General features: G+C 38.8%; 1 protein-coding gene and 2 long non-coding RNA genes across 8 annotated transcripts; 1 reads left to right on the top strand and 2 right to left on the bottom strand.

Moving 5' to 3' along the window:
* The first annotated feature begins 35,821 nt into the window (after positions 1-35,821).
* On the top strand, positions 35,822-91,133 carry LOC140510482 (uncharacterized). The gene is made up of 2 exons (XR_011969252.1): positions 35,822-36,346; positions 87,932-91,133. It is a non-coding gene; the product is annotated as an uncharacterized lncRNA (long non-coding RNA).
* Positions 50,322-56,275, bottom strand: LOC140510477 (uncharacterized). The gene is made up of 4 exons (XR_011969247.1): positions 56,109-56,275; positions 55,423-55,593; positions 53,222-53,351; positions 50,322-51,151 (listed from the first exon to the last, which is right to left on the bottom strand). It is a non-coding gene; the product is annotated as an uncharacterized lncRNA (long non-coding RNA).
* A 42,249-nt stretch (positions 91,134-133,382) lies between the features above and the next one.
* On the bottom strand, positions 133,383-505,092 carry ARNT2 (aryl hydrocarbon receptor nuclear translocator 2). 6 transcript variants are annotated; one of them, XM_072619163.1, is made up of 22 exons: positions 504,893-505,092; positions 497,029-497,137; positions 412,329-412,418; positions 407,828-407,901; positions 325,751-325,862; positions 317,539-317,586; positions 294,119-294,332; positions 288,558-288,771; positions 238,479-238,581; positions 233,024-233,089; positions 232,787-232,872; positions 197,637-197,713; positions 190,697-190,831; positions 189,086-189,160; positions 179,100-179,251; positions 157,212-157,284; positions 156,247-156,370; positions 150,882-150,981; positions 145,000-145,138; positions 143,650-143,815; positions 135,476-135,612; positions 133,383-133,522 (listed from the first exon to the last, which is right to left on the bottom strand). In XM_072619163.1, exons 5-22 carry the CDS (start codon positions 325,858-325,860, stop codon positions 133,424-133,426), a joined length of 2,118 nt encoding a protein of 705 aa, XP_072475264.1. In that variant the 5' UTR covers positions 325,861-325,862; positions 407,828-407,901; positions 412,329-412,418; positions 497,029-497,137; positions 504,893-505,092; the 3' UTR covers positions 133,383-133,423. The 6 variants fall into 6 exon arrangements, with proteins under 6 accessions (XP_072475264.1, XP_072475250.1, XP_072475241.1 ...); XM_072619149.1 differs by lacking the exons at positions 497,029-497,137; positions 504,893-505,092 and adding an exon at positions 309,813-309,857 and having other exon boundaries at positions 412,329-412,417; XM_072619140.1 differs by lacking the exons at positions 407,828-407,901; positions 412,329-412,418; positions 497,029-497,137; positions 504,893-505,092 and adding exons at positions 309,813-309,857; positions 387,984-388,131.
* Between the last annotated feature and the right edge of the window lie 71,624 nt (positions 505,093-576,716).

Below are 576,716 nucleotides of genomic sequence, written 5' to 3'. Positions count from 1 at the left end.
CTGGGAATTCAAGTATTCTCACTGCATAATGTTTCATTAAAATGTGTTTCTTTGCTTTGGTGCATGACAGTTTATACTTATGCTACCAACTGGATGTGGAAAGGAAGGACATGGCACAGAGTTTTAATTATTGTTAAAAACTATTGATTAATATAAGAATGTTTATATATGTAATGCAATTCTTAAAAAGGCTAAAAGGTAATACTAGAAATGATTAGTCACCTCTACTCAACTCTACTCAACTAAAGATCTTCTGTTTATACTTAACATTAAGTCATTTTTCCTTAAGAGAAGCGAGATCTACCTGAAGACATAAGACGATAATCTTGCTAAGCAAGGGGCTCTCCAATACATAAATGAAAACCAGAAGTTATCTGGTTCTCGTATAATTCAGGATATTGAGTTAAATGAATCATAGGTTCCTTCTGGTTCAAATGGCATTTCAGGTTTGAAAGCAGACACTCCAGCAAATTGCATTCTTATGGTCATGAATCTGGAAGTTTAAATTGTATATAAGTATATATGTCTGTATGAATTCTCAGAAAAGTTTCATGATGAGCCCATTGGGGGAAATAGGAACATAGATATTATGGGTATACTATTCAACACTTTTCCAAACCTGTATTCTCCACCTCATAATAGTATCAGAAAAAAAAAAACTAAATTCAATAAAACTGGTGTACAGGATGAGAATAAGATCATATGTCTTCAAGGGAGTTAAAAGCAACTTCTCCTTTAACCGTCCCTAATAATCACTATAGGAAAGCTTCACTTACAAATCTTAATCCCAAATAGCTCTCCATGTTGAAAAAAGGGTCATGAATCTTTTCTCTAACTATATATTTTGTCCTCCCTAGGCAACAATCGATAAAGCTAGAAGTCACATCATCAGCCTGGCACAGCAAGAGATTCTCAGATTCCTACAGTGTTTAGATATATAACAATGAACTTCATGCTCAACTATCCGGTAATTTAAGATTCATTATACCCTTTAAAACTATTTATCTACATTTAAGAATTAGTCTGCCGATATTTATTTAAAGGAAGAGAAAACCATTAGGTGCATGGGCTATGAGAGGAAATTCCTAGCTCAGTACAAATTGTTTGTTGTTGTTCAGTTGCGTCTGACTCCTTGTGAACCCATTTGGGGTTTTGTCAACAAAAATACTGGAGTAGTTTGCTATTTCCTTTTCCAGCTCATTTTACAGATAAGGAAAATGAGACAAGCAGGGTGAAGTGACTTTCCCAGGGTCACATAGCTAGTAAGTATCTGAGGCCAGATTTGAACTCAGGAAGGTGAGTCTTCCGTACCCTGGGTCTGGCACTCTATCCACTGTGTCACCTAGCTGCCCTAGTACAAATTATATGAATGTATAAAAATAAAAAGAGAGAGAAAGAGGAAGGAAGGAAGGAAGGAAGGAAGGAAGGAAGGAAGGAAGGAAGGAAGGAAGGAAGGAAGGAAGGAAGGAAGGAAGGGAGGGAGGGAGGGAGGGAGGGAGGAAAGCATAATGCTATTGGGGGAAAATGGATTTTTAAATAAAATAGAGAACTTCCAAGCATTCCTGATGAAAAGAACAGAGCCATATAGAAAGTTTGAAGTTCAAACATATGCGTTCAGAGAAACATTAAAAGGTAAATATGAGCAAACAATGGTAATTGACTAATCAAGGATAAACTGCTTACATTCTAATATAAGGAGATGATATATGTGTCCCCATAAGACCTAACATTTTCAGAATCATAGAGGAAGTCTAATTAGATGAGATCTGGGAGAGGTCTTGATGATCTTAAGAGAAGAATGGAAAAAGAGAAGAGGAATACACTGGGGGTGGGTGGATATAGAAAAAGAAAGGGAAAATTATCTCACATAATTACAGTATGCAAGTTGATATTCATATACAAACATGGAGGAAGGGATAAGGGGAACTGCTAACACTGTATCACTGTCATCTAGAAGGAAGAATATATACATACAGTTGAATACAGAAATAATTCATTCAACAAGGAAATAGGAAGTAAAAGGAAGAAGGGAAAAGGGAAAATTAGAAGGAGGGTAGATAAAGGGAGGGATTAGCCCTAAGCAAAATAAATTCTAAAAGTGAACAAAAATGTTTATTGTTGTTTTGCATTGGCAAAGAATAGGAATCCAAGGGGGTGTCCATAAATTGAGAAATGGATGAATAAGCTATGATATATAAATGTTTTGGAATACTATTATTTTATGAGATATGATGAATGGGATAGTTTCAGAGAAACCTGGAAAAACTTGCATGATCTAATGCTGAGTGAAGTAAATAGTCCCAGGAGAACAATTTATACAGTGACAGCAATATAGTAAAGACAAACAACTTTGAAATAATTAGGAACTCTTATATGTATAATGATTCCAGTGGACTAATGATGAAACATGCTACATGGAGAGATGAGCGACTCAGTGCAGAATGAGACAAAATTTTTTTGGACATGGCCTATGTGGAAATTGATTTTGGTTGACTATACTGTTTATGGAGTATATTTTTCTTTAGTTCTCAACTGGGAGAAGGTGTTGAGATAGGATGATGAAGCAGATTTTCATTGATTGAAAAATATATAATTTTTTTAAGAGAAACAAATAAGCACACTAGCCTAGTGTTTGATAAGCCTAAAGGTTCCATTTATTGGGGTAAGAACTTACTATTTGATTTAAAAAAAAAACTATCCAGAAAACTGGAAACCATTCTTACAGACACTAAGTACACTTATCCCATAAACCAAGATAAGCTCCTGATGTATACATGACTTGCATATAAAGGGTGACATTATAAGCAAATTAGAGGAACAAAGAACAAATTACCTGTGAGACCCATGAATAGAAGTTTGCATGATTGAACATGAGATAGAGTGTCACAGAAGGTAAAAATGGACAAATTTTGATTATATAGAATTAAAAAAGATGTTCCATAAACAAAACTAATACTGTTAAAATTAGAAAAGAAATAGCCAAGTAGAAAAAAAATCTTTATAGGAAGTTTCTCTGGTAATGATCTTATCTCTAAAATATGTGGAGAATTGATTTGAGTATAGGAATAAGAGACATTCTCTTCTTTACATATATATATATATATATATATATATATATATATATAAGCTTTTATTTTCTGGCCATTTTTCTTCAATAACACATTCTTACAATTATTTGACTCTCAAAGCAAAAGTAAACTTAAAAAACTTTTTAGTTATTTTAGTTATAAATATGAAAGAAAGATAGTTAAGCAATAATTAAACCAGACTTTCAGTCAGGTGAAAAGGAGAAACTAAAATGCTATGTTATCATGTTGAAATTATCTTTCCAATTATATTTGAATTTTAGGTGTAAAGTTTTTTCTTGTTGCACTAAAGGTTGCCCTCAATTACTGGTACAAATGGCATTTTGACGATGCTCTTTTTAAATGGGCAAGGAACATTAATTACCTAAAGCATTGTTTTGATAGTTAGCCTATCAAGTTAACCTTGTATCATTAAGTATTTTTGTGCCTCCATTGCTGACTCTTTTTTATATTCATTTTATTTATTTTTAATATACTACAATCACTACCATAAAACTTAGATTTTTTTCCCCTACCTGCCCCCCACCACCCCCCTCCCTCCCCAAGACGATATACAATTCTATATAGGATCTATGCATACATGCCTATTGAATACATTTTCACTATAATCATGCTGTGCAGAAGAACTAAAATAAATGGGAGAAATCATATAACAAACCAAAACATAATACACACACACACACACATGATCTGCTACATTCTGTGAATGAATTCTATAGTTCTTTCTCTGAATGTGGAAGGCATTTTGCCTTAGAAGACCACTGGGAATTTTTTTTAAAATGTCCTTGCATTGCTATGAAGATCCAAGTCTACCAGAAAAAACTCACACAGTGTGGTCATTGCTGTGCACAGAGTTCTCCTGGTTCTGCTCCTTTCACTCAGCATCAGATCATATAAGTCCTTCCAGGCCTCTCTGAAGTCTTCTTGTTCATCATTTCTTATGGCGCAATAGTATTCTATTACATTCATATACCGTAATTTATTCAGCCATTCCCCAATTGATGGGCATGCCCTTGATTTCCAGTTTTTGGCAACTACAAAGAGTGCTGCTATAAATATTTTTGTACATGTGGGACCCTTTCCCATTTTTATGATCTCTTGGGGATATAGTACTAGAAGCAATATTGCTGGTTCAAAGGGTATGCACATTTTTGTAGCCCTTTGGGCATAGTTCCAAACTGCTCTCCAGAATGGTTGGATGAGCTCACAGCTCCACCAACAATGAATTAGTGTTCCAACTCTCCCACATCCTCTCCAACATTTATCATTTTCCTGATTTATCATGTTTGCCAATCTAATTTGATTTGCATCTCTCTAATCAAAAGCGATTTAGAGCATTTTTTCATATGATTATAGATATCTTTAATTTCTTCCTCTGAAAATTGCCTGTTCATATCCTTTGACCATTTATCAATTGGGGAATGACTTGTATTGTTGTATATTTGACTCAGTTCTCTATATATTCTAGAAATGAGGCCTTTATCCCTGAGATTAGCTGTAAAAATTCCTTCCCAATATGTTATATCCCTCCAAATTTTGGTTGCATTGGGTTTGGTTGTGCAAAAACTTTTCAATTTAAGGTAATCAAAATTATCCATCTTGCACTTCATAATGCTTTCTATCTCTTCTTTAGTCAAAAATTCTTCCCTTCTCCCCAAACCTGATAAATACACTATTCCTTGCTCCTCCAGTTTGTCCACGGTATCAAGAGACATTCTCCAATTGACAAGTGGTCAAAATTTTGAAGGAAAGAAAAATGCTCTAAATTATTAATAATCAGATAAATGAAAATTAAAGCAGCTCTAAGATTCCACTTCATATATATCAGATTGATGAAGTAGAAAAAAAAGAAAAGTGACAAATGATCAAAGGACATTGATGTACTGTTGGTGGAGCTGTGAATTGGTCTATCCTTTCTACAATTCAAAACTGTACTCAAATGGTTATTAACTTTTGACCCAGAGGTTCTGCAACTAGGTCTATATCCTCGAAGTGATCAAAGAAAGAGGAAAAGGACCCATATATATCAAAAATATGTATAGCCTTCTTTTTGTATTAGCAAAGAATGGGAAACTGAGGGAACACACATCAATTAGTAGGATTGTTATGAAACACTCTTGAGTTATAAGAAGTGATGAAAGGAATGATTTCAGAGAAACCTGGGAGGACTTGTATGAATTGATACAGAGTGAATTGTACAGAAACAGGAGACTAATTTATACAATAACAACAATATAGTAAAGATAATTTTGAAAGACTTAGGAACTCTGAACAATAAAATGACCAATCATGATTTCAGAAGACCAGTGACAAAACAGGCTACCCATCTTTTGACAGAGAGCTGAAGAACTCAAGAGTACAGATTGAAACATATTGGAGCGGGGCAGGGGGGAGGGAAGGAACAGACATGACAAATTTGGGAATTTGTTTTTCTTGATTATATAAGCTTGTTATAGTGAATTTGTTTTATTTTTGCTTTCTCAATGGGGAGGCAGATTGAGAGGGAGAGAAAGCAGTTTTTTCAAAACACAATTTTTAATTAAAAAAAAAGAATAATTGAACTAACAAATAATACCTGTTCTAGACCCATTGGGGCTTGCCATGAGATCAACTGAATGTTAAAGATTGTTCCTTTGCCTTCCAGGGAGAAAAAAGAAAGAGCAAAGTCAATCCTGTAACTAAGAGAGAAAAAGAAAAGCAGAGAACAGAACTCTTAACACTTCATCTTTCCTCGTTGCCATACAGAAAAGAGAAAAGGAGCTTTGTAAAGAGGATGGGCACTGTTCTTGTAACCATCTTGGAAAGGAGATAGATGAAACAGGGAGAGAGAGAATGGAGGAGGAGGGGAAGAATGAGAAGGGAGGATTCAGAGGGAGGGAGAAAAGTAGGGAGAGAGAGACAGAGAGACAGAGACAGAGAGACAGAGACAGAGAGGTGGGAGAAGAAGAAAGATTAAGTATCCGATATAAGGGTAGAAGGAGCCTTCTCACCTGGAGAGAAAAGAGACAGGGACAAAGATCAGAATCCACAAGACCCAACATCTGAAGACACCTGCTGTAGTACACCTGTAGTCGTCAGTTCAAATGTTGCAATCCACGTCTTTCCCCAAGTACCCTTCCCAAAGATGAAGCAATTCTCTGTGTTTAAATTTTGCTACATTCCAAGATATGAGTGCACATTGTCGCCTCCTCTTCTCCTCCTCTTTTCTAAAGAAAGAATCGGATTTGGATTAAGGAGGTAGAGTTCTGTCCTATTTGTTATAAAAATCTGCCTCCTCAATCTATTATTTATCAGAGAACATTCTTTCCTACTGTGTGGGCTAGTACTCTGTCCCTCTCTGTCACAATTCTAAAAGGTACAAGGCCACTTGGCATTAGTGGTTAATGACCTTATTCCTGAGAATGGCTGACGAGGTTTTGCAGTTGCACAAAGAATATTTACAGAATATTATCTGACAACTCTAGGACCCAAATATTCTACTTATTCCCAGATAATCCATTTACTGCTGCAGTGATCAGTTATTCAATTTGTTTTAGTCAGTCCCTTTGTTTACTATTTTTCCTATTTGTTTTATTCCTAGTGCTCAGCCTTGTGCCTTGCATATAAATATTTGCTGAATTTAATTGAATGGACTTTGGTCTGCCAAGAGGAAATTAAAGGGTAAAGAAAAGAAAGCTAGCATTAAAGCAAGGAAGATGGTATCTGTCACCCATAATTCCATTTCCATAGGCATAAATATTTTCCTAATAGCCGTCAGTGGAAATAGAGATACATTTGTTTGTAACTAGCAAACAACAAAAATGTTCTTTTTAAAACTTGCCTTGTGCTCATATATTCCAAGTACAAAAATATTATAAATTACACAGTGATCTTTTCAGCCATTTTAGTGGTTCCACTTGTAGGAAGAACAACACATGAAAATAAAAGATAACACGGAAGCATCCACTTCTGGGCCAAGACCACATGTCTTTAATTACCCTCCAGGTCAGAAGCTAATCATTTGCAAACCACTACCAGAAGTTTGTAGTCACACTTGGGGCAGAAGCATTTTTCTCTCTTTGTGTTTTGACAAAAGGAAACAAGAAACAAAGGTCATTTTAAGATTGCACTCAAAACCTTTTCTGGCTTTTCTGGCTTTTCTGGCTATATTTGTATATGAAAGGCCAAGAATGTGGCTGGACGGGTTGAGGAGCCCATGACTTTGCCCTCTTGTCTAAGCTTAATCACTGTGTCTTTTCTCCACCTGCTTAACAACATGGGGAATTTGGAGTTCAAAACTGAGGAACCTTGAACCTTAGAACTGTTTGGTGGTTATTGGATGACTGGCCTTTACATCTATAATGACGAGGGTAGCCTAGATTTCAGATATTAAAATCAAGAGGTAGAAAGAATGTTCAACACAAACTTGGACCAGAAAGTTTTGTCCAAAAAGATCATTTCTGTTTTTTGTTCTAAAGAATTTAGGGCCTGGGGTTGAGAATATCCTGTTGGGGAGAATAGCCAGGATTTTGAAGGGAACAAGACAGGTGACTCCATACAGGGAAAAAAAAAAACATATTTTTCTTGGGGTTATTGCTGATTTGGGGCCACTAGTTTTCTAAAGAACTAAAGGGAAATATTAGGGTGATGGCACCTGGACCCCTAAAAGGAAAAGACCATATTTTTGAAAGCAAGTCCTTGAATTTTCCCACACATTTCAGCAGCCGGGATCATTAGTACCTCTGCCCTAGGCAACTGTCCCACCCCAGTCCACCTAGATCACTTAATCAGTTTACTTGACATCCTTTCACTGTGCTCTGGGCCTACTCCAGACTACTTGTATATAATGAGCACTCTACATTATGTCCTTTTGCTATTTCATCTGGCCCACCACAAACTACTTACCACTCCTTAAACCCATCCAGATTCTTTCACTGTTCTTTTTGTAAATAAGCATCAGTCTCACCCCCACTTCCCCACCCCCCTTAAAGTTATAGATTCACTAGGAATCTCCCCTTCTACTCTTGGCCTTACCTCTACATGCTTTGAACACATGAATTCATTCCAGGGAGACTCACCCTGATATTTCAGGGTTGGCTTTGGGGAGGCAATATGGTACAATGGAAAGAGTGTTGAATTTGCAGCACTGACCCTGGAGTCAAAGAATTTCCATTTGAATACCATTTTTTTTATTACTTGTAAGCCTCAGTTTACTCATCTGTGAAATAAGAAAGTTGGACTAGATTCCATTTCTAAATATATGATCCTAGAATTTTCAAGAGTGTTGCAGAGATAGCACCATAACCAAAGCTCACAGGTGAACCTAGAAGCAGAGACAAGCTCCATGAACATGTTCAATATAGGCTAAATGTCTGGTATGGAGACCACCTATCTATAAGCAATGTCCAAGATAGATCAAGTAACCCATGGAGGAATCTCAGGCAGAGTAGCAGACTGCAGAGACCAGTTGGCAATCAGCATGATGGCATCAGTAGGAAACACCGGTAGGCCTTCCATGTCTGAGGCATGAATTGCCCTTCTGCACATGCATCTTGATCATGCATGTGTGGTTCCTCTATGCATGTCTATTCCCCCCCCATGATATGAGTGAACGTGTTTATCCTTCGTTGCCAAAGAAACCCATGCCATCAGAGAAATAATGATATGACTTGCACTTGACTTTGTTTTGAGTGAGTTTTGAGTGAGGGAGGGCTGTGCAGGTCACCAGCCTCACTTCTCCTCTAGAGCCATCTGAATCCAGTGACCAGATATTCATCAGGATGACTGGAGATGACCTAGGATGAGGCAATTGGGGTTAGGGGTCTTGCCCAAGGTCACAGCTAGTGAGTGTCAAGTGTCTGAGGTGAGATTTGAACTCAGGTCCTCCTGACTCCTGCATGAGTGCTCTATCTACTGCACCACCTAGCTGCCCCATGAGTGAATGAATGAACGAACGAATGAATGAAATTAAGTACAGAGTAAGTGTTAAACACTAAGTGCTGGGGATATACAAAGAAAATCAAAGCAGTCCCTGCTCTCAGTAAGTCCACACTTTAATTATGAGAGACAGCACATAATAAAAAGAGTTCATCTTGGGTGGGTGGGGGGCATAAAAAAGAAAGGAAAAGTCTGGAAATCCTAATTCTTCAGGAACATGGTGAATAGTAAGACCCAGGGATCCCTGAAATGACACTTCTGGGAGGTCTGGAAGATGTGGAAGTAGGACAAATGGTAAGGACTGGTGATCCTCCATCTAAATGGAAGGATATGAATTGATGCCTTCAAAATCCTATAGGCAGTCATTTCACTTTTCCTACCTGGCCACGTGGCTCCTTGGCCCATTGGGATATGGATCAGGAGAAGATAAGAAAGTCAAGGAAGGAGGATAGCCCTGTTCTCATACCCTGGCTGCTCATAAGATCTGGATATCCCAGGAACCATAAGAGGGAGGGCAAAGGGAAACAGTGCTCCCTGTGGCAGGTTTTCCCACCATCAGGACCCAAACTGGGGTCCCAAAGGGAAAACAAAGGGTATGTGTATTTGTGAGAGAATGTAGGCTGTTTATGGAGGAAATGCTTTCTTACTACATTTCTTACTATGTCGTTTTATTAAGTACCTTTTCTCCAAATTAATTGCAACCTGACTGATCATTAAAGATGAACACATCAGTGGGAGTTTGTGAATTCTGGTTTTAGCAAATGCAGACCCACAGAGTACAGCAGTCCTGTGGTAGCCTGTTCTGGAGTCATACCCTATAAATTTAGAGACAAGCTAGGTACCGCATCACTTACACTGGAAAACCCTGCTGTACTTCCTTCTGGGCATATCAAATACTAAACAATATTCCCAAAAAAGTAGCTATATAACAGACTGAAAATGACTAATGATATATTTCCAAATCAGTATCTGTATGTAGTCAGATCATCAATTAGTTAGAAAAGGTTAAAATAAATATCAAACTAAGAGAGAAATAATAAAGATGGCATTGTGAGTAATTATAATACTATAGTTCTAACACAATCTATACAAACAAGCTACTGATGTTGAAAAATGGGACATAGATAAACAAAAAAATATTGACTCAGATTATCACCTTTACTACAAGAAGTTTTGACCAATGTCAAGCAGAGTCAAAAAGAACCCAGAAACTACTACTTGCTTAAGGTCAAGTGGAGAACCAAGAAAAAAAAAAAGGTTTAGAACAGCGGTTATCAAACTTTTCCATAGTGGTAGAGCCCTTCAATTTAAATAAAATTTTGACAGAACTCTTGTAGTAAAATCTTCTAAAATTATTATTTTCATGTCTATTAACAAACAACTAGAGTTTATTTTAAAAAACCCAAATTTGTAGCATAGTTTCAGAAACACAGATTTAGAATACAACAGAGGAAGAGGAGAAAAGATAACAAGCAATATTGTGTATTAAACAGCAAAGATTAGTTGAGACAAAAATAATTTGAGTTTGGCATGTGATGTACCTAAACCAGTTTACTTATAAGACCATTTTTAGATTAAAATAAAGGAACAACAAATGGACACAAGACAGCACAAATCTGCCAGCATTTCCATAGTGACTCATTTTTAGCATCTATCACAGAAGAGCCACATTTGGACTTTTACACTTAATTCCCTGATGTGCCATATTGAAGAAGCAGAAATGGCATTAAAAAAAAAATTAAGTTGGGAAGAATAACTGGAGTAGATCAAGTAAACAGAAAAAGCTTATTTTGGAAGCAAGATACTTTCGATAGCATTGAGATAGTGATTTCCTTTTAAAGAGGAAGAAATATTGACTGATTGGGAAGATAACATACATTACATTATTTCTGAAAAAAGGAAGTCAAAAGTATACCATAAACTACTAACCTATTTGCCTACTGTCTCATCCCTATGAAATACAAGAATTATTTACACCTCTTGTCGATAGAAAATGCAAAAGAGAGAGGTATGTTCCTTAAAAGGAAGGCTCTCCTCTTTGGCACAAAAAAATATTCAGCATAGAACCCAAATGGAAGCGGAGCTTATGACTGGTGATACCCCTATTCGCAGGTGAAAGTATGCTGATTGAATAAAGGCCATAAATAAATACAAGGCATCGTGATGAAATCTACAATGACACAAAAAAAGATCTGCTTAAAAATCTACCCAGGACAAAAAAAAGACATAAAAATACATATTACCAGAACTATCATATGAATCTGGAGGGATAACTCAGCAACTTAGTCCCTCTATATTTTGGCTGGACTCGGCAGATGGACAATGAAGTGGGTCTAGAACTGAATAAGAAGAGAGCAGGTTGAATCACATTAACGAAATAATGCAGTGTTTTCAATGATTCCTAATCTACTCTCTAAACACACACACACACACACACACACACACACACACATACACCCCTCCTATTTTTTAACACCAATGTTCTTCCAATGATACAAATCATGGAACACTCAATCTCCAAAGAATCCAAAAGTAAGCTGTAGCATTGTGCAACTAGTGATTTGTAGATGGGAAATGGTAAGAAATGCATTATAAGAAAAATTAAATGTATCAGCCATATAGTAAGAGTAAAAGATTGTAGATGGACAGCCCACAAACTCTGTATTGGTACCCATGTAACGTTGAAATGCTAAGGGGGAAACCTCCAACACAATGTAGGGATCCTCTCTCTAGCAGATACATAGGAGGACATAGGCAAGAATCACATAGGATGAGAAGGCATGGATAAGTTGTTTTCTCCATTCTTGGAGGGAGGACCCAGATTATTAAAATCACAGATCTATTTCAGTTTTCAATCATTTTTTTCTATTTCCCAGATATGAATATATTCCAAATAGTACTTGCATTTCATGGTGAGTAAAGGATAGATTTATCTTGCAGTTAATGAAGAGCAAGAATACTTCTTGGAAATTTGATGCTTATGTTCAGTGATCAGTTACACAATGATCTTTTCATCTGTATTAACAGAGCAAGAGGTGGCCACAGTAACACTGCTAACAGAAACAGGTCAAAAATACAGGCTAATAATGAACCTACTCCTTTTGGGCCAAATCTACATGTCTTTAGTAACCCACTTCGTCAGGAACTAACCATTTGCAGAAGTTATTGAGTCATTTCTGAAAGAAGCTTGTATTCACACTTAGGAGTAAAAGCATTTTTCTTTCATTTCTTTTTTTTTTTCAGGAGCAAAAAATAAACAAATGTCACTTTTCATATTGAAAATAGTAGGAGAAAGACTTCTTTCCTTGCTTAACATGCTGAAAACATCTGTTCATGGATATGACGTAACTTGGAGAAAATGTGCTTATTGGGAAAGACTGAAAAAAGATTTAAGCTGTTTCTTTCGAATTTATCAACATCTATTGATTTCTTCAGTGGCTCCTGGGACCTGGAACCCTGTCCTGATTCCACTGCTTCCACTCTGTACCACTCCCCTATGCAGTTTCCCTCTCTTCTCTCATTTCCCCAGCTCCTTTTCCCAACTCCTATGGTTTCACATATAAAGATCATAATCAAAAAATTAATTAAGAGTATTTATTAAGTGTGTACTATGTACTAGATCAGAGGAATGGAAAGACCAAGATGAAAAAATCTGCTCTCAAAGAATTTAAATATTGATAACTGAGGTAGATATGAATGTCATTCCTTTTCTCAAGAATCTAACCCACTCTCATATTGGGGGTCCACCAGTTGATGACTATTCCAGGTTCAAGGTTCTTTGTTGGTCTGGACTTCTACAAATGTAGCTCACCAACCTCCACTAATGTAATTACTTTTTCTCTACTCAGCTAGAACAGAGGGGTCAGGCACATGATCCACAGGCCATATATGGCCCACAATACTCTGGAATGTAGCCTGAACTATATTAAAATATAATAGGAAAACACTTAATGAAATAAATAAAAATAGAATAAGACTTAGATGATATTATATACTAAAACTAAGTAAATATGTGCTGGTAGGGATTCTTATGAATAGATTAGTTTTACCCTTGAAGTTTGACTTCAATTAACTAGAGGACAATTAGCTCAAAGCAAAGGCATTTATTGAAGTGGCGTGCTAAGAAAAGTTGCAATAAGTCACCCTTAAACTCCCCTACAAAGACACACAACACCAGAGGGGAAAGAGGAGACCCTTAGTGGTCCCAAGTAGAGAGTCATACATGCAGGGAATGCATGTGTCCAAGGCAGTTTATGCCTTTAGGTGTAAACTTGGCCTCTTCACCCATGTTTTCCCAAGGCACTATAAGCTCTTTGGTGGGGAACAGGGATTGGTACATAGTAAGCACTTAATAAATGCTTGTTGATTGATTGCTACCCCTATCCTTATGCTTGCCTCTTCCTTTATACCCTGATCTCACCAGGTTTTTTTTTTTGTCTTTCCTTTTGAGAGTTAAATTGTACCATAATAAAGATCTAATGCTTTAGACATTTACTGATTGTTCTGATTCACTCGTGAAACCCCCTTTAATTCTTCAAACTTCTTTGACTGATAAAGACAGAGATAGATTTCTAAAAGGAGTGGATTTAGATTGAGATGACTTGGTTTTAAATCCTAACTGTGTAACTTTTGGAAATTATAAAAGTCACTTTGCTAGGCACACTGGGAATACAATGATAAAAAAATGATACATACACAGATAAAGATTATTCAAGATAGGTGTTATTGAGGGCAAAGGGAATATCCAGACAAATTGCTCTAGGAAAATTTGAGGAGGGAAAAAAACCCTTTCAGCTGGGAAGTGATGGGAATCAGAGAAGGCTTCATGGAGGAGGTAAAACCTAAATTGAACCTTGATGAAAGTAAAGGGCCTTGAAAGGCAGAGATGTGAAAGGAATATATTCCAGGGATAGGAACAATTTTCATCAGTGTTCAGAGGCTGGATATCAAATTGAAAGAATAACTAGCAATCCAGTTTAGCTGGAAAATAGACTTTGTAAAGGAGATTGATATGAAATAAGTTTGTCAGTGGAGGTTAGAGTCAGATCATGTTGAGACTAACATGGCAGGCTAAAGAGCATACTCTATCCTAAAGGTAATAGGGAGTCATTGAAGTTGTAGGTTTGGATCTTTTAAATAAAAATTGTTGTTGTTTCAAGCATCATTAGACTTGTACATTAAGAAAATTATTAGGAGAGCTGTATGAAGGATAGTTTAGAAAAAGGGAAGCCCAGGAGAATGGGTACTAGTTAGGAGGTAATCATTACAATATTCTATGCAAGAGGTAACAAGAGTCTGAACTAAGATGGTAGCATGCAATTGGACAGAAAGTGATGGAGGTAAGAGATGTAAATATGGAATCAGCAGAGTTTGGCAACTGATTAGATATTTGGGGATGAGGGAGATGAAAATGTGAAAGATGATTGATTTTTAGTCTAGGTGACTGGGAGGATGGGATGGTGGTACAACACCAAAATGATCAAGAGAATCAAGGAAGTTGGGAGGAAAATGAAAAAGAATAACTAAATAGGAAAAGAAACATATTAATCTCTCAATTAATTATTTCATTGGCTGTTTGGACTATAAAAGCCAAAGAGACACTGCTTAGGTGGTTGGAGTGGATGATATTAGTTGGCAAATGACTTAGAAGAAAATACTCAGACTGGTACTGAGCTTGCAATTCAAAATACAAAGTGATGTGACAACCGCATCATAGTGTCAGTTCAAGCTGCTGCCCAACTTTCTCATAATGTTTCAAAGTAACACGGGGGAACATGACTGGTTTGAAATATTATCCTCAAAGCCATTAACCCTAGAAGAGTATTAGAGAGCATGCCACAGGTAACAAAGTTAAGAAGCATTTTACTCAGGTACTTTATCCTGACAAACAGATCTTGTAATGGAAATTGTATGTGTAAAGCAAAAATGGCACCTCTGAGAGAAGAAATCCATGTGTTATGTTTACTAAAAGCTGAGAAACTCTAGGAAGTATTTCTGTGGCTTCGTGTTTCACTGCCAACATTTCCAGTAAATCTACCTCTTCTGCACCCCACCCCACCCCCCAGGTAAATTAATATAAATAAATAAAAACAATCAAACAAATCAAGCAACTCTAGCCCCCCAGAATCTGGGAAGGTACTTTTAATTTGGTATTCAATACCTATGCAATCTCAGAGAACCACTTTTCTTCAAGCTGGACTCAGAAAAGGCTAAGCACTAATTTGCATTTTCATAGTCAGAGATAGATTTCTAAATAGAATTGTAAACCATAAAGATGAAATTTATATACACAAAGACTGTGGAAGGGATCTAGGAGTGGCCAAGTAGTCTGGAGTGACATAAGGAGGGGACTAGGGGGGATCTTGATGGGAGTGGCCAGTAGGCTGGGGTGACTAGAAGTCTACTGTCTGGACAAAGAGAATGGGATTTAGATAAGGACATGGGTGGGAAGTAGCCCAGGCGATCCAAGATAATAGACATTGAAGGGCTAGAATGGCATAAGGGTAATAGAGAATTAGATAGATAATGAAAGGCCAGTTGAGAGGATGATAGTGTCAAGCAAAAAGATAGATCAAGTGGGGAAATTCAAGGAGAGTTCAAGGGAGAGGTTTCCAGGGCCTATGGACAAATGGGACCTAAATTCTTTTTGGGGTAAGGGACAAAGATCTTGGCTTGGGCCATACCATGTCAATACCAATGGTTTGCCATATAGGAAACTCCAAGTGAGGAAACTCCCTTCACCAAAGCAAACCAGCAACTGACCTGCAATTTATAGTCTTTAAGCTATCTATAGTCATATGAAAAAATGCTCTAAATTGCTATTGATTAGAGAGATGCAAATCAAAACAGCTCTGAGATACCACATCACACCTATCTGATTGGCTAACATGACGAAACAGGAAGACGATAAATGTTGGAGAAGATGTGGGAGAGTTGGAACACTAATTCATTATTGGTGGAGCTATGAGCTGATTCAACCATATTGGGAGCAATTTGGAACTATGCCCAAAGGGCTACAAAAATGTGCATACCCTTTGATCCAGCAATATCACTTCTAGGACTGTATCCCCAAGAGATCATAAAAATGGGAAAGGGTCCCACTTGTACAAAAATATTTATAGCAGCACTCTTTGTAGTTGCCAAAAACTGGAAATCAAGGGCATGCCCATCAATTGGGGAATGGCTAAATAAATTGTGGTATATGAATGTAATGGAATACTATTGTGGTATAAGAAATGATGAACAGGAAGACTTCAGAGAGACCTGGAAAGACTTATGTGAACTGATGCTGAATGAAAGGGGCAGAACCAGGAGAACTTTATACACAGTAACAGCCACAGTGTGCGAGGACTGTTTCTGATAGACTTAGTACTTCATTCCAATTCAAGGACTTAAAAAATTCCCAGTAGTCTCTTAAGTCAAATGCCTTCCACATCCAGAGAAAGAACTATGGAGTTCAATTGCAAAATGAAGCAGAACATTTTCTTTTGTATTATGTTTTGGTTTGTTTTATGATTTCTACCATTCATTTTAATTCTTCTATGCAACATGACTAAGGTGAAAATGTATTTAATAGGAATGTATGTGTAGAACCTATATAAAACTGTATGCTGTCTCAGGGAGGGAGTGGGGAGGTAGGGGGAAGGGGGAAGGGAGGGGGAAAAACCTAAGGTATATGGAAGTGAGTGTAGAACACTGAAAACAAATACAATTTTAAAAAGTAATAAAATAAAATGAAATAAAAAATTTCTAGTCTTTTAAGAGTTGCTTGGGACACAAGGGGGCTAAATGGCTTGATCATATAGCCTTCATGTACCAGTTGTTGTTTCCCTCCCAGTCTGATATCTCTCTTTTTCTTGGCCTCATTAAAGGGACCAGGCCCTGACTAGTTCTTAAATGGATCTATTCAATGAATGGGCGTTACCTCACCCGAAGTGAGGCCCTAAAGGACACACAGTCTCCCAGTGCATACTGGGTCATCTCCAGTCATCCTGATGAATATCTGCTCACTGGATTCAGATGGTTTTGGAGGAGAAGTGAGGCTGGTGACCTGCACAGCCCTCCCTCACCCAAAACAAAGTCATGTTCAAGTCATGTCATCATTTCTCTGATTGCATGGTCTTCTTCGGCAACCAAGGATGAACACAATGTAGCAGTATTAAGATCTGAACCCAGAACTTCCGGACTCCAAGACTGGTGCTCACTACACATGGTCTCATTCCCTCTTTCTGCCTTAAATCTTTGACTCCAGTCCTTAACACTCTGTAACCTTCCAGGGAATTATCTCAAAACTTTGGCCTGAGAAAGAAAGGCCTTTCTCATACCTCAGAAAGAGCCACATATTCTTTCCCTTGCCTGGCTACTTGATTGTATAATGATGGTGGCAACCTGCCTGATCCTATTCTTATCTTGCTCTGAATTCTTGACCTTCCTGTGTATTGTCACAGACAACCATGAGACTAGGCGATACTTAGCTGGCATCAGTGGCTGACTTGCCTGGGTAGAAGAAGCCATTTATTCTGGTTGCTTCTTTAGCTGAAAAATAGAGAATAACAATAACCTATACCTTAAATGTGGGGTGAGGAATAGGAATATGAACCACACCAAAGATTTCAGGGTGCTTTGCAAATGTCAGATATTATAAATTTGCAAAAATAAATGAGAAGCTCAGTTAATTGGATTCAATATTGAGGGCTCTCACAAAACTATCCGATGAGAGTAGCTGACAGGGAGAATTATCATATAATTTCTGGGGTCACCTGTGCACTGAGAAGGCTGCTGAGGTGGATTCTCTTTGTCGTGATGTCTAACTGTATGAAGGTCATCATTAAACCAATTTGTTTTGACGGGATTTTTGTCCTCGACCTTTATGTGTCCACTGCTTATGAGGGAATCATGGCCTTCAGACGGACTATTTCCTGGCAGTTAGATGAAAGTGTGAGTCACTCAGTTTCACCCCAGGCCCACAATAACTCATTAAATGACTGGAAACACCTTGCTTTGAGCAGTCGTTCGGCTAGGCAAGAATATCAATAATGAAGGACACAGGTGATTCCATCACATATCTTTTAAGAAGGCCAACAATCTCCTAAATTAATATATTTCTTGAGTATCTTTTTAAAATTGTTCATTGGTACACACCTTCCTTCCAGTTGTATCTTGCTATTTGACATATTAAATAGTGACCCCAAAAAATTATTAAAATTTTTGAATGACACACAACACTAAAACACTTTAAGAAGGTTATTGCTTTCAGGGAAGGGGAGAGAGGAAGGTGCTGAACAGAATTATTATTAAAACATGCTTTTGGATTCAAGTTTCATGAAACAGGGCAGAACAACAAGGTTGCAGGAGTAAAAAGAATATAAGTTCTATGACTATTTTTTCTTTGTTTTCACTGTGTTTTCCTCCTCCTTTCTATTTTCTCAGTGGAAATAGGCAACCTAAGACACGTAAGCATTGCATGGCAATTAAGGTGATCATGTTACTACAGTGCATAGGGAGCTAGACCTGGGATCAGAAAGACCTGAGTTTTTTTAAAATCCAGCCTCTGTCACTAGCTGTGTGATACTGCTAAGTAGTTAACAGTTAAGTCACTTAACTACTGTTTGCCTTAATTTCCTCATATGTAAAATGGCGATAACTACCTCCTAAGATTGATGTGAGGATCACATGAGATAATATTTGTGAAGTGCTTTGCAAACTTGAAAGAGATATATAAATACTATTATTATTATACACTTATCTTTTTTCTGTCTCTATGGGTCCTGTCCCTTTCTCCTCTTTAACTTTCCCAATCTTTTTTTCCCCTCTTCTTTTCCTCCTATAATGTTGACATGTCTATCTGTCTGTGGGTGTTACTTGGCCCAGAACCAGTTACTGGTTCTCAGACCTAAAGAAGTTGAATCTCCTTCTACAAGACCTGCCTGGAGGATTTATTTACCTAAACATTGCGGGGGAGGGGGGAGGGAATAGAGAAAATTCATGTAGCATTGCAAGAAGCATAAGATCTTTTATTGTTATAGTTCATCTTCCATAGTATTCATCTCAGCATATCTTTCCCACACTATCTACCTTTTGTCAGAGAGGTATCCCTTTTCTTCTCTCTAAAGATGACCCTTCTAATTATCCTCTTGATTTCATCTTTTTCCAAATAATAGTGAAAACTTTACATTACTTTCTGTAGAAATGATTGGAAATACCAGGGTGTGGACCCAGAATCTTTTACTCAGCTTCCATTCCAATCAATCAATCAGATAAACTAGGTATTAAGGAACTTTCCTGTAACTTCATCAAAATGTGTGGTCGTATCCTTCATTCGAGAAGATCATAGGATTTTGAGTCACTGGAGGCAAGGCAGATTAGGCCCTATAGGAAAGTCCCTGAAAGGGAATTGCCCTTTGTTGATGATAGTGGTGGTGGTGTTGGTGGAGAGTCTCTCTCTCTTTTTCTCTCTCTGTCTTTCTTTCTCTATCTCTCTCTGTCTCTCTCCCTGTCTCTATGTCTCTCTCTCTCTCTGTCTCTGTCTCCTGACAGCAAATCAGTTCTATAGCTATATCTTAAGGATTAATTTTGCTGCACCATCCCCGAGGTGAAGGTTCTCTCTATTTTTATTTATTACCTATAGACAGCCTCAGAGCAGAACAGGGGTTGATGCTCCTTTAGCTAGTGGAAGTTGATACTTACCTCCTGCTCTGTAGATCAAAAGAGCTGGACCTGGAATCAGAAAGACCTGAGTTTAAGGCCTGAGTTTTCTTTATTTGTTATATCAAGGGGCAAAGATAATTGACATAAAGGTATAAAAAGATCAGTCAACTTAATTAGTACTATTCCATTAGACTAAAGAGATGGTTGGGAGCACATAACTAAGAAGGTGGCACCAGTGGTGTGGCTGGTAGAAATGGCCATTTTCTTGTTGTTTTCTCCTTCACTGTGCTAAAATGATGTTGTGGCAGGGCACCTAATTACAGGGAGTGGACATTAGTGAGCTATACCCTACCAATGATGAAATTACCTAAGAGAGCTCTTATAAGAGTAAATGGGTGGTTTTTTATTCACCAAATAAAAAATCATGACTCCTGGACGCTCAAAAACAAGGATATAAGGGAATTATTCAATGTCAGAAATTGCTTTTCATAACAAAGACTTTCTGTTTCCATTTCTCCTCCCTCCCCGCCCCTGATCACCCCTTCCTGCCCCAATACTGAAGGAAACTTTGCCTTCAACTCTCATTAAGGAATAGGATGTGAGTTCTATACCTGGACTGACTGTTTTGACTAGGGGTGGGAATGGAGTAGTGGAATGTTTTCCAGAAACACAACAAACTCATCAGGTCAATTAGTGTTTGAGGCTTCACCCAGAAGATCCTTCTTATCCTTGTTATATAGTGTATGTTGTTCTCTTATCAGAGCCATAGTTATTGTATGCATTATAACAGAAGATGAAGAAGAGGCCTACATTCTTTGTGAGAAGTAAGAAATGGTGGAATTGTGGATGGAAGTCAATAAACTGTGTTACAGTGAGAAGACATGGCTCTAGAGAACCTAAGTTCAAATCTTAGCTTTGCTACTTACTACCTGTGTGACCTTGGGAAGTTAGCTAACCCATCTGGGCCTCAGTTTCTTCATTTGTAAAATAAAGGAACCAGACTAGATGACCTATAAGGTCCTTTGTATGGTTAGATCTATGGTTCTGTATAGAAGACTTAATTTTTTTATGGTTGTTATGGTTTCCTCACTGGTGTAGCAGCCTTGATTCACACTGATAAAGTCACTTTTCCTCCTTTGTTTTTATTTTTAAATTTTATGTCCTTAGAATTTTATGCATCTGCCAATTTGAACAGCAGCCAGGTCCTATTGATTTGCTGTTAGTTTAATCTATTTAAAAGTACAGGCATATAGAAAGAGTGTGAAAGGGCTGCTCCACATTCCACATGTCTTTTTCTTATGGCTTGTTGTGTTGAAGCAGCTGGCACTGGTGACTTTTTCTACCTTGTCATGACTGAAAAATTTTATGATTAGTTTATGTCAGTATGGCAAAATTATTGATGTATGCATATGTATATATACATCTATATATACATATTTGTATATGTGTATATAACACACAGATGTATATACACATATGTATATAAATACAGACATTTTATACACATATCTATTTTATGTATATATATCTACATGGGGGCCTTCTCTAGTCATCCTGATCTATATCTTGCCACTGGACTCAGATGGCTCTGGAGCAGAGAGTGAGGATGTTAACTTTGAACAGCCCTCCCTCACTTAAATCCAATTCACTTACGAGTCATGGCATCACCTTCCTGATGTCATGGTCCTTATAGAGAACTAAAGACAAACACCATGCACCTACACATATGTGCACATATATATGTACCCACATATACACATACATGTATGTGTGTTTACATACACACATTCTATATAGGAAGGTCTCTGGTTCATTAAGGAAGAGGAGATTTAAGCTCAGCTTTGAAGGAAGCATGTGGAAGTTAGTAAGATGGAGAGGAGGACAGAGGAGAAAGGGACAGGGGAAATACAGAGTTTAGTTTTGGACAAGTAGACTGGGGCTTTGTTCCAGCATTCTGATATGAAGGGAGTAGGGTGAGCTTCCTCCCCAAAAGAGTACATTTTCTCCCTTCAGCAGCTGCTGTCTTCACACCTTACTTCATAGTTCTACATTGGTAACGCAACCCTTATTCTGCAATATACAGATTGCAGAGTCCTGTCTTTGTATTCCTCCCTCATTCAGGATCTACCTTCCCTTCTATCCCCATGGAAATAGGGCTGGGCTCGCTAGGACAGTAGTTCTTAATCTTATTTGGATCATGAACTCCTTTGGCAGTCTAGTAAAGTCTATGGATGCCTCACAATAATAATGTTTTTAAATGCTTAACATAAAATCATAAAAATATAAAGATTATCGCAGGTTAATGAAAATAAAGATGCATTTTTTCCCATCCAAGTTCACAGAACCCCTGAATTCCATCCAGCAACTTGATCCCTTGGGGTTGTATATGTGAACCCCAGAAGAAGAACCCAAATTTTAGGAGATACATCGATCCATTTTTTTGATTATACTTGCAGCAGAAGGGTCCTCTTTGCTTCAATCCTCTCCCCTCCCATCCCCCAATGCTATTTTTTTTCTGAACTGAAAGAATTCTTAGTTTCATCTCTGAAAGAAAGGATAAGATTAGGACAGATTTTAAGAAGAATACAAAAGGTATTTTAGTCACTTTATAGTACGAACAAAGACATAAAAGTGGGATGCTTGTGGATGAGACAACAAAGAAAGAAATTTGATGAGAGTGGAGAATTTGGGTTGAAGAAATCTCATATTTAACACTTGAAATGAAGTCATTGGAAAGTGATTTGGGTCAAACTGCTCTCCAGCCTTGACCAGCAGGCTAAAAGCAAACACACTGTCTGATACATTACAGTTCCCTGCTGGAAGCATCTGTTGAATAAGGATGTTTTAAATCACTGTTCGCAGGAAGAAACTGTTTAATGATGTTTATTCACAATTCAATAACTCTGAAAATCAACTGCTCCGCTGCTTCTGAGGTCCCTCTACACATTATTTTTGACTCTTCACATCTGATGCCAAGGGAATATGCACTTTTTCAAAACTAAAGTGCATTAAAAATCAATTGTAACTTTCTGCAGGAGTGGATGGATGGAACTCCTTGTCAGCTTAGCTGATTAAGCCAGCTTGATCACAGGGAGTCAAGAAGCACCTTAAATGAAGAACAAGGAAGCAGCTGGACAGAATTTTGATTTTTATGTAATGAAAATTCAGAAGCTTTTATAACATGAAGGTGTTCCTTTCTTCTTATAAATAATAATCTCAACTAACACCAGTGAATAAAGTTTAAGAAAGTAATCAAATAGATAAACAATTCTATTTTTAAAAGAAAGGAAATCAAATAGTTCACAAAACAAATGAAGGAAAAGTGGAGGAAACTGATGAAGAATTCAGTACCAGTATTGATACTCATCTATCTTTGCTCTGAGTTCTAGTAAGGATCATAGCAGAACCATCAGAATTGAGAGAACTCTTGGAGCTGATGGGATGGGATGAAGGCAGCACTCCTAGGAAGGTTGTATTTGCTAGAAGCATGCAATTGTCAATCAGAGTCAAAATGTGCACCTACAAGACTTAACCAATCAACCACACTACAAAGATAAGGACTGAGAGAGGTAACTAAGGGAATGAAAGAAGTTCATCAGATATATGCCAAGAAATCTCCCAAGGAAGTCAACAAAGAAGAGTTCACAATCATGTCACCAACCATATGGAGAACTAAGTTTTTTTCAGTCTCCACTCGCCTTCTCCCCTGTCAGAAAAGGAAGAAATCATGCATCTGAAACAAAGATATGATAACTGAACCCATGGGATAAGAGAACAAGAAGCCTGCAAAGGGAAATTGATGGTCTTTATAACAAGGTGTTTGGGAAGACAAGCATGGTATCCCATGTTTGAGGTAGAAGAAGTTACTGAAGGACCACAGCTTGCTGGCTAATCAGAGACTGCTTGAAAGCTTGGTTGTACAAAAATCTACTGACCTCACTGACTTTATGGCAATCAACTATCAACTCTCCTTCAAGTGTATGAGGCCATAAGCAGAAAACTGAAGGTTTTAAAAATCAGCAAGGAGATAAGCTGCTCCTTGCTGATGACAAGGGGTCCTTAGGATTCAGATGCCAGAGCCCCTAACCCTAAGACCTACCCCTCAAGGTACTTTCTCCCCCTCAGAAGCCATGAACCACTGCTGTAACGTATCACTGTTCAACCATGTTGCTGTGGACTGAACCTGACCCCTACCACTCACTTCCCTTTGGTTCAACATTCCTGGTAGCCATGGTGATCCCAGGAATCACAGATACCCTTATTGACATGGACAGAAATCAGTAGTTCCCAGTGGTCTATTCATCAAAAATGTATGAAAATGACTTGTCCTCGCAGATCCTCTTAACTCTCTTGTCCACAACAATATAGTAATGGAGCAATTTTGTAAAATAATTTGAAGGCATTAACCCCCCTGAGGGATTGTAAATGGATTTTGTTTAGCAGTAGCTATACTAAGGTGCTGGGACTGTACTGTATGATCTCTGTATCCCATAGGATTATCACTTACAATCCTGAGGCTATGAGGATCATGGGCATCCAGGAAAAAAATAAACCTTCATATGGCCATTTACCCAGAGTGTTTCTAAGTTAAAGTAAATCATAAAGGAGGGGTACATCATTCTCTTTGTAATCAAAAAAGTGTTTGACAAAAGAACTTTTGCAGGAAGCAAATTTGTCAAATACTACAGTGACTTGGAACTGTCCAGCTTATCCAAGGATCTTCGTAGAAGCTCCATGGATCGTCATTCTGGATCTAACCATGACATAAGAACCAGGTTGTAGTTCTTGCCAGACTCTTTTCTCCTCACTTTAGCTATGTTGACGCTATGGACCTGAGTCTTGGTCCTTCCTATTTTAAAGTAGAAGTTTATCAAGATCCCCCAGAAGAGGGCTCCAGGTTTGATCATAGGCACCCTTCTCTGTGCGAAATGTCCCTTTTGATGTCCCTTTTTTTGTCAAAGGTACCACCATCCTTTTACCCAAGAAAGTTCATCATCCACTCTTCATTTGTACACATCTCTCATATCCAATACATTATCAAGTCTTATTAATTCTATCCCCACAACAGCTGAGCCCTCCTCTCTCTATTTTCTTGTTGTGTTGTCTTTATCTTTCTTTTCCTAATGTAAGATGAAATGGATGCTAACCAAATTATTTCTCCTTATCAGGATGTTCCCAGAAATGAGATGTTAATGTGTTAATAAAATGTTAATGCTTCTTTTTTCTCTTTAAAAAAACAAATGAAGGAAAAAAAAAGGAAAATGTCAGGAACAAGTTCCTCCTCCACACAATTATATGCTAACAAAACTGCTGCCTTAAATAAACAAACACTTACAAAAAGTAAAATATTTAGATTACAAAAAAAACCAGGCATTTAAGTAATCTGATATCATAAAAAAAAATTTGAACAAATCATAAAAGGAACTTCCAAAGAAAGTACTCTATAATCAGATGGATTTACAAGTGAATTCTATCAAATATTCAAAGAATAATTAATTGATTCTATATAAACTAGTTGAAATGATTAGAAAATAAGGCATCTTTCCAATATTTCTACTAAACAAAAAGTGTCTTGATACTTAAACCAGGGAGAGACAAAACAAAGAAAGAAAATTAGAGACCAATATCCCTAATGAACATTGATGCAAAAATTTTAAATAAAATATTAGCAAGTAGGCTACAGCAACAGATTAGAAAGATTATACACTATGATCAGGTTGGGTTTCTACAATGAGTGGGGGATTGATTCAAAGTAAGAAAGATCATAAATATAATAAACTAAGTTAATAATATAAATAATGAAACCAAATGATATTAATAGAAGTTGAAGAGACTTTTAATAAAATTCAGTACTTATTTCTAATAAAAACTCTGTAAGTCATGAGAATAAGTGAACTTTTCCATAATATAGTAAATAATACCCAACAATAAACATTATTTATAATGGAAAAAAGTTAGAGATCTTCCCAATATGATCCAGGTAAAACAAGGATGTCCATTATCACCACTATTATTTAATCTAGTACTAAATATGCTACTTATAAAAATAAGATAAAAAAGAAATCAAGGGAATATGAACAGGCAAAGAAAAAACACAATTATCACTATTTGCAGATAATATGATGGTGTTCTTAGAGCATCCTAGAGAATCAAGTAAAATTTAATGAAATAATAATTTCTGGTAAATTGTAAGATATAAAACAAGTCCACAGAAATCAGTGGATTTCTAAGTATGACCAATAAAAACCCAGCAAGATGATCTAGAAGGAGAAAATCATTCAAAATTCCTATAGAGGTAACCAAGATCCACCCAGGGGCTAAACAAATCTAATTATAATTGGTCAGTTAGTTGACAATAATTTATTAAATGCCTATTATGTGCCGGGAACTATAGTAAATGTTAAGGAAATAAAGTAAGGTAAAATAGAGTCCCTGTTCTCAAGGGACTTATAGTCTAATATGGGAGACAAGAGGGGAAAGCAACCATATACAAGCAAACTTTATAAATAATTAGGATAAATTAGTAATAATCAACAGAATGAAAGTGATAATATTAAGGGGGATTGGGAAATTCTTCCTATAGAAGGAAGGATTTTAATTGGGATTTGAAGGAAGCCAGGGAAATCCAGAGGTAGAGATGAGGAAGTGTAACAGCAAGCACCCTAGCACAGCCAGCATAGCCTGCTAGCACAGATTCTTTGATCTGCTTTATAAAGGAAAGACAGCTTCAAAGAGGTTAACAAGCTTTCTTTAATTAAACATATACAAATCATTCACTAGTTCAGGGGAAAGGTAAACACCCTGAACATGGAGAAAATACAAACAGAAAATACAAGCAGAGAAATTAGCACAGAGATCAACAAACAAGGCTCCAACTGTCTGACAAAGTAATATAACCACCTACATACCCCATTGGATGGGGGAGTACCAACAATTTCTAAATAGTGGGGGAGGGGGTTCTTAGTAAAGACTACTCAGAGTCCCATTCAAAAGATCTTTCTTATTAGCAAAACACCAGCCTCTCAGTGCATATAACAAAGACTCAGCTCCTGACTGGCTCAAAGCCAGCAGGTAAAACCTAAGTGACTCATCACAGCTGTGAACCATCAGGGTTTGAAGGAGATTGAGCCTTCAGTTGTTTTCAATAAGCCTGGGAAACTGAACTCCAAAAAGAAAACAACAAAAAATTCCACTTTGATTACTCTTACAGGAGGGAGAGCATTTCTGATATGGGGGACAGCCAGTGAAAGTCTTCAAAGTTGGGAGGTGGTCTGCATTGTTTGAGGAATAACAAGGAGGCCAGTGTAATTAGATCACAGAATACATAGGGATTGTAAGGTGTATGTGTTCATCCTTCATTGCCAAAGAAGACCATGCCATCAGAGAAGTAATGACATGACTTGCACTTGACTTTGTTTTGAGGGAGGGAGGGCTGTGAAGGTCACCAGCCTCACTTCTCCTCCAGAGCCATCTGAATCCAGTGACTAGATATTCATCAGGGTGACTGGAGATGACCCAGGATGAGACAATTGGGGTTAAGTGACTTGCCCAAGGTCACACAGTTAGTGAGTGTCAAATGTCTGAGGTGAAATTTGAACTCAGGTCCTCCTGACTCCTGCACTGGTACTCTATCCACTGTACCACCTAGCTGCCCCAAGGGATTGTAAGGTGGAAGAAGACTGGAAAGGTGGGAGGCAGCAGGTTAGGAAGGGTTTTGAATGCCAAATGAAGGATTTTATATTTACTCCTGTAAGTGATTGGGAGCCACTGCAGTTTATTAAATAAAGGGGGTGACATGGTTTCTCTTTGTAGAAATAAAGATAATAATTAAATAACTGGAAAAACACTAATTGTTTATAGAAGGGGGGTGAAGCCAATATAATATTAATAATATCTAATTTATTTATTTATTCAGTGCTCCAAATGTCCTAAGTCATCATTAATTAGAGAAATGCAAATTAGAGCAAATTTGAGATAGCACCACACACCTAGCAAACTGACAAAGATAACTCAGTCCACAAGTTTTGCTGATTTTCTATAGCTTCAATCAGTAGCATACATGTAAGCATGAAGGTAGCAGATGGTGAGGGTGATCCAAAGCTGATACTTGCCAAGGCAAGACATGCAATAGGATAAGGATGCAGAAGACTCAAGAGAAGAGGACAGTATAAAAGCTGAGTAGGTTCACCAAGTTGTCAAAATGGGGAAACGAGGAGAGTGTAGCTAGTGTAGGGATGATGGCCTGGGAAGAGGACTGAGGGGGTCAAGGGATTGAAGGTCACAGTGTGGACAAAAAACAGGGTTTAGTGTTCCAAGGAAGGAAAGGTAGAATAAGGGAATTTTAGAGTTCACAAACATGGAAGAGGAGCATTTAAGCCAATAGTGTGCTGTGATAGTAAAAAAGACAATTCAATCTTAGTTTGTCATCATAAAAACAACCACAAGAAATACAGTGTTGAGAAGACAAAGTGATCATCCCACTCTAATCTGCCCTGGACAGACCATATCTGAAGTATTGGGTTCATTTCTGTGCACCACATCATTGAAAAATTGGAATCAAGTGAGATAATATATAACACACTTTGAAAACCTTAAAGCTTCATATAAATGTCAGCTATTGAGAAGTGCTTTGAGAAGAGCTATCCAAATATGTCTTGCCTTGAAGAATTGCTGCTGAGTCACCAAAGGGGTTGGGTGCCTACTCCCTGTTCTGTACCCAAGCACACAATTTGATTGGGTTCAGACCTGTGCCTCTAATGAGATGGGGTTCTTTTTTTTTTTTTAACACTCTTTTGAATGTAAAATTCTCCACTATGTTACCCGCAGGGATGATTTTATTTATGGCTCATGGTCTAGGACCTCCCTCAAAAGTGTGGAGTAAACAGGTACTCCATGTACAATACAAATCAAGTATGGAACAGATTATTTATTCCTGCACACAAGAAAAGTTAAACATTAAAAAAATCAAAACCCTCTTGAGCATTCATTAACAGAACAGGATTCCATAATTTACCTCATAAGTATCGTTACAATCTTCAGGGAGGCTAATAGTCAAACCTTTTCAGAACACAAAAGCAATCCATACTACTACTAATTAGGCATTTTATGTTTAACCTTGGCATTATGTGTCCAGATGAGTCCTGGTAAATTTCTGCTTGGCCACATCTTCTTGTCAGTGGTCAACCTCTCCAATGCATCCTCTACCATCAGTCAACTCCAGCCTTATGGGACCCAAGCCTTCATACCTTTTGAACTCACAAGGTCATGCCCAAGACTAGATATATCCATCTCAAGATACTTATTCTTCTAAGGAAAGACCAGCTCAAAACAAACACAAAAGGAGGCAGCCCAAACCCAGACTCAGGTATTTTAGTTGCCATGTGCTCATAGTTGCTTAGAGGACAGGGTGGGGAGAACAAGTGATCTGTACTAATCTCCACCTGACTCTTAGGCTGTGGGTCCAAAGAGTTCTAAAGGAATTAGCCAGATAGGCAGATACAAGCTCAAACTTCTATCTTTTGTATATCCACTGAGTCATCAACTCTTCTGGCTCCACAGCCATTAAAGGAACTCTTTGTCATCTGGAAGTATAAGCCTTTCAGGGATGAGTCATATATAGCCAGTAGCAGGTCCCCTAGGTTCCACAAGATTTCCTGAAACAGGTACTGGCAACTCTAAGTATGAAAGGCGTGGAAAGGGGAGGGTAGTCCCTGCTACATAATGACGCATAAGGAAAGATAGGAGACAGTATGAAGAAGCAGGAGGTGGGTGGCCAAGAGTATCAAATGCTACAAAGTTAAAAGAGAATGAAGACAGAAAAAATCCCTGAGAATTTCATTATGCTTTCCAAATTCATTTTACTTCTAGACTTCATCCTCAAACTCAGTATCTAGATGGCTTTCATTGTCAGAATGAACTAGTGGCTTCCACTGACTTTACTTTAGGTATATTGTAGGAAGCAGAATAAAACTATTCTGACCATTAGTCTTCAGCTCTTAGCAGTACATAGCAGTAAATATAAGAATAATGAAAAACCAAGAAAGATTATCATCCCCATTGGAGTAGTGGTTGATTGATTGATGATGAGTATTAATGGATGCCAAATGAATTGGAACAGGAAGCTGATGTAATTCCATTTAGTAAGAATTCCATTTAGAATGTTGATTTCAGATTTATTAGGAGGATAGAAATTGACATTTGACAAAGCCATCAGAAATGGTAGTCGTCATTCACTGAGTTTTTCTGACAGTTCGTGAGGTACCTTAGACACTAGTTACCTACGTGCAAAGAAGAAAGGACTGCTCACGTACTTGCTGCTTCTCTCCCTTCCCCATTTTTCCACATCCTCTTCCTGTCCCTACTTTCACCCCTGCCATTATAGAAAGAAATGCTTGGGGGAAGAAAGGCACTGGATCTCCACACTGGTCCACGCTGTTCCCTAGTCAAGTTTCCTAATGTCACTCAGAAACTGAGATTGCTTCTATTTTTTAAACAGCTACCCTGAGACAATTTTACAGCACTCCTTTCCTGGACCTCCTCTCCTCTATAATGCTTTGGCACAGTATATATTCAATCACATACTTTATTTGAGGAATTAGGGTGGGATACCAGTTATGGTATATACAGACAATTATCTTTCTGAAGTTCAGTTCAGTCACAGAATCTGTTTGGCACAAAGCTCAGAAACCTAAGCTTTTTAGTTCCCTACCCTTTAACCCCTGGTTTTTTGGTGAGGCCATGTCCTTTCTGAAAGGTTTCCAGATGCAACTCCCAGCTGCAAGTTGAAATTGCCAGTTCTGAAACCACATAACAGACCACCAATTGTGTGTTCACCTCCATTCCATGACCATAGCTTCTTCAACTAGTCCTTTTTCCTAGGCCCACCCTGTTCAGATCAGTTTCTGTAGGCAGATGAGTTCTATCAGCATGTCATTGATCTTTTAAGACACCTTCCTGTTCAATTAACTGAATCAATATCCTCTCTCATCCCCTTGTTTTGTCAAATCTTTCCCCAGAGATGCCTCTCCTCCATTACCTCCTCCAGAAACCTTATTCCTATCAGATGAGCCCTACTCTTCCCCAGCTCAACTCTAACCTGGCTTGCTCATTCCTTAATTCATTGCTTTATTCCCTTTGGAACTCTTGCTCTGTCATAAATAAACTTCCTCATATACCTGAACTTGTCAACCAACACTCTTCCATTTCCTTGATTTAACTGAATCCCATATCATCATCCCATGGAACCATTGGAGACTCTTTCTCCCCCCGATCCTCTTGACTCATAGGACCAGAGAGAATTGGCATACTCTTTGCTTCCAACTGCTGCTTCTAGACCATTCCCTCAATCCTAGGTAAACATTTCTAAGAGAGACAGCCTCGAGAAGTGTATACAATACAGGACTTGGGAGTTAGAAAGACCTGTGTTCAAATCCTGTTTCACATACTTACTAGCTATGTGACCTGGAGTTAGTCACTTAACATCAGTGCCTCAGTTTCCTATTCTGCAAAATGAGAGAGTTGTTACAAAACGATGCAGAAAAATCAGTCCCTGCTCTCAAGGACTTCACAGTCTAATGGGGGAGATAACATGTGAAAACTATATAGAAACAGAAAATATGCAGAATAAAATGGAGATAATCCATAGAGGGAAGGCCCTAGAATTAATGGGTGTTGGGAAAGGCTTCTTGTAGAAGGTGAAACTGTAGCTGAGATTTGAAGGAAACCGGGGAAACTAGAAGACAGAGAAAAGGAAAAAAGATAATTCCAGCCATAAGAGAGAGACAACAAAATATCTTGGAGTCAAGAGAGGGAGTGCTGGGGAAGGAAGAGTAATGCCACTGTTACTGGATCACAGAGTATATGAGTTGTAGAAGTCTGAAAGGTGGAGACGGGCCAGGCTATGAAAAGCTTTGAATGTCAAGTAGGATTTTATATTTGATTCTAGAATAAGAAGCCACTAGAGTTTTTTGAGGAGGGTGTATGTGTGTAACATATTTAGATACGTGCTTTAGGAAGATAAATTTGACAGCTGGAGGGAGAGATTTAAGGAAGGAAGATCAACCAGTAGGCTATTGCAATATTCCAGGCATGAAGTGATAAGTGCCTGCACTAAGGTGGCTACAGAATGTGTTAGAGGAGAGTAGGGGAGTCAATGAGAGTGGTTAACAAAGGTAAAATCAGCAGGACCATTGATTGGCATGCGGGAGGGGTAAGAGAGAGTGAGGAGATAAGGTTGGTACCTGGGTGACTGGGAGCATAAAAGTAACTGACAATAATAGGGAAGCTAGGAAGAGGGAAGGGTTGGAAGAAAGGGGCAAGAAAATGACTTAAATTTTGTATATGTTGAAATTAAGATGTTGAAAGGACATTCATTCTGAGATATTCAATAGGCAGCTGGAGAAGTGAAACTTGAGGTTAGCTTTGTCTGTTTCCTCTCCATCTCTCATACCCAACAGATGGTAAATCCTGTCCATTCTACTGGCATAAATAAGATCTCTTGGATCCATCTCCCTTCTCTCTGTAATCACTGCTATGATGTTATAGTCATGTTCTATTTTTGTGACCCCAGAACAAAGGACAACAACCAATTCTTCATGACCCCAAACCTGACTGCCCCTATAATCAATGCTCCCACCCTCATTACCTCTTACTTAGACTATCACCATGACTTAATAGGTTTTCCTGATCCTCCTCTCAAGGAGCTCACATTCTAATTGCTGTTGAGTTGAATCATTTTAGTCATGTCCAACTCTTCAGACACTTTGGAGTTTTCTTTGCAAAGATACTGGAGTGGTTTGCCATTTTCTTCTCCAACTCATTTTACAGATGAAGAAACTGAGGCAAAGACTGTGAATTTTTCACTTGTCCAGGGTCACACAGCCAGTAAGTGTCTGAGCCCAGAGTTGAACTCAGGAAGGTGAGTCTTCCTGACTCTAGGCTCAACACTCTATCTACCTAGCTGTGCCTCATCCACTTATATTTCTTCACTGATGTGACTGCTACTGTGTAGGAGCAGCACTACTCACTGGCAGAGTTCCCGCTCCCCTAGCCCACAGACTTTTTCAAGCTTTCTAAATGTGGTCAACTCTCTACCTAGGTATGCTGGGTACTTACATGGCTAAGCTGGAAGTTCTCTTTCTGGTCTGGCCAGTAACTATATTTACTCTGTCAGCAGGTGCAGTGCTTGCAGTGAGAGGTACCAGAACACAGGCGTTCCCTCTCCCAGAGATGCCCCACATGTTAACAGCACAATCGTTCCTGGATATACAGAGATTCATCATGGTGGAAGCTCATTGTTTTTTCTCATGGAAAGTGACCAGCATCAAGCAATGCTTAGAAGACCATAGCATTTTAGAACTGGAATGAACCTTGAAGGTTATTTAACTCAAGTTCTTATTTTGAGGAGCTAGGTGGCACATGGAATGCTTTGAGTACTGCCCTTAGAGTCAAGAAAACCTTAGTTAGAATCATGCCTCTGACACTTAGGTGACTGCATGACATTGGAAAATCCAGTTAACCACTTCCATCATCAGTTCATTCATCAGCACCTACCTGCCAGGGTTGTTTTGGGATCAAATGAGATCACGTATGTAAAGTGCTTTGCAGACCTTAAAATGCTATCTAAATGCTAGCTAATTTTTTTTCAAGATGACAGTAATTTGCTTTAGGGAAATATTGATTTGAAAATACTATATAATGCTGGCCATTATGAGAAAAACAAGGTGCAGAGACATAAAGAGTCTGAATTTAACCTTAGTTTTCTAACTCCAAATCTAGCGTTCTTCCCAATATGTTATATTGCATCTCTGCAAAAAACATTGAAGGAGAAGTTGAAAGACCTGGGCTAGAGTTTCACATACTATTTGTGACTTTGGGGAAATCATTGAACTTCCTTAAGGTTCAGTCTGTTTATGTAGTAATAATAATATCTGCCCAACCTACTAAACTGTTCACCAGGTTGTTTTGTGGATCTAAGTGAAATAATGCATATGAATGGCCTTTGGAAAGGATAAAAGCACTATTAGAATATGAAATATTAATCATGATTAGTGTTTATTTAATCAATAGTATTACGGTTGGGAACCCTTGGGCAAGGAAACCGACTGTGGCCAGTGTTTCTGCCCTTATCCACAATCAATCATTAACTACCTACCAGGCTGTAAAATTGCTCCAAGGAATTTTCTGATGCTTACAATACTTGTTTGTTGTAGCAGTATGAAAGGAGTCCCTGTTGTGTTTGTGATTGAGTGATGATTGAGAAAGAGAAAGGAGGAGGAGAGAAGGGAGAAGGGAGAGAGAATGAAGCATGTATGGGATTGGGAGGCAGATACTTGGAAAACAAGATGTACCATGGGCATTGGATCTGGAAGATGATCACCTATAGGAAAGGACTTAGAGGGGGCAAGCGCAACCAAGGACAGATTTTCCCTTCAGAATGTGTGAGTCTTGAGTGGTAGGTCCTTAGGCTAGGCAGAAGAACACATGCTCTAACTGGATAATGGCAATCTACTGAGGCAGGAAGTGCCACCACCTTGATCACCATCTCAATCAACAAACATGTATTAAGAACCAGCTATGTGCCAGGCACTCTGCTAAGTGCTAGGGATATAAAAAAAGGCAAGAGACAGTCCCTGTCCACAAGGGGTTTACAATCTAATGGCAAAGATAAGGTGTAAACAAATACATGGAAAGTAAACTCTCTCTGTGTGTGTGTGTGTCTCTCTCTCTCTACACACACACACACACACACACGCACACACACACACACGATAAATAGGAGATAATTAAAAGAGGGAAAGCACTAAAATTAAGAGGGTTTGGGGAAGGCTTCATATAGAAGGGGATTATATTCATTAAAGGAATTCAGGGAGGTCAGCAGTTAAGAGAGGAGAAGGGAGAACATTCCCAGCATGGGGAATTGCCAGAGAAAATTCCTGGAGCTGACAGATGAGTGTTATGTTATTGTAATAGCCAGAAGGCCAGTGGTACTGAATTAAAGAGTATGTGTTAGGGAGTAAAGTACAAGAAGACTGGAAATGTAGGAAGGGGTAAGTTATGAAAGACTTTGAATGATTTTGTATTTGGTTCTGGAGGCAATAGGAAACCATTGCAATTTGGATAGCGCCTTTGTGAAGCCCCTGGTTTATTTTCTAACCTGAAGGTACCCTAGAGTCTGCCCTTACCACATAACTTTCCTTTATCCTGTACCATAAAATTCCTTATTCCCACTCCTCAAGCTGGGGAATGGGATTTCATTATCACCTTTTTCTTGTGTCATTCGTAGGCCTCACCCTGTCTTTATCTTGCCAGACTTATTTAACTTGCAAGACTTAACCTAGATCTCCACCATAAGGAAACCCTAAAATCATACTTTATAAATCTGGTCCTTTTCCTATATCATTGCCTTTGCTTAGCTTCTTGCTAAATCTCAGGCTCACTGCTTTTGTGTCAATAAAGCTCCCAATGGATACAGAGAAGGTCTAAGTGAATTCATTCACATTTTGAACCAGCTGTCTCATCTCTCTCTTCAATAACTGAGGTTTACTGAAGTGTTGGGGGTGGTGGGTGACATGATTGGATTTCTGCATTAGGAAAATCATTTTAGGAGCTGAATGGAGTATGGATTGGAGAAACTTGAGGCAGGCAGACCTACCAGCAGGCTGTTGCAATAATCAAGGCATGAGGTGATGAGGGCCTGCACTAGAGTGGTGGTGATGGTGTCAAAGGAGAGAAGGAGATGTTGCTATGGAAAATCCGTAGGCATTAGCAACAGCTTGGATATGGGCTGAGAGATAGTAAAAGAATCCAATATGACTTCTAGGTTGTGAACTTGAGAGACTATGAGGATAGTCTTATAGTAATGGGTGAGTGAGATGAGAAGATTGTGAAGACTTTTCATAATAAAATTATGGAGAATATTGGATTTTCTAAATAAAACTTCTCTTCCATAAGACCACTCTCCCTGGATACCTGAGTTTCAGGTATCCAGGGCTTGTGGACGGTCAGTTGGTTCCCCCCCATCCCTTACCAGCTACCAGCTTTCTTTGTGAAAGTGCTGTGGGCTGTAGACGAAACCTGGAAGTCACTCAAATCTCCCCTTTGTTTGTTGTACAGTTGCCACATCAACACTACCAGCTCCTGCTTCTCCCCCTCTCCTCTTTTCTAAAGCCACATCAGCAGTTAAGTTAGATATTAGATGAGGTAATTGTGTTGGGATAGGTGAAGATTTCCCTGGCTTTGTCTAGTTCTTCATGCTTAGATTGTGAGCCCGCTTCCCAGCCAATGGAGAGGTGGGATAGTGGAGATTCTCTACGTTAGGGTATAAAATTGTGCTTCAGTTTCAGTAAGTGGCCTCCTTCCATCAGGTTCCCCCACCTGCTGGAAGGATGTCCCTTTCTCGAGAATTGTAATTAATCTTTTTCTTTCTGTTCTTATTGAGAAACCTCTTCATTTATTTAAGATTTTGAGTAAGGGTCTTTTTATCCCACACATGGGGAAAATGGGAGATAGAGGAGGGTTTGAGAGAAATATGATAAGCTCATTTTGGATAAGTTGAATTTCGGATGTCTAGTGGAGATTCAGTTCAAGATGTCTGAAAGGCAACTGGAGATCGAAATGATCAAAGACCTTGGACCTATAAACCTTGTGAGCTGGGAAGGAATCCCTGTGGAAAAGCAGGCTGGCAATTGATCCTGCAGGTACTGTCCTGAACCCTTTATATATCCCCTCACCTCCCAAAGAAAGCTCTTCTCACCAGTCTTTGCTAAATGATTCAACATCAGAAAATGAGATGATTTTATCAGAGGAAATGTCAATACAGAAGAGGTATCGTCATGTGTTTTACAATGTAAGGATCATGGGACCTTCCATCTGATCCATGCAGCTAAAATGCATCATGTCTTCCAAATGTCTTGTTTTATTGTAATGTTAATGTACGGTTAATGGTGGGTGGGGGGAAGAGTTAAAGATTTTTCCTGCCCATTAATAGATCTCAAAACCTTTTGTTAATTTCTATTGAGGCACTGAGTCAGAGGGTAGTGCCCTCAGGCTCTGAAAAGTATATAAACAGGCTGAGGTGAGGTTTTACTTTGGGGCTTACTCATTGGAAGTGTTTATTTGGTAACTGCTAAGGAGCCCCTCCCACCCCTTTGAAAACCCAGATGTTGGTGCTTCTCTCTGGTAACTACATGTATTTGTAATAGTCTGACAGCTGGATCTGTCTCTTGATCTATGATGTATATTTTGCTTATGGTCAGACAGTTGGAAGCATGTCTATTGGTCCTTATTTCTCTACTTGTATTTTCTCTCTTGGTGAATGTAATTAAAGTAATGTTGATCCCTCAAAAGTTGCTTTCCTTTTAGAAAAGCAGATCTAAGAACCTGTACAGCAGGCCCTCCTGTGTATGCTGGGGTCCTTGCTGCTACACTTATCTTCCCCTTTAGAATGTGAGCTAGAGGCTGAGCTAGGTGGCTCAGTGGATAGAGTATTGAAACTAGAGTTAGTATTAGTAAGACCTGAGTTCAAATCCTGTCTCAAGTCACTTGCTACCTGTGTGACCTTTGTCAAGTCACTTAACCCTGTTTGCCTCAGTTTCCTCATTTGTGAAATGAACTAGAGAAGGAAATAGTAAACTACTCCAGTATCTTTGCCAAGAAAACCCTACATGGGGTCATGACTGTTGTTGTTCATCCTTTCTTGTCAAAGAGGACCATGACATCATGGAGGTGATGCCATGACATGCAAATCAATTGGATTTAAGTGAGGCAGGACCATGCAAAGTCACCAGCCTCACTTTCTCCTCTGGAGTCATTGGTCCAGTGGCCAGATACACATCAGAAAGACTGGAGATGGCCCCAGATGCAGTGGAAGATCTTGACCTTTTAAAGCTAAGATATTTAGCAGTCTCAGTTTGACTGAGGCAACACCCAAATAGGGTCATGAGGATTCAAACTCACTGAAACAACAAATTATAGTTGTGACAGTCAGACAATAGTAACAACAATTATGAGAGTGGAAACTTGTCTTACTCTTCTTTTGTATCCCCAATGGTTTGCACATAGTAAGCAGTTAATAAATACTTTTTTCATTCATTCATTCAGTCAGTCAGTAAGCCAGTCTTGGATCTTCACGTTCATTTCTATAGAGTAATTCAGGGACCTTTGAGGGAATGATGATGACAAGACCACAAAAAAATATTGAAAAATATGTTCACTCAGTTCTGACTCCCAGCAGTCTCTCTACTGATTTAGAGCTAATTCACTAGAACTTGAGTGTCAGCATATTTAGGGGCAAATGGGGAAATGATGCTAAACATGAGCTATACTATAAACCACCAGTTCTCAACACCCTCCTTCACAAATCTCCAGGGGTCAGCTTTCAATTCCACCCATATCACTAATTACCAGCCTAGGGGAGTGGGTCTGACCTAATCACAGAAAAAGGGTGGAATTACAAGGTACTTGTTAAACATATATTTTAAAATTTATTTTGTTACGTATTTTCTAATTACATTTTTAAAAATTTAACATTCATTTTTTAAAATTTTGAGTTCCAAATTCTCTCCCTCTCTCTTGTCCAGCCCCCAGTTCTTGAGAGGGCAAATAGGATATTGATTATATATCTGAAGTCATACAAAATATATTTCCATATTAGCCATATTGCAAAAGAAAACACACATACACACAAACAAAGAACACAAAGTAAAAATAGTATGCTTCAATCTGCATTTGGAATTCATCACTTCTATCTCTGGAGGTGGTTAGCATTCTTTATCATGGGTTCCTTTGGGCTTGTCTTGGGTCATTGAATTGATCAGAACAGCTAAGTCCTTCATACTTGATCATCCTTACAATGTTTTCCTGGTTCTTCTCACTTCATTCTGTATCAGTTCACATAAGCCTTCCCAGGTTTTTCTGAAATCATTCTCCTCATCTTTTCTTATGGCATAGGGTGAGGAGGTATTTCAGAGTTGTTTTAATTTGCATTTCTCTAATAGTGATTTAAAGCACTTTTTCATTTGATAGTTTTGATTTCTTCTTCAGAAAATGGCTTGTTCATATCCTTTGACCACTTATATACTGGGAATTGCCTCTTATTTTTCTAAATTTGGCTCAGTTTCCTATATATTTGAGAAATGGAGCCTTTATCAGATAAAGGTAGTACAAAATTTCACACCCCCAGGTTCCTGTTTTCCTTCTAATTTTGACTGCATTAGTTTGTTTGTTTTTAATTTGATGTAATCAAAATTATCTATTTTACTTCTCTTGATCCTTTGTATCTCTTCTTTGGTCATAAACTCTTTCCTTATCCATAAATCTGCTATACTGGCAACAGGATAAGGGTAGCCATAGGGACTTGACCTGTGCTATCCCTGGTTCAGGGAATCCCCTAGATAAAGAAACTCTTTGTAATAATTCAGATCAGTACCCTCTCTGTTGCCCCACACTCTTAAAAATTGCCTGGAATACTGACAGTTTAATTGACTTGCCACATGGGTCATTGAAACCAGGTCTTCTTAATTTCAAATCTAGTTCTCTATCCAGTAGGTAACCTCCACCATCAGGACTACATCTTAATATTCCCTTATACCTCAAGGCAGGGAGTAGCAATTTACAAGTACAGACAACTGTACACTCTCTTTTTCAACTGCTACATTTTTAGAATTTCTAAAATTCTAGATATCAAATTTTTAAAATATTATTTTATTTTTAATTTATAGAATAAAATAAGAATTTCCATAATAAAGTATAATAAAAGATGCACATGAAACTGCAAATCTATTATGAACCACTTGCTATTTCTTTTAAACATATAATAAAATTGTCATGTAAATTTTTTCTTCCCTTCCTCACCCACTCTAAAGATGGCTACCATTAACACAAATGTGTGTGTGTGTGTGTGTGTGTGTGTGTGTGTGTGTGTGTGTGTGTGTGTGTGTAAAATCATTCCATACATGCTTCTATTTGGTTCTTTCTCTGGATGCAGATAGTCTTTTCTCATATGTCCTTTGTAATTAATTTGGGTATTTATAATAGTCAAAATGACTTATTTGCTTAAAGTTGTTCTTAAAACAATATTGCCTTAAATGTATACAGCATTCTTTTGGTTCATAAGGACATATGCAGTATCTTTGGAAGCTTGATTTCTTCCCTGAGGCACTGGAAAATTATTATCTTTGACATTGTATTCAAATAGGAAAATTGTTAGCCTTGACTTTGTATTCAGATATAGATGCCTGTCCTCCAGCTGGGGGCATGCTTTCAGCTTCCCTAGAATGGTGCTAGAAACTCCATTTCTACTACATCCCAGTTATCTAGGGCCTGGAAGTATATTTTCACATTATCATGTAATTCATTCAAATGTTATTAACTGCAGAAGGTAGAATTTTGAGAAGACAGACCTACCACCTCTCTAGCTCTATGACCCTGGCCAAGCACTTGTTTCTAGGTCTCACTTTTCCTCTCCATAAAATGAGGGGGTTAGATTAGATGGTATCATAAACTCTACATATCTTTGTTACTTCTCTAGCATCTAGAAGGTTTCATCTACATGAAGACATGCTGAAAACAAGGGCTGGATATTCTGGCATGTTGAGCAGTGCTCCTAGATACTTGTTCTTAATGATCCAGTGGCAGAACTAAGGGCTGGGGCATTGCTGGACAGAGTCCAGCTCAGCTCCATTTCCCACTCAGAATTCACCCTGCTAGTTCGGGAGCAAAGTCATCCACTTGGCTTCTGTTCTAATCCTATCAGTTAATGTTGCTAAGTATTGCCAATGTTCTGCCACCTTTCTCTCATAGTTGGCTCCATTTTAGAAGTGAATGAGAAGGGCTCTGAACACACATGTACACACTTATTGAAATATAGGAATGAAAGAAAACCAGTTGCTGAATTAGGCCACATTGTCCCGTGTCAGACTACATTAGCATTTGGAGGATTTCTAGGAAGTAGAAACCAAATTTTCTGTTGTAGAAGCTAAGAACATATCCATCTTGAGGTATGATGGTGAACATGATGCATCACCTGATTTGAGTAGAAATGTTCATGAGAAGCCCTTTCTTTATCAAAAAATAATAGAAATCATCAAATCTATTTCTTAATTTGTAGCTAATTTCATAGAACCAACCCCTGAGATCAGAGCTGGAAGGAATCACAGAGGCTATTTTCTCTCTCTTTCACTCAAAGCATTAACTTCCACAGCAATATCCTCAACAAGTTATCATCCAGACTTTTTTGAATTCCTCTAGAAATGATAAACTCACAACCTATCGAGACAACCCATTCCATTTCAGACAGCACTAATTTTAGGAAGCTTTTATTTATGTTAAGCTTAAATCTGCTTTTCTATAAGCAGATTTTAACTTATTTATCCTGGTTCCATCACATCCTTCCCCTTCTGTGGTCCAGCCATATTAGCTTCCTTGTTATTTCTTACATCTGGTGTTTCATCTCACATTTCTGTGTCTTCGCACTAATTATCCTTTATGCCTGAAATGAACTCTTCTTCAGCTCCACCTCTTGGAATCCCTGGTTTCCTTCAAGACTGGGTTCAAGCATTACCTTCTCTATGAAGCTTTCATGATCCCCCTCCAAATATCCTATGATCCACTGCCTAAAACAATGGTGCCCTATAACTCTAGGGGACCACAGAATTGTTGGAAGAGGTCCTCAAATTCACCAATCAAATCTTAAATACAAGTGAACTCTGACAAAACCGCCGAATGCAGTTGTGTGATCAATCTCCCTCTGCATCAAGATATGCCTGGGTTAAAAGGCCTTTTGGTAAGAATGAGCAATGCCCTATACCCAGATTTGTTATTTAAAAAAAAAGAACTAGGAGGATCAATTATTTTCATGTGATAATATTTTAAAATGTGTCTTCGGACAAGTGAACTCAATTTCTAGCTACATGTTCTTTCTGAGTATTCAGTATTCCTCATAAAGTTGAAAGGAAATCTGGTGCTTTTCCCCCACAAGTGCTTATGAAAGGAAATTTTTTGCCCTTTCTTAAAATTTAAATGAAATAAGGTGGATATGAAACCAGATTCAAGATGGAAACCTTAATCCTTTCAGCCATCTTTTTCATCTATGAAAGCTGCCCAATACTACCACTAAATGATGCAACATAATAATAAAGAAGCAGATAAAGATAGCATCTAGCATGTTATGCATTATGTCTTTCAAATGTTTATAGATGCTATTGTAATAAACAAAAGATATTTTCATTTTAAAAGTGTTACTCAACCATGGTGCTTTTTATCAATAAATTAATGTTTAGCTATTATTCTGTGAGTGAGAGATCTATGAATTTTCTTATTTAAGATGATATGATGCCAGAAAGATCCTTACTTTGACACAGATTTTGACTCAGAAAGAGTCAGTCATCTAATATAATCATCCCATTTTATGAGAAAGTTAACAGACTGTTCATATAATAGCCCAGAATCACAGAGATAGGTTTATTGGAGAGAAGAGAGAAAAAGAGATCAGTTGAATCCCCCAAATCCCTGCTCAGGAGAAGATAGTCTTTAAAGATTTGATGTAGAAATAAAGGCAGATGCTCCCTCACTTAGCTGATCTGGCAGAGAATCAAGGTATAGTTTTAGAGAAAAGTATTTCCTTTAACACTCTAGTACTTTGTCTTTTTCTCTAGTAAAGAATCTCTTCCTGCCTCTTAATTAATGAAAAAGACAGCAAAATCTCCCTTTTCTAGCTGCACTGCTCAGCAAATTCTCCTTTCCCCCTTGTATACTCTCTTACCATTCTATAAAGTGGACAGAAGGAGATAAAAAGGTCTGCCAACAGCATTAAAGGCTCTATAAAAATCCCATGACTGTCTTTCCAATCAGAAGGGAATAATTTTACCTTCCCTTAAGCTGACTCATTTATTCCAAGCTTCTTTCTCTCATCAGATAACTGGGTGTTTAGTGATTAATTTGAACCTACTGTCTATTCACTTGATTCCTTTATTAATCCTTCAGGGTCCCTGTAGATTTTACAATCTGGTTATGGACATAAGGCTCTTGTTTTTGCTTTAGGCTTGTTTGCTTTTGTCCAAACTTATGATTTTATCATTATGAGGAACTTCCATCATGGAAACTTTCTCCATCAGAACTGTCAATTCACTTGTAATTTATGGTTTTGGAGAGAAGAACCTAGAGGAACATAGAGAAACTGAGAGGTTAAATGACTTGACTGTCTCACAGTTAGTATGTGTCAGAAGCAAGCTTGGAACCCAGGCATTTTTGGTTCCCATGCTGGTCCTTTACACACCAGGTCACTCTGCCACATTACATTCTTTTAAATGGAAAACTTCCCTTTTTGTAATATAACTTGAGTACTAAAGTCCATTGATATGGGACTCTCTCCTTCTTGGTTTGCTCAGTGTCTTGAATCTGCATGAGAAATGGGGTGGCACTGTTGAGAATGGGAGCAAAGAGAGATCAAGTCTCTTTAGTCTCTTTGGGGTTGTGTTTGATTTCCAGCTTTGAAAGTGAAGACATGATGCCAACCTCTTCGCCTCAAATTGAATTCTGGAGTGGGAAAACTAACAAAAAGTCAGGGTAAAACAATTTTCCAGTCCAATACAGCTTTAGGAGGTCAGCAGGAAAGGTCTGTCTCAGAGAGTAGTGGTTGTTTGGGAGTGCAGTGTAGGTAGTACAGGTGGTACCTTGGGAGCAGCTGCATCAGTAAGGCAGTGACTGGGAATTCTCATAACACAGATGGTAGGAGGATAAGACAAGTGATCAGAATGAAATTACAGGGGACACTTTGCTGGCACTGGGTGTAGGACCCTATTGCATTGTCATGCACAGTTTGGGTTGTGATTCCAGGGTGAAGAGGAACACTACTACACTGGCACTTGTGATTGCGAGGGAAGCAGGAGCCCTGGTCACAATTCCAGGGTGGAGAGGAATGCTTGTGGTCACTCAAGTGGGGGCCCTGGTCAAGGGCAGAAAGGAGCACTATAGCTTGGACTGAGGGGGTGGGGAAGAGCAAGTTGCCAGAGAGAATGAGAGTGCTCATGGCCACAAGGATGCAGGGGCCCTAATTTAGGGCCACAGCACAGACCAGGAGAAGTGAACACATCTTTCCTTAGAGCATACCACTAAAAGAACTGAAAACTTTCAAACTCCTAGAACCAGCACTGAAAACAACAGCACAAGAAAACCTGAAACTTGGAACAGGGCCCCTTTCACACCAGAGGCAGAGACCAATTTTAACATAAAATTAAAAGTCAAAACAGACTGGAAAAATGAGCAAACAGCAAAAAAAGAATCTAACTATAGAAAGTTACTATGGAGACAGGAAAGATCAAGACACAAACCCAAAAGAAGACAATGAAATCAAAGTAACCATATGCAAAGCTTCAAAAAAAATGTGATTTGGACACAAACTCAAAAATAATTTCTGGAAGAACTCAAAAAGAATTTAAAAAAATCAAATAAGAAAAGTAGAGGTGGAAATGAAAGTAATACAGGAAAATTATAAAAAAGAACCAACAACTTGATCAAAGAAGCAGAAAAAAATAATGAAGAAAATAACTCCCTAAGAAACAGAATTGGTCAAATAGTAAAAAAAAAAAAAAAAAAAAAAAAGACACAAAAATCTATTGAAGAGAGGAACTCTTTAAAAAGTAAAATTGGTCAAATGGAAAAAAAGATGCGAAATTCACTGAAGAAAAGAGTTTCTTAAAAAGTGGAAGAAAAGTCCTTAAAAATTAAAATTAGGCAAGTACAAGCTAATGACTCCAGAAATAATTCAAGAAATAACAAAACAAAGTCAAAACCATGAAAAAAAATAGAAGAAAATGTGAAATATCTTATTGGAAAAACATCTAATCTGGAAAATAGATTGAGGAGAGATAATTTAAAAATTGAACAACCTGAAAGCAATTATTGAAAAAAGAGCCTAGATATCACAGTTACAAGATGATACTTTTAACTACTAAGAACCTCATCATTATTACAGCAGATAGAAAGATTACACATAGACAGAGGGTACAGGAGTGAGTTAACTATGATGGGATGGTTTTAAACAAATAAAATTAAAGAGTGTTAAAGAGGAATGCAATGGGAGAAAGAGAAAGGAATGAAAGAATGGAGCAAATTTTCTCACATAAAAGAGGCACCATAAGAAGAGCTTTTACAATGGAGGGAAAGATGGGGATGGGGAGTAATAGGCAATAGGTGAAACCAGTTCTCATTGAAATTGGCTCAAAGAGGAACTAACATACACACTCAGTTGGGTATATGAATGAATCTATCTTATCCAATAGGGAAGTAGGAGGGGAAGAGGATGAAAGAAGAGAGGAACCAATAGAGGGAAGGGTGAAATGAAAGAGACAGTGGTCAGAAGCAAAACAGACTTTTGAGGAGGGACAGAATAAAGGGGGAGAGGGAGGGAAGCAAGAAGAGGGGGGAGAGAGAGAGAGAAAGAGAGAGAGGGAGGATAAACAATGGAAAATATTAAGATGGAAAGAAATACATATTTAGTAACTGTGAATATGAATGGGATGAACTCACCTGTAAAACAGAAGTGAATACCAGAACAGATTAAAAACCACAATTCAACAACATGTTGTTTATGAGAAACACACTGGAAGCAGAGAGATACACAGAGTAAAGGTAAGGGGCTGGAGCAGAATTTATTATTCTTCAGCTAAAGTTAAAAAAAAAAACAAACACAAGGGTAGCAATCATGATCTCCAACGAAGCAAAAGCTAAAATAGATTTAATTAAAAGAGATAAGCAGCGAAACTATGTCTTACTAAAAGGTACTGAAGACAATGAATTAATAGTAGTATTAAACACATACGCACCAAATGGTATAGCATCCAGATTCTTAAAGGAAAAATTAAATGAATTACAGAAGAAAATAGAGAGTAAAACTACATTAATAAGGGACTTCAACTTTCTCCTTTCAGAACTGTAGGTCACAAGTGGACTTAGAAAACCACAAATTAACATAATCAAGGTGATGTGGAAAAATTGGGACACTTACTTTTGGTGCAGTTGTGAACTAATCCAATTGCATTTTGGAGAACAATTTGTACCTATGCCCAAAGGACTAAAAAACTATGCTTACTTAACCCTTTGACCCAACAATCCCGCTACTAGGCTTGTATCCCAAAGAGGTTAAAAAAAAAAGAAAAGTTTCAAAATGTACAAAAATATTTATAGCAACTCTTTTTTGGGGTACCAAAGAATTGGAAATTGAAGGAATACCCATCAATTGAGGAATGGCTGAACAAATTGTGGTATACTATTGTAGCAGAATATTATTGTGCTATATGAAATGACAAGCAGGATGGTTTCAGAAAAATCTGAGAAGACTTATATGTACTGCTGCAAAGTGAAATGAGCAGAAACAGAACAATGTACGTAATAACAGTAACATTGTACAATGATCAACCGTGAATGAATTAGCTATTCTCAGCAATTCAATGATCCAAGGCAATTATGAAGGACTTATGATGAAAAATGCTAAATACTTCCAGAGAAAGAACTAATGGAATCTGAATGCAGATTGAAGTATCCCTTTAAAAATTTCATTTTTCTTGTTTTCTTTGGGGAGAGACAATGTCTGTGTTCTCTTTTGCAATTTGGCTAATATGGACATATATTTTGCATGACTGTACTTGTATAATCTATATTGTCAAAGCTTGCCTTCTCAAGGAGAGGGAAGGGGAGGAAGGAAATTTGGAATTTATAAAAAACAAATGCTAACAATTTTTTACATGTAATTGAGAAAAAATAAAATAAAAGTATTACTTTAAAAAGTTTAGTTGAATCTTAAAATTATATCTAGACTAATAATATATAAGGGAGAAAACAGATATAATTCTAACCTAGTACCCACCTCTTTTAAAGAAGAGCAGAGTGGAGACCTCTGGTCCCAACCTCCTGCTTTCCCTCTTGGTAGGATCAAAGATGGCTTGGAGAAGGGTGGGAGGAGAATATGGTAGAGATGTCTGTTCTTATCTCCCTATGAGCTACATACAAAACTCCTCTACCAATAAGATATACATTTAAAAAACACATGAAGAACATAAAGCTTTAAACATATAAAATGCTTTTACATAATGTTTTCAAAAGAATTTTCTCAATTTTAAATGTATAATAAGTATGCCTTGAAAGCAGTAGTGTAAAACTTAAGCAGAAGTGGGTCCCTGCAGGCTGAATATTGACTTAGAAAATCACAAATGGACACTATCTATGTTGTGTTATGTTGTTGTTGCATTAAACAATTCCCAATTACATTTTAATCTGGTTCAGCTGCAGTCAGTATAGTGGAAGAGGGGGGAGACCTCATCCCAAGGAGTCTAGATCATACCCTCAAAGAGACCAATTCAGGAGGAGGAAAGGAAACAGGCAGGAGTTATATCACCAAGGAGAAATCAGTGTGATGGATCATCCCTGAGATTCAAGGAGCTATGACAAGTTAGTTACTGGGCCCTGGGAGATGAGGGCAACAACTACTGAACTATGTGCTAGGGAGTGGTGGCCTGGGGCAGGTCAAGGAAGTAAAGGTGGTTGTGTCAAAGATGAAGTGTGTGAGGCATGGTGCAGAACCAGTGGACAGCTGTGAAGTCTATGAGGACTTCTTCCAAAGAATTATTTTTACACGTTCTGTACTCTAGGACAAAGCCTGAATCATCTTTCCATAGTTTCAGCTCTGATCAGGCACCTCCTACAAACACACTCAGGTATCTTAACTTTCCTTTGTCCCTCCCAGCCCTGTTCCTGACCATATGATTTTCAGAATTACACCTCTACAGCTATCTCACTCTGGAGCTTCCCTAGGCACACTGAGCCTTCTCATTCTGGAACATCCTACCATCTTGGTGTGATGCTCACCATATTCCTGCATACCCCACATCCCCCTCTCCTCCCAGTGGTGAGTTCTTGGATCCTCTATTTTGTGAAAGAACCCCAACTAGCTTGCCTTCATTCCCCTCAGCCCTGTTTTTGACTTTCTGAACTTTAAAATCATGCCCCCATGTTAAGTACATTCATCTCTCCCAACCTACTCTCCCCTTTAGCTCCCTTTTATGTGTTGTCTTCCCCTATTAGAAGGTAAGATGTTTGAGAACAGGAATTGTCTCTTGTTTTGTTTGTATTCATATCCCTAGCATCCTGCATTGGTACATAATAAGTGCTTGATTTATCTTTCCTTCCTCCCTTCTTCCCTTCCTTCCTCCTTTCCTCTCTCCTTCCTTCCTTTCTTTCCTCCCTCCCTTCTTCCCTTCTTTCTTTTCTTCCTTCTGCCCCCCCTTTCTGCCTTCCTTCTTTCCTTCCCTCCTTCTTTCCTTTCTTCCTTCTCTTGTCCATTCCCTAAGTGACACTATAAAGTCACAAAACTTCATTTTCTTTTCCTCTTGTCTTTTCCCTTTCCCATTTAAATCAGTGACAGGGCTTTCATTCCTGAAGGCCTAATGGTTGCAAAAACAAGGTTTCTCAGACAAGAAAAGGATATGACCCAGGTACATGATTCATTAGATCACTGGCCAAATATTTTGACCAAATATTCCTTCCTGTTCCTGGAACTCAAGAAGACCAGAGTTCAAATATTAGTTATGTGACCCTGGGCAAGTAGCTTAACCCTCTTTGCCTCAGTTTCTTCATCTATAAAATGAGATGGAGAAGGAAATGGCAAACTGTATCTTTGCCAAAAAAGCCGGAAATAGGATCACAAAGAGTTGGACATGACTGAAATGACCAAACAACAACAACAACAAAATAATTTTTACTTTGTCCCAATTAATCTATATACCACTGTGGGTATATAAAAGCAAGCAAAATGGGATTTTTGTTGTTTTCTTTTTGGAGTTCAGTTTCCCAGGCTCACTGAAAACTTCTGAAGGCTTAATCTTCATTGAACCTTGATAGTTCACAGCTATGCTGAGTTATGTGGGTTGTGATGCCTTCTGGCTCCGAGTCTACTAGTTAAACTATATATACTGGAGGTAGGTATTTTACTTTGGGAGTTCACTCATGAGAAGGATCTTTTGATTTCCTGGTCAAGACTCTGAATAGCTTTATGTTCAGAACCCCCTGACTACCAGATATCTGTGCTCCCTCGATCCAGTGGTGTATGTAAAGTGCATAGCAATATTGCTTTACTCAGACAGTTGGAGCCCTGTCTGTTGGTCTTTGTGCTAATTTCTCTGCTTGTATTTTCTCCAAGTTCAAGGCCTTTCCCATGAACTAGTGAATGTAATTAAAAGTAGGATTGTTAACCCCTTTTTTGAGCAGTCTTTCCTTTAAAAGCAGATCAAAGAACTTTTGCTATCAGGTCATCTTGGGTGTGCAAGGGTGCTTGCTACTAAACGTAATGAGTAAGAAAAGTCTAAACATACTTCCTCTAGTCTAGCCAGTTGGCACAATTTTCCCATAGCATTCATAATTTAAACAATGTGGTACCAAACCAGGCATTTCCTTTTACCATGGCTCACCCTATTTACCTATAACCCAACGGCCTTTGCAAATAAACACTCATATAGTTCATGCGTCTTTGTATCATTTTTGGATTTTGTTCTCTTTTGGAGAGACCAATAGTATTCCTATTCACCCACAAAGTAGCCTTTGTGGTTCCACAGAATGATTTGTTATTTCTCCTTTGAGACTTTCTCTTCAGCATTTGTTGCTCTCTCGCAACTGATTAAAGTCACAGGCTTTGACTCTATTAGTAGTTAGAGTGACTTTTGTCTCACCCTGACCTGATTATCTTACTAAATTTTCTTGGAAGGTGTGGTGGTTTTCCTAAAAGGACTACACCCTAATTCTTCAAGGATGCCAAATCACCTTAGAAGGTTCTCAGTCATTCCCATGAAGCAACAGGGCACTTATGTATAAAAGACCCCCACACACAGGAAACAAAAGAGCAACCAACAACCCCCATGAGTTGCTCAGTTTTTTCTGGTATGATGCTAAAGTAAATATCAATTAAAATTTTACCAAGACATTTGTGGTGTGGTTCCAGACAATAATGAAAATGGTACTTATGTATTATTTAAGATTTACAAAGCACCTTCTTCATAACCACCACGTGAGATAAATAATGCACATATTATTGTCTTCTTTTTACAAATGAGGGGACTGAGTCTCAGCAAAATTAAATAACTTGCCCAAAGTCTCAGAGCTATTATATGCTGGATCTGGCATTTAAATTCATGTTTCTTCACTCCAAGCCCAGCATTTTTTCTACTGTATCAGTGATATAGAGGGCAGGGGAAAGTTAATGCCATAGAATCCTATTTTTAGAACTTGAAGGGACCTGAGAGGCTGTCTAATCCAACCCTCTCATTTTACAAATGAGAAAAATGAGGCCTAAGGAGGTTAAATGATTTAAGGAGATTAAGTGATTTAAGGTCACACAGGCAGTAAATGTCAGTACCACGATTTGAACCCATATCCTCTGATGTCAATATCAGCATTCTTTCCACCACACTTATTCTCTAAATAAAGGGTTCCAAAGGTCAAAGTTTGTGAGGTTAGTGAAGTTCAGTGTTATCTCTCTTCTGCTATGGCAAGTTGATTCAAAAACTCAACCAGCTGGTAGGAAAGAATGTCTAAAACAGAGGTGAGCAGAACTCCCGAATGGGCCTAAAACAGATTAAAATACAATTGGCAAATGTTTAACAAAATAAAGAAAAATATAACATAAATAATGTTAATTTCTTAAAGAATGTTTTTATTTTTTTCTCAATTACATGTAAAAACAATTTTTAACATTTTAAAAATAATTTTTGAGTTAGAAATTCTGTGCTTCCCTCTCTCCCCACTCCCAGAAAAGGCAAGCAATTGGATATAGATCATGCATTTGCTGTCATGTAAAACATATTTCCACGTTAGCCATGTTGAAAAAAAGAACATACATCAAAATAAAAACAAACAGAAAAGAAAAAAATAAATTTCCAAAGTATGCTTTGATAGGCATTCAGACTCCATCAGTTCTTTCTCTGGAGATAGAGCTTTTCATCATAAGTCCTTCATAATTGTCTTGGTTCACTGTATTGCTGAGAATAGCTAAGTCGTTCACAGTTGATCATCTTGCAATATTGCCGTTATGGCATACAATGATCTCCTAGCTTTGTTCACTTTACTCTGCATCAGTTTATGTAAGTCTTCTCAGGTTTTTCTGAAACCATCCTGCAAGTCATTTGTTTTGCACAATAGTATTCCATCACAGCCATAAATCACAACCTGATTAGCCATTTCCCAATTAATGGACAGATATCCCCTTGATTTCTAATTCCTTGCCACCACAAAAAAAGAACTGCTATAAATATTTTTGTACATATAAGACCTTTTCCTTTGATCCCTTTGGGATACCAATCTAATAGTGATATTTCTGGGTCAAAGGATACGTACAGTTTTATAGCCCTTTGGCCAAAGCTCCAAAGTGATCTTCAGAATAGTTGGACGTATCACGAAGGCAATATTCACAGCACCTATTAATATGCAGGTGTAGTTCTGATTCACAAAGTATAACAGACTCTCTATATAGAAGGCAGAAGAAAAACATTTATTCAGATACCAGAAAGCCAAATCTCAACACCAGAAAACCAAATCCATCATAGCAACAAAGAAATCCATCATAATAACCAAGAAGTCCATACACGCTATCAGGCCTTCCCATAAATGAACACCCTCATGCAAAATGCCCTTCTCTCACCCATAGCTATCTGCCTGTTTTCTCTCTCTCTCTCCCCCAAATCTGACTGGTCTCTCACTTCCTCTCAGCTCTGCTCTACCCTTCCTGTTCTACCCATTCAGCAAGCTCCTCCCACCATAGACTCATGTGACTCAGGCTTCCATGTGACTCAAGCAGATCACATGGACCTATTAATGGATGGTAAAGATCTTCCCAATATGCAAAAATACATTAACAATACATTGCATCAGTTCACAACTCCACCAAGAGTGCATTAGCATCAAAATTTTTCCATATCCCTTAGGTAATGTTAATTTGTGGTTTCCTAAGTCCAGCTGTGGCCTGCAGGGATCTTTTTCTATTTGAGTTTGATTCCACGGGTCTAGAGTACTGTTTGTCTGAAAAACAAAAAGATCGGTACTAAAAATTTAACAGGAGTTGAGTTCATCTAACTCCTATTGAAATGGCAGCCAAAAAAATAAATAAATAGTGACACAATAGTCTGTCCTAGTCAGATCACATCTGCTGTAATGTTCAGTTTTAAGTACCACATTTTAAAATTATTGAAAAACTGGGAAATGGGCAGAGGAGGACTATAGAATGGTGAAAGATCCTGAGATGCCATGTGAAGATGGTTTGAAGTGACTCAAGATCCCTATCCTGGAGAAGAGTAGTTTTGGGTGTAGGGATAAGAGAATAGAATAGTTGCCTTAAAATATTTGAGTGCAGGAGAGGGATTGACCTTGTTTTATTTGATATTTGTATTCCCTGTTAGAGTTGCTATGTGGTACAGTAGATAGAGTGCCTTGCTTGAGGTCAGGAAGACTCATCCTCATGAGTTCAAATCTGGCCTCGGATACTTCCTAGCTATGGATAAGTCACTTAACCTCAATTTGTCTTAATCCACAGGAGAAGAAATGACAAGCCACTCCAGTATCTTTCCCAAGAAAATCTCAAAGCACTGCTGTGCTATAAGGGTCATGAAGTCACAGCTGAATAACAACAACATACCTCTCACCCCTCCCAACACATTTCTCTTCTCTAGAAGTCAGAGCTCTACAATGTCCCTTCTAACATACAATGTTATGTGCCTTTAGTAATACTATTGCCTTTACCAGGAATGCCCTCTTATTTCATCTGTCCTTGGTAGATCTTAATGGATCTTCCAAGGCCTAGCTGAACTCCCTCCCCAACTCTGGCCCACATTATTCACTTTTTTGAATCCCTAAAGAACATGTTGTCTGTTCTACACAACTTAGAAGTCAACAATCCACCTCCAGATTGTTCTCTGATTGCTTTGGCATTCAAGTCTTATCTTTCAACTCAGGTACAAGTTTCTCCAGGCAAGGCTGTACCTTCTGTTTATTTTACATCTACCCATAGCACCTAGTACAATATGAACATCCAGTTAGCACTTGGTACTATACATGTTTTTCAGTTGACTGAATACAATGGAGACATATAAAAGTGTCTATTTACAGGAATGCCACAAGGTTTTCAAGAATATGAATCAATGCTAACTGACTGGCAAACCTCCTCCATGGAATTCCCCAGATGGAAATGATCAGCTTTTTATCTATAAGTTAAAAGCAGATAAAGACTAAGGGATGACAGAAATATAGACCTTTTATCAAAAGGAAAAGCTCCATTTCCCTCTTTTAGGGAATCTGAGTTCAATTAAATCAGAGGGTTTCTTCAACCTTGGCAGCAAATTTAGAGAAACAGCCAATTTAAAGAAAAGGGCTAAAGAATAATTTTGTTTGCTTCTCCAGCCCACAAGTTAGCAGTTTGGCTAGTGAGAATTATGCTTGATCATGGGAAGAGAGAGAACAGAACAGGAGAGAGGTAGAGGAAGAACCAGAAAAGCTAACTTTTAATCAAAGATGCTACTATCCATTAGCACTGAGATTGTTACCAGGGTCTAGAAGAGTAGTCTTCTTAGTTACTTCACATATCTCCCTTTCCATTCTTTCCCCCTTGTTCCATCTCAAGGTTGACTTTAAAACTTTAGATCACACAGTGTTTTCAGTCAACTTAATCTCCACCTATAGGAAGGCAAGGCAATAAGCATTTATTAAGAGTTTATGATAAGCCACATACTGTGCTAAGCACTGAGAATACATATACAAGCAAAAACAGTTTCTCATCTCAATGAACCTACATTAGCTGAGGAAGGGAGAAAGACAACACATAAAAGGGAGATGAAAAGGTAGGAGGAGGTGGGAAGAGTTCCTATGTGGGAGCTTGGCGCTGAAGTCTAAAGTGTCAGAAGTACAAACAGAAACATGGCCAATCTGGCCCCATTCCTCAAATGGAGACCCTTGGAAGGAACACACCAGTTGGAGAAGAGGGCTGGCATGATGGAGTGATGTTTCCAGGTGAGAAGGCCCCAGGTGCTGATAGGAGTTCCAGAGTGAGAGGGCAGGTAAGACATGGTGGAAAAGTCAGAAGCATAGCAGAGAAGAAAAAGTGGTAAGAGAACTGTTATTTCTTGCCCAGCTGCTCAGAGACCTCTGTGTAATTGGCATGTAGCTGAAGTCCTCAAAATTGTTTCCTGAAACTTGAACACACTTATGTTGGACGAAGAGTTTCACTATACCTCAGATATAGAATGTTAGAGGTGGGAGGGACCATTGAAATCATTTCATGCCACCCCTTATTTTATGACTTTGGAAGGAAGTCTAGGAGGGTGAGGCAGATTCTATACATTTTTGAATGCATTTGGAATACTCTATTTATGAATGCAAATTGTTAAGCCCTCTAAAATAAAAATCTGCTCATGACAAAGAATAAACCCTTTATGAAGGAAAGGAGCTGCATTCAGTCTTTTATTCTCCCAAATGAATGTCCAAAAATATTTATCATGAAACATGATCACAAAACACTTTCTTCAATGTATACAATGATTACAACAATGCAAATGAAAAGAAAGAGAGAAAGGAAGGCAGGCAGGCAGGCAGGCAGGCAGGCAGGAAGGAAGGAAGGAAGGAAGGAAGGAAGGAAAGAAGGAAGGGAGGAAGGAAAGAAGGAAGGAAGGAAGGAAAGAAGGAAGGGAGGAAGGAAAGAAGGAAGGAAGGAAGGCAGGAAGGAAAGAAGGAAGGGAGGAAGGAAGGAAGGAAAGAAGGAAGGAAGGAAGGAAAGAAGGAAGGAAAGAAGGAAGGAAGGAAGGAAGGCAGGAAGGAAGGAAGGAAGGAAGGAAGGAAGGAAGGAAGGAAGGAAGGAAGGAAGGAAGGAAGGAAGGAAGGAAGGAAGGAAAGGAAGGAAGGAAGGAAGGAAGGAAGGAAGGAAGGAAGGAAGGAAGGAAGGGAGGAAGGAAGGGAAGAAGGAAGGAAGGGAGGAAGGAAGGAAGGAAGGAAGGAAGGAAGGAAAGAAGTTGAATGTTGTATTCTAAACAATCAATCTTGTCCTTGAGGAGGTGATAAAATCCACTGCATTCCCCTCTTTGCAGAGATGGGGGACAAATGTGGAACATGGTGCATACTGTCAGACTTGATTAATGTGTTCATTTTGATGAACTATTTCCTCCCTTTTTTTCCCCTTATTTTTTGTTACAAGGGATAGATCACTAGCTAGGTATGTGAGGAGGGATATATTCAGAAAGGAAGGTGATATAAAAAGCAAAAGATCGATGAAAATTTAAATTATCACCATAAGGATTTACTGCTAAATGTTTAACAATCAGCTTGGGTGGGTGGGTGATGTAAGTGCAGCATAATTAAAAATTTAATCTGCATTATTAACATTGTCTCCATCACTGTCTCTATCACTGTCTAGACAGTCACCAAACTATAAATAAAGCCCTAACTGTAGCTTACCCAAGAAAAAACAAATTACCTTGCATCTGTTATGTTTATATTTACAAACACACATCCATTTTGTATTTGTGGATAGAATGGAAACTTCTTAAAGTTAGTGCCTGTTTCAGTTTTGTCTTTGCATCTCCAGTGCCTAGCAAGGCGTCTGGAACAGAGAAGGTGTTTAATAAACAGATTGTTGGAACCACCATTAGAAGGGCACTAATTAGTATTGAAAAAAAAAATCCCACAACCCCTTTAAGCTTGGGTTTATTCCTTCTCATCTCCTTAGTTCATCTGTTCCACTGAAGCTTCTACTTACTTTAACACTGATAAATTCCCCTTCATCCAAGATCTCTTTTCTCACTAGTCTTCTTACATTCAGGTAAACTTTGCTTTATGTTGAGAACAGCTCATCCTTGGTCATTTTCTCCAGAGCTTTGTAACATTTTCTTACAAAGTGCTTACTACATGCCAGGCATTGTGCTAAATGCTGGGGATACAAAGAAAGCAAAAGACAGTTCTTCCTCACAGTCTCCCTCCTTCACCTATACCCTACTGTTTATTTGGATTCTTCATTATTCACGTTAATGTCCCTTCAAACACCCAGGCCTCCAAGTTTATCAGCCAATTCAGTTACCGTCACCTACATCTCTACTGTACTTCAGCTACCTACAGGGATGGTCATGCATTAAATCTCAACATCGTTCTGAATTGTCCCACTTTCATGATCTTGAATTCTGAAATATCTCTTTCTGATCATTAACTTCTTTAGTTTCATCATTGTCTTTATTTTTCCCTTAATTTTACTCTTTGAGGTCTATGATCTCAAGTTCATCCCTCTGTTCTCCCAATCAATTAATAAACATTTATTAAGTACCTACTGGGTATCAGGCAGTGTGCTATTTGACTCATTGTCTCCTATGCCGCCACCAACATGTACAGTTGATGCTGAGTACTATACTCCATTTTTATCCTTCATCCTATTGCAATTCAACCCTTACCAACCTTCAATTCCAGACCAGTTCCTCTCCTCTCCTTCTTTGTTTCTACAACCCAGTTCCTTAAAAATGTTGATCAGACCATGCTGGCCAGATCGACCAAAACTTCTCGTCATCTAATCTTAACTGGGTCCTGACTGATATGTTCTATTGTTTCTTGACTCCCATGCTCCCACACAGCAGCTGTTCCAAACCTCCTTTCTCAGCTCTCCTCCCCAACACTACCCCACTTATTGCTTGTAAATATTTAACCGCTAAGTCTCTAGGGGGGAATGTATTCATGACACTCTTTATCTGCATCTCCATTATTTTCTTAAGTCTGGAGCCAATCAACAAAGCAATAAATCTAACTCTCATTTATAGTTTACTGATTTCTGAGAAATAAACGTTTACATTTGCAATCTTTACACTGAAAATTTATCAATGACTGGTCCCTCGCACACTCCCCAAACTTACTCATTCTCGGAATAGAACTTTAATCTTATGTTTACTGGGAAAATCAAAATAATTCATTGCCGTACTTCCTCATCTCCTCTATTTCTCATCTCAAGACCTGTCCACAATCTTCGTTTATCTCTTCTTGTTACCTCTAGGCTCTGAGGAAGAAGCCATTTTCTTTGCGCTGGTTAATTTATCTCTCTGTAACCCATTTTTTCCCATTTCCTCTAGACTGATAGATCATTTCAACCTTCTTTCTCATCATTATTTTCTTCCTACAAACTGGCATCTTTCTGTTGTCTTGGTTCATCTCCGTCTTTAAATACCTTAACTAGACCCTGATATGCCCCTGAGATATTGTCCTATATCCCTCCTCTCTTTTACTGCCAAACTCTTAGAAAGTGCCACCTTTCCCCTACCCCCTCCTGCCTGTACTTCCTCACCATCTGCTCACTTTTAAAATCCTTTAAATTAGCTTTCAAAACCACCACCCAAGAAAATGGTCTTTCTAGAAGTAACCAGTGATCTAACTATTCATCTAATGGCCTTTTCTCAGTCCTAATCTTCTTGAGTTCTCTGAAACTTTGGACAATATTGGCTCCAGTGGTGGGGAACCTGAGGCCTCTAGGATACATGTGGTTTTCTAGGTCCTTGGGTATGGCCTTTTGACTGTGTCCAAGCTTTACAGAACAAATCCTTTTATTAAGGGGATTTGCTCTATGAAGTTTGGAATCAGTCAAAGGGCCACACTTGAGGACCTTGAGGGTCATATGTGGCCTTAAGGCCACAGGTTTCTCAGCCCTGGTTACCCTCTCTTTCCTCTTAGATCTTTCCTGTCCCTGGCTTTCACCTTTTCTGTTTTCCCTTTCCTAGTTCTTTTGTTTAATCATCATTTGTTCCTTACTTCCTGAACATGAATCTATCCCAAGACTCTCCTGAATTCTCATACCTCCCTTTCTCCCCTTGATGATCTCATCTACTGCCAAAATCATCATCTGTATGAACAGGATTTTAAATCTATTGTGATTTCTCTCCTGAACTGCATTCTAGCATCACTGGTAGTTTTTTGTACAACTTTACTTAGATATCCCAAACATAAATGTCATTATCATCACTCATTGGACTTTGCAGCATTATACAGAAATAAAACAAATCTATTTCCTTTCCAATTAGTGTGCCTACTCTTAGGATTAGTGACAGAAACCCACATGACTAAAATAATAAAAGCTACAGATACTTGTAGTTGGGAGACATATGACACTGGAAAAAGGAGAGATGAGAATATCTTGTCCACCATTTTGAATCTAAATGTGAATTTAAAAATTTTCCATCACCCAAAGGATAATTGTCGCAACATTTAAAGCTACTGAAATATAAACTAATTAGTTCTGGATTCTAGATTTCTGGGATAACCTGTATATATTACATAATGGCTACTTAGAAGTAGAATAGAAATTCAAGATACACAGGAGTGCAGAACTGGTTAATAGTCCAGAAAAGTTAAAATCTTAAAAGTGCATTAAGACACCTGAAATACCATAAAGACACACACGTGTGCATGCACACACACACACACACACATACACACACACTTCTGCTTTTGCTCAATTATTGTTCAGCTATTTTTAGATATGTCCAGCTCTTCATGATCCTGTTTGGGGTTCTCTTGGCAAAGGTACTAGAGTGATTTTCCATTTCTTTCTCCAGTTCTTCTTACAGAAGAAAAACTGAGGCCAACAGGGTTAAGTGACTTACCTAGGGTCACACTAATAAGTATCTGAGAACAAATTTGAACTCAAGTCTTCCTGACTCCAGGTCCAGCACTCTCTTTACTATTCCACCTAGTTGTCTCATATGTATATATGAATATATCCATGTGTGTGTATATATATATATATATATACATATATATATATGTGTGTGTGTGTGTGTGTGTGTGTATATGTATATATATATCTATATATACACAGACACATGTGTGTGTGTATATATATATATGATTTTTAATACATGCATATGTATATAAATGTGTGCAGCCCCTTGTCTCTACATGAAATATATTCTGGTTATCAGGACAGGATATAGTGAAGGACATGGTGACTGGGTCTTCAGAGGGACCCTGACGATGACCCTTCAAAAAAAGTGCAAATGGGTCAGTTTGTCTGGAACATAGAGTGGGGGAGGCAGAAGAATGTGGAATCTGGAAAGATAGGTTGGAGAAGTCAAGGGCCTTGAGAAGACTTCAAGGCCCTTGAGCAGGACACAACATGATCAGATCTGTGCTTTAGTAGTATCAATTTGGCAGTTCTATGAAGAATGGATTAGAAAAGAGAAGGAATGCAAAACAGGAAACAATTTTGGAGGCTACCCAACAAGTAGTCATTTGCTACCTTGCTCTTTATCCTCAGTTTGAGACTTTTAGATAATTGGGACCAAAAAAAAAAAAAAAGAAAAGAAAGAAAAGAATTTTCATAATTGGATATTCAAGAGAATCATAAGTATTGAAAGGAACCTTAGGACACCTCATCTCATCCCCTTCATTTTAGAGACAGAGACAATACTGCCCAGATAGGTTAAATAACTAGCCACCAGTCTAAGCTACTGCTCTCATTTAAATTAATTCTGAAAATTACTACCAAAAATCAATATCTTTCTAAACTTAACTCCTATAGTTTTTGAAGTCTTGGTCTTATAGTAATTACTGACAGACAGACAGAAAGATGTGCAGAAAGAAGGAAGATCAAAACTATGAAAGAACCTTAACTAGTTCGGTATTCTTTTTTCTCAAAGCGCTGAAACAGGGGAGAACTGGTAACTTATAGGGTATAATAATAGTTAGAGTTGAAATCTGTGAAGTCCTCTAAAGAGAGAAAATGCTCCTCCTGGATGACTAATAATGCAGAAAGTGCATTCAAAGTGCATTCCATTCAAAGTGGAAGTAGAATAAATACCTATTCCTGTAATAGAATGTGCATTCTAAGGCCATAATTAGTTTTCTTTGATAAAATTGCAACAATCTATAAAAGGTCATCATCAGAGAATCATGAGAGAAATTGCTTTGCTGGTACAGCACAAAGACCTGTGTTCACATCCCAGCTCTACCATGTACTATCTGTGAGATCTTGAACAAGTGAGTTCACATTTCCAAGCATGAGATCTTTTATTTGTAAAATGAAGCAGTTGGATTGGATGGTCACTAAAGTTCCTTCAAGTTGTGAGCCTATGATCTTAAGAATAGATGAAGGGGATTATGAAGAAATTTCTTTGCAAGTTGTAAAGTACTATACCAGTGTAAATCATTAATATCACCACCACTATCATCATTATCTCAGAATTATAGACAATTAGATTAGTGCTATAGTGGAAGGACAGGTAGGTGATACAGTGGATAGAGTGCCAGCTTGAAGTCAGGAGCACCTGAGTTCAAACATAGCCTAAGACACTGACTAGCTGTGTGATCCTGGGCAAGTCACTTAACCTTGTTTGCCTCAGTTCCTCGTCTTTATAATGAGGTTTTTAAATGAGAAGTATAAGATGTAAAATGAAGAGAAGGCAATGGCCAACCACTCCACTGTCTTTGCCAAGAAAACCTCAAATGGGGTCACAGAGAGTATGAAATGATTCAACAACAACATAGTGGAAGTCCACTGGATATGGAGTCAAAGAATAGGTTTGACACAAGTTCTACAATCTTACTGCTTATATTTTCTTGGGCAAGTTAGATTATTTAACTTCTCTAGGCTTCAGATGTTTCATCAGTGAAGTAAGGAAGGTAAACTAGGTCAAGAGTTCACCTTATTTTGTGTCATTGGTAGTCTAGTAAAGCCTATGGACCCCTTGGCAGAATACTTTTCTTCAATGCATAAAATAAGAACCCAAGATTACAAAGGAGAACAATTATCTTGAACTATAGTTATTGATTTTGTAAAGTTCATGAAGCCTAAGTTAAGAATCCTTGATTCCTAGGTGATTTCTAAGGTTGCTTCTAACCCTAAATCTTGTGATCCTATTTTACTGGCATGGACCCTGAAAGTACTTGTTGGCAGTTGAACCACTGGCTTGACTAAATTGCGAGACTCTTTTGGTAATATCACCTTAAAACTCTTTCTAAAAGCCAGGCAATAACCAGTGAGCCCTTGATCTCTGCATAGCTTTTCAAGATGCCAATTAGATGTCTTGTCCAGAGGTATCATGGGAAGCTCTTAAGGTTGAATCCCTCGTTACAGAAGCATGTACAAGGCAGGTGACCTGCTGCATTGCTTCTCAGGGAACACAGCCTGAGAGTGGGCAGATTACAAAAGAAACCAGAGACCAGACCTATGATTATTAGTGTAGTCTACAGTGAAGGCACATCACAAATAACAGGAAGTCATTTGTGCAAACTGAACATTCTAGTTAGACTAGCTTATAAGTAGCCATAAACATAACATGACCTACATAAATGTGAATTGTTAATATTGTTCTATACCTCTGGATTGCTGAGCCATTCTCTCTACTCTTTAACACTTGCCTCATTTTTTGCAAAGACAAAGAAAGGACATTAACAGCAACCATGGGACATCTATTCAGTTTTGGCTTTTTTCCCCAGTTTAATCTCCCGATAAATTTGTTCACTATGTTACACTGGGGATTCTTTTGCGTATAGGTTGGACTAAGTGGTCACTGAGGTCTCTTCCAACTCTCAGACTTTGTGATTCTCTGAAGGTAAGCTCTTTGAAGGCAAGGTTAACTTTTTGTTTTATCTTTGTGATTCTAGCGCCTCACATGGTGATAGTAGGTACTTGAAAAATACTAATTGGGTAGATTCCTCTCCCTTTTCTCTTCCTTTTTCCTAGTTGATCTATATACATTGAATTAATACTGAACATAATGCAAGTCTTGGAATCAGGGAGATCTGGACTCAAATCTGATACTTACTGCTCATGTGATCATAGACAAATTTTATAACATCTCTTGCCCTCAGGCTCTGTATCTATAAAAATGGAGATAATAATTCATGTGCTTGATGTGAACCTCTAGTGAGATCATGTATTAAAAACACTTTGCAAGCATTAAAGAACTATAGAGATATAAGCCATTTTTATTAACGTATCAAGTGCAATCAATAATACACAAGGATTCAAAACCTGCAGAATTAGTCATAAGAAAAAATCGGAGGCTTGCTGGTGAAGTGGAAAGGATATTGGATTGTAGACAGAGAATCAAGATTTATTACTAGCAGACTAGTTAACTGACATTAATATGTTGCTTTAAGGTCTGCAAAGCACTTTACAAATATTATCTCATTTTATCTTGTTGAGAACTTTGGAGGTGGGTGTTATTATTATACCCATTTCACAGATGAGGAAACTGATTAAGACAGAGGTCAAGTGACTTGCCTGGGGTCACACAACTAGTGTAGTGTTTAAAGCCAGATCGGAGCTCAGGTTTTCTTGACTCCTAGCAGTGTGACTCTGGGCAAGTCTGTTATCATGTATGAGATTCAATTTCACCTCATCTGCATGAGGGGCTTGTACTAGATGATGCCTGAGATCCCTCCCATCTCTAAATTGTAGACCCTAAATACATCCCAGTGAGGACTGTCAGGTTTTTGTGACAATTAACTTCATTGAAACACAAAGACCTGTTAAGAAAAAACAAGCTGCTAAAAGTGGTTTGCTTTTTTTTTTTTCAGCCAGTCCCTGGACACATTTTTCTTCCCAGAAGAAATAGTAGTTTCTAGCTGTGCGTCAACAACTGGCGTTAATGGGGGGGAAAGTGCAGGAAATTCTTGTGATCTTTTACATAGGTTGGACAATTAGTTCTTCCATTTTCTCTTTGAGCCGTATTTACTCCCTGCCAGGAAAACCACAATCCACAAAGGAAGCAAATAAATGACACATAAATCCCATCCCCATCCTCTACCCCAATGGCTACAATATACAGCATCTAGAGAAGAGCCAGCTGATGTCACACTGAAGTCAGAGCAAATTATTCATCCCTCGCTGATTAACAAAAAATGGGAGGAGGTCCTTAAAGTTCACATGAATTGTGTCAATCATGAATTATCCTGAGCCAGAATGACTTGCAGTTGGAAAATAGTGCAAGGCACCTTTTGCTTATTTCCTTGTTGAGCAAGGGAACTATTACTTCAGAAGGTGAATCATTTACAGAATAGAAGAATGCTGAATTGAAAACAAAACAATCTCTTCCTACATTTGCCATGCCCTTCACAGCCACCACCACCTAAAGCTCTGTGATATTTTGTGGCTACAAGCCTTGTCATGTCAGTTTCTTTGTCCCTTAATTTCACAGCAAGAATTCTCAAAATCCATAACCTGGATCTGACATTAGTTTTCGGACCATGGGCAGATTACCCAACCTCTCTTCTCCTCAGTTCACTTGTCTGTAAAATCAGGATAACAATACTGACATTCCAACCTCCGGCAGCTGGGAATAAAGTACCTTGTAAACTGTAAGGGAGTATAGAAATGGGAGGTATTGTTCTTATTATTTTCTGCAGATGATGGAGATATACATGAGGCTAAAAAGAGAAATGCATCAATCATATTTGGGCTTTAAAATTATGTTAAACAAGTAAGCTGGGATTTCATTAGGGTCAGATTACAACTTTTCTGCCAGTAGGGAGAAAAGTCTTAGGGGCTTGTCTGAGGCCAAGAGAAATTCATTGAATTGGCCAGCACCGTAAAGCTACTAACTGTGGACAAAATTTGGAACCAGTTCTTTCTGGCTTCAAGTCTAGCACTCTACACTACATGAATCTTCCTCTATATTGTGTCTTTAACTGGAGTGCCGCAGATGACAAATGGAATTGTGATAGATTTTAGAGGGCCCATTAATTTGGATGGAGGAAAATGCATCATTAACTCAGACTGGAATGAAGCATTTCCTTCAAATATAAATGTAGGCAACAAACCATTATTTTGAAAAGGGATGCACAATTTCACCAGACTACCGAAGGGGTTCAGGTTATTGCTGAATCATTTCAGTTGTGTCTGACTCTTCATGACCCCATTTGGGGTTGTCTTGGCAAAGATATTTGAATGGTTTGCCATTTCCTTCTCCAGCTCATTTTACAGATGAGAAAACTGAGGCAAACAGGTAAGTGACTTGCCCAGGATCACATAGCTAGTAAGTGTCTGGAGTCAGGTTTAAACTCAGAAACATAAGTCTTCCTTGACTTTGGGCCCAGCACTCTAGTCCCTATACTATCTAGCTGCCCAATGGAGTACATGATATACATTTTTAAAAAGATTAATAACTTCTGCTCTACTCATTAAACAAAATAAAACAAAGCACACAAAAAATTAAAAATCTGGCTAATGCTGAGATTTCAGGGATTTCAAGCCACATTTAAAAATTAAAACTTTTTTTAAAGAGAGCAATAGTGCTTTCTAATCTTGTTTTAGTGATGACTGCTAGGAAACCATTTGTAGAATTTCTAGCAGCTAAATAGCTTGTAGGAGAGGGAGTGACTAAGGGGTTGACCTATAGGGAAGCTACTAATCTGGCCATATCAGGCTCGAAAAACTAACAAGCACAGCTCAAATCAGATTAAATGTAACTGGGAAATGTTTAACAAAATAAATAAAAGTACAGTACAACATAATGTTGATTTGTGGTTTTCTCAGTCAATATGCTGCTGGCAGAGATCTATTTCTATTTTGAGTTTGACAGCACTGATCTAGAGGTTTCTATTCAGCTTAGATTAACCATTTGCTGTAATTTTCTCTTTTCTGTTCACCCACAAAGAGAAGACAGATCAGAAGGACAAGCTGGGCCTTTCTCTAGAGAAGTTGTAAGCAAATAGATAAAACCTTAGGGCAGATAGGTGGCACACTGGACAGCATTCCTGGACTGGAGTCAGGGAGATTCATCTTCCCGAGTTCAAATCTGGCCTCAGACACTTACTAGTTCTGTGACTGAGTAAATCACTTCACCCTGTTTGCCTCTGTTTCCTCATCTGTAAAATGAGCTGGAGAAGGAAATGACAACCACTGCTGTATCTTTGACAAGAAAACCCCAAATGGGATCACAAAGAATTAGACACAACTGAAAAATGACTGAACAAAAAGGGTTAGCCTTTTACAGAAAGATCAAGGCTAAGGAAAAGCTTCCCCAAAGAGCTTTTGATGCCAAGGCATGCTGAAGACCCAAAGCTTGGGTATACATTTGAATATATGGACGTCCTGCACACTTTTATCCTGAAGGATGCCTTCAGTTTTAGTTTTAGAAGGTTGTTTTCTATTTAAACCTATAGAGAGAATTAGGGCATTCCTGAGGAGTAATTAATGACAGAAATTCTTTGCACTTATTTAAATTTTACTTTTAAAAAAATCTATCTTATATTAGTAATATATAGTAATATGCATATATTACCATACATAATATACATTACTAGTGGGGCAGCTAGGTGGTGCAGTGGATAGAGCACCGGTGCAGGAGTCAGAAGGACCTGAGTTCAAATCTCACCTCAGACACTTGACACTCACTAGCCGTGTGACCTTGGGCAAGTCACTTAACCCCAATTGCCTCATCCTGGGTCATCTCCAGTCATTCTGAAGCATATCTGGTCACTGGATTCAGATGGCTCTGGAGAAGAAGTGAGGCTGGTACCCTGCACAGCCCTCCCTCGCTCAGAACAAAGTCAAGTACAAGTCATGCCATTATTTCTCTGATGGCATGGTCTTCTTTGGCAATGTAGGACAAACACACACATTAATTATATATATATATTAGTAAATGTTAGCAGATGATATACTTTGGTGTATTTAATAAAGCATCTTAGTTTTGATAGATCTATCAAATAGCACACTAATCTATGTTTCTTTGGTAGCTAAACCAGTGGAAAGCCTAGCTATTGAAATTATATGTATCACCATCCATCTACCTGGTGGCAGCTTAGACATAATGCCTTATTTAAACAATGCCTAAGAAGACTCACTAATATTTCAAATTAAAATCTATAAAGGGATGGTCTATCACATAGAAAGTCAGTTCTTTTTTTACCACTTTAGAAGCAAATCTTATTTGGGAACCCAGTCTTGATGGCTTTGCCCAGTCACTTAGATCCAGCCTATAAGTTTGTGTTTTTCTACTGCCTCCCAGAGAAATTTTTATTCTTTTAGTTTCAATTTGCTTCCACTATCTAATCTAGCTTGGATTCTTTGTATATGGCTACCAAAGAAATATATCTATAGCTTAACTTTTCACTTTCTAATGAACTAAAAACCTTTTCTCATTTGCTAATTGTCCTCTGTCTCCAACCTAGACAACTGGACTACTTTGTGTTTTATTGTTTGCTTAGACAACCCAATCATTTTTAAAATTCTCTACCTTTGATCAATTAATTTATCCTTTATCAATTCATCGTCATCTCTGGAATGTACTTCCTTCCTTGTCTCCATTTCTTGAAATCCTTAACTTCCTTCAAAGCTCAATTCTGGTGCCACTTCCTGATTCCTCCAGCTAATAATCTTTGTGTAAATTTGTTGGGCATCCTCAACACCCCGCCCCACCCCTCATATAATCAGTCACCTTGGGACAGGTATTACTTTCTTTTGCTTTTTGCTTTGTATCTGTAGTCCCAGGGGCAGTTAGATGGCACAGAGTGCTGAACTTGGAGTCAGAAACACTCATCTTCTTGAGTTCATGTACTGCCTCAGATTTTTACTAACTGTGTGACTCTGGGCAAGTGACTTCATTTTGTTTGCCTCAGTTTTCTCAATCTGTAAAATGAACTCTGGAAGGAAATGGCAAATCACTCAAGAATCTTTGCCAAGAAAACCTCAGATGGGGCCATGAAGAGTTGGACATGACTGAAAAACAGTAGCCCCAGGACTCAGCACAATGCTCTGTTCTTTGTAAGCACTTAAATCCTTTTGTAATAAATGAATGGAGTAGGGAAGAGCAAGCTCTCTGGCCCATCCAGTAGAGGACTTATTGATCCTACTATGTGTACTAAGCATAAAGCATTATGCTAGGTTGGGAGGTAGAGGTAAAGGGATTGGCAAACTGGAGGCAGCTTGGCTTAGAGCCTATTGTTAAATTTTTGTGGTGAACATTTACACTTCAGAAATCAGCAAATGTAAGGGCTTATTTGTGTGTGTGTTATTAATTGTATATACCTAAGAAAGTGATGGAGAAAATGTAAACTTCAAAGTGTGCCACACTACATTTTCCCACCCAGAGATATCCAGTTGTTAAACATTTACCAGCAGTCCCCTCCCTGGGACTATGGATAGAAACATGAATTACACAAGCTTGCTGCCTGTATAGAGTTTTTAGTTTAGTAAATGGAGGGGTATGGATGGATGTGACCCCCCAGAAATATAACACAAAACAATTGTCTTAAAAGGTTTCTTTTTCATCCATGTCACAGTATGTGATTAAGTTCATCAGTGAGGGATGAACACAGTGTTACCGGGGCTCAGAGGAGGCTGCGATCAGGTCTAGTAGAATTGCCCTGAGAAGAATCCCTTAGTTTGCTCAAATTCTCTTGGCATATTTTATTTAAAATTGTTTGGAATAAGTGAACTGGGGCCCAGCATTGGAAATCTTTCTCATGCAGTGATTTCCTGATGATAGGATTTGAACTGTTCATGTTCCTTTTTAAAAAGTTGGGGGGAGTGGGGAATACAACACAAACATTTTTTAAAAATTCATAAATTAAAAGTTTTTTGTACAAACAAAATCAATACAACTAAGATTAGAAGGAAAGCAGAAAGCTGTAAAACAATTTTTACAGTAATTGTCTTTGATAAATACCTCATTTCTCAAATGTATAGAGAACTGTGTCAAATTTCTACCAATCAAATCATTCCCCAACTGATAAGTAGTCACAGTATATGATGAAGAAATCAAAGCTATCTCTATAGTCATATAAAAATGCTCTATATCACTTCTGATTAGAGAAATGCACATTAAAACAGCTCTGAGGTACCACCTCACACCTATCAGATTGGTTAATATGTCAGAAAGGGAAAATAATAAATGTTGGAGGAGATGTGGGGAAATTGCAACACTGAGGCATTGTTGGCAGAGTAGTGAACTGATCCAACCATTCTGGAGAGGAATTTGCCCAAAAGACAATCAAATTGTGCATATCCTTTGATCCAGCAATACCCCTACTAGGTCTGCATTCCAAGGAGATCAAAAAACAATAAAAAGGAGGAAGAGGAGAAGGATCTAATTTTACAAAAATATTTATAGCATCTCTTTTTGTGGAGGCAAAGAACTGGAAACTGAGGGGAATGGTTGAACAAGTTGTGGTATAGAAATGTGATAGAATACTATTTTGCTATGAGAAATGATGAGTAGGTGGATTTCAGAAAAAACCTGGGCTTATGTGATCTGATCCAAAGTGAAGTGAGTGTTACCAGGACAACATTGTGTGCAGTAGTGGCAACACTGCCCAATGATCAACTATGAATAATTTAGCTATTCTCATTAATACAGTGATTCCAAAGGATTCATGAGAAAAAATGCTGTTCACATCCAGAGAAAGAAGTGATGGACTCTGAATGCAGATGGAAGCTGACTATTTTCATTTTCTTTAGTTTTTTGTAGTTTTGGTTTTTTTGGTCTGTTTCTTCTTTCACAACATGACTAACATGGAAATAGGTTTTACATGCACATATATAATCTGTTTCAAATTGATTACTCTCTTAGAAAGGTGAGGGAGGAAAATTCGGAACTCAAAATTTTTAAATGAATGTTAAAATTTGTCTTTACATGTAATTGAAAAAAATAAAATACTCTTTAAAAATAAGTAAAAAAAAATTCATAATACTCTGGTTTTGAAAAAAGAATTTTCTCCTGGCTCAACTCTATCAACTCTTTGACTGTGAGTAGGTCTGAGATAACAACCCAATTTGTTTCCATAGAGAGGCTTTTGAGCTACTGGATTCCTGTGGCTTGTGGTTTTTACCTCCCTTGATAAAAGGCCTGAAACCTATCCAGTTCAGACCATTTTTCTCTTTAAAATTATGCAAACCATGAATACTACTTTTATCCTCTTTTAAAATATCTACAATTCATACTGTATATTTATAATATGCTAGAGTACTGTAATAATTCTATACTTATACACACCAATGCATTGATAATAACTTACATTTATATGGTACTTTGAGCCTTTAAAGGTCATTCTAGGTCCTTCAAAGAATTGATGCAGTAAAGATGGACATCTGTTATGAAAAGGAAAAATCTATCCTATCGAGTGATGGCTTACTTTAGATTTAGTGATTTTAAGGCATCAATGAGATGTCCAGGTAGAGGTGTCCAACAGGCATTTGGAAATTTAGGACTAGAATTCGGGAGAGAAGTCCTTGTTGAAAAGAGAATTATGGGACTTGTTCCCAAAGAGGTGACAGGTAAAGTAGGAGCAGAGCAGATCAACAAAGGAAGGGACAGAATAGAGCAAGAAGAGAATAGGACTTTAGCGATCATAATCATTAATGCATACTATAGACAGCAGCATGATTACAGATCAAAGTGATGCGCCATGATGTAGGAATTACAGGGTGAGTGAGGAACGAGCCATTCTTATAACTGGTTTTCCCACATGATTTAAATCACACCCTACACCATGAGGAATAATTTTCAGTGGAGTAGATAACAAGAAGAGAGGGATATGATAAAAATTTAAAAATTAGAGAATGATGAGTACACCTTGAAAACAAATCAATGGACAACTAAGTTTGTGCTGCATTAAAGAAGAAAGAGGGTTCAGAATTAGGGGAAGAGAAAGGTTTTTACATAGCAGCAATACAACCAACTTTCATTTTGTTCATTCATCACGTATTTATTGAGCACCTACTACATGCCAAGCATGGCAGAAGATTAATAGAATATAGTCATTGACTCCAAAGGACTTATAGGAAGGTAAATAGGCAAACAAGTTAGCATAATATTCATTTTCCCAAATTAGATAGCCAAAAATTGAATCTGGACCATGTCTCTATTAAATAACAGTAGCGTAAATACTCCTTTTTAGAAGAATATTTTATGGAGTCAGAATGGCAGAGTGGATAGAGTTTCAACTCATACCATTGCTTGAGCAAAGTTGGGTGAGGTGGGAAGTGATGGGAATACAGTTCATTTTTAAGAGACAGAAAATAGTTCATTTTAGCTGGACAACAGAGTGGAGTAATATGAGGTCAGCTTAATGTAATGCTGGAAAGGGAGGGCAATACCAGATTTTTGAGAACTTTGGTCACATCAGCAAGCAGAATCATACTCTGTTGGTCAATGGGAGGGAGTATGATTTGGGGAAATGAGTGCAACATAGGGGATTGAACACTAAATAAGATGGAAGAAAATCTAGGTTCTACTTTTGGGTCTACTAGTTTGGCAAATCTCTTCACTGCTATAGGTCTCAGTGTCCTTAACTATAAAATGGTAATGTCATCTGCCTACCTATCACACAAGATCATTACACAGATGAGATAATGTGAAATTGCTTGTGAATATTATAAAGCACCACATGGACCAGTATAAGGTAGTGTTAATGTTAGTGGGAGAGGAATGCATTAACTGTGGTACATGAGGTTTGGTTTCTCAGACGTTATCTTATTCCACTTATTCCCTTTCCCAACCCAAATGAAATATCATTTCCTTCTTTATATCCCCCTTTCACTTTTGGTTTCCCACTTCACCATCCTTTGCCCTTCCTCACATCCTGAAGCTGAGCAGTTCCTTTCCCATGATTGTGTGAGGTCAAGTAATTAGTGTGGGAAAATGCTTAATTCAGCTCTGATACACTGTATTTTCTGGGAATCATGGAGGTTCCATTGGCAAATGACGCACTATAGTAGTCACAGCCATGGTGAAGAATAGGTTAGAGGTTAACTTGCCGGTAGCTGGACAAAATGCATCATAGATAAAGGTTAGGCACAGATGTTCAAGAGAGATATTGACGCAGCTCATGTCTCACTTTTGGATTGGTAATAATGAGAGGTATAGGACACAAAACAACAGTAGGAATTAAGACATTGAGGTCCCAGTTCTGTCACTATCTGTATTTCTCAACTTTGAAATAAAGGAGGTGGACTAGATTACTGTGAAGGTGCCTTTCATCTTTAGGACTCTATGATATTTGACTGAGATTTCCTGACCACCCAACATGGCCACCTGCTTAAGTCAAGGAAGAGAAAATATAGAGGAAGTCTGAGGTTTATGAAGCCTTCCAAATCTGAGGAAAGTTGTTTTGAAAATATATTCAAAGTTTAAGAAAGTTTTTGAAAAACAATTGTGGCATTTTTTTTAATTCCAAAGGAAATGACTCAATATAATCAAAACATTTTTTAAAAATCTAAATAGATTACGTTAATTTTATTATGGGAGTAAAATAAATCCAACAGCTCTGGATTTCCAGCTGGAGGGGCTGGCTTAGATTCTGCCCAAAAAGTTCCTGCTGGCATAATGTTTTTCTTCAGGCCTATTACCAGAACTCCATCTTGGTCAACAGAGCAATAACCCATTGACTCATAGAATCTCAGAACTGAAGAGGACTTAGGGCTCCTTATGTTTAACTTCCTCTCTGATGAATTTTTTCTATAACATCCCAACAAATAGAATCATAAAGTCAGAAGGGCCTCAGACATCATTTAGTATAACCCCTACCTTGATATCATAGAAAACCATAACAGGATTTAGGGAACCACTAAAATATGTAGGAAACTTTCCTAGGAGATTTTTATCCTATCTGGGCTGTGGGAAACTGGATGAACTGTGGACTAAATCATTAACATTTTTGCTTAAAGTCTTCATGTAGCCAGAGGTTCAGAGGATAATAGATTTAAAATTGGAAAGGACCTTGAAAGGCATGGCATGAAACCCCTTTATTTTACAGATGAGAAAACTGAGGCCCAGAAAGTTTAAGTAACTTGACAATGATCAAAAAAGTTAAAGTAAGAGGTGGGATCCAAATCCAGCTTTTCCTTAGCCCCAGTTCATCACTCTTGCCATCCCTAAGTCAGATAAAATACAGTAGGTGTAACAGTGATCACAATGGTCTAGATATGTGACAGTGGGCAGAACACGTATTGAGAGTATAAGTGGAGAAGACAGGTGAAAACATCATCCCCATAGCATTGGGGTCCTTAGTTTTCTTCTCTTGTACCTGCACTGTGACATATCAAAGGTGTTCCTGTGGATACAGAGCTGTATGGGGAATACCCATGTCCTCCCACAAAGGACTTTGGTGGCACAGATAGAGAAGCATGTCTAAAGTCAAGTGAGTGATGAGAAAAACCAGGCCAAGGGATTTGAAAAGTTGGGAGAGAGTTTGCACAAATGGGGAGGAATAGGAGCTAACATTTATACTGAGCTTCAGGGTGTGCAAAATGTTTTAATATAACAACTCTGTGAGGTGGGTGCTATTATTATATCCATGTTACAGATAAGGAAACTGAGGCAGTAAGAGATCAAATGACTGGAGGTCACACAACTAGTAAGTGTCTGAGGTAGGATTTTAAGCCAGGTCCTCCTTACTTTGAGTTTAATTCCCTGTGCACTATACTATGCCCTGTAAATGAATCCATAAATAAGTGAAAACCATAAGTGAAACCATCTTACTTACAGAACCCATATTGTTTTCAGGACAGCCCAGCAAAGTGCTTTGAGTTCCTCTCCCATACTAATCTGATCTATTAATGAACTCTTGTGACAAATGCAAAGCCCTGCACTAACCCTCTCACCCACTCTCCACTGGGAAACACGGGGTAAAGTAATATTTCTAAATTTTGGCCTCATTGTTTTTGAGAAGCTAATGCAAGACTGAAGAAGAATCATGGACTAGGGAATGTGAATGCTAGATATAATGTTGTTAACCTGCTTTAATTCATTTCTACCACTGATCAAAACCAGAATGTCTGAGAGCTTGGTAGATATGCAGCATGTTGAGACTGAGCTATATGTGAGTCAGGTGGGGCTAAGGGCTTGACTGAAATGAATCAATCAAGTACCTACTTTGCTTCAGGGATTATACCAAGCACAGAGGATACAAAAAGCAAGGGAAGACAGTCCTTACCTTCAAAGAGCTTACATATTAGCTGGAGAGAGGACCCTTATCTGTGTAGGTGTAGGTGGGATACAAAGTAGATACAAGACATCAAGCTCAGGCTCAGGACCTAATTGTTGAATGAGCCTAGGGATATGCCACAGCATACTCTAACAGTGTTATACGAGCATTTACTGCTTCAGAACCTGGGAAAAATCCTCCACCAGAATATGGTACAGTTAAATGATGATAAAAATGGGCTCTGGATAGAGCCTAGAGCTATCAGCAGATAAGCGTCTTCTTTTTTCCTCATTCCAAGGGAAGAACGAGGCAATAGGAACAATTCCCCAATGTCCTTGACAAGTCATCATCTACTCATTCATTCAGTCAATAAACAGTCTTAGTTTGAGTCTATCAGTTCCCTTTTTGGAAGAGAGAATGCTGTAAGACCTTAGCCTAAAAGGGCCAGGGTCTCCCACTGCATCCTGAGCCATCTCCAGTCGTCCTGATGAATATCAGGCCACTGCACCCAGATGGCTCAGGAGAATAAAGTGAGGTTGGTGACCTTGCACAGCCCTCCCTCACTCAAATCAAAGTCAACTACAAGTCATGTTATCACCTTGATGTCATGGTCCTCTTTGAGAATGAAGGACAAACACAAACATTTATTAAGAGCCTATTATATGCCAGGAAGTATGCTAAGCACTGGGTATAGGAAAAGAATCAAAATGCAGTCCTTGCTCTGAAGAAGCTTATGATCTAATGAATTATCTTTGACGACCTCCAGAGAAAGACATTTATGAGGTAAAATAAGCATCCAAACTGTTAAAGAGGTCCAAAATAATAATCATAATCATAATCATAATAGAAAGGAGTCAGAATCTATGACTGTGGGGCATACAAGGCGGGTTTCATGAGTCCAGGGTTCTGTGTGTAATACCTATGTCTTGTCCACACAAAGCTTGAGGGGGCAGACACAGTTCTAAGTGCTTTGAAAGGCCTAGGAGCTCCTGTCTCAGGATCTAGTAACCAATGATATATTTGATGGAGTCAGAAGAAGGCATGGTGACTCCTCTCCCTGACCACAAGAACATAACTGTGTAGGTCAGGGGTTAGAAGCACAAATCACATGTAATAAAGAGATGCAAGGTTTACAGAGAGTTGTTGAGTCAGGCAAAGACAGAATCACTTCTCTAGTATTTCCTGCATTTTGGCTTCCTAATATCATCATCATCGTCGTCATCATCATCATAATAGTGGTATTTCTATAGTACCTACTATCTACCAGGTGCCATGCTAACTGCTTCACAAATATCACCTTGGATCCTCCTAACAACCCTGTGAGATAGGTGCTATTACTATCCCCACTTTGCTATTGAGTGTTTTCAGTCATGTCTAACTGTCCGTGACTCCATTTGGGGTTTCTTTGGCAGATACACTAGTGATTTGCCATTTCCTTCTCCAGTTCATTTTACAGATGAAGAAATGGAGTCAAACAGGGTTAAGTGATTTGTCCAGGGTCATACAGTTAGTAAGTGTCTAAGGCTGGATTTGAGTTCAGGAAGATGAGTCTTCCTGACTCTAGGAGTGGCATCTTATCCACTGTGTCACCCAGCTGTCCCTATTTTACAGTTGTGGAAACATAGGCACAGGTAAAGTGACTTGCCCAAGGTCATATAGCTATCAGAGTATCTAAGACTGCATCTGAATCCAGATCTTCCAGACTCTAGGCTCAGTGTTATCTAGCTATCTCCTAGAGAATCTAGGTATTTGAATCAGTCTACACAAAGGCATGAAGTCAGGGGAAAACAGGATTAGATTAGAGAACAAAAACCAAATGATCCCATTTGTCTGAATGTACACTTTTGGGAGGGAAGTACAATGCTGTAAACTGGAGTCAGATTGAAGACAGTCTGAAGTACCATCAGCATGATGTGATTGGATTGGTGCATCTGAAAGATTAATTTGGCAGCGGAGTAAAAGACGGATAGTAGAGGGATGCAGAGGGCTACTGCAATAGTTTAGACCAGGGTTTTTTCATCTTTTTTGAATCATAGGCCCCTTTAGCAGGCTGGTGTAGCTTATGGACCCTTTCTCAAAATATGGATTTTAAATGTATAAAATAAAATATAAATATTACTCCGCAAACTTCACAAAATGTATCAAAATACAGTTTTCAAAATATTAAAAAAAATTAATGGAGTCCCTAAAATCTATCTTTATATCTCTTGGGAGTCAGTGGACCTCAGATTAAGATCCTTTTATCTAAGCAAAATTATAGAAAGCCTAAACCAAGATGATAGTAGAGTTAAAAAGAAGGGGTTGAATTGGAGAGATTTCTATCAGAAGAATCTATGGGACTTGGAAACTGACTGAATATACAGATAAGGGAGAAGAAAAATCAGGAATAATTCCGAGAATTTAAACCTAATTTGAATTAACGTCTCTGGACATGGCAGGGGGATACAAACCTGTTTTGTCATTCAACTGTACAGCACGAATATACCATAACAAAAGACAAAGTCAGGGCAAGACTCAAGTAATGCTGACTCAACACATTTGGATTGAATCAATAACTTTCAGGAAGATTCTAACACAAGAGACATGTCCCTGCACTTGGATTTTGAAAATGAAGTCAGAGATCTGGAGCCACAGTGGTGACCAAGGTCAAAATCAGGTGTGCTTATCCCCATGCTGTTGGCTTTAGGTTTGACAGGGGTGGGGAACCTGCAGCCTTGAGGCCACATGTGGCCCTCTAGGTCCTCAAGTGTAGTCCCACGGATTCAAAGGACTGCACTTGAGGACCCAGAGGGCTATATGTGGCCTTGAGGCTGCAGGTTCCCCAATCCTGCTCTAGGCATTGGGAGCATTTGAGCAATGCCTCTTTTCAGTGCTGAAGTTCAGACACAGAGAGGAGAACGGTTTTGAAGCTGGGCCCCAGAAGGAAGGATCCTGACTTCCTGTTTGCTCATTGTTCTGAGCTGGGCCTATCTCCAGCCAGTTCCCTGGTAGATCTGGGACACTCAGATCATTCAAAAGCTAACAAAAGGAGATTAACTTAGCTATGGTAGGAAAAGAATATTCAACAGGAGGAGGCAAAGAGGATACTTCCAGTTGATAAAACTGAGCCAATCTTCCTTGTTAGAGCTGCAGATTTTGATCCACCAGCAAAATATCAGAGACCTCCCTGGGGGGCTGCTCTGTGCTCTCGTGACAAGGAAGTGATGTTAACATCCTGGGCCTACAGTGTCCTGATCCAATCAAGACTCAAAGATAATCTCAATACCTTTAAAGTAAAAATTCACTTGCAGCAGGGGGAAGGAGGGAGTTGTTTAGGATATTTGTTCTATCACACATACGTAGCCTGGAAGATGAGAATCACCCAAGTTTATACAGTTCTCTTCTGGTGTAAGCTTACTACCTGTGCCCTGCTTCCATTTTACTGGGAAATTGGAGGGCTACTATGAGACCCTGAATTTAGGATTGCAAAATGATGGATTTATAGGAACATGCTTAGAGTCAACTAAAACCAGCTCACGAGCTGGTTCATCATGAACAATGACACCTCAGCAACTGGCAGATTACAAATCAGGGCTTGATCTATTGTTTGGTTGTCTAGATTCTTAAAAGTGATAGGAGAAAAGTTAATAATTTAATACAAAAAGTTAATACATTATTATGTAATAATATGCATTGCATGCAACAACCCATAAATTAAAATTTAAAGTATATCCAACCTTTTCAGAGAGTCAGTTGTTAAATGTTTGCCAATATCCCCCAGGATTTAGAGCTGGAAGGGACTTTGAAAATCATTGAATCCATCATCTCATGTTACAAGTGAGGAAACTGAGGTTTAGAGAAATTAAGTGACATGTATAAGATCTCACAACTAATCAAGTCAAACATTCAACCCATTGTCTTTCATTTAGTTGATACAACTAAGGAGAGAGGAAATAAAATAAAACCTGAGAGTAGATTTTACAGTGGAGATAGCATTGGAATATTGCAATGAATGCCACAATTTTTGATAAAAATTGTTTAGTGATTTGAGTTTTACTATGCTTTTTTTAACCTAATTAAACAATTTACTTAGCCATGACTATCAAGATTTAAAACTTTAACCACTGAGATTTGAAACTTCTATTTGAGGAAGCATCATTGCTATTTTAAATCCAGACTAGCCCATGACTCCCCAGACTACTTCTCTACCCCCCCACCAAACCCCCTCATGAGTTCCTTCCCCCAAATTGTTAGCTTCTTTTCATGTGTTGTCTTTGCCTGCAAGGTTGTAAATTGCTTGAGGGCAGAGGCTTTTTTCTTATATTAATATTCCTAAAGTTTAGCACAGAGCCTGGCACATTAATCCTTTTCAACTTAATAAATGCTTTACCTAACTATTAAATGATCAGCACAATGAACTTGTATTGGAAAGAATTCGAGGGAAATACTGGTCAGTTAGGGCAGAGCCAAGAATAACATTAACATGGTTAATAAATAATCTTTGATACCAAGATATGGGTTGGAGGTGGGGTAGGATTTGAGTGCAGGGTGATTGACAGGCATATGCCTTGGGACTCCTGTTATCTTTGCTCCTCTTAGAAAGGGAAGGGACAGAGAAGGGACACAGAGGGACACAGAGAGAAGGGAGGGATTGGGAGAGAAAACACACTTAGAAAGAGATGAGCAGAAGAGGGAGACGGAGGGAGGCAGCAGGTTTTGATTCGTTGGCTGGAAGCCACGACTTCTTACTTCCTTTTAGAAGATGTCTCAGAGTAGTGCTGTCAAACCCAAATAGACAAGGGGCTGCCAAACCGGCCTGTTGACTTAGAGAGCCACATGTGATCATTGTCTATGTTTGAGTGTATTTTTATTTATTTGTTAAACAAATATGTTTAATAGAATGGCGCATACATAGCTTATATCAGATGACATGCCTTCTAGGGGAGGGGGCAAATTTTTGGAACTCAAAATCTTATAAAAGTGAATGTTGAAAGCCAAAAGTAAATAAATCAATATTTCACAATTACGTTTTAATTTGTTTCAGGCCCCACTTGGAAGTATTGTGGCTGTGCCTTTTGCATTGTGCTTCTGAGTATTCTTTAAACAGTAATAATTTCCCACAGCTTTTCAACTGCCCTAATACTTCTTATACTTTAGAGGTACATTCTTAGTGACAGCTCCCTTTTGAGTTTTACAAAGCCCTGTTCACAGGAACCTCGGGGAAGTAAACTAAACTCTCTGGGTCTCATTTGCCTTGTCTGTAAAATGAGGGAGTGGGGAATTAGACTAGATGGCCTATGAAGTCTCTTAGTTCTAGATTTTTGATCATAAGGGCAGCTAGCTGGCACAGTGGACAGAGTGCCAGGCCTGGAATCAAATCTGGCCTTAGATACTTACTAGCTGTGTGACCCTGGGCAAGTTACTTAAGCCTGTTTACCTAAGTTTCCTCATGTATAAAATGAGCTAGAGAAGAAAATGGCAAACCACTCCAGCATCTTTGACCAGAAAACCCTAAATAGGGTCATGAAAAGTTAGATGTGACTGAAAAGACCGAACTATGATCATATGACTCTTGTGAGGCAGGTAGTGCAATGACTATCTCCATTTTACAGCTGTGGAAACTAAGGCTTAACTTGATAAAAATGACTTGTCTCATGAAAAAGGGATTCAAATCCAGATTTCTGGACCAAAATTTTCATACTCTTTCTAAAGCAGTAATATTCTTTAACCACACCAATCCTCTGTTGGTAGAAATTATCCTCTTGGGTCACAGAAACAGTGACCAGATACAGGGGTGAGGAACCTGAGGCCTACAGGCCACATGTGGCCCTCTAAGTCCTCAAGTGTGATCCTTTGACTGAATCCAAACTCCATCCAACAAATCCCCTTAATAAAGGGATTTGTTCTATAAAACTTAGACTCAACCAAAAGGCCGAACCTGAGGACCTTGAAGGCCACAGATTCCCCACCTAGAACAGAACATTTACCCATTTAAGGACCAGTTGTGACTGAGTAGACTAGAGGATTACTAGCTCTGGGGAGTTGAACCCAGACTTATCTAATTACTTAGGCACTGAGAAGAAATGAACTCCCTGTTGCCCAGTCATGTCTGATTCTTTGTGACTTCATTTGGGATTTTCTTGGCTAAGATACTGGAATATTTGGCCATTTCCTTCTCCATCTCATTTTACAGATGAGGCAACTGAGGCAAGCAGGGTTAAATGACTTGCCCAGGGTCACACAACTAGTAAGTATCTGAGGCCAGATTTGAATTCAGGAAAATTCGTCTTCCTGACCCTAGCCCAGCACTCTATCCACTGTGCCACCTCCCTAACCCTAATCAACTCTGCCATAATACAGGGAGCTCACTGCTCCTGAGCACCTAAGCAGTAAGCCTAGTCAGAGCTTAATTAAAAGCCAACTTCCCCACAACCCTCAGCTTCTAGATAGAGCTAAGGATCTTCTTTCCTCCTTTACCCTGAACTGAGCCAAAATAAGATTTCTCCATTCTGAAAAACACTGATGTCAGCAGAATCCAGAAGAGTTGGTGGTGTTTCCCTTTCCTCCAGGCCCAGGGCGACTGCGTGGTAATCAGATCATATCTCAACCTCAGTGTATATATATCTTTTGGTGGGCTGGCTTCCTTTCCTTCCTGCAGAATTTCCCTTGCCTGTTGACACAGACATTTTCTTTCCCCCCAGTTATTCAGTCAGCACCTGCTTCTTTGGGCTGGGCCACAGACAGCACTGGTTTCCTGACGGGCCAGATGGCTGATAACCATTTCAACAGCAGACAGAAACCCCATGAAATGTTAGGGTTATTGTCTTCTCCTGTGAGGCTGTAACGTTCCCTGTCCTCCAAGCCCACGTTCACCCCCTCAGTCAGAGAGGATTGGAACCTCAGAAAACAATGCCCAGTTGGTGACCGCCCCACCCTCTTCCTTGTACTTTCCTCCCTTATATGAACAGTTCATTCCCTAGTGCTTATTGGAACAACTCAAGGGTGGGACTAGCCTAAAGGGCCCACGGCAACTGAGTTTCTCAAAACTTATCACTGAATTCTAACTTCCTTGGAGGAAGCGATGTGTCTAATCAGTCTCCTGGTCACTACATCACATCTTAGAGACTCACATTGAACCACTGAGTCAAGTACCGGTTTTCAGTGGTCCCTGTGGGCATGTCTGCCAAAGTCAAGGAATATAACTTGGGATCAAAGCCCCTAGGTCTTTAGAGACTGTCAGGGCCTCCCTGGATCAACTTGGAGGTGAAACTAAAATCCTGTGGTAATCTGTCGGTAAGTCAGATACTATCAGTGCCTAAGCATCTCAGGAAGGGGAGAACAGTCAGTATTTCTGCTTGCTGCCTTATCTATTTCATGCTCTGTGAAGCAAAGGAAGGAGCTCAGCACTCAGAGACAACACACCTAGGCTGGCATTTATCAGTGTGGGACTCAGGCAAATTGCTTTACTTCTTGGATATTATTGAATGTCAAGTCCCCTTATTTCCCCTCAAAAAACCCAGTGGTTCCTTGTTACCTCCAGGATCAAATATGAAATCCTGTTTTTGTCATCTAAAATTCTTTACTACTTGCCTCTTTCCTGCCTTTCCCTGTCATTCACTCTAGGATTCAGCTACCCTGGCATTGTTGTACCCCATACATAATATTCCCGGGGCAGCTAAGTGGAGCAGGGCATAGAGCACTGAATTAGGAGTCAGGAAGACCTGAGTTCAAATTCTACCTCAGATGCTTCCCAGCTATGTGGCCCTCATTTCACCTCATCTCTGGGGACATTGTGAGGATCAAGTGCACTTGTAACGTACTTAGCACAGGGCCTGGCACAAGGTAGATGATTAATTAATGCTTGTTTTCTCCTCCCTCCCACTTCCGGTGCTTGGAATGCTTTCCTTCCACACTTCCACATCTCAGAATTAATTTCCTTCTGTAATACTCTGCACAACTGCTACTTTTTCCAGAAGGTTTTCCCTAGTCCCCTCAAATGCTAGTGCTTTCCTTTCTAAGGTCACCTTCCATTTATTATACAGGCCTTTTGTACGGATATGTCTCCTCCATTAGAATGGATGGTCCTTGAGGACAAGGGCTATTTTTGCTTTTCCGTGTTATACTGATCTCTTAGCATAGCGCCTGGCACACTAGGCACTTACTAAGTGCTTCTTGATTGGCTAAAATGGGTATGTTTGCAAGGAGAAGTAGCACTGCCCAGTGACTAGGGAGTTGACCTGAGGTTCGGGAAGGATTTGGTTATAGTTCTGCTTTCTGACACCCACTAATTGTGCGACTGGACAAATTAGACTATCTCAGAGCTCCAACCCTCTAAGGCTATATTACGGAGGAGGTGCTGGTTAGCACTGGGGATTTCCTCTCTGAGTTACCTACACAAATAAAATTATAGGATGAGACCCCTCAGCAAAGAAAAGAACTACTCCATGCTTATGGGGCTATTTTTTTTTAATCTTAAAAAATTTAATTTTATTAAAACATTTTTCAATTAATAAGCATTTATTTTCTTTCTTCATATCTTCTTTCCTTCTACCATGACTCCCTTCTTCCACATTAGGGAAAAGAAAAATTAGTGAATTGATAGAATTAAAGTGTAGAATGAAATGTAATTTTCATACACAGCCAATGTGGGGAAAAGGGAAAGTGTTTCATTAACTTTAAAAAACTGTGTGAAAGTGAAAGACTATTATTTCTTTCCTGAAAATGCAACTTCCCTAAACACCTGGTCTAGACCAAAAAAATATGAGAAGAGCAAAGGCAAACATACATTTTTTAATAAAATAGGATCACTGTTTTCAGTGTTTTAAAAACATTTTTCTCAAGTGAGATAATATTTGTAAAGGACCTTGATAAGTACTTGTTGGCACATAGTAAGTGCTTGATAAATATTTGCTCTCTTCCCTTTCCCTTCCTTATTTTATACATCTCCATTTCAATATCATCCCCATTAGCAAATTAATAAATGATACACAGTTTTTCTCTTCATTTTCATTTCAAATTTAATCAGACATTTATCAATCACCTCCTATTTGCAAGCTTATAAATTGCAAAGACCAATGCCAAGTTGCCAAGAAAATGCTGAGCTGCATTGGTAAAGGACAGGTAGCTCCCTACACAAATTAAATAACAAAAAGTATACGTCACTGTGCTAGGTGCTGGATACTCGGTATGTTTGCCTTTCTCTAAGTTAACATTCCTAGTTCCTTCTGTATAATCTCAGCACCCATCACTATCCTGGTTGCCATCCTTGACAAAATTTGACAGCTTATGAAATATGAGTGTAAAGAATAGAGAAGAACCGATAGACACATTAAATACTTTCAAGGGTAACTCATTGATCAGCTTTGTCACTGAGATTGAAATTATCATAATTTGGAGAAGCTCATTACAGAGACTTGTTACCTCTTTGATTGAAGGATGATAAATACATGAAAATCACATACTGAGGTACAGATGAGTTACAATCTTCATTGATGGACAAAGTCTCTCAATTGACTAACATATTAAATCCATCATATATCAGCTAAAGGAGGAAAAACATACAAAGAATGAAACCATCTCAACTTTAGAGGATTTTACATTCTAATAATGAAGGCATAAAATACATTTTATAAGTACATGAAAAAGAAATATAAAGAAAATAACTATAAGGTAATTAAGGAGGTAGGGCACTGACGGTGAGTGATAATCCAGAAAAGTTTCCTTAGAAGATGGTTACTGATATGCACACATAGATGCAGAGATAAGGAAGAGAATACCTTCTAAGTATGGAGGCTGGTCAGGACAAAGACCTGGAGATGGAAAATGGAGAGTCACATGTGAAAAACAGAAAGAAGTCCAGTTTGTTGGGATCTTCAAAGAGGGAAAGTAACATACAATGAGGAGTCTCCATAAGACTGAAGAATTAAAGTGTAACAAATGATAAGGATTATTTTTAAATACTTCTTCAGACTGCTTTTATTTGCCTATTAAATTAAAATTGGGCCAGCCCAAGCACAACTGTAAAATCAGCAAACTTTGATATCCCTCGTCTCCTTTTTATGTGCCCTCAGTGGCACCACTCCCCCATGAAGTTAGAGTAAGCCGCTATAGCCAAGAAGTGCATTCAGCACCATGCCCTTGTCAAATCATTTGGGAGGAGTAGGGAAAGCAGATGAGATTCCTGGATGGGGAGGTAGGACAAAGCTGGAAAGCTGCCTCAGATCATGCCGAGGGGTAAACATGAAAGTTATACTGTGAGAAGTCTAAGAGAAAAAAGCAAAAATATGCTTCTTGTTTGTTTTTTTCTGGCCTATCTCATTTAAGAAACATCCTGCTGGAGATCATGGTGGCTGGTGAGGGTCTCTGCCAGATATAGGGATTTGGAAGCACTCCAAGTCCTGGCAATTTCATGCCTCAAATGGGAAAAAGAGTACCATCTAAAGGTACCATCTTTAGAAAAAGTGATCTCAGAAGAAGAGGTGTCCCCCATCACCAGATTGCTCCTGAATTCATTACTATATTTAAACACCCATTTGTGTCCAAGACTTTTATATGAAAGCAAAAAAGGATCTATAATTTGCATCTAACCTTGTCACACTTTCACACAGCCTATGCTGTTGCCAATAACTCTAAAAAGGTTTTCTTAAAGGTTACCCAAAGACATTTCTCTAGTCTCTCCAGAGTCTCTTTGCTTTCTATTTTGGGAGCCATGAAGTAGGAACATTATTTAACCCCTTCTCTATGCCAGAGTACTCTGCCTGTTGTTAATGATTAATGTGCCTACCCCTTGGATTATTGACAACTTTGCTAAGTGCTTTTTCAGTGAGATTGTTGGGAGCAGTTCAGCTCAATAAGACTGTCACATTGAGGGCATTACATCAGCTCTAGTTAATTTCCTACTTAAGAATGGACAAGGTTGAAACTAAGATCAAAGTCAGACCTTCCTCCTGGCATACACACATGCACTTGAACATACACTAAGCTTTCTGAACTTGTTTCAATGCCCTTCCTGTGGTAGGAACCTTTAACTACTCCCCATCACCATTTAACGACAACCCCTATCCACCTCCTGATCTCCAGGACATTCCTCATATGAAATGGACCTGAACAAAAGAAAGTATGTTTCTCTTTGGAAAAGAAGTTACTTGGGGGACACGTGTTCACTGCCTTTTCCATATTTGAATGGATATGAGGGGAAGAGATTTTTTTTAGTCAAAAGGTAAGAATAGGGACCAATGAGTTTTGACTCTGGACAGCACATGAAAAAGTAGAGACCTCACCTTACCAACAAAGGTCCAGAAAGTGAAACCTATGATTGCTCCAGTAGCAATGCATGGCTATGAGAGTTGGAGTATAAGGAAAGTTGAATGCCACAGAACTGACTTTTCCATATTGTGGTGCTGAAGGAGACTTTTGAGAGTCCCTAGGACAGCAAGGAGATCAAATCAGTCAATACTTAAAGAAATTAATTCAAGTTATTCACTGGAGGGTCAAATACGGAAGCTGGAGCTTAAATACTTTAGCTACATAATAAGAAGATGGAGACTCACTGGAAAAGACTCTGATATTAGGAAAGATTGAAGGCAAAAGGAAAAGGGGAAGGCAGAGGATGAGATGGATAGATAGTGTCATGGAAACAACAAATGTGAACTTGGATAGACTTTGAGAGATAGTGGAGCATAGAAGGGCCTGCCATTCTATGATCCATGGTGTGCATGTGTGTGATGAAGGGTCACACGTGATGGAACAATTGGACACAACAAGGATCATTGGGTTTTGACTCAGAAACACTTCACCATCTCCTCTTTTCCCTAGGCTCCTTAGAGGGATTACTGGACACAAGTAGGTGCTGTGGCAAAAGCACTAGGCTTTGAGTTAGAAAACCTGGCTGTGAGTCTTATGTCATTCATTAACCTCACGATCATGGACAAGTCACTGGACCTCTTTAAGACTGAATTTCCCCGTGTGTAAAATAGGAGTGAGATGTAGCAGAGTACATAGTGCAGAGGTTCTCAGCCTGCAATACGTGTTTCTCCAGGGGGTATGAGGAATATTTGGTAAAGAGCTATTATCCAGTTGAAATTAATTAATCTCTATTTTATTTCTAGCATGCATGGACACAGTCAACTCTGTAACTGATTTCTTTTCATAATGAAAAAGGGAGTGTTGTGAGTGTTTAATAAAAGCTAAGACACATAGGGACCAAAAAAAATGTAGGAGCCCTCTAGCTATAACAAAGAGAAATATGGTCAAGAATATGGGTTGAAGTCTTGTGTCTGCGTGACCGTGGGCAAGTTACTAGCCTCAATGTGACCCAGACAACTCTCTAAGACTCCAAGTCCATTAAAATAGGATATTTCTTTACTAGAAATTCCCTAAGACAATGAAATCACACGTCTGGACCAAAATGATTGGGATAGTATTTGTATTATCTGCCACGCAGAGCTACCATAAGGAAAATATTTCATCACCTATAAAATGCTTTATAATGTGAATTATTATCAAATTAAGAGGATTTCTTTCCTGGAAAAAAAATAGAAGGCTTGGGAAATTGTTTTTATCACCCAGCGCTGAATATTCATGTAAGAGATGGCAACAGAATATATGTTGTGCTGTTCTGACATTCTTGTGGAAATCTTATTTTAATCTGATCCAGTCTATTTATTCAGCATCTGTTTAGATGGTAGGTGCTGTGGATACAAAGACAAAACAAAACAAAACAGAAAGAGAGCCTCATCTGGAGGAGGATACATTCTTTTGGAATGCGACAGGATGATGAGCAGGGTAGGCTCTGTCAATTCCACTTATTCTGATGGCTCCAATTCATTTCACTCTTGAAGTTTGGGGTTCCTCTCATCAAATATTGCTGTACAGACTGACAGGCCATCTGGAATAAAGGGACAGGTTGGTAGCTTTTGATATTCTCGCAATTTTTGTTGTTTAGTCATTTTCAGTCACATTTGCCTCTTTGTGACCCCAATTGGGGCTTTCTTGGCAGAGATCCTAGAGTAGTTTGCCATTCCTTTCTCCAGTTTATTTTACAGATGAGGAAACTGAGGCAAACAATGTTAAGTGACTTGTCCAGGGTCACACAGTAAGTATCTAAGGCCAGATTTGAACTCAAGAGGATGGGTATTCTGACTCCAGGTCCAGCAAAAATTCCACAGCTAAGTGGAATACTTGATAGAGAGATGCCTTAAAATCAAGAAGATCTGGAATTTGAGTCCTATCTCTGTGACCTTAGACAAGGAAATTGACCTCTCAGCACTTTAGGCAACCCTCTAACACTTTAAGTTGCACAAAAGGTGCCAATGTGAATTGATACATGCAGTTTCCTCACCTGGAGTTCCTTATACTAATGAAATCACAGGTCCAGTCCCTATTCCTTATCCCTAACATCATCCAGGATTCTTTTCCCCTATAGGATATCCCTGAGATAGCTTATAAAATGACTCCTCAGTACTTTCAAGATTGTGTCACCTTTGGCCTAGATTTTTTCAGGCTGCACTTGGTCTGATCCAGCCACGTTTCCCAAATTGATCTTCTTAAGTGTGATTTCAGCTTCCAGTATAGCACACTAGGGACTGAGGTATTAGAGTCCAAAAAGGGTGGTTTCTGTCAGTTATGATGAAAATGAATTACAGAAACACTGACAGATTTGTTGCATTTTCCATCTATTCATTCATCTATGAATGTTCTTCCTATGAGGCAGATCATCTAGATCTCACACCAAGATTTCTGTAGATTTGTTTTCATTTCCATTTCTTTTAACTCTTGGGTAGGCCCTAGGGATATCTCAACCCCTATTTGCACGTATAGGCTGGTTCCCCAGAGGGTGACTAACTACTTGTCCTCTCAAGATTCTAGGAGTAACCCTAAAGTTTTGGGAGCGGTTTCCTTTCCTTTCTTCTTTATTGCCCATGAGTTACTACGGGTACCTTCCTCTTTGAGTATCCAGCTGATGTAAAAAAAGTGTCAGACAGTTATTCCTCCAAACCAGGGGGATACTCTCCCAGAATGTCCAGGGCAAAGTGGGCTCAACTTAGAGTACATGGCAAAGAACAGAGCTCTTGGTTTCCAGTACTTTTTTATCCTTAGTGAAGTTCTCATGAACAGAGGTGTCAGATCCATGGCCTACAATACCCTGGAGTATTAAAATATAATTGGTAAATAGGTAACAAAGTAAACAAATAACAATAGTTATTTAACATATTTAAATATAATAAACATTTAAATAATTAAATATTCAACATATTTAAATGCAACATATTATAATTATATAATAAAACAATATTATAACAAATTATTATATTTAAATATAATAATTTAAATATGGTAACAATAGTTAACAAATTAAATAAAAATGCAATAAAACATAGATAATATTACATCTTAAAACTAAGTCACTAGGTGGTCCACAGGGATCTTTATGTGTGGTTTCGTGGCTCTTGCTTCCATATGAATTTGACCACACTGCTCATGAAGCTCCCCTTAGACATGATATAGCTTTCTGCTAGGCTCCTCATAGAGTCCTAAAGCTCCCTTTCTCATTGTATTTACCTTGTCCTTGGCTTTCAGTGAAGATATTGCTGTTTCAAGAACACTGCTAGGGAGGGTCAGAGACCAAATGGTGGAGTAGAAAGATGGACCTGTAGAAGCTCCCCCACACAACCCATAAAATACCTGGAAAAAATGACTATAAACAAATTGTAGAGAAGTAGAAGCCACAAAACGACAGAGTGAAAGAGATTTCCAGCCCAAGACAGCCTGGAAGGTCAACAGGAAAGGTCTATTGCACCAGGTGTGGAGTAGAGCATAGGCCATGCACCCAGGCAGAGACAGGACCTGTAACTGGCTTCAAGGAGCCACTGGCAGCAGCTACAATTCCCAGATACCTCAACCCACAAACACCAAAGACAGCTTCAAAGGTCAGGGAGAAAGCTCCTTCACCCAGGAGAAGGGAATATGATCTGGACCACCAATATCAGCCACTGCAGAGGCAGTGTCCATTTTTGGAGCTCTCAGCTTAAAGACCCTGGGAGAACTGAGCCACTGATCTGAATCTCAACCCTGAGTGTGGCCCTGGGGTGAGGAGGAGTGCTGGCATGGTGGAGCTGAAGCTGGCTGTGGAGAGGGAATTCTACTCCCAGATTCTGAGCAGAAAAGTTTTTGGTTGCTTCCAGGCCAGTGCACAGGCCAGGAGAGGAGTAAACTCCTCTCCCTTGATAGTACCACCTTGGGGGAACTGAGACTTTCAGGTCACCAGAGTAGAGTATACCCTCCTCTTGAAAAAAGACTCAAAAGTCAAGTAGCTGGCTTGGAAAATGTCCAAAAAGGGGGGAAAAATGAGACTATAGAAGGTTACTTTGTATTTTCTTCCATTCTTTCAGATGAAGAAGAATAATGCATACCAGCATAGGCTTCTGCATCCAAAACCTCCAAAATAAATATGCAATGGTATCAGGCCATGGAAGAGCTCAAAAAGGATTTGGAAAATCAAGTGGAGGAAAATCAAGTGGAGGAAAACTTGAGAAGAGAAATGAGAGCAATACAAGAAAATCACGAAAAATTAGTCAATAGCTTACTAAAGGAGACCCAAAAGTGCTGAAGAAAATGTTACCTTTAAAAATAGGCTAACTCAATTGGCGAGAAAGGTCCAAAAAGTCAATGAGGAGAAGAATGCTTTAAAAAGCAGAATTAGCCAAGTGGAAAAGGAGGTTTAAAAGCTCACTGAAGAAAATAGTTCTTTACAAATTAGAATGGAGCAGATGGAACCTAATGACTTTATGAGAAACCAAGAAATTACCAAACAAAACCAAAAGAATGAAAATATAAAAGATAATGTGAAATATCTCATTGGAAAAGCAACTGACCTGGAAAATAGATCTAGGAGAGACAATATAAAAAATTATGGGACTACCTGAAAGCCATGACAAAAAAAAAGAGCCTAGATATCATCTTTCATGAAATTATCAAGGAAAACTGCCCTGATATTCTGAACTAGAGGGCAAAATAAATATTGAAAGAATCCATCAATCATCTCCTGAAAGAGACTCAAAAAGAGAAACTCCTAGGAATATTGTAGCCAAATTCTAGAGTTCCCAGATCAAGGAAAAAATATTGCAAGCAGATAGAAAGAAATAATTCAAGTATTGTGGAAATACAATCAGGATAACACAAGATCTAGCAGCTTCTACATTAAGGGATTGAAGGGCGTGGAATAAGATATTCCAGAAGTCAAAGGAACTAGGACTAAAACCAAGAATCATCTACCCAGCAAAACTGAGTATAATACTTCAGGGGAAGAAATGGTCTTTCAATGAAATAGAGGACTTCCAAGCATTCTTGATGAAAAGACCAGAACTGAATAGAAAATTTGACTTTCAAATACAAGAATCAAGAGAAGCATGAAAAGGTAGATAGGAAAGAGAAATCATAAGGGACTTTCTAAAGTTGAACTGTTTACATTCCTACATGGAAAGACAATATTTGCAACTCCTGAGACTTTTCTCAATATTTGGGTATTTGGAAGGATTATACACACACACACACACACACACACACACACACACACACACACACACACACATAGACAGGGAGCACAAGGTGAGTTGAATAAGAAGGGATATATCTAAAAAAAAAAAATTAAGTGGTAAGAGAGGACTATATTGGGAGGAGAACAGAAGAAATGGAATGGGGCAAATTATCTCCATAAAAGAAGTAAGAAAAAGCTTTTTCAATGGAGGAGGAAAGGGAGGAGGTGAGAGGGAAGAAGTAAAGCTTACTCTCTTCACATTTGGCTTAAGGAGGGAATAACATGTTCACTCAATTCGGTATGAAAATCTATTTTGCACTATAGGAAACTAGGGGAGAAAGGGACAAGTGCGGTGGGAGAAATGATAAAAGGGAGGCAAATGGGACTAAACTAAAAAAACTAAAAATAAATAAATAAACATTTGAAAAAAGCAATTTCACTTATTTCCCACAAAAAAAAAAGAATGCTGCTAGGATGCCCACATCTTTCTTCTTATTGTTCAGTTGTTTCAGTTGTTTTCGACTCTTTGTGCCCCCATTTGGGGTTTTCTTGACAAAGATATAGAGTTGTTTTCTATTTCCTTCTCCAATTCATTTTGCAGATGAGGAAACTAAGGCAAACAGGGTTAAGTGATTTGCCCCAGGTCACACAGCTATTAAGTGACTGGAGCCAGATTTGAACTCAGGTCTGTCTGACTCCAAGACTGGTGTTCTATCCATTGTACCACCTAGCTGTCAGGATGCTCATCAGGGAGTCCAAATATTATGATTTTATAGACTCCTCACCCCCAAATGATCCCCTCCTAAGGGCTTAGATAGAACTGCTATCATTGTGAAGGTCTGCTATTGGAAAATGTGATATTCTCAATTAGCTTGCTATTTTTATGTGTGATTCAAAGAATTCTAAAGCACTTCCAGTGTAGCATTATTTTATTTCATCAATGGTTTTCACTCTTCCCAAATTGATTAAGGACTTTTGTTCATTCAGATAGTACCTTTCTTGATTGATTCAGTAGAGGTGTTTCCACTTTATAAAAACACCAGGGCTAGAGCATCTTGATACTGTAATTGGAATAGGGTGATGGTTCGATCAAATCAATCCTCATTCTTACGTTATTATTTTTTGAGGAAATACTACATATTCTCTGCTGTTCTCCTCTGTTCTTTGTATTGTTTTGGCTTGAACCTTTGATTTCATTGTTGTGGGGAACTACCCTTTGAGAAAATTTTGCCATTGCAGATTAACAACAATTTAATAATTATAGTCCTAAAAAGATTTCTGGCTTCCTGAATAGTTTTGTGACTTGTCCAGGGCAATGCAGATAGGCAGGCAATAAGTAAATATTTATTAAGCATGTACTATTTCCAGGCACTGTGCTAAGTTAAAGAAAGGTCAAAAAAATAGGCCCTGCCCTCAAACAGGAGAATGGTTCATAGGTTCTTGGTAGAGACACAAATAAAAGAATTGGTGGAATTGATTTCATGGTACACTCAAGGGCAATAAGAATAATTTTATGGGACCCTTGGGCTTCTTGGCTTGCGGTACTTACAGTAGGTACAGTTTCCTATCACCTCATCCCTAAGCTATTGCAATAACCTGCTGGTTGGTCTTATTAAACTTTATATCCACCTCTTTTATTTAACTGCCAAGATGATTTTCCTAAAGCATAAATCTCCTATTTAACTATAACTTCCCTTTGTCTTGTTTTATCTGTCATGAGAATATCACCTTTGAAGTGATTAAGTTCTTCCAGTAGTAAGTCAATTCACTTATGGGCAAGCACTAATGGTAAGAGTACCTAAAGTCAAGTTCATAGATGGTCTAGATTTGGCTTTCTGATTCTTAATACTCTCTGTTCCCTTTTCCATCATCTTACCAATGGCACCATGGAAGACCATTAGCAGAAGGTAGCTATGCAGGAATGAGGACCACTTTTTTTGTCTCTTTCATGGATTTTCATGGCCAAAGAATTCATCATATAATGACCAACCTACTGGTGAATGGGTTTTTATATACTTAGCTAGATTGATACTTGGAATAAAGACTCATTCTCTTAACAGACTGTTCTCTAAACCATCCAGAGTTTAATCTCCACTGGTATAACCTTCAAGAACCCGTGGTCACCAATGCAAGAGCCTAAAACATTTCCAAAGGACTTGATGCAAAATGCTATCCACATCTAGAGAAAGAACTATGAAATTGGAATGCAGAATGAAACAGACTATTTTCTCATGTGTTGTGTTTTGGTTTGGTTTGGTTTTTTTCACGGTTTCTCGTATTTGTTTTAATTCTTCTATGCAACATGACTAATGTGAAAATGGGTTTAACAGGAATGTATATGTAGAACCCATGTAGGATTGCAAGCCATCTCTGGGGAGGGGGTGGGGGAGGGGGAGGGAGAGAAAATTTAAAACTTGTGGAAGTGATTATTGAAAATTGAAAACAAATAAATTGATTTTAAAAAAAGAACTCATGGTCACCTCCACACAACAATGAAGCATCAGAACAGAACACATTTTGTAAAAGAATTTCACTTTGAGTCACTTGAAATAGATTCTTTCAGGACTGAGGTATTCTACACTTTGTAACCATAGAATGTCACTGGTAGAATTGTATTTTTTTTTAAATGAGCTTTTATGTTGGGAAATATTTTGGAGTCATTGAAACATATAATTGTTTGTCCTTTGTTCTGGAAGAATACCAATTTGACTTGGAAGTGAATTGGATTTAAGTGAGGTAGAGCTTTGAAAAGTCATCAGCCTCACTCTCCCAGAGTCATCTAAGTCCTGTATAGTCATTGAGATAATTGAATGGGGCAAATGCTATCAGAGATATAGAGTAAAATATAATCAGGAGTCATATATTTATTATCTCCAGTATATAAATTGCTTTTATCAGTTATAGTTAGGCTTTGTTGCAAATATTAGGGTATATCAGTACCATATGTTTCTTGAATATCTGAATAATCTATTTTGTATCACTCTCATTTTTTTATATGCGTCCCCTTGAAGAAAAGTTTATACTAATGCTATATTCTATGCTTTTAGACTCATGTCTATCTGAAACAATTTTATTTCATTTCACATTATCTTTATCTAAGCATTTCTAGGCTGGAAGGAGAGATTTCAAATTAGCATAGTCCTCCATGCCCTCTGACATGACTCTCTGACCCAAGAAAATTTCATGGAACATTATTAGCCTTCTTGAAAAACCAAAAGCTGTCTTGAAATATAAGAAAGTCACTATCCAATTACTTCTGAGTCCTTTTCCTTACTCCTGGAGTTAAACAAAGGCTCAGCCTCCTTTCTGTCAATATCCTTGTTCTTTCTCAAGGGAAGAGGGTAGATCCTAAAGCCAATAATTTTAGTTGAACAGGGAAACTTTTGATGTGAACCAAATAAGAGTTAAATTTGATTACTAATCATAACCCATTGCCCTATGAAAAACCTTTTGTTTAAGGAGTTTTCCCAAGACTTTTAGAAAGGATTTTAGAAGAAAAGATCGTTTCCTAATACTTTCAGTTTTATGAAAAGGGAGGCTTTAAATATACTTAGACAATCTCATCTCTTTAAATTTTAAGTCCCTCAAAGACAGGTATTTAAAAGACATCAACTTAACTATGTAGGAAAAACAAATAATATGAATGAAAAATGCTTGTTGTCCAAACTATAACCTATATACAATTAGATGGGTAGCCCATTGGGTTAGTCTACCGCTACAAATATCTAAGATAGATACTTCGCATTGATGAATTCCTTTATTCATTGGACAATCGTTTGTCAAACACCTAGTATGTGCCTAGCACTTTACTAGGCACTGGATATCCAAAGATAAAACCAACAAATCAACCTCTGCTCTCAAGAAATTTACATTCTACTGGGGAAAACAATGTATAGACAGATAAACAAATGTAAAATAACTAATATTAGAGAGAAGACCCTAACAACTGGGGAAATGAGATACAGATGGATAAGGAACAAAGAATATTCTCTTCTTGGTCTTATTACTAATTTTCTAAAGTTCAAAACTACTCTCCTTATTCTTTGAAATTTGGCCTCCAAAGGGCAAAGAACTGAAAACACAAAAACAATAAGTATAACCAATAGACTTGATGAAGATTGAGACATTTTGTGGTAGGATGCAAAAGAACTCTGGATTTGGAATTCAAGGACCTGCCTATCAACACTAGAGGGACCTGGTACAAGTCATTTAAAACTCTCTTGCCTTCAGTTTCTTCATCTATAAATTGAGGGGGTTTGGATGAAGTTCTCTGCTCTACATCTATGATCTTATCATCAAGCCCTCACATCAGAGGTGCTAGTCCTTCCTGCTCAGCCACCCTTAGGTGTACATCTGTCCTCCAACTCTTATTTGTGGCCCCAAGAAGCTGTAGCATGTGTAGCAGACACACCCTGGTAAAAAACCATCTTGGCAGATAGGCTAAACCAGGTTGCAAGTAACTGACAGGCCTCAAAGCCATTAATGAGTTAAAAGCATGTCTACCCCAAACACAAGAAGATCTTCCCAAGCAGAATGGGCAGATGTAAACAATTTGTTGCAGTGGTCATGAAGGCAGCTGAAACAGGTGCTGTGAGACACTGAGAGCTCAGGCAGACACTGAAGATGTGAAGGCTATCCACCTCATCCTGAGCTATCACCAGTCGTCTTGACTTTCATCTTGCCACTGGATTTTGACGACTGGAAGAGAGAGTGGTTGATGACTTTGTGCCACTCTGCCTCATCTAGATCCAATTCACAAAAAAGTCAAAGCATCACTCTGGGATGTCACTAGTCCTCCTTGAGGACTTGAAGGACCGCCATTACCACCACCAGGAGCAACAACATGATCTTACACAAATTTAGGTTATTAGTGAAGACTTGGATTGGTGGCTCTTGACTTCAAGCAAGAATCCACAACTTCCAAATACAATCTCAATGGCTGGAGCTCTCGGTCTTAAATGTTTTAGTTTTTTTCAGCTAGATTTAACTGATACAAAAGATAAGGTACAACAAGGAAGAAAAGAAGAAATTCAATTTCTTCTTGATTAGATTCAAATTTTTTTAGTTGTTAAAAGGTACAATATTATCTAAGCCACTGTAAAATACAACAGACCTACTGAGCATGTTCTATAGGGATTTGGGGGGGGGGGGGATTGATATATCCAATTTAGCAACATCATATATGTGTTATTCCAAGGTGTCTAAAGCATTTCATGAAAACATACTATATGTATGTATGTGTACATACATATACATCCCATTTAATCTTCACTCTACCACAGTGAGGTAGGTGTTACAGATAATATTATCTGTGTTATTCCCCTACTCAAACTTTTTCCTGTCCAGAGGGTGAGACAAACTCCATTGTTTGGCTTTTAAAAACCCTTCATAACGTGGATCAAGCCTCTTCTCTCAGGCTCCTTCCACGTGATTCCCATTCCCATTCTCTCTGATTTAGCTAAAATCCACGTTCCTCCCATATAATGTTCCATTTCCTTTCTTCAGGTATTTCTTTCTATTGCTTCATCTGCTCCCATAGCTAGAACATGTGACCCCTTCAACTCTGCCTTGTGGAATTCCTTACTTGCTTTAAGTAAGTAAGGAAGCTCAAGCACCACTGTCTACACACAGCCTTTTCCTGATCTCCCAACCACTAACACCTTCCTTCTGTAACTCCCTTTATTTATTTACTCATTACTCATGCGTTTATTTATTTGTTCTGTGTATATATACATATCTCCCCTATAGAGGGAAAGAGGCTTGAGAAAAAGGACTGTTTCATTTTGAGTTTTGTGTTCTCAGCACCTAGCCCACTGTTTGACACCCAGTAATGTAAATAATTAATAAATGCTTGTTTATTACTTCCATTTTACAGATGAGGAACTTGAGTTTTGAAGAGGCCTCTTGCCTGTGATTTCATGGCTAGAGGCAGAAATTGAACCCAGAGTTCTCCTGACTCCAACACCAGCTCTTTATCCACAATCCTGTTCTGTTGTCCTAAGTGCTTTATAAATTTTTTAAAAAGCTTATATTTATGGTTTTCCTATTCAGTTTATTTTAAAAGTAGGTTTTTATTGGGTCAAGTTCCAAATGACCTTCAATTTCTACTGTGGTCTATTGAACTATATTTACTTCATAGGATTAGAAGGAACTTTACAGGTCATGGAGTCTGAACATCCTTATTTTTTAGATGAGGAAATTGATATACAAAGATGAGGAAACTGATATGCAAATATACAGAAAGGTTAAGTGGCTTGTTTATGGTCACAGAACTAGTATGTAGGCTATTTTGTTCAGACATGTTTGATTCTTCATGACACTGTATCCCTCTCTCTGTGGAATGTTCTTGGCAAAGATACTGGAGTGGTTTACTATTTTCTTCTCCAGTGGCAAATAGAGTTTAAGTGTCTTGTTGAGGGTCACTCAGCTAGGAAGTATCTGCGTCTAGATTTGAACTTAGGACTTCAGGCCCAGTGCTCTACCTACTGCACCACCTAGCAGCCCCCGAGGCAACACATATTGTTGTGATTTGTCCTTTGTCCTTGAAGAGGACCAGGGCATCTGGGAGATGAGGACACGACTTGCATTGAATTGGATTTGAGTGAGGGAAGGTGGTTCAAAGTTACCAGTCTCCCTTTCTCCTCCAGAACCATCTGGTGCAGTGGCCCAGATATAGATCAGGATGACTAGAGATGGCTCAGGACGCAGTGGCAGACCTTGGCCATTTTAAGCTAAAGTCTTTTCCAGTTCTCACTTTGAGCGAGGCAATGACCTCTCCCCACCTCCTCTTTCCCCCTTCCACTCCTCTCCCTTCCCCTCTCCTCTCCTCTCTTATCTGGAAATAGGGTATCATACCCTTCCCTGAGGGTGTTCTGTCCAAAGGAAGGTAAATTTTGATGGTTGAAACCTACCTAGTTATCTTGGGTTTACTGGCTAGATGACTTTCTCAAAGACCAGGCACTTTACAAATGCTGATTGATTGATTGATTGAATTTAATAAGCATCTGCTAAGATCCTGTTGTGTATAAGGAACTGGCAAGTCACTGGAGATAAGACAAAAATGAAACAGTCCCTCTTCTTACACTCTACTGGGAAAAAAACTATAAATTAAAGAAGCTATAAGCTCACTGTTCACTTAGGATGAACTCCGAACTACTTGGATATTGCAAGAATGTGAAAGTAACCTTGGGTATTTCAGTGAGTAGTAAGAGCTTACATTTGTACTCAGTTTTTAAAGTATACTCATATATATATACATAATAACAGATGACATCTGTATAGTGCTTTTGAATTGGTAAAGCACTATGTAGACATTTTTTCATTGTGTCTCACATGAACCTTTTGAAGTGTGTTCTTCAGGTATTATTGAAAAATGGGAAGGATCTCTTATTTCCCCAGCATGGCTAATTCCCGGTTTGGGAACTCCCTCCTATGACCCAGAGAACAAACCATCTGTGATTTACAATCTTCATTCTAGAGTTTTCCCTAAAGCTCATACAAGAGAGGTGACTTTCTTGGTGTCAAAGGTAAAATTGAAATTTTCCCTGACTCCAAGTCTAGTACTCAGTTGACTACATTATATTGTTTCCCACTCTAAGTATCATTCCCTTCACTTTACAGATGAGGAAAGTGAGGCTTAGAGAGGTTTAGTCATGTGTCCCTGGTCTTTCAGTGAATTACCTAGGACTATAACAGGTCAATTGACTCTTAGTTGTTGTTCAGTCATTTCAGTTGTATTCAGATCTTTGGGGTTGGGGTTTTTTTCAAAGATACTAGAAAGGTTAACCATTTCCTTCTTCAGCTCATTTTACAGATGAGGAAAGTGAGGCAAACAGGATTAAGTGATTTGCCCAGGGTCACACAGCTAGTGTTTGAGGACAGATTTGAACTCAGGAAGATGAGTCTTCCTGACTCCACTGCATCACCTCACTGTCCTGATTTTTAGGCTCATAATCTTTTCATTACAACATGGTGCTTTCCATTTCCTTGCGTGTCCTTTAAATGAGCTATGAATGGACTTTAACTAAACAACTATTCTGATTAGAAGAAGAAACATAAGGGTTTCTGAAAACAATAAACTTAGAGAAATCAAAAACATTTAGCATGCTGAAGGCCCTGACTCATGAAGGAAATAACCCCCTCCAAATCATAAAATATTCTGTGTTAAAAGCGTCTCTAACATACATTTTCAGACATGGCCAATGTGGGAATTTGTTTTGCCAGACTATGCATGTATGTATTGAGGGCTTATTTTTAATTTGTCCAATTGGAAGAGGGAGTGATGGGACAGAGTAATAAAAGAAAAAAAGAAAATGAACAGAAAGGGGAAAAAGAAGTAGAGAATGAGACATAAACAGAGTAACTGTATTATATTCTTGTTTAACTTTATGTATGTATATATATGCATGAAAATATGTAAGTTCATCTGTGCATATTTGTATATGTAATTTCTTTTTAAAAATCTGTATTAATACAAGTTCGGTTTCTTATATGACTCTTCCTTACCTTTTTACCTTGAAATGTTCATGTTTAGTGATGACTGCTAAATTCATAATAAAAAGAAAATGAAGAATTAAAAGTAGTTTCAATTCCTCTTAAAGCCATCATTCCTCTTCTCAACCTACAAGTACACATTTTAAGTACATTTGAGAAATGCTCTCCATCACTGATGAGTTTGATGAAAGAGAAAAAGCCACCAGTCAATGTTGGTCCAACTCACTGGAACAAGTCGCGGTACAATGGAGAGAGTGTTGAACTTGGGACAAGAAGAGCTAGATTCCTATTCTGGTTTTATCTGTCAGCTAGGTGACTTTGGGCTGTGCCTCAGTTTCCTCATCTGACAATCATGATATGTATCCTCTTAGTCACTTAAGGGCATAAATAGAGAAGTAGAAGGGAGAAGTCACCTAGTCTAGCCCTTGTATTTTCCAGATGAGGAAGCTGAGGATCAGAAAGGTTATATGACTCGCCCAAGGTAACACATCATAAGAGATTCAAATCCAGGTCCCCTGACTCCAAAGCCAGTGTTCTTTATCCTCTCATTCATATGGAGTAATGTATGACTGTTAAACTATATTTCTGTGCAGACACACTACTAAATCTCAGGGGATGACTGCATCTCAGTTCCCTAGAACATAAACTAGAGGCTATTGTATATCATTATTTGTAGCTCTTCAACTTTCCTCCAGATTGAGGCTTCTTCCCTCCCTTCAATCCCATTTCTTTGGAAATGCTCAGGCATTTATTTGTAATCAAAGATCTCTATTGGATGCTTACATGCTCCTGTCATCAAAGCTGAGACATCCAGGGACTACCATGGAAAGGAGATGATAAAGGACATTTTGACACACTGAACTCAAAGGCAGTGGCCAGTTGGGACCGGAACACCCATGGGCAAGGCAAGAGAACCGCTATGGAAAGAACACTGCTGAGCCAAGACATTATCTCTGGAAGAGTCCTCTGTGATGGCACCATCCCAGCATCCTCAAGTGGACAGCGTCATTCTCATCCAAAACTTCCAGTACAACTTGTGACACAGCACTGATGATCAGTCACTTTTCTCAGGGCTTAAGCAGATTCTCCAATGAGTCAATAAAGTAACTTTGAACACTTTCAGACGATAGGATTGGGACAATGATATTCATTATTGGCTCCCTCACAGTCCCTGAAGCACTGCCTTCCACAGTAGATGCTTAATAAATGCTTGTCTGAATGAGTGAGTAGATAGAAATATGACTAGTTGTCTGTGCCGTAGTCTTGTGTCAGGGTCTTAGAGCCCCTGGGCTGCTAGGGAGTTCTAATACATAGGCACACCCAATAGTGTTCCAAGAGAATGGCTCAGATGATAACGTCAAGAATGTGAATGATTCAGACCATATGGAAGTGTCATTATTGACAAACATCTTTGATGTTTTCTGTGTCCAAGACTTCAGGCAGTATAAAGCTCCTACCAGGGCACATACAACCCAGAGAAACCAACACTGATATAAAAAACATGCCACCCAAAGAACAAGGCTGCCCAGAGTCACATTTATGTGTTCTCTTAATTTCCTCCTCCCTTCCCTACCCCCTGAACCCCAGCTCTGTACTACAGAATGCTGGGCCAGCCTAAACAGCAGCCCAAAATCTGCTTCTGTCCTACCGCCAGACTCAGAATGGGAGAGAGGTTCCTGCCCTCATCAGGGCTATTAGTAACAGCTGCTGCTGTTCTGGCCAAAGCAACCACCCTGTTTAACCCCTTGTGGAAACACTATGGCTCTTTAAAAGCCAGAAAGGGTAGTGCCATCCATTTTACAGCTACAGGACAGAAAGACCTGGCACATACAGAAGCCCTGCTTAAAAAGAAATTGTCTCAGATGTGACTGTCTACTTGGCTTTTTGAGTTTCAGTTCAGGCCAGTCTTTCTTTCATTCTACAAAGAGAATTCATAAAAAACATCCTCCCAGTCCCCCAGGCTAGCACCCTAGGTGTTATCATTAATTTCTCATTCTCTCTCACCCCCCTCCCTTCCCTGTATCCAATCAGTTGCCAAGTTCTGTCATTTCTACATCTGTGACATAAGCCTCCTCCTCTCTTCTAACACTTCCACCATCCTGGTGCGGGCCTCATCCCCTCATGCCTGGATTATTGTAATAACCTGCTGGTCGGTCTGTGTGCCACAAGCCTCTCACCACTTCAGTCTATCCTCCATTTGGCTGGCAAATTAATCTTTCTAAAATGCAGGTCTGACCACATCACTTCCCTATTCCTTTAAATTCCATTGACTTCCTATTGCCTCTAATATAAAATCGTGTCTGACTTTTAAAAGTCTTCCATAACCTGGTCTCTTCCTACATGTCCAGTTTTCTTATACCTTACCTCTTTCCTTCCCACTCCCCACCATGTACTCTGCAATCTTTGTTGTTTCTTACACAAGACATTCTTTCTCCCAGCTCCCGCCATTTTGACCAACTTCCCCAATGCCTGGATCTCTTTCCCTCCCCATCCCTGCCTCCTAACTTCCATGGCTTCCCTCAAGTCTCAGCTAAAGTCTTGCTTTCTGCAAGAAGCCTTTCTCAGGCCTCCTTAATCTTAGTGCCTTTTCTCTGAGATTACCCCCCAAGTTATTCAGTGTTGAAGTTTCAGAGAAGGAACCAACTAGTAGGACGGAGTTTTTTGGGAATGCCTTCTATTAAGGAAATAATAAGTCCAATCCTTATCTTTAATTATAACTTCCCTAAAAAGTGACTATTTGGATATTGTCTCCCTCATCAGACTCCCTGAGAAGAGCAGGGACTGTTTTGTGGTTGTTTTATTTTCCCCCCTTTCTTTGGGTCCCCAGAATTTAGCACAGTGCTTGGCACATAATAGTCACTTAGTCATAATGAATGCTTGTTGACTGACTGATTCAGTCAGTAGCCTATAAACAATTGACCCAATTCTCCTGCTTCAGTGAGTACCAACTTGCTCATTCTTGGCACTTGTGATTTAGACTTCCCATGAAGGAGAAATGGATTTGGAATTGTTTGAGAGGTGGACCCCTTAAATTCCATTGACGTTTATAAGCCTCTAGCATTAGAGTATCACTCTTTTTAAAAATAAGTATGTGTATATGTATACATATATATGTAAAATATTTTATTTTCCCCCAATTAAATGTTAAGCAGTTTTTTAACTTTTTAAAAAAGTTTGAATTCCAAATTCTGTCCTTCCCGCCCTCCCCCCTCAGATAATAAGCAATCCAATACACTTCACACATGTGCAATCATGTAGAATATTTCCATATTAGTGACAATTTGTGGGATCTAGTATCTCTCTTGTGATGTACTTGTACTCCCCCTGGAAGGAAAGTCAACTTGGGATTGCTAGATATGCAACCCCTATCCCATCAGAACTACACCACCCAAATAACTTATGAAAATGGTGGAAGGCAAAGTTTCACTCTTTGGTACTCCATATCATATCTCAATCTCTTGCTTTAGTTGCAGGGGCTATGTGCTCAATTCTTGGTCCAGAAACTCTTGAGAAGCCTCCAGAAGTCTGAGGTTCAAAAACTTCCATTTTGCCATGTGGCTCTATTGACTATGGCTGTCTTTTCTTGGACTAAGAGATTATGATAGCACTACTCCATGACCGAGTCCAGGAACTTCCCCCACTCTTTAGGAAAGAACATTTACAACGTGCCTTTGCCCCAAGATAACCATTAGTGGTTCCCAGGGGTGGGGGGATCATGTGCACGCACAAGTCAGTCCACAGCAGCCTGACCAGTTAATTCTCAACCAGTGACACTTAAGATGTTGTCATCCTCTATGAGTTGTAAATGTGCACATCCAGGCAATGTCCCCCCGTTCTCTCAGTGGTTGGCCATAGATATACCCATCATAAGATGATTCAAAGTCCCAAACAAATGTTCATAGCCCTGAAAGCCCATCAAGTTGAATACGCAGCTAGTTCCCCAAGCAATCACCCAGAAAAATAATGTAAATTCTTCATATACTTAATTTTTCCTTTTGAATGGATCTATCAGGTAATCCTTTAGCATTCTAGGGCTACTTGTAATCAACATGCTGTCATCTTCAAACACATCTGAAGATGTTCTTCATTTATAGGACCTTTCTCTTCCCATTAGGAATTTGTGCAAGACATTCACCCTGACACTGGCAAATATTTTTATTCAATATGTCATCTTTGCTTAATGCTAATAATTTTTAAAAATATGTTCAAGTTACCTTTGCTGTTGAATCTATCAAGGAATCTTGAATGGTTTGAAAATGTAAATGGGAAATGAAAGAAAGAAAGAAAGAAAGAAAGAAAGAAAGAAAGAAAGAAAGAAAGAAAGAAAGAAAGAAAGAAGGAAGGAAGGAAGGAAGGAAGGAAGGAAGGAAGGAAGGAAGGAAGGAAGGAAGGAAGGAAGGAAGGAAGGAAGGAAGGAAGGAAGGAAGGAAGAAAGAAAACAAAGGAAAGAAAGAAAGAAAGAAAGAAAAAGAAAGAAAGAAAGAAAGAACGAAATGTAAATGGGGAAGACTTGTTGGAGAAACTTTATGTCTGAACTTTGTTCTCTATTGAGTCAAATCCTTTTTTTTTCATAATCAATGAACAGTAAACAAAGAGAGATACTATATTTTCTACATTCCTTGGTAAATTTACAATTGGAGACATAGCCTGGGAAGGCAAGTCATGTTAGAAAAAACTGTCTGACTCCTTTTTATGTTTTTATCAAGTCAACCCTTAACAGGGGTAAACTATTCTTTAAAAGATTTTATAGGCATAAAACAAGCATACTCATCAGTAATGCCTGATTTTGATCCAGTCATTTTTAGATAAGTGATAATTAGGGATAGGGATTGGGATCTGCTATTTTATTGATATTAAACACTCCCAAATGAGGAAACTTCCCCTTAATACCTGGCACCTTCTCTGAAACTTCAAATTTTAGGGAGTTTCCTAGAGCACTAAAAGGTCAAGTGATTTTCCTGGGGTCATATAATAAGCATATATCGGAGATCACACTTGAACCTAGGTATGGTGGGCTCTCATTCATTACTCCATGTAATACTATCCTTTCTTTTTTTCATTTTGGGAGAATCTTTACTTCTTTAGAACATCTTGAAAAATCATTCCTCTGTCTTAAATTTTGTCACCATTAGTACAGATTTCCTCTGTGTACAGTTGGTTAGATACTGTTGCTCTTCCGGATGTCATTTTCTGAAGCAGTTTCCATTTCCTCATATAATACATCAAGTAAGACGGTATTAGAGTCTAAATGTGGTAGTTCTATTGTTGGTGGGAAGAAATTGCTAAAGAAACACCAGGAAATCTGTTGATTTCACATCTGTTCTTGCAGCTTCTTTGTAAACACTTTTGGAAAGCTTTGGTTTAGTTGGGTCTCATGCCAGGCTTTCTGCATGCTCGTTTTTCTTTACACTGCCTTTCATTGTTCTATGAAGCAACATTACGCACAACCTTTTGTCATCATCCTAACACATTTTTCGTCATTCTTTTGGCCCTTTGACAACTGTTTTGCTTGGTTTGACTTTTTTAAGTTGAGACATGGTCATAATTAGGGTAAATGTCTTTTCTCTTTCCCCATTTCCTATGTTTCAAAGTTAAAGGCCATTCTGAATAGGTCAGGTTGGAGATATAATTACAGTCTTCTTTCTATCATTTTCCTTGTTTTTTCTAATACGGTATTAACTGTTGACCTTTTCTCTAACTAGTTAATTACTCAAGGACAACTGATTCTAATATGATTACCAGTTGTTTCCTGTCCAGTCAGTTCCATTCTTTGTGACATTTTCTGGTAATTGTCAACATCCAGTGGCTTCTGATTTTCTTATCCCAGGTGGGGACCTGACCCTCTCAAATGTCTTCATTGACTCTCTTTCATAGGTAGGATAAAATACAAAATCTTTAGCCTGGCATTCAGTCTTCTATAATCTGGCTCCTATCTACCTTTTCAATAAACTTTCTTATTACTCCCCTTAGCTATTTTCCTTTCCAGGTAACCTAGGCTGCTACCTAGGCCCCATATATTATGACATTCTGTTGTCCGGTTCATGCCTTTGTGTAAGAGGTTCTCCTTATCTGGAAAAGCACTTCTTTACTCACCACTACCTTAAATTCTTTAGCTTTCTGTGCAAATGCCTCCTTCTGGGAAGCTTTTCCTTATCTTCCCCCTCCCCCACCTCCCTAGTCATTGGTCATCACCTGACTTGACTTGCCCTGCCCCACTGTACCCCTCTTAAGTTACTTCTGTTAGACTGTATTTACTTGCATACATGTTAGAGTCTCTGATATAGAACGTAAACAACTTCGACTGTGGACATTTTTGTTTTTGTCCGATAGCTAGGTAGGTGCTTTGCTAAAAGGGTACTTAGTAAATTTGTTGGGGCAGTTAGGTGGCACAGTGGATAGAGTACTGACCCTGGAGTCAGGAGGACCTGAGTTCAAATCCAGCCTCAAGACATTTCTAGCTGTGTGACTCTGAGTAAGTCTCTTAACCTTAATTTCCTCAATGGCAACAACAATAACAAAAAAAATGTGTTGAATTGATTTGATTTCCTCTTTGAAGAATATAATGCTGTTATACAGCTGTGAAACTTCTGAGTCACCTATAAACTTTGACCTGTTCTGTGTCTCAAAACTAGGCCATATTTTACAACATTTTTTTTTTTTGATCCTCCTTTGCACTGAATTGGTCACATATCAAGGAATTGGTTGACTTTCATCTGATGGAGATGAAAGTCTTCCTGAATCTTTCCTACTTATATCATCCTTTCCAGAAGATGTTGTTAATGAGCTACATTTGTCATCATGAGGGTTTTTTATATTCATCATGGGTAGTACAAAGTGAGATAGCCAAATATTCCATGAGATGAGGTTACTTTTGGCCTTTTGACACACAATGAAACTCCATCAATTATTTCATTCATCTATCTAAAGACTACCTGTAAGTTCTCTTCCATTTGTCTACAATTTTTTTTCATCTGTTCATCACTGTTACTCATTTCTGACAGTGTGTCAATAGGTCATTGGACAAAGATATCAAATTTTACCACAGTGCATGTTCTGCTGGTTTAGGTTTCACTTCCACACCATGATGTGGCATTTTATTTTAATCAATTTATTTTCACCATTAATTTAACTATTGGTATGCTAAATGCAAGACTTTGCCCAGTGACCAAGGTGATACCCTACTGGAGGAGCTGAATGTCACTGAAGTTAGTCATCTGTGAACTTTTCATTTATTTATTTATTTAACTTTTAACATTCATTTTCACAAAATTTTGGGTTCCAAATTTTCTCCCCATTTGTCCCCTCCCACACCCCAAAACACCGAGCATTCTAATTGCCCCTATCACCAATCTGCCCTCTCTCCTAACATCTTTCCCTTCCCTTGTCCCCATCTTCTCTTTTGTCCTGTAGGGCCAGATAACTTTCTATACCCCTTTACCTATATTTCTTATTTCCTAGTTGCAAGAACAATACTCAACTGTTGTTCCTAAAACTTTGACTTCCAAATTCTCTTTATCCCTCCCTCCCCAACCATTCCCTTTGGGAAGGCAAGCAATTCAATATAGGCCATATCTGTGTAGTTTTGCAAATGACTTTCATAATAGTCATGTTGTGTAAGACTAACTATATTTCCCTCCATCCTATCCTGCCCCCCATTGCTTCTATTCTCTCTTTTGCTCCTGTCCCTCCCCAAGAGTTGACTTCAAATTGTTCCCTTTTCCCGTTGCCCTCCCTTCCATCATCCCCCCCACCCTGCTTATCCCCTTCTCCCCCACTTTCCTGTTTTGTAAGATAGGTTTTCATACCAAAATGAGTGTGCATTTTATTCCTTTCTTTAGCCAAATGTGATGAGAGTAAGCTTCATGTTTTTCTCTCTCCTCCCCTCTTTTTCCCTCCACTGAAAAGTCTTTTGCTTGCCTCTTTTATGAGATATAATTTGCCCCATTCCATTTCTCCCTTTCTCCTCCCAATATATTTTTCTCTCACCGCTTAATTTCATTTTTTAAAGATATGATCCCATCCTATTCAATTCACTCTGTGCTCTGTCTCTGTGTGTGTGTGTGTGTGTGTGTGTGTGTGCGTGTGAGTGTGTAATCCTACCAACTACCCAAATACTGAAAAGTTTCAAGAGTTACAAATATTGTCTTTCCATGTAGGAATGTAAGCAGTTCAACTTTAGTAAGTCCCTTATGACTTTTCTTTGCTGTTTACCTTTTCATGCTTCTCTTCATTCTTGTGTTTGAAAGTCAAATTTTCTTTTCAGCTCTGGTCTTTTCATCAAGAATGCTTGAAAGTCCTCTATTTCATTGAAAGACCATTTTTTCCCCTGAAGTATTATACTCAGTTTTGCTGGGTAGGTGACTCTTGGTTTTAGTCCTAGTTCCTTTGACTTCTGGAATATCATATTTCAAGCCCTTCTTAATGTAGAAGCTGCTAGATCTTGTGTTATCCTGATTGTATCCCCACAGTACTTGAATTGTTTTTTTTCTAGCTGCTTGCAATATTTTCTCCTTGACCAGGGACCTCTGGAATTTGGCCACAATGTTCCTAGGAGTTTCTCTTTTTGGATCTCTTTCAGGCGGTGATTGGTGGATTCCTTGATTACTTCTTTTGTCCTCTGGTTCTAGAATCTCAGGGCAGTTTTCCTTGATAATTTCATGAAAGATGATGTCTAGGCTCTTTTTTTGATCATGGCTTTCAGGTAGTCCCATAATTTTTAAATTGTCTCTCCTGGATCTATTTTCCAGGTCAGTTATTTTTCTAATGAGATATTTCACATTATCTTCCATGTTTTCATTCTTTTGGTTTTGTTTTGTGATTTCTTGGTTTCTCATAAAGTCATTAGCCTCCATCTGTTCCATTCTAATTTTGAAAGAACTATTTTCTTCAGTGAGCTTTTGAACCTCCTTTTCCATTTGACTAATTCTGCTTTTTAAGGCATTCTTCTCCTCATTGGCTTTTTGAACCTCTTTTGCCAATTGAGTTAGCCTATTTTTCAAGGTGTTATTTTATTCAGCATGTTTTTTGAGTCTTCTTTAGCAAGGTGTTGACTTGCTTTTCATACTTTTCTTGCATCTCTCTATTTCTCTTTCCAGTTTTTCCTCCACCTCTCGTACTTGATTCTCAAAATCCTTTTTGAGCTCTTCCATGGCCTGAGCCCACTGAATATTTATTTTGGATGTTTGGGATAAGAAGCCTTGAATTCTATGTCTTTCCCTGATGGTAAGCATTGTTCTTCCTCATCTGAAAGGATGGGAGGAGATACCTGTCCACCAAGAAAGTAACCTTCTATGGTCTTATTTTTTTTTTCCCTTTTTTGGGTATTTTCCCAACCAGTTACTTGACTTTTGGGTCTTTTGTCAAGAGTAGGGCATACTCTGGGAATCTGTGAGATCTCAGTTCCTCCAAGGTAACACAATCAAGTGTGTACTGGTCTGGACGCAGAGAGGGATTTTTATGTCCAGAATCTTAGCAATTACCTCTCCATAGCCACTTGGCCTCCAGTTCCCAAGTCAGCACTGGGGGTTGATTTTCAGATAAGCTGGATGGGCAGAGCCACCATTCAGTGTGAGACAAAGACCAGCTTGGCCAGGGCCTCCACCCAGGGCTGAGGTAAGACTCAGCTCTTCAGTGCCCCCAGGGGTTTTTACGGCCAACAATAAGTGGTCTATATGGGCAGCTGTGTAGTGTCTGTGGCTGCTGCCTGCTGCCAGAGCTGTGGGAAGGCCCTTCTCCCTTCCTGGCCAGCTGATAAAACCCCATCACTGACCTTTGGTGCCTGTGGGTTGAGGGATCTGAAGCCCTGTTGCTGTGACTGGACTCAGAGGTGTCCTCCTCCCAGAGTCTCCTATGCCGTGTGGCCAAGGCTGGGTTGGGCTCCACTCTCAGCTCCTCCTCTGACGCAACCGACGTTCCCGTGGGCCTTTCAGGTCACCATGGGTTGGAAATCTCCTCCACTCTGTTGTTCTCCACTTCTGCTGCTCCAGAATTTGTTGAGAGTCCCTCTCTACAGGTATTTTGTGGGCTGTGTCCATCTGTGAACTTTTAAGAAAGTATTTTGATCACCATATTTTAATGTAATTGCTTGCTTTTGTAATTCTATATATTAAGTTTTATGCTTTTAAAAACATAATCTGAGAAGAAGTTTGTAGGCTTCATCAGACTGTCCAAGGAGTCCATGATACAAAAAACAGTTAATGACTCCTTGGTAGAACTAGAAACGATAAAGAAATTTGCAGATAAATGAAAGGCCAGGCTCTCTTTGGTAAATAAAGGAGTGCTGGAAAATTACTGTGTCCTCAAAGGCTAAGATTTTTTAAAATTTGACTTATTTTTTCAGTAACCAATAATCTATTTGATTTCCCTTTCACCTCTCATTGATGAAAATACAATAAAAGCATAAGCCTTGTAACATATATATGTATATGTATGTGTATATGTATGTTATATATACCTACGGTTGGTTGTTGTTGTCCTCCGTTCTCAAAGAGGACCAAAGTGGCATCACCATGATGAAGTGAGATTTCAGTGTGTCCGACTGTGGCTGATCAGACCAACACAAGCTCGGAATGCTCTACCACAGATATGCACATATACATATATACGTATGTATATGTGTGTGCGTGTATGTGCATACAGATACATATATATGCAAAACAAATTCCCACATTGGTCATGCTCTCAAATATGTCTCAATATCAAAGGCTAAAATTTAAATGGCACTTTTAATTGTTCCTTTAATGATCTAAGAAGGTAAAATAGTAGGACTTAAATTAGATGGGAAAAGAATTGTGGTAACATCATTATTGCAACATATATCCTACTTCTCTCCCCCAACAAAACAGTAGCCAAGATGAAGGGGCAGCTATTTTCTTCCTAGGAAATATGATGCTCCTTTGTTAACTGATCATAAACACAAGGCAGGCAATGATCAGTACCATTCACTTCCTTGGCAAATGCATTCTTAGTGATACTATGCTCAGCACTCCTTAAATGTGTAGTTGGGGATTTAACCTGTAAGAAGACTGTGCATTAAAATGGAATTGCAGCATTTAGTTGCAGGCATGTTTCTCCTCACAGGTAAAACTGCAATAACTTCCACTAGTCTCTTAGGCTCTGTCTGAGGCAGGACTGGCACAGAAACAGAGAGGGGGGAAGATCATACTTTATCTGTGGTAGAGGGAGGTGAACCTTGTGACCCAGGAAGGGTTGAATAATAGTTGCCAAAGAGACTGTGGGATACAGAAATGCAACAATTGAGATGAGCATCAGAGCTAGCACTGATTGGTCAAGAGTATGAAGTTGAGGAAATATGATGCTTTGCCCAAGTTCAAGTTGCTTCCTGGAAGCCTAAACTTTTGTCCTACAGATTTGTGAACTCTGTCTCAGCAGGAGCTGATGCTTTGAATGGTCCTTCCCGGTATGGACTGAGATACCTGTCCTGAAAAGGGGACCTCTACAGTTTCTTCCTGGTTAAGAGTTTAGTAGATGTGATCCTCTTGGAAGGATAACTTATCCTAGGATAATGATTTTTCTTTCTGCCATTTTGCTGCCAGCTGAGATCAGTCAAAGGAACTATGGTAGATGAAGATGAGAATTTAATAATTACCTAATCTTCATCTCCCACATTTTACAGATGAGTAAACTGAGGCCTAGAGAGATGATGTAACTTGTCAAGGTCCACTCAGCCACTTAGGGACTGGGGTGGTGGGGTGAGTAGGGAGGCATAGCATTTATTTTCTCCCACTGAAGCAAGTTTTATAAAATACAACTGGACCAGGGCAAGCAGTCTGAAAAGTGTACCTCAAATCAACTTTTCAAGACAAATTCAGTTGAAATATTAGGGAGAGATATAGACATATGGACACAGCAAGGTCACTTGCCAGTGGAATTGAGGGTGGGGCTTACCTGAGTGCAAATCTGGAGAATCAAGCAAGGGCCATCTGGAACTTTCCATCTTAACCAATTAATCTTGCTAATTTGATGCTAAATTTTGCTATTTCTTCAGTCCTGAGGGAATGTAGGTGTCATTTTCTAAATTTAAGCCCTGTGGGTCATGGGCCCAGCTGCTTTGCCCTAGTTATAGTTCTGGGTACTGATATGCAGTATCAGGAATTATAATAGTTCTTGTTAGCCCAATGCATGTGAAAGAAGGATCAAGGTTTTTCTGTCCTTGTTCAGAAAAAGGACAAATGTAAGGAGGGCAGATTCCAGTTCAACATAAGGAAGAACTTCCAAATAATGGAATGAACTTTCTAATAATGGAACAGTGTGATGATTAAAAAGGTGGGAGAGATATAATTTCTGGATAATCTTGGTTGGCTGTTGTCCTTCGTTCTTAAAGAGGACCAAGATGACATCACCATGATAAAGTGAAGTTTCAGTGTGTCCAACTGTGGCTGATCAGACCAATATGAACTCAGAATGCTCTACCATAGATTGGGCACAGATATTCCACATGAATATTTGGAGTGGATACCCCATATTTGCACATCTTGCATTTACTTTGTGCTGGGTCAATTCTGCTTTGCTCAAAGAGCACAACACCTTTTCTTAAGTGGGTACGCTATGCTGAGCGATCCTGTGCCAGTGTCTCCCATGTCACACAATCAAATCCAAAGTATCTTGAGAGAGATGTTGAGAGTGCCCTTGTATTGCTTCTTCTGACCATCATGTGATCACCTGCCCCATGTGAGTTCTCCATAAAATAGTCTTTTTGGCAAGCATACATTTTGCATTCGAAAAATGTGGCCAGCCCATTGGAGTTGCACTCTCTGAAGCATAGTTTGAATACTTGGTAGTTCAGCTCCATCAAGGACATCAGTGTCTGGTACCTTATCCTGTCAGGTGATCCTCAGAATCTTCCTAAGACAGTTCAAATGGAAGCGATTCAGTTTCCTGGCATGGCACTGGTAGACTGTTCATGTTTCACAAGAATACAACAATGAGATCAACACAGCGGCTCTGTTGGCGTTCAGTTTGGTAGTCAGTTTAATGCCTCTTATCTCCCAAACTTTTCTTTAGAGCCTCCCAAACACTGAGTCAGCTCTGGCAATGCATGCATCAACCTTACTATCAATGTGTACATCCATAGAAAGTATACTACCAAGGTAAGTGAACTTAGCCACAGCATTCAGAACTACTCCATTTATTATAACTGATGGTTCCACATATGAATGGTATGGTGGTGGCTGATGGAGCACCTGTGTTTTCTCAGTGTTAATTATTAGGCCAAAATTAGCACAGGCAACAGAGAATTGATCCATACTTTGTTGCATCTCAGCTTCAGAGGCTGCATTGAGTGCATAATCATCTGCAAACAGAAAATCATGCACCAACACTCCCTTCACTTTGGTCTTGGCTTGCAGCCTTTTCACATTGAAGAATTTACCATCAGTATGGTAGTTGACCTTGATGCCACATTCATCCTAATTGAAAGCGTTTGACAACATGGCTGAAAACATTATGCTAAAAAGCATGGGCGCAAGCACACAGCCCTGTTTCACTCCATTGGTGACTGGGAAGGCACGAGAGCATTGTCCACTATCCAGAACCTGGGCAAACATGCCATCATGAAATTGATGTACAATGCTGATGAACTCTCTGGGCGACCAAATTTTGACATAATTTTCCATATACTCTAATGACTAACAGTATCAAAGGCCTTGGTCAGATCTACAAACATGTGTACAGACCTCTATTCTGCTCCTGGCATTTCTCCTGGAGTTGTTGGGCAGCAAACACCATATTAACTGTTCCTCGACCCTTTCTGAAACCACAGTGCCTCTCAGGTATACGACCAACTTCCAGGTGAAGGATCAGCCTATTAGGGAGGACTTTAGCAAGAATTTTGCCAGCAATGACTAAGAGAGAGACCCCCCTCCCCCCACCCCCCATGATTGTTGCAAGACAATCTATTCCCTTTTTCTTTATACAGATGGACAATGAAGGCATACCTGAACTCCTAGGGAATAACCTCCTTTTGCCATATAACCTGGAAAATTTCTGTCAGCTTTTGTATGAGCAATGGTCCCCCTACCTTGTAGATCTCAGCTGGAATAGAATCAGCACCAGGTGCTTTGCCACATGAAAGGAGCCTAATGGCCCTCAAAACCTCTTCTTCAGTTGAAGGTTCAGCTAAGAAGGGATTGACTTCAACCTGAGGTAAATGGTCAATGGCCTCAGCATTGATTGATGATGGTCTGTGGAGAACACTATGGAAGCATTCAGTCCATCTCTCTAGGATCATGTCCTTATCACTAATCAATGTGGCTCATTGAGCACTGAGTAGCTGTGATGTACCATAGGTTTTTGGTCCATAAATAGCTTTCAGGGAATCATAAAAGTGCTTTGGATTGTTACTATCAGCATAAAACTGAATTTCATCTGCCTTCTTACTGAGTCAGGAATCCTGCATCTCTCTAAACTTTGCTTGTACTTTGCTTTTGACGGAATTAAATGCTGTCTTCTTAGAGGTGGATGAACTATCCTGCTGGAAAATCCTGTGGAGTTCCTGTTTTTCATTTAGCAGCTTCTGAATTTCCCCATCATTTTCATCAAACCAGTCTTGGTGTTCTGACCTAGTTGAGCAAATGCAGTACTGTACACCAAGTCTCTGAAAACTGTCTAGTCCTTTTCTGCTCCATTGTTGCCAACTATGTATTGGCTCAACTTTCCCTCCAAGTTAGCAACAAACTCTTCATGGTCAGAGAAGAGCTCTAATTTGTTAACATTAATTCTTCTTGTAGTCATTTTGCCTTGGGGGTGGCACTTTTGATGAATGCGAATAATCTAATCATTTTATTAATAAGGCCAGAACATTATTAAGAAAAGGATGGTTATTTGGTTGTCTTTCTTAGACCAAAAACAATCATGGTGATGGGCTCAGGACTTATATGTTCTTTTAGAAGAAGAGTGGAAAAAAACTCCAATTGATTAAGAAGGAATATTACAATGAGGAGCTGAGAATGACATCATGTGCCCTTGGATAGAGAAACTATCTCTATATCCAGACCATCCCTAGCCTGGGGCAATCTATTCAAAGAATTTATGCCCTACCCAAGTGTGAGCAGAACACAATGGCTACTCCACCAGGGTAGGGTCTTGAAGAAGAAAATTAGTCTACTCTCATCCTCATCAGTGTCCTTCAAGAGACTGAACTTACAAAAATCAGGACTTTAGAGGAAGGGGAGAACTATGGATTGCCCCAAATCATTGGTTATTAATAATCATTTCCCTCAAGAGCAAGTCTCAATGAGGTGAATACAGTCTGTAGTACTGAATTGCCCATCATTGGAAGTCTTCAAGCAGGGCCTGGATGACCACTTGTCAAGATAATTTGGAAAGGATTTCTGATTCAGGTAAGTGTTGAACCATGTGACCTCTAAGGTTGCCCTCAATGATGAAATTCATCATTCTGTGAAAATAAGGATTCTTAAAAATTGAATTTGTTTTCAAACCTTCTAAGGGATAGTAATAATTCTTATTTACATAACGGTATACTGAAACTTTGAGAGATCAAATGATTTCACCCAGTTCACAAAGCTGACAGGAGCCCACAGTAGGATTTCAATTTGGATCTGATGCCAAGTCCAGTGTATTACTCATAGGTCACATTGCCTCTCCAGGAAGGAGAAGTGAGGAAAGGAAATAGGAGGAAAATGAAGCAACACCATCTAACTGGTTGTTGTTTGTGTTTTGTTTTTTTTTGTCAGGAGATGATATTTATTTTGAATGATTCCTTCAAATGACTGGATTACTCTCTGTGAAATGCTGGGATTAAAAGACTGACGTGATTTGAAATATTTCTACAAACTGGAAAGTTGACTGTGTCTCCACAAATAGTGATGTCGGGAAAAAGAAAGGAAATTGCTCCAATCACTTATATACAATCCCATGATGCCAATATGTCACAGCCTGTGTCTGGCAGGGAAGGGAATGTCAGTGGATTTAAAACCATAGAAAATCAAGCTAATTTGTGTTTGTATATCCTCAGTTTTTTTTAAAGTGGCATTTAGGAAATTTTCCGGTTGAAAAACAAAAATTGGCTGTGAGATATGGAAAAGAAGTTTCCTAATGTTTTCTCTTTGCTCTCATCTCAGGGGCCTACTGAGCTATTTACTGGATGGTTTAGTCACTCATAAAACAGATTTAACATGTCTTGGATTTTATTCATCTTTCAAGGAGAATCCTTGTTGCTTGATTTTGAAACAACTAAGCCATGTAGTGATCACAGCATGAGATCTGGAGTCAGGAAAGCCCAAGTTCAAATCTGACACTTACTAGCTGTATGATTCTAGGCAAATCACTTAGCTTCTATAAACTCAGTTTTCTTATCTGTAAAATGGGGATACTAATAGCACTTACCTTCAAGGGTCATTGTGAGGAAAAAATGAGATATTTGCAGTGTTTAGCAAGACTTATTGCATTATCTAAATGCTAGCCATCATTATTAAAAATTTAATTTAAAAACAGTCCCTCTGGCCAAATTGTCATTTTTCAAAGTGGTCATTATTATGCTTTTAAAAATCTTTCTATCTATAGCTTTTAACACAGTACCCTATACATAGTACGCACTCCATACATGCTTGCTAGCTAGCAGCTATCATAGTGCCTAGAAGTGGGAAGGGACTCTCTATTTCTCAAACTACTGGGGTTATTCACTTTATGACCCATCTAATATGGCTATTTTGAGGCTCATATTCATATTGGTGTTTCAATTGCGTCCTACTTTTCCTGGCCCCATTTGGGATTTTCTTGGCAAATATTGAAGTGGTTTACCATTTCCTTCTCCAGCTCATTTTACAGCTGAGGAAACTTGAGGCAAACAGGGTTAGGCGACTTGCCCAAGGTCACACAGCTAGGAAGCGTCTGAGGCAAGATTTGAATTCAGGAAGATGAGTCTTCCAGAATGGAAGTCCAGTGTGCCACCTAGCTAATCCCATTAGTATATGTGAGATTATTTTTAATTATTATTTTTTAATTACAAAGCTATATCTACATTAAAATGTTTATACTTTTATATACTCAGAAATTCTGTTGCAGGCATATACCTTTAAAAGTCAATGACAAAAAGAAAAGCTTCATATATACACCCTACAACGTACAGTAACACTTTCTGTACTAGCAAAGAATCAATCAACCAGCATTAAGAACCTATGTGCCCAGAAGAAGATGCCCAGTTAACTTGCATTTTACTGGCTAGACGTGCCCACTACAGTGCTAAGTGCTGGGGATGCAAAAAGAGATGAAAAGAATTCCTGTCCTCAAGGAGCTTACCGGATACAATACAGATGCCAATTGTTTGGGAAATGATTGAAGAAATTGTGGTATATGAATGTAATAAAATATTTTCGTGCTATAAGACTATGATGAATAAAGAGGAACAGGAAGATTTATACAAACTAACGCAACTTGAACTCCAAAGAACCAGGAAAATAATATAGAAAATGACTACAAGAGTGTAGATGGAAATTACAAAACAATCGATACTAAATGCAGTGAAATTATAATGACAAACTTTATTCCAAAAAAGAGAAAGGGGAAGGTAACTTTTCCAGATTTCTTGAATACAATGCTAGGTTTTTTAAATATATTGGTTAGTTTTGTTGAACGGCTTCTCCCTCTCCACCTTTTTCATTCTTTCTTGTAAGGTCTGGTTCTCTGGGAGGGGAAATTGGGAGAGAGAGATACACTGGGAAATGTAAGTAATATAAAACAAAAGATACCAATAAAATATACCTTTCTAAAATGGTATTAATGTATGTAGACATTTAGCTGCCCAGGTCCTGCTTCCATCTCCAATTTTCCTGAGCCCTGGATGCCTATTCATTTGTCATTCATTGTTCACAGCTCTCTCAATTTCTTCCAGATTGAGATCTCTTCTCTTTCCAAGCAAGAAAAACCTCAGGCATTTGTCCTTGAGTAACTGGTGAATCAAAGCTCATTGCTACTCCAATATTCCTATTGGTCAAAGCCAGGACTTCCAGATAATGAGTCCATGGAGCTGGGATCCAAAAGGTTATGATGACACATAGGATCCAGAAAAAAATATATACAACAGTTACTGGAACCACTGAGGGCAAGGAAAGGAAATAAACATTTATTAAATGCCTGCTATGTGGCAGATATTGTGCTAAGTGCTTTACAAAAGATACTCATAACCTCGTGAAGTTGGTGGTATTAATATTTTACAGTTGAGGGAATTGAGGCAGATAGAGGTTAAATGACTTGTAAAGGAACTTCAATAATATTTCAAAGAAAGAGGTATTGTAGCTGAACTAATTACTAATAGTTATAGCAATTAGGCTGCTGGGGGGGTGGAGGGGTAATAGTGCACAGAGTGCCATGCTTGGAGTTACACACATTGATCTTCATGAGTTCAAATTTGGCCTCAGACCCTGGCAAGTCACTTAACACAAAAAACTGACAGATGTCTCCCTAACCTGGTTATTTTGAGGACCAAAATTCACATATTATTTACATATATAGCCCAAGAAGCCCTATCTCCAAATAAAGGTGAAACTATATTTTTTAGGATTGCTACTGATGGGGTGATGGGACCTGGACCCCTAAAAGGAAAAGACCATGACTTTGGAAGCAACCAAGTCTCTGAATTTTCCCATATATTTTAGCAGTCCAGATCAATGGCCTCCTCCCAAGATACCTGGCCCATCCCAACCCACCTAGATGATCTAATTAGCTTTCTTGATATTCCTTTCATTGTATTGTCTCATTTGGCCTACCCAGACTACTTGCATATACACAGACCTCTCCTTAATCCCACCTAGATCACCTTTTCAGCCTACTTGATATTCCCTTCACTGTTGCATCCCCACCCCAGACTGCTTACCACTTCCTAATCCCACTCAGATCCTTTCATTGTCCCTTTTGTATATAACCACCATCCTTATCTATTTGTAGCTTCACTTGGGTTTGAGTGCATGAATTCATTCCAGGCAGCTCCACTCAGTACCCTGACATTTAGAGGTTCCCAGTAATTCCAAACTGCATTACTACTTCAGTCAGGTTTAATTATTATGATTCAAAAAAACATTTATTGATCACCTCCTCTGTGCAATGCATGACTAGGCAGTTGAACAAGGTACCAAAACAAATCAGAAAAGCAAAGTCCCTGCTCTCAAGGAGCTTTTAATCTAGTAGAGAAGATGAAACATCTATACAAATAAATACAAATGCAAATATAGATAGGAGAAATATGTGAAAGCAACGCATCCTAATGAATAAGAAAGCCAACCTAGAACTCTGGAAAATCTGGGTTCAAGTTCTACCTTCCCCATACTGGTTGTGTGAACATGAGCAAGACATTTGTCATCTCAATGCCTCTTGCAATTCTCTAAGACTCTAAGTGACAAATGAGTTGCTGGTCTACACTGGTGGAGAGAGTTTCTACACTATGAGTTCACCACATTGATGAAATCATATTTCAGAGCCAAAACAAGAGAAGCACAACTAAGGCACCATGAATTCAAAGAAGGAAGCAGTCAGTGCAGGCTGAGCTCAAAAAAAACATGTTCATGTCCAAGATTCAGGGTTCATGGAAGATGTGACACATTTTAAATATCTGGAGAAAGGAACTGGCAGATAATAAGCACTGGGCCAGAAACAAATGTGAAATTTCCTCATTGTTCAGTTTTTTTTCAGTTGTTTCCAACTCTTCAGGACCCCATTTGGAGTTTTCTTGGCAGAGATATTGGAATGGTTTGCCATTTCCTTCTCTAGCTCATTTTATAGACGAGGAAACTGAAGCAAATAGGCCTAAGTGATTTGCCCAGGATCTCTGACCTGAGATGCTCTCACCAGCTGTGTGACCCTGGGCAGGTCACTTAACCCCAATTGCCTCCAAAAAAAAATACGCCAGAACTTCTCCATACAAATGAATGCTTTCCTTCAAAGAAGATTGAACTACCCCAGTATTAACAATCTGCCTAAACCAAAAGGGGGCCACCCAGAAAAGAGAGAGTCAAAGAATAATGTAATACAGGGAGGGATAGCCATGGATCCCGAAATCTTGGGTACATACTGGGTACATCTTCCCAGATGTCATGGAATCTCCAAGTCCCTCTGTCTACATCAATTCACCCAAGTTCCTTTCCCTCGCCAAGTCATCAGGCAGGTCAACCTGAGAGTTTCCTGTGGTAAATGGCCACCACATCTGCCACATGTTCCAGAAACCATCAAGGGAGATGCCATACCTCCACAGCCAAGAGGCTGGGACTATGAGAGAGGGGCAGTTGTCATTATTTGAGTTGCAGGAGGCACAGGCCATACTCCCCTGGCCATAACTGTCCATAACCATAAATAGCCCACAGGAAAGACATTCATGGTGCGGCAAAGTTAAATGGAATACTGCTTAGGTCAGTTCTCCAGACTTTCCTTTGCCTTGTATAACTTCCTCCTCATCTCTGCAACCTTTTCACTGCTGGTCTCACGGTCTCTTTCTAGGCTCAATGCATTCCCCTCCCCTTCAGTCCTCATCTAGACCCAGAATTCCTCGTTGTGCTCTCCTACTACTACTAACGTAATGATAACAGCAACGATAATAAGATCCAATCTCTATCTGAAATAATTTATTACACTAGAATGGTTTAAGTGAAGGCAGGGGGATCGATTAGATGTCCTTTTAGCCTCATGATCCTATTAAAATAATGAGTATTTTAGGAATTTATGTTGAAATGGATTTGTATGATTATTACAATTGATGACTATTTCTTTTGTGCCTTTCATTGTGGTTTGTTGATGAATTCTGTGTTTTCCCAGGTTGCTGCTTGTCCTTCATTCTTGAAGAGGACCAATGACTTCACATCTTGCATGGGTATTGAATTTGAGTGAGGCAGAGCTGTCCAAAGTTGTCAGCCTCACTCTCTCCTCCTGAGTCATCTAAGTGAGTTGGCAAGACAAAGGTCAAGATAACTGATGTGGTCCGGGATGCAGTGGGTGACCTTGGCCTTTCTAAATTAAGGTCTGTCCCAGGTCTTGGGTTGTTTGAGGCCACATGACTAAGGGCTAGGTAAAAATTGAGACAAAAAATAGTCCAATTTACCATCCCAAAGATATCAGTTTAGAAGGAGAAGACCTTCAGGGTCTGGCTTGAACAGAAAACAATTGCTATTTACACTCATTCTAAGTCATCAAAATCTAAATGATGGGACAGAGGCTTGGGATGGGCCTGTTATTGGACATTCAATGAAACTTAGAATGATTTAGGTTTAAAGATGTGGGCAAGTAGCTCCATTTTATTTTTGGAGGGGGAAAGGCAAGGCAATTGGGGTTAAGTGACTTGCCCAAGGTCACAATGGGCTTTTTTAAAGCCTGTTTCTCACAGCTATGGAAGAAGGAGCAGGAGGAGAAGGAAGGAAAGAAGGAAGGAAGGAAGGAAGGAAGGAAGGAAGGAAGGAAGGAAGGAAGGAAGGAAGGAAGGAAGGAAGGAAAACATAATAATAAAAGCAACATTTTCCAATCTCTGAACAGGCAGAATGTGTCCCCAAAGGGCAGTTACTACTACTCTCAGAAAAGATGATAAAGACAGTTAATACAAAACCTTCTCCTAAGAACTTGGCTCACTTCTTTCCACAAATATTACACAGCACTGATAGGATTAGTAAGCTTAGACTTAGACCATAATAGTAGTGAGAAACAAGTGTGACAAAGTTTCAGTCACATTACCTGCTCTGGAAGTCCTCTCTGTGTAGAGATCTCACAGGAATCCTTTGTTTTTATTCTGGTTGGTCCTTCATTCTCCATGAGAACCAGTGACATCCCAAAGGTTAAGACAACCAGAGACGGCCCAAGATGCAGTGGATGAACTTCCTTTCCCCATGTGGAAATCCTCAGAATATTAACCCATAAAACAGAGAGAGAACTGACCAGGGTGATTGGGTCTCCATACCAAGTCAAGTCAGTTTCCCTTAAACTTATTATGTTATTCAGACAAAGCTGTGGGTAAATTAAAGTGCCAAATACCCTCACCATTCCTAAAGGAAATCCCTGTGCACCGATCAGGGTTCCTCCTAGGAAAAATTCGGGAAAAATTCATTCATCCATTTATTTAACAAATTGCTACTGAGGCTATCTATGCGCATATCTAGGCAGCTGCACCATGTAGTGGATAGAGTGCTGGACCTTGAGTCAGCAAGACACATCTTTCTGAGTTCAAATTCGGGTTCAGGCACTTATTAACTGACTTACACGCTGGATTTGAACTCAGGTCTTCCTGACACCAGGCTTGCTGCCAAGCTACAGTCACCTAACTGAACTATCTACGGATAGTACAAAGTAAAATGAGCAAGTGTGGAGGGACAGTACGATGACAATTTGGAGCATATTACTTTTATCTGAGGGGATGGAGATATAAGGGAAGACTGACAGAGGAGGGAACTTTTCCTTGTTATTTAGATCCTCAGAGCTTTTATCTCCCCACCCCCACATGCACATACATTTTCCCTATCAAAATTGGCTCTTAGTTCCTTTATTGATACATGGTAGTATCATATCATGGATAGAGAATTGGTTTTGGAGCCAGGAAGACCTGGGTTCAGATTCTGCCTCTGACACATATTAGTCACGTGACACTTGCCAAGTCCCTTAACCTTTCAATGCTCTAGACTACTCTCTGAGACTACAAATTGTAGAGAAGGTGTGCAGACTGTGAACTGATAGTGGAAGTTTCTTCCCCTGGGAGTCTCCTGTTAATGTTTATCTTTCACTCACACAAAAGAAGCCCCCCATGTCTGGCCTGAACACCCTCCTCACCTCTGCATCATGGAATTCCCAGCTTCCTTCACACTAAGTTCAAAAGTCCCTTCCTTGATTCCCTCCCACCCCCACCCACTTCCTTCCCAAGCTATTAGCCCTGTTTTGCTTTGAAGATATGTGATGTTTAATTATTTCTTAATTATCTGTGTACATGTTCATCTCTCCTTCCTGCCTTTCAATAGGATGCAAACTGGTTGAGCTCAGCTACTGTTTGTGTGCCCCAGCACCTAGCCTAGCATGCCACCAGGCACACAGGAGCCACTAAATACATTCTTTTTTCTCAAATTGAAAAATGCAAAAGAGTTGTGTCCTTAGAACTCCAAAGAGGCCTCAGAGCTAGGAAAAACTGAGTTCAAGTCTCACATAGGAAAAGCTCTGGGAATAAAGAGGAGAGAGATTACTCCTAAGGGGAGAAAGGGGAAGGTGGAAGGAGGGGAAGGAGGGAAGGCTTTGATAGTTTAATATACGTGCCTTCCCACAAGTGTATGGATTTTAATATGGGCCAAAACCTTAAGCTGAGACTTCTAAAAAAATGTTCATTGCATCAGTGGGTCTTGGGAGTGAAGTTTTTCGCTTGGGGGGAAGAGGACACCCTCTGAAATGGTACCACACAAGAGATATCCTATTCAAACTACACATTTGGCTATTCCTTATCCCTGAAATGCCCTCCCCCTATTTGCTTGTCCTATTTATCCTTCCGTACTCAACTCAGGTGCCACCTTCTCTGAACCACTGTCCTTCCCCTATGTAACTAACCCCTCAGACTTCATGCAACTCTGTTTTTCTTTTGTATCTAACACAAACTGTACCTTACAGCTGTCCTTTTTGGTATCTTACCCTTCTACCAGACCATAATCTCCTTGAGGGCACAGATGGTGCCTTATCTAAACTTTGTTTCCTCCAACTCTCCCCTTACTTAGCACAGTATTTGTACAAAGTAAATACTTAATAAATTCTGGCCTCACTGCGTCTTAGGACAGCTTAGTGGATAGAGTGCTGGACCTTGAATCAGGAAGACTCATTTTCATGAGTTCAAATCCAGCTTCAGACACATTACCTGTGTGACCCTGAGCAATTCACTTAACCTTGTCTGCCTCAGTTTCCTCATTTGTAAAATGATCTGGAGAAAGAAATGCAAACAACTCTATGTCTTTGCCAAGACAACCCCAAAAGGGGTCATGACAAGTTCAACATAACTGAACAGCAGAGGTCCTGAAGAAGAATCAGGCTGACAAGGAACCAAAACGACATGGCCCCATGTTTTCCTACCACATTGCTCAACAGGAGCTGGTAAAGTCCTTTGGGACTTGATTTGTTAGTGCTAGAGTGAAGCACACATTTCTAAGCCTTGAAGGTACCTCCACAAACCATCAAGTTCTTCTCCTTGCCCTTAGGCAGTGCAACCAGATCTATGTAATAGTAATGAAAATAACAATCATCACTTACCTGTCTTTAATGCTTAGCAAGGCATTATGCACCATCCTTCCAGAAGTCCAATTCTCAGCCTTGGTGGCTCTTCACTCATTCATCTCTCATAGCCATTCAATAGTCAAATCTTGTCCTCTCTACCTCCTCTTGTCCACCTCTACCTTGCACACATCATCTCTCATCGTACAACTGCCAAAGTGATTTTTCCTAAAGCTCAGAAGATCTGTCTGCTACTGTCCTATTCAATAAACTCCAGTGGCTCCAAGTACTTCTAGGACTAAACATGGTCTCCTCTGTTTGGTGTTCAGATTTCCTTAAAACCTGAAAGCACTTTACCTTTCCAGCTTTATTACATATTATTATATTTCAGTAGTAACAATGGCCTCTTGATGGTTCCTCATACACAAGACTTCATCTCCCATCTCTATACCTTTGCATTGGCACACCTCTGGTGCTTCATCTCAGACTCTTTTGTTATGGTGGTGGTTCAGTTGTTTCAGTCATGTCCTACTCTATTATGACCCATTTTGGAGTTTTCTTGGCAAAAATATTGGAATGGTTTGCCATTTCTTTCTTTGGTTCATTTTCTAGATGAGGAAACTGAGGCAAACAAGGTTAAGTGACTTGCTCCAGGGTCACACAGCTAGTCAGTGTCTGAGGCTGGGTTTGAACTCATGAAGATGCCTTCTTGCTCTCAAGTCCAGTGCTCTATTCACCACACTATCTAAGACTCGCTCTCTTGAAATCACCTCAATCTCTTAGAATCCTTAAATTCTTTCAATACTTAGCCCAAGTGGCATTGTCTACATGAAGTCTTTCCTAATTCTCCCCTCTTCTAAATTACCTTCTATCTATTTTTATATATTCTCTATTTGTGCATGTTGTCTTATGATAGAATATAATCTTATTGAGGGCAGGGACTGTTCTATTATTGTCCTTCTATCTCTAACCTGAGAGATAGAATAATAAATTCTTGTTAATTGACTAATTTATAAAATACTTTCACATTTATTTGTTTTCCTCAATAACTTTATGACAGGGTAGAAATGATCCCATTTACCAGATAAAGAAAGTGATGTTGAGAGAGGTTAAATAACCTCCTCAAGGGCAATCCTAGTATATGAGAAGCTGGAACGAGAATGTCAAATCAAATTCCTAATACTTTTTCTACCACACAGAAGATTGCTATGTTCAATAGCCTTTACCAGGAGAAAACTTCTATCATTGGTCATTTGATTCAACTTCTTTTCATCTTAATGAAGTTGGAGAGCAGCCAGCAACATCTATCGTTATCTACTTAGGCACTGTTAATTGTTTCCTCCTGAGTTTTTTCTGGGTTTAATGATCCAAATTACTGTAAAGGTGAATATGCCTTCATTTTCAGCTTGAAATGTTATATTCAACTTTGTGGCTTTCATGGGAGATTAGCAGTAATGAAATGCCTTTTCATCATGTATCTTGCATGATAGCCATCGGAATGCCACCATCTTGGTGTACTCCTGTGTAAATATGAAACAGGAAAATGCAACTCAGTAAACAAAGTCTTGTTTTCCATTTAAGGTAAGAAGAAAGGCAGGCCATTTTTCCTTGCTTGAAGCTACTACTTAACAAGTACAGTTCCGGAGCTTGAGAGATGATCATCATCCATCTTCTTTCACTGTAATCTCAAGCATGATGTGTTTTGTGACTCACTGATGTCACATGAACCCTAGATCCCCCACTGTCAGCCTCCAGCAATAAATACAGTTGTCTTACCAGTAGTAGCAGCTGTGGACTGGTCATCTGGCACCAAACATTTTTCTGAAAAACATTTTGTTGTTCAGTCATGTCTCACTCTTTATGACCCTATTTAGGTTTGTTTGGCAGAGATACTGGAGTGGTTTGCCATTCCCTTCTCCAGCTCTTTTTATGGATGAGGAAACTGAGGCAAACAGGGTTAAGTGGCTTGTCCAGGATCACCCAGATAGTCAGTGTCTGAGCCTGGATTTGAACTCAGGAAGAGGAGTCTGCCTCCAGGTTTGGCACTCTACTCAATGTGCCACCTAGCAGGCCTTTGGGAAGCATACTTATTGCATAATATATTTCAAAAACACTCTTGTTGTACCTCTTAAAAAGCTTAAGCATTTGCATTTGTTTGTCCTTGGGAATAATAACAGCTTGTACTTATATAATGCTTTGTAAATACAGATGCACCAAATCATATACTTAGCATAGCAAGGAACTTAAGGTCGTGGCAATCAGATTAGGATCTTTTACTGTTATTGCTTTTGTTTATACCAATAAGTATAATGCCTCTATTTGCATGTGATTAAGGAGGATCTTCCCCACCCATTGATGGGCCTGCCTATTGAGGGAAGCTTGATTGGGGGAGTTGTTTCGCAGGAAGGTCCCCAGTACCTTTTGTTTTTTCTATTGAGGCACTGAGTTATGTTGTCTGGCTCTGTGTATAAATACTCTGAGGGTGAGGTTTTACTTTGGGGCTTACTGACTGGAAGTGTTTGGCCAAACAAGGAGCTAAAGGAGCCCCCTGGCTTTGAAAACCCAGATGTCAGTGCTTCCCTCTCTGGTAAATATGGTCAGACAGTTGGACCTGTCTGTTGAATTCAGGCACAGGAAGCCATGTCTGTTGATTTTTTATTTCTCTGTATTTTCTTTGAAGTTGGGGTGCTGACTCCCCTGAAACAGGTGAATGATACATGTGCTTGGTTAAAGGAATGATACATGTGCTTGATTAAAGTGGTTGTTAATCCCTCAAACGTTGCCTTTCCTTTTATGAATGTAGATCTAAGAACCTGTGGTAGCAGGCCCCCTGTGTATGTTGGGGTGTTTACTGTTATACCTGAGCAATGATTCATTTGAAGTCTTCTCAGTCTTCAACAGTGACAATCTGCAGTTCATTCTTGTGTTTCTTAACACTCTTCTTTCAACCAGCATTGGTGGGTAGCTGGCCTAATGGATAAAATTTTAGATCTGGAGTCAGGAAGACCTGGATTCAAATCTGACCTCAGACACTTAGTAGCTGTGTGACCCTGGGCAAGTCACTTAACCTTGTTTGTCTCAGTTTCCTCATCTGTAAAATGAGCTGGAGAAGAAAATGACCTTGGGCAAATACTTAATCTCTGTTTGCTTCAATTTCCTTATCTTAAAATGAGGATCATAACCATGTCTACCTCCCAGAGTTGTGAGGATCAAATGAGATAATATTTGCAAAGTTCTTAGCACAGTGCCTGCCATATGATGAATGATTCATCATATCCTAGTTCAACCAACTCTTGTTGAATCTGACTTCCTAATATCTCTATGATGGGGTATAGATTCTGGGAACCCCCTTGAACTCTCCTTCCCACTTGACCTGGCATTTGCCTGAGACCATAAGCCTTTCATGACCCTTAACCTTGTCCTCCATTCTCTGTTACGTCTTGATTGCCTCCAGCAGCTTCCCACCCTTGATCCCTTCAAAAACCCACTGTCTTGGTTCTGACCTCTAGTCACCTCAGTTCCATCAAGACCCTGCCTCCTCTAACACTACTAGACCACCCCTAGATCCCTCCCACAGTCTTTCTGTATATAAACTCCATCTTGCCTCCATGAAGGGGCTCAGATTCAATCTAGCTCAGATTCTATTTGGTCTACTTGTAAATACAAGGAGCATAAATGGCGAGGCTTCTTAAAAGTCAACCCAATATGGCGGATCTTAAATAAACCTTGTTTTCCTTTGGCTGAAAGAAAGCTTCGGTCAAATTCATTCGAGTAGGATCCAGTGTGTCGGTACTTTGGGGTTCCAAGCACTCCTAAACCCCTAACCTCAACATCTGGAATCTGCTCTTTCCCTTTTGTCTTACCATCCTATTTCGGGCCCTCATTTCTTTTTTTTGTTTTTGATTATCGCAATGGTTTTTCACTTGATCTTTGAACCTTCAATATCTTCCTTTGCTACTTAAGTAGAGTGAAAGTAGCTTCCTAGATGGGAGCAGCAGCCATGGTGGATAGAGAGAATTACGAAAACTGGTTCAGTGACCCTGGGTAAATCACTTGACCCCTCGGTGACCCAGACAACTCTCTGAGGCCAGAAATTAGAGACAAGGGATCAAAATGCATTGGTGGAGAAGATTTACACACAAATAGATTCCCTATGCTGATGAAAAACAGGTCTAAAATTTAAAAAAATCTTCCTGAAAGATTGTTTTTGCCATGTGACTCTCCTCAGAAATCCTCAGTCCAGTCTCCTTAGCCTGGAGAAAGATTATCCAAGTTTTTGAGTTCCTAGAACTTGGCACCAAGTAAGAAATTAACAAATGGTTTTTTACTAAGGAATTAATTGATTCAGTGAAACCTTGGACTTGAAGAATGTTAGCACTTCAGACATTGTAGGGTGAGATAATAGATTTGGAGTCAAATGACCAGTATTTTAGTCCAAGCTTTGCTACTTATTGCTAGGATGAGTCATTTCATTTCTTTAGATGTTTCTTTGTCTCTAAAGTGAGGGACTTGGGACACATGGCCCCTGAAGTCCCTGTCAGCTCGAAAATTCACTCACCCAGGTGGTGGTGTAGGAGTCATACAACCCTTCTAAGCTTCTAAGAATGAGGGCAACAGGTTCCCCACCCATGATAAAGTACCCTCTACCTTTAAATCCTATATATTCTCATATTTTATAAATTAGGGAACCTCAGAAAGGTGACTTGTGTAAGGCGTACTAAGCCAGTTAGTGGTAGAACTCCTATGTAAAACTTTTGCTGCAGCCCAAATGATTTATTCAGTGTTCCTTGAATCACTGAATATACTTTTCTTTAGCACTGTTTTGGGTCATCATTCTCTCTGCTTCGCATGCCATGCTCTTCTCTCTCTCTGTAAAGTATTATAAAAGTCTTAGTGCCTTTCTAAACTTGAGTAGACTTTGGAACACCATATATATGTTCTGTCCATCTGTTAAGACCCTGATCATATCCCAATAAGTTCAGAAAGACCTTCCTGTTTAGAATGACCTTTTCTGCTGAATCATTTCAAGATGTACTCTCTCCACCATTCATTTGGCATTTAATCATGTGCAATCTAGTGGCATCTTCTACTGGGGCAATGAGTTATTAATTAAACCTTATATTATCATTTAACTTTTCCCATATGTCTTGTTTCCCCAACTAGACTGACTCTTTGAGGACAAGGACTTGATTTTATCAATCTTTGCAATATCCCATGATGTCTAGCACAGCACATGTAGGAAATGCTTAATAAAATTTGATTGATTGACTCATTGGATCTTTAAAGATGTACAATGCATAGCCAAATTAAATAGAAACAAACAGGAAAGTGATCATTTATTAAATAACTACTATGTGCCAAGTGCTGTGCTAAGTGCTTCAGAAATATTATTTCATTTGCTCCTTGTGGCAACTGAGAGGTAGGTGCTATTTTCAGTCCTATTTTACAGTTGAGGAAACTAAGGCAAACAGAGATTAAGTGATTTGCCAAGGTCACACAATGAGTATCTGAGTCTGTATTTGAACTTAAGTCTTCCTAAGTATGTTTTGGCACATTAAAATGCTAACTTGGGTTTTCTTTAAAAATACAACGGTTTTGATAAATTGGCCTGGAGAACCAAAATATGTAGAAGCTATAAAGAGGCAGATTTTAGCTCAGTATCAGGAACTTTCTAAGAAGGAGATGTCTAATAATGGAATGGGTTGCCTTGTAAGGTAATAACTTTCCTTTCCAGGCAGAATTTTAAGCACAGGTTAGATAGATGGCCATCTCTCAGGAATATTATAGAAGGGACTCCTCCATGCTTTGGGATGGTTTGGACTAGATGACCTTATGTCACTTCCTTCTCCAGTATTTTATGGTTCTGGGAAAACATTAGTATTGTGCCAAGGACTTGTGAATGTGATGCTCCCTCCTGGATATTAGCTACCTGAAAGGATTAACTATAATATAGAATAATCCCTGGAAGATACGTCCTTAACCATAATGAAGATGCAATAAGTATTGGCTAATTCCAAAATAAGGGTCAGTCAAATAATCACAGTTGATGACTTTTTTTTATTGTAATGAACTTCAAAAGGTCAGTTATTAGTTACACATTTACACAAATGACTTTATAACTGTTAGTCATAAATATAGAACATTCAAGAAGTACAAAGTACATTTCACCCACGTCACAATTCACATCCATATGAAGAATTTAACCAGAGAACTAATTAAGTGCTTAACTTGTCCCCTGAAGCCACTCTGGGGCTTCTCGATTTTTGTTTTTCAAAAAAGGAATATAGAGATGTCCCATGTCCATGCAGTTCATGAAACCTTAAACTGATGACTTAGAAAATGGAATTCACCCAAATCCTTGGAAATCAACCCGAGCTCAACCATTGTAAAGGCAGCATAACACTGATAAGGCATTTATAATTCAGGGGCTGTCTTTACTTTCCAAAAAGCGTACACTCATGTATAAAAATAGAGAGAGTTAGAGCAATTGAGTAAATCCCATACCATGTGGCACTGTGCCACCAATTGCTGACAAAAGGCAGTACTGTAAAATGTATGTATGGTTTCAGGATGGACTTTCTGGGAAAGGAAGGTGGGAGTGATAATGATAGGCAAAACAACTGTGCAAGCTTCATTCTGGGGTGTGGGAAGTCATGACTTGGGCGAGTCATGCCATTCCCATTGCTCATCAGGCCACATCAGGAAACAGGATCCTGTCTCTAATAAAATCATTACCTGGGATAATTAAAAGTGGTCTCTTCCCCGCTAGACACCTCTCTGACATGGGACTTGGCAAAGCCAATGGATTAAGTTACTGGTCCACACTCATTTCATGGAAAACACTAATGGTTGCAAAGTGACTTTGCCACAAGTGAAAAATATTCATTGACTCTGCACATTTTTCACCAGTCTTTCCTCCTGACAAGAGATATTGAATTAAAAATACACAAAGTCACTCTCCTCTACTGCCAGATAGGCAGACTTCAACGTGTCCCCCTTCGGTGATTGGGAACAGGGCAATATGCAAAGTTGGTTCCCTATTTTTCTCTTACAACTTGATAACAACCAACTCATCAGGAAAAACAGAAGCTTCCAAATGTAAATTTTATGGGCTTTTAACACTGTCAGCACACCGTCGATAGCAATTTCTGGAGAAAGCAACCTGGGCAACTGAAATGTCGCAGATAACTTCACAAGAGTGCAGATTCCACCAGAACCCTGAGTTTGTACTCTGACTCCACCACTTACTAATGTTGGGCAAATCACTTAATTTCTTTGAGTCTCAATTTCCTTATCTATAAAATATAATGTTTGGACCAGGTAACTTCTAAGATTCCTTCCAGTTCTAGATACTATAAATGCATAAGCAAAGTGGAGACTGAGGCTACATTTTCAGTCTTTGGCAACCTATAGAACACAGAACCAAACTTAAAAGCCAGTGCTTACATGAAACAGCTTTTATTGATGAAGTAATTAAAGACCCTGGGCAGCTAGGTGGTACAGCAGAAAGAATGCCAAGCCTAGAGTCAGAAAGAATGCCACGCCTAGAGTCAGAAAGAATGCCACGCCTAGAGTCAGAAAGACTCATCTTCCTGAGTTCCAGTCCAGCCTCAGAGTAGCTGTGAGACCCTGGGAAAGTTATGTAATTGTTTGCCTCAGTTTCTTCATCTGTAAAAAAAGCTACAGAAGGAAAGGGCAAATCACTACAGTCTCTTTGTCAAGAAAACCCCAAATGGGGTCATGAAAAGTCAGATATGACTGAGATGACTCAACAACAAAATCCCAGTTCCCAAGCTCTTTCCGCTGTCACCAGGAGGTGAACATGGTCTCTGTAGAGGTCCCTATCAAAAGTTCTTACTGGTCCTCCGGAAGCAGGCTGACAACCATAGGGTTCTCTTTCCTAAAGAAAAAAGAAAGCTACCCCTTTCTGAGCCTGCCTATCTCAAGGAAAGCCATTCAAGATTTAGCAGTCAAGACAAAATAGGAGGGTAGGAGAAGAGAAGGAGACTATGCAATCTGTCAAGATTACAGAATAGGGAAAGGGGGAAAATTTTTGCTTTGTCCTCTCCTGGAAAACTAGAAGAGATCACCCACTTTATCAAACCCAACATCAATTCCACTGCCCAGGCACAGAGGAAGGATGGGTTGGCAGACATTGGAATAGCCCAAATGGAACCTGCTTCAAATACATAACATTACATGGAAAAGATAAATAATTGACTTTTTTCCTATTCAAAACTAAATGATCAGACACCATGATGCAGGAAGATTTTTCCTTTGGATGCTGGGCCATTGTTTTGTATTTCTATTCTCCTCTACTGCCACAGAAAAGAGAGTGGGATTACAGAAAATAATTTCCCCTTATTTAGCTCTTGATTACGTAAATGCTGAGCTAATTATCTAGCTTTGGAGTTCTCGAGGTTCTGCTCTTTAAAAAATTTGCTTTTAGCCATTTCCTTACTCTGCAGGTAGGCAGGAAAAAAAAAGGAAAATAATATATCTCAGAGTAGTCTATTTGACTCGTTATAATAGAATCAAAGATCTGGGATGTTATAGGACTTGTTATCCTCATAAAATGTTTTAATGGAAGAGTGAGTGTTAGACCTATGGGATTCTTTGATTACTTCTAGCTATGGGATCCTGGTCCTTTGCTCTAAGAATAGCTGAATTGGCTAAATCCTGAATGAAAACCTTTGTAAGACTGGGAGAAATAGAAGCTCCCTGAGGGCAGGACCCTGTCTGATACTTATTCTATATTCTCCTACAATTCTTCCTATAATGCTAGGCACACAGCAGACAGCACCTTTGCTGGTTTACTGATTACATTTTAACATAAACCTGTTTTGCCTTTCATGTTAAAACCCTACAATGCAATTTGGTTTCTTTTCTTATTTTACTTAGCATTTTGATCTAAAAGTTTCTAGGCCTTATTTGAAAGGTGTTACAACAATAACTAACCATATATTTGAAACTGCCAGGGGTGGAAAGGGGCAGGTGCAGGCCAGCGGAAGCTGTTTCAGGATATTCTGGCTCTGTCTGAATGTAAGACATTCAGGAAGTTCAGGGGAAGTAATTAGAATTGCTTTTGTCCCAGAAGCATAATGATTCCTGATGTCAGATTATGTGTGAAAGAAGTAATTAGAGGAATTAAGCTATAAAACTCACTATATGTGACATGCATCTTTCTCCTTTCTCTTTGTTTATATATGTATGTATATACATATATAAACACACAATCAGTATTAATTTTCAGAATGTGAACTGAGAACTCAAGGCTGCTAATGGCATGAAAGTATTTTCCAAACATTTTCCGCAGATCTTCATTTGCATGAGATCTTAGGGGCTGAAGGCTTCCAACATTTCTGAATATAGAAGTCCCAACCCCAAGGTTAATCATAGGAACAAGTGATTTAGGATTGCAAGTGCCAAAGTCTCCAGTGTTCTAGGGCACAATGCAATGGGAGGATCCGGAACACGCTTCACCTTGTTTCTGACCTGTGAGCTCAGCCCATTCTGCATGCAGACAGCCCGAGAATGCATGAATTTTTCATGCTCACCGGAATGGACGGGGAAGGAAAGCACAGGCTTTTTCTTGACTGACTCGTTAAACAATCACTGCTTCATTCAGTCTTCAGAGACTTCAAAGGGTACACATATTTCTGCCTAAGGCTTAACTAAGTGTTGTTTTTTTTCTATTAGATGGTAACCTTTCCGTCTTAACCATTTGACGAATTAATATACTTCTTTCCTTCTTCCACACCAGGGATGCGAATGGGAATGGGGATTAGATATGCCTCAATAACTAGAATGCGAAATGCTGAAATCATTTGATTCCTTTCTTAAGGAATTAAGGGCAAAAACCAAAATCTCAATTAATAAAAACAATTCTGAAGGAAGAAAAAAAAAGCTTAAAAGTAGGGGAGACGATCCCTTATAAGTGATTTTCCACTGCTCCAGGTATTAATTACATATATCGCATAATTTGATGTTGAAAAATGGAACAATTTTACAGGAATACCGCGGCTTGGAGAATGAAGAAAATCCCTGCCAGGGGTGAGGCAGCAGAGGTTAAATCGTTCTGAGTAACAGAAATTCATTTCAGCTTGATGAGCTGAGTCTCAAGGCCATACTCAAGGCAAAAACTGATGACACTTTCCCTTTAGGATTGCTAATTCTGATTCAAGTTAAAGCCTGCATATTTGGAGTGGATTTGTGTGGAAAATGGTAACATGAGACCAGGGACTCATGGGCAAGTTCACAGCTTATAGTATCATTCACTTCTCTTGAAATGTTCATTGAAAGTGTCCCTCATGACCCTGACAACCCAAGTTCCAACGACTGTATTTTCAGGAAGGCCTTTTGGTTGACACAGTAGTATCAGGGACATCACTCAGTGCTTTCTAGTTTACAGAAAGAAGCTGTGCTCAGCACAGAGCTATTCCTGTGGGGATCCTATTGACAGACAGAGGCAAGAGATTCTCTTACTATAAACTGTAAGCATGAGAAATAGAAAAATTCTTACTGTGGACAAATTTGGATCTGACAGAGTTATGAGAATCCCAAGTGGTTTACAATTGTCACTTACGTTAGCAAATGGGATAACTGATATGAAAAAGAAAATTCCTCATCCTCTGATATGATCAGACTCGAGAAGTTCTTTATTGAGGAAACTGTAGTGGAGAGAATGATTAACATTCGTCTTTAACTTCTAGTTGGTTACTCCTGGTTATACAGTCAGTGAAAAACTGGGAACATAAACATATGCAAATATGTAGTTTCTATTCCACTGAATGGGAATTATCAATTTGCAAGAACATTTCTGAGCTCAGGGAATTGCAGAACCCATCACCACTGCTGTGTTTCCCAGGGGACTATCTTCTTTCTCATTCCCCTTCCCCTAACCCCCCCCCTCCCCCCCCCCCCCCACTTTGGTCTCACATGACAGACACAAGGTAAAAATGAATCTACCAGAACAGGAAATTCACTTCACAAAGCACAAAATATACAAATGGCACTAAGATGTACACACATTCAGATTTAGTTGTTTTGAGCAAGGCAAAGGAAAAGGGCTTCATTTGGCCCATGTTAACGGCTTTTGCTTCTCATCTTTAAAATAAGCTAAAACAGCATGGCAGACAGCAAAAAGAAACTGAATCCCTGCTCTTTCCCACCCCCACTCCCCCTTGCCAAACAGAAGTTTGAAAAGTTTAAAAACCACGTTAACATGGTTTTTACTGTCAGGGTACTACATCTTAGCACTGGGTGTTACCTGACCTCTCCCTTGGGTGTTGACTAAGTTTATCACAGATTGTTTTTAAAAAAACACCCCAAGTGTCTATTCAGAGGTGGCTCACATTCCAATGGGATGGACCCTTCAAAACTCACTTCTGAGGCAAAAATAAAATAAGATGAAATTAAAAAAATATTTCTACCACACCCCACAGTACCATATCCGATAGCCATAGAGAAGCCCAGGCACTGTTAATGCAGATTACATGTGAGCACTAAGATGAGGGAATTTCTACTAGAATACAAGAAATTAGATCCCTTTCTTGGTGGGTCATATGGTAATAAAACACTGACAAAGCCAGACCCCAAGCACAATGGGGAGGGTTTTACAGAATGGCGCTGGGTAGAGGGAGATGTCTTCTTTTTATTTTTTTCCTCTCAGATGTTACTCAGAAAATGGTGGGAACATGCCAAGATCAGCAAAGTCTTCAATATTATAATTGCCTGCTCCCTGGGTTGGGTCTCCTGGCATCGGTAGCATGTCCTGCAGAAGAAGGGAAAAAAGCCAAAGAGAAAGCTGGGTTACTTGGTAAAGAACTGGGCAGATCCCAGGAGGCCAGCCTGCCAGATATGCTCAGGTTCATTTTTCTAAGTGGCACAACCTGGAATTGCTCCACAAACCTCTGAAAAATTCAGATCAGACTACGGTTTTCTATGGATTGCTATGGATTCTCCTTCCACTGGAAACACTTTTCATTTAAAAGCATTACTATGGATAGGAATGTACAACTAGTCTACATGAACAAGTTCAATTTAAAGTTGAGAGGAAGGCACAAAATGCAGGGAGTCTACATCTACTGTATATCATGGACACTCACAAAACAAAAGACATAAAGAGAAAAGGGCTAGCAGAAGATTATAGGATACAATCTATTTTATGTGAAAAATAATGATTACAGTGGGCAAATTCTGCTTCCAGCTTTATTGTATTTAGTTTCAAACAAATCAGTTAACTTCTCCGTGCCTCAGTTTACCCATGGAGAAAACAGGGAAAGAAATATGTACATTCTTCACAGGGCTGTGGTAAAGTTTAATGTTGGTCAAGTGCTTCAAGATCCACTGGAGCAGGGTAAGGGATTACCTTGGAAGCACAAAGGATTACTCCCTTTGATAGCTAAAGAAATGCTCACAAAAGACCTGGTATGATACCTGGGTACTCCCTACGTGTAAGATGAAAACATTAACTTTTAATGACAGCAAAAGTGACTGTAGCTATAAACGTTCATCCGTAGGGACACTGAGTGGCATAGCTACCAATGGAAAAGGAAACCTGAGTAGTTAACAGAGGAAGGGATATAGTGCTGGAAACCCATGGCCTCGTCAGTATGCAAAGCATTTTACTACAGTCTGTAAAAAATTAAAACAGGAGAGAGAGTAAGAAATCTGAATAGGTAGGATGATCCGACTCAAAGTATTTTCATTTTCACTGCTGTTGAAGGTTCCAGTGTGGACAGGTTATATTATCCAGCTAAGGTCGGACCATGCCAAAAAGGAGACTAAGAGATGAAATGGATAATGAACAGGCTTGGTCCTAATATTAGGGATGGAACAGTAGGAATGAGTGCTATTTGTACTGCTTAGGAAAAGATACAAAGTCCATCTTACCTGCTTGAACCTTCTGGATGGTTTTGGTTTTGGTTTTGTAAGTAGATTCATTGAAATCAGAAAGGAGAGATCACCATCTATCCAGGAAGCTAGGTCAAGTCCACCCTGGGCACACGTGATAGAGTAGCCAACATCATAGCAGAGAGTGAAACATCCCATGGAAAAGATGCCTCAGTGACTAATCAGATTGTATGATTAACCGGATTAGGAAAAAGGCAAAAGGATGGGTGGGACCAGAACCCGTCATCTCCGGTGAAGAGAAAAGAAATGGGATTTCCTCCCAGGGTGGACTGGTCTTAGCTGCTGGAGGCAATTAAAGCCCAAAGAAGCCTGCAGAAGCCGCACAGGAGCCTAGATTACTGTACATGGGCCATAATGAACATTTATTTTCATATGGAAGAATTTGATTTTGTCATATTGGTGAATTCTGAGATTCTAAGCATATTCTGTCATAAACATTCATTAAGGATCTACCGTATTCAGGGTGCTAGGGACACAGGAAGTTTAGATAAGACACTAGCATTACCCTCATAAAACTTGTCATAATTAGAAGTGTTTCCTCTTTTGACGTGGAATAGGTTTCAAGGTTTATTCCGTTATAGCAATGTTTAATGTTTAATGAATTAGTGTTAGGTATAAAATAACTGCAGAGTTTTTTCCTATAGCTTTGGGATCCTGAAACTCTCCCCTCCCCCTCCAATTCCCTTTTAATCAAAGGGCAGAGTTATGCTCGTGTACCAGGACAAGCAAAAACCTGAATGCTGCAGCAGGGAAAAAGAGAACAGGTAGCAGATAAAAGTATTCAGTACCTGCGGGAAGGTACTCGATTTACCTGGAATACTTCAGTCTGACTGGGTTGCTGGTGTGAATGTTGGTCACTGCTTTGCTGATTAGGATGCTGGCTTTGCCACTGCGACCAGACCTCTGAAGGCCTCCCTTGAAACTGCCCGCTACTTTGTCCACTTTCAGCTGAAAGATTCCGATGCAGGACAGTTTCTTTAAAATGGGTACTAAAGATCTGAGATCTCTAAGAACTACTTCAGCTCTAGTGTCTCTGACAAATCTGAAAAAAAATAGTTCACCTAGAATTCAGCTTATATACTTGCCACACAAAGGACAGTCTTTCTCTTTCTCTCTGGTTTAAAAAAAAAAAGATGATAAAATCGAGCACTCAGGTGGCATATGGGCTGGGGAGAAAGAGAGACCCTCTATGCATTTGTGTTCATGTGATGAGATAAGGCAATGCTTCTTCCTAGGGCCCTGTTATATTCCTGCTCTGAAGACCACCTGTCAGTCTAATAGCATGGCTTAAATCCTGGTTGCCCATCAATCATCTGCTGTGACACCTAACAGGCACATTCATTAGCACTGTCTGTGGCAGTGTATTTAAAAAAAGAGTCATTTTTAAACTGGATCCCCAGATATCTCCAGGGTTGTAAGCATCCTCAACCAGAGCTGGTCTGTTGTGGGCTATGATGGAGGAACAAACTGAACCACAGATCTGAATCAGCTGTTATTTCATAGTTAAGTCTGTCCTGCTAAGGTAATAATCTCCCCATACCTTGTAATATGAGCTAAATTATGATAATATGCTAATATGATATATTAATATATAATATATATAACATATCATAATAATAATCAGCTAATATGAGCAAAATTAATTCCAGTAGCATTTCTTTGTCTCTCATAGTTGATGGACTGGTCTACTATGTTACCCAGTGTCCCCTCTACAAAGACCCACCCAGTAAATTTATCCTTGAACTTAGTCTCAGGAGAATTTGTTTCTGTAAATGGCTTTGTAATGAGTTTCTCTTGTCCATCAGTGAGAATGATGTAATCCTGCTTTTCCCTTTCTGTCTTAGCTTCCAGGAAGTTTAGAGACAAATTTGGTATCCAAATATAGGAACTACCCTTTTCTCTAATGCCTTATAATATCTTGTTTCTCTCAAATAATTCTTTTTTAAAAAAATTCTTAATACCTCTAGTCAATTCAATATGGTTTTTTTTTTCTGAACAGTCTCAGATCTTTTTGGTAGCCAATGAAGAATAAATAAATATAGTATTTATCTGACCTGGCACTGGTTTGTTCTGACATAGGAGAGCCATTTTGCCATTACACAGACCAGAAGATCGCACTTACATATTGTAAGGAGCAAGTGAACTTTTAAGGTCACCTGAAAGCAAATCTACTGCTTCAAGGTAAAATCAGCTCTTGTATTATTTTTAAAAGAAAATATGCAAAGAAAATATGGAGAAAAATATGCGAAGTAGAACAATAAAAATTTTAGGTAAACATTTTTTTTAATTCCACCAGGAATTACTGGTTTATTTTCAACCTTTTAACCACATCAAAAAGAATAATGACGTTTTCTTTCCAGTTCAAAACACCGTAATCATGTTTTCAAGGCATTAGGCTGTCTCTCTGTAGGCACACATCAGCGAAATGTAACCAGAGCACTGCTCCGGTGGATCTCAATATGCAATGCATACAATATCTGAAGAATGGACATTGTCCATTTTGCATAAGAATGGGTAACATTTAGGAGAAAGAAATACACAGCCATATCTTGATAAACCATCATTTGCTCTAGGAACTTTTTTGATTTCTTACTTATCTTTCATAGGTGTTAACAGACTACTAAATAGTAACCATAGTACTAAGATACTAAGAGCATTCTAAAAATTAGGAGACGCTACGCTTTATCTAGACTCATTTATGGCCATTCACTTACCCTAATATAACAGAACTTTACCATCATTTATGCAAAATGATTTTCACTAAAGAGAGTATGGCAAGCTCTACTGTCTCATGTCTGTAAACCTCAGTCACTCTTTCAGACAATTAAATTATTTCAAAAGGCCTAGTTCTGATTCCCCCCAAATCTAGGCCTGCTTGCATTGGGGGAGGAAGAGATAAAGCACGCCATTTACTGTGAATAATATCCTAAAGTAGAATTATTATTGGAATTCCCACTGCATTTATCTACTGGGCTGGAATCAATGACCATATTTAACAGTTTTAATTTGAAATAGTGAGAATCTGAATACATGAGAAGACTTTATTATTTCCACTAATCAGGACCTAAATGTGGCAAAATCAGCTCTCCTGTTGCTGTTTACTACAGGGATGGAATTATGCCATGGCAAACAGCCCTTCACTATTATAGAGTTTGAAGACGTTCCCAGAATTCTGGATGCCTTAACCTGTATCTTTGTTGCTTTTCAGTCATGTCAGTCATGTCCCACTCTTAGTGATCCCAGTTGGAATTTTCTCAGCAAAGATACTGGAGTGGTCTGCCATTTTCTTCTCCAGCTCATTTTACAGTCGAGGAACTGAGACCAGTGACTTGCCCAGGGTCACACAGCTAGTAAGTGTCTGACGGCAGACTTGAACTTAGGAAGATGAGTCTTCCTGATTCCAAACCCAGTGTGCTCTCCATTGCACTACCTAGCTGCCCTAAACTACCTTTATTGATCTGTTTTTCAGTGGGAGGAACCAAATTGGGTCTTAGAATTACACAGAATTCACACTCAAGGCAAATGGATACCAAGCAATGGGAATTCGGCCTAAGGATATCTATGCAGTGGTTAACTTCCTTTCTATGTGGGTAGACTTGGTGTCATTTAGGTATTCTGGGACAGACATTCCAAGACCAAGGATATGTCCGATACAGATAGTACATCTTACAAAAAGACAATATTAATAATCTCTATGAAGTGCCCAGGGGAATTGTGAATGCACTAACATTTGGTGACCATTAGCTGTTAACATATCGCTAGACCAGACCTGTGGACCATAACTGGCCTGTGATTTTGGGCAGCTTGTGAAAAATGTGGAAAAATGGGCTCCCCAAAATCCCTTGCTATGCTACAAGCAGCCCATCATGGGTGGCAGGCTGTATAGGCCTGCATTAGACTGTGGCTACGGATGATGACATTCTTTGGCAATAGGAACTTGAGAAAGCTGTCTACTGAGACTTTGGAGGGGCTGTACTCCATGTCAGGAGAGGAAGGAGGAACATCAACAAAATCATCTATCATCAGAAATACTTAAGAATTTTATCTTAAACCAGAACATTCAAGGTGGTTCTGGAAAGCACCATTTTCTTGTCCCAAATGCCTTTCCTTTAACTCTTTGCAGAAATGTGTACGGTTGTATGTATGTACATATGCACACTTGTATGCGTATATAAATAATTAACTGAGATTCTGTTATATATATATTATTATTAGCCAGAATATCTTGTTGCCCTATCCTGACTACCTTGTCATGGCCATACTTAATTGAGATTTTGTTACAAATGTGTGCATGTATAGTAACACACATATATGTTAACATAGGTTAAAATATATTATATATGTGTGCATGCATATATACATACATGAACATGCACATGTTTTTATATATATATACATATATAAAAAAATCTCAATCCAGCCATTTAATAATAACATTTATGTACCACTTAAAGGTCAACAGAGGACTTCCAACTTCCTAGTAAAACAGGAAACTCCTTTTGGTTTTAATCCATGGTGAAAAATCATTAAGTACAGAACAGCAAAAATAATCTTTGATTCTGCGGTATCATAAGGTATCCAGGGCCATTATTCGGAAACTCAATTATAACTTGACAATTCTGTAGATAAAATATAAAAGGCTCAGGTGAATGTGCTCTGGAAGTTTATTTTTTTGGGGGGGGGGGGAAATGCCTGATAAGAGTTCTTTTTTCTTAGAATTTGCCTCTTCCCAAAAACCAACTGGAGAAAAAAAATCTGAAGTTCTAACTAATTGAGTTTTCATTTCTTAAGGTGTCCTATCTGTATCTCACCCCTTCTCTGCAGTCTCCTTTCCTTCTTGTTATGTAGCTGTACAGCATTCCTTGATTGGCTGGTTTAGGTTGCTACCAGAATATCAGAATCAGAATAAGCTAAAAACATAGACTTGCCATCTTGGCTCCAAGAACCATAAGTCATCATCTCCATCAGCAAAAATGGAAGTGGGGCAGCTGGAAGTTGTAATGGAGTTTCAAGCACCATTTCCTAACATCAGACCAGATCTTGGGTGTCTCCACCAGACAGTGGTAAGAATAAACCCCCAGTGAGAGAAATGTATCCTGATGGAGGCTTGTGGTATCCCAGAGAGCTGAGGCAGTGGGATGGCATGTCTTTTTTCATCTGGGATCAATCACTGCAACTTTATCCTTGCTGACAGTTTCCCTTTCAAGAGATTCAGCTGATTCAGGAATCCTGCTGACAACCACTAATGGCAAAGAGATTTTTTAAAAATGCTTTTTAAAAAGGCTCACGTCTCTTGAGGTTCACCCTTGGAGATCACATCTGGTGGCACCCACGTGGATGAGGTCACCGTGTGGACTAGCGGTGGTAGTGCATAACAAAACAGAGAGATAGGGGCTACCACTCATTTTTTTTTTTTTTGGAGTGGGCCTGTCCTTTTATTAGTATAGGGAATCTACAACAATGAGGGTCTGCCCTTGCTTTATAACTTAAGAGTTCTAGAGAGTGGTCTGGGAATAGTGAGAAACTGGGACTTGTCTAGGGGGCACAAAGCCAATACATGTCAGAGTTAGGATGTGAACTCAGGCCTTCCACATTCCCAGGTCAGATCTTTAAGCACTTACTTTTAACTACAAACACCATCTTGGCATAAAACTCATAGCAGGCATATGGTAAGAAATGGTGCTTACAATAAAGACCAGAAACTTTCCAAGAGTTTATATCCAAAAATGAAAGATTTTCTTCAAAAATTTAGCGTGCATAGACATGTCTTATTAACATCCCCTCCCACTTCTACATGCATATCCTAGACCCCAAAGGCTCGTTAAGTATAACTAGTTTATTATTTTACTCTTGGTTAAATAATTCACCTAGGTATTTGTACTCATGTATTTAGGCTATTTAGAACTCACTGGATTTCTACACATAGTTCTTCACATTATTTAGACTCATATTTGGCTTTGGTATTCTTTCTAGTCTTAGCTTCAATGGCAAACTCTTCCATGGCTCTCTTCTGACAGCTAGCTGGGCTGGGGGCTGGATGGGCCATTTGGCATAGTACTAGGTTTCTGCAGAAATCTCATAGTCAAACAAAATGGTCCTGGCTGGAAGGCCTCACTATGAAGGGTTATACAGCCTAAGTCAACACTGCCTGACTTAGAACTAAGAGGGGACATCTGACTGTAAAGAGTCCCAGAGCTAACTCTTAAAAGGCTGAGAAATAAATTAGGGTTATAAAAACTCAGTTTCCATTTCACTAATCCAAGATGCTATAAGTCAAGTCCTCACCCCTTTAAATGTAAGACTTTTACCAACCCCACAAAAACTCTCCAGAAGGGTCTAGTGAACACTCATTTTGTTTACCTTTTAACTTACCGCATTAACTGCCAACTAGCTGGCCTTTGGCCAACTGTCATGTGAAAAACATCCTTGGTTTACTAGGCCAGAGGAAAATTCTGTATGGCTATTAGTCAGAGAGAAGTGAATCATCTTCATTTCCCTTTAGCTTTTGTTTCTGGTACCTTTCGAAGTCTTTGACATTTGCTACTGAATGTAGGTTATGGAAGGGTATAAGCTGGTAGGCCATGGCATTCTTCATCACCTGAACCAGGGATGGGGAACCTGTGCTCTCAAGGCCATATGCAGCCCTTTGACTGAATCTAAACGTCACAGAACAAATCCCCTTAATAAAAAGATTTGTTCTGTACAACTTCAACTCAGTCAAAAGTCTGTACTCAAGGACCTAGAAAAGGCTACATGTGGCCTCAAGGTTGCAGGTTCCCCACCCCTGAACCATATACAACCAGTATCATAGCTGACCTACACAGTGCTTCAGAATTATCACTGGTTAACCCAGTCAGCATGGAAACACATTGTGTATGTTATCATACATGGTTAGGGGGGGTCATTGTAAGTACTGTTTATTTATCAGTAGAAGCACCGGAGATTGTTCTGCTTCTCATTTTTACTATGAAATATAAGACATTTTGAAAAAGAGACTGATGGTTTTTCAGAACATCTGATACCTATAAGAGAGTTGCATTAAGAATCTGCCTGTTGAATTCTGCCCTAGTGTGTGTGTGTGTATGTGCGTGTGTGTGTATGTGTGTGTATTCTTGTGTACAGAGGTAGGGATAGGGACTGGACTGCAGATTTCAGTACGAGTTCCCAGGGAAGGACTTCCTTTATCGGGGTAGGTTTGTTCCTTTTTTTGTTATTTACAATTCTAAAAAGTTGTATGGAGTGTTGAGAGATCAAGGGTTCAGAGACAGGATTGACACCACATCTTTCCGGCTCTGTATCCACTCTACTAGATCACTTCCCTCGCTGTCTCTCCCACATGTGCCTCTTTATGGCTGATATCCATTTTTTTCTTCATTTCCACTTAGCTATTTGCCATTTATTCAACGACAGGAAAACAGGAGAATATTAAAAAAAAAACCTCCCAAGACAGTGGGGTATGTGATTGCCCTGCCCTCCTTACCTTTCATTTTGGGCTGCATGTGCACATGGGCAGCAAACTGTAGCTAGACCTGAGATAAAATGCAAGAAGAGCTGCCTCACCCACTTTTACCTCTGAACTTTAAAGGGAAACCTACTGAACCCTCATCAATGTCCATTTGAGTGGCAGCAAAATGGCCCCTGAAATTTTTCATTTATCCAATGGACCTTATTCCCCCCACAAGGGGTGAACCAAGATGGGTCCAAGTTTGTGTTAAAACAAGAATTTGTAAAGTTGCTGTAGGATACAAGCAAATTAAGTTAACAACTCCCATCCCTAAGCACAGGATGGCTTTTGGAATTCAAGCTATTTGGTGACGTGAATTCAAGCTTAAAAAATGCCCACAGACTGACACTTGAAATTCTTAGGGAGGCGCTATCCCCATGGCCTCATCAGAGGGGCAAGGCTATTTACCCAAACTTTGTTGAGTTTCATATTAAGATGAGGGTTGTTTTGTTTTGTTATATATACTCCAACAGATTGAAATCATATGTGAATCTCATATTACAAGTAATAAGATTAATAGCTGGATAAGCATCTGAATTCATGAGGGTAAAAACCAACCAAACAAAAAATCCATCCAGTCTTAGATTAGCGTCAAGAGATGCTGCACTCGATGACACTGAATTGTGCTATTAAAAGCAATAACTACCGGTAAGTAAACATTTTCTCTTGAAGGAATTAGACTGTTTTTAATCAGATGACAATGAAAACAAGTCCAAATGCCAACTACCAAAATACCTGACATGGGCTCGGAGTTTTTGCAGTTTTATGTCAGACATGTTTTTACAGTTTTATGCCATAGCTTCCTGTCAATTCATTAGTGTAGAGAACTCCTGGTGTGGCAACTACCTCCACAGATGCAGAACAGCACCTCATCTGCCATCTGGAGTGTTAGAGAGTTCCCCACGGCACTGAGATGTTAAGTGACTTGCTCATATGAGGTCACATAGCTTGTATATGTCTTGAACCCAGGCTTGACTTTCTCCTATATGCCACACTGCCTTTAGATAATAGGTTAGTTAGATAAATGCTTTGTCATGAAGGTGTTTATAGCATTCAGGAAGCTTGGGCATCACCTTGGACTTCTCATCAACAGATTAACTGATTCCTTCCTCACTGCCAGCCTTTGCTGGGAAAGGCAATGAGGAAATTTATTTTAAAATGAAACGTGATCTATGTGGCAAGGGCCTCTGGGAAATGCACCAGAATGGGCAGTTAGTTGCTTATAAGACCCTGCTAAATAAAACTATCACACAGGGAGACATATGCAACCTCCTGAAAGGAGAGGACCAGGACAGGAGTCCCAGGACCACATTGCTAAATAACATCACAGGCTGAAAAGTAGCCTTGTTAGAAGCTTCTTACAGTCTCAAAGGGAATATTTCACAACCCATGGATATTAAAGGGGCAAAGGCACAGGCAAGAAGATATTCAGGACAGATTCTGTTTTTTTGGCCCCTCACAGCAAATCATTTCCAACCTACCAAACCCCGAGGTCCTGTTTGCGAGGCTGGAGTAGGCGTTCCCACTGGGCGAGGAAGTGGCTGGACTGGAGAGAGGGCTGTAGGAGGATGGGTCGGCAGGGTAGGTGTGGCTGGTCCCGATCCCAAAGGGAGAAGATTGAGTCTTGCTGGACTGCGATGGGATTTGCTAAGTGCCCCCCACAAAGAAAACAAACCAAAAACATCACAAAGTTCTCCTTATTTTACACCTCCTGGTAGACCAACATCACTAGGGACTAGCAGGGGTAATGCAAGCACTGGCAGTGATGCTCCATGGATTCTGCCAACCCCAAACACTTCTGACATCCAGAGATCTGCATTTACTGCCACAGGCATTTAAGGAAAGAGATAGTTAATACCAAAACATACACCACTGCCTAAACAGCAGAGGAGAATGAATGCTCTTTGTAGGCACCAGTTCAGATGGACAGCATTGACTTAATTTCTACAAGGCACTACAAAGGCTTCACCCAGCTCGTTGTGAAAGAAGACCCCTTGCTTGGCTCAGTGTCTCATTGGCCAATATGACTGTGCCTTCCTATTGTCGCTACTTTAAAAGAATTATGGTAACACTTAACAAAGACGATTCTTCATGGCCAAAGGAGGAGAAAGAAGCCATCTTAAAAAATGGCTTGGGTAAATGCTTCAACATTATATTTACCTTGGTTGTGGTGACACTGTGCTTTTTTTTTCCTCCTAAAAGCTCGAAATACTTAATAATATAATTACTTACAGATCCTCACAGCTATCTAAGGGGGAAGGTAAAGACTTCAGTAAGAAAGGTCAACTGGGCTAATTGGCCCTCACCTCACACTCAACAGAGACAGCTATTTTTACATCCAGAAGGTTCAAAGGACTAAATGGAGAGGCAGAGATTTGTTCATAGCATGCTAATGCCTCTGCAGCACTGACTTGTTTCTTTAAATTTCCCAAGGTAACATAACTTCAGAATAGCTGCTGAAGGTTAAAGTAGTAGCTGTACTTATGTACTGTAAAAAAAAAAATGATGGTGTTGAGAATCCACATACTGAATTGGAACTAATCTCCAGACAAAGTCTGACAGGTAACTGGATGATGAAATGTACTTAAACAAGGCAGTAAATTGTTGCCTTTACTTTGACTAAAAGCATTTTATGTTCTGATTGGTTAACTCTGGATTTCATTAAGAGGAAAAATACAGATATTATAATCACTAATAATGATAATCTAGCTAGCCAAATTTCAAAGGGAGAAGGAATGAATCAGACCATGTTCAACCCTCAGGAACAATATCCATTACAAAGATCACAGATGTTTGGCTGACCGTACCAATTTCCTTATGAATCACCATACCTGTCCAGGAAATGGTGGACGACTCCCAGTCCAGGCAACTTGACTCTGATTTATCTGACGAGAAATTTGGGTCATGTTTTGGCCTGTTGAAGAAGAGGACTGGATATCATTGACGCCAGGTACGTGAACTACTGAAGAGCTAGAAAGGAAAAAATAAAACTCATGTGAGGGAAATGTCATGACTAAGAATAACGAGAGGAACATGATGTCAGAGCTATCAACTGACCAGCCCAGTATGCCAACCCCCAATGTATGATCACATCCAGAAAGCACTTTGTCTTTTCTTGGGTCACACAGGTCCTGGAGGGAGATGGCATCACTTCTCTCCTTACCCAACCCTTAGGTCACCTTGCTCCAAGCTTGTCTTCTTGAGTGTGAGGTTCTTGGGAGAATGAACTTCTCCTCCTCCTTTCTTTGTATTAAGTGCCTGGCATATGGCAGGTACTTAATACATGCTTGTTGACTTGATACGTTGACTGGGTTTCTTGCTCAGACCAGGATCATCTAACTCACTCCTAGTCCAGCTCATTGTGACCTCCCTGCTTTGACACACTCATGTATAAATGTACCACTGTTCCTGTCCAAATCCTCCCAGTCCTTGAACGTCCAGCTCCAGCTCTACCTGACTCCTCCAGCCTACAATAAATCTCCAGAATTTAATCTCCCACAGGTCTTAGCATCTGCATTACTCGCTGGCTCTTCTAATCGAATACTGCTTGTCTTATTGTCGTTTTGTGAGCGTCCTCCCTGATTAGACAGTGAATCTGCTGAGAGCAAATCTTATATTCACACTTATACTCTCACTCACCTAACTCCTCCTTTTGCCCTCTACTCCAGGTGGCCTCTAGTATAGTCCTGAAAATGTATTTAATGCTGACCATGTCACTCATCTGACCACATCACCACATTTCAGTGGTTCCTATTGTCTCTAGGATTAAGGATGAACTTCTCTGTTTAGTATTAAAAGTCCTTTCTAGCCTAGCTCCAACCTACCATTCCACTTTATTATATATAAGCCCTTCCCTGTCCTCTAAGGTACAGCTAAATTAGGTGGCTATCCATTGGGAAGGTAGTGCCGTGGAAAGAGCACTGGGCCTGGAGGCGGGAAGACCTGAGTTCAGATATAACCTTAGAACACAGCTGGGTGTCCATGGGCAAGTCACTTAACCTCTGTTTGCCTCAGTCTCCTCATTTGTGAAATGGGAATAATAATACCACCTACCTCTCAGTGTTCTTGTGAGGATCACATGAGATAATAACTGTAGAGCTGTTAGCAGAGTATCTGGCACACAGTAATGCTATATAACTGTTAGCTCTCATTGTTAGCTACTATCAGCACCTGCCTTTCAGAGTTATAGCAAATTATCAAGTGAAATAATTATTGCAAAGCATTTGGCACGATGCCTGACATGGTAAGTACTATATAAACGTCAGCTTTATAATATTTTGTATTATACACTCTAATAATTACTACGTACTATATTATAATAAGGATATAACACCAATTAATTAACATTAACAACCATGATAATATCATATATTATAACACCCATGTCTCAGTGCTGGCTGTTCCCTATGAATGGAAGGCACTCTTCCCTCACTTTCTTCTCTGAGAATCTCTCATTTACTTCAAGACTTAGCCCAGCCACCACCTTCTACATGAAGCATTTCTTCATTTTTCCAAACACTTAGTTCTTTTTGTTCCCCAGGTCACTCCCTAACCACTTATTAAGCACTTACTGTGTACAAGGCACGGTGCCAAGCACTGGATTTACTTTGTACATGTTCTAAATATATTGATTTGTATGCATGTTGTCTCTCCCTTTAAATTTAAGTTCTGTGAGAGCAGGGACTATTTAATTTTGCCTTTGTATTCCAAACACAGTGCCTGGCACATCGTAGCCACTTACAAATGCTTGTGGATTTGATGGATTCGTAAAAAATGAGCTAATGAGCCAACAAGATAATGTATATGAAATGCTTTGTAAAACCAAGTGCTGCGTAACAGTCAAATGTTACTACTACTATACTAACCTACTTCACTGAATATTATAATTTTATTAATCGTGCTAAGAAATACCTTCCAAACTATTTCTTAGGATCATGGTTTATCTCTCTAAAGAGGGTGATGGTGCTGGAGTTAGAGATTCTTTCTAACTCCCTTGCTAAAAAAAAAAAAGGCTCAACTTAAACATTTTTGCACTGATTTAAATTTTGCACTTAAAAATGCTTCCTTCTGATAATAGTGTGAAGTATAATTCTAATATTCCAATTAGCCAATTCTACATCAAATTTACTAAACCCCTCCCTATTCTCTTTCCTTCCACATTAAAAAAAAAAAAAAACCCAATGTAAATCTGACAGGATTGTCCCATTAGGTGACTGCTGCATTAAATGCAAGGAAGCCCAAGGAAAGAAGATTCTCCACACCATGACTCTGGGTGGCTGGGGCCTTTCAGTTTCACTCTCATTCATTTCTTTCTCCACCGCCACTGGGAGGAGAGCCAGAGCTGCTTTTCTTTTATGCAGGACAGAAAGATTAGCCATTTGCTAAAGGAAATGTGGAATGTCAAGAGCCGAGAGGAAGCTTCTCTTTGACCCAGTTCTGGTTTCTGGTTGCTCTAGCTCAGAAGAGACTCAGGCAAGAACAGATGTGCTCTGTATTATATTAAAAGCATGTTTTCTAGGATATAATGGTACCATGAGTCTCTATAATGCTTTCATCTTTCTGAAGAATGCTTTCATATCTATTTGCTGGGATAATAGGCTTTAGTTTTTAAGAGGCAGTTGCAATGAAAGATAAAGGTTTAAAACCTGTCTTTCCCTTCAAACCAGGCTTTCTTCTATGTAGCCTTTCCTATTTCTGTCAAGGATACTACTATTTTTCTGGCATTCAGACTGAAGCATCTTCCCTGTCCTCCTCATTCTGTCAATCATTAAGTCTCTTAGATTATTTCACAATGATTTTTACACTCATCTCTCTTTCCCACTGCCACTACCAACATGACCCACTCTAGGCTCTTGTCACCTCATTGCTAGCTGTCTGGAGCTGGGTTCGAATCTCACTCCTAATGTCACCTTTGTGACCTTGGATCAATACCCAATCTCCCTCAACCTATGTTTTTTCATCTTTTAAAATGAAAGGGTTGGTTTGGATGGCCTTGGAGGTTTCTTCCAGCTCTCGATTTATGCGAGATTTTGTTGTTATTAAGGCTGTGACAGCCTCCTAATTAACCTTACTTTCGATTTACACCCTCTTCAGCCCATCCTGCATGGATTGATCTTCCTAAGCCACTTTATACAGGTCACTTTTCTGCTTAGAAATTTCAATTCTTTCCTCCTACCTACAAGGTCAATTTCAAATTCTTTAGCTGGCCATTTGAAATTCTTTACAGTTGGATTCCTTCTAGTTTCTAACCTCATCTCCCCTTATTCCCTTTATTCTCTAAGTATATTGGTCTGTTCACTGTTCCCTGAAGACTTTCTGTATGTTCCTACATGCACACCTTGCTTCACCCTGTTCCTCTCACCCCCAAAGCCCCCTCAACCCTGCTCTACTTGTCTAAGTCTTGCCCTTCCTACTGGTCTTGGCTGAAGTCTCATATATTCCATCAATCCTTTCCTAATGACCCCAGTCCTTGGTGATAATCCTCCCCTGGATTCTCAGTGCCCTTATCACCATTTCTGTGCTTGGCTTATAGTTCTCAATTCAATAAGCATCTTTAACTGCATACTATGTATAAGACATTGTCTGGAGATCCAAAGATATAAATTAAACAGGACCTGGCCTCAGGTTGCTTAGCGTTCTAATGCAAGGGAAAAACATGTATGTACGCAGATAAATGAGCACCAGATATATACAAAGTGATTTTCTTTTTTGGGGAGAAAAGGAGAGTATGAGAGCAGGTTAAAGGAGACTGTACTTGGGCTGAACTTCAAAGGGGAATTCCAAAAAGGGGAATATGAAAGGCATTCCAAGCATGGGGGTCAGCCTGTGTAGAGGCTGGAACACAGAGTAGATGAAGGGGAGTAATGTGGAATCAGTCTAGAATGACAGACTGGAGTCAAACAGTGAAGGACTTTCAATGCCCCTCTCCCCGCTCTAAAAGAGGAGTTTGAACTTCATTCTATCAGCAGAAGGGAGTCACTGAAGTTTCTCGAAAAGGGGAGTGATGTGCTTTAGAATGGTGACTGGAGACCATTCAAGTAGTGCAGGTGAGAGGTAAGGAGAGCCTGAGCACAACTGGTGACTGTGAGCGGAAAGAAGGGAACAGATATAAGGTACGGAGTGGAGATGGAATTGACAAGACTTGGCCAACCGGACAGAAGGATTTGGGACAAGAGAGGGGAGACAGTGAAAGCCAAGAATGATTCCAATGTAGCAAAGCTCAGTTCCTGTAAGGATGTGCTGCCCTTGACAGAAGCAGGGAAGTTAGGAATAACAGATTTGGGGGGGGGGGGGGGCGGGGAAGACACATGAGTTATGTTTTGGATATGCTGAATGGCCAATAGAGAAATCCAGTTGTAAGAGGATCTGGAGCTCAGGAGAGAGATCAAGGCTGGATATGGAGATGTGGGAGACATTTGCATAGAATGAAATAAAATTTGGGAGCTGGTGAGATTTCTGAGAGGATAGAGAGAGGACACGAAAAAAGTCCAGGACAGAGTCCCTGAGATATTTTCATGGATAGGGAGTGGGACAGGGGTGATGATCAGGAAAAAAGACACTAAGGATAACTAAGGAAACCAAGAAAAATGTCACAAAAACCCAGGGAGGAAGAGTGCCTGGGAATGGTGTTGGTCAAAGTGTGAAACTCTTTAGAAAGATTTAGAAAGATGGTGACCAAGAAAAGGGCATTGGGTTTAGCAAGTAAGGGATCACTGGTAACCTTGGAGAAAGCCATCTTAGTTCAGTGGTAGGTTTGGAAGCCAGATGGTCAATGAGATGTTACACTCCAATTTTTATTCATCTCTTTTTGTGTATGTTTTACCTCCTCAATTAGTTTGTAAGTTTCCAGAGATCAGGGATCATGCTTTAAACCTCTTTGTATTCCACTGAGCAGTGAACTGTGGGTGCTTAGTAAATATTTACTGATGCTAAAGAAGAGGCAATATTAAGTGACCTGGAGACCTTCAGAAGGAGTTGGAGAGGCATGTTAACACCTGCAATTTTGTAAGGTTTACCTACAGGATTTCCGGTTTTGTCCCTATCCAAGGTCATGGATTCTGCCAAAAGATGGCACCAATTATAGTCTGGAATGGTATCAAGCTATGGAATACACAGAAATATATAATTAGCTGCAAAAACAAGGCCTAATAATGACCTCCTTGCATCATGCATCTGGAGTAGGTAATGGTACAGACTATTTGCAAACTCCTTTCAAACAGAAAGAAAAAGAATCAGTAACACACCAAACACCTAAGTGGCTCAGTGGATAGTGTGCCAGGCCTGAAGTCTAGAAGACTCATCTTCCTGAGTTCAAATCTGGCTTCAGATATTTACTAGCTATAGAACCCTGGGCAAGTCACTTAATCCTGTTTGCCTCAGTCTCCTCATCTGTAAAATGAGCTGGAGAAGGAAATGGCAAATCACTCCAGTATCTCTGCCAAGAAAACTCCAAATGGGGTTGTGGAGAGTCAGATGAGTCTGAACAACAAAAAGTTATACATCTACAAATAAATCGCTAAAAACCATATCCTTGTTTGCATTGAAAGGCCAGAAATACATGCATTAAAAAAAAAAACCCAAAAAAGCAAACATAAAACCCACCTCAAGAAGAAGCTATTTGTTGACACTGTGGGCCAGTTAGCAATACTGGCCACATTTATAAGAAAAAATGAACTTCTGACCCATAACCTTGCTCTTCACGCTAGTACCATACCTGAATGCCTTTCCTGAGTGTCCTGGCTGGAACGGGCTCCCTTGTGAGTAAAGCTGCTGGTTCCCAGCTGCTGAGGCAGAGGACATCATTTTTTTCTCCGCTAGGAAAACCAAGGAAGACTGTTATAGGAGAACAATGAAATGAGCCATTGCCTGGTAGGGAAGAAAACTCCGCATAGCTGAGAATGGAGATAAAAGGTGTCGCTATCAAGAATATACAGAATGTACTTAGCCTGAGAGGGGACCATCTTCATATGATACTATCTCTGCTTTTTAAGGTGTGGCGATGCAAGATCCTTCTTCTCTTCTTCCATATTCCCTCAGGCTCCTGTATCTCAGGAGTCTCATCTCTCTCTACACTCCTACCCACAGTCATGTTATTGTTCTACCCCCTAAGACAGACCAGAGAATCCCTGATAAGAGGGACAGTACCCTCTGTTTTCATTCACAGCATTCAGTCCAGGGCTTTGCACTCTGCAGGCCCCTGACCAGTGTTAGAGACAGAAAGAGCTGATCTGAAGGCACCGTAACTGGGAACCGTCTCACTCTGTTGCATTTTTGTCCTCATGTCCTACTTCTCTTCATTACATATGATCCCAGGTACATAGACTTAGAGCTAGAAACAGCCTTGGAGGTCACATAGTTCAATCTCTTCATTTAACATATCAGAAAACTGACGTGTGGAGAGGTGACTTGACTTTGCCCAAGGTGAAACAGTGTCTGAATTTGAATCTCGTTTCCACGACTAAAACTTTGGCAAGAACTATTCAGTCTCCACCAAAGCCCTAACCCAGTGTTTCACCATGGCGTGAAAGTGACCGTGGGTTTTATTATTATTAAGTCTATGGCAGTAAGTCTAAGTATGAGGTCTCACTGGACAGGAAAGGTTTTGTTTTGGGTTAGCACTGATCAACAGAACTCCATCTGAGAACCAGCATAGCTAAGTCTGGAAAGGCTCATCACCTGACACCACAATAGCATGATTTTATTTTTTCCCACTAAACAAAATGTCGTAGGTCACAGGTCAGTATTAGCTGTACAGTTTTTTCAGCTGTGTCTGACTCTTCATGACCCCATTTGGGGTTTTCTTGGCAAAAATACTGGAGTGGTTTTGGATTTCCTTCTCCAGTTCAATTTTACAGATGAAGAAACTGGGACAAGCAGGTTAAGTGACTTGCCCAGGGTCACACAGTAAGTAAGTGTCTAAGGTCAGATTTGATCTCAGGATGAGGAGTCTTTCTACTGCAGGCCCACATCCACTGCACTACCGGGCTGCTCCTCAGTGTCAGTAGAGAGTACCTACATTGATGAAATAAGAATCCTACACACATGTACGTGAATCAGATCTGCCCAGAGAAAGGAAAAGAAATACAGGGATAAGGACCTTTAATAGTTTTCTTAATATGCATGAACAACCTTAGACAGAAAATGGGGGGTTCTTGATAGTCTCAACTGAAACAAGAACCAAGGAAAATTTGCCTATTGTAGCAGCAGGGATTTAAATTGGTTGTAAGGAAAAAAATATTGAGAAAAAGCAAAATGGTCATGATGGGAAAACCAGGGCAAACACTGTGTTATTTTATTCTGCCACCCCCACTCCTGACTAACGAGAAGTTTGGTGTGCCTGTGGATGACTATGAGTCAACATGAAGTCCATGTCAGACCCTAAGGTACTTCCAGAAACAGTCTCCTTGCACTGCCTTGCACTGGGTTTGGACCAGATAGAGATTTAGAAGCAGACCTGAGAGGTCCAGAGAAGTTCTCTCAACTGCTCTGAAGGGAGAGCCAGAATCCCTGTGCAGTCATTTCAGTTTTAACCGATTCTTTGTGAACCCATTTGGGGTTTTCTTGGCTCATGAAGCATAGCTGCTCCAGACGCCTCAGCTCACTCTTCTTCTTGCATTGTCAAGAATAAGTTTGCCTTGGGATCCCCCTGATGTCTGAATTCGATCACGCTACTTACCACCTGGGTGCTATTGGCCACATCACTTAACTTCTGTGGTCCTAGGTTTCTCCATAAAGAAAATGAGAGGGCTTAACTAAATGGTCTCTTAGGCCCCTCCTGGCTCTAAATTTTATGGTACTAAATTCAGGTGGGGTAGGGATGGCACAGTGTTGGGCCTGAGTTCAAATTTGGACTTAGATTCTTACTAGCTCTGTGACCCTGTGCAAGTCACTTCACCCTGTTTGCCTTAGTTTCCTCATCTGTAAAATGAGCTGGAGAAGGAAATCACAAAACCACTCCAGGATCTTTGCCAAGAAAACCCCAAATGGGTTCACAAAGAGTCGGTTAAAACTGAAATGACTGCACAGGGATTCTGGCTCTCCCTTCAGAGAAGTTGAGAGAACTTCTCTGGACCTCTTAAGTCTACTTCTAAATCTCTGTCTGGTCCAAACCCAGAAAAAACTTTCTCCCCCTCTAATCTCGGGCAGCTATGGCTGGTGCCATAAGGTGCCAGATCTATGTGTCATGAATAAGCAATAGTGAGAGTCCACATTGGGCTATCAGCAGAGGCTAAAGAGTAACTTTCCTAGAAGTTTTTAAAAGCCAGACGGACATCTGACAAAGTCAGCTGGGTTAGATATAATCTTTTAGGTTGCGGCCTCCGTGAGGAATGGATCATCTCCTTTAATTCTTCTTGGTGTCTACAGTAGCTACCGGACAACAGGAGCTTAACACATGTTTATTGAATTGCTGCTGACATGGAGGACTGGATAAACTGACCTATGTGGCTCAGTGAACAGTTTTCTGGACCTTAAGTCAGGAAGACCTGAGTTCAAAACCAGCTTTAGACACTTTCTTGCTGGGTGACCTTGGGAAAGTCATTTCACTTATGCCTGCTTCAGTTTCCTCATCTGTAAAATGAAGATCATAAAGGCATCTGCCTCCCAGAGTTGTTGTGGGCATCAAATGAGATAGTTATAAAGTGCTTTATAACCCCTAAAGTTCTATAGATAATTTTTTCTAGAATTATAATTTGATAATATGACCCAGATTTTGGATCTGAAATGTAATCCTTAACAAATATTACTTGGTCTTATCCTTTGAGAATCTAATTTGTGAGAATAAAAAGTCTGAACTTCTGGGTGCAATAATAATAAATCCATATTTATAAAGTACTTCAAGAGTTTTCCTAAGAACAACTCCTCGAGGTGGGCACTGCATGTATCACTGTCCTCCTTTTACAGGCTATGAAAAGTGAGGCCCAGAAAGGTGAAATTACCTTTGGCTAGTTCAAATTAGGGACAGAACTGGCCCTCGAACCTGGTTCTTCTGATTCCAAAGTCAGTGTAAAAGGGGAAAAAAAATGTCTGAAGACTGAATGGATATATTTTCATACATTAATAAAAATGCCAGGTCTCATTTCTCCCCATTTCCCATCCAAAAAACTTCGCACATTGGGGCTCTCTGGTCTTAACCTTTCCAATTTACCTGGAATCACTCGAGAAAGTCATTTAACTCTCTCTCAGTGCCTTAATTTCTTCATGTTTGCTTAGTTTCTTCATCTGTAAAATGAGGGGTTGGACTGAGGTCCTTTCCACTTCTAAATCTCTGATCCTCTTGTCTAGAGCTAAAAAGGACTTCAGAGATTGTGAAACCCAACACCTCACTTTTACAAATGAGCTACAACCTTGGAGCTTCAATTTTCTCATCTGTAAAATGGGGAGAATAGTAGCACTTATCTCATAGACTTGTAAAGGTGAGATAACATGTACAGCACTTTGAAAACCTTAAAAGTACTAGATGTAAACGCTATAAGGTAAATGTTCTACCAGTACCACCACCACCACCACTACCACTACCACCTCCTAACATTTATATAGCACCTACTATGTGCCAGGAACTTTAGAAATGTTATCTCATTATTACTACTATTTTGACAATGACCTAAATTTTTTCCATTTTTTTCCAATAAAAAAATAAAACTGTAAGGAAAAATAAAGTTTTAAGGTCAGAAGTACCAAAGCTATCTACCCTCAAAGCTTCCCTCTTACTTTTATTTGACATTTTATCAGACGTCTTCTGGGAAAACTCCTCTTATTCTTAAATAAATAATGAAGCACACCTGATTAGGTTTCATCGTGCTGTTCCCCAGCATCAGAATTAGAAACTGCAGTTTGTACTGGGGTAGAGGGGAAGGACACTGGCATTCATCAGGACCTAGGGTTTTCCTCCCGCTGAACTGAGGGCCTGCTGGGCTCAGAGGCCCCACCCATTCTCTTCCAGCGTCAGAATTTCTGGAAGCCCCTCTAAAGTAAGGCTGTCCTGGGTTTGAGCTCCGGGGCCTGGGGAGAGCATTGAGCCCCCCTGCCTGGGCTCCTGTCGTTTCAGGCTCCGGAGCCTGGGGTGGGAATTGAGTTGCCCTGCTTGGGTTCCTGTCTCACAACAGGAGAAGTCCCAGAACATTCAATCCTTCAAGTAAATAAACAGAACAGAAGTGATGGGAATCAGGCAGTTAAAGAAAGGTCAAGTTGTGTGGATATCACATAGGCCAGAACACTGCCCCCTGCTGGGAGACCCTATGGGGAATCTTTTCCTTCATTCCAAGCTACTTAGCAGAGTTTATTTAAAAAAAAAAAAAGACAAGAGATGGGGAAAAAAGAGAGACTTTGGTGTCAAAAGGGAACAAGAGAAATACCCCCCACCAAAAAAGGCTCCCAAATCCCCCAAATAACAACATATAAACCATCTTTCACATTTTTTCTTTTCCAAAAAAAATAAAAAAGGAAATGTGCCACGGTCTTTGGAAAACTAAATTGGGAAAAAGGCAGCACTACTTTTATTCTTGTCAAACAAGAACTCCAGTGCTGAAGCAGAAGGATGTCCTTCTCTCTGCCCCTGAGCAGGACTTGCTGATATCCATAAAAACTGAAGAATTTTTGCCTGAAAGTTTCCTTAAAATCATCCCTGGAGCTGTCAAGCTATAGAGAGTCCTTGTTTCACAGCTGGTCCTATCAGGACAACTGCTCACACCTGAAGTGACTTGAGAAAATCTAGGGAAGAGTCTAGACGATCTAATTATCCCCCTGCAGTTTGCGGGGTACCCAACAAAGCTGTGAGTCTGGCCAGCTGCAATGAGGAATATGCTATCCCTTGTAACTTTCTCCTGAAAACCTTGGTAATTTGCTTATCTGCCCAGGAAGCCAAAACAAAAAGTACCGGTTGTGAGAGATTCAAATTCTCTATCCGTTTTTTTCCCATTCCTGATGAAAAGTTATGGTCATCTGGTCACCTTACTGCTTAAGTTGAGAATGAATTTTACAGTCACATCTTGCTCTTTCCAGGAGCAGAATTCTAAGTCACCAGTGATAGCTCTGTTCTAGCTAGAATAAATAGATAAAAAAGAATCCTAAGGGCCACTTACATGCAGTTATTCCTGCAAACATCTCTGCAAACCGAGGATCTCTTTCTTGGGAAAAGATTGCGTCTGCCTTTTCTACCGGCTTTCCAGTCTCATGAACATTAGCTGGTATATTTGGGACGGGCACCTATTAAAATATAAGAAAGAAAATGACAACGTTCTAACAACCCGATACAGACAATGTCTCCTCAGTGGCTACTAATGTTTGTCAATTCTTTGTCCTTAGGCTTCTCCTTTTATCTGTACATCAGTATCATTTTATTCTTTAAACAATTGTCAGAAATATTTTGTTTTCCTGAGTGCTACTGATCCAAGGAAAATCTCACAGTCAAATAAGGGCAACGATAGATTAAAAAAAAACTTTGTGTATGTTTTTCCTCTTTAGGGAGAGAAAAACCAAATGCTCAGTTTATTTACTTTTAAAATTATGAAGTGGGAACACAAAGTTACAAATACAATAAATACTCAAAAGACACACTTCAGTTCCATGTTGTGTACGGCCAATTAAGAAGAGTAGATGGGGGTAGAGGAGAGAGAAGGGAGAGAGACAGAGGGAGAAGAGGAAAAAGAAATATACAATTAGGGAGAGACATGGGGAAAAAGGGAAGACAGGAGAGACAAGGTGGTGCAAATGAGGAGCTAAGTAGGTTCTAATGTGTGAAGATGCCTTTTAACACTTTGCTTGGACTTTATGCAATTAGTTGGTAGTACCCTTATTATTGGAAACACGAGCGAGGTGATTCACCACTGCTCCCAGTTCTTCATCTGTCCCAATCCTTAAATCTTTGGTGGCTCCACACTGAAAGGTACCCGCCAGAGTAGCCCACCAGAAGAAAATCATTGTCTGCCCCCATAAGGGTGGCCAAAGCAACACCACCCCTTAGGAAGGATACAAGTCAGGAACAGGAAGGATCCTGACATGTAGGAGCTGTTCCATTGCTGCTTCAGAGATCAATATCAAAATTCACCTGAGATAAGTCGTATGATGACAATCCATCTCTCTGGTGCACTTCAAGTTCGGCCTGCTGTTGCTGAAGTTGTCTGTAAATATGGGGAGAAAGAAGAGTTGTGAAAAGCGTAAAATGAATAACACGTGCAGGGCTTTGTCAGCCTTAAAAGTGATGTATAAATGCTATCTGCCATTATTATTATTAGAAAAAGTGCATTTAGAAATTGATTATAACTTTCTCTGTACTTCAACATGGTAAGACTTCATTTTTCTTCCAGGAAGTCAAAGGATAGGTATCTAGCAAACTTTCAACTTTTTCTTTCTTCCCAACAAAAATAAATAAAGACAAGAATCACTCTCCTACAATGAAACATTTCTTAGAGGCATGTATTCTGAATTACTCCTTTATTTGCCATAAAACTACATTGAGAATCCTTTTTTTTAAAGGACTAAAATCCTAGGATCATAGATTTAGGTCCTAAAGGGATGCCAGAGGTCACTTCATCCCAGCTCCCACATTTCACAGAGGGAGAAACTGAGATTCAGTAAGGCTGTGTAACTTGTACCAAGACATCCATCTAATAATGGAGGGGCTGGGATTTAAATGAAGGTTCTCAGACTTCAGATCCAGGGTGCTTTCCACATAGGCATGCTTCTTTCTAGAATAGTAGGGAAGGAGAACAGGACGATGTTCTTCAAATCACTCATACTGAGACTTAGAATATCCCATTTTTATAAGTCTTTTCCTAATCTTTTTTCCCCACAGATCAAGTCACTACAGAGTTTAGCAGGGCAATGGTAAGTCCGGTGAAAGCTAATCCTTTTCAATTGATTCAACCCTTTCTAATGAATTAATATGAAATAACTGCTCTCACCAGAAGGTTAGACCCCAAATGATGAATTTTTTGGACTATATGAACTGATGAATATACACTAAAGTGTGGAAGGTGTACAATCTATATTGTTAGGGGAGAGAAGAGCCACACTAATGAATCACTCATCTTTTGAATGATTGATGTATAATATGCTGTTTTTTATGTTATCACTAAGCTAAAGAGTCATATAGCAAAAAGAACCTCACATTTCATCCTAGCACTCACTAGATTTCCTATTTTCTCCAAATCCTATCTGCCCATCCTTTTAGCCAATAGAAATCCTACTCCTTTTTCATGGGACAGCTCCATATCACTGTCAGATCTTCCCAGGTCTACACTGACCACTCCTTCCTCAAGAATTCTATGTCATTTATTGTCTATATCATTCATTTGCCAGTAATGTTCTGCTATGTGTTTTTAAAAATTTTATTATCACCTCTAGTGACTATCCTGGGCAGGTAGGTGGCATAGGAGGTAGAGCTCCAGGCCTGAAGTCAGAAAGATTCATCTTTCAGGGTTCAAATCTAGCCTCAGACATTTACCAGCTAGGCGACCCTGGGCAAATCACTTAACCCTGTTTGCCTCAGTTTCCTTATCTATAAAATGAGCTGGAGAAAGAAATGGCAAAACATTCCAGTAAGAGATAAGAAAACCCCAAATGGAGTCACCAGGAGTCAGACACAACTGAAATGACTTACAAAATTGGAGGTTTTAATGCTTAAAGCAAGAGCTGAATGATAAGAGCCTATGGCTTTTAGAGTCCACAAGGTTCTGAAATCCAACCTGTCCTAACATTCTGCTTTTTGAAGAATCTTACCATCTACCATCTTCAAGACAACTGCCATAAGCTTCAAGTTGTAAGGTCATCACATTAGCCCTTGGCACATAGACCTTTTAGCTTAAACACCTGCTCTGGTTTGGCCCTCAGTGACCTTTTTATTGCAGCATAGGGATGGTCTAAGAAGGCTGTGTAGCATGTTACTAAATATAACTAGTACACAAGAAGTCACAATGGAAGATATTGTTCACAACGCATATTCCTAGAAAAGACGACGTGGTTAAATGCAGCAAAGTAGTAATATAATATTCATATTATATTATGTATAGTATGTTATACATAATATAATAGTAAAATAGTAAAACATAAGAGAGGGACAGTCTTAGGGTTGCACCGAAATCCACAAAATACTAAAAGAGCCAGAGGAAGGTCTCCAGTGCTAAGCTCCAGAAGCTAAGGAAGGGCAGGTACAACAACTGTACAAAAATGGGAAGGCATAGATGGGTCGCAATCTTAACCAGTGGAGGGAGTAACTGATGCCAATAAGATAGTAAATCTATCAAAGCATCCATCTATCTATCTATCTATCTATCTATCTATCTATCTATCTATCTATCTATCTTTTAATTTATGGGGAACAGGAAGCAACAGTGGTGAAGGGGATAAGCCAGCAGGTTGACTATGACCCAGCCACAAGATAATAGATGCCACCTTTCCCCTTCTTTGCTACCCCAAATACTTTCAGGGGTGTGCTGGGATCAGCTCCAGAGTTAAATTTTCAGTGTTAACATATACATCTCAGGAAACAACAAACACTCCAAATCAAGACCTGATTTATCATTTTGTTGATGATCAAGCCTTAAGAAAAATAGTAATAATGTAGATTAAACTTAAAAATGTGTCTTGCATAGAGTTTTTCAAGAGCTAGTTGTGAAAAATTTAACAATATACTCCTCAGATTCTCTTAATAGGCCTCTCACTTCACAATAATTTTCTTGACTTAACAGACTGCTTTCTAGGGGAGGTTGAAAACTCCAATCTTAAAGGTAGTTCTTGCAAATGCAACTAGATTTCAAGCTAAAATTAACTCTTGAGAATAAGCCCAGATCACCCAAATGGCAGCTGCATCATATATATTACTACCTAGTCCAGTCCTATCAAACTCAAACAGAAAATGATCCCTGAGGTCTATATGTTGACTTAGAAAAAACAAATTAATATTAATCTATGGCGCATTTTTATTTGTTTTGTTAAATATCTCTCAAATGCATTTTAATCTAATTCCTGCAGGGTGTGAGTATGACACCTCTAATCTAGTCCTTATATGAAAGAAGGCACCTGAAAATAAAAATAATGATGTTTAATTTACCTAATCTTTCAACATCAAAGTCCCTTAATCAGTAAAAGCTAAGAGTTAAAAAGGTAGCTAAAAGGAAGATGTAGCCTTGGAAGACTCTGAAATTCAATCTCTTTCTTAAATATAAATTAAATTCAAGATGAGGTGGTCAGCAATTTCTCTGTAAATCAGGAGTTCTTAACCTGTGACTCTGTTTTTTAAAATATTTTGATAACTGTATTTTTCTATAATTGGTTTCCTTTATAATCCTATGCATTTTATCTTATACCTTTAAAGATACTTTTCTGAGAAGAGATTGCTAAGCTTCCTCAGATTGTTAAAGGAGTGTGTAACACAAAAAAATTTAAGAATGTCTGGCGTAAGGTTACTAGAGACAAGGCTAGAGATAGGAGATCATTACTTAGGTTACTGGAATATGATTTACAACTGGCCAGTCTCTAGAAGAGAGATTTACTCCATCTCCCATCAAGGCAGGACTCCAAAAGGATTCTCTAAATATTTAGTGCTGCCTACTCTCCTTTTCTGATCCTAAAAGCAAAAAGAGAAACTGACAAATATCAACATTCTTCACAAGAAAGTTTTCTAGATGGAGGTTACTATTCTCTTGTTGAACTGTTCTGCCCTCCAACCCACATAGTCAAAAATAGTGAGCCCAAATAGGTCCCGCTGCTTCCTAAACTGCTAATGGGGCAGCTAGCTGGTGCAGTGGATAGACTACCAGGTCTGGAGTCAGGAAGACTTATCTTCCTGAGTTCAGATCAGGCCTCGGACATCTGTGACCCTGGGCAAGTCACTTAACCCTGTTTGCCTCAGTTTCCTCATCTACAAAACGAGCTGGTGAAGGAAACAGCAAATCACTCCAATATCTTTGCCAAGAAAACGCTAAATGGGGTCATAAAGAGACATGACTGAAATGACCAATAATAACTTGCTCATAATAACAGCTAGTATTAATGCTATGTTATCTTCCCCATCTGCAGTGGAGAAAATGGGGGCTCAGAGAGATCCCATGGCTTCTCTACTTGGTTAATAGGAGTTGGGATTGGGCCTTGAAGTCGGGTCTCATTTGCATTCCCAGGCTCTTTCTATATTCTACCACACCATTTTGCTACAGTGTGAATGTCTTCTTACAAAAACAAAGGAGACTTCACTGAAATCAGCTTCCAAGTAAGTCACTCAACTCTGCCTCTGATCAGGAAACCTGAAAGGAACATAGAATTGTTACTTTGCTAACTTCTGCACTTTATTTTCTGACCTCTGATAAAGACCTTGTCAGCAGCCATTTTTGAAGGAGCTGTCCCTTTTAAAATTCTACTCATTTTAGAAAAAAAAATGCTGTTTTTTATTTTATTTATTTTTCTTTTTTATATTTAAATTTATATATTTATTAATTTTTAGTTTTCAACATTCACTTTTACAAGATTTTGAGTTCTAAATTCCTCCCTCCCCTCCCTTCCCTCCTCAAGATGGCACGTAATCGGATACAGGCTATAAATGTACAATCATATTAAACATATTTCCATGTTAGTCATATTGTCAGAGAAGAATCAGAACAAAAGGGAAAAACCACAAGAAAGAAAAAACAATAAAAAAAGGGAAATAGTATGCTTCAATCTGCATTTGGACTCCATAGTTCTTTCTCTGGATGTGGATAGCATTTTCCATGAGAACATGCTGTTTTTAAATAAAAATGTGATAGTATATCTATTTGGCCCAAATCATCTTCTTGACAATTGTCCTGTTACTTCTCAAGGACCCAGAAGAGTGCCATTTGCCCGGGAAAGGGCATGTCATGGAACTCCCCTATGAATCCATTTATTATCCCTGTACCTTTCCAAACTCAACCGCTTCTTGGCTATCACTCTCCTATATGTGATATCCTTTCTATTAGAATGCGAGCTATCTGAGGGCAAATTTTGCCCCCTTTTGCATTTATATACTCAGCTTTTAGGGCTTGTTTGACTGTCAACTAGCTAATGGCAGTTCTTTGTATAACACAGTCTGCCCTTTCCTCTTACTCCTTCTCCTTACCCCATTTAAAAAATGAGAAAGTCCATAAGAAATCAAATCCCTTTCAATGTACCACTTGGTAAAACTTCAAGGACATATTTAGAACATATCAAATATCTAGAGCAAGAAAACAGCAGCAGAGATGTGTTGAAATAGCATAAATAAGGTTTTTGTTGTTGAATTTTCCACTAAAGGATACATCATATGCCAAGTTTTTGGATGTATTGCAAACCAAACCTTTTGTGGTCTTCCTGTTCCTTTTACAATCTGAATGAAATGTAGTTAAATCCTAGTAAAATGAAAAGACAGCACTTTCTATCCATTCCATGTAATACAGAGCTTTGCTGAATAATACAGAATCCTTTTCCCCTCATATTTTAGTATCTTAATCTATTCCTCCCTCAAAAAAGACTTTTACAAATTCAGCTTTTCAGGAATATAATCTAGCTAGAATACACACTAAATATATATATTTTTAGCTCAAATATATATTTTTTTGTTTTAGTCCCAAACATACCACCTGTAAACTATATGACTCTGGCCAAGTCACTTCCCTCCCTTGGCCTTTACTCTGTAAACTTAAAAGATTGTATTAAAAAATCTTGAAGGTTCCTCCATCTCCAACATTCTCTAATTCTGTGAACCATGGAGAGTTGCTTTATGAAGCTTTATGATACCCAGCCTTCAGATCAGAGAAATCAGGAGGTTTCCTTAAAAGTTTCCTATTTATAACTTTAAGACCTCACTCTGAAGGACTTAACTCTTAAGACTAGAAATTCTTGCATTTGGGCTCCAGCAATGCAAAGCAAGTGACATTAGTGAGTGCCTCCTGGGTTCACTATTACTGGGCTGACTCCTCTCGCCATGGTTCATTTCACTCCTCAGACATCTTCTGGCCAGAGGCCTTACTCTCTCCCATGGTCCCCCCCATAATCAAATCAGTACTGCCATCTTTACTGGAAAGTATGTGTCAGTCTGCTTCCATACAGTTCCATGTGAGTCTGTGACAAACTCTTTTCACTTTTTGTGTTTGTATTCTGAGTACTTAGCACGGTGCTTGGCACAAAATAAGCTCTTACTTATGCTTTTTCATTGATCCATTCATTCATTTATTCATGGATATTCGCTATTTAAAGTACCAGTGAAAAGCCTGCTTATGGAATCTGCCTGTGATTCACATTATTTTAAACTTCTCTCCACCAATTTTCCTTAATTTTAACCAGTTATATCAGGAGAAAACAACTCAAAAGTGTTTTGCTACTTCAAAGTAAGCCTACATTATACAACGAGGGCTTCTTGTATGCTTCTAGGACAACTAAAGGAATTAAAAACAATTTAAATCTCACAGAGCTCAGAAATTGTCTTCCATCCAACAACGTGAACTTGAAAGATTTTTGTTCTTGGCCCTGGTTCTATGTGGGGTTGACACTGAGGGAAACAAGGTCCTCCACCTCTCCAGCTGAACTGCAAGAAACTGACTCTCACCACAGACACCAAGTTTCCTGGGCCTAGCATTCATTTGTTTGCACTTCTTTTGTCGAGCGGTCATGGGACATAGGGCTCTGTTCTGGGAGGTTTCCTCATGCTGAGAAGAGCACTGTAGGAGGCTCCTTAAACTTTTTTATTGCAATGTTATAAAAAAATAAACCATGGAATGCCTGTACATTCCTAAGCAAGAGAAACCATGCATAGCTAATATGGAAGGGTTTACTGACAGCAGATGCAAAAGAACTGTAGAGTAAGGAGAATGGACCAGGCTGCTCTGGTATTTCACATTAACTAGTCACCCCTGGTCACAAGGGTCAAACATTTATCCCTAACCCTCCAACCCCAAATGCACACGTGTGTGCATGCACATGCACATGTGCACTTTCTTCTTGCCAACCTATCAATCCGTCCTCTCTATCCCAGGACTTTTAAGAGAAATCAATATTCTTTAACATTCACCTGACACATTTATTCGACAGGAATCAGGGATCAAGAAGTATTCACATTTAATGAATAAATTTAAGCATCGTCTTGAAGTTAGGAACAGCAAAAGCACTAACTCCAAAGGATGAAGAAAAAAAACCAACCCAAAGAGAGTTTGTTAGACAGAAAAGAATTAGATTCTAGATGCTACAAGAAATTGCAAATGTTCTATCAGTGGCACTCACTGATGGTACTCTTAGAACCCTAGAAAGCTGGAGTTGGATAACAGAGGAGGTAACGAAAAATAGAAATGTATGTGGGGGGGACAAGTGTTCCTACAGCATCTCCTCAGTGTCAGGCATTGTGCTGAATGCTTTTACAAAGATTATCTCATTTGATTCTCACAACAACCCTGCTAGGTAGGCGATATTGTTATTACTACTATTGTTAGCATTTACCGATGAACACAGGGTTTAAGTGACTTGCCCAGGGTCATACAACTACTAAGTGTCTAAGGCTGGATTTAAACTCAGGTCTTCCTGACTCTAGGCACAATGCTTGATTCACTGGGCCATCAGTAGCCTCTGGGAATGGGAAAATATTATTCTGATTCCCCAATAGGAGAAAAGGGCAGAACCTGGGAACTGCTAAATTTATGGTAAATCCCAAAATTTCTAGAACATACCACTAAATATATGGGCTGAGAATATTTAGAAAAGAATGAACTGATTACTAGGAACCAACATGGGTTAGGAATTAGTCATTTAAATGAACCTCCTTTCCTCTTTTGGATAAGGCCTTTAGGTTAAATAGATAGATATACAAGTACTCCGATTTCAATAAAATGCTCAACCAAGTCTTATTGTGGACTTGATGCTAGTGCATGCATACAGATCATGGAACTGAAAGCTGATAGAAAAATAGCTCTCATCTGGAGAAAAGATTGGATTGATTGGAAGTTATGCTTCCAAATATAGATGATATATGGCCAGGACTGATTTCTTGTTCTGCCTGTAGAATAAAAATGATAACGATGCTACAGAGAGCTAGTGCCATCTAAGGTCATTCCCAGAATGGCTCACCTACAAAAGAAACTAATGGATTTTTAAAAACACCTACTGAAACCAGGAATGAACTGTGGATAAGGCTAAGGACTGAATCAAGAAGTCCAAAGGAAACAAAGTGAACAGCAAAGTCATCCCTTTAATGAGAAGAAATACAAAGAATTTTGATGCCAAGATGACTAGTGGTCTCAGAACCATGGACAGATCTCAATAAACTGGAAATGCCAGAAAAGTTCAGTTGAATTGAAAGTGTTTTACTCAAGCCTTAACAGAGAATCAAGATTAGTCTAGGTAGTATTTAAAAAAAATTTAATTAGTCATTTATTTAGAATTTAAAACTTACTGACTTCCAATAAGATTCCAGCATCACTTAAATCAAACATATACAACATGGGGCATCTATAAATGGTTTAAAAAGAGATACCTTTTAAAACTGTAAGGGACTTGGGGATCAAGTAACACAACTCCTCATGTTAAAGATGAGGAAACTGAGGCCCAGCGAGATGAATTTCCAAGGTCACAGTGAAAAAATAGCAGATTTGGGCTTCAAACTTAGTCCTCTGACTCCAAACAGAGTGTTTGTTTCTTTAAAGTTAGGCAGAAGGGAGATAAGGAGAGGAGGAGAATATCTGTAGTTGACACAAAAGCCCAGGATTACATGTGAAGATCTTTGAAAACTGTGGAGGCACCATAGTGATATCCAGTGAAACTGTTAACTTTCAAACTCTGGCCATCTTTTTTGCCATCTATGCTGTTACTGAATCCTCTGGACCAGGTGATGGGGAGAGGTTTTAACTTTTTCACCTCTGAAACTCCCATACTGTCTTGACTGGCAAGTATCTTACATGGCCCAGTATTCTGGCAGGACCTAGTCATGCTTCAGTTTACACCCTAGCCTTCTTCTTGACATTTTGTCTGCCACATCCTTGGGCCCTACCCATGTACAGTTGGGGCATGCCAATCACTTCCCCAATGGCTCCACTTACCAGCTCTCCATGACCTTGCAAACCAAAACACTTCTCCCTCCCTATCACTCTCTTACATGTTGTGTCTCCTTCCTATTAGGATGCAAGGCTTTTGAGGACAAGGACTCTCACTTTTAAAATTATATCTCCAATTCTTATCATAGCACTTGGATAGTTAACAATAAACAGTAAACAATAATGCATTTTTCCTTATTTCTTTCCCTCCTTTTTTCCTTCTTTTTTTTCCTCCTTCCTTCCTTCCTTCTTTCCTTCCTTCCTTCCTTCCCTCCCTTGTTATCATAAACCCAATCCCACTCTATAGTTAGTTCTCTTGGTTTCTTGTTGGCTGCATAAGTTTATTTGCTTTGATTTACTTCCTGGGAATTGACCCTACACTTGCCTAGACCCTTATGGTACCTGTCTACTCTTCCATGTTTTCTTTGACTGACCAAGAAATGATCCCATCATTTGATTATCCCTTCTATTTAGGTTGACTCTCAGTCTTGTACCCTCCTGAGTCACATCTCACTGCCACTGAGCCCTTGTTATGACAATATTGTAATGCTTCCTCTCTTGGCCCCAGCTGAGGTTACCATGAATCTGTCTAGCCAGTATGTGCTTTGGCATAAATATGCCACACTGAAGAATAAGGGGTATGTTCAACGGGCACGCTTATCAACTGGCATCTTTTTCTCCAACCTAGGTCTTAGACCCTTTTCAAATCTCTACTACTACCTAAGCAGTTTGATGGGACCTCAGAGTAGCTGAATTGCTTCATCAATCAATGCTACCTATCCATAAACCCACCAATCCCACCAGTCTAGTGGGTCTCATGTTTTAGAATCATGGAATCTGAGCGGTGGAAGGTCCCTCAGAGTTCTTCCAATGGTACTTCCTTCCCAATGTATCTGATGTTCCATGTCTTCCTGGAAGAACAGCTCTTGTTGCAAGAGAACTCAGTAGGTATTACATCCAAATAACAGCCCTGAGTGAAACGAGGCTGGCAAATGAAGGTTAGCTTACCAAAGATGGAAATGGATATGTAGTTTTCTGAAGTGGCCACAATAAAGAGTAGTACTGTGAAGCTGGACTAGATTTTGCAATCAAAACTAATCTAGACAAAAAGCTTGTATGCCTACCAAAAGGAGTAAATGACAAGCTCATGACAATGTGATTGCCACTTGTAAGAAAGTGCCATTGCCATCAGCAGTGCATATATTCCCACCATGACAAACCCTGATGAGGTCAAAGAAAAATTTTATGAAGACCTGGAGACATTCATCAATGTGCTGAAAGAGGACAAGCTTATAATTCTAGGTGACTTTGATGCAAAAATAAGCACATACTACCAAACATGGCAGAGAGTCCTGTCTTCCATTTATCGAAATGCAGTAAAACTCTGTGGATGAACCCATGCAGCAAACAGTAACACTTAATAGACTGTGTGATTGCAAGGAGAAGGGATAGACACATGTGAAAGTGATACAGGCAATTGTGGCACAGAGTGCTGGACTGATCATAGACTTATCCTCTTCAAGCTAAATATTTACATTTTACAAAAGTGGTGGCTCCAAAGCAAGAAGACTCCCAGAAGATTAATGTCACCAGATTAGGGTGCTTCTCCAGTGGGAACGTTCATTGCTAATGTGGAAGGGATGCTGAGCCAACATATGGTTGGCAACAGTAGTGCAGAAAAGGAGGTGGTAACTTTCAGAGATTTGGTGTACAGCACTACGTTTACTCATCTGGGTCAGAACACATGTAAACATCAAGACTGATTTGAAAAAATGATGAGGAAATTCAGAAGCTGCTAAATGAAAAACAAGACCTCCACAGGGTTTGCCAGCAGGATAGTTCATCCTTCTCTGAGAAGCCAATATCGAGTTCCATCAAAAGTAAAGTGTAAGCAAAGTTTAGAGACATACAGGATTCTTGACTCAGTGAGAAGGTAGATGAAATTTAGTTTTACACTGATAATAACAATCCAAAGTGGTTTTATGATGCCCTAATGGAATTTATGGGCCACAAATCTATGGTACAAACTAGTCAGTGCTGATAAGAGTTACACTCATTAATGATAAGGACATGATCCTGGAGAGATGGTCTGAACACTTCCATAGTGTTCAAAGGACTAATCAATCAACAGTGAAGCCGCTGACTATATCTCAGGTTGAAATCAATCCCTGACTAGCTTAACTTCCAAATGAAGAAGAGGTTTTGAATGTCCTTAGGCTCCTCTTCTGTAGCAAAGCGCTTGGTGCTAATTTTGCTCCAGCTGAGATTTACAAAGCAGGGGATCTACCACTCATACAAAATTTTCCAGGTTATGAAGCAAGAGGAGGTTATCCCTCAGACCTTCAAGGATGCCTCCATTGTCCATCTCTGCAAAGGTAAAGGAAATATAGACTGTTGTGTGATAATCACAGGGGTGAGGAGGCTGTCTCTCTTAGCCACTGCTGGCAAGATTCTTGCCAGAGTCCTCCTTAATAGGCTGGTCCTTCACCTGGAACATGGTCATCTACTTGAGAATTAGTGTGGCTTGAGAAAGGGCTGAGGAACATTAATATGGTATTTGCTGCCTGACAAATCCAGAAGAAATGCCAGGAGCAGAACAGAGGTTTCTACGTAAGGTTTGTTGATCTGACCAAGGCCTCTGATACTGTCAGTCATGAGGGATTATGGAAAATTATGTCAAAATTTGGTTGCCCAGAGAAGTTCATCACTATTATATATTAGTTTCATGATGGCATGCTTGCAAGGTTCTGGATAACAGACAATGCTCTTGCACTTTTTCCCAGTCATCAATGGAGTGAAACAATGCTGTATGCTTGCTCTCATGCTTTTTAGCATGATGTTTTCAGCAATGTTGTCAGATGCCTTCAATAAGGATGAAAATGGCATTAAGATCGGCTACCACAATGACAGTAAATTTTTCAGCTTGGAAAGGCTACAAGCTAAGACTAAGGAGGGAGAGAATTGTTGGTACATGATTTTTTGTTCATAGATGATTGTGCATCTCAATAAAGCCTCTGAAGCTGAGATGAAACAAGGTATTGATCAATTCTCTGCTGCTTGTAATAACTTTTGTAATAACAATCAAATCCAAGAAAATAAAGATTCTCCATCAGCCAGCACCATTCATATGTGGAACCAACAGTTACAGCAAATGGAGAAGTTCTGAACACTGTGGAGAAGTTCACTTACCTTGGCCAGTATATTTTCCAGGGATATACCCATAGATGATGAGGTGGACATATGCACTGCCAGAGCGAGCTCATTGTTTGGGAGGCTCCCAAGGAAAGGAAAGAAAAGTATTAAACTGCCTACCATACTGAAGGTCTATAGAACTGTTGTGCTGACCTCAGTGTTGTATGCCTGTGAAACCTGGACAGTATACCAGGAACATGCCAGAAAACGGAACTGCTTCCATTTGGATTATCTAAGGAAGATTCTGAAGATCATCTGACAACATAAGGTCCCAGGCACTCAGGTTCTTTTTAAAGCTAAACTGCCAAGCATTCAAACTCTATTGCAGACAGTGCAACTCCAATGGGCTGGCCATGATGTTTGAATATTAAATGTACATTTGCCTAAAAGACCATTTTATGGAAAATTTACACAAAGCAAGAGCTCACATGGAGATCAGAAGTGATATAAGGACACTCTCAAGATCTCTCTGAAGAACTTTGGAATCAATTGCATGACATGGTAGACAATGGCAAAAGCCCACCTGGCATGGCATGCCCGCATCAAAGAAGGCACTGAATTCTATGAACAAAGCAGAATTACAATAGCCCAAAAGAAATTTGAGATGTGCAAATCTGGAGACATCTCCACTCCAAATGTTCATATAGATTACTTGTGTCTGACCTGTGGTCGAAACTTCCAAGCTCAGATTGCTCTGATCAGCCCAGTCGGACATACTGTACCTTGACTCTAACATAGTGATGTCATTTTGGCCCTCTCTGAAAATGAAGGATGACAACCAAACCAATCCAAACCAAAATGGTGCTTCCTTCCCAACATATATGGTATTCCATGTCTCCCTCTTCAAACTACATGAAATAGCCATTTCCATGGATTGGGTTACACTATTCTTCTCCTTTGGCAACTATGTGGGAAACAGTATTCTTGATTCAAAGTAGATCTAGGGGCACCTCCATTATTTAGTCATAAAAAATCTGGGACTTGCCCTGTAACAATTCTGACATAATGAATAAATAAATATAGAAAGCATTTATTAAACATTTACTATAGACAAAGTACTGGGCTGAATGCTGGGGATACAAATGGAAACAGAACAAAGATAATCCTTGCTCTCAATAAGTTTATATTCAAATGGAATATATGAAACGTTTCCGCTGCAATTCAGATGGAAAGGTCTCATATGTTAGCATACAGCAATCAAGCAGACCCTAAAGCCTTTTCTTTAATGCTATTTCCAATGATTAAAGTATCAGTTTCTGATACTAAACCATTTGACAGTGCCAAGAAGTTCAGAAGCAAGTGCCTTCTTTTCTAAATCTTCATAAAAATGGACTCTCAAATATGGGTTACTGTATTTCCTTATGAGAGAAATGCTAAGAGATGATTCCAGTCTTTCTATCCTTGCCCCAGTTGGGGACAAATTTATCTTTAGGTCTCTGACCTCTTAGCTACATTCAACAACTTTAGATCCTAGGCCTTCTACACTTAAAATAGGGCAGACTACGAGGATTGATCTTCTTACCAGGGTTGTTCTTACTGATCTCCTGACCCCATGGATTCAGGACTCTCTCTGACTGTCTAGACCCATAGTATCTCCTAGTTCCCTCCTACTTGGCTGGCCTTTCTAAGTTCTGGTCCACTCTGAGCTTCCATGAATCATCACCAAGCACATGCCAACATCATTGGTGCTTAAGAACCTCCATAATCTAGATCCACATTATCTAATCCCACCTTATTTTCCTATTACTCTCCAACTTGAAGTCAGGTCTTATCATTTTTCCACATGGATCATGCTTCTTCCTACCTTTAAGTGGTCAGTTAGGTTGCGTAATAGAGTGCTGGGCCTGGAGTCAGAAAACCTGAGTTCAAATCAGGCCTAAGACACTTACCAGCTGTGTGACCTTGGGCAATTCACTTAACCTCTGCCTCAGTTTCCTTAACTGTAAAATGGTGATTAATAATAGCACCTACCTCCCAGGCTTGTTGTGAAGATCAACTGAGATAGCATTTGTAAAGTGCTTAGCACAGTGCCTGGCATATAATAGGAGTTATAGAAATGGTAGTAGTAGTGGTGGTAGTAGTAGTAGAAGTAGTAGTATTCCTACCTTCACTCATGCTATCCCCCTTACCAGGAGGCTTCTTCCTGTCCCTTTCCATTTATTTATATCTAAACTGTTACCTCTGCTTTAAAACCCTTTACATAATCTCTCCTTTCACTCATCTTTGGTAATACTAACAATGTCAAGTAAGATATAACATTAATAGTAACAACCCACATCTAGATGGTGCTTTAAGATTTGAAAAGTACTTTGCCCACAAGTTGTACAGGTACTATTATCCCCACTATAGAAATATGGAAACTGACACTGAGAAGTGAAATGACTTGTTGATGGTCAAAAAGCCCAGTCAATATCAGAAGCAAGATTTGAATTCAAGCCCAGTATCTCAGAGGAACAGGATCAGAAAATGTTGATCATCTCAATTTCTTTTATCTCTAAAATGGGGGATGGTAATATTTTACCACTTCACAGGTTGTGGAAAGGATAAAACAGAATAAAATGTGAAATTGCTTTGCTAACTATAAAGCTCTAAAGGAATGAGTTTTAAAAGTACCATATAATTTAGCACTAAACTATCTTCATATTTTACATATAAAACCCCAATTGTCTTCTGATTTTCCACAGGGGAACCAATCTGTTGCCAATAGCTTTCATCTTTCCCATCTTCTATACTCATAAGCTTCCATTTTGCATCAGTTACCCAGCCTGGTTTCATCTCCAGGGAACAAGATTCTGCTCCCAGGATAAACTTTTAGACTCCCCATCACTCTGCTAACTCAAGTCTTAATTGATATCACCTCCCACCCTCTCCTCTCTGAGAACTGGAGGCACATGACCAAACTCCTCCCAATGCCTTCCTTTATATAGGGCAGAAACTGGACTCAGTTCATTCCATGTTGCATCTGCTCCCCTGCCAGGTTTCAACTCCACGGAACAAGACGCCACTGTTCTGGGTACCCCCTTGTGTCCCATTCCCCTCCCCCTCTTCCTGCCTTCTTTCGCGTGTCGTCTCTCCTCTTCTTTTTTTAATTAAATGTATCCCCAGCCCTTCACACAATGCCTGGCACATAGTTGGTAGCACTTAATAAATGTTTATTGGATTGGATTAGATCATGAAGCCTCCACCCTATTTCTGGCCCTCTCTTTATTGGACCATTAGGATAGCTTTCTAATAGGTCTCACATCTCTCTCCTTTCAAATTCATCTTATACACAGGAACCAAAGTGATTTTCTAAAGTGTAGGTCTGAGCACGCCACTTCCCTACTCAATAAACTTCTCTGGCTTCCTATTGTCTCTTGGAAATAGGATGCTTAATCTAGAGCCAGTGAACTCCCTTTTTGTGTTTCAGCTGATTTCTTTTGTAATCCTACGTAATAAATGGGTTTAAAAATATGATTCTGAGAGGGGTCCAGAGGCTTCACCAGTCTACCAAAGAGGTCCGTGGTCTAAAAAAGGTGAAGAACCCTTTGTCCAGGTCAAGGAGACTCTCCTGTTTGCTTATAACCTAGTTTCAACCTACCTCCCCAACTTTACTCCACATGACTGACTTCCTTTTCTGCACCCCACGATCTAGTTTAATCAGCCTTGATACTACTCCTTACACAGGACACTATCATTTCTACGGTTTTGCCAAGGCTGTCCTCATGCCTAGAATGCATTCTTCCTCACCTCCACCTGTCGGAATGACTTGTTTCCTTTAACACGCTGCTCAAACACCACTGTTTACATGAAGAAATGGCTAGGACCCTTCATCCAAAAAATGTACCCTGTATTTATTTTGTATATGCTTATTCGTCTAAATATATTTTCTCCCTAAAAAATAAAATTCCTTGAGGGCACAAATCATTTCAGTTTTGTCTTTAAGTCTCTACTGCCTAGCACAGTGCCTAGAACAGCACTGTAGGTGCTTGATTGATTCATCGGTAAAATGCCAGTTATTTCTCTCCAGTCATATTGTAACCTGCTGGAAGACAGGGAAAATGTCACATTCTTTTGATGTTTTTTTCCCAGGGAACTTATCATAGTGCTGGGCTTACAGGAAGCACTTACCTCTAAGCATTTGCTGACTGTTTGAGACAACAAAACTGAGTATGTAGGGGAAGAATTTAAGGGAAAAAATAATAGTTTTGAGACCCTGATATTATAAGAGCCAATATATTTCTTTGTAACAGTATCTGTATAAGAAGAATGAGGTCTGAGGCTAGGGCAGCAGCAGGCGAGAGAGACTGAGTTGAGATCAGGTCGCTGACCCAAAGTAGCTCTAGAAATGAGGGCCACACACCAGTTAACGGATTATGAACTAGTTAGATTGTGGAAGTGGAAAAATACTGAAACGTCTAATACTGAGAAAATAACCCCATGACTTGTCTTCATAAAAATCTGAGTTGACCACAGGACACCGGATAGATGGGCTTGTTTAAAAAGCGTCTCAGCTAACAGGTTAAGTAAGTATTGCCTTTTCCCCTTTTTTCTCCATGCTCTGGAAGTTGATCAGAATTGACAAGAAAAAAATAGTAGGAAGATGAAGCGCTCTCTTCCTCAGCAGCTCAACACAAACAGTAAACACATTAAATCCCCTATTTTTCCAGGAAGTTTCTTTTGGATGACTATGACTGAAAGTAACTAAGCTACCTTTCCTTCCCTTTCTCCCCACTCCAACACCACTCACCCCCATCCCACCCCAAGGAACTTGGTGAACATTTGGGCACAGAGTTTAATGATCTTTCCATACCAAACCTACCATTAGTAAAGTCCAGTCCATAGGCTCAAAGGTGCCCTTGTTCACATTTGGGAACTGCCTACTACAGACAAAAGCAAACTTTCCAATTACCTTTACTGGACAATGCAAAGGGAAAAACTCTATTTAAGAGACTGATTTTTGTAAACAGATTTGATCTAAGCCAACCTCAAAAGGACACCTCTTCATCTACTGTAACTTCAATGAATCGGAAGCAGTGGAAATGACTCAGAGGAATCAATCCACAGCATTCATAAATCACCTACAGTGTACCAGGCTCTGTGCTAGGTGCTGGGGATTAAAAAGATAAGAATGCAACAGTTCTTGCCCTCAAGGAACGAGACAATATGTACATATAGATTCACACAGAAGAGATACCTCACTTAAAACAAAAATGTTAATTCTAGAAAACTTGACTCAATTTTATTTTGGCAAATCAAATCATATTTTGAATGACTGGAAACTTACCATGTGCTAAGTTAAGTAAGATAATTAGGTACTTGCTTTAAAATGGTAGATGTAACTTTTACATGTGACCTACATGAAACTTTTCTACCCCGACACTTCTATTTTTGAATATTCCATTACCTTGGACTCCCTGGGGCACATGGCCGTCATGTGATTCTTTTGGAAAGCGGTGAATATAAACATTACTCCCAAGTCACAGAACTGTGAGTACCACAGACTTCCTCCAGTCTACTATTTACAGAAACCTGACAGAGAACCTTTTTGTTACATTAAAAGAAATCTCTAACTTTTCTGATTAAATTTTGTCTAATGGTTATTTCTGAAAGAGGGTTTTCTCCTATAATTCAGTGTAAATGTCTTTAGCTATAACTGTGATAAATAATGATCATGAAGGCAATATTAATAACCAATAAAAGAAGTAACAGTAACAGTAACAGCTGAAACTACCACTACAATTTAAACAGAATATCATCTAGGGCAAGGGTTTGCAAAAAAAGTTACATCTTTATTTTCACCAGCCTGTAACTGAATTTCAGCATTTTCCTCAACCATTTAAAATAATCTGAAGAAGGGTCCACGGGCTATACCAGATTGCCACAGGAGTCTATCACACACACACACACAGATGAAGAACCCCAGAATCTAGAGAGGCAGCAAAAAAAAAAAAAAAAAAAAAGAAAGAAAGAAAGAAAGAAAGAAAAAATAGAGTTAATCTATTCTCTGAACATCAAGATAGTCCCATTTCAGGCTTTGCAACAACGGTTCCAGTTTCCATTTCTGCAAATGCAAAAATAGTGACCATCACTATTTTCATGTCCATTACCTACATATACAAACACTGTTGTTACTGGCACAAATGTATTCTTAGCCCATAGATTAATTCAGAATTTACCAGTGGCATCACACTGACAAATGAAGTCTCTAGACATGGGTCATATGCTGGGGTACAATTTAATGGAAGATTTTTGAAAATCTGACTCCTAAACTCTTTACAGACCCACAGCTGCATTCTATTATTCCTCACCAAAATAAGCGGTATACTTAGCCTTCTACTACACACTGGGGAAAAGAGAGTGACCCAATCTACTGAATTCTTGGAGCCAAGTCTAGAGGACTCTTAGATTCCAAACACTTGCACTATTGTGTTTCCTGAAGAATGTAATGCCCAGGCTTATTCTCCAAAGAGCTTCACAAAGAAAAAAATGTGACTTGGCATGCAGCAACATTTCAGAATATACCAGTTCAAGACAGATCATAAAAACTCCTCTCAAATCAAATGGTCAATTTAGAAATATTTACTGAATAGCTATTATATATAAGCACATCAAAATGAACATTTAAAAAAAGGGGAGATAAGCCATGCATGGAAAGGAGGTATAGCAAGGGGAATGAAGGTATTTTTCCTCTAAGAGAATGTCCCTTTTCCTAAATTCAAAGGACTCAAAGGCATAAAAACTGTTCATTCTCTCAGGTGAATCAACCATGATGTTGTAAGCCTTTCTTTTTGCAGAGGCTTCTGGCCTACTTCCTATCTTCCCTAGGAGAGGGAAGAGGGTGGAGGAAAGTGGTCACGCATGCAGAGATGTTTAGAAAATTTGTAATAATGAATTCCACATTATAACTTCTGAATTAGGTAGTTAACGAAAATTATTTTTTAAAAAATCAAAAAAAATTTTAAAAATCTGATATTTCCTAGAGCATTGTATGGACAATCCTACAGTCTTATCTTATTCAAACAATTGGGACACTACCTCTTTTTTGTTTAATTCTTATTAAACAGTGCTAAAAATAGTCTTGGAGCACTTTGTGAAAATGACCCAATCCAACTAGGATTAGAGAGAATATTAATGAGTTTTAGACATAAACCAAGCATACATATTCCTGGCACATGGCATGACTTTGATCACCATGGCCTTCCCTTCTTTGGGTAGTAATTAGTCTCTTGGTTATGGGTCTGGCTTAGGAGAACCTTTCAGAACTGTGGCATATCCCATTCTTATCCTCCGCAGAAAAAGGATTTCTATTCCTCATTCATTCAGTCCTTATGTAAATATTACAGATATTCTAATACTTTTAAAAACCTTTCCAGATATTGGGGGACACAGAGAGGTATCCTTATGTAGACTCTGTCTTTTGGAATCTTATAAAGTAGACATCAGGAAATGGGAGGAGGGACTCTTAGTTATTGGCATTTAGTCCTTCTAGTTGTGCAGTAAGCCAGAAATTAGTAAGCCCTACTCAGTGATAAGGGCAGCTAGGTGGCACAGAGGATACAGTACCAGACCTGGAGTTAAGAAGACTCACCTTCTTGAGTTTAAATCTGACCTCAGACACTTACTAGCTGAGTGATTCTGGGCAAGTCACTTAATTCCATTTGCCTCAGTTTCCTCATCTGAAAAATGAACTGGAAAAAGAAATGGCAAACCACTCCAATATCTTTGCCAAAAAAACCTTAAATGGGGTCACGAAGTACTAGACATAATTGAAATGACTGAACAACAACAACTCTGTGGCAACATTCCTCTCCATCTCATGCCTTCCCCCTGAATCCTCTAGAATAGGCCCTGATCAAAGCAGTATCCTTGGATCATCTGTACCATGGCCAGGTACGGGAGCAATCCCCTCCTCATGAGCTGTTGGGAGTCAGAGGGCTGTGGTAAGATCAATTTTTGAGTGTCAACCTTGACTTAAGGCCAAAAGGGAACCTACTTACCAGGAGAGCATAGTCTCTCATTCTTTACCAGATCAGATAGATGCTGCTACTTCTATGCAAATGTGTTCCATATTGTGGTCCATGGAGTTAAGTGGAGTCTCAGATAACGTTTGATCACCAAAGTGGCAAACTAGCTGTATTTCCTCAAATGCCTCACATCTGATGAAGGGTCATGAGGATTTCTCTGTCCCTCGCTCTGGAGCACAAAAACTGCTTGGCTTTATTCCTTCCCTAGCTTGGGCTTCCCACCCCCTTTCTGGACACCATGTATACTGAAGCCCTGAGTAAACACTATTTCAGGATAATACAAGGAAGAGCCATTCCACCTAGCTCCAGCACACCTTCCCCATGTCCATACAAACATACAGGATACATAGGCACTGCACACAAAGTCACAGTAGCTGACACTGACATCACACATTGCTAGGCACAAATAAGTAATAAATGACGTTTCATTGATTTCCGTGTGTGTGTGTGAGAAAGACAGAGACAGGAGAGGGAGAGAGAGAAAGAGAGAAAGTGCTTTACTTATACTGTTTCATTTGATTTTTCGCAAAAGCCTTATATGGTAATTAGGAAATAGACAGCCCCAGGTCGTATGGGTAGTAGCCAAGTCTGCCCTGTGCCAGCAGGTACCCCTCATGTATATAACACATATGAGGGAAGTGACCTGACTATCCCTTCCCAATGCAAAGTAACTGTGGGTCACTTTCTTCACAACAGCTAATGAGGTATTTAGCACAATCATTATTACTTCCATTCTGCAGATAAGAAAACTGAGGTTCTAAGGGTTTATAGTCACAAGTGACTGAGGCAGAATTCAAATACAGGCCTTAGCCTGGCAGAATGCTCAGCACAGACTAAGTCTTAATATATATTATTCTTTAACTCACTCATTTAATTCCTTCATTCCCCTGGCTCTAGATCTAGCTCTCTTTCCATTATGATACACAATCTCTCAAGAAATGGTAGGGTACAGAAGGAAAAGGAAAGCAAGCTGCAGAAAGAACAGACCTGGGGAGGAGGAAAGAAGCACAAATAGAGACAGAGTGCTAAGAAACAGACAGAAAAGAAGACAATGGGAAAGCAGAAGAGGGAAACGGGAAAGTGAAGACAGGGAAACATCCATTTGGACAAAGAGAAAAAAAAGAGACTTGAGATCCCGTACAAAGCCAGAATTGTGGAGGACCTAAAAAGCCCAGGGCTAGAGGAGGGAATTCCAGCAGCCTATGCTTGGATGGGATAGGGGACCACAGGCTTCATGCTGAGCTCCCTTGTATTTCAACCCCGTTCTCCAAAGGGGTCTCTGAGTAGCATAACATCCCCACCCCGCAACACCCCAGCAGGATGAGAAATCTGGACAACTGCAGCCAGAACAGCAGAAAGAAGGATTCCATTCCAATGAATGAGCAGTTTAGAGGGGGAGAGGAGCCTATAGAGAGTGGAAGGTAGGGGAATCATGACTACCGGGGTTTTTTGTTCCTTCATTTCAGAGAGTGTAGGGGGTAGCAAAGATAGGGACCCCAGAGTGGAGCTGCAAACCTGGCTTGGCATCCTGCTCCTCCTTCACCCCCTCTTTACAAATACACTAGTTTCTGTGAAGGAGCATGTTCCACAGATGAATCCTGCTGAGGGGCAATTTTTTTTACAAAGCAAGAGCAGTGGAATGATACTCAATGTTCCACCTTAAAACAAGGAGCATTCTTTTATGAAAAATCATTTCCATTTGGAATAAAACACAGGGGAAGGGAGAGCACATACTTGACATTGGTGTTGGTGCAGATGATGTATTCAATCTCATCAGAATAAGGATTCTGAAAAGTGAAGCTGCTGGTCCTGATTAACATCCACTCCCGGTTTTTGGTCCGAAATCGATACATGACTGATAGCACTTGGCCTTTCAGCTTAACAACCTAAGGAAAGAGTTTATAGGGAGAAGCAGACAGAAGGGTGGCATTAGGTTGGAAGAGGAAAAGGAAGGGGGACAAACATTTATATCTGTAGTATTTATACATTATGTGCCAGGCTCTAGGACAAGTGATTTACAAATAATTATTTCATTTGTTCTTCACAAGAACCTTGGGAGGCAGGTGATATTATTATCCCCATTTTACATATGAGGAAACTGAGGCAAGCAGATGTTGAGTGACTTGCCCAGGGTCACCCAGCTAGTAAATGTCTCAGGCCAGAACTGAACTCGTGTCTTTCAGACTCCTGGTCCAGAGCTCTATCTACTACAACACTTAGTTTCTTGGGACCACAGATGGCCACAAGGAGGTGATTTCTTCCCCAAATCAAGCATGATACTAGAATATAAAAATAAGAAAAATAAGAGGATTTAGATCTGGAAAGAACTTTAGAGATCATAGTCCAACATCTTCATGTTACAGATGAGGAAACTGAGGTCTAGAAAGGTTAAATGACTTGCCCATATTCATACAGGTAGCAAGGAGAACAGAGTCACAGAGCTGGAGATACCTTAAAGACCATCATGCAAAAACTTCTCATTTCCAGAACAGGAAACTGAGGAAATTTTACACACTACTACTAGTACCAGTACCAGTACTACTACTTCTGCCACCACCACCACTACTACAACTACCACTACTATTACCACTGCTGCTGCTGCTACTAGCTAGCACTTAAAGATTTGTAAAGCACTTTATATATATTATCTTTGATCCGAATGACAATTCTGTAAGGTGGCTATTACTATTATCTCTATTTTGCAGTTGAGGAAACTGAGGCTGAGAGAAATCAACTTTCTCAGAGTCATACGGGTCGTAAGTGTCTGAGGTACAAATGGAACTCAGCAGTCTACCCCTACACTACCCAGCTGTCTCTCAGAAGCTAAGAGTCTTGTGTTTGAAGGCACCAAAGTATTTGGGGGCAAAAGCCACACTAGAACCCAGGCCAGTGCATTTTCCATCTCTCTGCTCAGCCTGCAATGTACATATTACAAAATAACCCTCTGTCTTCAAGATTATAACTGTCTTCATTCAATGACATATCACTTTTACTTTGGGATATTCACAACTGAAACTTGATGTGATCAGCTTGGAGGGTGTCCAACAATTGAAGAGGCAGACTAGGTTACCTAACGGAGAGAGAAGCTTAGGGGCCAGCATATGTGATGTTAAAAAACAGCAGTTATCTTTTCTCACTAAGAATAGGACAAAAGATGATAGATAAATACAGGCAAAGCTCATTCCAAATCAGCAGTACTAAGTATGAAAGCTTTTGTAATTTTTGGCTGATGGTCTTTTAGGGCGCTAATAACTCTTGGATGATTCTGTGAAATAATTAAGACTGTTTGGGAAGACGCTAGTCATGCTCAGAGTAACACAGTCCTAAATGTCAGCCAGCCAGCCAACTGGCATTTATTAAGCACCTACTGTATGACAGGCATTGTGCTAAGTGACGAAGATACAAAGAGAGGCAAAAGACAGCACCGGCTCATAAGAAGCTCCCAGTCTAAGGGGGAAAACGACATGCAAACAATTACATACAAACAAACCATATAGAGAGGAAAGATGAGCACTAAGTGGGATTGGGAAAGGCTTCTAGCAGAATGTGGGACTTTAGCTGAGTCTTGAGGGAAGCCAAGGAAGACCAGAAGCAAAGATGAGAGGGAAAAAAATACTAGGCTTGGAGGGACAGCCAGAGAAAACACTCAAAGTTGAGAAGAAGCGGCCAGATTAAGGAGGGCTTTATAAACCGAACAGAGGGTTTTTTAATTTAATCCTGGAGGCAGGTGGGAGCCACTGGAGTTGACTGAACAGGTGTGTTACATGGTCAGATGTGCCTTATTCGGGAAGGTGTAAACCAGTCTTCTCAATTGCACGTCCAAAGTTATTTGTCTAGTTCTTCTAAGTGAAGAAATGTTTTAGGTTTTTTTCCTCCATGCTTTTGGTTTCTTTTCTCTGGGTTCTCCAGAGGTAATATACTACATTACCTGATTAAATAGGGATAATTTCTCTAGCTGCAAACATTTGACAACTATATTGCGCCCCTCCTCTCTGATCCTTATTTCTCAAAGTGAGCCTTCTGCTAAGTTTTCTTATGATATATTCCTTTATGTCTTTCAAAGTCTATATATCCTCCCCCACCAAACCCTTTCAATATTTGATCAATCTCTCCATTTTACCTATTAGAAAAAAAAAATGGGAGGCCGATTGAGGTAAATAGACTTTCCCAAGGTCTCCTAGCTAATCACAGACAGAGAGAACCCAGGTTTCCTGATTAACAGGACAGTATTTTTTTTTACTCTTATAAAATACCTAGATAGAATTTCACAGAATGAGAGTTAGAAGATACCTCACAGAGGATCTGGTCCAACAGTACCAGAATATGAATTCTGTCTACAACATGCTTAACAAGTGATCACTCAACTTTTATCTGAAGCCATCCTGTGAGGGAAAACTCACAACCTCCTGAGGCAGCCCACTGCAATTTGGAATAGCTCTGGGAGCAAGGAAATCAAGTCAGTCAATACTTAAAGAAATTAATTCAGGCTATTTTACTAAAAGGTTTAATAGTGAAGTTTGAAGCTTAAGTAGTTTGGCCACATAATGAGAAGACAGGACTCATTGGAAAAGACCCTGATATTGGGAAAGATTGAAGGCAAAAAAGGAAAAGGGGAGGGCAGAGGATGAGATGGATAGATAGCATCACGGAAACAACAAACATGAACTTGGACAGATTTCAAGAGACAGTGTAGGATAGAAGGGCCTGGCGTGCTATAGTCCATGGGGTCATGAAGAGATGGACATGACTGAATGACTAAACAACAACGACAGAAAACTGGATATTATGAAGGTTTTCCTTATGTCAACTCCCAGTCTGCTCCTTTGTAACTTTTATTCACAGCTCTGGAACCCAACAGGATAAACCTACTCCCTCTTTTACAAGCCAATTCTTTAAATGCAGACAGATAGCTATCATGTCCTCCTTACGTCTTCTCTAGTCCAAGATAAACACCTTCATTTTCTTCAGTGCTTAGCAAGATCTCAAGGGTCTTCAATTTCTCTGGATACTTTCCAGCTTATAAATGTCCTTAAATGTGGGTAACGTGATCACCTTCTTAGTCATGGACACTCTTCCTCTTTAGATGCAGCCTAATATTACATTAGCTTTCTTGGTTGTATTAGCACCCTGTTGGCTTATATTGAGTATGCTGAAAGGCCCAGATCTTTTCCTGATATACTTCTATTTAGTCACACCACCCTTCATCTAGCATTTATGAAGTTGATTTTTTAAATTTAAATTCAAGACTCTGCATTTTTTCCTACTAAATTTCATCTTATTTGATTGAAGATGTTCTAGTCCTTCAAGGAATATATATATATATATGTATATCTATATATATATTTACTTTGTAAGTTTTACTTTCAGTTTTTTGTCATATACAAATTTTGTTAAGTATTGTGCTAAGCAAAGATTTCATAAATACGTTCACCATTTCATATAAAGCATTAAGCACAGGATATTCAAATACTTTTGTTAAAATTAAAGAGTTCACTTTTATTTGAAATAAACTCCTCTGCAGTTTCAAATGAATAAGGCATTTCCTTTCATCAACAATTTCTAACCACCACACCCAATGGCAGAATCCCAAAGAATACAAAGGCTGTGTCAATGTCCAGCCCAAGGATTTCCTAGTGGATATTAGATAGCTGGGCAGTGGACCCTTTGATTCTGGGCTACATTTATTATTGTTGGCCAACGGGCATTACTGTCCTGGTTTAATTTTCCCACCATATGAATAAATTTGCCTTCTCAAGGAACTGATGCTACATGAGCTGGGTACTGGCAAGAAATCAGATGCTAAATCCCTCTTTTTTTTCTTTTTAGAACCAACCAATTTCTAAAAACCTCAGCAGTTTGCAATCTCTGTGGTTCTATAAAATGGTGATATCCCTCGAAATCATGCTTACCATTTTAATTTAAATGTTTTTTTAAGCTGATGCACCAATAATAAAATAAGCCTTCCTGTTTGGTTGGTTTTCATTGACTGAGTGGAAGCCAAGACTAATTTTATAATAATATACTTCAAAGTATGGAAGGATTTTTTTGGGGAAAATCTTGAAATATATTAAAAAGGAAAACACAAAAACTCAACTGTATAATCCTTAACCTTTAAAACAGTTCATATTCTTCTCAAAGTCCTCAAAAACTGATCACTAGCACAAAAGTAAACTAATATATATCACAGGGCTACTTATATAAGTACATCAATAAGAAATATTAATTGGAAGGAAGAGGCATAGAGAATACAGATTGCAAAGGAAAGAACTTTGGGAATAACTTGCCATGTTCATAGAGACAGAGACTAGCAAAGCCATAATTACAACACAAAACTAACCTCAAATCCATCGTTCTTTCTATGATACCATAAAGAAGAAACTGCAATGGATGACTTAAAAGGTCCTTTCCATCTCTACTGTGCTATCTTTCTAGGATCTAAGAGGCTACTTACTAGCTAGCTATTTAGATAGCAATATGATTCTGGATAACAATAATACTTGTGTACAAAAGTTATGCTGACTCAAGATTAGCAATTCCTAGGTTCTGATTTATTTTTGTAGCAGTGGTGATTGATTTTCACTTATTTTCTTACGCTTTCTCATTCATTCTTCTTGTGGTCAGTGACATGCATTATTGATAGCATTAGAGGTTGATCATGTGGCCATAGAACAAAGCAGGTTAACTGGGGCATGAAAGGACTACATTTTAGGCATAATTAATACTATATTCTAAAATAACTGGCCATGTTAGGGTTTAGATGAACTGTATATAAACTCAAATTATGTCGAAGGTAAGGAGACTCACCCCTTTACAAAAAAGTGAATTATTTTTGTAAACATTAAATTGCTATACAAATCATTATTACATCATGCAGATCAAATCTAGAAAGGATGCTAGCCATCTCTGTGCATAACCCCACTCCAGTTTTACAGACAAGACAACTGAGGGCCAGAGAAGTCAAATGACTTGCTCAAAGTCACACATACAGCAAAATGGCAGAACTTTGATGGGAACCCAGGTCCTTTGACTCCAAATCCAGTACTGTGTCTACTATGTCATAACGTTTTGCAGCACAAGAAAAAGACAAGGAAATAAAGGTTAAAAAGAAGAGAGTGGAAAATAAGGTGAAGGCAAGGAATGTGAAAAGGAATTGGAGAACAGAGAAGAAAAATATAAAAAGGAGGGGGAGAAAGAAAAAGGAAGGAAGACAAGAAATTGAGAGAAAAAAGGAGAGTAAATAAATGTGGTAAAGGGAAGGAAGGAGAAAAGAGCTAGGGAAATATTAGGGAAAGAAGGAGGGGAGAGAGAGACAGAGATAGAGAGAGATAGACACTGTGAGAAAGTGGAGGATGAGGCGAGAAAGGAAGAGTCACCAGAGGGAAACAGAGGTTACTGAAGAGTAGGTGGTGAAAAGAGGAACAGGGATGAGGACAAAGAGGTAAGAAAATGAAAAAGAAAAGTGGAGAGAGAAAATAGAGCCCACATGGTGCTGAAAAGGTATGGCTTCCACGAGAGAGGGGAGTGGAAAGAAAGTTCCCATTCCACAATCAGGAGGTAAAGGAAGCATCCTGAAGCCAGTTAGACCTCACTCCAACATGTCTAACAACTCTCCCTGCCCCCAGGCCTATCCTGGTAACTCATACCACCAGTCCACAAAACTTCCGGTAGGCCTGAGCTAAAGGGCAGGATAGAGGACAGGTTGTGGTCACGACAGCTGCAATAGCCCCAGGAGCCCACCCAAGCTTCTCTCACTGGGACTTAGAGGAAGTGACTTGAGAAAGCATTACACAGCTGCTTTATTCACTGAAATAAATTCATTTAAATGTTTTTTTTAAAAAAAAAGAAAAAGAAAGTTCCCTCAAAAAATAAGGAAGGGACTCAGGTCCTAAGCGGCCCCATTTTCAACTCCCTCAATGTACCTCGTACTTCTCTGCCTTACAAAGGACTTTGTTAGCAGATGGAGCATGGTAGCTCCTTTCAGGGTCAAGAAGAATGAACCATAACCTGGGAAGAATAAGAATTTCCCAAAATCTTAGTCTGTGGTTGTGCGGCCCTATATTTAAGCATGATGAAACACACCAGACATTTCCATTCAGCCCTACTCCTGCCAACAACTTTCCAAATTGGCAGTTTGGGGATGTTAACAGGGCCCATCACTTCCAAGGCATGTTAATTGAAGGCATCTCCAGGTTCCAAAAGCAATTCCCTGAAGCCCAAACTCACGGCTTTTCACATGCAGCTGAAGTCTCCCAAAGCCGTTGGAAAGTTAATTTTTTAAAATATTTTTTTTCCTTGAAGCCTTTAAAGATAAGAACAGCTCTGTCATGGTCACAGGACAAAACATCATGATGGAAGCATAAGCACACTTCTGGAGGAACTCATGAAAATGTAAAAAACTCATGAAAATGAAGTTCATTAACAGAAAAAGTGATAATCTGTGAAGCATTTGAGTTAAAAACTAACTTAAGCAGTCCTCCATTTACTACTGGGATGTTTCAAATGGCCAACTCAGCTGTTTGGAACTCAAAATTCATTTCTCCCGTAGAAGCCATGCCATAAATGACGATTAGAACAGTTTTCAAATCCCATTTACTCCATGCACCATAACCAGAGAATTTAGAGCTGGAAGACATTGGAAATGATCCTACTCAACGGACTAATCTTACAGAAGGACAAATCAAGGTCTAGAGAAATAAAGTGACAGTCCCAATGAGTTGGTGGCAGAACTGTGGCTACAATCAGGTCCCCTGATTTCCATTCTATTGCTCTTGCCAGGATGGAGAGTACAGGCAATGACCCTTTCTATAAGTCTGTCTATGAAAAAATGTGGTCCATATTCTAACTCAGCTAGGAAGGAAGGAAGGAAACCAGAACTGATAAAGTACCTACTTTGTGTCAGGAACTGTGCTAAAGACTTACAAATATTATATAATTTGATCCTCATAACAATCTTTTGATGTAGGTACTACTGTCCCCATTTTATAGCTAAGGAAATGGAGGCAGTCAGGGGTTAAGTGACTTGCCCAGGGTCATGTAGCTAGTAATGTCTGAAGCTAACCTATTACCTAGGTCTTCCTGTCTCCAGACCCAACACTGTCCATTGTTGGCACAACCTCGTCTGAACTTTCAGGCCCCCAGCTCAGTGATGGTACCTCTTCTGCTTATGGCTATAGGAAACAGAGGCTCTATTAGTGAACAAGGATCACAGAATTACACACCTAACTATCAGGTTAGGAGGGACCTTAGAGTCCAGTTCCTTTATTTTACAGTAACCAGTGCTGGTCAAGGGAGAAACCAGTACTCATGAGCATGTGCTACATGATCTACTTGATGCAATCCCTTGCATAAAGAAGCATTCTGTGACTGCTTCCTATCTGTTTACTATGTTCTGAAAAAAGGCCTTTGGGTTGGCTGCTGAACTGGAACCAAGAGCACATAAAAAAGAAACTAACTTGTTTCTTTTCCTGGTTGCATTCAGGTGAGGAAGCAATTACTGCTGTATGTCTCCAGGTGGAGAGAGTACCAACAGCTTACTCTCCCCCCAAGATCAACTAACATGAAGATAAGAGCTCATGACCCCACTGTATCTGTCTATTCTTTTCCACCTTAGAAGAAGGAGCATTGGAGCTGGAACAGAGAGGACTGCCCCTATAAGCTTTGAAAAGCTGGGAAAGCACCAGGAAATAGAGTCCAAGCTAAACAGCGACTCCTAGGAAGGAATGATCTATGAGATCCACTTTAGCATTGGACTAAAAGCAGCCAAGAGAAGGGGCTTGTTCCTCAACTAAGTCACATTCAGAAATGAAGTTGTTGGGGGTGGATGCTTTAAGTCAGAGCCCAATCTCCTCAGGAACTGAGGTGATTTAGAGGATACTATGCTCCCATTTAGGGGTGGGTATAAGTTCTGTTCTCACTATAAATGCTTGTGAAAACTAATGCTTCATTAAATTTAAAAGTTAATTGGTTAAATATCACTGGAATGAGAATCAAAGATATTGGTGACACTAAGATATGATGATATTGCGATAGCCACTGGTTAGAGGATGCTACAGTGACCTGGAAATAAATATTGGTAAGATCATACTGGAAGGGGGGCTCCAACCGAAAGCATTAAAAATGTATCTTCAACCCCTAAGGCAAACCTGTAGAACTCTGAGGAAGAGGTACAGTCTGCCATTAGCTCTCTAGAAACTTGACTTGTTAGTGTGAGGGAAGGTTGGGATAAGGATTCCCAAAGCTTATACAGGCTACATTATGGACGACGAAGCTGAGCTCAAGTTCATATGTGGCCACAGAGGTGGGGCAAGAGCCCTGGTCTTTTGACTCAGGGTAGATACTCCTGGGTTCCCTTTACCTTGTGAACTCCTGAAAGTTTTAGATGGCACCTGTCAATACTTGGACATTTTCAAAAGACATTTATTTTTGCTTAGTAGAAAGAGCAGAGAATTTGGCCTCAGAAGAGATGAAAAATTGCACTTCCTTCCCATCTTTGCAGAGAAGGGGGATGTGAACCACTGAATATACTGTCAGACTTATGTGATGCATTGATTAGTTTTCCTGAACTTTACTTATCCTTTCATTGTTTGACACAAGGGATGATTTACTGGGTAAGAAACATTAGGGGGTACATTAGGGAAGGAAGTTCATTTCACTTCTTTGGGCATCAATTTCCTCATCTGAAAAATAGGATGGGTATGGGGGGAAGGTAAACAAGAGGGTTTCTAAATTCTACAATTCTATCAATGAACTACTTATGACAAGTGATTTCTCTATGACAACTTTCCCCAGGTGCTTTAACCTGGAGAACAAAAGGCAGAGGTCCCTGTGAGGACAGAGGAACTCCAGATTTGGCCTTCCTGTAAAGACACTCATATGTATGGATCATTGCTGTGTTTTAAGTATGGGAAACAGCTCTCTGTGTAGGCAGAAATTTTTATGAAAACATAAAGTGGTGGAGTTCTTTATACTGGGAGGCTATGAGTTGCATAGCTTTAAATGCACAGATCTGTAACAAACACTTGAGACATTCAGAATATATACTCCAAACCAGGCTTTCCTTCTGATTAGAAGTCCAATCCATCTGATCCAATCCAAGCCAATTCAGTTCAGCAGAGATTTACTAAGCACCCACTTCATAAAAGGCACTGTGTAAAGTCCCCCAAAAGGAAAACAGAGCCCGCCCCTGAGGACCTTACATTCTACTTGAGGACAACATGTGCACAGATAAGAAAAGTAAGAAGATTTGACCAGATAGTTTCTGAGGAAACTTTCAATTCTTTGTTTCTAAACATATCATATAATTCAAAGGTGTGCTAGAACCAGCTGGAACTGGTCATGAGAGCTGATTTTTAAATTTTCAGTGAGAGTATCTGCACCCTGAAAATCAGTAAACACTACAAATCAGGGCTTCAATTAATTTTTGGTGATTTCTAGACTTAAGAAAGTAATGAAGAAAATGTTACTAATGCAGATGAAACTTATAAGTTTCCCTGAAAGCCAGTTGTTACGCATTTACCAACACATCCCTGTTATATCTACTTTCAGATACTTTAAATGGAATCAAATTTTCTCCATTGCTAGTACAAGTTTAATTAGGGGACAGTTATTTATGTACTAGACATGGACACATACATTACCATACACCCAGACTCATCTTGTTGGCCATATGGAAAAGTATTCAGATTTATGCACTAGTTACGGAATCGTTTTTAGGATAGTACCTGCTGAAAACTCTCCCTTAGATGGCTCTGATCTTCAGGATGGCAGAATTCCAAAATGTCCTTTCCCAGAAGATCCTAAACATAAAAGAAAAACTTTAGTACATAATTTCAACTTGCACTGTTCACATTTCATGTCTCTGTTGTAAGGAAATGTTGTTTGAACAGTCTTTTTCATTCCTACTACTGTCTCAGATGCCCTTTAAAGTTACAGCTGCAAATTCTTCTCTTGGTGTCTGTATGAAACTTCCCATTAGCAATACTACGTTAATCAGACATATTTGACGGCAAGATCGGTGTCTATATAACGCAATACATGAACAGTCCAAAGAACTCCTGGTTTTTTTCTAGGAAGACAGATTTTTACATTCTGTTTGCTTTGGAGGAACAGAATATAATAAACATGCTTCCAATAAACATTACAAGAAAGTAAAATGACCAAGTGAAGATAGGATGTGTTGCTTATGAGAACTGTAATTGCTTAAATGTGGAAACTGCAGCTCTCTTAAGGATGAAAAGATGTTATTCTACATGAAACAATTTTGTAGTTAAGAGAATATTTACTACCTAGTTCTATTATTTGATGTTTCATTCAAAAGAGCAAGTATGATCTTGAAAGAAAACATCTACCATAATGAATGAATACTTGTGCACAGAAATCAACCAATGAAAAGTCAAGCCATTGAATTCAAATGGAGACATTATTATTTGGTGAAACCAAAATAGTCAAGCTGTTATATTTACTTCCTGGTCAAATCTACCAGATTCAGCTAAGCTTGAGCCTACACTGACAAAATTGGGAAAACATTAGCTCAATATAAACCTCCTCCACCCGAAAATATGCATCTTTTGTGGCCAGTGTGGTTGCACAAATGGATTATTATCATGGCTTTTAAGGCAGCACTCTGCTAATATAATGTTATTTGTTGTTGAGTTTTTTCAGTCCTGTCCAACTCTTTATGACCTCATCTGGAGTTTTCTTGGCAAAGATACTGGAGTGATCTGTCATTTCCTTCTCTATCTCACTTTAGAGATGAGAAACAGAGACAAACAGGGTTAAGTGACTTGCCCAGGGTCACGTAGCTAGTGTCTGAGGGTGGATTTGAACTCAAATCCTCCCGACTTCAGGATCAGTGCTCTCTCCACTGCACCACCTAGCTGCCCTCTAATAAAGTGTAATAGTATATGGGAAATAAAACTACTTATTTACCAACTTATCCAAAAGACAAGATAAATTCACTTTGGATACTCAGAAGTTTTGAGCCAAGATTTTGGCTAAAAAGGATAGAGTAATAAAAGACCCATATGAGCAAAGAACTCACAGTTGCTAAAAAAATCTAGGTGTTTTAGGTATGACAGATAAGAAGAAGCTACTATATATAATGCCATTTCATGGGCTGAGAGAGGTTTCAATCTGGAGTTGCTTAAGACCTCAAAGTGCACCTAACAAAATACTTTGCCCAGACTGGGCATATTGCTTAAAGAGCCTTGCTTCCCAACACTGGCTTGATTTTGTCACTAGCAAAGAATAAATACTTTTTATTGTCCATTAGGGAAGATGCGTTTTCTAAACAGTGCTAGCCAAGGATCATGAGTACCAAATCACCTACTGACCTGTGGTTGGTAGCCAATAACACTGATGCATCTTGGATCAACAAATGTGATGATTCCTTCAGAGTTATGTCGGGATAAGAACTCAGCAGGGACAGACATTCCATTCATGTCCATGCACACAGGAGAGCTAGTTACCTGCGAAAGGTAGAATTAGCATAGAACATTTGAATTTCAGAGGGAAAAATGAAAAATCATCAATATGCTTCTGTTAACAAGCAAATGTTAAAACATAGTTTATCTTGATTCTTGGATGTCACGAATGGGTCTGGATCTGTAAGAAAAGAAACTTTGTGAGTTAAAGAAGTTTCGGGGAAAGGTGGTCAGCTTAAACATTGAGCCTAACAATATAGGGAGAATGCACAAATGAAAGCATTTTTATACCCATTCAATAGATGAGGAAACTAAAGCTCATTGAGTTTAGATGACTTGCCTTTACATAGCCACAAAGCCAGCAGTAAAATCCAGGCACTTTACATATGTCACAGAGTTCCAAAGAAAGTAACAGGCGCATTTCAAGAAGAGAAGGATCACTTTTTAGGTGAGGAGGCAGAGGAAGGGAGTGAAAGAAGGACTCATGATGGAGATGGTCTTCTGGTTTCATGCCTTGAAGAGAACTGCTTCAACAGGCAGAAGTAAAATGAGTGACAGGGGAAGGGTAAAATGCATTCAAGCCATGTTTGTTCATGTTTTTGTTTGTTTTTTCAGTCATGTCTGACTCTTCATGACCCCTTTTGGGGTTTTCTTGGCAAAGAGGCTGGCATGATTTGCCATTTCCTTCTCCAACTCATTTCACAGATGAGAACATTGAGGCAAACAAGGTTAAGTGCCTTGTCCAGGGTCACACAGCTAGCAAGCGTCTAAGGCTAGATTTGAACTCAGGAAGATGAGCCTTCCTGACTTCAGGTCCAGTACTCTATCCACTGCTACAGCTAATTGTGCATTCCAGCCCTCTGGGATGGCAGAAATAAAGGAATGGAAGAAGGCAGGGAACTTAAAGCAGGACAAGATTAAGGAATGGTGAGTAGTCTGCTCCGCCTGGAATCATGACAGGGAGTCATCTGAGATAAGGTTGAAAAGGTGGCACAAGGCCAGGTTATGAAAGGCTTATTTTAGGAAGATTACTTTAGAAGTGGTATGAAAGATGGACTGAAGAAAAGTGAGACACTTAGAGATTATTACAATAATCCAGATTAAAGAACTAATGAGGGCTAGAAATTGGTCCATGACAGTAGGAGGAGATGGAGGGATGAGAAGGAAGTTGACAGATACATGACAGAAATGAGTTCAAATCTGGCCTCAGATACTAGCTGTGTGTCTGTCCTTGGACAAGTCACTAACCCTGTCTGCCTCAGTTTCCTCATCTGTAAAATGGAGTTGTTATGAGGGTAAAATATTGAAAAAGCACTTTGCAAATCTTAAAGCACTATATAATTTCTAGTTATTATTCCTGCTAGCCCTCTGGTAATAAATACATGACTATAAAGGAATTATAAGTTTATTTCCCAAGAACGTTTAGCTTTTTTCTTCAACTGTGCCTAAGAGCAGAGCTGGATCTCCTGTCTCATATGGACAATCTAGAATTCAGTTGTCTCCATGGGAAAATTATGATGGTGCATGGAGTCAATAACCCCATTGCTTAGAGTTTAAGGACAGGGAGCCCCATTTCTTGTTCACTACCCAAATTCAGCCCTAATCTTGCCTGCTACAGGGGTGATACACACATACACATAGGTGGAGGGATCTGAACAATGTCCACAAATATATAACAGCAATAAAGATTCAGAGATAGTAATATAAAGATGTGGTATGGATAGCAAATGAGAGGTAACAGCCATATTGGTGGTCTGTAATAATATCCAAACAGCTCTTGAATGCAAGAATCAGGTGGTTGACCAGAAGGCTGGGGAGAGGGAAGAGATGATGAGGCTTCCTTGAGAAACAGCAGAAGGCAAATGGTTCATCTAGGGAGAATAAGGCAAGAGGTGAATGGAGAAAATACACAATTTCATCATTCAATCAATTGAACAATGATTCATTAAATTTCTACAGTGCAATGCCCTGTTCTAGGACACAAAGACAGAAACAACATCCACCAGTCTCCAGGTTTTATGTGTTTGAATCACGGACACTCTACTGAGTTCCAGATGGGTGCGGTCCTAAGTCAAAGACACAGGGAATTATTGGAGTGTGCATCTACTGTTCCCAGCCTTGCCGTTGGGAGCACTGCCCTCCTCGCAGGGTGCCAGCAGGTGCAACCCATCTGTAGCTAATGAAGTACAAGAATGCCCCTGGCTTCCCCAGAAATAAAGGAGCCAGTGCCATATCCAAAGCCTCCCATGATGAACTGCGTTTGAGCCTCTTTCTGCTGTCAGGCTGGGACAGGATAGCTTTCTCCACCCTTCCCACAATCTCTGCAGGCAGTTTGTGCTGATGTCTCTCTCCATACAGAGAGCAGGGGGGAGATCAAAAGAAACATGGGGTAAAAGTCACAGCTGGAGAAGCAACCAAGCCTTTTCACACAGCTCCTTTCATACAGGGGATGCTGAGCTTGGACGGGATGTGAAAGGTACAGTGGGGAAAGTAAGATCCCTCAGAACTTCAGTCTTTGACCTTCCCACTAGGACTGTGGTCTGTGAAAAGGGAGTAAGTAGGAGGTTCCAAATACCAGGATAGGAAGTTGGGCTCTGAAGACCTGCTAGGCTGGGAGTCTATGGACTAATCTAAGAGCCCAAGAAAGAGAATTCCATTTCGAGTCCCTTCTCTGTGGCTGACCTAACAATGGGTGGTTCTTCCTTTGTATCATGGGCAAAGATGGAGAGGACACCATCTTTAAGTAAGAGCTGTGGTAGGAGGCAAAATCACAATAACAGTGTGTAGGTTATTAATAGACTGTAGAAAATGAAAGAAGAGGGAACTGACTGACAGAAAATGTTTTCAAAGAGGTGACTTTTCATGACACTACATACTACGTAAATTTATTTCATTTTATTAGTCATCCCCTGAGAAGCTACATAGTATAGTGGATACAGTTGACCTTGGATTCAGGTTCACCTGGGTTCAAGTTTTGCCTTTAACTATACTAACTATGTGACCCTGAGCAAATAATTCACTTAATAATTCACTTAATCTTTCAGTGGCCCAACCAGCTTTCTAAAACTTTAAGAGGCAGAACAGTTGCTGATTTTAAGGAGGGAGCTCCTTACACCAGTTGTTTTTCAATCATGTCCAACACTTCGTGACTCCATTTGGGGGTTTCTTGACAACGATGCTGGAATGGCTTGCCAGTTCCTTCTCCAGCTCATTTTACAGATGAGGAAACTGAGGAAAGCAGGCTTAAGTGACTTGCGAGGGTCACATAGCTAGTAAGTGTATGAGGCCAGAACTGAGCTCAGGAAGATGAGTCTTCCTCACTCTAGATCTGGCACTCTATCCACTGTGCCATCTAGTTGTTCTGCTTCTACCTTCCTTTCTCTGTCTGTCTGTCTATCTATCTATCTATCCATCCATCGATCCATCCATCCATCTACTTCCACTTTCCTCTATCTATCTATCCATCCATCTACTTCCACCTTCCTCTACCTATCTATCATCTATCCATCCATCCATCCTTCCATCCATTCATCCATCCATCCATCTACTCCCACCTTCCTCTATATATTTATCTATCTCTATCTATACATCTATCTCTCTCCCCATCCCCACCATGTCTCTCATTAATCTCATATGTTTAAAAACTCTCTTGCTCACTTCAGTATCTTTGTTTTTTAAATAAAAAAAAAAATAAAAGACTGACCACAGTCAGGATTTGAACTCACACAGCCCCAAGGACACGCTCTCTCCTCTGACACTACAAAAGTAAATGGATATTGTAGCATAGTTCTAATAATGCATGCACCCTCACGATCCCAGTTCTCCCAATACAATACCTACTTCTGGATGGTAAATTTTACCTCACTTTCAGTAAGGGACTAGTTTGAGTATTCTAAGAATCTGGCAAGATGACTTGCCATGCAGTTAATATGTATGCATGCCAAATATGTTCTTTTGTTTTATTTGAGTTAAAAATTCAACTATTGTTGGGATGAAGGAAGAAAGAGCCACATGGCTGACCTAGGTTTACAATGTATGTATAGTTTTAGAAGAAGTACTTGATATTCAGTTGGTACCCCCTCTTTCTGCAGAGTTTAATAAATTATTTTGAGAAACTAGAGGATCCAAACCACCAGGAATAGGAAAAGTAGAGCAGTTCACCTAGGGCAAACTTCTTTTTGGCAAGGAAAGTATGGTTGTAACCTGAGCGCCAGAACTCCTCTGACCTTCAATTTGTCTGGCCTCTGATGCTACCCTTTGCCACAATCAATATGCCCTCCTACAGAGTTGATGCATCAGCTTTCCTAAGAAATGCAGTTTCCTAAGAGTGAACAGTTAAATGTGCACTTCTGTGGCTCCCCTAAGAATGCACAGTTAAATGGAACAACCTATTTGTGCTACAGATTTTCTGGCTACTTTGACTCAGACAGCTTGGGAATTCTATCGTGGAGCAAAGGAGATGGAAAAAGGAAGAGTCATTCAGTCTCATAGCAGTTTGAAAAGAAGATAAACGTTATTTAAAAATCTGAAGGAGGATGTGCATTCAGGCTATGAGAAGGTGCTCAGGGCCGCTAAAATGTCTGCTTCACTCTCAGTTTGAGAAAAGAAATCTGCCCAACTTCTCTAACACATAATATCACTAAATGAGAAATGGTCATATTACAAAAAATCATAGATTTGGAGTTGGAGGAACCTTAGAGGTCATCCAGTCTAGTTTCCTCATTTTAGAGACTAGGTAATAGGCCAAGAGAAGTTAACTGACTCATCCAAGGTCACAAACATCCCTTCCCTCAAAGAATTAGAAGGCAGATGAGTAAATCAACCTTTATACACTTACTACTTGTCTGTTCTAAGATTTAGCACCATGCAGAGAGATGAGATAATGCATTATTAAGTGTTAATTATAGGGATCTCTCGGTTCTTTGAATTCCTACAGCAATTAACATCTGGATAATCCTCTTGACCATTAATCATTTACTGTCTTCAACTGCCATTAACTATCACTTAAATCCTTTGTTATTATTTAACCTTTCAAATAGCTGTCATATCCCTAACTAGGCTCAATGTGATTCAATGGTTCGACAGATATTTACTGAATATACACTGGGCCCAAGATCAAGGTTTAAAATTCTCCTCTAATACTTATGACCTATGTGAACCTGGCCAAATCACGGAGATAGAAAAGATCATAGACCCTGCCTTCAAAGAACTTACAGTCTAATCATTGACTACAAAGCAGACCACACTAAGCCCTCTAGAAGAAGAGTAAACACAGCACTCTGGGGAGCACGGAGGATGAAGAGAATGACTTTCAGATGGCTTTATGGAGGGCTGGGTGTTCAGTGATGAGCTGGAGTTCACAGTTAGCAATGAGTAGAACGAAAGGAATTTCATGCAAAGGACAACTGTGCGTGTAAAGTGGCATAAGGAAGACCAGACTATGGTAAGTAGTTGGGGAGTGGTGAGTGGTTGGTTCAAGACCTTATGGAGGCCCCTATATGATAGCTCAAGGAATTTGGAATTTATTGTATAGACAAGGCAGAACCAACAGAAGTTTCTATAGCAGAAGGGGTATTGAAATGATAAGAAGTTTACTTTAGGGACAGATAGGTGGCACAGCAAATACAGCACTGTCTCTAGAATCAAGAGGACCTAAGTTTAGATCCGGCCTCAGATACTGTGTGACCCTGGGCAAGTCACTTAGCCTTGATTACCTCAAAAAATAATAGAAGTTTACTTTACTTTTAGGATTATTCATCTGGCAACAGCCCACTTGATAGGTCCCAAGGGTTAATCAATGAGTAGTTGTGGAGTAGTGTGTATGTGCTAGGCTGCTAGGTGCTAGGCACGGGAAAACAATGGGGAAACAGTACCTCCTGCAAGGAGACTGCATTCTAAGGATCCCTTCTATTTTCGATCAGGTGATCAGTAAGGAGGGTATCAGTCAGGGTAATGGGAGTGAAAAGTCATTACCCAGTACACCTAGCATGATATCTTACATCTAATACACGTACAATAGTTATTGGCTCGATTTAGATATGGATCACATACTTTAGCAGTCTGGAGGAGAGTGAGGGCTGAAGAAAGATTTAACCTGAGCCGTGGTGGACAGGCAGAATTTTGGTAGGTAAAGCTGTGAGGGGAGGACGTTCCATTTGAAGGCAATGACAGAGAGCAAGGCACTGTCAATAGGGTATTGAACTTGGAATCAGGACAAAGGACGTTCAAATCCTCTCTGATACTTGAGAGCTCTGTGTTCCTGGGCAAATTCCTTAAACTCTCTGAGCTTCTGTGTCCTCATCTGTAAAATTAGGACCTTATAACTTTAAAGCACTATATTCATGTCAGCTACTATGCCAACATGAGGATAAAGGCAGGTATGAACAAAGAATACCGAATGTTTCACAGGTGGGTTGAGGCTGAATAAAGCAGAAGGTACGTGATCAAACAAAATCCATTAAATCACAATATACATTCTGTGTATGTGCTTTACTATTTCTGATCTAAATGTAAACGATGGCTAAGCCCATATAAAGTAAAATGTTTCTGTCTCACACGTGGGGATACAAGATATAGGGCACTTATCTGAATAGGTCAAGATTCCAAGGGAGCTTATGGACTGGTAAAAGAAGGCTTTGATTTCTGAGTACCAATCTAGAGGATTAGATGGCACCAAACATGTTGATTCTTGGATGAGAGTGGCTTAGAGAAATTGATTTTACGTTGATAGTCATGTAAATAAAATTTTTTCTACCCAGAAGCCCTTTATACAAATTTATTAGAAATCCCAAACATTGATGTATCATGGTGGATGATGGGATAAAAATATACAGATAGGAAGTAGTCTTACCTGAAGTCTCCCAATTGCCACAAGGCAATATTTACTGCCTTGTCCCACATCAGCATCTTCTTCGGGTATAGTCATTCCTGAAATGAGGAATACCACCACCATCACTATTGCGCATCAGATCAATAATAGGAAAAGTGGCCTTATTGACTCAATTACAAATATAATCTCAATTATCCAAGGGTTAATTATCTGATCCGTGAACTAGCCCCTCTTAGTCATTACACTGCCTTGCCAGAACCTTTATCTGTGGTCTAGGCAAAGGAAATTACAAAAAACAAAACTCATCATCATCATCTTCAGTCATTATTGCTGCTTATTAACAGCTTGAGCAACGTGCACGGTGAAGGGGAAAGATATCATTCACCACACACTTTTTGGATTATGTATGGAGCCTCCTCCAGATCATTTATAAAAGCGTTAAGTAAGTCTGGCTGCCACATGAACGGGGGAGCCTACTGTTTACACTTCTCCATATGAAGAAATACCCAGTCATCTCTTACCCTTTGTTTCCTGTTTCAAACCACCAGTTTCCTGTCCAGGAAAAACATTCTATCTAATTCTGGGATGATTCCATTAAATAAAAATGTTTGGTGTGGAATCTTGACAGAGGCTTTCCAAAGCTTAAATAAATAAACTCCCCATTTTCCACATCCATATGTTACCTGCTCCAAGAACTTTATGTCCGGGCTGGATCCCGAGAAGCAGCTGCAGGAGCCTGGGGGGAAGGCTAGCAGCTGAAACTAGGTAGGGAGAAGCAAGGCCAAGGAAAGAGAATAGAGGGGGTTGGAGAGGCAGTCATGGGAGTGTGGAAAGAACACTAACTTCATGGTGTTCTAGATTTGTTCTGATGGTTTCTAGCAATGTAATCTTATGCAAGTCAGTTTCATCTCCTGTCAAAATGGGGTTCATAAGATTAAGAGCTAGAAGGAACTTTAGAGATAATCTAGTCTAACTCTTTCAGATTACAGATGGGGAAATTAGAGCCCAATGACAAGAAATGACTTGCCCAACTTTACAAAATGGCGGAGCCAGAATTCAAAACCTAGGTCCTCCAACCTCCAGTACACTTTCTACTACTACACCATGCTGCGAATAATGATGTTACCCTAACACAAGAGTGTTGTGAAGAAAGTGCTTTGTAAACCTTCAGATGTTTATGGAACTGTCCATATTGATCATGTAAAGAACTTAATCATTCCATCCAATAACTATTTATTAAATCCCTATTATGTACAAAACACAGTGCTAGGCACAGGGAAAGGTCAAAATTAAAAGAAGGATGAAAGTACTGACAAGGAGTGGGAAATATCTCAGTGACACTACACAGAACAGGCTCCTATTGAGTCAGCTACTCAGCTACACGTGACAATGGATAAGTTATTTCACAATCTGTGTCTCTGTGTTCTCACCTGTAAAATGAGTTCTATGTTCCTCTCCAAAGGGATGAAGCTTTTACTTTCTCTCTGAGTCTGCTCTTTTCGGTCTTTGGCAAATAGTTATCATGGGCTTCCAAAAAGGTGTTTTTAAAACAATCTACAAGCTTTTTGTAGATTTCCTTCAAACTACTCCCTTTCTATTTTTCTTAATGCCTGTTTTTTTTAAAGTAAGTTTTATTTGTGCCTCCTGTATTTTGTTATATTTTTGTTTCTTAAATTACTCACTGATAGATTCCTCTACCACCAGAATGTTTAATAAAATAAATACTGTGATATGGTGGAAAGAGCACAAGGGAGAGACTTGGAAGACTTGGATTCACATCTCATCTTCAGTACTTATCAGCTATGTGGCCTTCTCTCATTTTACAGATGAGAATGCTGAAGGGCAGACAGGTGAAATGACTTGTCCAGTGTAATGCACGTCAAGTAGCTGGGATCTGAATGGAGGTCCCTTGACTCCACATTCAGTGTTTGTTGTGTTTTTTCCCTCGTAACCCCACTCTGGTTGTTGTGTTAACAATGAACTCTCGTTGACTTAAAGAAAGTACATTGTAAGCTATAAATCACTATAAAATGTTAGCTATTACTAGCATTCTAACACAGATTTAGAATTCTACTCAAAGGAGTAACAAAGTCCAATCTCCCACTCCATGCAGAATTTTTCCTATCAGATCTCTCTTCAGCTTGAACACCTTCAGTGATGAGGCAACCCAGCACTCAAAAGCCAGCCCTTTCCTTCCACTACTGGACACTCTTATGGTTTAAACATTTTCATCCTATTGAACTGAAATCTATTGCCTTCTCACTTCTTCCCACTCGTCTGAGTTATGTTTCTTGGACCAGCAGAGGACAAAACTACTCTACCTTCCACACAACAGTCCTTTGAATATCAGAAGACAGTTATGGCATCCTTACATGTTGAAGCTGCACATGTTGTGATACTGATTCACCAACAAATATTTGCTGTACATACTTTTGCTCAGGTTTAAGTCAAGCATATTTTTCTTTTGATTTTAGAGTTACTTGTTCTAGGGAGCAAGAGCTTGTCTTATCCACAATCCTCAACACACATAAAATCCCAAAGAGCTGTTTCTCCAATATACTTATATCTCTGTATAGATGATGAAGACCTATTTCAATGGAAAGAAGGCGTGGGACAAGAGACCTGGTTTTCAATCCTACCTTTAACCTTTAGCTATGTGACTATGGATATGACACTTGATACTCGTGTCTTCAGTTTTATGATCTCTAAAATGGGCACAATAATATTTGCATTACCTATTGCACATGAGGAAAAGCCTTTATGAACTTGAAAGTGCTATGTAAATTTAAGACATCTCCATAATTTGTTATTGATTGCCCTCCTTTCCAAAGCCATGTTGTATTTACTTGTGTCTACATACTTTTGTCATTAGATCCCTGGCACCTAGAACAATGTGTTGCACATGGTAGGTCTTTAATTGATTACTTGGTCTAATTTCCCTGCTTCCTCAATGATTTTTTTTTTAAACATTTCTGGCCTAGAATCAATATTCTGGGTGGGTCTATAGAACAGTCTTATGATAACATTTTTTATTACTGATGTATAAGACTCTAACAATTCTTTCACTATTTGGTAAGATTTTGGGACATACTATTTTAGTTTATTCCTCATATTCAATGCTACACTTGTTCCCATCTACTCATTCCCATCCTTCCTATACCATTTGTAGCCCAACAGCATCATATTCACTTATCCTTCCTATAGGAAACCTTTCCCAATCCCCCTTAAATTCTAGTGCCTTCCCTTCCAATTTATTCTGAATGTTCCTTGCGTATACATAGTTATTTGCATGTTGTATCTGACAGCACACTATTTGCTCTTTGAGAGCTAGAACTATCTTTTGCCTTTCCTAGCATATGTTGGACAATTAATATTTACTAAAAGACAAAGGTCTTGGAATGCCCATGACATCCTGGTCACCTGTTGAAGCTGATACATCCATTTTACCTTGGGCTTCAAGCATTGACAGAGAAACATTCTGTTGTGGTACTCTGGCTACTTCTCTCACCAGTGTGTTGTGATAAAAAAAAGAATGAGAGGGGGAAAACTGTGTTCCCATCTCACCCTTGCTTGGTCTGGGATTACAGGCACATCACTCACTCTCTTGGCTACAGCCTCCTCAGCAGTAAAATGAGGGGGTTGGAATGTGGTATCTCTCATTTTCCTTTCCATTCCAATTTTCTGATTCTGTTTCACAAAAGGCCTTCAGAGGATTAACTGCTTCAAGGTAGGCTGCCTCTTCAAGAGTTCTTTCACAGCAGAGGCAAATTCATTTTTGTCTTTCTTTCCCCATGATCTAGCACAGTGCTTGGCACGTGGAATGAGTAGGTCCTTGTTTTTTCATTGGTTGATACCAGGTTTTCCCTCAGCTATGCCATTAATCTCCTTCCTGACCTCTAAAGTGAGGGCAGTAGCAAGTGAAGCCATGTGTTCTGCACTTGTAGGCATCCTTCCAAATTTCAGTTACAACCAGCAATTCTACCTTTTCCATCATTATTGCCAATATCCCAACCATCTAAAAAAAAGAGCCAGGAATAGTACTTTCAAGATGAAGTAATTCAGAAATACTCAGAATCATAGAAATGAGACTTAAAAAACTTCACATCTCCCAATGTCCTTAATTTAGAATCAAGGCATTTGCTGTTTGCTCAGATCACCTGAAATGAAATGATTTTAATTATTTCATTTTTAAATAATAGCTCATGTTTTATGGAGCAATTTATGGATTGCAAAGAACTTTCTTTACAAAAATTCTCTAAAGCAGGTAATATTAGTATTATCTTCCCCTTTTACAGATAGACACTGAGGATCCTAGAGAATGAACACAACTAGTTAAATGAAGTCCTGAGGCCTTGAATTTATGTCTTTTTAACTCGAACTGTAATATTTTTCTGGCATTCCATGCTACAGAAATGGTTGAGGGAAAATGGGAGGGAGTTGGTAATATCTATATTATAGATATGTACCTACTTCAGTCTTTTTTTTTTTTCTTTCCAATTTTAAATAAACATATATCTGACTCAAACCTCACAGCTTAGGAAAATATGAGAAGAATTTTCATATTAGAAGGTACAGTATGTAGGGGTAGGTGAAAGATCAGGAGTTCTTAACTTGGAGTCCTTAAACACCCCCAGGCATCCACAGACAGATTTAAGGGAAAAGTACATGAACGCTGATGGGAAAAATGACATCTTTAGTTCAATATAATTGGCTTCCTTTGTACTCTTAAGTATTTTATTTTATGCATTTAAAATTATTGCTCTGGCAAAATGTCTATAGACTCTACCCAATGGCTAAAGTAGTCCAGGACACAAAAAACTAAAGAACTCCCCTCTAGATTTAAATCAAAATACTAAGTCTTCCAGGAATCAACTGAATGATCTGGGATGAGTAACTTCCCATCTCTTATCTTCAGTTTTCTTGTTTGCATAAACGAGGAGGTTGGACTAGCAGAAGATCCTTTTCAGCTCTGATATTCTGTGTATGATTAGGGGCATCTAGGTGGGCATAGTAGATAGAGTGCCTGGCCTAGAGTGAGTGAATTCAAATCCAGCTTCAAAAATCTACTAGTTGGCTTGAACCTGGGCAGATCATGTCACCTCTGCTTGCCTCAGTTTTTTTATCTGTAAAATGAAGTTATAACAGCAACTACCTTATAGCTTGTTGTGAGGAACAACTAAGATAATTGTAAAGTGCTTAGCACAAGTGCTATTTATGTAAATGTTAGCTGTTACCATTATTATCGTGAGTATGATTATGTGAGAAGTTAAGCTTCACAATTCTTCTAAAAGATGATACCTAAGGAGAAAAAAGTAAACTCTAATATATATGAAGGTACACATTATTGGGGCACCAAATAATGACTGTACATTTGGGGACAAGGCCACAGCACAGCCAGACATCAGGCATCCTTTAAGTAGCAAGAAATGAATGCCATGACTAAGGACCACCATTTCTTACCAGTTTGTTTCAGACCATTTGCTTGAACAGACGGCCAAACTCTGACTTTCCTCTTGAACTTTTCCTTCTCTAATTTTTCTCTTCTTTGATGAAATATGGACCCCCCCATCCTACTCCTCATATCTTGATTCTCCCAGTTGTATCAGGAAGCACCCCAACATACACAGGGGACCTGCTACCACAGGTTCTTTTGATCTTCTCTAAAAGGAAAGGCAACTTTTGAGGGGTTAACAATCACTTTAATCAAACACAGGCATCAGGGAAAATCAAAATCAAAATTTCAGGGAAATCAAAAATCAATAGACAGCACTTCCAAACTGACTGACCATCAACATACATACATCTTTATGAGAGGGGGAAAGCACCGAAATCTGGATTTTCAAAGCCAAGGGGCTCCTTAGAACTAAGACCCAAAGTCAAACCTCACCCTCAGAGTATTTAGACACTTTTCAGAGCCAGGGGCATGACCCTCTGACCCAGTGCCTCGAAAGAAAAAACAAATGGTACTTGGGACCCTCCTACAAAACAGCTCCCCTAATCAAGCTTCCCTCAATGAGCAGGCCCATCAATGGGTGGGAAAGCTCTTCTAAATCACATTCAAATAGAGGTATTATACTTCTGGATTGTATTAAAACAAAAACAAAAACAGCAAAAGATCCTACTTTGCTTGGCCTCATACCAGTTCTTGAGCTAACAGCTTAATTCAATAACCCTGCTTCAGCTCTGCCTTTGCACCTGGCAAACATGCAGTAAGACTTTTTGTATAGCTCTCAGACTGGGTTGTACTTGCTGCTATAGCCTTCTGGTGATATCATTTCAGAACCTTAGAGTTAGAAAGAACCTCAGAGGCATTCAGTTGGTACATAATCAGTAATCCCTTTTCCAATACCTCCAGCAACTAGCAATTCAACCTTTTCTTTAAGATCTCCAATGGCAGCCCATTCTAATGGGCTAGCTAATCAATATCAACTAAAAATCACCATGGGGATGTACACTAGTAGAGGAAGATGAAGTATAAAAGTAGGGAAAAAACTCTAACCTTGGAATCAGAGGATGAAACTCAAATCCTGATTAGTATTACCTAAATTTCCATAGGAACTGAAGATGGTCTGTCAATTTCTGTTCCTTTATCCATTTCCCATTTTTCATTTTCAATAGTTTGTTTAAGTAGGTCATGGTGGGGATTTTTTTTTTAATTCCATGCCATTATAAGTATAATCTGATAACTGTTTTTTTCCCCTCTGGTCTCTTTTTATTTTGTAAATAAGCCTTCTGGTTGGATGGTGGGGGAATTTCCTATCTTATCTATAATAGATTAAAAGAGATGGGGGGGGGGGGGGGCAGGGAGAGGAGGTATTGTCCCTGTAGGACCACAGCAGATGAGCACTGTAAAGACTGTATATTTTTTAAAAGTCTCCAATGCACTTTCACTCTCACTCTCAAGTACAGCATGAGAAGTGACATGACTCTAGGAAGTCTTGGAAAGTTGACATCCTCTTCTTCACAACGCGTTACTCAAATGTGAGCCATTTCTAAATTAGGGTACAGAAGAACCTTACTATCTGAATGTCATTTATCTAGTAACTTCATCTGTCAGGCACAAATGTAGGTAAGCAGAAAATCTCTTTAAGCTATTAAATAGATGCCACAAAATCCATAAATTAAAGTTCATGTCTTTTACTTATAAAAGAATTCTTTAGACCCTTACTTTGAGTCAAGGCACTTAAAAAAATTCTAATAATCCCATTGTTCTGATTTCCAAAACTACAACAGATTAGGAATATCAAATTAGAAAGCAAGGCATTGGGGAAAGGCGCTAGTGGGACATGCTATGTATTCACACTAAAAGATGCAAAAAGGGATAGCTGACAACCTGAAAATGAGGGCAAGAGTGGTGGCAGAAAAAAAGGACTGAACTAAGAAGTAGACAAACATACAATGCAGTTATCTGAGGCCATTTGGTATAGGTACAAACCACCTTGATAACCCTCTCCTCACTACGAACGTACTCTTCAACCATCATACTTCCTCTCCCCTCACTCCTCTCCAACTCGCCCCCCCTCAACTTAGATTTCAACTTTAGGTCCCCTGGCTTGTCTTGTTGGGGGTCTAGTCCTCCATACCACTTCCTGCTGTCTCTTTCCTCCCTTATCCTTGGTACTCTTTCTATGTTGTCTTTCCCCATTAGAACATAAGTACCTTGAAGACAGGGATTGTTCTTCTTCTTCTTTGTATTTGTATGCTAGCACTTAGCACAGTGTCTGGCACTTAATAAATGATCTATCTATCATCTATCTATCTATCTATCTATCTATCTATCTATCTATCTATCTATCTATCTATCTATCCATCCATCCATCCATCCATCCATCTGATAGCTATATTATAGCCCAGTACAACAATGGATGTTTCCAACAAGAAAAAGGTTAAATTAAGTTCATATTCTATTTAAGAAGCCATGGATATGTATCATGTTTTTGGAAGATTTCCATTTAAAGTGATTTAAGTTTTTTTTAAAAATTCTTGACAAAGTTATTTGAAAAATTTGCTTATGTGGAACAGCTCATTCCCAAATGGTGCCAGAACAATGGAATGTGCTTAAAACTAGTTTTCAGAACTATTCCCTTTGAATACATTACTTTGATTGATCCTTGGTTTAAGCATACTTCTCCCCATCCCATCCAGAGTAGATCACACGCCTTCCTATAATGTATGATTATCCTCCATATATTTTTCTTTAAATCTACAACAGAGAACTCAACCAACATTCTAAAGTCCGTTCAACTGTTTTTTTTCCTCCATATTTTGAGTATCAATCAGTGCACCTCTTGGGCAATCCATCTGACTAACTGATCTTTTCCAGGTATATGTCCTTCCTAATGTTCCTTACTATAATATTCATGTGTGAACAATTACTGATTATGTGCTATAGCCTTCCTTGCACCCACGTGTCTTTCCTTTTGTTACCTGTACTTTTGATTCCCTTGGATTGCATTGTCCAGTGAATCATATAGCATGTGTTTTGATTACTATTGCAAAATGATGGTGAAGTGTTGCTAACAATAGAATCTCAAATTGAAAACATTTGGTATAAACCACCTAGACATATCTCTCCAAAAGTACATACACAAAATAACCAATTCTATTTGCTTTTGCTTCTTCACAGAGGAAAAGTTATAAAATATTTTTTGATGTGTATCTGGACATGCTGGCAATATTTTTCCTTAGCTAAATATGGTCTGTTTAAAAAAATAAAGATAATAAACAAGGGGCTGTGATCACTGAGAAGCAGAACAGTAAAAGAACAGAGGACTGGGAATTAGAAGCTCAGTCACCAACAAACTCTGCAACTTCACGCAATTCTCAACCTACTGTAAAAGAAAAGTGTGGACTAGATGACTTCTAAGAACACACCAGCTCTAGGATTCTTTAATATCACTGAAAGAGAACTCAGAAGGCCCAGCAGTGGGAAAGCAGTGGATTGGACAACATCAAAAGACAAACAGAAAGTGAACCATCACAGTCTATTTTCAGGTCTGTAAAAAATGAATAGGGGGCTATGGTTTATGAGGAAAGAAGCCAACTTTTCTCTTTTTTATAAAACACTTATTTCCAAGAATCTCAATAATTACTATTTCATTTTGTCACTTGGGCAAGGAGTTGATCTCATCTTATAATACAAGAAGACCTTCACTTCAGTTAGGCCTACACCCTGGCCTGCCCTTAGAAGAGATCTGACCATCCTGATCTCTTTACCACCAAAGCAGGATTTTAAATGGTCAGTCAATAAGCGTTTATTAAACACCTACTATATACCAAACACCATGCGAAGTGCTGCAGATAACAGAAGGTTCTTTTACTGTTCAACTTTTCCCAAGTCCCTGTCCTTGTTCCATGAAAACAAATGCAGTTAGTTGATGCTGCGATAACTTCCAGAAGGATCTTTATAACTGAGCATGTTGTACCCATGATGAGTTAACCTTACTACTTTTCAAGTGATAGTTTAAAGCCTATTGGAACCAGTGAAGAAAGGCAGTGAGTGCAGTGGTAAGACCACTGGTCTTAGAGACAGAAGGCCTGACCTGTGTTTGAGTATTGGGTTTCCACGTTCGCAACCATGTGACTTTGGGCAAGTCATTAACCCCTTTAAACCTCTGCATTGCCCCTCTTAAAATGGGTCTAATAATACTTATACTACTATTTATTGGGTAATTGCAAAGAAAGTATGTAGTCACGTTGAACGTGCTCCATGCATATGAATTACTGTTATTATAGTTAATTAGAATGCCTAAGCCTTTTTGTGAGCTCCTTGATAGGACACTTGCAATACACCTTACTCTGCCAGGTTCCAAAACTTTCAGTGAAAGGATTTCCTGATTATCAAGCACCGGCTGGAAAAAAACCTCCTGAACTTTGTTTGCATATCTCTCTGGGAATAAGGTAGGAGGTCATCATGAGTAGGTGTGAGATATTCAAAACAGTGCCCGACATGCTGCGCCTAGCACTTGACAGTAATCCTGTTCAGATGAAACCTCAGCAGTATTCTTATCTCTCGAAATTCCCAATCAATCTGTCCCTTTGTCAGGTTTTCCCTTGTGTGCACCCAAGTGGGAATCCTACCTTGCTCAGATCATCTAGTAAAACTTATCATCCCGTTCTTCCATGCAATTTTCTTGCTTGTTTTCAGCTGACAGCTCTGTTACTTCGGATGACCCGCATCTCATTTCACTGTCTTCAGCCGCAGATTAAAATCAATCTGGAGTTTTGGCTAGCCGCATTTTAAGCCTTTTAACTCCTACTCAGATGGAATGGATTGAGCAACTCATAAATTATCCTCCACTACAAGAAACTGGATGCTCAAGTTTCATTTTAGCCCAAATGTGATACACCTGACCAATCCCAGTTCACTGTATAATAAAATTCTCTCCAAAGTCAAACGGATCTATAGGCTTTCCTACTCTGTGACCTCCACCTCCCCTAGCCTTCAGGGAATTCTCAATCACCTTTTGCAATGATTAAATATCTTATGCTGAATGTGGCAAAATAAATAACTTGCAAAGTTCCAAGCATCTAGTCTAGCTTTAACATCATCTGTCTATATAAGCAATGAATTTTAGAAACAAATTCCTTTGTGCAAGGTTACAGAGCCCCCTTTCATCTCAATACTCACCAGTGCAACTGCAGTAAAAGCAAGTGTGAGTCAATCGCTAGGATATGAATTAACAAATGAAAATTCTTTGTCAAATTACTTGTTGACTATCCAAGCGTTCTATGCTTTGTAAGTGAAGATGAGTATTTACTATTTGTACAGCATACATTGAGTTGTTTTTCTAGTACTGGTTATGAAAAATCATCTGCATTCTTTCACTCAGCCCTTTCTGTATCCAAAGGCTCCACAAGTGCAAGACATGTGGCCGATGAAAATGATGAATTTATAGGAAAAGTCTCAAAGCAGCATCCTCTAATAAACTCGGCAACTGGCAAAATATAATAAGTCAAATCATTAAACAAGAGGCTGTCTCTTAGTTCATCCTGACAAGTCAGAACAAGCTATTCATGTTGCATACTCACTGCACTTCATCGATAATATCACTGCTGAGTGGAGTAGTGGGTAGAATGCTGGGCTTGGAGTGAGGATGACCTGAGTTCCAATCCTACTTCAGACACTGATTAGCTCTGAGCCTGGGCAAAATGTTTAGACCCTCAGGCACTCCTTACTCATGGCAAAATGGAGATAATAACACCACCTCCTTCTTGGGGCTATTGTGAGAGATAATGTATGTAAACAAGTTTGTGAAACTTAGCACAAGGCAAAATTCTGTTATTATCATTAATATTATTATCATTATGTACACCGCATTGTAATCCATCAATAAACAGAAAAAGTTTGGACACTTTCTGGCATGAAGAAGCCTTCAACTTCACTGAAGTGGCTTTGAGTATTAAGAAGATGATTGGGGATATTTCAATTGATTTCAGTGATTCCATAATCTATTTCCCAAGATATTTCTGCTAAAGTCTCTGCAGTACATTCTATTTTTCTCTTAGGAAACACAAGTCACACCGGGTCTAAGTAAATTTAAAGCAATCTAAACATCCAAATTGAATGTAACTTAAAACTGCTGTTTCTGATGGAACATAATATAGGCAAGACTTCCGCCCCTTCTCCTTATATGGATCCTATTAACACTGTGAAGCCCTCTTGGAAAGCTGCTCACTGTGTTGTTTTCCTGCATAACAGAATGTTCCATAAAATGCTTTTCTAGATGTTGACCAACAAATTAGATTATCCTCATCTACAAAAGGAGAGGTCTGGAATAGTTGGTCTCTGAGGCCCCTTGCAGTTTGAATCTATGATCTGTGGATCTTCTGTCCATTATTACTGTCCCTACCCTAGTTAACAGTCTTATATCGAGTTTCCCATTCTCTCCAACTGCTGCCAGATTCACCTTCCTAAAGTTTCCTCAGATCTCTCCCTTCCTCTAAAAACTTCAGTGGTTCTTTACTACTACCCGTAGCAGTTGTATGAAAGGATTTCCTGGTTATCTCTTCTTCTCCTCCTCCTTCTCTTTCTACTAATTTACTACTACTACTACTACTACTACTATTACTATTCTACTACATCTACCACAATTATTACCACTCTTCTACTACAATTATCACTACTTCTATACCAATTACTACTATTCTACTACAACTCCTACTCCTATAATAGTTACCCCTACTCTACTACTATTACTACTACAAATACTACCCTACTACTACAACTATTACAATGACTACCACTCCTATTCTACTACACAATTACTACTACAACTACTACTACCGGTTGTTGTATGTTCTTTGTTCTTGAAGAGGACCAAAAGGACATCACCATGTTACAGTCAAGTAAGAGTGTGTCTGACTGTGGTTGATCAGACCAATATGAGCTCAGAATGCTCGACCACAGGTCAGCCATAAATAGTCCATGTGAACATCTGAGGTCGATTCTCTAAATTTGTCTCTTGCATTTCTTTTGAGCTACTTCAGTTCCATTTTGCTTATAGAGCACAGCGCCTTCTCTGATGAGGGCAAATCATGCTGGGTGGTCCTGTGCCAGTGTCTCTCATGTCATACAATCAATTCCAAAGTTCTCAAGAAAGACCTTGAGAGTGTCCTTGTATTGCTTTTTCTGACCGCCATGTGAGTGTTTGCCTTGTCTGAGTTCTCCATAAAATAGTCTTTCTGGCAAGTCTATGTTTGGCATTTGAACAATGTGGCCAGCCCATCAGAAGTGCACGCTCTGCAGCAGAGTTTGAATGCTTGGCAGTTTAGTTCAAGAAAAGACCTGAGTCTGGTATCTTATCATGCAAGGTGATCTTCAGAATCTTCCTAAGACAATTCAAATGCAAGTGATTCAGTTTCTTGGCATGGCACTAGTATATTGTCCAGGTTTCACAACAGTGAGGTCAGCACAACAGTTCTACAGATGTTCAGTTTGGTAGTCAGTCTTCTCTAGTAAGTCTTCTCTCCTACACTTTCCTTTGGAACCTCCCAGACACTGAGCTAGCTCTGACAATCCATATGTCACCCTCATTATCAATGTGTACACTTCTGGAAAGTGTATACTGCCAAGGTAAGTGAACTTATTCACAATATTCAAAATCTCTCCATTTGCTATAACTGATGGTTCCACATATGGATGGTGCAATGTTGGCTGATAGAGGACCTGTACTTTCTTGGTGTTAATTGTTAGGCCAAGATTAGCACAAGCAGAAGAATTGATCCATACTTTGTTTCATCTCAGATTCAGAAGCTACATTGAGTGCACAATCATCTGCAACAAGAAATCAAGCACCAACATTCCCTCCATCTTAGTCTTGTTGTGCAGCCTTTTCAAACTGAAGAATTTGCTATCCCAATACGGTAGCTGACCTTGAGTCTGTGTTCATCATCACTGAAGGCTTCTGACAACACCGCTGAAAACATCATGCTAAAAAGCATGGGAGGAAGTACACAGCCTTGTTTCATTCCATTGGTGACAGGGAAAGCACAAAAACATCATCTAGAACCCGGGCGGGCATACTGTTGTGAAACTGACATTTAATACTGATGAACTTCTCTGGGCAACCAAATTTTGATATAATTTTCCATAAGCCCTCATGTCTGACAGTATCTGGTATTGGTCAGATCTACAAACATTGTATACAGACCTCTATTCTGCTCCTGATATTTCTCCTGGAGTTGCCTGGTAGCAAACACCATATCAACCATTCCTTGCTCCTTTTGGAAGTTACACTGGCTCTTAGGTATATGATCATCTTCCAGGTGAAGGTTCAGCTTATTAAAGTGGACACTGGCAAGAATCTTGCCAACAATGACTCAGAGAGAGACCCCCACAACCCACGAAAGTCACAGGACAATCTATTTCCTTTATCTTTGTAGAGATGGACAATTGAGGTATCCTTGAACTCCTGGGGAATAACCTCCACTTGCCATAGAACCTAGAAAATTTCAGTCAGCTTTTGTATGAGCAATGGACTCTCCTTCCCCTATGTGAATCCTAGCTGAAATAGCTAAGGTGCTTTGCCACATGAAAGGAGCCCAACAGCATTCAAAACCTCTTCTTCAGTTGGAATTTCAGCTAAGGAAGAATTGACTTCAACCTGAGGTAGTCAATGGCCTCAGCACTGATTGAAGATGATCTGTTGAGAACACTATGGAAGTATTCAGCCCATCTCTCTAGGATCGTGTCCTTATCACTAATTAACGTGGTTCCATCATCACTGAGTAGTTGCAGTGCACCACAGGTCTTTGGTCCATAAATAGCCTTAGGGCATCATAAAAGTTCTTTGGATTGTTACTATCAGCATAAAACTGAATTTCATCTGCCTTCTTACTGAGCCAAGAATCTTGCATCTCTCTAAGCTTCGCCTGTACTTTACTTTTGATGGAATTAAATACTGGCTTCTTAGAAATGGATGAACTATCCTGCTGGTAAACCTGGTGGAGTTCTTGGTTTTTCATTTAGCAGCTTCTGAATTTCTCCATCATTTTCATAAAACCACTCTTGATTTTTGTGAATGTTCTGACTCAGATAAGCAAATGCAGTGCTGTACACCAAATCTCTGAAAGCTGCCCTCTCCTTTTCAGCTCCACTATTGCCAACTGTATGTTGGCTCATCTTTCCCTCCAAGTTAGCAAAAAATAGTTCGCACTCAGAGAAGCACTCTAATCTATTAACATTAACTCTTCTGGTAGTCATTTTGCTTTGGAACTGTTGTTTTTGTTGAATGTGAATATTTATCTTGGAGAGGATAAGTCAATGATCGGTCCAGCACTCTGTGCCACACACTGACTTTGTCACTCTCATATCCTGTCAGTCTCTTCTCCTTACAATCACATACTCTATTAAGGGTCAATATTTGCTGTAAGGGTGCATCCACAAAGCTGTATTGCATTTAGGCTTATGGAAGATAGTATTGATGATGAGAAGGTCAAGAGATGCACAAGTCTTCAGTAGCAAGTAACCATTGCTGTGGCTGTTTTCAACTCTATTCCTCCCAAGGACTCCCTGCCAAATCTGGTACTCTGAGACTACTCTAGCATTAAAGTTACTTAGAATTATAAGATCGTCCTCTTTTGGCACATTCATATACTGGTGTCCAAATCTTTATAAAATTTTTCTTTGACCTCATTAGCATTCATCATGGTGGGAACATTAGCACTGGTGATGGTGGCATGACATTTTTCTGCAAGTGGAAATTGCATTGTCATAAGCCTGTCGCTCATTCCATTTGGTAGGCATACAAGCTGGTTGCCTAGACTGTTTCTGATCGCAAATTGTACCTCAGCTTCATGGCACTCCCCATTCACTATGGCCACTCCAGAAAAATACCTAACTCCAGCTCCCAAATTCAATTAACTGGGCTTCATTTGCCAGCCTTGTTTCAGTCAGGGCTACTATCTGGATGAGATACCTGCTGAGTTCCCTTGCAATAAGAGCTGTTTGTCTTTCAAGTCTACTGGATTTTATGTTGCCTATAAGTGTGCACACAATCCATGTACCGATGGTGAGTGGAATCATCTTTGCAGAAGTTTTTGTACATTTTTTTTAGTGTTTTGATTGCAGGCAGGGATCCCTGCCTGCTGCAGTAATCAGGCCAGGCTTAGGTAAGCAAACAAGTTTTAGGGCACCTTTTCTAGCCCCTTCCTCACACCAGGAGGTGAGTACTGTGATACTTAAAAGGCTGCTCAGACACCTTGGCAGCTGCTGAATCCCACTGCTGTTTCCAGTGAGAAGACAACCCTATTGTCTGGACTGTCTGTGCGCATGGCTGTGACTACAGCTCCCATTGTATCTGTACCTGCTGCTTTGTCATTTGTCTGTCTCCGTAAGACTTTGAGATAGGTAGAAATGGTAAAATGATATGGGTGATGTCCTTTGATTCATGTGTGAATTGAATTTAAGTGAGGTAGAGTTGTATGAAGTTGTCAACCTCACTCTCTCTTCCAAAGTCATTACAGTCCAGTGGTATGACAGAGTCAAGATAACTTGTGATGATTCAAGATACAGAGGATGACCTTGGCATCTTCAATGTCTCACCAAGCTCTAAGTACTCCACAGTGCCTGCTTCAGCTGCCTTCATAGTCTTTGGAACAAACTGCTCTCATCATCCATTCCACCAGGGGAATTCTTTATATGATTGGGATAGACACCCCCTAACTCACCAATGAGTTTGAGACCCCTTCGTTACCTTCAACCTGGTTTATCTCATCTGCCAAAATGGTTTACTGGGCTGTGGCCACTGTACATGCTACAGCTTCTTGGAGCCACTGGTGAGAGTTAGGTAGATCAGGTAGAGATCAAAGGTAGGAAGCAGCCCTGAAAAGAGTTCAGCAACCCTCACACCAAATGTAATAGTCTTTCCTAAACACACCCTAAACCCCACTACTACTACTACTTTTACAGCAACAACTACTACTACTATTCTACTCCAACTACGACACTACCTACTCTGCTACAATGACTACTTCTACTAAAACCACCCACTATCACCAACTATTCCTATTACTACTACTCTAATGCTACAATTCCTACTACGATCACTACTACAACTGCTATTACTACTTTTACAATTACTACTACTCTATCCCTATTCCTCTACTACAATCACTACTGCTTTGTTACTCTACTACTTTGACAATGACAAAGACTACTCTACTATATTACTCCTACTGCTTCATTACCACAAGAATTACTCCTGCTCTACTACTATTACTACAATGACTCCTACTAAATAACCACTCGAATACTGAAATTCCTACTACTACCACCACTACTATTACTCTATTACAACTACTGCTATTACAATGACTATTGTGCCTACAATTACTACTCGTACTCCACTACGACTATAATTACTCCTCCCACTACTCTTATAATAGTACTACTACAATGACTACCACTCTTATAACAACTACTCATTCTACTCTTTCTCCTCACATGTCTGTACATGTGTTGAGTAGCTTTATTAGAATGGCCTCTATTCTCCCTTCTGCTTCTCCCAAATCTATTCATTCTTAAAGGAGCAGCTCAGGCCCCTCTCATTCATTTTGAGTCTAGCCCTCATTTTTCTTCCTCACTCCTCAACTTCTGCAGCATTTATGGTCTGTATAACATATCTTAGTACTTAGATACTGTTTTCTGTGGTCAAATATTGTTTTTCATGTGTTAGACTAGACTCCCCATATACGCTGTAAAGTACGTGAGAGGTACATTATGGCTCTTGCTTTTTCTGTATTCTCTATAATGCCTAACAGTTCTCATCACACAGGACTTACTTTGAAACAAAACAAAATAAAATACCGTGCCGACTGATCCTATATGTTCTCTCATAACTCTTAAACATTTGATCTTATTTTTAAATGTCTTTTGTTTTTATAATATATCCATTTGCAAATATGTCTCTCCATTTTTCCTACCTAAAAAGCAATCCCTAGTAACAGATAACCAAGAAAAAAATTTCAGTAAAACTAATAAACACATCTGACAATACACTCACAGTCCTAAAACTCTGCAATGAAGTCTTTCCATAACTCTTTAAAACAGATAGGAGCAGGAGCTGTTGACTACATTTCGAGGATGTGAGGAACAGAAAGGTGAACATTCACACAGTACCAGAAATGGGGGGAAACAATGTCTCTCTCATATCTGCCAGCCCAAGAGGATTTTTTGGCCTTTACTTTATTCTTTTATCAACCTAGGAAGATCATGTTTGCTTTAAAACTAAATCTCTTAAAATGATCTTTCACAAAGGCATAATAACAATAGACAGTTGTTCAAATTGTGAACTGGCCCAACTATTCCAGAAACCAACTTGGAATTATCTTAACAAAACATCTATAAGGTCAATATCTTTGACCTAGAGATTGCATTGTTAGGTACCCATATATACCCTGAGGAGGGCAATGATAATAAGAAAAGTACCAAAATATTTAACAATAACTTGTTTATAATAGCCAAGAACTAGAAAAAGTAGATGTTCACTGACAGGGGAACAGCTAAACCAATTATGGTATGCTGGATGCAATGGAATATTGCCATGTTGTAAGAAACAATGAACATAATGAAGTATAGGAAGATATATAAACTGATGTAAAGGTAAATAAGCAGAACTAAGAAAACAGTATACATAATGATGACAATCCAAATAGAACAACAATAAATGAAACAACGTTGTGAAGCTGTAATGACCAAGCTTGGCTCCAAAGAAGAGAGAAGAAAAAGCACTTCTCTCCCATCTTTGCAGAGGTGGAGGACTATAAGTTTGGGACGCTGAATATAATATTGATTTTGTATGACAACATGATTACTTTTGCTGAATTATTTTCCTCTTTTTGTTAGTATAAAGGGTGGCTCTCTGGGAAGAAGAGTAGGGAGGGAAATATTGAGGAATGGTGATGTTAAAACCAAAGCCATCAATAAAAATTTAAATTAAAAAATAAAATTATCTTTCATATAAAATCCTCCAGCTTTACAAAGGGGTAGGAGATCTCAAGAATAACCTTATTGAGTCCAGGAAAAATTTCTACTTCATAAACATGCAACCAATTATGGTTGACATCATCTAAGCTACAAATTACTGAGTATCAGCATAAGGAGCATTGAGGATGAGAATCTTCAGACTAATAAGTGACGGTAAATCACAGAGCTAGGAGTCAAGTGGGACACCACTAATAGAAGAACACACATCCTAATCATACAGCATACTCTTGGTGATTTCATTCTCTAAGATGAACATAGATCAGCTGATGGTGAGGTTGGAAAGAGGCAAGGAATATAACCCACATTTTTCAAGATGGAGAAACCAAGGTATAAGATATTTAAGAATATTGACTCATGCTTCAGATTAAACCAGTAGTCAAGTCCAAGAAGAGCTTTCATTTCTTGACTGCACCAAAATTAAACACTGTCTAGCAGTTCACATCATCCATATAATTTTCTATGAACCTTGCTTATACTTGCCAGTAATACAGAGGAAGGTATGACTGTACTCTCCTGTCAAGTAGCCTAGTATTGTGTCAGAACCAGGGTCACATTTAAAATTATCCAGATTTAAAATTCTACACGCACATACATAGCCTTTTAAAAAATCCCAACATAATCATCTGTTCAATTAAAATGACCTACTGGATATGAATCAGCACTATCCTAGGCACTGGGGAAGATACAAAATTTAGAGGAGGCAAACTCACAGTCTTCACGGAGTTCATATTTTCATAGGGGGTTAGGTCACGTATGCAAAGAGGCATGATAATAAATGATCAGTTCATGTAAAAAGATTCAAAATGTGAAATGATTCATAGAACCTTGATAATATTAATGAGTGACTCTAAGGTGACATCATTACTCTGCGCTTTATTCAGTTTAGTCCATGAATCTTCTTACCAGTCTATGCTTAATCATTCCAGACCTAGAGTCTATGAAGCCCAGTTAAATGGTTGTGCTGGGCGTCAGCAGGAAACACAAGTACAAGTCAGAAAGTAAAAACTAGCTTATGACTCTGATAATCAAGGGTAGCAGTCTCTCCAGAAACAAGTGGTGGAGATGAAGGGCTAACAGTGAGAGATCTTGGGAGCCTGGCAGAGTAAGAATCCAGAAAGGTTGAAAGATCTCTAAAAAAACCAAACCCTAACCTCAAACTCTAACTCTGACACTAATCCTAGCCCTAATCCCAGCAAAAGCCTAGGAGCATCTGCTGATTTTAGGTCAGAACAGTTTGAACCTTTCTGTTGAGCCCTACCAAGGTCATCCGGATTTAAGAAGCTTTCACTACTTTTCAGCTAACGTTTCTTCCTTTCCTTTACTCTTGGTAGCCTGTCATGTCACGGCCCAGACATTGGCTCTGGGCACAGGCTACTGGGTTTGGAGCCAGAAGGCCTGGTTTCAGATCAAACTCTGCAGCCTTATTACCTGGATGACCTTGGGCAAATTCCATGACCTCTTCTAGTCTCAGCTACCTCATTTATAAAATAAGGGGCTGGAGAATCTCAGAAGTAAATTTCTTTTCCAGCTCCAGGATTCTATGATATTATGCTTCTATGGTTCATTTTACATCTGTGATTCTATGACCCAAGGTTCTAGTTGACATAATGAAAAGTCCTTTTAATAACAGGAGCATTAAATAAATGGCTGTAGACTTCACACAAGAAGAATCCAACCGCTACCTTGTAGTCTTGTGAGTTCACATAAGTAGGCTGAACATAGAAAACCATTTAATGAGATTTTTAAAAGGAAAGAAAAAAACAACTATGAAGTTCTTAAGAATGACAGTGTTTTAATGATAGGCTAACAGCAGGATTATGTTTTGCCTAGTAAAGTGGAACTGTGTCAGAGTAATAACTCAAGAGTCAAGCCAAACCCCAAAATAACATAACTACTTTGGCATGTTGTGGTTAAGTAGTTACTGCAAGTCTAATGTGAATGGTTCAAGACTGAAAACAAAACTATTGCAATCTGTAAAATTAGAGATAAAGATGGAGCTCCAAATGGCTTGAAAACCCTGAGTGACCTGGATTGTCTCACTGTGCACTAGGACAATGCAGCCAGCACTAGGGGAGTATTTTTTCCCTCAATAGCCTGACTTTGGCCTTATTCTTGCAACACCACTAAAATACTGATGCACTTTAGTTAACCAAATGTTTTCCACAGATTTTTATGTGATGAATAAAAAGAATCACATGAATCTTTTCCTGGAAAAAGTAACCTTTTATTCCCCAAAAGTGTTTGTTTCAATAATGAATCTCTGTGAAATCCTAGGTAGAAAGTTAGGTTGGTAAAATGAAAAGAACGAGTGCCATATTGGGGGGAGTATGTGGAGGTGGATGAGGGCATTAGCATCTACTCATTTTCTAAGTTTCTTTATGATTTAAAACATATCCTAGGAAATGAGAAACACAGGTTCTCATGGCTGGTTTACTGCAGACTAAACAAATGAAAGACTGGACAATGGTTTACCAAGGAGAAGTAAACCAAGTTTTTCTTTTTTTTCTCTCAAATTATTTTTTATAAAACACATCTTATATGTAATATGGTGAGACATATGAAAATAGAAATAATATAGAGTTATTACACAATAAAAACACCACCTGGTGAGTGTTAGAACTATCTTAAATTCTTTTTTTTCTAATATGGAGTCAGCAGGCACCAGAAAGATTAGTGATCTTACTAACTTCTTTAGTAATGAGAGCAAACAAGTTTTTAACTTTCCAATATGACCAAGTAGTGGTATGGTAGAGCAAAGAGAGTGCTAAATTTGGAGTCAGAGAGCTTGGGTTCAAAGTTCAGTTGTCTGATGAGAGGTCATACTACCCTTGAGAGTAACTGTGGGGAAAAGGATAAAGTACTGGTATTGGAGATGGAAAGATCTGAGTTCAAATTTGCCTCTGACATACTGGCTGAGTATCTCTAGACAAGTCATTTTTAACTCTTTCTCAATGCTTTACGAAACTCTAAGACTATATATAAAGGATAGTGTGCTGAATTTTACAGTCAGGAAGTTCTGGGTTTGAACCCTGCCTCAGGCATCTACCAGCTATATGAATCTGAACAAGTCATATAATCTCTCTGCATCTCAGTTTCCTAAGATGAGGGAGCTGACTCAATGACCTCTAAGGCTCTTTTTCACATGACATCTACAACATAGTGATGTTTGTGACCTTGGACAAAAAATTTAACATCTCAGAACCTCAGTTCATTAATCTGTAAAATGAAGGGGCTAGACAAGAGAAGCCCTAAGGTCTAAACCAACTCTAAATCTATGACTTTATGAGTACTGTTGCTGATAATTTTCCAAAACAGTTGGGCCTGATACTATCAAATATGTTCAACAAATATGGCTTGATTCCACCAAAATTTATAATATTATCATTTTTTTCTATATTGGTGAGAAGCTATAATACCAAGGAGCTTGATTCAATGAAAAGGAAGAAAAGCCTAGTTTTTACTAGGAAGTTCATTTTCTCTTTTCTCCTGGTCTGGAGAAGAGAAATTGACAGAAAAATGGTATCCATTGAAAGGGAATATAACTAGGGTAGACCAAAGGGAGGCAGAAAGGTATATATAAGGGCAAAGAAAGGAATGGAGAAGCCCACTTTATAAGGTTGAAGCAGAGGACCTCTGAGCGAGCACCGAGTTAGATAAACAGAGGAAATCTCCCATCACAAAATGAGTCTGTTAGAAATATAAGGAGTAAGGACAAATTACTAACTAACTCCTGTGGTATACCAGAGTTGATTTACTTTCAGGATGCCCATCATCCAAAGCAATGCTAGTTTGGGGGACAAGTAATGGTCCCATTTAGGTTTCTGCACCATGAGTAGTAGATTTTGAAAGAAGATGGGACTTCCTTTTTCCTTTGAAATAGCAGTGGATGAGAACAATACTTTCATCTTCTGAAGAACATTTCCCGAGCATACAATTTTGATCACTCACATTTAAAGTTTACAACAGATATCTGAGTAAAAGTTCTGCTCAAGGGTGCGAAATCAAAGAAACTTAGAAAACCAGGGCATGACACTGGCCCTCCCTCTGACTAAAACACCCAGGCCAGGGCAACATTTCTCCTGTTTTTCAAGAATTCCAGGGAAGCAGATTCCACAAACTCTATCGCTAATTTTGTCAAGCTGATGGGCTGAATGACCTCTAGATGTGTAACTTGGGAAAGAGAAGAATATAGGGAAGGGATATGATAGCCAACTCCAAGCATTCGAAGGGCTGTTATAAGAAATAAAGGGTCAGCTGGGTGGTGCAGCAGATACGGTATCAGGTCTAGAATCGGGAAGATTTCTCTTCCTGAGTTCAAATCTGGCCTCAGATACTTACTAGCAATGGGATCTTGGGCAAATCACTTCACCCTGTTTGGCTCAGTTTCCTCATCTAAAAAATGAGCTGGAGAAGGAACTGGCCAACCACTCCAGGACAAGAAAACCCCAAATGAGGTCACAGAGTCAGATACAACCGAACAACAATAACATATGGAATAAACTTTTCCAAACATTTAAAACTGTCCAAAATGGAATAGGCTTCCTGGCAAGACAGCACACTAGAAGTATTGAAGCACAGTCCATCTGTTGGACATTCTTAGGGAGAAGTCGGAGCAGATGGTCTCTGAGGTCTCTTTAATTCTGAGAATCTATGACTGTCACGGTACAGTTCTCATAAGTAGAATATAAACTCCTCGATGGCAGAGACGGCACTGTTTTGTTTTCAACTTTATGTGCCTAGCAGGGGTTGGCAAACTATGGCATGAGGGCCAAATCTGGCCTGTTTGATTTTATACTCTTTTAAGAGTAGGTTTTTCACATTTTTAAATAAAGTTTTACTAAATTTAAAAATATTAACACTATTCATAGTTTTGGGTCTCAGGCCTACTGCCAGCCCTCTCTCTGCCCCAAAGCATAGCACAATGGGATTTGCACATAGTAGGTATTTAATATTTACTGAACTGAATCTTACTGAATTCTACTTCACCTAGAGGCAACGTGGCTAGTAGATAAAGAGTGGCCCTCCAAGCCAGGAAGATCTATATTCAAGTCCTACCAATGATATATTTCTTAGTTGTGTGACCCTGCACAAATCATTTAGCCTCTCAGTGCTCTAGAGACTAAGATGTTATCTTAAGTATCTAAGATGATACATTGCAAGGTGCCAACCTGCATTGGTAGACAGTTTGCTAGCCTGGGCATTCCCTACACCAATGAAATCATGGGTCTAGTCCCTATCCCTAAACTAATCTACTGAGTTTACTCTTTAAACTTAACTCAATCTCTTCTTCAATTTGCATAAGGTGGAAAAACCTTCAGTTACTTGGTCTCTCCCCCACATTGCTGCCATCACGGAAATATGGCAAGCAGAAAAATGCTTTGCATGGCTGTCTGTTTCATTGCTGGAGAGCTCTAATTGTTAGAAATGTCATGAAGAAATTGAGAGGTCAACAGATTAAATTTCTTCAATATTTAAGCCATGTGTGGTTACCATATCAAAGGATACTACCACTGGAAAATTAAAAACAAACTGGAAATACTGAACATCGGCTTGCAGTGATACCAATTAGAGGGGCCAAATGACTGTGGAATTTAGTTGGGAAATGCATATTACAGTTGATTAGTGTTGTTACAGGAAAAAACACTCTACAGAATTACGTGGTTAATATCCATAATTCAAAGAGTCATATTCTTTTCCCATACATTGAGGGATCAGACTGTTACAAGCATGTAATGGATATCCTTAATGTTTACGGGAATACTATTTTTCTACAATGCCAAACATACAGGCACTGTGGTTCTATGACCTAATGTTGCAACCCTGCATATCTGTTCAAACCCAGAAGGGAAAATGGCAATTGAAAAAAGGAATATTCACTAATATACTTCTGAAGGCTTTCACCTTCATCTGCTGCACAAGTCAATATCTCAAACCATCACAAACTCCAAGACCTGGAGTTCCTCTAATTTCTTTTTTTTTCTCATGAGATGGCCTTTTATATTTAGGTTTCATCTATCCATTTGGAATTGGGGAGTATGTTAGTTCTCTAAATCTAACTTCTGCCAGACTGCTTTACAGTTTTCCCAGCAGTTTTCGTCAGGTCAGGCATCCATATCCAGGAGTTAGAGACCTTGAGCTTATCAAACATTAAGTTACTGGGTGATATCTTCTGCATCTTCCTTATAGAATTCATTCCATGTATTAGCTTTTCTGATATTTAACCCATACCAAATAGTTTTTGGTAATGGCCATTATACAAGTACTGTCATAGCAGTTTGAGAACTGATACTCTTACGCCCTCTTCATTTCTACCTTCCCTCCATTACTTCCTTTAAGATTCTTGACTTTTGTTCTTTCAAATATATTTTATTATTTTGTCCAATTCTATAAAACAGAGCACTGGGCTTGGAGTCAAGAAGACTCATCTTCATGAGTTTCAATCTGGCTTCTGACACTTAATAGTTGTGTGACCCTGGGCAACTCATTTAACCCTGTTTGCCTGTTTCCTCATTTGTAAAATGACCTGGAGAGGGAAATGGCAAACCACTCCAGCGTCTGCCAAGAAAACCCCAGATAGAGTCATGAAGAGTCAGACATCCCTGAAAAGCTACTGAACAACAACAAATAAAACAGATCCTTGATCTTCAACTGGCATGTCACTAAGTCAGTAAATTAATTTAAGTATAATCATTTTTCATTATATTGGCATGGTACAAACATGAGCAATTAATAATTTTCCAATTATTTGCCTTCATTTATTTCTTTAAAAAAATGTTTTGTAGCTGTTCAGAGTATGGCTTGGCTAGTAGATTACCAGATATTCAGGAGTTATTTTGAATGGGATTACCTTTCCTATGTTTCCTGCTGGTTTTTTGGTTATTGTTTTATTTTGTGGCTACTGTTCTTAGTGTAATCACCAGAACATATTTGGGGTCATGATTTAATGGAGCAAAGGTCCCAAGTAAAGGCCCCTGGAATTGGAGTCATAAAACATGAATGGCTCATGATGATGCCTCTAGTGAGAGGGTGAAATCTTTTTAACTAATAGGCTTGGGGTTTGAGATCCCAGCCCTGTCCCTGTCAGTAAAGGTCACCCTCTCCTATATGTGACTTCTACCACTGTCCCATGCCTTCCTGCAGCTAACATCCAGAGTCCTGATCTCACAGATCAGTGGTAACTTCCTCTTCTCTTTAGAAATACAACTCCCACAGTATTCTTTCAAGGCAGTCAGAGAGTTCAGGCCTTGACCAAAGGACTGCTACATTTGAGTTTTCTTGCCAGAGATATGGAAATGGTTCATCATTTCTTTTCCAGTTCATTTTATAGATGAGGAAGCAGACAAACAGGGTTAAGTGACTTGCCCAGAGTCACACAGTTAGTAAAACTGTAAAAAGTAAAGTAAAAAGTAAAAAGCCTGAGGCAAGATTTGAACTCAAGTCTTCCTGATTCCAGGCTCAGTGCTCTATCCATTAAGCCACTTAGCTGCTCCAGTTAATTCTCTAGGGTTCTCTAAGTAAACCATCATATTGTCTGCAAATAGTGATCATTTTGTTTCTTTTTTGTTCTTAGACTAGATTAATTAATAGAGGTACAAGATGCATCCTCGCTTTACCCCTGATCATCTTGAGAAGACCTTTTTTCTAGTGTTTCTCCATTACACATAATTACGGTTCTTGTTTTTGACAAACATTGTTAATCATTTTAAGAAAAGATCTATTTATTCCTGTGCTTTTAAGAGTTCTAAAAACAAATGAGTGCTGTATCATGTCAGAAGCATTTTCTACACCTATTAATATAATTATATAGTTTTTGTTTTTATTGTTTTGTAGTTGCTTTCGTTGCTTATAGCCTATTGGACTAACTCCACATTCTTGAAATAAAAATAGCCGGAGGACAGTGAATAATTTTTGAATATATTGCTCTTTGCTAACATATTTTAAAAATATTTTACACCAATATTTACTAGATACATTGGTCTATTCTCTTTTTCTGCTTTGTCTCATACATTTAGATAATCAGGACCAAATTTGTTTCATAAAAGAAACCTGGAGGATGTCTTCTTTCTCTATTATTACAATAATTTTGTCAGGTTGTGGTTAGTTGTTTGAATATTCGATAGAAAACACCAGCAAATTCATCTGGTCTTAGTTTTTTTAAGGGGGAGCACTGGGAGTGCCTTAATTTCCTCAACTGTAAAATAGGGATAATAATAGAACCTACCTCCCAGGGTTGTTGTAAGGATCAAATGAGGTAAGAATTGGAGAGCGCTTAACACAGTACCTGGGACATAGTAAGTACTATATAAATGCTAGCCGGTAGTAGTAGTCATGGCAGTAGTAGTAGTAATATTATCTACCTGGACCTCTGGGGCTTCAGACCATAGCCCCAGTAGAGATAGCACTGGCTTCAGACTCGTCTCCTAGGGCATCTACAGACACCTAGTTGAACTGGTCTTAGTCTGGTTTCCTAGTAGGAGGCTTCAATCCCTGCAGTAGCCACACTTCAGTTCAGAAATAATGATCAGAAAGCATTTTATAAACCTTATATCATAACAGAAATGCTAGCTATGGTGATGATCAGTATTTTATCCCTTTGTGCCACTTACTATGACACAGAGGAGTTCAGTGCTATTTGCCTTTGGTTCTGTTGTATCACATGGTACTTTTTTATCAGTGTTCGTAGATGTTCCTCAGGGGACCTGGGTTTGACTAGAACCTTTTCAGGTTCCACCTCAGCTGGGAACACCAACAATTTTTTCCTATATAGTCCTTAACAAATTGTCAATCAGTCTATCCTTGAATATTTCCAGTGATGGAGAATTCACTAGCTTACAAGGTAGCTCATGTTATTGTCCAATAGCCTTAATTCATTCAGAAAGTTTTTTCTCTTATTGAGCCAGAATGTTATTCTCTCTTATTCCAAATATGGCTCCTAGTTTTTTCCTTTTGGAACAAATCTATTTCATCGCCCATCATATAGATATCCTCTTCTCCCCAAAGTGTAACCTTTCTCAGGCTAAACATGCCATGCTCTTTCAAACATTTATTACATGATATGATTATAAAGCTTTTCATCATTTTGGCCACACTTTCAAATAAGATACAATTTGAAGATGTTCTTCTTAAGACGTGGCACTCAGAATACGACACTGTTCTTCCAAAATGGGCTGATGAGTGCTGACTCTAGTGGGACTCCGTCCCTTTGGGATCTATCCTTCTAGCAATGTCACTTAATGTGGTTTCAGTTATTTCAGCAGCTTCATCACATTCTTGGCTCATGGTAAGTGTGTTGTGATGAACTAACTCCTCCTGTCTTTTTTCACATAAAGCCAGATCTCCTCCATCCTGTAATCAAGTAACTGATCAAAAAAGAAAAACCTACCTTACTTTTTAATTTTTCTAAACTTAAATGTCAACAAACATTAATTTAAAAATACTAAGATGCTGTGAATGTGTATTACATACTTTGTTTTTAAAAGGGATACTTTAAATTTAACACAGGAGCTAACCAAACTATGGTGCCTGCCATTGCCTCCTGCACTTTTCTGTTTTTTAAAATGCATTCTTTTCTGTTCATCTTTCTGGTTGTTAAGATTATTTTGAACCTAGATTATTAATTATCCCTCCCAGCTTGCTTATATTCATAGATTTGGTGGACATATTTGCTATGTTCTTATCCAAGTCACTGGTAAAAATGTTGAAGAGTTCAGGGCTATAGACTTGTGGCAGTTCACTACAATTCCCCCTCTGGATTGGTTCTAAGTGGCTAATTGATACTTTCGGGATATGGTGTTGGGAATGTACCCAATAAAACACCTTGCTGATTTTATCTACGAAGACATCATGAACGACTTTGCTAAAAGAGAGACACACTATGTTTATAGTACTCTGCTGGTCTAGTAACCCTATCAAAAAAGGAAATCAGTTTACGTGGGCACAACTTATTCTTAAGGAGCCCATGCTTAGTTTTAGTGATTGTTATTTCTTTTCTACATGTTCAAAAATCATCAGTTTTAAAAATTATTTCTGGAATTTTGCTGAGGATTGATATCAATCTCCCCAGTCTGTAGTTTTCCAGACTCTCCTTTTTTTTCATTAAAAATGAAAAATAGAATATTTGTCTGTCCTTAGGTATCTGGCACCTCTCCCACTCTATCTGATTTCTCAGAGGTTCCCAACAATAGTTCTGTAATGACATCTGAAGGTTCTTTCTGTAACGTGGAATGTAATTTTTCTTGGCCTGGAGACAAACTTAAAGTAGTTCAGTATTTGCTGACTTGGAGTAGAAATGGCGCTGCATTTGGAGTCAGAAGATACAGGTTTGAGTTCTGGCTCTACCACTTTGCAAAGAATCCCAGAATATTTTAAATGGAAGGAATTTCAGTGAGCTTCTAGTCCAATATGTACCTGAAAAAGAGTTCCCTCTACAATGTAGGTTCTTAAGGTAGTTCTTGTGTATAGACTCCTCTGGCAATCTGCTAACAAGTCTGTGTACCCTTCTCAGAAGAATGTTTTCAAATGTGTAAAATAAAATACATGGGATTATAAAGAAAACTAAATATATCAAAATAAAAATGTAGTTTTCCCATTCAAGTTCATTTTTTTGCGCAGTTATATCTGATTCTTTGTGATCCTGTTTGAGGCTTCTTGGCAAAGATACTGAAATGAAGTCTCCAGCTCATTTTACAGATGAGGAAACTGAGGCAAACAGGGTTAAGTGATATGCCCAGGGTCATACAGCTAATAAGGGTCTGAGGTCAGATTTGAACTCAGGAAGATGAGTCTGACTCCAGGCCCAGCACTCTATCCACTGTGCCATCGAGCTACCTATTCAAGTTCATGGAACTCCTGAAATAAACCCACATATCCCATGTTAAGAACAGGTGATCCACAAGGGACCTGAAAAATGTCATTCAGCCTTTTCTTGAAGACTCCCAATGAAGAAGAAACCCACTGCCTTCCCAAAGCAGTCTGTTCCGCTTTTGCTTAGCTGCAACCGTTGAGAAGTTTTTTCTTTACATAAAGCTTAAATTCACCTCTTTTCAATTTCTACTCATTACTCCAAGTTCTGGGGTTTTGCTCTGGCATCAAGCAGAGCAAATCTAATCTCCTTTCAGATGAAAGTCCTTCCAGTGTTTGAAGATGGCTATCATACCCTCCCTGATACAGGCTCTCTTTTATCATACCCTCTTTTTTATAGGCTAAACATCCACTCTTCCTTCAGTCAATCCATGAACTCAATCAAGGTCCTTCACCATCCTGGTTGCCTTTCTTTGGACACCTTCAAGCTTACCAATGTCCTTCTTAAAATGTGACACTCTGAAATAAACACAGGATGCTAGCTGGAATCAGGGCAAGAGGATGAGTGATTTCACCTCTCTGGACTTTCTTCAAGCAAGCAAATAAACTCATTAAGCAAAAGAATATACAGGGAAAAGATCAGCAGATTAAAGATGGCCCCTTGGTGGAGTACTCTTGGTTAATGACTTGAAAGAGAAAGAACGTTCAGAACCAGGAGAAGCAGGAAAGGGTAGTGTAACAAAGCAACGCACAGCTCACATTTACATATTATTGTATTGTTTTTATGTATCTTTTATGTAAACCATACATCTGATCCTCACAACAATCTTATAAGGTAAGTAGTACGTTGGGGGCAGCTAGGTGGCATAGTGGATAGAATGTCAGTCCTATAGTCAGGAGCTCCTGAGTTCAGATTCCACCTCTGCCACTTACTAGCTGTGTGACCCCTGAAGTCACTTAAACCTGCTGGCCTCAGTTGCCTCACCTGTAAAAATGAGCTGGAGAAGGAAATGGCAAACCACTCCAGTATCTTTGCCCAGGAAACCCCAAATGGGGTCACAGAGAGTCAGACGTGACTGAAACAGCAACAACTGAAACAGGACGTTTTACAAACAAGCAAACTGATGCTTAGAGGAGAAATAATCTGACCCAGACTCACAAATGGCTGAGCCAGGATTCACACCTAGGTCCTCTGATTGCAAATCCTATGATTATTTTGGCCACACAGTTAGTTACAAAAAGTAAGATCTGGTCAACAGCGTCAGTTTTTCTCAGACTGTAAATGAAGAAAGGGGTTGGATTTGACTAGAAAGTAGCTAAAAATCAACCCAATGATCGTCTGATATATTCCAGCTAATTTCTGTATTGTGTTCTTACCTCCACCAGAGTACACCTATATATCAGGAAGCACGGGTATATGATAGAAAGCTCCCAATTATAATCATGAAAATACCTCTAAGATAAATAGAGATTTAGAGTTTCCAAGTCTAAACATATATATATGGATACATGCATACATTCTATACATGTAAATCTAATTTAATTCCTTTTAATAGTCTATACTTTTTTTAATTAGCAAAATCCCACTTTTTCTCCCCCTTATCAAAACAAAATCCCTGTTACAAACATTTATTGTCAATCTCAATTGTTTCTCATATTGGGTATGTATTTTTATCCCCCATTTTACAAATAAGAAAATGGGATTTCACAGAGGAATTAAATGACTGGGATGATGGATAACTGGGATAATAGAGAAAGGGCTCAAACTGTAATTTACAGACCAAGCTTTTCAGAGTCATATTGTCTTCCAAAGGTTAATCCGGAATATACTAAGGTTCAGCGTGGACTTGATAGATCTCTCACTGAAGAAGTTTTAAATATCTTTTAAAAATAATTTTAAACAAAATGAACTTCATTAACATGCTGAGATCATTACATTTTATCTTTAAAGGGAAAAAAAAAACCCAAGGCTCTATCTCTTCCCACATAGAGATACTCCTAACAGCAGAACTGTGCAAATATTAAGGTGAGAATAGATTCCAACTTTAAAAAGCAACCCTGCTGGATCCTGTGAACTTCAGTGCTTATTCAAGACTCATGGGTGTCAGCCACAGGAAGCATGGGTGAAGGAGTTTTTTGTTTGTCTGGTTTTGCTTTCTTTCTTACTTATCTGTACCATTTACACACTGTATGATCTAGGCAATCTCTCAGTCTTTATGTATGAAATGAACATAATAATACTGCCTTTCCGATCTAGGATTATGGAGTTGGAAGGGACTTTGGTCTCATTTAATTCAACATCTTATTTGAAATATGGACCTTCTCTAAAATATCCCTGACCAGGAATCATCCATCCAATGTTTAAACACCTTCAATGACAGGGAACTCCTAATCGCCTAAACAACCCATTCTATTTTTGGATTGTTTCAAATGTTCAGGAATTTCTTATACTATGACAAAATCTACCTCTCTAGAACTTTTATCCACTAATATTCGTTCTGTCCTCTGGAACCAAGCAGTATAAGTCAAACATCTCTCTATTAAAATCAACCAAATATTCAGATAAGGAACACATTTCCCCCAAAATCTTGTCTGTTAAATACCTCAACTAATCTATCCCAGGTGGTTTGGTATTGAGTCTTCACTACTTATCTTCAAGCTTTTCAATATTCTTACTAAAATGCGACACACCCTTGAACACAGTGATCTACTTCTGGTCTAACCAGGACTGAGTAGAATGGGACTATCACCTCTCTAATGCTTTAATTACAATAGGATCATAAGCTTTGGGGCTATAAGGTACTTTAGAGATTACATAGTCAACCCTTGTCATTCTATAGAAACTAATGACAAATATGTTAAATATATAAATATAAAATATGTCATTTGAGGAAATTAGGACCAGAAAGTAGCCCGGCAGGGAGTCATACCTAGGTCCTAAGACTACCCACACAGGGTTCTTTCCTGTGTAAGGCAGCCTAAGAGTGCAATCATATCAAGTCATGTCAAGTAAACAAACATTTATTGTCTCCTATGGGCCAGGCATTATGCTAAGTACTGGAGACACAAAGAAAGACAAAAACAGTCCCTGCTCTCAAAGAATTGACAACACACAAATTATGTTTAAATAAGATACATATTAGATAAATTGGAGATAATCTGGGGGGGGGGAGGCACTAGCATTAAGGGGGACCAAACGATGATACTGACTCATATTACAATGCATCAAAATTTTCATGCCTAATTTATATGGAGAGTTGTGTAGCACTATCATCTTTAGTTTGAACACACACGTTTCATTTTTTGTTTACGTACATGTAGTTTATCAGGGTTTTGGGGACATCTAGGTGACTCAAGTGTATAGAGCAATGGGCTTGGAGTCAGGAAGATTTGAATTTAAATCTGGCCTCAGACAGCTCTGCGACCTGGGGCAAGTCACTTAACCTGTTTGTCTCAGTTACTTTATCTGTAAATTGAGGATAATAACAGCGCTCACCTCCCCAGGCCATTTAATGATATAATAATCAAGTGTTTTTTAGCACACTGCCTCGCACATAGTAAATATTATATAAATATTACCTATTGTTATTATTATTTGTGGGACCCTTCCACTGAAGTCTGATTCTGATGCTTTTTCATGACACAAAGTTAATGAACCCAAGATTCTCAAAGGTTCTGCCAATTCAGCCCAAGCTATGGGGGTTTTCTTGTCAAAGATACTGGAGGGATTTACCATTTCCTTCTCAAGCTCATTTTACGGATAAGGAACTAAAGCAAACAGAGTTAAGTAACTTGTGCAGGGTCACGCACCAATGTCTGAGGTCAGCTTTGAACTCACAAAGATGAGTCTTTGTGACTCTAGGACCAGCACTGTATTCACTGCACCGCTTAGCCGACCAAGCTATGGTAAAGCTGGGATGAGTTGGACAACAGCCCAATGAGGAACTCTTGTTTCTGTTTATCTAAGGTCTAGCCTACTAAATCTGGAAAGCATCACAATAGCAGGTTAATTAACAAGTAACAGACACTTTTTGGCTGTAGCAATTCGTTAAGACTATCTGACGTGGTATGGAGGAAACTGTGATTGATGTCAAGAGAAGGATTACCCATTCCAACAAACTCAGTCTTTAACCATAGAACCTGGAATATGCCCCAACTCCTCTGATTCCAGAAACTAAGCAGAGTCAGACCTAATCAGTATTTAGAAGGAATACCAGATACCATAAGATTTTCTGGGGAGGCCATATAGCTCGTGGAAAGAACACTGTTTTTCTGGTCAGAACCAGGATTCAAATCCCACCTCTGACAGCTTTACACTTAACCTTCATAGGCTTCAGTTTCTTAAACTGTTAAATGAGGGGATTAGACTAGATATTCCTAGAGTCTCTTTACACCACCTCTAAATGTATGATATATGTGTGTATATGCATGTGTATATACATACATATATACATACACACTTTCCCTACACATACATGTAGTGTGTGTGTATGGATGTGTGCACATGTGTGTGTGTGTGTGTGTGTGTGTGTGTGTGTGTGTGTGTGTGTGTGTGTAGGGAGAGAGAGAGTGAGAGAGAAAGAGAGAGAATGTCTTCTTTTCCTTTATCTTCTGGTTGTGTTCCAGTTTGTCAATATCCTTACTAAAATGTGAAACTCACCACTGAACAACATTATCTACTTGTGGTCTAGCTAGATTGGAGTACAGTGGGATTATCACCTCTCTAATGCTTTAACCAAAACAGCAATTTTTTTTTTGAGTACTAAAGTTACACAGAGACTACTTTGGAAAACAGAGTGCTTTACAAATGTCGGCTATTACTACAATGTTTCTTGCTATTGCTTCCGTAATCAAATATGAAATGCTCTATATTACCTTTGAATCCCTTTGCAACCTGGCCCCTCCTTTCTACCTTTCCCATCTTCTCATACTCTATTTCACTCTAGTCATGCTGCAGTCTACCTACGTGGTCTTACTTGCTCATCCTCACACGGGATGCTCCCTCTCAACTCCATGCTTTGTCACTGGCTCTTCCCTAGGCCTGAAATGTCCTCATTTTTCACCTCTACCTCCCGGCTTTCCTGGATTCCTTCAAGACTCAGCTCAAATTCTTCCTTCTGCAGGCCTTTCTTGGTCTCTCAGGGTCCCACCCCCCCACTTTCTTTCTGAGAGTTATACTCTATATCCCTATATCTTGTAAATGTCCATAGTTATTTGTACACAGTCTCCCCATTAGAATATAAGCTCTTTAAGAGCAAGGTCTTGTTTTCCCCTTTCTTTGTATCCCTAGTATGGTGCCTGATACATAATAAGTACTTTACAAATGCATACAGATTTACATGCTTCCTAGAAGTTCCAGATTACTTTAAACCAGGGGATTTTAACCTGGTGTCCACGACCTTGGTTTTTTGTTTTAATATTCCAGTAACTACATTTCAGTGTATTTGGTTTTCTTTGTAATCCTATGTATTTTATTTTATACATTTATAAACATTATTCTGAGAAGGGGTCCTACCAGACTGCACAAGGATCCATGATACAAAGAAGGATAAGAACCCCAGCTTTAAATGGTTAATCATCAATAGCAATTTCAGGATTCTACGAACTAAAGTCAAAGGCAGGGTAGAATGCCATCTATAAAGCAATGAGCTGGGGAAACTCCCTTAAAGCAAGACCAACCATTCAGATTTTTCAGGGTGGGATGGCCAGTCACTGTGGCTTCTTCTCTTGGCCTCCAAGCAGTTACAAATAGGGCCCATGACTTCGCAGGCTTCCTGTGAAATGACTGGCTGATTTCTGAGCCAGTTCATCAAAGGTATGGTTCATTCTAAGTGCCCCTCTCTTATTATTATCTGTTTACAATGGGAACGCAGACTTTCCTTACCTGCTGGAGGCCAGGCCTTGATGTATCCTGTGCAGTGGACTACAGCATATTGTGCCTCTCCTTCTTTAACGGGGCCTAAGCCATTCCTAAACAAAAGGCATTTGTGAAACAATTTGCATCAGGACCACTCTGCCCCCACTACGACTCTCATGCACACCCATAGAGTAAGGACTGAGAGGCCACCCCAGACCAAAAGAACTCATGATAACACATATTACAAATGAGAAACAAACTGACCTATATCTTTTCCGCATTGTGGTTATTCTGTTAAGAGGAAGGTGATCCAAAGGGGCATTTCCACACCTAAGAGTAAATCAATTCACCGGTAGTTAATAAACACACAAATGCCACAAATGTACAAACTTGGTACAAGTTATCAATTGTCTAGGGCTCACTGGTACCTACAGATAAAACAAAAATTCCAGTTTAGCTAATTACTTCAACACAGTATCACCAAACTTTTACACGCTATCATTCAGTTAATTCATTTTCACTTCTTCTCCTTGGTAGCTAAGCAGCAGGCTGGCAAAACCATGTGAACTTTGATTTCCATCCACTGGGCTCTGTAGGCATTTATGTTTGCTCTGTGATACTATTTTCTGATGCTTATGTAAAAGGAAGCAAGGCTAGCTGCTTTGAAAAGCTGACCAGGAGTGATAAGAAGGCTCTGGAAGCCTTCTGATGACTCAGAGATGCAATGAATCTGATCTAGCGGGTTTAACAAGGCTGAAGGAATTCATCACATGTTGCCAGTTAACCAACCATTTGGTCAGATCTAGGGAATCGACAAGGGCGAGTCTAGGCAGGTGAGAGCCACAGAATAGAGGTCCATGTCAGAGATAGCAGTCCTAGGAAGAAGACTTCAAGGTGCCCAGGGATGTCAGAGGAAAAGACTGTTTTCTATCTTCTTTTACATTATGTATGGACAGGTCATGGCTGGCAGGTTCACGAATTAGGAGTAGGTGTGGCTTGATTCTGGTTAAAGCAGGAGCACATTAGATTTAGAGAACTAACATTCTCATCAATTCCAAATGGATAGACGAAATCACTTCTTAGCAGTTGAGAGGCAGTTTGGCATGGGGGTTAGAGGTCTAGTTGTGGATTCAAGAAGATCCAAGTTTGAACCTCCAATACTTGTTTAGCTGTGTGACCCTGGGCAAGTCACTTAACCTCTCTCAGCCTCTGTTTCCCCAACTGTCAAATGGTGAAAATGACAGTACCTATCTCACAAAGCTGTGTGGGAATCAAATGAGATAATATATGTAAATGGCAGTTATAATAATAGCTTTAGAAATGAAGTTTTAAGTAGATGAAATCTATGACAAATTATTTCAGCAGCAGGAGCTAATAGCAGGAAGTCACAAAAATGATTCCAAAACTTTGTCCTTAGTAGTTATAAAAATTACAAGGGTTTTGGATGCCAAACTATGCTAAAGCACTAGAGGTGAATGGGAAAGGGAACAAGCATTTATGTAGCACCTACTGTGTGCAAGGCACTGTATTAAACACTTGGATAAACATTATTTAATCTCATCCTCATAACAGCCTTGGGAAGTTAGTGATCGTATTATCCCTATTTTTACAGTTGAGGAAACAGAGGCAATCAAAGGTCAAGTGACTTCCCCAGGGTCAAACAGCTAGCAAGTATCTGAGGCCAGATTTGAACTTGGTCTTCCTGACCCCAGGTCCAGTGCTCTATCCACTGGGCCACCATCTGCCTCTAAATCTGAAATTCAGTTGAAATCCTGAAGCTAAAATTCAAGACTTGTGTATTAATCTTGAAAGAGTACTCAAAGACAGGATTCAGGGTAAATGAAAAAGAAATCTCCTATTTAAAATTTAGGGATAAATCCAGGATTAGACTGGACTAGTATTTATAATAGTTAAAGATTAGTGAAAAAAGGTACCAAATTTGTGACTATTTAAAAACATTTCTCTAGAAGAGTTAAATGCTTGCATATAGCAGGTTTTTAATAAATATTAACTTAAACTGAATCAAATTCAGTTATTTAAATAAAGAGATATTTGGAAGAAAAGGATCCTCTGGAAAACCCATAGCTCTAATCTCAATCACATCAATGAGAAAATGGATCCATATAATTACTGGAGTAATTTCTATTTTGGATAAAAATAACAACTAACCAAACCATTTGCCTTATAGCTCAGATTATTTGAATGAGGTTCCCACCACCTCCTGACAGTACTGAACCCTCACTGAGAGGGAGAAAAATATTAATAGAGAAAAAAAAACCTCATTTGCTAGATAGGGTAACAGATGAAATAAAACTTTTTCCTCCAGAAAAGGGAAGACCAGAGCATATTTCGAGGCAATGTTGAAGATTCTAGAGATACACAAGATAATAGGGAGCAGGGAACAGTAAGGGAAGGGTGGTTCAGAGTACAAAACTTAGCTTCATAAGAAAGCAGGGCCTAAAGGAAGAATGCCACTTGGTTTAGGACAAGTAATAAGTTAAGGCAAAGAAGAGGTTTTAGGAGGAAACTCCTACTGGTGATGTTGGCTTTCTCTGTAAAGCAGGAAGCAAGGTCACTTGTAAATAAAGATTAGTGTAGACTAAATATGAGTTTACAGAGAGGTGGTCTGAAATAACCACTTCAGGGAGTCTGGTAGGGTGCCTAAGAAGGAGAAATTGATGGACAGTTGAGCAGAGGGGAGGACTGAGTTGGCTGGCCAGTGGAAAGGGGAAATAGACTAGGTCTGCTGGGTTCTGAACTTCTTCCATCAGAATTCTGTGGGTGCAAGAGGAGAGAAAGCAAGAGAATTGAGGATTCACATGACGGCTTTGCTACAAAGTTAGAAAGGCAAGAGAATGCTACATGCTGCCAAGGGCAGCAGCAATTGTGCTAGTCAACCAGATGTCTACAGCGGGAAGGATGATAGGATTGTTAATTATCCCATATCCTACTAATGTTTTCACTTTAGTAAGTCCTTTAAGATCAGTGGATACTTCATGAAAACAAACAGAAAACACAGATAGCACTGAGAGAGAGGGAGTGAAAAGCAGAGATGAAAGTGTTAGAAGTTCTTCAGAAATCTGTACTCAGTCTGCTGCATGTGTTGTATTAACTACCTGACAGGAAAAAATACACATATATCCTCTTCCCACAACTCTGCCATGGGGAATTCCCCCTCCCCCTCCTATCTTCTCCTTGTAGCTTTTCCTGGTTCTTATAGTAAAAAGTGGCTCTCCCCACCCCCCACACCCCCAGGGGAATCTCTTAGACCATGACCATTCAACCTATGCCCCTTGACACTCAGGCTTGCATGGCTACTTGTGTGCCTTGTTCGGTCCTGAAAGATGGTAAGCTCCTTGAGGATGGGGACCACGTATTTGACATCATGGGCTAATTATAATTGGGTCTTGGACAGCTTTCTACCATTTCTTTTGGCACTGCTCCTTGCAAGTGACAGAAACTCAAGAGATAGTGAAGTGACCAAAATAAATGAATTAGTGATTTGGGCTCAAAGCCAAGAATGTCAAAGATACGCTCTAAAAAGTTCTGTTCTGTACTCTATGAGAATGAGTTGATATTCTTGTTCAAAATTCACTAGCTGTAAAATAATCAAAATCATGACAATTCACATTATCTTAAACAGCCCTTATCATTTAGCTTGTAGAATATGGTTTGGATTGCTTATTTATAGTTTAGAGCAGAAAACTGAGGCAGAAATGGATGATCTCACGTGTCTGCTGCCAAGTATGGCATTTTAGGTACCAGTGGGTGTATGGGTGGGCTTAGATTGGCCTACATTGTTGGGCAATAATTGGTCCAGTGTGCTTACTACTTGTGTTATTTGGGGGTAGGGAAATTATGATAATGGAAACAGGCACAGAAAAAAAATGGATTCATATAGAAATCAAAGGGCCTCCTACAGAATCATATAATATTAGAGCTAGGAGCCATCTTGTCCAACCCCTTAATTTTATAAAGCAATAAAACCAAGGCCAAGAGGGGCAAGATAATTTGCCTAAAATCACACAGCTAATAAATAGGAGAGGTAGGACTTCTATCCAGGTCTCTTAATGATTTTTATAGCTGCTTTCTAAAAGAGATGGTGTTTTCCCCTTTCTAGCTATATTTTCACATGAACCATTTACCCCACCTATTCTTAAGTTCATTCATTAGGTCATTCATTCAGTACATATTTATTGAATACCTTCTAGGTGCTAAGCAATGTGCTAGGCATTGAGAGGAATGCAAGGATGAATAAGGCAGCTAGGTGTCACAGCAGACAGAGCAGAGGACTTGGAGTTGGGAAGACTAGAGTTCAAATTCAGCCTTGGACTAGCTGTATGACCTTGGGTAAGTCATTTAAGCTCTGTTTGCTTCAGTTCCCTCAAATGTAAAGTAGGGAACATAATAATAGCACCTACCTGTCAGGGTTGTTATGAGGTTCAAATGAAGTATTTGTAAAGCCCTTAGTACAGTATGTGGCACATAGTAGGTGCTAGATAAATGCTTATATTCCTCCCCTCCCCCTTTGTTTTCAAAGAACTTATAATTTAGTAGCAAAGACAAGAAATAAACAAGAATAGTCAAAGAATGATATTTGTGACAAGAGATCAAGTCATTCGATAATTAATTGCCAAATGAGTACTGGGGTTAGCTTGATGATTTCAGAGAGAAGAGTTTCACTCTGCACTGAAGTAGTCCAGAAAGTCTTATGGTGCTAGACCTCTAAGGGTGAATATGTCTTGGGTAGACAAAAAAGAAGGGAAACAGAATTCTAGGTAAAGACAGAACATAAGCAAGACGGTAGGTAGACAAGTAGGTAGACAGGTGTTGGAAGACAATAAATAAACCATTCTGGCTCAAGTGCACGGTTCATGGAGACATTAGCAAAATAAAAGGTTGGAAAGGGAAGTTGAGGCCAGATTATGAAAGTCTCTGAATCCTAAGGGAATGCTACAGATACAGTTTCTCTAGATTTCAGTAAAACATGTGGCTCTTATTCTTTTGGGCAAGATGAAAAGATGTGGACTAGTCACTGGTACAGTTAAGTGGAACTGGAAACTGGTTGAATGAACAATTTCAGTCCTTAGTGGCTCCATGTCAACTTGGAGGGAGGTTCAGCTTGGCCCTAAAGAACAAAACTAGGAGTAACTGGTGGAAGTTGTAAGGAGGCACGTTTAGGTTTAACGTGAGGACAAAATCCTAACAATTAGAACTGTTCAAAAGTGAAATGTCCAGGAGCTAAAGGATGTTCCATCACTGGGAATCTTGAAGTCGATGGTTAGTTGTTAGGAAGTTGTGGAGATTATTCTCAATCAATTGTGGTTTGAACTTATCTCTCCGGTCTTTTCCAACACTGAGATTCCATGTTGATACATTAGCATTTATTTAATGACCTCAGCAAGCACTTACTAGGGACAAAGCACCTTGCACATTTGGGAGAAACGAAAGCATCACAGGGTGTGGAAGGATTTAGAATAAGAAAACGAGATTTAGTCTGAAATCTATCATTTGCTCTGTGTGGTTTTAAGCAAATCTTCTCTGGGCCTCAGTTGCCTTAGAAATAAAATGGGGATAGTAAGGAAAATATTATATAAATGTGAACTATTAGTGTCATGAAAGTAAAGGGGAGCCACTGAGTATTCAACCCTTCCCATATGTGACAACCATGGCCAACAGTAGCTTGAGACAAACGAATTAGAGGGCTCATATCACAGACCTCATCCTGCAAATGAAAGAGCGTCTGGATCCCATGCACATTCTCATAGATGACTGCTGACCTTCCTTCTTAACTGTCCCTGTCTTCAGATCCAAAATTCGACCTTAAAAAGAAAGAAAATAAAATTGGCATAAAACTTTTGACAAGACCTGAAACAACTTTCTTCTCTTGTCCTGATTACCAAGAAAAAGGGAACTGTATAACTGCTCATTTCTTAGTACAGTCAATTCTCCAGCACTTTGGCAAGGGGAACATGGATCAATGAGATCTACTCATAATACAAATAACTCACTGCAATAAATAGTTCTTATTCTTTTTTTTCCTTCCTGGGAAAGAAAAAAAAAGACTTTTCCTAGAGTTGTTAACACAGAATAAAAGAGAGTAAGCTGGCTGACTTTCATGTCATATACAATTCCTTGAAAATTTTTAGTAACAGGCACCTAACATTAGAAAATTTTTTAGCTCTTTATACAAAGATGTAACAAAATGACAAACACTTTTATCTTCATTTTCTCCTGTAATGATGATGATCGAGGATGATAGCATTTATATAACATTTGAAAATTTGCAAAGTATAAACCTTTCTCATTTGATTTCCTCCTTGCCCAAAAATCAAATCATTACTACAACTGCTGCTAGAAAATGTGTGTTAATCAACAGCCTAATGCAACAACTCACCGTCCTACCCTCCAAGACCAAAATTCCCCTCCCTGGCCACCATTTCCCAGTATGTGTTGACCCCCCTCTATTAGAATATATGCTCCATTAGAGCAAGGACTATTACACTTTTGTATTTGTATCTTTGACACACAATAAAATCTTAATAAGTGATTTTTCATTCACTTGCTCATTCATTTATTCATTCACTTTAAGATTTCAAAAGTATTATAGTTTCCGCATAGCATTTCTATGAGGGAAATAGTTTAAGTATTATTATCCCTGTTTTTGCATACAAGGAAATTGAGGCTCAGAGGAGTAAAATGATTTATACAAGGTCACAAAGTCATTCAAATCCAGTGTTCTTTCAACTATACAAATATGCATACACCATATCAATGAGCACAAAGTAGATAGTCAATAAATATTTGTTGGCTGATAAATATGTTGACAAAGTCTCACTATTCTGAGAAATTTTCCTTTATTTTTTCTCCTTGAAATATAGGAATTCAAAATATGATATATAGAACGTATGGGAGATAAGTTGTTTACAAGAGCATGTTTGTTTCTAAAAATTAAATTCACGAGTACAGACTGTTATCATGAATACATGAGTAGAAAATAAATAAAAAATAGATTTTAGCCAGGAAAACATAAAAATATATAATGTAAAAAAAGTAATTGATCGCTGCTAAAATGATCTTTGCTCTCTCTGTTTCTCTCTGTCTGTCTCTGTCTCTCTCTCTCTCTCTCACACACACACACACACACACACACACACACACACACACACACACACATATTCCTCTGGTAGGATCAAGTTAATGCATGCCTTGTTACAGGCCTTGCCTTTAAGTAAATCTCATAGCAAAGACTCTAAGATTGGGGGATAGGGAGGAGGAAAATAAATATTTATACAGAACCTACTATGTACCAAGCACTATGCTAAATGCTTTTTCTACATATCGCCTCATTTGATCCTCACAACAACCCTGCAAGATAGGTACTATTATTACCCCCATTCTAATTTTAATGTCTCATCCATCCTGGCCAGAGCCCCCTTTAAGGCTGGCACAAGTCACCACGTCCCCAGAAAGACTTAAATCATGCATTAAAAGACAAATCAGAGGGAACCCACTCTAAGCCCAACACTTAGGTCACTACGGAGAGCTCAGGGTGGGGTAATGGAAACTGACTAGATTTGGATTCAGAAGGTTCACCTCTTGCTTAGGACCTTTGCTAGTCCTGAGACCATGGACGGGCCATTTCTGTTACTTTGAATTTCAGTTCCCTCCAAGATAATGTTACCTGCACTAGCTACTTCACACAGTTGTTGTAAGGATGAAATAAAGTTGTATCTGTAAAATGCTTTCCTAAACCTTAAAATATGGGTTGCAAACCTCTTTTTGTGCTAGAGACCTCCTCTGGAAGTCTGGTGAAACCTACAGATCCCTTTCAGAATCATATTTTTGAATACATTAAAAAATACATGTTTACAAAGGAAACCAATTATATTACAGTGCAGTTACCAAAACACATTTTAAAAAAATTTACAGGCTCAAAGGTTGAGAACCCCTGTCAAAAGGGATATAAATATCAATTATTGTCATTTCAGTCTTACCCACTGACCCATGTTCTGTCCTAAGCCCTGGTCTCTGGCCAAAACACAGGTCTGATTTTAATCTGCAAGCAAGCATCTGCCCAGCTCTGCCGTGGTTAACTGGGCTCTGCAACACACTCTCTGGCTCTATGCTCATTCCACATTCCAGTGACAGATCTGTCTTGATCTCCAGAATTCATCTGATAAACCTCCATCAAACCCAACCCTATCTCAGACAGGCAGATGGCGTCTTGACAAAGACAGCTATTTAGAATTCTTTTATTTTTTTTTTTAATTCCTGCATGTCTCACTCTACCATCTTGCGAAGAACACTGTAATCAGCAGACATGTCCTAACACCTGCAGTACCTGTGAACAGCTTGTTTTAGCTGTCACCAGTGTGTATGATGGGGCATCCCAAAGGCAAGTGTAATGGCAGGGTAAGACATGACTGTCTCTTTTACCTTTTATTGAAGCTATAATGTTTAAATCACAGACCTAAGACCTCAATTAGGAAAGAAAGAGGTCATTCTATACTTCATTCTGGCAAGTAGCATGGTAAAGTAGTAGTTTAATACTTGAGGCAGCTGTGATTTCATCTATGTGGGTATTCCCTTTACTAAGACAAACCAAAACCCCTCTATGCCTTTGGGGCCCTTATTAATGAGATGCTCTAGCCAAAAAAAGAAAAATCTTCATTTACTGGGCAACTGTTCTGATGATGAACCTCTCCAAACTTTGTTATGCTGGGCCCAGGATGACAGACATAGTCTATCACCTGAAACATTCCCAAATGCTTTCACTTTGGTAGAACTTGCCAGGGCTTGTGCACCATGGCTACAGGACGATAGATTTTGAGTCTGAAGCAAATTATTTTTCCTAAATTAATTTTTTTAATGAACAAAAATATACACTTTCTTCCCCTCCTATCTCCCTGCCCCCACTGGAAAAAGAAAAAAGTACTCTTGTAAAAAATATGCATGGTCAAGCAAAACCATTTCTCACATTAGCCATGTTCAAAAAAGTTCATGTCCCAATCCACATTGTAAGTCCATCATATATTTAACGTTTCATTATGAATCCTCTGCAATCATAGTTAGTCACTGTATTCATAAAGCACTGGACCCGGACCTGCATTCAAATTCCTCCTCAGACACTTACTAGCTATATGACCAAGGGGAGATACCTGACCTTGGTCTGACTCAGTTTCAAGGTTGCTGTGAAGGTCAAATGAAACAATATTTGTAAAAGTATGTAGCCAAGGCCTGGCACACAGTAGGTGCTTAATAAGTGCTTGCTTACATATTTCCTTCCCTCCTTTTTTCTTTCCTTTCCTTCCTTCCCTCCTACTTTCTTTCCTTCCCTTCTTCTTTCCTTCCTTCCTTCCTTCCTTCCTTCCTTCCTTCCTTCCTTCCTTCCTTCTTCCATTCCCTCCCTCCCTCCCTCCTTCCTTCCCTCCTTCCTTCCTTCCTTCCTTCCTTCCTTCCTCCCTCCCTCCTTCCTTCCTTCCTCTAATTGTTCTCTTGGTTCTGCCTACATCACTTTGTCTTACTTGATATAAGTCTCCCAAGGTTCATTTGAAACTGTCTCCTTCATAATTCTTTTTTTTTTTTTTGCTTTTTTTAATTACTGAACTTAAATATGTAATAAGAAAAGAAAAAAAGCATGTCGTGCACAGCAGAACCTAACAAGGATTCAAAACACATCGCTACAGCATGTTTCATTATGAATCCTCTAAAATCATAGTTAATCAGAGCCCTGGACCTGGAATTGAGAAGACTTGCATGCAAATGCAGCCTCAGACTCTTACTAGCTGTGTAACTACCTGTGTGTAATTTCTTACAGCACAATAATATTCCATTACATTCACATACTATTATTTTAGATGGGAATTCAGAGGTCATCCAGACTACCCCCCTCATTTTACAAAGAAGGACCAAAGACCAGGGAGATCAGAAGATCTGCCCAGTTCAGGCCAAGGTCTTAACTTCAGCTTTGACATTTCTTCCACTGGACCATGATGCTCCTTCATGAGCTCAGATTTACCTCTAAGCTAAAGTGAGGTATCAGAGCATGACTTCTGAAAGGTGCTACAATTTTTTTTTTTAATTTCAATTTAGAAGTAACTGGGTTGGATAAGTACATTTGAATATAATTCGGTTAGAAGAGGCTTAGTAATAAGTTTCGATAATTACCTAGTTTTTGTGCTACTAAATATATTCCATTTTAATTTCCAATAAATGAATAGCTGTCATTTGTATAATTCATATTACAAACACAGTTTGGTGCTTGTCTGTTCTCACTCAAGATTTCTGTATTGTTTTTTTTCTGTGTGTTTTTTTAACGGCATTTTAAGTGTAAATTGTCACTTGCTTTATCATCACCCAAACGGCAAATGGTTTCAGCTGTGAGGAAGGCAAACCTTGCAGTCTGTCAAATTCCAATCCAGCACTCTGAAAATAAATCACAGCTGTGTGCCACATGGGCCTTGGAACACAAGGAGATCAGAAAACATATTTTCATGATATTTCAGCCATGACTCTGTAAGACAACTGTTTCAATGTTTATTTCTCCATGTTATACTCTAGTTTCAGTAGGGACAATGAAGTCCTTTGCATACCCCCTTCAAAACGCCTATTTCACTCAACTCTATACAATAGATGGGGTACCTAAAAACTTGAGTGCAAATGAAAAAAATTTAAAATAATATATTTTTTTATATATTGGGATATACGCTATGGAAACATAAAGTACTTTAGGAGAGGAACAGCATATTAACAGCTGAAGAGATCAGGAAAAGTGCTATGTAGGAGATACTACTTGACTTGAACCTTGAAAGGAAGAGATGGGATTCCAAGATGTAGTGGAGATTCCAGCTGTGGAATGTGCAATGACTGGAGGTGAGAGGTGGAATGTTGTGTATGGTGAACAGCCAGCAGGTCAGTCTGCCTGGAATGCAGTGTATGAAGAGGAAAAATATGAAAGCAGCAGAAACTCTATTGGAAACTGATCATAAAAAGTTTTAAATGCCACAAAGAGGAGGTTTTCATTTAGAAGTGATAGGGAGCCAATGACGTTTCTTTTGCAAAAAAAGTGACAATTAAACAGCTCTGCTTTTTAGGAATATCAGTTGAAAGGATGGTTTTTGAGAGAAGACAGACTAGAGGCAGGGAGACCAGTTAGGGGGCTATTATGATAGTCCAGGCTGAAGGTGGCCTTGAATAACTTACCCAAGTGGATAAGGGCCTGAATGCAGTAGGAGGTTGATTAGAGAGATCGATTGCAGAGATATTGTGAAGGCAGAATCGGTAAGACTTAGAAACTGATTAGATATAGGAAGTGAGGGAAGATGAAGTCCAGGACAATTCTGGGTAACTGAAATGACGTCAGCGTCTTCTATCATAATAGGGAAGTTAGAAGGATGGGTGCCTTCAATGCCTGGTACAAAGCGGGCACTTTAATGCTTTTTGATTGATTGACTGGCAAAGCAGGAATGGATGGTGGATGAGAATAGATTTAAGAGAAACTGAGTACAGGAAAGAGTAAGGGACATGAAAAAAACAAACATAAAAGTAAAATGTGATGCTTGATGTTCAAATACGGTCTTTTAAAATGCAAATAATACATGTGTGAATCTTCAGAGCCCCACTCTCAAAGTAATTTCTACTTCTTTCAGTATTATATAACATTCTCTTATTCAGGTTGTTGACTATTTGGCTATGGGGCCCATGAGATCCCTGTGAGGTCCATATGAATTTCATTTGACTATTAAGAAAACCCAGAGACATATGTAGGCAAATCAGATTATAATGAACTCTAATCCCTCACAGAATTTTAGAAGTAGAGCAGATTTTAAAGGACACCTAGCCCAATTCTCCAACTGCAGATGGGACAACAATCTTCACAGATATTCATTCAGATTCTACATGAATAACTTATACAATGCAATACTCACTACCTAATAATAATAAAAAATCAGTTCAACAAACATTTGAGCAGAGAACTGTGGCAGACAATGAGGAAAAAAGATGAAAACAATACAGTCATCCTCAAGGAGCTTACATGCTAGTCAATCAAAATAAGAAGTAATATTTATATAACTCTATAACTTACTAAGCATAATGCTGATGATTACACAGCTAATAAGTGTCTGAGATCAGATTTGAACTCAGGTCTTCCTAATTCTAGGACCACTACTCTATCCATTGTTCCATCCAGCCAAATACTAACAATTGTAGTTAGGATTGTAAACTGTCTATGACATGCAGGTGGATGGGTAGACAATTAAGTTAGTACATAAGTAGATAGATAAAAAGAAAGGATGCAAGGCAGGAAGAAAGGAAGAAAGAAAAGGAAGGAAAGAAAGAAGGAAGAAGGAAAGGAAGAAGTAAAGAAAGACAGATATTGATACATATCTATCTTAGGCAAAAAATTGAATAGGAGGGTGACATGGATTAAATCTGATAAATCTATCACAGCACTTTCAATGATCTCAAATCGCTTCCTGCCACCAAAGTCCTTTTCATTTTTTTTTTAACACCAGTATTCTCCCAGTATTGCTACATGGCTGTGAATCATGGAAAACTATACTCTATGAAGAATCAAAATTTGAGATGACCAAAGCAGCCATTGAAAGATGGTGGCTGTAAGTAGGCAGAAGCATGTTGCCAATAATGACTTAAACTTATGAGGCAAAAGACTTGATGGTCATGGCCTTATAGATCTAAAGCTAGAAGACAGCTTAGATGCCATCTTATCCAAACTCCTCATTTTGCAGATGAGGAAAAAGAGGTATAGGGGAGTTAAGTGACTTGTCCAAGAAGTGAACCTGAGGCCAGGTGCTCTGTCTTCAGAATCGGTGTCTCTCTCTGTTATACCAGGCTACCTCAAAGACATGTATAATCAGAAAAATAGGCAAACCCATCCTATAGTTAAGATATAGGGATCAGCAATGGAGAGTGCGAATGGTGCATTGGTATTATCATTAAACTAGCCATAGCAAGGCTTCAAGGGCACTAGGCAGATCTCTCCAATGGATGATTAATGGAAGAGCATGGACAAGATGAGATTTATAGGTGAGACTGGCACTGGTAGAGGGAGAGCCCATACCAATTAGATCAGTCCATCAAAATTTTGAAGAATTTTGTTCCTATATTTAAATCCCAAACTGTAGCATTTACACCCAAGTTCAAGGGTGCAGCTCCTTATGTGAACTAGCATCTTTCCCTGCTTCTGAGAATCTAATTGTGATTACTGTGACTTGTGACAGGAAAATGCAAATGGCTACACTGATTCATAGCCTTTATCAAGGGAAGGGCTGTGCTCTGTTTCACTTTCATTCATTTTAAAATACTATGATTAAGACTGATGCAAGGCTTGTTGCCTAAAGATGAACTATTTCTACATGACCTTGGTACTTTGTCACCGTAGCAACTCCAAAGCTCAAATTACATGACAGCTAAGTTTTGTTTAAAAAGCCACACAAATCACTGATCATAGGGGAAGCAAAAACATTGTATTGAGCTGGGGATGTAATACAGAACGTTTTAGCAATTTTCTATATTATAGTGTAACTCTAAAGTATATCAGTAGTCAATTTGACAATATAATGCCTCTTCCTCAGTAGATCAATTAAACAGAAGTTGAGTTTGGTTAGTAATACATACAGATAAGACCAAAAAATAAATGGGCCCATCATGTAAGATTAGAAATGGATAGTCCAAGTGTTTCATCACTATTTTCATTGAAATAGCCAGAGGAAGGACTCCACAGGGATCAGGAATGGATCATCAAATGTTGCATACTACTATAATTAAAACAGCCAGAGGGAGGGCTCTGCAGGGACAAACTCATACCAGTTAGAATTTCTTTTTTAAGAAAAGCAAAATGACATTGTGAAAAATTTATCCATTTACACATTCAATAATATGAATGAGGAATGTACAAAGGAAGTATGACTTGGATCCTGTCCTTAGAGACTACTACAATCTAATTGAGAACTTAAGACACACAGGTGCAACTAGAGAAAAGATGGTGTGGCAGTCAGTGAAGGCCGAAGGATTTCAGGGAAGTCAGAGATTAAGATGGGCTGTGTAGCACCAAAAAGTTTTATGGAAACTGAACCTTAAGCATGGAGATGATTAGAAAGGTGGAGGGGAATAAGAGACAGCTTCTCAGAAAGGGGGAATAACAAGAGCAAAGGCACGGAGATGAGAGAGAGAAGGCATTTATTGGCAGTCTCACGGCTTTAGATTTGGAATATCAAAAGGGTATAGCTTGGGATAAGGATAGTGTGCTGGAGCACAGGGCTGAATAATTACACATATGCCTGAAATAATGCCTACCCCATATAAAGACTGTTTTCAGGATATGTTACAGGGGAGCCAGAAGAAGGGAATGACTGAAGGGTTTTTTGTTTTTGTTTTTTAAAGTTCCCTCTCATTCTGTAGCAGCAGAACACACATTGGAATTGTTTAAGCAAATGAGAGAAAGGAGAGTGGATTCCACCCATATGTTGTAGAAGCACACACTTCATCTTGGGAAGTCTGGGTTTTCCCATTCTCATATAAATGTTTTCCACAACTTACCAGATGGATTCAATTGGACACCCAGGGGCATGTCTAGGTCTGTGTTCCCTACAGAGGATGGCAGTCCTGGACTGCCATTAGCTGTAGGTAATACAAGGTTGCAGATACGGTTGACATAGAGACTTGGGAAATGTTATTCACCAAGGACAATCTCCTTTATAAACAACAAAACATTTAGTATTTATATAGCACACTGAGGTTTGCAAAGGGCTTTGCAAGTATATTATCTCAGTTTATCTTCACAATAACCCTGGAACTGAGGAAATATCATTATTCTCACTTTACAGATGAGGAAACTAAGACAAGCAGAGGTTAACTGACTTGCCCAGGATCATATCGTTAGTACCTGAAGCCATATTTGATCTGAGGTCTTCCTAAATCCAAGAGTTGAGTTCTCTCCACTCTCACCTAGCTATCTCTAGTCTATTCCACAGAGTTCAGTTTAATAGCACAAATGGATGTATTTCATTTCCTCCAGGGCAGCATTTATAGCAGAGGTCCCAAGGTTCCCATCAGTATAATGGGTTTGGGGTAAAAGCAGTCCTGGTTTGATTGCAGTGGAGAGCTGATATTGAGAAATCATGGGAAATAAAGTTGGATAAATGGAGTAGGGCCAGTTTGCAAAGGCCTTTAAATACCAGGGTAGGAGTGGAATTAATTTGATTGATAATAAAAAGGTGCTTACAGATGCTTAGAAATGGAATGGCATGATGGGAAATATAAGAGATGACAATGAAAATCTCTAGTTCTGGGCTTTCTGATGGAGAGATCACATAATTTAATATTACTTCAATGTGTCTCAATGATCTCAACCCATTCCATGCATTCTCATTTTGTATACTTCTTATCTATATCCTCCTATAATTCTTTTCATGAAGAAGTTTACTCAATGCACCAGAGGTTTTCCTTGAGTCTTTGAATATTTAATGGGTACTTGGGCAATATTTAAACTATCCATCTATCATCCTCTCACCTCTTTTTTCCAGTCAAACATGTATTTGTCAATGCACTTTTACACCACTTCTTGCGTGGCAATCATCATTGGTAATATGTATATCTTTGAGTTGACCAACACGACACCTTCCATTTTGATGTTCAGAGAACATAGGACAGGGATTGGACTTGTGATTTCATTTCTATTTGGAATGCCCTGGTAAGAAAACTCCCTCTAATAACAGAGATCAGCATCTTCTCTGCAATTTATAGTATCAAAGAGTTGCCTACAGCACTGAGAGATAAGTGACCTGCCCAGGGTCACACAAATGATATCTGAGGTGGTACTTGGACTCAGGTCTTCCTAGCTCTTTATCCACTATGCCGTACTGCCTCTCCCAGAAGACATGGTATTCCTAATTTGCAGCCATGAAGCATCATTAGGAAATGCCAAAATGTTGGGCTTTGGTGGCTGGATGTAGCTTGGGATTGCCGAAAGAACCAGGGAATAAACAGTACGCATATACAATAACAACCTTTGGAATTCAACCCTCTGAGTACATCGAACAAAAGTGAGACTGAGTTAGATATAACTCTGCTCCCTTAATTTTCAAACTGCTAAGCCAGACAATTTTGTGACAAAAATTTCCTGCTTGTTTTTATAGCTCTGATCAGTTACAATTCTCAAGAGACCTCTCAACAACGATGCCACTGCGCTCTCTGGTGAAAATCTAATTTCTCAAAGACATGGATGCAGACCTGCCTCCAGAGAGTATCAATACACTGATAACATTCTGACTGTACATACATACTATTAGGGAAACTGGACCTCAGGCCTCTATAGGGCCCCAGAAGACAGGAATTCTCTCAGTTTTTGCTGAGAATCAAGTAATGGTATTAACTATCTGAGCACCGGCATAGGGAACTGAGAACAAAGAGTTATTCTAGATTACAACTATGGCAGATAAGATAATTCACAGTCTGAATCAATGCAATTGTAGGTATGCTATTAGAGAAAGATAACTTGGCTGAAATAGCTGGGAGAGAAGAAAGGTGAAACCAGGACAGGATGAGAGACTGGATCAGAATTACAAGGAAGCCAGAGAGGAACCTTGAAAGCAGACCACTACTGACAATACCAGTTGTCCGACTCTAGAGTAGATTAGTTTGCAAGATCCTCTTTATGGTGGCCTACCCACTTCAATATCTTAAGAATCCCATGGCCTTAGGATAAGGACAGTCTACTTTCCAAAGGAAGAGGATCCTTCCTTAATTGCTGTCAGCCAGATGGGCTTCAAACAGTTTTTTGGCCGATACTGACTTAAAAAAAAAAAGACAAATTAGAAGTTTGCCTTGGATAAGATCACAAAAGAAGACTTTGTACACATAAAAAAAAAAAAAAAACCACTCCACAGGCTAGAAGAGGAAGATAAATACAAAATAGAAATACTTCACCAAAAGAATTCTTAAGAAAACTGAAAACATATTATCTTAGTTATAAAGAGGAAAACCAAGATAGCAAGTGGGAGGGAGAAGGAGAGAACAAGAGGAAATGATTAAAAGTAAAAGCAAAGCAATGGTCAAGTTACAGATAATATCTGAAGTGGTTCCAAATATGTACAGCCCCCTGAAATGAGGGGAGAGAGGAATAAAAAAATTCCATTCATTGCCGTGACAAAATGTTCTTATTCTCAAAAGGTAGAACAGTCATTTTAACAGATGTGTACATGAAGTTGACCTTGAAAAAACTTCACGATATTAGCAAAAGCATCCATCAAAATTTGGGGAGGCTTACTGCTGCAAGGACAAAGAATTCATAAAATATGCAGCATGTGTTCCACAATAAAATTATGTACCCCTGAAACAGCACCTTAAATAGGTAGCCTTGCAGGGAGAAAGAGGAGACACAGCCAGAAGCCGCTTTTAGTGGCAACTAGGGTTAATTGGTTGACCTAAAAGGACAAAAATTAGAAAGCTTGGTTCTCAGGGAGAAATTGTTTTGCAAAATAACCGATTCAATACTTAACAATCTCTAACATTGCCTTCACTGACACTGAGATGCATGCTCATTTAAAAATAAAAGGTAAGTATTTTTTGTTAGGATCATGCTGACCTTTGCAGTGCCAAAGAAGGGCATAAAAGAGCATCCATTAAAATATCTCCTCCTTCAAAATACATTTTGGACATCTGTACCTAAATGTTCTAGAGGCGTCTTGAAGTCGGCATGCCCTGAATTACATTCATCACCTGCTTTGTCCCATCTTCTGGCCTCCTTACTCATTATGGCAATGGCACGGTCAGGCTCCCAATCACACAGTCTTAAAAATCTTGGAATCATCTTTTATTCTTCCCTCTCCTTATTCTCCTCCCATCCAAAATTGGCAAGTCTTGTTAACTCTGCCTCTGCTTCTCATACATTCTTCTCTCCACTCAGTCATAAACTTAGCCCTGATCTTCATCGTCTCTTGTCTGGACAGTTGAAATAGCCTTGTAACTGATTTCTCTGATTCCTGCCTATCACCTCCCCTACTTTATCCTTCATATTGTGGTTAAAATTCTCCTCTGATCAAAAATTTTCAGTGGCTCCTTATTTCCTCTAGCTTAAAATACAAACTCTTTACTCTGGCATTTAAGGCCTTTAACAATCTGCCTCCAACCTACCCCTTCCTGAATTCTACATTCTGGCAAAATTGGACTGTCCACTCACTGTTCCTAAAACTAACATATTATATTTTGCCTCCAATGGTTTCCTCCAGGCCATCTCCCATTCTGGGAATGAGCTTCCTCCTCATTTCCACCTTTCAGAATCTTTATTTCCCTGTTTTGGTATGAAATTTCCTCACTCTGGAGCTTTCTATACCCATAAAATCATAGTACCAGAACCTATCCCTATCACTAGTTTCTTTCAAAATCCAGTTCAAGTATCACTTTCTCCAATGAAGCCTTCCTTGGTCACCTCAAACGAAAGCAGTCTCTCTTTCCTAAAACTTTCCTTGAGCATTCTGTCTTGATCTTTCATCTGACTCCATCATATTCCATGTTTATATACACTGCATAGCCTTCGCCTCACCACCAATAACTCCTTGAAGTCAGGGACTATGTCATTCTTTGTCTTTCTATATCTTCAGTGCTTAGTACAGTCCTTTACATGAAATAATCATTTGATCAAAGTTTGTTAAATGCAAAACACCAGAGCACAAAGCAAAACAAAAAATGTTTAAACACCAATATCTGTCATTTTGCATAGAATCCCAAAAGGATCAAGGTCGTTCATGTCTAGCCAGTTCAAACCCATAAATACTTATTATACATCTCCTATGTACAGAGCACTGTGCTAGGTGCTAGGAGACATACAAAATTAAGCAAAAGCATGACCCTTGACCTCAATGTCCTGGTCAGTGTACTGGTTCCCCAAGTAAATCTCTGAATCAAAAACTGAAGTCATCGGGTCATAGTCATGGTATCTTCTAGTCTAACCCTCTTACTTCACAGAGGAGGAGAATAAGGCTGGCACTTCCTAATGATCTACCAAAAGTCACTAGCTGGTAACAGAACTAGAATTTGAGTCCAAGTCTTCTGATTAAAAATGCTGCATTCTTTCCACTATAAACCTTCTTTCCCCAAAGTCATTGGGTATTTTGACTGGAAAATCCATAGTCAGATATGGATATTAATCAATCACTTAATATTTATTAAGCACCTAGTACATGCTAGGCACTGTGCTAAGTAAGATTATTTTGCAGGCAGTATGAATGACAAATCAGGAAGGGGCCGAAACTCATGGAAGTTAATTGGCTATTAGAACAGTCTCAGCAAGAGGTGATGAAGAAATCCAAGCTGATTTCCAAAATGCCAAGAGCAATTCAACCTCCCTTCATAGGAGAATTGGAGGACTATGGGGATGGAACACTGCACATCATCAATCTATGTTGATATGTTGGTTTGTTTTTCTGAAATGCTTTCTCTTCCTTTTTTTATTACTTGAAATGGCTTGGTAGGTAGGGGAGGAAAGGGGATATATTTTTAAAAGGAGATATAAAAACAAAAGATATCAATAATTTTTTTTAAAAGAAGTGACAGAGTATGGTAGTGTATGAATAGAAGAGGCATGTATGAGAGATGTTCTGGAGGCACAACCAGCAGGCTTTGGAAACTGGATACAGGGGTTAAATGAGGGGGAAAATCAAAGAGAGAGGTGACCTGGGAGGATGATGGTGCCATTGACAGAAATGGGGAATCTGGGGAAAGGGACATATTTTGAGGGATAAGGTCGTGAGCTCAGTTCCGGCCATTTTAAGTTTGAGCTGTCAGTGGGACATTCATGTTGAGGCCCTGAGCAGCGAACTAGCTATATGATTTGGATAAGCCACTCATCTTTTCCGATCCTCAATTTCCCCATCTGTAGAATGAAGGGGGTTAGACTAGATGATTTCTAAAGTCCTCTCCTTTTTTCTAATATTTTAAGATTGCAGGAAATGTTGCTGAACTGCCAGAAAGAGGGAAACATCATTGATTTAGAGCTAGAAGAGACCTTAGAGGCTTCTGAACTTAACACTGTTTTTTACTTTCCAATCATTCTCACCCTGGAGCCTCTCTCAGTGCCTGGGGCCTTCTTACCCTAGAATATCCATCTACCCCCGCCACGTTCTCACCCTGGATTTCTCTCCAATATGCTGGCTCCTTTTTCCAACTGGAGAGTTCCATCAGGGGCCTCTATTTTGGGGAGGGGCCCAGGTTGGCCAAACTTCATTCCCCTCCTGGACATCCTTGATTTTCTGGATCGACTATGTTCTCATGTGGGTATTTATTCCCCTCCCCCCCTTTTAGTTCCTTTTTGAAGGTAGTTTCTTCCATTGGAATATTTTTGTTCGTTTTTGTAGCCCCTTGTATCACTTCTTCTGACCACTACGTGACTGCCTGCCCCATGAGAGTTCTTCATAAAACAGTCTTTTGGATTTGATTGGGGGACATGAGAGACACTGGCACAGGACTGCTCAGCATGGTGTGCCCACATCAGAAAAGGTGTTGTGCTCTATGAGTAAAGCGGAATTGAAACAGCACAAAAGAAACATAGGATGCACAGATTTGGAGTAACCATCCCAAATGTTCACCCAGACTATCAGTGCCCAATCTGTGGTACAGAATTCCGAGCTCATGTTGGTCTGATCAGCCGCAGTCGGACACAGAGTCGGACTTTACTTTATCATGGTGATGCCATTTTGGTCCTCTTTGAGGACAAAGGACAACAACCAACCAATTTGTATCCCCAGCACTTAGCACAGTGTTTGGCACATGATAAGTGCTTAATAAATAGTTGTTGCCTTACCTACAGATAAGGAAATTGAGGCCCAGAGAGAAAGATCAAACAACTTTCTCAAGGTCATACAGCTAAGGAAGTGTCTGAATCAGGATTTGAACTGAAGTCTTCCTGACTCCAAGATTAGTACCATTTTTCCATGCTCTCTTTCTCTTAAATAACTATGAAAGAGTAAAGACAGATTCTTCTAATTCACTAGAGAAGGCAACTGGCAGCAGACTTTCCCTAGACAGAACACTACACAGAGTGGACAAGCGAAATCTACCGGCTTCAAGGATGTGTGAGGAAGAAGATGCTGTGAATTGGTGTTCCCCAATCTAGACCAGACTGCAAACTAAGAAAACACCCAAATTCTTTCCTGGAGGCTTAGCAAGCTCTGGACAAGGAGGGAGAAGGAGAGAGAAAGGAACAGGGAAAAGGAAGTAGATGGGGATAGGAGGAACAGGAGGTAGGGGGGGAATCAGTTTTTTAAGTTTATAGTTTTTAAAGAAGATCTTTCTTTGGTAGTAAATGCTTTGCTGACTGGCATTTGGGAAACACTAACCTTGAATGTTTCAGTAAGATGCAGTGGAAAGAATTTGAATTTGAAATAAAAAACAAGACCTAGGTTTGAAGTCAGAAAGACTGGGCTCTGCCACTTACTAGCTATTGGCAAGTGCCAAATCCTCTAAGTCTTAGTTTCTGAATCTGTAAAATGTGAAGAACATTTTCACTAAATCAAGGGACTGTTATAAGGATGACATTAGAGAACCTGATGGTCAGTAGGCTCTTTCACCATGACTTACTCATTTTTGTGTCCCCTGACAAGCACAAGGGAAGTATTCAAAGAATACATGTTGAATAGAATTATATTGGAAAAGTGTTTTTTAACCTTAAAGGAATTGGAGATAGAGATTGGAAAGCTTGATTTCCTTGGTATAGGTAACTTCCAGATGAGGGAACCTCCTTTATCAAAGCAGGTTTACGATTTCTACCATTTAAAGACTTACCAAGTGACCAAGACTCCAGGGCCAGGGGAACCTGTGGCCTCAAGGCCACATGTGGCTTCTAGATCCTTGGGTACGGCCTTTTAACTGAGTCCAAGTTTTACAGAACAAATTCTTTTATTAAGCGAATTTGTTCTGAGAAGTTTGGATTCAGTGAAAGGGCTGTACTTGAGGATCTGGAGTGTCACATGTGACCTTGAGGCCACAGGTTCCCCAGCTCTGCTTCAGGCCTTAGAGCACTGAAAAGTGAAGTGACTTTCCCAAGGTTACACAGCCACACATACACATGTGTGTACACACACACACACACACACACACACACACACACACACACTTCTCCTCTCCATTTGTGTAGCCATCACCCTCCTCCAGTTCTTATCCCCTCACACCTGGACTATTGCAATAGCTAGCTGGAGGACCGGCTGAAATGGGAAGACGATCACTAGCACTTATTAGCTTTTGCTGACTGGTTGGTCTTCCTGCATCAAGTTTCTTCCCATTTCAATCCATTAGTTACCAAAGTGATTTTCCTCAATTTTAGGTCTGACCATATCAGCAATCTGTCCCTTCTCCTCCCACTCAATAAACATCAATGCCTTCCTATTACTTCTGGGATCAAATATAAAACCATCCTGTTTGGCATCCAAAGCCAATTCACAACCTAGCTCCTTTGTACCTTCCTGCTCTTAAACTTTATTCCTATTCCATACTCTAGAGACTCAATAATCCAACCTCCCCCTCCCCTGGCCTAGTTGTCGTTCAGCCACACCCAGATACTCCATCCCCCAGATTCATGACTTTTCAAGGCCTACAGTGCTCTCCCACTTCACCTCTGCTTCCTGGCTTCCCCAGTTTCCTTCAGGAATTAGCTCAAATCCCAATTTCTCAGGAGGGTCCCCACTGCCCTGCTAGTGCCCTCCCTTAGAGATTAAGTACCTGTATATATCTTGTATTTACATCATTATGAGAATATGAACTCCTTGAAGACAAAGACTGTTTTTTACCTTTGTGATTCCCAGGACTCAGCACTGTACTTTGCATGTAGTAAGCACTTAACAAAAGCTTGTCAACTGACTGACTAGTTATGAGAAGCAAATATACTTATTTTACATGTAAAATCCCAAATGTTTAGATACGGAAGAAATCATGATATGCTATACTATTTGATTAGAATATCAAATTGGTGAAAGACTTCCCACCTGGGGTACCCTACTGATGGATTAATGGTGTGAGAGCCCTTTTCATCCATTGTACATTCTGGCAAGTCTTATAACAAAGGTAGCCTTTATGCCTGATGGTGATCCTGCTGCCCCACCAAGAGTGGGGCACAATTGTCATGTTGTTTTTCTAGGAGCTGGGTGTGTATATACCCTGATCTATCTAGTCTCTCCAGTCCAGTTACACTTACAACCAACAGTACACATGTTCCAGATGGCTAGCTGGGGTTCAAGTTACAGTCTATGGCCACAGGATACAGTGAAGCTAACTGTCCCATATGGGGAAGGTCTTGATTATGTGTGGCAGTGGGGAACAGGATATCATGGACAACTGATACCCACAGATAATCTAAACAACTGATTTAGCCAAGTAGCAAGGCAGACTGGTTTGAATTCCACCTCATTTATTTCTCCTCCCTACTGTCTGGTAAAGGTGCTAATTAGACATCAGATGGCCAACAGACAGGCAGTAAGAAGAAGAAAGACGTAAAATACAAGATCTAAGCAACTGGAAACTAGATAATCATTCTTTGAATAATCAAGTATTGGTTGTAATACAGAACCCAACGTAATAATAACCAATATATGGAAATACCCATGATCCACAAAGCCACCTCATCAAATGGGGCTCTCTCTGCATTTTGAAAAACATGTCATTTTGGATCTTTTTTTTTTTTTTACAGCCTTCATGCTCAAAACATGACCCAGTATCATGGGACCAAAGCTCATTGCATCCTGCTGCTCTGTTCTCCATTAGAAAATCACCACTACTCTGTCTCTTCGCAGCCAGCACCTCTTTGGGGATTTAATCTGTACATAAAAGTACAAATTCTTCATCCTGTTTAAAATACACTGGGGGACTATGGAAAAACACATCCCTCTCCAGCTATCATGCTAGAAAAATGCCAGAAATGTAATGGCTTGGTCTTTGATTTTTAACAGTCAATGGTTAACTCTTTGCTGCACTATTCTACCACAAACACAATAGAAAGGTCTTTCCTTAACCATTCATTCAAGAAATACTTATTAAGTATTTACTGCATACAAAACATCATGCCAAGAACTGGGCTATAGATACAAAGACCAATAAGACATAGTCCCTACCCTCAAGAAGAGAAATTGTGCTTTTTCCAACTGAATGTCTCACAGACATCTCAAACCAGACATGTTCAAAACAGAACTCTTTCCCAAAAATTTTGCCTCCCCTCACTCTTCCTAATTTTCCCTATTTCTGTGAGGGTACCACTATCTTTCCATTCAATTAGGTCTACAACCTCAGAATCATCCCTAAATTAAAAATAATTAATTTTTTTCAATAATAAAAAAATCATCTCTATCCTACTTCCTGTCCCAAACAAATATGCATAATCAAGCAAAAAAAATATTCCTGCATTAGCTTGCCCCAAAATTATACATTCCAATTTGTACTCTGAGTCTATCAGCTCTCTGTGGGGGGCATTATGTTTCACCATGGTTAGTCATTGCACTGCGCAGAATTCTCATGGATTTCAAAGTTGTCTTTACATCTGTACAATGCTGTTGTTATTGTAAAAATCATCCTCCTGGTTCTGCTCACTTCACTCGGAATCTATTCATGCAAATCTCCCCAGATTTCTCTAAAACCACTCCCTTCATCATTTCTTAGAACACAACATATCATAATTTTTCAGCATTCTACAATTTATGAGCATCCCCTTAGTTTCTAGTTCTTTGCCAATACAAAAAGAACTTTCTATAAATATTTTTGTATATGAAGGCCCTTTTTCTCTTTCTTTTACCTCTTTAAAAGTATAGACTTAGTAGCAGAATTGCCAAGTCAAAGACCATACACAGTTTAGTAACTTTTAGGGCATATATCCAACTTGCTTTCCAGAATGGTCAGATCCACTCACAACTGCACATCAATATGTCTGTTTTCTTGCAGTCCCTTCAACAAATATAACTTTCTTGTCATTTTGACAATTTGAGAGTTGTGATGTGGAATTTAAGAATTGCTTTAATTTGTATTTCTCTAATTATTAGGGATTTGGAGCATTTTTTTTCATATGGCTGATGATAGCTTGGATTTCTTGCTCTGAGAATTTCCTCTTCATCAACCACACCTGAATCTTCACTTTCCCTCACCCTCTTACCAACATGCAATCAATTGTCAAGACTTGCTGACACCATCTTCCCATCCCTCTCGTTTCTCAACACTCGTATGGCCACCAATTCCATTCAGATCCTCAGCACTTTTCACTTGGACTACGTTAATATACTGGTTTCCCCACCTTTCCCTTTCCCGTCTCCAATCTATCGTTCACACAGCTGCCATATTGATATTTGCAAAGACAAGCCTGACAACGTCACTCACCTAGCCAAGAAGTTTCAGAGATTTTCAATCACCTCTAAGACAGTACAAAACTGCGCTGTTCGGAATCTAGCACCGTCTCTATCTAGTCCCAACCTACTTTTCCAGAGTGATTTTACAGTACTCTAATTCCCATATTTCATGTTCCAAAGCAGACCGCTCGCCATTCTCTGTACACAAAATTACATCTTCCATGTCTCTGCAAGGCCGTTCATCAAGCCTGAAATGCTTTTCCTGCTCACCTTTGAGCCCCTAACTCCCCTGAAAGCCACCTGTATGAGCTGCCTTTTCGGACTCCTCCACGTCCATTTGGCAGTCGCTCCCTCCTCTCAATTACTTTGATTTTCCTTTGTTTATGTCCTGTGTTTTCCTGTGTATCCACTGTTTCCTTTAAAACAAAGTAAATTTCTCGAAGGCAGGGATTGGTTTTTATGTTTATGTCTTTGTATCCCTGGTCCCCAGTATAGTGTTTGCACAAAGGAGGTTCTTTTTTTTTGGAGGGGGAAAGTGAGGCAATTAGAGTGAAGTGACTTGCCTAAGGTCACACAGCTAGTAAGTGTCAAGTGTGAGGCCAGAGTTGAACTCAGGTCCTCCTGCCTCCAGGGCCATGCTCTACTCACTGCACCACTTAGCTGCCCCAGTTCTTAATAAATATCGGCTGAATTGGACTCTGGTATAGAGATGGACCTGCAGTTAAAAGATCTGAGCCCAAAAGTATTAGCTGAGTGTCTTTGAGCCACTCACTTAGTTCTCTAAGCTTTCAGTTTAGCTCCTCATCTGTAAGATAGTGATGATGACGGTGACGATGATGGCAATGACGGTAATGATGACAGCTGGCATTTATATAATGCTAAGAGCTTTACAAATATTATCTCATTTTATCCTCAGAACAACCCTGAGATGTGTAGGTTTGTCATTATTTCTACTTTACAGATGTCAGGACACTCAGCTACTAAGGCTTAGAGTCAGGCCTTGAGCTCAGATCTTCTAATTAAAGCTCTAGCTCTCTATCCACTGCACCACCTAGCAGCTTAGTGTGGTAAAATTAACAACACATTTAGAAGTGTTATTGTGAGGAAAGTGATTTGCAAATCTTAAAGTGTTAAATAAATATAAAAAATGCTTTTCAAATCTTTAAGTGCAATATAAATGTTATTGATAGGACACTACTCTTAGTAACAGCACAGTCTAATAAGGGAGATAAAAGCACAAATAACTATAATGCACAGCAACATATGCTAAATATGAATCCTATAAAATACTACAGGAGTTCAGAGAAGAAAGCGCTTGCTTAGTGAGGTGGGCTCACTAGAGAATGTGTCACGAAGGAGGTGCCATGAAAGCTAGGCCATGAATGCCTGGTAGGATTTTGGCAGGTGGTCATGGGATAGGAACAGCTTTCCCGGAGCAGAAACTGGCACAAAGACAAAAGCAGGACATTGTTCTACGTATATATAGAACATGGATAGGCAGCTCGGGGACATAGGGAGGTATGCTTGCTGAGGTTTTTGGGAAACTGAAGACCATAGCGTTGGTCTCAGCTCTGCCCCTTTCCTTCTTTCTACCATCAATTGCTAAGGCTGATCACTACCCTGGGCTCCAGAAGAGAGACCTGGTATTGTGGCTCACATCTGAGCCCTCAACTAAGAGGAACCAAAGCCCTGAAAGAGTCACTTGTCTAGAAAGGTAGCATGCTGCACAGTGAGAAATTCTGGATTTGGCATCTGAAAATCTGGCTTTGCGCTGGGCAAACACAGGAGCATAGATTTAGAGCTAGAAAGGTCCTTTGAAGTCATTGTGCCCAACCTCTTTATTTTACAAATGAAGAAATAAAGGCCCAGAGAAGTTCAATGATCTGCTGAAAGTCACAAGTTAGTAAATTTCAGAGCTAGAATTTGGAATGGAATGGAAAAAAACATCTATTAAGTGCTTTGTTGTGGCTCACTTATTTCAGTCATGTCTGACTCTCCATGACCTCGTTTGGGGTTTTCTTGGCAAAGACAATGAAGTGGTTTACCATTTTCTTTCCCATCTCATTTTACAGATTTAGAAACTGAGGCAAACAGGGTGAAGTTACTAGCCCTGGATCACATAGCTAGTAAATGTCTGAGGTCAGATTTGAATTCAGGAAGATGAGTCTTCCTGCTCCAGGCATGGCGCTCCATCTACTACGCCACCTCCCTAACCCTGACCAAACTCGGCAATAGTACAGGAAACACTTCTCCTGGATTCAAGAAGACTTATCTTCCTCAGTTCAAATCCAGTCTCAGACACTTTCTAACTGATCTCTCTCCCTTCTTTCTCCTCATTAATCTATTTTTTCTTTGTTGTTGTTATCCAGTGGTTTCAGTGATGTCCAACTCTCTATGACTCCATATGGGGTTTTCTTGGGAACTAGAGTTGTTTGCCATTTCCTTCTTTAGCTCATTTTACAGATAAAGAAACTGAGACAAATGGGATTAAGTGACTTGCGAGGGGTCAGATAGCTAGTAAGTGTCTGAGGATAGATTTGAATTTAGGAAGCTGAATTCTTACCATATGCCAAGCCCCATGCTAAGTGCTCCTTAGGAGCCCACATTCTAATTGGGTAGGCAACACATACAGGACAGTTCATCTTCTGGGCATACTGAAAGGCCCACCGAGGGTACAGTGGCAAGGACCACTGGCAAGACTGGGGGACATCTTGGAAATGAAAGATCTTGGTGGGAATTGGGTGGGCTTGGGAATATGGGATGTGATAACTAAAAAACCAGTACCCTTTCTACTGCCCTGCCCTGCACTGCAATACCTAAGTCCTAAAGCTTTGATCATTTCTGAGCCTTGTACTTCATAGTTAACAAAATTATGAAGAGAACACTGTAATGCAATTATCCGCTTGTCTATAATGCTCCAGGTTTTACAGAGGATTTTGTTCACAGCCCTGTGGCTAATTCTCTGCACCTAGTAGGTTTTCTTCCACTGTACTACATTGTCTCAAAGAAACCTTTAAAGCTTATAGTACTATGAGTTCTGTCTATACAAACAAGGAAGCTGAGACTCAAAGAGCTCAGTCAATCAACCAGAATTTATTAATTGATTTCCCTATGGTTACAACGTCAGGAAGTATTGGTGCCAGAAATTCTGATAGCAACTCCAATGTTTTTTTACGGTACACTACACAGTTCTTGGCAGTCACCTTGCATGTCCAATCTCTTTAACTCAAAATGCAGTGTTTAAAAATACAATGATACTTGGCACATGTGCTCAGTTTAAGGCGAAAAGATGACATTTTTATAGTAGAGCAGAGTATATGATTCCTTACAACAGTCAAATGAAGATAACTGAAATCTGTTCATCTTGTAGCTTTCTATATAAAAACTCTTGGCAAGAGAATGCTCTGATTTCAAATACAGGAATACAGGCAAAACTTTATCCGGATGTTCTTCTCAATTTACTTCTACTTAAAAACAATAAAATAAAAAATCCTTGCTTGTAGCTGCTGTTTTGTTTTTTTTATAAATTTAACTCATCAGTTTGAGTCATACAACATTTGTCATTTGGGAAGTAATGTCTTTTTTTCAGCACAGCTAAAGGAAACTATTTTAATTTTTCTAAACCTTGCAATAGTTATTTTTAACATGGGCATTACAAAATATGACCAACATCACATGTGATTTCCTGAAATCTAAATCACACCAACAGGAAAGAATGTTCCAATTAATCTCTTTAAGTTTCCAAAAAAAATACACGTGGATTAAAAAAAAAAAAAACCAGTAAGATAACCTCTAAGCAATGTTGGCAAGAGATGGCTTTTTTTTCACATATAAAAATTCCTTCTCTAACTTGTTTTTTTGCTATTAATATGAGCCTTCTGGTTATCTACAATTACTGTCATGAATCAACTTGACCCAATATGGGGTCAAGAATCCCCAAAAGAGAATTCCTTAAATTCATTCATTCAGTAAATTGTTAAGTGCTTTCTATTTACAGAGATTTGCTCTAGAACAAAGAGAAGATACAAAGAGTATTGCCCTCATGGAGCTTACCAATTGGTATGTAGCCCAACTATGTTGGGTTACTTAACCACATCTTAAGGCAGGCTTGCAAATAAACATTTGCTCAGGTAAAAATACTTGTTGACTTGATTTAAAATAAATATTATATATATAATTATATATATTAAGTATTTTATAAAATAAATATGGTAATTACAGTGTTTCTGAATTCAATTATGTAGCACCCAATGTGTCATCCAGGAAGAGTGGGCTGATGGTAGTTTTCCAAAGAGTGAACTGGTTTTTTTTTCTAAATTTATTTACAGGGTATATTAAAGCTCCTTAGATAAATACATGTATTCTTTACTTTAAAAAAAAAAGTAAACAATTTGAACTACACAGTTGGTTATTTCACAAAATAATTCACTATTTCCCTTGAATTTTGCAGTCATCCATTAATTATCTAATTTTAATAAGTCAATTTATTTATGTTCATCTTGTCAAGAACGTATCTATTGTATAAAAGAAATCATCCATACTAAGACACATTAGATCTGATTCACTCATCCTTTCAGAGAACAAAAAGAAGGTTCTGAATGGATATTATACGTTGGAACAGAGAAAATGTTTCCCTCACTGAATCTGAGTTTACCTCATGTAGCAATGATGTATTCTGTTGTTAAATTTTGAGAAACAAAAATATACATAACTGTCTGCCAAAAGCAATTCATACAAAGTATTGGTACTGGCATTACTTTTATACAGGTAAATCAAATTTTTAGTTTTTCATGGCTCACTTTGTTAGTTCTCCTATATTCAAAAATCAGCATCTATGTTACCAAGTTTCTGTGATACTAATGACTTTTTAAAAAAATTCATCAATCTTGTATTTTGAAAGGCAAATCAGCTGTACCACTGGAGGAGAGAGCTCTACCCAAAATCCCAGTGATTCAGAGTCCCAGGTTACCAAAGCAGAAGCTCTTTTCTCCCTGTCCTTTCTGAGTTCCTAGACCAGTTTGCCATATCTTCCATAGCACCCATTCTATTGTTACAAACTGACTTTGTTTTTAAACTTTTCTTTTTTTTAAATTTATACTTATTTATTTTAGTTTTCAACACTCATTTCCACAAAATTTTGAGTTTCAACTTTTCTCCCCATCTCTCCCCTCCCCACCCCAAAACACCATGCATTCTGGTTACCCCTTCCCCCAATCTGCCCTCTCTTCTATCACACCCCACCCTTCCCTTATCCTCATCTTCTCTCTTTTCTTGTAGGGCAAGACAGGTTTCTATACCCCATTACCTGTATTTCTTATTTCTCAGTTATACTCAAAAACAACTCTCAACATTTGCTCCTAAAACTTTGAATTCCAACTTCTCTGCCTTCCTCCCTTCCTACCCATCCCCACTGAGAAGGCAGGCAATTCAATACAGGCTACATAAGTGGAATTCTGCAAAAGACTTCCATGATATTCATGTTGTGTAAGACTATAGTTCCCTCCATCCTATCCTGCACCCTCATTTATTTTATTCTCTCTTTTGACTTTGTCCCTCCCCAAAAGTGTTTACTTCTAATTGCTCCCTCCTCCCATTTGCCCTCCCTTCTATCATCTCCCCCACACCTCACTTATCCCCTTCTCCCCTACTTTCCTGTAGTGTAAGATAGATTTTCATACCAAATTGAGTGTGCATGTTATTCCCTCCTTAAGTCAAATGTCATGAGGATAAGCTTCACTTTTTCCCTCTCACCTCCCTGCCTTTCCCCTCCATTGAAAAAGCTTTTTCTTTCCTCTTTTATGAGATAATTTGCCCCATTCCATGTCTCCCTTTCTCCTCCCAATATATTCCTCTCTCACTCCTTAATTTTAATTTTTTTAGTTATCATCTCTTCCTATTCAACTCACCCTGGGCCCTGTGTGTGTGTGTGTGTGTGTGTGTGTGTGTGTGTGTGTGTGTGTGTGTGTGTGTATATATATATATGTATATGTATACATATGTATATGTATATGTATATACACACACATATATATGTATATGTATATATATACATACATACATACATACCCCCCAATACTGAGAAAAGTTTCAAGAGTTACAAATATTATCTTTCCATGTAGGAATGTAAATAGCTCAACTCTAGTAAGTCCCTTATGATTTACCTTTCCTGTTTACCTTTTCATGCTTCTCTTGATTCTTGTGTTTGAAAGTCAAACTTTCTATTCAGCTCTGGTCTTTTCATCAAAAATGCTTGAAAGTGCTCTATTTCATTGAATGACCATTTCTTTCCCTGAAGTATTATACTCAGTTTTGCTGGGTAGGTGATTCCTGGTTTTAATCCTAGTTCCCTTGACTTCTGGAATATCATATTCCAAGACCCTTAATGTAGAAGTTGCTAGACCTTATGTTATCCTGATTGTACTTCCACAATATTTGAATTGTTTCTTTCTGACTGCTTGCAATATTTTCTCCTTGACTTGGGAACTCTGGAATTTGGCTACAATATTCCTAGGAGTTTTTCTTTTTGGATTTCTTTCAGGAGGTGATCAATGGATTCTTCCAAAATTTATTTTACCCTCTGGTTCTAGAATATCAGGACAGTTTTCCTTGATAATTTCATGAAAGATGATATCTAGGTTCTTTTTTTGATCATGGCTTTCAAGTAGTCCCATAATTTTTGAATTATCTCCCCTGGATCTATTTTCCAGGTCAGTTGCTTTTCCAATGAGATATTTCACATTGTTTTCTATATTTTCATTCTTTTGGTTTTGTTTTGTAATTTCTTGGTTTCTCATAAAGTTATTAGTTTCCATGTGTTCCATTCTAATTTTTAAAGAACAATTTTCTTCCGTGAGCTTTTGAACTTACTTTTCCATTTGGCTAATTCTGCTTTTTAAAGCATTCTTCTCCTCATTGACTTTTTGGACCTTTCTTGCCAATTGAGTTAGCCTATTTTTAAAGGGGTCATTTTCTTCAGCATTTTTTGGGGTCTCCTTTAGCAAGTTGTTGGCTCGCTTCTCATGATTTTCTTGCATCATTCTCATTTCTCTTCCCAATTTTTCCTCCACCTCTCTTACTTGATTTGCAAAATCCTTTTTGGGCTCTTCCATGGCCTGAGACCATTGCATATTTTTTTTGGAGGTTCTGGATGCAGAAGCCTTGACTTTTAGATCTTCCTCTGGTAGTATGCATTGTTCTTTCTCTTCTGAAAGGATGGAAGAAAATACCTGTTCACCAAGAAAGTAGCCTTCTATAGTCTTATTTTTTCCCCTTTTTTGGGCATTTTCCCAGCCTGTTGTTTGACTTCTGAGTTCTCTGTCAAGAGGAGGGTATACTCTGGGGACCTATAAGTTCTCAGTTCCTCTAAGATGACCCAATCATGGGAGAAGAGTTTACTCCTCTCCTGGCCTGTACTCTGATCTGGGAGCAACCACAAGCTTTTCTGCACAGGATCTGCGAGCAGAATTCCCTCTCCAGAGCCTCCACCAGCTCCACCATCCAGTGTTCCTCCTCACCCCAGGACAGCCACTCAGGGTTGAAATCCAGATCAGCAGCTCAGTTCCCCCAGGGTCTTTAGGCTGAGTGCTCCAAAAATGGATGTTGCTGCAGTGTGGTGACTGCTGCAGGCGGGTCCAGAACATGTTCCCTTCTCACCCAGGTGAAAGAGCTTTCTCACTGACTTTTGAAGCTGCCTTTGGCATTTGTGGATTGAGCAATCTGAGAACTCTAGGCTACTGCCTGGGATTCCGCTCTGAAGCCTGTTCCAATCCTGTCTGTGCTGCACTTCGTGGCCAAGGCTAGGCTGCACTCTGCTCTAAGGCTGGTGTGACAGACTGTTTCTGTTGGCCTTCTAGGCTGTCTTGGCCTGACAATCTCTTTCACTCTGTCTTTTTGTGGCTTCTGCTGCTCTGTAATTTGTTTGGAATCATTTTTTACAGTTATTTTATGGGCTATGGGGGAGAGCTTCTACAGGTCCATCCTTCTACTCTGTCATCTTGGCTCCACCCCACTTTTTCAACCTCTCTTAATGCTCTGCTCATTCACTTGAAAGCAGAAACCTGGGGCACTCCTACTACCTCCTGATGTTGATTCCCTGGCTATAACCTTCTCTAATACGCAACAGAAATTCATTCATTCCATTCTTTATTCAATCTACCCAAACACATATACAAGAAGAATATATACTAGGTCTAGAAGAAAGAAATGTTTCTTGCTCCTCACTGCCACTTCTAGATTCTTTTACTAACAACTTCATTCACTAATTTCTCCTATTTTGAGATTCACTCCAACGAGACTCATTACCAGAGTCTGGTGGCTATTCTATTGGCTCCTAAGTCATTCTCTCTCCTATCTCTGAGGACTTAATACCTGATTCAGTCTTCCTCTACACTTTCAATTTACATGCTAATGTCCCTTCAAGCATCTTTACTTCCCAATTCCTCAACCACCAGATCTCCCATGATCTGCATTGTTACACTATCCAAGCACACAAAAGGATGGCCATAACATTGACTTCTTCATCACTTTGAATTTTATTTCCCCTAAACCCACTCTTCATCCTCACAGAATCCTCTACTCATTCCAATTCAAGAGGTTATCTCCCCTGCCCTGATCTCACTTCCTGCCCTTCAACCTTATGGTTAAGCAGCTCAATTTTGCACTATCATCTACCCCTTACTCCCTTGTCAGCTTGCTATCACTTTCCAAATTTGAACCTTGAATTACTTCTACCACCTACCTATTTCACTCCTACATCTACTACTGAATGCAGATGGAGGAAGTCATACAATCATGTTAACTCGATCCACCTTCAATTTATGTTATCTAATCTCACCTGGCTCCCCACTTTTGTTCTTCCCCAGTATACTCCCTTTCTGAATTGTTCCAAACCTTCTCTACCCTATCAAATTACCTTTCTTCTTAGCAGAGGACCTTGCCTCATCCTTTACCAAGGAAACTGAAGCCATCCCCCAATCCTTTGACTCTAATCCTCTATTGATCATGCCCTAGCCTCTCCTGCTTTGCTCCAATGTCTGAGAATGAAGTGGTCATTGTTCTTTACAAGGCTTTCTTGATCCCATCTTCTCCTGCCTCTTCCAGAAGCTTTCTTCTTTATACAGTCCCTCCTTCTCAACTTGAATCCCTCTTTAACCACTGGCTCCTTCCCTAAATATGTCCATCTCTCTCCAATCCTTTAAAAATCTTCAGTCAGTCAACAAGCATTTAAGTGTTTACTATGTTAAGCATTGTGCTAAGCACTACAGAGTAAAAGAAAGGCAAAACTAGTTCCTGTCCTCATAGAGTTTATATTCTAAGAAGAAATAACATGTAAACATGTAGGTATATTCAGGCTATATACAGAGTAAATGGAATCCATTCTGAGAAGAGACTGTATTAGCAGCTAGAGGGCCTGGGAAAGGCCTCTTACAGTGGATAAAATCAGGGAAACTAGGAGATAGAGGTAAGGGGGATTCACTTGATTCTACCATCCACTCAAATTAACATTCTATATCCCTTCTTCCTTTCACAGTCAAATTCCTAGGGAGGACCTTTCTATACTCCTTTCTTAGGACTCCTTTCCTCTACTTTCTCAACTCTGACTCAATTATCAACTCCTTGCAATCTAGCTTCTGATCTCATTACTTTCTTTTCTTCTTTTTACATATTCTTTGTGCTCTCTCATCTACTCTTATGAGTTCAATGATCATTTCTATGCAGATGACTTCCAAGTCAACAGCATATTACCAGCTTCCTATTGGACCAAGTGGATGTTCCATTAGGCATCTCAAGTTTAACAAGTCCAAAACAAATCATTATTCCTCTACCCCACCTTACTCTCCCACCCCTGCAATTTCTACTCCTCCTCATCACTTGTATCTATCTCCACTCATGCAGACATGGTCTTGGTTCAAGGCCTCCTTTCTTCTTCCCTGAATTCTTGCTATTAGCATCCTAATTGGTCTGCCAGCCTTTGATCTCATCCTTCTCCAATTTATTATCGCCACAATTTCCAAATTAATATTCCAAAGGCCTCTAGGATAAAATATGACCTTCTCTGTTTGGATTTTAAAGCCCTTTTTAATCTAGCTCCAGCCACCTTTTTAAGTTTGTCTTACGTTACTCTCCTTTACAAACTCTAAGTTCTAGCTAAACCAGAAATGTGCTCTCAATGCATAGCATTCCATTCTTACACCCATGATTTTACCCAACTTGTCTTCCATGCTTGTAACATGCTACCTCCTCACCTTAATCTCAAAGAATCCTTAGTTTTCTTCAAAGCTCAGCTCAATTACTACTTTCTGCTAGAATCTTGTCCTATTTACCCCAGGAGAGAAGATGATTCACTTGTCAAAACGTTTCACAATCACTGGACGAAAACTACATTGTGTGCCTGCCATGACCTGAGGAGGAAATTAACTGGACAGAAAACACCTACTAAGGAGAGCAACCTCTCAAGATGCCAAGGTATTTAAAAATCAATTCATTCCTTCCAATGCCTAAGTAAAGAACATAATTATCTTTCTCAATCCTGCAGTTTGCAAAGAAGAGTCAGAAATCTTTTTTGAAAAGAATGCTGCCCCAATTTTACATTTATCTCATATGGATGTGACTATATTCAAGACATATTATGAAAGATAAACCAAGAAGCTAGAATTAATGAAACCTGTTGCTGAATGGCCTCCTTCTTTACATTTCTTTGTATATCTACTTTGTATTTAATTTTCTGTGCACACATACCTGTCATCCTTCCCTCCCTCTGACAGAATATAAGCTTCTTGGCTAGGAACTTCATTTTGTCTATGTACACACATATGTCCAGCATAACAGGTACTTAATAAGTACTTACTGAATGAACAACTGTTCAGATAGTTGAGTACAATAAGGAGTCAACACTTTGCAAAGGAAAATCACTGGGTTTAACAGAAATAAGACTTGGATTCTAGTCCTGGTTGAGCCAAACAAAATAGCATAAATTCTACTCCCTAAAGTTTGTCAGCTTTATAGTAAAGATTCTTACTAAATGCTTTTGAAAAGAAAAAAATGATACCTCATATTTTTTACACAAATTCTGATAAGCATGCTTTCTGCTTTCTAGCCCATAACAGATTAGATGTTCTAGTCTAGAAGGGAAGAAAGGGAAGGAGAAATGGCAGTTAAGAGCAAGGTAGAAGACAGAAGCAGACTTGAGAATTACACAGCTGTCTGAAGTCATTTAGTTGGCTGTGCATTTTGTATTATCATACAGGGCAATATTTAATGGTCATAAAAATGACTCTTGAGTAAATAAGAAAAGGTGAAATCAAGTTCAATATCCTATATTTAGGAATGGAAGGAAGAATGTAATATATTTTGGAAAGATTTTCATCCAAGATGTTCAAAATTAACAAAAAGGTTTATGTCTTAAAGGAGAGATTAATCAGGAAATCTCAGTATTGGGACTAACTCTGGTATCCCAAACAATCAGTTATCTCTGCAAAGGTTCTAATCAAGGAGATGTTACTATATTCATGAGCTAGGTCATTCACTTGCAGGTGACTTGTACAGACATTTGCTCTATGGGACTTAGTAGTCACTATTCTCCATCAGTTTCAAGTCTAGATTCTACGCCAGCTAAAGCATCATTCTTATTACTTGGAATCCCAGTAGTGATGAGACCACTAAAGTCTGTATCCATCAGCCACTAACTCACCGAAACTGATTGATGTTCTTCTCTGAACTGGTACTTGACAAGGCTACCCAGAGTTGGTGGGGGACATATAATCAAGCGATAGGAAAGGATAATAAAGGGTCCACAGCCCTATATCTGGAATATTCGACTTCTAGATTACAATAGTGGTGATGATGACATCTTAAATAATAATAATAATAAATAAGTCATTTTTAAACCAATACACTATGATTGGTACACATGTATTGATTTATACATAAGGAATAGGGTTGAGCTAACTCAGGGGTTCTTAACCTTTTGGGTCATGAACTCCGTTATCAGTCTATCAAAGCCTAATAACAACCGCTTCTCAGAATAATGTTCTCAAATGCATAAAATGAAACACATAAGATCACATACGAAACTAATTATATTGCAATATAGTTATCAAAATATTTGTAAAAACAAGTTCATGGGCCCCAGGTTAAGGATCCCTGGGGTAGATCATCTCTACAGACTATGTGTTTCTGTGCCTAGTAGACTGATGCATGCTTTTACCAACCAACAATGATAAAAATTTAAGCAGCTCTTTAGAGTTATAATTTTATATTAATTAACTCACATGGGATACAATAAATCTTTGATATGAGGACTGTATGAATAATTATCTCATAGACGAAAAAAATGGCTCAGAAAAATTAAGTGATTCCAGAGAAGCTGGAATTCATACATTGTTTTCCTGACTCCAACCCGAAGGCTCTTTCCCCTAACTCAGGCAACCCTTCTTTTCAATTAAAGCATGTTGGTTATTTAAAAACCCAGACAGTACAAACTGAATCCATGGAACAACATGGCAATAAAATGACTGATGAATATATACCTTCATGGTACCCAGATATCACTAGAAGACAGAATGTGACTAAAGAGAGAAAAAGCCACATGAAGGAATATGGCAAGCTCGATGCAACAGGTCGGGCTAGGACGGTGAAAGGATGACACAGAACTAGCTGACAGGGTCTACAACCCGTTGAAACTATTCTACCCAGTGAGGCTGCACACAATTCAGCTAGAATGCCTGGTTGCAACACATGCCACCAAAGACCCTGAGAGCTAACAGAATAAGGACCTGAGTTATGATTCTTATTTAAATACTTAAAAAGTGACAGTGACCTCACTCAAAAGTAACAGTGCTCTCATTTTTTCCCCTCCATTTACAAAAAACAGTTGAGAGAACTAGTACAGCAGTGACTCATATTAAAGTGACGAAGCACATATTGTAATAGAAAGAACAATGTCTTTTGGGTCAGAAAATCTAACTTCAAATCCCAGTCCAGCTACTGGCTAGCTGCGTGAGCTGTGACCTCTCTGGGCTTCATTTTTTCCATCTCTAAAACAAGGGACTTGGAAGAGATGAGCCCTAACATCTTGTCCAAGTCTAATCCTAGGCTACTCCTATCTTATACATTATCTCTTTGGATCCTCATAACAAGCCTGTGAGTTGTATGTTTATGAGGACACAAAGATGGTCAAAGGTAGAGCATGAATTTCACCTCTGGTTTCTTGGGATCCACCCTTGTGTTCTTTCCAGGGGCTACAGCATCAGTGAGAATATCCTTTGTGTGCTCTGCAAAATGAAGTCTTATAGGAGCCTTAGAGCCAAGCTAGCCCAACCTGTACCATTTCTACAGCACGTACTACAAGCTAGGCAGTATGCTAAGTACTTTACAATTATCAACTCATTTAATAATAATAGCCAACACTGATATAGCATTTACTACGTGCCAGGCACTGTGCTAAGCACTTTATCAACATTATCTCATTTAATATAATAACAGCTAACATTGATGTGCCAGGCACTTTACAATTATGAAATCATTTAATAATTATTATAGCTAACATGTATATAGTGCTTCCTACGGGTCAGGCACTGTGCTAAGCACTTTTATCATCATTATCTGATTTAAGAATAATGACAGTGACAGCTAACATTCATATTGTACTATGTGTCAGACAGTATGCTAAGCACTTCACAGTTTTTATCTCATTTAATAATAGCTAGCATTTCTAGAACACTTACTGTGTGCCAGGCACTATGTTAAGCACATTATAATATTATTTCATTTAACAATAATAGCTAAATTTATGTATATACATATATATATGTATATATATACATATAGTGCTGAGGTGGGTGCTATTACTATCCCCATTTTACTGATGAGGAAACTGGGGCAGATAGAAGTTATCTGCCCAGGGTCACACAACCAATAAACACCTGAGGCTGGATTTGAACTCAGGTGTGCTTGGCTTCAGGTCCAGGGCTCTATGTACTATGGCTCCAGCAGCTCAGAAAGGTACAGTTCTCTAGAAAGTAACTAGGAGAACCAGGATTTGCGCTGACCACTCTTCCCTCTCTTCAGGGAAGAGGCCATTTATCCATTTCCTTTTCAAGAGCCCCAGCTCCTCTTCTCCCTCACCATGTCCTGGTGATGAGAAAAATTGTTGAATTTAAAAGTTGAAAAACCAATGGAAAAAAAACAACCTTTCTTGATTAACAGGAATGGAGAAAAAGCAGCCCTCTGCTTAACACATCAGTCCTCCAGTTTGTGCCGGTTCTCCAGACGAGCAAGAAGAGACAACTCTCCTTGAACCTGACAATGTTTGTCCAAGCACTGTTCTGCCTCCTTTATCTGCTACGACACAAGAATGATAATGGAAATTGCAGCCTTGGCTGGAAATCTGCATCTAGAATTCATGAAATATTTTTAGATCTAAAATATGAGAGAAAAACATAAACGGTCCGACAATGTTAGCATGCTTTGTATGCAGTAAAGCAAAACAAAGCAAGTTGTGTAAATACTTAAGAATGGAAAGGAACTGGCTCCAGCAAACATCTGGGATAACAGACCCAAGGAGGCTACAACTTCTAGTGAGAAAAATCAGCAGGAAGGTTACCAAGATGATAGCAATTTAAATTCCATTTGATACGCACATTCCAAGCACCTTCTGGAAACCAATTTTAAAACGCAATTATCTGTCGCTTAAGTGTTACTGTATAATTGGACAGCTTCCCAAAATGCCTAAGTCAAATAGATGTGGTTTTCTTTCATTAAAATACACCATTACGGTTTCAAGAAATAAACAACATTTTGTAAAACGACTTGGCAAAATAAGCAAAACAGCATTGGAAAACTGGCCCTTAAAAATAACCCCCCATTAGAGGGTAAGCTCTCTCAACAGCAGGGACTATCTTTTACTTTCTTTTGTATCCCCAATGCTTAGCACAGTGCCTGAGACCAGAGTAGGCAGTGAATGTTTATTGATTAACTGTGAAAAATAATTTACCATATTTATCTAGGTTATATAATATTGTTAGAAAATGGTTTGTTAGAATGCTCAAGATTTTATTTTCTGGCATCGGTATTTTAAATTGTTATTTCCTTTTTAAATTTTTTTTTTTGGAGAAGGGAGGTAAGGCAATGGGGGTTAAGTGACTTGCTCAAAGACATAAGGGTTTGAGGTCACAGTTGAACTCAGGTCCTCTGGACTCCAGGGCCACTGTTCTATTCACTGCACCACCTAGCGGCCCCTGAACTGTTATTTCCAAAGAGTAGCATGATGTCATCCTCCCAGTCCTTTATTAGAATAAGCCCACCTGTTATTAATTGTTAACCAGTCAGAGTTGATTGCAACGCTCTGGAATGCTCACTTTTCCAAAGGTATATAAGCAGTGAACCAGCCACCATGACTGTCTTTGGTCTAAGAGAGAGATGGCCAAATGACCATTCCTTTTGTTAATAAAATGCCAGCATTATTAATAAAATGATTAATTACCCAGAAATTATTTCCGCACAAATTAAGAAAAAATAAGTTATACAGTTGGAGAAGGGAAGTAGCTTCGATAGTTATAACAGTAACAATAATAACTTCTACTACGAGCTAGCTAGCATTTATATAGCTCCTTAAGATTTACAAAGTGCTTTGCAAATATCATCTCACATTTTATCCCTACAATAATCCTGGAAGGTAAGTTCTATAATTATCTCCATTTTGTTTGTTGTTACATCTGTTAGCCATGTCTGACTCTTCATGACCCCATCTGGAGTTTTCTGGGCAAAGATAGTGGAGTGGTTTGCCATTTCCTTTCCCAGCCCATTTTACAGATGAGGAAACTGAGGCAAACATGGTGACTTACCCAGAGTCATACAGCTAATAAGTGTCTGAGGCCAGATTTGAAATTGGGTCCTCCTAACTCCAAGCCCAGAGATCTAACCACTGGGCCAACCTAGTTGCCCTTATCCCCATCTTACAAATGATATAATAATCCCCTTTTTACAAATAAGGAAATAGACTGAGATGAAGTGACTTGCTCAGAGTTACAACGCTGGGCAGGATTTGAACTCAGGTTTTCCTGACCCCAGGTCCGATACTCTATGTACTACTACACCAGCTAATTGCCTGATTAATACCAACATTTTGGAAACAAACTAATCTTCTCTAGAATTAATGGAACACGGCCTGAACTTTATGCTTCACTGGACATCAAGGTGACTAACTACCTCTACCAAATCTTCTTCCAAGACAGTAACTCATAAGCATTCCCAGACAACAATGGGGTTTTTGCTCAATCTTCTTTTGCCAAGTGTCACAGGAAGTCAAAGTTTTGACTGTTATCACCTTTTGTACCTCTATTATGTTTTTATTGGCCAGTACATACAGTTCCAAATCATGGGTATTATTAATTCACTTGAGTTCAAGATTGTTTCATTCTTTGTATTCACGCTTGGTATATAGTAAGTATTTAATAACTGCTTACTGATTGATTCTGGGAAACTCTCTAACTTCTCTGCCTTTCAGTAACAGGATTCAGTCAAGTCAAAGGATCATAGCATTTAGCTTTTCCATCCATCTCCATATCTTTGTAGTGGATGCTTCCTCCATGCTGGGAAGGTTCTCTCCTCACTGACTGGAAAACTTGGCTTTCTTTAAGACTAAAGTGCCACCTTCAGCAAGAGACCTTTCTCAGTCTTCCCAGGATCTAGAACCTTCTCTCTAAAATTACCTTCCACCTACTCTATGTATTTTACATGCTTCTATTGATTACGTTTTTTCTCTTATTAGAATGCAAGTTCTATTAGGAAAGGGACTATTTTTCCTCTTTTTGAATCCTTTGTGTCCATCACAGTTTGTGGCATAAAGTAAGTGCTTATAAATGTCTGATGATTAACTGACTGACCTGGAAAAATCATGACTTTTAGATATTTTTAAGAACAAACTGGCTGGCATATGAGACTTTAATGTTGCTGGGATCCTATAATTATTACAGTGATTCAGCTGTGGTAGTCTGGAATTTTTTTGTGTTGATCTCCACATTTGTTTGGTGAGGCCCAGTGCAAAGAACACTGGTGTTCAAATTTTGCCTTTGACAATTACTACATATGTGACCAAGAGAAAGTCATTTTCTCACTGAGTCTTAGTTTCAATGTAAAATAAGTTAGGTTAGGCAGACTTTGAGGTATCTTTTAGCTCTAAGTCTATGATCCTATAAATCTATGAACCCTTTGGGGAAATCAGTCATTAGTCAACATGGCAGACAATGAGGTGGGAATCTGTGGTTGGGTTCTCTGCTACTCTGGAGTAGGAGACAGAAGATGTATTAAAATGAGGATTTTAGCACTGATGAAATGTCCTACGGATTTAGCCTAAGAATGAAGAATCTGAACCTGCATGACTAAGTTCAATTCCCTACTGCTTAGAAAGGCTGCTTAACAATTGGCATCCTATATGACATGATCCTCCCTGGATAGGAATGCAAAGCCACATCTCAATTTTTCACCCTTACCCTTGGTAAACTTCGGATAATTAATCTGATTTGTCCAAAGGCAAACTGCACCTTGCCTCCCCCTCCAACTTTAGGACCTTTGAGCCCCTAAAAAACATACAGGTATCTTTTCCCTTCTGTTCCCCCTCAATACCCTAGAAACTCTAGGGAAAAATAAGTAAACTATACAGTATCAAAAAACCAACACAGCTATGACTTTAACTAGTACTTTGCCAAAAATACCTAATAAAATGCTACGAATGTAGTGATCACTCAATAATTTTTTTTTATTTTTAGTTTTATAAGATTCTGAATTCCAAATGTGCCACTTGATAAATTTAACGGATAATGGAGAAGGACGATGATGATCATGACGATTACTGGACATCGTAGAAAGGGAATTTAGCTCTTACTATTTTAATTTCAAATGAAGGGTCCAATATATGCCCAAGTATTCACCTGTCTATAAGCCAGGACCTTGGAGCAGCTCTGGAGGCTCAGGGTATCATAAGCACTTCCTACTCAGGTTGATTACTAAGTCTGTAAGACCCCAGTATAACTCTGGGCCTGGTGTAGGGCTTCCACACAGCTCTATGATGTTCCTATGGAAGCCAAGTTCTATCTAGACGTACTACAAGTGGCTCAGTATCCCTGGGTGGCCTCAAATTGCAATCATTTCCATGGAAAGTTCCCAGAACTCCAGAGCTCATTGTAGGCTTGAAGAAGAAATGTGAGGAGGCAATTCAAAAGTAAATTCCCTGTATCTCGGTTTTGTATCTCTTCATCTATACAAAGGCACTGAGTTTCCTAGAACTATGAAAGTATCTAAAAAGTCTGCCCTAGCCAAGGCATACGCCCAATGCAGCTGCTTTGGCCACAAGGATTTTGTACAACTTTTACTCACAAAGCAATTAGTATTATCTCTATGTTATAAATGTATAATCTCTGCTATCAATGAGGAAAATAAAACTTAGTCATTAGACAATCATTTGTTGTTGTTATGCAGTCATTTCAGTCATGTCTGACTTTGTGACTCCATTTGGAGTTTTCTTGGCAGAGATACTGGAATGGTTTACCATGTCCTCCTCCAGTTCATTTTACAGATGAGGAAACTGAGGCAAACAGGTAAGTGACTTGCCCAGGGTCATACAGCTAGCATGTGTCTCAGGTCAAATTTGAACTCCAAAAATGCATGTTCTTGACCCCAAGCCCAACTCTCTGTTCACTGTGCCACTTAGCTGCCTGATCATTTATTAAGTACCTACCAAGTGGGCTAATCATGTAGCAAGAGAGAGGAATGATCAATGGACAATCTACAAACTCTTTCACTATTCACCCAAGGCTAAGCAATCTAAAGGAAGACCTCTTTCATGGTCCCTTAGACTTCATTCTCAAATAATAATTAATCAATTAATTAAATTATATGTCTGATAGACTTTGGAAAGCTGTACCACAGAACAAGAAAAGGTGGGTTCCAGGTCATTTGGTGAAACTCAAGAGTATTCTATACAACTGGGTTCAAAAAAAAAAGATTTAGGTTTTTATATAGGAATCTTGATTCCCAGGTTGTCAGAAAGGTAGAAAACGATGAACACAAAAGGGAGTCTTGGAACAAACAGCCATGAGGAGACACCAGAAGGAGAAAAATAAAACAATATAATATCAACAACATCAAAAACTAAAGAGCTCAGCTCTGTTGCCACTAGAAACAAAATGATTCATTGGTACCAGCCTCCATGACATGGGTGGATGACCACTTCTGAGGAAGCACAAATGCTTCATCCAGATTTGTGACTCCTGGGGAATTTACTGGCTTTCTTCACGTCAAGTAACACATATGATGTGTCTCATTGAACAGAACTCCATTGTTTGCTAGGTGCCCTCTTCTCTTGAGATTCTCAAATCCAACTCATCTACAATGTACGTGATGCAGTGTCGTAAACGAAGAAAAACATCTAGAATACTCTAATCTATGGCTAGAGCAAACCAAATCCAAATGGAGGCATCAAACTCTTGATTAGAGCTGGGGCATTTAGGAATGCAGAAGGATTTTGTTGGCATCCATGATCTAAAGAAGGTGGTTCATCGGGCAGCTAAGTGGTGCAGTAGATGGAATGCCAGGCTTAGCGTCAGAAAGACTCATCTTTCTGGGTCAAATCTGGCCTCAGACACTAGCTTACAGACTTACTAGCTGTGTGACCCTGGGCAAGTCATTATACCCTGCTTGTCTCAGTTTCCTTATTTGTAAAATGAGCTGGAGATGGAAACTCTAGTATGTTTGCCAAGAAAACTCCAACAAGGTCACAAAGAGTTAAACACAACTGAAGCAAATGAAAAACAACAAAAGGGGGTTGATGCAAGTGTTAATCTTCATGTTTGGTTGTTTGGGTTTTTTTTCTGTTTAATTTCAAGATCAATCACTCAAGTCATAAATATCTGACTGGATTCCCTACTGCAGAGACAATGGTTACATAAGAACTAGGGCAGCCGATCCAACCGTTTCATGGAACAAGAGTGCTATTCAATCTTCCTTGCTTTGCTTACCAAGCAAAATAAAAGACAGACATTTAGTATTAAGATTAAAAACTCAACAGAAGTAGGATTTTTTTTTTATTCCCTGTAGTCAACATATTAAAAAAGATGAATCGGTTAAGGAGAAAACCGTTATGTAACTTAATCTAGCAAGAATTATTTATGAAGAAAACAAGTACTGTGTGTTCAGCAATGTGTTAGATGCTGTCTGGCGCAGGGAAATAAAAAAATGTTCCCTGCCCTCAAGTGGCTTTATATCCAGTTGAAAGAAACAAGAATAAACTTTTATCCTTCCTCCTGTTCCTATATCGCGTGTAATGCTCTTTTTCTGCACATAACAATCAAAAACCAATCTGGGATGATATGGTAAGAACATGTTAACATAATCAAGATAGCTAATTTTGCAAGATAGTTGTAATTAAATGTCAGTTGAGAGGTGCAGATGGTGAGTGCCATGGTAATTTGCAGATGGAAGAGAATATGTTAGACTTCAATGATCCCAGAAGGCTTCACAGAACAGAGCTTGGGCTGGGCCTTAAATTATGAATAGGATTTAGACAGACAAAGAAAATGATGGAAGGCATAATAATACCATTTATGAACAGGAAAGTGAAAAATTCATGAAAGTGAAATTTTTTTGGTAGGGGAGAAGAGAGGAGAATGGAAACTAGAATGATAGGTGATGAGTCATTTTGGATAAGCACATAGAAATGTCTAAGAGTGAGAAATACTTAGGTGGATCTCAGATAAGAGGCAAAATATGAAGATATGGATTTCAGTTATCAACATTAAGAGAGCCGTTGACGCTACGAAAATAGATGAGTTCTAAAAGAAAAGAGAGACGCAAAAAAGACGGTATGAAAAGTATTGCTGAATACTACTTTCCAGAACTTGTTAAAATAATACAACCGGGGCAACTAAATAGCACAGTAGACGGAACACCGACCCTGGAGTTAGGAGGACCTGAGTTCAAATCCAGACTCAGACATTTACTAGCTGTGTGATCCTGGGTAAGTCACTTAACTCCAATTGCCTCCAAAAATTAAAATAATCCAACCAGCACAAAGGGAAGTAGGACCCATTGTGAGATCTAGACCTAGTAGGTCAGGTAGGTCACTGAGAGATACTTGACCCAGAAGTAAGAAGATTTGGATTCTAATTCTGCCTCTTTCATCTACCAGCTGTTTGACCTTGAGGAAGTCCGTCAATCTCTCCAATCCTCTGTTTCCTCATCTGATTTTTTAAAGTATTTAGGAGAAGGATTTGTATGAAATGATGAGCCTGTAGTAACTCACAAGATTATAAGCACTGAATGAGATAAATGCACATGAAAGTGCTTTAACTGTATGGTTTGTACAAATGGAAGGGCTTTATTGTAACTATTACTGAAAAATTTAGTAGCAACAACTACCCAGAGTCCCATTTTGTTTTTTTCTTACACATGTGTAGCAGGAAAATCAAATCAGTGTATTACACCATCTTTGGCCTGTTAGAGAAATATAGAAGCTGTTGAAATTGAAATGAGCAGAACTGCAAGTCAGCTTAAAATTTCTCACCAGTTTCCTACTCCTAAGTGTTATCAGACTGGAATTCGTCTCAGTCAAAGACTGATTCAATGCTAAAAGTATCTCTGTACTTTGGCCCCTGACTCACAGGGAGTTCAAGACAGCCAATCATAACAGGATCATGCATAGGAATTGTGTAAATGAGAATTCTGAAACCCGTTGAAATTGAGAATTTTGACTGTTTGACCCTTTTTAAACCATTATTTATCACTCTGAATACAAGATTGTAAACTCCAAGAGGTCAAGGACCATGTGTTATCTAAACTTTTCAATCTTTTCTCTCCTCTTCCCCACTCAAGCACCTAACATATTACTCTTTTTCTGAACATAATAGGTACTTTAAAATTAATGAATAATGAAAACACAGCCCAATACAGCCTTGATTTGGCTGACTTGGCTGGCTAGTCAGATATGGTGGAGAAATTGAGCTTTTGTCAAGCTGAATGATGCCTGACTCAAGGATATAAAGGATATTGTTTTATTGGAGAGATGACAGTACTAGGGGCATCTTGTTCTCAAGTAGTTTTTACTGGCACCCACAGTGCTTTCCCATTTTGATCTCGCCAATATTTGTCCTGTGGTGTTTTCACTGGTAATATTTAATTTGATTCTGCTCAAACATCTGGAGGACAGGTGTAGGATCCCCACTTTGGCAGAATTTGGAACATTCTGACACAGGTCTGAATATCATTGTATGTGCTGAAGGCATAGGACATAGGACAGCTTCAGTTCTTCTGATTCTGTGAAGCAGGCTTTTCTTTGCTATATGGTAGTTTCACATTTCAATAAAAGGAAAAGGAAAAACGATGAGGAAAGAGGGAGCAAAATCTGATAAGGAGCTTCCCTAAGTATCCTTTACAAATTGTTGATATTATGAAGGCACCGTATGCCGTTACTGCTGTAAGTAGCCCTTTATTTATGAAAACCCTTACTATTTCCCCCTGAAATTTAAAATGAGTAAAATTTAACCTTGACTATTTTGTAACCAAGAAAGCATTCAGAATGCCTAGAAACCATAATGCCTGTATAGGTCACTTAGGTGCCTAATCTTATACTGCCTAGCATGCAACATTCTATGTTTTCTCAGCAGATCTCACAATAGGGGTTTCACCAAGGAGTTGTTTTCCAGGATTCCATAGATACTACTGCTGGAAAGAAAAAGATCTTTTGGAGACCATGGAGCTTAATGATAAATGGATCCCACTAAACCAAAGGGGGAGGGGAAATAGGTTACAATAAAAAAAATCAAGTAGGCTTTAGATATGAATGTCATTCTCCACTAAAATGCATATTTTTTTGTATATTTCCAAATTTGGAGATCTTGTCTTTGGAGAAATGTCTTATCAGTTTTCAGGAATGGAATGCTGCCCATTAGCAAGTAATGTACTGATATATTGACAGAACTGCAGAAATTTAGTGGGAAGGGACGTCAGCAGTCATCTAACTCAAACCATACCTGAAAGAAATCTCCGCTCTTGTTTACCCAACAAGGAGTCATCCAGACTCTTCTTGAAGCCCTCCAGTGAGGGGTATCCACCATTTTCTAAGGCAGTCCATTCAACATTTGGACAGCTCCAATGGTTAGGGAGTTTTTGGCGACATAAAGTTTATATTTGCCTCTTTGTAACTTCTTCTGGTCATTCCTGGTTCTTTCCTCTTGGACAAACAGAACAAAACTTCCCCATCTTCCCCATGACAGCCCTTCGATTTCTAAAGAGAGATATCAAGTCACCCTTAAGTCTTATCATTCCTAAGCTAAACACTGCCAGTTTCTTCCTCCGATCCTCATATATTTGTTATTTAACATGTATGTTGGTATTCAACCCTATGTCAGAATGTGCTGGATTCTGCCAAGTGGGGATCTCACACCCACTCACCTAATGTTCAGGCAGAATCAAATTACATATTAAGTCCATATGCCAAGGACAGAAGGTCTTCCAATATCCTGGATATTCTTCTGAATGCTCTACAGCAGTAGTGTCAAACTCAAATAAAAACAGTACCCTGTGGGTTACATATTGACTCAGAAAATCTATTTATGTTGTATTGTATTTGCACATAATTTGCTAAACATTTCCCAATTATGTTTTTCTAGGGAGTTTTTCAGCCTGGGCTGTGAATCTGACACCTCTGCTCTACAGTTTATCAATGTCCTCCTTAAAAGGAGAAGCCCAGGACCAAGAACAACTTTGTAGATGTGGGACTATAACCACTTTCCTCCAAAGTGGTATCTTGCTTTCTATCATGAGATTCTTTTAATTATAACACTATTGTATAATGCTAATATATAGATAGCATGGTATAGTTTTTAAAAAGCAAATAAAATTAGAATAAGCAACAGGAAATCTAATCATAAGATACCTCAATATAGTGTTCTAAGATCTTCATTTGGCTAACCCAACTCAACTAACTGGCTAGTGTGACATAAAAGTGTGAAAGTCCTAATCCTGATTTTGCCCCTAAATAGCTACATGACCTTAGACAAGTCACCCCAACAATATGGATATTGATTTCTTCAGCTGTATAATGAGAGAGTTGGGTTACATGACCTCTATAATCTCTTTTCAGTGCAGTAGATAGGGTGCAGGGCCTGAAATCAGGCAGATTTATTTTCTTGAGTTCAAATCTGGCCTCAGACATTTATTAGCTGGGTGATGCTGGACATGTCATCCAACCCTGTTTGCCTCAGCTGCCTCATCTGTAAATTAAGCTGCAGAAGGAATTTACAAGCTACTCCAGGATCTTCACCAAGAAAATTCCAAATGGAGTCAGACATGACTGAAACAACTGAACAGCAACACATACCTTTCAGCTGTAAAATTACTGCCATTATGAGGCATCATCTCACAATTGGGACCCTTCCTGTATTAAAGTAACTGCTGTGGATTATATTCAATGAATATTGATTGACAATGACCAGGGAAAGCGGAATGAATGGTGAATATCCCACAAACGACGGTGTCCATGAAAGTGCATGACTGCGGTACCAGAGAAAAATAGCAAATAAAAATTAATTCTTTATTATAATCTTAATCTTCACCAGGTACCCCTCAAGTGTCACATTAATGACAAGAAATGACCCCCAGTATTTATTCCATTCCTCCCCACCAAAAAGTTATCCAAAGATAATAAATAATATCTTTAAAGAAAAAAAGAATGAGGGAAAAATCAGCAAAACTGATTGATCAATACAGCAAAAAATTCTGAACCTCCCATCTCTGCCCCGGGACGGGGATGTCTTCTCATACCTCTGCTTTGGAGAACAAGTTTGTTCTTCGTCATTTTGCAATATTTACTTTTGATTGTTCTGCAGTGGTTCTTTCCCTTTACACTCGTACATGTATATTGTTTTACTGGCCATTTTTATTTCACTCTGCATCAGATCCTATAAATCTTTCAATATTTCTCTTTATATGTCAGTAATATTCCATTATATTTGTGTCCTACAGTTTGCTCATCTATTCCCCATCCATGAGCAGAGAGTCTGTTTCAAATTATTTGTTATAAAAATACTGCTATAAATGTTTTCGTATATATGGGAACTTTTTTCTTATCAATGACATTCTTGAGGTATAAACCAGGGAGCAGAATCATTGGGTGGGATGATTTTAGTCACTTTATTTGCATAATTTCAAATTGTATTCATCATACTGATTCACAGATCTACCAACAATGTGCTACTGTGCCTATCGTTCCACAACTCTTCCAATATTATATGGCCATCATTTTTATTTCTTTGCCAATTTTCTGGGATGAGTTAGACCTTCTGGGTTGTTTTGATTTTCATCTCTTATTATTAGTGATTTGGAGCGTTCTTTCACATTGTTGTTAATGGTCTGCAACTCTTTTGAGACCCATTTCTTCATATCATTTTACCACTCATCTACTGAGGAATTGTTATACATGCATAGATGCATACACACATGTTTACCTATAACATAATGCTATCTATCTACTAGCACATAGCCCTTAGCATATATATATAGCCTGCATATAGAGTGTGTATATATATATATATATATATATATATATATATAGCCTATATATCTAGTAACATAGCCCTTGCCATAATGCCATATATCTAGTAGTAAATAATGAATGCTTATCTATGATGATGATGATTCACAACACAGGTGTCACTTAAGGGACAAATAATCAGGGGAAGACATCTAGGAAAATATTCTACTATGATGATTCTGATCCATTTTACTGTCTAGAAACTTTTAGAAGTGCCATATGACACTTCTATTAAGACTGAATGAGACTTTTTCAGGCAAGGATATGCACATATGGGTCAAGACTCAATTAGACATTTATATATATACAATCTATAAGTATATATACCTATATGTGTATACGGTTAATAGTATCTGTATTCTAGTGGAAGACTATTTTAGGGGATAGCAAATTAAGGTGAAGAAAAATCTTCTATTGGTATAGTGGAGTGTGAGGGCAGGACCGGAAATAAATGATACCAGCTAGCACAGGCCATATTTAGTAAAGAAGCCTGGTCCATAGGTTTTGTGGGAGCTATTGTGATGGCCTCAGTTTAGTGAAAAGAGGAGAAAGATAAGTAGGAGAGGTTGCCTAGGAACTGGTAGCATCACCAGCTGATCACTGGTGCCCTGTGCTTGAGACGGATCCACTGACACGCACACAGACACACAGACACACACAGACACACAGACACAGACACACAGACACACAGACACACACACACAGACACACAGACACACAGACACACACAGACACACAGACACACACAGACACACACAGACACACACACACACACACACACACACACACACACACACACCCCTCTTCCTGCATGGCACTCCCTGAATTGTACTAGCACTTGAAACAATGACATATGTTTTCAAACATTTTTTAAATGTGTTATCAACATAAAGTGCTATTGTAGAGAAATAGGTGTTTATGTAGACTGAAGTAATAACACTTCATTATAACTATTCTTATTGTGTTGAAACACTTACAAATTCCCAACAGATTTCCTGGGCTGTGTTCAAGGAGTAATAAGCAGCCAGTATCTCTGCAGTTTATAGTAATCCATGCAGTTTATCTGATAGCTGGTGAAGTTAAAGAGTTCAATGTAAATGCTACTCCATCATCATCTTCCTAGGGATCTTCTCTGGAGGATAACATTTCATCAGTGTCCCTGCTCTCAATAATAAATGCCCTATACTTGTATATTGCTTTTTAAACTTTTCTAAGATTTACATAGTTTAAGAAAATAGAAAATATGGGAGTTTAAAAAGACTAGAAATCACCTGGACCAGCTGTATCAAACAGGTGTTCACAACTCTTGAGAGTAACCCAAACTAGAGTAAGATGTAGTTCCTATCTGATTTTAATGTGTTGATGTATTAATATACCAATTAATATGAATAATTATAATAATATTACATGAATCAGTAACAGTATAATAATATTATAATAACATAATAGTTAACAATAATAATACTGGTATATAAACATACATAGCTTTCTAAGTCAATATGTAGCTCACAGGGATCCTTATATACAGTTTAGTGACACTTATTCCTATTTGAGTTTGACCCCACTGATCTAGACCAACTTCCCAGTTCCCTTTTACAGCACCCTGGAGAGGGACGCATGAAATCTCTCCTTGAACATTCCTTGGGGCAGAGAATTTAGTAACTCAGGAGGCCTCTCACTGTGTTGTTGGACAACTTGAATTATGAGCTGAGCTCAAATCTGCCTCCAAGTAACTTCATCCCATTTATCTAAGTCTTCTACTCTGGAACAAGAGAATGTCTACCTCCTCGGACAGCTTATCGTCTCCTAAGAATATGAAGATAGTTCTTGTATCTTCTCCAATTATATCTTCCTGAGTAGATATACCTAGTTTTATTCAATCATATTGCTCTCATCTGATAGATTCCAAAAATCCTATAAATGTCAATGACTACAATCTGGTCACTCTCTGGTGTGTCAGTGTCCCTAAGCATGAAGAGTAGGGTGGGGGAAAAGTATATTCTTTAGCTTTAGAAGCTGAAGACAGGAACTGATACCTTCTTACTGTTGACTATCTTCAATGTACCCCATTGTGTCCCCCATTAGACAGTGAGTTTCTTGAGAGTATGGACTGTCATCTCCCTTTCTTTGTTATCACTAGTGTTTAGCCTAGTGCCTGGCACTTAGGAGATACTAATTAAATGTTTACTCACTGACTGAGAGGCACCATGTCACCAGTTGAATATAAGCAACTGTTTTAAAAAGTACTGTAAGACAGGGTTCAAATAATGAGATTCAAATGATACTAAGGGTCTTTGAGGTGAGGTGATATAAGCTATATCTCCTTAATAAAAAAGTTATGTTGTTATTCAGTCATTGATTAACCTTCATGATCCCATTTGGGGTTTTCTTGGCAGAGATATTGGAGTGGTTTGCAATTTCCTTCTCCAGCTCATTTTACAGATGAGGAAACTGAGGCAAACAGGGTTAAGTGACTTGCCCAGGGTCACACAGCTACTAAGTGTCTGAGGCCAGATTTGAACTCAGATCTTCCTGACTCCAGGCCTGGAGCTCTATCCACTGTGACACATTGATGCCCCTAATAAAAAGTTACAGTAGAGTCCTATAAAGTCCTGAAGATATACAGATTTTTGACTTCTTTCTTATGAGGAATCAAAGTTACATAAATATGAAGTAACCAAGCATAGCTAACTATCTCCTAAAGGAGAAACATAACAATTCACCCTACCAGAAGAGGTATCACAGTGAAGGAATCTGGTTTTGCCCTGTCTTGAAATGATAATAATCTCTGATTATTATCTGATAATCTGATCTATCTTTATAAATGCCACAAAAATAAAGTCCACCGTATTACACTCCGAAAGTCAAAGCTTTGACAGCATCTAATTCAACAGCTATAAGTGCTTTGCAAACTATAAAGTAAGGCACAAATGCTACCTATGATTAGTATCATTGGACTTATAATTAAGTATAACACAGAATGTTTATTATCTATAACTATTAATTACTGCATTATTTTTAAAGGCAGTGTAGCATGGTAGATAGTGCTGAACTTGAAGTCAGGAAGATCTGAGTTCTAATTCCACCTCAAACACTTACTAGCTACGTGGCATTCTCTACGCTTCAATTTCCTTATCTATAAAATGGGGATAACCTATAAACTTAAAACAATTATCTCACAAGATTATTGTGAAGGATTAAATGAGACGGCATATGTAAAGCTGTTTGCAAAACCATAAAGCTATATTTAATGTCAGTTGCTATTACTGTTATTAAGGAAAAGGAGAAAAATACCTGTAAAATGTTTGTAATGTAACAGACAAAGAAAAATGACCAGCTGATTACTAATGGAAGCATTTAATTGAGAAATGCCTCAAATGTCCTTTTTTCTTTTAGTAGCTTAGCTTTTTTATGGAAATAACCCAGAATATTGCCTCAACTCTCCAATTCTGTTTGCCTGTGGAGCGATAGGTCCAAAGTGGGATCACACTACAAGATAACAGCCTGGAATGGGGAAATGTGAATCACAATGAAAGCTAAGGTAGACAATGCAGAAATGAGGGTAACACAGATATTGGTATCAAAATAAAAAATTAGACATTAGTGCACATTGTGAACACAGAATGGAACAAAATAAATATTTTAATGGCAGTCACCACCTAGAAGAAAGGATAAATACTATATGGTGCTACCTTTATTTTCTCTTCATTATATACCATGTCAACTTGTTCTTAAACCACTTTCATAAGAATACATGAAAAAATATGTTCGTATCTTTCTCTATCTCCATTTGAAATATTAACTCTTCAAGAAATTATTTTGAAGTGACTCCATAAAGTTTTTTTCTAAGCCAGGGGCTAGGGACAGTCCTCGGATGAAGAACAGAAAGTCGCTATTCATAAATAAAGCATTGATAAGAAGACAGAGTGAAAATATAAGCAGCTTCTCAGAAAAAGGGAGTCAGAAGAAAGCTGGAAGAGAAATTTTCTAATTAGCAAAAAACATTGCCAAGAGACAGAAACACTGTCTCGCTTTTCTTTTGACTATTTCATACAAAAAGAGGAAAGAGATGATTTTACAAAAATCTATTGAAAATTGCTTCAGAAACAATATTTGAAAGAGGGTAATAAGCTATGAAAATAATTCTTTAAGTCCTAGGGTAAGACCAGAGTGAGATAGTTATAACAACAGCTGTTAAAGATTAGTGAAAAATGTATCAATTATTCACGTGTTTGTCTCCTTAAGAGTGACATACAGGCTATTTTGCTATTTAATATTGACTACGATGCTCTATTTTTATATATTCCTGTAACTAAGCCCTGAATATGCCATTACTGTGATCTACATCACAGATAAAACTATGAACCTCCTGCATAAAAAAAAAAAAAAAAAAAAAAAAAAAGGGCAGTTAGTTAGCATAGTGGATAGACTAGATGTGGAATTAGGAAGACCCGTTTGAATTCGACCTATTTACTAGATGCATGACTTTGGACAAGTCACTTAACTTCTCTGGACCTCAGTTTACTCATCTGCAAAATGAAAGGTTTCAACATCATGACCTTTAAGGTCTCTTCTTACTCCGAATCTATGACACTATGATCTTTTACTTCACACTAGGTGGCTATTATTACAATTCTACCACCAACTGATATCAGTATTCAGAAGAAAATTCCTGGGAAGTGGAGGGTAGGAAAGCAATCTACCAAGTATAGAATTCATAAACCCAAGTGATGGCAAAGTCACCCATTCTAAGTCAGTCCTTAAGCTACAAGCAGCTTTGCATTACTCTGGTCTTCCTTGTAACTAGTTCTGAATGATAAAATAAGCCTTGGATAAAGGGAATTGTATTAAAAAACAAAGCACTATAGAGATCACTGACCTGTCATTGAGTTTTCAGACGTGCAGAGCTGCTCTCTCAGTTTTTCCACATCATCCGGATGAACCTGTTCGTAGAGGGTGCTACCGAACCACTCGGACTGGGGTTGGTTCAGAACTGGCGTGACTGAATCAGACACATAGATAACTCTCCCAGTTTCAGCAGCAACTACAAACAGAAATCCATCAGCAGCCTCGAGAATGAGATGTTTTAGTTCCTTGGAAGAAGAGATCACAATTAGGAAACTCAAAAAAGCAAAGACAAATACAAGCTCACAGTCACTTTATTTGTGACACCATTCCAATAAATGGATCACTTAGAACACATATACCACTCAATTTGTTTAGCAAAGGAGACTGGTGATTTGTTTTCCCCTCCCCCACTTTCTTTTTGGGCAAAGTTAACCTCAGGAACTTGGATACAATTAGCACAGCACCTGGCACGTAGTAGGTTCTTTATAAATGTTTACTGACTCAACGGTATGGAATGGGCTCATTCACCTAGTACAGAACCATTACTAGCACCGATTCTGTTCATAGCAGCAACACTGTCTTTCGTGAATATTCCAATAGTATCAGTATTACCAGAATAGCATGTGCCCAGAGCAGCTGAAGAAGGAAGGACCATACGTACATCTGCCTGCCCACTGTCGGCCACACTGCTTCTCACTACACTTTGCACCGTCATTTTGCATCCTCTTCCTGTTCTTCCCTGGCTGAATCTTTGTCCTTATAACAACTATCGTAATTTAAAAACAATCCCCTGATTCTGAGATGTTTTTTCCATTTTACAAGGCCCCAATTCCCATGTGTTATCTCTCTACTGCAGCAAAAGGGGGGCCATGCTGAAAATCCATTGAGAGATAGTGTAGCAGAGTGGGTAGAGAGGATGGGAGCTGGAGTCAGGAGGACTTGGGCTTCTGTTTCCTTATCTGGGAAATGACACGATTGGACATGATGACTTCTCAGATCCTTTCTAGCTCTCAATTTCTGATCCTAAGATCTCAGTTGTGGTTTTGCCACTAACTCATTGTAGAGACTGGGATGAGTCACCTGCCCTCCCTGAAATCTGTTTCTCCTAGTTATAAAATGAGGGGACTGGGGCAACTAGGTGGCACAGCAGATAGAGCGCTGACCCTGGAGTCAAGAGGACCTGAGTTCAAATCCAGCCTCAGACACTTGATACTTACTAGATGTGTGACCCTGGGCAAGGCACTTAAACTTGAATGCCTCTCAAAAAAACAAAAATAATTAAAATAAGGGGACTGACTAGACCCAATGGCCTCTAAGTTCTCTTCCAGTGATATCATCCCAAGATTCATTTGATTTTCACAATAGTCCTATAAGGCAAGTAAAGTAGATCCTATGGCCCCCAATTTATGTGTGAGAAGCTGGAGGACTGAGGTCACTCCCAGATCACTCAGTAGACAGGTAAGAAGAGCCAGGACTATCGCCTTTTCTGATTTTTGAGTCCAGAACTCCTATCATCCCTATACCACAATGCCTCATATAGATAAAACCTGGAGAAATGGAATACACACCCTAAAACGTCTCTGAGGTCTTAGTAACAGAGCTATTTTTAGTTGAAAGCAGGAAGCTGTGTGGAATCAATTACAGTAACTGAATGCCACACATCGTCTAAGGGAGGGGTGGAATGGCACTAAATCAATTTCACTGAAATCAATTTCTACTGTCTAAACAGCAGAGGAATGAGGTGCAGCTTCCTTCCTAATGCAAAGCAAGAAGCTATTGCTACTTGGTCTAGGAGGTTCGGACAACATGAACCTGTCTTGTTTTTCTATATATAGATAGATACTATATCAGAAATGTGATTAAGAGCTTCAAAGTGACCAGGTTGTCCATTTAATTTAAAATGTATTTATCTGATCCCCTACTATATACAATGTATTGCTTACAGACTTTCTGCCAGGCGCAGAATCACTGTGAAGTGGCGGCAAGTATTCAAATTTGCACTAATTGAAGTTATAATTATGTAAAATATGGTAACTGTTTGAGATCAGTAGGAATATGCAGTATGAATTCAAACAATGCTATGACTAAGGAGAGTCATTATTTTAACAAACAGGCATCTGGCTATACTTTACCTTCTGCATCAAAGACAGAAGAAAAGATAGGCCAATTGATATATAAGAAAAAGCAGCATAGATGTTGGAGGTTCTTCTGAGGAGCTGTCTGGTTAAATAAATCAGCTCTTCAAGGAATAGAGGTCAGAGACTTGTATGTCTAGTGTAGCTGCAAACCTCAAAGGGGGATGTATTTAAACCTGAACCACTTTAGTAACTGGGCTTAACCATGATCTCCTCTATAAAAGGAAGGTTTTATAAGCTTCTTGAGGAAAGGGCCCCATTTCATTACTACTTTTTATACCCCTTACTTGACACAACAATTCAAAAAGTATTTCAGACTATTTCAGAGTCTATATTCATTTCAGACTATATTCAGAGTTTCAGCTTTCAGATAGTCTTCTCTCATAGATACAAGCTCTAGGTTCATAAATCAGAATCTTACGAGAGATTTCAGAGGCCACCTAGCTCAATTTATAGCTGACAAAGAGTATGATAGGCCTGACAAGTGATCATTTAACCACTGCCTGAAGGCCTTTAATAAGTAGGGACCCATTACTTCCTTTGGCAGCTCATTCTGCTTCGAGATGGATCCAATTGTGAGGAAATGTTTCCTTATATAAAACCTAAATCAGCCACTAGAAAACTTCCACCTATTGCACCTAGTTCTGTTCTCTGGAATCAAGTAGAATAAATCTAATCCCTCTTTCATGACCCAGGCCTTCAAATACTTCAATATAATCACGTTCTTTCTGTCTTCTTTGCTCCCCTTAAAAAAAAAAAAAAGAAGAAATTCCTTCAAGAAATCCTCCTATTGGCAGTGCAGAGTGTTAGGTGCAGAATCAGGAAGGTCAGAATTCAAATCCAGCCTCAGAAATGTATTTAGCTGTGTGACTCTGGGCAAGTCACTTAACTTCTTTATGCCTCAGTCTCTTCAGGTGTAAAATGAAAATAATATCCTCTATCTCACAGGGTTGTTGTGAGGATGAAAATGAGATAATATTTGTAAGGTACTTTGCAAACCTTAAAGTGATGTAAAAATGCTAGCATAAATATATAATATAAAATAAGGTAATATAACATATCACAGCATAACAAAATATAGATTAATATGATGCACTATACCCTATATGTCGGTATACATATGTTTAATATGTACATATGTGTATATCTCTAGGTGTATGTGTATATGTGCATCTACATGTGTGTATGTGTGTGCATGCACACAAATACAGACACACACTCTCCAGTGTATCAATCCTTTCTAAAATGCCCAGAACTGAACACAATATTCCAGATGTGGTTTGATAAGAAGGATTATCACTTCCCTAATCCTGAGCGTAATTCTTCTCTTAATGCAGACTAAAATGGATTAGCTTTCTTAGCTCACACTGTTGACTCACATTGAGCACGCAGTCCACTACAACATTAAGATCTTTTTTAATACGAATTGCTACCTGGCCTTATCTCCCTCATCTTGCATTTGTGAAGATGATTCTCTGAGCCTGAGAGTAAGATGTTACATTTTTCTTTATTAAATTTCATTTTAATAGATTTGGTTTCACATTCTCACATCAAGATTCTTTTGGATCTTCGCTGTGTTATATGTGGTTCCCAAAGCCCATCCCCAAAACATGGTTACATAGATCAAAGAGCTAAAGTCAGAAGCCCTGGGTCCAGACCAGCTCCACCACAGGCCAGCTCAATGGCTTTAGGTAAGTCTGTGTCTTATGAATTTGGTCAATTAACCTCCCTGGGTTTTAGTTTGGGAATGTCAACATGGGAAAAGATCATTAATAATACACATTTAAATAAACAGTTCAAAAGGACAACAGAATTGTGGATTTTTAAAAGCTAAAATGGACATTGGAAGCAATCTATTCTGAACATACCTAATATTACAGATAAGGAAACAGAAGGGAAGGATGTTTAAGTGACTCACATAAAAAGGGACTCAAAACCAGGTCTCCTGTCTCCTAGTCCACTGTCCTTTCCACTTTAGCATTTCTACTCATGTGAATCAGCTTCACTTTAAATTCAACATACAAATGATACAGAGCACAGTTTTCCCTACCAATATGAAGTTAAACTCTTCATTAAGTAACTGCAGTTTGATTACGTCTATGGCCCATTAAATCACTAGTTTGAGGAGTCTGGTAGTTTTAATACGATTCTAAGATAGACGTTAGAGAGGTTTAAAAAAAAGAAACAGAAACACAGGATTGAGAATTGGAAGAGAGTATACCCTCTTATTTACAGAGGGAAAACTGAGGCACCAAAAGTTTGAAAAATGGCTCACTAGATGTCACCTGTTTTTAAGTATCAGAATGAGAACAGATGACCAAGTCCTTTGCTTTCTTTTCCAAAGTTCCTTCTGTTACATTAGATGGAAAACATAGAAGAGGGAAGATCACTTTGAAGCATTTGGAAGCGAAACTGTCAGAAGTAGGTGAGCAATTAAAGGCATGGTAGAGTCACATGAAGGCAGCTAGGTGGCATAATGGATAGAGCACCAGAGTTAGAAAGATCTGAGTTCAAATCCAGCCTCAGACACTTATCATCTGTGTGACCCTGGGCAAGTCACTTGACCCTGTCTACCACAGTGAGCTAGAGAAGGAAATGGCAAACCTCTCCAGTATCTTTGCCAAGAAAATTCCATAAAGGGGTCACGAAGAATTGAATATGACTGAAATTACTAAGCAACAAAGTCACATAAAACTCTGTAGGGTATTTTTTTTTCAAGACAGTGGAGACTTGAGTATGTTTGAATACAAAAGTTAATCAGCAGGGAGAGACTAAAAATGCTAGCCAAGAAAAGAATCAAATGGCTCCTTAAATATTTATTAAAATGTTCATTATTTAATATGCTTTAATATGCTAGACTATATAGAGAACACAAAGGTTCTGTCTACTGGCAGTTCATTGAGACCGTCTTTACCTTGTACTGATCAAGTCAAAGAATAAAGATGTTTATTTATAACATCTAATATTAAATGCTTAGTACTAAAATACTGTGCCTACATGAAGGATAATAATTCATATACGTTATAAACCCACAACATTCACAAGCTCCTCTAATCTGGCATGAATCCTTGTAACTGGTCCCCAGAAAGTTACTAGTTACCTTCTAAGTCAAACTGCATGATCTTTCCTCAGTTCTAATTTTTAATGACTTTTCAGTAGCCTTTGAAACTGCTAAGTAGCCAATCTTCTTAAATTCTCTCATCCCTTGAGTTTTTATATAATTACTCCTTCCTATTTCTCCTTCTGTCGCTTTTGCCTCTTCTTTTATGCTTTTCTATGGATTGTCTTCTTCCTAAACCCTGTGTCACCTCTCTCTCACTCTCTCCTGACAACTACAGACATTCTCCAAGGGCTCAGCAGTATTGTCTCAATGTCATTCTTTTTGTTCCAACATATGAGAACTACTTGAAAAAGAAAATAAGGTGATAAACCAATGGGGGAAAAGGAGTAGTGTTACCTGCTCTGTTAAAAATGAAGGTTTATAGGCTCCATCAGTAGATTTGTTTCCTGTCCCCCTCATGGACTTCATGTGTGAGACTGCCATGCGCAGAATGGTTAACTTATCTGGTTTTCGAGCCAGGGCACTGCATGTGGGAACCATGTCCGATAGCTCTGTGATGTACTGGGTCATCTTGTTTCTCCTACGCCTTTCAATCTCACTGTGATTCTCTCTATAGGAGAAAAAGGAAACCAGGGAGGGGAAAAAAAGAAGCATCAGCCTGGGTATTGTTGATAATATTTTTTTAAAGCCCAACTAGTCAATGCAAAGTACTCAATTAATTAATCAAGGTCTAAAGAATTTTAAGAACCATGTGTTTTGGAAGAGGAGGTGGGGTTGCAAAAAAAAAAAAAAGAAAGAAAACACTGTGCAGCATAACAGTTGAGAAAGTTTAGCATGCTTAATTCGGTGCGCAACGCGGACAGACTTCTGTAAGCACTTTGTTCTTGGGTCTCTGAATTTTTATTTTCATTTTCTAATTGCTCCAATGTGCCTAGTTAATAACTTTAGTGATAAAACCTGATACGTTTCATTTCACTAGCATAAAATTAATCAAGCAGGCTTAACAGATAACACAAAAATGTCCTACCACTGGGAACAAATTCAAAGAAATGACAATGATTTACTCTGTACTGAGAGGCCAACAATACAGCTGTTCTGCTAAGGTAGAAGAGGACAAAGAATTGTAAAGCTTATAGCTTGTGTTCTTAGTAACACTGGTCTCGTTAATGCCAAAAGGAAGGTATAGAAATCTTATACCTTAATTGACTAAAATGATTAGTTAAAATCCTCCAAAAAGCAGGTATTAATATTTCTATGGTGAGTTCTCTTACTAACAAATTCAATTTAAAACTAAAAGAAGTGTTCATACACAATCTCCTTGTCATGATAATTAACTTATTAATTATAAGAGAGAGTATGCCAACCAATGATCAAAGTTAAACTAACGATGATACAAAGTTGACATCTGGCAAAAAGGTGTGCCTAGAAACATTCTGCACATAACTAGAACAGGACACAACAAGGGATATCCAGCAACTAGTTGGGAAGCCAGTGACAGGAATGACGACTAATAATCTTTAAACAAGGCTCTCTCTAAACTCTGCCTATGTAAGTCTGAGTTAACAGTCTATCTTTTATCAACTTGAAGAACTATTTTGCTGATTATATCTTTACACACAAAGCATACCCTGAGTCCATTTTAAAATATGCAAAGCAGCAGTCCCCAGGAAAGGACTGCCAATGCTTAACCCTACTTGATTAATGTGTACATGACATTTATTAAGCTCCTATTATGTACATAGCACCAGATTAGGCACAAAGAAGCATTAAGTTCTTTCCTTCCAGGAATTCACAGTCTGCCTTAGAAGACAAAGCATGCCCCCGTGGCATAATGAAGTAAAGATATGAAGAAATTATGATTAACTGTGATTTATAGACATTAAGTGCTCTAAGTGATCAGATAAAGGAGATGAGTCTGGGTTAGACAGGGAAGACCTCATGGAAAAGATGCAGTGGTTTATGAGATTGACCCTCAAGGATAGAAAAGATCAAAATAAGCAGAGGAGAGTGAGAAGGGTACCTTAAGCCAAGATAACAGAATGTGTTTCGGCTAGAAAATAAGATGGGCTCAGCTAAGAGATAAGTAAAGAGCTTGGTCTGCTTGTAGAGGAAAATATGTGTAGGGAAATACTGCGGGATTAGGTCAAAAAGGTAGAATAGTCAAACTCTGAGGAGTTTTGAATGGACCATTGAAGAGTTTGGATTTAATCCCACAAACAATGGGAATCTACTGGAGATCCTGAAGAGTTTTAGAGTGGATGCTGCTTATGACTGGAAGACATAGGATGAAAGAGAGGATGATCCCTGATGACTTCTAGGTTTTATTCTGGATGATTAGGACCGACAATATCAAACACCTGAAAATCTATAACATTTGGTAAGGCATCTGAGGATAAGACATCAAACAGGCTTTCCCACAAACTATTCGTTTTGTTAGGAATATGAGATGGTCCATCTGTGGCAAGATACTCATCTGTAAATGGGAAAGAAGAGACCAGAAAAATTCAAGTGAGGTCCCATCATCTCCCAGTCAGGTTTTATTGTGTTAGAGTCAAGGTGAAATTGTTTGCCACCCTACTGTATGTAAGCTCTCAAAATCGTTTTAATAAAAATCGGTGCTTTGTTGTTTGATGTTTTCTTCTCTGGGTAACCTAGTGTTGAATATTAGAGTCAGAAGGGACCATAGTTTCCCCTTCCTCACCTTTTATAGTTGAGGAAATTGAGGCCCAGAAAAGTAATGAAAATTATGAAAGACCACACTGCTAAAGATAATGTGTAGGTCTCCTGACTCTCAGACCTAAGATTCTTTCTGGGGGAAAACAAAAGGTGTTGGTAAATTATTATACAAGGATGCTTGCTTTGATGAACTAATTTTGACTTTTTCTTTTCTTTTTGGGGTCTAAGATTAGAGATGTGGAGACAGGAAAAAAATTTGAGGAAGTAGATACTGTGTGGGTTGGGAAGCTGAACCAAAATAGCATGTTTTGGTTAAGGTATAGGCCATGGCTACGAAAATCTAAGACTGCAGGCTTGAAACACACTGCCCAGCATAGCACCTTAGAAGCCTGTCACTGCTTAATAAGTGTTGCAAGGAAGGAAGCTAGGTAAAGGGTTTCTTTATTTTTCTCCACAGAACCTAAATAAAGCTTAAATAAAATTGAAATCACATGTGCATAAAAACTTCACCGTATCCTTGGTATCAAATTCAAGAATAAAATAAACTTCTGCATGTATGCATAGATATCCAGTAATTTTTGTTGCTGGTTATGGGACCTAAGTGAATGGAGGCCAAGAAGGGTGTTAACTAACTTGAACCGAATTAGAGAATATTTATAATACCCATGGCACCCATCCAAATAATCAGCAAAAAAAATGCATATCAACTTATACAGTAAAAGCAACTATCCTCCTTGGCTATTATCTACTTTGAACTGCCTTAACCCCAGTGAACCCAAGAACCTAAAAAAATCAATAAGAACATGGTTATTCTTACTAGATGACATACTCAATGTCTCCCAATACAGAAAAAATAAAAATACCAAAATCATAAATTTTTAATACAAGCTTAAAAATCAAAAAGCTTACGTAAACAAAGAAAAAAAATTATACTTTGATGCCGGTGAAACAAAACTTCTATTAGTGGAGAGACTGAAAAATCAGTTTGCATATGAACATATCTCCTATTGCTTTGCAAAACAGACTGGTCCTTTGTGCTAAGCAGCCAACCATATACACTGTTAGTCCTTGGGCTGTCTCGAACACTATAGCACTGATACTAATGGTAAGAAGAGAAGCAAAGCAGCCAGGCGTCCTTCAGAAAAGAGAAATCTAAGCATAAACTAGAATTGGGGTTGCTGGGTAAAGCAGTGGAGTACTGAACTTGGAGTCATTTTGATCACTGAATAAAGAATGGAGGATGTATGGACAGACTTGAGGCAGGAAGACTATAGCCAGTAGGCTACTGCAGTAGTCCAGGAGTCAGGTGATAAAGCTCTGCACCAGGATAGTGTCTTTGTCAGAGAAGAGAATGGGGCATGTACAGAGATGCTGAGAAGGTTTAATAGCTAGGACTTTTAAAAACGTTTAATTAAGGTTTAATAGACTGGATATGAAAAGTGAGAGTACAAGTTGAAGATGTCACCTAGGTTTTGAGCTTGGGTGACTGAAAGGATACTTGAGTGCTCTTGACAGTAATAGGAATGTTTAGAGGAAGGAATAGTTTAGGGGGACAGATAATTGGTTCAGTTTTGAACATGTTAAATTTGAGATGTCTACAGGAAAAGTTCAAAGTATCTGCTAGGAAGTTGGAAATATGAGACTGGACGCAGGAAGAGAAGATAGATAAAAAAAATTTGAGAATTTGCATAGAGATAATAATTGAATCTATGAGAGCTGATGAATCACCAAAAGAAATAGCATAGAGGAAGAGAAGAGGACTTAGGATAGAGCCTTGGGGGACACCCATAACCTGCATGATAATCTGGTAAAGGAGACTAAGAAGAAACAGACAGGAAGGTGGAGAATCAGGAGACAGCAGTGTCAGAAAAACCTAGAGAACAAGGCAATCTACAGCCTCAAAGGCTGCAGGGGAGACAAGAAGGACAAAGTTCTTAACTGAGAGGGTGGAGCAGGTGGAGTCATGAGAAGCTTGAGGGAGAATGAAAAGGTTTGGACAAGTCACTATGATGAGTAGGATACTGAATCATGTGGGGTGATGTGAAAGTATTGCCTTGGTCCAGTGAGGGCCCAGCGGAAATTACATAACATAATTTTGTAGTAGATCTAGTCAGCACAATTTCTTGATTTTCTCCAGCTCTATTCAGGAGAATGAAAATAGTAGCAAAGTCAGTGGATGGTGACAGTAATCCCAGGAAGTGGCTTAGATGAGCTGAAAAAAAATGGATTGAATGAACTTTAAAGGAGGAGAGATTACTGAGGGGTAGAGCTTGCAAACAGCAACGGAAAGGAAAGAGTATTCCAACTCCTCCATCATGACAACCTACGTGGCATGCCAGAAAGGGTGGCCAAAGATGCCATATCTCATTAAGAATGGCCCAGCTCTCAGTGACTGCCAGAAGCTGCAAAAGTTGAGGAAGGAAAAGGTATAAGATAAAAGAGAATGTTACCTGCAGAGAACATATTCCATATAGGACAGCAGAAGGATTGATTAGAACTACAGTAGGACACTGTGAGGGGTGGGGTGGGGTGGAAGCAGGAAGGGAGAAGAAAGAGTAAAGGAGAAGGCAGCAGAAGACAGAGAACAGATCTGAACCATAGTGGTTGGACCAGGGCTCAGAATCACAGGGATAGGAGAATGCTGGCCACTGAGGAATGAATCCAGGCAGATTATCAGTGACTGGAAACAAATCCATGAAAGGAGGGAGAGGATTAGACTGTTCCAGGACTTAACTTGATGTAACCTTACATGATGCAGGTTGTCCTGTTAAATTTTCTGAGGCCCAGCTGGAAACAAATGGCCTTTACAACCTTGGAGCAGGCCCTGTGGCAAAGAATGAAGCTAGAGACCTGGGATCTGTACCTGTCACTGAGCACTCTGGGAAAACTCAGGAGCAAGGGCTACGAGATCAGGACTGAAGCAAGAGCATAAGGCACAAGAAAGCAGGCTGGATCCATGGTTCTTGAGGAAGACCCAGGGGTTAAGACATAAACCACAGGCAGCTGTCAACTCTGGCTTCTGGAGAAGTAGCAATCCTGGGAAGTCCCAGAGATACCAGTGGTAGCTGGCTGGGGCTGGATCAGAGCAAAACAATGCTCCCTAGGACATGTGAGCGGCAAAGACAGAGGCCGCAGGTGGCCAGCTGGAACAGGGAGAAGCAGATCTCCCAAGAAAGTCCCAGAAGCAAAGACCACCCAACTCACAAGGCAGCATGCTTTGTGCTTTTCTCTGCCTCTTCTAGGGTCTTGCTTTCCCATGTTTACTCCATAATTTATTCCTTGAAAGTCCATCCCATCAGATTATATCATCTTGTCCATATCCTTGTCTCCTCTACCAGACCCCGAGACACTTGTCTCAATGACTTCCTCACTTGACTCAATACCTTAATTTGCACTCTTAACCCTTGGGATCATCCTTGGTCAATTTAGCATTCATTCTCACTGCATCTCTTACTTCATCAGCTTCCTTAACTCCTGTAACCTCCAACTCCACTCAAAAATCCCCTGGGGAAGTTACACTTCATATCTCATCATTGAACAAAAGTGTTCCACTTTCCATCCAGAACTCCAAAATCCCTTTCTGACACCAAACTCCTGTCCTTTCATCTCCTCCACAGCCTCCATTCCTGCTAAAACTGACCTCCTTGTGACCTCTAGTCCCAGATCCACTCCTATTCCAGTTCATTTTCCTTCCACCCCAGTCTTGATCCTGTTAAGTCAAGGGTTTCAAACATATGGTCCCAATGTTGCCCAAAGTAGAATAAAATAATGTTAATATGTAATTTTCTCAGTCAATATACAGACCAGGGATCTTAGGGTTCTGTTTAGGGGCCTGTTTCTACTTGAGTTTGATGCCACAGCTGTAAGTCAGTAATTTGAACAACACACTGTTCTCCATTCTTCAGTCAATCAACAAATCAACAAGCATTTATTAAATACTGTTCTATCATGACCCAACTATGAGGCAAGATCTCTCCCAAGGCTAGGCAGAAGGTTCCTTGTCTGCCCTTGCTTTCACTGAATGGGTTTACAGTGCCCCGTTAGCCCACTGAGAGGTGTGAACAAGTATTCCCAGTCCAAGTGTCTTCAGTTCATACCTAACAGAAGAGGCCACAAAGAGACCCCTTGTTGGGTCAGGGCAAATACACTGGTTCTTTGGATATTCACAGGGAAAGCTCAAGCTGGCAGCAAGCAGAGAATGATGATGCATCAATCACCCTTTAAGAAGGCACATAGAGTACAGAGGAAAAGGATGTGGGAATGAAGCCGGGAAAGAGGTGATAGAGAGAGGCATGCAGCACAGGGAGGAGAAGGGAGGGAAAGGGGCATACAGAGTCACTTACATAATTTTGGACTGGAGTTGGGGCAGCATAGAGCTATGGCAGGGGGCAGAGTGATTGAAGGGCAGGTTTTTGGGGTCCCATTTTTATAGGGTTCTGGGCAGGCAGCTTAACTCTTATCTGCCCTACTTTTTGGGTTAGTTCATTTACATATTAATTTCATCTCAAAGTTATCGATGACCCCTTATTAGCATAATGTTTCTCTGGTTTTGCTGAATATCTCTGGAGTGTATCTGCATTTTATAGACTGAAGGGACAGTTATAATGGAATCTGCATGGCTTCTCCTAATTGAATGCATAATGAAGCCTTAATTAATTTAGGAGGCAGTTTCTGCAAGTGGTTTCTATGTTCCCTCTTACACTCTTAATTCCTATTTACTGTTATCTTACACCCATTGCTTACATACCTACTTACTAATTGCTAGATGGTTGGGGAACCCTAACAAGGTACAATTTCAACACATATGCCTATTATGTGCCACACACTGTGAATACAAAAATAAAGAGGAAACAATACCTAGCCTCAGGAACCTTCCATTTATTGGAAGAAACAAAATGAACACATATGAACATGTACAAAACATACACAAGTAAAAATAAGATAATTTTGGTGATAGGAGGTGGGAGATTGATGGGCATGAAAGCCTCATGTGGAGACTGGCATTTAAGCTGATCTTGGAAAGAAGCTAGAGATTCTAGGTGGTATCAAGGAAAATAGGTGGTACAGTGGATAAAGTGCCAGGCCTAGAATCAGGAAGATTTACCTTCCCGAGTTCAAATCTCACCTCAGATACTTACTAGTTATGTGACCCTGGGCAAGTCACTTAGCCCTGCTTGCCTCAGTTTCCTCATCTGTAAAATGAGCTGGAGAAGGAAATGGCAAACTGTTCCAGTATCTTTGCCAAGAAAATCCCAAATGGGATCACAAAGAGCTGGACACAACTGAAAACAACTGAACCACAAAATCCAGGAAGAAATGATTTCCATTCATGAGTGACAACCTATGTAAAGGCACTAAGGATGTCAGAATCCCCTGCTGCTTTGTCTTTTTGCTGTTTTCATCCTTATATCTTCTTAATCCTCAAGCCTGGGTCACCCCTACCATCTGCCCCTTCTGGGCTTACCTGAGACTCAGAAACCTGCTGGAGGGAGTCATAAAACCATGCTGGCTAGCTCAGCTACACATTTATGCTATCTGATCTGAACAGAGTATCTATTCCCTGCTACACACTAATCTTTTTATTCACATCTGCCTCCTGACCACATTCCAAATAGCACCTAATCCAAATCCTTTCTTCTTTTAATCCCCCAACTCTTATTTTACATAGAAATTTGGGAGATGACTAACTTTATTGAGATTAAAGTCACCTTCCACAGGATAAAAAACGGATGGACGGATAAGACAGATAGATGATAGACAGATCAAGAGACAAATTAAAATAGTAAATATAACAAACATAATAAAACTTACTGTGGCAAGCTGGAGACACATATACAAACAAACAAGAAATTTACATGCTAATAGAGGAAGGATACCAGAGAAGGAAGTACTGGAGGGGATATCATGGAGGAATGAGGGGCAGATAGCAGGAAGAGAATTTGTGGCCTGGGTCCCAGTCTGGTAAGTCAAAAGGCTCACCTATCAAAGTCAGAAGACAGTAGTGGAGTCCCAGTGTCTAGAGGGGAACATGCAGTTGGTTAACGAGGCCATGGTAGGAGACTACAGGTGCTACTTTAACTCTTTCTCCACATCTTCAAACCTGTCCATGTGACTAAGTCAACAAGCATTTATTAAGAACTTAATACGTGGCTTTCAATGCTAAGCCCTTGGGGATACAGAGGAAGGCAAAGCAATACCAACCCTGCTCTCAAGGAGCTTATATTCTAATGAAAGAAACATTGTGAAAATAACTGTGTTCACAGAGAGACAGAGAAAGACAGAGACAAAGACAGAGAGGAGTTATATATACATATACGTGCATATATAAGGGATATACACATATGTTTGTGTATGTGTATATGTAGTAAGTGAAAAGTAATCACAGAGGGAAAGGGGGTGGGAGAGATTCATAATCGCCTTTTGGAGAACGTAGGATTTGAGCTGGGTATTAAAGAGAGCCAAGAAAGCCAGGAGGTGGCGGTAAGGAGGGAGAGCATTCTAGGCATGGGGAATAACCAGCACAAATACACAGAGTTGGGAGACACTGTCATACATGACCAAAAGCAATCAGGACAATGTAACTGGATCATAGAGAATGTGGAAGGAAATGAAATCTAAGAAGTCTGAAAATGCATGCAGGGGCCAAGTTGTAAAGAGATTTAAACGATGTTGTACTTTATGTCTGATACTGGAAGTAAGAGAGAGGGATGGAAGTTTATTGAGTAGAGGAGAGACACGGTCAGATTTGTGCTTTGAGAAAATCACTTTGGGAGCTGAGTCAAAGATGGATTAATGTGAGGAAAGACTTGGGGCAAGAATTAGAAGGCCATTATAATAGTTCAGGTGAGATGACGTGGGCCCATCCAAGGGCGGCTGTATGAGCAAAGAGGAGAGATGTCGTGAAAGCAAAATACCATCAATTCAATATCACTTTGCTTCAATCTCATTAGAGGATAGATCTTTAAGTTTATCGACCCACCAGGACTAAACCCTTCAACCTAGCTAACCCTTTTATTTGTACCCTTGCTTCCATCCCCCAAGTCTCCTCCAGGGTCATGCTCCATGAATCTCTCCTTCTCTACTGCTTACTTTCCCTTTGCTTATAAACAGGCTCAGGTCTCTGGTATTTTCTCCTTGAGTTATCATGCTAAACCTTTCTTCTCTTTCCACTGCAAATTTCTATATTTCTATTGTAATACTACCACTTCCTCAATGCCCACTCATTTTTAACACTTCTATCTCCATCACCACTACAAGTGCTATTTCCAAGGTCACCAAGGCTTTTTCATTCCAAAATCCAACAGTCATTTCTCCTTCCCCATCCTTTTTGGCCCATCTATGAGATATGAACTGTGCACTAACACAACCCACCTTCTGGATTTCCTCTCCTCCCTGGGCTTTTGTGACACTGCCCTCTTCTGGCTCTTTTCTTACCAATTCTCAGTCTGTTCATTTTCCCCCTCTAATCCACAGAGTGTATATACTTTATTGCCCAAGGCTTTGTCCTGGGTCTTTTTCCTGCTCTCTGCTCTCTCAGTGCTCTCATCCACTGCCAGAGCTCTGATTATCACCTGGACAGATGACTGACAAATCTACAAAGCTAGGGTTGATTTGAGCTCCATTCCCACAATTCTAACCGACTGCTGAATATCTCTGCCTTCGTGTTATTCTAGCACCTCGTGCCAAAAATATGTCCAAACCAAAATTTATCATCTTTCCCCAAAATGTGCCTTCCTGGAAAATCCCTCTTTCTTCCCATGCTCAAAACCTCCCCTCACCCCTCACTCTCTACGCCTTAACAGCTGCCAAATCCCACTGATTCTATTTCCATGATATCCCCTACATGTCATGACTCCACTGGCATCACCACGCTCATCACCTTCTTCCTGAACTCATGGAATAGACTACTGATTTCCTTTCCCTCAACCTCTACTCCATCCACCATATAACTCTCAAAGTAATCTGCCTGTTTCTGACTTTGCCTTTGGTAGAAAACACACACATATATATAACATATATTTAAAATAAAATATACATGTATATATACACACATATACCCCTGGGAATTAACCTGGGAATTTAGAATCCTTCACAATCTGGTTTCTAATAATGACGATGACGATAATAGCTAACATTTATTTAGTGCTTACTTTGTGCCAGGCATTGTGCTAAATGCTTCATAATTATTATCTCATTTAATCCTCTCAACAACCCTGGGAGATCGGTGCTATTATTATCCACATTTTACAGATGAGGAAACTGAGGCAGAGAGTGATTAAGTGACTTGCCCAGGGTCATAGAGTTAGTAAGTGTCTTAGGCTAGGTTTGAACTCAGGTTTTCCTGACTCCAGGCCAGCACTCTATCCATTGTGCTATATACCTTCCCAGATTTATTTTTGTAACAGTCCCTGTCATACACTCCATACTCTACTCAAGCAATCCTCTAACCTCATCCTGTACTCTTTAGGATGTGGGCATCTGTGCAGGCTACGTCTCACTGCCTTCTAGGCACTAGTCCATTTCTCTACATGCGGAAATCTTTCAAATCAGGCATTACCACCTCCACTAAGCTTTTCCTGATGTCTCCCCTCCCAAGAGAAAGCAACTTCTCCTTCTTCATATTTCATGTCTCTTTTTTGACTTACTGTACTCTACCATTTATCATATTTTTTCCTATATCCATGATGGATGTCCCTCACTGGACTCTCAGTCCCTTGAGGGAAGACCCAGTGCCTTATTCCATCTTTGTAGCCTCAGGCCCTGGAACACTGCCTGCACACAATTCCTTTCTCTGGCTGTTTAAGTCCCATTTTCACCTGCCCAGCAGGTGACCTCTGTGTGAACTGTTTCCTCGTCTGTACAACAGAGATAATAACACCCTTTCAACCTGCCAAAGGTGGAATAAAGTGCTTTGTAAGCTATAAAGTTGCATAATGTTACATAGATGTACACTGCTAACACTATTATTGTTATGCCACAAACAACAGAAATCAGCATCTCTGGGCCTAGAATCCTAAATCCTTATTTTTTGTGTGTGAAGATCCCAGAGCACCAAGAAAATTTCTATCCAAAAGGACAGTCCTTGAGGGAGTATAAATTACAAGCCAGAATACACCACAACAGGTAGATAGACTGGACAATAAAAATATGCATGAAAAAGTGTCACACCTGCCATCATGAAGATTCCTTTCTAAAACAAATGAGACAAATACGAACAGCCATCTTTTTATAAATCAAAAGTTCTGGGTGCCCTCGATCTTTCAGTCCTCAGTTATAGCATGGAGAGTTTCCTGGCTGAATTTATTAGAGGTCAGAAATCCATGCTCCATTTTTATTGAAAGAGGTGAGAAGTTATGAAAAATAAAATTTAAGGTAGGTTTGAATTGTGACAGAGAAGTAGAGTTGTTTCAGGGAAGAAAAAAAGACAAGTGGAGAAGAAAGCAGGACATGAAAGAAAGTACATTGTAGTAAAGAAAACAGAAGTATGACAGAGGGGAAGAGCGCAGCTTTGAACAATAGTGAGAAATTTAAGGATGACTGGAAAGTTGGTGCAAAGGGCTGAGTGAGCATCAAATCTAGGTGTTAGCTCAGAAAGGGAATGTGAACACAGCATTATGGATTAAGTAAAAGTATGCCAAGACTTAAAATAGGAGTCTTGCAGGGAGTAGTTTACAACAGTGTTGATAATACAACAGTGAGATAATATACACTATTGGAAATTTGATTGGAAAAATGGAAAAAAACTAGATAATTTCTAGAACAATTGTCAAGGAAAAAGTGGTACTGTGGTGGAGAAAAATTTGATCTAGATCATAGTGAAATGTCATGTAAGAACAAAAGCTTGTATAGGAATAGGGGTTGCACTTATATTAGTACAGTAAACTCCCGGGGAAGTAAATCTCTTTCAAAGAAGGTTTGTATCTTCTCCACAATCCACAATCTTAAAATTTGTCATTGAGAGGTTAAATGATTGGATCAGAGTCATTATAGGCAGCATGTGTAAAGGGCAGGGATTGCACTTGGGTCTTCCTGGCTCTAAAGCCAATTCTTTAGCCATTAAATACAGAATTCAATGAAGACATATATTTGTATACCTCCACTAATATCCCTCTCTGATAGTTTATTTCAGCACTGGGCTCTGGGTTCTCAAAAACTATGCCAGTGGTACACAAGCTCTACGTGGTTCTACCAAGATAGAAAGGATCTGAGTATGATGGCCTGTATGCCTACTGTCTAAGGATTAGTCTGGCTAAATTCAGAAGAGCTTGCCATCAAGGCAGCTGCTAACACCATGGGCTGCAATCTGTCAGTATAGTGGGAGCAGTCCACCATGGAAAGCAAAGATCCCTAATGTTTAAAAAGGTCTCTGTGAAACTCTTTACAGTTTGACAAAGTACTTGATATGCGTTCTCTCCTTTGATTATCACAACACTTCTGGGGGCAGGCAATTTCTTCATTTCATAAAGAAAAAGAGCTTTAGATGGAATAGCAGCTGCAAGGTCACACAGCTAATAAATGCTAGTGCTTGGGACCTGAGCCCAGATCTTCCAGTGACAAATCCATCACTCTTTCCTCTATCCCATACTAAGTCAAAGAGACTTAGCACTTTGGGGCTTCTTAGGAAAATAAGACATTGGGAGCTGCTCCTTAATGACATAAGGTAGGAGTGGAACAAAAGGAAAGGAAGAGATACAGGTTAAAGTAGTGATGAGATACTCAATTCAGGATGATGGGAGATATTAGACTACTTCTGAGGTTAATGAAAAGAAAAAGCTACAGGAAGAAGCTGAGCTTTAGTACTCATAAGGAATAAAAAGGGCTCATTATCAGCTGTTTTTTAAAATATCATCATTAATCCAATCCAGTGCTCATTTTACAGAGGAGCAAGCTCAAGTCCAGGAATTTGCCCAAGGTTACAAAGGCAGTAAGTGTTTGAGGTGGAATTCGAACCAAAGTCCTCCAACCTAAGAGCCTGAGCTCTTTCTACTATATGACATGACAACCTACTAACTTTAAATATCCATTATATTCAAGTTACTATGTTAGATGCTGGGAATACAAAGTCGAAAACAAAACATTCCTTGCATTCAAGAAACTGTCATTCTACTGGGAAATTATATCACGTCCAAAAGTAAGTAAATATAAAGTAACGCCAAGTAATCTTAAGGAAAGAAGCTAAGAAAGCTAGAGATACTATGAGGCAGAGGTATGGAGGGAGGGCATTCCAGACGGGAGAGATTACTTGTACAAAAGCAGCACCGGAGATGACAGAAAAAACGTTGTGTGTGTAGAACAGCCAGCAGGTCAGTTACACTAGATGGGAGTCATTATGCCCTGTAATTATAAATGAGAAGCTGAGTTGAAAAAAAACCCTAATAATTAATTATAAAACTAAGCCAATTAGAAACAAGCTAAACAGCAGGTACCAATTAAATATCAGCTTCTGTTTCTCTTCTTTACTAATTTCAAAAGAGAATATACTTTCCAAGATTAAGTACGGTTGTGAAGTATGTATATACCTTCATAAAAAGGGAGTTCATGCAAGCTCATTAAAATAGACTTCAGAAATGCTCTAAATCACTATTGATTAGGGGAATGCAAATTAAAACAACTCTGAGGTACCACCTCACACACATCAGATTGGCTAACATGACAGAAAGGAAAATAACAAAGGCTGGAGGGGATATGGGGAAATGGGTTCAGTTATAAACGGATTCAACCATTCTGGAGAGTCATTTGGAACTATGTTCAAAGGGCTATAAAACCGTGTATATCCTTTGACCCAGCAACCTCACTACTAGGTCTGAACCCCAAAAAGGATTAAAAAAAGAAAAAAGACTTTGTACGTACAAAAAATTTATAGCAGCTCTTTTTATTGTAGCAAAGAACTATAAACTGAGGAGATGCCCATCAACTGAGGAATGGGTGAACAAATTTTTGTGGTATGTGATTATAATGGAACACTACTGTGCTATAAGAGGTAATGAGCAGGATGCTTTTAGAAAAATCTAGGAAGACTTACATGAACTGATACAAAGTGAAATAATTAGAACCAGGAGAACACTGCACACAATAACAGCAATAAAGGACGATGATGAACTGTGGATGACTTAGCTATTCTCAGAAATAGAATGATCAAAGATAATCCCAAAGGATTCATGATGAAAAATGCAATTCCCCACCACAGAAAGAACTGACGGAATCGAATGTAGATGGAGGCATACTTTTAAAACTCTCTTTATTTTTCTTTTTTGGTTTGTGTTTTCTTTTGCAACATGACTAACATGGAAATATTTTGTATGACTGAACATGTATAATCTATATAAAATTGCTTACCTTCTCAAGGAGTGGGGAAGGGAAGGAAGATGGAAGAAAATTTGAAACTCAAACTTTTTTTTAAAAAGGGAGGTTAAAAATTGTTATTACATATAATTAGAAAAGTAAAATATAAAACTGTTCACTTAAAAAATAGACTTCAAACTGGATAGACTTTTTAAAAATGAGCAAGGTCCCCATCTAGTGGTCATTGGTTAAAACTGTAGACATACTATTCCTGGGCCTTAGAAAGAGGGAACATGACAAAACAGTAAAAACTTTTTATAAATTCGGTGATGGCAAAATTTCCCAAGGTGATAGCTGGAAGGGATGATGAGAGGATATCTTGCTGTACTCAGTCAAGTTCTCACACAACTTCATGAAAACAGAGTGTGGTACAATGACCCATTTAACAAGTCACTTAACCTCAGAGCCTCAGATTTCTCATTTCTAAAATGGAGACAAGAACATTCATAGCACCTTACATAATTTATTCCAACTCCCTTATTTTACAGATGAAGAAACTGAGGCCCAGAGAGTTCGAATGACTTGTCTAATGATACACCAACAGTAAATATAGGGGGCAGGTTGGAATATCCATTGGCTATCATGTAAATGCAATACTTTAGGCTGGAAAAGAGCCAGATATTTTAGATAAAAATCAGCAAGAGTACATGGGCATAACATAAGAATTGGCTTCTTAATATAAGAATGATTTTGCCATTAAAAGTATTTCATCCACAGGTATCCAGATGGATGCCATCTGTTATATTACAGACAGATCTGTAGGCTAAGGACTTAGTAATTGGTTGCCCAAAATTATATAAGGGTCTCACTCTAATTTTTTATATCCTCCCCCATAAATACTAATACTATTTTATAATTTAAAAGTACAGTACGGATTTAAGAACACAAGGTCTGCAGAAGATCTCAAAAAAATTATTTCCTCTTGCTATATATGATGGCACATCATGCAGATGTAGCCACAGAATGACACAGGTTTTTCTAAAAGGCTCTTGTAAAGTTACCCTCCCACTAAAGGGAAAATGGGCAAGCCAAATAAAAAAAGGCCACCAGGTTTGATTTTCCTTTTTCCTACCTTGCCAACCTCTCTGCATCCGAAATAGTAGGAGCATGTTCCCACCTAGAAAGAAGATACACAGCTATCTAAGCTACGTGTAAAGATTGACTATTCTGGGATATGACAAGTCCTCTCTCAGCGGATCTCTGCAGAACACTCCTACCTTGCAAATTTTTCCTTATCCCCAGAGTTTTGAACATCACCATACCTATAAACAAAATAGGGTAGTAAATTTAAAGGAACAGATCAAAACTAGAATGTTACTGCAAAGCAGAAGGCTAGAAAATGCTTATATGTGTAAATAAGACATTTGTCAGCAAGAAAAAAAAGTTAAGGTGGACAGAGGAGAGAGGTAAGGACTGGCACCTATAGTTTCATTGGTATACACAATTCTCTTGCTAGGAAGTTTCCTGTGCCAAAGCAGGTTGGCACAATCTCTTCAAGTTCTAGTCTAAGAGAGTTGCCTGGAGCACTGAGAGGTTAAGTCACTTGCCCAGGGTTTCACAGTCAATATGTGTCAGAAGAAGGATATGAACTTAGATCTTCCTGGTTTCTAGACTGGCTCTCTACACCAGCTGCCTATAAAACAAATAAAAGGAAAAAAAATAAAAGTTAAATCATTGAAAACTTGGCTCATTAGCAGAAAATTTTTTTCCTTGGAGATATACTAAGTGGTTCCAAACAAGTCTTTCACATGATCTACTAAATGTGAATTCACTGCCAAACTAAGAAACGTTCAGTACAGTTCTTTTAAATGATGCTTCGGTTGCCAATATACATATGTATGTAAGGGTTGGACAAAGTGATCTCTAGGGGCTGCTTCTAAAAATCTGTGAGTCTATGAATATGTACGTATACTTCCATATGCCTTTAAAACACTCCTCTTATGCCAGGAAGTAATAGGCATTGGGTGTGGTTTTCATTGAGATTTTTACTTAAATGCTGTACCAGACCAGGGAGAGGTCACGCAAACTATAAAGAAATCACTTGATATTTCTGATTTTAAAACGTGCCTTGTTTTGCTTAAACGTGTTTTGCGACATTAACCTCTGGTACAGGGCGAGAGTTTCCTAACTCCTGAATCTTCTGCTAAGGTCAGAATATAAGAAGCGGCTAGTGCTATGACCATATTGTTTTACCAGGTCTAAGCAGATGTAGGGCTTTGATCAAAAAGAGAGAGGATGAATCTGCAGAATTTCTCCTCAAACAGGCAAACTGGGATCGAGAAGCCAGCTGTGAATACGATACAGCCAACTGCAAAAACCTTATATGGGGTTTTCCACAGACCATGTTACTAAACAGCAATGTGATTTTTTTTTAAACTTTGCCATAAATCAAAAGGAGGAGGAAAAAGGAAGCCACAGAGCTGTGGGCAACAAGAATACAATTTAATATCTTTTTTTTTTTCTCACTAAGCTGGAGAGATGCTCCCTGGAATTGTTTTGTTTTTTTTTTAAATAAGTCTGAATAGTTATTATGGGAGGCATTGGAAAAGGCTTGCCAGAGGGGATCAAAGAGTCACATTTATGTGCCTCAGTGTCTTGTGATTTTAAGAAAAGTCCAGATTGAATTAGAAGGTGTTTGGAGAGAAACCAAGTATTAATTAGTAGCGATCACTACCATGATTACTGGTAAAAGACACTAAGTAAAAACCTTATTTTTCCTGTTATCTTTCAGTCTGGTAATACATTTGTAACTTTCTTTAAAATGCCATAGTTAGACAGGATTAACAGGCTTGCTTTATTGATGTAGCAAATAGTTCTTTTAGAGGAAAAAGAATAATTAAGTGGTTAAGTCTGCCAAAATTACTGACTCAGCTGACTATGCCTACGGACGCTAAGATCTGATTAAATGGTCAAAACTCAGACGCCATCTTGTCTGGTGGCAGACTATCTGAATGACCTGGGGAAAGATTCTAATAACTTACCATGAAGTTTGTTTCTCTGAAGTTATGTCTTCCCTACCAGATACGGGGATATGCACTCCTGTATTCCTCAGTTTTGAAAGGGTTTTCTGCCCTACCTCAGATCTCAACAGTTACCTAATTCACAAAAGAGGCCTGGCACTCTTGGCCTTCACCTCAATAAACCACAGAACAGGCCCTTTCTAGCTGTCTTAATAACCATGTGAGGACCAAAAAGATGGAACTGAGATATCTGAGAAATCCGCCTAGGTTTCATTAGCGGGAAAGTATTATAATAAAGTTGTAAGGGACAATTCTTCCTTGGTGAAACAAAGGTAAACTGCAGAACCTGGACTTTTCCCCCAAAGATGAAAAGTTCATCACTGTTAACTGTTGTATCAGATAAATATATAGCTGGACCACCAGGGGACAGGATGTGTGGTCAAATTAAGATAAATGCTGTGAGAACGCAAAACTGAACTGATTCCCTTGGTAAGAGGCTAGGACCAGGGAATAGTGTTTCATGAAAGTGAATGTGGTTAAGGCTGCCAAAGTTCCCCTAAGGTCTGCACATGAATGTGCATGCCCACCAGCACATATACTTCTATGCCCCTTCTATGATCTCTGAATTACAGAATTCAATGTAGTCCAACTCACATATTAAAGGAATAACCAATATACTAAGTGCAACAAATAGGTATCCAGCCTGTGCTCAAAGACCTCTAAGGAAGGGAAACCCACCACCTCTCTTGGCAGGCCTTACACTTTTGGAAAGCTCCACCTATTCAAAGTTTTCAAGTCAAAATTTGCATCTTTACAATTTCCACCTACTGCCCCTGATCTCACACAGAGCAAGGCCACTCCCTCTTCAACATAAAAATCATTTAAATACTTGAAGACAACTAAAACATCCTCCTCTCCATTTCACAGTTCTCTCTTCTGAACAGCTCCAGACATCCCCGGCTGCCTTATTGTCCTCTGGTTGCCCAAATTCCTCTCTTTAGCATCTTCTGCAGGAGCCTTATCTTCCAACTCATATTTGGCTCATTTTTTACCGCTATTGCCAATCCAAATTCCTATTCCTTTAATTCATTTCAGCTAAGGGTTATGGAAACAAGTCACTTCAATTTATAATAAAGTTAATCCTCTTGTTGTTCACTTGTTAATCACAATTTGATGCTGGTGGTATTCAAGGAGAATTTTTTGGACCAAATACTTCCCCTTATATCACATCACTAGGCTTATTTCTGCAGAGGAAGAAGGCTAGAGTTTATAAATTCTATCCTCCCTCCCTTTTCAGGGCCAAATCAACCCCCCCTCCTTTGTTCCTTACATCACCAATATCTTGTCCAAAGCCAAAGCTGTGGCCAGACATGTCAAATCTGATTCTTTAAAACACTCACTTTACCCTCATTCATCTCCAATCCCCCAATTCCCACCAATCAATTAACAAACTTAGATTCTACTACCTCTCTACCTCTTATGTCCATCACCTTCTCTCCACTCATACCACAGCCATGCTAACTGAGACTGTCATGGCCTCTCACTTGTTGAGACCTTTTAATAAGTCATCTGGCAATGACCTATTAATTATTCTCCTGAGTTCAAGTCTCTCCCTTCTCTAATTCATCCTCCATATAGTGGCCAAACTGATTGCCTCAGCTGTTAATGAAGTCTCTTCCTTCTATGACCCCAACCCAATCAAAACCACCATCACAGTTGACAGTATCACCTACCCTAAACTCCAAATCCTTCCCCTTCCCTTCCATCCCCAATAAAAAGCCCTTATCCTTATACTTAGCATTGCTGCAAGCCTCAGCTCATTCTGGAATCTATCCTTTCTAATACTATTCTCACAGCTTGGAGACATGCTTTTATGACCCTATTTCCATCTTTTCTTTTGCACTGGGTTATTTATGATTTTATGGTTAGAATGTTCTTCTACAAATAAACATTCCTTATTTATATCTTCTAGTTCAAATTTTAAAAATCAGCTTTCCTAAGGTCTAAGGTATTTTTTTGTTGTTGTCTGACTATTCCTATGTTCCCTTGGCTTTTAATACTGAATGCTGGGAACCAGGATTCCCAGAGGATAACCAGGAGTTACTATAGAAGACTGTGAGTCAAAAACAACTCAAGAAACAATGCTGGATCTTCAAGTCAAGAACGTCCCTTTGATAAATCACCCAGTTTTAGAAAGCAAAACAGACTCCTTTGGACTTAAAGCTATTCCCTCAAGAACCAATACTGGCAGTCATAAGGATTCTCCACAGAAGCATCAATCATTTTTGATGACAGTTTGACGCTTAGCCCTTTATGCCAATGAAATGCAAATATGTTTTTCTAAACTGCTACCACTGAGGGCAGCATCAGAATTCCCTTGGTCATCTTACTTGAGTTTTATTGAGCAAGGATGCAGTATGTTCCTACTGGCTTCTTGGGCTCCAGAAACATAGAAGCTGTTTCCCAATTCAGGGATCTTCCTCCCTGGCATCATGGAAAGAGTAACGACAAAGAAGTCAAAGGCCCTGGGTTCAAGTCTTCTGGTGACTCTACCATTTATGACCTGCATGACCTTGGATATGTCATTTACCTTCCTTTGTTTTCAATTTCTTCTTCTTTTTAAAAAGAAAGGCTTGCCTCTCTTCTGGCTTTAAAGTCTATGATCCTGTGACTCTGCATAACACAGAAGCACCTAGCTTCTGACATTCATTCATTCAACAAGCATTATCTGGCTACCTTGTGGAGGTGACTGGGCTAGGTTCTGGGGGGAAGGTGACATTGGTAATGTGATACAGAGAGGAATAAAAGCTGGAGCCTTTCCATAAAGACTTTTCCATCTCTGAAAATTCAAAGTTACAAAACGGCAAACATGGCAAGCATTTTTTAGTCAGATACAGTTCTAAACCTAGACCAGAAATGTTTAGACAGACTGACTCATGAACAGACTGAAATTTATAAGATTCTATACTTTTATTACTAAATTGTTTGATCAGTTTATAGATATTATCCAGTGTCATGTTATTGTTAACACTGACTCTGACCGCTAAAGGTCATTCTCCATCTCTCTGATCCTCACTTCTTGTAAGGGAAAAAGCATAAATGCTTGGACTCCAGCAATCATGATCTCCTGACATCAACAAGTGTAATCTAAGGGAAAATCAATCAAGAAGGAACTGGTACACAGTTACTTCTGGTAAGAGTTTTCTCTCAAAAACAACAGAAGCATGTATAAATGGACATTAATTTTCAAGGCTACTTGAAGGCTATATTGAGATAAAAATATTCCTCACTAGTATTACCAAATTTAAGTGTGTAGACATACACATTTTATTTAAACTTTAAGAATCTTTCATTGTTGAAAAGTTACATATTTATTTTGACTGGGAACTACAAGATCTTCAGACCAGATGTTGATGTTCTTTTTAACATCTATGATTTTACCCAAATCTGAGATTGTGCTCCAGTGACTTCAGTGTGGGGTCCCTTACCCAAGCATGTATTTAAAGGAAAAGGAAGGACCTATTAAAGATATTATACTAAGGGGACTTCCCCTACCAAGAACAACATTTAAAGACAAATGCTACTGAGGTACCCTCAGATAATCTGCATTAAGAGATAGGATGACATCGATTTCCATAAGTCATGCAAAAATAGCAGGCTTATTATATTAGACTCATCCTCCTACCCCATTAATACCTGTAAGATGAAATCTGTTCCACTGGAAAAAAGGGAGAAGGGAAAGCTTCAGTTCCTTAAAGGACACAAATCTGCTGCTTTGGGTAAAAAGAAACTAAGTGGGCTATGGATCAGTATCTGGTTATGAAGGCTACCATAACAAAGTCGATGGAATGTTCATAATATCAGTAATGAGAGACTCCTGAGTTCTTTAGCGAGCTAGAATCAGAATAATATTCTTGGGATTACCACCAGCCGATCACCTAACACTCAGGCAGGTGAGCTCTGGCCATAGTGCGATGGGCATTGAATGTGTAATCAGAAGATGGTGTTTGAGATTCTGCTATGCCACTTACTACTTGTGTGATCTATGAAAGTCACTCTCAGTATCTCAATTTCCTCATCTGTAAACTGGAGGTAATAGCATTTAATATTAATAAACTGGAAATAATACTCCATCCACGTCATATGGATTTTGTAGGAATGAAATGAGACAATGTAGGCAAAAGGAACTTTGTAAAGCACTCTGTAAATGTTGAGTGATGGTAGTAGTAGTAGCAACAGCATTAGCTGTGATGGTGGTGGTGGTGGTGGTGGTGGTGGTAGTAGAAGTAGTAGTAGTACTAGTAGTAGTAGTAGTAGTAGCACCTGAAACGGAACACACTCCAAATTATACTTCTAAAACTTATTTTTTTAAACAAAGAAAGGAATTGATCGAATTAGGACTCCTGAATTTAGAGAAGAATGCACAGAAAGCTTATTTCTGTTGTCGGTTTCTTTTGATTTTTGTCAGTGTTATACCTTCTCTCATTTGGTTCATACATTTCTTAAGTTCATAAATGGCCCTGCCGGTCACTACGATAGGAGAGGAGGAGAAGAGGAGCTATCTTACCACAGCTAAGCATAAGGCTAAACTATTTTCATACCTTAACAAAACAGTTTTGGTCTTCTCCAAACTTCTAAATTTGCTACCAAGACCTTAGTAATAACTAGCATTTATGTAGCACTTACCATGTGTCAGACACAGTGCTAAGCACTCTACAAATGTTATCTTAAAAGACCTTCAAAGCCTTGAGAGTTAGGTTCCTTATAAATGAGGAAATTGAAGCAAACAGAGGTTAAGTACCTTGTCCAAGGTCATACAGCAAGTATGAAGTTTGAAGCCAAATCTAACTTAGATCTTCCTAACCTGCACTCTATCCACTGTGCCACCTCTTTGCCATAAAGATCCATGAATGATAAAGTTATCTTCCATCTTCTTGTTTTTTTATCCCTGAATAAATGAGAATTTTAAAAAACCCTACCTATGATTTCACTGACATATGGAACTCCCAGTGAGGAATTTCCTCTCCCAGTGTTGACAGTCACCTCCTCAACTTAAAATCTCAGAGAGCTGTCTGGGGCACTAAAAGGCTTAAGTGACTTACCTAGGACCACAATGCCAATGGGAGCTAGAGAACAGACTTGAACTGTAGGTCCAAGGCCAGTTCTCTATCTACTGTATCAGACTGCCTCTCCTAAATGAAATTACATACTTTAAGGAATACATATAAACCCAATAAAATTAGCTAAAAATGCAATTTAATTATAAATGCTAAGGCTCAAACAGGGCATAAAACTCCATTTGAAAAACCCATGTTGTAGACAAATTGCCATTAATTGTAAAAAGATCTTGGTATATAAAAGACATTCCACAAGAGTCACAAGCTACTCAATAGCCTGCAGTTTTATTTGTTAGAGGAAGGCAAGTTCAGTGCCTAACATTTTCCTCATTTTCAAGGGTAGAAAAACATGCCTCCTCCTGAGATCTTTAACTATAATTCATGACCTTTCTAAAAAGTATAAAAAAATGAGTCTACTGAATGAAATTTTTATCAATTAAAATGAAAAACAGCTAATTAAGTCACCTCATCTCTTTAAATAATATAGGTTGCGAGACTTAAGAGTTATGTTAACCATTCAGTTGGCAGCCATGTGACTAAATGCTGCCCTATGCAAACGTTCCCATTACAAGATAAAATGAAAGAATTAGAAAAGAATAATATGTCCAAGATGCAGAGAATGAATGTTATAACATAAGCTGGACTTATATCTTCTTTTATGGGTGGTTGTCCTACCTGGCAGGAGCGGGTCATTTTAAGTATTAAAAAAAAAATAACTCACCTTGAAAATTTGCTGGGGCCTTCACCATCTTCATCATCGAAGTCCATTCTGAAAAAGCAAGACCTCTGGTGAGCCTTTATCTAACTGGGTAAAACTCTACTTTAGCACTGGAGGGAGTAATCCAAACTGAACCCGAGGCTTTGTAGTGCTGAAGATAAAGTCACTGGCTTGTCCCCAAAGATGGAAAGACAATGAAGCCTTGCCACCCTGCCATGGGTACTGACCAGGGGCAGTGCCTTTTAGGTGAGAAGAGGATCACATGGAACTCATAAGTGTGAATTTTCACTGAAAAAATAGTGGTAATCCCCTAAGGAGATAGACACATATAATATCGTTTTTCAGCATGTTTGGATGGATGTTTTATAATCTTTACAATTTATAATTTAATTGTATTTATAATTCAAGTTGTTTTTTTTAAAGAGGAAAGTTTAAAAATAATTACTTCAAAGTATATCAAAATAGAAATCCTCAGGCAATACCTGAAAGTCTAAGTAAAAAATAATGAGATTTAAGACAATAATTAGCTTAGGATGAACCAAACTATTAAGAAAAAATAATAATCTTCTTTGACCTGAGTGACCCAAGTCTGCTATTTAATTTAATTAGTTACTTAAATTAATTTGTCTAGGTCTTTACTTAATTACTTAAAGATAAAAAGGAACACTAAAATCTGGAGGTTTTTTAAACTGTTATCAATACAAACTATTACAACTCATTATTATTTTCAAAATGTTTGGTTTAATTTACATAATGTACATATCCAATGTCTTATGCAAGTTAATATAATAAAAGCGTGCCTCTGAATAGGCTGGTTGTGGTTCTTGAGGGAGAGATGCCCTCACCTGGCTTCTGACAGGGACTGAGGGAGTAAGTGAGGGTGGGGGGAGAAGGGAAGGATATCCCAGGCATTACTAGAAGTAAGGCACAAGTTCCCATAAGCATGCTGTCAGTAACCATGAGCCCTCCTCTCTTCCCCATTCCCAGCTCAGCCTGCCCCAGAGAAGAAGGAATTGTCACTTTATGGAACATGGAGAACCAGTCTGAGGTTGTGAATGTAATAATCCACACCTCCCTCCCTCCATATACCATGTATCATTAGGGAGAAAGATAAGATCAAGGGAGGCTCCCTCATTGGGAAAAGCAGAGACTTTACAAAAAACAGTTATCCTGAATAAGTGATCATCTCTTGCTAAATCAGAAGGGGAACTGCCCAGGCCCCTTCCTGTCTAATAGCCATGGTCCATGAAGATGGAGATCTAATGAAGAAGGCCATTCACTACAGACAGATCAGGTGAGAACAGCCTTCCCAGCACAGGGCAATGAAAGAGAGGGGAGATGTGTTTAGGAAAATAATGCTTTACTCTAAAGAACTAAAGGAACAAACTTGAAGCCTTGGTGGAGGGCAGTATTAGACTCATTAGAGCTGTTTTCCAGAAGGAACAGCTGTCATTTTGAAGTTTTCCTTCTTTTCCTACATTACAACCAGCTCTGTTCCCATAAACTCTGGCTTTAGGCACCAGGGGTAACTGAAAAAAGGGTCACACTAGTCTAAAGAGGTAAGAAAAAAAGAGTTAGGAAACTGGTTTGGGCAGTAACAATACAAATAATATCTGTATACAGTGACAAAGAATGAAAGGGAGGAAATGGGGAGAAATAGAATGCATACACAATCACACACAGAGAGACAGTATACAGACAACCTACTTATTACAAGGACACAGAAACTTACATACCGTATGTTGGAACTTAGTGTCAACGATCTACAAACTGTTAGAACGAGGACTTAAGACAGAGTAGAATCTAACAAAGAAAGGCTGGAAGAAGTCTGACTACTAAAACGCATTATGAAAGTGCTTATTTGTTTGAAAATGTGGCCAGACAGAATTTTTTTTGAAAGTGATGCTATAGTGAAAATGGTTTATAGTGTATGTAATGATTGTCATCAGTGCTTTCCTGAAAGTTATATTTTACTCAAAGATACCGGCAAAAACACAAACGATTAATTCTCCAAACAAAAATACAGTAGAGATGTACTGCCCTCCCGTGGTCATTATGGGAAACTGAAGCCTTTATGTCAAACCAGAACAAACTTTAGAGGTAGCAAAAATGTACTGAAATCACCAGAAAAATAGATGGTACTCCTAAACTCTAAGGAAAGTTGTCTTTGAAAGCATTTGCTAAGGTTTCATAGTGAAGAAAGTACATTAAACTTTAAAACTGTGCTTTATTACAAACTCAGATGTCCCAACCTTTACAAAATGTGAGTTACATAAAGAGCTCTGAACTTGGAAATCAGAAGATTTGAGTTCGAGCTTCAGTTTAACATTTACTAGCTGTGCGACCCCTGAGCAACTTACTTGGACTCTCTTGGCCTTTTTTCTCATTTGTAAAATGGACATAACAATAATTGCATTAATTACCTCACATGGTTGTGACAAAAATATTTTGTGAACCTTAAAGTGCTTTATAATTATGCTGTTATCAAAATGTCAAGTACCACAGTCTTAATATATTATTAATAATAGTCATATAAATTTTAAAATAGCTCTGATAGAATTATTTTTATAGTGTAGTCACATTCATCCTCAGTCTCCACAATTAGATTTTTTGAAATGCTAAGACAATTCCATATTCTTCTAAATTAGAAAAAAGGAGCTGTTTGCACTGGCATCACAATGAAATGTTACAGCTTAAGTCCTCAGGTGTGCTCAAGTCATCTATGGTCCACTGTTGGTATAAGCAAAGGATAGTACCACTGCCTGGACCCAAAATTCTTTAGATTCATCAGAAATTCAAGGGAGTCAGACTGAACTATAAATGGGAAAAGAAAATGCAGTGTCTCTATCTTACTAATGAGTGCAGGGTGGAGGCTGAATTCAGGAGATAATACAGAGTTTTAAAATCCTCCAAAGAACTCACCTGTAACCAAAACACAAGATTGACTATTCATTCAGGGCAGAATGCATGTCAGCAATCCATTAGAAATAGCTCGCACAATAAGACAAAGAATGTTTCAGAAATCTGTTGGCCCAGATAGTAGCGTCTTTTGCCTTCACTTTAAATTCTTAATGTAAAATGCAGCAAAAATGAGCTATGATTATTTCCTTGGCTCTGAAAGGTTCTAATAAACCATCCTTCATTTTGTCTGTCTTTTCATATATCTTTATAATCCAGAATGAACTAAGATAATAAAGGGAATGAATCAAAATGTGACTTTTACGTCTTCTTTTATTCAACTTAAAAATGCAATACAATTAATTGATGAGGTTGGCTGAAAATGTATTCCCTCACTTCACTATAATGAGAAGGAAGTCTTCCTTTCCTCAAAAATTGGGTAAGGCACTTCTGGGCTGAACATTAGTCTGGAGTGAAATATTGGATAAGGATTTTTATAACTATTGTTGTGTAGTAATGTATTGTTGGTTACGGTCAAAGAAAAGAGATTTCACTGATACCCTAACACATGGAAGTTTAATTTAAGTAATGTCAGCAACAACTGGAATTTTTATTTTTCATGTCATCTGCCACTGCAGCAAAGAGTCAAAAACCAATCTGATGTTTCTATAAACCAAGGATAAAATGCCTTTACTATGGCATATATTTTCAATGTGTGAAAGAGCTCATTTGCAAACACAAGTCAAATAATTAATACATTTCAGCAAATGAGTGCTTAAATTCGGTATATCCATTGGGAAAGAAACCTCTAATTTCAGAGTGGTGGAGAGGAGCTAAGATCTACAAGCTCCCAAAAGGAAAGGGAAGTAACCATAAACATAACTGTGATGAAATTAGCTTTTTAAAAAAAATGTCCAGCTCTTCATCGGACATCAAGGTGCAGTGAAGCTACCTCCAACACAGGCATCATCCTCTGAAATTAGAAAGGCTGAGAAAGGATATTTTAAGTTACCTGCGTCAATACCTTTGTAATAAAATATATCAATACAAGGAGTCTAAAACCAATGTACCTTCACCAGGTCTTCTAAATGGCAAATTCAGAGATGCAAATAGTTTGCACAAGATTCTCATCAAGGTCAAAGCACTGCTGGAAGTATAATAGTGGACATGGATAATCCAAAAGAGAATAAACGTTTCTATTAGCTTTGAAATCCATAAATAACTAAGTCACACTATGATGACCAGGCAGAAGAACAGGTAGGATGCTTCATCCTGTCTGTGGCTCAGCTTTTCCCTATTTTTCCTTTCCATAATGGAAATGCACCATCCCCTCAGCCCAAAGTAAAACATTAACTAAACACAGAAAATGTTTCCCTTCCCTCTCTCATTGTTATTTATCTGAGTCACATGTTTCTCCAGAATGGAAACAGAAAAGCAGGTGACTAAGAATAAGGAAGCTCAGGTTCTAAATGCAGATGTGTCGTCATATCACTTAGAAAATTCCATGTCTCTGAGACTCCGTGTCCTTAGTTGTTAAACAAAAAGATGAAGTTTTATGATGTCGACTGCCCCTTCCAGCTCTGACATTTTATGATTTAGACTCTTGCTAGGTTGCGGGCTGTGTTAAGTACTGAATGTTAACATAAACACACTGAGTCCTGGGGATCAGAGCTACAGGACTGCCTTTTACCTGAGACCATCTCATAATAATGCCTGTTAAGTATTTAAGAAAGAGAGGCAGTGTTATTACAAGACTGGAGGCAGAATGGCCTGGGTGCAGGACCCACTCTGACACATCTGGTTGTATGAACCTGGGCAAAGCAGTTAAACTAACTGACCCAGGCAACTCCAAGGCTAACAGCCATGCATTGATAGAGGAAGTTTCCTTAATGAAAGTCCCACATGCTGATGAAAACACAGCTCTGGATGTCTTTAAGATAAACTAGTATCTCTGGATATTGAACAACATGCTTAAACCACATTCTACTTCATGGTGAATCATATTAGGGCAAGACTGTCAACAAAGGATTTAAAAAACCAGAGCAGGTTAAAAAAACTCAACAAATTTGCTAAAGACAAACCTCATATAGGGGTGCTGGCTTGTTTGGGGTAGCTTTCCTATTGGATGATGAGACTATAGAAAATTTATTGAAACAGAACTTTTAAGAGCCTTTTCACCCATGTATTTTCCCCTGACATAGAGAAAAGGTGGGCAAATATAGCCAAGTCATGGCAAAGTATTTATTCCTGGGGGAAAAAATTAATCATGAATCTAACAATCAGCATAAAAAGTGATAAAAAATGAGACAGCTGAGATCTACCATTACTCTATAAGCCAGTTCCATTTGGGGTTTTCTCTTCATCATCTTGAACTGATTCCCTCTGTCCTCTCTCTCTGGTTTTCTCTTCATTTTTGCTTTTGGGGAGGGGGGAATGCTTTTAAGGAGAAATAGAAGTTAGATCTCAACTATAGCTCTAGCTTTCTAAGTTTATCACCATGACCAAGAAATTATAATTATATGACATTGATAAAGGGGTTTAAGTCTTTTCAACTGAGCTACTATGGAATTGTTGAGGTTTGGGGGGGGGACCCTGAAATAGCGATACATCAGGCTCTGTCCAAATGAATTCGACCCAAGCCTTCTATCAGCCAAGAAAAGCAAAGTTTATTAAAGATACTGGCCAGACTCTTAAGAAATCTCAGCATTGGCTAGACTCTTAAGGTAGCTGAGCATAATGTGACACTACCAGCAGGCCAGACAGAATCTAAGCTCTTGAGAAGGTCAGATTGAATCTGACCACCTTTATGGAACCAAGATGGATCTTATACATACAAAGACTGTGGGAGGGATCTAGGGGTGGCCAAGTAGTCTGGGGTGACTGGAGGAAGATGGATCTTGATGGGAATGGCCAATAGACTGGAGTAACTAGAGGTCTGACTCCCAGAACCAAGAGAATGGGATTAAGGGTGGGAAATAGCTGAAGGCTACCTGGAGATAACAGACAATGGAGAGCTAGGTTAGGTTAAGGGTAACAGAGATTTGGGCAGTAATGGAAGGCTTTTGGCCTCAGGTGAATGTCAGATCAAGTGGGAAGATTCAAGCAGAGTTCAAGGGGCTCCCAGAGCCTATACCTCATCAGAATGGCCAACCATGCTACAGGAAATCAAGAAAAAGGGCAATCAGGAATTAGGGTTGTTAGAAATAAGCCCATTTAACAAGCCCCCAACAGTGAGAAACATGCTCACCTTAAATAAAGAATAATACCTCTTGTGAAATCAGGAAAACCTTTATTAATCTTTACATCCATTCCCCCTGAATGGACAGGTAGCCTCCCCAGTAGGGTTACAGGAAGACTATGCAGGAAGATGGGATTTTTTATACTGTTTTCTGAACTTTGGATCTTCCACAACACCGTCCCCTGGCCATGTGACTCCATGTTCTCCACTCTGATAGGCCTTTCCTCACACAGCCCCTTGGGCCTGCGCGTTAGTTTCTGACTTCTAACTTGTCCATGCTAGGTCACAACCCTTATCACCGAGGAATGTGGACAATAGAACTTTCTTACTTCCCACAAGGTTCACCAGATTGGTTCTGACTTACAGGTGCCAACTCCTTACTGGTTGGGGGGTTGGGGGGGAACTGAAGAAATGATGCTGAATTAGTGCTGCACTAACTAGCTGTGCAACTTTAGGCAAATTACTTCTCTGAGTCTCAGTTTCCTCATCTGTAAAATGAGGGAGTTAGACCAGATGGCCTCACAGGCTTTTTCCAATTCTAAATCAATGATCCTATGAGCACTGCAACCTGTAAGAAGGCAAAAATCAGGATTCAGGACACTAGGAACTAAAAGCAGTAAGGGAAGCGGCCAAGTTGTGCTCAATGGACAGATCAGCAGCATAAAGGTGAAAGCCTTCAGCCCTTAAACATCTGGCTATGACAGGTGGCACATACCTGCCCAGGCCCATCCTGTCCTCCTACAACCTGACTCTACAGTTCACAGAGTTAACTGTGAGTAATCTACCTACTTCCCTGACAGGGCCCTGAATGAACTGCACTGAAAGTGTCCCCTGCTAGTGCCTGGCTTCTCAGACCTCATCAGTGACCTCTACCTCTCTGACTGGAGGATGGAGCAAAAAGAGCCTCCCCAAACCTCCACTGAAGGACTGGGCCCAGACCAGCCATCTCTTCATATCCCTGTTGGCTGGACTTTGTTGGATACTTCCATCAGGGCCTCCATGCTGGGCACCTTCCCTGTCCAGCTTCCTTTTCTCTTTTGTGTGTTATCTTCTCCCATCAGACTACAAGTTGCTTGAGAGCAAGGCCTCTTTCTTTTTTTGTATTCATATCCCCAGAGCTTGGTAGAGTGCCTGGCACCTAGTAGGCACTTAACAAATGTTTAATGTCTGTCTAGTGACTAGGGAAGAAAGAGGAAAAAAACCCAATTTTTCTGCAGTAACCACAAATCAATTGTGGATACTGGAGCGTTAATCATGCCATATTATTCATCACCCAGATCATCTGATTAGCATTACCTTTTCCACAGAACTAACAGCCGCAGTGTATTTGAAACTTAAGCTTGATGATATACTAGTAGTTCAGCAATTTTAAAAACAGATGCCTATATATTCTTTGGACAGAGAACATTGAAACATAGATCCTGAAAGGGAAGAGGTCTCAGAAGCTATCTAGTGCAGCCCCCTCAACTTACACCCCAGGAAACTGAGGCCAAGAAAAGAGAAATTATTTACCCAAGGGCACACATTATAAAGACCAGAGCTAGGAATTAAACCCAGGTCCTCAGAACCCAAAAGGATCCTTATAATCTGCAAAGCCTAAGAACTTGAGGTGATCAACATTAAATTTATTTCCTGAAATGAAATGCCAACAAATTTTGATTTCAAAACAAAGGGCAGGTATGTGTAGCAGAGGCTTTTTTCCAGTTCAGTCCACCACCAGCCACACTAAGAAATGTAAATTAGTCACTGCCTTCCCCTCTGCGTTTATGATCAGGACTGCTCATCCTCACTGAGGTCACTGCAGATGAGTGAGTGCCTATTAAATGGCTTAATTAGAGTCCAGCAGGATGCAGAAGCAGATTTTCCCAAGGACAGAGTTCTCATCAGTTTGGTGTAGAATTCACAACCACTTATACTGGCAAAGTCATGTGCATGTTACTTTAACTTACAAAAATCTCAGCACTTCTAAGGCAAACTACTGAGTTCCTATTTTAGAAGAAAAGAGAGAAGCCCCCAGTTATCAGGGTTGAACGACATTTACCAATGCAAATTTGACCTTGAAATACTGAAGTTGCTTACCCGGAACGCCTCTTTCCTCCTCTAGCAGGCATGGCCCCTGTCATTCTCACCTGCCCCGTTGCCATGGGAGCAACAGGCAAAGTCACCGATCCTGGGATATCAGAAGCCATTTCTGCAAATTCAGAACAAAACTCCATTAGTTATCAATGCCGACAAGGACCCCAAACAAGCAGCAAGACATGCAGAACTCTCTGAAAGGACTATCAACTACTTCAAGTCAAGGGACTAAGAATTTATTATTGAGAAAATAGTTTAAAAGAGGAAATGTCACTTTCAAAGAGACCTAACATTTAACTCAGACAATGAATGGGAGATCAGAATGGCTGCTGCCAAACGAAGAATCATCCTTGGCTACTTGTAGCTACATACAAGCCTTGGCCAATCTGCTGTGAAACACAGCTGGCTTCTCTTTGAGGGGAGTCTAGTTTTCCTTTCTAGGGGAGCTGGAGGCTTTCCCCTTAGTAATCAGAGACTGAAATGATCCCATTGGGTGCATTTCAAATAGTAAATAAGATACCTGCACAAATATATTAATGCATCGTATAAAACCTTGAATTTATAACCAACAAGTAAAGGATTCCCAAGGAGGGCCTGGCTTACTGCTTAGGGGATACAGAGAATTAAAAGGATTTTTAAAAATCAATTCTAGTGGTGTTGTACAGTCCTGACACACTTTACACATCCTCTCTATGAGAACATGTAAATTTGCACGTAGTACAATTGCTCTCAAAAATGACTTCACAAGAATTTACTTGTATTAGTTCAACTTTCACTCAGGGATATAATAGAAGTGATAGCTTAGAACAATCCACTTCAGAAAGGCATTCAAGGATAAACAAAGGAATCAGTGCTCAAGTTAATAGAAAAATAATGAATGTCATGGTATGTTGACAGCACAATACAAGAGAACCTGGATAATGTGTACACTCTTTGTGTGTATCAGATCTAGTTCATTCCTACAAGTCATATTTCCTTCCCAAATAGCAATCTGAAAATGAACCATGTAACTGTCATCACTTAATCATGTTAAAATACACAACATTTTGTAAATACTGTGTGACTGAAGGTCAACTTGAACAGTTCTGGAATTCTTAATAAATGGAATCTTAACATGAATATTCCTATAGAACTCTGAGAAGTATGAAGATTTCTACTTTTCCCTATTTGTTTTTTACTGGATCTAGGATTGCATGGATCCAGGATGCTTCTAGTAACAAACTTCCTCTATCCATACAGGTGAATACCTTCTCTGAAACTTACAGTTTTAGAGAACTGCCTGGGGTGCTCAAAGACCAACTAATTTGTTTAGGGTCATACAATCAGTAGCTGCCTGAGCCTGGATTTGAACTCAGACCTTCCAGACACTGAAGCCAGCTTTCTATTTTATGCTATTTCTCATTTATAGTATTTACTGCACTATAAATACACACTAAAATTTATATTTAAGTAATAATCTCCTTTTTAAAATAATTCTCTTTAATTTCTCATAAATTTGCTTTATTTTGGGTGGCAATAGATCTAGTGCAGCAGTGTAAAATAAACAAATAATCTAATAGCTATATTACTTGAACATCCATCTGGTAAAAATATTTAATTTTCTAAAAGATGGAATGAAATACATTGCTTGAAAACTGAGGATGAAGTTACTGCATTCAACTATTGGGTTGAATTTAGAATTGGGGCAAATCCATTTTTAATCTAAGTAATCTATAATGACACTCCCATTCCATCACCACCTACAGTCTCAAGATCATTCAAATGTTTAACCAATTTAGAGACTTTTCTGTGGTTGATAAGTTTCATTTTGGCTATAAATGGCTTAACAAGTAAAATCAATAAAATAGTGGTATATCATTACCATTAATAAGCACTTTTATAAACATATCCTTGACATTAACAATTAATTTTTGAATATGGAATTGAAGCATGGTATTTGGCTTTATGGATCATTGATTATGATATATCAATGGCAGGCACTTGACCAGAGTTAGAGTATATCTGACAAATGAACAATATATTTTCCTGGAGATTTGCAGACGTGATTAAAGATATATATTATAATATATATTAAAGATATATATTATTAAAGATATATATAAAGATCTTTATATGTAAAAATGGGATGGTAAAGAAGAAAGATCAGCAAATACTATAAAGGAAGAAAAGCTGTAAAGAAACCCAGTGATTCACAAGACATAATATCTCTTTAGGAAAAGGGAAAATAAAAAAGTGCATGCACTCAATAATCAGTATAGAGTTGTTAATACAAGAAAATCAACTTGACAGCAAAGGTACCACTGAGACTTCATGGGGTAACTGATAACTGAAATACGGCAGTGGAAGGATGCGTTCTATTGAGAAAGAGGAAATTTGAAAAAAGGAAGACTGGACTATCATTATAAGTTAAGAACACATACTCTCGGGAGGGTATCTACAATCTAGAAAGAGAAGTATACTTATAGGTATAAGATAATAAGAAGACTTAATAATGAAATACATTTGGGTAAAGAACAAATTTGGGGTGGGGGAAATGACAAAGGCAGTGTTGTGGGTAAAGTTTATTACAAACCACACAAACCTAAGTAGAAAATGAAGGTGAGTTCCGAAAATAGTTCACAAAGTTGATCTAGAAGTATGACACAGTTTTCATGGAAGACTCCAACTACCAGGGCTAGAGGGTTCTCTTTGCTAAAAGCACGGAGATCAATTACACAATTGACAAATGTTAGACTTGTTTTTTCTGATAATTTCATTTTTCAAACTTTTACAAAGTTTTACAAAGGGTTATTTATTTGGGACATAGCAATAAAAAAAGTAAGAATATCTCTCCCCAGCGCCTCAGGGGCACACTCTCCACTACTCTACCTCAAACTCTGGAGAAAGTGGGCTCAGATTTAATCCATTTCCTATGTAGCATTTGGTCCTCCCAAGTTCATATCCAAACTTGAAATCTTTCCTGGATAAGTCCTTGTCTTAGCTAGAGTAGTGTTAAGGGGCATCAATGATGAGCTAGCTGGCTGAAAACACCTGCCTAGATTCAGCTCTCAGATAGGAAAGGGAAAGGGAATAAGAATTTAAATAGTACATACTATGTGTAAGACATTGTGCTAAGCACTTAAAATATCTTATTTGATCCTCACAACTACCCTGTGAGGTGCTGTTATCCCCATTTTTCAGTTATAGAAACTGAGGCAAAAAGTGATTAAGTGACTTCCTCAAGGTAACACAGCCACAAAAGTATCTGAGGCCAAATTTGAACTCCGGTCTTTTTGATTCTAAGCCAAGCACTTTGCCCACTGAGCCATCAACTACCTCTAAATGGCTCTCAATAGCTCATTCTCATGACCTTTCAAAATCACAAGGTGGTAGCCTTCCATTTCCTTCACCAGACAATATATGGTAGGGGAAAAAGTCAGCTGTAGAAGACATCAGACCAATAATTTCATTCTTCCAAGGGAGCCTTCATCCTGAAACTTTGGGTAGGGCTAGAACCTGTACCTGTGACTTCACTAATGCAGGGAACTCTCAGGGGAGAAAACTCCCCCCACCAATGCAAGTCAGCACTTGATCTGTAACTTAGAGTCTCAGAAAGTTGCCTAGAGCACTAAGAGGTGAAGAAATCACACAGTCAGCACACAGCAGGAGCAGTGTTTGAATCCAGGCCACTTCTGGCTTCTAGGTCAGTTCTCCATCAGTTCTTCATCCATTATGCCAATGAATTCTAGAAGTGTGACAATATCACAGTCATAGAAGACTTCAGCTTTCTGGATATCTGCTGGAAAGCTCTCTTAGCTCAAACCATTTAAATTTCATAACCAATCAGGAGGAACAAGTTGCTATGGAGGTGAATTTGTTACGCCATTATAGACTTCATAACAAATAAGGAGACAGAGGACAGGACAGAATCACGATAGTCGAGAGAAAAGTCACAATTGTCACACATCCCCTAACACCAATCCTGAAAAATGACACAGAAAACATGAAACAATTCCAAGTAGAAAAACCAAAACAAGGTCATGTTAGGTTGCAATTCCAGTACAGGTAGGAGCAGTCAGTTATGAGGCAGCAGGGGCCCTACCTGGGTTAAGGACCAGGTGCAGATGTCTGCTGATCATACAACGCTGGAAACCTACAGTCCCTGAGGTTGAGCTGTGTCAGTCATCCCCCTCAAAGGTGAAAAAGGCCCACCTAACCAGTCCAAAGTCAAGAAACAGACTGAAAAATCAGCCACCACAAAAGAACCTGATCATAAAAACCTGCTATGACAACAGGAAAGGTTAAGATACAAACTCAGAAGAAGACAATGACCAGAAAACAACTAAAACTTCAAAGGAAAATGTAGATTAGACAAAAGCCCAACAAGAATTCCTAGAACATAAGCAAACTTTAAAAAGCAAAAAAAAAAAAAAAATGAAAACCAAGTAAGAGAAGTAACAGAAAACTGGGGAAATAAATGAAACTATGCAGGAAAATTATGAAAAGAGATTTAACAGTTTGGTAAAAGTGGTAGAAAAATAGAAAATAACTCCTTAAAAATCAGAATAACCCTAATAGTAAAAGAACTCCAAAAAAAAAAACCACCTGAAGATAACTACCTTAAAAATCAGAATTCAAAAAATGGTAAAAGAAGTACAAAACCTTCTTAAAAATTCTAATTGGTCAAGCGGACTCCATCAAGACATCAAGAAACAATAAAAGTCAAAAGAAGAGGGGGGGAGGTGGGGGGGGAAGAGGATGTGAAATCTCATGGGAAAAACAATTGATCTAGGAAATAGTTTAAGGAAAGATAATTTAAGAATTGTTGGACTACCTGAAATCCATGGTAAAAAAAAAAAAAAAGATCCTAGATATCATATTTTTAAAAATTATAAAGGAAAATTCTCCAGTTATTATGAAAGCAGAAGATAGAGTAGAAATGGAAGGAATCCACTGGTCATTTCCTGAAAGAAATCCCAAAAAGAAAAATCCCAGGACTTTGATAGACAAAATCCAGAGCTCCCAGGTCAAGAAGAAAATACTACAAACAGCCAGAAAAAAAATAATTCAAATACTGCGGGAGTCACAGTCAGGATCACACAAGAATTAGTAATTACCATTATAAAGGATCAGAGGGCTTGCAAAGTGGTTTTCAAGAAGGCAAAGGAGCTAGGATTACAAACAAGAATAAACTACCCATTAAAACTGAGTATATAATCCTGTAGGAGAAAACAAATGGCCATGAAATGAAATAGAATTTTTCCAAATATTCCTAATAAAAAGATCAGAGTTGAATAGAAAAACTGACATTCAAACACAAGATTCAAGCATTAAAAGGTCAACATGAGTGAAAAATTAGAGAATTTATCAAGGTTAAGCTGTTTACATTACATTACATGAGAGGATGACACATGTAACCTTTAAGAACATTATCAGCATTGGGGCACTTAAGAGGAGCCTTCTTAAACAGAAGGCTTCTGGTGTAAGTCTATTATGCTGGGATGCTCCCAAAAGAATGGAAAAGTGAGAAAGAAGGAGAAAGGAAAAGGGAGAAGAAGAATTGGGAAAATTGTTTTCATCAAAGAGGCACACAAGGAAGAGTTTTTACAATGGGAGGGGGAAAAGGCGTGTGTGGGGGAAGCAGTCAATGTGTTTGAATCTCACTCTTACCTGAACTGGTTCAAGAAGGAAAGAATATTTATACACACAGCTATTAAAAAAAATCTTAGACAACAGGGAAGTAGCCAAGAGAAAGAGGAAGCAGTCACAGAATGGAGAGTAGATTATGGGAGGCAGTAGTCAGAAGCAGTTAAGGAGGCATAGTAGGATACTCACCCTGGATTTTCATAGGATCAAAGAACCAATGATTTAGCGTTCAAAGGGTCATTGGACATCATGTGATCCAACCCACTTATTTTACAGACAAGAAAATTGAATCTTGAAAAAGTTAAATGGCTTCCCAAAGTTCAAACAGAGTAGTAACAGAGATGGTCTTCAAATATAGCCCTTCTGTTACTGACATTTGGCACTCGTTCTAATGGGCTATGCTTTAGATATTATTCATGAGTTTCTGGAGTTTAAAAAAATTCACCTGGTGGCTAATCTTATACGGATGAATTTCTCTGAATTTGGCTATCATGTCTATAAATACCCAAAAGGCTTTCATGTGGAAGAGGACTTAGCCTTGTTTTGCTTGGCCCTTGAAGGCATGACCATGAGTAATGAGTGGCAATTTCAAAGACACAGATTTAGGTTGAACAGAAGAAAAGATGCCCAAGCAATTAAAACTATCCAAAAGTGGAACGGCTTCTCTCAACAGGTATGGAATTTTCCATCCGTGAGGACTAGATGTACCTTTGTTAGGGACACTATTGAGGCCACAGATGCTCAAGTTTGAAATGAATCTGATATCTCCAAGTTCTCTTTTAATTCTGGAATTCAATGATTTTACCAGTGCAGCAGGGTGCTATGTTCTAAACACACAGAATCAAAGATACATCCTTATCTTTTATGAATTCACAAGTTCTAAGACACATTCATTACTTGGAGTTCAGGAACAAAGAATTAGAGTTCCAAAATGACCAAAAATGATTTTTAATCATTTTTTAAATCCCCTCAAATCAAAAAAGACCACTCCACTGGTGAAAAGTGAATTAATCTAAAGACAAGCATCATAGTTCCAGAGCTAGAAGGAATGTTTGAGATCTTTTAGTCCAAATACCTCACTTTACAGATAAAGAAACTGAGATCTAGAAGGGTTAAATAGGTTGCCCAAGCTCATACAGGTAGTAAATGGCAAAGGTAGAAGTAAGCACTATTCTACAACTCTATCCCTAATACCCTGCAAAGATGGACTCACAAAGAACTAAAACAAAATCAAATTTAAAACGAATTCCTCTTCTTAATAGCTTCTGCCAAAATCAAAAAAAGCAAATGAAATTCATTTACAAGCTATGTGACTTTGGACAAGTCTCTAGACCTCAATTTCCTCATTTGGAAAAACGAGGTGAGTAAACTAGATAAAATGTAAGGTTCCTTCCAACTATAAATTTATGTTTCTACAATTCTTCTGCAGAAAAGGACAGCTTTAGGCTTGTTCAGCAAGCTAATTCTAGGCAGGTAAAGCTATTAATCTTTGTCTCAGAGACAATAGCTAAAGCCAAAGTAAAAGCAAAATGGCCTCCAAAAGATTTTATTTTCAGCTGTCTATTCCGGCATAGAAAATAAAATACCGATGGTCAAATAAAAGAGCAGTTAAATCAATCACAGGACCAGGTGTCACTCTTAAGATCACAGTTCAGTGACCAGACTAGCATAGCCCCAGGCCATGACAGCATCCATAGATCTATCTATACCAGAGTTTAAGTGTTTCCAAGTGAAACAGAGAAAATCGAGCAAAATTTCCCAGAGAAAGTGCATTCTTCAAACACCTGAATGGCCATGTTGTGGAAAAGACATTAGCTATATGTACTCTAAGCAGTTTAACAGAGTTAAGAACCATAGAGAAGCAGATTTGGTCTCAACATAAGAACATGCTAGTAGCCAGGGCTATCCAACAATGGAATGAACTTCATCATAAAACAGTGACTTCTCCATCATTGGAAGGGCTCAAGTAAAGGACAGATAAACATTCATCAACCTTATTACACAAAGGATTATTGCACACTTGTTAGGAGGTTGCATTAAGATCTATTTCATTATGTAACTGAAGTCACTTGCAAAGATAGTATCTCCCTCTAAAAAAAAATTTTTTTCAGAATAATTTTTTTCAGAACTGTCATTATATAAACATTCCTATCACGACTCCTGCCTACTTCACTCCCTCTACCACCAACCATTTACCTAGTGTGAGTAATAAAATCATTTTTATAATTATTACTCATTCAGTGGGGGAGAGAGGAGAGGAATATGGTAGAAGCTGGTAAAAAAATAATAAAAGTGGCTATATGCAGACATTCATCGTGGTCATAAGCATTCCCCATTGCTTAAAATATACCACTAAAACAGTCGAATGAAGAAGAATTTCACCCAGTAGCTTCTGCTCAACAGTTGAACAAGCAATCCTGGATTCTGCTTCTGGACTGACCCCCTGATTCACTATGAATCCCTGGTCAAGTCACACTGCTCCACTGCCTAACCAGGATTACTCAGAATGCAAAGTGAGACAGAATTATTTACCTTTATAAAAGGAATTCCTAAATTATCTGAATAGCAAAATATACCACTAGTTTTGCAAGTATTCATGAGCATCATTCTGTCACCATAAAAAAATCAATCCACTTCTTTACAAGAATATGCACTAATGGTAGAGAAATTAACTTGGAGACACTGAACGAGACTCTAAGTTATATGGAATGTTTTATAGGAAAACAGAAGAGAAATTCAGCTTTAAAGTATGCTCATTTCCAAAGCAGAGTCCACAACCTCCTGAACACCAAGGCCCTTGGAGTGTCACATCTCAAATGGCTCCCACTAAGACAAAGACTCTTTAAATCTTGGCTCTCCCTAACTTGCAGATTCTTAATGTTTCAGTAAGAGATAAAGTCAGATCCACTCTAGTTAAAGTTATTCATGAGTCCTGACTCTGATAAGATAGTCCTGAGACCTTAACATTGGATGTAAACTTTGACCATGCTATTTCTGATACTGGATCTGAACCACTGAGCTACGTGATTATTTCTGCTTTGACCTTGGACTTACCAGATAATATTCACGCACATTCCCAGATTACCCAACTTTGGGAAATTACATTGTGTTTTTAATGATTCCAGGTTATTCCCTGAAACAAGTGTTCCTCTTTTTACTGACAACATTCATCCGGTAGTGTTGTATTTCTGTCTCTATTTCTCTGTTTTTCTCTACATCATTAAGTGTAGTTTTAAGCTTTAATATATGTGTGTCTATATATATACATTTATGCAACTATGCCCATAATATGTGTGTGTGTGTCAGACATACACACACGTACTTATATATTTCAGAGTATCCAAAGGATTAATAGTGTTCACTCAAACAACAATAAAGAGATGTGTAGAAGGCACGAGAAAGTCGCAAAGTACTACTAAGAATTGTGCAAGAGCAAAAGCCTGAAGAATATCATCAGACAAAGTCTGAACGCAGATCAAAGCATACTTTTTCTTTGTTTTCTTTATTTTTCTTGGGGGTTTTTTGTCTGTTTTCTTTTATAACATGATTAACATGGAAATATATTTTGCATGATTGCAAATGTGTAACCTTTATCAAACTGCGTACTGTTAAGGAGGGGTGAGAGGAGGGAGGGGGAGAGAATTGGGAACAAAAATTTTTTTAAAGGAATGTTTAAAATTGTTTTTACATGTAACTGGGGAAAAAATTTTTTTTTTAAAAAAAGGATGTCAACAGAGAGATGAATGATGATGAGAAGAGAAAGTGAATCTATTATGTGGACAGCATGCTGGAATAACTGACAAACAACCCTGCCCTGGTGTCCCTGAAAAGTCAGAATAACTGAAGGAAGGTCCCCAACATGTTGAGTAGAACCCCTGTGAAGGCCTTCAGGGAGGATATAGAAAAGAGTCATACGGAGGATGAAAGGCCTTGGATGAGCTCTAGTTTGTACTTGGAAAGGGCATCACCTTGAGGAGATGAAAGATTGTTTAAAGTTCCTTCCAGTGGGCTCCCCTTTTGGATGACTCCAGTTGTCTAGTGATCTACACCAGAAGTGTCAAACATTTAGTTGGCAGGCCCCATGAAGTACACAACACTCCCAAGGACAGCCTGAACAAGATTAAAATGCAATGGGGAAAAATTTAGCAAAACAAATAAAAAGAAAATAAAAAACAGATAACAGTGTATTTTAAAACCAAGTCAATATGCAATCCACAGAAATCCTTATCTGCTGGTAAGTGGACCCCGGTTCCATTTGAATTTAGCATCACTGGTCTATACCACTTTTTCAGATAGATTCTTGTTCCCTCTGGCTAGTCACAAAGAGCTAGTTCCTTCTCAAATCGTGGAGTCTTGGATTCCAACAGCACAGCCACCATGTTACCTTAGAGGACCTGCAGCTGTCTCTGGCTCTTAGCCCTCCTAAGCTGCTACAGCATCATCCCAGTTACATCCCACTTATTATCCCTAGTCATATCTGCTTGCAGCAGACCAAAAAATGGGGAAGTCAGAACTCTGGATTTACAGATGAAACCACTTTTACCTTGCTTCCTATAACAAGCCCAAAGCAAAACTGGGGTTTCTACATAGCTCATTACAATACAGGGAGACATTCAGGCTTTGAATTTCTAAAAAAACTCTGAGAAGTATTGAAAGTTTGGAAAACAAATAGAATCTCTTCCAGAATTGCAACATCTTTTTTTTTTTTTTAAGAGTTGAGAACTTGGTGAATCGAAGATTCATATCACCCTTAAAAATAAGTCAATAAGATTAAGCCTTTTTTATACCACAAGCAGAAAAAAACAATATGAGATGAGAATTAAGACTCCAAATTCCAAATTAAATACAAAAAATTGCTAAGAAGAGTTAAGCAAAAACAAAGGTCTTACCAAATTTCTTTCTTAATTAAACAAGGAATTGCTAGAGCTTTAGGGTTACACATGAAGAGAAATGACTGCTCCCTCCCAGGAAGTCATGTGGCAGTGGTGCTTAGACGCAACAAAAAAGAGGAATACGCAAGTACTAAGAATCCCATGAAAAGGAAGGGGCAGAGCCTCATCCCTACTCAGTCCTCACTGCTCCAGAGGGCAGAGGTGAACCAAGGCACCAACAATGATCTTTAAAAACAGTCAATTCCAAATTAGCTCAGGCTAATCATCTGAGAATTTACTTGTTCAATTAAGGAAGAAGGTTCTCTCTAAAATGTATAAGCATAAGTAGTTATTATTGTTACCTGAAAGTGATACCTAAAAGGCCCAGCATACTCCTAATATGCAGCTTATGTACTGGAAGAATTTGGTCCTGAATTTCATTTTATAAGATGTATTTCATAAATCCTCAGAGTTCAATTTAATTAAATTCAGCCAGCGTCCACCATGTTTATGGGTACTGTTCTAGAAGTTGGGGATACGACAACAAATATTAAACTCAGACAATATCTAAGGCACATAGACGGGATAGTGAGAGGTTAAGTGACTTACCCAAAGTCTCACAATATACTAGTGACAGAACCAGAACCAGAATCTAGATCTCTTCCTAAGAAGAGAGAGCCAGAATTCTAGAAATTCTATTACAAAAATGCTTTGAGTTGGTGAAAAAAGGAAAATATAAACATTAGCTATTTCCTAACAAACTTACAACTATAATCTTTCTTTCTTTATCACAGAAACCCTATAGGATAAAGGCATTTAAAAATTAAGAGAGTAGGGCTCCAGTAGTGGTTTTGTCATTATGTAGCTCCTTAATAACCTTGGTGAAGTCACCTTCACTCCATCAGTTTCGACTCTTCTCTGGAAAACGGGGGTAATACCAGCCATGCCGACTTCACAGAGCTCCCATGAGGATGAAAAGAGATTACATGTTGTAAAATGATGTGAAAAACAATGTGACGAACATTAAGATGATGCAATCATTCCTAAACTGCTTTTGGAGAAGCTAAGGAATTTCTGGGAGGAAATAACTAGCCCCAAGAAAATTCATTCTCTCCTATTTTCAGAGAGTTTTCAGTCACCATGGTGTCTTGAAACATGTGCCCCCATCTGCACAAGACTTAAGGAAGTGTCAAGGTCATGGCTTCACTTCAGACCTATCTATGTCTTCTTTTTGATTCATTCTCTGTTCAGGCACAAGCTACCTGGCTACCATGCGTCTTTATCATATGCCAACAGCACAAATCAAGACAGAGGATCTAAGACCATCAACACCAGACAGACTGAAGCATCCATGATCCCTAAGAGAGATTTCATCTCTTATTTCAGAATTAGCAAAAAAAAAAAAAAAAAAAGCCTTTCTTGTTCTTGAACAGAAAGTTAGGAGGTTTTGTGCTCATATTTCTTAAATAGGATGAGCCAAGGACTTTGAAAGCTTCCTTATTGCATGAAAAAATCTTTGTCAGGACTGCCACATTTAGCAACAGACCCATTTCTATTCTAAACATTGACATACCAAGATAATCTACTTGAAAAAAAATGAAAATTGAATGGTTTGCAGATGAAACGAATATGAAAACTAGAATAAGATGTCTGGTCTCATTATGCGTTTGTGTTAATAAGAAGAAAAATGTTAAAGTCTTCTATTAGCAGTCCAAATTATTTTTAAATTATATGACCACTTTAACAGCAGAACTAGACATGCTATTTTGACAACAGTAAAAGCCAGCTACAATCCAAAAGCTCCCCAGGAAACGATGCTTTTAACCAAAGCATACCATTTTTCTTCAGTCCCTGTAAGTCTTAAAACAATTATTCTCACAGAAAGATCATCACGTATTACAGCCCTACCTTATTCAGAGGAATTAAACCAGGTAATAATTCTTTCTTCTGACCAATACCTTCTTGTGAGACTATGTTATCCGTGTAGTGAAAATGTCAGAAACCTCTGGGAGGAAATGTAGCCCCATTTGTATTCTGCTCAGAAAATGTCATCACAGATCTGTTTACCTTAACTGTGGACCATGATTCAGCCAGTGACAACCGTCTTGCATACTGATCAATTTATTTGCAGCAAATTTTTTCTAACATTAACCATTTAGGTTCTGAAAAGTAGCTGCTTAGATTCTTTTTTTTCCCAACAACATGCAATTCTTTAAGAAAATCAAAATTTTTAAAGAGTAGGCTTCTCAAGAGAGTATTTCAATAGACCATATAAACAATTCTCTCCCTCACTCTACCCCGACTCCAAATACAGGTTTTCCCTCAGATTATGCATGGGAAACATAGCATGGGCTTTCTTCAGAAACATGACTGCCTTCACTATGGAAGGCTTTCATTCCCATCAAGCAAAATCCATCGTGATAAAAACAGATGTGTCTCATCAGGCCATGAGGGCCAGCGGCCAAACTGCCTATTCTGTATCTTTGGGCACTGCATTTAAGGTAGTAAAGATATCTGCACAAAACTATAGCACTGGGATAGGGAATAACTATCTTCTGGTGGGGGAGTGTCTGTTATGCAAATGTCCACTTAGGTACTAATGGACTTTAAGAACTTTGAACATCTCTCTATCACTAAAGTATCTGAAATCCTGTCAAGACCAGTGACTATTGTCCGTTCTCCTTTCTGATTCACAATGACCTCCTAGGAACAGGAAAAAGGAGAATCTAAAGGCTTGTGGCTTGTTCTATCATAGGTTCTCAAAGTGGGTGATGCCACCTCCTAGGGGGCCCTGGGATGATGGGGGGTCGGTAATAGTCTCAAGTACAATTATGGGGCATTGAATAAAATTAAGGGGGTGGTGGAAGCATAAGAAAAGAAGGAAAGAAAAGAAAAACATGAAAAACATTCACACGTTTCCTTTGTTGTGTGACAGAGTTAAAGTCATAGTGACTACATTATTTTCCAAATAAACACACAAAATGCAAGCTATAACCAATCAGTGGTCAAGTCCACCAACAGGTCTGTCTCAAGAAACAAGAGTTGGCAGGTGAGCATGTTGTGCGTTGTCAGGAAGTCCAGCAAGCACCAGCAGGAATATGTGCATGTAATGACTTGCTTACAATATACTGTACAGTTACATGATGTACTATTACATCAAAATTTCAATTCAGGAAAAAAATGCACAAATTTACAATAAATTATTAAACTTAAGACGTGGCATTTATAAATATATTTTATATTTTTTGAAATGATGCACAATTTTTTTAAAAAAAAACATGAAAGGGTTACAGAAAATAGATTTCCAAAGGGACACTGAGTAATGTTTTTCTGTTTTTTTAAAATGGGGTGGTAGGCCAAATAAGTTTGGGAACCTCTGTTCTAGAGCAAGAAGGTCTCCATCTCACTGAGAAGATAGAGCCAGGCCCTGGACTCTAAATAAATACTTGATTGGTTTAAATTTAGGAAGGAACTTCCAATACAAATAAGTAAGTCAAACGGTCTGTGAGGTGACCTGTTGGAGAAAATAGTATACTAGAAAGAGCACTGGTTAGTGACTCAGGAGAATGGACTCTGGTCCTTCCACCAACTCACTACAGGACCTCCCTTTTCTTAGCTTCAGTTATTTCATATGTAAAATTAGGAGGCTGAACTAGATGTTCTCTAAGGTACCTTCCAGTTCTAACATTCTAACTGAGATTACAAATCATAATTCTTAGCTTCCATCAAAGTTCATTTCAGATGTCCCTTCTTTGGTGAGACCTTTCCATACTCCCTGAGCTGTCAGTGGTCTCCTTTAAATTATCTTGCAAAATACTTACGATAACTACATGAATATATGCGTGTGCATGTATGTATATCACACACACATACACACACGCAGAGCAGCATGTAAGTTCCTTGAGAGCCAGGCTGTTTCAGTCTTGTCTTGGTATTCCCAAGACTTATCAAAAAATATGACATTACAGGCACTAAACAAACATTTGTGTAATTAAATTGAGTAACTCCTATGTTTTTCACTTTTACAAAAAGGAAGCTGTCATGTCATTTCCATATGTTCTGCCTCACGGAAATTTACCTGGCCTGTTCTGTGTAGGTTGTCAAAAGACCAGGAAATTTTCAAGCTTTAAGTGCCACTAGACACCTAAGAAGTGCCCAGTGATGCTATCAATTGGGAGGAGGCAGTAATAGCCCCGATTGCAATTGTGGGGCATTGAATAAAAATAAGGGGGTGGTAGAGGCATAAGGAGGAAAGAAGAGATGATAAGAAAATTTATGTAAACAAGGAAAAGTAGGAACAGGAAAGGGAATAGAAAAATCAGAGAAGGAAACAATTACAGAAAAGAGAGAAAAAGTAATGCACCATTTATTGGCACCAATACCTCAGGCTTCTTACTAAGATAACCTACCTTGGAAAAAGTCTGCATTTTTTAAAAAGGCCTAACACAAATGCTCCATAACCCCTGTCTTTGGAGATCACTCTTACCAAGGAGACTAAATTTATTTATTTAATCATTTATTTAAATTAATTAATTTAATTAAAATTAAATCATAAAAATACAAGTTAGTATGTGATTATCAAATCACTGATATAAGCAATAAGTACCCCTAGACAATCTGGACTTTTTACCTTTTTTTCTGCTAATTTCATCCTGCCTTCTCTAAGAGTTTCCACATCTTTGAGCAAGCCACACTGCTTAGAACAAAAGCTGTCTTTTGACATTCTTCAAGGATGATGCTATTGATTGTTCCAGGAAAGCCTCCCCTGATTCCCCAGCTAGTGGTGATCCCTTGTCTCCTTGAATTTTTCAGGCCTTTCAGTCTGCACCCACCAATACATGTAATCAGCTTTTAACTCGCATTAGAGTTGTCAACGTATTGTCATTGCACTCCATAACTAGGCTGCAAATTTTCCTGAGGGAAGGGATTGACATTTTTTATCTTTCCATTTCCATTCCTAGCAGAACATTTAACATATAGCTTTGATAACATTTAATAAATGTTTATTGAATTAAGTTCAGAGTAGGATCAGATAATTTCTAACAGGGGAAGATCAGGGAATTTTTTAAGAAAGAGAAAGTTGAACTGAGCTTAGCCTTACAAGATGAGATGACAGAGAGGAAGGATGTTCACAATATGGGGAAGGCAAGGATAAAACTGAGGAAAGAGAGAATTTCTAATAAGCTCCAGGTAAAGCAAGGATGTCCATTAGCACTACTATTTCCAGGTATGTGGGCTCATGCTCCTATTCTCTGCTGAGATTAGGGGAGGCTGAGGCTTGTGGTTAGCTTGAGTTCTGAGTTAACTAAGGCTAGAGTCAACTGAGTATCCACACTCACTATGGCACCAATGTGGTACAAGAAGGGGAGGTAGGCAAGAATCAAGCTACCTAAAATAAGACCAACCAGCCCAGGTTACCAATATAGTGGGTCAAAGCTTCCAATTTTATCAGCAGTAGGACTGGGCCTGTGAGGGGTTGCTGCACATCTAGTCTAGGCAAGATGTTGTTTTGATGTTCAGTCATTTTCAGTATGTCAAACTCTTCGTGACTCCATTTGTTTTCTTGGCAAAGATGCTGGAGTGGTTTTCTTGGCAAAGATATCATAGTGGTTTGCCATTTTCTTCTCGTTTTACAGATGAAGAAACTAAAGTAGAGTTAAGTGAGAGTCCTGGGGTCCACAACGAGTGTCTGAGGCAGGATTTAAACTCATGAAGATGAGTCTTCCTAATTCCAAGCCCAGTGCTTCATCCACTGCACCAGTTTGAGACCCAGTCTCCCCTTCAACTCCTCCAAACTCATCATTTTCATGTGATATAATGCCTAAAATGCTAGCCATAGTAATATGAAGAAAGTAAGGAATAAACATAGGTAAAGAGGAAATAAAATTACAATTTTTGCAGATGATATGAAGATTTACTTAGAGACCTGTAAAGAGTCAACTTAGAAATTAATTGGAGCTTTAGCTAAGTTACAGGATATGAAATCAATCTAAATAAATCATCAGTCTTTCTATGTATTACCAACAAAACCTAGCAAGAAGGAAAAGAAAAATCCATTTAAAATAAATACAGAATGCATAAAATACTTGAGAGTCTACTTTTTAAGGCACAAATATGAACTCTATAACTACAAAACATTCTTTACACAAGTAAATATGGACTTGAATAACTAGAGAAATACTAACTATCCAGAGAAAGAACAAGTCAGTATTTTTAAAAAGACCACACTACCCTCATTAAGTTGCTTTATTTAGTGCCACATCAACTCACCAAAGGATTTCTTTACAAAGCTATAAAAAACAATAATAACAAAATTCATTTGGAGGAACAAAAGGTCAAATGTCAAGAGAAAAAATGGAAATAGTGAGAAGGAAGGGGGGCTAGCAATGAGATCTCAAATTTTACTGCCAAGCAACATTCACCAAAATGATTTGATGCTGGTGAAGACACTGAGGATCTGAAAAGACTAGATGGTAATAGGAGTGCTAACTACATCACCACGATGATGATGACAACAACGATGACGATGACGATGACGATGATGATGACGATGATGACGATGATGACAACGATGATGACGATAGTATTTATATAGCACGTTAAGATTTGCAAGGCACTTTACAAGTATTATTTCATATGATTCTTATGACAGCCATAAGAGGTAAGAGCTATTAATAATAGCTCTTTCCATTTTATAGGTGAGAAAACTGAGACAAACAGAAGTTAAGTGGTTTGCTCAGGGTCACACAGATAAGTCTCTGAGACTGGATTTGAACTCGGGTCTTCCTGACTCCTGGTCCAGGGCTCTATTCACTGTTTCACCTAGATGTTTCTTACCATAGGAAAGGAAGTAGATAAATATAAAATTTCCTAGTCATTGTTTTTATTTTTTAATTTTCTTTTTATTATAAATTTAAAAATCATTAACAAGTTTCAATATACAAAAAATGAAGTTTGCATAAGACATGAAACTTGTCATATACAGTATGCTTTTAAATGAATTATATATAATTATAAATTATCTATACAAATAATTTATTACATATTTTATATGTATGTACATACATGTATATATGAATTTTTTTAAGGTAGTAACAAAACTGCCAAATTTGCTGCCTTTTTTGTTCTCTCATGCATTTAAAAATGTTTTATTGATTATCTTGGGGCGTATTTAATCACTACCCACTAATGCAGCAAACTCCAACTCCTCTCCCCAAATAGAAATCCTTTCCTGTAACAAGTAAGCATAATCCGTCAATGTTTTGGTTTGTTTTTCTGGACTACTTAACAACTACGGTTGTCTAAGGTGAGAATGAGATGCTTCAGGTAGTAATGGAATCCCCATCGCTGAAAGGCTTTCAATAGAGACTAGGTCTCTGGATTTAAAATCAGAGGGGCCTCTAGTGGAATCCCCTAATTTTTCTTTCTAAAATGCAGTAGAAAGAATTTCTGGTCAGTCATGAGTTGAGTAAGATCGTCTTCTGGGTCCCTTCCAACACTATGACCCTGTGAAGAGGGTACCAACATACACGGTGTTCTTTAAATGTGGGTGAATATAAAATTTCCTTTCCTCCCCATTACACATGCTTCTAGGAAAAACACATTATTTTCCCTTGTCCAGAATGGAGTCAGGAACAGTTAATGGTATGCCTTCTATACCCTGGTGACACTACAACATAAATTTATTCTAAATATCATAATAACAGAAAGAAACAATTCATATAGTGCTTTTGAAATTCTAAAATACTCTCATATCCATAATCTCATTTGATTCTCACAGCAATCACGAGGAAGGCAAATCTGGTTTTGTGATGAATGGGTTACAATGTACAGATGAGCAAAGAGGCTGATAGAGTGGTGGTATAACAAAAATAGACTGGACTTGGAATCAGAAATCTTGGGTTCAAGTTCTGACTTCCTTACTTCCTGACTGACTAACCTCAGTTAAATCATTTAACTTCTCAAGATCTCAGTACTCCCATATGTAAAAAGAGGGAGTTGGACAACCCAAGGGGGGTGTGGGTGTGGGTGTGGGTGTGGGTGTGGGTGTGGGTGTGGGTGTGGGTGTGGGTGTGTGTGTGTGTGTGTGTGTGTGTGTGTGTGTGTGTGTGTGTGTGTGTGTGTGTGTGTGTGTGTGTGTGTGTGTGTGTGTGTGTGTGTGTGTGTGTGTGTGTGTATGCCCTGGTGTGATAAAAACTGCGATACTTCTTTTTATCAGGTTTAAATAAAATTATCTTTGATTAAAAAAATTAAACTACTGGCCTGGACAAAAAATAATCTTAATTTATAAAAACTCACCTTGTTTTTTCCCCTCTCCCCAACACTGTCTGACATCAATTTCCTTGCACAATTTAATTTTTGCTTGTAGAATACACATTTATAGAGTTAATTTATAGAGAATGCATACTAAGAATGACTATAAAGCTTAAGCCAAAGTATCAGTATGTATGATTGTAATAGTGTGATATAAAAAGAAGTCTAATTAAGAGAATTATATGCTGAGTACATTTTAAGTAATCCAAAAGGGTTTTAAAATATTAAATAGTGTGATTCTCCCCTCTCCCCAAAATGAAATCCAGTCCTTAGATTTATACACATTGTGAATTGTAGTTACTATCTCGACCCTCAGAAAATCAACAAATGCCTCTAGTACCATAGGATCCACTTTAAAACATGATAATATTATCTCACAAATCACTTGTCTTTTCTGGAGTTTTTTATTTCCTCACAGGAAAACAACGAGGGGGCTAGAGATGACACCTGCACCGCCTTCGTCTGAGGTCCATTCATACATGCTTTCTTAAGGAGTCTCCATGGAGGACCACTGCATTCCCCTAATCTTTTGGGGAGATTCAGCAGTGGCCAGTAAGGCCCCTTCTTAGGGCCAAATGAGATAATATGTGAAAGGTTGTTTGCCAGCCTAAAAGCCCTCCTCTGTAACTATTTAACTATTGCTGTTGTTAATGCAGTTAGAAGTGCTCTCTCCAGTGTCGGTACTCAAACACAGTTTCAGGTTCTGAATTCAACATTCTTTGCCCTCTCAGCTCTGACTTTGACTTTCAGATTTCAAAAATATGCCTCGCCTTCACTTCTCCTCTTCCCCATTAGTGTACTGTCTTTCCCAATTAGCCCATAAGCAACCCAAGGGCAAGGACCGGATTTCTTTTAGCTTATATCTATATCCCCTTTACTTAGCACAGTGCTGGCAGATATTAAATGTTCTAACAGTTAAAATTAAAGCAGACTGGGGCACAATGTTCCAAGCACAATCGATTTATTAGTAACGCACATATCAACCAATAAATAGGATCTTAGCTTCCTCAGAAAAACTAAGACCCCAAATGAGGAGGACAGCTCTCTTTTGTAGTTCTGAAAAGTACAGAAATCAGGAAGGCCAACATCATAGAGGGAAGAAAATATGATGGGCGGAAATTGGGAATAAGAGGGTAGTAACAACAGCCTTCTCCTTCCCTCCTATGACTAATAAATGTTCGCTGTTGAGTCTAGCTGCACCCGCAAGGACAGAGATGGCAAACCAGACTTCTTTGGATAACAAACCGGACATCGGTGAAGGGCAGCTTGGTGGTGTAAAGACACTAGACTACATTCCCTGGCATCCACCTGCATCCTTCAAGGCTTACGGATTTCCTTGACATAAGAACTGAACAGTGATTAACAGATCTGGATTTCTAAACTTAACTCATTACAGGCCAGTTGAATTTCTGAACAATGTTCAGAGACAAAGAATCGTGACTTAGGCAGTTACAGGACAAAATCAATTAACTGTAAATAGGATCAATTTTTAAAAATATGATTATTTCAATGCTTAATAAATGTTTCTTTTCTTTTACACTTCTCCTTCAGTCTTAATGCTCCAATATTATTCCTTCTCCTGCAGTCTCCGTCCTTCCCTAGTTTTCAGGACGCTACTATCTCTCAGTTTCCCTACTACGCACCTGAGTACTCCTCCTCAATCTCTTTTCCCAGGTCATCATTCCTCTTCCTCCTTCTAACTGAGGGTGATCACTTCTAATGAGTAATACAATGGATAAATAACTCCGTATACACACATACTGCATCTATAGCTATATCCATTTGTATATCTATCTATCTATGGAAGGTTATCTCAGAGGGAAAGGACTGGTGGCAGAGGGACCAGGAAAAGCTTGCAGAAGGCGGCATTTGAGCTGAGTCATCCACCGTGACCGTGATAAAGATCCAGTAAAGAAGTTCAGCATGCCAAATGTCAACCACAGCAAGGCTGTTTGGATCAATAAAGGAACACCAGATAAGAGAGTCTAAAAATAAAGTAGCCTGGTCAGCTGGCCCCTGGGTCTTCCTGGACTTTCCTTTCTTTAAGGTCAGCAAACAGAAGGCTTGCTTCAAAAGTTTTTTATTCTCGTGTTAATTAGCTTGTGACACACCTGCTCTATTTTTCACTCCTGAACAGAAGAGAAGCAAAGTTTCCTCAAGCTGCAGATCAATACCCTACACAGTGATAGAAGGGTTCATGACAAGGTCTTTGAATCATTTCTGACTCTCCAGGACCCCATTTGGGGTTTTCTGGGCAGAGATACTGGAGTGATTGGCCATTTCCTTCCCCAGTTCATTTTACAGATGAAGAAACTGAGGCAAACAAGGGTAAGTGACTTGCCCAGGGTTACACAACTAGTAAGCGTCTGAAGCCAGATTTGAACTCAGGTTTTCCTGACTCCAGGCCCTGCTCTATTCACTCTATCCACTCCCCCACCTAGCTTCCCCCAGCATTTATATAGTACCTACTACATGACCGCACTACATGACATGACAGGTAGGATGCTATTATCATCCCCATTTTATAATTGAGAAAACTAAGGCAAACAGAAGTGAAATGCCTTGCCCAGGGCCACATAACTTGTAACTGTATGAAGCCAGATTGAAACTCGGGTCTCCCTGACTCCAGGACTCTGCACTGTGCCACCACCCACCTTGAAGGCATACTTTCATTTTTAGCTTTCTGTCCTGAACCCCTAGGACAGCCCCTGGTACACAGTGCTTAATAAATGCTTGATGATTTACTCTCTTCTGAGGCAGCTTTGAAATGTTTTGGTCAGATAATCAGTCTATATAGAAACATGGAAACCTAAACATGTAAACACGTAAATTCCACAAATATATATCAAGGGCCTACCATGTGCGTTAGACCGTTAGGATACAAGAACAAACGCAGAAAACACAGTCCTTGCCCTCAGGGTGCTTACAGTGGAGTGCAAATTAACTGGGATGAAAAAATTAAATTTATTCACCCATACAATAAAGCTTACAACCTCTTATATCCTCAAAAACCAAACCCAGTATGAGCTATGCCTTTTATTTCAATCACTTACTTCACACATTTATGGCACTGAATTAACAATATTTTCAGGCAGACTCTTCAAGTCTTCAACATGAAGCCCCACTTTTATCACTGTGATAAGCAAGGCTCTGATGAATAATCCATTTTTCCAAGTCTAGCCTTGATGATAACCCACAGATTTTCAATGAGATTTAAATAAGGTGAGTTCTCAGACGCTGAAGCATGTGAATCGTCATCTCTTGGATAAATTGCTTAACCTTTTGTTATATATGGGAACGTGGTAAAAAGTCTGTATTTTTGTATTACACTCAGTTTGCAAATTTCTGTAATTCTGGAAGAATTCTATTTATCAGTATATCAATAAGTTTATCAGAGTTCATCATTCTCTCAGTGGGGAAAAGACATCCAGATACAATGGAAATTAAAAAAAAAAATCTCAAAAAACATTTTTTAGGGTAGATGTTTTACAGTCTGATAAAGACACCCAGATCTTATGGGCAGACCTGGACTTCTTTTGACAACAGTTTTGGTATATAATCTTAAATAATAAAGTAATCTGGGGGAGGGGGATGGAGCCAACATGACTAATATGTAAATATTTTACATGACTACACATATATAATAATATATGTAATATATATTACACATATATATAATCTATATTGATTTGCTTGCCTTCTCAGTGGTGCGGATGCAGGAAATGTAGACGATGGAAGGGAAAGAATTTGGAACTCAAAATTTTAAAAACAAATATAAAAAATTGCTTTTTACATGTAACTAGGGAAAAATAAAATACTAAAAAATTTTCTGAAAGTTAGCTTCATCAGTAACAATCACCTTTCCCCAATTTTTAGTACTCCCTAACTGTGTCTTTCCTATCACAAGTGGTTTTTCTTCTTAGTGATGCTTAGCAGCTGGATTTTTTTTAAACTCGTCTTTTCACTGTTTTTCAATTTCACTATGGAAGTATCCATTAAAATTGCTCTAGTCACTGAGTCTGTCTGAGAGTCTTTGCCTATTTTCTCAGGATTAATTAGGCTGTTTCACAGCAATAGTGTATAAGTTCTTGGCTTTGTTTTCCACTTTTGACTTGTTTTCACTTCAGTTCTCTCTATCCTGTTTTTCTGTGACCTTGCCCACCAACAGTCCCAACAATATTTCTAACAGTCATTGAATTGTATTCTTTAAGAACAGTAACTTTCACACATTTCCTTACGGTAACATCCATAAGAATGACAGATTTAAGAAATTAACAAAGGATAACAATGAAAAACAGCCAGGTAAGGATGGAGAAAACACCTGGCAACAAGAAAATCTTCACAAAGAAGTTGGTACCCAACCTAAGGATTCTAAAAGGTGGGTATGAAAGAGAATAAATGGCCTCACCATTTATTGTATCTGAATAATGAACCCCCAAAACCAAAAAACCTACAGAAAGCCTTATTCAATTCCTGTTTTATTAAACTACATCTCTCTTATAAATTCCTCTTGCTCCAGGACCATATTCACAGAAGGTGACACAGCATACCCACAAAGTGACTACATAACCTTAAAAATTAAATAATCCAAGAATATATTTGTTGCTACCTACAAAGGCCAAGTCACACTATTGCAAATCAAACCCCGTCAGATAATTCTAATGAATGCTTTTAAAGTTTATATTAGAAGTGAGGTTTTATGTTAAGCAATAAAAGAAATCTCTTTGTTGTTGTTGCTTTCTTATTTTGTCTTTCTTTGATTCATGATATTTCTCTGCACTTCTAAGAGCAGAAGTTTGGATCCTGTATTTATAATGACTGTGGTTAAGGATAAGAAAATAAATATGAACAACTTTGACCCCAAAGAAAAAATATCAGAAGACACCTCTTTTTCAGAGATGGGGAGGGAGGTGGGTCCACAGGTGTGGAGCACTGCATAGAATATCACATTTTTTCCAATAAATTGATCAGTTTTGCTGACTTTTTCCTCCTCCCTCTTTTTTTAAAAAATTATTTGCTTTAAGGTATAGTTCTCTGGAAGGGGGACCTAGGTAAGATTTAGGGAGAAACTCAGGTGACAGGAAAACAAAAAAAAAAATAGTTATAAAAATCTATTACTAAAAAAAAAGGTGCACTAGAAAAAGAAAATAAAAATGCACCACAAGGTTAGCTCAATCTCAAAAAATGCAATGCTATTTTTCCCTTGTATATTGAAACCCCTAACTTCAGACAGGGGAATAAATCACACTGCGTGGGCGCCATATTAAATCATTACAGCAATTGGCAATGCAGTCCAAACACTGCAGTCATTACATTTGCTTGGGCTCTTGCCCAACCCACCTCCTCTCCTTCTACAGATGATTCAGCCACCAGCTCTACAGAAGTTTGAGCAGAATATTAATTGACCCCTAACATTACTGTCAGGGTAGCAGGTCAAGAAATTCTCCTGAATGACATGCTTCCAGAACCCAATACCTACTACAAACATAAGCATACACTACCTAGAACAGGAATATCTGCTGACAAAAGAGTTTTATATATGGCGTTTAGATTCCACATAACTGACAGTTCCTATGAACCCCTAAAAAAAAAAAAAAAAAAAGAATTTCTTCATAGAGTTTAATCATGGCCTCATCAGAGAAGTCACAGAGTTGTCATGCTGTTAAGACCTTAAAGTTGTCAGAGATCACTGGGTGGTAGGGACCTAACACTGGGTCTAACTGCCTTATTTCATAGATAAGGAAAATGAGAACCAGTAACACTGAATGATTTGCCCAGCATAAAAAGGTTCAAACCCATGTCCACAGATAAGAAAGTCATCGTCTTTCTCTTGTACTATGCTGAAGATAAAACATAAAAAGATAAAGTAAGTGGCTTACTAAAGATGACACAGCTGGTCTAAAGCTTAGCACAGCACTTAGCACATAGTAGGCACTTAATAATGTCTGTTGGCATGACGGTTACATAGTGAAGACAGTACTAGGTTTCCTGTCTCCTGAATTACAACCCAGTTATCCTTCCACCGAAGCGAAGGATGAAAGGGATAGTGGAAAGGCCAATTATCTGAGAAGATGGGGGAGTGCTTGCCTAGGGAGTAACATTTAGAGGGTACTCAAAGAAATATGTGTAGTCTCAGAGAACATTTGCAAAATTAAAATAATGTGTCCTTTTGAGTTATATAATTGGCTAAAAACGGCCCTCGGTACAATGGCTTAAGTTATGGCTAACACAAGCCCACTTATATCTAAGTAACACTGTTGGTGGGAATTGTTTCAAGAGATTAGCTTGGTGTTGAGAGTGGTGTGGTGGAAAGAATGCTGACTTTGTATGTAGTCAAAGAACTTGAGATCAAATTTTGTCTCTATTTTTATTATCCACGTGACCTTGGCAAAGTCATTTAACTTCCTGGGTCTTCTTCACTTTCCTTGTTTGTAAAGTGAGGAAACTGTACTCTAGACCTAAGATCCTCTCATCCTAATAGAGTGGTATAGAGGGTAGAAAAAGACCCTTGAAGGTAGTAGGAAGTCAAAGGTTCAAGTTCCACCTTTGACAGACCCTGAATGTAATCCCAAGCAAGTCACTCAATCAGTACCTCAGTGGTGCAGAAGTGGTGTTGATCTGCATCAACAAAGAGAGCTGCTTCATCTGTAATTGTTTGGAGGTCAAGACCAACCCCCCCCCAAAAGCCCAACCCCAAATCCCTACTTTATGACCTAGTCTTATGGGTTCAGGAAATGGTCTGAATACAAGAGACAAGTAGGTGATGCAGTGGGCTTAAAATCAGGAAGACTCATCTTCCTGAGTTCAAATCTGGCCTCAGACACTTAGTTGTATGACCCTGGGCAAGTCACTTGACCCTGCTGGCCTCAATTTCCTCATCTGTAAAATGAGCGGGAGAAGAAAACAGCAAACCACTCCAGTATCTTTGCCAAGAAAGTCCCAAATGGAAGAGTTGGACACAAGTGAAAAAGACTGAACTACAAAATGGTACCAAAGTCAGAGCTTGATTATTTTACAGTTTTGCCCAAGGGGTACACTCACTGGTGCGTCTGAGGCCAACAACAGGCCTCATTTGACTCCAGGAATCTATTCAACCTAGAGATGTAGATTCTCTTTGAAAAGCAATAAATTTTATGTATATATATATATATATATATATATATATACATACATACATACATATATATGTATATATGTATGTATGTATGTATACATATATGTAAATAATTTGTGACATTCAAGTTCTATCAATCAGCAAGCATTTATTAAATATCTAGCGTGTGCCAGGAGCAGAGACTACAAGTATAGGGAATCTCAAAAGTCTTAATGTCATTTTAAACTGTAAACTATTGAGGCTTCAAACTGAATAAAGACTTTTGGAATACCCTGTACAAAGAGTGAAAAAATTCCTATTCCTGACATTATTCTTGGAAAACAATTCTACCTCAGATCAGAGCTTATAAAGACAATGAATAACCCTCTATTTCCAGTTAAAGTTGCTGATGGTATCCCACCTGGGAAGATCAGAGGTTTTAAAGGGGAGGAGAAGGAAGAAAAAAAGGGGGGAAAGTATTTATATTTCCATTTTTTTTAAAATTCAAAACTAAAATTTATTGGCTTCCTTTTCTCCAGCTAAGAACTCTTGTTTCTGGTTTAAAGGACAGATTTAAATCCAGGTTTGGGGTTGCTTTCTTGTTTTTTTTTTCTTTTTGTTGGTTTGGCTTTCTATAAGAAAAAAATTTAAAACCAGCCTAAACAGGAATCAGATTCTGTTCAAAGAGACATTTCTATCTAAACTTCTGCCAGGTTAAAGACAATTTTTTAATCACTCACCACAGCACTGAGAGCCCTCTACCACTATTCACCGTCACAGGAAAACTGAGCCGCAGAATACATCCCCGATTTCCTGCTTCTCTATTTCCATGCCTTATACCTACAAATGTTCATCCTCACCCCTCCCACCCCCAATCTCAGCCAAATGAAATCCTATGGAATTTCCAAGACCTAGCTCAAATGCTCCTTCCCCTAAGAAGTTCTTCCTGACATTCCCTTCTAAACCGCCTCCACCCCCCACCCTACACCCAGTCCACAGTCCCACTGCACACTGTGACACTTCAAATCCTCAAGTTTTGTTTTAGCTGTCTATGCACATGCCCTAGCTCCTCTTTCTGCCTCAGTTACTTCTGTCATGGGTAATTCTATCTACCCAGTCTTCCATGTCCAAAATTGTAATGCCCTTTTTACTCTTCCTTTGCAATCAGCTCTCATGTCCAATTAGTTACTGAAGCCACAGATGTGTCTCCACAGTTCCTCTCACATTTCCTCCTTGCATCTTCTACTTCTACTGCTACTACTGTTGTATGGGTTCCCCTGACCAGATTCCTAGACTATTGAAATGGCTTGCTCGTAGGTCTCCCAGACATCCAACTCTCTTTATGTCAATCCATCATGGTCACCACTGAACTCATTTTTGTGTTTAGGTCTGGTCTTGGAGTCTAGTTCAGACTCAACTGCTCAACATTCAAAGATCTCGACATTCAAGGATCTGTTGCACCCCAAGGATGCAGACATTGGCATACCTAGACTCTAGTTTTGTTGGTTTTTTCCCAAGCATTTTATTTGACTCATGAGGAAATTACTAAGGGTTCACTATTGGAGTAGGTATATATTTACATGTACTTGGACTCAGTCTTCATAGCTCCCAAAATTCTTACAGAGATCAGCAGCAGATCCAGTGCCACAACCTGCCCATGTCCAACCCACTTTTCATATACCTAACATAAGGAAGTTGTGTCAAGATGACCTTCCTCCCTCCCAAAGAACTGACTGTGAGGGTCCTCATATACCTCATCCTTCTTATGCCCATTCCCCAATATTCAAAGCCCATTATGTACATATTAAATGACTTGTATGTTGTGCTCCCTCTTTTTCTTACAATAATAACCACCTCACTTACCATCATCAATCATATATTTAGGGGCCATATCTTGACCTGAGGCCAAACGCTGTTAAAGCACAGCATCCAAAAGATTGTCCTGACACACTCTTCAAGCCCAAGGGTATAATTAACAATGACAGAACTACAAATGCTAAGTCTTCCTGGCATATTTGTCTCCTTTCCTCTGGGATTTTCAACCAAAACACCTGTCTTTTCAACCTTAGCTCACGTTAATCACTGCAAGATTTCAGGTTCCAGCCAAACCTGATTGATCTATCCTGCAAATCTTTCCCTACCTCCATGCTCATTCCTATGCCCTCCTTGCCTTGCTCCACTGGTTGAATTCCTACTAGTCCTTTAAAGTCCAACTCAAATGCCACCTCCTTCATGCAGCAGCCCTCCCTCTCCAGCCCACCCCCACTCCAGTCACCCAACAAACCTGTCACCTGAGAACTTCCCATCATGTCGTTATATTTCTGTAACACCCTCACCAAGTGCTGTTTTCTATTAACTACCTGTATCATCTGATATGTTATCAGACTGAAAGTTCTTGTATATTTCTCAAAGACTAGATACTAGCTTCATATTTTTCAAAATGACTGTTGCATGTCAGTTCAGTTACTCTCTGTGTGATTTCAATGAAGTCAGTGGCAATGACTGGATTCCAGTATAAACTTATTAGCTTTATTCTGTTCCATGGCCAAAAACCATACCCCGATCCTGGCTGGACACCTTGCATATGAGTGCTATTAATCACCAGGGGGAATCAAGCAATAGTGTGTATACGGATGGGTCTGTGCATATTCAATCATTACTAATGAGGAAAAACTTGTTCCCTGCTGGTGCTGGCTCAACATCTGCATCTACCTCTACAGAGAAGATGGGACTTTAGAGCTAGGAAAGAACTCAGTACTCATCCACTCCATCAACCCCATTAGATAGATGGAAAAAATGAAGTCCAAGAAGGAAAAACAATTTGCGAAAGGTCACACAGCTAGTTAAGGACAGAGCAAGCACCAGAACTCAAGTCTCATGAATTCTAAGCCACAGCTCTTTTGATTAAACCATTCTAAATTCTACTTAATATTCACTAAAAAACCAATGACAGAAATAAATGGTACCCTGTAGGTTGTAATCCTATGTACCACTAGAGATGATAAAAACCCAACAGCTGAGGACTTTCTGCACAGATTGCCCCACCCCTGGTGGAAACCAATAATTATGGATCTAATTCCCACCTACCCCCATACACAGACATACCAAAAAAGGGCAGAAAAAGGTATTTAAGAAATTGAACAGACTGAATTTTCGCATGTTGTCTCTATGTTCAAAAAAGAGAAGAGAACAGTCTGCAGTGTAGAGATGAGTGACCCTGATTTGGATTTTTGGGAAAAATTCTAGAACTTCTCATTAAAGGTATGGTTAATGAATTTGTTTTGTTTTGTTTTTAAAAAGAGGTGGTAGGGATAAAATTCCAGTATGGCTTCATCAAGACCAAGTCATGCCAGACCAGTCTCATTTCCCTCTTTGATCAAGTTATTAACTGGTAGACTGGGAGGCTACTATAGATAAGCACTGTTCTAGATATGAGCCCAATCTCATTTCTATGGAAAAGACAAAGAAGTTAAATATCATGATAATACAGATGGATGAGTTTGGCCATTCAAAATTAGTGATAGTGTTAACCTTACAGAGATGCCCAGCAGTGGACCCCAATGATCTGGGCTTGGCCATATAAGATTTAAGACTTTCATCAAGACCATATGACATAGTAAATATGGAACTGGAAAGACTTAGTTTCCCTTCTCTGCTATATATTGTGTGACTCTGGTCAAGTCACATAACCTCTTAATGCCTCAAGTAAAGTTCCAAAGAGAGTCTCAGAACAGTGGTTAATATACATTGTTAGAGGTAATTTCCTCTCCGGGGCTTCCCTATATCAATGAAATCACAAGCCTGGACCAAAAAATCAAGAACTTAGATGAAAGAAAGAGCAAGAGGTAAGAGCCTCAGACTTGGCAGGCAGGACGACTCAAGGTCAAATATCACCTCCAATACTTACTAGCTGTGTGACCTTGAACAAGTCACTTGGCCTCTCTCAGACTCAGCTTTCTTCTCTATAAAATGGAGGTAATAATCCTATCTCACAGCTTTGTTTTAAGAATCCAGTGTGATACCATATGTACTTTGTAAACCATGAAGAACTATATGAACTAGCTATCATCATCCTCATATGCTTATATGTTTATCGATGACTAGATGATAAGGGTACGTGTATCAGTCCAGTTTGATTTGAGCACTGAAAATACATGGTGGAAAGTAATACCATAAAGCTGAAAATGGTAGATGTTAGGTTTGAGAACCCAGGGCAAGACAGGCAAACGTCCAGAGAAGACTCAGTGTTTATGCAGCTGTATGCCATTTTAAAATATATCTTTGGGCTTATCAAATTCACAGATGGCAAAAAACTGGAAGAGAGAGCTAACACATTGGATGACAGAACGAGGATTAAAAAAACATACTGGAACAATCAGAATATTAGATAGCCCAGAATAAGCTGAAATTTAATGGCATTCGCTTCATTTTTAAAATTTAACTTCAGAAGTACACTATTAGGGAGTTATGGTTAGACTGAAAAAAATCTGAGGCTTTCAGTGGCCTGCAAGTTCAACCTGGGTGACCTGGAAGATGGTATCACCACTGGCAAAAATGGGAAATTCAGGATAGAGAGAGAGAAGGGAGGGAAGAAGCACTTATGAAGTGTTGACTCTGTGCCAAGAACTGTAATTAGCGCTCTATAAAATATTATCTTGTGGTCCTCACAACAACCCTGGGAAGTAGATAGTATTAGCATTTCCATTTTGCAGTTTGGGAAATTGAGGCAGAGAGAGGTTAAGAGACTTGCCCAAGGGCATACAATTTGTAAGAATCTGAGGCCAGATTTCAACTCATGTTTTCCTGACTCTAGATCCAATGCTCTGTTTGCTCGGTCAACTAATTGCCTCAGGAGGAGGCTAAAAGTATGGTCCTAGAGGAAAGAAAACAAGACGGACCTTAGAGATAATTTTGGGATATCCAATAGGTATTTGGAGAAAATGGAATCAAGGATCTTGGAACAAGAACACAGTTGGGTTTATGGTGACTAGTTATTGTATGGAACAATTCCCTGTAGTTTCTCTGAGTCACTATTTTTCTTTCATTTATAACAGAACAGCTCTGTTTTCCTCCAAAACAGCTGTAAAAGCAAACAAACAGAATGGAGGGGGAAAAAAAACTAGATTCTGTTTTATCCCATCAACAAATCTGCCAGGAAAACTTTGAGTCCAGAATCTTTATTTTTTATGATGAATTGGGTAGAAGTATCAATATTACTATTTGTTTCAAAAGGTTTGGATTGAGTTTTGTGGGGTTGGCAGCCAAAATAAATTTTGTTTTGCTGCACAAAAAGATGAAGTTGCTAAATTATACAGTTATGGTAATTTTTTAAAATTAAGTTAGTGATTATGTAAAATGAGACTAGTGACACAAGAAATCCTACTGGGGCAGTCTGGCACCATTTTACAGATAAAGGGTTGTTTGGAATACGTATTTTGTTGTACTAGTAAAATAATAACAGTATGGACCAAAAAAATGGAATGGACAGGGAGAAAATATGGTTAGTAGGAAAACACAGGTTAAGAAGAAATCACAAAACTGGAGGAAGGTAAGATGCCTAAAAAGAAGATTAGAATTAGAGTCAAAAAACGTTCATTCTTATCTTGGAGTTGCCACTTAGTACCCACAGGACTCTAAGGAATTCAGTCAGGAAGGGGAAATGAAGAAAAAGCATATAGTATCTATAATGTACTGTACTAAGTAATTTTACAAATGTTACCTCATTTGATCCTTATAGCAACCCTGCAAGGTAGGTAGAGTGTATGTGTGTTTGTGTGTGTGTGTGTGAGAGAGAGAGAGAGACAGAGACAGAGACAGAGAGAAAGAGAGAGACAATCAGGGTTAGGTGACTCAGCCAGGGTCACACAGCTAGTAAGTGTTAAGTGTCTGAGGCCAGATTTGAACTTAGGTCCTCCTGACTCTAGGGCCTATGCACTCTCCCCTGGACCACCTACTTGCCCCTATTAGGTGCTAGTATTATCCCCATTTTACAGTTGAAGAAACTGAAGCAAACCGAGGGTAAGTGACTTGCCCCGGCTCACATAGTTACTACAAGTCTGGATTCAAACTCAGGTCTTTCCAACTCTAGGTCCAGTGTTTTATCCACTGCACCACCAGCTGACTACTTCTAAAGGTCATCTTTCTGTCCCTCAGCTTCCTCATCAGTAAAACAAGGGACTGAATTTTGGGATGTCTATGGTTTATTTCGGGGCTAGCTTGATAGGGTGCTGTGAAGCTCCTTCAGTGGACCTAGGACCTGATTAATAAGTGTGCTCCCTTTAGTGTCACAGATTATAACCCATTCATGCTTTCTTAACCTTGAAATCCTCCACACTATGTCCTCTAAATGTTCTCGGAAGGAAGGTTTCCTCTAAACCATAGGCTGCTAATCTTTTTTGACATTATGGATCCCTTTGGCAGTCTGGGTGAAGCCTCTGGTCCCCTTCTAAGAATGCTGATTTTTAAATGGACAAAATAAAATATGCAGAATTATGAAGGAAAATAATTATAATGAAATATATTTATCAAAATATTTTTTAAAACAAGTTCACAGACCCCCCTCTAGACCTCTTGAAACTGTATGGATAGCATTGCTTTTCATAGAGTGTCCATCAATTATCCTTGCCTCCTGCTACATGATTAACCCATACCCTGTTCAGTTATGCAAATCTCTGAAAATACACTTTATGCTACTTCAACTCAACGCTTTTTTGGTAATATGTAGCAGCTTACTCACAACCACAACACAACTTTCCATTGCCCTCAATGTTAATTCTTCAAAAATAGCACTGTCCCATGCAGCCATAGTGGTAACTATAAGAATATGAATGCTAAAAAGATTGGCCTTACCCACCGACAGGATGCTGCAATTTGATCATTCTAGAAAGCAATTTGCAATTATGAGAGGAACTGATTAAAAGTTTTTGATCCGGAAATCTTAACTACCAGTTACATAATCCAAGGAAGGTCCCATATGCAACAATGTACTTATGGAAGCATTTCTTTGTCATAGTAAAGAACTGGAAAAGAAGCCGATGCTCACAGACTGGGGAAATGACGAAACACATCACAGGACATGAAAGTATTGGAGTTTTATTACCCTGCAGGAAATACAGAAGAACATGGCAAGACGTACAAATGGATGCCAAGTGAGTAACACAGAGCCTGGAAAACAATATCTGCAACAATTTCAGCAGTGTAATGACAGTTAACATTTACATATCACTCATGATATGCCAGGCACTGTGCCAAGTACTTCACAGTTATTATCTCATTTGATTCTTACAACCACCAGACTGGGGATTATTATCTCCCCATTTTACGGATGAGGAAATTGAGACAAACAAAGGTTAAGTGACTTGTCCAGGGTCACAAAACTAGTAAGCGTTGGAGGCTGGATTTGAATTCAGGTCTTCCTAACTCCAGATCCATTGTTCTATCTACTGCATCACCCACTGAAAACTGGTTTGATTGACCCAGGTACCAGGCAGTACTCCTCCCCTCCATGCTCAACCTCCAACCTCTTGCTGGATGGCACAGTTAAGAGCCCTGCATCCCTTCCCCTTCATTCTTCACTCCTTAATGGGCAATTCAGAAAATATCTTCATTTCACTAGTCCTAATTAGGCTACTAACTTCCTTTATGTAAAATGGGGAAGTCTCCAATTGGTTCCATGTGGGCTTTTGAATAAAACTCAATATAAGTTTAAGCTGTCAGGGACTTGGACTTTCCGTTCAGTCATCTTTCAGTTGTGCCCAACTCTCTGTGACCCCATTTGAGGCTTTCTTGGCAAAGATACTAGAGTGGTTTGCCATTTCCTTCTCCAGATCATTTTACAGATGAGGAAACTGAGGCAAACAGGGTTAATGGACTTGCCCAGGGTCTCACACTAGTAAGTCTCTGAAGTCTGATTTGAACTTAGGTCTTCCTGACTCCAGGTCCAATACCCTATCCACTGCGCCGTCTAGCTACCCACCTGTCCTAGACTATACAATGACCTCTTATCAATGGCTCTCCATTAAATGCCAAAAATAAAGTATAAATTCCTCATGCTAATGTGTAAAATCCCATGTGACCTGGATCCCACTTACCTGCCTAACCATATCTCATACTATTTCTTTCATGTAATCTAGATTCCAGTGAAGCTGAACTAGCCTACATTCCCCATTTTTATCCTGTCCCATTCCATGTTACCTCTATGTATTCAAGACCTTCCTTTTAAGAGGCAACTGAAATGTTTCTTCCACGAAGCCTTACCTTATCCTCCTAGGTTAAAGGAGTCCCTCTCCTCCCCCCTTTCACCCCCAGCTCCATGCCTCTCTCTCTCCTCAAATCTCTTTCAGCACTTTGCCTGAGCTTCTGCTTAGGACTTAGCTTTTTTGGCATACTTTTTTTAACCTAATCTTGCCACTTTTGAGAGCTGGGCTTGTGGACTATCTTTTCATCCCCACGATCTAAACAGTGTTTTGCACATAGTAGGCACTTAATAATTATTTGTTGAAAATGCAATGTTGAACAGGATTCACGTTTCCCTTCCCCTTAAGATCAGCAGACAAATATTAAACAAGAAATCTGTGACTCCAAGCATTTTCTTAGGCTGTCCCTGATGCACGGACATTCTGCCTACTGAATTCTCCTTAAGTCTCAACTAAAATCCCAAATTTCATAGGAAGTTTTTCCCAACCCCACTTAATTCTAGTGCCTTCCCTCTGCTAAGTATTTCCTATTTATCCTGCATATACCTTATCTGAATATATTTGTTTGCACGTTGCTGCCCTGATTCGATTGAGAACTCCCTGAGGTCAGGGACTGTCTTCTGCTTCTTTTTGTATCTCCAGGACTTAGCACAGTACCTGGAACATAGTAGGCACTTAATACAATATTTACTGATTGACTGACTGATAGTAAATAGGGCAGATTCCTTACTACACTGGATTTTTCTATAGGGTTCTTTCATATAAAAATATTATTTTTATTTAGCTTTTACTGGTAGAAGACAAAAACCTTCACCACAATTAGAGGAAATGTACAAATACTTCCAACTTTTAAATACAATTTCTCTAATTCTTTGTTAAGATACGATTAACAGTCAAAATAAAAATACAAAGATATGGATGGGCTATTTTGCCAAGCAAAGCATGTTTTTTATCTGCTTCAGAATTTATGCTCCTAGGCCTCTGCAACTCAAAATAAAATCAATCAACAAACTTTTATTAAATACCTATCATGTATCAGGTACTGTGCAGAAACGTGAAACTGTTCTGCTCTCAAAAAGCTTGCATACTAGTGGGGAAGATGTGTGCAGGAAGAGATATACACAAAGCAGACCTGAGGTAGTCATTAGATTAGATACAGTAATATAACCCTTCTTTAACAATTTAGCCCAAATATATCATTTTTATTGTTTGAATTATGAATATAACTATGGATGACAAAAATAGACCAAAGATTACCTTCATTTTTTTCCAAATTTGAATTTCATGAGATTCTAACATGGCTTTTAACATTCTTGAAACAGACTATGAACAGCCCTATAATTTTAAAATTCATTTAGTTCATTAAAAAAACCACAAGTATATTAGATAGGATAATGCCAGTTTTGCCACTGCCTTAACCACATAACCTTACAAAAATCACTTCTCTCCGTACGGCTTACTTTCCTTTCTTATTTTAAACTGAAGCACAAACACAAGAGGACTTCCATATATAGAGCCAAACACAAAACATCACTTTTTTTTTTTTCCAGTATTCTACATGTTACTTTGAAGTCCCGATTTCACTCCTTTACCTCCTCATCTCATAAGACTATTATCAGCTGTGCAGGGTAAGTTATTCTTAGTTACATACCTATGTTTTTTGTCTTTTGGAATACTGTATTACAAGATCGCCTTTCATTTTAAGTAGAAGTCTTGGGTGGTTTTGCTATGTCATGGAATATGGATCTTTTTAGCTTATTCTAATTTTCAGAGATTCCAGTTCTTAAAGCATACCACTTTTTCTTCTAATCTATTCTTTCCTCCATATTTTCATTTTCAAGGCTCTTACTTCATTTATTCTAAATACTTATTCATGTATTCCTTGTACAAATTTTTTTTACCTTGAGTCTCTACTTTTCAGTTGTTACAGAATTAGATGTACAATAACTTCTGACATTGACTGTTGTTTATTTTGGTTTACTCAGGTCTCCAGCTTTAGTTCTTGAAATGGAGCTTTGTGTCAATGGCCAGCTCCTCTCCCGTTGTACTGTAGACAGGGTGGCTGGCCTTCGTTGGCCTTACCCTAGATCCCTTGGTTTCTTACACTAGTCAACACTTCCCATAGATAGGTCCTCTTGGAACTTTGAGGTTCACAGCACTGAATCTCGTAAGGGCATTATCTACAGTCCCAGGGCTTGGGCTATCCTACTCTAAACTGGGCAGCACCACACTCCCTGCTGTCACTTGTTGGGGCTTCTGATCAAACAGGGACTTCATTCGAAAAGCTCTCAACACTCTCATTCCCTACAGACAATTATACATGGCCCCTCTCCAGTCACACTGTTATTTTCTTTGTTCGAGGCTACTTCTTCCCAATTGCCTGTGGCCCTCTGGTTGCCTTTCTAAACAGTTCTGGGGTAAAATATGTCATTTCCTATAGTTTTTCACCAAGTTTTTGATCATTATTTGCTCTGGTGCCAACTCTGGCATTTTGCTAAAGTGGGTGTGGGGAAGCTGGGCAGTTTATCTCCCATTTAGGCTGCCATTCTACCAGGGAGTCTCTCTGCCTCACTTCAATAAAAGTGGCAGTCTTCTACTTTCTTGTAGGGATATATGGAAAATACCTAAAAACGGTAAAAAGAACTATCTAATAAACATTTTCTCAGAAATATTAAAATTCTACTAATGTAAGTTCATACAACGTTTTTAGAACAACTGATCATTTGCACATTTGCTAAATTTTCCAAAATATTAAACATCTAAAATTTTTGTTCATTTTAGCCAACATTTTAAAATTGGCACTTAAATCAATTTACTTGAAACACTTTTAAAACTAAAGGGCTTTTAAGGTTAGATTCAATTCAATTCAGAATTTATAAAGCACTTTTTGTTCAGAGTACTAAGCTAGGAACAAAAATAAGATATAATTTCTACTCTCCAAAGTATCCCACAATCAATTAAGGATCTGAAGCATCCACTTTATCCTTCAAATTCTGACTTTCTACCTAAGTATATGCTCAGACTGAGACTAGCAACATTGAAGGGTTTTTAAAAATGAGAATGAAATGGGTACTTCTAGCGTAATCTAAAATGTTCATTCCTTTTTAAAAAACGGTAATTTCTAATAAAAAAAAAAAAAGGCATATGGAAATGATCCATTCTTAGATAGCCAGGAATTCCTCTATTCCTAAGGCTTGGATGAGATTTAAGTATAAGTGTGTGTGCGTGTATATAATATATATAAAACATACATACATACACACACATATATTCACTACATGTAGTATACATATTCACTATATATAGTTGAAAAGATATATATTATGTAGTATAATGAAACTATATATATACACATATACATACATATATACACATGCATTATATACATGTATGTATATATGTGTATGTGCGTAAAGCAAAAAGAACTCTGAACTTGTAGTCAGAAGATCTGGGTTTAGAGTCTGGCTCTACCACTTCACAGATAAGCCACATCTATTGATTATTGTGAATTTATCCTTCCTATCCTTCTTGTTTTTACGTAATGGTTTCCATGTTTTCTCCCCAGTTAGACCATGAGCTCCTTGAAAGCAGAATATCTTTTGTCCTTCCTTGTACTCCTGGAGATTAGCACCATGCCTGATACTTAGTAGGCACTTATACATGCTCACTGACTAAATGACTGACTTCTCTGTGCTCAGTAATTCACTTGTAAAATCGGAATGTGTGTGTGTGTGTGTGTGTGTGTGTGTGTGTGTGTGTGTTAGTGCTTCGTTGCCAAAGAAGACCACGCCATCAGAGAAATGATGACATGACTTGCACCTGACTTTGTTTTGAGTGAGGGAGGGCTGGGCAGGTCACCAGCCTCACTTCTCCTCCACAGCCATCTGAATCCAGTGACCAGATATTCATCAGGATGACTGGAGATGACCCAGGATGAGGCAATTGGGGTTAAGTGACTTGCCCAAGGTCACACAGCTAGTGAGTGTCAAGTGCCTGAGGTGAGATTTGAACTCAGGTCCTCCTGTCTCCTGCACTGGTGCTCTAGCCACTGCACCACCTAGCTGCCCCTAAAATGGGATAATAATGCTTAGATCACCTATCTCTCAAGAATCAAATGAGATAAGGTACATGAAATTCTTTGTAAAGCTTAACTATAACTATTTATTAGTTGTTGTTATTCTAAGTAAATAGGAGAAGCAGCTTAATAGACAGAGATAGCCTTGCAGTCAGGATGACCAGAGCTGAAGTTTCCCCTTGACTTCTATTGCCTAGCTACACTGAGCACGTCACTTCATGGATCCCAAGCAGCTCTCTAAGATGGAAAGGTGCGGAGCTGACTTGGCAAAGGGACTGTCCTTATGATGGGTTGGTTCCCTGCAGTAATAATGACAGGATCAGAAAAACGTAATCTTAATATATGAGTGAGCTTCATTCCAGCCAAACATATACCAGTGACTGCCATTCGATACTATAAAGTCGTGGTGATAAACGAATGTAACCAGCTGTTTTCCTTTACATTTCTGATGATTATTCCTAGAGACTGCACCTATGGGAATATAATCTTTCCAATCCAGATTTTCCATAGATGGGAACTTGGCAGAGCCACTGCTATTCCTGGCAACTGAATCTCCCAGAATTATAATACCAACTAATAGATTCTTGGACAACATAACACTCAGCAAACTAACATAATGGTGCCAGAGAGATTGCTACACAAACTAATAGATAACATGCACAGGTTGAGAAACGCTGTTGGTCTTATCAAAGACATGGGTTAATATTAGGATAAATGTTCCTGTACCTAATGGAGAAGGTGGTACAGATGCTGATCCTCTGTCATTCACTGAAATTACTTTAGTAAAAAAAATCCTGAAACGTTGGGCAGGAAGCAATTAATTTTCTAATAGTGTTGTCTGTTACAGGCAGAGGTTATTGAAGGCAGGCAGATAGAACAGGTTGTTAGCTGTGCTTCCCTATATTCTGGGTATATCATGTTCAGTTCTGGGTGTCATGTTTTACAAAAGATATTGACATCCAGAATCAATCAGTAAGTATGCATATAATAAGTACTTACTATGGGTCAGACCATCTTTACCCTCAAGGAGATTATTTTTGTTGAGAAGAAGGTTCAATAGCGGAGAAGACCAGAAAAGCCTCCTGCATTAAATGCCATCTGAGCTGAGTCTTGGAAGAAGCCAGGGATGCCAAAAGGCAGAGAGGAGGAGGTAAAATAACCAGAAGAGACTAACCAAAATGGAAAAAGAGTCTGGGAATCATTTCATGTGAAGAATGGTTTAATCTAGTGGTAATATCTAGTCTTGAAGACATTTCTGCCTCCACATTTCTTTCATCTGCCCCAATTTCTCCTCTCCCCTCCCCTCTCCTCCTCTCTCTCTCTTTCTCTCTCCTGCCTTCCTCCATCTCTCCATCTCTCCCTCTCCCCCAAACCTCCTGACAAAATATAAGCTTTTTGAAAGATCCCTGCGTTAGGTGGCAGCTTTGTTGATGAGGCAAAACTATTGTTTGTTTGTTTTTCTGTCTGTTTACTTTTACAGCTATTTTTGAGAAAAACAGATAAAGCTCTTCTGCCAATAAATGAAAGAAAAATAATGACTCAGAGGAAATGTAAGGAATGGTTCACACAATGAGGCACCATCAATAGGACCTTTCCCTTCCGGATTGCTATTTTTTCACCTACAAGTGGAATATTAGTGAATATGACAAATAACTAGATGATGTCAGATCAAGTAAGAGATGAAGATACTACAACTTAAATTTAACGCCTTCAAGATCTAGGACCTTCCATACAATTGTCGCTCACAACTTCTACTGTGCCTTAGCAGATCTTCATATGTTTGGTCAAAACAATTCATAACATGGTGACCAGCCTTCTGGCAAAGAGCCTCTCCCAACTTAGCTAGGCTGGAATTGGTTTATAGATGGTCCATCATTTTTCTTTCCTGCTTGGGAGAACCTACCAACCCTTGTTCTCTGTTGACCTGGCCTCAAAAACTTACGGTCATCTCCAAACCATTATGAGACATCTGAAGTCTACTAGTGGAGCACTGTGTTGCTGTACAATTCAGTCAAAACTGGCTCCCAAAGATGGACAGAATGGGGCACTGTAAGACTGCATAAAGATGATCTGAAAATCTCCACATGCTATATAACATGTGTGGGAATAAAGAAGAGAGCCCTCTAATTATGCTTACTGCAAAGAAGGAGTGGCCTCTTAAGATAAAGGTAGATACTAACAAATTCTAGTAAAACTGACTAAATTCTTTATTCTGACAATAATACTGAGAGGAAATCCCACTCTATTGTGCAGTGTTAGAACTTCTAAATGTCAGCTGTGTGCAGATACATCACACAATTATTAAATGTTCAGACTAATATATTAACACTAGAAATTTGATGTCCAAACGAGGGACATTTCTCCAAAAAGAGTCACCTTGATAGATTGTTTACATGTATCCCAAAGGTGCTGCCACTAGTCTTCAGATCATCTCTACTATACTTCTTCGGAAATTGCCTTCAGAACCTATGGCATATTCCCGGGAAAATTCTCCATGATGACAAATTTTTCTTCCCCAAGGTTAATTTTATTTTTAGAAACCATGAAAACTGATTCAGAATCAAGTCCAATAAAGAAATGAAAAAATCCCTGCCTCAATCTGTGGAGAGAATGGCCTTCGTGACTCTTATACTTGCTGGAACAAATGGGAAGGAATGGCAAAGGGTTAGAAGTTAACCATGCTGCCAAGATGACAGGGCAGACAGGCTCGTATGGTCAAAAATAAATAATGAAACTTATTTTTTTGTGTGGTTCATAAATTGTTTCTGGAAGCGCACAGTAAACAACGTCCCCTAAACTACCTCTTTTATAACGATTGGTCATCTTATGGTACCGAAACACCGTGGTCACTCATTCCTCAGCCTCCCCAGTCCACCTGCCATCAAAACTAAATAGTCATATGTAAAACAGTCAAAAGTCCACCTTAACCATATAATATCTAGGAGCAAACTAACGGGTTGCAGAAGCTCTCCACCTTTGAGGGAAAACCAGAGTTCTATTTATTGCATAGTTCCCAGAAGCATCTTACTGTGAAGAAGAGGGAGTACCCATAAGTGTGACCGTTCATTCTAGTACCTTTCCCATATTGATCATTTCTAGTTTATCCTGTACATGGCTTGTTTACACATAGTTGTTTGAATGCTGTCTCCCCCGTTATACTATGAGATACTACAGAGCTGGGACTTTTATCTTTCTTTGTATCCCCAGCGCAGAGTACAGTGCATGGCACATGATAGGCACTTGATAAATGTTTTTTGACTGACTGACTCAGGCAAGATAACCCCAAAATGAATTTGCTTAATAAATTCACAGGATCGTAGATTTCAAGATAGATGGAAATGGAAAGGTGGATCAATGAACTAGATTAGGTACAAGGTACATTATAGTAAATGACCGTAATAATCTAGTATACGATAAATCCAAAGATCCAAGCTTTTGGAACAAAAACTCATTATTCGACTAAAACTTCTGGCCAAAATGGAAAGCAGTATGACAGAAACCAGGTATAGCCCATTATCATACACCATACACCAAGATAAGGTCAAAATGGTAGCATAACTTATGCATAAAGGATATCATAAGCAAATTAAGACAGCATGGAATAGTTCATCTGTCCAATTTATGGATAAGGGAAGAATTTAGGACCAAAGAAGATAAATATAGATATAGATATAAATAATAATAAGCATAAATATAGAAATACAAAATAGATGATTTTATTATATAAAATTAAAAATGCTTTGCACAAACAAAACCAATACAACCAAAATTATAAGAAAAACAGAAAACTGGAGGAAATTTTTGCAATAATTATCTCTGATAACAGTCTCATTTTTCAAATATATGGAAGATGGAGTCAAATTTATAAATATCTAAGTCATCCCTCAATTGATAAGTAGTCAAGGGATATAAACAGGCACTTTTCAGACAAAAAAGCAAAGCTACCTAGAGTTATATGAAAACATGTCTAAATCACTATTGATCACAGAAATGCAAATTAAGACAATTATAAGTTACCACCTCATACCCATCAGACTGGCTAATATGACAAAAAAAGGAAGATGCTGGATTTTAGAGGGGATGTGGAAAAACTGGAATGCTAAAGCACTACTGGAGTTGTGAACTGATCCAATCATTCTGGAGTGCAATTTGGAACTATACCCAAAGGGCTATAGAACTGTGCATACCCTTTGATCCTGCAATACATCTGCTAGGTCTACATCCCAAAGACTTCCAAAAAGGTGGGAAAGGACCCATTTGGATAAAAATATTCAGAACAGCTCTTTTTATGGTGGCTAAGAACTGGAAATTGAAAGGATACCCCTCAGCTGGGGAATGGCTAAACAAGCTGTGGCATGACTGTAATGGAATATTATTGTGCTATAGCACAATAGCAGGATGATTTCAGAAAAACCTGAAAAGACTTACATGAACTGATGCACAGTGAAGTAAACAGAACCAGGAGAACACTGCACACAGTAACAGCAACATTGTTCGTTGAAGAACTGTGAACACAATGGTCCAAGACAATCCCAAAGGACTAATGATGAAGCATATTATATTATTTGAATACAGACTGAAACGTTAATTTTTACTTTCTTTCTTTTGTTTTTTTCTTTTGAGTCCTCTTGTACAAAATGACTAATATGGGAATATTTTACATAATTGAACATGCATAATCTATATCTGATTGCTTACCAGCCTACAAAGGGGTGAGGGAGGCTTAGAATTTGGAACTCAAAACTTTAAAGAAAAACGTTCAAATACATAAATAAAGGTCATTAAGTCCAACTCTCTTATTTTCAGCTGAATGAATGAATGAATCAGTATTAACCAGTATTAAGCACTAAGAGGAAAGTGAGCTCCATAAAGCTTAAGTGACTGGGTCACACTGTTAGGAAGTATCTTGAGCAGGATTTGAATCCAGGACTTTCTGACTATAAGTCTAGCACTCTCTCTATGACTCTATACTAATTCTAATTCAGAAGTTTAGTCAATCTCAAGGAATAGTTAATAGCTAACATTGATTCAGAACTTACTATGTGCCAGCTAGGTGATGCAGTGGATAGAGCACCAGTGCAGGAGTCAGGAGGACCTGAGTTCAAATCTCACCTCAGACACTGGACACTCACTAGCTGTGTGACCTTGGGCAAGTCACTTAACTCCAATTGCCTTATGCTGGGTCATCTCCAGTCATTCTGATGACTATCTGGTCACTGGATTCTGATGGCTCTGGAGGAGAAGTGAGGCTGGTGACCTGCACAGCCCTCCCTCACTCAGAACAAAGTCAAGTGCAAGTCATGTCATGACTTCTCTGATGGCATGGTCTTCTTCAGCAATGAAGGATGGACACCCACTACGTGCCAGGCACTGTGCTAAGTACTTTACAATGCATATTTCATTTGATCCTCACAACAACCCTCAGAGGTAGGTGCTATTATTATTCCCATTTTACAGATGATAAAAGCTGAGGCAAACAGAGGTTAAGTAACTTGCCCAAGGTCACACAGCTATTAAGTATCTGAGTCCACATTTGAACTCAGGTCTTCTGACTCCAGGCCCAGCACTTTACCCATTACACAATCTAATTGCCTAGAAACAACAATCTGATTAACAAATGGACCGTTATATTCCTCCACTTCATTTTTAATGACTTTACGACCAGAAAGGTAACAAAGGGAGTCAAAATAGAGATTGTATGGGTGTTCCTATGTTCTGTAACAGGAATTACAGCCCCAGCAGCAGAAGCAGCAATGACTTCAGGTCAATAGTTTTAACAACTTAGTTTGCTAACGAGACTTTCCAAAGAGAGAGACTGGTGAAAACTAGGGAGAAAAGAGCATTAGGGACATCCCTGAAGGGCTCCTGGTTCAACAGAGCAATTAAGTGCCACTGGAGCAAAGGGAATCAGGCAAGTCTGATCTGTGTTACTCACACTAACTCTCTCTTGGCCCCGGCTCTTTCCATTTGCTAACTACTATTATTAAATGATCATTTCCTCTGTTATAAAGGAAGATTACAACCAGGCATCCAAAGTGAACATGCCCCGTAGGCTCAGACTAGTCTTTCAATTTTTTAAGTTGAAATTTGCCCTTTCTTTTATCCTCCTCACCGTGTTCCTACTTGGAGCCATGACCCTTACATTGTATATACTCAAGTAAGCCAACAACAAAAACAGCTACACCCAACGTATTTTCTCACTGCAATTGAGAGGAGCCAGTCACATGCCTCCCATCACCTTTTTATCCCAGTTAACAGCTAAGTGATACAATTGGATGAGCCTTGAGACTGGAGTGAGGAAGATATGAATTCAAATCCATCCTCATCTATTTACTAGCTGCGTGACTCTGGGCAAATCACTTCACCTCTGCCTGCCTCGTTTCCTCAACTGTAAAATGGGCATAATAATAGCACCTACTTTGTAGGGTCATTGTAAGGATCAAACTAAACAGTATCTGTAAGAATTAGCATAGTGTTTGGCACACAGTAGGTCCTTGATAAATGTCTGTTCACTTCTCCCTTCCCATTACCACAATCTTAGTTCAAGGTCATTGTCAGCTCTCCCAGAGAGAAGTGAGCTCACCTGCCTATGAACTTTCAGAGAATCTATGACACATCATGTACTATACTGTACTTTGGTTATTCACCTGGATATGTTCTTTCTCCTTTGAACAATCTGAGTTCCTTGAGAGGGAGGACCTGGGTATCATTCAGCACTTAGCATTATATGCTGGTCACAGAAAACACTTAACAGACATTTGTTGAATGATGGATTTCAACAGAACAGTCTCCCAAAGAACATGAATTAAAATCAATCGTTTCTATACTCTTTAAAGGTTCTGGTCCTCTTCTTCCTGATGTGACAGGATATGACAGAAGTTGTTTGTGCAGTAGTGCACAAATTCTTAAACTGGATCTACACGAGTCTGGGGCCAAAATATTTAGTCTCATAAGGCTATAAATTTCATCTGTTGACAGGATCACTAGACTAATAACAGAAGTGAGCAAAGCGTACCTGGATTTCAGTAGGAGAGAACATTATGTCCACAGACTCTCAAAATGTTCTTGGAAGAAAAGATGGCCAGATATGGGCTGGCTGATACTATGGTAAGATGAATTCAGAGTTGCCTAAATGACCAGACATACAGATACCTACAAAGTTCTACAGGGCTCAGTCTTTAGTCTTGATCTGTTGAATATTTTTTCTCAGTAACTTGGACAAAGGCACAAATAGCATGATTAACAAAGCGGAACATGATTCAGTCAGAGAGAACAGTTAATACATTGGCCAATACAACTGGGATCAGAAAAAGATTTCAATCATCAAGCCCAATAGTAGGAGGGGAAGGAAAGAGAATAAGCATTTATATAATACTTACTATGTGCCAAGCACTGTGCTAACACCTTTTTCAAACACTGTCTCATCTGACCCTCACTATGACCCTATAAAGTAGGTACTATTATTATACTCATTTTACCGTTGAGAAAACTGAAGTAAACAGAGGCTCGCTAAACTGCCCAGGGCTCCACATTAAGGCTGAATTTGAGTTCCTGTTTTCCTCACTCTAGGCCCAGCTTTCTATTCACTGAACCACCCAGATGCTTCCACAGCTATAACTGTAACACATGAAATACTGAGGAAAAGCCCTGAGTGAATATCAAGCAGTTTACCACACTTACAGAGATAGCATGCTTTGAAATCCAGAGACTTGCTCAGAAAAGCTGAGTTAAGTAAAAAATTCAGGCCAAGAACCACTTTGGTTCCTCATCTTGCTGTGATGTCCTTAATCCAAACTTCCAATAAGTTATAATTGTCTATTTGGAGAAGTCCCTGGGCTCTGGAAATGTTTTTCAGAGTCTAACCAAGATCAAGAAAGAAGGCCCCTATAGAATAGTTCCAATAAATTTATAAATTTACTCATGGGCCCTACTTTGCCTCCTCAACCAATGCTCAGAGATCCCACGGAAGACACCTTGCCTATCGACCCATCACTCCTTTAGAACACCTGGACAGAAAGAAAAACTGGTGAAATACCATAGTGATTTCTCTCTGAGGTGCTGAGAAGCCATCTTTGGTGTCACCATCCCCATACATTCTGAGAACATAGCCTAAATAACCTGGGGGAGATCCCATTCAAGACACGGTGTAGGAAAACCACAGTACCACTAGTTCAGGAGGTGCAGACCCTTATTATTTAAACATATAATCAAGTCAGTGCTCATATAGGTTTATAAATAAACACACAAGCAAGCCACAGGAATTCCAAACCTGTTTCAATCCTGGCCTGCTTAGCTATATCTGTATAGAGAACACTTCCCCCTCTACCACCCCCTCTGAATGAGGTTCTGCTTTGATACTGCTAAATCATTCATTCACTTATTTAGTTATGGGTCAAGTTACCTGGGCTGAGTATCCTACTGGCCTGAATTCACCTAGCAATTGAGAATGTTCTGCTTTTGTTTGGGATAGCTCAATGTGACCTAACTTAGGAAAAGAGGGAGAGCCTTGTTTTTGGTTGAGGCTTGAGGAAGGGAAAGGGGAAGTGTGAGGCAGAGTCAGAGATCACAGACTCATTGATCTAGAGCTGGAAAAGACCGAGGAGCCTTTTTTGTTGCACCTCTCCTGAGGTGAGAAGTGACTCTGCCCCAGATCACACAGGTAGTAAGGGTCAGAGATGAGAAGCTGAACCTAGGAGTCCATGGATTTTAGAGTCAATGTTGCTTCCCAACTGTACCATCCTCCCTCCTGAAGTAACTAGAAAAAAATCAAAATGAAACTAAGCGTCTAAAGCAGGATATGCAACAGTGGTAAAGAAAGGGACAAATCAGACAGTAATTAACATCTGAATGAAGATCCCAGATCGTTAATTACTATCTGTTTCAGACATTCCATATGAGCAACTTACCTGAAAAGCTTTCCAATTTGTATGTTAGTAAAGCTGGTAATTAAACTCTTCAGTTTCCTATTGACTTCATTAGAGATATGATAATTTTTACATGATTGGATTATAATTACGTTATTTGTCATGTATCTTTGTCATTTAGTTGAAGAAAGAGTTAATTTTAAATACTTCACTAAAAATTGAGTATAGCCTGTACTGAGAAGAGAAGTATAGAATGTAGGAGCTGGAAGGAGCTTTAAAAACCATCCAGTATAACCCATTCCATCTCTGCCTCTACCATCACCACCCCAGGTTTCCTCCAATCTCACTTGACAGACACTGAGGCCAAGAGAAGTAAAATATCTACCCAAAGCCACACAGCCATAGTGGTAAGTGTCAGCACCAGGCATAGAACCCACCTCTTCTGATCTCTCAAGTTTAGCATTTTTATCGAGGAATATTTGAAATCAACTGTATTCAACACGTCCGAAATTCCAGGGTTTAACGTAAGGTGGTCTACCTTGTGAATGGTAAGATAGCATTTTAAACTATGTGCTGAAGAAATTTTCCTGAAAGGTCTGGAACCCAGGTCTTTCTATCACCCAAGGTTGGCCTTCTATCCAATGTTGCTACACGGCCTCTATTTATAATAAAACCACTCTGCATTTGAACAGAGTATTATATTTTTTTGAAAGACCTTTCCATCTAATTCAACAAACACTGAGTCTACTGTGTACAAGGCATAAGCCTCCATTATGTCCTTTACTTGTCAAACAATCCAGACAAGAGATTATATCCAGACAAGAGATTATCACTATTATTACACAGACTATTTTCTATGACAATTAATAAATTTCTTTCTTCAATGTTAAAGTTTAGGCTGTGGTGCACAGATATGCTGGAGCCAGCTTGGAAAGGCAAGATCTGATTGTTGAATTTTTAGTGTAAACATTTACGCTGAAGAAATCCACAAATGCTACAGATCGCTGGAGCTTGACGTATTGTTTTGTTGATTGTCCAGACTTAAGAAAGTGATAGAGAAAATGTTAAAAATGCAGTTTAAGTCTAAAAGTGTGTTGTGCAAAGAGCTGGTTGTTAAACATTTACCACCATACTCCTATTTGTGGGTCACAAAATATTCTGTGAATCCTATAACTCCCATTGTAGCATTTTCATTTCCCAACCAAGTTAGAACAGGTTCAAATAAGAAATGGAAAATAGAAAATATGACACCTGGTTACACAGTCTGGAATAAAGTGGTTTTATGTAGTATATTTAAAAGATCACTGAAATGAAAGTCAGAAGATCTAGTAGTTGTCCTCTCACTCAAAGGCTGCAACATCTTTTCCAAGGACTCTACACCTGTGGTACTCTTTCCTTATCTATAAAAAGAAGTTGGACTACATGACCTCTAAGGCTCCTTCTAGCACTTAAGGTACAGTGTTTTCCACCAAGCAAATGTTTAATGTTTGTTGAAATGAATTTCAGAATCGAAAAAAGATCCCATAACTGTGTGTTTATCTATGACAAAACAGCAAAGATCTGTGATTTCCTCACTATGGGAGCTTCTTTTATCTATAACATAATAGTCTTAATGAGGCTGAGCGACTTACCCAGTCATATAGTTATTAAATGTTAGACGTGGGAAAGGAACCTAGGCTTTCCTGACTACACATCTGGCCCTAAACCCACTGTATAATACTACACCTTTTGTTCATTTGATGGTTCATTTCTCCATGATTTTATTTTCAATTTAATACAACAGCTGACATTCATCTAATGTTATAAGGACTTTACACTCCCTTTTTGTTGAGGACTTTAAATTCCTTACTGTCATTTGATTTCACCAGTAGAAAATGACAAACCATTTTTCCAAAATAAAGTGTGGATTTTTAAAACTATAAAGAACATATCTTTAAGACTGCATTCCTTCTGCCACTGCCTCCTGGTTTTCCTCCTACCTCTGACTGTTCCTTCTCTCTCTCCTTTGCTGGATCCTCCTCCAGATCACAGCCTCAAACTACAGGTGTATGTCAGGGTTCTGCCCTGGGCTCTCTTCTCTTCTCCCTCTATACTACTTCACTTAGTGGTCTCATCAGGTCTCTTGGATTTAATTATCTTTTCTATGCCGATGATTCTTAAATCTACCTTTCCTGCCCCAGTCTCAAAAGAAGTTAAATTTCAAAATGGATGTCTAGTAGACATCTTAAACTCATTACATCCAAAAGAGAACTCATTATCTTTTCCCCCAAACCCTGTTCCCTTTCCTACCTTCCATACTCCCGAAGAAGGCGATATCATCCTCATAGTCCCTCAGGCTCACCATCTAGGAGTCATCCTGGATTCCTCACTATCTCTTACCTCTCACATCCAAGCTGTTTGCCAAGGCCTGTCATTTCTACCTTTGCAACACCTCTCTAATATGCCTCCTTCTCTCCTGATACTGCCTCACCACCTCATGTCTTGATTACTGCAATACTAGGTCTGCCTGCCTTAAGTCTCTCTTTACTCCAATGCATTCTCTATTTAGTTGCTAACTTGACTTTCCTAAAATGCAGATCTTATCGTTTCACTCCTCTACTTAATAAACTCCAGTCAGTGGCTGCCTGTTGCCTCTAGACTAAACACAAGATGTTAACATTCAAAACTCTTAATAACCTAGCCCCTTTCTACCTTCTCAGCCCTTAAACCTTACTACCTGATACAACATGTATTCTCTGATCTAGTGACACACCTCCTGGCTGTTCTATGAACAAAACACTCCATCTCTCAGCTCTGGGCACTTTCTCTGGCTCCTCCATGTCTGAAATGCTATCATCCCTCCACCGCAACTACTGACCTGGCTGGCTTCCTTTAAGTCCCAACTAAAATCTCACTTACAGGAAGCCTTCCCTAACCTTTCTTAATTCCAGTGCCTTCTAATATTTCCTATTTATATTTATTTTTATATATATATTTATATTATCCTGTGTCATTTCATATATATATGTGTTATGTTCACATGTCTCCTCCATTAAAGAGACCATCTTTTGTCTCAATTCTTATCTAGGCCTCAGTCATTGAATAACTACTACTCCTGACAAACTAAGCCCTGGGAAAGACTTTAATTTAGAAAGGCCACCCTTGATTCCTGTCTCACTGGACTTCAATGACTCTAGAGGAGAATGAAGCTGATGACTTTGGGAAGCTCTGCCTCGTTTAAATCCAGTTCACACAAAAATCAAGACATAGCCCTCATGATATCGCCAACAACAAGCTCCATGAGGGCAGGGACAATCTTTTGATGCTTTTTGTATACCAGTGCTCAGCACAGTGCCTGGCACACAGCAGGTACATGATAAATGGTTACTGAACTGAATTTTACTTTCTAATGGAAACATCACTGGATTGTACTGGGAAAAAAGTATATTTGAAACCAAGTTCAGTTATTTACTACATATGTGATTAGTGGAACATCAATTATGGTCTTCAGTTATCTTCTCTGTAAAACAGGGAGAAATCCAAGGAGATCCAAGGTCCCTCCCAAATCAAAATCCTATGGCTCCAAAGCTGATGCTATGAAAAGAGAAAGCAAAAGGGAAAGGATAGGCCAGGTACTCACCCAAAAGCAGACAAGGTAAATGGGCACAAATTATTCAGAAAAGCCCTTCAACTCTTCCCATTTAAGCAGTGTCCATCACATGCAGGACCCCAAATTTTTAGATAGGAAATGCTTTTCCCAAGTCAGAAAAGAGCTCTAACTCTTGATCCCTCCTATTTGCAGTTCTTATTCTTCCTTTCAGAGCTTGCCATCTCTGCCAAGCATATCAAGTTATGGTAAATGATCCCAGAAGAACATCACTTTCAATTGCTAATGTGATGAAAATATAGGTACTGCACCTAAAATAAGCAAAATTCTTGCAACTTTTTTTTCATTTTTAGGCAGTTCAAGGTATATCAAGGGTCTGTCATTCTCAAAACACTAGGCCAGCTGTAAAGGCCAATATTTTCTTTTCCTCTTCTGAGAACAAATAGAAAGTCCAATGGCCCCACTGTCTCCTTTGCCATCTGCCACAGCCCTGAGATTCATGACACAGAATTCTTAGCCTTCTCTTGTTATACCTTTAAAGGGACTTTATCTCTAATTTGTCCTGATCTCTAATGATTTCCTGTCATCTGATCTAATGACATTCCCCACACATAGCAAACAAGGAGGTGCAAAGCTTTTGGCAGCAGATAATGAGGAAAGTTGGGGAAAAAATTGAATAAAGGCAGTCTCAGCTTTTTGCTGATTTCAATGTTGCTGCTGATCCATCAGTGCCTAAAAAATACCTGTACTTTCACCTTGACTTTGATCTACTCAAATGACAATTGGTTCATTATTAATAAAGTGGTAGAATTAGAGCCAGGAATACACAAGTTCAAATCCCGTCTCAGACAGTTACTAGCTACGTGACCCATAATAAATCCCTTACGTTCACTGAACTTCACCTGTAAAATGGGGATAATAATGGCATGAACCTCATAAGGTGGTTGTAAGGTTAAAATGAAAACATATATAAAGTGTTCATGAAGCCTCAAAGCACTAAATAAATACTAGCTACTATAATAACTGCTACTACTATTTTCTGACGTCATGGTCTTCTTCAAAAATGAAGGACAAACACAACATCTATTATTATTATTTGCTTCAATACGACCATTCGTTGAAAAGGTCTTATCTTGTATTTCATGAACTTTTAAAACTATTTTCAAAATTATTTCAATAATGATTAGCTTCCTTTGTAATCCTGTATAAGCTATTTTATGCATTAAAAAGAAATTTATAAGCTTCATCAAGATGTTAAAAGTGTCCAAGACACAAAAAAGTTAAGAATCTCTGATTTATTGGTAAAAGAACATAACACAGTGGCAGCTAGGTGGCACAGTGCACAGAGCATCGGTCCTGGATTCAGAAGACCTGAGTTCAAATCTGGCCTCAGACCCTTACTAGTTGTGTGACCCTGGGCAAATCACTTAACCCTGATTGCTTAAAAAAACCCAATTTCTTTTTAAAAGAGCATAACTATGGCTCCAGTGGCCATAAGAGTGAAATGTTATGTTTTTATGCCTGCTTTCCAGTATGGTTTTGAAGTACACATTTGTTTCTCCTGTGCTTACAGTGCCTAGGCACATAGTAAGAGCTTTATATGACTGACTGAATACAGCAAAAAGCAGGGGCTGGCGTTATCAATAAACAAATATCCCATGAATTTGGATCTTCCTTATTCCAAGTCCATTAAACCATGCTATCTTCATGAGGTTATTGTCAGAGTAATTTCTGCTTGCCATTAGAAAGAAGCGATTTATTGTGGACAGTTCAAGGGATTCGTGTTTTCAAAGTTCTAACCAGGACTTTAGAACCATAATCCTGAAATACCTCAGCATTTGAGATTTATGCCACCCCAACGACATGCCAAGAGAACTCATCCTATCCTCCTACTCTACCCTCCTTTAGAGCTCTCCTCCTTTCCTTAACTGTAGGCATATACTGCCTATACCACTATGTGATACCTATACTTTGTCTCTCAAGCTCAACAGTGGGACCCTTAAGGCCTGAGCTCATACCTTATACTTCTCTGAATCTCACAATGCCTTACACATAGTAAGACTGGAAAAACAGTGAACAAATGGGGCAACCACAGGAGGTTCAGATTCAATTCTTAGAAGGCACAGGATATAGGCTGGAAAAAGGCAATCAGGCAAGGAAGAACACGCTGAAGAATATACGTCTAGTCAATACCACCAATAAACGCTGAATGTCTACCAGATATCTTTTCTTCCCATGAGCTAAATTCTACAGAGGCAAGAAGGAAGGTGTGACATATGGTATGAAAACAAAGATAACAATAAAGAATGCTCAATGGTTTTATGATTTACCAGGAAAAAAATAAAAAATAATAAGATGAGGCCATAATATACCTGTCTGCCTGACTCCTATTTATTGATCTGTGGATAATCATAAAACGTAAGTTGTTACATGATGATTCATTATCATTGCATTAGCACAGTGTGTGATAATCATTTTTTTTAACGGCGCCAAACCTACCAAAAACACATCAATCACCCTGGTGAGCATTCTTGCCATTTGCTGTTGCTCTGAGACTGTCAAATCCTATTCCTAGAAATCCCAAAGCCCCCAAATCAAGGAATGGGTCACTAATGACCTGTTCTCACTACAAGAGTGTTTCAACATTCATAATCCCAAAATGTCTGGGGCTAAATCTATCAACACTGTAATGAGTACTGGCATTCATGGCTTAACAAGTAGGAAAAAAATTGCACTCCAAAAAATAGAAAAAAAATTAAAAAAAAAAAATCAAACTGGCCCATGCAAGTGTTAACTGACCTAAGAAAACCACAGCCAGTTTCTGCTACAGCCAGCACACAACCAAAACAAAGGATACTTTGAGCTCTGGGGAAGTCCACAGAAACAGATAACAGTTCCTTCGTTTGGAAAAGTTTTGCACTTTTAATTGAATTTCTTAAAGGTCAGATCAGCAGCCTGGGAAACAAAAAAGTTCTTTGCTGGTCTGTGAAGGACTTAACCTTGAAACTTTTGAGCCCACATCTTTCCCACTGAAGAATAACAATTTTGAGTATAATGAATGAAGAGGTCTATTATAAAAGAGAACAGTAGCCAATCTACCAAGAGTACCTTACCTTCTTCTGGAGAGAGAACAAAGAACAGCCTGATCCCCAGGGCCTGGCAAGCCAGAAGGAAAGCACTGATTGTGTTTAAACTCTAATCTGTGTGGTCTAAAGGGAGGACTGAATAATTTCAAAATAAATTGTCGTCATTTTTTTTTTTTGGACAAGGGTCCTATTGGAACTTTACTATTTCATCTAATATGGTTTTGGATCTGTCAGTAATTGGACTAAAATTAACTATTTCATTTCCAGTAGACGCCCCACCCCTTTATATGGTCAGTCAGATATCCACCTTGTGACACACTGAAACCAGTAAATCGAGGGTGGAGCAACCCAGTGTTTTCAAAAGGATAACATGTTTTCTTATCTAGAATGGTTTCACTTGAAAAATAATGTATCTCAAAAAAGAAATCTCTCATAAAAGCAGGTGCAGTTCAGAGAGGGGGAAAAGGAAGGAGAAGCTAAGAATGCAGTGAAAAGGGTTGTGGATTTTTAGCTGGGAGATCTTGGTGCACATTCTCACTCATGCCACTTGGGGCAAGTCACATCCTCTCTGTGTTGTAGTTTCTTCAACTGTGAGATGAGGGGTTGCACCAGAGGCCCTAGAAATTTCCTTCCATCTCCAAAGCTAGGCTTCCATTCTATAATAACTGATATTTACTTTAAGATTTTGCAAAGTGCTTTAGTGAAGGGAAATCCTAGACAGGGAGGAGCAGTTCTAGAGAGATAATCCCAATAAAGGAAACCCTGAGAAACCATGCTATAAATACAGTGAAGGAGGAGTTGAGGGGAGTAGATAGATAAGGAGGGTCATGTCAATGGAATTCTCACCTCCCCTGGTATCTATCTCCTCTCCCCTCCTTCCTGGTTCCTTTCTCAATGAAAACCCCTAATTGCTGGGGAAGATATTGACCAAAGATCAAATGGAATTGCAAAATCCCAGAGGTAGAAAACTTCTCCAAGGTCATCATGATTAACCCATACCAATCCTCTCTACAACATAAAAGACGTGTAGTCACAACTTCTGGTAGATGATCTCCAGCAAAAGAGAAACTCACCACCCCATAAAGTCAACCATTCTACTTTGGAGTAGTCTCAGAGCTGGGAAGTTCTTCCTTCTGCCACACCAAACTCAGCCTCTCTCCAACTTCAAACCCTTTGCTCCTAGTTCTATCCCCTACAGTCTACTTTCTTTTCCATGTAATAATCCTTCAGATATTGAAAGACAGCCATCACAGTTCTCCCAAATTTTCTTTTCCCTATGGATAAAATCCTTAGTTCCTACGATCTATTCTCCTGAGAGCTTCCAGTTTCATTACCATTCTGCACATACTCCTATCAACAAGACCCTAGCTTGTCAATATCCTCTCTAAAATTTGTCACTCAGATTCAGACCCAATACTTGTGTTTCCCTCTTTATATAGGCACCCTGTTTGTAAACATCTTCTAGGAGAGGTATGCAGAAGCCTTGTTTCATGTATGTTTCAGAGGCTGATTTTTGTGTGTCCAGAGATGCATTTGGGATGTCTGCAGGAGTTCCAGTAGATAAAATACAAGATTGAATTGTTCTTTGTGAGGCTCAAAGACTAGGTGATTAAAACAAGTGAACCTGAAGTATTAATTATCTAGCCTTACTAGAGAATACCTGTCTCCCCAAAAGGGGAGTCAGTAATTCACAAATGAATCTCCAGTTGATGAGATTGGAAAGTCAGATTTGAGATGAAGTCTGGAAACCTGTTGGTCTCCTACAATGCCTGACACCTCTCTGATCCACCTGGGAGTTAAAGACAAGAAATCAGTTTTCGCATTAGTAACCTGCAGCCACCAACCACATATCCCTCTGCAAATGACTGGGTATACTGAGGAACTGATTAAGGACAAGAGTCCATGACAGGAGAGAAGGTATCAGTACAGCAACTATTCTAAACTACAAATGAGAATGGAAGAAGATAAAAGTCTCCCCCATCTCATTCTTTTTTTTGCAAGGCAAGTAACTACAATGGATCTAGAAAAGGTACAGCTTTCCTAAGTAAAACAGAAAATGGTCCATCAGAAGAAATTTTATATTTGTATTCATTAGTAGCCAAAAAAATTAATTAAAAAAAACAGAAAGGAAGTATCTTTAATGTTGGCAACAAGCCAAAGAACAAAACCAGCTGCTTCTCCAGAAAGTACACCTCCACTTCCCCCTCCCGAAAGTACACCTCCACTTCCCCCTCCTGAAAGTACACCTCCACTTCCCCAGAGGGAGAGCAGTGTATTTAATAATCAGAGGAGCACCACAAAATAATGCTGATGCTTCTCAGACTGGCTTCATGATTCTGAAAAAGAGAAAGCAACGAGAACAGAAAAGGGGAAGAATCTTCCAGTCCAAAAGTGGCCTCAGGTCCTCAGGTGTGTCTTTCCTTTTTTCTATCTGTGTGTTACGCCCTCATACCTTGGCAAGAGAAAGAAGTAGGATAGGGAGAATGTGGTTGATTCTCTCACGTCACATGAATTGCCTTATGTATCTTTTCCCACCATGACCGTGGCTTAGCAGATAAAACACCAAGGAGCTGGTCAGCTGTCAGAGGGTCCATAGACATCAACGCTGCTCTGTTCATGCTACTACCTTTCCAAACCACCTTTCTCTTTCTCTCAAGATGGCCCTCACAATGCCCTCCTCCCTATCTCTACAATAAAGCAAATAATAAAAAAATTTAATGACCTCTAGTGGATGGGGGAATGAAAGACACTTTCAATATTCTTAGCCCTTACTGTATTTTTGCTTAACAAATCTGTAATGTAAATTGTCTACAGAACTATCTACAGAATGTTACAGTCCAGCTCCTAAAAGATATTCTCTTTTATAATCGAGAATAGCGTTATGTTCCTTTGAGATCAACTATGCGTAGAAATTATATAGCAAAGCACAATGATTTAAAACATTGAATGGAACCCCTCTTTATTATTCTTGAGAACAGAGGTATGAAACTGGCAAAATTGGCACGCAGCACTCCTCCCAACACTCCTGAGGCCAGTATATTTATTATTCTATGTATTGCTATTCTATTTATATATTCTATTTATTACATTTAATCCCAAATACAATATTTTCAAACACTCTTAAAACACATCTTTTGTCATTTGATTAAAATATGTACACATTGTTCATTACTCAGGAAAAATTAAGTAGAATTGCTTTGATAACGTGTATACCTAAAGTTATCACTTTAAAAAATCTGAATCATTTTTCTTCTAAAGTTACAAAATGGTTTATCTTTCAGGATGGCAAAATGGAAATAAACCAAAATTTGAAGTTTTACCTCACCTGGCTTCACTTTATTCATCTGTAATACAAAGGGACTATATTAGATGACCTCTAGATTCCCTTTTTACTCTAAATCTATCATTTTATTATCTATAATATTTGTGAATATTAGCCATCTGAACAATATCCTCTTGTCAAATATAATATTTCATTTTTAGCCTGGTTTACCAGTTCTTGGCATACCTTTACTATTAAAAATAATTAGGGGCAGAATTTTCCAAATGAATTATAAAGTGTAATAGTTTTGTACTGTAATGAGTGAACTGGCCAGAAATGCAGATAATCCAATTAACAAGAAAATAGTCAAAGTCATATTCATAAATTAAATCATTAAACAGTTTGCAAGACTCTAAGATATCATACTGGTGTTGAGGTGTGTGGCAAAAATTTTCCTTTCCCTAAAATGCCACTGAATTATGTGGTCACCCTCACAGAAGGTCATAGGTGACAGTGTTAAAATGTAAATGTGGAGTCTTAAATATTTTCAGTATTTCAGGGAAATCACCAGGGGTTGCTTTTAATATGCAAATGTGCATTGTGAATCACCGCAAGTAGAAACAGACAGAAATGGAGTGACCCATCTTCTCTGATTTGGGGGGCAGAAGACGTTCAGCTCCGCTAGGTGAGAGGTGACACTGTCAGAGCTGGGAAGACAGGTATTTTCTGAAGAAAAGAAAGAAAAGGGGGAGGGGGGGGTAAGGGAGTTAGTGTTGTGGAGACCTGGAATACAGAGCAAAGGGATAGGACAACTACAGAAAGGAGGCAGAGGCAGGGGATATTCCCTTAGAAGATATATCACAGGCCAAAGGAAAGAGATAACCATAAACTACTCAATGTGTAGAATGTTTTCATCCAGGGTACCAGATCATAAGAATATATGCTTTACACATAGTATATACTCAACCAATCTACAGGAAACAAGTTGATAGGAGGATCATTTTAGCACTAGAAAGCTCCTCGGCAGTCATCTAATTGACCCCACCCCTCTTTAGACAGAAGTCAGAGAAGTTAAATGAGTTGCCTAAAGTTAGTCAAGTAGGAAGAGGAAGAACTAAGATTTGAACTCAGGTTTTCTGACTCCCAAAACCAGTGTTCTTTCCACTGGGGAGTAGAAAACAATAGAGAAGATAGAGGTTCTGATTTCCTGTTACCAGTGAAACTTTTTGCAAATCATTTAACCTCTTTAGGCCTCAGTTCCCTTATCTGCAAAACGAGAGAGTCAGACAGGATGAGCTCTAAGACCCTTTTTCACTCAGTCTTTTATTGAAGTAACAGCAAAGAGGGTCTACACATCACAATTAAACCAGGTTTCCTCAGGTAGAAGTCAGAAGCAGTGGACTTGTGCCCAAAATGAGAAATGATCTTACTCTTCCAGTAAATAAAAGAAAGGATAAAGGCCCAACCTGTGGCTGAAGGGTGAAGGAAGGGTGGGGTAGACAGGAGAGAAATATAAGGCCAAGGATCGGGGCTCAGACCAAAGCAAAGCGACAACAGAGACACCCAGAAGGGGCAGTGCACTGCTGCAAGCAACAAGACTTTACATGGCTTCACCTCAACTGTACAAGCCTCTTGGACCCCACAACTTCATCACACTCTGGTGGTCTGATTACATACTTGATTCACCTGTGTGCTAGGGGGAAGTAGACATGGCAGAAGAAAGAGAACTACAGAATATGCCAGAAAGATGGCGGAAGGAATGGATTTAGGGCAACTGTCTATGTGGAGAAACCTCTACCCCCTCCCATTTCTTTCCCTATGGAAATCAGCATGAAAGACCAAACCTAAAATCTACCTATAAATCAGTCAACCAGTACTTATTGATTGTCTCCTAATCAATCAGTCAAAAAGTATTTATTACATGCCTGCTATGTACTAGGTAGTAGAGACACAAAGAAAAGCAAAAATCATTTCTGCCCTCAAGAAGTTCACATTCAAAGAGGGGAGAAAACATTTAAATAACTACGCACAAACAACATAAACATCAGTGGATAGAACGCCGAGCCTGGAGTCAGGAAGACTCATTCATCTTCCTGAATTCAAATCCTGCCTTAGACATTCACTACTCGTATGACCCCGGGCAAGTCACTTAACTCTTTTTGCCTCGGTTTCCTCATCTGTAAAATGAGCTGGAGAAGGAAATGGCAAGAAAACCCCAAATGGGTCACAAAAAGTGGGACATGATGAAAAAGGGACTGAACAACAATCTCAAATGAGAAGAGCTAGGGGGACTGGGAAAGGTGACATTTGAGAAGAGTCTTGAAGGAAGCCAATGAAACTACGGTGGAGGTCAGGGAGTAGATTATTACAGGCATGGGAGATACACAGGGTAAATGGAATGAAAGAGTATGTAAGAGATGGCAACTAGCCTAGGGTAGCCAGACTTTAGAGTGCATGGAGGGCAGAAAAGCATAAACTAGAAAGGTAGGAACAGGTTCAGTTATCAAGAGCTTAAATGTCAAATGAAGGAGTGTCTACTCCATCTTAGAGGTAGTAGAATAGCACTGAAGTGTATTCTGTAGGGCTATGACATGGGAAGACCTGCATGTCACTCTGGCAACTGAGTGAAGGATGGTTTAGAGTGGGGAGAAACCTGAGGGAAGATCAGTTAGAAAGATATTACAATAGTCCTGGTAAGACGTGATAAATGTCTGAGTAGGAGAGAGGGAGAGTGGCTGTGTGAGTGGAGCAAGATGCTCTGAAAGTAAAAACAAGATTTGGTAACAGATTGGAAATATGGGTAAGGAAAAGTGAAGAGGCAAGGAGGACAAAGTTTAGAGCTTAGATGACTGGGAGGATGGTGGTACCCTTAACAGTAATAGAAAAGTTCAGAAAAAGGGTGGGTTGGGGACTGGCTTTTGGGGTGGAGGGAAGATAGTGAGGACTTTTTGGACATGTTAAGTTTGAGATGTCTATGGGACATCTAGTTTAAGATGTTCAAAAGTTTGATGATGTAGGACCATTACTGAGGAAAGAGATGAGAGTTGAATATATAGACCAGGAACTTATCTTCATGGAGGTGATAATTAAATACATGGGAGCTGATGTCACTAAATAGCATAATGGAGAAGGGAAAAGAGAAGAGGACATAGGAAAGTGCCTGGGGACGGGAGTGGGGGGCAACTTACAATCAGTGGGCATGATATGTAGGAAAACAGAGCAAAGGAAACTAAGAAGAAAAGGTAAGACAGGGAGAAGAACTAGGAGACAACATCGCCATGAAAACCCCAAGAGGAGAGTATCCATGAAGAAAAGGCCATCAACAGCATCAAAAGGCACAACACTAGGCACAGTGAGGGACCCACAGATGTGCAAAACATGGTCCATCTCCTCAGGGAGATTACAATCCAGATGTGACAAGAGTTCGATGCTTCATTTTGTCCCAAGATGCAATTAGAAATCTGTTTTTCTCCTCTTTAAATCCATATTTAAGTAATGCCATTTGAGGCTAATGCATTTCACCTACAGAAAACTGAGAAATTCAGTTGAGGGAATCCAAACGATTGAATAAACATATTAACTTTTCTACCCTAAAGATCCATTTCAGTCCGTTACAGCCTAGTGATAAATGAAAATGAACATGATATCCCAACAGAATTTCTGTTATATATGTAATATATGTGTAATAACCCACATGATTTCTCACAGATTCTAAGATACAGAGTCCCCCTGATACCAGAAAACTGAATCAGAATTACAAATATATTTGATGAGGAATTTTAAAAGACCTGGGTTTTAGGCTCAGCTCTGCCACTTGCTAGTTGAATGACCTTAATTGAGTCAGTTAAACCTGAGTTTCACTGTACAAAGTGAGTGGATTGGAATAGATGATTGCTAAGACTTCTTCCAGTTCTATGATTTCAAGTGAAAGCTGCCAAGGGCTAATTGTATCATAAATTTATACCATGGCTCAGGTTAGTTATCAATAAATATCACAATTGATATTATCTACATTTCAATTGACTTATTAAATTTTGCTTTCAATAGTTACAGAATACTATAGTGTCCAAAGATTTTTGTTTAAAAAAGCTTAGTAAAACTATGAAATAATAAAATTCTGCACCATACTGTCCTCATTCATAACTTGTATTAGCAGTTAAATTCTCAAACTCTCTTTTAAAAAGATTTCCACCTCTAATAGGCTTTTATGAGACTATATAGTCTTTGAAAGAGTAATAAAAGCTGATCAGAATAAGGGATTCCAAGCTTTAGTTACTAAAAAAGTGGTTTTACTGAGCTATCCAGAAACCAAAATCCATTAAAAAGTTCTCAGGCCTCCTGCAAAAAGGTGATGTTCCAAATTACACGTTTTCTATTCATGAAGTAGCCTAAAAGCCAGTCTCCAACAGGTAGTGTACTTTTACAAATAAACTATTCTCTCCCAGCCCAGAATCTAAAGTAGGTAGATGCTGCGCTTGGTTGGGAAACACTTTATTTTTCAAAATTTACCAAGATCAAGCTGAAGGTCTTTCTGAGCTCAGACCGGGTAAAGCAAAATTAAAAATATTCGGATTGTGGAGAAGCTCAATGCCATGCTTTTAAATATGATCATAATAACAACGCTGATTTTGACTATCCCTCACTGTTACTATTACCATCACCAGCTACTGAGGAAACTTACTAGGAAGAGAGAAAAAAACTCCCAGGAGCTGAATATGATCCGTAACTCCCCACCTGAGGGATGGCCAATGACCCAGGGTGACTGGGCTGGGATCTCTGAGAATCAGCTGCGGAGATCACTCCTTTGGGAGGAGAAAAGGACGGGCCCCTTGGAACCTGAGGCTGGTTCCTGACGCCTTACCGTCAGCCCAAACAGCACACACACGCACACACACCACACACCACCTTGGACACACGCAGGCACATGCACACGCCCACGCGCACACACACCACCTTGGCTTTTCTCCCAGCCAGAGATGCTCAGCACAGCCCTGGCTCCACAGCCCCATCCCTGGTCCCCCGGGACCGTCCTGGGGACGCCTGCGATGTTGCCAAGGCCAGGGGGCACCGGGTGACAGGCACCTCTAGGGGTGGGCTCTGGGCTCCGCTCGCTGCTTGGGGGGAGGGGGGAGGGACAGGGGGCAATGGGGCAGTACCGGATGCTCCCCACGCGCTCCCCCGCCCCCTCGAACGCCCCCCCCAATCCCCCCGCACCGCGGCTGCGGTGACAAGGGTCGGGAAGCGCAGGCAGCCCGGGGTTACTCACCCGAAGGGTTGACCGCAGCCGGCGTTGCCATCTTGTCTCCAAGAAGAATTTAGAGCAAAGCGAGGAGCGAGGGGAGGGGAAGGGGCGGGCCGGGGAGGGAGGGGGAGGAGCAGACTGGATGCTGGAGCGCGCAGGGACCGAGCCAGGGGCGCTGCAGACCCGCACCCACACAAAGGCCCCGGGAGGGAGGCCGGAGCGCCAGCTAGGGCTCCCCACGCCCACCGGCCCGCGGCCGCCCTCGCCCACTCCCCTTCGGCGCTGCGCTCCGCCCAGGCCCAGCTCCTAGGCTGCTCCTCTTCCTCCTCCTCCTCCCCCCACCCCCTCCAGCTCAGCCTTTTGTCAAGGAGAAGAAGGAAAGCCGTCTCGGATCCCCGCGTAAAAATGCCAGCCTCTCCAAGATGTCTGAGCCGTAACAACGCGAGACTTGGGGCTGCACGCATTAAGCCCCCCAAAGTTTGCGACCGCTTAGTCCAACTGCCCCGAGGAGGCCGGGGATGGGGAGCCGGGGGCCGCCTCTCCCGCGGCTGCGGCCCCCGGTGGCCCAGGGCCGGGGAAGGGCGCCAGAGAGTGAACGGGGGGCACGGAGGAGGAGGCAGGTAGAAAGGCCACGCAGAAACAAAGAGGAGCGTGAATGACCTAAGCCCCCCACCCGCCCCTGGGGAGCCCCCCTTGACGTCGGACCCTGGAACCGCTCCACAGGAGGTGCACCATCTGCCAGTACTTCAGTTCTGAGACGGCCCTGTCATCTTTCTTTTCCCCAGAAGGGGCATTTCTGATGGCAGCACCCTAGTAGGTAGCCTCTCCATAGGGTCTCTCGGTGGGTGTTGGAGAAAGGCATTAGGATTCCGAGGGAGCCGCAGCCCTTAGAATCCTGGTGATGGGGACAGAGAACGGAAACAATGGCTTCACAGTCCTAGCCCAATTAGCATGCTGCGAGCTTAGGATAAAGTTCACATCAGAACCCATTCCGTACCAGAAAACAGCCTTTAAAATGACATCATGGCTCTGATCTAAGGCTTCCCAACACTTGCACATCCAAAGACAAAGTTAATACCTACGGGCTAGATTAACAGTAGATACATTGTTTCACTCTCTTCCCACAGTACCCCTCCCCCCTGTAAATTGGTGAATTTCAGGGCTGGAGAGAGTCTTAGACATAGGACGGTGGCTATTTTCCCGTTCACACTGGTGAGGGCAGTAAAATTCTAAAACTTTAATTCTGAATTACTTGACTTTTAGAAGTACAAAACAGTCGCAATTGCCCCACTTATACTAAAAAGCTGAGACAGGATGAAAGTACAAATAAATATAGTCATGGGTAGGCATTTAGAAGACCTAGGTAGCCATTCCACCTCTGTCGATAACTAGGCATGCAGCCCTGGGCAAAGCCATTTTACTTTTCCGGTCCTCAGTTTCCTCACTTATCCAATGAGAGGGCTGGACTTTAAATTAATCTTTAAATTCCCTTGCTTTCTAAAGCTCTATGATTCTAGAGACTGATTGCTGGAAAGAGTTCCAGTGGGTTTGTTAGGGAGTCTGACTGACCAAGTGTGAAAGAAGCACACATAGCTGAGTAAGGAATGTGTAAATGGTATCAATCTATAAAATTCTTGCCAAATACACACACACACTACTACCACCACCACCAAGAAAGATATGTTTGGGACAGAAAAGCATGTTTCTGCATGTCATCATATTATCACTTGCTGTTATTTTTTGAAATACAAAATTTTCTTCACAATGCATTTGTCAGTACTGACCAGGGCAATAGCTAGCATTCAAACTCATCAAGTCAACAAAAATACTTAGTACCTGCTATATACTAAGCACTATATACTTTGTAGGTGCTGTGAGAGATAAGAAAAAATAGTACATGGACTCTGCTTTCAAACAGTTTGTAGTTTAGTTGGAAAGAAAAAAACGCATAGCTCAAATTAAATATTCATACTTGGCAATACAGGCATACATCACTTAAAGTTATGATTTTTTTTCAATTTTTTTTCTACAAAAATATGAGATGAAACTGTCTCAGGGGGCAATTAAATGTTACAAATGGAACAGTAAGTACCCTGACAGTTGGAGGGATTTAATGCTTCTTTGGATCAATCACTGGTGTATAGATAAAAGACGATCATCAGACTGGTACATCCAGTGATAAGCTGAATATTGTTACAATGGCATTTAGTTATAATGCATTAATGATGTGTTTTTTTAAGGAAGAGGTAGGATTTGAACTGAACTTTGAAGGATAAATAGGATTTGGAAAAGAGACAAGAACACAGCAAAAGCAAAAACAGTAAATAAAGCAAGTTCATTGAGACGACCATGAGTAGACAAAGAGAGCACAAGATTGGGAGTAGTATGCACTAAACAGTTTATACCCCCTAGAACTTGATGATAGACATTTTGTGTTCCACTTTGTTTACTCATAGACTGAGGTTGAGTTGGCCTCCAGAGACCATTCCATGAAGCATGCTTAAAATTCTCATTCCTGGTTCCAATCCTCCATGTAGGAGCTTTAGGGCCACCTTCTGGGGCCTCAAAGCTAAAGTTTTCATGTGTTGAAAAGATAAACAGTTTTCTTATTGGTCATGGAACTGGAAGAAATGACCATTCAGTTTTCTTTCTTTTTTTTTTTTTTTTTTTTATTATTAAATTTATTTATTTAACTTTTAACATTCATTTTCACAAAATTTTGGGTTACAAATTTTCTCCCCTTTTATCCCCTCCCCCCCCAAACACCAAGCATTCTAATTGCCCCTATGACCAATCTGCTCTCTCTTCTATCATCCCTCTCTGCCCTTGTCTCCATCTTCTCTTTTGTCCTGTAGGGGCAGATAGCTTTCTATACCCCTTTACCTGTTTTTCTTATTTCCTAGTGGCAAGAACATTACTCGACAGTTGATCCTAACACTTTGAGTTCCAACTTCTCTTCCTCCCTCCCTCCCCACCCCTTCCCTTTGGAAGGCAAGCAATTCAATATAGGCCATATCTGTGTAGTTTTGCAAATGACTTCCATAATAGTTGTGTTGTATAGGACTAACTATATTTCCCTCCATCCTATCCTGTCCCCCATTACTTCTATTCTCTTTTGATCCTATCCCTCCCCATGAGTGTCGACCTCGAATTGCACTCTCCTCCTCATGCCCTCCCTTCTATCATCCCCCCCACCCTGCTTGTCCCCTTATCCCCCACTTTCCTGTATTGTGAGATAGGTTTTCCTACCAAAATGAGTGTGCACTTTATTCTTTTCTTTAGTGGAATGTGATGAGAGTAGACTTCATGTTTTTCTCTCACCTCCCCTCTTTATCCCTCCACTAATGAGTCTTTTGATTGCCTCTTTTATGAGAGATAATTTGCCCCATTCAATTTCTCCCTTTCTCTTCCCAATATATTTCTCTCTCACTGCTTGATTTCATTTTGTTTTAAAGATATGATCCCATCCTATTCAATTCACTCTGTGCACTCTGTCTCTATGTATGTGAGCGTGTGTGCATGTGTAATCCCACCCAGTACCCAGATACTGAAATGTTTCAAGAGTTACAAATATTGTCTTTCCATGTAGGAATGTAAACAGTTCAGCTTTAGTAAGTCCCTTATGACTTCACTTTGCTGTTCACCTTTTCATGGTTCTCTTCATTCTTGTGTTTGAAAGTCAAATTTTCTTTTCAGCTCTGGTCTTTTCATCAAGAATACTTGAAAATCCTCTATTTCATTGAAAGACCATTTTTTCCCCTGAAGTATTATAGTCAGTTTTGCTGGGTAGGTGATTCTTGGTTTTAGTCCTAGTTCCTTTGACTTCTGGAATATACTGTTCCATGCCCTTCGATCCCTTAATGTAGAGGCTGCTAGATCTTGTGTTATCCTGATTGTATTTCCACAATACTTGAATTGTTTCTTTCTAGCTGCCTGCAGTATTTTCTCCTTGACCTGGGAACTCTGGAATTTGGCCACAATGTTCCTAGGAGTTTCTCTTTTTGGATCTCTTTCAGGCGGTGTTCTGTGGATTCCTTGAATATTTATTTTGCCCTCTGGTTCTAGAATCTCAGGGCAGTTTTCCTTGATAATTTCATGAAAGATGATGTCTAGGCTCTTCTTTTGATCATGGCTTTCAGGTAGTCCCATAATTTTTAAATTGTCTCTCCTGGATCTATTTTCCAGGTCTGTTGTTTTTCCAATGAGATATTTCACATTATCTTCCATTTTTCCATTCTTCTCTCTTTGTTCTGTGATTTCTTGGTTTTGCATAAAGTCATTAGCCTCCATCTGTGCCATTCTAATTTTGAAAGAACTATTTTCTTCAGTGAGCTTTTGAATCTCCTTTTCCATTTGGCTAATTCTGCTTTTGAAAGCATTCTTCTCCTCATTGGCTTTTTGAACCTCTTTTGCCAATTGAGTTAGGCTAGTTTTCAAGGTGTTAATTTCTTCAACATTTTTTTGGGTCTCCCTTAGCAGGGAGCTGATCTGCTGTTCATGCTTTGACTTCATGTCTCTCATTTCTCTTCCCAGCTTTTCCTCCACCTCTCTAACTTGGTTTTCAAAATTCTTTTTGAGCTCTTCCATGGCCTGAGCCCATTGGGTGGGCTGAGACACAGAAGCCTTGATTTCTGTGTCTTTGCCTGATGGTAAGCATTGTTCTTCCTCATCAGAAAGGAAGGGAGGAAATGCCTGTTCGCCAAGAAAGTAACCTTCTATAGTCTTATTTCTTTTCCCTTTTCTGGGCATTTTCCCAGCCAGTGACTTGACCTCTGAATATTTTCCTCACACCCACCTCACCTCCTGATCCTCCCAGCCCGTGTTTGTGGTCTGAGATTCAAATGCTGCTTCCAGCCTCAGGGCTTTTGGCGGGGGCAGGGCTGCTATTCAGTATGAGATTATGTTCTGGTGCTGAGGTCGGGGCAGGGCCACCTCTCAGGCTCAGTTCCCTCAGGGGGTTTATGCACAGACCTTCCACAATGGATTCAGGCTCCCGCCGGCTTGGGGAGCCCCTGTCTGCAGCCGCCTCTCAGCTTCTACCTCCCGGGGGGGGGGGGGGGGGCCTGAATTATGGGGGCACCCCACTCCCCTCTCGACCCGCCAAAGAGACTCTCTCACCCACCCCTGTCACCTGTGGGTGGAGGGACTTGTGCGGCCTCTGGAGATCCCGTCCCTGAAGCCTGCTCGGATCTGTTTCTCTCGGTGCCGCAGCCGTGGCCGCAGCAGGTCTGGGCTGGGCTTTGTCTCTGCAGCGCGACGGACCTTTTGCGAGAGGTTTGCAGATCCCTCTGTGGGTGGAGGGACCCGCGTGGCCGCTGGAGATCCTGTCTGTGAAGCCTGCTCGGATCTTTTCCTCTTGGTGCCGCGGCCGCGGCAGGGCTGCACTCAGCTCCCAGTCCCGGCGCCCAGTCCGCAGCGCGAAGGACACCCCCCCCCCCCCCCCCCCCCCCCCCCCCCCCCCCCCGCGAGAGGTTTGCAGGTCTCTCTGGAACAGAAATCTCCCTCGCTCCAATGTTCCGTGGCCTCTGGGTGCGGAATTCGCCGTGAGTTACTTCCCTGTAGCCATTCTATGGGTTGTGGGTTCAGAGCTATGTGTATGTGCGTCTTTCTACTCCGCCATCTTCTCAGTTTTCTTTCTAACTGCAAATCATGTCAGAAGTATTTAGAGATATTTCTCAAGTGGGGTGGAAAAAAAGGGCAATTTGTGCTCACGTGTCCCTTTTTCACACAACCTTCTTCTTCCCCTGCCCCAACTCTAAAACAATCCTTTCCTCCTTGATTGACACTACAAGCACATGGTGATGAAGGCACATGTCCCATAGGCAATCCTGAGACTGTTTGGGCTACTTCTTTTGTGTATGCTTTTTCCTGATCTTAGGGAAATGAGATCCTATCCCAAAATAGCCATGTCTAGGTTTGGAGGTAACCTCTTGATTTTGAGAGATCTAGAAGTCCCATCAGGTCATAGCTAAATGGTGGTAAGGGAGGAGTACCTAAGAATTATTCCAGCAATTTTGACAAAAAGATTGGCTCAAATCTGACCATTTTACCAGCAGAAATGTACTGGGATTTGTTTAGTTAGTGAAAAGCCGAAGTGAAATGTAAAATGTTTAATTAGGAGTTCTGCAAATTGCTTTATGTCTGAGTAGGTTAAAAGTATGAACCTCCTAACAGATGTAATAATGTTAGTAAATTCTGCTTTACATTTCTTTCTTGTTCAAATGCATGCTTATATGTCCTGTATTTAACATTCTTTTTGTATGTAGGAACAAATTACTTGCCCAAACCTGATTCATAGTATATCTTGGATTTCCGCCGACTCCCACCTTTATTGGGGAAATCCTCAATGTTAATGGTAACTAAGCAATAAGTAAAATTGTCCCTAGAGCACCAGGATGAGATTTTAATAAGTTAAAGAGCATGAAAACAGGGAGCCCAAATCTCTTTATTTAGAAAATAATCTTTCCAGGATTGAACCTAGTGCAAACCTTACGCCTACTTATAGAACAGAGAATGGGTATGGTACCCAGACCCTGTGGAGTCAGCTAAGACTTACAAAGTACTTCTCAATATGCATTTATTGTATTGTTTTGAAATGTTGTATGTTTCAAAAATAGACATTATAAACAAACCTTTTTATGATCATTTTAAAGACCCATGGGGGACATTTACTCTTTTTAAGCCCCATCTTTAAAATAAGAAGGATGGAATTAGACTGTAACATTCTACAATTTGTTATTCAGAAGAGGCACAGTCCCTACTAGACGTAAGGATCATTTCCTTTTCCATATTTTGCATATGATCAGCACACTATGACATTCAGTAAATAATCAATATAGTTTAAAAAAAACTAAAGATTTTTAAGGCAATCTTCCACAAATGATTATTTTTACAGAAGACCATATAATCATGGTCATATAGTTAACTGAAAGGTTTTGAAAATACAGAACCTTGCAATGTTTACTATTTTTATTTTCAAGCACTTGTCTTTGAGAGTTCAACTGTCTTCCATGAACATATTAAAATCATACGAGATTCCTTGACAAGTAGAATCGCAGAGGGAACTTTACTCAAGTCTTCTGATTATCATTCAGCTGATTTAAGAAAACAAACAAACTGAGGTTTAGAGAGACTGACTTTCCTAAGGTCATACATTTAGTTAGTGGAAAGAACTAAGACTTAAATGTTCTGATTTTTCAGTCTAGTGCTCATTTCACATGCTGTCTAGATTTTTTCCCCCAAGGTCAAGAAGTGGGGAGAGCTTGGGGTGGGGAAGGGGATAGGAGAAGGGGGGCAGTTGCCTAGGAGTACAAGATTTAGGTGATAACTTTCCCTTTCTGTCTTAATCACCAAATATGCATGCATATAAAACCCTACTCTAAAGTAAACAATTTGAAATGGATAAGTTAGTCATTGTTAAATGTTGGGTGGCATTTATACAATACGTTGGTCTATTGCTAATTATAGGAATCAATAGACTGTGACCAGTTAACAGACTCAGGAATTCCACTCAACCTTTAAATAACCTGGAACTCTTTTAAATTATAAAGTAGGCCCAACAGACTCTGAAGCTCAGATTTCCATCTTTAAAAAAAAAGCCTTGATGAGCTCATAAAAGAGAACGCTTTTCTGAGCTCCACTAAGAAAAAGCTGGGAAAAGCATAAGAGAAAAATCAATATTTCCCTGTGTTTTTGTTGTTGTTTTATGTGTGCTGAAACTAGCAACACACTCAGGCCCTGTCTTTTCGTCATAGTTGGGGTGCACGTAGTAAAGACTGAATTATCCAGTGAAGAACTCCCAATAAGAGCTGTTCCTTGGAGTAGAGGGAAGACTAAAAGATTTCTGTGGTACATTTCAACACCGAAATTTTCTAATTCAGTGACCCAAACTAGGACTAGACACTTGGAACTAGAAAAAAACACCACAATTCTAAAAATTACCTAGGATTTCCTGGCTTCAAAACTTGCTTACTATCTATTATTCCATCCTAATTAGCATCTAAAACTAAACAATATTTCAAGGTCCTACCAGGGCAGAGGGCAATCTTAAATTGATCATCTCTCTTACATGGATTCTATACTTCTATTAATACATCCTAATATGTTTTTGGAACTGCTATGTCACACTAATAGCAAGCTTGCAGTCTGCTGGAACCCGTATTTCTTTTTTCACAATCACATCTCCTGTCTTGTACTAGTACAGTTGATTTTAAAATCAAACTCCAGGTTGTTGTTTTTTTTACATTTGTCTCTATCAGATATTATATTATTAGGTTCTAAACTCATTGTTCCAGAATGTCAAGATCTTTTTGATTCCCTGTTCGGTTATCCAATGTAATGGCTACCTTTGCCAGATTTAAACCAGCTATGAATTAGATAGATGTGCTGTTTTCATCCAAAAAGGTTTTATTTTTGAAAAGTTGAATAGAGTGGAATGTGTGAGAGAGCCCTCTGGCACAGCACTATAGCCTGCTATCCAGTTTGACTTTGAATCAGTACTGTTGAAGTCTGGTTTGTTAACCAGTTTCAAAGTCATCTACCTGTATTATCATCTTTGTCTACATCTCACCCTCTTATCCAGAAAGGTATCATGAGAGACTTTATCAAATGTCTTGTTGAAATCCAAGTATACTGCACATCATTAGCCTTCCTCTGATCTAATCTGGCAACAATTTCAAAGAAGGAAATTATGTTGGTCTGTTATTACTACTACTTAATGTACCCAGAGTGGCTCACTACTTAACATTTAAAGGGCTGACAAGACATTTGCCTAGAAATCCACTGAATTTTTCCCCAGAAATTCACATCAAACTTGGCATATAGTTCAAAGAATTAGCTTTCTTATCTGCATTTTGCAAAGTGGAAAAATAGTTTGTTGTTTGCAGTTCTGTGGTTTCTCCTGCTTAAAAGTCTGGGGCAGGGTTGTTTGTCCTTCATTTTCAAAGAGGACTAGTGTCTGCATAGGGTGATGTCTCAACTTTCAAGTGAATAGGATTTACGTGAAGCAGAGTTGCACAGTCATCAGCTTCACTCTCTTTTCCTGAGTCATCAAAGTCCAGAGGCAAGACAAAAGTCTAGATGACTGACAATGGCCTGGGCCTGGAGTCAGGAAGAGCTGAGTTCAAATGTGACCTGAGACACTTACTAGCTGTGTGACCCTGGGCAAGTCACTTAACTCTGTTTCCCTCAGTTTCCTCACCTGTCAGATGAGCTGGAGAAGGAAGTGACAAACCACTCCTGTATCTTTACCAAGAAAACCCCAAAACAGATCAAGAAGAGTTGGATACAACTGAAATGACTAAACAAAAACCGAAGTGCAAAGAAACCAATATTTCTATGTGCTTATAATCCTGTCTAGAATTTACTAAGGTTCAATGTCAAGCTCTCTGGTCTCCAGTTTCCAAAATCCACATCCTTACACATCAGAGTAATTTCTTCACATCTCTAGTCCAGAAGAACCTCTTCTGTTCCTCTCAGTTCCTCAGAGACCACTGGCAGTGGTTCAGCCATCTTTGAAATCTGTGAAATCCATCCCGTAGCTGAAATATAATTCCTATGAGCAGACAGTGACCTAATGCAAAACATCTAGTTGCTCTCTTATCAATTCCTTACTATCTTAGGTTTCAATTCTTTCTTAAACAATTTGTTTTAAGTTACAGTATATGAACTATTATTTGTGCTAAGACTATTATTTGTGCTATAAGAAATGATGAAGGAGATGGTTTCAGAAAAACCTGAGAAGACTTTTACGAACTGATGCAAAGAGAAGAGAGAAGAACCAGGAGAATGATATATAGAACAAGACTGTAAAGATAATCAACTAAAAAAAACTTAGCAACTCTGATCAATACAATGATTCACTAGAACCTCAAAGGACTCATAATGAAAAATGCTATCCACCTCCAGATAGAAAATTGATTAACTCAGAGTGCAGATTGAAGCATCTTTTTTCACTTCTTTATTTTTCTTGCTTTCTTTTCTGCAACATGACTAATATGGAATATGTTTTGCATGACTTCATATGTATAATGGTTATCACAGTTCTTACCATGTCAGCAAAGTGGATGAAGGGCTAGAAAGATTTTGAAACTGAAAATCAAAATAAAATAAAACAAATTGTTCTCTCCCCTAGAATCCTGAAAATCATCTCCCTTGATAAAGAAAATAGAAGCTAAATATGATTTGAATAGTACTTCTATCTCTATTATGTATTAACACTATCCTGTCTACCCCTGCAAGTCAGCCTGTACCTTTTATTCTTCTTCTTCTATCCAATATGCATTAGAAAAGCCTCTTTTGGTATTTCCAACATGATAAGCCACTCTTTTATATTTACTCTTGGTGAGGTCCTTTTGAATGTATCTTATGTACACATCCTATTAAATTTGGGGTACTTGAAGAGTTTCTTGTCAATATGCATCAGTCCCTCTCAGCCTTTTCCTATTCTGCACTGAAATCATTCATAAATGTTTTCTCAGTATTTCATCCTTGAGAAGCCCCCATCCCTTCTGAGCCCATTTCCTTTTTCACTGTTTCACTTTATGGAATTTTATCTGGTTGTTTTTTCTGAAAATTTTTTGTAGCTGATAATCCTAAAGTTTATGGTACGTATCAGATGATATTCAGTCTATTTCTCCTTGTTTTTCATGAACTTTAATTTGTTATGATTTTTTACAATTTCCTCTCATTTTAACTTCATCAATGATTTTTTTCTGTGTTGGGCAGAATCAAGTAAAGAACAGCAGTGTTTTTCAATGGTTCTTCTACTTCTGTGGAAATGAAATTATCAGAAAAGCAAATCCAGAGTTCTGCTTTGGGCAGAAAGAGAAAGACAGAGATAGATAGAGACACAGACACAAAGAGATATGGAGAAAAATATATATAAAGGCAAATAATACATAGAGACATATAAATATATACATAAATATAGAGAGAGACACAAATGTATATGGAAAAAGACATACAGGGATAGACAGACAGACTTATTGTTCCATTGTTTCAGTCATATCTGACTTCATGTCCCCATTTGGAATTTTCTTGGCAAAGATACTTGAGTGGTTACCATTTCCTACTCCAGATGGACAGAGACAAATACGTGGATAGATAGACAGATAGATAGACAGACAGATAGATAGATAGATAGATGAGAGAGAAAAATAGAAAGACATCCATATACAGACAGATATATAGATACAGAGACATAGAGACATACCGACATATAGGGAGAAATAGGCATGCAAAAACAAAACATATATAGAGACAGATATAAACAGGCATATCTAGACAGACAAATATAAGGTGACAGAAGTAGACAGAGTACCAGGAAGACCTGAGTTCAAGTTCAGCCTCAGATGCTTAGTAACTGTGTGACCCTGGGCAAGTCACCTAACCCTGTTTGCCTCAGTTTCCTCATCTATAAAATGAGCTGGAAAAGGAAATGGCAAGTCCCTCCAGTATCTTTGCCAAGAAAACCCCAAATGGAGTCACAGAGAATTGGACATGACTGAAAAATGATTAAACAACAATAGATGTATAAATACACACACATATGTATAGAAAGAGAGAGACAGTAATATATATATGGAAAAAAGGAAGAAGGGAAAGAGAGGTAAAAAGAGAGAGAGAGCACAACAGATCATGGGGAGTTGAACCCCACAGTGAGTTGTTGTGTTCCTCAGGGGCCATGCCAGCCCTGGGTTTGATAACACTGTTATACTAGAGTGAGTAGGTATGTTTAAAAGAGCCATCAAGCATCAGAATTCCAAGCAAATAACTTTGTTTTTGCTTTGTAAACTCTGTTTCTCTCTGACTTTGATATACCACCTATGATTACAATTACTGAACCTTGATTTGTTGACTAGACTATTTGCCTCGTTATTCTGTTGACTCCTTCACTGCTATCAAAGGGGACTGTTTTTTCTTCCTAAAGTAAAAGTTCTTGGATGATGCTGACCCCAGGTTTCCCTGGGACCCATTTATTTGCTTAATATCTGTTATCTTAGTGTTTACCTGCCATATGGTCCCTGGTTATGACAGAAACAATTTTACAATTTATTTCAGCTCATTAGTACAATAATTATTTACTTTCCTTTTAAACATACTTCTATAAAAATCTTTGATGGAAATATGATTGCAACTACTGAACAAGAAAAATTCTTGTTGAATGAAAAGAAAAAAAGGTTGAATCATTTGTGTAAGGAAAAGATTTTGTGATGAAGGCATTTCTGTAAATAAGGTATCAGTAATACTGATACTAGACTGCCAATACAGCTGTTGAAATATCTCTTTTAATTTACTTTAAAAATATGAATTCAGTATTTACTAAATATAATACACAGTGAAAACAGATGGAAAAGGATATGTTCCCCATATGCCTGAAGCTATGTAATGAGGGAAATAAGACAAATATATGACTAACAATATGTCATTGTTGCATGGATATTCTTGGGTTCTTTCTTGGGAAAGATCACTAGGCTTGGTTAAGACTAAATCATTAGGTTTGAGTCTTTTTTCTGCCTCATTACTCTCTTTAAGACAGTTTCTCTGATATTCAGTTTCCTTCACTTGTGTTAAATTGGGCTAATTAATACCTGTCTGAAGAGAGGCAGTGTAGTGTGTTGGGAAGGTCACTGAAGTGACCTATGTTAGAATCCCACCTCTGACACTTAATTGCTGCATAACTATAGGAAGACTCACCTTCTCTGAACCTGTTTCCTAATCTGTACAATAAGATAATAATATTCTAGCACTGGCAATCAAACAAACTGATGTGTTGAGTGTGATGTAGATGCCAACTACTGTGATTGTGTTTCAGGGTTATTGTGAGACTCAAATAAAATCATATATGTGAAAGGCCTTTGTAACTATAAAACTCAATGCAAATATGAACTGCATTGTCATTATTTTTGTGGGTGACATCTCTAGTAACAGCTGAATCCACTATTTACTTTATGAAACCAGAAAAAAACAGGAAGGAATTAAAAAAGACAATTTCTTATTTTTATGTGCAATCAACAATGGTGACAGAAATACTTTTCATTATGAAAGATTAGTGAAATGTGCATGCTCTTGGAGAAATGCCAGGATCTGAGACAAATCACTACTATATTCTACAATGAACAAACTGAACAAAATTCAAGCATATGATGTGCCTGTTTTGCCAAAAAAAAAAAAAAAGTGCTTTTTTTCTGGCTAAGAAAAAGCAACTTTTAAATTATTGATACAATAGCTTTTCACTTCTTTTCTACACCATTACCACCAAAGGAAGCTGTAGACGTCAGCACACATTTCAAATGTCCCAACAAGTCCATCAGCGAAAGGTTTGCAGCTATCTTCAAATCTGAACTTAAATAAAACCGTCAACAACTTCACTTATCCCCATGCCTACCCACTTCAGGAATTCTTTTGTAAATTTATAATTCATTTTGTTTAAAGGGCTTGGGTCAGCATATGTTTATAAGAAAGTGGATCGAAATGAGCCACAGTAGCTAGTGTGATGTATACTCATAATTATCCTCAGTACCACAAGATTTGTCTAAAATATGCAAAGACTACACTCACATGGATAATAAGTCCCTGCACTGCACATGAAATACTAGAAATGAAAGCATTTTGTCTTTAAAAAAATTAAATAAAAAGCACAGGGAGAGGGGAACTATTTGCCATTGTTTTAAAATTTATATTGTTATTGTGAACTAATTTTGAACTTTATTGTGAACTTATTTTGATACTTTATATGCATCTGTGGTTTTACAAATGTGGAAATCTCCTCCACCACTTCAGACTGCAACCCATTCATGCCCTATCAACTTGTGTGATTCTTGCACAAGTCTTTCCACATATCCCCCAAAGAGGATCTACCAAAAATACTGACGGTCTTACTCTGAGTGACTTAATGTGCTGTGGATGCCATCCAACAGTGGACCTGTCCATGTGTTTGTCTTTGCCCTGAAAACATGGCTAGGACAACTCATTTCCAGCCATACACGTCATAGATAGTATCCTTTAAGCCCTTTCTAAAGGACATCATTATTGTATACATCAGACTGACACCCACCACACATGTGTCCTTTGGGTCATTTCCATTTTTAGTCTTTGGAGTGATAAGATGTATAAAGATGTGGCACAATGGATAGGCTTGAAGTCAGAAAGATTCATCTTCCATACTTCAAATCTGGTCTCAGAAACTAGCTGTGTGACCCTGGGCAAGTCACTTAACCCTGTTTGCCTCAGTTCCTCATCTATAAAATAAGCTGGAGAAGGAAATGGCAAACCACTCCAGTATCTTTGCCAAGAAAAGTCCAGATGGGGTCACAAAGAGTCAGATACAACTGAAATGATTGAACAATGATAGATGATAGATCGATAGCTAGATCAATAGAAAGATAAATACCAATGCCTTCAAGGAACCTTCCCTCTCTTGGCATTAATATTGTTCCTGAATTTTTTCCATCCATTTAAGATCTTCTCCTCAAGTTATCTTTAAAATTAATTTCAGTTCCTTTAATATGTTTTAACTCAATAATAATTCTAATTAGTATTTAGTAATTAGTGCTATAAGGCTTGCAAAGAACTTGGTAAATTTTAACTCACTTTATACTCACAACAACCCTGGGAGGTGGGTATTATTATTATTTTCATTTAATGGAAACTGAGGCAAAAGAGAAGTTGAGTGACTTACCCAGGCACTGAGCCTATGAACTTCAGAGAAGACTCTGATCTGCATTGATAGAGGGAGTCCTCATTCCTATAAGTTACACATAGTAACAATTGTGACATTATTAAACTGATAAAAATAGAAATTAAATGGATGAGAGAAATACAAATCATTTTATTAATGATATAAAATTATTTTTCTCTCACTAGATTTTCATTACTAATGATGTTTCTTTAGTGACACCAGTGTGACTGAATATGCTTTATTATTATAAAAAAAATCTTGGTTTAACTTTTTGTGATATGGTACTTTGAAAATCTGGTCCTAAGCTAGCTTTTTTTTTCTATACTTGATTTTAATGATTGACATAACTGAAAAAGATACTTCACAAAGATTCATAGATTTATGGGAAAAAAATGCCTCATTAGATGTGTGTGCTAAATCATGATAACATCTTTCAATCAAATTCAACAATTATGCAAAAGTTTTTGCTACTGTTCAGCTAGTACATTTTTGTCTTCCATCGTCCTTCTAAACTAATCAAATATTGTTGTGTTTTAATATTTTTAATAAATGGTTTCAAGACCCATTAAAATGCTTCATTTCTAAGATTTTTAAATGGGTTAGAAAATTCTGTTTCCAAGTTGCTGGGGGTTTTTAAGTGTGCAGATACAAGAGTTTTTATTGGTAGTATACTTAGATTGTTTTCAAAAACCCAGAGAGGAGAGAATAAATATGTAAAAAGAGAGGGTGGTTAAAAATATTAAATGCTGCAGAGAGGTAAAAAAAATGGTTGAGAAATGGCCATCAGTTCTGGTAAATCATCATTAACTTTAGAGAATGCAGTTTTGATTGAGTGAGAATCAGGATAACAAGAAGATTGGAAAACTATGAGACTGGAAAAATGCTGGTGCCCAAGTTTGAAGGTGTATGTTTTGGGGAACAGATAATACAACAAAATCTGAAATTCAGATGAGAACTCATCCATACTTTCTTATCTTGCTCTCTGGACAGAAAAAAAAATTAAAAATAAAAACTGGGAGGTGGAAGTTGGAGGAAGCAATAAGTTTGGGGAGGAATTTGGCCTATGAACCTCCTGAAGGTGGTTTGTTAAGGTTAGAAATGCCCCACAGGACCAATGCTAGTTACATAGGAAGCCAGAGATGGGAGGGGCAAACTGTTCAGCTAAGAGTTGAAAGCGGTGGCTTATTTGTGTTGGAGACAAAACCAAACTGTCTATCAGAGAAGGATGGAATATGCAACCCACCTTCACATTCTTCAGCTTGATCATATATTCACTGAATATATGATTCACTGAAGTCAGGCTTCTTTGGGGTCAGGACGCAAACTTGGCCCTCCCTCCACCACCACCGCCACTCCCCGACCCCAACTTTAGAGACCGCTGATTTTAGATTACTAACAATTTAATGAGCAACATTTAGAGCACCTTACTATTCTATCAACTAACAGAAGCCAGTAAAACCTCAGCAGATTTCTTTATATTCTGTACCTGAATTTGGGCACTGAACACATGCTCAAGAGGCTATTTCCAGGCCCAATCTAGATTGGCAGTGGCATCCTGCAGAGAGCCAAAGTCCCCAAAGACCTTCTAAGCAAGTGCTGTTATGGATGAGCCTCAGACTTTGAATGCCTCTCTAACTTATATACCTGAAATGGTCCCAAGTATTTAGCCTGACTGCTTACCCTGCCTTTCTCTCACTAGTCCTCAGTACATTTTTTTCTTTACTTCCCTATGCTCCATGTTCCTTACCAGCTTTGTATCTTTGTTCTAGAACATTTGTAGTATATATTTTATAATCTTCTCTACCTATCCACATATGAAATCTGCCTCAGACACTTTTCAGTTATGTGACCCTGGGCAAGTCCCTTGATGTTTCCGTGTCTCATTTTCCTCATCTATAAAATGAGGGAGTTAATGGCCTCTAATGGTCCTTCCAGTTCTAAACCCATGATTCTATGATAGTAGCTTTCATAAAACCCATTTTAAACCATGGGTACCATTAAAGTCCCCTCAACTACTCCTCCCACACTAACAAGTTGTATGAGCTGGGGCAAGCTATTTATCCTCTGACTCTTATTTTTTTCCTTCTGTAAAGTAGGGAAAATAATATTTGCTCATATCTGCCTTACAATGCAGTTATGGGGATCAAGATAAAATCATGGCATTCTTTAAATAACAAAATGATACATTAGTAAAGTATCACTTACAGTAGTAGGAGTCGTCAAAAAAAAGTGGTAGAAAAATATTGATCTCTATCCTTCTGTCAGCATCATTGTTTGACAATAATAATCTATTTTGTATTATTTTCTATTTTATTTCTATGCATTCTGTCTCTACAGCTTAGACTGTAAGGCCTTTGAGGGCAAGGAACAGGTATGGAATAATTCCTTTATGTTCCTCATGGTATCCAGGCATAGTGTTAGGTGTTGTTCAAGAAATACACACTTTATAGAATAGATTTATTTGACTCTCACTGAGATTAAGATTAGTCCTCATGTATATAGTACAGAAAGCAGGAGTCAGGAAGTCCTGAGTTCAAATTCTGGCATTACTCTTTATATTACCCTTTTGAACATTAGTTCTCTAAGGTCATTCTACGTAAAATGATCGGGACTTCTCTGATTTCTAAGGTCACTTCCAGCTCTAAATCCTATGATTCCCTCTGACGGTAATTTTGTGAATATAAAATTCAACATCTGAGCCCAGGGCCAGATTTAAAAGCATATTTTATGTGAATGATTGTCATAAAAATTTAATTTTAAAAATCTGAAAGTGCCATAGAAATTACAATTGCTTTTTTTCTGCTGGCTTCCTTACTGTTACTCGTCCTTTGTTTTCTAAGAGGGCCAATAATATCACAGAGTAAGGTCTTGATTTGCATATGAATTGAATTGAAGTGAGGCAGAGTTGTACAGTCATCAGTCTCTCTCACAGAGTCATCCAAGTCCAGTGTTGAGATAAAAGTCCTGGGAGGCAGTAGATGATCTTGGGGTCTTTGATGTCTGACCAAGCTCTAAGCTGTCTACAACGCCTGCTTCAGCAGCCTTCAGGGCCATTGGAACAAATGGTTCTCACCTGCCCTTTCTCCAGGCTTTAGCTAGGAAAGAGAATACAGCAGAAGACAAAGGAAGCTGGGCATCTGGTCATCAGCTGTCATCTTTGCGGATTGCTCTCCATTGTCCCCTCAGGACTTCTGTAGGATTCTCTTCTCATTCTCTGTCCACCTTCCCCATTCTCCAGCTCCCACACACAGAACAGAGAAAGGCGTTCCAATTTTTGAGTTAACCAAAAATGCTTTCCAGGGCAAAAAAAATATATTGAATTTCAAAAGACAAGCTCAGAAATTCTTCATTTTCTTCCACATGTGAAGAAAATGATTATAGCTGTTTTTAATGTTAGTTTGCAAGAGCTACATTCTTTCCCTTTTTTCAAAATTGGGAACACATTCGTCCCATTCTGGGTCTTCTGAACTCTTGTTTTCCAAAAGTCCTCAAAGATCACCATCTTTCAATATCTATCCCACTAATTTTCACCTGTGGCTTAGAAGGTTAAGTTGGCTTTTTTCCAGGTGACAAATACTTCCAGGGGAGATAATTTTTATTTTTTAAAGAAACTCACTTACCACTTTATTCACATCTTGGAATCAAACCTCAGAAGTGTGAACAATCTGTTTTCAGTCAGTGAGCTTCAACTCAGGCTCCCACAACAGGAAACATTAATTTTGTGGACACAGAGTGTTTAAAAATTAATAAATAGGTAATTTTTGCCTTAAAATGCCAAGTGGATTAATAGGTTTGGTTAATGATTCATCTTTCTTTCCATGTGATACTCAGTATGCAATTGCTATCCATACTGGTTACTCTGATACCACATGGCTAAAGTTCATTATCCAACTGACTGGTCTGTAACTGCTCAATCATTAACATGCAAATTACCATAAAGAAAGGGCAGGCATGAATTTTTTCCTTTCCTGTAGGTCAGATTGTCAGAAATAACAAGTACATTTCTATGTATAACTGTGTATATACATATGTGTATACATGTACAGATAACTAGGTAGATTCACAGATTGAGAATACACACAAATGATTATTTGGCTTCCTTAATTTGAAAAGATTTTGTGGCATTCATAGATTCACAGACCTTTACATATAGGAAGGAACTTTGTAGATAACAACAGCAGCGATTAACATCTATCTACTCCTTTTGGTTTGCAAAGCATTTAATAGATATTATTTTATTATTTATTATTATTATAGATATTATTTCCAACAACCCAGTGAGGTCAGGGCTATTATTATCCCTGTTTTATAGATGAGGAAAATGAGAGTGAGAGAGGTTAAGTGATTTGCCTAAGGTCATATAGCTAATAAATGTTTGAGGCAGGATTTGAACTCAGGTTTTCCTGGCTCCAAGTCAAATGGTCTATCAATTTTACCCCTTTATCGTACTGAAGACTGCAAGGCAAAATAATTGTGGAATCAGGGCTTGAAATAGGATCTTTTGGTTCAAGGGCAGTGCAGTTATTTTTTTCCCCTTATTCTATCACATGACCTTCCTCATTAGGCCTCATAGCTATCAATACACGGTTATTAATTCTAATGTCTAATTCATAGCAAAGATTCTAAAACCTCCAGATCAGGTCTGAGGAGCTACTTTTCTATCAAAGTTAGAAGATGGGAATTAACAACCTTATATTTGAAAAGCAACTTAATTTTGGTTGGGGGCAATGGGAGGGTGAGGTTTAAAAAGTGAGAGATTGCAATGTAAAATGTTTCATTCATCCACTTCTTAAGACTACAGAATCTAAAAATGCATTAAATAAGGAACAAATTGTACTAATAAATTACTTCTGTTCTATTTTATGATCAGTTAATGGAGAGAAATGTGGAAGAAGGGAGGGAATCGAAGATAAAGAATTATGCCAATGGAAAAAGACAGTGGGAAAGACAAACATGGACAAAGAAATGGAGAAGAGAAGGGAGAAAGAAGATAAGGGAGAATGAAAGATTCTATTTACCAATCAAAATTTCATTTAAAAAAATAAAGCTTCCAGAGTAAAACGTACTTATAAAGCTGGAAGACTTGTTATTATCAATATTTTTCAATTTTGATTTCAAATTTGATTCAAAAATCAAAATTATCAATAACAAAAATTTTGTTATATAATAATATATATTAAAAACCTACCTTAATTCCTAAGCACAGATGCCCTTGGAATCACCTTGTTTCCATTGTCAATGAAGAAACCCTGACATCTTGTTCTGGAAAGTGAAATGTAGTTACTAAATTATAAACTCTTTGGGGGAATAACCTAGAATAATATACTTCATATGGTAGAAAAAGTTAGAAAAAATGTATCAATAACTTAACTGAATGACATTTTGCAAAGAAGTTGTTTTATTAACCTCCTTGTCTTGCATACTATGAAGATCTTTTAGCTCAAGTTTTTTAAAGCCTCATGTTTTTTTTTTTGTTTTCTTTTTGTGGAGGTTTTTTTGTTTGTTTTTGTTTGTTTTGGTTTTTGATACTAAAGAAAGTCGGAAAAGTACCAAAGAGGCATTTAGTCCTTGATACTAGCTAGCTAGATAGCATTAAGCTGGGAGTTAAATCCATCCAGTGAGGTCCTTTAACTCCACTTAACTTGCCTACCTAAATCAGTATAGAAGTTGTTCTTGCAATTATAATTGCAGTGGCTAATGGGATTTGATTTTCCATGGAAAAAAATGTGATGTTTTACCAAATTTGTAACTGAAATGAGGTTAAGTTTACTCCTATTTATTAACTTATAGAACGAACATTATTTTTCCTTTTATTTCTTAATTTGTAAAAATGAATATTTCCTGTCCATTTCTTTCCAGGATATACTTCTGGCTCTGGAGTTTTTCTACTATGTCATATAAATCTCTTCACCCTGGAAGTTCTTATTGCCCTTGTAATTATAGTGATGATGATGATGATGATGATGATGATGAAGAATAGAATGCTGGCCCTGAAATCAGGGAACCTGAATTCAAATTCAGTCCCAGATACGTACTAGCTGTGTGACCCTGGGTAAGTCACTTAAGCTTGTTTGCCTGAGTTCCTCATCTGTAAAATAAGCCTGAGAAGGATATGGCAAACTGCTTCAATATCTTTGCCAAGAAAACCCCAAATGGGAGAGGGCAGAGCCAAGATGGCAGAGTAAAAGCAGTGACTTGCTTGAGCTCTCTCCCAAACCCCTCCAAATATCTATAAAAATAACTCTAGACAAATTCTAGGGTAGCTGAACCCACAAAATGACACAAAGAAACAAATTTCCAGCCCAAGGCAAGCTGGAAGGTTGACAGGAGAGGTCTGTTGCACCAGTCTGAGAGACTAGCATAGTCCAACATGGGCATCACTGGCAGATGGGCCCCCAGCAAACCCAGAATAAGTCTTAGGGGATTGAATCACTGGCAACTTTGGTCATTTCCAGGCTTCTCAAACCACAAATGCCAAAGACAACTTAGAAGGTCAGTAGGAAAGGTGTCTGATATAATTGAGAGGAGTGAGGTCCAGCCCTAGCCCCAGAGCAGCAGCAGTGGCAGTGGCTGCTTCCAGATCTCTCAGCCCACAGACACTGCAGGATAGAGCAGCTGATTAAAGGTGGATTTCAGGGATCCCTTTGCTGGTGCTGAGGCAGTGTTCTCTTGTTTTGCCTATTCCTGGATCTGGGTCACAATCCTGGGTGGCAGTCCTGGGGCAAAGAGGAGTGCTGGTGTGGCAGAGTTTGTGGCAGCAGTGGAAAGGGAATCCTTCTTGCAGTTCCAAGCAGAAAAGAGTGCTTGTGGTCACTCACAGACAGGAGCACAGACCAGGAGAGGAGTAAACACCTCTGCAACCTTTACAAATCCCTAGAAATATCTCTGAAAATAGCTGCACAAAATCTCTGAAACTTGGGACAGTACACCCTCCACACTGGAAGCAGAATCTTACCTAAACAAAAAGCTAAAAAGTCAAGTATTGGCTGAGAAAATGAGCAAAGAACAGAATAATATCAGGCTATAGAATCTTACTTTGGTGACAAAGAAGATCAAAACATACAGCCAGATGAAGAAAACAAAGTCAAAGCTCCTACATCCAAAGCCTTCAAGAAAAACATGAATTGATGTCAGGCCATGGAAGAGCTCAAAAAGGATTTTGAAAATAAAGTAAGAGAAATAGAGGAAAAATTGGGAAGAGAAATGCGAATGATGCAAGAAAATCATAAAAAATGAGTCAACTGCTTGCTAAAGGAGACCCAAAAAAATGCTGAAGAAAATAACACCATAAAAAAAACAGAGTAACCCAAATAAAGTCAATGAGGAGAAGAATTCCTTAAAAAGCAGAATTGGCCAAATGGAAAAGGAGGCCCAAAATCTCACTGAAGAAAATAGTTCTTTAAAAATTAGAATGGACCAGATGGAAACTAATAACTTTATGAGAAATCAAGAAATTATAAAACAAAACCAAAAGAATGAAAAAATAGCAGACAATGTGAATTATCTCACTGGAAAAACAACTGACCTGGAAAATAGATCCAGGAGAGATAATTTTAAAATTATTGGTCTACCTGAAAACCATGATTAAAAAAGAGCCTAGACATCTTCTTCCAAGTAATTATCAAGGAAAACTCCCCTGATATTCTGGAACCAGATGAAATAGAAATGGAAAAAATTCATTGATCACCTCCTGAAAAAGACCCCAGAAAGAAAACTCCTAGGAATATTGTAGCCAAGTTCCAGAGTTTCCAGGTCAAAAAGAAAATATTACAAGCATCCAGGAGAAACAATTCAAGTATTGTGGAAATACAATCAGGATAACACAAAATCTATCAGCTTCTACATTAAAGGATTGAAGGATTTGGAATATGATATTCCAGAGATCAAAGGAGCTAGGATTAAAATTAAGAATCGCTTACCCAGCAAAACTGAGTATAATACTTCAGGGAGGAAAATGGAATTTCAATGAAATAGAGGACTTCCAGGCATTCTTATTGAAAAGATCAGAGGTGATTAGAAAATTTGACTTTCAAATGTAAGAATCAAGAGAAACATGATAAGGTAAACAGGAAAGAGAAGCCATAAGGGACTGATTAAAGTTGAACTGTTTACATTCCTATGATATTTGTAACTCATAAGACCTTTTTCAGTATTAGGGTCGTTAGAGGGAATATGTGTGTGTGTGTGTGTGTGTGTGTGTGTGTGTGTGTGTGTGTGTGTGTGTGTATGAGTATGTATGCATGTATAAATTATATATGTGTAGATATATACACATATGCACCCATGCACATATACATACCTGCTTTTTAAGGCATTCTTCTCCTCATTGGCTTTTTGGACCTCTTTTGCCATTTGGGTTAGTCTATTTTTTTGTGGTGTTATTTTCTTTAGCATTTTTTGGGGTCTCCTTAGCAAGTTGTTGACTCATTTTTTCCTCCACCTGTCTTACTTGACTTTTAAAATCCTCTTTTTTACATACATACATACACACATATAGACAGAGGGCACAGGGTGAATTGAATATGAAAGGATGATATCCAAAAAATAAAATTAAGGGGTGAGAGAGGAATTACTGGGAGAAGGAAAAAGGGAGAGTTAGAATGGGGTAAATTATCTCATAAAAAAGACAAGAAAAAGCTTTGCAATGGAGGGGAAGAGGGGGGAGGTGAGGGAAGAGATGAACCTTACTCTCATTGGCTTTGGCTTAAGGAGGGAATAACATATATACTCAATTGGGTATGGAAATCTGTCTTACCCTACAGGAAGTAGGGGGGAAGTAAGAGAGGTGGGGATGATAGAAAGGAGGGCAAATAGGAGGAGGAGTGATCAGAGGCAAACACTTTTGAGGAGAGACAGGGTCAAAGTGGAGAACAGAATAAATGGGGGGGGTGGGATAGGATGAAGGGTAATATAGTTAGTCTTTCACAATATGACTATTATGGAAATGTTTTGCATGATTACAACTGGAGTGAATTTCTTGCCTTCTCAATGAGGGTGGGTAGGGAGGGAGTAAAAGGAGAGAATGTGGAACTAAAAGTTTTAAAAATAAATGTTGAAAGGTGTTTTCACATGTAACTGGGAATGAAGATATACAGGTAATGGGATATAGAAACCTATCTTGCCCTACAAGAAAATAGAAGGGGAACAGATAAGGGAAGAGGTAGAGTGATAGAAGGAGGGCAAATTTGGGAAAGGGATGATCAGAATTCAGGGTGTCTTGAGGTGGGGGGAAGGGAAAGTTGGGTAGAAAATTTGGAACTCATCTTGTGGAAGTGAATGCTCAAAATTAAAAATAAATTAACAAATACTTAAAAGAAAAGAAAAGAAAACACCTAATGGGGTTGTGGAGAGTCTGACATGACTGAAAAAATTGAACAATAATATATTGTGCTTTAGTGTTTACAAAGTGCTTTGCAAATATCTCATTTTATCTTCACAAAAACTCTGGAAGGTGCTATTACTATCCCCATTTTATAGATGAGCAAAGTGAGCTTTGCAAATGTTAAGTGACTTGCCCAGGGTCACACAGCTAGGAAGTGTCTGAAGCGGGATTGGAAATCTTCTTCCTGATTCCAGGTTCTATCTACTACACCATCAAGCTGGGGAGCAATAGAGCTGACCAGATAGGTAAAAGGGAATGTGGAGTAGTGTCAAGGAAGGGAGTATGGTTGTTTATAAAGTTTACTCACCTACAGCTGATCAGAGGCAGAGAATTGTAAGGAAAAGAGAAAGGAACTGCTAGAGGTAAGTATGTTGACAACCTCAAGCACCAACAACATCTGGAAAATGGAAAAGAAGGTAAAATTCAAAAAGCAGAAATAAGAAGTTTTTTAAAAAAGCATAGCAGTTTTTTTTTTTAAGCTTAACCTCCTTTTTTACATCTCAGTAGGCCCTGGGGACATTATTATTTGTGTAGATAGAGGCTTCTTATGGGTTAATCTCACTTTGATTAGCACTGGAGCTTTGACCCGCTTCATTTGCAACCCAGGCTCTTTCTCCCCTCTTTATATACCTTACTATCCTGTATTCCTGGGGGACTCACCACATTAATACCAAACTTAGTGTAGACACACCATTGATTTAGTACACTGTAATTCAAAACTCCCACACTCAACAGATCTGCCATCCCCAACCTCCCTATAATTATAGGCATGTGTCAACATGCCAAGTTCTAATAGCATGATACAATGTCATATTCGTAATGCCAACAGGGGTCAACAGGAAAAGATCAAATTGTTTTCAGAATCTGTTGAAGAATTGAGAATGACCTCCATCTGAAAGTTAATTTTTAAAAATATTTCTGTATTAATAAGGCTTGATAAATGTCTAATGAATTATTGAACTCTTAGTTATTCAAAATTTTCAAATATACAGAATGATTCCTTTCTCAAAGACTCTGGAAGAATAAGGTTTTATTGCTTAAAAAAATAAACAAGCATCTAGAAGATTACTTTGCTGTCAGATGAAAGGAATTTCTAGCTCTCTGTAGCTACCCAATAAGATTGCTTTGTTCTTAGACTGTGTTCCTCTGACAGTACCAGAAAAACCAATTAAACGAGCCAATATTATTATATTGTTTGCTGCCATTATCCACATAAATAGGCCCAGTAACCTCCATGCTGAGGAGAATGGAATTGTTCTTTTCATCACAAATTAAACAGCATTAATTTGCTGGGCTTTGTTCATTTTTAATTTTGTAAAATGATATTCTAAAAATAAATTCCATTCTTGAGGGTATGAGCTCTATTGTGTGATGGATATTTACTCAGTTTTGCTGAAGACAGAAGAACATTTTTGAAAAAAAAATATGGTCTGTACCATTTTCACCTCCATTTTCAGGATACATATCTAACCTGAGAGTATTGTACCTGGTAGGGGTGAGGTAGGGTGTGGTCCTATAGTGCTTTTGTTAATATATATACATGCAAAATGGGATTTCTTATTCTATCTAATTCAATAAACATTCACTAAGGATATGTTGAGCATAAAGCACTGTGCTAGATATGGAAATTACATATATATGCATATATGTATATATATATATAAAGAGAGAGAGAGAGAGAGAGCATGTGATATTCCATCTCCTCCTTAAGGAGGAAATAATATACAAATACCTATAATATGAGATAGAATGAGGTAAGTACATTTATTGCTTTCAATTCAGGAAAGATTTTGATACATCGGAGAGCATCCAGAAGAAGGAACCTGTAATGGTGAAGGACCTCAAGTTGAAGGACCTTAGCTGAAGGGCCCAGGACTATTTAGTTGGAGAATAGACTAAGTAGGAACATGATCACTTATCCAGGTATTTCACAGACTGTCATATGGACAAGAAATTAAAATTGTTCTGCTTGGCCTCAGAGGAAAGAATTAAGAATGGTATTTGAAGACCTCAGTAGATGTTCTTACAAAGCAAGTCTGAGCTCAGTGTAAGGGAAAAAAAAACTTTCTAATCAGAGCTACCCATGGTAGAAGTGGATTGCCTCTGGAGGTAAGGAGTTTTTTCTCACCAGAGCTCTACAAGCAAAGGTTTACCACTTCTCTAATATATTAAGGCAGCATTAATAGGCTGATCTTTTCACCTGGAAGATGGTCATTTACCTGACAGCCAGTGTGGCTTCAAACAGGGCTGAGGAACAGCTGATGTGGTTTTTGCTCCCTGACAACTCCAGAAGAAATGCCAGGAGCAGAACAGAGGTCTGTACACAACATTTGTAGATCTTACTAAGGCCTTTGACACTGCTAGTTATGTGTGTTTATGGAAAATTATGTCAAAATTTGGTTGCCCAGAGAAGTTCATCAGCATTGTACATCAATTTCATTACAGCATGTTTGCCTGGGTTCTGGATACTGGACAATGCTCTTGGGTCTTCCCAGTCAAGAGAATGGAGTGAAAGGAGTGAAACAAGGCTGTGTGCTTGTTCCCATGTTTTTTAGTATAATGTTTTCAGCCATGTTGTCAAATGCTTTCTATGATGATGAACATGGCATCAAGGTCAGCTACTACACTGATGGTAAATTCTTCAATTTGAAAAGGCTGCAAGCCAAGACCAAAGAGGAGGGAGTGATGGTGCATGATTTTCTGTTTGCAGATGATTGTGCACTCAATGCAGCCTCTGAAGCTGAGAAGCAATAGAGTATGGATCAATTCTCTTGTTGCCTGTGCTAATTTTGGCCTAATAATTAACACTAAGAAAACACAGGTGCTCCATCAACCATCACCATACCATTCATATGTGGAACCATCAGTTATAATAAATGGAGTAGTTTTGAATGCTGTGGATAAGTTCACTTATCTTGGTAGTGTACTTTCCAGGGATGTACACATTGACAGTGAGGTTGATGCACACATTGCCAGAGCTGACTCAGTGTTTGGGAGCCTCTAAAGAAAAGTTTGGGAGATAAGAGGCATTAAACTGACTACCAAACTGAACTCCTACAGAGCTGCTGTGTTAATCTCATTGTTGTATGTTTGTGAAACATGAACAGTCTACCAGTGCCATGCCAGGAAACTGAATCGCTTTTATTTGAACTGTCTTAGGGAGATTCTGAGGATCACTTGGCAAGATAAGGTACCAGACACTGATGTCCTTGCTTCAGCTAAACTGTCAAGATTCAAACTATGCTTCAGAGAGTGCAACTCTGATGGGCTGGCCACGTTGTTCAAATGCAAAATGTATGCTTGCCAAAAAGACTATTTTATGGAGAACTCACATGGGGCAGGTGATCACATGATAGTCAGAAGACTTGAATTAAACTGCCAAGCATTCAGACAATGCTTCAGAGAGTACAACTCTGATAGGTTGACCATGTTGTTTGAATGCAAAACATATGCTTGCCAAAAAGACTGTTTTTAAAAATTCTTAATTTTATAAAACTTTATTTATTTATTTTTAGTTTTCAACATTCATTTTCACAAGATTTTGAGTTGCAAATTTTCTCTCCATCTCTCCCCTCCTGACACCATGCATTCTGGTTATCCCTTCTCCCAATCTGCCCTCCCTTCTATCACACCCCTTCCTTCCCTTATCCCCATCTTCTCTCTTTTCTTGCAGGGCAAGATAGATTTCTATACCCCATTACCTGTATTTCTTATTTCCCAGTTGCATGCAAAAAGAATTCTTAACATTCATTCCTAAAATGTTGAGTTCCAACTTTTCTCCCTTTCCCCTTCCCCACCTATCCCCACTGAGAAGGCAAGCAATTCCATATAGACTGTACATGTGTAGTTATGCAAAAGACTTCCATAATAGTCATGTTGTAAAAGACTAACTATATTTCCCTCCTTCATGTCCTGTCCCTCATTTATTCTATTCTCTCTTTTGACTTTGTCCCTCCCCAAAAGTGTTTACTTCTAATTATTCCCTCCTCCCATTTGCTCTCTCTTCTATCATTCCCCACTACATCCTACTTATCCCCTTCTCCTGTAGTGTGAGATAGATTTTTATGCCAAACTGAGTGTGCATGTTAAGCATATTAAGCCAAATGTGATGAGAGTAGCTTCACTTTTTCCCTCTCCCCTTCCCCTTTTCTTCCTGTTGCCTTGCTTGTCATGATTTTTCTTGCATTGCTCTCATTTCTCTTTCCAATATTTCCTCCACCTCTTTTATTTGATTTTCAAAATCCTTCTTGAGCTCTTCCATGGCCTGAGACCATTGTACATTTCCTTTGGAGGTTTTGCTTGCAGAAGCCCTGACTTTTATGTCTTCCTCTGATGGTATGCTTCATTCTTCCTCATCAGAAAGAATGGAAGAAAATACCTTTTTGTTTTGTGTTTCCTCTGATCAGCTCTGGAGTTAGCTTGTTAAGTGTAGGGGAGGGGTGGTCTGGTCATGGGAGATCTCCTCAGCTGAACTGAGGCAAAGGCAAGCTCAGGGGATGGTGATCCCAGCTGCCCTATTTTCTTCCCATTTCCCCTGGAGTGCTAAGGCACACCTAGATCCTAGTGCGAGTTTCTACCCCTCCTGGGGCTCCTCTCCTGGTGCTGAGGTTTGCCTGGGTCCTCGTTCGAGTTTTCACCACCCTGGGGCCCCTCTCCTTCCGGTTTGCCTCTGCCACAGTAGAAAGAATCCCCCTTAGCTATTTTCCTAGCCTCAGGTGTTATGAGACTATTTGCCCCCTCTGCTGTTCCCACTGATCCAGGATTTTTCTGGGGAAAATTTTATGGTTCTTTCAAGGTCATCAAGTGGGGAGAAGAGAGCATTTACTGATCATTCCACCATTCTGGCTCCCAGAAGTTCAAGTAGGTGACTTATAGACATTTAATCTGCGGGCTAAAAGTCTCAGGAGCTGCTGCGGCTGATATCTGGGGCTCAGTGACTGTCACTCGCTGGGCTCTGTTGGTTTCTCACCCTGGGCTGCCAGCCCACCAGTTCTGCCTGCTGCTGTCTCAGGTCTCCCTGGGGCTCTCCCGCTCTGCTGCGCTAGACTTGCTGTGCTGTGCACTGTGGTTTCACCCCCGCGGAACAGATCCTTCCCATTGACCTTCCAGCCTGTCCTGGGCTGTGAATCTGACACAGTCTGTCTTCTATTGGATTCTGCACTTCCAAAATTTGGTCAGATTCTCTTTTTAGAGGTCTCTGAAGGAATTTGTCTAAGGGCTTAGGTGAGTCATTACTCTTACTCCGCCAACTTGGCTCCCAAAAATATCTGTTCACCAAGACAGTACCCTTCTATAGTCTTATTTTTTTCCCTTTTTTGGGAATTTTCCCAGCCAGTTACTTGACTTTTGAGTCCTTTGTCAAGTGTAGGGTATACTCTAGGGACCTGTAAGTTCCCAGTTCCTCCAAGGTGGCACAATCAAGGAAAAGGAGTTACTCCTCTCCTGACCTGTGTTCTGGTATGGAAGCAACCACAAGCTTTTTTGCCCAGCATCTGTGAGTCAGATTCCCTCTCCAGAGCCTCTACCAGCTCCACCAGGCCAGAGCTCCTCCTCACCCCAGGACAGCCACTCAGGACTGAGATCTAGATCAGCAGCTCAATTCTCCCAGGGTCTTTAGGCCAAAGGTTCCTAAAATGGAAACTGCTACAGCAGCTAGGGTGCTGCCCTAGGGCCAGGGTCAGACTGTGTTACCTTCTCACCCAGGTGACCTTTGAAGCTGTCTTTGGCATTTTTGTAGGTTGAGAACTCTGGGAACCACAGCTGCTGTCCATGATTCCATGCCCTGAAGCCTGTTCCAGTCCTGTCTGTGTGATGCAGTGTAGCCAAGGCTGGGCTGCACTCCATGGGCTGCAATAGAGCTTTCCTGTCAGCCTTCCAGGCTGTTTTGGGCTGGAATTCTCTTTCACTCTGTTGTTTTATGGCTTCTGCTACTCTAGAATTTTTCCAGAGTCATTTTTTACAGGTATTTTATGGGCTATTCGGGGGAGAGCTAGAGTAGGTCAGTCCTACTCTGCCATCTTGACTCTGCCTCCCAAAAAGACTATTTTATGGAGAACTCACATGGGGCAGGTGATCACATAGTGGTCAGAAGAGGCAATACAAGGACACTCTCAAGGTCTCTTCTCAAAAGTTTGGAATTGATTGTCTGTTACACCCAAACCTTCTGTATCTAAAAAAAGTTTCTCATAACAAGGAAGGTAAGGTTCAAAGATGTTAAAGAATTTTATCCAATGTAATCCACCTAGTTTCTGGAACCTAGGTTGCTAACCTGGTTATTTAGGTGAATGATAGTGCCTTCAAGTTAGGAATGCAAGTCATGTCATCATTTTTCTGATGTCATGGTCCTTTTCAAAAACAAAGGACCAACATGGGGGACACTGGTAGAGGACCACTCAGTGTGGTGTGCTCATATCAGAGAAGGTGCTGTGCTCTGTGAGCAAAGCAGAATTGAAACAGCTCAAAGGAAATGTAGGATGCGCAAATTTGGAATAACCGCCCCAAATGTTCACACGGACTATCTGTGCCCAATCTGTGGTAGAGCATTCTGAGCTTGTATTGGTCTGATCAGCCATAGCTGGACACATTGAAACTTGACTTTATCACAGTGATATCATTTTGGTCCTCTTCAAGAATGAAGGAGAACAACCAACCCATAAGTTAAGACAACATTCTTGTTTCAGGTACCATTTAGACTAAATGAACTCTGAGATTCCTTTTAACTCTATGGTTCTGTAATTCCTAAAGAACACTGGACTAGTAGCCCAATAAAGGAAGAAATTGTTTCAGGGTGAGTGTAGTTAGAGAAGGCATAATGAAGTAGGTGGAATTTTAATTGGATCTTGAATGAAATGGAGGAAGAGCATTCGAGGGAAAGGAAATAGTATGAGTAAACACTCAGAGACAATAAAGGATAAGGTGTGCTTGAGATGTGGTAAATGGTCCAATATCGCAAGAAAGTTAGGAGTATGAAGGGGAGAAAAGAAAGATAAGACTGGAAAGATCATGGGAAGCCTTGAATAACATCCTAAGGAATTTGTATTTTTCTGTAGGCAATAAGGAAACATATAAAACTAAAAGATCCTGGTTTCTGATTCTAGTTTTTTAACTGCTATTTAATTTCTCCATTGTTTTGCTAAATTGTTTCTTTTATTAGAAGTGACTAAATATTTTCTGATTTGGAAAAATCACTTTCCTCACAACAACCCTGTGGGGCAGACAGTGCAAGTATTACAATTTGCATTTTATAAATATGGAAACCAAGGTTTGGAGACCTTGTGACTTCCTCAAGATCATATAGGTTGTAAATGTCTAATAGGGGATACACACTCAAGTCTCATAACTCTTAAAGTCCCAATATCCTCTTCACCATGTCTGCCTCTCAAATTTTTTTTTGGTATTTTAATAGATCTGTGATCCTATCAATGTATAGTAGTATAGATCAATATCCCTCTATGCCTTAACTGTGTGATTCTGGGCAAGTCAGGACAAGTCATTTCTCTGTGCCTCAGTTTCTTCATCTGTAAAATGAGGGAGTTGGACTCAATGATCTTTAAGGTCCCTTCCATCTCTAAATCTATGATCCTATGATCGTTTTTATCTTGTTAATTTTCAACTATGTCCTTCTGTAAATCCTCCAAAGAGTACACCTAATACAATGAACAGCTTCCTTGGTTTCTTTGGATATCTTGAGTGTAGTGCCTGGGCTGTCCAGCTGCTGTTTCTCATTTTTATAACATATATTATAATCTTTATAACATGAATTGCCCACCCTCCCTTTCAGGTCATATATGTCCTTCTTGATGTCCTTTTCTATTCCTTTTCTAGTCTTCTCCCATGAAGTTTATTATTGCTGATGTACAGCCCCCTGACATCATGTGTTTTGCTAGTGCCCTTTAGGTTACTTTCAACAAAAAGTTCTGGTATAATGGTGGTGGTTGTCATTGTTAGCAGCTTTTCTTTGCCTAGTTTTTTATAGTTTGACAAGGGGTTTCGTTACAACGTAGTGGGTAGTTTAGGTATTATTATCCCCATATATTGCATTTACAAACTACCTGTTATGTGCCAGGAACTGTGTGACATCTCAAGCATTTTCAGCCATCTTGGGGACTTGGGGAATTTCACAGAAGAACTTGAAAGAATGGTCAGCAAGGCAAAACCAATTGGCATTGATTATCAGTGCATTTTTGCTTGAATAAGGGAAGGCATGAGATGTAGTTGAAATACTCAGGGGCATCAAGAAGGCAGGGTGAGAAAAGAGAGATTCAAGGCAAAGGATACTATAGATCATAGTTATCGCAGAGATAAGAGTACAACCATATTTCATTATATGGAAAGGCATCACTGAGCCTCAAGTATGATAATCTTGAGACCACAGAAGGAGAAGAAAGGAGACCCATGATACTGAGAAAGGTTACTTTCAGATCTAACTAATGTTATGCCAGGTTCTTATCACTGTCTCTAATTCTATGTATGAATGCTTGGGTCTAGTCTCTCATGCAGCAAGACAACTCACTGACTTTTATGATGGCCAAGGATTTTAGAGGGTCTTACTTAGGAGCATATGATTGCTTTGCCCCTTCTGATATCAAAAACATGAAATTGGCCCATTAGGAAACTTCCACAGAGTATAGACATTTCTAGCAGAGAACATTCATAGAATATTCCAGAAGAGAGAGAGGGGTTCTAGGTAGGAGGATGGAGTTCACCTAGCGCAATGGCAGTCTGTTACACCCAAACCTTCTGTATCTAAAAAAAGTTTCTCATAACAAGGAAGGTAAGGTTCAAAGATGTTAAAGAATTTTATCCAATGTAATCCACCTAGTTTCTGGAACCTAGGTTGCTAACCTGGGTATTTAGGTGAATGATAGTGCCTTCAAGTTAGGAGTGCAAGTCATGTCATCATTTTTCTGATGTCATGGTCCTTTTCAAAAACAAAGGACCAACACAACAACAACCAAGTTGTAAGGAAGAGAAGGGTTGGGGGGGAAAGATAGATAATAAGTTCCAAATTAGACATGATGAGTTCAACTCAAGTTAAATACAAGTATTCTGTCTACTAAATCATGTTACATTTGGTCTATGGCCATGTTAATATTTCTTTTACTCTTTAAAGATAAAGTTAATTATCAGTCCTTATCTTTTCTTAATCCTTGTCTTCCTTGACCTCTCTTCAGCATTTGACACTGTTTTAGTTGTTCAGTCATTTCAATTGTGTTCAACTCTCCATGACCCCATTTGGGGTTTTCTTGGCAAAAAATACTAAAGTAGTTTGCCATTTACTTCTCCTGCTCATTTTACAGATGAGGAAACTGAAGCAAACAGGGTTAAGTGGTTTGTCCAGGGTCACACATCTAGTACATGTCTGAGGTCAGGAAGATGATCCTTTCTGACTTCAGATTTGGAACACTCTCCATTGAACTTCCTAACTGCCCTTTTGACTTTGAGGGTCACCCTCTTTTTCTAGATACTCTTCCCTAAGTTTTCAGGAAACTTTTCTCTCCTAGTTCTCCCCCACCTGTCTGACTGTTCCTTCTCAATCTGTTTTGCTGGATCTTCAACTAAGTCCTGTCCTGGACCCTCTTTTCTCTATATACACTATTTTATTTGGTGATTTTACTAACTCCCATAAATTCACGTGTCATCTCTCAAATATATTTATGTAGACCTAACCTCATTCCTGGGGACAGTGAGGTGGCACAGTAAAAAGAGTACTGAACCTGGAGTCAGGAAGACTCTTCCTGAGTTCAAATCTGGTCATAGACATTTACTAGCTCTGTGACCCTGGGCAAATCACTTAACCCTGTTTGCCTCAATTTTCTCTTCTGTAAAATGAGTTGGAGAAAGAAATGACAAACCACTCCAGAGACTCTACCAAGAAAACTCCAAATGGGATCACTGAGAGATGAACATGACTAAAAATTCTCTCTCTTAACCTCCAGTTTCACATCTCCAATTGTCTTGAGCATCTTGAACCAGATATTCTATAGATATTTTGGGTTTTCACCAAGTCCTCCTTTCTTACTATCTTCCCTATTACTGTTGAGGGTACCACCAACTTCCCAGGAAATCAGGTTTGTGACACAGATGTCATCTTTCACTCGTTATTCTCCTTGACGCTCTATCTTGTGCATTTGCAAAACAATTTCCCATGCCTGGAAAGTATTCTCTCATTATTGCTACTTCTCAGAATCTTTATCTTCTTTCAAACTTTATTTCAGATACCACAAACTGAATGAAAGACTTTTCTTATTTCAATTGCTAGCACTCTTACTACCCAAATTACTGTGTATTTATTTGAGAGTATATATTGTATTCTCCCTAAAAGAAAATCAACTTTGTATAGATAGGGACAGCTTCATTTTTGTCTTTGTCTTTCTAGATTCCTAGCACCTACCACAGTGCCTTTCACAAAGCTGGCAACTAATAAATGTTCATTGAATCGAGTTAAATAGTGACAAATTAAAGACCTTTCAGAGTCCAAAGAAAGCAAAACCTCAGCATGCACTTCCCTCCACCCCAGCCCCCCCTCCCCCGATTCTCACAACCATTGCTCATAGGGGCCCTGAGCTATATAAAAAGGAAAATTTATTGAGAGAACTAAGACCTAGACTAACCATTTCTGCTAACCTTAGAAACTTTTGGTATTGACATCAGAATTTAAAATAAAGTTATTGTAGGGGACAGATAAAATCTGAATTGATAAAATCCTATTTGATTCAGCACATTGTTCCAGACAGCAGAAGATTAAGACCCCCTGGGCTTCTAAAACCCAGTTCCTTCTTTTTTTCCCCTCTCATTTCTCCCCTTCCCCCGTGCCTTCTCCTCATAGACCTTCCCACCTCAGATAACTGTATTAACCATTTTTGACTGACAAAATGTCTTTTTGGGTTTCCTGAAAATTACCCAAAGGGTTTCATTAGAAAAAAAGTCAGATACACTTTTCTTCTCTTTCTTTCTTATTTCTGACTCTAATGAGTATTGTAAACGTCTATATTCCTATCCTAATATCCCCCCACAAATCCTTAGTGGTCATGAGCCTTTCTTTAGTGTTCTGGGTAAGTAGGTATGGGCTCCAAGATAGGACAAGTGAATCAGGGAGGTATTATTCTGGTTTCTACCTCCCCATCAATTTCCCTGAGAGGCTTTAAAAGACAAAAGGAGAGAATGAATGCAGGATATTGGAAGTATCACTGCTACAAAACTTCAGAATGCCTAAGTACTTACTGGATAATCCTGTACTGTGTTTGATTCCTTATTCTGATAATCCTCTAATCATCAGAGCTGAGGCTATTTAATTCTTATCTATAGATATTATATTATCCCACACTATGGGACCAGTATGTCACAGGGAGGGGAATATGAGGAATCATATAACTAGAAGAGGATTTAGAGAGCATTTAAGTTTTCTCTTTCCATGCTGTTTCATTTGGTGAAATCAACTCCCCAAGACTGAATCATCCCTAGGATGATGCTGCCTCCTTATTTCTCAAACAAGACACTCCATCTCCTGACTCCATTTTCACTGACTTTCCCTCATTCATGGACTCTTCTTTTTCCTTATTTCTACCTCCTGGCATGCCTGGATTCCTTCATGTCTCTGCAAAAATCCTGCCACTTACAAGAAGCCTTTCCTCATTCCTCTTCATTTGGGGGCCTTTCCTCTATTGATTATTTCCTATTTATCCTGGATTGTTTGTATACAATTATTTGCATGTCATCTCCTCTATCAGACTGAGCAGGGAGTATCTTTTGCCTTTCTTTTGCATCCCCAGTGCTTAGCATAGCTTGGCAAATAGTAGGTGCCTAATAAATGTTTATTGACTGACTAATTATTATCAAATATGCTTCTGGCTCTAACTCCTCTCCTAACCTGCAGCCTCACATCTCCAATTGTCTTTTAGACGTCTTGAACTGGATGTCTTGTAGGCACCTTAAGCTCCATACATCCCAAACTGATCTCATTGTCTTTCCCTCTTCCCCAGCTCTCCTCTCTTCCTAACTTTTCCTATTACTGTTAAAGGCACCACCATCCATCCAGTCAGCGAGACTCCCAACTTGTTGTTATTGTTGTGCAATCCTGTCTGATTCCTCATTACCCTATCTGGAGTTTTCTTGGCAAAGATACTAGAGTGGTGTGCCATTTGCTTTTCTGGTTCATTTTATAGAGAAGGAAATTGAGGCAAACAAAGTCATAGAGCTAGTGTCTGAGGTCGGATTTGAACTCAGGTCTTTGTGACTCTGAGTCCAGTGCTCTATCCACCACCCCACCTAACTATCCCAACCTAGATGTTATCCTCATTGACTTCTCACTCTCTCACTTCCTAGATCCCATATGTTGCCAAGTCCTGTTGATTCTACCTTTGTGATATGTCTTGTATTCAACTCTTTCTCTCCTCTGACACTGCCATAATCCTGCTGCAAGCCCTCTTCCTCTCACAACTGGACTAATGTAGTAGTCTCCCTTCAGTTCAATCTATCTTTTCTGGGGGCAGCTAGGTGGTGCAGCGGATAGAGCACCAGTGCAGGAGTCAGGAGGACCTGAGTTCAAATCTCACCTCGGACACTTGACACTCACTAGCTGTGTGACCTTGGGCAAGTCACTTAACTCCAATTGCCTCATCCTGGGTCATCTCATCATCCTGATGAGTATCTGGTCACTGGATTCAGATGGCTCTGGAGGAGAAGTGAGGCTGGTGACCTACACAGCCTTCCCTCACTCAAAACAAAGTCAAGTGCAAGTCATGTCATCATTTCTCTGATGGCACGGTCTTCTTTAGCAACAAAGGATGAACACACACATCCTTTCCACCCCAGTGGATCCTCTACTCAGCTGTCAAATTGATCTTCCTAAAGCACAGATCTAACCATCCAGTAAAGTCCAGTGGTTCCCTATTGCCTCCAGGGTCAAAGATAAAACCCTCCACTTGACTTTCAGAGTCTTTCATAACCTGTACCCCTCCTACCTGGAGTGTTCTTACATCTTACTCACCCCTTACTCCAACCCCTCCAGGCCTCTGTGATTCAGTGGTGACACTGGCCTCCTTACTGTTGCTCAAATGACACTATCCCCTGATTCAAAAATTTTCACTGGCTGTCCCCCATTCCTAGAATTCTGTCCTTCCTCCTCTCTGTCTCCTTCCCTCCCCAGCTTCCTTCAAGTGCCCGCTAAAATTCCACCTTCTCCAAAAAGAATTTTCCAAGCCTTTTTAATGCTAATATCCGCCCTCTTCTGATGATCTCCAGCTGATCTTGTGTGGATCTCATTTGTACATAGTTTGCATATTGTATCCTTCATTAGACTGTAAGTTCTTTAAGAGCAAAAATTGCTTTTGTTTTGTTCTGTTGCCTTTCTTTATCTCTTAAGCAATATTGCATAATGACAGATATACAGTAGATGCTTAATAAATGCTTACCGAATGACTGACCAGTACAATTCCCTCATTTTATAGAAATGAAGGACGTGAGACCCAAGGAGATTCAAAGGATCAATTATAAAACTATGGTCTCAGATGTCTGTATACAAATGTACAGTGTGAACAATAAACTGGGTGAATCCTAAGGCAAGGAGACAAACTTTAACTTAGAACTATTGCTGAAAGCAGGCTGAAGTTAGAGGATGGATAATTGGCTTTGGAGTCAAGAAGACCTTGGCTCAAATTTACATGTGCCTTGTGACCCTGAAGAAGTTAGAACCTTTTAGATTTATAGACAACTCTGTATAAGTCACAGAGAAGATGCCCGGTATACATTGAAAGAATTCCTTATTGAGAGTTTCCTAAACTGTTTAAACCACAGAATTTATGAGAAAAAAAAAATGTATCATAGACAGCTGATGGAATGAAACTCATAACTAGAACTTAGCTCTGGAAGTATGAGCTACCTTATTCCACTGGTTCCCAATTCTTTTTTTTTTTTTTGAGGACCCCTTTGAACAACAAAAACTTGGAAAGTTTGTTGGGAACCCTCAAGGTAATTTAATATACCACTTATAACATTCTGTAATTATTTAGTGCTTAAGGAGCCATTAAAGAATTTTTGGCATGAACCCCTTGGACCATCATTGTGAATCCTCAGGGGGTTCATGAAATCACTAAATGGGAACCAGTGCCTTATTCAAAAGGAAGAGGACAGAGAAAAAAGGAGCTAGAGTAGCACTGCACTAAATTTTTCTTTTCAAATATAAGCTGTTTTATTTAACCAAACAGAAAACACAAAAGACTCATCCTAGAGTTCATAATTGATCAGGAAACCTCATTCTTATGGATGAGTCATATACATGACTCTAGGAGTCAAAAGGACTATAGAGCCTTATGACTATGGAGCCTTACCTCCAGGTAGCATTGCATATTAAGAAGATATAGGCAGGTGAGGAAAAAAGTGCATGATGGGAAAGATGAAAGAGAACATTCCAGTAGGGATCAATAGAGGTGAGGACACAAGGGGTATTATGTGTGTGTGTGTGTGTGTGTGTGTGTGTGTGTGTGTGTGTGTGTGTATATGAGTGCAAGTGGGGGAGAGAGGGCAATTATATAAGAATTTAAAAAGGAGTTTGGGAAATAGATCAACAACCTAGCATGGACACATGATATTATGGTGAAGGGATAGGTTCCCTATCTTGATGTTTGCTGGAGCTCTCCCTATACCAAAAGAGGAGTGATTAATAAATTTACTGCTTGAGTTCATGCTGATTTCACTCTTCAAAAGGTGAAAGATGTGATCAAAGGAACCATTTTTTTAGACCTGAAAGTGTGTTGATTAGTTCCAGGCATGTGGAAGGAAGAGTCTCACAGAGTAGTCACTCTCTTTGAAAAGGAAGAAGCCTCACCACCAGAGGACCTTTCCAGTAGATGGCAACAGCAGCTTGGAAAAGAATCAGGAAGCAACAATATCTTCATATGTATAGAGGAGTATCAGGGGGGCATGCTAAAAGATGGAGGGGAGTGACAAAGCCATGAAAGACATTTCATCTGGGTTGCTATCCTGGGAGTGTGAATTGTTCATAACTTGGCAGATATCTGTGCCCCTTTGAGGATGAGGGGTAGAGAATGATTTTATTATTCAATTTCCCCTCATTTATTTTGTGGTTCTGTCTTAATTAAAAGCTTTGCTCTTTGAATTATACTTCCTGGTCTTTTGTAGATCATGAATTAGATGATTGTTGGAACAGAAGGTATTTATATGATAACTGTATAACATACCTTATAGTGAACAAAGGATGCAAAGTCTTGTGGGGTCCATGTTATATGTGGGAATCAATTATAATATTGAATAATATTGAACCTCATTTGCTGAGAGATTCATTATACCCAAGCCATATCCAATGAGAAACACTGAAAGGTAGGACCTTGGCCATATCTTAGAGACATAATTGGACATCAGATTCACCCTGGCCTATTATGATGACCATGTGATAAAAGTATTACAAACTTTAAACTTGTTAAAATTCCCAATTTTTAAAATTTCTATCTAATCCTCCTCCTTGCAAAAAATGGTTTTGAAGACTAATGGCAAAACTTCAAATTTGTCAGCTTGGTTGTACAGAGATCCGATTAGTGACAGACTATTAACCTAATTCTTGGGGGTCTAGTACAATTTTCTCCAAGTGGATCACTGCCTATCATCAATATTGGGTCACTGCATCAAAATGGCAAGCAGGACAGAAAATGTTTAAAAAGTAGTTTCATCAGATATTGAAGAGAATGTCCATTTTCTAGATCCTTGCAATTCTGTGGGAAATGAAAACCTATTTACTCCTCTATTCCCAAGGAACCAAAGGGGGAAAAAGTGATGTGATTTTTAAAAAACTGTAAACAAATATCACAAATGTATTTCTGAATTAACAACGTATCTCCAGACATAAGGATGATCTTAAAGCATAAAGGATAACTAGTATTCATTTATAACTAAGCTATAACTAGATTTCAATTATGTCTTTGCCTACATGTTGCCTGATTCAGACAATCAAATTGTTCTCAAAGATGATAACAAAAGGAACAATTAATTTATAGAGAGAAAAGGAAAATTCAATTTGCTAATAAACTGGGTTGTGATGAACATTCATTTAAACTTTAAAGCAGTTCAGATTCCATGAACAACATGGTTAATTATAAACAGAAATGTGAACTTGGCCAGGTCAGTATGAGAATGTACCTTTCCTAGGACAATCCAAGCAGGCATTCAATGACGACAAATTGAATTGCTTATCCTTAAGATCAAGAGAACGCTATAAAGATTCTTTTGAAGATTCATCAAATAATAGAAAAAATTATGTGAGTCTCTACTTTGCTAGATAAACTAGAATCAGAAATATCATGAGAAAATATTCCTGTTCAAATCACCTGTTCCTATGAGTTGTGATGAGAGTCTTCACAATTACAGAAGTGAAACATGCTTATGAATTCCTTAAGGAGTGTTAGAAAAAGAATAATCATAGAAATAATTTTTCCTCTGAGGCTTGCTTAGGCTGCAACCCTAAAATTTTATGCTCAGAGGATAGATTTTTTATAAAGGTTGACGCAATTCCTATTACTAGATGTCTTTGAAGGGTTTTGCACGATTCTATTTGGGCAACCTAGTTGATAGTATCTGTGGCAAGCTGAGCCTAAAATAATCACCAAAACAGTGAAAAGAAAAATTTTCTAACCAACAGATACTGAGATTTTTTAAAAATCACATTCACAAATGGACTAAGTGGATTATTTTTTATTTCAAAGGTAATTACCATAAATCACACTGTTTACGCAAAAGAAATACACTCAATTCAACATAGAAATAGGAAAGAATGGAGAGAAGAATGGAGAAGCAAATAAGGAGAGTAGGTTTAGGGAAGGATTAGTCCTAAGCAAAACAAACTAAACTCAGAAGGTTGATTATCAAAAAAGGTTTAAAAAGCAAGCAAGAAAAGGCAAGAACCTGGTTGGGTCTGTGTGAGAGGAAGAGAGCAGAGGCATGGGAACAGAGGCAGGTTACATCCAACAGCACTAAGTTCTGAGCACACCCCTTCTCTGTCATAGCTCTCTTTGTAAAGAAGGTGAAGGGAGAGAAGTATATAAAGAGAAGAGGATGAAGGAAAATAGATGATTAACAAACATAACTGTGAATGTGAATGTGAAAGGGAATTCATCAATATGATGTTTACCAGAAACATATCTGAAACATGAAGATTTCGGAGAATAAAATTATTATAGTGAGAGACTTCAGTGTACCTTTCAGATCTGAAGATGCCAAAAAAATGTGAAAGAAGATAAAAATCTGCCTGGAATTTTAGAAAAGTCAAATAATATGATGTATGGCAATCACTGAATGGAAAGGGAAAAGAATATACATATTTCTCAGCTGTGTATAGCACCCTTACAAAAATTGACCATATATTAGAACTAAAACCTCACAAACAGAAGCAGAAATACAGAAATACTAAATACAACTCTGACTACAATGACATAAACTTATATTCAATAAAGTATCATTGAAGAAAAGATTTTAAAAATTATCTGGAAGCTACATAATTTAATCCTGTGTATGTTCATTCTTTGTTGCCAAAGAAGACCATGCCATCAGAGAAATGATGACATGACTTGCACTTGACTTTGTTTTGAGTGAGAGAGGGCTGTGCAGGTCGCCAGCCTCACTTGTCCTCCAGAGCCTTCTGAATCCAGTGACCAGATATTCATCAGGATGACTGGAGATAACCCAGGATTAGATTAAGTGACTTGCCCAAGGTCACACAGCTAGTGAGTGTCAAGTGTCTGAGGTGAGATTTGAATTCAGGCCCTCCTGACTCCTGCGCTGATGCTCTATGCACTGCACCACCTAGCTGTCCCAATTTAATCCTAAAGAATCAGTGAATCAAAGAACAAATTCTAGAAACAAAAGATAATTTAACTAATGATGACAGCAATGAGGGAACATTCCACAATTTGGGGGATGCAGCCAAAATAGTCATTAATCATTCGTTAACAAAAGAAAGAAAGAACAGATAAATAATTTGGGTATGCAACTTTTAAAAAGCCAATTAAACCTCAAAATAGAGATCAGTAAAATTAAATGCAAATATTCTATTTATTTAACACATAAAACTAAAAGCTGTTTTAAAAATAAAAAGACCAACCATTAATGAATTTGATTTTTAAATTAAAGAGAAAGTTCAGTTACCAGTATCAAAAATGAAATAGGTAAATTCACAACAAATGAAAAAGAAATAAAGAAAATTATCAGAAAATAGTTGGTCTAATCACGTGCCACTAAAACCAACAACTTAAATGAAATAAATGAACGCTTGTGAAACTAAGAAATACTCAAATTATGGAACTAGTAAAAGAAAATTTAAATAATCCAATCACAGGAAAAGAACATTTTAAAGCCATAAATGAGATTTTTAAAAACAAAATCAGGTAGATTTATAAGCAAATTTGATCCAAAATTAAACAGTTTGGAAAAATAGGAAAAGAAGGAATTTTTCCAAATTCCTTGTATATTGCTTTGATACCTAAACCAGGGAGAATCAAAACACAGGAAGAAAAACTTTGAAAACCTTGAGAATATTGGTTGATGCAATTACCAGTCATTATTCCAGAGGCCTGATGAAGCATAGTATGTAACTCCTGACATAGATTCAGGGTACAGGACAAAGCATATATTTTTCAGATGTGACTAGTGCAAGATTTGTTTTGCTTCATGATGCATATTTGTTAGCAGCATTCGGGTTCTTTTCTTTTTCCTTTTTCAGAGGGAGGAAGGTGAAAAAGAAAAAAAATAGATTCCTATTAATTGAACAAAAGCTAAATTTGAAAAAAAAAAAAGACCTTATGATGAGTGGGCCTAGGATTTCTGGATCCCTAACACTTATGGGGCTATTAGCAAACTGAAACTATCAAATTATTTATTCTTATCCAATTTGACTGTGCCTGTGAATACCCAATCAAAGGCTGTAGCATCACAAAACAAGAGCTTTTGATCTAAAAGTAATTTTGGAGATGTCCTCCAATGCTTTCATGATTCAAGTAAGAAAACTAGGGCCTTGAAAAGTGAACCAATTTTATAATCAATTCAGAAAAAAAAAGAAAAATAGCCTAACTAATTTTATTGAAGAGTCAGGCTGGTTTATCAATATGGTAGAATCCACTGTGTACACAATCACAAAGTTAAGCAGATCAAGCTGCCAAGAGAAAAGCAAACAGTCCATCAGAAAGTACATTCTGTACACAAACACATCCTAAGTAGTTCTTTGAAAGAAATCTTCGGCAAAAATTAGATTTCAAATTCGTCTGGAGTTTTAAAAATAAAGACAAACTTTATTAAGCATAGAAAGGGGGTTAAAAAAGCCCTCCATAATGTGATTTAACAAGAGAAAATCCTACATCTACAACTAAGTTAAAAGATGTCTTGAGTTCCATGATTCTTCCAATGCATAAACTAAATTTTGTGCTGTTTTGTTCCCTGTAGTTTCATTGAGAAGACATTCTGGCCCATATATAAACATAAGTCTACTTTGCTTTGAGCCCTAAACATTGAAAGCACTGTGTATAGCACAGCTTGAAATTTGCACATCCCATTTGTGCCAGTCATTCTCCCATTGAGACTCTATTGGACAAATTAAATTTTATGTGTGCCTGCTCCACATGATAGACACCAATTGCTTCTCAAAAACTGCTTTTGTCCTATTTATTCCAGTGCAAATTTAGTGAAAACCTATTTATAATAGTGTTTGCTAGCTTTAGAAGACCTATAGGATATAATGAAAGAGGTCCAATCTAATTAGCATATTAACACAATCACATCAATCGTTGACACCACACTTGACAACAGGAAATTGGATAAATTAACAAGAGTGTTTTTATCTCTGGGTTTTATAATTAGACTGAAAAGGATGGCTTAAATGGTGTCAAATGTATTTACTATGATTGTTTTCAATTTACAAGACTTTAAGCATCAGTACCAAAATAGAGGCTAATTTTATCTTATATTTAAAGCAGAAGTGGGTCAGATGTGTTACACACACATATTTGTATATAAATTTAAAGGACATCTGTCATTTTCACTTAGATTTTTCTCTTTGAGTCTCTGACTAGCCTATTCTCTTTTCCTAAGCACTGAAGAAGCTTCACCCTTTACTCGGATATATGTCAGTCTTAGAAAATGACAACCATGTTAGAAAATGACAGCAACCACGCAAATTCATTTGTTCCTGATATGAAAGTAACAGAGAGCTCTAAAGAATCTTACTACGTTCCTTTTGTACTTTGTTATAATTTTCTTTATTCTTTGTTCTTGTTTTTTTTTTATTGGAGATTGGGTATCCCTGGGTTACCCAGCCTGGAAGTGCAGTGACCAATAACAGATGTTGTTCAGTCAATTCAGTCTCGTCCAACTCTTCATGACTCTATTTTGGGTTTTCTTGGCAGGATACTAGAGAGGTTTGACATTTCTTTCTCCAGCTCATTTTACAGATGAGAAAACTGAGGCACACAGGGCTAAGTGATTTGCCCAGGGTCACACAGCTAGTAAGTGACTGAGGCTGGATTTGAACTTGGGTCTTTCTGACTTCAGCACTCTATCCACTGTACCACGTAGGGGCCTTAATCATGGATAGAATCACACTACTGACCATCACGGAAGCTTTGATAAGGTTCATTTTCTAATTAGGACTGATATGCGCCTCCTTAGGCAACCTGTTGGCCCCCTGCTTCTGGAGGCTCATTTTATTGCTTCAGAATTTAATGCAGACTCAATAGGCTTAGCCTACTGAAACATTCCTTCTGTAGTCACAGAGTCAAGAACTGAAGGAAGTGACCTACAATCAACTGGAGGTTGGGGAAAGGTTTCTGACAACCTTCCATACTTCCAGGCCAACCCATTTATAGTTCAAACCACCGGGTGGAAGTAGAACTAAGGGGACGAGGTGGAAGAATTGTGACCTTGGTAGCTGGAAAAACCCCGGGAGCTCTCCCAAGCCTCCTTCCTATGCTGATGAAATCCCAGGTTAAAAAATCACTGGTTAAAAAAAATGCACACATTTACCTATATTTTGTACAGGTGCTACAGGTAGATAATGAATTGGTCTCAGAATTAAAAGGATGTAAAAATGGGTCACATTTGAGAAATGGTAAAAGATTTTCAATAATTCCAAACTGCTCATTGCTTAACTAATATTTTCCCAGTAATATGCTGCATGGCTGCAGATTATAGGTTACCATGATCTAAGAAGAACTAAAATTGTTCATGATGTAAAGGATAATGGAAAGATATATGGTGGGTACAAATAGGCTGCTGCATGTAGACTTGCTTATGAGAAGTGGTATTAAAAGATGCCATTAAAGATGTATATGAGGATGAAAAGGTATGGGTTGATCAAGAAATGAAAATGAGAGACAATAGACAGGTAACCCAAGTGTTATCTTGGTACCCATGAGTCATTTTAAAAATTCATTTTATTGGTATCTTTTATGTTTTTCATAACCCACATTTCCCAAAATGTCCTTTCTCCCTCCCTTTTCTAGAGAGTATTTCTTTACAACAAAGAATTAAAGAAGAAAAAAATCAGCAAAACCAATTAATACCTTAAAAAAAAAAGTCCAATACCATGCAGTGCTCCACACTGATAAACCCTCACCTCTGCAAATAAAGGCAGGGCACAAAGGGAGAGGTCCCTTTTCAAAAATCTTCTAGAGGCAGCTAGGTGGTCCTGAAGTGAGAAAGATCTGTGTTCAAACCTGGCATCTGGTATCGACTAGCTATTCAACTTTGGGATGCCACTTTATCTGCCTCAGGTTTCTAGACTGTAAAATGGGGATAATAAGAGCACTTACCTCATGGGACTGTGTGAGAATCAATTAAGAAAATATTTATAAAGCACTTAGCATAATGTCTAGCACTTAGTAAATGCTTATTCCCTTTTCCCTCTCTTTGGGGCTTAGCTTGGCCATTGTAATCTCCCAGCCTTTATGTTCAATCTTCTTGTTATTGAACTTTCCAATTACCTTGTTGTAGTCACTGTGTATATTATTTTCCTGGTGATGCTTACTTTGCATCAGTTCATATAACTCTTCTCATGCTTCTCTGTATTCATTACCCCTAAGATATTAAAAGAGCAAAGAGGAAGGCTTCTAGTGCATTGAGTGGATCTTCCATGGAGGATTTATAAAGAGTTATGGTCAAGAATCACAAATGATGAAGATCTAAAGTGAATCTTGTCTGTACTGACGGACAACTATCACAAGTCCCTTTTAAGTATCTAAGTACAGGAATCTGAGGCTCAGAGAGATTAAATGACTTGGTCTCTTACTAATAATAAAATCAGCACAGTGCCTGGCACATTGTAGGTGCTTAATAAATATTGATTGATTGATTAATGTATGGCAGGTAGCACAGGAACACAAAATCTTTTCCAAAACATTTTAAGGGAAATATAAGTCCAACCTCTGTGCAAATTATCACAGTACTTTGATGGGTTGAGTCACAAAAAAGCATGTTAGTACCTAGTAGATTTGATAATATAATTTTATCTTGCTTCTTAGCAATGATTTAAGAACTTTGCTCTTCAGACATTTTCTAAACCAAAGGGATTGTGTTTCTTCCCTTTGAGCAAGTCACCACTAGATGGAGAATGTTGCATTCCAGAGCTTTAAAGCTCTGGTCCATTTCTCCAGGTGCATGGTTTTTTGAGAATCACATGGGAACATTTTAAAGTTAGAAAGCACCTTCCATACTTCAAATCATCTGGTCCTACCTCCCTCACTCCATAAATTATATGGAAGCCCAGAGAAATTAAGTAATTCAATTAAAGTCATGTAGCTAGTTACCAGCAGATAACTACTCTTCCTCAAATGACATAATCTCAGAGTTAAGATGGGACTTTAGGGACCGTCTCCAGAGATTCATAATCTGGAGCCCATGAACTTAAAAAGAAAAATAAGAACTGTATTTCCATATAACTGGTTTTATTTTTGTAATTCTACATATTTTATGCATTAAAAACATTTTAAGAAGGGGCCCATAGTCTTTAGAAGATTATTAAAGGGATCAGTGAAACAGCAACAAATTAAGAACCTCTGATACCACCTTTGCTTGCACAACAATCTCCCCTATGACATACTTGACAAGTGCCTTCGAAGTCTCTGCTTGAAGACCTCTAGTGAGGAACTCTAGTACCTTTGAAGATGCTAACTGAGGCAGATAGAGTAAGAGTGTGGGACTTAGAGTCAGGAAGACCTGAGTTCAAAACCTGCCTCAGATACTTATTAGCTGTGTGACCTTGGGCAAGTCATTAACCTGTCTTATCTGTAAAACAGTGATAAAAATAACACCTATTTCAGTGGGCTGTTGTTGGATCAAATAAGATAACATGCTTATAGTGCCTTGCACTAAAACATTATAGAAATGGAAATTATTCTTATCCCCCAATGTATCCCATTCCTTTATTCCACTTTTGGCTAGCTTATTAGGAAATGTAAAGATACAAGAGGAAATACTGTCACAGCTGGAAAATAACAAGAGACAGAAAGTCAGGAGACTTGGGTCTTAGTGCCAGGTGTGACTTTGTAGGGAAATGTACAGTAGGATAAAAGGAAGTGCTTGGGTAGAAGGTATGGGGTTGATACTGGCAGGAGTTATAACTGAGATGGCGTATCAGTAATTCAGTTCAATTCAATAAACATTTATTGCGTCTACTCTGTGCCAAACACTGGGAGTACAAATAAGGAAAACAAAGACCTTCCCTGCCCCTAAGGAGATTACAATCTAAAGGAGAAAGACAATACAGAAAAGGAAGCAAAAAGGATGGGAGGAGGGGGCACCCGAGGTTACCTGGCTTGGGGCATAATGTTCTTTGCAGTCAAATCCAATCACAGCTCCAGATGGAAAATGGAGAGTAACCTGGAAAATTCAAATCTAAGGCTTCCAGAGGAGTTTCTTGCTCCACCCTCCAGTCCTATAATCAGAAGGGAGAGGCAACTGAGGGCATTTAGAAGGTGTTGAGTATCAAAAAACTGAGTCAGTCAACAATGGTTTTAGATTTTGGGTGATCAGTTTATCTGGAGTGAAGCACAAAACCAAGCAGAGTTTTGGATGGAAAATAGTTACAGTAAATAGGACATGGAGATCCACATAATATATGGGTAGCTGAGTAGGTTTTTATTAGTGGGGTGGGTGAAAAGCCCTGTTGAGAGGTCAGCTCTATGGATAAACTAAACTTTTCTATATCTCAACCCTCCTCAATTTATTCTTTGTCAGAATGGTAAGATTTGGTCACTATTGCCAGATTTTGCGGTCCATCTATCCTGCTCTAGCCTTACTTTCTGGAGGATGGTTTCAGATTGTAAATATCCTTGAATGCAAGGCAAAAGTATTTGAGCTTTACTTAGGGTAAGAGGGAGCCACTTAAGGATTTGGGGCAGAGGAGTGACATGGTCAGACCTACAAATAAAGATTATTTTAATGGCTCCATTCCATAAAAGATGGATTGAAACAGAAAGTGCAAGCATGAAAACCTGTTAAAATTCTGGGAATGGTACAGGCAAATGGCAATTCAAATTGTGGTGCTAGACAAGAATTTTGAGAGTTTCTTAAACAGCAAGGAGATCAAATCAGTCAATACTTAAAGGAATTAATTCAGGCTATTCACTGGAAGGTCAAATACTGAGGCTGAAGCTTAAATACTTTGGCTATGTAAAGAGAAAATGGGACTCGTTGAAAAAGACCCTGACGCTGGGAAAGACTGAAGGCAAAAGGAAAAGGGCATGGCAGAGAATGAGATGGATAAATATTGTAATGGAAACAATGAACATGAACTTGGACAAAATTTGAGAAACAAGGGAGGAAAGAAGAGTCTGGCGTCCATGGGGTCTGAAGACACGGGTGTAACTAAATAACTGAACATCAATAATAGCAATGCTGAAAATGGGAAGAGATAATGCACCAGAAACAAATAATGGAGAAAGATGTTGTGTCCATCCTTTGTTTTCAAAGAGGACGGTGACATCAGAGAAATAATGACATGACTTGCACTTGACTGTGTTTTGAGTGAGGGAGGGCTGTGCACCAACCTCACTTCTCCTCCAGAGCCATCTGAATCCAGTGACCAGATATCCATCAGGATGACTGGAGATGACCCAGGATGCAATGGGAGACCTTAGCCTTTTAGGCTAAGGCCTTTTCAGGTACTCACTTAAAGTGAAGTAATGCCCATTGAGTGAACAGGTCTCTTTAAAAAGAAAAGAAAAATACAATGGAGAAAATAAGCCAGAGGACCAGCAGCGGTAGCTTTACATCAATGGGAAATGGAGCTTTGAAGAACCAGACTAGAGTAACACATAAGACATAGTAACCAAAAATATATGTATTGACTGTGACTGAGTGCGGCAGATGGAGTTTGAGGTGCTACAGGAACAACAGACCACATCCAGTGCTTGATTTTTGCAAGTATACAGAAAAGTAGACAGCAATTTATGAGCTACAGAGTATGACATACAGTTTGTCCACTACACTCAGACCACCAGCCAGCTGATTTCAACAGTGTATCTATCAGGCATGTAGAATTGCACAGGTACTCCCCAAAAACTGTAGTATCTCCACGGCTCTCTAGAGGGCACTCAACCTATGAACACTTAGCCTGCCTCCCCTTCCCAAAATCTCTTGGTTCTCAAGCATGTTTTCAATAATGATCTAAAGGAATGAAAAGAAGTATTGCTGCAAATTTTTGGAAAATCACTGGAAAATCTCTATGTGGCTCCAAGTCTACCCTGTTTCAATCTGCCCAAAACACTCTTTTTTAAAAATATTTTTTGATAGCTTTTATTTTTCCACCCTATCACCTACCTTTCCTAATGTATACTTTCCTCCTTCTACAAAGTCATTCCTTATAACAAAGAATAAAAAGGAGGGGAAAAAAGTTTAGCAAAACTACCAACTTTTTAAAAAAGACTGATATTATATGCAGTTTTGACCCTCTGTTAATATTACACAAGCAATCCACATTGTGATCCATATGGTTTCTTAAAAAAAAAAAAACCCAAGAAATTAAAGTTGCCAAGCTACTCTCAAGCATCCCCTACTCCCCCTACTCACAGGGAGCTTCATCCAGCTGCCCTTTCCCACCCCTATATCTCCTCACAGCTTGTAAAGGTTGGAAGATAAGGGGAAGGGGCTGAATATTTGGAATCTTCTGGTATTTATTCTGTAAATAACGGAGAAATAGAGATGGTGGCAGACTGAGATCAGCTGGTTTTAGCAGCTGCTGAGGGTTCTCAGAGTCTGCCAGTCCAGTCCCACTCCATCTCTACTTCTGTGGGTCTTTCTCTCCAGCATCTCACCCAGCTCTGCTCTCATCTTGGGTTACATCAGTCCCATAGCAACAGGAGTAAGTGAGGTGTCAGTGGTCACCTATACCAACAATGACTTTCCATCCCAGTTTCTCTGCTCCTGGGTGCAAGGAAATGCTTGAATGTCTGGAAGTCTCTTTCAAGGACTGAGGAAAAGGAAGAAGGAAATCTTCAGATCTATATGCCTGCATACAGCTCCCTCTACTTACTCTAATTTACTTGTTGGACCTTGGGAGGTGGGAGACAGAGAGAAAGATATAGCACTACACTGAGATGAAACATAGCCGTAGAAATACCTACTGCCAGAGAATAAACTACCCCATCTGAAAACATACAGCTGCTTGAGAGTATAAATACATCCAACACACACTCTGGCCATTCCCTTCTTTCTGCAGTTTCTTTGTTTCCTTATCAATATCTTCTGTTTTTTAAAGAAAAAGCATTGAAAAATGGTGGAGTTGTTATAGACTCTATGCTTTCTTCCACTGGTGGTGCTTAACCTAAAGCCCCTTAAACATTTTCCCTGTCTTATCTTCAAGAAAAGCCAATGAGATCCATACAGAAATTCCCCAGCAAAACTGGAGATGATAGACTGGGGAAGGGCCAGGGAGCATGTGGATCTCAGCTGGACTCATGACTACAGATGCCTAGGTAGAGTAAAAACTCTTTTTTAATGTCTCCAATCTCAGAAGCACCTCGATAAGTTTTGTTTGGGGGTCTTATGTCTTAGAACAACGGTGTCAAATTTAAATAGGAACTAGGCCGTGGGATCCCTAAGGGCCACATATTAACGTAGAAGATTACATGTTAAGATTATCTATGTCCTACTGAATTTTTATTGTTTTTGTTAAATATTTCCCAATTATATTCTAATGTGGATTTCTCACAAGGGCCATATATTCAATGCTTGTGTTTTAAAAGGCATGAGCTTATTAGCGATTTTTAAAAACATTTCTATGTCTTTCTTGTCCCTACTCCCCAATTTCTGAGTTTCTCAAACATACTAAAAATTTTAAAATAACATATTATTGGCACCCCCTCAGAGCATTTGGTTAGGAGCATAAGAAGTGCTAGAACAAATAGTGGGAGGAGTAATGTGTTCTCCATGTAAAGTAAAATATGAAGCAGACTCTAGAGTTTTATAGAAATCTACTCATTCTTTTTCTGCAATGACTAGATAATACAAGAAAGAAAAATAACTTATTGGGTGCTTACCATGTGCAAAATGTTTTAAGGGCTAGGGATACAAAGAGAAAAGTGAAACAGTCCCTACTCTCAAAGAGCTCATATTCTAACTGGGTGAGACAACCCATACAGGAAGGCAGGATGGATGGAAAGAGCCAAGGATCCTTCAGGGGCTGCAGTAGGGCAACTGGAAAGGCCCAGTGATGGTGGGGGCAAGTGCTCTAGTGTGGATGGAGGATAGATGGGACATACAGCTGATGTCCAAACACATATTCTTTAGTATCATTTCTAAACCGTATTTTGAGATAAATTGTATTTCATTACTGACATTCAGCCATTTGATGATGCCAAGGATACTTGTCAATAATTTTCTTTTAAGAGTTTTCAGCAGCTATGACTTTTGAGGAGGCTGGGAAATTGAGAGGCAGCTGTCAAGCTGTTACCTCTGGTGGGGGGACAGGTTGCAGGGAGTGCTGATGGTCTAAGGGCTCTTGAGCAAAGGGGTCCTAGCCACCTGCTTCACTAATGGAAACTTCTTCATCTCTGTCTCTGTTTCTGTCTCTGTCTCTATCTCTCACACACACATATACATACACACACATACACACACACATGAGGCAGTATGGTATGTTGAATAGGAAGCTGGCTTCAGATTCAAAGACTAGTCTCTGAAACATACTACTTGTGTGGAAAAGACATTTAACCTCTCAGTTCCTTAAAACTAAAAGCTTCAGAGGAATTGCCCATCTGCATTGATACATGAAGTTTCCTTACGTGAGTCACCTATGCCAATAAGACAATAGGTGAGGGTGATGATGGTGGTGGTGGTATGTATACACAAACACCCTCCCTCTCATTCTCTAGATAGATAGATATAGACAGGTATATATAGATATACACATATATGACGTACCTATATAGTATATTATAATGAAAGGATAAAGTGGATACACAGCACAAAACAGACAGTCAATAAGTATCTGTTGATAAATCTCAAGTAAATCGGGGAAGTTAGATTTATTCCTTTGTCAACGGCATACGTCAAGAGCTATATTTTACCTGTAGTTGCTAGTTGGTTCAGTGAAAGAGTGCAAAACTGGGAATCAGGAAGACCTAAATTCAAATCCTGCCTCAGATACTGATTAGCTATGTGACCTGTACAATTGGCCACTCTGTGCCTCAGTTTCCTCATCTGTAAAACAAAAAATAATAATAGCACCTACTTGCAGGGTAGTTGTGAAGATCAAATGACATAACCTAGGTAAAGTCCTTAAAGTGGTATATAAATACTAGCTGCTATTATTATCAAAAAGTCTAGTCAGTGGGCAGGGAACAGGGTTATCCTAAGAAAATTTAGGCTAGACAGAAAAAAAACCCTCAAAGACATAAAGGAAGTCAGATACCTCATAGTTTTCACATAACCAGATTTCCTGGTATTTTGCTATTTAATGATCTGTGCATGGAGTCTTCTAACAAATTTGATCCTTTGTACTGTGGAAAATTAAAAGAGAAGAGGAGGAGGCTCCTCTGTCCTCCCTGCCCAAGCTTGTGGCTCTGTTGCAGAGAAACTGAGTTTGCAACCTGTTAGGAACAATATGTCACTACTGATGAAAAAAAAAGATTGAGAATTAGTCCTTTATATGTAAAGTAGCAGAAAAACATGAACATCTTGGTTTGACATTGAGCGTGTTTTAAAAGAACTAGATTTAAACTGTAAAGGAAGAATGGATCTTAAACCAAGGCACAGACTGGCTGCAACTCACAGAACAAATAGTCTCAAAAGCATCACGACTGCAGGTCACCCAAGGGTAATGGAAAGACAGCAGTGGAAAGGAAGTCTGGAGCATCTTATCAACAATGACTGGTCCTCAAGCAATGGTGTCAAAGATGTCATTAAAGAGATATACATGACTAGAAGAGGAGAAAGGCTGGTCATGCAACCACAGGGAGGAATCTAGCTATGCAATGTGTTATGATGAGAAGGGCTGTCTCTGCACTGCCTCTGGGCTTATTCCCTCTGTGTCCTTAGGCAAGTCACTCAATTCCCCTGGGCCTCAGTGTCCTGTGCTATAAAATGAGAAGGTTGGATTAAATAAAGGGTTCGTAAACTAGAGTCTGTGAACTTGATTTTTAAAAAAAGTTGGTAATTACATTTCAATAAAATTTGTTTCCTTTGTAATCCTATATATTTTATTTTTTTGCATTAAAAGCATTATTCCAAGAGGGGGTCCACAGGCTTTATCACCCTGCCAAAAGAGCTCATGACACACAAAAGGGTAGGAAAGCCTAGGCTAGATATTCTCTGAAATGTCTTCTAGTATCTATGATCCTGTGTAGATATCCTGAATGTGGTACTGGTATCTATGTAAAGTTAGAAACCTAAAGGAAAACTCCAGGTAAGTTGGATGGACAGTGTGTGAAGAATTCATGTGAGTGCATGTCTCAGTCATGCAGTGTAAGAAAGATGAGTTGCAATCTGAAGTATTCACATTGATGAGATGAGTGATTAATCTGTGGCCTATCACCCTGAAATACACCTCTATAATGTACTTCTGCCATTGGTGTGTTCCTCCTGAAGTCTCCATTTTATGAAGGGGCTCAGGCCAGTTTCATTCCCCTCCTGACCCTGTTACTTACTTTCTAGACTTCAAATCATGCCCCCACAGTGAGCTCCTTCCTCCTTCTCCTCCTCCCTCATTTTCCAGCTCCCCTTTGTATGTTATCTTCCTACATTAAAATACCAGCTCCATGAGGGTAGGGATCGCCTTTTTTATTTACTTGCATTTATATCTCCTTAACTTGGCACAATGCTTGGAATATAGCTAAATACTGAATAAGTTCTTTCCTTCCTTCCTTCCTTCCTTCCTTCCTTCCTTCCTTCCTTCCTTCCTTCCTTCCTTCCTTCCTTCCTTCCTTCCTTCCTTCCTTCCTTCTTTTCTTCCTTCATTTAGATTAGTGTTTTGAATTTGATCATCTTTCAGGGCCCAAAGCTTTGTTTGAGGACATGGGCACCTCCCTTGGAAAGTGTTGGCATGGCCATTGTGCCTAGTTGAATGGACAAGATACATGTTCTGATGGGTTCCCAAGTGACTAGGAATGCCCCCAAGATGATTGGTTGACTAGGGCTTATAAAAATTGGTTCTAGGAAGAGGAAACACTCCCCTGTGCCAGCCTATAAAAGAAAGCCAATGGACCACTGTTGAATTGTTTTTCCTTTTTCTCTGTTTAGAAGATGGACCAGGGTACAACAGTATAGACCTGTGCTCTGGGAGGTTGGGAAGGAGAAGCTTATACACGTAGAGTCTCTGTGGAGAGGCGCCCATCACATGTCTCCAAATAAAGGCTCAGACCCTCTAAGCTCATGAGATTGATTATGGATTTTCCCTAATCAACCTGTCCTCCTTTATAGAAGTTTGGGTAACTTATAGTTTTCAATTAAAGTTTTCAATTAAATTTTGACTTGAGAAAGAAACCAAAGCCTTCCATTTGATAATACTATTCTCAAACATTATATTATGCAGAATATAGCAAAAGATCAAATAGTCTTAGACCCCACTTGAGGAGTTTTAGTTACTGAAGTACCAAAGGATCTTGCTATGGGTGACATATATAAAAAGGTTCCCTAAAACATGGATTTCCAGTGTATTTGAATCAAATGTCTCTGGGTTGTTTGTATTATTTTAAATTATTCTGAGTTGAGTTTGCAAGTGCACCTCAATATGTGTTATGCTAATTCAAATCCATAACTATCTCGGCATGTTCCAGTGACATATTTTATGAATCATCACCAAGAACATTAGCAGCATTACGAATGGAAAATTAAATCCTCCACCAGGAACTAGGAAATGGTAATGAGACATTAAAACCATGTCTCTACACCTGCATTGAAAGACAGTGCCCCTGATCAGTCTGTTTGACCATAACTTGTCTATGTGGCTCGATGAGCAGCAAAGAGTAAGATATACACCCTCATGTCTCATTGCTTCCTATATATATTAATAAGACACAATTACACAGAATACCCAAATATATCAGTCATGTCCAGTTCTAATCAATCAACAAATATTTGTTAAGTTTGACTAATGTGCCAGCATCTGGGCTAAGTAATGAAGACACAAAGACAGAAATAAATCATATTTTGTCCTTGAGGAGCTCACATTCTATTGAGGGAGACACACATTTATATGTATGTGTATACGTATGAAATAGTCAGTCAACAAGCATGTATTAGGTACCTACTATGTGCCTGGCACTATGCTAAGTGCTAGGGAGACAGAGAAAGATAAAAATGGAGGGTGTTGGTTTTTTTAAATTTTTACTTTTAGTGGGGAGTACATCAAGACAGACTCCATGAAGAAGATGGCTCTGGAGATGGATTTTTTTAAAAATTATTCTTCCGCTCAATTACACGTTAAAACAATTTTTAACATTTTTAAAGGTTTTGAGTTCCAAATTCTCTTCCTCCCACCCTCCTTCCCCTTCCCCTCCCTGAGACCATAAGCAATCTGATATAGATTATATATGTGCAATCATGTAAAATATTTCCATATTAGTCATTTTGTACAAGAAGATTCAAACAATAAAAAAAGAAAAAGTGACAAATGGTATGCTTCAGTCTGCATTCAGATGGCATCAGTTCTTCCTTGGGAGGTGGATAGCATGTTTCACCAGGAGTCCTTTGAGATAGTCTTGGATCACTGTACTGCTGAGAATAGGTGCCATTCACAATTCATCATACAATATTGCTGTTACTGTGTACAAAGTTCTTCTGTCTAGGCTCATTTCACTTTGCATCAGTTCAAGTAAGTCTTTCGAGGTTTTTCTGAAATCATCCTGCCTGTCATTTCTTATAGCACAGTAATATTCCATCACAATCATACACCACAACTTGTTCAGCCCTTCTACAACTGATGGGCATCCCTCGATTTCCAATTCTTAACCACCACAGAAAGAGCTGCTATAAATATTTTTGTACATATAGGTCCTTTACCTTTTTTAAAAAATCTCTCTGGAATATAGACCTAGAAGTGGTATTACTGAATCAAAGGGTATGCACAGTTTGATTGCCCTTTGGCCATAGTTCAAAATTGTGGAACTGGATTTTGAAGAAATCTAAGGGTCCTAAGACCCAGATAAGAGGAAGAAGAACCTTCTAGGTCTTTGGGACCATGAGAGTAAAGGTACAGAGATGAAAGACACTTAGGAGAGGAATAGCCATGCACCTGCCTGAATCAAAGAGTAAAGGAAGGAGAGGAATGGCAAAGAAGAATGGAAAGTTAGGTTGGGGTCAGGCAATGAAAGTCTTTAAAAGTCAGATAGAAGAGTTTATCATGCAAAGGGCAATAGGAAGCCACTGGAGTTTACTAAGCTAGGAACTCAAGGGATTAACATTAAGAGATTTATCCAAGGTCACATAGCTACTAAAGTGTTGGACTTTACTTCCCCTAGGTTATATTGTCTCTTTCAAAAGTTAAAAAAAAATAGAATTATTTCTGACTCCACCCTCAGGTACTTAGCAGTTGTGTTACCCTGGGCAAGACACTTAACTTTGTTTGCCTCAGTTTTTTCATCTATAAAATGATCTGGAGATGGAAATGGCAAACCACTTTAGTATCTCTCCCAAGAAAACCCCAAATGGGGTCACAAATAGTCAGACACTACTGAAACAATTGAACAACAACAAATACTTGTTGAGTTGAATTAAATTTTGAAAATTTAAGTTTTAGTTAGAGAGGAAAAATGGGGGAGGAACTAAGAGAATTGGTCTTAGACTCAAGATGACCTGGTTTCAAGTCCCTCCTTAACATATACTGTGTGACTCTATGACTGTGGTAGTCATTTGACCTCTTATTTTTCCCTAGGTCACTCCCTAAGTTGTAGAGAATATGCTAAGCTGCACTGGTAGAAGTTTCCTCACCATGAGTTCACCAAATCAGTGAAATCACAGGTCTAGCTTCTACACCTATCACAATCTTGACTCTATACTCAACAGCTTTTCACTGTATCCCACTGACTTCTAGTCGAGTGTAATCTTAAATTCTGTTCTCCTCCTTTTCCCAAGGAAAACTGAAAAGGACCTTCCTTCCCTTTAGCTCTCACTCCTTTTCTGATCTCTCTTCCTGTGCTGTCTTCTTTTTTGGGCCTTCAGATGACTTCAAGACTACACAGCCTGTAGCCTGTAGGGCCTATTCCCAGGAAAGAGGGCTGGACTTAAAATAATACAACCTTAGTTCATGTCACTGAATCCTTCACTTACTAACTATAAGACCTTGAGTAAGTAATAATCTTTGAGCCTCAGTTTCCTCAACTGTAACACTTCTACTAACACTCTCACAAGACTTACAAGGGTCAAATGAGATAAAGTATATTAAGGCCTTTGTAATCATAAAGCCATAAATAAATTAAACTACAATGATTATTTAGCTTAGACCTAGTGAGGCTTCGCAACAGTATTATAACAGTAAGGACTTTGTATATACAAGATTGTTGTTGTTCAGTCATGTCTGACTCTTCGTGACCCTATTGGGGTTTTCTTAGCAAAGATACTGAAGTGGTATGTCATTTCCTTCTACAGTTCATTTTACAGAGGAGGAAACTGAGGCAAACAGGTGAAGTAACTTGCTCAGGTCACACAACTAGTAAGTATGTAAGGCCAGATTTGAACTCAGGTCTTTCTGATTCCAGGCCCAGAACTCTATCCACGACACCACCTGCTTTCCAGTTAGTAGACATGAATCTTTTGGGTACATTCTCCTTTTTGTTGCCAATATGACTGGCAGCCTAAGGGGATAGTTGGCTGGGTTTGAGATCCTGTCTATAGCCATGAGACAGAGTTGTGCAATCCACCCTGCACAGGGAAACTCCTATTATGCCCTGAACTGGTCCTCCCACATCTGAAGGATGGAGTTCAACCACAGGCTCCACATTTTAAAAGGGAATTTGACAGATGAGAAAACAGCTAGAAGAGGGCAGGATGGTGGGCAATCTGGGAACTATGCCATCTGAGGCATGCCTGAAGGACATAGAGCCGGTCAGTCTGGAGAAAGCTAAAGGGAGGACCCAGGTCGTGGGACCTTGAACAAGTCACTTAGCCACCACCATGCCTCAGGTCTCAATCTACTCCCCTGTAAAATGAAGAGGTGAGACTAGACTGGGGGTGGGGAACGATGAGGCCACATGTGGTCCTCCAGGTCCTCAAGTGCAGCTCTTTGACTGAATCCAAACTTCACAGAACAAATCCCCTTAGTAAAAAGATTTGTTTTGGAAAATTTGTACTCCGTCAAAAGGCCGCACTCAAGGACCTAGAAGGCCACATGTGGCCTCAAGGCTGCAGGTTCCCCACCCCTGGACTAGAAGGTTTCTAAGCTCCCTTCTAACTCTATGATCCTAGCATAGTACTTCTATCTTCCCATCCTGAATGGTTATCTTGTAGAAGACAAAATTATTTTCCTCAAGCACAGATCTAATCATGTCAGTTGCCTAGTCACTTAACTGCAGTGGCTCCCTATTACCTCTAAGATAAAATACAAAGTGTCCTGTCTGGCATCCTAAGTCTTTCAAATTCTAGCTCTCTCTTACATTTCCAGTCATTTTATACCTTACCATGTATTCTTTGACCCAGTGACACTGATCTCCTGTTTGTTCCACAAACAAGACCCTTTATCTCTTGACTTCCAGCATGTTCTCTGGCTGTTCCCCATGCTTGGAATACTCTCTCTCCTCATTGCTGTCTGCTGGCTTCTCTGGTCTCCTTTTGTCGTTGCTGTTCAGTCATTTCAGTCTTGTCTGACTCTTCTTGACCCCATTTGGTGTTTCCTTGGTAAAGATACTGGAGTGGTTTGCCATTTCCTTCTCCAGTTCACTTTAAAGATGAGGAAACTGCAGGAGACAGGGTGATGTGACTTGCCTGGGGCCACACAGTCAGTAAATGTCTGAGGTCGGATTTGAACTCAGGTCCCCTGGACTCCAGGCTGGCACTCTATCCACGATGCCACATAACCGCCCCCAGCCGCCTTTAAGTTCCAACTAAAATCTCATCTTTTACAGGAAATCTTTCCCAACCCCTTCTAATTCTAATACCTTCCCTCTGTTAATTATTTCCTATTTATCCTGAATATAGCTTGTTTGTATGTATTTGTTTGCTTGGTGTCTCTCCCCCCACTAGATTGTAAGCTCCTTGAGGGATGGAATTGTCTGTAGTTTCTTTTTGTATCCCCAGCACTTAGCATAAACCCTGGCACATAGTAGGTGCTTAAATGTTGTGAAATAATTTGGGGGGAGCTCTAGAGGGGCACATTGAGAACCAAAGGGGTGCAAGTGAAAAAAGGCAGATTTTAGGTTAGCAGCAAGAATAACATTCGAATAATTACAGGTATTCCAAACCAGAATGGACTGCCTTGTGAGATGAGGAACTCTCTGCCCCTCTGGAAGTGTCCGATCAGTGAACAATAGAATGCTTGTTAGGGTCATTATAGAAGACATGGGAAGCATCACAGTACAGTGAAAATAATGCTGGCTCTAGAGTCAGAAAATATGGGTCTTAACTTCAGTCTGAGCCTCAGTTTCCCTCTTTACAAAGATAGATGGTTGAGCTAGATGCTCTCTGAAGTCCTTTCTACCTCTAGTTCTATGATCCTAGGTGCCTTTATTTGAATGGGAGTTTGCAGCAAATGACTTCTAATATTCTTTCCAACTCTAAGAGGAGTGACCTGGTTCTTTTTATCATATTTTAAATAGTGAAGTGAATTATGTACAGATAATAATAATAAAAAAACCAACACTCCTCCACTCCTGCTGACCCCACCACTTTACTAGGGAGCCCTACTTAGACACAAGACTAGGGGAAGGGGTAAAGGCAGAGCTGATCTGACTCCCAGGTGAGTAGAAAGATGTAGGAGGCAGAGTCCTATATAGAAGTCTATTTTTTTCTGAACTGGAAAAAAGGCTGCCCTAAAGAAAGAACACAGGAAGAGGTCAGAGAACACTTCTGAGGATCCAGTCCAACACAAAAGATTTGCCCTGCTTTAGAAATGGGTTGGAAGGGCTGTGAAGAAAATCCTTTTGGTCTTTTTTTTTTTTTTTATTTGCAAGCTGCCATACCAAGAAAATAGGATTTAAAATGACATTAGAATCCAAAGAAGAGTTTGCAAATGAAAGGGTTTGTTGTATATGACACTCACGGAATACTTTTTTTCATAAATTCTTAATGCAATCTTCACAAAGCCTCCTACACTGGTAACTTGGCAGAGGCTTTATTTAATATCTCACACATCCTAAAAGAATATTTTTCAAATGCAATTACCATAAGCAGTAAAAGTGCTTTGTGTTGTACTGATTAAGTTTAAAAAAATAGCAGCCTCAGGGTTGCAGAGCAACCAACTTGGAGAAAGTTATGATAAACCAATAAGAATAGGACTGAAAAATGAAATTCCTCTTTGGTCTCCACTGATATCACAGATTCACTTCTGAAGGTTTTACATTTTGCTGCTTAGATAGTGAAAGCACGAGGATAAATCCCCTCTCCTCATCTCCCCTGTTGTAGAGTCAATTGATTTTCCAAGTTTGGGAACGAAAACTTGGCTGCAGCTTTGAGTTTAGGTGGAGAGGGAGGAAGTTTGAGGCAGATCATAATCTCTCCTTTCAGGTGAAACCAGTAGCAACTGAACATATTGGAAAACTATTGGGAGTCAGGAAACATGGTTTCTCATTCTGGCTCTGCCACCAACTACCTGGACTGATCTTGGACAAGCCATTCATTGACAAGTCATTCTTTGTCGGCAAAATAACTAGGGGATATCTATGGTTCTTTGATCTTTGAAATTCTCATGATTTCAAGATTCTACTCCTTTAAGAATAGAATATGCATAGGATCTTGATCAATCGTTAAAAATTTTCCCTTTAATTTGGTGCAATTACATAAAATGAAATGGAAATCTAAATTATTAAGTATTTCATGTGTATATTATATGTACATATTATGTGTGTGTGTGTGCGTGTGTGTGTAGAGAGAGAGAGTGACAAAGACAGATAGAAAATACATAGTTTGAATGCTGTCTCCCCTGTTAGACTGGGAGCTTCTTGAGATCAGGGATTGTTTTTTTGCCTTTGCTCTTAGCACAGTGCCTGGAAAATTATAGGAACTTTAATAAATGTCTTTTGATTGATAGAGATGAGAGAGACAGAGAGAGAATGAACTGTTAGTAGACCAAATATTTCAAGCATACACACAATTTTTTATTTTCATATTCTCTCCTCTACCTTCTATTTACCTTGTAGGTAGGAAAAATAGGATTTTTTTTTCAGAAATTGAAGGATTGACATTTTTATATAAGTAATTCTGTTATCACATAAACCTAACCCTTGAGATTGGAGTATGTAGCTTACTTTTTCTCCCTTTGCTATGAGGTTCCCTTAATGCTGTAAACACAAAAGGAAGACACAGTAATATGTGCCTTCAAGTAAATACTACCTCCTGGAGAAAACTGTTTTCTATTTTGGTTTTTGTGTTCCCATCACCTTGCACATAGAGGATGTGTAATCCATAATAATCCATAATAAAAATCCATACTAAATGCTTACTGGATTGATTGGAGATGATATAGAATTAGAACATGCCTAAGTTTGTACAATGTCCATTGGTTAACATTTGTAAGGAACCATATTTTTTGGATTCCTTGCATTTCTGAGTATGGGGGAAGAAGTCCCCAAATAGGGCTCCTTTTTCAGGAACGTTGCTCCTTTCTTTTTGTGAACATTATTAACTGCTTAGTCATGCGGTCAAGACCCATATATAATCTTTTAAATATGCTTTTCAGTGACCTAAAGGTGTATTAAAATTTATTGTGATGCAACACTATTGGACGAGAAGTCAAAAGACCCCGATTCTAATCCTATCGCCACCATTTTCCAGCTTTGTGACTCTGGATATCTCACTTAATATTTTTGAACTTCCTCTTTGGTGATATGAGTTTGAGACTTAGATACTAAGATCAATTCCAGCTCTAATATTCTATGATTCTATGTCACATTTGCATAGTTGAATACAATAAGTTATAGCAAAGGTGTCAGCTAAAAACAGAATGGAGAAACTGAGTACAAACAACTGAGTTGGAATGCTGTGGATATAGAATTTATTGTTTTTCAGTTGTTTCATGTCTGGCTCTTTCTGACCCCATTTGGTGTTTTCTTTGACAAAGATACTGGAGTGGTTTGATTTCCTTCTCTAGCTCATTTTACAGATGAGGAAACTGAGGCAAATGGGGTTAAGTGACTTGCCTAGGGTCACACTGTCACTAAGCATCTGAGGCTGAATTGAACTCAGGTCTATATGAAAGTGCCAAGTTGAATGAATAAAACAACCTAGTGATCTCAAGAAAACCCCCCACTTATCAATGATCATTTTATAGATACTGTTACTTCAGCTTCCTAAAGCGGCAAATTTAAGTTGTAGGACTGATGAGCAGGCTTTACATTTGACCGCAACTGAAAATTTTCATCCTAAAATGATGTAAAGTAGCATAATTAATTTTCACATTAACAAAACTTGCCCTAAACACAATGAACACTCCCTTAACATGTGCTTTATGATTCATATATTTGCATTTCCAAAATTCCAGCTATCCTCTTAAAGATCTCCACTGCCATGATGCCAGGGCATCAGTTTTCTTTCTTTAATTGCCTGGTTCTCCAGATAGTTTTTTATTATCATCTAATTTTGGTAACTGTAGCTTTACCATGCCAACAAATAAAATAAAATTAGCATAGCCCACCAAAAAATCATTAAAGCACAACTAATGCCTTTTAGTGCAATTCTAATGTTATGAATAAACATTTAATTCATCAGAAAATATTCCTATAAATTTAATCTATGCTTTCATTGATGCTAGATTAAGTGCTGTTCTTACACGCAGATGATGGCAATGATTTTCCATTTGTATATAGTTTTCTCTTTTGTAGCCTCTTTCTTTTAGAAATTAAAAACATGAAGATCTGGGAAATCACTTCAAACAGCCCACCAACAAGCATCTGCATAATAAATGGAGAAAGGAAGGAAAGATTGGAATGCTTTGCTCACTAGCTCTGAAGAGATCAATTAACGGAAAAATAGCAATCTCAGCACACTCATCAGTAGACGGAGTCAGTTTTTATAGAAGAGCTCTGCACCTGAATTAAACATTACTTTTGATTGGCAGAGAAATCAGATGCATAGAATTCTAAAAAAGAAGAGAACTTGACAGTCATCTGAGCCCATTGGCTCACAGTTTGTGGGTCTGTGGTGCTTGGGGAAGAGTGGAGAGTCACAAGAGGTCCATGGAGCCATAAAAAGTAAGGGTACCCTCTACAGGATGAATAAATAACATTTCACACACAAATAGATAGATAGATAGATAGATAGATATAGATAGAGAGAGAGAGAGAGAGAGGGAGAGAGAGATGTTATAGTGATTAACCATAAACACTGATTTAATATTGTTACAGAATTCATGGTAGCTTTATGTCGATATTTTTTAGTTATTGGATAGTATTAGAGAAATAATTAACATGTAAGGATCCTCAAGTCTTTTTAAATAAGGAGCCCCCATACTCAAAAATATAAGGAATCCTTGGTCTTTGCTAATTTAAGAGAATTTGGTGCCTCCTAATGAGAACCAGAGACTCATTTATCTGTTCTTGTGAAAACTACAGCTTGACTGAGTCCCCTCCAACCATCATGTTGGTCAGAACCCCTTTCTGGTTATTAATGGCAGCAATCTGAATATCATTGACCTCACAACATCGCAGTCAGTTCAGAAGACTGTTGCTTCACAAACAGCCAAGTAATTGATTATCTCATTACCTCTCACTTGGACTATAGTAATAGTTTACTAATTGATTTCCAGAACATCAGCCTATATACCCTCTACATTCTTTGCTCCATATAGCTGCCAAAGTGTTCTTCCTAAGGCATAGTCCTGAAAACCATTTAATATAAATTTTGGATTTTAATAAGGGCCAGAGCTTGAATTAAGAAGAGTCTGGACCTAATAGCCTCTTTGTTCTCTGAAGCAAACTCAGAGAATGCCTTTTGCCTTGTCAATAAAGCAGATGGGGCTGTCTTAGCATTCCTTATGAGACCTTTAACCCACAATACTATCTTGAATAATGGGACATTTTCCATATCTTAATATTTGTGGACATATACTATGTTATGGCATGTTAATGGTAAAGAAAACACAGACATCTTGGGTCATAATTTCAACTTGAAACTTTGTCTAACTCTGTTATCTCATTTTATTTACAACCTATGTTATTAAGAAATTCCTTTCTAATGGTCTAGTTAATCACTCATGGAGACCATAAATCTGAAGGACATGGACTGTTTTGGATTGTCCTAAAACAGGTTTAAGTCTGATTATTCCTGTACTGAGCCAGTTAGGGTCTAATCCTGGCTCCGTAGATCTATGTAACCATTACTTTAAAGGGAATAATTAACAATAACAATAAAAATGTATGCATTTAGCCTGTTGCCTTTTCTTTAACCAAACCTTCAGACCAACAGACCTAACCAGATCACTCCCCATCCCACAGCACCATCTGCCCCTACACACACCACAAAACCTTAGTTTAGAGCATTTTTAAAAATATACTGTCGTTTAAAAGGTTAAAAATAATAGCTCCTGGTCTGGAACTTAAGGTTCTCCCCAATCAACTGCTCAATAAACATTTACTAAGCAAATACTACGTACCAGGCACTTTGCTAAGTGCTGGGGATACAAAGACAAAAGGAAAGTAGTCCTTGACCTCAAAAAGCTTATATTCCAATGGAGGAAAGAGTATATACATATCCATATCTATATAGTGTGTGCGTATGTATATATACATATATATATATATTCTTTCTTTTTTTTAGCCAATTCACAACACTATGATTCCCTCCAATTAGCAGACTCCAAAATACAGCAACTGAAGCCTTGAATGATTTGAAAGTCTTTTCAATGAAATCCAGACACCTCCTTAATGGCTTCTATTATCTTTTCATCTGCTTTGTTCTTTAACACTATTAATGGCTCAGATAAGAGTTTCCAATGCTTAATAACAGCTTTCCCTTATGAACTAAAAACTCACAACATCCACCTTTGTGTTAGCTATAAAATATAATATGTAAAAATAATGTAATCATCCTATAGACTCAAAATAAGTATTCAATTCCCCATTTTGTCAGGGTTGTCTTTAACTTCTCAAACTCTAAAAATAATTGTATGCAAATGAGTCCGGAGACTTGGAGACAGAGGACCTGAGGATTAGAATCCACTCTTTCTTATCTGCTCTCTGCATGACCTTGGCCAAGTCACTTAATCTCTGTGGGCTCTACTTTCCTCTCTTGTAAAATGAGAAAGTTGAACAAGATGACATCTAAGATCTCTAAATCTTTTTTTAAAATTTTCTTGATTAGGTAACTCCAGGAGGTGGATTATTAAAAAGAAAAAAAAAGCAGATTTCAATGGGATACAGCTGCAGTGAAGTCCCAGTCATCTCTCCACCCTCAAATAAGTTCTTCTCAGTTTTCCACTCAGTCCTCCTAAAATGTGCCTTTCATTCTAATGAAAAAAAAAACTTTCCTCACACATCGATTTTTATCAGGTTTTCTTAAACAAATATTCTTTTTCTGTTCTTTTCTTTTTTGAATAGTATTTTATTTTTTCAATTATACGTAAAGAAAATTTTTAACATTTTTAAATAAAATTTTGAGTTCCAAATTTACTCCTTCCTTTTCCCCCTACCTAAAATGGTAAGCAATTTGATATAGGCTATATATGTGTAATCATGTAAAACATATTTCCATGTTAGTCATGCGGTGAAAGAAAAAACAGAACAAAAGTGAGAAAACACACACACAAAAAAGTGAAATAGTATGCTTCAATCTGCATTCAAACTCCATCAGTTCTTTCTCTGGTTGCGGATAGGATTTGCCATCATGAGTCTTTTGGAATTGTCTTAAATCATTGTAATGCTGGAGCAGGTAGGTGGTGTAGTGAACAGAGCACTGGCATTGGAGTCAGGAGGACCTGAGTTCAAATCCAGTCTCAAATACTTGACACTTATTCACTTATTACCTGTGTGAACTTGAGCAAGAAACCTAACCCCAACTGTCTTGCCTTCTCCCCTAAAAAAATACCATTATAATGCTGAGAAGAGCTAAGTCTGTCATAGTTGACCACAGCACAGTGTTGCTGTTACTATGTACAATGTTCTCCTGGTTCTGCTCACTTCACTCAGCATCAGTTCATGTAGGTCTTCCCCAGGTTTTTCTGAAATCCACCTACTTATCATTTCTTACAGCACAATAGTCCTCCATTACATTTATGAACGTTTATTACATTTTATGAATAAAATTCATAAAATTATTGTTACATTTTATGAATAAAAAGGAACATTCTGTCCTTTTTTATTTTCAACCAAACTGTTCATACCCAAAAGGGGCAATAACTTAAAAGGCACTGCAAGTCAGTTTAGGTATTTTTCTTTATCCAACAGATCATTTTTTGCCTCTTTCAATACCCAAACTGTTCAAATAATGACAACACCTCTCTGCAAAGAGTTTGTCTCACAGTTGAGGAAAATAAACTTTGAGAGAATTCAGAAGAAAAATTATTCCAGATGAAAGAATCACTTTCTTAAAGGATCTTTCTAAGGTGCTTTAGCAGACTGGAGAGGGTATTAAATTTGGAGTCAGGAGACATTAGGTTTGCTATTTATTACTCACGTAAGCTTTGGGAAGTCACGGAACCACCTTGGGCCTCAGTTTGGTCATCTATAAAATGGAGTTTTCAACCAGATGATCTCTAAATTCTATTACTTTGCCCCCAGTTTCTTCATCTATAAAATAGTCATAATAATCTTTTCACCATCTATCCCATAGATTTGCTATGAATGTTGAATTAGATAATAAATGGCAAAGTATATTACAAACATAAAATAATACATGAATTATCAGCTATTCATCAACATATTATTGAGAGGTGATGAAATTGCTGGTTATTCCATGATCTTGTCTTCATACATCTACACACTTGTACATACACAGACCCTAGGATTCTCTGGGTTAATTCTCTTTGGGCTTGTTTTTAATGTGTAGTATGGGCACTCACTTTTTGAAATGAAGGGCAGTAGAGGATGAAGTAGAAAACCACTGGACTTGGAGACAGAGTATTTGAGAGTTAGAATCCACTTTTTCTTATTTGCTATCTGCATGACCTTGGCTAAGTCATTTAATTTCTGTAGGCTTTACTTTCTTCCCCTCTAAAATGAGGAGGTTGAACAAGATGACATCTAAGGTCCATAAATCTCTTTTTTTCTTTCATTTTCTTGATTAGGAAACATTAGGGGGTGGATCATAAAAAGCATCATATTTCGATGGGATGCAGCTGCAGTGGGCCATAAAGGTTTAAGTGACCAAGAAAAATGATTTGCCTAAGATAATACACTACAAGTTTTCCTTCTGCATAATGAAAGGATAAATGTCACTGTCTGTGTTCTTTTAAATTAGGCTTATCAAACTGCATGTCACATCCTGAGAGTTAATTAATGTGCTGCTGAGTTTTTCTATTTTACTTAATATCACCAGGGATAAGTTTGATGCAATTTTATTTAGTATTTTAGAAGGTACAGGGTCTGAGGTTTGGCATGCTGGATGAAAATTAAAGACTAAATAGAGCTCAATGAATCACTTCTTTTCTGGCACAAGCCATTCCTTCTACATTTTCCATCTTAATTACTTTTCAAGTGTATGTTCCAGGGTTACTCTTGGGTTGGCTTTCTAAAATATTCAATAGTCTACAACAAATAAGTCATCCACCTCTGCCCCTCCTGTCATCATGTATCACTTGAATGCCAGTCTGGTTTTCTCCTTGGACTTCACAGTGGGCAGAGAAGTTGCCAAGGCATTTCTCATTGAGTCCACACAGGGACACTTGCTTACTGGAATTCTAGAACAATGGTTCTCAACATTTGGTCCAAAGATCACTTGTGTCCCACAAAGGCCCTCACATTGTTCCAAGCCCTGGCATCTTATGTTAATATTGTAATAATATCTACACTTCTGTTTTTGGATGTGAATGAGTTATGCTACTTAATAGCTACACTTCTGTTATGACTATTGTTCCTAAAATCTTTTCTATCACCCAATAAGTATGTTTGTACTTATTGTACCAATTTTACTTTGTACTATACTATACTTTGTACTATAGTACATTTGTACTATATTGTACCAATATTATGAAATGAAATAACTTTAGAAACAAAATTCATGTAACAAATACAAAAGCAGAAAGTTTCATCATCCATCCTACTGCCACCTAAATACAAGTAGAAAAATACAGCACTGAGAGGTGTCATTCATCAAGGTCACTTGAGTTCACACAGCCAAAAGCTGCTCTTTGGGGTCAGTCTTTCATAGTCTGGATGTGCCAAGAAGGACATTATGAGATTTGTGCTCATTAGTTTGTTATACTTAGTGTCCCTTAAAAAAATTCTAAATACCAATTTTTCTATGTAATATCTCTATTGCTTAGGCAAATCACAAATCTTTCTGGACCTCCATTTTCTCTTCAACACGATGAAAGAGCTTGACTAAATGACCTCTAACATTCCTTTCAATTCTAAATTCTAAGATCCCAATTGGCAATCTTCATAGTCATATGAGAAGCCTTCAACAGGGTAGTGGGAGTAGGGGTGGGACCTGTGACCTCAAGGCCACAAATGACCCTCTAGGTCCTCAAGTGCAGCCCTCTGACTGAATCCAAACTTTACAAAAAGCACAATCCTGTTGTTTTCCTGAGAATAAGACCTTCTGGTGACATTTTTTTTCTTTTCTTGATCTGAGTTTAACATATTAAACAAATTAACTATAAAACATATAACAACATGTAAGACAAATTAAGTAGATTTTACCTGAAAAGAACTAGGTTACAGCAAATAGCTAGTTTCCATTAAAAAAAAAATGGAAACAAGGATCCCAGTGCTGAAGTAGTTCTGACTTCCAGCCCTCCATGAATCATGGCTGATAAACTAAAAACAGCAGGACAAGGCTGAGGAGGCTTTCTCAGGCTGGTAAACACACATTTTGCTAGCTCAGGGATTTTAAAAATCAATTTCCCAATGCTGGATCTTGGAGCCTTGATTTTCTGACCTTGCACAACTCAAGGAGCAGCTGAAAAACTGAGTCATTCTGATAAACAGCAGCCAGACTACATGACCCTGCGAATCTCAGGGTTTGAGAACTAATGCAGACTTTAAAAACAAATGAGGAATACAGTTTAATTGCTTTGAAAGAAGCTGATTAAAAGACTAAGCTAATCTAGTAGCTCCCAAGCTATTGCATGACTGATATTATCTTGTATTTATTTTTAATATACAGAGGCTATGTGTTTCTAAGTCAACTATAAGGTCCACGCAAGCAGGGACTTTTTGCCTTACGCAGTTTATGGGTCAGAATAGCCAAGAAACCCCATCAGCCAGAAAAGACTTTATCTCTTTGCCAAACAGAGAGAGACATGGCAGCCAAAGGCAACGTGGGTTTGGAGTACATACAATCTCATTTGTTATTGCAAAGAAAGAAAGATGATAGTGGATTACAAGCAGCATTGATTCATAAAATAGTAAATCAATTAATCACAAGTATTTATTGGGCACCTAGTACCAGGCAAAATGTTAGGTATTAAGAATACAGATACAAGGAATGAAACAATCCCTTTCCTCAAGTAAAAGAGGGGAAAACCAGACTTAAGAAGAAAAGCTTGGCATGAGAATTTACTTAAAAGCCACATCACCTCCAAGAATACCAGTAGATAAAACTGGAAAAAAAATAATGAAAAACAGTGAAATGAAATTTGAATTTGCCAGCATTTACACATTTTCATTCTGAAAGACAGTGGCACTATGTCATTTGTATTCTAATACTTTCATACCCAATGAGCTATTTAAGATGGGGAAATGGGACTTTAAAAGATCAAACTAGGAAAAGTGGCTGGGCCAAGTCCAATACACACAGAAGAAAACCATGCCAGATGCAAAGCAATTTTATAGATTCTCAGAGCTGATATTTTTATTTTCTTAAAGAGAGGAAGATCTCCCCAAAATGGGAAAAAAAGATAATCTGTTACTATACTACAATCCCAAAATATATCCAAGAAGAAATCAGTAACTTCCATCAACATGGCTACTTTTGCATCTATATAAAATTTTTATAAGAATGGTCTGTGTGTGTGTATGTGTGTGTGTGCGTGTGTGTGTTCATCCTTCCTTGCCAAAGAAGACCATGCCATCAGAGAAATAATGACATGACTTGCACTTGACTTTGTTTTGAGTGAAGGAGGGCTGTGCAGGTCACCAACCTCACTTCTCCTCCAGAACCACCTGAATCCAGTGACCAGATATTCATCAGGATGACTGGAGATGACCCAGGATGAGGCATTTGGGGTTAAGTGACTTGCCCAAGGTCACACAGCTAGTGAGCATCAAGTGTCTGAGGTGAGATTTGAACTCAGGTCCTCCTGACTCCTGCACTGGTGCTCTATCCACTACACCACCTAGCTGCCCATGAGAATGGTCCATACTTATATCAAAGGTATCATTAGTTAATAATGACTCACATCTACATAATTCTTTGTGTTTAAAAGTACTTTCCTCACAATAACCTTGTGAAGTTGGTAGTACAAGTATCATTATCCTCTTTTTTGTAGATAAGGAAACTAAGCTTCTGAAAGTTACTTGCTCTAGTGACAGATAGCTAGTAAGTTTCTGAGGCAAGTTCTTAACTAGGCTTAGGTTAAACCCATGTCTTTATATCTGGCACTCTTTTAACTGTAGTTCCCCCCCCCCAAAAAAATGTGCTACTTTTCCAAAGTCCCAAAGAACTATTATTCAAGGATTCAAAGGGTCTCCTTTGGGTACCTGTGCCTACCACTATAGTTCATAAGCCCTCATCAGTGAGTTTTCCCTTATCAATCAGTCACTAGAAACAATTAACTCAAAGTAAAGGAATTTCCTCAGAGGGCATGGTGAGAATGCTGACTATAACACATTTTCTCCATAAACCTGGTGTACATGTTCCTATTAAGACAACACAACACTTATGGTCAGAGTAGATATAAACTTGGACCACAATGGTGGTGAGGTTCATGTGTTCGGAACACATAGCCAAGGCCACACATGCCTCTAGTATTTCAGAGATCGAATATTCTTTTTCTACTTGAGGAGTCTTCAATCAGCTCCTAGATAGGTACAAATATCTTTGCTGTGTGGATTACTCAATAGGGCTTCTAGAATCCAGTCTTTTCTATTGCTAACCTCTTTATGTGCAGCCTCCCCCTTCTGATTAGAGAACTGGGACTAAAGTTCTATCAAAGCTTTCCTTTATAGGAGGCAGAAATTGAATTCAGCTCACTGCACTTTCTATCTGCAGCTCTACTTGATTTCATCTCCACTGAACAAGATAGCCCCAGTCTTCCCTGCTAACACTCCCATTTTCCTTTTGTGTTTTGCATTCCCTCATTATACTGGAAGCTCCTTGAAGGCAGGTGCCTTTTTTTTTCTTACTTATATCTCTAGAGTTTAGCACAATGACTGGCACATAGTAGGGACTTCATAAATGTTTATTGAATTAAATGTCCTTTGAATCTGCAGTTGGCTGTCTTTTCTACAGTCAGACATCATGACCCTTAAAACTGCTTCCTCCTTTGAGTCACTCTGTGTTCGTCTGTGCCTGCCCCGGGGAGTGCATATTTCTGCTTCCTGCTTGGATTTACTCAAACTGGCTCTCAAACTGCTGAACTCTGAGATTGATAAATGCAATGCCTTCTACCTCATGAGCTGTAGTAGATTGTTGCTAAATTCTATAACAAATGGTACAGGCATGAGGTGGAGTAGAAAAGATCCCTCTCCCATATCCCTAACCCAACACATACCTTCTGGTATTGTCTGGTATAGATATATAGGTCATATACTATAAAGCTACTTTGATTAGTGTGGATTAACTTGTACTGACAAACTGTGTTGACTGATTCTAAGGTTGGCAGGTCTAGCTATTCAAAGGCTTCCAGGGACTCAGGATCCCTTTCTAATTAAGAAACTTTTATGTACTTCATAAAGATATTATTAGGCAAGGTCACATTTTTATACATGAACATCTCATTAACATGTTAATCCTTCATTATCTCTATCTATCCATTGCTTTCTCAGATAGGGAGAATGAATCAAAGACACACAAACTACCTCCCTATACTATGTTATGCTGTTTTTAATAAGCCAACAGTCATACTTTCAAAACTATACTCTGGAGCAGATCACATATCCATAGTTATAGAATTTACTGAGATATTCAGAAAATACAAAATACCTCAATGTTTCTTGATTACTATATATATATATATATATATATATATATATATATACACATATACACATGCACGTGTGTGCATATAGTACCCTTATATAGAATATATGAGTTCTTGATAGATACAATCACAAAGAAAACTTGGTTTGATGATCCCCTGATTATCCATATCAAACAAGACAAACTAGGGGGAGACAAGTTCACCACTATCATATAAGACATTCTCTGCAAATCCTTATGGAACAGGGCTTCCCTAGAGATGGCAGAGTCTTCCAGATCTGGAGTTAAGAAGATCTGAGTTAAAATCTGGTTTCAGACTCATACTAGTTGTATGACCCAGGGAAAGTCAATTAAACTCTGCCTGCCTCATTTTCCTTATCTATAAATAAAGATAATAACAGCACCTACCTCCCAGGGTTGTCATGAGGATAAAATGATATTTGTAAAACACTTTGCAAACTTTTAACGTGCTGTATAAATGCTAGCTATTATTATTTTATAATTATCTTCCTATTTATGAAAAGCATTTGGCTCATGCTTTCCCCCAATCACAAATGTTTTCCATATTTTTCTAGTTCAATAAGGTTGTAACCTCAGGGTCATGGACAATTTCTCATTCTCTCTTCAGAAATCCATACACCTGCCCCTAAAGTTGTCTTGTACTTTTTCTTTCTCCCTTGCCCCTCATATCCATTCAGTCACTCTCATCTTGTTACTTTTACCTCCAGAGTATATCATGTATTTCTTCCATTCTCTCTACTCACACATCTCCCACCCTAATTCAGTCTGAATTCCAGTTCCTAATCATCCTAATCATCCTTCTCTGGACATCTTCTGGCTTGTTGATAATTTTTCAAAATGCAGTGCCCAAAACTGAATGCAATATCCAGATAGTCTGCCCAGGGCAGAAAACAGCAGTATTATTGCCTTCCTAAATACTGAATGGACTGTATGCTTTTATTAATGCAGCCTACTATCTCATTAGCTTTTTTTGTTTAATGACTGACTTTTTTCCATGTCAGAGTCTTGGTTCATGTTGAGTTTGCAGTTCATGAAAAGAAATGTCTTTTTCACAAAAATGATTACCTATTCAACTCTTCTTCACCCACTTGAACTGATTTTTTGAACCCCAAAATGTAACTTTACATTTGTCTCTATTAAACTACACAATATCAGAATGAGCCCACCTATCCTTCGTAACTCAGTGTTACATGCAAATTTGATGAGCATGCCATCTAAGCCTTCATCTAAGTCACTGATAGAAATGTTAAATAGAATATATACAAGGACATATCCTTGGTATGTTTAACTACAGACCTACTACCAGCTTGACATTGATCCATTAATTATTGTCTCTTGACTGTCTCTGGTCATTCAATCAGATCCAAATGTACCTAACAGTATTATCATCCATCCCACAATTTTCTGTCTTGTCTACAAGTGTGCTGATAATATTGATTTCCAGCATATGTTTTATCCTATTATCTATAAACATAATTTGGGCAGCCATGTCAAATGTTTTACTGAAATTGGTATATACCATTTCTAAGGCATCACCCTTATTAATCAACCCAGCCTTGTCAGAAAAGGAAGCTAAATTGGATTGGCATAATTTCATTAATAAATCCAGGAATCATCTTATTGACTAGTTCATTGTTTTATAAATGCAATATTTGTAAATGCAATATTTCATAATTTGGTAAAGAATTTTGCCAGAGATTGATGTCAAGCTTGTTAGACTTGTGACTTTGTATATCCACCCTTAACCTTGTTTTAAAATTTTGACACTAGTCTTCCTCCTATCTGCCAACTTCACATCCATCAGCCATAGCTTTCTAAACCTGACCACATCTTCCAGCCCCTTAGGAAACTTCTAAGTCTGGAGTCTTGAATTCATTTTCTCCAACTTACCCTTTTTTTCCCACAAGGTTTTTACAATTAATTTTTTATTTTTAACATTCTTTTTTGAAATTTTGAGCTCTGAATTCTCTCCCTCCTTCACCCATGCACTGAGAAGTCAAGAAATGTGATGTCAATTATTCATGTGAAGTCATTTAAAACACATTTCCATATCAGCCATGTTGCAAAAAAAGAAAATCAAGAAAAATAAAGTGAAAAAAAATTGTGCTTCAACCTGCACTCAGACTCTTTAAATTCTCTTTCTGGAGGTAGAGAGCATTTTTTATCACAAAATGTTTTGGATCATTGATCAGAATAACTAAATCATTTGGAGTTGATCATCATACAATATTATTCTTACTGTGTACAACATTCTCCTGGTTTTACTTTTTACTTTGCATCAGTTCATATAATTCTTCCCAGGTTTTTCTGAAATCATCCTATTTATCATTTAAAGCACAGCAGTATTTCATCATAATCATATACCACAACTTGTTCAACCATTCCCCAACTGACGGACATCCCCTCTATTTCCAATTCTTTGTTACCACAAAAAGAGCAGCTATAAATATTTTATACATATGTTAGTGTACATCTAAATATTTTTGCATATATATATATGCATATATATGTATATATGTATGTATACATATATATATATATGCATATATATATATATGTCCTTTTCCTTTGTTCTCTTTGCGATACAGACCTACTACTGGTATTGCTGGGTCAAAGAGTATACACAGTTTTATAGCCCTTTGGGCATGGTTCCAAATTGTTCTCCATAACAACTGAACAATACCAACAGTACATTAGTATCCCTATTATTCCACACCCCCCTCAACATTTATCATTTTCCTTTTCTGTCATGTTAACTGATCTGATAGGTATAAGGTGGTACCTAAGAGAGTTGCTTTAATTTTCATTTCTCTAACTGATAGTGATTTAGAGCATTTTTTCATATTACTTTTTCATGATATGCATGGGATGGCAGGGTCAATATGATTAGTGAAAGGACTTTCTTTATAGGTTATAGGGCCAGAGGATATAAGGGATGAAAATATTCCTTCTCTGATACAGGCAGGATCTCGGAGCATGTGAGAATCTACAATTTTTGCATGACCTTGACGTCTGTGAAATTAGAGAACATTCTAAAGTCACAGAATTCTAGAATTCTAAGGAGCTCAAAGGTCATGTCACTCAACCTTTATCCAAAAGATGAAGTCCAATTGGAACAGCCTCAATAAATGGTTGTCTAATCTCAGACTGAGGAACTCCAAAAAAAAAGGATGGTAACAACACCATGCAACAGTCATTTCATTTGGGGTATCAGGTTTTAAATGTATTTTACTGTTGCCTTTTTAATATCATAGTCACTTCCCACCTCTCTTACCAACTGAACCTTCCCTTTCAATAAATAGAGTCATGCAAAAACATAAAAAAATCTGTATCTGACAATGTATACAATATTCTGTCCTCATAGTCTCCCATCTCTTGGCCATAAGAGAGAGGATTGGCTTGATTTGATTTTCTTTTTTTCTATTTTCTTTATTTTTAACATTCTTTTTTGAAATTTTGAGTTCTGAATTCTGTGTTCTTTATTCTATTTTCTCTAGCCTCTGTGATGGTTTTTCAATTACTGTGATTTTTACTTCTTTTAGTGATCTTTTCATTTATATTATAATATATATGATATATGTAATACATATATATAATTATAATTATATTAACATAATTATGTTATCATAATGTTTTGTGTATTATCCTCCAGGGATCTGCTTTTTTCACTCTGACCCATTTCATATAAATCTACGGCCCTGAATTTCTTGGCATTTCTAATCATAAAGAAGTTTTCCCTTATATTAAATTGAAATTTGCCTCCTTAGACCTTTTTCCATTGGTCCTAAATTTACCCCATGGATTATGTCACAGAATAAATCTCCTTCCTCTAGATGACAGTGGTTCTCATATTTTAAGTCAAGGATCACATTGTATTATACCAAGCCACGAATTTTCTGTTCTTTCAATCTTAGCTTAAACCTATAAATTGATTATTTAATGGTTTTTATAGAACATAATTGCTGTTTCTGTTAAATAGAGATGAAGAATAGCTATGTATTCTTATTTAATGAATATACATTTTAATTAAGTGCCCATTCAACTTGCTTCTTTGATAAATTAATTGACCTGTTCTGTTTTGAAATTTGGAAATTTATCAATGATTTCTTATAAATCCAAGTCTGGCAAGCTCAGCGCTCTTTAAAAGACGATTCAAAAAGGGGGAAAAATCCATTAAAATACACACACCTATTCTCTATAGTGATTGACATCAGCAATGACTTCTTATAATGCAGCAGGATCAGTATTCTTTTCAGACCAGTGTGGCATGCTATCATCCATTATTGATAGTACATTGAATTGAAGCAAAAGAATTGTTAATTGTATTTCATCAGCAATTCTGGCTGGCTGAGGCTAATTGCTATGTGCCCATACATCTGCATGATTCACATAAAATTAGTCAATGCTGTGAGTTTCTTGCAGTTTCTGAAAGGCATGCATTGACTTCAAATGTGTATGAAGATGAAGAAAAGTGGAAGAAATGACAGGAGGAGGGTGGAACTGAAGAGAAGGGGCTGAAAGCTGCACATAGAGGTATTCGGAAGTAAAGGCAGCATTAATCATATCACTGCTCCCAGGAAACCTCTGGAGCATTTGCTACTCTCAGTTCTTGGAAACAATTCTCATTAATATCAATGAAAGCTTCATCTGTAGATCAAGGACGGACATGGCCCTTGGAGATGAAGATTTTTCAAAGCCAAACTTCTAATTTATTGTTTGAATTTTGGGAAGTGTCCATGAATGACCAGTAATAAAACATGGAGGAAATGTGTCCCTGTACTGGAAATAAACAACCATTTCAAAAAAGAACCGAACAGTATTTAGCTGTAAATTGGGCTAGGAAATAAACATCACCATCTGAATTCAGTTGCTTTAGCTTTCACAGTAGTATCCTCTCCCAAACTCAAAAATACTTGAGTGAAAATATACTCAGTTTTCAGTGCATCAATAGGTTAGAAGCATCATAACAGTGAAAAGAGTCCTGGAATGAGAAGGGAAAACCTGGGTGCTCTGTCATTTAATCATCTATGTCCTTTGGATAAAGTTATTTTACTTTTCTAGATTCCAGACTCATCAACTGTAAAACAAGGAGGCTAGAGCTGATAGATAACCTTCAATATCTCCTTCAGCTAGAAGATGCAGTTAATTGCAAGATAACTTGGCATGTGTGGGGTCCTTTTTAAAAAAATAATTACAACAAAATAATTACATGCTCATTATTAATTTGTCTTATTATTTATTATTAATATTGTCTTATTTTGGGTTAATATTATTTGTTTTAGTGATAAGAGGAAAGGCACAATTTCAAAATAATGTATAGGAAGAATCAAGATGGTACCGAGTTGGGGATAGTAGGTGAGAAGGGAAAGGTTGATCTCTCCCAATGTAATGGAATAAGTAACCAGGGAATAAATTAAATAAAGAAAAAGATACAAAAACATGCCCAGAACCTTCTTATCGCCTATCTCTTCCCTGTTTAAAAACAAAAAACAAAGTCTCACCAAGTATTATCAATAATCCCTGTGATATATAGGGACGCACTGACCAATGAGAGAAGCACCAAAGCAGAAATAAGGAAGGAAAGTGAAAGGAATGAGCGAGATTCGATTTGGAAAAGGAGTGGTGTGCTCTCATTCAGTCATGTCTGATTCTTTATGACCCCACTGCGGTTTTTCTTGGCAAAGACACTGGAGTGATTTGATGTTTTCTTCTCCAGCTCACTTTACAGATGAGGAAACTGAGGCAAACAGGGTTAAGTGACTTGTCCAGGGTTATATAGTTAGTAAGTGTCTGAAGCCAGATTTGAACTCATGAAGATGAGTCTTCCTGATTCCAGGCCCAGCACCCTATGCACTATACCATCTAACTACCCAGACTAATGAGCATTAAGAATTAAACACTAGAAAGAAATGAGAGTACTATGGAAAACCAATTAGAGGGAATAATTCATAGGACCATGGTATCTATAAATATCACAGATATAGAGCTGGGAGGGAAAGTTAATGACCTCATTTTACTTTTGAGAAACCTGAGGCCCAACAAGTTTAGTTAATTTGCCTAAGATTAACACAGGTAGTGTCAGAGGAAGGATATGAACCTAGGCCCTCTTACTCTTTCCAATGAAGTTAGGGTTCTGTGACTAGAAAGAGGGAAGAAATAGATAATAGAATTTTAAATCTAGCAAACACAGAACTAGGAATATACAACAATAATAAAAATAGGTAGACAGAGAGACAGGTATTTTATATGTAATCTCTTAAGGCTAACAAAAATCTTGATATGTCTTATGGAATTGTTGTGGCAGAAAAATTCAGCCCTACAGCCAATCTGAGGACAAGGCCTCTCCAGTTTAGCAGACTGGGTCTTGGATGACAATGGCATATGGTCCATTCCCAGACCCATTCTTGAAATCTCTATCAATTGACAGAATCAGCCAGAGTCCACATTCTACTGGAAAAAGACTATGAAAATTGGGCATCACCTTCACACCAGGATGAGACATCAGATTGGCCTTTAACAGAAGATAATATATTTAAGTTAGATAATGTTGAAAATGAAAGATCAATGATGAAAGATAGCATAATCCCTCCCCTAAAGGAGTTTGTAATCTAGTAAAATAATAAATAATTACAGAAATGTGGGATAGGATAGAATGTGCTGGAAAATGTTACATTTAGGTCAAAAAGAGAGGGCTAATAGACTAGGGAAGGAGTGATCACTCTAAGTTAGAGGATCAGAAACGTCTTTATGGAGGACAACCTTGGGATGGCTCTTGATAGAAGAGAAGGACTTCAACAAAGAGGATTTCAAGAAGAAAGATAAAAGAGGATACCTGAGCAACTGAGGATGTTTGCAAAGAGGATTCTCAGGAAGGACTATATTATATTCTATTAGAGAAAGGAAAGATTTTTTCAAGCTGTAAGATAACAATAAATTTTATGATGTGAAAGATGTCACTGTAGATCTACAGAACCAAATAACCTATGGATAGGAAGAAAGAAATCACTCCTATCTTTTTTTGCAGTTATAAAGTGTTTATTTTCTTATAAGAAGTACTGAAATGAAAGGAAAAAGACAATATCAAAAATGAACACAGAAGAAAAACTTCTGATCACGGGGAAAGATTTACTTCCCTAATAAAAAGCAAAAAAATAGAAAAATTGAATAGAAGAAAATAAAATAAATCAATTACATGCATGTGTATTTATGTTTATATAATGACACGATAATGTATCTTGATGGACAAATCATACAGTATGGTGCAGTGGTAAGAGCACTCAATCCAATGTTAGAGAGAAAATAATAGCTGACCCTTTTTTGGTTTTTTTGCACACATCACCTCCTCACAGCCACCCCCAGGAGATAGGTACTATACAGGCATTAAGACTTGAGGCTCAAAAAAGAATTAGTAACTCAGTCATCTCCACAGAAACATGAATAGCAAATGTTAGGAAGCAGGATACAAATACTGGCTCCAAGTCTCACGAACTTTTCATTAGGAGATCCTACTACTTCTCTGAGAGAAGACCTGAATTCCAATCCTACCTGTGCTGCTTACCCCCTTTGTAGCCTTGGACTTTGGACCTTAGTTTTCTCAAGTAGTAATGTGGGAGCAGGGCGTAAGGTGGTATTCTGACCTGTAGGGTAAGACTAGATCATCATAACTGTACCTTCCAGATCTCCAGTGATCTCATGATAAATTTAAGATCTCTTAGAAAGAAGACCAGTTTCCTGGGGACTGACTGTTGTGATGTTGCAATAATTTCAGAGCATTTCTTGTGTATGTGAAGAAGTAGCTGGTCCCTCACTCTTCTCCATCCAGTAACCCTTTATATGTGCAGCAGCCAATTAAGTAACCTCACCAGCCTTTTTTTTCCAGGCAAATAGTCTACTCCATTAGCCTTTCACCCTGGTCATTTTTTTTTCTCCTTCGTCTGGTATGGTTGCTCTCCACTTCTTTCTGCAAACTCTGAAATTAGATGAGGAGGGTATGAATATTGGTAAGTGGCTCCCCATCACAAGCCAGGAGCTGTGAGAATTCTTTCAGAGTGGCAGGGTAGAGTGATGAAAGCACTCTTAATTCTCACAAAGACACGATTTTCCTGTTCAGCTCTGTCATTTATTAACTGATGAACCTTGGACAAGTCAGTTTCTTTCAGCAAACCTGTTTACTCAGCCATAAAAATATAAGATCCCTTGGCTAATAAATATGCATATGTGTACATATATACATATATAGTGGATATTGAGTATGTGGTGCTGGTACTAAGCTCAGAAGCTATAACACAATAGAAAAGAAAACACAGCCAAAGGAAAAGCAGAAGAATAAAGAAATACAGCTTCCTCACTGTTACCCCTCTGCAGTGGCACCAGAAGATAAAAGAAAATGAGCTGTCAAATCGGCAGGATTCTGATAGGAAAGTAGCCTAGCTCAGACAAATTGCGGTGACTAATATGGATCTCAGAGAGCAGCCATCCTATTGGTAGAGAGGTAGGAAGCGATGGGGGTGGTATGTTCCAGATGGCTTTTTTGTGGGTCAGTTTCATTTAGTTATTTTTCTTATAAGAGAAGGCAAAATCAGGACCTAATGATGGCATAAAAAATGAAAGACAGGAATAAAACTTTTTAAAAAGAGTCTACCCTACATGTTAGGGATCTTCTTCTAGATCTTCTGACACTAGCTAGACAAAATGGAACACAGAAACTGTCCGTTAATTGTCTCTTCCTCTTACTACCAAGTGTGTATCTCTTTGACATAAAAAGAGAAATTAGTTTGATCACCCTCTGATTACTGACATCCAGTGAGGCATAGAAAGACAATCACCAAATATGTTTGCTGCTCTTGTAGAGGACGTCCAATAAAGAGTTTAAGTCAAAGTATGATCCCTATGCTTAATTAGGTACTCCAGATGTTCCTGTTTGTCTATGACATTGAACTAATTGCAGCAAGCTTTGGAACATTGCAGAGCTTTCTAAATGGTACCCATAATCTCTGAAAAGAATTCACCCTATCAATTCACACAGCTAAAACCAAATGGATGAAGAATGTCTATTGAACAGTTTAAAATTTGCTGTTGATTGAATGATGCATACGTGTGGTTCAACAATACGTACATCCCAGGAAGAAATAGCATATGTATGAGTGACAAACTGGACCAAGAACTGAAAAGGAGCAAAAAAAGTGGGCTATGTTGCATTTGGGGAATTGTACAGTGCTTTTCATGAGCCCAAGCTTTTCCCTGAAACAAAGGTTCATCTTTTTAACTATTTCCTTTGATGCCCTATTGTTTCTTGTTCTGTGATACCACTGCCTCCTAATGAAAGAATGAAATATGGGTTACCTTATAGGCAACAGAAGGGTACGTGGTGAGTATGCATAGGTTGCAACAAATTACCCAAAGAGAAAGGTAATAAAAGATATTGTTAGAGATACACACATTTGGAAATGGTGAACAATGGACATCATTAAAGAAATGAAATTGAAAATATATTAAGAGACAGATGATTGATTATCCACAGCAGAACTATTTCAGTCTTAGATGCCTGCCAGTCAGCTGCCAATCAACTGTGCAAGCAGACCGTCAACTGATAAAGGGAAAGTAAAAATCAATATCAAATTAGAAGAAAGGCTAAAGATAAGACATTGCTTGCAATTATGATAAACTGAACATGGTTTAGTTAAATAAAATTTAAACTTTGAAAAATGAGGAAATGGATGAAAGTAAAGACATTTCCTTTGGTGATCTTGGTTTCTTAGAGGAGTTTAACTATAAAATTCACCATAATAAGGAGGCAAAAAGAACCTGGAAACCACTTGCATCAGTAATGTAAGAGTTTCTCCCCAAGCAGAAAGGAATAGTATCCAAGGACAATATCAGTTTAGAAAATAAGCACATCTGCAAACCATTACAGAGGAAGATGACAGAAAATGATAAGTAGCATCAGCTGGCAAAGTGGAGAAAAGCAGTGGAGGGGAAAATGAATTTGCAAAATGCTTGGCACGAGACCCAGTTAAGCCACACCATCCTGAGAACAACTTACAAACTTAGAATATTTTTTTTTTTTATTAAGGACCCCAAGGTTAAAAGAAAATCTATTGAAAGCTGTACACAAATTAAAGCACTGAAGGTTTTTTTATTGAGAGAAGCAAGCGTTCTCTCACTTATGCATGTCCCTAACATGTGAATAGTCTTCTGGAAGGGAAAGGATTTCCTCTGGCTTTCTACAGCCTCATTTTAGTGGCCCTTTGCCTTCCTCTGAGTGGTTTTCCTCCTCTCGTCCCTTACCTTTCCCCTTGAGGCTACAGATTCTTATGTTGCCTGGAAATATCATGGCTCTCCACTCTTGTCACCTTGTTCTAATACTTGCAGAGAGGGATTGTGTTGGAATGGATAGAGAGCTGACTTCAGAGTCAGGGAGACCCAGAGATCAAGTCCTTCCTCTGACATGAACTAGCAGCAAGTGACTTACTTAACTTCTCAGCTGTTCTAGGGAACTCTTTGAGTTGAGTTGCAGAAAATGTGGCAGACCCTACATTGGTAGAGGAAATTCCTCATCAAGCGCTCCCTGTATCAATAAAATCACAGGTTTGGTCCTATACCTACAAGTGCAGTTCCAGAACAGGGCTGTTTTGAAATGGTTGTGAAAGAGTGGGGAAAGGGGTGATCCCATCGCTGCTGGTAACCCAGTACAAACCCTGTTCTCCTTAGCAGCATTCCTGGATCTTGTTCTCACTACTTCTACCAGTCAGAAAAGCTCCCTTCTCTGCTATGTGATGAAATAAACGTCTGTAACAGCCTCTTGTCTGTAAGTGTTTCATATGACTCTTATTTCACATCCATGTCTATGCAAAGACTTTCCATCTTCACTCTTTTCATGCAAAATTAAGTGGGGAAAAAAAAAAGAGAATGCTTCATGGAGTCTAAGAAGACATCAATTACCCTTTATTTCCCATTGTTACTATCATCAAAAAAACAAAACAAAACAAAACCTCAGAAAATCCCAGGAGTACTCTGTCCTTGCTTCAGGGATGGGAGGCTGAGGGAGAATCTATGAAACTGTTTTACTCCACATGGAGCCGGGGAGAATATGAACTCTGGTCAAATGTAATAGAAGGTAACAGTGGAAAGGGAAATGTTTAGTTAAATGCCTGAAAAGGGAGGGAGTGAGGAGCGGGTAGGGAGGGTAGAGATACAAAGGAGGAAGAAGATCAAGAAATGGCAATAATGGTTACCAGGAAGTCATCTCAAGACCAAGGAATGTCCAGGGAGTTAAAGCAGCAGATGTTAGCCCAGGGATGGGAACCTGTGGCCTCAAGGCCACATGTGACTCTCAAGGTCCTCAAATGCAGCCCTTTGGTTGAATCCAAACTTCACAGAACAAATCCCCATAATAAAAGGTTTGTTCTGTAATACTGGGACTCAGTCAAAAGGCCACACCCAAGGACACGCAGCCTCAAGGCTACAGGTTCCCTCTGGCTATAGTCCTTCCACACTAAGAGCCCCTATGCAATCCCTCATCATTCTCCTCAATCCCTATCTTTATCTAGGGTGTTGAATCAGACAGTGAGGCTCTTGGGGACTCAGAGGAATCAGAGCATTCTTAATTTGACAGGTAGGTGTTCCTCCTCCTCCCAGACCCTCATCTTGGCGTACCTGAGAGGCCCTGAAGCTAGAAAACTACCATCAGAAAACCTGAAAGCTCAAGTCTAGATGCCCTCCATTCCTGCTAGATGTCCCTGCCTTCCTGCTCTTACCCCTTTAAGCAGGCAGATAACTTAGAAAGCTACCGCAGTAGTCCAGTTGAGAGAGAAGATAAGGGCCTGAGCTAGGATGACAGCCATCTGAGAATATGGATGAGGGCTGTTGTGAATGGGAGGATGGCAGGATTTGGCAACTGATCAGATCTATGGGGTGAATGAGTGTGAATGATAGTTTGGCAAACCTTGGTGACTGCATAGATGGTGGTGCACATGACAGGAATATGGCATTTCGGAAGGGGGCAGGTTTGGGGGAAATTATTCCAATTAGTTTTTTTTTTAATTGAGATACACTGTATTTTCTTCCTGTATCCATGTGTAATGCTCCTCTAGACAAGAATGTCTCTGAACTAGTCTCTCCCTAATGGGTAACTCTAAGCCTCCCCTCAATCTTGAGTCTCCCCTAACTGGCCACTCATTGCAGCAGGAATTGAATCATCCTGATTTCATGACCACTTTGTTTCCTTTTCTGGTTGACTCCCCTCCACCACTAGCCCCCCCACCTCCCTTCCCATAGACACTCACACCCTGGTTCCGGCTCACGTCTGTCCTGGGGGTTACATCTGTCTGTCTCCCGTTACTTCCCTTCACTCCTCTAGGTCCAGTAAACTAATCAGGAAAGGAGCAATCATAGGACTGTGAAAGCAGAAAAAACTAAGTAATACTGACTCTCCCACATATTATTTGTGAGATCTGGGGCAAGTCGATGTCTCTAAACCTCATTTTCTTCATTTATCAAATGCGGATGGCATTCACCCTATCCTATATGACAGTGTCATTGTGAAGACTGATTAAGAGTGGATAGGTATTCACTGTAAGCTGTTAAGTGCTGCATAATGTCATTACTTCATTAAAGTTTCTGATGCTCACTTTTATGTTCACTTGCACCTTTTTTTAGAAGGTAAACAAAGGATCAAAAATACAAACCCCAAGAGACTGAGAAGAGAGAAGGTTATTCTTTTTTCCCCACACAGCCAAACGTAGTGTTCTCAGGGATTTCTTCTTAATATGCTTGTCAGTTTCTAGCTATTATGGGGGAGAGATTATAAAACCAGAGACAGTTCTGGATAGATGGTGAATATGATATAGCTTTCATGTTCAACATAAAAGAGTTCTTCTTATCTTTGGAACTCTTCACCAGTCTTAAACAAGCTCTTTTTGTTTTCATGTTCTGTCTCCCTCTCTGCCCCAGCCCACCAAGAACAGCCAGGTTAGGGCTGTGACCCTGACAGGGATGGACTGTCTGGGAACTTAAGAACATAATAATAGCTGTAGAAACCCCTTCCTTCACCAGATCAGTTCCCCCTCCGCTAGGATGGTAGAATGGCTTTGAAGTAGGCCCAGAATCACTGAACTTTGCCATGAGAAGGAACTTCAGAAATTTTCCAATTCAGCTTCCCAAGTGATACACAAACTCCATGGAGAGTGTGACTGACTTTGCATTTGTGTTGCTTATATTAATATCATATTTATAGTTTGCATCATCTCATTTTATCCTCACAAACCTCCAAAGTGAGCAGAGCACAAATAAGGGATCTGAGGCCTCATGAATCAAGTGACTTGTCCAGGGTCTCCTAGCTATAATGAAAAGTCATATATCCTGTCAATGTTTAAATATTTTGGATGAGGGGACGTTATATAGTACAAAGGACACTGGATATGCTGTCAAGGGACCTGGTTTTTAATCTGGCTTTCCTATTTACCATTTGTAACACCACAAACAAGTCACTTGCCTTCCTTGACTCTATTTATGCATCTGTAAAATGAGGGGAATGGATTAGATGTTCTCTAAGGTCTCTTCCAGTTATAAATCTTTTGAATCTAGTAGTTCATTATTGAAAAGAAGAAACATGGAAGTCATATTCAGAAGGTCCGGGTTCCAATTCTGTTTCTATCACTTGCTAGGTGTGTGACCCTGAAAAAGGATCAACATTCCTAAATCTCAAAATTCTCATTTGTAAAATGAAGATAATGAAGTTGTTTTCTAATGATTTCACTTGGATCTGACTCTCTATGATTCCATTTGGGGTTTTCTTGGCAAAGTTACTGAAATGATTTGCCATTTCCTCCTGCAGCTCATTTTACAGATGAAGAAACTGAGGCAAATGGAGTGAAAGGATTTGCTCAGGGTCACAAAACTAGTAAGTGTTTGAGGCCAGATTTAAACTCAAAGACCTCCTGATTCCAGGGTCAATGTTATCCACTGTGCCACCTGCTTGTTCTAAAATTTGTTGCTGTTCAATCACATCCAACTCTTCATGATCTCTTATGGGGGTTTCTTGGCAAAGATACTGGAGCAATTTGCTGTGAACTTTCCCAGCTCATTTTACAGGTAAGGAAAAAGAAGCAAACAAGGTTAAGTGACTTGCCCAGGGTCACACAGCTAGTAAGTGTTGGAAGTCACATTTGAATCCAGGTTTCCTTGACTTCAGACCTAACTCTCTATCCTCTATGCCACTCAAGGTAAATATTATTTTTTAAATAGGATTGAAGGAGTCATAGCATTTCCAGACTTCAAAATATATTATAAAAGCAATAAGAAAAAGTACTGATTTAAAAAAAAATGAAAAGTAAATCAGTGGGACAATGAGGTTGTTATCAGTGAAAGCACTGTAAAATGTAAACAGTGTTATACAAAAGTAACCCTTGTGCCAGTCAGGGGTACCTTTCGTACCCAAGGTACAAAGACCCTGAGAATATTCTGGAGCTTCATCTCAATTTTAAGTCTGCTTAACTTTCTACTCAGAAATTTGTAGAAATCTCTCCTGTAGAGAGCCCAGAAGGCTGGCACCACTTCCCTACTGACAAGTCAGTGAGCCAAGATGTATGACAAAAGTTTTTATTAAAATAAAAGTGAACCAATAAAAGTTATATTTTCTGTACTAAGTAGCTAGCTGAGTCTGCAACCCAAAGAACTTAAAATGAATATTTCCAAGAAGCTCACAGACATCCTCTCAGGAAGTAAAGTCAGCTACATTGCTCTCTGATGGTCCCATGGTTATGGTGTCCTCAACTGACCTTTCTTCAGCCCTTCAGCATACCCACAGCTGGGCACCAGAGATACAAATATGCAAACCTAAGATTTCCTCCTCTAGTCCAACTGGTGTTTATAGCTATAGAAACGAATCTTGTTTCGTTTCTTACTGGCTCCTTGGATAGACTTCATCAGGGAAAAAGCTGATTATCACCTGTTTGTCAGCCTCCCACGGAGTTTTCTCTGCATTATGTAGAAATTCACCCTGGAACAAAATCTTTGTGCTACCCTCTTTCCTCTTACAAAGCTTATATCAGAGGTTCCCTCCTGACACAAATGATCTGAGTACACTTTGATGGACCTCTCCCTTCTCTGGCTCAGAGCTCCCATGCTGATGATCTGGGGCTATGTTTATCTGGCACTGTCCAGGAGGATGCCTGGCAAACGCACAAGTTCACAGAACTCAGAAAGATCAAGTGTTGTTTGAAAATTAATAGAAGCAGATAGGACTAATTTCTGAGCCCTTTGAAAGTAAAATACCTTGCAGCTAGCAATCCCTCTCCACAGTGTTGACCTTGAAGTCAGAGAGTCTTGAGTTCAAATTTAGCTTCAGACCATTACTAGCTGTATAACTCTGGGCAAGTCCCTTAACCTCTCTGTACCTTAGTTTCGATATCTTTAAAATGGGGATGATAATAATAGCACCTACCTCCCAGGGTTGCTATGAAGATCAACTTCTCCCTAACTCCTGTTAATTCCAGTGCTTTCCCTCTTTTACTTATTTCCCATTTATCCTGTACGCTGCTTGCTTTCTACGTATTTGTTTGCATGTTGTCTTCCGCGTTAAATCGTGAGCTCCTTGAGGGATAGGGGGATATCTTTTATCTCTTCTTGTATCCCCAGAACTTAACACAGTGCCTGGCGTATAGCAGACGCTTAATAAATACTTATTGAATTGAATTGAATTGAATATATGTACAATGCTTTGTAAACCTTACAGTTCTCTGTAAATGCTAGCTATTCATATTTCTATTAGACTCCTGCAAGTTTCATGATTTACATAACATGTCTCTAGGTGGATCTCTAGGAGGAGACATTCAGGGTTAATTCCCTCACACAAGCACTTTTCTCCACCTACACTGAACTATGCTGCTTACCTCTGACAACCTCACAAAGCTTCTGGAGATGCCACTGGCCATTGCTTCCTGTTGATGCTCCTGTCCACTCTCTCCCCATTCTCCTTGCCACAACTTTTCTTCATTCCCAGTGGTCTTCTCACTATCTCTGTTATCTATAGCTTGTACTTCCTTTAGTTCACTTTCATTGCTATCTCCAGTTCAGTTCTCCTCCAGCATCTTTCCAGGGGACCATCTCACTAGCCTGACCTGTACTGGGTCCCCTGAGACAGTCAGCTACTCAAAAACACATCTCAGTATTTCCCCAAAAATCTACCTAAACCCAAGGGCTAATACAATTTGTAATGGGAGAAATGTTTTGCCAAGGAGACCAAGGGTAAATAAAGGACATGTACTGGTGCAGTAGCTGATGTGGTATTGGAAATGCTAGTTATTACGATAAGACAAGAAATATAAACTGAGGAAATGAATATAAGAAGACACAGAACTATTTGTCAAAAATATGATGATTTACTTAATGAACCCTAGTGATTTAATGAAAAAAGTAATTAAAACAATTAACGGCTCCAATAAGTTAGCAAAATACAAAGCAGATTCATAGAGTCATTAACCTTTCGGTAGATTACTAACAAAACCCAGGAGAAAGAAAGAGAAATTCCACTCACAATAATTGCAAACTTAGCCATACACTTGGCTGTTAACCTGCCAAAAACACATTCAAGATTTATATAAATGTAACTATAAAACACTTTTGACAAGGGAGACCTTAAATAACTGTAGAGTCCATTATTCACAATTGGACTATTATAATGAAAATTAGGATGCTTACTAATTTAATTTATAGATTTAGTGTTACACAATCAAACTACCAGGGGATTACTTTATAGAGCTAGACACAGTAATAACAAAATCTCATGAGAATTTCAAAGTAAATTTTTAAAAAATAGGAATGAAGGAGTCATGGAATTTCCAGATCTCAAGATATATTATAAAAACAATAATAAAAATTAGTATTGGTTAAAAATTAGAAAATTAAATCAGTGGGACAGACTAGATAAGCTAGATAATACAGACTAGATAATAACCTGAAGCAATCAAATACAATATAATATCCAACTGTTTGCTAAATCCAGTAATACAAAGTTCCTGGGTAGAAGAAGGTCCAGCATGGGTATATGACCTAAAAATTAAAAATCACACAAAAAAATTAAAAGAGAACCAAAGAAATTACCTTTCATAATTATGGCTAAAAGGAAAAATCTCAACCAAAAAGGATAAAATGACCATAAAAGACAACAGATTGTTTTGATTATATTAAATTAATAAGCTTTTGCATGAACACAATACTGTTGCTATATGAAAAACAAAAGCTACTAAGTAGGAAAAATATCTTTGCAGCAAATATATCTGATAAAAGTCTGATATTCAAGATATATAAGGAACTGACATCAACATATACATTGGACCAAGAGACATTTTCTAGAGCTTAAAAGACACAGTTTTCAAAAGAGAAATGAAAATAATCAAGTCACATGAAAAATATATTCTCCATCATAAATAATGAGAGAAAGGCAAATTAAAACAATTTGGAGGACCCACTAAATTGTCAAAGAAGATAAAAAATGGAAATCATCAGTGTTGGAGAAGCTACAGGAAAACAGGCTCTGTAATGTACTATTGGTAATCCTGTGAACTGGTCCAACTATTCTCGAAAACATTTTGGAATTATGCAAGATAAATCACTAATATTTTCATGTCCTTTGACAAAGTGATCCCACTATTAGGCATTTACCCTCACCAAGGTTAAAAACAGAAAGATGCCATATATACCAAAAATTCATAGCAGTAGTGTGTGTATGTGTGTGTGTGTGTGTGTGTGTGTGTGTGTGTGTGTGTGTGTGTGTGGTCAAAAAAACCTGGAAACAGAGGGAGTGATCATTGACTGGAGAAGGACTAAATAAAATATTGCATGTGAACATAATGAAATAATGTACTTTAAGGAACAATGATTATGAGACATTGAAAGAGTTGTGTGAACTGATGAAGTGAAGAGAGCAGAACCAGTAGAAAAATGTGCACAATCATTACAATAATATAAATGAAAACGGTACCAAAAGGCTGTTGGACTCAGATTAATTGCAATGACCTACCTTAGTCTTGGAGTAGGGATGATGAAACACACTTTCCTCTTCTCAGCAGGTAGAATGTTACATAAGCTGCCAAATTACTTTATCGGGTAATTTGACCCAACTACTTTTCTCTGTTATACTAGAGGATTCAAAGGGGAAGGGATTTATAGGCAAAAAACTATGATTTTTTAAAGGGTATGAATAAAGCATTTAAAAATATATTTCTTTGTGTCTAAGTCACTTCTGTGCATGGCCTCTGCACCCTCCAAGCCTTATATAGTAAGTTTATTTGGGTGAATATTGTTTAAAGGGAAAAATCTCCAAAAAAGCGAAGAAAACAAATTTCCCTCTCCTAGGCTTAGGTATTAACAGTAAGGACCATTTTCCTGGCCTGACATCTTTTAGTGTGTGTGTGTGTGTGTGTGTGTGTGTGTGTGTGTGTGTGTGTGTGTGTGTGTGTGTGTGTGTACGTGTGTGTGTGCACTTGCATCCTCGCACATGTCCTTGAGGTAATTTGAATAAAGAAACTTATCTGCCCTGGAGTAAGATGGGAAATGAGATTAAAAAGACGGAGAAGGTGTGCCTTAGATCTCTGAGGCCCAATAGGGTCTTCTAAAAGTGAAGGGGCATGGATTGCTGAAGCATGGGAGAGATACCCAGCTTGGGTACTGTCGTGGGAAAGAAGAAGGAAATTCTGAACTTACATGGGGTAAGGGGTAGATATTGAATTTCAGTATTATTATTTCTCCCACTTTTTTCTTACATCCCTCTGAGAATATCCTGTTCATTCCTTCTCCAAGTCATGAGTGCTAAAATCTCTGAGTGTAGCTGTAGGATCTGTAGCTAAGGAATCTGTCCTCTTTAGAGCAAGGTTGTGGTTACTCTGAGCCTTTATATTAAGTATTCTGCCTTTGAGATGCTCTAACTACAACTGACAACATAGGAGATCAAGTTCTACTGACTGGAGAAGCATAGATTAGTGGTGGAAAGGACTTTGGAAGCCGTTTGATTATGGTAAGGGTGTGGAAGGGTTGTGTTACTCTTTTGTAACTGGGGTTGGTGAATGCTCTGGTTACATAAGATGGAGGAATCTGTCACTGGGAAAAGCCTTCAGGGACTTATTCCTAGAACTGAAAAGGGCAAACCAAACAGATACAAACCCTAAGCCTATCTCTTAGAGCCACATGGCCTAAAGGTGGCCAAGGAGGTCCTGTCCACTTTACCACATGATGTCTCCTGCCATGAGTGAATGAATTTAAGGCAACATGAGGATTCAGGGAAAAGGGTAATTGTTTTTAGTTGGGTAGGTTTAAAGGCACAGACAGTTCTGACTACGCAGCCAGTAGGAAGAAGCTACTGAGACCAGCTACCTGGTAGGACAACACAAAATGTCCACATATGAGCCCTGGTCCTTCTGTCTCCTAAGAGCAGATCCTCAGGGTCTCCCACATAGGTGTCTCCATTTTGGATGATCTGGACATTTGTCCATTATACTTGAGTGAAACATGAAATAATGTGAGGAACATGAAACTAGAAGTTAGGAAATCTAGGTTTAGTTCTGAATCTGCCACTAATTAACTGTGTGACTTTGGACAAATGAGTCTTAGTTATTTCATCTGTAAAACAAAGGGGTCAAACTAGATAATTTCTTAAGGTTCTTTCAAGCTGTAATAATCTATGGTTCTAAACTGAGTGACTTGCATTAATTTATAGCTATTTGGTATTATCTTGTTTTCCTATCAATTTCTGTTGTTCAATTGTATCTAACTCTCTGTAACCCCATGGACCATATTGTCCAGGGGTTTTCTTAGCAAAGATACTGGAGTGGTTTGCCATTTCCTGTTTTAGTGGATTAAGGCAAACAGAGGTTAAATGACTTGCCCACAGCCACACAGCTAGTATCTGAAGCTGGATTTGAACTCAGGTCTTCCTGACTTCAAGCCCAACCCTCCATCCACTGAGCCATCTAGCTGCCTCCATTAGCTTCTACATGGCTTTACTTTTTTAGGCATCTGGTAGAATAGGATATTTGGCAAATTTCTCACTGGAGTGTAAACCTCTTTTCTCCTTCCCTACTTCAATTCAACAAATATTTATGAAGTAATTAATATGTGCATATACATAGAAAAGCAATGTGAATAAAAAAAATAAATGGAGTCTCTGACCTCTAGAAGTTTCCAGTCTATTGAGCAGATATGAAATCTCCACAAAAATCATAAAAGGCTAAATGGAGACCGAAGGAAGAAAGCACTAACTGGAGGCATGGCGTCACGTCCCATGAGGGATGGAACCGAATTTGAGCCTGAAAGTCAAGGATTCTGAAACACAGATATAAAGGAGTGCAGTCTAGGTGTGGGAAAAGAGTCGGGCAAATAGGAAAGGTGCAGAGAATCTATGGGTAACAAAAAGGCCACGTTGGCTAGGGCACACAGCTCATGACAGAGCTGAGCATGAAAGGAATCTGGAAATGTAGATGGAAGCTGGATTAAAAATAATTTTAAATGTTAGGCTGAGGAGTTTGTATTTTTTTCCGTAGAAGCAATAGGGAGCCATGAAGCTATATGAGCAAAGGAGTGATAGCGTCAGACAATTGCCTCAGGAATAATGACTTTGGTAGCAGTGTGGAGGATGGGCTGCAGAGTTGAGAGACTAAAAGTAGGGAGACTGAAAAATGTGATGAAGTCTATTTCCTTCCTTTAATTTCTGCCAGCTCTCTGTCCCTCTTTCATGTACTTACCAGATTCTGCTTTGGGTTATGGTTATTTTTGCGTGTCTCATGTCCCCTACAAGCTTCTTGAGGGTCATCTCTTACTCATCTTCTTCTTCCGCCCAGTTCCTAGCATAATATCTTCCACACAATAAACTTATTAATTGGTTCTTGAATAACACCCAAGGAAATGAAAGAAGGGACTCTGTCTCCTTCCCGTGCCAAATATCTGACCTCTGACTCATCTGCTAAAACTCACAGACAGAATCCTCAGGGCTCATGTATTTTTTATCACTTTAGAGAACATTTTAAACTGTAGTTGCTTCATTTGGAGGACAACATATAAAAATGGTGGTATCACAAGTGACAGCAATGTGAGGGGTCTAGCCTGGGAGTCAGGACGGTTCTAGTGCCAACTTTGGCACAAAAGTGACTGTGTGACCTTGGCAAAGTTGTTTACCTATGCTGAGTTTTGGTTTCCTCAATTCTGAAATGAAGGGGTTGGATTTAATTTCGAAGATCCCTTTCAGCTCCAGAATTTTCATGTTTTACATTGTCTGTATTCATTTCCATAAAAATATCTGTGTTTCCTGAGAATAAACATCCAACAAATATTTAGAAAACAAATTTCAATCGAGCTGCTCTGATAAGATAAAGTCTATTACGCTTAAGTTTTTGGAAATTCTGAAGAACAAACACGAGGTAGAGTTTGAGATTCATATTGCCTCCTGCTGTGTTGTTCACTACGATTTTTCACTCGTTAGTGCACAGTGCGGTGTAGTAGATAGCATATTGCAATCAGCTGGACCTGGATTCAAATCTTACCTCAGATACTGATATTCCGTACTGAGATATTGATTCTGAAGAACTCAAGAGTTACACCACTATCCATGAAATACTGAAAAAACCTCTAGTGTGTTTGGTTGAGTTTCTTTCATGTTTACAGAAATATATATGCTAGAACTTTACAAGAAGAGCATGGAAGGGCCATCTATGTTGCTGAGATGAGGAACCCACAGAATTACCAAAAGGATGGCTGTTAGTGGCAGATCTGGGACTGATATGGATAAGCTCTGTGACCACAAACAAGTGAAACTCTCTCAGTCTCTGTTTCCCCATCTGCAAAATGGAATTAATAATTCTCATAGCATTTAATTTAGATTGCAGTGAAGCTCAAAGGAGATAATGTTGGAAAGTTCTTTGTCAACCTCGAAGCTTTAAATTAGTGGGAGTTGTTAATACACAGGTAATTTAGTTTAGATCAAGTTTTATTACAGTACACGTTCTCCCGCATAGCCATAACCACCCTTGTAACCTTATTTTCTCTCTCCCTCTTACTGAAGTGTCAATAAATAGACCCCAGTATCTTTGCCAACACTGTGACCAGCTTGGGGAGGTGTGTGTGAAAGCAATGAGAAATCAAGGGTAATATGGTTCTGAAGGGACAAAAGGTCCAAAAAACTGTTTTTTCCAATCAAAGGACTTGGGGAACAGAGGCTGGTTCTTTTCTTTATTTCTTTTTAAAGTTTCAGATAGGTGTTGTGCCTTGAAGAAAAGATGAAGTATAATGGTGACAGTGATATTAAGAGCAAACTGAGTTCTTAGCTGCGCACAGGAAAAAGTATCCCTGCCTCATAAGGGACAGAGCATCTAAATCAGTATTATGGATGATCTTTAAAAATCATTAATACCCTTCTTGTCAAAATTCCACTCATCTGCAAAATTGGCATTGGGCTCGCCAGCACTGACCAGCACCATCCATTCACTTGCCCACGTTCCATTTACTGTTCCTTGTAGCATTAGGCAAGAGAATATAAATATCCGTATAATAAGAGGAGCTGGGAGGGAGAAGGACCACTCCAGTTACTGCAAAAGCACAGTTTCCTAGGAGAATGAAATCAAAATGGGAGAAGGGAGCTTTTTCCACTGAGCGGTATGCTAGCTGATTTTCATTTAGTTCCATGCCTTATTTCATTTAGGCACTGAGAATGAGGGTCATCTTTTATTTTCATGGACTCTAAAATAACAGAGCTGGAGGTGGGGAATCAGCTGCAGGAAACCTTCTAGCAAAACCCTCCTGTAAAATGCTCTCCTCTAGAAAGGCATGCTTCACAGAATTCCTAAAACTTCTGATTAATACTTGGAGACTGTAGCATAGTAGGAAGAGCATGGAACTGGGAACCAAGAGGCCTGGGTTCTAGTCCCAGCTCATCCTTTGATGATTCCCTGGATTCCTCATCTCAACAATAGAGATAACCCTTTTTCTCCTGTAAAGTTCTTGAACAAATATTTCTGTAAATACTACAGAATCTCAAGGAAATACACTGGAAATCCTTTCAATATTTGACAGAGCTCAACTGTCATCTATTATTCATGCCACAAACCCACCATACCTCCTTTTCCAGTTATATATGCCATGGATAAAGACTTAGACACCATTTCTGTGTAACTGATCATTGTTAAGATGCCATGGTCAACTGATGCCTGCCATACATTTTACCCTTTCTCTCTCTGGGTTATCTGCAATTTTTCTGAGTTCATGGTATCCCATCAAAAACATCAGACTGTTGTCTTCCATATTTTAGAGTCAAAGGACCTGGGTTTGAGCCCCGACTTTGCTGTTTCCTATTTCCATAACTTTGGTCAATTTCCTTCACCTCTGTGGGTCTTAGTTTCTTCATTTGTAAAACAAAACTGATAGACTAGAACACCAGCTCTCAACATGTGGTCCATGAACCATTGAGATCCATAAGGTCAAACCTAAGATTATAATAATATTAAGATATTATTTGCATATCAAATACTCCTCCCTTTTTCAGCTACATATTTATATGAGCCAGAGTTCTCTTTCTATATGTCAACCAAAATATCACTTCACAACAGATAGGATGTAGAAGCAGATGGGAATCCAACTGTTTTCAATTAAAGAGATTTGCAACAATAATAATAGTAAAGTAAAATAATGACATGCTTTGTAATAATTTTGCTTTGTTTTAGAAAATATAGATATTTCATTACAATGTACTGTTTATATTTAATGCATAATATGACTTATAGTTTTAAATGAATTAATAACTATTTTTAAATGTATCAGTTTTTATGTGTATTCATAACCCATATACTTATAACCAATAACTCATAACCCATAACCCATAACGTATATTCATAACCCACATAAGCCAAAGGTCTTTGGGGTCCTCAATAATTTTTCAGAGCATAAAGGAGTTGGGAGATTAGAACATTTGAGAACCATTGAACTACATGATCTTTGAAGACCCTTCTGGCTCTGAATTTATGATCTGGTGCAATTTTTACCATCACTCATTGTACATCTGTAACCCATCAGTTAGTCAAGCATGTATTAAACAGCTACTATGTGTGGAGAAATATGATAAGTGCTAGGTATACAAAGAAAGGCAAAAACAAAACTGAAAAACTCAGCCTCTGCCCTCAAGAAGCTCATATTCTAATGGGGGAGAGAGCTCACAAATACCTGTATCCTTTCAGCATATATGTAGTGTAATTGGAAAGGAAAGGTATTAACAGTTGATGGGATTAGGAAAAGCCTCCAGAAGAAGGTGGGAATTTGAGCTGAGTTTTGAAGAAAGCCAGGTAAGTCAAGAAGTGGAGTTGGGGAGGATGAGTATTCCAGGCACGGAAAACACAAGTGAAAAGGCATGAAATTTGGAATGGAGGCTCCTTTGTGAAGATGAGAAAATAGGCAAGTATGGCTGCATCATGGAATAGAAAATGTAGGAAGTAAGGGGGTTGGTTTTGAAGGGCTTTCAAGACAACAGAAGTCTTTATATTTGATTCTGGAGGTAATAGGAAACTGCTGTAGGTAAGTGTGTGTGTGTGTATGTATGTATGTGTGTGTATGTGAGTGCGATTGTGTGGTATAAATGGACAATCTGTCCAGTACATATCATAATAAGGGCAATGGGCAATTTTTATTCATTTTACTTTTCAGTGTGGATTTCTTGACCTATCTTTTTCAAATCAAGATGGACTTCATTAAAAGGCTATATATAAAATGAAGGATTTTGTAAAATGATTTACAAGTGCTAATACAAAAGTTCCATGATTTTTAAGAAGTGTTCTCTCTTAGGATGAAATAGTAAAAAAAAAAACACCTTAGTTTAGCTTGTATTTGTTTCAGATATATAGATATAGATATAGATATAGATATATGTGTGTGTATATATATATATATTTCAGAACAATGAGAAAAGAAAACTCAGTAATTAGGCAATACCACCCTCACCAACCATCCCACAAAATTCTCCACCAGGTCCTGTGTGAATCTGGGCTACCCTTTGTCCTTAGCATTCCCCAATCTGCTTGTCATTCCTCACATGCATGATGGGAGGAGAATCCTGTAGCTTTCATGGACAATGGGAAAGAATAGCTAATTAAATGGCTATAGCTCTTTGTAAACCCATCTTAAAATGAAAAGCACCAGGAGAGGGGTGGGATGGCTTGTGGAAGGGAGGCTGGTAAATGATTTTTCCAGTGTTCAGGAAGTCTACAACATTTTCATTGTGTAAGTGATGTTGAGGTCAAGGTCATCAATATCATCTCCATGTAGCCTAATTAGCTTTGCTCTAGTTTGTCATTCTTTTTCATCCATGATCTTTTGTTAGGCATCTTGCAAGTATATGACCCTGGTTACAAAGTGGTTGGTTTCTCTGGTTCTAATCCAAAGTTTTTAACCATTTTTATGTGTTTTCTGGACCTCTTTGGCAGTCTATTAAAGTCTATGGATCCCTTCTCAGAATAATATTTTTAAATAAATAAAATAAAATATGGAATTACAAAACAAAGCAATATTAAAATTCAGTTATCAAATTTTAAAACAAAAACAAGTTCAGAGACCTCGAGTTGAGAACTTCTAGCCAGCCCCCCTCTTCCTAATCCATTTTAGATACTGCTGCCAAATTAGTCTTTCTAAAAGACTGACTCTTCTCCACTCAAAAGAGCAGAGTAAGGAAATGGAAAGGAAGGTGATTTCCTCAAGACTATAGGCAATATCTTTGTATATTAAAGACAGGATACTAAATAAGGTGTGATATAATTTATAACTCAACTCCCTCAAGGTTTGAATGGGAGAACATGTTCTTTCTCTCCCTAAAGGAAAGTACTTTTAGGCAGTGAGTAGTCCTGGAGCCATTAAATATTATACCAGCTCTATTTGGGATGGACAGCTCCTGGTGGGTAGAATGTATTTCAGTTGCAGCTTATTGGTAATGACTATACTGTGTAGGACTGTGTAGGAATTCAGCATTTATGGAGCTAAAATAAAGAAACTAAAATGCTAAGTAGGCTTTTATTTCCTCAAAGCATGGCAGGCTGGTTTTGTTGTTTTTTAGAGATTTATTAATGAACTCACTTTCATTCTTCCCAAGGCATATCATTAGCATTTGGTTAGTTTCAAAAGCACTATCCAACTGACCTAAATGCTGTTAGGAAGTTTCAAGCTAACTCAATAAAAATACAAAGCACATCCTACCTTCCTACACCACCCTAGAGATCATAGATCGCCTATTCGTAGAATTAAAAGGGACTTTAGTTCATAGTAACTCACATTTATATACTTTATGTGCAATATCTCATTTGAGACTAAAAATCTCAGGACAGTTAATGAGAGTATTATTATTTCCATTATACAGATAAAGAACAGTTTCAAGGAGAGAAAATGCCTTACCCAAGATTACATAGCTAGAATTCTCAGTTCTTCCCACCATACAATATTGGCTCTCTTTTAGAGATCAGTTACAGATGAGAATGCTAGTGAGATGGGCTATGTACTTAGGGGAAGCATCTTCACTCTAGAAACAAACTAACCTTGGAAATCAAAGAAGCAGAGTTACAGGGTTGTGTAAATAGAGACCATCCCCCTGAGGCTGGCACTGACAGGGTGAGCCTTACCGAATTCTGTCTTGAAGGAGGCCACCATTATCTTACAGATTTCCTGCCAGGATATCTGATACGATTAGCTACAGAGAAAACATCACTCTGGAGCAAACTTGATCTTTGGCAGCTCCTGAGATCCTAAGGTTAACACATTCTTCCTCACATCACCTGGCATCCTGTTCCTATTACTCAACCTCATAAACAAGGAAAGTGACTGAGCAGCTTCACCTGTTAGGTTGCTTTTGTCTCCTATAATGTCACCCAGAAGCTGTGTAAAATCCTCTGTTTATATATCTCCCAACGTCAGTGTTGCTATCCACCTGGCAACTGCTCTTGGCTGATGCTAATTAAATTTTTGATCTTCTAGCCATGTCTCCTGATTTATTCACCTCTAGAAAATGGACTAAGATGACAGGAGTTACTCTTCAGGAGGATATTAGGACCTTTGGATTGAGGAATTCCACACAACTGAGGTCCACAGACATTGTGACTTGTCCAAGGTAACAAAGTGTTGGTAGGACCAATCCCAGTCTCTTCACTCCTGTGTTTTTTTGCACTACTGTATCTGAAAATTTTCCTTCTATAGCCTTCAGTGTAACTGAGTATTAAGGTGAGTTTCCAAGTTTAGATTTTTAATCTGTAAATTAAATGATTTTCCCAGATAAAAATAAGGACCACCAGATAAGAAGCATGTCTAAATCAATGGATATATTCTGAAGATCTTCAGGTGGTAGCAAACACAGGCAAACAATTCTACACATGCATTTCGAATGATGATCTGCCTGAGAGAAGTAGCACAAAAGATGAACCAAAAAATGAATTAGGCTGAACATGTAGTGAGGCAGAATAAATTGGTTTGTGAGGCAGCTTCCAGCAGAATGCCATCTAATTAGTTGTTAAATATAGTTTGCCTATGTGACCTCAGGCAGCTTCATCACTTATAAAATGAAAAAGTTGCACTAGATAGCCTCTGAGGTCCTTTCCATCCTTTAAATCTATTATTTCTATGAATATCTGAACAGTAAGTGTCCATAGAATATTAAAATGATCATATATGTACCATGAAAGATACAGAGTTCTCAAAAGAAAATTTGCAAATTATAAATGACAATATGAAAACCTCTTCCAAATTACAAAGAAGATAAACACAAATTGAAATAGCTTTAGCATTTTCTCTCTCACTGCAAAATGACAACGGTGACAAAAATACAGTAAATATCGGAGACTATACCAAAAAAAGTCCACTAATATGTTGTGATGGAGCTATGATTTGGTCCAACCATTGGAAGTATGCAATAAAAGTAATCATGAACTTTGATCCAGTGATCTCACGACTGGGCATGTACCCAAAAGAGGTACAGAAAGAAACTAAGGCATAATATATACCAAAATATTAACAATAGCACTTCTGCGGTAGCAAAGAAGTAGAAATAAAGCAGGAATCCATCAGTTTGGGACTAGCTGAGTAAACTATGGTTTATGAATATATTTTAACATCATCACACTGAAAGAAACTGGAAATATGAGGAATACAGAGAAACATCATAAGATTTGTATGAGCTAGTGCAGAGTGAAAGAAGAATTGGAAGGTCACTATATCACAATGAAAATGAAGGATTCCTGACCCTGAAAAAATAATGAGGATCCTAGAGTATAGATAATGAAAAATACTTCCACTCCCTTAGAAGAGAGGTAGAAAACTATTAAAGCAGAATTTCATATATGTATATACATATATATATATATATATATATTCAGATGAGGTCACTACATAAGGAATTTTTGTTCAACCGCTTGCTTTTCTTTGTTACAAGGGGTGGTTCAATTCCTGTAGAGGTGAAAGGAGGGTATATAAAGATTAAGGGAAGAGGGAAGGAATACCATTTTGAAAAATGGCCATGACATTAAAACAAAAGACATCATATTTTGAAATTTAAAATAAAATAAAATGTGACCCAAGATAACACAACAGAAGCAAGTCTTCATCACCAATCCTCTATGAAATACTTCTAGAAAGACATAGACAATAGGTTGCAATCTGTAATGGTGGAAGGAATAACCAAGGAAATCACAGGTATATATAAATGTACTTTGAAACTGAGGATGTTATTTATCATTATTATTCAAATGCCTCCAGTAAATTATGTTCTCTATAAAAGAACAAAATGTGATCTTCAATAAGTCTCATTTCTGCCTTGTGGGAATCCCATCCCTCGTTCATTATAATTTATTCAATCAACATATTTTTAAGCATGTACTATATGCAATGCATTTGTTTCCTTCTGTTTCCCTACCCATATTGCACTTGTTACCTATCTGGAAAACTAGTCCTTTCCCAAATTTATATTGTATTTCTGATCTCCATACCTTTGCTCATGCCATTCCTTTAGCCTAGGGAACTCCCACCCTCACCCTGGTCCCATTGTTATCTTCATCCATCAAAATTCTCATCATCCTTGCAGGTCTAGCTCAAATGCCACCTTCTCCATAATGCTGACTCTGACCACTCCCAGTCAGATGTGATTCCTTCCTTCTCTATATTTTTACAACATGTAATTCATACTACTCAAATGCATTCCTCTATACATCCTTCTTCTGTGATTGTGAATATGCTTTTATGTCCTACTAGATCTAGCAAGAAGACTATGTCTTGGGCATCTTTATATCTCTCATAAGGTGAAATATGATTCCTCTCTACTCTTGTAGAGACAGCCAGGCACAGTAGAATCTTGGAGTTGAGTCAGGAAAACTTGACTCCAAATCATTCCCCTGATGTTTGCCAGTTCTCTGAGTCTCAGTTTCCTCATCTGTAAAATTTGGATAATAATATCCACATTAACTGCTTCACAAAGTTGCTATGACCCTCAAGAGATACCTGAAAAGTACTTTGCAAATTTTAATGCACTATGCAAATGTCAGTTATTATGAATGAAGGTGCTCAAGACATAGCTGTCAATTTCTGTTGGTTTCAGTCAACAGGTTACTCAGATTCCACATCTATAAATGATTGCCACAGAGAAAATGAATCTTTGTTGTTTTCCATCCCACAGGTGGTGGCATGCACTACATTTGAATTCAGACCTCCTTTATGTCTAATCTTAACTCCAGCTGAAATGCAATATGATGACTTTTGTCCTCAGGGAAGAAATAGCCTACATGACCTGCCTTTTGGCAAGTTCTTTCCCATCATTCAGTATTTATTGAGTCCTTTCTATGTGCCCAGTACTTTTTAAATGAGTGGGGAACATGGGAGATTTCTTCTAGATAATTAGTAAGTACTCAAAGATCAGATTAGAAGGTACTCAAAATCAGGGATTCTTAACCTTTATTGTGTCTTGGACCCCTTTGGCAGTCCAGTGAAGTCCATGGATCACTACATATTGTTGTCTACATTCATAATTGAAGGAAATACTAAATTTCCATTACAGGTTAGTAAAAATAAAGACGCTTTTTTTTCCCCTTCCAAGTTCATGAAATCTATCTTTGGAAGCCTCAGCTTAAGAACCCTTGCTGAAATAATGAATATGAAAATAAATAATTTTCTTCTAGGCACAGGGGAAGTGATGACTTTTCTCTCCTCAGAATTTGAATCAAATGATCAATCAACAAACATTTATTAACCCCCTACTATACATCATGTATGGTGTTGGGTGACAATGGTGACAAATACAAAAGCAAAACAATGCCTGTCCTCCAACAACTTATATTCTACTGGAGAGATTTAATAGTTCACAGATCAAAAAAACAGGATAAATATGAAGTAAATACAAGGTTATTTCAAGGCAAGGTTGGTACTAACAACTGGGGGATGGGGAAGGGCCTTTTTAAGGAGGTGGTACATGAAGAGAGCCTTAAAAGAGGTAGGCTCAAGTGAAAAGGGAAATCATTCCAAGCATGGGGAAACTCCCAGTGCTAAGGCACCCAGATAGGATATGGAGTATTACACCCAGGGAGCAGCAAGTAGGTTCAGGGTAAATGATCTTCAAGCCATCAGACAAAAGAAATAAGCTCAAATCAGACTGTGAGGGGTTTTAAAATGCCAGAGAAGTTTCTATTTTATCATCCTCATTATCATCATCACCACCACCACCATCATCATCACTGTTAATCCTTATATAGCACTTACTATGTGCCAGGCACTTTACTAGAGCAAATAGGGAGCTACTAAAGCTTAATGAACAAGCGAAGGTCATTATAAGGCCAGTGCTTTCTAGTACTTTGTTTGGACTTACATACTTTTAATATTCTATTTTAGGATTATTTGTTTATGCAGATCCAGGAAGAGGGATAGGCAAGGATGGTAGCCACCTAACATGGAACAAAGGTGACTATAATAAGGGACATTTAAAAATATTTTTTATAAATGTGCCTATTTTAATGTCAAGAATTCTGTTCCCTGGGGTGAGGACGTATTTATTTTGTGTTAAGTTCATCAACCATCATTAATTAAGCCTCTTCATGCCAGGTGCTACTTTAGGCCATGGAGATACATTGGCAAAAATGAAGCAGTTCCTGCCCTCAAGGAGCTCATGTCCAAGTGGGTGAGATAATATCCATCTATAAAGGTACAACCAAGGTAACGCTAAGGAGGGGGCTCCAGTAGCTTTGGGGACCAAGAAAAGTCTCATGCTGAACATGACCCTTGCACTGAGTCTTGAAGGAAACCAGGGATTCCAAGAGGTGGAGGTGAAGGAAGGGTTTGTTCTAGGTCTGGAATCAGCCTGAGCAAAGGGACAAAGGAGATGGAGTGTCGTGTATGAGGAAGAGGTCTACGTATTCTCCACGCATTTAGTAGATGCTTACTTTGTACAAGGCACCATCCTAGGCTCTGGGAGTGCATAGACAAAAGTAAAGCAATTCTTGCCGTAAAAAATTTTCATATTTTACTGGAGAACTCTGTACATTATGACATCCAGCCTCTGCTTGAAATCCTTCAATGAAGGAGAACCTGTCACCTCTGAAGGCAACCCATTCCACTTGGGGAGAACTCTCATTGTTAGACAGTAGAGTTTTTTTTCCTGCCATCAAACTTTACTTGGCCACTTAATAGTTTCTACCCAGGGCTTCAGGGTCTACCCTCAAGATTTCATAGGTTCTCAAAGTACATGATACCACTTCCTAGGGGGTGCTGAAACAATCCAGGGTGGCAGTTGCAGCCTTGAATGCAACGTGGGGGGCATTGAATAAAAATAAGGGGGCAGTATAAGCATAAGGAAAAAAGAGAAGATAAGAAAATTTTGAAAAACCGTTCATACATGTTTCCTCTGTAGTGTAACAGAGTTAAAGTTGTAGTGATTACGTTATTTTCCAGATAAGTACATAAAAGGTAAGTTATAACTGATCAGAGGTCAAGTCCTCCAGCAGGTCTTCACAAACATTGGCAGGCAAGCGTGTTGCACATGGTCATGAAGTCCAGCACACATATGTGCATGTAATGACTTCTTTACAATGCTACTACACAGTTACCTGATGCAATATTGCATCACCAAAATTTCAATGCAGGGAAAAAAACCCACAAATTTTCAATAAATTATTAAATTTAAATGCTTCATTTTAAAATATATACAGTTTATAATTTTTTAAATGACACAAATTTTTTTTAAAAAAACAACTATTAAACAAAGGGTTAAAGAAAGTAGATTTTCAGGGGGCTGATGAGTAACTTTTTTTTAAAAGGGGATCAAATACATTGTAGGTCAAAGAAGTTTGGGAACCTCTGCTTTAGAACCAAACAGAACAATCCCCCTTTGTATTTATCTAGGTCTAGCATAGAGGACTGTCTCCTGTGCTTGTTAAGATTTGAGATTTTATATATTTGATGCCTCCTGCTTTTAGTATGGTTTCTGGTTCCATGCATCCTCACCTCCACCTGTACCCCACAACAGCTCACTGCTGCTTAAGTATACCCAGAGTCCCCTACCTTCCTTGTTAAAATGGAGATTAGAAAGTTTAATTGAGGTTTTCTCCCTAGGGGTGATCATCAGAACAGAAAAAAAAACATTGAAGTTAAGGGAAGAGAGGAAGTCAATGGTCTAAACATGTAATGTTGGGAACAGCAAGGATTTTATTACTTCCTGGAGATCAGTAGAACCTATGCCCCATGAAAGAAGAATCTGCTCTGTAATTATGAGTCTCTTTATGACTGCCAGTAGCTCAACCAATCTCGCAAGTCTTGAAGAAAGACTCTCAAACTAGAAGGTGCTAGATCCCCCTGGTCCAACTTCAGTCTGCACACACAACTTGTTCCACAGAAGGGCAGGAACTAGAAAGGATAGAGGATTTAGAGTGGAAAAGGAGTCTTAGAAATCTTTAGCCCATACCATCATTTTACACATGAAACAAAGACCAAAGAGGCCAAGTGACTGGCCTAAGGTTAGTAAACTGTGGATGTGAGATTCAAACTTTGGTCCTCTGGTTCCCAATCCTTCTTCCTTTCAAGTACTTTCAGTCTGTGATCATGTGGTAAAGGGTGGCTGAGGCACACAAAAGGATAAACCAGCCATCTAAATTAAGAGAGTGGGTGGGAATTATAGTTGCACCGTGTTCTTATACCCACAGTACCCCACAACTGCTGCTGCGGCATTCAGGAGTCAATTCCACTTTTTGATTTAGAGAGAAAACTCCTGTCAGAGTCTATTATAAATGTCAGCATATGCTAATATTAATATACGACTTTGCTCTAGAAATAGCAACTATTATGAAGAGACAGGCACAGTGGTAGTTTTACCATAGAGGAGGAGAAATTAGACCAAGAAAGGATTTGAGGGAAAGGTAAACTTTATCTTCACAATGTCTATTTTGAGGCAGCACCAAACAAACATAGGGGCTGCTAAGGAAGAGATAGGACAAAACAATATAGTAGAGGACAGGACAGAGACACCAACCTGGGAGTTGTTAGAATAGAATTTTTAATTAAGACTTTAAAATGCATAGAATATTTCTCTCCCATGTAGATATGATCTGCTTCCTCCAGGGAGAAGAAATACATGAGGTAGAACACAGAGGGCCCAGAACTAAGCACTTACTGATAGTGAATTAGAAAAAAAAGAAAAGAATCTGCAACGAAGGAAATCTGAGCATGTCTTCTTAGTGGTCAGTTGGCAAAGAGATGTGATTCTAGGCCGCACTAAACACAGAATATCAGCCCCATTGACTGGTCTTAACACTGCCCTTCCTTTCCTTCCCCCCATTACTGGAATCTCAGGGTCAGAAATAAAAAGATCCTTCCCAGGTCTGAAAGCATGTAAGCTCCTTGGACAGCAGAGAACATTTAATTTTTATTTGGCACTCCACTGCCTAGCACAAGGACTGGTTGTTGGCTAATTGATCGAAAAGTAGGAACATTCTCTCCAGAAAGCTAATTTTTAAATACAAATGTTACCCAGTAGAGAAGGGAGAACCAGAGTAAGGGGGCCTTCTCCTCTCACCATAGGATCATAAGATTTAGACCTACAATGGATCTTAAAGAACTTCATATTGCCCATATAGAGGAAGTACCTTGACTAAGCATTGCCAAGTTCTTTAATCTCTCTGGATCTCAATTTTTCATCAGTAAAATATGAGAATATTGGTCTAAAAGATCTCTCACATCCCTCCCAGTTCTGAATCTTCAGAGCATTTAGCCTAGACAGAGTAGGCAGGTGGGCAGACGGTATATACTGAAGGGTAAGCACCAAATTGGAGATGGGAGGGGAGAGGGAGAACAGAGTCCACCAAAAGTGGAATTCTTTGTGAAATCATAAAATTCTAGACTCTAGAACTAGAAAGATCACTAGAGGTTATCTAGGTCTGGCCTCTCATTTAACCTTTGAAGAAACTGAGACCTAGAGGGACAGTCATTGCCCTGGTGTTACACAAATTGGGGATGGAGTTGGAGTTTGAACTAAAATCTAATGACTTGATGGCTCTGGTGGAGAAGTGAGGCTGGTGACCTGCACAGCTCTCCCTCACTCAAAACAAAGTCAAGTGCAAGTCATGTCATCATTTCTCTGATGGCATGGTCTTCTTCGCAATGAAGGACGAACACAACAGCAATAATGACTTGAGTCCAGGGACTGGAAAACAACCTAGGACAGAGGTCCTCCACCTTTTTTGTTGAAGAACTTCAGTTCTTCACTCATAATCATGCAAACAACTTGAGGAAGAGTATGGAGTAAAAAGGAGGGAAGGATTTCTGCTTGAAAGGAATGGGAAGGTGATGACAATCTCAAAGGAGATGTAAACAAGAGGAGTTTTAAGACTAAGTGGTTGGTAGTAGGGGACTGGAAAGGATGCAGATCATAGTTAGGAGTTTGTGTTTTTGTGTCAGAGGTGGAGGGGGTGCTAAAATTAGAAGAGAGGAGATGATGATACTCCCATCAAAGTGTGTGGAAAGGTGTCATCCATTCTTGGGTGGTAAGTCAATTAAGGAGATAAGTTGTCTTTGTTCAGTCATTTCAGTTTTGTCCAAATCTTCATGGCAGAGCTACTGGACTGGTTTGTCATTTCCTTCTCCAGCTCATTTTATATATGAGGAAACTGAGGCAAACAGGGTTAAGTGACTTGAGCAGAGTCACATAGCTAGTAAGTGTCTGAGGTCAGTTTTGAACCCAGGAAGATGAGTCTTCCTGACTCCAGTCTCAGTACTCTATCCACTGCACCACTCAGCTGTCCCAAAGGGACAAGAGAAGCTGCCAAATGGAATAAAGGGCCTGGTATTGGTTCTGTGGCCTTTTTGCCTCAAGACTAGGTTGTGAGTGTCCTCTTCCTACTTTCTCAGGCTATGTTCTCTAGAAGCCAACATTAGCTTTCTTGCTGTGTTTCACACTCTATTTCATGACTGCTCTTTCTCTGATGTCCTTCATTGTACTCTGTCTCACCTCACCTCCACCTCCCAGATTCCCTTGCTTTCTTCAAAACTCAGTTCAAATCCCCCCTTGTGTCAGAGGCCTTTCCAGGTTTCCTCAGCTGTTAGCGCCTTCCCTCTGAGAAGAGGAAAGATATCTTCCATTAACAGATGAACAATTTTTTGCACGTTGCTCCCTATTAGGAGGTGAGCTCCTTCAAGGCTGGTACTGTGTCGCCTTTCTTTGTAGACCTAGCCCTTAGCACGTAGTAAGTATTGAATAAACGCTTGCTTACTTATTGACTAACTGCCAAGGATAAATGAGGAGAGAGGGCTCTCTTAGTCAGCTGTGGCTTCTGCCAGGGATCAATCAGGGTGTTCTTTGAAACCTGCAAAGGGGGCTGCCACATTCAAGAGTTTAGAAAGGGATTCAGTGAAATATTAATGTCATTTTTTGACCCCACTTCTGTGTATGATTTGAAAAGAGATCAGCTGTACTGAAAGAGCATGCTAATTTAATTAATAAAAAATTGCAAATCCTGTTATATAGAGTACTAATGTAAACATCAAGTGATGGCAAACATTTATTTTAATTCCATCTGTGTAAATCCATTTATCTTAATTGCTCAAGGGTAAAAGAATCCATTTTAGTGGCCAACCATTAATGACAGACTTACCTTTAGAATATAATTGTGAGAATCCTACCAGTCCCTTATATTTGTGGAACTTTTAAAGGCACTTTCATATCGATTATCACATCTGATCCTCTCAAGGTAGTCATGGAAGCTAACATTTAACAAAACAAAAATGCAACAAAATATGGATAATGTTACATTTTAAGACTAAATTAATATGCAACTCACAGGAATCCTTACGTATGGATCAGTGACCCCAATTTCTAATTGAGTTTGATACCACTGTGCTATACCCCCACCCCACTCCCCAGGATCTCCTCTCTTTTTACTATACTAAGCTGCCTTTCTTCCCAAGTCAATCTCCTAATAGCTTAAAGATGGTTTACAATATTTTAATAAAATATATAACAGGAGAAAAAAAGACAGAAAGAAACAAAGGGAGGAAAGAGAGAATTCATGTGTCTCTGAAAGCATCAAAAATAGCACATGGAGAATTGATGAGGGGAAAAGATGCAGGAGCTTGCTCCAGATGGTAGGAAATGGAAAAAGAGAAACTGTGGGAGGGGACCAAGAAGAGGTCATTGAAAGACAAGCCTAGAGGAGAGCAAAGTGACAAAGATAGAGTAGCAGCCTGGAAGCTAGGCAAGGACAGCTGAGCTGGACCAAGAGCCAAGAAAGCAAACAGAGGAAAGACAGAAGCAGGACTGCTGAGGTCCTCCCCACTGTGTACTCTTATGTTCTGTGTGCCATAGAATTAAAGGAACCTGCCATTGTAAAAAATGGCCATTATACAGCTAATCTGTCTATATGGACAGCCCATGTATGATGTGGTAGAAAACTATACTGAGATCAGACACATGGATTCTAGTCCAGATCCTTCAACTAACTTAATATGAGATATGGTGTAAGTTACTGAGCTTTTCCCCTGTAAAAATGAGTAGCTTGGACCAATTAGTCTCTATGGTCTCTTCCAGCTATAACATTGTGATTCCATGAAAAAGGCAAAAATCTATAGTCAGTTGAATGCCATCATCACAGCCTCTTCGGGTTTTATGTTTTGCTATGTTAATAAAACATTATTTTCTTACTGAAGCTTTATACCTTCCTTTTTCTTCTCTCTAGAAGATTGGACTGGTGTTTGTATCTACAAAGTGTAAGATAGAATTAATTAATGAATGTAATCCATATGGTGTCAGATTTTCCTTCTGTGGTCATGTGCCATGTGACATTGAGGATGCAGGCAGGTTCATAGATGAATCATGCTAAGGATGTCAGTGGATAACTGAGTAGAAATGGAGATGCTTTTATTTTGAATGATGTGTTTTCAGATGCTACTACCTGCTGTTAAGTTGTACTAAATTTGCTATTGCTTCTGCTAGCGGTGCTAATGTTTGTCTGCCGCATTGGTCACTCCTTTCCCTCAAAACAAATCAAATCTACAAGCGTCTACCCTGTGCAAGGCTTTGGCAGTAGCCACAGCTGAGAAGACATGTAGTTATGGCATGGTCCCTGCCCTCAAGAAGCTTAGAGTCCAATAAGGAGGAAAAGACATATAATATGTATTGTATATGTGTTTGTATGTCTATACACATAGATGTTTGCATACATACACACATAAAAAGTCAATAAAGCAATACGATGATAACCAACTTAACAAATCCCCTGGGGACAAAGTCTGTCTCTATAAGGTGAGCCTAGAACCAGAGTCTACTGGGAGGAATGCTATTCTCCCCAGTGTAGGACCCAAAAGAGCAGACAGGGATTTGGGAGGGGGACTGCAGTTGGTACTCCATCTAAGGCAGGGTTATTAACCTCTTTGTGTGTCATGGATCCCTGGTGCCCACACAGCCTTGTCAACTAGGAGTTGGGTAGATGTTTTGGGGTTATAACCATGTGTGACCTCGTAATTGCTGAGGAAGGGACCATCTTCAGAGACATGGGAATAATCTCTGCATAGGCCAAAGTGACTAGGATGTTACAACTTACCTGGATAGTACAGAAAGATCCATGTTGTGCGATGTATCCCTTCATCCATGATTTATTTATACCTCAAGTAATAAAATTTCTGGCAATGAAATTTGTCTTGGGAATAAATCCTCTTTTCCAATAAACATTGTTTTGCATTGTTTAATCATTTTCTGTCATGTCTGACTCTTTGTGGTTTTCTTGGCAAAGATACTGGAGTGATTTGCCATTTCCTTCACAGATGAGGAAACTGGGGCAAATGGGATTAAGAGACTTGTCCAGGTCCCACAACTAGTATGCTTCAGAGGCCAGATTTGAATTCAGTCCTCCTGACTCCAGATCCAGTGCTCTATCCACTGTATCACCTACCTATCCCTTCACATAATACATTCCAAATAAATAATTTTATGTATACATATATATATACATGAATGTGTGTGTATGTATTTGTATATGTATATATGTACATGTGTACATGCATATATGTGTATATAGATATGTGTGTGTGTCTGTGTAACATAAATAGTAGTTGGACTAAACTCTCAAGTTCAAGAATAGGAGTAATGTGTTTCAAGACTGGGGCCAGGTTGTGAAGGGTTTTACAAGTCAGATCAAGAAAATTATATTTGATTCTAAAGGCAATAGAGAGCCATTGATGTCTGTTGAGTAAGCGTAACAAGGTCATACCTGTGCTTTAAGAAAATCGTCTTGGCAGCTGTGTGGAAAATAGATTCAAACTGGGGAGAGTATTGACATAGAGAGCCCAGTCAGGACACTATTACACCAATCCAGAAAAGAGGTGATAAGGGTCTGAACTTGGGCAGTGGCCAATGTCAGTGGAAAGAAGTGGATGGTTAAAAGAAGTTATAGCGGTATAAAAAACACAATTTGGTAACTAATTAGGAATATGGGGTAAGTCAGAAGGAAGAGCTGTAGATAATTCAAAGGTTGAGAATCTAGATGGCTGGAATGAGGCTGGTTCCCTGAATAGTAGGAGAAAATTTGAGAAGAGAAAAAGGTTTTGAGGAAAGGTGATGAATTCTGTTTGGGGTATATTGAGTTTGAGATACTTACAGGACATCCAGTTTGGAATGTCAAATGGATGGAAGTTAAGTAGCATTTTAAAGACAGAATCCACAGGACTTGCTTATAAGATTAAGAGAAGGGAGGAATCAAAATGATTTGAAGATTTTGAACCTGGATGAATAGGAGAAGGATTGATATGAAACGGAAGATCATTTAGGAAGTGAAGTAAGAACTAGTGTAGATTAATGATGGCGCTAGGCTGAAAATAACAGAAAATAAAATTTTGAAAATGAAGGAAAAAAGTGGAAGTCAGTGGGTCAAGTAAAAATTGCTTTTTCCTGAAATATCCAGATATATAAGGCAAATGCATATGGATTAAGGAGAGTGGGGAAAAGGAAGGAAGATGAGTGAAGGGAATTAGCCCTAGTCATCTGAATATTTGCCTCTATTTTCTTAGCTTTTGTAGATCTGGCCTTTGGTGCAGGAAAAGGAGAAGCTGCCTCACTAATTAGTTTACTTTCCAATCACCTTCAAGAAGCAAATCCTAAGTGTCAGTCTAATGGTATCCTTTGAGAGAAGCCTTATCTCCATGTGAGCTTTGAGAAACACTTTTCAACTAAACAGGGTTAGAACTTTAATAATAAATAACTAGCGTGATCTGAGGCACATCCAGCTTTCTCCTAATACTCTCTCAGATACAAAACAAAGCTGACACTATCTGTCATGCCAAATCTAACTTCTTACATGAAAACCCAGAGCACAAGCACCTATTTCCACTAAGAACTAATTTTTCTCAGTATAGGACTGCTTTGTTTTTTATCTTTGTATCCTTAGGGTCAGTAACAATGATTTTTCACATAGCAAGCTTTTAGTCAATGATAAGGAAATTGAATAGTTTCTCTGATGATATAATAATACATGGTGTTGTGATCTAGTCCCAAGAGATAGGACTAAAAAATGAAACCATTGAAGAGTAGAGAGCTTGGATAGAGATGTGCTGATAGACATGGGCACCTGAACAGCGAGGGAGAAGGGGGATGCATGATATGGTAGAAAGCGAGTTCAAGTTTTCAGTCATATGACGTAGGTCCACTCTACTACCTGCATCACCTTGGGGAAGTCATCTCACCTCTCCCATGTTCAAGTTTCTTAGCAGTAAAATGATGGAATTGAATTGGATAACTTCTAAGACATATTTTAGTGTATGAGCCTATTGTCAAAAGTCTAAAAATATGTGAATAGGACCTAACTTTCTTTCACAAGAGGCAACTAGAATACCTCAAGGAGTTTAAAGACAGAAACAAATATCAATTTACACCAAAATGTTGATGGTAGCGCTACTTGCAGAACAAAGAACTGGAAACAATTTGAATGAACATCAATGGAAAAACAGCTAAAATTGTTTTGATCCATTAATTGCATAGTAAGAAATGATAAATATGAGGAATGTAGAAAAATATGAGAAGATTAAGATGGACTAATGAAGAATAAAATTAGCAGAACCAGTAGAAGAATATATAATTACAACAATGCAAAATGAAAGAGTAGTACAAGGAAGTTAAACCCAGATAATTAAAAAAAACAAAACGCAATGATGGTCCTAGAAAGTAGATAATGCAACCTGCCTCCCACTGCCCAGAGGAAGGACTTCTTAGGCAGAATGTTGCATTCATTGCTGGATATACTTACTGTGATAGCTATTTTCACTTAACCATTTTTCTTTGTCTTTGGGAAAGGTTTATTTCTTGAGGGTGAAGGGGAAAGATAAAAATTCCTGTGACCAAAAAATCCCAACTCAAGACACAGATAAAACTTTTTTTTAAGAGAGAGGTAATTGAGAATCATGGTACCCTGCTTCTCAATCCATTGTGTATACTTTAATGATCCATTTACCAGTCCTGCTGAAATTTTTAAGCCATTGGAATTAGTGCTTAAAGAAGGAGATGTGACTGTCACCTAAAAGTTCTTTATGCAGTAATTAAAGGAACATCATTTATTCCTGAGTTCTGTTAAAGTCAGTTTCTTGGCTAGGAACAGAAACTGTAGTTCAGCCAACATTTGAGTCTTTCCTCAATATTGGATTTTTTTTTTTTAAAAAAGGAAAATGATTTTGTTCAGCTCATATGCAAATGTAGTCTTACACATGAAATATTATATACAACATGTGATTGAAATGCATATTATTGTTTGGTTTCTAGGGCAGAGTATGCTGTGGGATGCATTAACATTACAGATTTTCCTATTAATCATAATTTTCATAACACCATGTAGAATTAAGAAATGTTATTCCTAGTTTCAGACCTTAAATGAAAACTTTCATAGATTTCCTGAAGAGTGGGCAAGGGTAGTGACAGACAGGCTAAAGCATATCTGTGCCCCTTATCATCTTACATCAGCACTATAACGGGCATTTACAGCAGGGTTAAGTAACACATTGTGGATAATCAGGACTTTGGAAAACACATAGAGGTCTACAGACTTGCCAAGGAGTTAGTTCTCTATCACTTAAAAGATTACAAAGAAATTGTCATTCAGTTGTATCTGACTCTCTGTGACCCCATTTGAGGTTTCTTGGCAAAGATACTAAAATGGCCGGGCATTTCCTTCTCCAGCTCATTTTACAGATCAGGAAACTGAGGTAAATAAGGTTAAGTGACTTGCCCAGGGTCACATAGCTAGTGTCTGAGGCCACATCTGAACTTGGGTCTTCCTGACTCCAAGTCAGGTGTCCCATCCACTGCACCACCTAGCTGCCCTTACAAAGAAACAGTGATATATAGGAATTGCATATATGATCAGGGAAGTTAGTATGTAATGATGGACAGAGGTTTCCTTGCTTCAGAGCCAGGATGACCTGATTTCAAATCCTGCCTCTAATTAATCCTGGCTGTACATGTCATTTAGCAGTTCAGTCACCTAGGCATCTCTCTAAGGCTATAGAGAGAGAAGGTGCCAACCTGCACTGGCAGCAGAGGACATATATGTATGTATGTATGTATGTATACACATACATATGTGTGTTCATACATTCATACTTCTCTCCACTATCTCTGCACAAGGTTCATGCTCTCATCATTTCTCACATGGACTTTTGCAATATCCCCCTAACTGGATTCCCTGTTTCTAATCTCTCTCCTCTCCAATTCATCCAGTTGCCAAAATAGTTTTCCTAAAGCACAGGTCTCACCATGTCACTATTCTGCTGAAGGGTATTCAGGAGCCCCATATTATCTCTTTTTTTCCAATTTTTAAAATTTTAAACAAATACTAGAACTTAAATACACAATAAGAAAAGAAAAAGAAACATTATAAACTTAAATATAAAAGAAAAAAGTGTTATGTGTACAGTAGAACATAGGAGAGGGTTCAGAATATATAGCAATAACTTAGCTTTCCAAGAAAGCCTACGTATCAAATACTGGGCTTTATGCTGAAAGTCGTCCGTCTTTACTTTCTGTAGGTTTTCTTTTATTCTCTACTGTAAACTTTTTACGTTGTTCTTTTTTTCCCCTTCCTCCCCACCCCCATCACCCCAAGGCTACGATTGAGCATAGATGTATTTATATATATATAGGTATACATCCATGTACAGATATAAATACATACATACATATATACCTACATACATATGTGTGTGTACATATATTTGAGTATGTGTGTGTGTATATACATATATATACTTTTCTTAAGAGATTCTACTCCTAATCTTGTTTTTATGTTTGTAAATATCTCTTTTTTCCTATCTCTCTGAACTCCTCTTTTTACTTCTACCTTGCCCTCTTATTACTTAACTTACCTCCTCTCCAGCAATCTCTCCTTTATACCCCCATTCCCCTAAATCTAAAGACTCTTCTATATCTTCCTTTTAAATTATTCCCTCATCTTCCCTCTAAAGATCCTGCCAGGCCTAGAGGCCTGAGGGCTACCCGAGTCTTCCCTTACCTCACCTCCCGAGGTCTTCGGTTGGCCAAACCGGATGCTCGTATGAGAGAAAGGACGTTCCAGAGTCGAACAAGGGTTGAGCTTTATTTCAGGGTCTAGTTACAAGTGCAGGGGAATTCTTCCTTAGGAGGGAGCGAAGAATCTCCCAAGGAGGCAAAGATCTTACAATAAGAGATTGGAAGTAGAAGTATAAGCGGGGAGAGAGGGGGAGGGGAGAGAGGAGAGAGGAAAAGCGGAGCCTTGTTGTCCTGTCCGCTCCGCGCCCCTCCTCCCAAGAGAACTTTCAGGCCTTCCTGATCCTACTTAAACTCTCCAGCAGCATAGTTTGCATCTGAATACCGTGCTGTTAGATAACAATAGTGTGCCCAGATCCGGGACAATCTCGAGGGCGGGGAGAGCTCTCTCCCATCACGTTTCTCACGGGAAGAGGCGGAAATACACGAGATAGCTTGGTTCACCTCGATTCCCAGTCGTTTCCTGGGGGGTCTCGTGAGAACTCTAAGATTTAGAAGTTCCCACCTTTACCTGCCTGAGACTGTCCACCTGGAATTGAGCTTCCATCCCCAGCAAGATCCCTCCTTTATTTTCTCCCTCCTCCCTATTCCCTTAGAGTTTTATTTCTTTCTAAACTTAGAAGACTTTTGTACTCCTCCAAATGTATATGTATTTTCCCCCTTTAAACCCATTCCCAATGAAAGCATTTTCCAGAATGAATAGCCCCACCTCCTCCATCTAATTCCTCCGTATTGATTTTTTTTCTCTTGTGCCTCATTTATATAGGATAATTACTCTTTTACTGTTCTTGAACAGTTTTACTTTTTGAAATCATATCATATTCAGGTCTACCCCAACCTTTCTTATAATCCACCTAATTACTTGTAACACTCTTAGACATAGGTTTTACATTTTCCATACATAAAATGTTAACATTCTATACTTATTTAATGCCTTGTAATTGGTCATTGGTATGTACCTTATTTTGTTCTTGGCTCTTGATTATCAAATCTTCAACTCAGTTCAGGTTTTTTTTTTTTTTTTGAGAGTCCTGAAAGTTTGACAGTTGATCAAATGTCCATTTTTTTCCATTCAGAATTATGTTTACTTTTCTGGGTATGATATTTTCTGCAGGAGGCCTAGTTCTTTTCCTTGTTGACATATAGTGTTCCAATATCTGAAATCTTTTAGCGTTGCCAGTGCTAGGTCTTGTGTGATTCTAATTGTGATGCCATCATATGCAAATTATTTTTTCTTGTTGCTTGTAGTATTGTGTCCTTGATCTGGGGGTTTCGGAATTTAACTATAATATTTTGGTGAGTTTTCCTTGGAGGATCTCTTTCAGGTGATGATCAGTGGATTTTTTCTATTTTTACTTTCCCCTCTTGTTCTAATGTTTCAGGACAATTTTTTTCAATTATTTCTTGTATGATTGTATCAAGATTCTTTTTTGGATCATAACTTTCAGGTAGTCCAATTATTCTTATGTTTTCTCTTCTTGATCTGTTCTCTAGATCCATTGTTTTTCTTATGAGGTGTTTCATATTCTCTTCCATTTTTTTCATTCTTTATATATATATGTAATATATAATATTTCTTTACCTCTTATGATTTTACTGACTTCCCCTTGCCCAATTCTGAATTTTAAGGAGTCAATTTCTTCCTTAAGATTCTGGATCTCCTTTTCTAATTGGTTGACTTTCTTGCCATAATCTTCCTATTTTTCTAGTACTGTTATTATTTTTCTTTTTCCTTTTTCCTCCATCTTTCTCATTTGATTTTTAATGTCTTTTTAAAGTTCTTTAATAAATTCTTTTTGGGCAGGTCACCATCTACTCTTTTGAGTAGAAGTGGGTTTCTTTCTTCTTGTATCCTCCTCTGAAGATGATTTCCAGTCTTCTCTGTTCCTATAGTAGTCTCTATGGTTGGATTCTTTTTCCTTTGCCTGTGCATTTAAAAAAAAAATAACTTCATTTTTATAATCACCTCTAGTCCTGGGGTATGAAGGATGGTGCCTCTCACCTCTGTTCCTCTTCAGTTTTCCTCTCTGACCATGAACTCAAACCAAGATCTCCAGCCTCCTGTGAGTGCCCATAGCCAGGTGAATTCCTGCCCTACTGCTTCTGAATTCACTGGGCGTGTGCTGATTCCTTCTTACCCCCGCCACTTTCAGCAGCACAGCTGAGTCTGGCATTTCTTGTCAACAGAGGTTCCCTGTCTCAGACACCCAAATACTGTTACTGTCCCAGGAGTAAAAGTTCCTGTGGCAGGAGCCCAGGCAATCTCTCAAACCGGCTAACATCAAACTAGCTTGCCCCTAGTTGTTTAAGCAGCTTGTGGCTAGTTGTTAAAGTGGACCCTACCCTGCAGGTGTTTACTCTTCACAGGGAGGAAATCTCATCCCGGGATTTTTTTTCTGGTCTTTTCTGATTGTCCCAAGAGGACCTCTCTTCTGTCCCTATTCTTACTTGTTTTTATGATTCTATGTTAGCCCAGAGGTGCTATTTTATCTCTTTAGTGGAGGAAAAGCTTGAGAGTTTGAAATTTTCTGACCTACCTCACCATCTTCCCAGAATCCTCTCTCTCCCTATTATCTTTAGGCTAAAGTAGAAACTGAGCTGCTTGATGTTTAAATATCTTCAGAGTCTGGTTCTAGCCTGCTTTTCCATATTCACTTCACATTTCTTTCCTTCACCAATTCTGCTTCCTATCAAACTGGCTCACTTGCCATGCCTTAAACTCAGCACTCCATCACCTGCCTTTGCACTGACTGTCTGCCATACCTCAAATGCATTCCTTCCTCACCTCTACATCTTCAAATGGCTTCTGTAAATTTCAAATCAAGTCCACAGCTTAAGAGAAATCCTTTCTGATTCCTGTTTGGTACTGGAGAAATTAAGGTTCTCTTACTCCCATCTGTCTTGGTCTTTCAAAGATTGGTGTTCAGCCTCTGAACTCCAGCTGTCATGACTAGTGAGACTACTACTGAGCTCCCACTATCTCCCTTTTGTCTTCTGCTTTCAACCTCTTACAAGAAATATTACTTACTTATTTATCTATTTAAATGTTCTATCCCACCCCTCATACCACTATAGGATGTAAGCTTCTTGAGGACAGGGGCTATTTTTGTTTTGTCTTTATGTCACCAGCACCTAGAATAGGATCTTGCATGGTAAGCTCTTAATAATTATTTGTTGAATTGAATTGATCTTTTTCATGTGTATGTATGAAAGTGTTGGGCTAAATGATCTCTAAGATTCGTTCTAGCTCTAACATTGATCTCTCTCTCTCTCTCTCTCTCTCTCTCTCTCTCTCTCACACACACACACACACACACACACACACATTGTGCCCTTTAGAATATCCTTAAATATTAGAGCTAAAAGAACTCTCATCTAATCCACTTCCATCAACCCTCATTTTACAAATGAGGAAGATGGGATTCAGAGTAAACTAACTTACCTAGGTCTTTAGAGCTTACCTGCAAGGGAGAAGGAGATGGAAACTTAGAACTGGTAGAAAATTCAAGGACACTAGCAATCAAAAGAACACTATAGAGTGGCTGGATACGATTGCTTTTCAAGACAAATAATTAAGAGATGGGTCAGTAGAGAGAAATAAGGAAGTTAACTCCACTTACAACTCAAGAGTGGCTAAGGCTATCATTCTTATTTATTTTGAACTGTGGTCTACATCCTTGTAATCACTGTAAGTATAAACCTTTTTTCCAAAAGGAAAATAATACCACCCACTGGGTGGCAGACCACTTGCAAGCACTCCTGATGGATTTGTGATCTCATGGTTTCATTCCATCAGAGATGGCACCTATTCAAAAGCAGGTCCTCTGACACTTTGCAGCTTAGATACCTCTCCCAGGTCTTTAACAGTTCTGATGCATGCTCAACTCAGACTTCCACTGTATTTTACTCCAGAAAAGCAAGAGTATTTTACTTTATCAAAATTTCTGTCTTGGATCCATGATATGTCTGTAATGAAAAATCTAGCCTCAGTCTTGCCCATGGGAGATGCTCCTCTGTAGGGACTGCAAGAATCCATCCCACATCTTACTCACTATGGTACTTCTTTGCTCATCTCCCAGACTTCCAGTGTTTCCACTGATGCCTGTGAGCTGTGCTACACAATAAAAGGTGGAGTAGTATTTCTGGTTTATAGAGACAAGACGAGAATTTGGAAACCTCTGGGTTTGGAAGAAGAGGAATCCAGGAAGCAGAAAGCAGGAGAGTTGAGTCCTTAGTACTACAGGAGAGAAGAGAGTGGTATGCTGACAGCCATCTGGCTTACAGAAGTGTAAAAGTTTCTCTGTGGATTTAACACTATCAAGAGATCCTATAATTTGCTTACCCTATATGTTACTTGGACATGACTGTTCACATGCTATAATATAATTTATTAGACTCTAAAACCACAAATTAATATTATCTACATTATGTTTTTATTTTGTTAAATAGTTCCCAATTACATTTAAATTTTGTTCAGCCACATTCAGGAGTTGGTTGCATGTTTGACACCTGTGCTATATTAGACAGAAATCTACACATGTGGGCAGAACATGGCTTAAGGATTGACTGGCAGAAGACAGCAGATAGTTGGAGCTAAGTAGTAGTTACCTAGTCATGAAAGCTGGAGTTCAAAGGCAGAACACCAGTCCTCAAAAGACCAAGGCAGAGGGGAATAAGGCTCAGCCTTACTTTCTCCAGTACAAGCAGAGAGCCAATGTAGATGCTCAAGCTAATATATACAATACCCTTGTTGTCGTTGTTCGGTCATTTCAGTAGTGTCTGACTCTTTGGAACCCCATTTAGACTTTTCTTGGCAGATATTAGAGTGGTTTGTTATTTTCTTCTCCAACTCATTTTGAGGAAACTGAGGCAGGATTCAGTGATTTTTCCCATGCTGAGGCCAGATGTGAACTCAGGTCTTCCTGATTCTAGACCCAGTGATCTATCCACTGTACCATAGCTGCCCTATCTACTATCTTAGTATCTGATAAATACAAAATTCCAAATACTGGGATAACAACTCTCTGACAAAAACCTCCTGGGAAAACTGAACATGAAAGTATGAAAGAAGTTAGATTTAGATCAACGCTTCATCCTTTATGCCAAGATAAGTTCCAAATGGATATGTAACTTAGATATAAAAGGTCACATCATAAATGGATTAGAGAAATGTGAAGAAAATTACCTATCAGATCTACCGATAAAAGTTCATGACTAAACAAGGGATAGAGATTATCACAGAAGATAAAATAGATTATTCCAATTACATAAAATTATAAGGTTTTATGCAAATAAATCCAATAAATCTAGGATTAGAAGGGAAACAAATTGTTTCTGATAAAGGTCTCTTTCATACATACGTACATATACATACACATATATATATACATATACCTGCATACAAATATAAGTATATATGTGTATATATACACACACACACACACATGCACGCATGCGCGCACACACACACGCACACACACACACACACACACATATATATATATGAGGCTTAAAGAGGCCTCTTCATTGGGCTATAATCTAGAAACTAACATTTCTACAGGGTCTTTATTCTGTTGACAAGCCCCTATCCCTTAGTATTTTCCCAGCCATCAATCAATTCGCATTCTTGACCACTCAACAAATTAGATCATTTCCCTGACAGCATGGTCTTCTTCAGCAACGAAGGATGAACACAGTCAACTCTATGCTATCCTCAACTTGCAAGTGCCTTGTTCCCTTGCCCTATAAATCATGCTTCACCAAAGTATAGCCTTGAATTACTGTTAACATCTGACTCCTTCACTCTTACTCAGGCATTGCTAAATAGAGCTGCAGGAAGTCACAAAATCATGTCAACTAAATTTTCTGCAAATTTATATTATCTAATAACACATGGACCTTCATTGCCAAAAGGTAGTCATTCATATTCCCCTGTAATTGATCCTCTATCCAACTCACCATAGAGATTGTTCTAAACCTTTCATTCTCTCCTGCAGCCACTCATAGCATCCTTGCCCCTACAGAGGAACTCACCCACATTTTTACTGAAAAAAAATTGAGGCCATTTATTGAGAGTTCCTTCTTCCTTTCTCCCATCCCCCTGGTGCCTCTTTCACCCTCATCTCTGATAAAGAAGTGTCCTTTCCCCTTGCCTTCACTCTCTCCCCCACTCATGTAACTTGATCCTATTCATCCTCATCTTCTCTAAGAGAAGGCTCCCATCATCGTTCCCAATCTTTATCTAATCTCCAATATCTCCGTAGGTGCTGGTTCTTTCTCTGCTTCCTAAACAGACATGCCTCGGTGGCTCCCATCCAAAAAAAATCAAGCTAAACCACTAGATTCTGCCATCATCATTCTCATCATTTTCTTCTCCTTCTTGAAAAAGCTTATGATTTCCTCAGTGTGGGGAACTCCTGATATGGGAATTCCCTTCACTGATGCAAACTGACAAGCCATCTCTAACTTACAATCTTAGAGTGCATTAAGAAGTTAAGTGGTTTATCTATAGTCACACATAATATGTATCAAAGGCAAGCCTCTAGCCCTGCCAAGGTCTTACTCAAGTCTTCCTGAGTCCAAGGCTGAGCATTTACTCAATAAGCCAAGCTACCTCTCAATTATTTTGTTAAATAATTAGTAAATTGTGGCTGTTATTCTTGGTGCTTTCACTTCTCCTTTTACTTTCTATTAACCCCTTGTTATCAGGCTTCTGACCTTTCTACTCAACTTAAACTACACTCTCCAAAATCATGAGGGATCCCCTTGGTCATACTTAATGGTCTCTTCTCAGTCTCCATCATCTTTGACCTTCATACAATTTTTAATGGTATTGGCCACTCTCTCCTCTGTATACTCTCTCCCTGTCTAAATTTTGTTTTCATCGCATTCGTCTCTTTGGTTGTCCCCCTTCTGACCTTCTAATTTACTCTCCTCCATATACTTTACAATCCACCTTGGTCCCCTTGCTTCTTCTTATACATGATATCCTATTTCCTTTCCCATCTCCTGTCTCCATGCCTTCTCACTGATTGTCCCCTATGCCTACAGTGCCCTTCCTCATCATCTCTGCTTCTTAGAATTTGGCTTTTTTTAAAAGACTCAGCTCAAATGACATCCACTGTAGAAGGCCTTTTCTGGTTGTTCCAACTGATGGTGCCTTCTTCATCTACTCCATATGTATTTATGTGTATGTGTGTATGTAAATTAGCTTTGTATGTTCTCTCTCCCATTAAAATGCAAGCTTCTGGAGGGAAAGGACCATTTTTGTTTTTTCTTTGTATCCTCAGCACTTAGCACAGGAAATGACACACAGTAAACACTTAAGGGAAGCATTTTTAAAACTAAATTTTTTTTTCAGTTAACAATCTTTTCTTTCTATTTCTCCAACTTTCGCCCATATACACACTGAAAACATCCTTCCTCTCTTCCATAACAAATATGCATGGTCAAACAAAATAAATTTCCCCATTGGCCATGTCCAAAAATATCTCATTCTTCATATTGAGTCCATCAACTCTGTCAGGAATGGTCATCACTATTATCCTGGAGGGATGCTTATTGATCTGACTGATCAGATCAGATTGTTCAGACTCTGACCGATAACCTTCCTCATTCAAGGAGCACGTGTTCAAGAGATGTCCCCAGAAGAGACAAATTTGTGAGCTTTCATTTACAACTTCAAAGGTTTCAGTACAGCTGTCAACATTCTCTTTAAACCACCCCCTTTCTCAACGCTCACTCAGTTCTCCTAATTCCATTTGGGAGAAAGTTGAACATTTGCTAACGTGGAAAGTATGTCCTAGGGCTCAAAATAGGAAGGCAAAAGATTTGTGGATTCATGAAATTGAAAAGCTAGAAGGGAACTGAGAGATAAACTACTGCAACCCTTTTATTTTAGAGAAGAGAGACCTAATACCCAGAGAAGGGAAGTGACCTACCCCACAGGTAGACAGCTGGCTCCACCTAGGGACACATAGTGAGTAATAAATACTATTAATCTCAATGGCTCAAATTTTGAGTTGTGTTTATGGATAGAAAGGACATAAGGTTCTAATCTCTTCAACTAGTTACACTATAATATTTGAAAACTTTAAAAACATGTTTGAATATGTTATGGACTCTGTGATCTCTTTATCCCAGTTTAAGTATTTCATATATTTTTATAAGGGCCTGAAGTATTTCCAGGTATGAATCCCATATTCATTTAAATCTCAAAGTAATCACCTACCAGATATCTCCTGGTTTATATGTATCAGACAGAGTGTTGTTAAATATAATACTTTGTATAGAAATTTCATTTCAAAATATTCCTCTTTTCTGAAAGGGGAGAATTAGAAGGTAAAGGGGGTCACACTAGGAATGAGGGTGAAAACCAGGACACTAGATTAGATATAGTCAAACTCTATACTGTTTTTGCTTCTTATTTTCTCCTTCCCTCTAACAGCCATAGGATGGCAAGCAGGTCGTAGGCAAACAAAGAGTAAAGACATAAACATGAGTAATATGGAAATATGTTTTGCATAACTTCACATATATAATAGGTATCATATTGTTTACTTCCTCAATAGGAAGTGGCGTGGCTCAAGGGAGGGAGAGATTTGGAACTCTGAATTTTAAAAAATTAATGTAAAAAAATAAAACTGGCAAAAAAATTTAAATTTTTTTTAAAAAGAGTAAATGTGTTGGCTCTTGGCTCTGCCATGGAGATAATTTCACGATGACTAAGAACCCTAGTAAGTGGACATCACATTGCTCCAAACAGCATTAATGTGATGACATAGAATAGTGAGCAAGAACACTTAAATACTAGCTGTGTGCCCTTAAAGAAGTCACAGTCCTTGTGCCTCAGTTTCCTCATCTGTAAAAATGGGATAATAATAGAGGGTTGTTGTGGATAATAAACAAGATAATATGTGTAAACTGCTTTGCAAGCCACAAATGTTATATACATGGTAGCTATCATCATCATCATCATTATCTATGAATACCAGTCAAGGGACACAGGTGTGAGTCCTAGGTCTACTATTAACTATGGAGGTAACATTGAACAAACCTTTTCACCTGTCAAAGCCTCAGTTTCCTTATCTGCAAAATGAGGCAACTGGTCTGAATGACCTCTTCCAACTTCAGCATTCTATGAATAAATCCATCTTACAGGGAGTTTTTCACTCAAGAATCTGTCATCAACTCTCACATCTCAAATGAAACATGGATCATCTGAGAAAAAACAGTAAATAGGTTCAAACCAGTGTACCTGACAAAGTGAATTGAGACTGAAGTTCTGAGGAATGATATGTTAATGCAATGAAACTGATGTGCTAACATCATGGGGCATGCTGTGTCATTGGGTTAAGGCAGGAAGTCCAGAAAAAGAAGAATGAACAGCGGCATGCTGAAAACAAGAGCTCCAATATTTTGGAGATTGTCCAAGAAAATATTTAGATATTTCCTTTAAAAAGAGAATAAGAAGAAATAGAAGAGAGAAGGGGAAGAGGAAAGATGGGGAAAATAAAGAAGAGATGAAGGAAGAGAGAAATTATTAATTTACCCAGAGATCTCAAGAGGATCCTTTTCAGCATCCTCAGGGAACAATGTGTTGTTTTGAGCAGATTTCACTTTCTAATTGCATTCCATTTTTTTCTGCTGGGATAGAACAAAGCATTCTCAGAACATTAGCACAAAAGTTGTAGTTCTCTTAAGTGGGTAAAACATGTGATAAGAATGAATGGCAAACTGAGTGTGGAGGTACATGCCTATTATTCTTGCAACCAGGAAGATTGAGGTTAGTGGATCTCTTGAGTTTAGTCTGAGTTGCAGTAAGTTAAGCCAGTGGGTGTATGCATTCAGTTTGGCATAAATATGATGATTCTCCCATCCTCCGGGAGTGTGGAGAAGGGGTTGGAAATGGAGTAGGTCAAAGCTCCTGAGCTGAAGAGGAAGAAGAAAAGAAAGAAGAAGGAGGAAGAGGAGGAAAAGAAGAAGAAGGAGAAGGAGAAGGAGGAGAAGGAGGAGGAGAAGGAGAAGAAGAAGGAGAAAGAGAAGAAGAAGGAGAAGGAGGAAGAGGAGGAGGAGGAAAAGAAATGACATAAGTATTTCCAAAATATTTACTGTCCAACCAATATAAAGCACCAAATTCTCCCTTCCTCTGAGGTACTCTTGGGGAGTAATGTCATGTCTGTGTAAATTCTATTGAATCTAATCAGCAAGATGGAGTTGGTGCCACATAAGAATACTTTGAGGGTATTTAGATTGACCTTTTTAATATAACTTCAATGGGGGGGGGGTCTGTCTATAAGTGAGCCAGAGTCAGTGATTTTTATTCACAACCAATTTAATATAACTTTATTTCCATCTCACAAAATGAGAAAGAGCATGAAAATCCTAGAATATTTAAATTTGAAGTAACCTTAAAGTATATTTAGTCTAGCGCACACACACACACACATCCCCTTCCCTACCTACCGAATGCAGGACTCCCTTCTGATGCATCTCTGACAGATGGTCCTCCAGCCTCTGTCTGAATACCTCCTAAGGCAGCCAGCCCATTTTGCTGTTGGACAGCTCTAATGGTTAGAAAGTTATTTCTTATGGTGAGTTGAAATCTGTCTCTTTGTAAATTCCACCCACTGAAATAATGTGCTTGCCTTAGCTTTTTAGTTGCAATATCTTTCAGGTGAGATCCCACTGTAAATAACTGGGATACTCTTCTCACTAGAAACCAATTTTACTTAGTACATTTCTACTGTGTCGAATTACTGCTATTTATTCCGAGATGATTTATGGAGACCACTTGGAAGTTTCTTCAGGTACAGAAAACAGCAGACTGCATTTTGTGTGTTGTTTTTAAAATCCATATCACTGTTCTGCAGTCTATGAAGGCTTCCTATTTTCTTTTTTAATTGATTCAAGATGTTTCTTTAAGTTTCTCTGAGGTCTGCACTGTATTTTAAGATCTTCGAAGGAAAGGGAACATTGTATCATCTCCATACTAGTGAATGCTTGTTGAATGGATGAATAACCTTCTCCTATACCATATCATGACATAATCAAATGGATCATTGTAGACCCAGGTGCCATCCAAGCAACTGTTTGCAATGCAGTGAAGTGTTTTTGCAATGCAAAATGCTCTGGCTTTGGAATCAGAAGACCTAAATTCAAATCTCAATTTTGCCTTAAAGTTGAATTATAACTTAATCTCAATTTTAAAGTTATTATTAAACCATGACTCTAAGAAAGCCACTTAACCTCTCTGGAACTCCTCAGTTTCTTCATCTGAAATAATGATCTCTAAGGTCTCTTCTAGCTCTAATTATGAGCTCTAATCAAGAGTAAAAACCACAACTTCAAAATTTATTTGTTCTAGCTTATTCTTCAGAGGAGCTGATGAATCATGTGAGTGAGAAAGGGTTCATGATCTGAAGTACAGCACTTCTAGCACAAGTGAGCAAGAATCAAAGTTCTAAGAGGTAGAAAGGCGAAAGTAGCTACTAAGCTAGGAACCCCTATTTCAGGTCCCTGTCCAGTCTCTGTCCTGTCCCTGTGTGAAAGGAAAGAACAAATCAGAGGAAGAAACTAAGCCTCACTCAGACTCACCTAGACAAGCACAAGCTCTCACTGCCATATATACCATAGATGTTGCTAGGAACTGGGAAAAGAAAGATAAATCCTTCCCCCCTCCCCCCAAAAAGTCTCAGACATTCACAGCTCTGAGCTGCACATTCAAAAGGGGAAAAGGAGGGAAGCAGAAAGAAAGGAAGATGCTACTACTTTAAAGTCTACTGAGTATGTGGTTGCTCTTACTCGGTAATCCATCATTTTTGCCACAGTCACCACTTATAGGGACCAGTAAGGTATTCTTGTGTGTTATTCCAAAGTTCAAATCTATAGGCACCAACAAAAAGTGTTCTGTGTCATCCCCAAATTCAAGTCCTTCAGCACTAAGCCAGAGTCCCTGTCACTCCCCACAGAACAAGAGTATACATGGTCAGTTCCATGATAGGAAGTCCCCCTTTCCAGGAGCATTTTATTACACATGAAAAACTAAAAGTAACTAGCACTCCAGAAACATGGAAGTCAAGACTGGAGTAGGATGATGAGTCTCTTATCTTACCATTAGATTCCTACCATGAAAATCAAATGTAGGTGGATTTTCTAGGGCTTGGAATTCCAAGTCTTGTATGACCAGTTCCATTGTAAACAAAGCATTAGTAATAGTCTAGGACTGATGCTAATAGAAGCAGCATATAGCTCTCCCACTGTTGCTATTTACCCCTCAGCTATGACATTGAACTCAGCAATACTTAGTGCATACCAGCCAAAAATAAGGCACTGCACTGGTTGATAAAAAGACCCAAAGAAGAATCAGACAAGGTCTCTGAAATCTAGTAGAAAAGAATAAAAAAATATAGTAGATGGGGGCCTATAGTAGACTGAATATCTGACTTAAGAGTCTGAACTTTATTTTATAGGAAATAAAGAGGTACTAAAGGTTTTGGATAGGGAAGGCACATTATCAGAGCTATATTCTTTTAGAGAAGTAATGGAAATAAAGTATGAGAAAATCCAAGCCCTGTTACTGATTACCTGCATCAGGGTAATTACCCTGACAAGCCACTTAACCTCTCTGGGCCTCAGTTTTCTCATCTGTTATATAAGAAGGTGAAACAAAATGTCCCTTAAAGTCCCTTCTGTTTTTATTTTTTTTATTAATTAATTTTTTTGTTTTTGGTTTTCTACAATCACTTCCATATATCTTAGATTTTCCTCCCTCCTTCCCTACTCCCTACTCATACATTCTTATTAAATACATTTTCACCTTAGTCATGTTGAATAGAAGAATTAAAATGAATGAGAGAAACCATGAAAAGCAAAATAAAACATAACACAAGAGAAAATGATCTGCTTCATTCTGCAATCCAGTTCCATAGTTCTTTCTCTGGATGTGAGAAGTATTTTGCCTCAAGAGTCTGATGGAAATTTTTTAGGTTCCTTGCATTGCTGTGAAGGGCTAAGTCTACCAAAAAAATTCCTCATACTCTACGGTTGTTGCTGTGTACAAAGTTTTCCTGGTTTTGCTTCTTTCACTCAGCATCAGTTCATATAAGTCTTTCCAGGCCTCTCTGACATCTTCCTATTCAGCATTTCTTATAGCACAATAGTATTCCATTACATTCTTACACCACATGTTCAGCCATTCCTCAATGGATGGGCATCCCCTTGATTTCCAGTTCTTGGCCGCCACAAAGAGAATTGCTATAAATATTTTTGTACTTGTGGGACCACTTCTCCCTTCTGTTTTTAAAACCTACTATTATCTAAGATTATTCTAACAGTGACATAGAAAATAGATTGGAGAAAGAAAAGAATGGAAGGAGACTAACTCGAAACTACTATAACAGTCCTAGGAGGTACTCAATGAAGATGAGGGCAGAAGAAATGGAAAGAAGGTTTAAAGTTTCAGGTGACATTACTAAGGTTGTATTAACAGAATTTGACAACTGATTGAATGTGATATCATGGGGAAGAGGGAGAAATCAGAGATAGCTCTGGGTTTTTTAGCCTAGCCAATTGGATGTCTTTAACAGAAATAGGGAAGCCGTAAGGAAACACTGGGGTTTTTGGAGATAAACATTGTTTTGAACATCTTGAATTTCAGGATTCAGCATGACATCTGTGAGAAGATACCCAGCAGGCAGCTGAAAATCACAAACTCATTGAATTTTAGAGCTTTAAGTGGTTTTGACACTAAGGAGAGAGTGAAGCTGGGGACTGTGATTTAAGAGTCAACAGCAGAGATGAGTTTGGCTAATTCCATCAAGTGGAGTATAAAGAATAAAAAAGGGTTACCCAATGGAATGTATCAGTGGGCAGATGCTCCTATACCCTCTAGGGGAGTCTAAGACTTGCCCTCACACAGTGAGATATATTCCTTCACTTTTCTGAGCTATAGTCAAGAAGAGATCCCATCCTAACTTCAGTGACTCCTAATCACTAGCAAATTGGAATTGGAAATTATTTCACCAAAAGATGTCATTCTAGTTGTTAAGGGCAATTGTGCTCCAATAAAAATTAGATTCTGGTGACACATGGCCCAATTACCCAGAATTTTAGGATCTGTGGCTAAGAGGAGGTGATAAGCCCCCATTCCATTTGGGTTAGCATTCAAAGTACAAGCCCAGAGAACTACTGCTTTCCTCCTCTATTAGCTGGGGCTTTAAAAAAAAAAAGTTTACCACAGTTGAAATAATAACTTAGCAACATATTGTACAGCTTATGAAGCTCACTCATGAAATTTTGGACAAGAAGTTGGAAAAAATGCCTACATAGAAATGTCACAGGGGATGAGGCTAGAGAAAGCCCATGTGGAAATGTCATAAGTCTGGGAAATTCCGCTGACTTATATTTAATGTCCCCTGGCCCACTCCCCAAAGGGTAAAATTTTGAAAGTATGTACTAAAGTATAACTCTTCAACTGATTTTTCAAAATGTGTAAGGCAATTCCCAGATAATATTTTTCAAAAATTGTTTCTGCCACTCATGTTAAGGTTTGCCCTTCAGTTTCTTAAGGGATTCAGCCAAGCAACACATTATGAAAGGAATATAGCTTCTTTACCTTTAAAATGTTATGGATCCTGTGGCTATTGATAGAAAACCTTCTTATCTGGTCTCCAAAGCCGTGCCTCCTCTCTTTCTTTCATTATGAAGACCCAGTGGATTGCTTACTTAGCATCCACCAGAGGCTATGGATAGGGTGAGCAGTCACTGCAGCCAGAATTTCTCTGTCAAGATCGAATGCAATTATACTCCACATGCAGATTCTTTGGAGCTAAATTGTGCTGGATCCAGCAACTCGCCAGCTGACAGAGCCATGTGGGGCTTGGGAGAAGAGCCACTTACACACAGCTAAGAAAGCATTGCAGTAAGTGACTGGGATACTGCAGCAGGCACCGGCTGTTTCCTTGGGTTGGCTAGGGATGGATGCCTTGCCGCTTTGTGGGCATAGCCAGGCAGGGGATAGAGGAGAGTGAAGTTGGGCAAAGGGGGCATCATCAGCCAGAGCTTTGGGTATTTCTCCTTGATCTGAATTTGGGGAAGAAACTGTACTGAGGTTCAGGGAACCTTGGACATCTCCAGCTACATTTGCCTGTGTATTGCAGAGGAAGGGTTGTGCTGGCTGGTCCTGTTCTGAACAAGAAATGTTAGGTCTGTAGCTCTCTCTAGTTATTTCTCTTAGTCTCTCCGTTAGTTAACTCTGTGTATGTATATGTGTGTGTGTGTGCATGTGTGTGTGCATGCACATGTGCAGAATTGTTTGCTGTGATAAGATGACCAGATTGTCCACTGATAACTGATTATTTACTATGCATTATCATCCATTGAAAACTATTTTTCATACCAGTAGTCTGGCACCGAAATATACTCTGTACACTGTAAATAAAAAGGAGTAGGCAACTATCCTAGCTATATGTGGTATGAACAACTCGGTATAGGTGCTGGACAGGTAACAAACGGTATCTGTACTCTCTTGGCTAACCCAGGATCAGGTTTAGCTTTCTAGCTTTCTGTGGGAAGGGGTCAAGGCTGCCACTATTCTAAGAGTCAAATGTTTGAAAGAAGCACTTTTTTTTTTTGCACCAGTACTGTATTCTGACACTTTGGTAAGCTGTTCTGACTGGGCACTTTAGAAACAAAAGATGGAACTTTGTTAAAGCTTTCATTTATTTGTAATTAATGTAAGGCACTTGGAGTTTGCCCTATAACAGACACAAGATCACTCCCTTTGGAAAATCTATAGATTTTGCTTAGTTTTCTGAATGTAAAACAAAGTTTTCAAGGTGCTGGGAGGGCCAGTGGTCTACTGCATTTGTATAGTGGATTTGGCCAAGGATGTGGGCAGTTTATCGTTGTCTTGGCTGACCACTAGCTTTGGTGCCTTCAACGTGGCTGCCATTTTGGGTTTGCAAGTACGGAAGTGGAACAAATGTTAAATATTTTTCCAAGTCTGGTAGAGGTTATGAACTTTTTTCTTATCTTCTTTTTTTCTCATCTTCTTTTAATAATATCAGGCAGGGTTTTTTTTTCCACTAAAATTTGCCTTAGCTTTTGCAATAAACTTAAAGTGAAAAGTATAATTTGTATAATTCCCTAAATGGAAATTTCTTTTAGCTGACTTCTTGTCTTGTAATCTACACCAAACCTATTCATCTTGGTTCAAGGTCTATGTGTGAGAAAGTAAGTTCATATGAAAGAATGATTTTAGACTTCTTCTGCTGAACCCTAGAAGGAAAGTTAGGATCAGTAGATAGAAGTTGTAGGGAAGCTGATTTCAGCTCAACTAAAGGAAAACCTTCTTAACAATGATGGTTGTAGCAAATGAAATAGGATGCTGCATTAGGTAAGTACTTGACTTCGCACAGAAGCTAGATGACCATTTCCTGACAACATGGGAAAGATTCATGCTTTGAGTAAGGGTTGCTCTAAATGACCTCTGAGCTACCTTCCTAGTCAATTTCTTTTTCAGTTCTATGATAGTCTTCTCTTGGGTATGGGATGAAACTGAACCTCTGAGTGCATTGGTTTTCTCTAATGTCCTGGGTAAAGTGGAATGCTATTATAAGTCATGGAAAGAAAATGAGACCAAGAAAAATAAAAATTCAGGAGAATCAGAGTTTTTCCTTCATGGCCCTGCCTACCATTCTGGCTCAGTGGTCATGGTGATTCACAACACCAAGGAAAGGGAGAAAACTCTTCCTTTGTTTTCCTCCTTAATTTACCCTTGGCTAGTTATCATCACTGCTGGCTCCACCACTTTTCTGCATACTGTTCCTAGGGACATCATAGAGTGATAGACTTATTGCTTCTTATCTGAGGGGAGACTTGGACATAGGCACAGGCTCTAAGTAATCTGAAGGGTATGTGAGAGAGCTAGTCCCTGGGGAACACAACCTTTTTCTTCCATTTTTGTAGGATAATTTTACTTTTATGGGTTTACATTTGCTAACAAAACAACACAGTAATATCTCATACTCACACAGGATTTTATAATTATGAAGCACTTTATAAATGTGTTCTCATTTTATTCTCATCAACACCTTGGGAGATAGACAGAAAAGTATGACTAGCTCCATTTTACAAATGAGGAAACTGAGGCACAGGAACCTTGGGTGTCTTGCCCAAAGTCACACAGCCAATAAGTACCCAAGAATGAGGAGCTAAATCCCATTTTTCTGATTCCTGGGCCAGGGTTCTTACCACTGCACCAAATAAACTAACCAGTAATAGGTTCCAGTTCAGTGTTAGCTAACCTTTCTGGTTTTAATTTGAGCAAAGATTTACTATAGCATTGGTTTTATTGAACTCTATTGTTGGAGAATTTTTTTTCTTAAGTTTCTGTTCTTCCTTCCCCTCCCCCCTCTTTTTTTTTCTTATTTAAGCAGCCATTGGAAAGCTATCAGAAAGTGATTTGTTATTCCCTCTGGAAAATTCACTTAGAGCCTGGAACATCATAAGTTTAAAAATCGAGTAGCCATGAATATGATTTATCATTTTAGTTTTGATTAAGGTTGTTTGTAAAGATGTCTTAGTGAACTTATTCAAGATATATGACCCTTATAGAACAAATAGAGGAAGAAAAAAAATGTACCCAGGACAAGATAATGTTGAGAACTGACTATAGAGCAAATGAATTTTTATTGGGCCTGTAAAGAAAATTTTGGTTAAATCTTTTTATTATTTTAAGTAGGATCTGAATCAGTATTGACTTGTACTGAACTGTAAATTCGCCAACCATGATTTCTAATCCAGTTCTAATTATTACCTTTATGTGATTATATATAGGATCAGAGAGTTGGAGCTAGAAATGACTTTAGAGATAATTTCACCCATGTACGCATTCCACTCCCTCATTTTACCGATTTGGAAATCCACTATCCCAGAGAAAAAAGTTGTCAGAGAATAGATTAAAACCAAAGCCCCCTGGCCCACAATTCAGCCACATTTCCACTCTACCACATTGCATTCTAATAGAGGACAGTCAGGAAGATCTGAGTTCAAGTCCTGTTTCTGACACATATTAGTTGTGTGACCATGGGTAAATGATTTAACCTCTTTGTGCTCCCAGGTCACTCTCTAATATAGGGTACAAATGAGTCATAGATCTGTATGGGTAGAAAATTTCCTACACCAAAGGAATCATAGGATCATAGATCTGAGCCAAAAAGTACATAGGTATATAAATATAAGCATATACATATATATTTAAGCTGAACCACAATTTCCTTGGTGTAGGGAATTCCCAACATGGAGCTACTTTTACTGAGAAGTTAAATTACTTCTCCAATATCACCCAGCTAGTATGTGTCAAAGGCAGGGTCGACCTTGGGTTTTCCTGACTTTGAGTCAGGCTCTTTATCTAATACTCCACACTGCTTTGCACATGTTGGGTTGAACTTGAGATTTCATTGGGGTGTTGTGTTCGTCCTTGGTTTTCGAAGAAGCCCATGACATCAGAGAAATGATGACATGACTTTCACTTGACTTTGTTTTGAGTGAAGAAGGGCTGTGCAAGGTTGCCAGCCTCACTTCTCCTTCTGAGTCATCTGGATCCAGCAACCAAATATTCATCAGGATGACTGGAGATGGCCCAGGATGCAATGAAAGACCTTGACCTTTTTAAGCTAGGCCTTTGCAGGTACTCATTTAGAGGGAGGTAATGACCATTGAGTGAATAGACCTCTTTAAGAAGTGGTCAAGGAATGGCCCTTTTAATGAGCAAAAGAGAAAAAAAAATAGGTAAATCATGCTGGGAGGAAAAGAGAAACTGTTACTATTGATAATCATGAGTGCACTGGGTTTAAGGTTTTGGGAGAAGGAAGGAAGGAAGGAAGGAAGGAAGGAAGGAAGGAAGGAAGGAAGGAAGGAAGGAAGGAAGGAAGGAAGGAAGGAAGGAAGGAAGAAGGAAGGAAGGAAGAAAGAAGGAAGGAAGGTGAGGAGCTCCCAGTGAGGGAAGATTTACAACAGTTTTACAATTTACAGTCTTGGAGAGTTGCCCAGGCTACTGAGAAGTGAAATAAAACTTGCCCAGAGCCATGCTCCCACGTAGTCATGTCATTTGTATATCATTAAATATGCAAAAGGACAGTTAGGTGACGCAGCAGATAGAGTGCCTGGCCGGGTGTCATGAAGACTCATCTTTCTGAGTTCAAATCTAGCCTCAGACACTTACTAGCTGGGTGTCCCTGAGCAAGTCATTTCACCCTGTTTGCCTCAGTTTCCTCATCTGTAGGAGCAGGAAATGGCAAATCACTCTAGTATCTTTGCCAAGAAAATCTCAAATAGGGTCATGAAGAGTTGGACACAATTGCAATGACTAAACAACAACGAAATATGCAAACGTCATAATTTAGTAAGTAAAATAGTAAGTTTAGACATGAATTAAAATTTGATTATCTGTAGATAATGAAAACTCTGACTTTTCTCTGAGCTCAAAAAATAGTTGATCATGGTACATTCCTGTCACTTGGGCTTTAAAAAGATGTTATACAGACTTGCAATTATGAAAAAATAAACATTTCCAGCTTTAACCTTAATTATTTAGAAAATGAGACATTGATCAAAGCAAATTAAGTCACAGACAGAATAATCGCAAATAAAAGAGTGTACATCCCTGGGGCATTTCAGCAATGTTAATAGAAAGAGACATTCCCTTAGAACATGCTGGCTTGTGACTCCCAGTCTATCTGCAACCAGTATCTCTACTATCAAACATTCAGATGATACAAAGAATTATTAAGTCCATAGGAGCCATACGTTTGACAAAGTAACCGTTTAGTGTTATTTCCATGACTAAAATTGAAACTGGGGGCACTGCAATGATCTCCAAGAAAAATGAGCTTGAATTCATCTGTCCTGCCATAATAGAAAGGACACTGTTTGTGAAATTGTCATTGTTCCAAGAATCTGCACTTAATTATTCTAATAAGAATTTGAGACCAATGAAGTATAGTAATGCCTCATTTTTCTGTCTTGATTGAGGAATGAGCTGCTGTTCATGAGTGAATGTTCTAGATAACTGAAGCTTATCCATTTGAGGGACAAAATAGGTTTTTTAAAAAGTGTTTTGTAATGGAAATTTTCTTTAAAATACTATACCCTTCCTTGGCTTCTTAACATTAGCAATGAATGTATGTGTGTACATATGTATATATATATATATATATATATATATATATACATATACATACACACATATACATATAAGTACATATGTATATTCATATACAAACACACACATATATACGTATGTATATGAGTGACTGAAGAGACACCATCATATGTAAGTTACAGTGAGAAAAGAATTGGATTTGAAGTCAGAAACAGAGTTCAAATTCAGACTGCTCCCTGCTACCTGAGTGACTGTGGACATACCATTTTCCTTCTCTCAGTCTTAGTTTCCTTGTGTAGAAAACAAGGGGATAAACTTCCCTGTTTATCTGTTCTAAAACAGAAAAGAAAAGCAGTTTGATAAATTCTCACTTTAATGCAATCTCACACTATAGTGCATTAATATGAATTCTTTTGATAGTTAGTAAATGCCAAGCACAGTACCCTCCCTATTGATCAGGTGCTGTACTATAGTACCGTATACAGTGTTTTCAGAGTTCATTGACCAATCTGTAGGGTTATACACCAATCTGTGTAGGGTTGTCTTCTACCCTAAATAATCCTACTCATAAATTTTTTCAAGTTCTCCTATTTACATTTTTTAAAGAATAATTCCCCTGTCTCTTCCTTCTCTTTGAGGTGGTCATTTGCTTCTGGCTTCTTTTGGGATGTATCCTGAATCCCCAAATGTTTCTTTCCCCAATCATCTTGTGGAACAGAAAATCTTACAAGTTATAATTGTGTATAAAATAGAAGTAAATGGGCTCCAAGGAAGCTTCCCTATAAGAGGAAGATCGCAAGGAATCTATAGCATCTCTTTTGGCTACTTCAGGAGTATTTGTTTTTTTGTTTCGTTTTGGGAATTTTTTGTTTGTTTGTTTATTTTCTGACTCTTGATTGCTTTGAACAATTAAGGTTACTTGTCTCGTAAATGGTCTTTGAATAAGAATGTGCAAGACCTCAAAAGACTATTTTGTTAGAGAATAATGATCTCTTTCACTCTTTCCTACAATGAAAAAGAGGGTTAACCATGTTTTCTTTTCAGATATTGAAAAATCAGACACTCTGGGGGGAAAATACTACATACCTACATATATCGGTGCAATACTATCTCTCTGTGTGTATACATATATACAGAAAATGCTTCTGTTGTTGTCGTTCATCACTTCAGTCATGTCTGACTCATCATGACTCTATTTGAGGCTTTCTTGGCATTTCCTTCTTCAGTCCATTTTACAGATGAGGAAACTAAGGCAAACAGGGTGAAGTGACTTGTCCAGGGTCACCCAACTAGTAAGTGTCTGAGATCAGATTTGAACTCAGGTCTTCCTGACTCCAGGCTGACTCCACTCTATCCACTGTGACACCTAGCTGCCCACTACATACATACATAGACACACATACACACAATCATACACAGTGTATAAATAGATAGATCAATAGATAGCACGATAGATCAATCTATCGATAGATAGATATTTAGTGCTGATATTATGGTATAGGACTGATGACTTCTTCTAAGGGTGATCATGTGTAATTCAGCTCTTGTATGTTATTGTTTCTAAGAATGTGATTTGACCTGTATTCTTTAAATGTAGGGTGCCATCCAGCAGCAGTATAATAGGATGCCATTATATTCAGTGACTCAGGACTACAAAGAAGACTAGGATTTAACTGTAGCCTCAGAAAAAGTGTAAACAGCAAATGTCTTCTAATAAAGAAGGTGATGCACAAGCAGTACTGGTCTGATAGCACTTGGCTTCATTTTTCCTCTCAAAGGATGACAATCCAATTATAAACCTATTTTACTAGGTGATATTTGGAAAGAATTCTCTTCTTCCCAGTGTTAATTTATAGTGTTTGGCAAATTAACCATTCTGACTGAACTTAAATGGAATCTCTAAATTTCTAGTGTTTTTAAACATTAGTGCAGTAATAGTCAACGATGGTGACACCATTTAATTAAATAATCCCTGCGTTCCTTAAAAAAAAGATAATTGATCAAAGCTGAGAGGCATCGTATTAGTCCAAGCACAGTCCCTACTTTTCCTCCTCCAAATCTATTCTAGGTGAAGTTTATAATAAATATGATTTTTTAAATGTCTCTCCATACTTGTTTTTTTCTTTCAAAGAGATGTGATTTTATGAGTGTGACCAATATTTGAACCACTAGGGTGGGTGCATTGGGCTTTGTAGTTACAAAAGACTTTAGTATATATTATCTCATTTCTTTATAACCTGTGAGGTAAATTATATGAGAATTATTATCCTCATTTTTCATAAGAAAATTAAACTCATAAAGGCCAAGGTAGAGTTAAGGCAAGACTTTCCATACTAGGTACTGTGTTCTCCACTATGTGATGCTGCTTTTCCTGTATCATTCTTCTCTCACTGTCTTTTTAAAATTCTGGCTTTAAGACTGTCCAAAAAGAGCACTCAGTATGCTACCCTTGGCAAACGTTGCTAACATCTTCACCTACTTCTAGAACAGCAGTGACAAAGATAATCAGTACAAAAGTTGATTAGAAGATATTTCCCCCCAAATTTATTTCCTTTCAGCTATTTATCTCATTTGAATGGGGGGAGGGGTACAAAAACAAAATTTCCTTCTGGGGTGAAGATTTACTGCTGAGGACAGGGAGATGATTTATAAATAGTTGAATATAGTGTTTACATTAAGTATTTCCCTTCTTTTCAAAGTCCAGGCTTCATGAACCTGACTTTTCTTCATTTTGGAGGAAGGAGGGTCAGGCAGCTGCTGAAGGGCAAGATTTTTTAAGATCAAGTAGTTCTCCCCTTTTCTACCCCAAATTAAGATCAAACCTATAGCTACCCCCTTAATATAATCCTTTGTTTTCCCTGACAAAGTCAATGAGTGTTACTCTAAATGAATCCTTTCTTGGCAGTGTAATTACTATTTCTAGGACATGGGGGTAATGAGGTGGGGGGAGGGATTGAGTGAAGACAGGAATGTGCTGTTAGAGGGAAAAATTTCTGAGGAAAGTAATCCAGGGAAAATGTGTAAAAAGAAAACATATCTCAAAATGTAAGTGGTAAAGGGGAAGTAGGAGAAAGGAAATCTAAGAGCAAAATTTCTTCATCTGAAAAATTGGATGGTGGGATTAGATGGTCTCTGAGGTCCCTTCTAGTACTAACAGTCTTTGGTTTATAAATCTATTGAAGGGCTAGGCTGATCACTCTTTCTGAAAGCTCTTAAACAGTTTATATATGATTGCCAACTTAAAATAAATACAGTATTGGGGGTTATTTCTAGTCATACTCAAGGCTAGCCCTAAGCAAAATAGTGAAGTATATGAAGCTTGATTTTGGTGGCAGCAATTTCACCTCTCTGTAATTTTGCAGGGGCCTCATCCCTTTCCCTTCTTCTTAAATCAGTATTCCTGCTATGATGGAGAAAAGGACTGGACTCCATTTTTTTGTGGTTCAGTCATGTCTGACTCCTCATGACTCCATTTGGGGTTTCCTTGGCAAGAATACTGGAGTGGTTTGCCATTTCCTTCTCCAGCTCTTTTTACACATGAGGAAACTAAGGTAAAGAGAGTGAAGCCACTTGCCCAGTCACACAGCTAGGAAGCATCTGAGGCCCAGACTTGGATTCAGAAAGATGAGTTTTCCTGACTCCAGGCTGCCCTTGATTTTGTTTAGTCACTTGCAGTTTAGTGTGAATTATTCAATGTTACCCCTCTCAGAAGTACTTGCATCTTAACAGGGAACAGAATTTTTAAAAAGAATCAAGAAATTAATGCAATTTCAGACACCACGGCACCTAGTGTTAATACCTATTTCATTACTACCGACTCTTATAATAAAGAAACATAGCCCTTCCTAAGCTATCAGAATGCGGAGATATTGAAGAGGCCAGGGACATACAATGTGCTGAGGGGAAATGAAAAGTTTTGCATATAAAGATCTCATGCTTATTCTATACACAAGCAAAGGAAAGCAGGAAGCCAGGTTGTATAGTTGTTATAATGCTGGGTCTGGAATCAGGGAGACCTGAGTTCAAATCCTGTCTTGGATACTTACTAGTTATATGGTACATATATATATGTATGTATGTATGTATGTATGTGTATATATACATATACATGTGTATATGTATATATACATATACACATGTATATGTATATATACATATATATGCATATGTATATACACACACACATTTAGTAGTTATATATACTTGGACAACTTATTTTAACCTCTGTCTGCTTCACGCTCTTCTTCTGTAAAATGAGAATAACCAGCCCCCCTGACATTATTGTGAATATCAAATGAGATAATATTTGTACAGTGCTCAGTACGGTGACTGGTACATAATAGGTGTTGTATAAATGTTATTTATTATTATTATTAGAAAAGGACAACGTGGTCCATAAACTGGATATTTAAAACACTCTGGATCAGCTCTAGCAGTGGCATTGTTAAGGAAATATCCTAAAAAGACTATCAGAAAAGTTTCAGAATTAAAAGGTGATGACAGAGGAAAAAGAAAAAGAAACAGTCTAAGCCAAAAGGAGACAAAAAAGAAAATGGGCTTCAGGTGAGACAAAGCATGATGTGTGGGAAAGGCCATGGACTGAGAGGCAGGAAAGCTGGGTCTGAATCTCAGCTCTCCTATTAATTAATTCTTGCCAATGAACATCACTTGCTAAAGTGATTTCCCTAAAATGCAAATCTGACTGGTATTAATCTCCTACTCAGTAAATTCCAGTGGCTTCCTATTACCTTCAGGATCAAGTATAAAATGTTCTGCTTGATATTTAAAGCCCTTTACTTCTGGGACCTTAGGCCAAGGTCTCCCAGTACATCCAAGGTCATCTCTAGTCATCTTGATCTATATCTGGTCACTGGTCCCAGATGGCTCTGGAGGCCTTACTTAAATCCAACTCACTTGCGTGTGGTGGCATCACCTCCCTGATGTCGTGGTCCTCTTTGAGAAAGAAAAAACAACAATGTGTGTGTGTGTCTTACATACGCATACATAGCTCTTTTGCTTGTTATCTCTCCCATCAGAATGTGAACTCTTTGAAGGCAAAAGCTATGTTTTTTGCTTTTCTTAAAAAAGAGGAACAAGGGAAGAGAAGTCAATAACCACTAAGTGCCTACTATGTATTGGGTGCTGTGCTCAGTGCTTTCCAAACTTTATCTCATTTGATCCTCACAACAACCCTGTCAGGTAGGTTCTACTATTATTTCCATGTTAAAGTTGAGAAAACGGAGAGAGACAGAGGTTAAGTGACCTGTCCAAAGTCAGCGTCTCAGGTCTTCCAGACTCTTACCATCGCCAGTGCTTAGCACAGTGCTCGGCACATAGTAAACACTTAATAAATGCTTCTTGACTGACCAACTTATACTCCTCAGGCCTCAGTTTCCCCATATGTAAAATGAATCACCTGTAAGGTCCCTTCCCAAACATTCTTTTAGATTATGACTCAGGTTTCTGTAGAGCTGTAAGATTCAGGAATTCTACAAAAAGTATTAAAAATATTATCATCCTGGCAATAATGAATGCAGTAGCATTGTGAAAAGATGGATGAATCCTCGTTTGTGCCTAATTACTAACAGGGGGTGAGCAGAAGGTGGGGTAAAACAAGACTCAGTGTTTCCCTAAGATTCTAGAAACTTGATTTACGGAGGAACTCTGAAGGCCAGTTTTCTTTCTCATGGATGAATTTTCAAGGATCTAAGACAAGGATGGTATCACTCATTCAGGTCTTCTTATTCTCTTTTCCCCAGTCCTTCCTGTTAGGCTCATTTCAGATTAAAAAACGACCTGTTTGAAAGCATTGGAATCCACTGCTGTTAGTTTTGTACACTTGTGGAGGGGTATGTTTTTGTCTCCTTAAGAATATACTACCCCAGAACATGTTACTTTCTAGTTATCGGTCCCTTCTGCGTTATGTTAATCAGTACACTCTGGAGGCTGTAATATCTACATGGACATCATTTGGATTTATATGGTGTGGATATCATAGGATTTATAACTAGAAGAGACCTTAGAGATTATCTTGTCATAAAATCACAGACTTAGGGCTAGAAGGAATCTTATGGGCTATGTAATTCAACCCTTTCACTTTACGGATGAAGAAACTAAGGTCTCAAGAACTCCGGTGATTTCCCCAAGGGCCAATTGTTTTCCCCAGCAAGTAACAGAGCCAGGATTTGAACTGAGATCCCCTCATTCCAAATTCAGAACTCTTTCCACTACACTATGCTGCATCCATCTAATCTGACCACTTTACAGACAGAAAATTGAGGTCTAGAGACAAGGTGGGTGCTCCAAGTGGATAAAGTGCCAGAACGGAAGTCAAGAAGACCTGAGTTCAAAGCTAGCTTGAGATACTTACTGGCTGTGTGATGTCTCCCTGTTTGCCCCAGTTCCCTCTTCTATAAAATGAGTTGAAGAAGGAAATGGCAAATCACTCTAGGATCTTTGCCATGAAAACCCCAAATGGGGTCATGGTAACTAAAACAACGGAAAAACAAAAAGAGATAAGTGACTTACCCAAGGTCACATGGATAATAGATAGCACCACATGAGGGCACTGGATGTTACCTGGAGCAATGGTTTAATTTTAAAACATTCTTCATGGAACAAAACATCATGCGATTTGGGTGACAGTGTGTCATAGTAGATAGAAGGTTGTCTCAAGTGTCAAGAAGACCTAGACAGATGCACGACTGTGGACAAAGACATTTAATCCCTCTGATTCTCTTTTTCCTCATTTGGAAAATGAAGAAAATAGTACCCGTGGTATCTACTTCATAGCATTGTTGGGAGGCACAAATGAAATGGCCCATTTAATTCACAATATAAATATCGAGATGGAGACCAGACCTGTGATTTCACTGACTTAGGAAACTCCTTCTGCTTCTTTTGGGGGCACCTTCTCTGCAGTTTAGAGTCTGAATGAAAAAAATTGCCTTGCCTGACCACTGGGGTAAGACTTACTTGCCCAAGGTTACAGAGCTGGTATGTGTCAGAGGTGAAGCACGACCCCAGGTCTTCCTGGCTCTTGGACCAGTTCTGCAGGCACTGCTTTACATAAATGTATGTTACTAGTATAATTATTATTATTTCACAACAACCTAATAATTGCTAATATTATCCTTTAAATATTTATAGAGAGAACATATTTTGTACTGTCTTGTGATATAATAATTGGTTTAAGGAACTCCTAGTGCAGAAATCCCCTTCATCAATGCAGAGAAGAGTCTTGGAAATTTGCCTGGGGTGAAGTGATTTACTCCATGCTAATATATCATACAAAGCACTTAAAATTGGGTTTTCCTGCTTCCAAGGCCAGTTTCGTATTCATTGTACCATGCTGCCTTTTACAATTTATAAAATTTTTTAGATTTAAATATTATTTGACCTACAAATCAAGTGTGATCAACCAACTATTCTACATTGCTGGAAAATGGTGGCAAGTTCCTATGAAAGAAAGAATCTTTAAGACATAAATACTGAACCTGTTTTGGTTCTTGGTCCCACTTTTGGCAGAGTGGTGAAACCTATGGACCCCCTTTTGGAATTTTTTAAGTGAATAAAATAAAATACATGGGATTACAAAGGAAACCAATCATATTGAAATACACTTATCAAAATATTTTTTGAATTTCACAGACAGTAGGCTAATAACTTCCGCTTTATAAGGATATGAATAAGAAGCATAAATACAGCTAAAAACATTGAAATCTTTCCAAGAAGTCTGTGTGAAAGAAGATTAGTTAATAAAGAAGAAATAGAGAGGACTTTCTGTATTCTATGGCATTTTTATCTCCTATGATCCTCTTGGAAAGTCAATTTCTTAATTTGTAAATCCCAAACCACTAGGTTAGATGATTTCCAAACTGCCTGCTGTCTAAGACTCTAAGTCCAAAACTATAAAGAAAACAGCCTGGTTTCCATTTCAGGGCAGAAGTTTGCATCACCCAGAGTAGGAGGGAATGAGAATGATCTCTTCTGAACAACAGTGGAGGGGATCCTGGGGTGAGCAGAACCAGATGGATGATATCAGCTCTGAATTTGTCCTTGATTTAATCTGAGACATACTCTACACCAAAAAGTCTAGCTTTTTTTATTCCAGCTCATGCAGCCATTCAGACTAACCCCAACACTCCCTGTACTTTGTCTCAAGACCAGTTAGGAAGCATATTCCTTTAGTGACCAGAAATGTAAGTCTTGCAGCCAGTATCTCCTTGTAGTCTCTTGTTCTTATCTTACCCCACTCCTACTCATCCAGTTTTCCCAACCCCCAAGAAAGAGCATTATTAAATAATGAGGCTTCTGCTGTGACTTACAGAGTACATCTGGCACCTTTGAAAAGAGTTTTCTCTCAGGTCGGTCAGGGTCCCTTTAGTGGCTCCTATAATATTGTACTATTTCCCCACCATTTGCCGCATCCATCCTTCCTTTGCAGTCCCACAATGTCCTGGCATATTATGTGTGCCAAGGAAGCAATGACTTAAGTGAGCTTCTAACTACCATGATCTTGGCATCAATTAGTATCACCTAGGGGTGAGAGGCATACTTAATTCAACAACCACTTATTAAACCTGGTGGGGGGGGATATATATTTTAGCTAAGTCATTTTCTCCGTCTCCACGGAGTTTATCATTTCTAACAGGTAGACAAAGCACAAACAGAAAGGTGTTAAGACACAATATTATGTGATAAATGCCTTAGAGAGTTACAAGACAAAGAATTACATGAGATACAAAGGAGTGGGTCATTACTAACAAGGGAATTCAAGGAATGCCTTGGGTAAGAGGCAGCATTTGAGCTGGATTTTAAAAACTGGGTAAGAATTCATCAGATGGATCAGTTTGGGCAAAGTCATTCAAATCATTGATGGACAGAGAAGAGTGCAATTTGGCTAAAGCGGAGGAGAGTAATATCAGATAAAGGCAGAGGCTTGAAACTTAAATGCTAGCCAAAGGAATGATGCAATGGGCGATGTGGAGCCACTGAAGGTGTTGGAGTAGAGGTATGGCACAGCTAGATACTTTCCCTCTTCTGCAAGAGGATCAGAACCCTAGAGGAATTCCAGAGTTGACCCCACCAGACAGAAAGTAGAATGGCTGAGCTTGCCGCATCCTGTACTCACATCCCGAAACAACTTCAAAATCCCTGGTGGTCCAGGACAGAACTAGAGTAGAAACTAAAGTAGGAAGACAGGGTAGGCAGTGGAGACAAGGTCAGTTCATTGGGATTTGCATTTGGTGAGGAGACAAGGAGCCCTGTCTACTATGTCTTACAGTGACAGGGTACAGAAAAAAAAACAAAACCAAAAGCAGAGGCTACCTAGCTGTCAATAGGGGGTAGGAGGACACCTTTCAGCTTTTAGAGTTAAGGATCAAAGTCTGTTACAACAAATACAGTGTTAAGGAAAATATGAGTGTAGTAAAAAGATTCACAAGACCTAATTGAACCTCATTTCAAGTCATCCCAGAAACAGTAAACTTCCAGTACACCCAAATAATTTAGATAGTGTCTTCAGATTTGTTGAAATACAATGGAATTTGACCTGTGGTATGTTAAAGTTCTAATTCAGACGAAGATTCTCTGGTGGCCCACTAGAGATAATGATACTTTAAAAGAAAAAGGTGTCTAACCTACCTTCAGGGTGTTCTGTGGGCCCTGGGAAGATCTGATTCCCTTCAACAATGTGAAGGTCATCTCTCTTTCCATTTTTCTCTTACTTTTGAAAATGAGGACTGGGTGGGGAAGAGAACTGAGAGTAGTTTCTAGAACTCAACTTTAATCTCCTCTCTTTAGAGTAGGCATATCTATATTTAATAATCACCCCACAATGCACAAGAGCCAATCCAGGATTCAGCAACTCATCAATTTCCCCAGGACTTATCCACAATGGGTATACCCAACCCCAAGGCATGGGAATTCATTTCCATTCAAACCAATTCAAATATATAGCAATTTTACATTCATTCTGAAGCACTTCAAGGCTAGGTATGTTCCACTCCACAAAATTCCCTCATTATATGATAAAGCACTGTCCCCATTTGCAGTGTTACAAATTGGAAAGGTATTTCATTCCTAGGGGGCTCGTCTAAGTCCATCAGCCAATATTGATTTACACCCGCTATATCTATGACAACATACCTAGGCACCAAAGGCTAAGGACAGTACCCAAAGAAATTGGCTTTTCTTTCAAGAGTCTGTTTCCAGGCAGAAATTAGTTCTTCCCGTCCCCTCAGTCCCTGGCGGATTCATACTGTGGAAAAAGAATGAGTCTTATCTGGCATTTACAACTTATGTAACCCATCTAGGTGGTACAATGGAGACAGCATAGGGCCTGGAGTCTGGAAGACCTAAGTTTAAATCCAGCCTTAGACATGTAATGTCTGTGTGACCCTGGGCAAGTCATTTAACCCCTATTTGCCTCAGTTTCCTCACCTGTAAAATGGAGTAACGATAGCATCTATGTCCCAGTATTGTTGCGAGGATCAAATGAGATCGTAACTGTGAAGAACTTATCACAGTGCCTTGCATGAAGTTAGTGCTGTATAAATGTTAGCTGTTATTAACTTTTAACATTTTAATTTGTAGCTCAACATGTTGGCTTGACATGTATTGTTTTTTGGCCTTTTGACTTAGATCTACGTGAAATGGACATCTTTAAGCCCTGAGTGGGCAAGGACCTTGTCTCCTTAGCTTGCTACCATAGTATCACCTAGAATCTGAGAGACCCAATGTCCGATCTCAGAGGTATCTCACAGGGTTCTGTCCTGGGCTCTCTCTTCTTCATCAGCTACCATGAATTTAATTAGTAGCTCTACCCTGAGGATTCTCCAGTCTGCCTAGCCTGCCCAATAACTTTACCTTTCCAGTCTCAAAGTAGATGTCCAGGAAACATAGGAGGCATCATCCTCCAAGTTCATCAGGCTCACAGCTGAAGAGTCATCCTTGACTATTTCTCACCCCTCCCCATTTCCAAACTGTTGCCAAGGCCTACCCATCACACCTTAGCAACACATCTCCAATATGTCCCCTTCTCTCCTCTGACACAGATATCACCCTGGTACAGGCCTTCATCTCCTCACTCCTGGACCATTGTAATGGCCTGCTGGTGAGTCTGCCTGCCTCAAGTCTCTCTCTGCACTCCAGTGAATGCTCCCTTCAGCCACCAAAATGAATTTCCTATAAAGCATAAGTCTGACCACATCACTCTACTATTCAATAAGCTCTAGTGACTTCCTATTGCCTCCAGGATCAAATACAACATCCCCTCCTTGGATTAGTTCTGCCTGTTCCCCTCCTACCTTTGCAGCCTTTTGTACTCTGCTATCCAGCGAACTGGCCTCCTGGCTGTCCCATCAATAAGACCCTGTCTCTCAGCTGTAGGCATCTCCTCTGGCTTTTGCCCATGACTGCAACGCTCTTGCTCTTCAGCTATGACTACTGGGACCTTCAAGTTCCAACTAAAATCTCATCTTCCAGAGGAAGTCATTCCCAGCCCCTCTTAATGCTAGCGCCTTCCCTCCTCTAATTATTTATTTATCCTATATACAGTTTGCTTGTACATATTTGTTTGCTTATCCTTTTTCTCATTAAATTGTAAGGTTTATAAAGGCAGGGACTGTCTTTTGTTTCTTTTTATATCCCCAGGGCTTAGGACAGTGCCTGGATCATATCAGCTATTTAACAAATGTTTATTTACCATTCAATAGATACCCTGTACTCAAATCCCCTCACTGCAGAAATTAAACCCAAGGTTTAAAAGGACCTAGGGATTTGTATGCATTTATATAGAGCTAGGACTAGATTCCCCGCTCCACCCCAAGTCCTGAACTCGGCCCACTACCACACAGACTCAGCTTATGGCTGCTGCTGTTGTTTGACATCAGGGACATGGACATGCGCGCACGTGCACGCACGCACACACACACACACACACACGTCCATCTGGGAGGGGAAGATCCTCAAGGTTTCCGGCCAAAATGGAAACAACTGTTATTTCCATTCACTCTGAGACAATCAGGGTCTTGTGGGACTTGGCCTGGGACCTATTTGTTGTTGACCAATCAATGAGGGCTGGAGTGATTTGGGTTTAAGGTGCGGTCATTAAGAGAAAAAGATTTCAGCCATAGCATCTGCAGATAAGGGTATGATACCCTATGTGGACAAGGGGAAAGGAAGAAAGAAAGGAAAGAGGGAAGGAGGGAAGGAGGGAAGGCAGGAAGGAAGGAAGGAAGGCAGGCAGGCAGGAAGGCAGGCAGGCAGGAAGGCAGGAAGGCAGGAAGGAAGGAAGGCAGGAAGGCAGGAAGGCAGGAAGGCAGGCAGGCAGGAAGGAAGGCAGGAAGGAAGGCAGGAAGGCAGGAAGGCAGGCAGGCAGGCAGGCAGGCAGGAAGGCAGGAAGGAAGGAAGGAAGGAAGGCAGGAAGGCAGGAAGGAAGGCAGGAAGGAAGGCAGGAAGGAAGGAAGGCAGGAAGGCAGGAAGGAAGGCAGGAAGGAAGGAAGCTGTGTTGCCCAACTCGGCAGTTCCAGTTGGGTCCCCAGTGTGGCAGCTCCTGTTTCTCCTCACAGAGGTTGCAGTTTGTCCTTGAACAAAGAGGGTCATGACATCAGGGAGGTGATGCCATGACTTACAAGTGAATTGGATTGAAGTAAAGGAGGGCTGGCAGCCTCATGTTCTCCTCTGGAGCTTTCTGGTTCGGTGGTGAGATATAGATCAGGATGACTCTTGCTGAATGCTTTATGAGAGAGAGGGATTATATCCTTATACAAAAAAGGATTCAACATGAGCAAAAATGCTAAGCATTGCTCCCAGCCCCAGCCCTACACAGAAATAAAGACCCCTATTATTGTCACTGCCAGGTACTATTCTGAGCACAGGATATCTCAAGTAGCTTACATTCTAATGGCAGAAACGTATATAAATAAGTAGGTATATACAAGATACACACAAAGTAGAAGGAAGGTAAAGGGGAAGACTCAAGTGACTGGAAGACTGGGAAAGACCTGGAAAGGTGGCATGTTATCTCAGTTGACTATTAAAGGAAGCCAGGGGGCATGGATGTTAAGAGGAAGGGATAAAAAGGAAGACCACTCAGGCACGGGGAAAGGCATGAAGATGGAAGATAGATTATCATGTGGAAAGAACAGAAAGTAGGTGGGTATTATTAGATCATAGAGAGAGTAAAGGAGGTATAAGAAGCCTGGAGAAGTAGGAAGTGGCCAGGTTGTGAACAGCCTTAAATGCTAAACAAAGGGCTTGATATTTCATCCTGGAGCTAACAGGGAGCCACTGGAATGTAATGAGTTTAATTAGCGATACAGTCAGACTTTAGGAAAATCATTTTTGTAGCCATATGGAGTCCGGATTGGAGTGAGGAGAAATTTGAGACAGAGAGACCAATTAGAAGGTTATTGTAATAGTCTAGGGGAAGTGAGACTATAAGGGTCAGTAAAGTAGTGACTGTGTGAGTAAAGGAAAGGAAATCAAGAAATGTTACAAAGTTAGAAATGACAAGGTTTGGTAACTGATCAGAAACATGGGAGGATCAGAAGTAAGGAGTCAAGGATGAAGCTGAAGTTTCGAACCTGGGTGACTGGAGGATACTGGTGCCTTCAGCAGTCAGCAGCGATGGGGATAGGAAGCTGGAGATGTGTGACTGGACCTCAGGAGAGAGACTAGTGCCGAATAAATAGATGTGGAAAATGTATGAATAGATATGACAATTGAACCCATGGGAGCTGATGAGATTACTAAGGGAGACAGTATAGAGAAAATCAAAAAGATGACTCAGGACAGAGCCTTGGGGGACAGTTTGGAGATGTAACAAGGATGATGATACAGTAAAGGAGAGTGGGAAAGAGAGGAGCATAACCAAGAGACAACAATGTTCTTGAAAAGCCAGAGAGAGCTTCCAGGAGGAGGTAATTAAGCAGAGAGTTCAAGGCAGATGACTGACAACAGACAATTAGATATGTCAATTAAGAGATCATTGGTAACTTTTGGAGAAAGACATTTCAGCTGAATTTTGAAGTTTAGAAAAAAAGGAAAAGCAGAGGTACACAGCATAAAAACCATAATTTACTAATTACACTAATAAATTGAAAGGTAAAATACCTCAGTTGCCTATCTGTAGCACTAAAGGTAGTTTGTGTACCAGAAGTTCCACAGAAAGGAAATCATAGGTCCAGATGCACCACCAACCTATATAACATATTACTTTTTAAATAATACATAGCTTGAATTTGCACAGAACTTTACAGTTTATAATGTAATACATATTATATATAATAATCCTCATATATAAAATATATATTACTATAAACCTCACCACAACTCAGTGAGGTATATAGTAGATTTTTCATTATACAGATGAGAAAACTAAGGCTCAGAGTATTTAAGTTACTTATCTAAGGTCACGTTACTAGCAAACATCAAAGACCAAATCCAACCTGTATCTTTTTTCCTTTAAATTCACTACTTATAAATTTTATTTTTTGCTATATCTACTGGAAAAGTTTTCCTAGTGGGAAATTCCCAAATAGGAAACGAGCCATTCTAGAAGAAAGGTGTCATCCTGTCTAATTAGATAAATGAGATTACTTAACTTCCAGTCTGGTAATGCTAGGATTTTATTTTACAGTGTACATTATCTGGGACTGAAACTATCATCCACCTCCAACATTTCCCCTTACCAGCTTGCCTTTTTTCATTACCCATCCCACGATTGTCCCAGTTGCCCAGGCTTGAAACCTTGAAGTCATTCATCTTTAATTCTCCCTCTCCTTTATCCCTTACATCTACCAGTCACCATGTCTTATTAATCGTTCTTTTCAAACACCTTGTAAATCAGCCCTTTGCTCTTCATGTCTACCACCCATACTCTAATTCAGGCCATTAGTACTAAGTAACTTTCTTTCCCCAACTTCTACTGTATTCTGCAAACGCTGCCAGGCCAATCTTCCTAAAACATCAATTTCCATCCTGTCACTGTCTTACTTAAAAACTTTCCACAGAGCTTCCCAGTCACCTGCAGAATAAGGGATATGTTCCTCATTCTGGAGTTGGAGGGTCTCTGAATTCTTACCTTGTCTCCCACTTCTTCCTTATAGGAGCCCTCCACTCTTGTTAGTCTAGTCTAGGGTTTCATCCCTGAAACCCTCCGTACTTAAATGTGACTGTTCCTTTGTTCAGGCTGTTTCTTCAGAACCTTTCACATCCTACTTCTCCTTTAAGGAACAGTTCAAATCCCAGCTCCTTTGTCCAGGCATCCTTTCCTATTCATTCCTGCCAACGCTTGTCTCCTTTCTCTGAGCTCCTGCGGTATTTGTTGTCTAGATCACCCATTTTGCCACTTAACGATACAGCCTACTAACTTAGTTGTTTTACAGATGTATGTTTTAGCCAAGCCCCCAACTAGATTGTAAGATCCTAGAGGGTAGAAGTCAGGTCTTACAAATGTATCCATTCACTTCACTTCAGAATCTAGCACAACTGCGTTTACTAAAAGAATATTGAAAGAACCCAGTCTGATTTCCCTGAACCCACTGTGCCAATGAACCTCAATGGTTTGGAATAATTTAGAATCACTTATTTTCCTCACACTCTCTTTAATGGGCTCTTTTAGTTTTTCATCACTGGATTTCTTTTCATTAAATTGTGATATTTGCATTAGATTTCTGTATCCTGCACCTAAAGTCTTCATGTAACAGATGTGTTTGGAAGAGGTCTTATAAAAGGAATCAGTGACATATATCAACATCAAAAACCTCTTCTCCTTCCTGACTGTCAGAAATGTTCTCATAACTTCAGCCCTTCCAAGAAGGGCACTGCTGCGTGGGCACATTTCCCTTGGGACAGTGATTGAGAACCAATTCAGACTCCCTCATGCTCCATGCTGCTACCAAATAAAGCAAGGTATGAGTTTCCTATATCAGTGCCTACCAGACACCAGGCTGCAGCTGTAAGTTTTAAGCAATGAGGAGAACCAAGGCAATTAAGGGGAGCATTTTAAGAGTCTCAGCAAAGGCACACCACTCTCGTGTACCTCCCTGCTTTCCCCAAGTCCAAAAAAGCATCCTCATGTTGACTCAGTGTTACTGGAAATTCTGTTAAACCTGCATTCATTTAATTTAAAAAATACTGGGAGAGAGTATAGGTTTGGGAGGGAAGGGGACCAAAAATGTTCTTCCTTAGGGAAGAGAGGGGTCACTGGGAAGAGAGAAAAGAGGAAAAACTGGCAGGAGTGGAACTGAGGAGTACATGATGTTTAAAGGTTTGTTTTCTAATGAAATGTAGCATCCCCTAGAAAGAGCTATCCCTTAAGCCAATCATTGATGCCATAAAAAATAAAATAAAATCACACACACATAGTATACTGGTTTTAGAATCAGAAGACTTCATAAGGATTGTAGAGAACGTAGAGGCTATCCATTGTTCTGGGTTTGGAGTCGAGGGACCTGAGTTCAGGTGCAGCCTCATATACTTTACTGGTATGAACCTGGACAAGTCACTTAGAGTCTATTTTCTTCAGTTTTCTCAATTGTAAAATGGGAATAAATAATAGCACCTACCTCCCACAATTGTCATCAGGATCAAATGAGAATATTTGTTAAAAGTTTAGCACAGTGCCCAGCACATAGTAGGTGCTTAATAAATGTTTTTTTTTCTTTCTTCCTTCCCTTCTTGATGGGAAAACTGAGGTCTGGGGAGGTTGTGACTTACCCTAAATCACACAGTAAATTGGTGAAGTAATACATTCAGAAGTGATAGGAAAGGCCTGGGAAGGATTTATCTTTGCCCCAATCCAGCTGTATTAAAGGAGAAGAAAGGATTAAGTAGCTGTAGGGAGCCTTTCACTATCCCCAGCAACACTTTCTGGTGAGAATTCAACCCAGATCCTCAGTCTCCAGAGTCAATGTGTTTTTCGTTGTAATAATCATAATAGCTAGCATTTATTAGCGTTTTAAAGAACACAACATGCTTTACAAATATCATCTTAGTTTATCTTCAAAACAACCCTGAGAGGCAGGTGATATTATTATCAGCCACATGTTACAGATGAAGGAACAGCAACAAAAACTTCTGGTTAAGTGACTTGTTCAGGGTCACAGAGCTATGAGCATTTCAGGCTGATCTGAACTGACATCTTCCTGACTTCAAGCCCAGTGCTCTAACCACTGTGCCTCCTGGCTGCCTCTGTCTTGCACCACGTCAATAAATTGTTCAAAACAACAACCATGTTTTTGCCTTTCTTTGTCTCTTCATCACTTAGCACAGTAGGAGGGGATTTGAAGTCAAGTCTTCCTGATTCCAAGTCTAGCATGTAGAAAGGAATGAAAAGATTCTTGTTGGCCCTCTGACTAATAGATCACAAAGTACTTAGTGTACATTTTCTTTTCACTTGTGCCTCCCAACCTGATGAACTAGGTAAGGTTGGGACAATTGTCACCCCTGTCCTACAGGTCAAAAGCAAAGTCAGTATTCAAGTTCAGCACTCCAAATCTTCAAATCTAAATCTTATCAATGCATCTCTTTCTCAAAGGCTACCCCAGGAGATTCCCTGTTTTCCAATGCTACTCCAAAAAAAGGGTACGCAGTCTGAAGGCAATCTTAAGTCCAAGATCCTTTTTTAAGATCTTTTTTGTCCCCTTGGCTAGATTCTCTAGAACAAAAGTTGTTAACCAATTTTTTTTTTTGTCTTGGACCTTTTTTTGAATATTGGTGAAGTCTATGGACCCTTCCTCAGAGTAATATTTGTTGACTACACTCATAATTGAAGGAAATACTATATTTATTCATGAAAACAAAAATGTAATTTTTTTCCCATCCAAATTCATGGACTCAACTTAAAAACTACTATTCTAGGAAAAAAATATAAGCTTTCTTTCTGCTCCACCACAATAACTCCCCAAAGAGTTGTAACTATGGATTCTGGTAGCCAGGCATGCAAGATCAAATATGCCAGGGGCAAGTGGCAAAAAGACACTTCAAATGGGGCGGAGTGGGGCAGAGAAATTGGACTTCAGGATAAAAGGACCTGTGGAAAGAGAGCTTCTAGGATACTTCCCCCTGGGGACAGAGACAAATTCCAGACCACCAGCCTTTATGAATGGTTTTCCAGGACACTTTGAGGAGACTGGGTTGGGGAGGCTAATTCCCACAAGGGAAGAAGAGCAGAATTGAGCCAGCTCAAGAGGAAACGCACCTGGGGTATGGTAAGCAGGGTAGGAAGTACTACTACCTGATAGTTTACTACTCAAACTAATTATTCTTTATAACTAAGTGTTAAAATTCAGTTTTTTTCCTCTTGACTGTTCAAGAAAGACAAATGCAATCAATACCTTCTAAATTTTGGCCATGTGGAACAAAGCCTAAATAAACCTGCCCTAGTTATTGTTGTGATTTCCAAGTTAACTTTGATAAAAAAGTGATGCTACTTAAATCCAATATTAAATTATTTAAATCCAATATTTAAATTATTAAATCCAATATTACCATTGTTTATCTTTCCCTGAATAATATTCATTCAACAAATATTTACTTACTACCTTCCAAGGGCAAGAAGGACATTGTGGTAGGTACTATGTAGAATCCAATTTTTATCTCTACTTTATAGATGAGAGAGAAAGTATGGCATAGTGGATGACCTTAAAGCTGGGCAGACCTGGTTACAGACCCCACCTCTGACACAAAGTCGCTATGTGACCCCAGCTGGGCAAATCTTTTAACCTCTTATCATTCTAGGCAGCTCTCCAAGACTATAAATTGCACTAAAGGTGCCCATATACATTGGTAAAGTCAATTCCTCACCAAGGAGTTCTCTATTTCAACAAGTCCCATTTCAGTCTCTACAGATAAGGAAACTGAAGCTTAGAACTTGAACAAGTTCACATGCCCAATAAGTGACAGACCCAAACCCAGGTCTTTTGACTATAAATGCAGTGTTCTTTCCTCTTTATCATAAATTTTGTGGTTCAGTCATTTTTCTTTTCAGTCATGTCCAACCCCATTTGGGTTTGTTTGGTTGGATGGTTGTTTTGGGGTTTGTTTGTTTTTTTTCTTTTGCAAAGATACTAGAGTAATTTGCCATTTCCTACTCCAGCTTATTTTATAGACTAGGAAAATGAGGTCTGAGGACACAGTTGAACTCAGGAAGTTAAATCTTCCTGACTCCAAGCCCAGAGCCCTATCCACTACACCATATAGCTGCCCATTTATCATAAACAGAAATGAATAAATCAGGTTTAGGAGGTCAGAATAATGAATTTTGGTTTAGACGTGTTTAAAGGTTAAGATGTCCAGCACTCAGAAAACAGACTAGAGACTTAGCCCACAGGAGATGGGTCACAGCTGGAGACAGAGCTTTGGGGCTTCATTTTCCTAAGTGTATCTTGCCAAGAATGAACGTTATCACTAGTTGAACTGTCAGCAGAAAATATGCAGCCATGTTTGCTATTAGCTTATGCAAATGAACACAATTTAGGACCAAATTCTTCTGAAATGGAAAATCAATGATGCTAGCCATCATACTTAGAATGGTGCCTGAGGACATTTGTAGCCCATTATGTTTGGATTGTCAGTGTAAATTTTCCAAGTTGATTTTACAGCTGGCCTCCATGAGTACATTGGGTTAAGACTGGGTGTAAATCCTCTTTCCCACAAATGTTCTGCCTTCTTACCTTAAGTTAACATCAGCTTCTCATGGATGACCCCACTGTCTGCGATTAGCAGAACATAAGCCGTCACATTAATACTTTATATGGAATTGCACTCAGTCATGCCAGAGGAAGTTAGCATGCATGAGCCCTTCCTAATGTAGCTGTTATAGGAGTCACTTGTTTTAATGGAAACTCTGCTCTTTCTTTACCAGTTCTTCATGATCTCTCCACTCCCTTCATTGTCCTAGTTACACAATAATAATAACAAAAAGTGGTAGCTAATATCCATGCATGTTCATAAAATGCCTTACATAGATCACCTCACTTGACTTTCACAACAACCTTCTTAAATAGGCAAGATGATTAGCCCCATTTTACAGAGCAGGACATCAAGGCTCAAAAAAGATAAGTGAGCTACCCAGCTAGATACTTACTAGAGCTACCTAGTAAGTGTCTAAAGCAGCACTTGAACTTAGTTCTTCTTGACTTTTAAGACAAACATTCTTGTCCACTATGCTACAATAACTCTCCATAACAATGTTTATATATATTTTACTTTACCACTAGCAAAGCCTTCACCTATAATATCTCACTTTATACCCATAACTACCCTGCTAAGTACTTTTATTACTCCTATTACAGCTGAGGATTCTGAGTTCCAGAGAAGTTGAATGACTTACCCATGATCTCATGGTTAGTAAGAATCAGAAACAGAATTTGAATCAAGTACAGGACTTGACCTACTGAATGTTCTTATGGTCTCTCTTCCAAATTGGAAGTCAAATGGACAGTTTTTTAAAGTTATATGATAAATGAAATTCTTCCTTCAATAGAAAGTCTACATCAAGGGGAAATTTTACGAGGATACTGGTAAGGATGCTTTTTTGCCACATCTTATTCAAAGAGACAAATATATATAACATTTAAAATCACAGATGAGATATGAGCCAAATTGCTTCTGAAGAAAGAAAAGGAAGGAAGGAAGGAAGGAAGGAAGGAAGGAAGGAAGGAAGGAAGGAAGGGAGGGAGGGAGGAAGGAAGATTCTGATATGAAAACTGATTGGAGGTTTCTAGTGGAGTGTTACAAGGTTCTGTCCTTGCTTTGCCCTAATTTGAATAAAGACATAAAATGCATGCTTAGAAAATTCTCAGAACAAAGGGGTACTTAATATGTTGGATTACAGTGTCAGGAAATATTCCTTAATTGGGTGGATATAAGAGTAAAACTAACTGGATGAAATTAAATGGTGATAAATGTAAACACCTGCATTTAAGCTAAAGAAAAAAAGGGAACACAATCAAACAAAGGTAAATTGGGGGGCTGGGCTTGCCTTTCAGTAGTTAAATATGAAAAAAAAAATCTGAGTCTTTTAGTCAACCACAAGCTCGATATGAGATATCTTCCTATAAGTATCTAGATGAAGATTTATACATATGTAGAAATATATTCTTTATATTCATATGTTATATGGGGGGGGGGGGTTGTACGACCAGCATTATAATAAAAAGTAGTAATTAAAAAAAATAAAAGCAGTCCCTGTCCTCAGGTAACTTACCATCTAATGAAGGACATAACATATAAATAGCTAGGTATATATACACAACATTTAAACATACATACACACACACACACACACACACATATATATATATATACATATATAAACAGATATATCTGGGTTCCTACATATATATGTATATTTATATACATGTGAGCATAAATATGTGTGTATGTGTCTGTGTTTAAATGCTTAAAAACTGACTCTCTAAAAATAAAAGTGCACATGACACACTTTGAAGTTTAATCTGCATTGACCACTTTTTCTCCATGATTTTCTTAAGTCTAGGCAATCAACAAAATACTACCTTAAATCCTGATTTGTAGTATTTGCCCATTTCTGATGTGTAAATGCTCACACTGAAAATTTGATAAGCAACCTTCATGCTTTAGAATTTGTGAAAGACTTTGAATACATTATTTAATTTGACAGTCTCAGCACCCTTGTGAGGTAAGCACTGCAAGTATTATGTTTTTACAAATAAGAACACTGAGGCTCAGAGTAACCTGCTTTGGGTCACACAGCTAGGAAGTGTCCATAGCAGGATTTGAACCCAGGACTTCCCAACTCTAAGTTCAACACTGGATCCACTATACTATGGGGCTTCTGAAAGACAAATAGATGTTCTTTGTTGCTACAGAAGGCAGAACTAAAATCAGCCACTGGAAGCAACAAGAAACAGATGTCTTTACGTGAAGAATGTTTCTTGCCTAGAGCAAGCAAAGAAATAGACTTCCTCATAAGACTATTCTCCCATCCACTCCAAATATATCTTTTAAGTACCTAGATATTTATATGTTCTCTCCCCCATTGGAATATAAACTCCTTGAGAGCAAGGATTATTTTTGCCTTTTTTGCACCCCCAACTCTTAGCACAGTGCCTATCCCATAGCACACACTCCATAAATGCTCTTTGATTGATTAATTGATCATGAGTCAGTTTCCTTTCACTGAAGACAGTCCATCAAAGACTGTCATTTACAGATTCTTTCTTTGACAAGAGGTTGAATTGGATTAGATGATTTCTGAGGTCTCTTCCAACTGCATTTAGGTTCAGCCTAATATCTCTCAGACCCAAAATGTGTGGTCCCCATATTAACTTGAAGAGTGAGCATTATCAGAGTATTTCTTGTCAGACAAAGTTCGTACTGATTTATCTGAACATAACTAAGTGGGAACTCAATTCAATGGAGGGGACAGTATCTTGCCTACTATGTGCAAAGCCTTCCTGGGTGCTAGGGGATACAAAAGTAACATAAAATATGGCTCTTGCCCAAAGAGTCTACGTACAGTGGGGTAAAAGGCAAACAGACAAGTATAAAGCCATAAAGCATGGCAGGATATGATAAGGACAAAGGAGAACAGCAGCCAAGATTTTAAGGTCCTTTCTACTAGAGGAGACAGATGATTTTATTTTCAAGAACAGTCAGAAGTGGAAGGGACCTTAGAGATGAGTAAATCCAAAGCCCTTATTTCTTAGCTATAGAACCAGTCCCAGAGAGCTTATGCCATTTGCTCAAGGTCACATACATAGCAAGTTAGGGGTGGCCATTCAGTTTCTAAGGGGATGACATTTTCCATCCCTTCTGGGATGAGTTTGGAGTTCAACCAAAATGAGCATTGGTTCTTTGATTACTCACAGAACATTTAGGACTGTTCTCTCAATCCCAGTGGATAAAGATCAGAGTACTGGATATGTTTTCTTTATCAATAAGCTCTTATGAGATGCAAATTAGTCTTGAATCTCAGACAATTATACCTCAATGTGAAGGGTTGTTAATTACAGAAAGATTAATTACTCCCAGAGAAATCCACATCATTTTCTTCCATGACTTTCTTTGTTAGCCTGGGCAATTTGGAAGAGAATGAGCCTTATAACTAAGCTGAATAGATGTCCGGTGCCATGACACAGAAGGCCTTCTTCCTTACATCCTCCTGAGTCCATCATGTTAGCCTGAAGTTCCACTACTAGAAAGTCATTGCTTTTGAGGCTAAGGTTTGGTCCTCTATTCAAAATGAAAATGTCCCTGGAAGAGTTCACCTGTCGTCTTTGTCAGTCATTTCCATTCTCATGTGTTAGGACATTAGAACCTTTCCAAAAACCATGAAACTGAGAGCACATTTTGGCTAGGAGGCAGAGCAGTGTTTAGAGCTGATGAGACTTCAAAGATCATCTAGTCCATTCTCCCATTTTTATAAATAAGAAAACTGAGGCTAAGAGAGCAAAGTGACCAAGCCAGGTAGTAATGGGTAGAGGCAAGATTTGAACCCTCAAAATCCAGCTTACTTCACAGGGGGAAGAGATTGTTCCAGAACACAAAGGATAGCAGACTGAAGTGAAAACACCAGGCAGAAGAGGTGGGAAATCATTGTAACAGAACACATCCAGAAACCAGCTATTTGCCTCTTCATAAGTCAAATTCTCATTGTGCCTTGGTTTCCCCACTTGTTAAATTGAGCAAGGCAGAGGGGAATTGCATGATCTCTAAAGTGTTCTTTCCATTCTGACATTCTATGATTCATAAAATCATGATCTCTTAGAGCTTAACTGGATTTATTTGTCTGTGTCACTTTTGGTGTTTACTCTTAAGTACTTATTTTGATATCATAAAACTACAATGATAAGATTTCGAACACCACTCCTTTGCAGACAGCAGAAATCATGAGACAGGATTTAAAGCTAGAAGAAACCTCAAAGATCGGCTAGTCTTAAGTTTCTCATTTTTGCAGATGAGGAAATTGAGGCATTCATAAGTAAAGTGACCTTCCCAAAGATCATACAGGATGGTAAGATGATCGGACTAGAACTAGAACCCAGCAGGTCTTGTGACTCCCAGGGCAGTATCATTTTCTCTCTATATATTATACTTCCTCCAACCTGAGTCTTTTATCACAGCAGCAAAAAGTTCACCCATTTGCAAAGAGCTTTGGTTAGAATAGAAAAAACTTTGGACAATTAGGCTAAGAGAGGCATGGAATCTAGTCCCCTGAGTCAGCCCCTCACCAGCTGTGTATCTCTGGGCAAGTCACCACTTTTTGGAGGTCCAGTTTCAGATAAAATTGAGATAATCATGGTTGCTATATTGGAACAAATAAGATAAAATAATGAAAATGCTATTTCAAACAGTAAAGTGTTATAAATGTAAGTGATCATTACTTCTGAAAATTGATCAATATTATCTTTAGCTGGAAAATGAGGCAGAAGAAGCTGCAGGGGCTTGCCCATGGTCATATTGCAGGATATTGGCTGGGGGCAGGTGGGAAATAGGAGGAGGAGCTTGCTTCCCCAAGCTAGTAAAGTCCAAAGCTAGCTTGCCCTGTCACCATATAATAATGAGATTTCCTATCAAGAATTTGTCCTCCCTTGTCCTCCATTTCTGCTTTTACTGTCATCTTTTTTTTACTGAGGTGTGGTGACCATATTTCCAATCTTTTAATAAAAGGTGTTTCTAGCAAAAAACCTTTCCTTCAGGGCTATAAAAACTACAGGTAATTCTTGATTATTTCTGGTAGTGATAAAAATTGGGTATGACAGCTTCCAAAAGGTTAAGAATTATTATCTCTGCCAAAAAAAATGGGTAGGGACAGAATCTAAGAAACAGATCTAAGAATCTAAAAGATCTAAGAAACAGAATCTAAAAGAATCTAATTCAATTTGACTTTAGGATCCACTTGCTTGCTTTTGGCCAATAATGACACTTAACATTTGGACAACCCCTTATACCATATAAAATGCTTTAGCCCCTGAAACACAATTAGTACAAGTATTTTTGTCCCCATTTTACTGGTAAGGAAACTGAGACTCACAAAGATTAAAGGCTTATGGTCATTCACTTCACCAGGTTTAGAGTAGTGAATTGAACTCAGGTCTTCTCCTTTCAATGACTGCACAGTTTCCTCCATATCACGCTGCTAAAGGCAGGTGAAACTCACCATGGCTACCACTGTAGAGATTCATACTACACCCAGGTGATCTACAATCTATTTACCAACATTTTTTAAAAAAAATAAGAACTGCTATGCTCCATAGCTTAAGCCTTGGATTTCAGAAGGTATGGTAGGAGGAGCAGTTGTTAAGAAAGACTCGTCCCTGAGCTTCATAAGCATTTCAACCCATCCCAAAGGAAATATGGTCTAGTGATGGCAGTATCCAGCCATCCACACTGCCCTCTTTCTGCCTTACCCTAAAACACTAGCAAACAGAGAACAACACTTTCATTTTTCTTTGCATACCTGGCAATGAGAGAGGTGCTAGACACATGATAGATATGCAATTAATGTGTCCTGAATAGTGAGTATGTATGGTGTGTGTGTGTGTGTGTGTGCGCGCGCTTGGGGTAGGCGGAGCTGTATGGTCCAGTAAAAAGAATATTTTATTGACCCTCAAGTTAGAAGTCCCAGGTTTTGCACCTCTGACTTTTCCTACCTAGGTAACATTTAGCAAGTCATTTCACCTCCTTGGGCCTTGGTCTCTTCCTCTGTAAAATGACGTGTTTGGACTATCCTCAGAGGCCCCTCCAGCTCAGAATTTATGATCTTTTAATGCTACAGACTGATTAAGTTTTGCCCCAAAACACAGGAGTGGCTAATTGTCCAAAATCTACCACTTTGAGCTTTGCAATTGGCAGAAAAAAATCATTTGTAAGAGGCAGCATGATATAATAGAGCCAGCCAGACTCATGTTCAAGAGGAACTAGCCTCAAATTCTGCTTCAGATATTAACCATCACTTAACTCCTCAATGCCTCAGTCTCCTCATTTATGAAATGAGGGGGTTGGGCTACCTTTCTCCTGAGGTAGAGGTAACTGACTATATAGAATATACAGAATGATACACATTTTTGGATAGGGCCCATGTGGAAATTTGTATTGCTTCACCAGGCATGTTTATCACAGGAGTTTTCCTTTTTATGTTGTTGGGTTCTTCCTTTTCTTTTTCAGTGAGGGTGGGTAGGAAGGAGAAAAAAATAATGCTTAATCATTGGCGGGGGGGAATACAAATTAGTTTAAATAAGTTTGTTGTTGTTCAGTTGTGTCCAATTCTGCATGATCCAGTGGACCATACAATCTATGACATTTTCTTGACAAAGATACTAGAGTGGTTTGCCATTTACTTCTCTGGTAGATTAAGGCAAATAGAGGTTAAGTGATTTTCCCAGGGTTACACAGCTAGTAAGTGTCTGAGACCAGATTTGAACTCAAGTCCCAGAACTCTATCCACTGAGATAGTTGCCTCCCTTAACTGAAAGTTAAATAAAACCAGAGGGTTGAACTCAATGACCTCTAAGGTTTCTTCCAACTCTAAATCTATGCTTCTATGCTGTCACATTTCAAAGACCCAGCTTAAGACAGAAGGGAAAGCTTTCTGCAGGGGGCAAAGAGTGGGCTTAAAAAGATAGCTGAGGTTTATCCACAAAGTCAACTGATTAGAGAGAACTGGTCATAGAGAAAACATCCTGCAGAGACTAGGATTCTGGCTGGCTCCTTTTTGTCACTCCCACATAGAGACTCAGCTAAACAAGACAGAGAGAAGAATGAGTTTACAAAGCTCAAATCTTCCTTCCTTTGGTCTCCAAACAGCCTGTATCAGCCTGCTGAGTCTCATCAGATACACTACAGTATGTCATTTATCATCTCAAGTCTCTGTTCCCTCAGAGCTACTGGTGAGAAAAGCCAGAATTAGGCACATCTTGGTTTTTTTGTTTGTTTTTTTTTGTAAGACTTATCTTCTAAGATACTAAATGAAAGTCTAAGGACAGTAACAGGCCTTCTCTTTTTTCATTCAATATGGTCAAAGACAACTACACTAATAGTTTACCCTGGGAAATAAACAGCTATAGTGGGAAAAGCAATGGACTTGGAGGCTGAAAACCCAGCTGGTTTCTGGTCCTGACTCTTCTGTTAACTCATTGTGTGATTTTAGTTGGACAAGTCACATAAGAATAATAACTAACCAGCTGTAATATCTATTTGTCAGGCTAAGTGCCTTACAAATGTCTCATTTGATTCTTGTAACAACTGTTCAAGGCAGATCCTTTTATTGTCCCTTTTTTACAGTTGAGGATACTGAGGCAGACAGGTTAAGTGACACATCCAGGCAAGCAATTTGATATAGATTATACATGTGCAGTCATGTAAAACATATTTCTATATTAGCCATGTTGCAAAAGGACACACAAGCCTCCCCCCCCCACCAAAAAAAACCCAAGAAAAATAAAGTTAAAAAAATAAGCATTCAGACTCCATCCGTTCTATCTCTTAAGGGACTTTGGAGTCCCTCTGGAGTCCTTCAGAATTGTTCTGGATCACGATATTGCTGAAAATAGCTAAATGATTCTGCAACATTGCTGTTCTTGTGCACTGTGTTCCACTGGTTCTGCTCACTTCACTTTGCATCCATTGATGAACTATTTTTAAGAATCCATTCAGATCTGACATTTTATGATTCTAGAATTTATTCGAATGATCACAGCCAGAAGAAACTGACTTGGAAAGAGTACTCTGAAAGCACAAATTGGGGAGCTCAGAATTTATTTTTCCCCAAGAAATGAGATGACTTTGGGGATTTTGTGCTTTGAAGCAAGTGCCAACTAGGCAGTATGGTATAGTGGAAAGAACTCTGGACCAGAAATCAGGAGATTGAGACCCTAACAGGATTACCTCTAAATAGGAGGACTACAGCGCCTCTGGGATTCAGTTTCCCCAGCTGTAAAATGAGGAGATTGAACTACATAATCTCTTAAATTCTTATCTTTATCTAAGTCCGTTCAAAGGAAACTATACATTCCCAAACTGGATGTACACAGGCATGTGCTGGTAAGTGTTCAATAACTGGATCTTCAATAAGAATATTAGTCATTTTCCAATAGATAAATGATAAAAGGATATGAACAGATCATTTTTCAATGAAGAAGTCAAAGCTATCTATTATCATATAAAAATGCTCTAAACCATTATTGATTAGAGAAATGCAAATTACAACAAGTTTGAGATGTCATCTCAAGGATATCAGATTGACTAAAACCATAGAAGGGGAAAATGACAAATGTTGGAAGGTATGTAGAAAAATTGAGACACTAATACGCTGTCAATGAAAATATAAACTGATATAACCATTTTAAAGAGCAATTTGAAGTTATGTCCAAAGAATTATAAAACTGTGTCTACTTTTTGACCCAGTGAGACCACTATTAGGTCTGATTCCCAAGGTGAATACGCACACACACACACACACACACACACACACACACACACACGATTTTAGCAAAGAACTGAAAGCTGTGGATATACTCATCCACTGGGGAATGGCTGAGCAAGTTGTAGTATATAATTGTGATGGAATGCTTTAAGAAGAACATGGAAAGACTTGCATGAAATAATGAAGAGTGAAATAAGCAGAACAAAATGTCGTATTCAATAACAGCAATATTGTTAGAAAAGCAATTGAGAACAACTAAACTATTCTGAGCATTATAAATATTCAAATCAACTACAAAAGACCTGTGAAGGAAGATGCTATCCACCTCCACCAAAGGAACTGACAAGTAGAAGTATGATTTTACATGATATATGTGTGTGTTTATGTGTTGTTTGCATGTGAATGTGTGTATGTATGTGAACATGTATACATATATCTCTATGTATATATCTGTGCAAATGGCGGCCTTCTCTGGTACAGAGTGAGAAAGGAGAGATAAAGGGAGACAGTTCAAAATTTAAAATGTAGTAAACAGAATTAAATTAAATTAAATTCTAAAAAAATTCTTAAACGTCATTCATCCTTTAACTAGGAGAAATAATCCTTTGGATGGAGCAAAAGCTGATCTTGTTACCTGCCTAGTGAGCCAGCAGGGATACAGCACCTGACAGCTTTCTTCACCTAAGGATAAGCATTTTTACAACTGACCTTATATGAATCTATATGACCATGATAAATCACATTCTAAAGATAAGACAATAACTCCGACTTTATCATCTAAAAAGCCAAATACTAAGATTTTAGTGTTGTTGAGCAGTGGGATTTTTTTTTTTTTTTTGGCTTTTTAAGAATATGGAGTTGAAGCTGGCTTTTTTGGACTATCCTAAATGACTGGATGAACCTTAGAGATATCTGATCCAACCCCCTGTTCTCATAAATGAGGAATTTGGGGCCCAGAGATGGAAGATGAGTTACTGAGGATCATTTAATAAGCAAGTGGTTAAGTTGAGAATGGAAGGATAAGGAGAGGACTTTCCTTACACTATATATATATATATATATATATATATATATATATATATATATATATATATATATATATATATATATATATATATAACATTATATTTAATAAACAAAAGACCTAGATTCTAAAATTCAGAAGCCCTCTCCTTACCCTTCCATTCTCAACTTAACCACTTGCTTATTAAATGATCTTCAGTAACTCATCTTCCACCACATTGCTTTTTTGTTGACTGCAGAAAAAATGTAAAACTAAAAACTAAAGGGGAAAAGAATAAAGCAAAAAAAGTGGCTGTTTCCAAAAAAAATGTACCCATGACACACTTCTAAGTTCGATCTTCATTACTCTCCACACTGCATTTTCTCCATAATTTTGTTAAGTCTAGAAATAAAAAAATCAATAAATCAAAGCCCTGACTTATAGTATTTGCCATGGTGTAAACACTGTCACTGAAAATTTAACAATAAAGCCTCCCCATCTATTAGAGATGGCTCTAGCACATCCTTAGACGTGCTCAATAATGCTATTTTCTGATATCATCCCCCTCATAGAATTTGGGAAATACGTCAGAAAAGAGCATTCTTGAAGACCCTATGGGGTCCCATAGGATACTATGGAATTGGGGAACTGGAACAGATCGAAAGAATTTATGGTTGCCAATATGATACACTCCAAGTTCTTTCTAGACTAATTCTGGTTTAGAAGAAGATTTGTGGAAAACACTGATTCTGCCTCCAGGCACGCTGGGAAGGAGGACCAATTATTGCTGAAAGTGACCTACTTTCTTTGGGTCCTGAGAACTTTCATTATTGACTAAAACCCAGAGAAACTTCCCTAGGACATGATATGTATAAACTAGGAAAATTTCCTGACCCAAATGAGGTCATGACATATGACCTTAGAGAGATTCTGGCTCAAGGCCATGGATCCAAAGATCTCCAAGCACCCAGTCAGCAAATAATGAAGAACTAGGGTTCCTGCAATTTATAGCCAACCACAGGTCAGAAAGACACTCAGTAATAGTTATTCTGGGAGAAGCCAGCATGTATCTCTAGGACTTCCCCAGGTGGGAGTGTGCTCTTTTGTGAAATCACTTTGTTTTACTTTGCGTTTTTGTATTTACTTATCTATATTCACACTCATTCCCCATAAATGCTCCTTGAGGGAGACATTTTGGGGTTTTTTTTGGTTTTTTGTCCCTTGCATAGCTAAGGGCTTAGTTAGATGCTTGTTGGGTAATTAGATTAACAGATAGTCTTGGGCAAATGAAAGGAGAAGCAGAGAAAATAAGCTTAAAATTTGGCATCATTTTCCCAAGTCACATCAGAGCTCTTTCTTTGGTAGCCAGGATAAGGAAATGTCTGTCTAATAGAAAAAAATTCCAAATCTTTCTGTATTTCCTCACTCTCAGTATTAGCCTACAAGAGGGTCAGCTCCTTAGCTAGAGGTTTTTGCCTTTGTTTTCCATTGTGTACTCGATGACAATGGAAGGGCAAGAAAGCTATTTGGTTGTAGACACTTGAGATCAGTCTGTCCTTGTTTTTGACATCTTTGACATATTTCTTCAAGTTGCTTAATTCCACCGTGGAGGTTATGCTTTGTGTGACTAATGATATCTCAAATTCAGAAATCATTTTAGAGTTTGCAGAGGGCTTTCCTCATAACAACCCTGAGAAGTAGGTAGTGTGAATATTGTTAGCCTGATTAATTATTCTACTATACCATGTGATCTTAATAATGTTGAAGGTCCCTTTTATAAATCAATGTATAGCGGGATGACATGTTGTGGACCATTTTAATCATTTGTTATTCATTGTTCAGTCACGTCTGACTCTTCCTAACCCCATTTTAGGATTTTCTTAGCAAAGATATTGGAGTGAGTTGCCATTTCCTTCTCCAACTCACTTTACAGATGAGGAAACTGAGGCAAACAGGGTTAAGTGGCTTGCCCAAGGTCATACAACTAGTAAATGTCTGAGGCCAGATTTGAACTCAAGACCTTCCTAACTCTGGTGCTCTACCTACTGTGCAACAAACCCTCTCATCCAGTGCATTACTATTACACACCATCCATTCATTCATTCATTCTATGCATTCAATAGTTATTGAGTTCATATACTGCACAGGGTATGATTGGACATACAAAGAGATGGTACAAGACAGTCTCTGCTCACATGGAGTTATAGTCTAAGCTACTGCAATGAACTGACTTTTCATTTCTGGAGGGTTCAAATTCACAAAAGAGTCAATTGAAGTAAATTTCTCTTAATCCTATAAATGGGGGAAAAAAACTGTCTTGTTATTCTACAAAGGAGCCTGGAAAATAATTAGCTAAGCCTTATTTACTGAAGAACATTCATGTGAAACAGATTTATATTATTGTCACATCACCACACTACTTGAATGTGTAATCAGCCCATAACTTGTCACTTAACATAATCTGCTTTTTAGCTAACAAAATATTTGTGTATGACTTCTAGAAGCTTAACAAATAATCTATTCATTTTAAAAATAAAAAATAATTACTATCATTTCCCTAGTTATATTACTCAGTCTCAGGAAGCTCTTCAAACCTAATAATTAGCCATTAATGTTGGTCTTACCAATATTAATAATTGTGATTATTGAACCAGTGTGATGCAATGAAAAGAATACTGAAATTCTGGGGATGAGTTTTAACTCTCACTGTGACACCATTTAGGGTATTTAGGGTAGGTCAGTGGAAGACTCATCTGGCCGAGTTCAAATCTAGTCTCAGATGCTAACTAGCTGTGTGACTTTAGGCAAGTCGATCTGCCTCAGTTTCCTCATCTGTAAAATGAGCTAGAAAAGACAAACCACTCAAATATCTTTGCCAAGAAAACCCCAAATGGGGTCACAGAGTCAGACACTACCAAAGACAACTGAACGAAGACAACAAAATGTATGGTTTTAAATAAGTAATTTATTTTCTCTGGGACTCAGTTTTCTCATCTTCAAAATGGACTATTTTGTATCTAAAGTCAGTTCCAACAATGTAATTCTTTGATTTCACTCTTTCATTATCCTCAGAAGTAGGGACTTCTAGGTGGTGCAGTGGATAGAGCACCAGTGCAAGAGTCAAGAGGATCTGAATTCAAATCTCACCTCAGACACTTGACACTCACTAGCTGTGTGACCTTGGGCAAGTCACTTAATCCCAACTGCCTCATCCTGGGTCATCCCCAGTCACCCTGATGAATATCTGGTCACTGAATTCAGATGGCTCTGGAGGAGAAGTGAGGCTGGTGACCTGCACAGCCCTCCCTCACTCAAAATAAGGTCAAGGGCAAGTCATGTCATCATTTCTCTGATGGCATGGTCTTCTTCGGCAATGAAGGACGAACACACACATCCTCAGAAGTATGCTATTCACCACAGGAGTCTATGATCAATCTTCTAGACTATTGATGGAAGGGACAGAGCAAGAATATATCACAATGTCAGTGGCAATAATAGCTATTGTGTATACAAGCATGTTATATGCATTATGTAGCTAGAGTGACAATAATAGCTAACGTTTATATAGTGTTGCCAAGTGCCAGGTACTATACTAAGTATTTAATAATTCTTATCTCATTTCATCCTCACAACCACTTTGACAGGTAGGAGCTATTATTTTCCCCATTTTACAGATGAGGAAACTAAGACAAACAGAGGTTAAATAACTTGCCCAGTCTCACAAGGCTAGTGAGTATCTAAGGCCAAATATGAACTCTGGTCTTCCTGACTCTATACCCGGTGCCACTAGCTGCCTGGTGCTGAACCTTGAATCAGGAGACTGAAGTTCAAAATCAGACTCCGGCACTGAGGGTCACTCTTTGACCCTAAGCAAGTCACTTAACTTCTACTTGCCTCAGTTTCCCCACTGGTAAAACGGGGATTATTAATAGCACCTATGTACCCAGGGTTGTTGTCAGAATAAAATCAGATAACATTTGTAAAATGCTTTGAAAACCTTGAAATACTATATAAATGCTATCTATTATTTGTTTCAGAGGAAAGCTTTTTTTTCTTTAAAAGAAAATCAATGGACATGCTATATCCTACAACAGATTTTCAATAATGATCACTTGCTATCTCTGTCATAAAGGGAATGTTTATTCCAGGATGGTTGAACGAAATGACAACTCAGGTCTCTTCCAGCTCCATGATTCTGGAATTCTGTAATTCTGTGGTCCACAAGTCCCCAAGAAACCAAAGTGACAATTCTTTTCGAGTACCACATTGAGCCTTTCCTGGTCACTTCTCTCTGCCGGCATCTTCCCTCCACCCAAATAATTACCTTGCATTTATTTTTGTTATGTCTGACACGTACTAATGTGTGCATAGGATATAAGTCCCTTGAGGGCAGATCTTGTTTCATTTTTCTCTGTATCCCCAGTTCTGCATCCACTACACCATGTGACCTCTCATATAGCATTCAGCCACTGTTGGACATATGGGTTATTTCCAATTTTTTGCTATTACAAATAGAGTAGCTAGAATATTTTCCATATAGATAGGTCCTTTGATGATATCTTGGGGGTAGAATTCTAGCAGTAGAATCATGGTGTTGAAGGATTTCATCAGTTTTATGACTATGTATTGACATTTTGCTTCACAAAATGCTTTCACCATTGGTGGTCTCCCCAATGATATGTTAGAAAACCTATTTCCCCCCACTCCATTCAACAGTGGATCTAGGTTTGGGGATTAGAGGGAAGGGGAAGGGGTTTGGGAGGTCATTTTAGTGACTATAAGGTAGCATGTTCAGGTTGTCTTTATGTCTTTGATTATTCAAGAGTTGGAGCATCTTTCATGTTATTATTAACAGTTTGTGTCTCCTTCTTCATAAACTGGCTGTTAATGTCTCTTTTGCCATTGAGGGAAAGATTGTATTTTTAGTTTTACAGCTACAGGTCTTTTTCTTATTTTGTAGAGCGTTTTTAAAGCTATTTCTTCTTCAGTATGAGCTTTTCTTCTATGAATCGATGATTTTGCTGCAAATGATGAGGCACATACATATTTAAGTCTGATGTACTCATTTGGTATGGAACCTTTTAGTATAATATTATGTCCTTCCTTATCCTTTCAGTAATTTCCGGTTTGCCCAGAATCATTACTGTCATTCCTATTTTTAGTGATTTGGAAGCAGCCTGGTAAATTATAAACTGGCCTTTCATTTTGAACCTATTTAGATCTTTTCCATTCCACAATTTTTTTTTACTGGATCTATGATTTTATTGGTATAAGGATCTCCTGATAAAGAAACTCCCTTTCCTGATGCAGATTGGCAGCTACTTGGCACCTTGGCTTTAGAGAGTTGCATATAGGGTGCTGAGGTGTTAAGTAAACTGCCAGCATTTTAACAGATGCAGGACTTGTTTCTAGGGCTTTCTATGGCTGACTCTCTCATTATACCAGTGTACCACAGTTAATAATTTATTACTGTTTCTGAAAACTCTTCCAAGTCTTTCTGGTTTCAAATATTCACCCTGAGTCTTCATAAAGCACACTGAGTTTTATTAAGTAGATAATTCAGGGTCCATGTGTCCAAATCCAGCATCCAAATAGATGTTGTTTCCTAAACGTTGTATTCTAGGGTCTGTAATCCTTGGAATCTGCAGTGTTCTTAATTAGTGAATGATCTTCTTTGGTTAGAATACTTGGAAGTGGCTAGCATTAGACAGGGTTAGAAGAGTAGAATGTTTCCAGGCTATGGAGGCTGTTTGTGTGTGTTTCCTTCATTGCTGAAGAAGACCGTGCCATCAGAGAAATGATGACATGACTTGTACTTGACTTTGTTCTGAGTGAGGCAGAGCTATGCAGGTCACCAGTCTCCTTTCTCCTCCAGAGCCATCTGAATCCAGTGACCAGATATTCATCAGGATGACTGGAGATGAGGCAATTGGGGGTAAGTGGCTTGCCCAAGGTCACATAGCTAGTGAATGTCAAGTGTCTGAGGTGAGATTTGAACTCAGGTCCTCCTGACTCCCTCACTGGTGCTCTATCCATTGCACCACCTCGCTGCCCATGGAGGCTGTTTAGTGTCAAATCAAAGAGTTTGTGTGACACAGTGGACAATAGGAAGCCATTGAAAGGTTTTGACAATCATCTTTTTTTTTTCTTTTTTACTCTTATGGAAATATTGGTTTTACTTCTTAAGTTGAGAATAAAATAAATTTTATTTAAAAAAAAAAGAAAGGTCTGGGCAAAGAAGTTACTATGAATAAGGAAAATAAGTTTTTCAGAATGTGAAGAACAATTTGGGGTGAGTGTTTAGAAAATGAAGGATCTAGCTTATTAGAAAGCTACCCCAACACTTAAGTGGCTAGTTTCCTAACCTTATGGCCTGCTTCTCCACTCAAACACTGTTCTAATCGATCTGAAGTAGTCTCTGTTATCTGAAGAGATCAGTTTCCCTGGTTCTGGGCTTTTGCTAAATCTCTCCCACTAGAATGTTTCTCCTTATCCGTTTCTATCAAAATTCTCCGTATTTTTTAAGAATAGCTACTATAGCTCAAGTTCCTTTACCTCAATGAAGCCTTCCCAGGTAAATACGTCTTGAAGTGATTTCTCTCTTTGAATTACCATCACTCATTGTCTATACCATTTGTTTGGGAAATTAATATCTTATATTTTTGTCCTTAGTATTACTTAATTTCTTCTGTTTTTATATCTTATCTTTCAGCAATCTTGTATTTTACCTACCCTTTGCACTCAGCACAGGACCTTATATGGTGTTCAATTAATGTTTATTAATTTCTTCTTTCCAAGGCTATTTACATGGTTAATGGACTATGCTTGGACAGGAAAATTCCTTGTCTAGAAAGGGTGACAATGATAATGGTAAAATTTCAGGCAGGTGAGCAGTATCTAGGTGGGACAGATACTTTGGGATCTGTCTGGGATCATCCAGCGTTTATTAAGCACCTACTATGTGCTAGACACTGACCCTGGAGGATGCTAGGGATACCAAGAAAGACAAAAAAAAAAATCCCTCTTCTCAAGGAGCTCTCAGACTAACGAGGGAGACAGCTACCCTATTCCCATACCTGCAAATATCACACATTATGGATGACAAATAAAGCACACAACAGCTGGGAAATAAATGACAAATATCAAGCCCCTGAAATGTGTGTGAGTGGGAATAGCTGAGGGAGGGAGACAATATGTAAACAACTATGTTCAAACAAGATAGGTACGGAATAAATTGGGAGCAGTCTCGGAGGAAAGACAGTAAGAGGACTGGTGGAGGCTTTTTGCAGAAGGTGGGGCTTTAGCTGACTCTGGCTTTAAAACCAGAGGATTTTAGATTTGATCCTGGAAGTAATAGGGAGTCAATGGACTTTTACGGAAGAGAAAGGTAAGAAAGTTAGAACCATGTTTTAGGAAGGTTTTAGGAAGATCCACTTGCCAGTGAAGTGGAGGACGGATGGAGCAGAAGGAGACTTGAGAAAGGCCTTCATAAAGCATTGTATAGGTAACTACTTATTTCTACCTGAAAAAGGAGGACCCTAACTCTCTATGTTTTCAGAAGACTTAATAGATGCATAAGCAAAAATGACTAGCATTAACAAAGTATTTCAAGTCCTTGAAGATGTTTTACCCTTTGCTATTTATTCCCATTGCAGTATTTGATATTTGCAATGTATTTTCCAATCTTTATATTCATTATTAGTCATCAATAATGTATGATATTTACAGGAGAGGGCTTGGGTAATGACATACTCAGTGATACACTCTTTCCTCCCCCTCTTTTGTCACTCGTTTCTTATTTCTCCAGAGGCTGCTTTTGTCAAATTGATCCAGGCAAAAATGCTCTCTGTAAAGCATTGTGGGAAATACAAGGACCTATGAAATGTTATTCCTTGCCTTTGGAAGCCTAAATTTTTAGAGGGTAAATAAGCTACATATGTGAATGAAGGTAATAAAAATTAGGTATTCACAGAATCCAGTCAAATTCACTTCCAAACAGGAATACCTTCTAGATCACTCCTGACATTCTTGACTAGCCCCCATTTGAAAGACTTCAGTGATGGGGACTTACTGAAGTGGGTTCTCTATCACTGGAAGCCTTCACTTATGGACAGTTTTGATTGTCATAAAGTCAAAATGGTAGCAAGTCAAATTCACTAAAAATTATTTAGAAACTTTCCAAAATGCTACATGTAGGAAACCAATGACCATAAACTTTAAAATAATTTTATGTTAAGCTAAATTTCCTTTTCTATTCTTAAGTAAAAAAGCAAGTAATTCAAAAATATTTAAAAGTCTAATGAGGACATGAGGTCATCTTGTCTAGATTTCTAGTAACCCAATACTTCCTTCCTATCATAGGTGCCAAAGCATGAGTGACTGTCAGATCATGAGTATGTGAAACAAGGATCTCAAAACAACCCAATTAAGTACAGATATCTCCTCACTCTTAAAAAAAGAAAAAAGGGAGGGAGGGGGAGAAAAATATAAGAGATTCCATCAGCCTTTTTAATGTAAAATCTACTTAGCTGCATAAGAAATACTCAAAACTTGAGAAACATTTCTGAAATGGATGAGAATCCTGTTCCTTTAAATACATGGAAAGAGACCCATTCAAAGGACACAGTACAAAGAGCCAAATGCATGCTGTTCACTTTCTCACCCAGAAAATAGATTCTATTACTGCTAAATTAAATTCAGTTAGAAAGTCAGGCTAGGACCTTGGACGGTTGATTAAAAAATGAAGAGCCTTTCTAAGCGAATACTGGTATTACTTTGGCTCTTCAAAATCAATCTGGATCACATTATTAAATGATACATTTTCTTTTACCAAACATAGTCTGATACAGACTCATTCTGTTCTTCCCTTAGCCTCAACACACACACACACACACACACACACACACACACACACACACACACGCCCCCCCCACATGCACTCACACACACATGCACACACTACACACACACATGCACACACACATAATTAATAATAATTAGAGATCTGATCTGAAGCTCTAGAGATTACTCAGCTTGTTCCCAAGACAGAGTCTAAGCCCTGTCTCCAAGCCTTAGAAGTAGTCTAGAAAGAACATTGAATGCAGGGTCAGGGATGCTGGGTTCAAATCCTGACTTTGCTGTGAAATAACCCAAGCCTCAGTTTACTTCCTACGTCACATGAGAGGATTTCACTAAATGATTTCTACGGTCCCTTTCAACTCTAAATTCTGTGATATTATAAAATATATATTCATACAAAATTCCAGGGACATGGAAACCATAAGCTTTCTTGGGTTTTTTTCCCCCACAGTTTAATAGCTTTTTGGCAAGGGATTTGCTCCTTTGATGATCCATTTGGAAGGAAAACTGTCACAGATTTAAGAAGGGAAAAGAGATATATTTCCATGTTATATACATACACATAACTCCAGTTTAGTGCCATGTTTTACCACATGATTTACCCACCATCCTCATGACACATGTGAATATTCCCTTTTCTCCCCATTCCCTCTTTCCTACTTTAGTTCTGGAAATAGTCATCAAATCTATTTTCCCTTTCCTGGAAAAGATGTTTCAATCAACAGCTTCATGACTCCAATCCCCATCCTCCGACTTATCTGTCCAAAACACGCTTTTTTGGCTACTACTTCTCCAAAGTTGTTTTCTACAAGAAGGTCAGCTCCTTGAAGGCAGGAACTGTCTTGTTTGCTTTTATTTGTACTCCCAGAGACACAGTAGGCACTTAATAAATGTTTTTGTATTCATTTGGAGCTCTTAATTTTTGAAATGAGAAGTTGGAATAGGTGGTCTCTGAAGTTCCTCCTAGTTCTAAACCTATGAGATGCTATGCCAGCCTCCAATTAGACACCCAGGAAAGAAACAGCTTAGGATAGGGCTAAGATCACCCTTTAGCTGTTTAGCCTTTATTTCTATCACATTCTCTCCAAGATGGGGCCAACATGTGTAATTGATCAGATAAATATCCAGGGCTGGGTTGAGATGGTGAAGGGAAAATGGTTAGGAAGGAGAAGATGGTGTCTACCTTGGGAAAAGAGAGAGAGAGAGAGAGAGAGAGAGAGAGAGAGAGAGAGAGAGAGAGAGAGAGACAGACAGACAGACAGACAGACAGACAGACAGACAGACAGACAGAGAAAGACAGACAGAGACAGACAGAGACAGAGAGAGACAGAGAGAGCTAGACCTGGTTGGTACTATGATATATAGGGACCCCTAAATGAAAGGGGCTGAAATTAAGAAGACTAATTGTTGGATAACAGGCTCACGGAAGAGGAATCAGCACCATGTCAGGAAGTGAAAAGCAAAAAATACTTGGGGGGAGATAATTTATCTAGCTCTATCAGCCTCCTCAAATTTTCTCTTTTTTAAGAGACACCACTAAGCCACCCATTACCTCTTCTTCTCCTCCCCTGCTCTGCAACACACACATTTATATGATCAAATTTGGAATCACCTAAGAGCCTCCCTGCCCAGCTTTGCCTTTCAGGCTATCAACTCACAAAATGTCTATGCTCTTCCTGCCATCATCTTTCCTTAGCAACATATACCTTCCTGTTCCTAGCTGCCTGAATGGGGAACCAGCTAGCTGAGCTTGTCCTTCCCTCTCTCTCTCCCTCTCCCTCTCCCTCAACTTCTCCTCTCCCTCAATTTCTCCTCTCCAAAGGAAGGCAAATTGTGATGGCAGAAAGCTGCCCCGTTAATTTGGGGTTTACTGGTTAGATTTTTTTCCTTCCTTCCTTCCTTGCTTCCTTCCTTTCTCCTTTCTTCCCTCCCTCTCCCTCTTCCCCCCCTTTTTCTTTCTTTCTCTATATTTCTACCTCTCTTTCTTTCCTCAAAGACCAAACCTTAAATCCATGTCACTCTGGAGCTCATAGATTGGACAACAATAGATCCCTTCCCAAGCACCATTTAATGGGTATATTTTGGGCTCTCCAGGATCATTGTGAATATAAATGGTAACTGTTTCTCCTTTAGCTAGCAACCCTGACTGTCTTCTCCTCCCAGATTTTTTTTTTTCATTAAAGGGGACCTCCCTAGACTCACCTCTTAAAGAGGCTATTCACTGAAAGGGCGTTACCTCACTCAAAGTGAGAACCTGAAAAGACAGCCTAAAAGGGCCAGGGTCTCCCATTGCATCCCAGATCATCTCCAGTCATCCTGATCAGGCCAGTGGATCCAGTTGGCTCTGGAGGAGCAAATGAGGCTGGTGACCTTGCACAACCTTCCCTCACTCAAATCAAAGTCAACTTCAAGTCATGTCATCATCTCCCTGATGTCATGGTCCTCTTCAAAAACGAAGGACAAACACAAGACCTTCTTGTATTATTCTAAGAGTAATATTGAGAACCAGTATGGTAGAAGACACTGGAGGCCACCAGTGCAGAACAGAACTCCTTGTGAATTGAATGAAAGGCTAGTTGAGCTCTTCCTAAGGAGAATGTGTGTAAATTATACCTTCCAGGCCCAAGAAGGCTGAGCCATGCTCATTATTCTATAGGTATCCTATACTTCCAGTGCCTAATTCATTCATTCATTCATCCAACAAAAATGAATTAGAAAATCAAAGCATCCCAGATTTAGAAAGGACCTCAGAGGCCATTTAATTCAATTCTTATATGAGCAGGAATTCCTTCTAAAATATCCCAACCTTCAACTTCCACTTGAAGACTCTAGGAATGGGGAAAAATACAACCTATGTAGGACACTCATGCAATCTTTGGATAGTTCTAATTAAGTGCCTACCCCAAAGAGGTCAGTGGATTAGATTACTAAGAGTAACACAAAGACATAGGAACTTACCTGCCTTTAGGAACTTATAATCACAGACTGGATGTGTTCACTGAGAAAGGTGATAAAAATTACAGGACTGAATAAGAATATAAGTATATAAGAATAGTATATAGTATGATGTGAGAAATAACATCCATCTTGGCAGGGAGAGAGAAGGCATTAAATGATGCTTATAGTGGTGGTGGTGGTGATGGTGATGAAGATGATGATGATGATAGCAAGCATTTATAAACACTTCAAGGTTTCGAAAGCTTTTTTACAGGTTGTTTCATTTGATCCTCAGGAAAAAAAAATCTGTGAGGTACCTGCCATAATGATTCACATTTAACAAATGAGGAAACTGAAACTGAGGGCCACACAGTCATTAAAGGACAGAGATGTGGCTTGAGCCTTTGTCTTCTACTAAAACCACCTGCTGCCTCTCGAGCTTTGATTGAGGATCTGAATTTGATATGATCCTTGTAGCTATGATGTAAATGGTGGAAAAAGGAGGGTGAAGGTGTTTCCAGTCTAGAGGGCAGTATGAAAAAAGTCATGAAAGCCAAAGTGCATACTTGGGGGAGGATGGAAGGGACAGCAAGTTAACCAATTTGGGTGGAGTAGTTGAGTACATGAAGGGGAATAGCATGTTACAGCACAGAAAATTTGGGTTAAAATTACATTATGGAAGGCTTTGAATGCCAGGACAAAACTTTATTCAGTAAGCAATCAGAAATTACTGAAAATGTATGCCATAGAATGATAAAACCATGTACAACCTGGCAGCTATATAACAATTAACAACAAAAATAAAAACAATAATTAGCATTTATGTAACTCTTTAAGATTTGCAAAACACTTTACAAATATCTCATTTTATCCTCACAACAGCCCTGAGATGTAGTTTTAACCTGTTTTGTCTATCAGTTGTATCCAACTTCTCTTGACTCCATTTGGGGGTTTTCTTGGCAAAGATACTAGAGTGGTTTGCCATTTCCTTCTCCAGCTCATTTTGCTAATGAAAAAACTGAGGTAAACAGGGTTAAGTGACTTGCCTTTCACACAACTAGTAACTATCTGAGACTGGATTTGAACTCAAGTCCTCCTAACTCCAGGTCCAGCATTCTGTCTACTGTGTCACTTAGCTCCCCCAGTTTTTATCCTACTTATTATTATCTACTATCTACTACTTATTATCTTCACTTTTACAGATGAGGAAACTGAAGCAGACATAGCTTAAATGACTTGCCCAGAGTCACATAGTAAATGGTTGAAGCAGAATTTGGTTCAAATTTTCCTGATTCCAGGTCCAGAATTCCATCCACTATGTCCATCCACACATAACTGTGTGTACATAAACTTATATGTACAGGATAGTTTGGAGAAGGGACAGACCAGAGGCAAGACATTATTGAGTAAAGACATAAAATTGATGATAAGACAATGCACTTTGCTGGATCGATGTCAACACAACTCAGGATCTCTCTCCTTTGCTGAGTTCCAGTTCTTTGGTAATAAACAGATATTCAACATGAACTGTATGAAAAGAGATATACATTTTCAACTGCAAGCAAAAGCTTTTTATTTGCAACTATTGATATTCTAATAACAATGGGCATAGATCAGAACCACAATTACAGCCTGGCTCGTTATTTGGCCATGCTCTGCAGGATCTGGGTATGGTGTATTTTTTTTTTTAACACTGCTTGCTAAATTGAAAACTGACAAGTTTCTAAGAACTCGATTTTCTTTGTCAGGTGAATGAACTATGCATCGCTATCCCGGTTCAAAATGTAAAACTCTGAAGATATCCTATTCCTTCTAACATAATCTTTTTTTTCACTCCATGTGGAAGATTCTCTGATACAAAAGGAGAGGGAGCTAGTCTTCCAGCAGGAAATCTGATAGCTTGAGAAAAGAAGATTAGAAGGAATATTAATCAACAAATACTCATTCAGCGAGGATATTGCTGTAGATGCTATGGACTATACAAAGTGTAAAAACCCTGTATCTGCCCTCGAAGGGCTTACAAGAATGCAGATGGAGAGATTTATGCAAACAGAGAGAAAATGGAACATGGTCATATAAGAAAAAAGTGCCAAATGAGCAGGTAAGTGCTCAAGGAGCTCAGAAGTGGGAGAGATCACTTGGAGGCTAGCCCTGGGAGGAAAAGTTGATGGAGAAGGGAATTGGGTTTGGGAGATAGGTACTATCTATATAGTTGAAGAGGAAGGGGTGTCATTCAGGTGGGGAGAGTAAATCAAGCAAAGATACAAAAAGCAAAAAAAAAAAAAAAATTTTTTTTAAATGAAAGTTTCTGGAGAAATCAGGAAGACCTGAGTTCAAATCCAGTCTCATGCACTTACTATATTGTGACCCTAAGTAATCACTTAACCTCTACTTGCATCAGTTTCCTCATCTGTAAACTAGCGATAATAGTAGCATCTGCCTCAAATGAGATGATATTTGTAAAATACTCAGCACAGTGCTTGGTACATAGTAGGAACTACAAAAATGCTTATTTTCTTCCTCTCCCCCAATCCGTCTGAAGACGAGGGTTTACAGTGACAGAAAGACAGTAGAATCAAGGTTGACAGTGGGGACTGTTTCATTATTTGTATTTATATCCCCAGTGCCTGGTTTAAAGGGATAGAGGATGAGGATCAGATTATGATTTCATTGGTATGGAGAACTCTCAGGGGAGGAAACTTCCTCCTCCAACGCAGGTTGACTCCTTCTGTACAACTTTGAGTCCCAGAAAGTTCCCCCAAGCACTGAGAGGTCAAGTGACTGCTGAGGGTTAGACAGCCAGCTTATGTCAAAGACAGCACTTGAATCTATATCTTCCTAGTATCAAAACCAGCTCTATCCCAACTCTTCTTAGTTCTAGTGCCTTCCCTCTGTGAATTATTTCCAGTTTATCCAATACATAGCTTGAATGTACATATTTGTTTGTTTGTTGTACCCATTAGATTAGAAGCTCATTTGAGGGCAGGAACTGTCTCCCCCATTTTTTGTATTCCAGGTATTTATCACAGTGCCTGCACATAGTAGGCATTTAATGCATATTTATTCACTGAGTCCCTCTAACAGTCATTTCTTCCAGGTTCTTGCACCCTTCTCATTATTTATAAACACCCAGAGTGTCCCTGACCTCTAGTTCTAGCCTAGTACTCAACAACCTCATTTGAAATTCTCTGCTCTCTGCTCTTTCCCCTAAACTTGGACCCAATTCTGCCTCTACCCCCATATAACAGGGTCTGAGGTGTGATTCTTAAAGAAGAAAATACAAGATGTCTCCTCTCCTTTCCTCTGGAAAAAGTTCAGGATAACAATGGTTGGCAATCTCATGCTTTATCTCTACTATTATAGTAATTTGGATGTCAGTTTTCTCTCAGGGAGTTCAGATCCCTGTTGGGTCTTTAACAAATGCAAACCTTCTTTGGAAAATGATTATAAAAGGCTCTGTTACCTTTATCATCATTGAGAGCAAATGCCAATATTTTAAACAACTTTTATCCTTTTATGAAGCAGCATCTTTTATAGTCAGCAGATCTTGGGCTTTTTTTCAACTCTTACTTTCTGATACAAGAGAGTAACTCTAGATCTGTACAGATGGGATTTGCATAATTTTGGGGGAAGTACTATGAAAAAGAAAGTGTCACCCAGCCACCTGTCAGCATAAATCTTCTTCAGAGATAGTGGGAAGACAAAAAGCTGGAGGGAAGTTGGGTTAGGGCAATTTCCCTAGGGTCTCGGAAATACACTCTGCTGTGCTTTCCAAAGAAAGGTGAGGCTTTGTCAAACACCTTTTAAAATGTAAATTACATGTTGTTAAGCAAGAAAGCAAGCATATTCTACCTTCTGCAAAGAAGGCTGCTTTGCCCAAAGGCTCTGGAACTGGAACAGCTGCCAAAATGCCTCATGGAATTTCCTTTGTCAAGTGAATGATTAGTGTAGCATGCAGTCAATCCCATTTGGAGAGAAAATCCAGATGCCATTGGCAGCATCATCTGGGATGTAGTCAGGAGGAGGGCTGCCTCCTTGAGCAGGTCATGGTGCCCTTGCTCAGCAGGTGGAGAAAATCCCCATGAAGTTAGGGGGCTGGGCAGGGTCTCCAGGCCCTGGCATTGCCGAAAGGAGACCCTCACTTGATTGTATTCTATAGCCTGAGGGGAGAGAGAGAAGGAAGGAAAGCAGTAAAGCCCCTAAGAGAGTGGGAGGGAAGGAGAGGAAGGAGCTGAAGTGCCACTAGTCTTAATATCAATAGCAACATAATTTATATAACATTTTATAAGTTTTACAACCAAGCGATGAGGTAGTTGATATGAGTCTTTTTAAATCCATTTTCAGAGACCAAATTAATTAACTATGGGTACAAGCACATTGAAACAAAAATTCCAAAACTGAGTGAAACAAGAGCTATAATAATAGCTAACCTTTATAAAGAGCCTTCAAAGTTTTCTACCATCTTACATGCATCCTTTTTTGATCCCACAATATCCTTGCAATGTAAATATACCGATCTCCATTTCAGAGATGAGGAAACGACGCTTAGAGAGAATAAGTGCTGGGTGTGTATTCACACAGTTACTAAATACTGGAAGCAGAATTCAAGCACAAGTCTTGCCTAATTCCAGATCCATGACTGTACCTTCCACCTTCCAGTATCTCTCCCAGAAAGGGGCAATTTCTGCTGGCTGTATTGGTCTTCTCCCTGAGCATCTTGCAATAATATAAGCTTAAGTCATTTCAATTTAAACTTCCCTGAAGGCAGGGCTTTATTATTTTGTTGATTTTTTTTTTCATTTCCAGCACCTAGCATGGATGCCTTTCAATTCCTTTATCACTTGGCAAAGAGTATGAATTTAGTATGTGCCTTTTACTAATTGCATATAAAATGCACTTAATATTCATGAAGTTGATTTAAATCTCCAAACCATATACTGAGAATTGCCAATATATCCATATCTATTCATAGATCGCCAAGATGAATGTTTCCACTGAGTCCCCCTCTTTACCCTGACGTCCAATTCTGACACAACCCCTCTCTTCTTTGTTAGTTATGCTCTGAGAGGATTTAAAATGGTTTAAAGGGCATCACAGAAGAGGGTTCAGAGTTTTCCAGGAGGATGCGGAGGAGAAATGTGGATAGAGAGCTAGCTTGTTTGGAATGTGTTGTGGTAGTTTAGGAGGCATGATTGTGTGTAAGGGAAGTGACTTGAAACCCCAATCATTGGGTGATATAAGCAGTGGATTGGAAGAAACTTCCTTCCTTCCTTCCTTCCTTCCTTCCTTCCTTCCTTCCTTCCTTCCTTCCTTCCTTCCTTCCTTCCTTTCTTCCTCTTTCTCTCTCTCTTCCCTTTCCTTCTTTTTTCCCCTTCTTTCTTTCTCTTTTTCAGTGTGTATAAATGTGGGGGGTGGGGTGGGGAGAAGGAAGTGTCAAAGTGTGGTCCAGGATCCCTCCCTTATGGAAAGATAAATAACAACAAGAACAAGGATATCTTTGGATCCTGAATAAACAATCTCTTTGAAATTTATGTCAGCTGGTCATGCAGTTGATAGTTAAATAATCAACCCTACTCAACCACTCAGTAGCCTAGAAAATCTTAAGATTTCTAAGCAATTGTTGATCTTTTGTGGTGTTACAGATTAGAAAGTATTGAATTTGGAATCAAGGGATGTGAATTCAAAGCCTGGCTCTGCCAATAACTACCCATGGGAACTTGGGACAAATCATTTAATGTTTTAGAACCTGTTTCCTCATCTGTACAAGCAGGAGGGGAGATTAAGTGGCTTCTACTACTTTCCAACTTTTAGTCTGTGGTTACATAGGGAAACATTCAGAACCATTTCTAAGATGGGCAGAGGCTGGGTGCCGTCTCCAAAGCTGTCACATATCTGTATTTTCCCCTTTCTCTTACTGCTTTCTCTGATTATCTTTTCATTGTTTTGGTTTTTTCTTCTTGTTTCCTGGATGACTACTGTGGATGCCAAGCTTCTGTCAGGACAGAAACCACAGTTGAAATAATATGCTTGAAGAAAAGTTGCATTTTATCTTTGTTTTAAAACCTTGTTATAGGCTGTTGGAAAGTGTTTGAAAATGTTATGGTCTTGAAAGCAGGCATGGTGCCTTTAAAGGCAAGCTGTCTCTATCAGAAGCTAGGTTATAAAGGAGTCTGGCAGGAGAAGTATTTAATGAGTAAACCTAAGTATTCAGGGCAAAGGAGCATCGACCCAAGTTTTTGGAGGTTAGTTATAAAGAGGGAGATTTCAGCTCGACATAAGATAGATTTTTCTAACTATAGCTGCCTAACAATAAAGCATGTGAGAAAGATGGTCAGTTACACATCAATGAAAGTCTTCAAATAGAGATGGGGCAACTAACTGCCTGCTTCAGTAAATGATCAGAGCTTTGGATTTTGCCCTTTTTTCTGTCTCTAACAATAGCACATAGTAAGTGCTTAATAAATAGTTATTGACTTGACTGGATACGCTTTAAGGTCATAGCAGCATAGATTTATAGCTGTATGGGACCTCAGAATTCATTTACTTAAACTCCCTTGTTTTACAGATAAACAATCTGAGAATAAGTGATATTTGCCCAAGGTTATACAACTACTGAGTGCCAGGATCAGGATTTGAAACAGGGTCTTCTGATTCCAAAGCAGAACTTTGCGGCTTCCCTTCTACTGCTAAGACTGCAGGACCCTATAACATGTATTAATACCCTTCTTTTGTCAATTCTCTCAGAAATTCCTTTAGATACTGGGAGGAAGATTTCATAAAGTTATAGGAAACATTTAACATAAGTTTAACTCGTTTTATCGCAGAGTCATAACCAACAGGGCAGCTAGGAGGTGCAGTTGATAGAGCATGGGGCTTGGAATCAGAAAACTCATCTTCACGAGTTCAAATCCAAGCCTCAGACACTTACTAGCTATGTGACCCTAGGCAAATTGTTTGTCTCAGTTTCTCTTCTGTAAAATAGCAAACCACCAGTCCAGTATCTTTGCCAAGAAAACCAAAGGAGGTCACACATGATTGAAACCAATGAACAACAAAACATAACCATATTTCCCAGTGCCTTGCATATATATGACTACCTTTGTTATGAGAATTCTCTATCCACACAAATCTCAAGCAGTTTATGAGTTAATACAGTAGTGTCAAACTCAAATAAAAACAGGGGTCTCTAATCCATACGTAAAGATTCCCGAGGGCCCCATATTGACTTTAAAATATATTATCTAGGTTTTTGCTGCATTTTTATTTATTTTGTTCAACATTTCCCAATTACATTTTAATCTGGTTCCACCACCCTCAGGGAATGTGGCAACAAACTGCACGTTTGACACCTTTGACTTAGTTGATAAGTCCAAGAGAATTCCTTGGGTCCATTTGTAGGGCTTCTTAAACCTTTTCTACTTGCAATCCCTTCAACACTTTTTAAACTGTGGGTCATTACCCCATATGGGGTCTCTTAACCTCTAGTAGAGGTTAAATGACTTACCCAGGGTCACACAACTAGTAGGGGTAAGTAGCCACTCCTTTCTTATGCTATACCCAGAGCTCTAATCACTATTCCTGGATGCCTTCCTCATAGAAGGTAATCCAGAAACATTTGTTTGTTGATTTGCATTGAAAATAAATGTTTGTATTTGCCCCATCTCGAGTCCCACACTTCCCATTCCATCTGTTACCTTATTTACCATTGCCTAAATATGGTTCCCCCTCTTCCATCATCTGCTTCTATACCCACTACTCTACTGTGCAGCAGGTAGCAGAAAGTGCCAGGGTTCAAACCCCAGCTTAGCTACTTCCTGTCTGTCTGACTTTGGGCAAATCACAACCTCTTGAGAATCAGTTGCATGGTCTGTGGGACTAACTGGTCTCCACTGTTCCATCTGAGTTCTAAACCCTGTGTTCCTATGGCTCCTGACCGGGTAGTAAGGATTCAAAAGTCTTACTTGCATCAGGCAGAAAATGCCTTTAGTTGGAAGTATCCTTGCTACCAGTATCATATCTGCTATCCTGAGTGCCTGCTGGAGTCCCAGTTAAGTCTTGGATGCAGCCTTCTCCCATGTTTGCCCCCCACTTTTCCTTTCTAGCCTTATCCTTGTTTTCCTAACCCTGGTCTCAAACACTGTTTCTTTAATCCAGTATAGCCCAGAATCCTAGTTGGTAGTTTGTGGGGAAAGGGAAATGTGACAATTTTTTGTGAAAACCAAGATCCTCGATCACACCCCAGCTCCCAAGAAATAAGTTCCCTAATCAGAAGGGACCTACCCAGTGTGAAATTAGAACCTAAGAATGCTTTCCCAAGGCTGTTTGCTAAAGAAAAGTTCATGAGATAGCCTCATAAGTAACCTGAAGAATTTTCTCTGGAGCTCAGGTTACTCAATGGATGAATCTCTAGGAGAACAGAAAAACAGATCAAGATAATTAATAAGGTCTTGCATTCTTACAGCACTTGACAATTTCCATAGCACATTCATGTCCATTTTCTCATTGATCTTCACAATGTTCCTGTGAAGTACCCAGAGATGTATCATCACCCACATTTTTACAAGAGGAAAAATGCAGACTGAGAAGTTAGACAACTTTCCAAAGTAACCCAGCTGGTAAGTCATTGAGTTATAAATCTCTCCTGGATTTTCAGACTGTGTTCTTTCCATCTCACCATACTGCACTCTGGGATGCACAGAGATGTTTTTGGCCATGCAAAGCTATGTACCAACAGCTTAGCAGAGAACACTTGTCATAACTTCAAGAGAAATGGAAAATTAGCCCAGCAACTAGCACAGTGCCAAACGTTTATGAGATGATGATGATGGCCGTGATAACAATGATGCTGCACCTCTGTAAAAATGTCCCGGTGATTAGAAGTCATTGAAGCTAAATTTAGAATCTCTAGGAGCTGTTTTCATGCACCATTAGAGAAATGCCATTTTCACGAATTGACTTTCTTTTCTATTAAGCCCCATGGAGATTTTGAGAATCAAATCTGTATTCTTCACCTAACATTCTACTAATTTTCAAGCCTGACAGACAGATATATGCTACCCAGCTATAACTCCTTGTCAGATTGCTAAGAGTTTCAAGGTTAGAGCCATTTTAGAAAGCCTGGGAAATGCTATAATTAGTGTATTTTGTCTCAAGTCAGTAGGAAAAATGTATGGTGAAGACATTTTGGATGGTGTTGGAAAAATTGCTTTTTCTGTTTTATACTTGGGTTGAAAAAAGGGTATTCTGCCCTTCACAACCTGGCCCCTTCCTGCCTTCGAAATCTTCTTACCCTGCTCTACTCGACACTCTCTAGGACCCAAGGACTCTTTTGCCCTCACACATACCATTCTCCAACTCAGCCTTGTCACTGGCCCACTTAATGCTCTATCACCTCACTGGTAGCTCCTACTTACAGGTGTAATCAAGTAAATGAGACCACCTTTTGTTTCACTTCATACCTAGTCTTCAGTCATTGAAGGGCCAATCGCCTGAGACAAACTGAGGTCTGGGAAATGACTTTGATTTAGAAAGGCCAAGGTCATCCACGGCAATGGTCTTGATTTTTGTCTTCCACTGACTTCCTGACTGGAAGAGACAATGAGGCGGACAGCTTGGTTCACCTCTGCCTTACTTAAATCCAGTCCCCAAGCAAATTAAGACATCACCATCATGGCATCATTGGTCCTCTTTGGAAAGGACAGTTTGGAAGCTCTTCCTTAAAGGAGAAGTCTCAGCTCAAATCCCACTTTTTCCATGAGTCCCTGCCTTGGAGATTGACTTCCCTATACGTATTCTGTATGGGTGTGATTATTTACATGTTGTCTCTCCCATTAACAAGTGAGCCCCTTGAGGGCAGGGACAATGTATGTGCCTTTCTTTGTATCCCTCCCCCTCCCCACCCCCGCCCCTTGTGCTTAGCAGCCTTGGCTGCCTGGCTGGGCCTTCTCTGCTTATCCTGATCTATATCTGGGGGCAGCTAGGTGGTGCAGTGGATAGAGCACCAATGCAGGAGTCAGGAGGACCTGAGTTCAAATCTTACCTCACATACTTGACACTCACTAGCTGTGTGACCTTGGGCAAGTCACTTAACCCCAATTGCCTCATCCTGGGTCATCTCCAGTCATCTTGATGAATATCTGGTCACTGGATTCAGATGCCTCTGGAGGAAAAGTGAGGCTTGTGACCTGCACAGCCCTTCCTCACTCAAAACAAAGTCAAGTGCAAGTCATGTCATTATTTCTCTGATGGCATGGTCTTCTTCAGCAAGGAAGGACGAACACACACATCTGGCCACTGGACCCAGATGGCTTCAGAGGAGAAAGTGAAGCTAGTGACTTCTCATAGCCCTTCCTCACTTAAATCCAATTCACTTGCAAGTCATGGCATCATCTTTCTAACGTCTTGGTCCTCTCCAAGAATGAAGGAAAACCACAATTGACTGACAACAATCAGGAGTTATTTCCATTGCAATCATTAAAAAAAAAATCAGTTTTGTATTTTTTAGGGTTTTTTTGTATTTTAATCAGTTGAGCACAGAACAAAATCCCATAATAACAATGATAAAATAATATTCTCATGCCACTTCACATTATTAGCATTGATGGCAGTCTGGCAAAGTAAAGAAAAAGCCAGCCTCCAAGTGGGGGAAGTGTAGTTTCATGTCCCTTCTAGGAGCCATTCTAGCTAAGTAATTCTGAGTAAGTCCCTTAAGCTCTCCCCAGGCCATTCTCAAGGACTCTAAGGTGAAACATAGTTCTTCCTCTGCAGTGGAGTTTCTTCACATCAATGAAATCACAAGTGTAGACCAAAAAATAAAAAAATCACTTCCTGTGACTCTAATGTCTTTCCTCAAGAAACTCAAGGCACTTAACAGACACTCATTCCCTTGGGTTTGGAGAGGGTGGGGACTCCTAGAAGAGACTGTGGAAATAATTTGTTTTCATTTAGAGCTAAGAAAATAAAGGCACAGCAACAGAGTGCAGTGTACTGGCTTTTAAAATGGCATATTTCCCATTTGATAAATGGTCAAAGGATATGAATAGACAGTTCTAGAATGAAAAAATCAAAGCTATCTATGGTTATATGAAAAAATGCTCCAAATCACTATGGATTAGGGAAATGTAAATGAAAACAACCCTGACTTACTATATCACACCTATCAGATTGGATAACATGACAAAACAGGAAAATAATTAATTCTGGAGAAGATGTGGGAAAATTGGAACACTAATGCATTGTTGGTAGAGTTCTGAACTGATCCAATCATTCTGGAGAGAAATTTGCAGCTATGCCCAAAGGGCTATAAAGCTGTGCATACCCTTTGATCCAGCAATACCACTACTAGTGCTGTATCCCAAAGAGATCATAAAAAATGGAAAAAGACTCACATGTACAAAAACATTT

This window comes from Notamacropus eugenii, chromosome 1 (assembly GCF_028372415.1).
Source record: "Notamacropus eugenii isolate mMacEug1 chromosome 1, mMacEug1.pri_v2, whole genome shotgun sequence".
Lineage (NCBI taxonomy): Eukaryota > Metazoa > Chordata > Mammalia > Diprotodontia > Macropodidae > Notamacropus > Notamacropus eugenii.
The sequence above is the reverse complement of the archived record's forward strand: the minus strand, read 5'-3'. Positions and strand labels throughout refer to the sequence as shown.

Excerpts from the sequence above, each read along its gene's own strand:
- ARNT2 (XM_072619140.1), bottom strand. The coding sequence starts at position 388,014 with ATGGCAACGCCGGCTGCGGTCAACCCTTCGG. Across the intron at positions 325,863-387,983 it reads GGCTGCGGTCAACCCTTCGG|AAATGGCTTCTGATATCCCA; the intron begins GTGAGTAACCCC and ends CTGAATTTGCAG. Across the intron at positions 197,714-232,786 it reads CAAGGCCTGGCCTCCAGCAG|GAATGACTATACCCGAAGAA; the intron begins GTAAGGAAAGTC and ends TCCTCATTTCAG.